The sequence below is a fragment of the Hippocampus bargibanti genome, linkage group LG01 (genome assembly GCF_051943395.1).
Source record: "Hippocampus bargibanti isolate YZ-2025 linkage group LG01, ASM5194339v1, whole genome shotgun sequence".
NCBI classification, from domain to species: Eukaryota; Metazoa; Chordata; class Actinopteri; order Syngnathiformes; family Syngnathidae; genus Hippocampus; species Hippocampus bargibanti.
The window spans coordinates 29193666-29768358 of NC_142734.1; the positions used below are offsets into that span (position 1 = coordinate 29193666).

General features: G+C 40.4%; 32 protein-coding genes and 4 long non-coding RNA genes across 76 annotated transcripts; 14 read left to right on the forward strand and 22 right to left on the reverse strand.

Moving 5' to 3' along the window:
* Positions 1-9037: 9037 nt before the first annotated feature.
* LOC148903799 (diacylglycerol kinase zeta-like) lies at positions 9038-55553 on the forward strand. 3 transcript variants are annotated; one of them, XM_089008904.1, is made up of 37 exons: positions 9038-9120; positions 12926-14099; positions 15944-16049; positions 16839-16934; positions 17673-17750; positions 18445-18501; positions 18642-18710; positions 18776-18847; positions 18933-19049; positions 20180-20251; positions 20526-20624; positions 20716-20798; positions 20868-20928; positions 21466-21579; positions 22764-22901; positions 23569-23647; positions 24432-24487; positions 25688-25750; positions 25845-25918; positions 27675-27786; positions 28031-28117; positions 28523-28635; positions 28745-28845; positions 30506-30585; positions 30852-30896; positions 34504-34570; positions 36621-36661; positions 36743-36885; positions 36979-37065; positions 44236-44298; positions 44400-44456; positions 45771-45820; positions 51142-51182; positions 51291-51411; positions 51503-51539; positions 51943-52042; positions 54063-55553. In XM_089008904.1, exons 2-37 carry the CDS (start codon positions 13090-13092, stop codon positions 54177-54179), a joined length of 3906 nt encoding a protein of 1301 aa, XP_088865030.1. In that variant the 5' UTR covers positions 9038-9120; positions 12926-13089; the 3' UTR covers positions 54180-55553. The 3 variants fall into 3 exon arrangements, with proteins under 3 accessions (XP_088865030.1, XP_088865039.1, XP_088865047.1); XM_089008913.1 differs by having other exon boundaries at positions 51297-51411; XM_089008921.1 differs by lacking the exon at positions 30852-30896.
* A 2018-nt stretch (positions 55554-57571) lies between these two features.
* LOC148903800 (midkine-A-like) lies at positions 57572-65276 on the forward strand. Its single transcript, XM_089008933.1, has 5 exons — positions 57572-57708; positions 61951-62030; positions 62927-63094; positions 63166-63324; positions 64874-65276. Exons 2-5 carry the CDS (start codon positions 61952-61954, stop codon positions 64900-64902), a joined length of 435 nt encoding a protein of 144 aa, XP_088865059.1. The 5' UTR covers positions 57572-57708; position 61951; the 3' UTR covers positions 64903-65276.
* Positions 65277-71806: 6530 nt separating this feature from the next.
* Positions 71807-96044, reverse strand: chrm4a (cholinergic receptor, muscarinic 4a). Its single transcript, XM_089008944.1, has 7 exons — positions 95654-96044; positions 78457-79055; positions 77046-77200; positions 76769-76973; positions 76476-76559; positions 74205-74474; positions 71807-73868 (listed from the first exon to the last, which is right to left on the reverse strand). Exons 1-7 carry the CDS (start codon positions 95706-95708, stop codon positions 73623-73625), a joined length of 1614 nt encoding a protein of 537 aa, XP_088865070.1. The 5' UTR covers positions 95709-96044; the 3' UTR covers positions 71807-73622.
* A 6224-nt stretch (positions 96045-102268) lies between these two features.
* On the reverse strand, positions 102269-116624 carry sonb (SON DNA and RNA binding protein b). Its single transcript, XM_089008955.1, has 20 exons — positions 116512-116624; positions 115017-115211; positions 114881-114912; positions 114411-114589; positions 112759-112922; positions 112499-112674; positions 111674-111968; positions 111402-111592; positions 110187-110330; positions 109943-110121; positions 109066-109200; positions 108817-108903; positions 108528-108728; positions 108336-108446; positions 108115-108231; positions 105714-105861; positions 105575-105643; positions 105120-105235; positions 104046-104147; positions 102269-103288 (listed from the first exon to the last, which is right to left on the reverse strand). Exons 1-20 carry the CDS (start codon positions 116592-116594, stop codon positions 103211-103213), a joined length of 2802 nt encoding a protein of 933 aa, XP_088865081.1. The 5' UTR covers positions 116595-116624; the 3' UTR covers positions 102269-103210.
* Positions 116625-117780: 1156 nt separating this feature from the next.
* On the reverse strand, positions 117781-132426 carry rcan1b (regulator of calcineurin 1b). 2 transcript variants are annotated; one of them, XM_089009254.1, is made up of 5 exons: positions 132256-132426; positions 131886-132043; positions 122640-122813; positions 120486-120645; positions 117781-118960 (listed from the first exon to the last, which is right to left on the reverse strand). In XM_089009254.1, the coding sequence occupies exons 2-5, from the start codon at positions 132009-132011 to the stop codon at positions 118761-118763; spliced, it is 660 nt and encodes a 219-aa protein (XP_088865380.1). In that variant the 5' UTR covers positions 132012-132043; positions 132256-132426; the 3' UTR covers positions 117781-118760. The 2 variants fall into 2 exon arrangements, with proteins under 2 accessions (XP_088865380.1, XP_088865388.1); XM_089009262.1 differs by lacking the exons at positions 131886-132043; positions 132256-132426 and adding an exon at positions 125302-125814.
* A 1462-nt stretch (positions 132427-133888) lies between these two features.
* LOC148903804 (uncharacterized) lies at positions 133889-141505 on the forward strand. Its single transcript, XM_089009180.1, has 6 exons — positions 133889-137147; positions 138936-139045; positions 139127-139252; positions 139662-139768; positions 140842-141023; positions 141105-141505. The coding sequence occupies exons 1-6, from the start codon at positions 134313-134315 to the stop codon at positions 141264-141266; spliced, it is 3522 nt and encodes a 1173-aa protein (XP_088865306.1). The 5' UTR covers positions 133889-134312; the 3' UTR covers positions 141267-141505.
* slx9 (SLX9 ribosome biogenesis factor) lies at positions 137321-145575 on the reverse strand. 2 transcript variants are annotated; one of them, XM_089009247.1, is made up of 7 exons: positions 145306-145575; positions 144364-144484; positions 144184-144255; positions 143061-143235; positions 142893-142958; positions 142636-142797; positions 137321-137895 (listed from the first exon to the last, which is right to left on the reverse strand). In XM_089009247.1, the coding sequence occupies exons 1-6, from the start codon at positions 145480-145482 to the stop codon at positions 142674-142676; spliced, it is 735 nt and encodes a 244-aa protein (XP_088865373.1). In that variant the 5' UTR covers positions 145483-145575; the 3' UTR covers positions 137321-137895; positions 142636-142673. The 2 variants fall into 2 exon arrangements, with proteins under 2 accessions (XP_088865373.1, XP_088865374.1); XM_089009248.1 differs by lacking the exon at positions 137321-137895 and having other exon boundaries at positions 142532-142797; positions 145306-145568.
* A 129-nt stretch (positions 145576-145704) lies between these two features.
* dhrsx (dehydrogenase/reductase X-linked) lies at positions 145705-154081 on the reverse strand. The gene is given in 9 exon segments (XM_089008970.1): positions 145705-146457; positions 146812-146933; positions 146936-147018; positions 147118-147325; positions 148266-148367; positions 148523-148591; positions 149230-149337; positions 150904-151058; positions 153138-154081. Coding segments are annotated over 8 exon segments (966 nt in total). The 5' UTR covers positions 151004-151058; positions 153138-154081; the 3' UTR covers positions 145705-146283.
* cd99 (CD99 molecule) lies at positions 152083-167907 on the forward strand. 2 transcript variants are annotated; one of them, XM_089008981.1, is made up of 13 exons: positions 152091-152337; positions 154152-154184; positions 154561-154620; positions 155869-155901; positions 157753-157803; positions 157915-157953; positions 158180-158233; positions 158323-158391; positions 159214-159246; positions 159574-159594; positions 165316-165432; positions 165519-165572; positions 166535-167907. In XM_089008981.1, the coding sequence occupies exons 1-13, from the start codon at positions 152277-152279 to the stop codon at positions 166561-166563; spliced, it is 654 nt and encodes a 217-aa protein (XP_088865107.1). In that variant the 5' UTR covers positions 152091-152276; the 3' UTR covers positions 166564-167907. The 2 variants fall into 2 exon arrangements, with proteins under 2 accessions (XP_088865114.1, XP_088865107.1); XM_089008988.1 differs by lacking the exons at positions 165316-165432; positions 165519-165572; positions 166535-167907 and adding an exon at positions 162459-162871 and having other exon boundaries at positions 152083-152337.
* Positions 167908-169347: 1440 nt separating this feature from the next.
* Positions 169348-177970, reverse strand: prkx (protein kinase X-linked). The gene is made up of 8 exons (XM_089009029.1): positions 177483-177970; positions 176995-177163; positions 175392-175655; positions 175079-175198; positions 174095-174190; positions 173319-173376; positions 172946-173023; positions 169348-171771 (listed from the first exon to the last, which is right to left on the reverse strand). The coding sequence occupies exons 1-8, from the start codon at positions 177619-177621 to the stop codon at positions 171646-171648; spliced, it is 1050 nt and encodes a 349-aa protein (XP_088865155.1). The 5' UTR covers positions 177622-177970; the 3' UTR covers positions 169348-171645.
* Positions 177971-179716: 1746 nt separating this feature from the next.
* Positions 179717-213310, reverse strand: scn1lab (sodium channel, voltage-gated, type I like, alpha b). 3 transcript variants are annotated; one of them, XM_089009002.1, is made up of 27 exons: positions 212882-213310; positions 206886-207202; positions 206105-206223; positions 205841-205930; positions 205077-205205; positions 203409-203500; positions 201377-201667; positions 200463-200526; positions 200209-200350; positions 199914-200120; positions 199388-199666; positions 198568-198909; positions 196470-196584; positions 196135-196373; positions 195887-196060; positions 195432-195788; positions 193613-194140; positions 190192-190327; positions 189623-189777; positions 189356-189529; positions 187381-187503; positions 186472-186747; positions 185360-185413; positions 185129-185266; positions 184931-185035; positions 183566-183836; positions 179717-183474 (listed from the first exon to the last, which is right to left on the reverse strand). In XM_089009002.1, exons 2-27 carry the CDS (start codon positions 207150-207152, stop codon positions 182291-182293), a joined length of 6051 nt encoding a protein of 2016 aa, XP_088865128.1. In that variant the 5' UTR covers positions 207153-207202; positions 212882-213310; the 3' UTR covers positions 179717-182290. The 3 variants fall into 3 exon arrangements, with proteins under 3 accessions (XP_088865128.1, XP_088865136.1, XP_088865145.1); XM_089009010.1 differs by lacking the exon at positions 203409-203500 and adding an exon at positions 203733-203824; XM_089009019.1 differs by lacking the exons at positions 203409-203500; positions 205841-205930; positions 206105-206223; positions 206886-207202; positions 212882-213310 and having other exon boundaries at positions 205077-205202.
* Positions 213311-213489: 179 nt separating this feature from the next.
* Positions 213490-217115, forward strand: LOC148903810 (cordon-bleu protein-like 1). 3 transcript variants are annotated; one of them, XM_089009105.1, is made up of 7 exons: positions 213490-213861; positions 214956-215099; positions 215313-215586; positions 215815-215924; positions 216118-216300; positions 216376-216466; positions 216977-217115. In XM_089009105.1, exons 2-7 carry the CDS (start codon positions 215064-215066, stop codon positions 216994-216996), a joined length of 714 nt encoding a protein of 237 aa, XP_088865231.1. In that variant the 5' UTR covers positions 213490-213861; positions 214956-215063; the 3' UTR covers positions 216997-217115. The 3 variants fall into 3 exon arrangements, with proteins under 3 accessions (XP_088865231.1, XP_088865221.1, XP_088865239.1); XM_089009095.1 differs by lacking the exon at positions 213490-213861 and having other exon boundaries at positions 214867-215099; XM_089009113.1 differs by lacking the exons at positions 213490-213861; positions 216376-216466 and having other exon boundaries at positions 214868-215099; positions 216977-217110.
* LOC148903811 (rho guanine nucleotide exchange factor 7) lies at positions 215445-227080 on the reverse strand. 6 transcript variants are annotated; one of them, XM_089009075.1, is made up of 14 exons: positions 226953-227068; positions 225958-226038; positions 225412-225537; positions 223857-223995; positions 222779-222870; positions 222150-222236; positions 221989-222076; positions 220204-220340; positions 219965-220111; positions 219025-219111; positions 217664-217739; positions 217511-217587; positions 215781-215847; positions 215445-215569 (listed from the first exon to the last, which is right to left on the reverse strand). In XM_089009075.1, the coding sequence occupies exons 3-13, from the start codon at positions 225454-225456 to the stop codon at positions 215815-215817; spliced, it is 1008 nt and encodes a 335-aa protein (XP_088865201.1). In that variant the 5' UTR covers positions 225457-225537; positions 225958-226038; positions 226953-227068; the 3' UTR covers positions 215445-215569; positions 215781-215814. The 6 variants fall into 6 exon arrangements, with proteins under 6 accessions (XP_088865201.1, XP_088865165.1, XP_088865183.1 ...); XM_089009039.1 differs by having other exon boundaries at positions 222724-222870; positions 225362-225537; XM_089009057.1 differs by lacking the exon at positions 225958-226038 and having other exon boundaries at positions 222724-222870; positions 225362-225537; positions 226953-227080.
* Positions 227081-227165: 85 nt separating this feature from the next.
* Positions 227166-259634, reverse strand: LOC148903812 (uncharacterized). 3 transcript variants are annotated; one of them, XR_016116538.1, is made up of 5 exons: positions 259405-259634; positions 256580-256661; positions 235501-235633; positions 228584-228669; positions 227166-227320 (listed from the first exon to the last, which is right to left on the reverse strand). It is a non-coding gene; the product is annotated as an uncharacterized LOC148903812 (long non-coding RNA). The 3 variants fall into 3 exon arrangements; XR_016116540.1 differs by lacking the exons at positions 227166-227320; positions 256580-256661; positions 259405-259634 and adding exons at positions 241634-241849; positions 244096-244812 and having other exon boundaries at positions 227386-228669; XR_016116541.1 differs by lacking the exons at positions 227166-227320; positions 228584-228669; positions 256580-256661; positions 259405-259634 and adding exons at positions 232279-233957; positions 241634-241849; positions 244096-244812.
* Positions 259635-259913: 279 nt separating this feature from the next.
* On the reverse strand, positions 259914-300503 carry mib2 (MIB E3 ubiquitin protein ligase 2). 4 transcript variants are annotated; one of them, XM_089009158.1, is made up of 20 exons: positions 300365-300483; positions 298332-298415; positions 290447-290830; positions 288744-288915; positions 282548-282654; positions 280696-280890; positions 280436-280578; positions 279029-279136; positions 278194-278298; positions 277892-278054; positions 277242-277375; positions 275462-275610; positions 273880-274036; positions 271816-271970; positions 270879-271005; positions 270534-270794; positions 265976-266154; positions 265713-265906; positions 263806-263871; positions 259914-262042 (listed from the first exon to the last, which is right to left on the reverse strand). In XM_089009158.1, exons 3-20 carry the CDS (start codon positions 290667-290669, stop codon positions 261801-261803), a joined length of 2880 nt encoding a protein of 959 aa, XP_088865284.1. In that variant the 5' UTR covers positions 290670-290830; positions 298332-298415; positions 300365-300483; the 3' UTR covers positions 259914-261800. The 4 variants fall into 4 exon arrangements, with proteins under 4 accessions (XP_088865284.1, XP_088865276.1, XP_088865268.1 ...); XM_089009150.1 differs by lacking the exon at positions 298332-298415 and having other exon boundaries at positions 300365-300503; XM_089009142.1 differs by lacking the exons at positions 298332-298415; positions 300365-300483 and adding an exon at positions 297927-298139.
* Positions 300504-301501: 998 nt separating this feature from the next.
* On the reverse strand, positions 301502-305069 carry ubiad1 (UbiA prenyltransferase domain containing 1). Its single transcript, XM_089002368.1, has 3 exons — positions 304882-305069; positions 303334-303960; positions 301502-302296 (listed from the first exon to the last, which is right to left on the reverse strand). The coding sequence occupies exons 2-3, from the start codon at positions 303899-303901 to the stop codon at positions 301809-301811; spliced, it is 1056 nt and encodes a 351-aa protein (XP_088858494.1). The 5' UTR covers positions 303902-303960; positions 304882-305069; the 3' UTR covers positions 301502-301808.
* Positions 305070-306666: 1597 nt separating this feature from the next.
* On the forward strand, positions 306667-327735 carry mmp23ba (matrix metallopeptidase 23ba). 2 transcript variants are annotated; one of them, XM_089009231.1, is made up of 8 exons: positions 306667-307222; positions 318887-319023; positions 320033-320172; positions 322282-322449; positions 322520-322684; positions 324140-324250; positions 327164-327290; positions 327366-327735. In XM_089009231.1, the coding sequence occupies exons 1-8, from the start codon at positions 307097-307099 to the stop codon at positions 327538-327540; spliced, it is 1149 nt and encodes a 382-aa protein (XP_088865357.1). In that variant the 5' UTR covers positions 306667-307096; the 3' UTR covers positions 327541-327735. The 2 variants fall into 2 exon arrangements, with proteins under 2 accessions (XP_088865357.1, XP_088865365.1); XM_089009239.1 differs by lacking the exon at positions 306667-307222 and adding an exon at positions 315043-315220 and having other exon boundaries at positions 318891-319023.
* LOC148903816 (uncharacterized) lies at positions 307110-327468 on the reverse strand. Of its 3 annotated transcripts, none has more exons than XR_016116563.1 (7): positions 327348-327468; positions 321121-321179; positions 320046-320267; positions 319807-319870; positions 317261-317467; positions 313919-314040; positions 307110-307246 (listed from the first exon to the last, which is right to left on the reverse strand). It is a non-coding gene; the product is annotated as an uncharacterized LOC148903816 (long non-coding RNA). The 3 variants fall into 3 exon arrangements; XR_016116564.1 differs by having other exon boundaries at positions 320046-320227; positions 327316-327407; XR_016116562.1 differs by having other exon boundaries at positions 327316-327407.
* A 1882-nt stretch (positions 327736-329617) lies between the features above and the next one.
* cdk11b (cyclin dependent kinase 11B) lies at positions 329618-347389 on the reverse strand. 4 transcript variants are annotated; one of them, XM_089009219.1, is made up of 20 exons: positions 347129-347258; positions 345542-345672; positions 345231-345370; positions 344981-345108; positions 343899-344037; positions 342709-342845; positions 341692-341805; positions 341514-341612; positions 340340-340507; positions 340179-340253; positions 339831-340057; positions 338682-338772; positions 338477-338598; positions 337976-338081; positions 337770-337891; positions 335769-335876; positions 335347-335463; positions 334892-335040; positions 332440-332629; positions 329618-331030 (listed from the first exon to the last, which is right to left on the reverse strand). In XM_089009219.1, exons 2-20 carry the CDS (start codon positions 345650-345652, stop codon positions 330938-330940), a joined length of 2436 nt encoding a protein of 811 aa, XP_088865345.1. In that variant the 5' UTR covers positions 345653-345672; positions 347129-347258; the 3' UTR covers positions 329618-330937. The 4 variants fall into 4 exon arrangements, with proteins under 4 accessions (XP_088865345.1, XP_088865330.1, XP_088865337.1 ...); XM_089009204.1 differs by lacking the exon at positions 347129-347258 and adding an exon at positions 347269-347389 and having other exon boundaries at positions 329620-331030; positions 342709-342884; XM_089009211.1 differs by having other exon boundaries at positions 329620-331030; positions 341710-341805; positions 342709-342884.
* A 1275-nt stretch (positions 347390-348664) lies between these two features.
* rprd1b (regulation of nuclear pre-mRNA domain containing 1B) lies at positions 348665-355890 on the reverse strand. Of its 4 annotated transcripts, none has more exons than XM_089009313.1 (8): positions 355871-355890; positions 355156-355380; positions 354135-354264; positions 352868-353001; positions 352034-352158; positions 350614-350740; positions 350237-350412; positions 348665-349181 (listed from the first exon to the last, which is right to left on the reverse strand). In XM_089009313.1, the coding sequence occupies exons 2-8, from the start codon at positions 355304-355306 to the stop codon at positions 349032-349034; spliced, it is 993 nt and encodes a 330-aa protein (XP_088865439.1). In that variant the 5' UTR covers positions 355307-355380; positions 355871-355890; the 3' UTR covers positions 348665-349031. The 4 variants fall into 4 exon arrangements, with proteins under 4 accessions (XP_088865439.1, XP_088865414.1, XP_088865421.1 ...); XM_089009288.1 differs by having other exon boundaries at positions 355819-355890; XM_089009295.1 differs by lacking the exon at positions 355871-355890 and adding an exon at positions 355751-355772.
* Positions 355891-358138: 2248 nt separating this feature from the next.
* tas1r1 (taste receptor, type 1, member 1) lies at positions 358139-364761 on the forward strand. Its single transcript, XM_089002488.1, has 5 exons — positions 358139-358445; positions 359376-360137; positions 361209-361430; positions 362183-362306; positions 363577-364761. Exons 1-5 carry the CDS (start codon positions 358167-358169, stop codon positions 364500-364502), a joined length of 2313 nt encoding a protein of 770 aa, XP_088858614.1. The 5' UTR covers positions 358139-358166; the 3' UTR covers positions 364503-364761.
* On the reverse strand, positions 364147-364826 carry LOC148903820 (uncharacterized). The gene is made up of 3 exons (XR_016115776.1): positions 364753-364826; positions 364316-364406; positions 364147-364246 (listed from the first exon to the last, which is right to left on the reverse strand). It is a non-coding gene; the product is annotated as an uncharacterized LOC148903820 (long non-coding RNA).
* A 4035-nt stretch (positions 364827-368861) lies between these two features.
* her12 (hairy-related 12) lies at positions 368862-380889 on the reverse strand. Of its 4 annotated transcripts, XM_089009378.1 has the most exons (5): positions 380679-380889; positions 371589-371732; positions 371371-371483; positions 370649-370875; positions 368862-369851 (listed from the first exon to the last, which is right to left on the reverse strand). In XM_089009378.1, exons 4-5 carry the CDS (start codon positions 370715-370717, stop codon positions 369465-369467), a joined length of 456 nt encoding a protein of 151 aa, XP_088865504.1. In that variant the 5' UTR covers positions 370718-370875; positions 371371-371483; positions 371589-371732; positions 380679-380889; the 3' UTR covers positions 368862-369464. The 4 variants fall into 4 exon arrangements, with proteins under 4 accessions (XP_088865504.1, XP_088865511.1, XP_088865496.1 ...); XM_089009385.1 differs by lacking the exon at positions 371371-371483; XM_089009370.1 differs by having other exon boundaries at positions 370649-371483.
* On the reverse strand, positions 374958-376630 carry LOC148903822 (transcription factor HES-5-like). Its single transcript, XM_089009348.1, has 2 exons — positions 375938-376630; positions 374958-375841 (listed from the first exon to the last, which is right to left on the reverse strand). The coding sequence occupies exons 1-2, from the start codon at positions 375992-375994 to the stop codon at positions 375410-375412; spliced, it is 489 nt and encodes a 162-aa protein (XP_088865474.1). The 5' UTR covers positions 375995-376630; the 3' UTR covers positions 374958-375409.
* LOC148903823 (uncharacterized) lies at positions 377163-380638 on the forward strand. The gene is made up of 3 exons (XR_016116574.1): positions 377163-377792; positions 379090-379220; positions 379720-380638. It is a non-coding gene; the product is annotated as an uncharacterized LOC148903823 (long non-coding RNA).
* A 257-nt stretch (positions 380890-381146) lies between the features above and the next one.
* Positions 381147-432609, reverse strand: ubr4 (ubiquitin protein ligase E3 component n-recognin 4). Of its 2 annotated transcripts, none has more exons than XM_089009334.1 (106): positions 432485-432609; positions 430579-430676; positions 430339-430442; positions 430069-430198; positions 429688-429827; positions 429509-429608; positions 428798-428939; positions 428557-428681; positions 426858-426982; positions 426698-426757; positions 426406-426596; positions 425446-425545; positions 425223-425360; positions 424956-425073; positions 424358-424396; positions 422280-422467; positions 422029-422185; positions 421852-421937; positions 420710-420879; positions 420320-420599; positions 419939-420071; positions 419698-419777; positions 419486-419614; positions 418629-418811; positions 418405-418527; positions 418095-418324; positions 417832-417950; positions 417650-417747; positions 416162-416319; positions 415849-416055; positions 415516-415617; positions 415345-415445; positions 414007-414394; positions 413860-413923; positions 413606-413797; positions 413370-413440; positions 411842-412034; positions 411102-411335; positions 410764-410934; positions 410496-410678; positions 410164-410322; positions 409835-409987; positions 409519-409746; positions 408958-409115; positions 408705-408879; positions 408145-408346; positions 407538-407701; positions 407220-407436; positions 406885-407101; positions 406424-406456; positions 406123-406186; positions 405884-406018; positions 405236-405410; positions 405019-405150; positions 404788-404909; positions 404583-404694; positions 404352-404482; positions 403905-404082; positions 403706-403810; positions 403434-403571; positions 402585-402753; positions 401442-401646; positions 401255-401368; positions 400722-400931; positions 400148-400297; positions 399846-400073; positions 399690-399768; positions 399363-399587; positions 399094-399262; positions 398762-398906; positions 398311-398396; positions 398144-398231; positions 397866-398059; positions 397021-397260; positions 396793-396931; positions 396569-396694; positions 396346-396474; positions 394496-394845; positions 394280-394370; positions 393725-393809; positions 393472-393599; positions 393029-393158; positions 392776-392936; positions 392570-392679; positions 392291-392432; positions 392080-392161; positions 390531-390704; positions 390297-390418; positions 390011-390208; positions 389861-389941; positions 389703-389790; positions 389420-389547; positions 388393-388500; positions 388212-388328; positions 387315-387505; positions 387027-387200; positions 386855-386954; positions 386542-386760; positions 386325-386438; positions 386108-386250; positions 385882-386007; positions 384640-384834; positions 384016-384240; positions 383821-383911; positions 383557-383719; positions 381147-382191 (listed from the first exon to the last, which is right to left on the reverse strand). In XM_089009334.1, the coding sequence occupies exons 1-106, from the start codon at positions 432607-432609 to the stop codon at positions 382127-382129; spliced, it is 15570 nt and encodes a 5189-aa protein (XP_088865460.1). In that variant the 3' UTR covers positions 381147-382126. The 2 variants fall into 2 exon arrangements, with proteins under 2 accessions (XP_088865460.1, XP_088865451.1); XM_089009325.1 differs by having other exon boundaries at positions 424358-424399.
* A 442-nt stretch (positions 432610-433051) lies between these two features.
* Positions 433052-446251, forward strand: emc1 (ER membrane protein complex subunit 1). The gene is made up of 22 exons (XM_089009407.1): positions 433052-433201; positions 433567-433694; positions 433795-433860; positions 433932-434025; positions 434130-434258; positions 434623-434749; positions 434852-435001; positions 435075-435242; positions 437270-437341; positions 437430-437528; positions 437659-437755; positions 439000-439116; positions 439593-439792; positions 441285-441434; positions 441503-441664; positions 441751-441870; positions 442841-442978; positions 443134-443307; positions 443402-443612; positions 444083-444167; positions 444726-444855; positions 445184-446251. The coding sequence occupies exons 1-22, from the start codon at positions 433110-433112 to the stop codon at positions 445361-445363; spliced, it is 2889 nt and encodes a 962-aa protein (XP_088865533.1). The 5' UTR covers positions 433052-433109; the 3' UTR covers positions 445364-446251.
* A 141-nt stretch (positions 446252-446392) lies between these two features.
* errfi1b (ERBB receptor feedback inhibitor 1b) lies at positions 446393-461073 on the reverse strand. Of its 2 annotated transcripts, XM_089009433.1 has the most exons (5): positions 460936-460976; positions 456505-456576; positions 453624-453752; positions 452122-452195; positions 446393-449801 (listed from the first exon to the last, which is right to left on the reverse strand). In XM_089009433.1, the coding sequence occupies exons 3-5, from the start codon at positions 453728-453730 to the stop codon at positions 448900-448902; spliced, it is 1083 nt and encodes a 360-aa protein (XP_088865559.1). In that variant the 5' UTR covers positions 453731-453752; positions 456505-456576; positions 460936-460976; the 3' UTR covers positions 446393-448899. The 2 variants fall into 2 exon arrangements, with proteins under 2 accessions (XP_088865559.1, XP_088865549.1); XM_089009423.1 differs by lacking the exon at positions 456505-456576 and having other exon boundaries at positions 460936-461073.
* Positions 461074-473079: 12006 nt separating this feature from the next.
* Positions 473080-484760, forward strand: LOC148903827 (coiled-coil domain-containing protein 63-like). Of its 3 annotated transcripts, XM_089009481.1 has the most exons (16): positions 473080-473183; positions 473276-473415; positions 474854-474917; positions 475227-475326; positions 475449-475638; positions 475718-475834; positions 475903-476016; positions 476140-476207; positions 477798-477967; positions 478943-479056; positions 479130-479212; positions 479311-479479; positions 479696-479874; positions 479984-480069; positions 483724-483806; positions 483904-484760. In XM_089009481.1, exons 3-15 carry the CDS (start codon positions 474878-474880, stop codon positions 483800-483802), a joined length of 1509 nt encoding a protein of 502 aa, XP_088865607.1. In that variant the 5' UTR covers positions 473080-473183; positions 473276-473415; positions 474854-474877; the 3' UTR covers positions 483803-483806; positions 483904-484760. The 3 variants fall into 3 exon arrangements, with proteins under 3 accessions (XP_088865607.1, XP_088865617.1, XP_088865625.1); XM_089009491.1 differs by having other exon boundaries at positions 473088-473415; XM_089009499.1 differs by lacking the exons at positions 473080-473183; positions 473276-473415 and adding an exon at positions 474067-474137.
* A 154-nt stretch (positions 484761-484914) lies between these two features.
* On the reverse strand, positions 484915-491376 carry LOC148903828 (uncharacterized). 5 transcript variants are annotated; one of them, XM_089009521.1, is made up of 14 exons: positions 491300-491376; positions 490730-490918; positions 490139-490223; positions 489995-490068; positions 489833-489892; positions 488977-489084; positions 487463-487519; positions 487247-487377; positions 486952-487006; positions 486752-486844; positions 486493-486627; positions 486095-486196; positions 485736-485897; positions 484915-485396 (listed from the first exon to the last, which is right to left on the reverse strand). In XM_089009521.1, the coding sequence occupies exons 2-14, from the start codon at positions 490820-490822 to the stop codon at positions 485274-485276; spliced, it is 1278 nt and encodes a 425-aa protein (XP_088865647.1). In that variant the 5' UTR covers positions 490823-490918; positions 491300-491376; the 3' UTR covers positions 484915-485273. The 5 variants fall into 5 exon arrangements, with proteins under 5 accessions (XP_088865647.1, XP_088865639.1, XP_088865656.1 ...); XM_089009513.1 differs by having other exon boundaries at positions 491289-491376; XM_089009530.1 differs by having other exon boundaries at positions 491262-491333.
* Positions 491377-491413: 37 nt separating this feature from the next.
* Positions 491414-494938, forward strand: taf10 (TAF10 RNA polymerase II, TATA box binding protein (TBP)-associated factor). Its single transcript, XM_089009563.1, has 5 exons — positions 491414-491831; positions 493260-493417; positions 493620-493684; positions 493797-493911; positions 494653-494938. Exons 1-5 carry the CDS (start codon positions 491696-491698, stop codon positions 494740-494742), a joined length of 564 nt encoding a protein of 187 aa, XP_088865689.1. The 5' UTR covers positions 491414-491695; the 3' UTR covers positions 494743-494938.
* A 1080-nt stretch (positions 494939-496018) lies between these two features.
* ppih (peptidylprolyl isomerase H (cyclophilin H)) lies at positions 496019-499855 on the forward strand. The gene is made up of 9 exons (XM_089002687.1): positions 496019-496158; positions 496478-496542; positions 496832-496855; positions 496944-496988; positions 497060-497102; positions 497329-497421; positions 497652-497739; positions 497842-497882; positions 498233-499855. The coding sequence occupies exons 1-9, from the start codon at positions 496093-496095 to the stop codon at positions 498299-498301; spliced, it is 534 nt and encodes a 177-aa protein (XP_088858813.1). The 5' UTR covers positions 496019-496092; the 3' UTR covers positions 498302-499855.
* Positions 499856-500353: 498 nt separating this feature from the next.
* ybx1 (Y box binding protein 1) lies at positions 500354-507065 on the forward strand. 2 transcript variants are annotated; one of them, XM_089009453.1, is made up of 8 exons: positions 500354-500616; positions 503176-503239; positions 503484-503517; positions 504447-504536; positions 504613-504897; positions 504977-505062; positions 506340-506629; positions 506708-507065. In XM_089009453.1, exons 1-7 carry the CDS (start codon positions 500508-500510, stop codon positions 506581-506583), a joined length of 912 nt encoding a protein of 303 aa, XP_088865579.1. In that variant the 5' UTR covers positions 500354-500507; the 3' UTR covers positions 506584-506629; positions 506708-507065. The 2 variants fall into 2 exon arrangements, with proteins under 2 accessions (XP_088865579.1, XP_088865569.1); XM_089009443.1 differs by having other exon boundaries at positions 506340-507065.
* Positions 507066-508869: 1804 nt separating this feature from the next.
* arhgef16 (Rho guanine nucleotide exchange factor 16) lies at positions 508870-522800 on the reverse strand. Its single transcript, XM_089009468.1, has 15 exons — positions 522649-522800; positions 521058-521684; positions 518420-518465; positions 517813-517976; positions 517624-517680; positions 516786-516946; positions 514720-514872; positions 514507-514636; positions 514286-514360; positions 514100-514192; positions 512920-513071; positions 511344-511532; positions 510183-510253; positions 509699-509800; positions 508870-509596 (listed from the first exon to the last, which is right to left on the reverse strand). The coding sequence occupies exons 2-15, from the start codon at positions 521610-521612 to the stop codon at positions 509457-509459; spliced, it is 2088 nt and encodes a 695-aa protein (XP_088865594.1). The 5' UTR covers positions 521613-521684; positions 522649-522800; the 3' UTR covers positions 508870-509456.
* Positions 522801-531983: 9183 nt separating this feature from the next.
* Positions 531984-562998, reverse strand: espn (espin). The gene is made up of 13 exons (XM_089009576.1): positions 562359-562998; positions 561507-561700; positions 554281-554467; positions 553596-553778; positions 552129-552260; positions 551692-551956; positions 551100-551377; positions 546250-546411; positions 541483-541723; positions 540486-540539; positions 537375-537520; positions 536031-536396; positions 531984-533880 (listed from the first exon to the last, which is right to left on the reverse strand). The coding sequence occupies exons 1-13, from the start codon at positions 562656-562658 to the stop codon at positions 532027-532029; spliced, it is 4362 nt and encodes a 1453-aa protein (XP_088865702.1). The 5' UTR covers positions 562659-562998; the 3' UTR covers positions 531984-532026.
* Positions 562999-572558: 9560 nt separating this feature from the next.
* Positions 572559-573504, forward strand: hes2.1 (hes family bHLH transcription factor 2, tandem duplicate 1). Its single transcript, XM_089002804.1, has 3 exons — positions 572559-572687; positions 572800-572983; positions 573078-573504. Exons 1-3 carry the CDS (start codon positions 572598-572600, stop codon positions 573410-573412), a joined length of 609 nt encoding a protein of 202 aa, XP_088858930.1. The 5' UTR covers positions 572559-572597; the 3' UTR covers positions 573413-573504.
* The last annotated feature ends 1189 nt before the right edge of the window (positions 573505-574693 follow it).

Below are 574693 nucleotides of genomic sequence, written 5' to 3' on the forward strand. Positions count from 1 at the left end.
GCTAACAAGGTCAACGACCTCTGTTTGCAGACTGGCCTAATGGTGAAATTTACCAGTGCTCCTAAAATAACGTTGCCAAGTCGTCATTTCGTTGATGACATAAGCACGATTTGAATAATGATGACGGAGTGACGGACTGACAATGGGGGATATGGTTGGACTTGAAAAAAAAATGTGAACGTCATTTTGATTGTTAGCGTCATTAGAGAGCAACTTATTTTTCAAGGTGGTTCTTGGTGTAAAACGATATGGCCTGTGATCAACTGCCGATGAAAACCGGGCCTCTTCACCAAACTCGGTGGGGATAGGCCGCAATTAACATGCGACCTTCATCTGTGAGTTATCCAAAACTTGGATGGACGCAAGATCAACGACATATTTTGCTATGTGTAACCCTTTGAGCTAAATGGAATTTTCTCCTCCCAAAGCCCAAAACGATGACAACAAACCACTTCACACTCAGCCAATCACTGTAATGACCTTCTTTCTGTTTCCTCTCTAATCACTTTAATTTCCCCGTCGCCAATCAAGTCCAAATTAAACCCGGACGCATCCAAGAGCAATTAGGCCAAATACATTCAGGGAATGAAAGTGTTATTCGTCCCCTGGACACCATTATTATTATTATTTTTATACAATTTTATTCGAAATGTTGTAACCAAAGTCATAATCTGATGAAATAAAAATAAGAGTTGTGTCACGGGTGGAGATGGATTGATTGACTGATTAAATTAATTTTTTTATCCACTTAATATAAAGCGGAAAATTAAATATTATTTACAGTGATGTCTGTAGCTATCAATGATATATTAATGAATAAATCCACCGCTTTATGAAATCCAGTCAAACCACGGTTTTCGAACATCTTGGTTCTCGACCAATTCGGTTTTAGACCAAAAACTTTGTTTTTTTTTTAATGCCTCATTTTATAACCAAAAATCAATTCTCGACCAAACTTAGAGCCATTGAATGCACCGCTCGACTCCCCTCGGCTTCCATATATGTCACTTCCTTGTGTCGCGTCTCATTGTGACCGACACATTATCCCCGTTTAGTGCTCCATTGTGAGCAGGCGTGTTTGTATTGTTCAATCACGATAAAAATAAATAAAAATAAAGCAGACATTGATTAAAATGGGAAATGTTTCTGTTTAGAACCATATCGATTTTCGAACGATTTTCTGGAACGGATTATGGTCAAAAACCCATGTTTGACTCTATCTCTTATTCGGCAGATGAATCCACATTGGTCTGTTTAATTTTCAAACTCGAAAGATGTCAAAATGATGACATGTGTGCTATTAATATAGTGCCATATTCAACAGGCAAGCTGAAAATTGAGAACTATTAATATGGATAATAATGTGCAGGACGTGTTAATATGAAAAATATTACTTGGACAAATGTAATCTGTAAAAAATTATTGTGCAATGTCTAGGAAGGATTCATTTCAGATCAAGCAGAGAGTCGTAAAACGCAATTAGTAGTCAGGACAGTGCTTTTTCCACACAGTTTTAATTGTATCTCTAAAATATAAATATATAGTAATTTAAAAAAGTATCGGTTCACCTCATTTGCAATTTGTCTGAGTAGATTTTATTGAAGCTATCACATGGTCTAAAGTCCAGCGCTTTCAAGCTCAGAAGCTTCTATTGCTCCCTCAGGCGTGATCATACTCGTGATTAATATTGACAAGTGTTGATTTGTCAAGCAGCTGAGGGAGTGGGAGGGGAGGAACAATGCACGCCTTGCCTGGAGCCAGAAAGTTGTATAACGTAGCACCACACACAGCGTGTACCAGAAGGATGGAGAAGAGGAAAAAAAATGTGTGAACTTTTTTTTTACTAACTATCTTTCTTTCTATCCATCAATCCATCCATCCATCCAACCCTTGGGAATACTTTTGATATACGTAATATCCATCCATCCATTTATCCAGACTGTTTGATCCTCATTAGGGACACGGGGGGTGCTGCAGCCTATCCCAGCCACCTTAGGGCACGAGACAGGGGACACCCTGAATTGGTTGCCAGCCAATCGCAGGGCACACAGAGACAAACAAGCAGTCACTCTCACATTCACAACTAGGGACAATTTGAAGTGTTTAATCTGCCTACCATGCATGTTTTTGGAGTGTGGGAGGAAACCAGAGGACCCGGAGAAAACCCACGCGGGCCCGGGGAGAACATGCATAGTCCACACAGGGAGGCCGGACCAGCTCTTGAACTCACAACCTATGCACTGTGACGCCGGCGTGCTAACCACGCGACTCGGGCGCCACTTGGATACAATAGTTAATCTAATATTTATATATAATATTTTAAAGGACAACCGACGTCACTTTTTGTTTCTTAACTGACATCAGAAAAACGTGTTATAGCATCTAAAATACCCAAATGCAGTATGATATTCTTATTCAAATGCAAAACACCAATAAAAATTACTTAAAGTGTCCACAATCTGGAAAAAATTGAGCTGCGAATTGGGCATTTTCAGAAAGTCCCGCCCCCAGTTTGTGACGTCACACCAAGACGTCTTGCATTGCTGGAGTATCCAAACAATGGCTTCAGATTCTGAGAATATGCTTTCTTGTTACACATCCATTTATGAATATGATTCTAATTGTTCTGAAGAGGAAAGCATACATGTTTGCAATCGATTAAAGAATTTATTCCATGCCATTTTGAGGCAACATTGGGGCAACAATGGATCACCAGAAAAGAGGCACAAAATGGCGACCTCCAGTGGCCACCTGCGCTTCCACAGGCTGATAAATTCCTTATATGCAGCTTGGACTCCCTCTTCTGGCGGCTTTTGGATGCAACACGGTTCTCAGACCAAACATGTACAGCAAAATACATTGACGTGATGGAAGGACGCTACAATGCGTCTTTTTTACGGTCACGTACGGACTCGTCATTCGTCACCAACTCAAAAACTTCCTGAAAATTCAGAGCGAGTCTTAAAACGGAAAATATAGCTATATGCGGTGGAGTCTTTGTAAAATACGCTCAGTAGAAGTCATCTGAAGCCATTTTACAAATTATGGACACAACTTGTCCGGACGCGTCGGTTGTCCTTCAATATTTCATTATGTTCATTTTTCTATTAACATATACTTTGTCCCCTATTACTATTTTTTGGTATGTTTATCTTCATTTGTGAATATTTGACTTTTGGTCTCATTGAGCATGTCCAAACTCCAAGAGTGCATTATGGGAGCTTCCATGCTCAGTGGTTTGTTTGAGGAGATGTCATCTTCTGGACTTCCTGGACGCGGTGTACCAGGAGGGTACTTGTTATTATGAGAAATGAAACTAAAGATGCAATATGAACAAGATTGGATTTAATTCGGTTTGAAATCTCCGTTCAAATTTAAAATGTGAAAAAAGGACAAGAACACTGCTCGGTAGCAAAAGACTTGTGTATCATGTTCAGGGTTACTGATATACAGATGACAAATTCATAGTTATCGACGTTTACCGGAGAGAAACCGACAAAATGGGTCAGCGGTGGGTGTTAAAAGGATCTCTTGAAAAATTGTGTCAGGCTTCGGAGTGGCATTTTATTTGTCATGGAAATTCAAGTGGGTGATGAATGAAAGAGAAAGTGAGCAGGTGTGTGTGCGTGTGTACGTGTGTGTGTGCGTGTGTGTGAATTTGTGTGCATGCGCGCAATTTGTGTACATTGAGGATACTGTATGGCCATGCTTTTTAAGCTCTACAAAATGCATCAATTAGTTGTGATTCATTGCCTTGTTGACACTTTGAGAGATATATTTTGCCATATTATTCCACCTTGACATTTAGACACAAAACAGGTGATTTTTCAATCACTGTGACAACACTTATATGAAAGAACAATGTGAATATAAATATTGGTTTACCATATGTGTCACTGTTATGTTTTCTATGTAATGTTTTTTTTTTTTTTGGATTGGATTGGATTGGATTGGATTTGCCTTTATTAGTCTCACAGTGGAGAAATTTACATTTCACAGCAGCAAAGTGAAGAAAGGAATGAAAGTAGAAAAACAAAATACAGTGCAGTGTGCCATATTATTCCACCTTGACATTTAGACACAAAACAGGTGATTTTTCAATCACTGTGACAACACTTATATGAAAGAACAATGTGAATATAAATATTGGTTTACCATATGTGTCACTGTTATGTTTTCTATGTAATGTTTTTTTTTTTTTTGGATTGGACTGGATTGGATTGGATTTGCCTTTATTAGTCTCACAGTGGAGAAATTTACATTTCACAGCAGCAAAGTGATGAAAGGAATGAAAGTAGAAAAACAAAATACAGTGCAGTGTGCCATATTATTCCACCTTGACATTTAGACACAAAACAGGTGATTTTTCAATCACTGTGACAACACTTATATGAAAGAACAATGTGAATATAAATATTGGTTTACCATATGTGTCACTGTTATGTTTTCTATGTAATGTTTTTTTTTTTTGGATTGGATTGGATTGGATTTGCCTTTATTAGTCTCACAGTGGAGAAATTTACATTTCACAGCAGCAAAGTGATGAAAGGAATGAAAGTAGAAAAACAAAATACAGTGCAGTGATTATAGGGTCACGCACATAAATGGTAAATAATAAGCGTAATAGCATATTTGAGCCCATCCTTGCTATTTTTTGGGCAGTCAGCACATAACAGAACTGGTTGAAAGCCAATCCCAAGGGACACATAGACGAAGTACCCCGACAAAAGATCTATGCAAGTACGAGGGGAACATATAAACTGCACGCAGGAATGCCAGGGCTGGAATCGAACCGTGCTCTGTGTAGCTGACATGCTAACCAGTCACCCACAGTGACCCCTACTTTTTATATTGAGCATGTACCGTGCATGTATAATGTCTTCCCACACATATTTGTTTCCACTCATTTATTGTAGTTGCTTGTTAGTGATTATATTACTAAAAAAAAGCCTGTAGTACCGGAAACAAATTCATCCAGTGTTCTGCTTACTTACAGTAGCTAATAAAAATGGAATCTGAATCTGATTATGAAAAACAACATTCTACATTATAATTATAGTTTTGTCTATGTAATGTCTTGGGGTCGGTAGGTTGGTTTGTGTTTTCTATTCTTTCTTTCTTTCTTTCTTTCTTTCTTTCTTTCTTTCTTTCTTTCTTTCTTTCTTTCTTTCTTTCTTTCTTTCTTTCTTTCTTTCTTTCTTTCTTTCTTTCTTTCTTTCTTTATTTATTTCTTTATTTATTGTCCGTTTCTTGATTTATTTAATATTAATAATACATTTCATTTCTAAGCGCCTTTCAAAACTCTCAAGGTCACTGTTTGTTTGTTTGTTTGTTTGTTTGTTTGTTTGTTTGTTTGTATGTGCGATAATAAACTACAACAAGTGGCCAGAAGCTGTTTAAAGGACAACCGACGTCTCCGGACAAGTTGTGTCCATAATTTGTAAAATGGCTTCAAATGACTTCTACTGAGCGTATTTTAAAAAGATTCCACCGCATATAGCTATATTTTATGTTTTAAGACTCGCGCTGAATATTCAGAAAGTCTTGTTTTTGAGTTGGTGATGAGTTCGTACGTGACGTCACTAAAGGTACACCCCCTGACCGAAAACAAGACACATTGTAGCAGTCCTTCCATCACGTCAATGTATTTTGCTGTATTGGTTGGTCTGAAAACCTTGGAATAAATTCTTTAATCGATTGCAAACATGTATGCTTTCCTCTTCAGAACTATTTGAATCATATTCATAACTGGAGGTGTAACAAGAAAGCATATTCTGCGAATCTGAAGCTATTGTTTTGATTCTCAAGCAATGCAAGACGTCTTGGCGTGACGTCACAAACTGGGGGCGGGACTGTCTGAAAATGTCCAATTCGCAGCTCATTTTTTTTTGCAGATTTTGGACATTTTAAGTCATTTTTATTGGTGTTTTGCATTTGAATAAGAATATCATACTGCATTTGGGTATTTTAGATGCTATAACACGTTTTTCTGATGTCAGTTAAGAAACAAAAAGTGACGTCGGTTGTCCTTTAAAGTTTTTGTTGTTGTTGTTTTGTTTAGGCATGTCCCAGGGCAGCTAACAGCCAGGACCTAATCGCGGGATCGTTGTTTTTAGCTACTTCCTTGTTTTGAGCCGGGCTGACAGGAAGAGAATAACGGCGGGTGCGTGAATGCGTCGTTTTATTCCGCGCGTGTGCGTGTGCGACGCGCCTGTGCTTGTTTTGCGTGAGCCATCATGCATTTTTGGCATACTCGTGCGTGTGAACGTATACGTTTATGGAGTCTAAACAGCGAAAATGAGGAGGAAGGCGGAGGGGGAGAGGTGTGAACTTGTAGACGTTACGAATGGAGGAGGACGAAGAAGCCTCTGAGAAAAAAAAAACAAACAGTGGACGACTGACAAGTGAGACACGAAGTGAAACGAGAGCGAGGCGGTGCAAAAAAACTACAGTTGGAGAGGAATGCGAGGAAGGATTAGGTCAACACTAATCTTGCAACACGCACATGCAACACACACACACCTTGTGTGCCTTGTTTAATGACCTTTGGCTTGTGGATTATTGACTTTGTAGCCTTTATAGGGGAGCCATATTTGAAGTCTTTGAGTCCCTCGAATGCCGGAGGTAATAACGTTGTAATAATCCTCTTCACGTTTACATTTTTTGGACATTGTCTAGTTGGTGTTCAGAACGCGTTTACACTGTGCCAGCAAATATTTGTGAGCAGGTTGTACGTTATTATGTTGAAAGGTCATTGAATCACAACTGTCAATCATTTTAGAGGTGAATTGTGGCCCACTGGAGACATTTAAATGCTCTTCACTATTCTTGAATGATATTGCTTCACCTTGCTTGAACAAAAACATTCTACAAGTTTTTAGAGCATCACCGGTCAAAACGAGGCAGGCGTAAACGTTTGAGAACAAACCCTCTGAAAAAAAAGTATCCGACGTAGATATCCACACCGATCTGATGTTAGTGGCAGGGATGAACTCCCACGATTGTTTTCCCGGGGAAAATTCAGGCGATGGAGAGGATTTATTCAAAGATTATCGAGATGGGGGATCTAGTTCCAGCTCATCAACTTCTTCACGATGCACTTGCTCCACTGTGGCCCCATCCGCCCCCAGCCTCCCTCTAACCTGTCTGGAGGAAGAACAGGAGATGCTCTTTGGTTGCTCCAAATCATTCACTGGACTAAAACTCTTCACAAGGAGGTAAGAACCAGATAGACTACAAGTGTAAATCGTTTATTGACAGTAGATGGCGTCATTTGTTCAGTGTTCTTTCGACGCCGGTGTCAACATTTATTTGCTGAAAGGCAGCTTTATGAAACTCATAAGGGCCTGTAAAAATCATAATGAATGTAAATACTATGCTGATTTACAAATAAATTTTAGCAAAACCATAATTTGCAGTTCCTTCACGTTGTGTAATCAACATGTGTTGTTTTTTAACAGATTGTGAATATAGTCAGCGATAGTTATATAATTATATAAGCTAACTATACCAAATTGATGAGAAAAAACGTAATCCCTTATCAATATGGAAACTTGATACCTTAAACAAGTCACTCACCTCAGTTGTTATGGGTTATGGGCCCGCTTTAATCGTGATTTTTTTTCTCCCCAGTTTTTTTTATATATATAATGCAGAGCTGTTACAGATTGTCTGTATTTTACCATGCACATCTTAATTTTTGGCTTGGTCTCAGTTTTGTTCAAAAAGACCACTCAGTCTTGTCACTTGAGGTTGTGATGCCAGTTTTACTCATTCACTGCCATTCCCGAATTTATTCAGGAATTGAAAAGCATGACATGAAGCGCCATTCCCCAATTCGTTCGGGTTTTGTTTTTTCTTGCAAGAAGTGCGTTTGAAGGTTTGATCAGACCTCTGGCAATGTTTTTCCCTTCCACCAGGGGAAGCATTTACCTTTTGTACAGCTTCACTGCAGATAATTCTACAACCAATTAAGCTCGAATTAAACATTTTTTTTTGTTCTGATGAAAGAAGAGAGTCTAAGGTTTCTTACGCTGCATTGAATGTTTATGTAGTCCAAAACCTCAATATTCTGCGGATCCTGGAATTTGACTGAAAATGACAAAAACCCTGGCACAGGAGTGGACACATATTTCCACATCGTCTGGCAGAGAATGAGTTAAAGGCAGCGTGCCAAAAAAAGCAAAATAAAGTGCGAAATTATGTTTTGACATTTTCAGAAGTACAGATAAGGTTGATTCAGGTAGATTCAAATGATTTGGATGGCTTGCTTTGATGTAACAGTGGTGCATTAGTTTACAAGTTGAATTTGTTTTGTGAACGTACTGTCAGCTCTTGAAATAAATACAATAAGAAAAATAGCACTCTACAATTTCATAGTGGTTTATTTGTTGATGAAATACAATGAAAAAAATATGATGATTGGGTTGTTTTGTCTTTTGGCCACTAGAGGGCAGTATAACACATACATCCACGCTACCCAGTGTTCTGATGAACAACAGAGTAAGACAAGCTGTATTGGTATTGTCAATGGCTTTTTTGGGGGGGTTGTTGTTGTTAAAGTCTGACGTGACGTCACAGACCACCATGGTTTGGTTTCCGGTTTGAACAGTGGAACATTTTCTGCAATATACCATTCGTTTTCATGTATGCCAAAGCAGTTGGCCTACCAAAATAAAGAAGGGCGGTTAAAAAAAATGACTGAATGTTTCTCCTAGCACGTGTCATAATTAATAGTGTATAACAATTGTGATTTATCACCGGTATTTCTAGAAATTTCAGTTTGCAATTGTGGCTCACTATTTCTTGACATGTTAAACACATTATTGTGCTATTTGCATTGTTTTTAGGTCTCTGTGCATTTCAAATTGATTGTGTTTGCTGTATGGGGGGGGGGGGGGTGTTGTTGTGCATCGAGGAAGTACATGATGGTTTATTTGTGTCCCATGTTGAGGCTCTCATGCTGTCTCTGGCCACACCCTCTCTCTCTTTCTCTCTCTCTCTCTTTTTCCTCCTCTTTGGCTTATTGAGCTTGACTTTCCCCGTCATTATACAGGAAGCCTTAGTGAGAGTAAACAAGGAGAGGAAGCATGGGTGGATAGTTTACTTCAGAACTCACAGGTTTGTATTTCATTTGCTTCCGTTTGAAATGTAACATGAATGGTATTATTGTAGCGACATCGACTTGGTGCGAATCTGTGACAGTCGGTCAGGGTGATGCGGTGCTGTGTGGCGTTCTACTTCATTGTTACTTTTTGTTTTCATTCGGATTGTATTGGAAGTCCTCCTCAAAAACTCAAACCACAATGCGTTGAGTTGATATTTCATTTCCCTCTCGTGATCGGTTCTGTATCACTATAGTATGAGTTGCACTAGACGGGGAGAGTTTGCAGCATCAATATTTCAAAAGTTGGACTGGAAAGTGTTGGGTGACCTCTGCAATTGACCCGTACCATTCTTGATGGTCACCTGAGCTGAAGTTTGACAAGATGTGCTCCATTTTGGCTTGCATGGGTCGTATGTTAGTCAAAGTTTGTCCTTTTTTTGGCCACAAAGACTTTTGCTATAATCCATGGTAGCAAAAGTGGCCTTCACTCATTAACCGTCATTAAAAACATGTCGTACTCTTCAACTAGAACTTTAGCGCTTGTTATGGATCACTCTCCCTGTATTTGCATCACTCACCACTATTTTTCATGTAAATATTTAACCTAACAGGAGCTCTGGAAAGCGTAACACACACAGTCGCGTTCTTGTCAAAGCCTTTCCATGATGTCAGTGCTGGTAGTTCTCCTGACGGTTACTCATTGGACTGTCATACGTTGCCAACGTTTCATGAGCGAAACGAGGAAACTGCGTTACCCGAGTTCAAAATGGCAGCTCCATGAAATGAGTAAAAAAAACAAACAAAACAAAGTCATCAAAATATGAAGACTGGAGGGGGAAAATGTGTGCATTCGTTCCCCCCTGTTCACCCATATTTGGGCAACTTCATCTGATTACTTAATGGGGCCATATCATGTTCGTGAAACTTTTTTAACCTTTAAGTGAAATTAAAATTCCAATTTGTCACCCCAAAACTGCCACGCCCCCACCATTTAGCCATCTAGGAATATTCTTGGAACACTATAGACCCAAGTTAACCACCACCACTCAGTCATTAAAAAAAAAAAATCAGGAAAAAAAAACATTTTTAAATACGTAACTTGGAAATTTACCCACAATGCAATACGGTTCAATCCTGAGACGTGTTGATATACAAACTCAGGTAGATCATATATTAAAGAGTAGTTGCATCTGGCATTTCGCTCATCTCCCAATCATGGTAGGAGATTATAACTCTCCGGAAACAGATGTTGCATAATAGCAAACCACACACATAGACACATGAGCGCACACACACACACACACACACACACACACACACACACACACACACACACACACACACACGCATGCACACGCACACAGACACATGCGCGCGCACACACACACACACTCACGCATGCACACACACATGCAGGTGCACACGACACAAAGATGCACACACCAGGCCCAAATAAGAATGAACACTGATCATAAGATGATCCACATGTTGGCAGATCTTCTGCCAATATCAATATTTCGGTTTGACACAAAAATTTATGCCGGTGCTCAAACGGTTAGAGATTTTTCAGTGGCCTTTTCAGTGTGCATCGAAAAATCCAAGCTCACTGACTTTCAAATGTTGTTGCTGTTATTTATCTATTTGCTTATTAATTAATTTGTGTATGTATTGGTTCATGTTTATATGTTTATTTATTTGGTAATTTGTTTCTTTGTTACTTAGTTTTTTTCTGGTACACTGCAGTGCCCCTTTGTCATATTTCTCAAACAAACTAAAACAAAATACAATGTCACACATCTGATGATAAAATGAAAGACATTTTATCTCCTTAGCTCATTCGCCGCAAGACGATGTGCAAAAATGTGTCCACTCCATTCCCAGGGTTTTTTTTTCATTCTCATTGGAATTCCAGGACCCACCGAATATTGAGTTTTAGAATTAAATAAACATTAAATGCAGCGGAAGAAACCTTAGAATCTCTTCCTTCATCAGAAACAAAGGCTTAATTCCAAAATTATATGGGTCTGGAGTTATATGTGCTTGAAATGAGGGCGGCTGTCCAAAATACAATGCATACATTTATAAAGCACTTTAACAACAGCTGAAGCTCTATCATGGAAAAAAGGGTTTATCGGCACAGAAGCAAAGAAAAAAGATAAAACCCAAACAAATTTGTGAATTGCGCTCTACGTCATATTTTCAATTCCCGAATAAATTTGTGAATGGCCGTGAATAAGTTAAATTGAGTTGAGAATTGAGAGTTAATTTTAACATCACCGAGCATTCATCGGACAAAAACGAAACAAATACAAAAAAATAGGTTGGTTTGACATAAATGCGTGTTGTAAAAGCACATATATGAAATTCAAAACATTTTTTTGACATATAATTCAACATTGACCACCCCCAGCCCAAAGAAAGCCCAATTTTGCTTCAATCCCCTTTAAACTGCCATTTTAATGATCAGCATCATAACATTTCTATCTCTAGAAAGAAACAAGTTGTAGCAAACACCTGCTATTTTATTGACGGGCTTATGGAATGACGTAGACTATTTCCTTATCGTGATGGGAATAAAGTACCAAATATTTCCTTTGACCACCTGTGACATTTGAAAACATTTCTCTTCGCAAATAGAACGGCAAAATTCACAATAGGTCTTTGATCCATGAATCATCCGATATATTTCCAACTGCGATATTTCTGTGACTTACCGTCTCCCTGTTTCTCAGTTTCAAGCTGCAAATTTACACCGCAGTACACTTTATCACAGTGACGATCACTTTGCGTCGAAATGTAAACAACATGACGTAGTGGACTGTTTAAATACCATTTCTATTTGCAACAGGAAATTAATTCGTCCCTTCACGGTTCGGACAGCTGTCGTGATTTTTTTTCTCTCCGGCTCTTTGTTAGAGGATGCCAAGTTGTCCAAAAAATTCCATTCAAAAATTCAAAATGTGAAAGTGGAAACACATTTTTGTTACTCCTTAAACGTCATCCAAAGAGTCAATACGTTTTTGTTAGTTACGTGCTTCTATGTTAAAATTTGAGTTGGGGAGGAGTGAAGATTAGTGATGAGAAAATGAAGCTTCATGAAGCACTTGATGGTTTTTTGACTCGTCTAGATGGCACTCTTGGTTTAAAAATGCAGTGGATTTTTAATACATTTTCTTCGCACAAACCTTCATATTTAAACCAGGAGCACCATCTGGAGTAGTCAAATAATATCACAAGTGCTTTGTGAAGCTTCATTTTCCCATCACTAGTGATGATCCACCAACCTGCCACTTTTGACCACCGGTTATGAACGTCATTTTTGGCAACGGTCGCAACCAAACTGAACTGAGGAATGACGATAACATTGTAAATGTGTTCCAAAAGTGGGATCGATCCTTCTACAAACTAGCAAATAATCATTTAAAACATTCCCCCCACCTCCTTTTGTATCAGGAACATTAATGTGCACCTGCATGTGTTTGTTGCCCACCACACCAACCAAATGCAAAGTAGCACTTGATTGCTGTTTTTCCAGTGGCACAAAAGCTCCAAGCTCTCATGTTGTCATGACACCGCTCGTTTCTCTCGAGATGGAACGTGTTCAGCATATATACAGCACCGCATCTCCGACCCACGGATTTGGTTTTTGTTAAACGGCCGCTTGTGCAAGTCAACATTTGACGTGTTGAATTGGTTGAGAAAATTGCAAACCACTCTTTGCTCACTAGGAAGTCATTCATTCACTGCCGCCTTGATTAGTATCCGTAACCCTCTTGAACTCATCACCTATGCAAATTTACAAAGCTGTTTAATTTTCAGAGCAGCCCCGTTTCCCCGGGAGGTGGAACAACTGGGTGGCCGTCTTCCTTCTATGGTTCCTGTCGTGTCGTCTGATAATCGACCTTTGAACTCAAACACTGCGTCATCCTGGAACAGGAACGAGAGCAGTACTATGATCGAGCAGATCTTCCATCCGGAGCAGCATGGATTTTTTCTTCCAGCGTCATTTCCATCGATGGCACAAAAGACAGAAGTACCCGATTGCTGTATGCCAACCCGGACCCGCGGTCCTGGTCAGCAAAGCCCGGAGACGTTCTAGCGTCGGCCTGCCCTCCGTTGCGCTACTGGAAAGTCGGCGTTCCTCAAGCGGCTTGCCGCCGTTTCCCTACCAGAGGCGCCCCAGTGTCGGCGTTTTGGTGGCCAGCGGACAGAGGCGACAGTCCATCAAAGATGCGGCACATACCAACTTGAGCGAATCAGCGGAAGAAACCGGAGCCGAGAGATCCGATGGGCCCGTTAAACAAGGCCGGAGGACATCTCAATACAAACGGAACGCTCGTCGCTCTTCCGCTACCTTCTCTGGGCAGCGGCGAAGAATGGCGGTACGATACTTTCGCCCCTCCAATGAAAATTCCATCCAACCTCATTTGCTCGGATCCTCTCTGTTACTTGCAAGTGTCGTCCAGATGGGCGGCGGCGGCGGGTACGAAAAGCAAGCGGAACAATCTGATGTCTTGCTTCGTTCCTGTTCCGGCTCCGACAGCGAGGAGGGCGGTGTCCAGCGAGTTTTGGTGGAAACGGCGAGTGGCGAAGGAGACGGCAGTCCCGGATTCCAAGTTCACGCAGCCCAAACGATGAAGAAGAAACGCATAAAACCTCGACCGTTCATGCGACCTCCTCGCTGTCTAAGACGGAACTCTTCCCATCTCCTCCCAGCCGAGTCTGTCTACCAGAACAACGAAACGCTTTATGGTCTTTGTGGTCACTATCATCATCGAAGGTTAAGTCAAAGTACTCGAGCTCTAAATAGCCCCTTTCAGACTTCCACCGGCCGCCTCGGTCTGAGGCAGATGACTTCAGATGATCTGAAGTCGGATCTTGAGGTGCCTCTTTGTCAACCCACCCTTCCTAAAAGCTGCTCTTCACCTCTCGGGGGCTCAGAAGGCTTGACATACTATGATCCATATCTGGAAACGTGGGAGAACTTCCTATCGTATGTAATAAACTCTCTCGCAAACACTCATTCAGACACATTGTGGTATATTCAGTGTCGTACCTCCATTTAGTGAGGAGCAGGTGAAGCTTCATGAAGCACTTGTGATCGGTTTTCACTCCTCTAGATTACAGTGTTGGTTTAAAGATGCAGTGGATTTCTTTTGCTGTAACCTTCACATTTTAACTAAGAGCACCCTCTGGAGGAGTCAAAAATATCATAAGTGCTTCATGAAGCTTCATTTTTCCATCACTACTTCCCTTTAGGACCTACTGTATTTCTAAAACTACTTGAGTGTGACCCTGAAGGGGTTACTTTGTGGTCATGCTTTTCGTAATACAACCCCCTGGCACCCTCCTCCGTGAAGTTCATAGAATGGAAAGAGAGAGGCATACATATATAATCAATTTCGATTCAAAGTGAATACAATCAGCGAAGGCGGACTGCCGTAATTTGGTAACCTGCGCTTTTGTTCCCTGCTAAATCGTGCCCTCTGTTCTCAAAGCCTGTTTCTGTTTTATGCCATCGTGGCCAGAAGAGGAAGCTAGCCGCCTCCGTGGTCTACTTTTTGGTCACACAGACCGTAACGACGTTGTCCCATATGATGAAAATTCTGATGGTTAGAGTGATTGATGATGCCCATGTTTGCTGTAAACCCCGTCATTTGTTATTTTAATATAAAATTGCGATGATTAACACACGGTTAAAATAATGACAGACTGACAACCGACGAACGTGATCGACTTGAAATCATGGTTTACAATGCCGATTGACAATGGGTCACCAGGTCATTGGCGAATGACGGTGTAACAAAACTGACTTTAAAAACGTACAATTAAAATAGTAACTTTCCCCCCCAAAAAATCAATACATGAAAATTCCGTGAATATTGCATCCGCCTGGAACCGCACGTAGAGGCGAAACATTTTCAGTTGCGATCAATTCGTTACCTCCAGATTCCCCTTTGGGCTGACTTTGGCCCTGTCCTGTACATATTTGACGAATGGAATGTAAATATTTTTCATTAGCCGTTTTAAGATAAGTCGAACTACTTTAAAAAATGAATGGCATGAAATATGTCTCCTTTAACGAATCATAGCTCTTGTTGTGAAAGCTTACCACATATCTTATTCCACAGGTGTCAAAGTCAAGGCTCTGGGCCCAATCTGGCCCGCCACATCATTTTGTTCGGCCCGCGATAGCAAATCATACTTGTGAAATTCCTTAATGCTTGCTTAAAATCTGAACCAAAATTTCAAATTGTCATATGTAAACCACTGTAACAGTGATTATTCTTGACTTCAGATATGAAAATTACTTTTTCATTCATTTGTTGTGAATCCTGTGTATGGAATACGTATGTGGAGGGGATGAAACATTCCAATGGCCTCCCCAAATTCATAACGTCCCCCGAGAGGAAACCGTAACTAAACAATAACAAACACACGCACACCCACACACCTATGGATGAGTTATTTATCAAGTGCTGTGCCTGTTATCTGTTAAGTACGTTGATGAATCATTCTGGTGGGCTGGTGTTCCATTGTTGTCCAAATGGCAAAAATAAAAATAAATTCTCAGCAAACTGTAACTTTATTGGTTCTTGGGTCACTCCCTGTAAATTTGTGCCGAAATTGTGTTTGCACGATTCCGTTGACTATATTTGATCAGTGCTTGTTGCTTTAACAAGTCAGAATAACAGATTGTCATTAAATCAACCATGTGAAGTACTTCTGCTGCAACGCAACATCGTTCCAATAAAAAAAGCATATTCTTTTATTTATTATCCAGCAGAAAAGTATGGCTGCAAGTGTGATTTTCACACCTTTATTTTCTGTTTCCAGAAAAGCAATAGCAAAATCCGGTCTACACCATCTGCCCGGTCAGCCCAGTACATCATCATTAAATCGAGCAGAACCAGAAGCGATTAGCTGCACTGTGGACTGGACTGTAAGTCAAAGGAACAACGGATTGTATCCAAATCTCCTCTCTCTTTCTCCCACACCCCTCTCTCTCACCCCTCTCTTTTGCTCTCTTTCTATCTCTGTCTCGCTCTCTCTCTCTCTCTATCTCTCTTGCTCTCTCTGTCTTTCTCTTTCACTTATCTCTTGCTCTCCCTCTCTGTCTCTTTTTCACCGTGTCTCTCTCTCTCTCTCTCTCTCTCTCTCTCTTTTTCACTTCTCTCTATCTGTCTTTCTCCGAACTCTCTCTCACTACACACACACACACATATACTATATATATATATATATATATATATATATATATATATATATATATATATATATATATATATATATATATATATATATATATATATATATATATATATATACAGTAAAGTCTCGTTATATCGATATTCAAGGGAGTCCGAAAAAATATCGATATAACCGGGACTATCGATATATCCGACCCTGTTTGCATGTAATTTTCTCTGTGCGTGCATAGAAATAGTATCGATATAACCGGGACTATCGATATATCCGATATCGATATAACGAGACTTTACTGTATATATATATATCTCGTGTGTGCTTTCTCTCTTTCTCTCTCCTCTTTCCATCTCTCTCACTTTCTCTTTCTTTCTCTATCTCACTCTCGCTCACACACACACACACACACACACACACACACACACACACACACACACACACACACACACACACACACACACACACACACACACACACACACACACACATATACAAAGTAAATACATAAATATGTCACTCTTATTAGGAGTCGGCTCAGCATGGAGATCATATCTGGTTTGAGACGAATGTGTCCGGAGACTACTGTTATGTGGGAGAACAACACTGTCTTGCCAGAGCACTGGTCAGTATAGCATGTTAGTATCTTGTCATATCAATCACACGATATCTCGACATCCATTTGTCTGCCTGGCTTTTCCTGCTTGTCCATCCTGCCTCCCGTCCATGTCAATTAGTCTGTCTGTCTGTGTCTTCATCGCTAACGATTTTCTTCTTTCCTCCCATGCATGTTGTGAAACAGAGTGGAAAGTTGAATGAATGCAGTATTGGAACAGTGAGGCCTTTATCCTAGCTGTTGACTCTAAAAACTCAAGTTGGACATTAAAAATAATGAATGGAGAGACCTGGAGACCCAATACCTATTTTATCTTTGACTTCTTTTTGTTTACATTTGTATCTGATACACAACAGGGCCCCTATTTTTCAAAGGAGCTAAAGTTTTGACTGCTCTGTTGTGCTCTGTGTTGACCGTTATGTGTCCTATTATATTTATTATCCAGGCAATAATTTGGGTATAATGTCTATTTTTCTGTTAAGACTATGTCTGTATGCTACATGTACTTGTTTTTCGTCCAAACTGAAATATCGTCCTACTTACTATTCCAATACGCCTGGACGGTAATTTGTTTATATCAAGCTGTATCATCATGCAAGCAGGACATTTACTTGACCTTGATCAGGACCAGAACTGTCTTACTACTTGTATTTTTCTTTACAATACGTTGGCATTTTAGAGTGAAAAGTGGCTTGAACCTAGGTTTTTTTAATCAATATTTCTGTTCTTATTCTCCACACTCCACAGCAAAAGTCATTCACCCGGAGAAAGTGTGCTGCCTGCAAGATAGTAGTCCACACAATCTGTATCAAACAACTGGAGACGGTAATTTCAGTTTGCTTTATATATATATATATATATATATATATATATATATATATATATATATATATATATATATATATATATATATATATACTGTATATAAACTACAAAATATCAAAATATTTGCGGATTAAATGAAGACATTTGACAGTTTCACACTAATAACTAAAACATATTTTTTTTCAAAATTGTGTTTTTAGGTTTCAAACAGATACTCGATGAGAACAAAAATTATACTTATCAAGCAAAAGCTCTTATTGTGAAAGTACCAACCTTTAAGATTATGGTCATCCAGACGAAGTCCACCAAATATGATTCATGATTATAAATAATAATTTTGACGCAAATTGTCTTCATCATCATTACGTTCCCAAGGGACCACAATGAAATCCTTGATTTTGTCCTTGTCATTGTCAATCTTAAACGTATTTTTAGCGGCAGCTTTGTTAATTATACAATCCATATCTGATTTAAATGGCCGTAGCTTACTGTCTAATTATGGTGAATCCCAAATTTTGGATCTTTAGTTTGTGCAGGCCTACCAAATTGTAAGTATTTATTGTTTCTGCCTAAATATCTCACTGAAAACTCTCATGTACTAATATTCTGATTAATATATATTACTGTGACTGTACTGTGTAAAAATGTATGCGATATAATACATTAGTGGGAGTCCTCCTCTACTTTCTTCCAGATCAACTTCAGATGCAAGCCATCGTTCAAGGACTCTAGTTTCAAAACCGCTCGAGAGGTGAGTTCCACAAAGGTGTTAAGTGGTTCGAACGGAGATCAGAGATTAAAAAAAAAACAAAACAGATAGCTAACCTCCTTTGGGAAGCCGATATAATAATATTTGGTTTGAAAATGAACCCTGGTCATTTTACATTACAGCCTAACATCGTACAGCATCACTGGGTGCATCGAAGAAAACAAGAGGGAAAATGTAAACAATGTGGAAAGGTCGGTGCTGTTTTTTTTTTTTTTTAAGAAGCATTGCTTTTAAAACATGTTATTTTGATCTTCAGGGCTTCCAACAGAAGTTTGCTTTCCACAGTAAGGAATTTGTTGCCATTAGCTGTTCATGGTGCAAACAGGCGGTAAGCATACAATGTTCAAAAATTGCAGTCTATAAATGAACAACAATGTTTTTTCTCATGAGGAAATGTACTTGGCCCTTTTTAGTTTCACAGCAAGGTGTCCTGTTTCATGTTAGACCAAATCAAAGAGGTTTGTCCGATCGGAGCTCATGCTGCCCTCATAGTCCCACCCTCTTGGATCATTCGAGTTCGACGTTGCCAGGTAGGTGTTGTGGGATGGCTTGTTGACAGATTTGAGCCGTGTGTTGGTTCATATCATGTGTCAGGTGCTACTGATAGAAATGGACAGTGTAACCACCACTTCAGTTGCGACAAGGCTTTTTGCTTCTCGAGTGCGTGAACAAATGTACTCTATCAGTGCGCACTGAGTTCCGACCTCAAACCCATTCAGTGTGGATTTTCCGGTGTATAAGGCGCACCAAAAAGCTTTGATTTTCTTGACAAAAATGACCCTGTGCCTTATTCGCCGGTGTGGCTTATATGTGAAATCATATTGAGGCACAACAGGTGGAAGAAGTAGTGCATAACCACAGCCTCTACTGTAGTATAATGTATAATGTGGTGTGCCTTATATTTGGAAAACGTTTATCTCTTTATATATTATTTTTGGAAAACATTTTTTATTCATTGACTGTGCGCTTTATAGCCCGGTGCGCCTCATATACAGAAAAAGTTTGAAAATACATTCATTGGGGGTGTGCCTTTTACACCTTATATACCGGAAAATACGGTACTTGTACATGTTGGGTTGAATAGAAAAAAAAACAATCATGGAGATTTGTACGAGTGATGGGCAAGTGAAGCTTCATGAAGCACTTGTTTACTTCTCTTCATGACATTCTTGGGTTAACGATGCAGTGGATTGAAAAATATTTTCCTTTGCACTAACCTTCATATTTAAACCAAGAGTAACATCTGGAGGACTCAAAAAATATTACAAGTGCTTCATGAAGCTTCGTTTACCCATCAATTTTTACAGCTGCACAACTGTTGCATTGGAGTTTGAATGTGATTGGTGAATTGAAATTGGATATGTACAATGCCATCTTTATTTATATCAACTGGAGCTGTAACAAAGCACTTTAAAGAACATTGAACACAAATTTTCTGTCCATTTTATGTTCCATCATTTGGTACTCGTTTGGGGGGGAGATAAGTCATGTAATATGTTCAATACGGTCAAGAGTCAGGCGTGTATTGTTTAATCACTCTACGAACAACAATGAATGTACTTTTTGCTATTGCTAATGTCCCATTAGTTGTAGTTAGCAGAATCTCACCGGGTCAAGATTTTTGCACCGCATCGTCGACCTATGTTCTGCTTTCAAACAGGCATCAATGAAGTCAAGTAAGAAGAAAAAAAGGACGTCCTTCAAGAGAAAAAGCAGTAAAAAAGGAGCTGAGGTACATTACCAGAATTATTCTACTGCTTTCTAACAAAGATGGATTTTCTTCACAATAGCTTGCTTGACGTTGATCTGCTTGCTGGCCTCAGGGATTGCATTTGTGTGATGTCTGAGGATCGGCATTATATGAAGTGTTGCCTTAGTCATAGTTCATAAAGGCCCGCCAAGATGGTTCCGAATCAATATTTTTGTATGACAGAAACAGAAAACAAATGAGTTTTTCATTATTTCAATCAGTGGTTTATTATTATTATTGTTTTGTTAATTCACAGGAGGTACGGCAGTGCAAACCCTTCATCATCCGCCCCATACCGTCCCCGTTGATGAAACCCCTGGTGGTGTTTGTCAATCCCAAAAGTGGAGGCAACCAGGTATTGTTTAAGGAGATTCTGGATGTGTCTCCATCCTGACAATTTTTGTAGTCTGACATTTCCTTTCCTGTATTTTGTACACGTCTGACAGGGGACAAAAATCCTTCAGTCTTTCATGTGGTATCTAAACCCAAGGCAGGTGTTTGACCTGAGCCAGGGAGGACCCAGTGAGGGGTAACTATTCACACAACTAACCACCTACACTATTATGGTTTACCACTAACTTGGTTTCAAAACGTCTAGCTTGGAGTTGTACCGGAAAGTTCATAACCAAAGGATCCTAGCCTGTGGAGGTGATGGAACGGTGAGTTCCTCAAGGAAATGCACAAATCACACACTAAATATGTACTGTCCAGTGGAGCCTCTAATTACGAAATGAATTGGTTCTGGAAGAAATTTCTTAAGTTGAAATTTTTTAGGGGGTAGGGGTGTGTTTTCCACGTAAAAGACCTAATCCATTCCAAGCCCCGCCAAAATTCAGTCAGAAGTGTTTTCTAAAGCATAAAAATGCATAAAAATATGTAACAAACATATATTACAATTAGATTATTCACTTTCACCTAAAAATTTAGGAACCCCTCATGACCTGAGGGACGAATGTCGGGGACGCACATTTATCTGTCAACACACTTACAATAGAGGCCTCTCTCAGGCCGGATAATGATCAGTAGTAGCATTCGGGAAATCAAGCGCTGTGAGTGGCAGCCCGTACTGTATTTTTATTTTCATATCTTTCGGAACAAAAAGTATTGTTTTCCTGTATCTGTTTATCATGGTTGTAGTTAGCAGCGGTGCTCTTCCGAATATTACCTGCGTGTGTATTGTGTGCCCGCAAAACCAGGTGGGGTGGATCTTGTCTTGCCTTGATGAACTTGGGTTGAATCCTCAACCTCCTGTTGCAGTGTTACCACTTGGGACAGGAAATGACCTTGCTAGAACTCTCAACTGGGGAGGGGTGAGTCCGAAGAGTAGACCTAGCAAGAATAAATTCTGCATTTACACAGAAGTACACACTTTGTATAAAGTAGTACAAGTAGAGAGACACTGTTGAAGGTCAGTTTCGTTTTGACACAATGTGGCCGCCCCCTGAGATGACTAAAAATGGGTGGATTTTCCTGTTTAACTGGTATTCCGCAGACGTAATATGAATCGTGTTTTGGCTGTTGAAGGAACATAGAACACATACGAATACAACACTTCTTTATATTATACAGCGCTTTCACTGGTGATGGGAATATGAAGCTTCACGAAATACTTGTGATATTTTTTGACTCCTCTATAGTTGGTGCTCTTGGTTTAAATATGAAGGTTAGTGCAGTGGAAACGGATTCTAATTCACAGCATTTTTAAACCAAGAGTGCCATCTAAAGGAGTCAAAAACATAAGCGCTTCATGAAGCTTCACTTGTACATCATTAGCTTTCACGACTGCTGCTGCTATAGCAAAGACCTTAACAGACTAGTTACCAATAAATACAAAAAGATGGTAATATAACAAAACACATAAGCCACAGACAGGAATGGAAGCTGAACAACTATTCCTGTGTACCTTTTTGTTTCAAGCAGTTAAAGATGAAAGAGGACAAATTCAAAGTGTGCTTTGAATACGCATTCTTTCAAAGTGCTCACGGGACGTGGATTCAAAACGTGTTTCCAGTAGCTTTTAATGTTGTGGACTAAAAAAGCTTAACTAATTAATGATAGCTGGAAAAAAATAAACCTTCTCTGTATGATGTTTTTTCCAATTACATAAGAGAACTTGTGAACTCACAAGACATGACTCACAAAGCGATCCATTGCTTCATTGACGTGACTGCTCCCTGCAGTTCCTGTTTTTTCCCCTCATCCCAAAATCTCACTCAGTCCAAATCTTAACACTCGTGGCATTACATTTTTGTTATTCGTGAATGTTAAAATGGTACGAAGCAACTCATTAAGCGGTTGGAAGCACAGATACACGTTTTCAAATGTAGCCATGTAAATAAAGATTCTAGTTGAATATCAATACCTGAAAAATCTACAAAGGTACACTCATTTCAATTTATTTTCTTTGTTACTTCTGCCACTGCCATCAACTTTTCACAACTTTCACAAATTTTGATTAGTATTACTTTTTTTTATAATTGTGTTTTGTACACAGGGCTATACTGATGAACCCTTGACCAAAATCCTGTCTCACGTTGAGGAGGGAACCGTGGTCCAGCTTGATAGGTGGAACCTCCAAGTTGAAGCCAACCACGACGCATCGGCTGAGGTGGATGAGCCGCAGAGTGATAAGGTCTGGCGTCCATTGTTGTCATGAAATTTTAAAACACGGCTGCATTGTAGTCATTGAAACTAGAAATGTCATGATAATTACGATAGCCACTTGATTGAAATAAACCCAATAGTTTTTCTTCCCCCCGGACTCTATAAATGAACTTTCACATGTTTTCTAGTGATAGGAAAATGAAGCTTCATGAAGCACTTGTGATATTTTTTTAACTCAACCAATGGTTCTCTTGGTTGAAAAATAAAGGTTAGTGCAAAGTAAATGTCTTAAAATTCGACAGCATCTTCAAACCAAGAGTGCCATCTAGAGGAGTCCAAAACTATCACAAGTGCTTCATGAAGCTTCACTTGCCCATCACTGCTGTTTACACACGTCATCGGCAGTCCGGTGCGTGGATTCATTCCCTCTCTTGTCCGTCACCTTGTTCGCCACCTATGCGAGTTGGCCATCAGACATACACACGAGGGGTGGAATGGCTTTTGACAATCGTTTTAATGGTTCAGATTGACTGTTTCAGTTCAGCTCTCGTGTGTTTTGATGGTCCAAAGGCATACGCAACTCTATATCTCGTTTGTCAATGAGGCACAGCAGTTTTTTCCCTTTGCGTTTTATTGTTCAATGAAATGACAGTAAATGTACTCTATTCTTTTCTACTGCATGTGTGCTCTCTCAGCTTCCCCTTGACGTGTTCAACAATTACTTCAGCCTTGGCTTTGATGCGCATGTTACCCTCGAGTTCCATGAGTCACGAGGTATGTTTGCCAACTGAAAAACAAGTGTTTTTTTTTTATGTTTGTAAATATTTTTTTAATTTGGACCCATCTGACACAACCTTAAGTACACTTCACCATAAACAGGAAAACCCACTTGTTTAAAATTGCTTTCAATGTATAGTTCTATCTGCTATTTTATTATGTATCATTTTACTTATGGTTTTATTGTTATGTGCTTTGTTTTATTGTTTTTATTGTAAAGTGTCCTTGGGTGTTTTGAAAGGCGCTTGAAATAAAATGTATTATTATTTTTTATTATAAAACAGTTAAGTTATCTAGAGTGGGCTTCACAACCACTAAGTCTGTTCACACTATTCCCATATATGTAATGCCTAATGTAGGGATACCGCCAATTGCATGGCAGTCCAATATCCACAGTGAAAAAAGCAGGCTCAAAATTACCCACAATGCACTTGGAAAATTTAGTGAACACCGGTGGTCACTCAACGGGTTAACATAGACCACAATCCAGTTTAGCATTCAGGTGCATCATGATGGGTAACGTGATATGTGATGAGGAGCACAGTTAGCTGGCTGTCCGAATCGCTGAATAGTATGAGGGAACTATTTCTTTCATGATACCATAAAAAAATGTGTTTTACACCCAAATCGCATATTTCCTGTTTTTGAAATGCAGAGACGTGGGGTAGTAGTGCCCCCTAGCGGCAGAATTTATCGTATTCCGGGACTCGTGATTGCAACATTCATTCATGATTCTAATTGTGTGTATCGCTGAAAGTATGAATGCTTGTCGTTGTTTTAGAAGCCAACCCAGAGAAGTTTAACAGTCGTTTTAGGAATAAGATGTTCTACGCTGGGGTGAGTGCAAACAATCTGTCAAATTGTGTTATTTTTAAACTCATCATTTCATTTTAAAGGAAAATCGTTACCGCACATTTCTTTTTTGTCATGATACTCAAATAAACGTCTACTACATTATTCTTCATTTCAGTATACTATTCCATTTTTCTCATTTTTTCCCCAAACCTTATATAATGGACATCACAGTTAAATCCAATCCCTACTCAAAAACAACCTTTTGCTTCTGATTTCTGCAAACTGAATTGAAGGATGTGAGACAGCCGCCATAAGCATGAAAACAAGATAAAAGTACAACTTACTGTATCTTAGGGTGAGCTGTTGGCTCCACCGCTTTTGGTATGTCTCTTCACAAGCATACTTTAGGTACTTTATTTGCTAAATGTGACTCTCAGCACATTTGGTTCATGCATTTTCACAAAGAATAATATCCTCTGCTTGTCACTTTATTATATTTCTCGGGGTAAGTTTGACTGCGACAATACGGTAGCCTTAACAGTATTAATATCCTTGTCTTTGGACCAGATATATTGAGATTTGTTGTGAATTCTCTACAGCGCTATATTAAAAAAAAGGATATGACATGTAAGTAAGAGGATCGTGTTAATGAAATGGACGTTGAGTTTTTCATATGGGGGCTACTCTGTCGTTGCCTTGGTTACCATATATTGATGTATTGATTTTAGCTTAAAAAAAAGAAACCGGGTCGAATCAATAGGATGCTACACAGGATTAATGAGGAGTGTAGCATCGCCATGGTGACACATACAGTAAAGTCTCGTTATATCGATATCGGATATATCGATAGTCCCGGTTATATCGATACTATTTCTATGCACGCACAGAGAAAATTACATGCAAACAGGGTCGGATATATCGATAGTCCCTGTTATATCGATATTTTTTCGGACTCCCTTGAATATCGATATAACGAGACTTTACTGTATATCAAAACTCAATTTCACACCGCAGAAAAACTTACCCTGTGACTGTAACATGTCCTTGAGAGTTTTCAGAGGCACTAATAAATGACATGTATTATTATTATTATTATTATTATTATTATTATTATTATTATTATTATTATTATTATTATATGTCTCATAAGGTTACCCCATAAGTTTACAAAAAGGTACGGTTTGTTAAAGAAACATGACATAACGAACATTTATAGACGTATGTTTGTCCCCGGGCTTGCAGACAGCATTTTCAGATTTCCTCATGGGAAGTTCCAAAGACCTGTCGAAACACATTCGAGTTGTGGTGAGTAACAGCCAATCAAGACATTAAATCATGCCATTAAAGAACCGCGTTCATTTGCGGGTGCGTTTTTGTGTTTGTTTATGTGTGTTTGCAGTGCGATGGCACAGATTTAACATCCAAGGTCCAGGATTTGAAGCTCCAATGTCTGGTTTTTCTCAACATTCCAAGGTTCGTCACAATAGCTACCACTCTTGATAGTCTGGGTCAAACTGGATTAGCTTTGTTGTATTTAAAGGACAACCGACGTCTCCGGACAAGTTGTGTCCATAATTTGTAAAATGGCTTCAAATGACTTTGACTGAGCGTATTTTACAAAGATTCCACCGCATATAGCTATATTTTACGTTTTAAGACTCGCGCTGAATATTCCGGAAGTCTTGTTTTTGAGTTGGTGACGAGTCCTCACCCTACGTCACTGAAGGAACGCCCCTGACCGAAAAAAGGACACATTGTAACAGTCCTTCCATCACGTCAATGCATTTTGCTGTACTTGTTTGATCTGAAAATGTCGTGTTGCACCAAAAAAAGGCAGAAGAGGGCGACAAAGCTCCATGTAAGGAATTTATCAGCCTGTGGAAACTGGCTGATTCATTCCTCACACCTCGGTGGCCATTTTCTTGCCTCTTTTTGGGTGAGACATTCACCCCCGCCCGTTTGCCTAAAAATGGCACGGAATAAATTCTTTAATCGATTGCGTACATGTATGCTTTCCTCTTCAGAACTATTTGAATCATATTCATAACTGGATGAGTAACAAGAAAGCATCTTCTCTGAATCTGAAGCCATTGTTTTGATTCTCGTGCAATGCAAGACGTCTTGGCGTGACGTCACGAACTGGGGGCGGGACTTTCTGAAAATGCCCAATTCGCAGCTCAATTTTTTGCAGATTTTGGACACTTTAAGTCATTTTTATTGGTGTTTTTCATTTGACTAAAAATATCATACTGAGTGTTTTGGATATTTTAGATGATATAAAACGTTTTTCTGATGTCAGTTAGGAAACAAAAAAGTGATGTTGGTTGTCCTTTAAGAATAGCCAACGAGTGAAAAATTGCACTCAGTGGAAATTCTTGAGAAAATATTCAGAGCCCCTCTGCAACTTGAACTCATTCAAATTTGAAATTATTTTTTATTATGCTTATCAACAGGTGAACCGATGCAGTTTCCTTTCAAAAGTTACATGCCTTAGAAATGAATTTCAAGTTTTTATTTTTTATAATTTTGATTGACATGTGTTTATATCGCACGTTATGTGCTTTACAAAAGTCCCACCGTTTCTTTTTATCAGATAACACAGCAAATGGTATTATTTTTTCTGCTACTTGTTATTAGTGATGGGAAAACGAAGCTTCATGAAGCACTTGTGATATTTTTTACTCTCCCAGATGGTGCTCTTGGTTTAAATCTGAAGGTTAGTGCAAAGGAAATGTCTGAAAAATCTACTGCATCTTTAAACCAAGAGTGCCATATAGAGGAGTCAAAAACGATCACAAGTGCCTCATGAGGTTTCACTTGCCCATCACTACTCGTCATGGGAAAAAGTCTGAAACCGCATCCTCATAACACTTCAGAAACACTTAAACACGTAATGGTAATTTTGTAAAATTAGTACTCAGATTTTTTTAAACCAATCTGAGGAAACATTTGTGGTACTGAACAGCCATATCGTGTGGGATAAATTTTCTACGCAAGTGCGCAAATGGTGTGCGGCAAACACAATGGCTCTATTGGACCGTGTATTCGAAAGGAAAAAAGTGAAATTTGATGTCCAAAACGGTTTTCAAGATTTGAAAAAAAAAATATAGGATCTTAAAATAAACTAAATTGAAGCGATATCACGGTAGAATTGTCGTGCTCCCTTTTATGAATACTTCAGGGACCTTCAGTAAATATTTGTATCGAAATAAATGTGTCCATTTTTCAGGTACTGTGCCGGCACCACACCTTGGGGAAACCCAAGTGAACATCACGACTTTGAACCTCAGCGCCACGACGATGGCTACATCGAGGTCATTGGGTTTACCATGACATCATTGGTAGGCAAATAATGGTGTCAATATGTTGTGAGTGTGCGGGGGGGGCTGTGTGTGTGTGTGTGTGTGTGTGTGTGTGTGTGTGTGTGTGTGTGTGTGTGTGTGTGTGTGTGTGTGTGTGTGTGTGTGTGTGTGTGTGTGTGTGTGTGTGAATGTGTGTGTATAGTGATCTATACGCCAATTGTGATCTATACGGCAATTAACGGGAACTTTGTAACCATCCCCTTTTGGTGCCTTTTATGTGCAGGCTACGCTTCAGGTCGGAGGTCATGGCGAGAGGTTGAATCAATGTCGTGAAGTTATCCTCACCACCACAAAAGCACTTCCTGTACAGGTACGCTTCAAAAATTTGGGGTTATAATGCGAAATAATGCTTAACCAATTCCATAACCAATTTCATATTTCAAATGTATGTGGTTTTAAAATGAATTTAAATTAACTTATTTCCATCTTCCACCAACTGTGTTTTAAGACGCTGTGAATGGAGTGGAAAACCTCAGTTAATTGCGCCTTTATTTTGGTGATATGGCTCTCTCTCCACATCTCTCTGTCTCTCTGTCTGTCTCTCTCTCTCTCTTTCTCTCCCCTTTCCCCCTCTATCTCTCCCCTTCCACCCCCCTTTATCCCCTCTCTCTGTCTCTGTCCTCCCCTCATGAAGTCAACGGTACCCCTAAACTTTTGAACAGCAATGTGTTTTTTAATAAGCCTTAAAATCTGAATTAGTATTGTTCATCTTCAGGTGGATGGGGAACCATGTCGACTGGCTCCCTCCATCATCAACATCAGCCTCAGAAACCAGGCCAACATGGTCCAGAAAACCAAACGGCGAGTATCATTGCCACACCTCAATGAGTGAGTCATGCATAATTGACATACAATTTTTGGGGGGGAAACCATTTTCGAAAAAATCTTAAAAATAACATTTTAATGGAAAATGGCTACGGTCCTCTTTGTATCTCAGCCAACAGCGGGTCCCAGAACGACTGAGGCTTCGTGTCAGCAGAATCAGCATGAGCGACTATGATGCTCTGCACTACGACAAGGACAAATTGCGACAAGCGTGTAAGGGGAACACACAAACACGCACGCATGCTGTTAACGTGGACGTGGGGATTTAAAAAGTGTACACACACCTGTTTTTTTTGCCACCTAAGTGCGCTCCCTATTCAAATCTGGGGATGTGTCCCAATTCTTTGTGTCCTGTGATGTGTGATATCATCTGAAATATTTTCATTCCATTCAGTAATTTGGTTCCACTCTAATCGTAATGCAAGGCTCCATATGAACGACCGTTATTGTTTAATCCGTACATAACATTTGCAATATAGCTGCTAATGCTTACCCCCAGAACAAACCGGTAACCAAATCATAGTTGTTGTTGTTGGTTTTTTTTTTTGTGAATTTAGCATTAAGCTAAATGGTTTTTGGACCCTTCTGATTAATTGAAAAAAAAAAAAAAATCACCAATTACAGCATTACTACAACATATTATTTTAACAAATATGTTGTAATGCTGTAAAACTGATTTTACACCATGTCCACCTTATTCATATTCCTTTTTTTTGCTTTCTTGACCAAGATGAGAAATGTTTTGGTGCACAAGCATCAGCAGATGCACCCGATTATAAACATGATTAATTTTATTAATTATTAATTAATTTTATTAATAGTATGCCTTTATTTCCCCTGATGGAAATGACCGTTCAACGCCATGTTGGAAACGAGAGTTAGGCGTCTCATTTTGTGTTCGGCGAGTTTAATCTACTTCACCGTGGCTGACTAATGAAACAAGAATAGCATGTTTTTGCTCCGTTGAACCCCCTGGTCACCGCAGCGGGGTCAGTGGTAATGATAGCATTATTTCAACTTCAGCTTTGAATTGGTACTAAAACTGCCCGAGAACAGACATTAAAGTCAACAAGACCGTTTTTATTTGCGTCTCCATCCAAGCCCTCATTAAGTCGAAGTCCATTTTGTCATCGCCGCCGCACCTCCACCTCCCCCACGATTTTACTCGACATGCAGTTCTTACGCTAGGTGGTGGTGTTGCGACATTGCAAACACTGTCGATGGCTTAGTCTCTGATATTTGCATGTAATTTACATATATAGCAGAATCTGCATATCAATTGAAGAACCATATGAATGTGATACCGCAGGAGAGAGACTATATCTAAATTCCATGCTTTTGGTCCCAGTGCCATTATTCAGGATTAAATATATATATATATTAGTTCTGAATGTTCATACTGAAACGTGGTCAAAATTAATTTGCATTTACACATGCACATTTTCTTTCGCGGTGGCTTTTTCAAGATGCAAATTGAGGAGGTACCGGAAGAAAGACTGTACGGTCAAGTTACGCAGACAAAGCCGTCATGATGCTCATGCAACAAACAAGACGATTTTCAATATGCAAAAGGGCAATGAGACAAGCCCCAAAACTTCCTGGACTAAAAGTTTTCGTATTGACTAAAATATTATCTTTTATGGTCAAAAGTCCCTTTATTGTCAAAAAGTGCACCAGGGGGCAATCCGGTCACTTTTTTTTATTTCATTCTTTGTAAAATGTTGTTTATTAATTCATTTTTATCAATGTATTCATTTATTTATGTATCCATTTTTTATTTGTTTATTTACTTTTTTTTTTTTCTTTTTTTTTTTTTGGTGCCTACCTTTCGCATGCTTTGGTAAGTGATTGTTTTGCATCTGTGTGTCCACAGCTATTCCGTTGGGACTTATTGTAGTTCCAGGAGACAGCGACTTAGAGACATGTAGAGAACACATCCAGCGTTTACAAGAGGTAAGAGTTGATTTGAGTTAGCGAGAGCATTGCTCACCCACATAAAAAACACAACTTATCCTGTGACTGTAATGTGACCTTCTGAGTTTTGAACGGCGCTTACAAATTAAATGTATCATTATTATTATTATTATTATTATTATTATTATTATTATTATTATTATTCCTCGCCCCGACTGAATTGGCAGTGATGAAGAAAGAGTTTTTGTTTTTTGTTGTTTCTGAATATCTGGGCTGTTTTCCTGTGCTGTCTTCTCTTTCTCCAGGACATTTCCTTTGTCCACTCTTCATTGAGATGTGTGGGACCTCAGGTTGGTCGTTGGGGGGGCGGGGGGGGGGGGGGCGCTGTTGTATGTCGTCATTGAAATGTCTGTTGGAATGGCATTACTTCTTTTTTTTCTTTTCCTGATTTTAAAAAACATCTGTTAAGCGTCTGTGATGTTTTTTACGGCTGCTGGCAGTTTTTTATTTAATATTTTTTCACATGAGAAGCAAAGAACAGTGCAGAAATTATTTATGCATGTGTCTGTTAATTTCATCTCTTTGGATGAACAAACCTGAATTGGCAGTGACTCAGAAGAAAAGTACAAGCCGTATTGTATTGAGCAAATGACGCGACTGCTACTTTGCAATCATGTCAGTTTTTAATCCCAGGGTCATCATTCAACAAAACCACACAAAAAAATGCAATTAATTCTTGAAATGCTTACAGAGCAAAATTCTCAAAGAAATACTGTGTGCCCAACATTCTTACAAGATTTGCTGATCTCGCACGACTTTGTGCGCCATTGCCGATCAACCAACCAACCGGTTTGATCATACGCCTTATGCTACTCACAACCCCTAGAGTGTATAAGCTCCGGGTGAGTTCATTAATTTCGTTTCTGTGCTTCTGTCTCAGCGAAAGGAACAACATGTCTCTACCCATTTGCAGAAAAAAAGAATTCCCATCCTGAAACGAAACAGCGGCTATGGATCGAGTGCGCTAATTAAGCGTCACTTGCCGCATGTTCTCTCCACTGTAATTTCCGCCATTTTCTCAAACAGCTTTGAGACGTGACTTTTAGAGGTTAACTCACCAGTAGCGCACCAATTAAGAAAGATGTGCTTGAAGAAAGTTTGAAAAAATTGCGCGGCCAATATTCCCAACACTTTTCTGAGCTTGTTTTTAATTTCCGCCTGATGACGGTTCCTTCGTTTTCTGCTTCAGGTGCTGAACCCTTAATTGGAATAAATCTCTCACCCCTGAGCTAAACTTTTCATGAAAAGGTTATACCCCGTTAATGGCTGTGATGGCCAGATAGCGAGTGATTGACTGGTGAAGACTAAAGAGATCAACAATTTGCATTTCCCATATCCTGCTTGATATTCTTAATTTTTTTTTTTCTCTCTATCTCTTTTGTACAAGAAACAGAATCCTAGTTGACCGTGTCTACATTGCCACTACTTTTGTCTTTTTCTGTTGTTTTTTAATACATAATTGGATCTGATTGTACAGTAACTTCAGTGTTTCTCTTGTAATCTATTTCATCTTACTTTCATGGGCACTTAATATAGGAGGGCCTTACCTCAAGGCATTGGAACTTTTTTGCTTCGGAGGAGCTGTACAAATATGTCCCCATCTCCGTAAACTCTGTTGACCTTGTACTTGGATTTTTTTCTGTCAAGCTCATCTGTAAAAATTCAGTGAAAGTCACTTGCGTGTGCGCGTTTCTCTCAGACATGAATGCAACCCAAAATGGCAGCCACAAAATAGAAAGCATGCTGATACATTAGGAGTCTGTCAAAAACAACAAAGGCCATTATCAGGGAGTCCCAAACCTTTCCCAGAATGCATTTTACCTGCTACAGAGGAGACTAAGTGAAAAACAAACAATCAAAGCGAGTGGCAAGAAAGCCTTGAGAGCATTTCAAAGGACCAAGCGCACGTTTGGTGCTGTCGATACTTGAAAGGCGAGACGAATGTCGGTCTATCCGTTCCATTCCTTTTGCTCTTTTATGAACGGGGTTTTGCCTCAAAGACAGTCATGTTTTGCCACAGTCAGCAAATAAATTGCCCTCACCCTTCCGGCATCTTCCTAAGTAAGTGACACAATGTGTATAGACATATTGTACGGTATGCAAACAAGCCTCTCCTATAGAATTCAATCAAGTTTTTCAGGCAATCCTGATGCCGAAAGCTCATCTCCTCGATCTTCCTTCATTTGTGTCTCTCTCGCTGATGACTGCCGTTATCCCCTTTTTTAAATTATTATTTATTTATTTTAGGAGTCTGTCTTTCATCTTGGCTGCTCAGGGAGGGGTGGTGGTAAGGGTGGGTGTGGATCTTGCCTCTGGGATTCTTGCAATGCTGTCATGCTCTGTCACCGCGACTTGTGTGAAGTCGGGAAGGCGGTCGCTGTAGTTTGACGGCACGCTGGCCCCAGCGGCGCTTCAAATGTGGACGGAAATCAAGCGGCGACTCCTGTCCGTTGCCGCTTCGCTGAAATCTCTAAAAAATTAAAAGAAATTAAAATTAGGGGAACCGGACTCGTTTTGTGGGGTGTTTTTTTTTTTTTTTTTTTTTTTTTTTTTTTACATCATCAAGGCTTAGCATCTAATTGCGTCCTTTCCGTTTTTGTATTTTGATGCGATGTGAATAAATCTTGAGCTTTCCGAAAATGGACGGATGGAGTTGTTGTGTCGTTGTGTCGCCGTGTTGCATAGCAACCAGAAGGATGCGGCACCGTTTGATCTCCCGGTCCCTGTAGAGTGATGATGCTGATCGCTTTTGTTTGCTGATGGAATGTGCGGCACACAGTCATTTTTGTCAACGGCACAATTTACAGACGTGCGAGCGGCGATGGTTGCGTTGGATATCACATCCAACGCCGCCATCGCCGCTCGCACGTCTTTGTAAGGAAGTGCTTGGTGTCATCGCATTGTTTTTGAATTGCTGGCTTTAATTGGGGTTGTAGAATGTTGGGAATTTTCAAGGTTCAAAAATGTCCTCCAGAATAATCAGGGAACATCAATAAAATGACTCAACTTCACGGTGCAGAGGTTGTGGGTTCAATCCTGTCTCCGGCCTTCCTGTGTGGAGTTTGTTCTACCCCTGTGCCTGCGCGGGTTTTCTCCGGGTATTCCGGGTTTCTCTCACATTCTGGAAACAAGCATGGCAGGCTGATTGAACACTCTAAATTGTCCCAAGGTGTGAGTGTGACAGCGAATGGTTGTTTGTATCTGTGTGCAATGCGATTAGCTGGCAAACAGTTCAGGGTGTCCCCCACTGACTGCACGAAGACCACTGGGATAGTTTACAGCACCCCTGCGACTCTTGTGAGGATAAAGCTTCTCGGAAAATGGATTAATGGATAATGAGGGTGTGCCGAATGCCGCCGAGAGTCGGCCACTGCCTTGAATATAGTATTTCAGATTTGTTTGGTCATTTATGTTTATTTATTTTGGAAGGGGAGACCATTTTTTGTACACATTTGTCTGTGTCAGGAGTGGATAGTCTGAAATCCTGATGTATGTTTGACGAGTCATTGCTTAAAAAAGATGAAACACAGAGGAATTTCATAATGGGTTGTTTTTCTGTAGCTCCTCTTTGATATGTTGCCGCAGGATCAGAGGAGACATCGTAGTTGGCAGTCAGGAGCTTGTGTTACTGTAGTCACTCGTGAATAAATCACACAAGGTTTGTAACTGGTAGCCTATAACCGAAAGGGTACCAAAGGAAATGACAGAACAGATTATTAAGGATTGAAATAAATACCACTGGGTGTAATGCAGATGGGTGTGGCTTTATCTTTCGGGCTCTTTGTGATATCTGTCGTGAAATGTTTGAGGACGTGGCTGCATGTTCCGTGTGTTTCCCCATTCTCATTGTTCCACCTCAAATTGTCAAAATGTTCAAACAGTCTGATTTGTGTTTAGGAGGAAGCTGTCAAGACCAAGAATCTTTCCTCGCAGCGGTTGTCGCCAAAGTGGTGCTTCCTTGATTGTAAGTTATCATCACACGTCGATCTTTTCCCTTCGGGGTATGAATTGTCGCTCATTCAAAGTAGGAATTATTGTGTGATAAATGAAAAGGATGTCTCGAGACAAGCACGAAGATCAGATCTTACAGGATGGCTGCCCGTAGAGGACAATCTGACCCTGTCAACAAAATGAAAAAAAAAAAAACAGTTGTGATGGGAAAACAAAGCTTCGTGAAGCACTATTTGATATTTTTTGACTTCTCCAGTCGGTATTCCTAGTTCATATATGGCGGTTAGTGCAAAGGAAACGTCTTAAAAATCCACTGAATCTTTAAAAGTGCTTCATGAAGCTTTATTTGCCTATCACTACTGTTACCGTCTGCATGACACGCAACTTGGCGATTTTTACAGCTCGTGTCTCGGCGGAACTTTAACAAAATGTATGAAGCAAGCTCGCTTTTGTGATGCAATTCTCTTGTCTGACATTTTCTCTCACTTTTCAATTTGTTGTGCTGCTCTCTTTTGAGCTGAAAGTTTGTCCGCAAGATTACACTATTGATAGGGAAATGAAGCTTCATGAAGCACTTGTGATATTTTTTGACTCCTCCAGATAGTGCTGTTGGTTTAAATATAAAGGATAGTGCAAAGGGAAACTCTTAAAAATCCACTGCATCTTTTAACCAAGACTGCCATCTAAAGAAACAATCACAGGTGCTTCATGAAGCTCCATTTTCCCATCATTATTTTTTGGAGTTTGCTTGAACATTGCAGCTAAACTTTCGTAAATGACTCTAAGTTTTATACTTTCAGCTGCTCAGATGGCTGCCCGGGAGACATCCCACACAGTTCATTATTTTCACTTGTTAACAACTTTTGCTTTGGATGCCAACACGGGCCTCCTGATGCTAATAAACGCTGGCCGGCATGCAGAACATTGTCAAACATATTGATCGGACTTTGGTCAAAGTAGTGATTAGAGTTAGGCTTTCCTTGTTTAAAACAGGAGGCAAGGCATCATTTACCACACACACACACACACACACACACACACACACACACACACACACACACGCTTGTTACACATGCTAACACATGCTTGTTAGGTCTACTTTTTTTTCTCTGCGGGTGTTTGACACTTTCCTTCCACCTCCCAAATTTTCAAAGACCCTAACGTGCAACGAGTGTGTCCCTCCGTGATCCTAACGAGAGGACGGTTGCTGTGTTGAAAATGAGCTATCGGTTAAAAGCCACCCTATTAAAAACGAAACATTTGTTGTCACTTCAAACCCCGCAAATAATTCAAACCCAATTTCTGTTTACCCATGAATATAATGAACGTGAATTCAGCTTGCAGGGGCGGAGGCTTTGATGAAGAACAAAAAAAAAACCTAAACATGTCGCATTCAAACGTGTGAATTCCTAAACAAGCACAAAGAATCCTTGTGGAATTTTCCAAAAAAGATTTAGGCAATATTTGAGCGCAACAAAGTCAAAATGTGATTCTGTGTCATTGTTACCCATCCATTTATTATCCGAATCGCTCGGGTCATGGGAGAGGGTGGTGGAGCCCATCTCAGCTGTCTTGCTGGGACACCCTGAACCGGTCGCCACCCAATCACAGGGCACGCAGAAATAAACAACCACATCCAGTGGCGTCAAAATTAACTCAATGTAAGGAAACCTTGCTCAAGAAAACCCGTTCACATAAAAAAAAAGTTTACTACTTTACCAGCTCAGGGGGCTATTTTAGGTTCCTGAAGCACCTGATTTCCATGAAACACGGACTGTAGAGGGGGGAGTGGGAGATACTGTAAACAAAGAAAAGACGATTTCGCTCCATAAATGAGCAGAGAGAGGATAAGACCGATGTGGCATTTGCGCGTTCTCTCCGGCGAAGATTACCCGTACGATTTTATAGAATGCAAATGAGTTCCATATTACCCCCACCTCATCTTTAATTGCGGAGTGGCGCAACCTTTGAGTTGAGTTGAGGGGGGGGGATTACTTTGTCAGAAGGCGACGCTTGACGTTTTCACTCGCTTTTCACCAACACGTTGTACTTTCTCTCCGCAGCAACGACGGCGGATCGTTTTTACAGGATTGACAGAGCACAGGTGGGTTGATCACCCCCCCTTTTGGAGGCATTGGTGGTGTGACACCTTATGACTCATGTTGTTGATGGTTTCTACATACAGGAACATCTCAACTACGTCTCAGAAATCTCCCACGAGGAACTCTTTATCCTCGACCCTGAATTGGTTGTTACCATGACGGTCGGCACCTCCCCGACGGCCATGCCAGACCTGGTTCATCCTTCTCCTGGCTCGGCCGATAACGGGTATGTTGGAATACCACCGCTTGCGTTTCCTTTAATACGCTGACTTGACCCAACCCATATCATTTCTGAAAAAAATCAAATATTCATCTTTAGGGAAAGCAGCTTAGATCAGAACCCCGATGAAGTGTTTGTGTTCCCTGTGATTCCCTGTCTTTCTCCAACCTCGCCTTCTTCGAACAAGTAAGGACGCATTTTCATTCCAGCCCCAACTTTCTTTATTTAGTCAGTCACACAGGCCCTTTTTTTAAGCATAAAGTTTAAAAAAAGTCCACTTTTTGGCCAGTAATATTTCCAGTGTTTGCTTTTTTAATTCGGCAGCCTTTTGGTCCAGTGGTTAGCGCGTTGACATCACAGTTCAGAGGTCGTGGGTTCAGTCCCCCACGGTAGCCTCCCCATGTGGAGTTTGCATGTTCTCCCCGCGCCTGCCGTGGCTTTTATCCGGGTACTTCAGTTTCCTCCCGCATTCCAAAATCATGTGCACAAAACACTCCCAATTGTCCCACGGTGTGAGTGTGAGTGTGAATGGTTGTTTGTCTCTTTGTGCACTGCGATTGGCTGCCCACTAGTTCAGGGTGTCCCCGCCAACTCCCTGATGACGGCTGGTATAGGTCCCAGCACCCCTCGCAACGTTTATGACGATAAGCGGAATGGAAAATGAATGGAGGAATGAAAGAAAGAAATATTTTTTAAAAACAACAGAAGGATTCACTCGGCAGTTCTAAACGTTTTGACGATCTTAATTGAGTGAATGAGTGAGTCTCTTCCCAACCTTCGTTGTTCTGCTATGCTGTTCTTGGTGCACAGCTGGCACTTAATTTGCCATATGTGCAGTCATGAGAGACAATGGGTGCAAAACCGCACATAGCTGCCAGACGATGACGTTGCAAAAGATGCGCAAAAAGTATGTTAGGGATGGAGAAAACTGAACTAAGTTCTGTTACCTAGTGATGGGAAAATGAAGCTTCATGAAGCAATTCATAAGGCACTTGAACTCCTTCAGATGGTGCTCTTGGTTGAAATATGAATGTTCGTGCAAAGGAAATATCTTCAAAATCCACTGCATCTTTACCGCAGTTCAGTCGTGGTAGTTTCGGCTCTCGTTTTTCACAAATGATTGGCCACGCATTTCCGTATTTTGTCCAATACAATAGAGTGTATAAGAAGCAGCGCTTTAGTATGTTTGAAAATACGTACCTAAATGAAGTCCCACTGAACGCACAAGCTTTCAGCGTGAGGCATATCCCAAGCTTGACAAATGAGTGACGTGATGAAGCCCATCCAGAGAACACAATACGGTAGAAGCTGTGGGATGAGATTGGCCCGGCTCACGGTGAGTTGCGGCCTGTTGGGATCTTCGAGCCTGTTAGATTTGCAAAGCTTGCCTGCATCAAGTAGGTAGGAATAATTCTCAGCCCTTTTTTTGTATCTGCTCCTGGGTGTACGCATATACTTATTTCCGTGGAGGAGGAGTATACTGTACTCATGAATAATACTGTTTATTTACATTCCTCCTTTCGCTGCGAGAGAAGCAGCTAAATGAAACATGTTTGTGTGTGTGTGTGTGTGTGTGTGTGTGTGTGTGTGTGTGTGTGTGTGTGTGTGTGTGTGTGTGTGTGTGTGTGTGTGTGTGTGTGTGTGTGTGTGTGTGTGTGTGTGTGTGTGTGTGTGTGTGTGTGTGTGTGTGTGTGTGTGTGTGTGTGTGTGTGTGTGTGTGTGTGTGTGTGTGTGTGTGTGTGTGTGTGTGTGTGTGTGTGTGTGCTTGTCTGTGCAAATACATTAATGGTTATGAGCTTGCCCTGCCTCCGCTTAAAATGCAACATCTTTTGTACAGAGACAGCCACATTCATTGGTAATTGAATGGGAGAAGGGAAAAAAAGCCTCCCATTCATTTCAATGTGTCATCAAAATAAATCGTGTCATAAAAGTCAAATCCCATATTATATACAAATACAAACGTCGGATTTGACTTGTGTATTTTTTAACATTGCATATTCATTTGCATCCTTTAAAAACACGCCAAGCGCCAAATGATTTTATCTAGGCACTAATCAAATTTGTAAATGTGCCGACGGACTTGGTGCTCGGAGTTAATGATGGGAAAATGAAGCTTCATGAAGCATTTGTGCTATTTTTTTACTCCTCCAGACGGTGATCTTGGTTTGAAGATAAAGGTTAGTGCAATTGAAATGTCTTAAAAATCCACCGCATCTTTAAACTAAGAGTGTCATCTAGAGGAGTGAAAAACAATCATAAGTGCTTCATGAAGCTTCACTTGCCCATGACTAATGTGCAGGAATGAAGCTCACACCAGCACTATTACTACTTAGGAATTTAGAATGGCTCAAATGCAGAACATGGGCGAAATGGCATGGGGTGAGATGGATACGCGCTTAAAAAAGATTAATAAAATGCATAAATAAATACATACGTACATGCATGAGAATATTATGGAATCTGCGATTCGGGATTACTTTATGTAACATTTGTATTTATTTCCTGGCGGGCGTATTCTTTCTTTTAATATACCCCCCCCCCCCCTCAAAAAAGAAACATGTGCCTTGAGTCAATATAGTTTACGAAACCGCCTGTCAGATGTAGTAGTTATCTAGACCATCACTCCAGGTCCTTATGATTGATATATTGGATAGGGATGACTCCCCCCCCCTCCCTTTCTGGGATCATCCGCATTACGACAAGTCGACTAGCCGAAATGTTAAAAAAAAACTAAAATGCTGAGTATATAACAACCTACTTGGACCTCAACGGGTGCTTCCATCCGAGAAGTTGACATAGGGGACAACATCGTATTGTGATCCATGCGGCGGAATGTATCGGCTTATCGGTGTGCCAGCGCGTACGCGTGTTTGTGTTATGGCAGTCTGATTTGCAATCCTGAGTGGATCGAGTGGGCGGATGAGGTGCAGAGATGAGTCGTCCGAGAGGCATTTGTGCACTTTGGTAATGCGAAAAAAAAAAGTTGATGGAGGGAGAAATGTAATGCACGTCAGAGCTCTTGAATCACATCGTTTGACTGTATTCCGATTCCTGCACACACACGCACACACACAGACAAGCAGCGTAGCAATTTGCCCACGCTCGGCCAGAGGTGAACAATATCCCTCCCACGATAATTACATCTCTCTCTTAGCTTCTCTCCATCACCCGCTCTATCTTTCCCTGACAAACACCTACACGCAAAACCATGTTTTGTTTTGTTTTTTTTCCCCCTCAAATTTGTTATTGGTGTGGAAATGTTCAAACAAACCCTTGCCTGGTAAAAAGAAAGTTGATGTCTGTGTAAGCTCTGTCGTACAGGAGTGATCCATCGATGAAAAGGTTTCTTCAGCCGTCATCTGTACTTCTTTCAAAGAAGTATGAGTATGAGTATAAAAGTATATAGTTGATGTTTGTAGAAATGTTGTATTTTCCGGTATATGAGGTGCAACCAAAAGCCTTCTTCATTTTCTTGAAAAGGTGACCTGCACTTTATAATCTATTGCGCTTTACGGTATATATGTGCCACAACAGGTCTCGCAACTCAGCAGCCGCCAACTCCATTTCACCCCAGTAGAAGAAGTATTGCGCAGTGCATGCCCAGATATATAAGATGGCGTTTCATTTCAGTAATCTCTTAAAATTACTTTGCCAGTCTGATTTTTTTTTCTCAATTTCGCCATAATTGTCTGTTTTTGCCACAACAATTGCAAATGGAAATGTCGCCGTTTTTTTGCTTGTTTTTGTATTTAGTGTCTCAAAAAAAATGTTTTTTAAATAGTTTATTTCTGAAAAATTTAATGGCAAAATATATATAGAATGGTGTTTCATTTCAATAATCTTTTACAATTACTTTGCAAAGTGAATTTTTTCTTGATTTCGTCATAAATTCCAGTTTTTGGCATAATTATTAGAAATATTTTTGAGCACATAAAAATGGAGAAAATACCACACGTTATGCTATTCTGCAATTTCTATTTCTGAGTTTGACATCAAAAAAAGACAATGATGATGAAATCTGACTGTTTTGTTGACATTCCCTTTCGCGCAGCAGCGTTTGTCTAATGGGGTTACAACGTCACACCAGCCTCTACTGTAGTGCCTTAGAATGTGGTTCGCCTTATATATGGAAACATTTTTTAAACATGTCATTCATTAAACGTGCGCCTTATAAGCTGCTGGAACTCCCTTCCTCCCAACATTCGTAACATCAATTATCTTCCCACCTTCAAGTCCCATCTCAAAACCTAACTATTTAGAATTGCATTTTCTGTGTAGCTCTTTCTCTTGTTTCTGTTTATGATTGTGTTGTATTTATTGCATTCTATTTGTGATTGTACTTTATTTATTATAGTACTTATGCTTGTCTGTGACTGTAAAGTGTCTTTGAGAGCTTTGAAAGGGTCTTAAGATGTAATGTATTATTATTATTATTATTATTATTATTATTATTATTATTATTATTATTATTATTATTATTAAAAGGTTTTAAAGGACAACCGACGTCTCTGGACAAGGTGTGTCCATAATTTGTAAAATGGCTTCAAATGACTTCTACTGAGCGTATTTTACAAAGATTCCACCGCATATAGCTCTATTTTACGTTTTAAGACTCGTGCTGAATATTCAGGCAGTCTTGTTTTTGAGATGGTGACGAGTCCGTACGTGTCGTCACTGAAGGAACGCTCCTGACCGAAAAAAAGGACACATTGTCACAATCCTTCCATCACGTCAATGCTTGTTTGGTCTGAAAACCTTGTGTTGCTCCAGAAAGAACCAGAAGAGGGCGTCCAAGCTCCATGTAAGGAATTTATCAGACTGTGGAAACGGGCTGATTAATTCCTCACAGGAGCTTGGTGGCCATTTTCTGCCTCTTTTTGGGTGAGACATTTCCCCCAATGTTGCCTCTAAATGGCACGGAATAAATTCTTTAATCGATTGTAAACATGTATGCTTTCCTCTTCAGAACTATTTGAATCATACTGATAACTAGATATATAACAAGAAAGCATATTCTCAGAATCTGAAGCCATTGTTTTGATTCTCCAGCAATGCAAGACGTCTTGGCGTGACGTCACGAACTGGCGGCAGGACTTTCTGAAAATGCCCAATTCGCAGCTCAATTTTTTGCAGATTTTGGACACTTTAGTCATTTTTGTTGGTGTTTTGCATTTGAATAAAAATATCATACTGCATGTTTTGGGTATTTTAGATGCTATAAAACGTTTTTTTTATGATGTCAATTAGGAAACAAAAAAATGACGTCGGTTGTCCTTTAAAATACATCATTCATTGGGGGTGCGCCTTCTAGTCCGTACACCACAAAATACAGTATTCGTTTTGACGTGTTGACATAGTCCGTGGACATCCTATAAAGCAACGGGTGCCTTTAATGAGGCCGTATGATTATTTATTCAAGTGCCATTAGGGAAAATTCCCCTCTTTAATGGACGCAGTAATCATATAGCACCCCTCCCCGTGCCCTCCCGCCTCTGTACTGTCTGCAGAAGAGCCGATTTAAGTAACTTTCTTGCTTTCATCCCGACTCTGCGGCCAACGAAAATGACCCATGCGGTTGCATTTGAATGATTTCGAGACAGCGGCTTAAAATATAAAAAAGTATGTGCTACAACTCATCTGGCTCCTTTTTTTTCACTCCACTGATTTGGTTTTACGTGCCAGCTTATTAACTTATAGAGCGGAAGAGTAATTTTTTACCTTGTTCTTAATCAGGAATAGGATAAGAAACGTTAATGTTGCTAAGAGATGGAAGGGAAAAAAATGGTAGCTGTACCAGTAAGTGACTAATAAGAATCCGCAACACGCCTGCGGGGATGTGCGTCGTCGCTTGATTGCCTGACGACTGACGGTGATGAGGTTGAACCCCTTTCGTGCGGAGTTGTCAAGTCTTGCAAATTGCCGATTATGTTCAGGAATGATTTTGGTGAACGCTCTGTTCCCGAATCTTGATGCGATTTGGGAGGGAAAAGCCAAGCTGGTCTTCCGGTATTTAGATTTGTCTTCTGGACTATGCTTTTGTGTGGTTCTTAATGTGCTTTTTTGTCGTTAAAAACAAATCACTCAAAAAATATGTATTTCTATGGACAGCTGATATGACACGAATCCACAGGGGAAATGCTCACCTTGAGGCAGCCAGTACTTCTGCCTCATGTAAGGTGGCGGTAGTGAGCATCCTGTTAACCCCTCAAAAAAAAAATTAAAATAAATAAATAAATAACAAGACGTGCTGTGCGAATGCTCCGGGCTGTTATTCCTCAGCCTGAAAATAGCGCATTTCATTTCTAAACGGTGACATTTTTCAAAGCTGGACTTTCAAACAAAGCAGGAACTCATAAATACTATGAGACCGGAACCAGTACTACCTGGTTTGCTTCAAACAATGCGAGTCGAAAAAAGACGAGACAGGAATCGCTCTTTTCAAACGCGATGGTGGACATGTGAAGTTTCTGTGCTATTAAAAGGAAAACAAAGGATTTTCAGATTTCTTGCCTTTTAGACACAAAGAGTGAGTCTATGTGGACTCAAATGTGGAGTTAGTGACATGAAGAAAAGAAGCCTTGGCAAACAAACGATCTGTGCCTCACTGCATGTTAGTGATGGGCAAGTGAAGCTTCATGAAGCACTTGTGATAATTTTTGACTCCTCAAGATGGCACTCTAGGTATAATGATGCAGTGGATTTTGAAGACATTTCCTTTGCACTAACCTTAGCGTATTTAAACCAAGAGAACCATCCTGAGGAGTTAAAAATATCAAGTGCTTCATGAAGCTTCATTTCCCCATCACTACTGCACGTCACCATAACATCCCCATTCATCTTAGCTCAGGCCGTTCTGTCTGCAATTTTTTTTCCTTCCTCACTCTCATTATCGCGGCCAGCCTAGCGTGTACCTTCCCTCTCGCTCAACAGGATAAGCGGGAAATGAATGGAGGTTTATTAAAAATGTCACTGATTAATATCAAAACCACGCAGCATTTCAATATTAAGTAAAATACTACATTGTCCCCACGTTTCATATACGTAACCGTGCTAATTTCCGGTTGTTCGTCTTAATATGTAACAATAGCGTCAGGTGTCATTAAGTTTAAAAACGCAATGACGTTTCGGATGAGTGTCGGTGAAGCAATTGATGCACCGTATCTGTTTTAATGAAACATTTGCCGATTCACAAGACCTGTCGGAGCGTTTCTGCAAAAAACTTGCATGGCTTCTTCTGACATGCTCACATCAAAGGTCCTCGAAAAAACAAAAACAATGGCACAGTTCTTCAGTGTGTGTTTGTGTGTGTATGTGTGGACCTGGATCTTTCAAGCGCCCCTGTGTGCTGTTTTACAGGATGAACATTGACAACCCCGCCTCAGCACCGACTTCAACACCCGAGGTCAGAAAACTACGAAGGTTAGTCAACCCGTTGCGTCACATTCCGTGAACGGTGGCTCAACACCGACAACTATTTTGATGCTCTTTTTTTGTTTCATGACCTCCTCTGCGGTTTCCAGGAAAGGTTGCATCCAGCGCTCCGTCACCGCTCCTGATGAGCTGAAGCCGGTCATGAGGTCGGTTCATCTCACGGCTTGACGAGAAATGTATTTCGCTGTCAACAGCTACTCTGATGAAACGTTCAGCATTGTGATTTAAGGAAAACAAATATAACAGCACATGAACCTGTACAGTGGTGCCTCTACTTACGAAATGAATTCTGAACTACAACATTTTGTAAATCGAGACACATTTTCCATGTAAATTCTTTAATCCGTTCCAAGCACCCCCAAAGTTCAGACATAAATGTTTCCCAAAGCATAAAATGCATCAGAATTTGTAACTAATAAATGTTACAATTAGAATGTGCCACAATAGATGAGACTTGTGCATTTTTGTAAAACCAAAGAATAGTCAAGAAGAAAAATGCCGCTTTTAACCTTCTTCAAATGTCTTCCATAACGAGGCAATATTTTCATTTTGAGGCATTTTGTAGCTTGAAAATTCTTATGAAAAGACACCTGTAAGTAGATGTAGCACTGTATTTAGTATCACCTGCTTAGCAATTTGGGAGTGATGGGCAAGTGAAGCCTCATGAAGCACTTGTGATAGTTTTTGACCCCCTCTGGATGGTACTCTTGGTTTAAAGATGCAGTGCATTTTTAAGACATTTGTTTTGCACTAACCTTCACATTTAAACCAAGAGCACCATCTGGAGAAGTCAAAATACATCACAGGTGCTTCATGAAGCTTCGTTTTCCCATCACTACTGTTTTAGTACTCTTCTCGCTGCTGTTGCAAGGTAATTGAACACCTAAAAAAGCCACTGTCACATGTAAACAGTCATGTCTACCTCGAAATCAAATGCTATTGTAGCTACATTATGTCCAATTTTTTCAATCAAAAGAAAAAAAATAGTTACTTAGTATGACAAAAGTTACCCAATTATTCATTAATAAATAAATAAAGGCAAATCCAATCCAATCCAATTAACAATGAAGATGGCAACTTTTTTGAATGAAATGCAACTCCTCTTCAAGTGCATACTTCTGTTGATGAATGTATGAAATGAACAGCAGCCTGAGTCACACATTGAGTCACACTTAAACGACAAAATTACAGATCGATGCCATGTCAACAATTTCATTTGTGTGCTCACAATGGACTCCCAAACAAAAGTATTGCAACAGGCTGGCCACTTTCCTTCTGTTTTTACTGCGACAACTCACATATGTATGGATGCCACAATGACGGGTTGAGTGCTGCATGTTTTTCTTTTCGATACACAGCTTTCAATTCATTCCATCCAACCTCAAGGCTTTTTTACATTTATTGATTCATCTCTTGTAAAGAAACTGAAAGCGTATTCATTTGCGCCGCTCTCTTTGCAGACTTGAAACGTGTCAAAAGTCAAGTGACGTGGGAAGAGAAGAAGAAAAAGGTACCGTGCTCGCGCACATAACATGAATGTGCTTCATTTGTGTTGCGCATGACATGCAGCTTGGCAGTCGTGACAGCTCGTGTGTCTCGGAGGAGGTTTTTAAAGAGAAAAAGTGGAAGAAGCTTTTGTGATGCGATTCTCATGTGTGATGTTTTCTCTCGCTTTTTAATTTGTTGTGATGCACTCTTTTCAACTGGATGGTTGTCTGCGTGATTACACTGGTGATAGGAAAACGAAGCTTCATGAAGCACTTGTGATAAAATATATGAAGATTAGTGCAAAGTAAATTTCTTGAAAATCCACTGCATCTTTAAACCAAGAGTACCATCTAGAGCAGGGGTCAGGAACCTTTTTGACTAAGAGAGCCAGGAAAGTAAAATATTTAGAAATTTTTTCAATGAGAGCTGCACACACACTCACACGCACGCATGCGCGGCCACTTTTCAACAAAATGTCAGAATGTATTATTTGAAATAACTTTGTGATAGTACTCACCTTTACCATGAATGGTTTTCTGTTCCTCATGATTGGTAAAAATCCAGCCAAACGATCGGAATGAAAGTCAACTTGCCAGATCCATAGGAGAAGCTATTGCTATCTAGCTTACACACGGCTCATTAGCTTCCACGCTTGCTTTCTGCTGTCTCTCACAGAAGTATATTTATGCTAACGTTAGCATGGGACTTATCAAAGTGCCACTGACATTCGACTGTTTCATCGATGTATTGTTTCATAGAAAATTAGAATCAGAACCTTTTCTCTCTACAAAGGCGAATCCTTTCAACCTGAAGTGTACGATACGCGTCATTTTTTTTATTCGTCTGGCTTATTTAAAAGCGTCGTTTACCCGTTTCAACGGGTACTCACGGCCAGTATCATCCAATCAAAATTGCGCTTTCCACCAACATAGGTCAGTGTCATCCAATCAAAATTGCGCTTTCTGCCAACTTCCGCCCAAACAGGAAATAAACAGCGAAAAAGTGAAAATATGTAATTAGTTTTAGCGGTGAGCCAGATGCAATCATGAAAAGAGCCATATATGGCTCGCGAGTATAGAGGAGTCAAAAACTATCTTAAGTGCTTCATGAAACTTCACTTGCCCCTCACTCGATTACACCACCTGAACGGTGTCATTTTCGCAAATCACTGAGTAGTTTATATATAAAAGTATTGCTTCGCTTGTCCCTAAATAGGATGTTCTGCCAGTTAATCGTTCATGTCTTTTTAATTTAGGGTTCATTTTAAGTGGCCAAAAAAATGACACTTTGGGGCTCCTCAAGATTTTTACTCACCTTTTTATACAGAGCTCAAATTATTGACAAAAAAGCAAAAAAAACATGCCAGGGTATTGCCAGAGGACCAGCGAACATCATCCAATCAAATCACTGTTGGGGTTTCTTTTCTAATCTACTGTAAGCTTCTGAATTCCCACGGAAGTCGAGTTGCAATCTTGAGTAAACTGACACGACAGGTAAGCTTAATTCTGTTTCTTTTTCCTAAGCCCTTTGGGTGTTCAACTCTTGTTATTCCGCATGTGCACATATACACGCACACACGTCGTCTTTTTGAACATTTTGTGTTTACTATTTTGACACCCACTGACAGATCCCATAAGGTCAGCTAGCTTGCATCAAATGGAATAGTTCAGTGGAGCATGTGACGTGTACGTGCGTGTGTATGTGAAAGTGGGGGTATGGGGTGTGCGTACATGCATTCTTAAGCAAGGATCTTCAACACAGTGAACCTTCTTTTATCGAACGTCATGCTTATTTTCCAATGTTTTGAACACCCGATGGCATCGCGACACGCTTGCGCAGCGAGTAGCATCCATCGTTCATGGCTCCAAGCGAGGAAGGTGACGCAATGAGAGGGTCGTGCAAGTACTGCGCACAGTTTTCATTCTCTTGGCTGTACTTAGTGAGCCTTTGAAGCACTCCATGCCTCTTTTCTTTCCTGGAGAAAGACAAGTGTGATGTGTGGACTGCACTAGCACTGGATTGCAACTCCCCAACGGGCGAGTCAACTTGGAAAGCAACCATACATTATTTTTTTCCAAACTGTGAAAATAACTGCTTTTAACTCATTGAATGCCAGACGATGTGCAAATATGTGTTCACTCCAGTGCCAGGGTTTTCGTCATTTTCACTCAAATTGAAGAACCCACAGAATATTGAGTTTCAGGACTCCCGGTACATAAACATTCAATGTATTGTAAGAAACCTTAGACTCTCTTCTTTCATCAGAAAAAAAATATTTCAAGCTTACTTGGTTGTAGAGTTATCTGCATTGAACGTGGGGACGGCAATACAAAAGGTAAATGCTGCCTCCTCACACGAGGGAAAAACATTGCCAGAGGTCTGACCGAAGCTTGAAACTCCCAAGAAAAAACAAAACCCGAACAAATTTGGGAATGGTTTGCTTTTCAATGCTTTTCAATTCCAGAATACATTTGGGAATGTAAGGGAAAGAGTTAACAGATTTTTGGTCTTCTGGTTCATTTTGATGGATCAAGACTGATGTGTAGTGTCGCAGAAAATGCAGAAGATGGCGGCAGAGCTCCATTGGAAATAGTTTTATTTTTCAGCTTGGAATGTTTGTCAACGAATATCAAAGAGTTGTCTCGGTGTAACATACAACGATTCACCATTGCGTTATTTATGTGTTTACCTTCTAATTTTGCCATCAGTGCGAAGTTTTCAGACCAAACAAAGTACCGCAAAATGCATTGAGGTGATGCAAGAGATGTCCTTTCTCAGTCAGGGCTGTTCCTTCAGTTACGTAGGGTGAGGACTCAAAAACAAGACTTCAGGAATATTGAGTCTTAAAACATAAAATATAGCTATATGCTGGGGAATCTTTCTAAAATACGCTCAGTAGAAGTCATTTGAAGCGATTTTACAAATTATGGGAACAACTTGTCCGGAGACGTCGGTTGTCCTTTAACGGATGCTATTTCTCAGCGTTGTAAAAAGCCACCGGTGTCGTTTTAGTTGTTTTCGTTGTTGCATTATTGACAGCGGAGGCAGCATCTCAGCTGCAAGTGAACGCTAAAATTAAATCATATAATGTCCCGAGGTTTTAATTGAACACCCGCCAAACTGCCAAATGTGCAAGTTCAATTCAATTTTGCTTGGTGCTGATGCAATTGTGCCTGTCACATAAAGTTAGGGATGGGCATCAGGTCTTGGCAATTGAATCTCTTCTCACGCCTTTATTTACATTTTAAATTTCCCATTCCCTGTTACCGTTTCTCATCCACTTACCTAACAAAAAAAAAAACTGAGAGCAGCAAGTGCTCATCCATGCGTCACTCCTGAGCACCCGAATTCGATCACTTGGTTGAACTAAATAAGAGTCTCCCCAGTGCAAAAGCTACATTTTATTCCCCGTGAGTAAATATTGCGTCTGTGGTCCATGTTAAAGTACACCTGCCTTGTCAAAATGGAAAAAAATGACAACACAACACATTTAACCTGTTTTGTAATTGGAAAATATTTGAAGTGCATCAGTTTATCTGGAATCTAAAATAAAGAAATGAGTGTGCCATTGCCCCCTACTGGAGTGGGTGTGCAATGACATTTTATTCTTGTGTCCAGCAAATAAAGAAAGCATGTTTCCCTTGCATCACACCTAAAACCCCATTGGTTGGGTTCTTGTCCTCCACCCCATTTGATCCTGAACCAACCCGACCCCCTCCATGAGAAATACCGCCAACACCACCCAGTGCCTGTGAATGTTTACTTGTGCGCAATAAAACACAGAAACAGAAGATGGGAGTTTGGTTGGTATTAATTGAAGAATACTTTTTTTGTATTGTCACGTAGATAAAGATCAGGGCCCCCTTTTTGGCTAGTCTGTGTTTGTGTGTCTTTGTATGACCATTCTTGTGAGGACGTACGTACTGGGGACGTTTTTGACAACTGAGGACATTTCGGCCATTTGTGTGTGTGTGTGTGTGTGTGTGTGTGTGTGTGTGTGTGTGTGTGTGTGTGTGTGTGTGTGTGTGTGTGTGTGCATGCGCACATGAGTATCTTTGTATTATTATTATTGTGGAGACCACCATGATTTTATACCATAAGGAGGGTGGGACATTTTTGACAAGTGACTGCATTTTGGACTAGTGACTGCATTTTGGACAATTGTTGTGTGTGTGCGTGCGTGTGTTGATCATTCCAGCCGCAAAAGCTTCTAAGAATTTGTTTTTATCATCTCTCTCTCTCTCTCTGTGTCTCTCTCTCTCTGTGCCCCCCCCCCCCCCTTCGTCCACTGCCCTACCCCTCCACTCCACTTCCTTCTTCCGTCTCCCCCTTTTTCTGCCCGCCTCACATAACTGGATTAGGTTGCTGCGTTTTAGAGTGAGGGGCGGTGTTTGCAAGGATTGGGGTCAACGTAATGAACATTCATCTCATCGCCTCGCTTCAGCGACACAAATACTTTGCGTAACAAATGTGTGATGTTTTATTTGATTTTTTTTTTTTTTAACTGTTCGTCTGTTAAACTGTTTAACTGTTGAAAAAGTTGACGTTCAAACAAATGTCCAAGAAGAGCGTGTCATTCATCTTGTATTTCATGTCATTTGTGTGAAATGAATCAGAAGTCACATAAAGTGAGACCTCAATTTACGAACTTAATTGGTTCCCAGACAAAGTGTGTAAGGCGAAAAGTGTGTATCTCAAAAAAGAAATTTCCATAGGAAACCATTAAAATGGGAATAATCTGTTCCCGGGTTTCCATAAAATATACTTTTCAACTAAATAAGCCTTAAAACTACACACAACATACCTTATTCTATGTATAATAAATGTGCTATTGTATTGCAATGAAAGAAATACACTGCATTGTATCATAAAGTCACTTTATTTACATTTGTGATGGTCATTTATGGCTTGATGGAATGGCGTTGGAGGTTGAAGGTCAAAGGGAATTGCTGTTTGGAAAGAGAGGCGCATTACACGAGGACTGTAATTAAAGAAATAAACTGTGCTGTAAAATAAAGTTTTATTTACCTTTTTGATGGTTGTTGATGGATTATGGAAGGAGAGTCACCTTCTATAAGGACTGTTGGTAACTTAACCTCTGGTGCTGTTCGGTCGTGTGCTTCCGCCGAAGATCACTCCGCCAGCCGTGCTGGGTGTGTATTATGAAAATAGTGCTTATTACAAGCTTTCATTTTCATAAATTTGACGTTTGTAAGACGAAAAGTTTGTAAGATAAGGTGTTTGTAAGTTGAGGTCTCACTGTATTTAGCATTGTTTACTGAAGATAAAATGTGTCATCATTAGGGGAAATTTCTCTTGTGTAATTCTTTGCCGTCTTTCCAGAGCTGCTGATGCAGTGTGTTAAGACCAACAATTTGAAAAAGGTGAGTGTGTGTTGGTTCCCATTTTAGACACTGTTTGTTGTTGTCTATTATAAAGCTCAAGTGAATGTATGGTTTTGTGTTTGTGGGGGTGGTCTTGTGGGGGGGAAGCTACAGGAAATGCATGAGAAAGGATGTGACCTGACATGTATTGACGAATCAGGCTGGAGCCTGCTGCACCACGCCGTTGTCACGGGAAGCAAGGAGATGGTCTGCTTCATCCTTGATAACAGTAAGCGTTCCTATGCCTCACTTGGGTGGTGGGGGTGGGGGGGGGTGTCACGTGACTGTCCACTCATTTGCCATCTGCTTTGAAATTCCAGCTCCAAATGGCCTCATTGACAAGACGGAAGACATTCAGTGAGTTCATGTTTGCTTTGAACGTAATTAAACTATTCACTTCCGGTACCGTGATTTATGACTTTCATTTATTCTGTGACCGAGCGTATAATACCAGTTTACTTGCATCGTAAATCAACCCTCCCTATTCCTCGAAATGCCTGTTCTGTGCCCCCATTCTCTACCCTCAAAAAATGCCATCACTCTTATTTTTCTTTTACATTTTTCATAAAGGCAAATATCACTGTGATTTTAAACATACTTTTCACATTAAAGCCGAAAATTGCCCGAGCAACAGTTCAGAGCTAAAACCAAAAACACTGGCACAATAACTCAAGGTACCCCGCCCAACGCTAGTTTGACAGATATCAATAGACCGAAAGGAATCCTTAGGGATCTCATTCTGCTTCTGGTCTCCCAACAGCGGCGAAACGGCTCTTCATCGGGCCGCCTCGCTTTGTCGCAGGACCATCTGTCACTACCTGGTCGAAGCGGGGGCCTCGCTGATGAAAACCGACATGCAGGTTGGTTCCAAAAAACAGATATCTATCGTTATGCAGGGAACTCCCTGACTCAATATAAAAAGAAAGACCAATAAAATTTACATTGTATATACATGTATAAATAAAAATAAGGCTTTGCAATGTATAGCTGCTAGTTTAATGCTAGCATAATGCTAACAACTGCTACTGTGAGGTACGCAGTAGCAACACATACAAAAATAGCACAAAACACAATTCACAGGTATGTAAGTCCTCTCTCTGCTCAATTTGAAGAATAAATATCACTGGAGTTTAGTAGAGAAATTCTCTACCAGCAAAATACATCCACGTTTGTGGTCGTAATGAGGCAAAAGCTGAAATTTTTCAGTACGTTTGAAGATTTTATTTTTTTTGCTCAGTGGGCTTTAGAGCCCACCAGCCACAACTCATAGAGAGTGTAAGGTGCCGAAACAAATTATTTCATCGCAGGATCTGTTTATGAAATAGCTAATTACTAATAAATCTTCCAAACCATCACAAACTGTTGCTACTGGTCTCGCAAAACAACATTGTCCACATATAAAGTCAAATCACCAAATAAGGACACTTTAAAAAAAAGACTGCTGACCCTGCTTAATGGTGGTACTGTATTGAAATCCTTAAAGGACAACCGACGTCACTTTTTTGTTTTTTAACTGACACCAGAAAAACGTTTTATAGCATCTAAAATACCCAAAACACGCAGTATGATATTTTTAGTCAAAAGCAAAACACCAAAAAAAATGACTGAAAGTGTCCAAAATCTGCAAAAAAATTGAGCTGCGAATTGGGCGTTTTCAGAAAGTCCCGCCCCCAGTTCCTGACGTCACGCCAGGACGTCTTCACTTTGCTAGTGAATCAAAACAATGGCTTCAGATTCGGAGAATATGCTTTCTTGTTCCACATCCAGTGATGAATATGATTCAAATAGTTCTGAAGAGGAAAGCATACATGTTTGCAATCGATTAAAGAATTTATTTGTGCCATTTTAAGGCAACATTGGGGGAAAATCACTCACCCAAAAAAGAGGCACAAAATGGCGACCTCCTGTGGCCACCTCCGTTTCCACAGGCTGATAAATTCCTTATATGGCGCTTGGACGCCCTCTTCTGGCCTTCTGGCGGCTTTTGGGTGCAACACGAGGTCCGCAGACCAAAAAAGTCCAGCAAAATACATTGACCGCTACAATGCGTCTTTTTTAAGGGAAAGGGCGGTCCTTTAATGACGTCACGTACGGACTCGTCACCAACTCAAAAACAAGACTTCCTGAATATTCAGCGTGAGTCTTAAAACGTAAAACATAGTTATATGCGGTGGAATCTTTGTAAAATACGCTCAGTAGAAGTCATTTGAAGCCATTTGACAAATTATGGACACAACTTGCCCGGAGACGTCGGTTGTCTTTTAAGCAAATATCGATTCAGCTCTAGCTGCTTTTGTATCGATATAAGCAGACCAAATTGGCTGGCGGGGAAGGAAAAGGGCATCGTAGTAACCGGATTATCGTAATAACCGAGTATCGTACTAACCGGAACTAATTATATCATAAAAGACTAGAAATTTGCCTGGAAATTAAAATAGTATCGTAATAAGCAGTACTATCGATATAACCGATATCGATATAATGAGACTTTACTATAATCACAATTTGAGGAGATATCAGCGGGTGTTTTTAGAATCTTTCTCACGGGAATGCCATGCATGTTTTTGGAATGTGGGTAGAAACCGGAGTACCCATAGAAAACCCACTTAGGCACCATCCAAAATTTTCACCACCACTCATCCCGAAGACAATCGCGAGAATTTGCTGGAGATAATCCCATCTGAGTGAAAAACAGCCGATCGCGGGTCACATTTCCAAACAAACCATTCACACTCACATCCACGCGCTACCCACATGCAAGTCAGGCTAACGTACCGCTACACACAAGCCCAGCGACTGTGTCGACAAACACTGGATGGAAATACAAATACACGCATTCAAAGTATCAAGTAAAAAAAAAACAAAATGGCCTCTCCGCAGGGTGACACCCCGAAGAACCGCGCTGAGAAAGCTCGCGATGGTGAGCTGGCAGCTTACTTGGAGAACCGACAGCATAACCAAATGATCCAGAGGGAGGACCAAGAAACGGCCGTCTAAAGCCTTTTCACAAGCGCAGTGCGAGAAAATGCTGTGCCAAAAGTCGTCGCGGTGAAGACACGTCAAACACGTTACGAAACAACTCGGGGACATTTCTTGGAATCTCCAGTGGAATATCGACCGCGTTTGTATTTTTTTTGTCACGGGGTCAGGGGTCACCAAAACATTTGGAATAACTGAAAATGTCTGTCTTTTTTTATTTTTTTACTTTTACGTTTTGAGTTAGCAAAATCGACTTTGCCACAGAGGGGCCATTTGCATGACTTTTTTTCCCTCTGTATAGATGCATTTTCTCTCCACATGACTGACAAAGCAAAAAAAAAAATAGCTAGACGCCTTTAGAAAGTGTTTTGCTATTCTAGTTGTGCTTTTTGTTGTTGCCTTTTTTTTACTTAAATTATTTTTTTAAGTTGCTTGCACACCAGTCAATTATGATAAGAAAGGATAAGCATCACGTTTATTAAAGGATGACCGACACCATTTTTTTTACATCCGAAAAACGTTTGATAGCATCTAAAATACCCAAAACACGCATGCGGATATTTTTAGTCAATTGAAAAACACCAATAAAAATGACTTAGTGTCCAAAAACGACTTCAAAATGAAACCGGAAATGACCAGTTTCAGAAGGTCCTGCCCCCATTGTTTGTGACGTCACGCCAAGACGTGTTGCCTCGCTCGAGAATCAAAACAATGGTTTCAGATTCGGAGAAGATGCTTTCTTGTTACTCATCCAGTTATGAATATGATTCAAATAGTTCTGAAGAGGAAAGCATAAATGTTTGCAATCAATTAAAGGAGTCCTCCTATATCAATTCGAGCCGTCAATGACAGCAATATAGCGTTCCAGAAAATGCACAATATGGCGCCAGAGCTCCGTTGGAAATGGGCTGATTTGTCTGCTGGGAATTTGTGTCAACTAGAATCAAATAGTTGTCTTGGTGCAACACACAACGATTCATCATTATGTTATTTATTTGTTTTCCTTCTAATTTGGCCATCAACACGGATCAACACAAAGTGTTCAGACCAAACAAAGTACCGCAAAATGCATTGTGTGTCACTTTCTCGGTCAGGGACGTTCCAAATGTGACGTCACGTAGGGGATCGTCATCAATACGAAAACAAGATTATTAAACAAGACTATCTCAGACTGTTATTTTACAAATTATGGACATAACTTGTCCGGAGGCGTCGGTTGTCTTTTAACTCGAAACTTTAGAATTGGATGTGAGGATCATTTACTTGTAATCATACTTGCCGATAATATCTGACAATTAAGTTGATACACTGGTTGTGAAATTTGTTGTTTTGATGTAACTCATGTAGTTTTTGTAATTGCATGTCACGAGGAAATAAAATATTTTACAGTGATATCAGTTTTTCACTTTTTGTTTTGTTTTTGTTTTTGGTCTAGCTTCTAGCGTGTTTCCAAAAGAATCCGTTTTAGACCAGGGTTGCAAATGTTTTGCGAAGTGGGCCAGATTTGGTGTGTAAAAAATGTCTGGGAAGATGGGAGGGGCAACCTTGGCGGACATTCTTTCCATATAACAGTAATTAATTTTAAAAAAGAGCCATTCCGTGTTTAAAATTTGCTTTTTTTATTTTTAATTTCAGCTATCTTAAAGGACAACCGACGTCACTTTTTTGTTTCCTAACTGACATCAGAAAAACGTTTTATAGCATCTTAAATACCCAAAACACGCAGTATGATATTTTTAGTCAAATGCAAAACACCAATAAAAATGACTTAAGGTGTCTAAAAAGTACTTCAATTTGAAACCGGAAGTGGCCAGTTTCGTGGCGTCACGGCAAGACGTCTTGCCTTGCTCGAGAATCAAAACAATGGCTTCAGATTCTGAGAAGATGCTTTCTTGTTACTCATCCAGTTATGAATATGATTCAAATAGTTCTGAAGAGGAAAGCATAAATGTTTGCAATCGATTAAAGAATTTATTCTGTGTTATTTTGAGGCATCAGGGATGGGAAATGTCGCACCCAAAAAAGGCAGAACATGGCGACAAAGCCGTTTAAGGAATTCATCAGCCCGTTTCCACTGGCTGATAAATTCCTTACATGGAGCTTTGTCGCCCTCTTCTGCCTCGTTTTGACCTACACAACGTTTTCAGAACAAAGTACAGCAAAATGCATTGACGTGATGGAAGGACTGCTACAAAGTGTCCTTTTTTCGGTCAGGGGCGTTCCTTCAGTGACGTAACGTACAGACTCGTCACAAACACAAAAACAAGACTTCCGGAATATTCAGTGCGAGTCTTAAAACGTAAAATATCGCTATATGCGCTGGAATCTTTGTAAAATACGCTCAGTAGAAGTCATTTGAAGCCATTTTACAAATTATGGACACAATTTGTCCGGAGACGTCGGTTGTCCTTTAAGCATGTGTTTTGGTTGATTTGAATCACGCGTATCAAAATTCAATTGACGTTGAAAATTTATATTGCATATTCAATGAACTTCACGTTTTTTTAACCCAAACTTTTTTGTCATAATTATATAGAAGTAACAGTTTTTTTTTTTTTGGTTGTTGCGCCATTTTAGAAAATTGGGGGGGTTCATTCAGTCAATGACTCCTGTACTAATTTGCTATGAAATTCTAGATTTTCAGCACTTAGAACACGTTGGTAACGATGCGACTGCCCAATGGATTCATTCTACATGTGGGGCAGACTTTATTGATTTCATAACAGAGGCCGCGGGCCGGATGAAAATAGACCACGGGCCGCATTTGGCCCCCGGGCCGGACTTTGGATATGTCTGATTTAGACCATCACATATTGTTCTTTAAAGTTGCTTGCTTGATTTTTGCCACAATGGTGTCACTTGGTTGTTGCTTCAACCTTTCGAGCGCCGCGATGACTCCAATAAGCAGCTAGTCATGTTATCAGGTTACTGGATGCATGAAAGGGGTTTAAAATTTTTAATCTGAAGATTTACCACTTGCACGTCTGCAAACGTACAAAAGTAGGTGACCCAGGGTTGCCGTGGTAACTGCAGAGACGCTGTCGTCTTTATTCGATGCCAATACTTTGGAGTTATGATTTTATGAAATACAGAATGCCTTTGCTCATCACTGCAGAGACCATGTGATCATCTTGAATGCGGGTCTTCATTACCGTGAAGATAAAAGAGCTTTGCCGCCGGCTGGACTTGTTTGAAAGCAAAGCTGAGTTCAAAACTTTATGGCCTCTTGTTGCTTTTGTTGGGCCGCTGACGAGTGCAAGTTGAGTCTGTTTGTGCGCAGGGGCAATGGGGGGTGAGGAGGTGTTTTTTTTTTTTTTTTTCCGGGAGGGGGGTGGGTCTGAATGGAGCTAATGCAACCAGAATGAACTGGTTTAGGAGACAAAGGCAAAAAAAAGAGGGGGGGGGGGGTGGCCTCAGGGCCAGGGGAGGCGAATTCGTTTTCGGATGGGCTGTACTAGATGTGATCTGATGCTCGCAGAGAGAAAGAACTCGACCAGAGAGTTGACGCCCTCGACCTCCACTCAAGTCCCGGCTGGCTGCCCCTCAAGTAAGTGCAACAATCTCATTTATTTATTTAGTGCGTTCTTTGTTCATTTAGGTATTTATTAGCTTTTTTAATTAATGTTTTTTATTTTTTTTATTTTAATCTGTTGTCATTTTTAAATTGAGATGGAAAGAGCGAGACTACAAATAAAATGAGGAAAATATTTATTAAAGGCGTGTTTAAAAACTTTTTTTTACAACTTTTTATATATATTTTTTTAATTTGTGTTTTTTGGATTGCACGTTTTTGGGTTATACTCAGGGCAAGACTGCTCAAACTAAACCACTTGTGAGATCTTTTGTTATTGTTATCCTGAATATATTCGACACCCGGGTAGGGATGGGGCCTCGGTGCGTCGAAATAAGCAATTAAGTTCAAGAAATGGAACAACATTACAACATCATTGCTCCCCAAATGGGCCATGTGTTTGTCCGAGGCATTATATCCCCCCCACCCCCCACTGTTTGGCTCCCCTTTTCTGTCCTTTGTTTATATTGTCCCTCAACTTGTTGGATGCCATAATCCGCACACTTTATTTTTTAGGTGGGTCAAAATATCGCATGTGTCAGATAGTTTTCTCCATCAAACAAAATCATAGCAGCAATGACCACCGTGTTTCGCTGGAGCTTGCTTGCAATGGTTCACTGACTGTGCTGATCTTTCTTTCCGTGCCAGAGGTGAAAAATTCATTTTATGAGCCACTTTGTTGTTTCACTTTCCCTCCTGGAAAGCAATGATTACTGTCAAGGACATGTTTGCGCATAATCACATATAGTTCACAAAACGAAATGATGGAGAACTAGCATTGAAGTCAGAAGTCAACAATATTTGTTTGTTTTGATTGTTGTTGAAGATCGTAAGAAAGAAAAAGTCATACTGGCATTATTTCTTACATGTACCAATTTGAAAATTTGGTACAGATTTTAGCTAGCATCATAGAAGTTGACATTGCTTGATTTGCTTTTGCACACCACATAAAATAATATGCCTTAATAGAATTAACCCCCCTCCCCCACCTCGAGCCTTGATGGGATGATACCCTGCTAGTCCCATAAATAGCTTCGTAAATATATATACATACATACATGCATGCATACATACATACATACATACATACATACATACATACATACATACATACATACATACATACATACATACATACACGCATGCATGGGGTGCATGCATGCATGGGGTACATGCATGCATACTTACATACATACATATATACATATATATATATACACATACATACATACATACATACATACATACATACATACATACACGCATGCAAGGGGTGCATGCATGCATGCATGGGGTGCATGCATGCATGGGGTACATGCATGCATACTTACATACATACATACATACATACATACATACGTAATGAATGAACAAATAAAGAAATATGTGTAATTACATAGATAAATAAAGAAATGCATAAATAAATATAAGTAAATATATAGATAACTAAATACATAAATAAATTTGTAATTAAATGAGTGAAGGAATAAATGAACAAATTAAATAAATAAAAAATGTAAATGCATGGATAAATAAATAAATGAATAAATTAGTAAGTAAATGAGTGAATGAATGAATACGTAATTAAATAAATTGTGTAAATACATCAATTAATAAATCAATGCATAAATAAATACATAAATAACTAAATTAATTAGTAAGTAAATGAGCAAAGTAATGAATGAACAAATAAATGCATTAATAAATAAATATGTGTAAATACATAGATAAATAAATGAATAAATAAATATGCATGAATTAATCTATAAATAAATACATGAATAAATAAATTAGTAATTAAATGAGTGAATGAATGAATGAATAAATAAAATAAAGAGAGAGAGACGTCGGTTGTCGTTTAAAGTTGGTGACATTCAGTACACACCAAAAGGAGTGTTAAAAAAAACTTTAAATACACAAGAGTGGATTAGAGTCGAATCAGACATGCCTGCCAGCGACGCATAATATTCAACCTCATTCACATGACCACAACTCACTGGGGCTTGCGTTCAAAACTTTTTGGTCGAGGGAAAGTAACCTTTTAGAAGGGGGGTTGGTATCGTTTTCAGAAAGCTCGAACACTTGGAAACCATTAAAAAAAATACTAATGCAACCTGCTCATCCTGGAAGAGTCTTAGGCTGTGTCAAAAGCCATAGAATATTTTTTTTTTGATACGTTTTGTCTTTCTTTTTTTTATTTTATGTTTTTAATAAGCACTTTTTTCTCAACCCATATTCACCAGTTGTTCGTACATCCCCGAAGGCATTTGAGTGCGCTTCCGAATGGTTGCTAAGTGGTTGTATCTAGGTTGCTGCTGCTCTTTTCAACCATGCACTTACGCTGTGCTTTTTCATAGCACATTGCTGCAAACTCCATCATCCCCCTACCCCCTCCCCCAATTGGGGGTGACGGATGAACTTTAAGCCGAAGCCAGCTTACCTTGAGCGATCGGCAAGGTACACCCTTGAGTGGTTGCCAGACAATTGCAGGGGACCAAGTATAGACCCTATATGGATAGTTCGGTCCACACGCAAATGGAATTCTTCAGCGGGAGTCTCCGGCGATGCCTTGACCTCCTTCCACACATAGCCTTGACAATGTAAAAATACAGAAATAAAAATAATAAACTGATTTTTGTTGTTTTTTTTTCACGCTCAACTTTGAATGGGGTGATGAATATCTTCACAGAAATGTGTTCTTTTTCAAAATATGAAATACAGAACTTTTCAAAAAGCATGAATAGCCCAGCTGACATTAATAAATCCTTGATTAATTCTTCTTCGGTGTCTTTTTTTGTTGTTGTTGTTGTTTTCATGTCGTATCCAACCTCTTTTTTGATGAATATTCAACCTTTCGAGGAGGAGCAGGGCATACAGTGGGACATTCATTGCATGTTTTGGGATCAAATACCAACTTTGAAGCGTCGTAATATCGTATTTGTGTGTGATCTTTCTTATGCTGCTTTATTATTTTGAGATCGCCCCACACCCCTACTTCATGGACCCTCCAAGATCAATCAGTCGTGCGGGCATTGACAGTTTCTTTGGGTAGGAGATCCTGAATTGGTTTCTAGCCAATAGCAAAGCAAGCAGAGACAAACAACCATTCACATTCACAATCACATAAAGGGACAATTTTAGAGTATCCCATTAACCTCCCATGCCTGTTTTTGGAACGTGGGACGAAACCGGAGTACCTGAAGAAAACCCACACAGGCACGGGAAGAACATACAAACGAGTGTCTAGTGCCAGAATCAAACCCTGGACCTCTGCACTGTGAGGCGGACGGGCTCACCAACTGGTCACCAGGCCATAAAAATCTTGTTAGAGCTCTGAAACAGAATCCAGCCAGCTGAACTACATCCTGAACTGGTCGTAGGGCGATGATAGAGACAAATGACCGTTCACACCAACATGCACACCGTCAGCAATGTCAATGGGGTACATTTTGACTGACTATCTAGAAAGGTTTTACAATACAGTGAGACCTCAACTTACGAACTTAATTGGTTCCCAGACAGCGTGTGTAAGGCGAAAAGTGTGTATCTCAAGAACAAAATTCCCATAGGAAACCATTAAAATGGGAATAATCCGTTCCCGGGTTTCCATAAAATATACTTTTCAACTAAATAAGCCTTAAAACTACACACAACATACCTTATTCTATGTATAATACATGTGCTATTGTATTGTAATGAAAGAAATACACTGCATTGTATCATAAAGTCACTTTATTTACATTTGTGATGGTCATTGATGGCTTGATGGAATGGCGTTGGAGGTCGAAGGTCAAAGAGAATTGCTGTTTGGAAAGAGAGGAGCATTACATGAGGACTGTAATTAAAGAAATAAACTGCGCTGTAAAATAAAGTTTTAATTACCTTTTTGATGGTCGTTGATGGCTTATGGAAGGCGAGTCACCTTCCATAAGGACTGTTGGTAACTTAACCTCTGATGCTGTTCGGTCGTGTGCTTCCGCCGAAGATGACTCCGCCAGCCGTGGTGGGTGTGTATTATGAAAATAGTGCTTATTATAAGGTTTAATTTTCATAAATTTGAAGTTTGTAAGACGAAAAGTTTGTAAGATGAGGTGTTTGTAAGTTGAAGTCTCACTGTATCAGTTTTTATTTATTGTTGTTGTTTTTCTATAAGAAAGCCAAATAATGAAGGGGCTGACACGTTAATATGGACGTTGTGGCTGCTGTGTGTTTTCAAAGGATGAAGGCGACGTTGCTGCTGCCGCTCTTTATTGCTCTCGTCACAATCAAAGTCATAGCTGGAGGGAAGAACAACCGAGGTAGGAATTTTTCCTCCACCGCTCTCACTCAAGTATCTATACTTTCAATAAAGCTCAAACGTTTAGAGTTAAAGTGTTCAAGTTAAAAAGGAGACTTTGCCTACTCCCCCGTTTGGAAATGAGTATCTTCGATATACTTTCTGAGGATCAAAGATTCACTACACACACTATCCCTTGTCTTGCTGACATCAGTTCGTTTATTTGAGCGAGACAAGTGAGTGACTGTACCCTTCGTGCGTATGGATTTTGTTACCGTGACAACCAGCGGTGGGCGTAAGGAGAGCCCAGAGGGCAGAATTAAGGGCCAACTTTCGGAAAAAAAGACATGAAAAGCATTTACACTCATGGATGCAGCGGTTCACATTCGTAGTGGGAAAATGAAGCTTCATGAAGCACTTGTGATAGTTTTTGACACTTCCTGATGGTGCGTTTGGTTTAAATATGTAGGTTAGTACAAAGGAAATGTCCTAAAAATCCATCGCATCTTTAAACCAAGGGTGCCATCTAGAGGAGTCAAAAATGATCACAAGTGCTTCATGAAGCTTCACTTGCCCATTACTAACGTGCAGGAATGAAGCTCACACCTGCACTATTACTACTTGGGAATTTAGAATGGCTCAAATGCAGAACACGGGCGAAATGGCATGGAGCGAGAGGGATATGCGCTAAAAAAAGATTAATAAAAGGCTCAAATAAATAAATACATACGTACACGCATGAGAGTATTATGGAATCTGCGTGAGCCTTGAAAAAAATCTATATGATTCGGCACCGCATCTTTAAAAGGGTGCCATCTAGAGGAGTCAAAAATGATCACAAGTGCTTCATGAAGCTTCATTTGCCCATTACGAGTAAGAACTGATTTTTTTTCATCCATTTTTTTGCTCAATCGACAGAGAAAATCAAACCTTCACAATCCGGATCAGATTGCACCGACTGGCGCTATGGAAACTGCGTCGCGAGCAACGGAGACTGCGGAGCCGGCTTTAGGGAGGGCACATGTAATCAGCAGACCAAGAAAATGAAATGCAAAGTGCCCTGTAACTGGAAAAAAGACTTTGGAGGTAACAAACGACGGTGACGTGAATTCTTGCCAAAGTTTGCAGAGCCAACTTTTTATGTGGTCCGTCTCCAGCTGACTGCAAGTACAGGTTTGAAAGTTGGAGCGACTGCGACCCAGATGCCGGCATGCAGACCAGAAGTGGAACCTTGAAGAAGGCGTTGTACAACGCCAAGTGCCAGCAGACCATTTCTGTCAACAAACCCTGTGCTGGCAAGACAAAGACAAATAAAGGTTAGATTGACTGTCGTGTACAAACATGTACACATAATTGTTGAACAGATAATAAGTTTGCCTGCACATGTAGAAATAAGTATTGAAGGACAACCGACACCCCTTGACAAGTTGTGTCCAGAATTTGTAAAATCACTTCAAATGACTTCTACTGAGCGTATTTTACAAAGATTCCAGCGCATATAGCGATATTTTACGTTTTAAGACTCGCGCTGAAAATTCCGGAAGTCTTGTTTTTGAGTTTGTGACGAGTCTGTAAGTTACGTCACTGAAGGAACGCCCCTGACCGAAAAAAGGACACATTGTAGCAGTCCTTCCATCACGTCAATGCATTTTGCTGTACTTTGTTCTGAAAACGTTGTGTAGGACCAAAAAGAGGCAGAAGAGGCCGACAAAGCTCCATGTAAGGAATTTATCAGCCTGTGGAAACGGGCTGATTAATTCATTACACGGCTTTGTCGCCATGTTCTGCCTTTTTTGGGTGCGACATTTCCCATCCCTGATGCCTCAAAATAACACGGAATAAATTCTTTAATCGATTGCAAACATGTATGCTTTCCTCTTCAGAACTATTTGAATCATATTCATAACTGGATGTGTAACAAGAAAGCCTATTCTTGTTTTCGAGTTGATAACGATCCCCACGTGACGTCACGTTTGGAACGCCCCTGACCGAGTTGTATTTTTCACGTTACTTCCGGGTTGAGTGAACGCTGGCGCGTGTAGCTGCCGCTGCTCACCCGCAGAAAAAACATCCTGTGACTGTAGTGTCCTTGACAATTTTGAAAGTCGCTTATAAACGAATTTTTATTATTATTATTATTATTATTATTATTATTATTATTATTATTATTATAATCCACCGTCATGTACAAGCCTCATTTCGGCCATCCATGACTCCCCACTCATTTGATTTTAAAGGTCAGTCATTTTGAGCGTAGCCACTTTTCAAAATGGACTCAAATGCTAAACCGCTAGGAAGAACAAATAATGTACATTTCTCCACTGCGAGACGAATAAAGGTACATCCAATCCAATCCAAAATGTCACGGCCCCCGTCTGCCTAGCACATCGCAAATAGTTCAACAACCACAGTGAAAACCAAACCAAGATAGATCATAATATGTATTAAAATTATGAATTGATTAGAATCTTTTATTACATCTCCTTTGGCATAGCGCACAGGTGTCAAAGTCAAGGCCCGGGGGCCAAATCTGGCCTGCCACTCATATTTTATTCGGCCCGCGAAAGCAAATCAAACGTTGGAATTCCATGATGCTTGCTAAAGTCCGCAACAAAATTTCAAATTATCGTATGTAAACCACAGAAACAGTCACTATTCTCGACTTTGAAAAATACTTATTTAATAATTTGTTGTGCGTTCCATATGTAATATGTGGAGTGGATGATGGCTTGCCTAAATTCATAACGGCCCCCGAGAGGAAGCCGTAACGACAATGTGGCCCAAGGCAAAAAAAAAAAATGACTTTGACACCCTTGGCGTAGCATAAGTCACACGTCTTATATTTTGTATCGTTTGGATTTCCAGGAAAGAAGAAAAAAGGCAACGGACAGTAAACGCAAGAGAAGAATTTCTGCGTAAAGATAAAAGAAGGATCTTTATAAAAAAATTGTGTGGAGCAACACTCACGACGGACGTTTTGAACGGTGGTACTGACATTTAGACAACGTATCTCGTTTTGTTTGTAGGCTCACTCAAAAGCGGAATAGTCTTGACCTAGAAAGTAGAAAACAGTCCATCTGAATGTGATGTCATTTGGGTCCAAAGACCACCTCTGCTATTACTAATATCTAGTCAATAGTCTCGAATGTGTGTGCTGAAACTGCAAATCCCATGAAGCCTTTTTGCCGCACACGTTTTTCAAATCATGATGTCATTGCATAAATCATGGATAATATTATTAATAAAGATCAAGATGATATTCTGGTAACATGTTTTTTTGTGTTTTATTCCATCTTTATCTGCTCATATACAGTGGCAAAATTATTATTTTTTTTCATTTATATATTTATTTTTATCTTTTTATTTATGAATTATTTATATGTATCGTGTTTATTTAGTGTCAAAATATTTATTTATTTATTTATATCTATTTGTCTATCCACTTATCCATTTATCCATCCATTATTTAATTGTTTATTCGGTTGTTTGTTTATGCACATACGCATACACACATTTATTTATCCATTCATGAGTGGACGTATTTATTTATTTATGTATTTATTTATGTATTGTGTTTATTTAATGTCTAAATATTTGTGTGTCTATTCATTCATTCATTATTAATTAATTTATTTATTTATCTGTCTATCCATCCATTATTTAATTGTTTATTCGGTTGTTTGTTTATACACATATGCATACACACGTTTATTTATCCATTCATTCGTTCATTCATGAGTGAATTTATTCATGTATATATATATATTTTATTTATCTATCTATCCATCCATCCATTATTTAATTGTTTATTCAGTTTTTTCTTTATACACATATGCATACACGCATTTATTTATCCATTCATTCATGAGTGAATGAATTTATCTATTTATTTGTTTATTTATAGATTTGTTTTATTTATTATGTTGATTTAATGTCTAAGTATTTGTGTATAGTCATTTGTTTACTCGTTCATTCATTCATTCATTCATTATTTATTCATTATTTATTTATCTGTCTATCCATTTATCCATCCATCCATTATTTAATTGTTTATTCGGTTGTTTGTTTATATACATATGCCTAAACACGTTTATTCATTCGTTCATTCATGAGTGAATGAATTTATTCACGTATTTATTTATTTATTTGTCTTTCTGTCTATCCATCATTCATTTATTTATTAAATTATTTATTTGTTCAGTTGTTTGTTTATGAACATACACACATTTATTTATCAATTTATCCTTTAATGAACAATTTATTTAGGTATTTGTTTGTTTGTTTATTCGTTTATTTATTTGTTTGTTTTTGCCTTCACCTCTCAGTTGCCAATGTGCTCCTTTTAATTCTGAGGGTTCATTTAGCGCAACTGCACACCTCCTCGCCGATCACATTTCAATGCCTCGACGCAGACTACAAATTGTGGGCATATATGACCCCGTCAATCACAATTACATTTGATTGATGGTAGTGAAAAGAAAATCGTCTGGCGCGTACGTGTCATAAATCTGACCGTAATTTTGCGACTACGACATATCTGTGGAGCAGGGTAAGAATATTTCAACGTGCTGATTTGTAATGAAGCTTTCACATCCCCCCTTGATGGAAATTCCTCACTCACTTTCATACTGGGTCCAGAGAGACTGAACCCCTGTAGTATACTGTGACTTTGTTTCTCTTGCCTTATGTCAAATTCTTGCTCCCCTCACAAAAAAAAAAAGAAATAAAAAAAGCTATTTAACTTGTGCTGCAAATGATTCCGTTCCACAACGGTCGCTTACCCTTAAATAAATAACCAAAAGGAACAAATAATGACATAAATAAATACATAGACGAACATGTAACCAAAAAAATAAATTAATAGATAAATAAACAACCAAATAAATAACCAAAAGGAATAAATAACTCACTAAATAAATAGACTAACATATAAAAAAACATAAACAACCAAATAAACAATTGAAATGAATAAATAAATAAGTAAATAAATAAATACATAAAGAAATAGATGAACATATAACCAAAATTTAAATAGGTAAATAAACAACCAAACAAATAAATACATACATAATCAAAATGAATAAATAACAAAAAAAATAAAAAATAGACGTACATATTACCCAAAAGATAAATACATAGCTAATTTAAAAAATATTCTAATAAAAAAATAATAATAAATAAATAAATAATAAATAAATAAATAAATGCATACATACATACATACATACATACATACATACATACATACATACATACATACATACATACATACATACATACACACACACACGACATATGCATACATACATACATACATACATACATACATACATACATACATACATACATACATACATACATACATACACACACACGACATACATACATACATACATACATACATACATACATACATACATACATACATACATACATACATGCACACACACGACATGCATGCATACATACATACATACATACATACATACATACATACATACATACATACATACATACATACATACATACACACACGACATACATACATACATACATACATACATACATACATACATACATACATACATACATACATAGAACATTGTGTATGTTGAGTATACTTACGTTTTCTTGAATGTTTCTGTGCCGATGACCATTTTGTGTTTGGGAGCCTTTAACTGAACATCTGCATCTTTATTAAGTTCTCAGAGTTGCTTGTTCTGTAGCCACAAGACCACACAAGCCAGTGTCTTCTTGTGCCGGCCCCAAGCCCGGATAAATACAGAGGGTTGTGTCAGGAAGGCCATCCAACGTAAAAGCTTGGCCAAAACAAACATGCCAATCAAACCTCTGAAGATGGAGGACACTGATTCGCTGTGGCAACCACTTGAAGGGAAAAGCCAAAAAGGAAAAGTGTACGTGTGTGTGTGTGTGTGTATGTGTGTGCGTGTGAGTGTGTGTGTGTGTAGCTGTAGGACAAACCCTTTTTTTCAAACACATTTTTAATGGGCTGATTGCTTGCCAACAAAAAATAAATAAATATTACAATAATAGACAATCGTCCATCCATATGGTTCATTCCCATTCCCAATCTAGGTCGTCTGTGATGTTCTGAATTTTTCCTCATTGGTTCAAGCCCAGAATGGGGTGTCGTGTCGCTTCTATTGGCATCACCATGGTTACAGCATGAGGTGACATGAAAGTAAAGCACTACAGGGAAGAAGTCACCAAGCGACACTCGCGTTGCGCTTGTGCAACAAAGGCCGTTTATTCGTCACCGTCATATTGTTTCTTTCCCATAATTCCATTTGGATCACGGATGGAGTACTAACAAAGCAGCTCTTTTGTTATTTGGTGATGCTGGCTAGCATGCTGCAAAAAGTCTTTAAAAAAACAACATCTGTTGTTAAAGCTCTCTCAATCAATATGTATTATATTGTATATAAAGAAAAAAACATTACGTTCCACAACGGTCACTTAGTGAGTAAAAGACAAACATCAGGACGTCTTGCCTTGCTCTAGAATCAAAACAATGGCTTCAGATTCAGAGAAGATGCTTTCTTGTTAACCATCCAGTTATGAATATGATTCAAATAGTTCTGAAGAGAACATAGATGGTTTGAAAGGGGAGTAAAAGAAGCGATTATCATAAAACAGCTAAATCATTCGTACAACAGCCTGCTTAGGCAACACAGGATTTAGTAATGCTGATGAGGTGACACCGGAGGAAGTGGGGCAATCAGGTCAGTCGTTAGTCAGGACAATAGGAACAATCAGTGGAGCCACAGGGAGTAGGCCTCTGCTCCCCCCATCCTGAGAGCATGGACCTATCATATCGTTTCGCTTCTTATCTAAGAAACTTCGTCAGCGAACTAAAGTCTTACTGGTAGTATCGGCCCTATATATATATATATATATATATATATATATATATATCCCTACTGTCCAGACATGGCGGTGCCGGACTCTGCTATGATAGGTCCCTGCTCTCAGGTTGGGGCAGCAGAGGACTACTCCCTACAGCTGCTCCACTGAAAGTCACTATCGTTCTGACTAACGACTGGCCTGATTGCCCCATTTCGACCGGTATCACCTCATCACTATTACTAATCCTATGTTGCCTAAGCAGGCTATTGTATGAACGATTCAAATTGAACCTCGCACCACCATATCGGTTTAACGAAGGATTTAGTTGTTTTATGAAAATGGCTTCTTTCTTAAACAAAACATGACCCGTTTTGTGTTTGTTTGTTGACTCATTCCACACAAAGATGAACATGAGCAAAGGGATTGAGTTTTTGTTTGCAACGGTGTTTTGCAGGGCTCACAACTATGCCAGTGTACAGTGTCTGTTTTTCCAATTTATCCGCCAAAGAAACAAGTCAGGGGAAAAAAAGAGGAGAAAGCAGCGGGGAAAACATTTGTTGGTTCAAAAATAAATACACATTAACATGTAAATAAATAAATAACAGAGGGAAGCATTCACTCAGTCATGCAGCCCGTGTTCATCGTGAGTGATCTGGCAGATGCGAGCGTCGGGTTTTAGCCATCCATCCATCCATCCGATCCATCCGATCCATCCATCCATCCAATTAATCCGATCCATCCATCCATCCGATTAATCCGATCCATCCGATCCATCCATCCATCCATCCATCCGATCCATCCGATCCAGCCATCCATCCATCCGATCCATCCATCCATCCATCCATCCATCCGATCCATCCATCCATCCATCCGATCCATCCGATCCATCCATCCATCTGATCCATCCGATCCATCCGATTCATCCGATCCATCCATCCATCCATCCGATCCATCCGATCCATCCATCCATCCATCCATCCATCCATCCATCCGATCGATCCATCCATCTGATCCATCCGATCCATCCATTCATCCATCCATCCATCCATCCATCCATCCGGTGTGTCAATGAAAGCTTTTGAAACCTGCCACTGATCTACTTTCTCTGTAAGCCTTTTCGGGAGCGCTGACGGTGGGATTACCTTTGGTACAAACACCACAAGCATACGGACTCGCACAAACTGCAGCATCGACGAGTGGACTCTTCCGTCATAGCGACAGCATAATTCACTGGATTTAAATTTCAGGATGCACATGAAATACGCTTGAATCTTTGCGGGTGAACTACAGAGAGTCGTGGGTGCGCTGGAGCCTATCACAGCCGCCTTCGGGAAGTACGCAGAGGACACCCTGAACAGGTCGCCGGGCTACCACCGGGCTACCGCAGGTCGCGCACACAGACGGACAACCATCTGTGCTCACACGAGAGCCGATTTTGAGTGATCAATTGACCTGCCGGCCATTTCTTGGAGCGTGTGTGGAAATCCTTTTGTACAGCCGCCCCTATTTCAAGCTTATATAACTCCAGACCCATATAATTTAGGATTAACTCTTTTTTTTTGGATGAAAGGAAAGAGTTGAAGGTTTCTTACGGTGAATTGAATGTTAATGTAGTCCGAAAACTCAATATTTTGTGGGTCCTGCAATTTCAGTGAAAATGACAAAAACCCTGGCACAGGAGTGGATACATTTTTTGTACACCGTCTGGCAGTGAATGAGTTAAAAAAACTAAATAAAATAGTGTTGTCCTTGTGTTCTTTTTTGAATAAAATCTTGAATATAAGCACTGATCAATGTTGATCTTTAGAATATCGCGTATGAATGCGTGAATACTGAAGAGAATTTGTATTTTTTTATTTTTTTGTGCAGCGACTTTATTGATGCTTGGTTTACTATGACGAGAAGGTAGAACACAATTCACGAAGCCATGTTGGATCATTAAAAAAAGGTGCATGCGCTGTACACTGGAAATCAATGATCACGCCCGTTTGACACAAAAGCATGCTTCACCGTAAAAAAAAATAAAAATAATAACAATAACAATAATAATAACATAAAAACATTCCAATTAAAATGGATGGTCACCAACGTGACACTCCTCTCAAAGCAGTTGTGTACATTTTGGCTCTGGCAAAAATACAAACATTGAGTCTCATCGATGAGAAGGTTTCTTCAGGCCGAAACTACCAGTAAGACTTTAGTTTGCTGACGAAGCTTCTTGGATAAGAAGCGAAACGTCCGACACCTTCAAAGAAGTACAGATGACGGCTGAAGAAACCTTTTCATCGATGGACCATTCCTGTATGACTGAGAGCTTACACAGACATATTGAGTCTCATCATTATCCTGTTGGAGTACGTACCTGATACCAACTGGACCTCGACTTGTGTGTCAAGAAAACAAAACAAGTCAAAATAAATCGAACAACTACAATATTAAGAAATTCTCAAGACTGAGCAGCCGTAATGTTGTCGTTGCAGGAATGATTCATTTACATTATATGCAGAGAGGTTCCACATCTGCCCACATGATTTCAAAGCACGATTGTCTTTTCAACGGCAAATAAAAAATATGCATGACTGTCCACAAAAAAAAAGCATTTTGGAATACTAAGCGCAGGCCAAACACCAACATGTCTGCTAACATCATGGTGACTTCCATGAAAAGATTTCTTCAGCTGTCATCTGTACTTCTTTGAAGGTGTCGGACGTTTCGCTTCTTATCCAAGAAGCTTCGTCAGCAAACTAAAGTCTTACTGGTAGTTTCGGCCCTATATATATATATCCCTACTGTTCAGACGTGGCGGTGCCGGACTCTGCTATGATTGGTGCCTGATCTCAGCCACGTGTGGACAGTAGCGATATATATATATAGGCCGAAACTACCAGTAAGACTTTAGTTTACTGACGAAGCTTCTTGGATAAGAAGCGAAACGTCCGACACCTTCAAAGAAGTACAGATGACAGCTGAAGAAACCTTTTCATCGATGGACCATTCCTGTACGACTGAGAGCTTACACAGACGTATCATGGTGACTTGTGCCAATCAATCTGAAGATTTTTATTCCTGGAAAAAGGCACCCTCAAAACATGGGAGATTGAAAAATCATATTACCAGATGACGTTTCATTTTGCTGGGACACCACAAATTTAAGGTTTTTGTTGATGTTTCAGAGTTTCTTTGCATATGAACCTTTACAATTGTGCTTTTCTGTTCAATCTTGTTATTTATATCCAAAGCTGTTTCGTGTGTTTGTTCACGGAGTTGAAGAAGCAGAGTGGCTTCCTTTGACCATACAGTGAGACCTCAACTTACAAACACCTTAACTTACAAACTTTTCGTCTTACAAACGTCAAATTTCTGAAAATTAAACCTTATAATAAGCACTATTTTCATAATACACACCCACCACGGCTGGCGGAGTGATCTTCGGCGGAAGCACACGAACAGCACCAGAGGTTAAGTTACCAACAGTCCTTATGGAAGGTGACTCTCCTTCCATAAGCCATCAACGACCATCAAAAAGGTAAATAAAACTTTATTTTACAGCAGTTTTTCTTTAATTACAGTCTTCGTGTAATGTGCCTCTCTTTCCAAACAGCAATTCCCTTTGACCTTCGACCTCCAACGCCATTCCATCAAGCCATAAATGACCACCACAAATGTAAATAAAGTGACTTTATGATACAATGCAGTGTATTTCTTTCATTACAATACAATAGCACCTTTATTATACATAGAATAAGGTATGTTGTGTGTAGTTTTAAGGCTTATTTAGTTGAAAAGTATATTTTATGGAAACCCGGGAACGGATTATTCCCATTTTAATGGTTTCCTATGAGAATATTTTTTTTTAGATACACACTTTTCGCCTTACACACTCTGTCTGGGAACCAATTAAGTTCGAAAGTTGAGGTCTCACTGTATATGGAAACCCTTCCTGTTAGCTGCCAACAAGCTCAAAGATCCACATTGCGTTGGAGCGAGCTACTCAGAGCTGGATTCATTTTTAAACATTCCATTTGGACTTGCTTGTCATTGTATGAGTTAAAATGGCTGCATCGACCGTTATTGGCAAACGAGAATCTGGTGGCTCCATCAAATGAAATAAAGAAATAAATAAATAAACATATTGTGGGAACCTTCGTAACATCTTTGGTCAGTTCATGTGATTATCTTGTCGTCGTTGATCCGAACTGTCCACTGTACACAAACCGATCTCGTTCATTTGTTTTTTGAGGCAAACTCTGTCTGTCTCCAAGCGCCTCATTTACAAGTGATGGGCAAGTGAAGCTTCATGAAACACTTGTTAGAGTTTTTGACTCCTCTCTGTGCCACTTTAGATTTAAAGATGCTGTGAATTTTTAAGACATTTCCTTTGCACCAACTTATTATTGCTTTTCTCTATTATTTTATTATTTAAACCAAGAGGCGGAGTCAAAAAAATGTCACACGCTTCACGAAGCTTCGTTTTCCCATCACTATGTCTTTCCTCTCAGCATTTTACACCCTATTGATTAGGATTGTCATCCATTGTATCCATCAGTTTATCAGTTGAATTGATCATTTTCCTGCTGCCGAAGATGTTGTCCATTTGAGGGGCGGGGTGGTGACTTGCAGGCACCGTTTTCCTTTATTTGCAACATAAATTATCCGTGCTTCTCCGCTGCAAATGTCTTCAGCGGCTCATCTTTGAAATACCCCCCCCCCCCCCCCCCGACCCCCCGGTAGCCTCAATCCTACCCACTCATCTCGTGCCAATGTTCTTGTATTGGCACAAGAGCAAGTTCTTAAAAGTCTTTTTGAAGGTGGCGTTGCAAAGGGCGTAGCAAGCCGGGTTGATGGTGGAGTTGACGTAGCACAGCCAGTAACCGATGGCCCATACGGTGTCGGGAACGCACGACTGGCAGAAGGTTGAAATCAACACCATCACATTATACGGCGTCCAGGTAATGATGAAAGCCAGCAAGATGGCAAAGATCGTCTTGGTCACCTAACGGGGAGAGCCGAAATAATGATGAGAAAATGTGAGCGGCGAGTAAGGAAGGCTTTCAATCATTTCAACTCCCCTGGCGAGCGCTGTTGTTTTCATTTAATAAGCTTCAGGAAAGTAAGGAGAAGACTCGAGAAAGTTTTGCGGTTCATTTCGGTGGACACATTCAAAAGCTGTTTTTTTTCTTCTTTTACAGAGTATCACATTGAATGTTAAAAATACTTTTAATAAGCTCCAGAGTTGGGAAAAAAAATGTGTCTTGCACCCTTCAACCGTCCAGGATGCTGTCATTTAAGCCACCCCCCCCCCCACCCCTGCACTCAAAAAAGGTCATACTTTCTTTTCCCTGGCGGCCATTTGTCGTTTTCGCTTCACTTGGCTCCGAGCGATGCTGGCAAACTTCCTGGCGACCGTCCTGGGGCGACTGATTGGGATGGAATGCCTCTCGGCCCCTTCCACGGGCGGAACAATTTCGATTGCCGTGATGCATTCGTCCCCCGCTTGCTTAGTGACGATCTTTATCTTGGACCACCTCGAGGTGGCATTGATTTTGGATATGGAAGGATTCGTCAGACTTGCTGGAACCGGGTTGGAATTAGTCGGAACCTGCCGAGGAGAAAAATACATATACATAGATACATACATACATACATACATACATACATACATACATACATACATACATACATACATACATACATGCATGCAATCATGCATGCATACATACATACATACATACATACATACATACATACATACATACATGCATACATACATACATGCATGCATACATGCATGCATACATACATACATACATACATACATACATACATACATACATACATACATACATACATACATACATACATACATACATACATACATACATACATACATACATACATGCATGCATGCATGCATGCATGCATGCATACATGCATGCATGCATGCATGCATGCATGCATGCATACATGCATGCATGCATACATACATACATACATACATACATACATACATACATACATACATGCATGCATGCATGCATACATACATACATGCATACATACATACATACATACATACATACATACATACATACATGCATGCAATCATGCATACATACATACATACATACATACATACATACATACATACATACATACATACATACATGCATGCATGCATACATACATACATACATACATACATACATACATACATACATGCATACATACATGCATGCATACATACATACATACATGCATGCAATCATGCATGCATACATACATACATGCAATCATGCATGCATACATACATACATACATACATACATACATACATACATACATACATACATGCATGCATGCATACATACATACATGCATACATACATACATGCATGCAATCATGCATGCATACATACATACATACATACATACATACATACATACATACATACATGCATGCATGCAATCATGCATGCAAGCATACATACATGCATACATACATGCATACATACATACATACATACATACATACATGCATACATGCATACATGCATACATGCATACATGCATACATACATACATACATACATACATACATACATACATACATACATACATGCATACATACATGCATGCATGCATGCATGCAATCATGCATGCATACATTCATACATACATACATACATACATACATACATACATACATACATACATACATACATACATACATACATACATACATGCATGCATACATACATACATACATACATACATACAAACATGGCACAAGTCTTGTCTACAGTGTTTGGGGCTGCTTTATGCCTTACGAGCCCAAGGAGTTGCATTGAACCTGACTCATTTTGGAACAGAAAGTCATCTATATTTGGCATAAAAAATGGGTTTGTCGTCGTTTTCATGTAACAGGCAATGGTTTTTTTGCCATGATTGTGGATTTTGCACGCCATAACCTGGCATTTCTGCCATGCCTCCAGTGCGTCTTCAAATTTAACTTCAATTGTAAACGAGATGTTGGATTCACAAAAAGTGCCCCGATTCACTAAATCAGGGCGCAGCCAATAACGCGAATTTGGTCGAGGTGCAAGCAGACATTTTGGTACTCTACGGACTGATCGGACACCATCTGCATGACTCCCTCTGCATCACTATGGAAAACAATTATTTTTTTCAAAACTATTTTTAATAGGCTTTACATCACTTTTGCGGTGGGGTGGGGGTCACACAAAGACCCATAATCAGGGGTGGAACGTTGGTCTCCAATTGCCCATGTCGCACCCACATCCGACGACATCATCCGCAAGGGGGGAGCATGCAGTTTACCTGCCAATGTTATTCACAGACCCCTGAGAGTCTATTTTTCTTCTTGCAGAAAAGAAAGATAATTCCACCCATGCGCACATGAGACTCGTGCTTGCAACAACAGATTCAAAAAAATTCAATTACACACCGTTCTTTATTGGATTCGATTGGATTTACCTACATTGGTCTCGCAGTGGTGACATTTATATTTCAAATCCAATTGCAGAGTATGAAAGTAAGGATGTTATCAGACAAATAATAGAGAAAAGCAAAAAATGCTTACCTCGGGTATGACATCATGAATGGCCTTTGTTTCTGTCGTGGGTATAAAAGCCGTGGACGAATCATTGGAGCTCTCTTTTTCCTCCTAAATGTGAGAGACGGACAGATAGCCAGTGAGCGAGACGGACGGATAACGACTGCCCAGGCCCACGAAGATGCGTGTTGAGTCACACGCTCCGCTGTTTGAACTAACGGTTAGCAATAAAACATGTATCGTCATATGAAAATGTCTAATAAAATATAAATGTCAAATGTTTGTAAGCGAATGTAGCTCGATTGACAAGACAGATAAACCTGTGTCGTGAGCGCCGGACTGCTTTGGGCCGCTGATTGCGCTCCATCTGGTTTGGCTGCAGCCACCCTGCCGTTCTTCATCGCCTCGTCAACGGTGGTGGTCGAGGCTAAACTGAGTTTGGGAGTCATGTGGGTACTGGTCTGAGGACTGGTTTCATTGTTGTTGTTCTGTTTTAACAGGTGGCTCTTGGTCATGCTGGCTGGTCTGGAAAAGATGACGTTGGATGAAGAATCGCGGATCGATATTTGTATATTTTTCATCAAATGTCCGTTTTACTTGGAGCATTTCTTTTCCTTCTTGTCGGGTTTATGTTTGGAGACCCTGCTCCTGGATGCCAGTGAAATGTGAATGTACAGCACAGTCATAATGATGACCGGGAGATAGAATGCCGCTATCGCCGTGCCAAACGTCACCGCAGGATTCGACAGGAACTGTGAAAAGACACAACAACTGGTTTTGATCTGTGCCATGGACAGTGAGTGTTAAACTTCACACTCTGTTCTTAGCTAGCGACGTTCCACCTCTGATCGCTAGCTAGATACTATATTGACCCCATAGGATTCCGTCGTTCCTCTGATATCTTGTTGGTGGCTGTAATTTTTAAGATGCACTTCAACACCCCTCTCCCATTTTTGGTCACTTATACAAAGTTCAGTAAGATGTTGATGAGAGCGCTCGCTATTACGCTTGGAATATTTCAAAACCCTGAATGGTTGCAACTAGCTATGAGAGTTAGCATGTCTACAATTGATGAAAAAATGTACTACAGAATCTTTATCTATGGCAGCTAGCTAACTAGCATGGCTAACATCATTTTACATCTCCATGACCTTACTTCACAAAGTGGGGAAAAACAATGACGTGATTTATTTTAGAACAAATACATTTATATGCTGTTATATCAGTCATACGTTTTGATATTTTGAGAATATTTTCCTTTGCCTTACCTTTTTATAACAACAATAATAATAATAATAATAATAATAATAATAATTATCATCATCATTATCATCATCATCATAATAATCAATTTTATTTCTAAGCGCCTATCAAAACTCTCAAGGTCACTTTACAGTCACAGGATCAGTTTTTCTGTGGGTGAGCAGCGGCAGCCACATGCGCCAGCGTTCACTCAACCCGGAATAACTCAAATAGATAGAAAGCTAGCTGGCTAGCTAATAGACAAATAATAAATAGTCAGCTCGCAGCAGCTTAAGATAGCTAATAGATAGCAAATAGATAGCTAGCTAGGAAGCAATTTTATTCCAAGAATGTACAGAAACATGTTTTTAGGACTAATGAGGACTCCAACCTTGATCTGTACATGCGTGTGGATTGGACATTTGTAGTGATGGGCAAGTGAAGCTTCATGAAGCACTTGTGATAGTTTTTCACTCCTCTAGATGGCGCTTTTGGTTTAAAGATGCAGTGGATTTTTAAGACATTTTCTTTTCACCAACCTTCCTTAATATTTAAACCAGGACCACCATCTGGAGGAGATAAAAACTATCACAAGTGCTTCATAAAGCTTCGCTTTCCCATCACTAGAGGTATACAAACCAAGAACTCCCCAAGAACTCCATCTTTTCCATTTTGGAATCATGCTCATTTGGATTTGTGTTGTACAGATTTTTTGGGGGAGGTGATTTCATGGACCTCACACGCCGGAAACGGTTTTGGAGTGTACCTGAATGTAACACTCTCCAGGTGGTACTGTCCTCTGCCCAACGATGAATTGCCAGAACAAGATGGCAGGGGCCCAAAGAATGAAGGATAAGATCCAGGCAGCTGCAATCATCAAGCCCGCCATCTTTGTGGTCCTTCTCGCCGGGTACGTGAGCGGCTTGGTCACGCAGAAGTAGCGATCAAAACTGATGATCAACAAGTTCATCACGGATGCGTTGGACACCACGTAATCTAAAGCGAGCCATAAGTCGCAGACCACCGGTCCGAGCGGCCAGTATCCAACGATGATGTAAACCGTGTATAAATTCATGCTGAACACACCAATGATCAAGTCGGCGCACGCCAACGAGAATAAGAAATAATTGTTGACAGTTTGCAAGTGGCGGTTGACTTTGATGGACAGCATGACTAAAATGTTCCCCGTGACGGTCACCAGACTCAGCGAGCCGGTGACCAAGGCGATGAAAAACATCTCGACAGCCTTGTACGAACTTGCAGCTCCCGAGCCGTCGTCCGCCAGCGAGCACCAGGTGGAATCATTTGTAGATGCATTGCACGTTGTGTTGGCGAACGGGTCGCTGGAATTGTGGAATGAAGATCCTGCAGGCGAACAGCAAGAGAAGATGGCAATCATATCAATTGAATAAAAAAATCGGAACATGTTTTTCCAAGAAAATCATCTTTTTTTTTTCCCTTGTGAAATCGCTCTGTACTCAGCCATTTGTTCTCTTTTGTTTGTAGGACCATAAAATGCCAAAAGGTGGCTCCAAAACCCCAGTGAGTAGAAAAATAGTAATTGCTGTCAAAGAACTACTGAGAAGTGATACATCGGAACCGTGATACATTTTTTATTAATTTTAGAGCTACTTACTCAATATTGTTTGAATGATCAATTAAACCACAGGTGTCAAAGTCAAGGCCCGTGGGCCAAATGCGGCCCGCCACATCATTTTTTTCCGGCCCGCGAAAGAAAAATCAAACTTTTAAATTCCATGATGATTGCTAAAATCTGAGCCAAAATTTCATATTTTTGGATGTCAACCACAATAAAAGTCATTATTCTTGACTTCAGATTTGAAAACGAGTTATTCATTAATTTGCTGTGTGCTCTATATGTAATATTTGAAGGGATTTAAACATTCTAATGGGTTCCCCAAATTCATAACGGCCCTCGAGAGGAAACCATAACTACAATGTGGCCCGCGGCAAAAAATGACTGACACCCCTGAATTAAACCATCAACTATTTTCCATCGAATTTATAAAAATGATGTTTTTAATCAACATTTCCATCCTTTTATGATACCAAAAAAAAGGCTTTTTTTACAATTTAACAGTGAAGAAACTGCACAAATATATATTACGATTCAGTGGCTGATTTGGTCTATAACATTAAGCATGGATGAAAAGGGAGAAAGGAATGCCTTAACACAAGAAGTTTTTTTCTCCTGTGTCAATAAAAGCCAACGATCGACATATGCTGATAATAATAATAATAATAATAATGATAATAATAATCATTTTATTTTAAGCGCCTTTCAAAGCTCTCAAGGACACTTTACAGTGACAGACAAGCATAGATACTATAATAAATAAAATACAATTACAAATAGAATACAATAAATAAAATATGATAATAAATAGAAACAAGAGAGAGAGCTACACAGAAAATTCAATTTTAAATAGGTGGGTTTTGAGATGGGATTTGAAGGTGGGAAGAGAATTGATGTTACGAATGTTGGGAGGAAGTGAGTTCCAGAGTTTGGGGGCAGAGCAGCTGAAAGAGATAGATAGATAGATAGATAGATAGATAGATAGATAGATAGATAGATAGATAGATAGATAGATAGATAGATAGATAGATAGATAGATAGATAGATAGATAGATAGATAGATAGATAGATAGATAGATAGATAGATAGATAGATAGATAGATAGATAGATAGATAGATAGATAGATAGATAGATAGATAGATAGATAGATAGATAGATAGATAGATAGATAGATAGATAGATAGATAGATAGATAGATAGATAGATAGATAGATAGATAGATAGATAGATAGATAGATAGATAGATAGATAGATAGATAGATAGATAGATAGATAGATAGATAGATAGATAGATAGATAGATAGATAACAATGAACAATAGGACAATTTCAAAACAGTAAACAACTTTTAAGAGAGGCTGCTAATATGTGCAATGGGTCGCCAAAACGTGAAACCCGGTGGAGACTCAATAAGGTTTTTTCCGGCATCAATTTGTGCAATGGCCGATGTTTTTCTTCATCCAGCTAAAAGCAACATCTCCATGGAAAGCTCAAATAAACGAGCGCACGGCTGATATTAAAAGGCCCACTGAACCAGAGATGTACTCGCTTGGTGCTTTGAAGTAAAGCAAGGAGTAATAGACGACGCAATTTTTTACATTTATTTATTTTTGGTGTGTCTGGAACATGCTCAGTCAAGATATTACAAGCAATTTAACAATGGGGGCTGTTTTTTCGTGATAACATTCAGTGAATGCTTTAAAAGTGTGGTGAACAAAAATGGAGGGTAATGCGTGTTGACAGAGGAGGCTTGCGGACGAACTCTTGTAAGCATCGACTCATTTTTTTTCACATTTGTTAATATATGGGAGAATATTTCGTTCGTGCGTACAGGCATTATGTACTATTTTACGATTGTCTGTCGTTTTCAGTGAGGCTTCCACCGAGTAACGTTTGCGGAAATAATAACCGTAATAAATGTTCTTTTATTATTATTTTTATTTTGTGTGGGCATATGCATTTCATGCATTTGACAAAAGCCATGACGACTCACAGATTACAGCGGCAAAAGAGTCTCATAGACACCTAAAATTGCATTATAGTATGAAAGCTTTTGTTTGCGATTCCCCCACCTCCGCGAGAAGAATGAAAGTCACGCATACATTATCTTACATTATCGCCGGGAACACACACGCACACACGCACGCACCCACCCACATATTCACATTCACACGAAAACATCTGCAACTCTCAAAAAGTCAAATCGACTGTCCAACTTCTGTATGCAAATGATGCAGACCGCGATTTACTGAATGCTTCCAATTACCGCTCGGCAACGTTCAACATTGAGTTGCAACACAAGTCGCTCTGTAGTGGGGTTTGTTTTTTTTGCCTCCCGCGTTTGTTTGTTGTTTGCATCACAATAATGACAGAGTACAGACTCTCTTGCGTTGCTCTCTTGGGGCATCTCTCTCTCTCTCTCTCTCTCTCTCTCTCTCTCTCTCTCTCTCTCTCTCTCTCTCTCTCTCTCTCTCTCTCTCTCTCTCTCTCTCTCTCTCTCTCTCTCTCTCTCTCTCTCTCTCTCTCTCTCTCTCTCTCTGCAGTGTAAATGGTTGCCACTTCCTTTCTTTCATAATCCCAAAAGCATCCACACCCAATTTAGAAAATAATTTGAATATAGAGGATACTGTAGTTGGTTACAATTCAGCCATAAATGATACTTGCAAACAGATGAAGATACTGGAGAGGTTACTGATAACTTCCCTTTGCTTCATCCAAGCTACCATCAATTCACCAATGATGAATAATGAATAATGAAATGCACAAAAGAACAGCTCTTAAATGATGGTTGAAGAGAAGGTCAGCGAAAGAAGTCATACTTCCCAATCAGAATTATTTTTACAGCCTGCAAAGTGCACGCTGGTTGACAGCACGCCCGCACACACATAACACGCTGAGACACGGGGGCTGTGATGAAACGCGTATGTCAGAAACAGGATCTGTTTGAATCATACATGTCGCCTGCTTTTTTTTAATAACGGGCTTCAGTGACTTTTCTTTCGGTGTTCATTTTTCATATTTCAGTGCGCGTGCAGCCACATTGCAACCGGATTCTGATTCGTTGGACAAACACGGCGCCGTAATTGCTGTGCGCCATAAACATCATCCTGGGGTCGCGTCGCAAAATAGCCTCAGGAGCCATTTTTTCCACATTTGTCATTGAGAAAAGGTCATTTGTGAGATGTCAAAGCCTTTTTTGTGACCATGGTTTAATTTCTGCATTATCGTGCACTACGCGGAATCAAAAGGAACAAAAACATTTTCAAACAGTCTAATACTCCGGGCTTAGTCAGCGGATGAGGCAGTTCAGTTCATGAAATTAGCCATCAGCAAAATATTGAAGAATCTTTTTGCTATGAATGGTGGTGATGGGCAAGTGAAGCTTCATGAAAACCTTATACTTATGGATAATTTTGGACTCCTCTAGATGGAACTCTGGGTTTCAAGATGGATTTTTAAGACATTTCCATTTGCCCTAACCTTCATATTTAAACAAAGAGCACCATCTGGAGGAGTAAAAAAATATCACAAGTGCTTCACAAAGCTTCGTTTTCCCATCATAGGGTAAATGCGAGATTATGATCCTGTTTGACGAGTGCCCGGAATATATCTCGGATATACGCGCAACGCTGCGAGACCATATCTTCACGAAGCTTCACAAAGCTTCACAAAGTTTCAAAAAGCTTCACGAAGCTTCGTGAAGCTTTGTTTTCCCATTCATTGACCGGCGCTTTCTGAAATCCACATGTTCAGCAGAATTTCCAGAGACTTAGTTTCGTTCAGTCGTTCTTGGGGATCCTGTGGCGCATTGCTGTTGCGCGGGTTTGCACAATAGCTGAGGTTTATGTATGAGATGATGTAATTAGTATATAATTTTATGGAGATTCGTGCAGGGGGGGCTCAAATGGCGACACACGTGTTGTTGTTGACTTGCCTATCGTAAATTCCCTACAGCCACAACGTTTGAATTGAAAAGAGAAAATGCTGCTATATTTGCTGTTGAATGTTTATCCATTCACCCTCCATCCAGTTGGGCCTTCAACATCTCCCGAGAAAGATTATGTCCTGCTTGTCACTCTGCCATGCATCATTGGACCAGTGAAAAAAGCTGCCCGCTGCCTGCTGCTGTTGCAGATTAGCTTAACTGAACAACCAAGACTGGGGCATACAGTAAATGAGGAGCCCAAGCATGAAGCTAAGATTTATTCGTCAGTCGGCATGTGAGACAGGAAAATGTCTGTAAATGTGTATGCAAATTTTTATGACTGCAAAAAGTGCAGTCATTACAGTCATATGTTTAATCATATCATCTTACTCAGTCCTGTCATATGTTTGCGAATTAGCCACTTTGCGCACAACCTTACTGGAGTTTGTTAGTTAGCTATGAACAATAAATAACAAACCAGTCTTGGTATCGCCTGTCACCTGAAGGTCTTCTCAATTAAATGGATAACCGAGATGAAGATGTTGGACAAGCTATCCATGAGTTAAATTGTGAATTTAAGGTAGCTTATCTGACTTCGGTAGGTTAGATAGATCAAATGGCAGAGACTTTGGAAGATGACGTCAGATGCAAACACGCTTGCCAATGCATTTAATTGTTGTGCAGTTTATGTTACGTGATGTGGAAAGGTCATTCCGAGGCTTTCCCTGGCTAGCCTAAAAACGCAAGGTTCTATATTCGTAGGCAATTTTCAACAGAATAAAAAAAATAAATAAATAAAAAAAAAAAAATAATAATAATAATAATAATAATAATAATAATAGTAAACAAATGAATAAACATAAATACATAAGTACATAAACGAAATAAATAAATAAATAAATACATAAATAGATAAATAAATAAATAAATAAATAAATAAATAAATAAATAAATAAAGAGATAAATAAACAAACAAATACAGGCAGATAAATCAATAAAGATGCATTAATATATAAATACAAAAAAAATAAATAAAAAAATAAGTACAAATAGATAAATAAATAAATACATGAACGGATAAATAAACAAATACATAAATAAATAAATAAATAACTACATAAATAAATACATAAAAAAGTAAATAAATAAATAAATAAATACTTAAATACATAAATAAATACATGTGTAACAGCCTTCTTGCGGTTATGCTGAGTTTGTCATTACGAGTATGGAGCCAATTTTTGGCCAATTGAAAAATATCTTCGTCATCACGGTTGCCGGGAGCCAAAAGGTTTCAGAAGTCCAGGAGCATGCTTTTTCTTTTTTTTTTTTTTCATTTGAAGTAAGGATCTGGGCAATGATCAATCCGATGATGACTTAGTTTAACAGAGAATGCTGGTGGAAGACATTTCTGGAGTTATATTGGAGCTAAATGCCACAAGGGAGTGCCTGTGACTCTGCGTGACGAAAATGAGACAAAATAACTCTGAATGCTTTTTGTTTTGCGCATTGTCTGAGGAGCCACAGAGGACAACTTTAAGGCTCACTCCAACTGTGTTTGCTTTTGTAGCGTCAGATTTACAGAAAAAAAAAACAAAATAAACGGAAATTAAATATTGAATTCAATTCATTCATTAATTTATTTTCCATAATCAAGCGCAGTCGGGTTATTCAGAACGAACTGGCTTTCGTGAATAATCCTGAAAGAGATGAAGCTCAGTTGAAAAGTGTAAAGGAAGATGAAACAGTTTGCCTTGGATACTAAAAAATAAAAATGTTAATAAATAATTGCTGGAATTCTTCCTTCAAGAGAAAAAAAATCCTTAAGCCGTCGCTAATAAAAAATTGTCGTTGAGCAATATAATACATATTGATCGATATAGCGCTTTAACAACAGCTTAGACTGAAACAATGCCCTTAACATGGACAACTCTCATATACGGGAAGTAAAGCAGTCACAAAGACAGTAGAAAGCACCAAGAAGTAAAACTTAGCTCAAGTCTGAATCATGCTAAGTCGAATGCCAAAGACTATAAGTGAGTTTTGAGCAGTGGAATGATTCAACGAATTCACATCAAAATAAATGAAAAATGGTTACTAAATGTTTAATAAACCTCAACAATAGCTTCAAATGGATTGAATTGGATTGAAAACTCCAATAATTTAACTGTGGTATGATTCTTACAGCTTTACGGTTTTATTTTGAAATTCACTGCATTTGAGGCATATTTACATTTTTTGCTGGGGGAAGGTAGCAAAATACAAAACACAAATCGCATTCAAATTAATAACAGAGCACACTGTCAATCATATTATTCTAATCTCCAATCAGAAATTGTAATTAGCATCTCCATTCCGCAACGGATTTGAATTTATAAAAAGACTGCGCGGCTCCTAAACCATCTCAAAACCCACCTATTGAAAATTGCATTTTCTGTGTAGCTCTCTCTCTTGTTTCCATTTATAATTGTATTTTATTTATTATAGTACCGATGCTCGTCTGTGACTGTAAAGTGTCCTTGAGAGCTTTGAAATGCGCTTAAAATGTAATGTATTATTATTATTATGAACCACAGGAAGGCTTCAATTTTTTTTCCTCAGCCCCCAAAAATCATTATCGATACCGAAACACATCATTTTCTCTCCACAAGAAGATCCAAGGCGAGACCATGCCGACAAAATAAATACGAGGGGGATGGGTACGCCACATTTTGATAGATTAATCATAATACATATTTTGTTTTAACTCTGGGCATCTTGGTTTCACATTTCTGTTATTTATTTATTCATTTATTTAGTCAGTTATTTATACATTTATTCAAATATTTGTGTATTTCTATATTTATTTGTTTATTTATTAATCCAGTTGGCCATTTTTATTTATTTATTTGTGCGTTTTAATTTATTCATTTATTCATTCATTTGTTTATTTTTTGATTTATTCATGTATTTATTTATGTTTTTTTATATTTATTGTTTTACACATTTATGAATTTTAATTTATGTATTTATTCAGCCATTAATTTATTTTGTTGTAATTATTCAATTTATTTATTTTATTTATTTTAGGTTGATGCAATTCTTACTTTGAAGAAGAATCTGAATCAGAATTTGTCACGTATGGACTTTTCGTAAACAGAGCTGTCATCAAGGAGAGTCCGGTTTTAGCCTACGGGCTTCTTTCTTCTCAAGAAGAAGAAGACACGGAGGGCTTGGCCCCACTCCAGCAGAGCACATCAGAGCATCGCCAATCCATATTTCACAGTGTGACGCCAGCGCTGCCCCGAGTGGCTAGCGTGCGGCATGGTTTAATATTATTTGATGTTCTGGTTCTTGTCCACCATTGGGTTTCTCTCTCATACTATCACAAATGTTACTTGGACTTATTTTCTCTTCAGCTACAGAATTAAAACGGAAATTACATTTGGAAATAAAAACAAAAAGTATTCACAACAGTGGTAAATACGACCGTGCGCTAGCCTACCTCCAATTTCCTCAATTTAAAAAAAATATATTTCCTGTTGAAAAGGACAGCAAACGACCCTTTAAAGTCACATTCGGTGTCCCGTCGTATATGGACTTGTACATCTCGTGACACCAATTACGCCCATTTCTGTACTTTTGAAGTGCTAGCACACAAATATAATCGGGTCTCCCGAGTTCCCGCCCGCCCACAAGCGTTAAAATGACTGAAAAAGGACAGCTTTGAAGATTTGGTAATCTCTCAAACTCAAAGGAAATTGGTGAAATTGAGAAACTTCATCCTCCATTTTGAAGATTGTCCTTATTGCGGTCGCTTGCTAGCTAACACAGCTAATGCTAGATATTCGCAGGGCAACAAGTGACGCTCCCATTTGTATGAGTGTGTGCGTGTGTAGCAGTTGACTCGGTGCTTCTACTTGTGTACTCTTCTTTGTTTTATACTTCAGTTAGAGACCATGAGTACTTTTGCCATGGTTCAGGCAAACATTGTGTAGCGCAGTAGCAATTAAAGCTTACAGACGATGACCGTTATCCTCCGCATGCGGAAAGACGAGTCAGTGGTTATTAATTAAATTAACGACGGGGTATTGCAATGCATAAAACATGAGCGGCGTAAGCGGAATTTCTGCCTCAAACTTCACACTTTCGTGCGGTCATCGAGTTCTTCAATAGCGTTTTCGACATCTGCAGTGAACACGTTCCCACCCGTGAAGATTAGCAAACCACATGTGAGATGGGAGAACGGTGCATGGTCGCCTCAGAAATGAGGTCATCGCAGCATGAAACAGGCTAGCTTAATGCTAGCATTAAAGGACAACCGACGTCTCCGCACAATTTGTGTCCATAATTTGTAAAATGGCTTCAAATGACTTCTACTGAGCGTATTTTAATAAGATTCCACAGCATATAGCTATATTTTACGTTTTAAGACTCGCTCTGAATATTCAGGAAGTCTTGTTTTTGAGTTGGTGACGAGTCCGTACGTGACGTCACGAAAGGACCGCCCCTCACCAAAAAAAAGGACACATTGTAGCAGTCCGCCAGAAGAGGGCATCCAAGCTCCATATAAGAAATTTATCAGCCTGTGGAAGCGGAGGTGGCCACTGGAGGTCGCCATTTTGTGCCTCTTTTTTGGGGGGTGAGAGATTTTCCCCCAATGTTGCCTCAAAATGGCACATATAATTCTTTAATCGATTGCAAACATGTATGCTTTCCTCTTCAGAACTTTTTGAATCATATTCATAACTGGATGTGTAACAAGAAAGCATATTCTCTGAATCTGAAGCCATTGTTTTGATTCACTAGCAAAGTGAAGACGTCCTGGCGTGACGTCACGAACTGGGGGCGGGACTTTCTGAAAATGCCCAATTCGCAGCTCAATTTTTTGCAGATTTTGGACACTTTAAGTCATTTTTATTGGTGTTTTGCATTTGACTAAAAATATCATACTGCGTGTTTTGGGTATTTTAGATGCTATAAAACATTTTTCTGGTGTCAGTTAAAAAAAAAAGTGACGTCGGTTGTCCTTTAAGGCGAACTAACTCGTCTGTGCTCAATCCAGGACAGCTCCACTGGAGCAAAACCAGATGGGGGTAAAAGGAGACGCTCCCGTTCACATTCCCACGATTCGCATTCCAGCTTGGAGGGATGTAGTTCTCGACCCGGCAAACGAAAATCTACATCTCCCCCACGCTCCGGTTCACAAGGTCACCCCACCTCATCCAGGTACCGAGTGGTCTTGTGAAATTGGACTAAAAAAATACTGAAACCATTGAAATGGTAAGGAATGTAAATATATATCTGCGCATAGGTCCTTAGACACGAGGGATACTTTGGACCCGTCCACAGAGTCCAAACAGGAAAAAACAAGAAAGCATATTCTCTGAATCTGAAGCCATTGTTTTGATTCACTAGCAAAGTGAAGACGTCTTGGCGTGACGTCACGAACTGGGGGCGGGACTTTCTGAAAATGCCCAATTCGCAGCTCAATTTTTTGCAGATTTTGGACACTTTAAGTCATTTTTATTGGTGTTTTGCATTTGAATAAAAATATCATACTGCGTGTTTTAGGTATTTTAGATGCTATAAAACGTTTTTCTGATGTCAGTTAAAAACCAAAAAAGTGACGTCGGTCGTCCTTTAAATTAGAAACGTCAACCTCTGAAGATGGAGGACACTGATTTGCTGTGGTGACCCCTCAAGGGAAAAGCTCAAAGGAGATAGACATGCTACTTGATAGCATCTGTGTAGCTCTGTCGAGGTTATTATCGTTCATATGCAATATGATTATTTTAATTTTACAACACAAAATGAAGGAACAAAGTCAAAAAGTTCTTTGGGAAGTTTTCTTACTTGTTTATAGAATATTTAGCTAACTGTTTGTCGTCTTATGCTGTGAGATGGCCAACAGGCATTTCCGTTTTTATTTTGACAACAATTTGCGGTGCATTTGAAACAGCAGATTCGTATTATAGATTCACAACTATTACAAAACACATCGCCAACATGTTTGGTGTCTTTGACTGCGATAAAGACATTTATTTAGATTCAATACATTGATGTTTGTTCTGATTAAAAACACCTGACAATGTTTTTTGAGGGAGGATTGCTCACGGGAAAGAGTCGCGTCATTTATTACAACGGGGAAAGACTATTTCAGAGTGTTTTGAGTTGGCAGCGTGGTCACGGAAGCAATTAAACTCGCATCTCAAGGCAGCGCTGTATTTCCACACATGATCCAGATGAAAAAAATACAAATGCTGCCTTTGTTGTTATCTTCGTATTTCTCGATTTTCATGTATATTTATAAACAATATAAGCTCATTTTTCAAATATTCATCATTAATTTGCAGCATGCCTCATATGCCGTGGTGACTCTTTTGTTGGCGCATTTGCTATGTATTTGTTCCCTTTGCCAATTTACTTTGTTGATGGCTTAAGTGAACGTTACACCCTCTGACATTTTAATCTTCTGCAGCGCCTCGACTTTCTTCTTAGCCTCACAACCCCAGTAAACAGCGCTCCGGTACGTTCCCCTCCACAGTCAAAGTAATTTCCTTGAGTTCCTCCAGTGCCTTTTCCCATACTCGTGTTCCCTGGCATATCTTCCACATCTTTGCTTGCTCTCTGCAAACGGCCTCAGATGCCCGTACTTGACATTTAGAGCAAGGACCGGAGCTTCTGGTCTCGCGTATATCCAAGATATATTCCGGGTACTCGGCAAAAAGGGTGCTAATATCGCATTTCCCCTAGTGATGGGAAAACGAAGCTTCGTGAATCACTTGGGATATTTTTTGGACTCCTCCAGATGGTGCTCTTGGTTTAAATATGAATGTTTTTGCAAAGGAAATGTCTTAAAAATCCATTGCATCTTTAAGCCAAGAAAGAGTGCCTTCTATAAGAGTCAAAAACTATCACAAGTGCTTCATGAAGCTTCACTTGCCAATCACTAATTTACCCTACATTCCTTGTGAGTGACACGCGTCAAAACTCAGTGAGCCGCTGTTTCCCTTCTACTCCAATTAGGCTTGCAATTTGTGTTGCTTTGTTTCCTTCCTTGCACATAATCGATTACCCTCTGATGCCGCCGGCAATCGATAACCCTCCAATTCGCTTGTGCGCTTTCCACCTTACCTGTCACCCTTCGCACACAAGAACTTTTGTTTAATTTTACAATCCAAAATGCCTATTTCAAAGGGATGCCATTGTCAACATCTCTAATGCAATTTCCAACATCTGTGAAGTGAAACGTGATGTGCTATTTATTATGTGGGGAAATTATTTCAAAATACGTAGCGTGTTGAATACAGTAAAGTCTCGTTATATCGATATTCAAGGGAGTCCGAAAAAATATCGATATAACCGGGACTATCGATATATCCGACACTGTTTGCATGTAATTTTCTCCGTGCGTGCATAGAAATAGTATCGATATAACCGGGACTATCGATATATCCGATATCGATATAACGAGACTTTACTGTATTTCAATGTGTTCAATTGACAACTAAAATGGAAGACGGTGTATTCCGTTAAAATGACAGCTGCAACTCACTGAATTGGAATCAGAATGAATACACACCACATTCACTTGGAATTTACGCACAATTGATTTTCTAAAAATGGTGAGAAACACAGAATGAGAACTATAGATGGACTATGAAATGACGATATCATTGCCATGCATCCATTTTCAGGACTTTGTAAGGTACCAGGTGCGTTGCAGCCTATCGCATATGATTTGGCCATTCGGTGGAGCAAACCTCAAACTGATTAGCAGCCACTCAACGGGTACATCTCTATCTTTTCCAACGACAAAGACAGCAACAACAAAAGAGAAAGACCAAGGCCAACTATTGCCCAAAATGTTTGGGAGATGAACAAGAGCAGACAAGACATCCTGATTAATTTCACAACTGGATTGAGGATTACTAGGAACAAGGATGTAAATGGGCTAAAATTAGGAACACATAGCCGGATGGAGCTGAGTGGGGAAGGCATACGTTGCGTTGGTGGAGGAGGAAAAAGAAAACAAAGTAGTAGCTACTTAATCAAGGGGTGATCGAGGCATTATCAACAGGGGAAAAATATCTCAATGGGGTTTAATTGTCAGGCCTTTAACAATTATCCCGTTTAAGATACTGCTCGTAAATAAAAGACTGTTGGACCATTACATTGAAATTAGATCATTTTGCTCCAGAATTAAAACTATTGTTTTTGTCCGGCATGAGTGAGGGTGTTAAACTAAGCAGGGGCAGGCTAGACTAACGTTTGGTATTTTGGCAGATTGTGCAATTCTTACAAAAATAAAGCCTCAGGTGCAAGAAATGCGCTGATTGTCTTAGAAGGAAGACAATTAATCCCAAGTGTGCGAGTTCTGCTGTGGATCAAGGCGTACAAAGTACATTTAGGGGGAATGACAAGCAGCAGAAATCCACAAGTCATTATTTTTTACTTCAAATGTGAAAACTATGTATTTATTAACTTGTGCGCTCTATCTACCGGAAACAAATTCCTTGTGTGTTCTACATACTTGGCAATAAAGATGATTCTGATTCTGATATATGTAATGTGTATCGGGGATTAAACATTCTCATGGGTTCCCAAATTCATACCGGCCCCCGAGAGGAAACCTAATTACAATGTGGCATTGTGGCATGCGGCAAAAAAAAGAGTTTGACACCCTTGATTTAGAGTGCAGCACATGTTTTTGGAATGTGGCACACAAAATGGAGCCCTTGGGGAACAAAATACCACAATGGCATGGGGAGAACATGCAAACTCCACTCAGGAAGGCCAGAGTGCCCGATTAAAAATCAACGCCTCTACACTGTGAGTCAAAAGTCCTAATCAGTCAACCAAAGCAAAAATAGCAATTTTAAACATAAGAATATTTCTTCCATTCCTTAGTTAAATTAATTTCAGGATGGTGTCTTTGAAAGTGCATTCGTTAACACATTCAGCATTTTTTTGAAGCACGTAGGTCTTGTTGACTCTGCGGTTTTTCATCTTGGTTCTCAACCGGGGAGCTGAAATGCTCCCATACTGCTGACATAAATGAGCTTGGAGAGTTTGTAATTTCAGGGTTATTAGTTGAACCGGCCATGTTTCTTCCGCATCACTGTGCCAGAGACGATCGTGATCCCGGATACAAGCGGACGAAATTAGTTCCCCCCGCAGGGTGCCACGATTCTCCCTTACAGATAAGGTGTGAGGCTCAAACCATTCTGGAGGGGGCTCAGAGTCCAGACGCTTCTACCTAATGCTGAGAGGAGCTAGATGAGGTGGCTCGGGCATCTGATTAGGATTCCCCCCTGGGACGCCTCCGTCGTGAGGTGTTCTAGGCATGTCCTACTGGCAAGAGGCCCCAGGGACAACCCAGGACACGCTGGAGAAATGAATTGTCCCGGTTGGCCTGGGGAACCTTTCTGATGCTAGTGGAAGGTTTGAAAGAAGTGGCTGGGGAGAGGGAAGTCTGGGTTTCCTTGCTAAAGCTGCACTGACCGGGACCTAACCATGGATGAGTGACAGAAAATAGATGGGAGGATGGATGGATGGATGGATGGATGGATGGATGGATGGATGGATGGATGGGTGGTCTGCATGGATTGATGGATGGATGAAAGGATGGATGGATTTGGGGTGGGTTTGGGTGGATGGATGGATGGATTGATGTATGGATGGTGTGGGTTTGGGTGGATGGATATATTGATGGATGGATTTATAGGGGTGGATGGATGGATGGATAGATGAATGGATGGATGGATGGATGGATTTGGGGTGGGTTTTGGCGGGTGGATGGGTGGATTGGTGGATGGCTGGATGAATAGATGGATGGATTTATAGGGATGGATGGATTGGGTTTGGTGGATGGGGGGTTTGGGTGGGTGGATGGATGGTTGGATGGGTGGGTGGATTGATGGATGGATGTGTGGGTGTGTGGATGGGTGGGTTGGGTGAATGGATGGATGAAAGGATGGATGGATTTGGGGTGGGTTTGGGTGGATGGATGGGTGGATTGATGTATGGATGGTGTGGGTTTGGGTGGATGGATATATTGATGGATGGATTTATAGGGGTGGATGGATGGATGGATAGATGAATGGATGGATGGATGGATGGATGGATGGATGGATGGATGGATGGATGGATGGATTTGGGGTGGGTTTTGGCGGGTGGATGGGTGGATTGGTGGATGGTTGGATATATTGATGGATGGATTTATAGGGGTGGATGAATGGATGGATAGATGAATGGATGGATGGATTTGGGGTGGGTTTTGGCGGGTGGATGGGTGGATTGGTGGATGGTTGGATGAATAGATGGATGGATTTATAGGGATGGATGGATTGGGTTTGGTGGATGGGGGGGTTTGGGTGGGTGGGTGGATGGTTGGATGGGTGGGTGGATTGATGGATGGATGTGTGGGTGTGTGGATGGGTGAGTTGGGTGAATGGATGGATGATGGATGAAAAGATGTATGGATTTGGAGTGGGTTTCGGTGGATGGGTGGGTGGATGCATGGATTTATAGGGATGGATGGGGTTGGGTGGGTGGGGTGGGTTTTGGTAGATAGGTGGATCGATGGATTTGGGGTGGGTGTGGGTGAGTGGGTGGATGGGGTTGGATGGTTGGGGTGGTTTTGGGTGGATGGATGGGGTGGGTCTGGGTGGATGGATGAATGGTAGGATGGATTTATAGGGGTGGATGGATGGATGGATGGATGAATGAATGATGGATGGATCGAAGGATGAATGGATTTGGGGTGGGTTTGGATGGATGGATGGATTTATAGGGATGGATGGGGTTGGGTGGGTGGGGTGGGTTTTGGTAGATAGGTGGATCGATGGATTTGGGGTGGGTTTGGGTGAGTGGGTGGATGGGGTTGGATGGTTGGGGTGGTTTTGGGTGGATGGATGGGGTGGGTCTGGGTGGATGGATGAATGGTAGGATGGATTTATAGGGGTGGATGGATGGATGGATGGATGAATGGATTTGGGGTGGGTTTGGGTGGATGGATGGGTGGATTGGTAGATGGTTGGATGGATGGACAGATTAATGGATGGATTTATAGGAATGGGTGGATGGGTTTGAGTGGGTGGGGTGGGTTTGGGTGGATGGATGGATGGATTTGGGGTGGGTTTGGGTGGATGGATCGATGGATGGAGAAAAAGTAGACGACGTTTTTTCAACAGCAATATCAATGACGACCTTGAGATGTGTGTGTGTGTGTGTGTGTGTGTGTGTGTGTGTGTGTGTGTGTGTGTGTGTGTGTGTGTGTGTGTGTGTGTGTGTGTTAATATCCAAATATTAAAATTGGACTGTCTTTACCTTGTCTAAAAATATTGCTTTGCTGCCATTTGTGGAATCTAGGGACCAAAAACCGACATTGAAATGAGGGTGGAGTCATTTACGTCCAGATTTTCGCGATTCGAAAGAGCTCAGTTGCTCTTCCCCTCGGATCGCGGGAGAATCACGGAGTATTGCATACTTGTAATGCTGGCTACAATGCAAACTATTCTTCCTTCCTGTCACTGAGTGAGAGAGCATTTTATTGCCATATATGTGATAATGTACGTCACTGGAAGAGATACATTTTTACATATATACATATATATGTATGTACGGATACATATATTTTTAGACCACTTCAGTAATTTAAAATAATCAAAGAATCTTGAACGACACACCAGTTAAGAACCCTTAATTCCTCCTAAACATCCACTTGACCAAAGAGCACACAAAGACCACAACTCCGCTGAGCATCAGCAGAGTTACACACCATGAATATCAGCACCAAACTGCATCTCAGTGTCATCATCAAGATTTGGGATGTTCATAAGTAAACAATTATACATATCACATTTCTTCAACTGGATACTTTGTCAATATGTTTTCCCGCAATAATTACAATGGACGTTATTCCTTCAACATCTGTCTATCTCTATTTCCTCATTAGTGCATATACATATACACACACACACACATATATATTACCTATCTATCTATCTATCTATCTATCTATATACATATATATGCATTTTATATATATACATTTCCTCATTAAAATATAACTATTACGATATATATATATATATATATATATATATATTGACACACATACATATATATACATACATACACATATATACACACACACACACACATATACATAGATATATAGATAGATATATATATATATATATAGATAGATATATATATATATAGATAGATATATAGATAGATAAAACCTCGACGAGTTACACGAATGGTTTTCTCATGCAAAAGACAGACCATTTGACTATTTTTTTTTCGTCTCATATTTGATTCTATTTCCTAAGTGCGCCTACTGCGCCAATGAGGAAATGTCACCCGCAAAACAACAGCATTTTGACCGTTTATCATAATTGTACCACGACGAAAAGTTAAATGGCAAAATAGGAAATGTTTCAGACTCACCATTGAAGTTCCAGAGGGGCAGAAGCCCGTCAACTCCATCACTATTGTTACTCATGTCGCATGTCCAGCAGGTTTTAGTTCCACCGTTCTTCCTATTTCTTCCAACTAAGCTTGTTTTCTTTTTCTAACCACCCCTTTTGTCGACCGGTTCTTTCTCCGAGCCGAATTAAGGAGCCAGCCCGGTTGTTTCGACACCACCTTAATTACGTGCTTCTGTATAAGTCTTTATAGACAGTTGAGTCAATCAAGTCGATCATGATTCTTCTTCGTGTGCGTGACCACTACGAGACCAATCGATGGAATAACCGAGTGCGCCGAACTATTTTTTTATCCTGACGCGAAGCATGTGTGCAGGTGTGGGGTGGGGGTGTGTGTCTCTCGCAGAGTGGCGAGCAGGAGCGGAACGCGGCGGTGGGGAAAGGGGTGTGTGTGTGGTGTGTGTGTGTGTGCGTGCGTGCGTGTGTGACGTCACATGCAACCTGGGTTTGGTTGTCATACTTTTTACACCACGAATAACTTTTTTAAAAACGCCAAACTGTTCATTTAAAAATGAGACTGGCTTTATCTCTGACGATTATAGGTGATATTATCAATCACAATAACACGAAGCACAGTTTGAACATCGTTATGAACAACATCGGGCATCTGATCAGGATGCCTATTTGACGGCTCCGTGGTGAGGTGTTCCGGGCATGCCCCACTGGCAGAAGTCACCCAGCTGGCCTGGGAACACCTCGGGGGAAGCTGCTCCCGCTAGGACCCGACCCCAAATAAGTGTCAGCGGATGTATGTATGAATGGATTGATGGATGGATGGACAGTTTAAACACTAATACTGTCCCTTCGAAGCTGAAATCGACTAAAATAATGGTTCTGTTAGAGCAGGGGTGTCAAACATTTTTTGCCGTGGGCAATGTTGTAGTCATGGTTTCCTCTTGAGGGTCATTATGAATTTGGGGAAACCATTAGAATGTTTCATCTCCTCCATCTATTACATACAGAAAGCAAAACAAATTAACGGATAACTAGTTTTCCAATCTGAAGTCAAGAATAATGACTGTTATTGTGATTTACATACCACAATTTGAAATTTTGGTTCAGACATTAGCATCATGGAACTTAACATGCTTGATTTGCGCCAAATAACGTGGTGGGCGCCAAATTAAATGCCCAGGGGCCAGAGTTGTTCCGTAGTTATTGCGCTTAAAAAGCTAAACCGTACTTTTAGGCAGTGACTTTCATACGACGAGAAGGGCGCCCGCGTTGAACCCCATTTTGAGAGTGACTCATTAAAGGACAACCGACGTCACTTTTTTGTTTCCTGACTGACATTAGAAAAACGTTTTATAGCATCTAAAATACCCAAAACATGCAGTATGATATTTTTATTCAAATGCAAAACACCCATAAAAATGACTTACAGTGTCCAAAATATGCAAAAAAATTGAGCTGCGAATTGGGCATTTTCAGAAAGTCCCGCCCCCAGTTCGTGACATCACGCCAAGCTGTCTTGCATTGCTGGATAATCAAAACAATGGCTTCAGATTCGGAGAATATGCTTTCTTGTTACACATCCAGTTATGAATATGATTCAAATAGTTCTGAAGAGGAAAGCATACATGTTTGCAATCGATTAAATAATTTATTCCGTGCCATTTTGAGGCAACATTGAAGGGAAATGGATCACCAAAAAAGAGGTAGAAAATGGCGACCGAGCTCCTGTGAGGAATTAATCAGCCCCTTTCCACAGGCTGACAAATTCCTTATATGGAGCTTGGTCGCCCTCTTCTGGCTCTTTTTGCTGCAACATGACGTTTTTAGACCAAACAAGCACAGCAAAATGCATTGACGTCATGGAAGGACTGCGACAATGTCATTTTTTTTTTTTTTGGTCAGGGGCGTTCCTTCAGTGACGTCACGTACAGACTCGTCACCAACTCAAAAACAAGACTTCCGGAATATTCAGCGTGGGTCTTAAAACGTAAAATATAGCTATATGCAGTGGAATCTTTGTAAAATACGCTCAGTTTGATGCCATTTTACAAATTATGGACACAACTTGTCCGGAGACGTCGGTTGTCCTTTAAGCCTCACACTGATGGAACACCAGCCATATTTCATTTGTTTTAACAAGCTGATTTAAAAATCAATATGGTGGATAGACAGATAAGTTAACATGATCACTGCGGGACGGGCGAATTGATGTTGCTAAGATAAATGACACATATGTACTATTTTGAAGCTGAAATGTAAATTTGCTTGCGGACTTGCCATTCAATTGAGCATTTTTCTCTCTTACAGAGTCAGCAAAGGGGCTCCCATTGTCGGATGTTTCTGAAAGATTATCACGGGTGATTATCTGACAGCGTTGCCAAGTCGCTCTCGCCAGGGGCGAAAAATGAGTCACAAACTACTGTCTGAAGAGCTTCTTCCGAAATGAGAAGAGACCAAATGATGAGATGGACGAAAAGATTGTCATAACATATGGAGAAAGACTTATGAACGTGCCAATGAAGTCTTCAAAACTACCACCCCCCGCCCCCCCACACCACAAAAAATGAAAAGCACTGAAGATGCAATTTTCAACATCCGATCTTTGTGAAGTAGGATTTCGTGCGATGGTGACGAGCAAAACAGATTTACAGAGACATAACATACAAAGATGGTACGGGCTAGTTAATGGGAACCAAGAAACATGGCTCCAGCTGATTGACAGCTCAATTTAAAAAGATGTATTTTAAATTGTATTCTTCACTGGTTAGCGTTTTTGTTCTTTCTCAAGTCGGTCTTTTAAAATATGGTGCAAAAAAAAAAAAGATTGGGGTCCACTGCCTCAAACCTATTTTTAGTACCACAATTGCCCTGTCAAGATCTTTTGAAGCCTACTTGCGCTGCTCAAGGGAGCTACCAAAGAGGCAGGAATTAGTTTGATCGGAATAGTACGGGGCAATTACAGTCAACTAAAATATCAGTGATGAAACAGCTGACAAGCAAGTTTCTAAGGGATATGAAGGGTTACCAATTAGTGCAATCAGTTGGCTCTGGGTGTGCCTGAGGGGACCGCGATGGCTGCTCTACATCTACAGTCCTCATCGTAACTGCTGTACAAAATATGTACATAAAGATCTACAACGGTCAGCAAACTCCACATTTTAACAAGTGATGCTACTCGTGAGAAGAAAAAGAAATAGACATTTTACTTTATCACTATGCCACAAAAATTCATCACTGGTGTAGCTAACGCTAATCCAAAGGTTGAAGCGACCACTTCAGGAGATGGATCCGGTTATAGAAAAAAGTAAACATAACCAAGAAAAGTTATTTGTGGGTTGTTTGGATACTTGGCATTGCCATACCTTACATTTGCTATTGACTGTGCATGTCCTGATGCAAGAAAGTCACAGTCGATATAAATATAATAAGCAAAACGTGTGTGTCTTCTTCGTCATTCAAGACACCACAGATGGGAAAACAAAGCTTCATGAAGCATGTGTGCTATTTCTTGACTCCTCCAGATGTGCTCTTTGTCTAAATATGAACGTTAGTGCAAATGAAATGTGTTGAAATTCCACTGCATCTTTAAACCAAGAGTGCCATTTAGAGGAGTCAAAAACTATCACAAGTGCTTCATGAAGCTTCACTAGCCGATCACTAGTAGGAACTGATTGAAAAAATGGCAATAAGCACCTGATGAGAATATACTGTCAAATTGCCACACACATACATGCACACACTCACACACACACACTACGCAACACCTGTATATAAAACTGGCTAATTTAACACAAGAAGGCTGTAATGACGAGTCAAAGCCCGCGACTCAGAGCTGTGAGGCAGACATAAGCAACATCGGTCCAATTTGCCGCCAAGGAGAGCAAAAATCAATTTTAAATGATAAACAACAACAATTCACCACTCCTGACCGCACACCCTGAGACCCCCAAATGACGTTTCGCATAAGATGGCACGGCAAAGTTATAGGGCCCCCTAATGGCTTCTAGGCTTTTCCTACTCCAACTTTCCAGGCGCTGTCACTTGAAAGCTGATCTCCCAGCTTTGAAGTGACAGCGGTTCAAGTTAATTATCGCATTAGTTGTGTGATAAATTATCGTATCAAAGCGCTATCCATGAAGAGAAACAGAAATTGAGCCTCGGATAAGCTTCAAGACATTTAAGATGCACTCAAATGTGATTTAAGGGACAGTACATTATTACCCTATATTGAGTTGAGTGGAGGTTCAAGTATATGAAAACATTCATCAACATTCATCAGTACCGGAAGGCAGCCAGGTGAGTGACAGCAACACCATTACAAGAAACAACAGTGAACCACCATTTCATCGATGAGGAAAAAGTGAACCAATAGACTGAATGTTTCACAACCTTTATCGAGCCAATGCATATATTTACGTTAGAAAAAAAACTCATAGCACACCAACAAACAAATGTGTCACTAAAGTCCTGCACTGAAAGTGAAATCATACCCTGTCTCATTAATAGTGATGAGAAAATGAGGCTTCATGAAGCACTTTATATTTTTTGACTCCTCCAGATGGTGCTCTTGGTTTGAATATGAAGGGTAGTGGAAAGAAAAGGTCTGAAAAATCCACTGCATCTTTAAAACAAGAGCACCATCTAGAGGAGTCAAAAACCATCACAAGTGCTTCATGAAGCTTCACTTGCCCATCACTACTAAAAAAGATATTTTGTTCTATGAATGGCAACAGGTAGGTGTGTCATGATTAATTATACTTTCTGCAGAAGGCATTTTTTTGCCCGTCGCTATGCGTCGTTGACCTCGATGTATTACATGCTGCTTGTCTCTATTATAACACATCTGGAAAATATTAATGGTGTTTTGAATTCATTTCAACAGTAGAATAGATTTGACTTGACACAGAACTAATGAATTTCTTAAGTCGAGGTACCAATGAATATTTGAAAAAGTGGTAGACAAGCGACTAATTGGACTCTTTGCCATTTCGGGGAAGAGTATTTTAATGTTTGTCGTCAATCATTTTAAGACCAATAGTCACAATTGCATTTGTGTGAGCACATCTCGGCGGCGACACAGTGGTTGAGAATCAGTGCGCTGACAAAAAAACACTGCCAAAAAAGGTTTCAAATAGACTTCGCATCATAACTCGAGTGCATGATGTACCTCCAAAATGAGAAGTTGTAAGGATGCAGGGGGGTGGGGGTGGGTGCGGGGGGGTGTACTATTTTCACTTGACCTGTTTCCACATACACGCACGCACGCCACGCGTGTCCGGTCGGCCTTGAAGTGGGCTGATTTTGGCTCGAGCCATTATCTTCTTACACAACCCACTAGGATAGTTCTTATACGTGTGTGTGTGTGTGTGTGTGTGTGTGTGTGTGTTTGTGTGTGCGCGCACTCTTGTGCTCTTGTGTCATTTTGAGTGATTTCTAAAATTACAAGCTAATAAAGACCTACCCCCTCCTGGACTGCTTGAACATCAGAAATTTGAGCCTGGTGAAATGAGGAACCCAGAAAACATCAGAAAATAAACAAACACATAAATACATAAAATTCATTCAAGTAAATAAAGGCATACATTATTTTGATATGTTTTAATATTTTTATTTTATAGTTTTATTTTTTATTTTAATTTATTATATTGTGTCTATATTTTATTTTGTTTTTTATATTTAATTTTAATGTATTTTATCGTATATTGTATATGATAGTTGTCCATGTTAAGCTCTTGGTTACAGCTTCAGCTGTTGTTCAAGCGCTATATAAATCAATATCTGATTGTATTGTATTTAAACAAACACACAAACAAACAAACAAACAAACAAATAAGGGTTTCCTACCTGTTTTGGCGGCATGCGTGTGTCGCCGGTTCCACATACCTGCCAACCTTTGAAACCAGAAAAGCCTAGTATTATGCTGAGGTCAAGGGGCCGGTCGGTCCAGGACAAAGACCTGGTCAGGGGGGAAAAGCCAAACGATTTTTAACATTACAGCTACTTAAAACAAGGATACCTATATTTCAACTTGTCAATTATGAAAATATCAAAAACGAATTTTTGTAATCAACCAAACATTTAATAATCAATGTTGTTTGAAAAATACAATGAATTGTAAGACATTCTTAGCAACTTAACAACAAACTCCTAACCTGTCAACTTCTTTTTCCTGTATTGTATACATTTGTCATTTCAAATAATGTACGGCCTACTACAACTTTTATACGGGAATTGTAATCATTTATACGGGCAGCTAATAGACAAGGTTGACAGGTACGAAACTCAAATTACAAACTCATACATTTCATGTTTTCTTGACCGAAGTCTCTCCTGGAAATGCGTGGTAGTATTCCTAACGAAACGACTGTAGTTGTCTTTAAGATTTCACACTTTTTGTTGCTTTTTCATCAGCAGATGCCATCACATAACAATGATAAAAATGATGCTAACTCTTGACACTCAATTCCAGGAATGACTCTTAGCGCACGCATGCGCAATTCATCTAAAGCCATGGTTCTTAACCTGGGTTCGATCGAACCCTAGGGGTTCGGTGAGTCGGTCTCAGGGGTTCGGTGGATCCTCCGCAACAGAGGTCCATCCCTCAGTCTAGACTGCAGTTAGTAAGCACAGTCATTGGAAGAAGGGTTCGGTGAATGAGCATATGAAACTGGTGGGGTTCGGTGCCTCCAACAAGATTAAGAACCACTGATCTAAAGGAAGCTAACAGCTGGTATCGAGCCGATCACCTGTTCTAAATTTACATACGATACTTATCGATCTCGTGTTTTTAATATTTTTATTGGAAACCATAATTTTCATTAAGCCATAACCCGGAATGGGATGATGAAAACCATACTCATCACGGCAAAACCGGAGTAGTTGGCAGGTATGGTTCCATCTTTGTCTGCAGCCCAGGCCACTGCAAGCATACTCCCCAAACACAACCTCCACTATGTCACATAAATAGCTTTATTTTAAGACACAGTGCATGAGTATGCATAACAATCTGTTGTCTGTACTACAGTGATACCATAAATGGGTATTGACAGAGACTATTTCACAATCCTTGTTGATGTTTCATTTAAAAATCTTCCACAAGTTCAAATTCCGGTTGTCAATATACAGTACTGCGCAAAAGGCTGACAGTATTTTGACCCCCCCCCCCCAAAGGCAGTGCGCTCTTAAAATTAAAATTTCAAACATGGTGTTAACAGAAAGTAAAAAATAACAAATAAAATTCCCAATTAGCTTATTTTTGCCAAATAAAAACCCATTCCATTTGGTCAAGAATATGGATACAAAATGGTACCCAACATCCATTTTTTTTAATCATGATTGCAACAGAACAATCCACCCCTCCAAAATCAAAGCGACACCCGTTGCCCTTTTTTGACATCCTCCCCAAAGGAGGAAGCTAAGAGACCTTTTAGCTGTGCGTGATCATTACAGCATTGCTAAAACAATACATCTGAGAGTGGTTTGATACTATTGTATAATACTGTACAACTATTGAAGCAGATAGAAAATGAGAAGACAAGAACGACGTCAGTTTACAGATCATTATCTACGTGGAGAACAGAGGGCCAGTGGAAGCAGCCGTAAACACAGGACCGGCATACAGTCCGGGTCCATCAGCGGGAACCTGGTGAACAGACGCACAAACAAATAAATAAACAAATAAATAAATAAATAAATAAATAAATAAACGAAGCTTCGTGAAGCATTTGTTTTATTTGACTTTTCCTGATGGTTCCCTTGGTTCAAATGTGAAGGTTATTCCAGAGGAATTGTCTTAAAAAATCCACTGCATCTTTAAACCAAGAGTGCCACCTATCACAAGTGCTTCATGAAGCTTCACTTCCCCATCACTTGATGTCGCTGCTACAAATGAATGTGGATGTTTCTACTCCCACATGATGGCAAATTCTTAAACTTCCGCAAGACGAGGTAGGTCACCATGAAACTTGCAACTCGCTGAAAGACTGAAAGGTTTCCTTGTAAATTTGTGATTCACTTTTGGTGAGTTTTTAGATATGCACAGATTTTTTTAAAGGGGTGGGTGTTGTGATTCCAATCGTCTGGTATTTGTTTAAAAACGGAAATATTCTCCGTTTTTGTGCTCAGGCTTTGGGAAATATGAAAGTAATAATTTGGCGCCATCTTGTGGTAACATGGCGTAAGAGCGTGACAGTATTTAGAAGAGCTGAGGATTTTTGTCAGGCCATAGTCTGGTCCATTTTTTTTTTGCCGCCATTTGGTGGCATCGACTGGCAATTATTAATCTTTTGACGTCAACCTCAATGACTCACAAATTTCCACCAATGGCAGCGGGAGTCAAATTTGAATTGGAATTGTCTAAAATCGTGAGGAGATTCATTGCATTATATACATTGCGTTACCTCTCCAAGTGCCTGCAGTGCCACGGTTGCCGCCATGGCCTTGGCGTGTTTCTTGTTGGGACTAGCCGTTTGGGGTTGATAGTCGGCACCGTTTACCGTGACCTGGTGAGCACACAATGCATTGATGTGACCAACCTCGCTGATGTGAACCACCATTGACGTGACCCACCTCGCAGCAGCCCGGAAAGAGGATATATAAATAAAAAAATAAGAAGAATAAATTGTAAAAAAAATCTAATAAAATACACAAATAAACTGACAAATAAAATGAATGAATTAATACATAAATATATGGATAAATAAATAAATAAATAAATAAAGTGATACCCCAGTTTACGAACGCTTTAGGTCGCGACCTTTCGCCTCACGAACATTAAATTGGCGAGCATATAGTCTTGGCTGACGAACTAGTTTTCGGCGGACGAACAAAACCACACGGAGCGCCACGGTCGCTGGCGGACTAGTTTTCGTCACCTCCTTTCTTTGAGCGCGGATGTGGTTTGTTATCGAGGATACTTTTGCTATTATGGGACCAAAAAAGACCCCACCACAGGCTAGTGTTAAGCCGAAGAGGGAACAAAAAATTACGGTCGAGCAGAAGAAGGAGATCATCGAAAACACGAACGAGGTGTGCGTTTCTGTCTAGCGTCCCAGTACGCCAAGTCGACTGTTGCTACCATCCTTAAGAACAAGGAAGCTATTAAGTGTGTTTCTGTTTTGTCTAAGCAACGGTCTCAGGCAAAGTTTGTCCTCCATTGACAATTACCATCACAAAGGTAACTAAAACAACGTTATTATACAGTACAGTTTATTTCTTTAATTACAATACAATAACACATTTGTTATACATAAAATAAGGTATATTTTGTGTAGTTTTAAGGCTTATTTCGTAGAAAATTATGTTTTATGGGGACCTGGGAACGGATTATTCTCATTTTAATGGTTTCTTATGGGAAATAAATGTTTGGAAGACGAACTTTTCGACCTTGTACTTTCTGGGAACCAATTAAGCTCGTAAGCTCAGGTATCACTGTACATGAACAGATAGGTATGTAAGTAAGTAAGTCTATTTACCTTGAAGAGGAAATTCTTGCGGTGGTCCGGGCCACTGTGGTGAACCATGACAAAGTCAGGTTGCGTCATCCGTTTTTTGGTGCACAATTCGATAAGAGCTGACACTGGATGCTTGCCTGGATGGAGAACAGGAAATGAAATTAGAAGGTCTAGAAGCATGGTGGTCTGGACCGTTATCATAAAACAGTACTTTGCAATGTATTATTCTGGTGAACTTGGTGATTTTAGTTTTGTGTCAATCAGGGGTGCCCAATACATCAATCACGATTGGATCTTTGATCTTTGCTGCTGTAATTTGGGAATGTCTCCGTTGTGTGACAAATAAAGTTTTTTTTCATCTTGAAATGGACCAATCAATCATTTTTGTCAGAGTCCAAAATCCCACGATACTTTTCCAGTTGCCAAACGCGACCGCTTCGTGAATGTAGGAAGTATTACACAACCGTGTCATTTACCCGTGAGGTCCTTGGTTACTACCAGCCCCCCTGTTGGTTTCTGTGCCTTTTCCCCTTCGGCAACCAGTCCTGAATTAAACAAAAAGAGTTTTGAATCTCCATTCATCTCAAGGATAGGGGAAGTATATGACCTACTGACCTTTGCGGTCCACCTTGAAGTCGATGACGATCGGCTCCACTGTGCCTTCGCGGTACCTTCCGAGTCCCTCCCCTGCCCTCCAGCCCATTTTTTTCATCAAAAATTCTCCAACGCCGCCCGATACCGGCGCTGCCCTCAGGAATTGGTCCTAACCGAGATATTTGAGGGTTATCAGACCGGGCTTGTATGGTCAATGATTTCCTGCATTTCCCCGAATGTCATATGGTGTTCCACACGGTCCAATTCTAGGACATCTGCTGTTTTCATTGTATCTGCCCAATTCTGGTGCTTCCACTGCTATGCGAATGACTATGTCAGGGATGAGAATGACAAATGAGAAAAAAAGTCTGGCAATAAAGTCCCTTGTTTGGTGGGCTACCAGTATGGCAAAATTGTTATATCAGTTTCCTTTTTTGTCATGCTTCAAATATTGCGTTTGTTCGTTGTAAATTTTATGTAAGAGTTTCACCATTTGCCACACTTTTGAATGAATTTTCTTCAATATGTAATGAATTTTCTTCAATATGTATACATCATTATATTGGCAATTTAAACATAACGTAGTATCATAGGATCGAAGATGTAAATGCTTGAAAGAGCAACAAAAATGAAGTGTACAGATGATAAAGCACAAAGTTTCAGAACAATAACAATATCTAAAACAGTTTTTGATCCCAGCACTCTTGTCAATTTCCCTCGCTCGATCTTCATCCTTCTTTTCAACGTCGTTTGAGTAGTTGGCGCTATCTACCTTTGTATAATGCGCCATTACCACCAGCTAACTGTCGAGTTACAATGCCTCGATTTTCCGCTAATCCGATAGTGTCATTGTACAGCAAAACTCATCTGCCGCAAACACGTATTAATGTTTATGTCGCAAAATGCAAATACACGAAGAGGAGCTCAAGTACAGTATATGATAGTTGTGCTTGAGCCAGCACTTAGATTCTAATGTGGAGTCCTCCCTCTCACACACACGCCAATCCAGACTCAGCGGAAGGTGGGCGATTGGAACACTGACCATACCCCCCCATGGAATTTTCTCAACGGATTTGCGCTTTTCTCAAGAATGGTCATTTTGGTCTGAAAGTCAGAAATCCGCCGATCGGCGGAAAATTCTCATCCCTGCTATGTGCTGCAGAACAAAATAAGATGTTTACTTTTGTCTTGTCTTGAGGAAATCAAGACATGTCCCTCAAGTTATACCTTGGACGCCATTGACATACAGTAAAGTCTCGTGTTATCGATATTCTCGGGAGTCAGAAAAAAATGTCGATATAACCGCACTATCGATATATCCGTCCTGCGCCTAACTGCATTTAAAAAAAAAGGGGGGGGGGGGGGGGGGTAATACGTAAACGGGGGATCTTTGATATGGCATGTAATTTTATCATTGGGTTCATGGATTGCGTATCTAGCATGCTTGTTGTACAGTAGTGAATTGAAAAATAAAGTTATGCATAAAATAAAAACGTCTTTACACTTTTTTAATGGCTAGTTCCTTTAAAAAATGCAACCAATGCAAAATCCTCACGTTCTATACACACGAAACCACCAGCATGTACAAACATAGGAAAAACAGTGATTGTTGCAAGCGATAAAGATATGCGAATAAAACACAATTAAATACATGTACGGAAAACGAAAACTGCAACGTTTACATTACTTACGTTGATGAAGTATTCTGCGGCACGTCGAACTCTTTCGCGATGGAGGATTTGCTCCTTGTTGGATTCTCCTCGACAGCCACTATTGCCTTGTACTTCGTTCCGAGATCACAATTCTTACCCCATGACTTAAATTGGTGTTGAACAACAGTACTGTATATAAGCTCTGCTACGCCTTTTTTATTGTGCTCGCGTATGACAGTTCAAAACACGGAAGCTGGTAGAAAATGGCGTCTGCTACACTGCGCAAGGCACGGGAGCTGGTCACATGACTTGGTCACCAGACGCCATTTTCTACCACGTGACTAGTCACGTGAGCAACGGCGCAACCGATACAGATTTCGATAATAGTGGTACTGTATAGAAACCCCTAAGCAAATATCGATTCACCTTAAGTATCTTTTGTATCGATATAAACATAGCAAAACGGACGTCGGGAGATGAAAAAGAGCACCGTAGTAACCAGTTTATCGTAATAACCATGAATCGTACTTAATGGAACTAATTATACATAAAAAGACTAGAAATGTCCTCGGGAAATGAAAATAGTATCGTAATAAGCAGTATTATCAATATAACCGATATCGATATAACGAGACTTTACTGTATATACTTTCCTCATCAGATTTCTTAATGATCATTTTATCCTTGATTATTTTGGATTTCCAGTGAAAGATGAATCAACAGCGGGTGACTGTGTATTGTTTAAGGTCTCGTTGTGTTGCAATTTTTACCTTCTTCAACCAAGCCTGTGGGCCGCTGTTGGACAGCTCTTCCGAGGAGAGGACCTGCGCTCCCGTCGAGCCCGTGAAAAGACCAGGGACAGTGTTGGACTGGGCCCATGCATCGACCTGTGAAAAGAAAAGTTGTCAAAATTCTCACACAAATGCAACCCAATAATCTGAATCAACATGGAATTTTACGAGAAAATTCCAAGGGAAAAATAATTTCATACCTGCTCCTGTGCCCGGCTAAGCATGCAAATGGCGTTGACGTCATAAGGGTTTTCAGCCAATCGCTTTTGAGCTTTGATCCTCTCACTCACAGCCTGAGAGATGTCGACGGGCTGCGAGGACGAAAGACGTTCAACGCACGAGGGCGCTGGTGCAAACAGACCGAATGCTCGATCTTACTGGATCTCTCAAACCTGCGGCGGTGGACCAGGAAAGACGCTGTCGTCATCATCCGCCGGTGCCTCGGTCGTCCCCGGCAACTCGGATGCTTTCAAAGACTCGCTGGTACCGGATGATGAACTGGACGTTGCCTGCGGAACAGCTGCGCCTTTTGTCTCATCTGATGTTTTTTCTACCGGGACCCAATCTCCATAGGCGTCCAATGTCTTATTTTCCTGAATGGGACAATATGCATCACTAAAAAGGTTAAAGAAAATAAAAAAGGAGAGTTCTCGTAGGCAACGGTCAATCCTACGCCGAGACCTTTTTACGGTGCTGCGATCCCGAAGACACTGGAAACTCTTTCACCTTGCCTGCATCACTTCGGGCAGTGGGTCGGACTGTCGTGTTCTGGAAGGTGAAAATGTTCGAGATTACTCTGAGTCACTTTCCCCCTCAATGAGGAGTCAAATAAAACAGTGAATTGAATATATGCCACAAAATATGCAGAAGAAGGAAGAAGTGACATTTTGTCTTGAATGATTTCATTTGTGGAAAGTGCGCGAATTTTACAAGGACGTTGAAGCTGATGGTCTTGTGTTCGCGCAGAACCAAACCCCCAAATGGTTTCCCGTCATCGTCGTCTTCTGGTGGAGGGGGTACCGCCACCGGCAGCTCACCTTTGCTGTCCACAATCATTTGGCACTTCTAAAATTAAAAAAAAAAACATTAAGGAAAAATAAACACGCATTGCGACAATGAGAGGCAAGCAGTGTATCTGTCATAAAACAAATGTTAAAGTGACAATGGATCAGGTTAAACCCTCAAATCCTTGGTTTCTCAAAATGGCACCCAGAGACTTTTGGTAATCTACCATTTGCAATAAATTATGGGATAATCATCAAGGGTGGAAGAGAGATTTTGGAAAAAGCTCACACTACTTTTATGACAGAATTAAAAAAAAAGGATAAAAAGCTATCATTTTGCAAGCAGCAAATATGCAATTTCAAGTGAAGCTTCATGAAGCACATGTGATACTTTTTGACTCCTCTACATGGCACTCTTGGTTTAAAGATGCAGTGGATTGAAAAGACATTTCCTTTGCTCTAACTTTCATATTTAAACCAAGAGCACCATCTGGAGGAGTCGAAAAATAAAGTGCTTCATGAAGCTTTGTTTGAGATGGCATTCTTAGTTTGTAATAATAATAATAATAATAATAATAATGAAGGAGTAAAAAACATCCCAAGTGCTTCATGAAGCTTCGTTGTAAATGGGATTCCTGGTTTAAAGATGGAGTGAATTTTTAAGACATTTCCTTTGGCCTAACCTTCATATTTAAACCAAGAGCACCATCTGGAGGAGTCAACAAATATCACAAGTGCTTCATGAAGCTTCGTTTTCCCATCACTTCTGCAACGTTATGTGCAAAGACAAATTGAACGCTTACGTCGGTGAACTCCTTAATGCTGATGCTGTTGGCCTGCTTGGTTACTTTCTTTTTCACTTCCTCCAATGCGGCGTTGATGGAGCTGCTGAGATTAGCGCCGGGAGGTTTGTTGGTCATGGTGGGAAGTGGCAGCAGTGAGGATAAAGTGTTGATGTTGGACAAGGCAGCCGTCATGGTGGCTGGAAAGCAGAGAGGAAAGTTATCGCCGAAACATTGACGCGACGCCCGCAACAGAGGTTCATACCGGCCGTCATGGCGGCGTTCATGGCCATGCTTGGGAATGTCAGCGGCAGCATGGAACTTCTCAAGCCGGCGGGGATGGTCATGCCCACTTTGGCACACATTGCGGCTGCGTTGGCCTTGGCAATTTCCAGAAGTTGCTCTTTTCCTGAGGGGAGCATTAAAACCACGTTGGAATTCAAAATAAAATACCTTTTGGTATCCTTCGCTTGGGTATTTGAAAGTATTTTGATATTGTCACCAGATTAAAAAATATATATTCCGACACGTGCGGAAAGGTATCACCAAAAAAACTAATATAAAGTAATTATTTGATTCCAATTCTTGCATAATTTTGACGTAACATCACTGGATGAATCAAGTCATTTTCTTTTCAGGAAGAACGCCGTATACTGCCAATCAATTTATTTAGTCGTTTATTCATTCTTTTTTTTTTTTTTTTGGGGGGGGGGGGGTGAAATATTTTGAGAATAAAGTTTTGAGTCTTTTCAAAATGGTTTTCCCTCCCCTTTTAATTTTTTTACCTCCGTTTTTACCTCCATTTTATTTCAAAACTTTTTTTTTTACCACCACCAAAGTAATAATTCATGACTACCTGTACAATATTTTCTATTTTTGATTTTATCTGTATTTTTTTTTTGTAGAAAGATGAAAAGATGACATATTTTCACCTCTAGAAAACGTCATTGTTAGTGTAGATGAAAAAGTAAAAAAAAAATATATATATATATATATATATATATATATATATATATATATATATATATATATATATATATATATATATATATATATATACTGACGCACGGTGGTGATGAGAACGTGAAGCTTCATGAAGCACTTGTGATAGTTTTTGAAACCTCTAAATGGCACACTTGTTTTCAAGAACAGTGGATTTTTAAGACAATTCATTTGCACTAACGTTCATATTTAAACCAAGAGCACCATCTGGAGGAGTCAAGAAATATCAAAAGTGCTTCATGAAGCTTCACTTGCCCATCACTATCAATATCAAACTTTTTTTTTTGTAAAATCGCCCTCTAACTCCTCTCGGCTCCTCTAGGTGGCACTCTTGGTTTGAAGAAGCATTGGGGTTTAAAATGTTTTTTTCATATCTATTTCCACACTAATAGTCGTTACTAACTCACATGATTATTTTGCCAGGGCTCATCCCATTTAGGTTTGAAGTACACAATGCAAAAGTACATTATGTTCTGACCTATGTCACTGATTTGTTGAGGGCCGTCAAGGTTGCCGCTGGGTTTCCACGTAGGGGATCTTTTCTTGCGTAGAATGAGCTCAGGAGAGTTGCTCGGCTCTCGTTTCCAGCGGTCCCTCTGGCTGTAAGTCGCTCGCCGCCTCCCATCTCGCGACAGGGAGCGTGACCTTCGGGACCTTCGGTTTCTGGACCTGCGTAGGCCACGTGTTCTGTTTTTTTCCCATTACTGTTACCACAATCATCAATCTCACCCTCGTGGACTCAAAACTGACCTCGACCGGGATCTCTTCCTCCTTGAAGAACTCCTGGATCGGGATCTGGAGCGGGATCTCCTCCTGTGAGTCCTACAAGGTGAACGGGATCTTTTCTGCCTCTTAGAAGACTTTTCTTCTCTGCTCCTTGAAGGGGACTTGGACGGCTTGCGTCTCTTTTTTGCAGGGGATTTTCTGGCACTGGCTGAGTTGTGTTCTGATGCCTTCAGCCGTGGCTCAATGGGCTCAACAGTCTGAAGAGTCTGACCGGATGGTTTTGGCACAGGTGGAGCAGGTGCAGCAAGATCTGTGGCAACTAGAGGAAACCACAATCAGAGTTTTAGGGTGGTAGGCCATAGGAGAAGGAGAAGGTAAAACGGAATTAAGAAAACAAATACCGGTATTTACATTACTGGTATTTTGCAACCAGCAGCCAACTAGACAGATGATTGACGTTTTTGTACTTTCTATGCTGTCAATTTGAAATACTATCCTATTTATTTATGTATTTATTTATGTGCTTGTATTGTCTGTCTTTTGTTGATTTATTTATTTTTAATGAGAGGATGGAAATATGGAAAGATGGGAGTTGAAAAAAAAAATAATGAATGAAAAAATATGTGTGAATGAGCAGCCCTTAGATTAAAAACATGTGCGCTGACGCATGTGATGGGGAGTGATAGGAAAACGAAGCTTCATGCAGCAATTGTGATTTTTTTTATTCAGACGTGCTCATTGTTTAAATTGAAAAAAATGAAACTTCACTTGCACATCACAAACTATCGGTCCCGTTCATTCGCAGATGATTGTATCAGAATAGACAGCATAAAGGGCTTTGATCTGTACCTGGATGTTCCCCGGCGGTTACTGCTGCGGTCTCCGCCGGCACGTGATTATGCTCCAAAATCTGCTGTTCTACGATGCCTGTTCTTTTGGGACTTGGAGACAGCGGGCATTTGCTTTTTGCAGCATCCTGTTTGGACTCTGTGGACGGGTCCAAAGCGTCTCTCGTGTCTAAGGACCTATGCGCAGATGTATATTTACATTACTTACCATTTCAATGGTTTCAGTATTTTTTAGTCCAATTTCACAAGACCACTCGGTACCTGGATGAGGTGGGGTGACCTTGTGAACCGGAGCGTGGGGGAGATGTAGATTTTCGTTTGCCGGGTCGAGAACTACATCCCTCCAAGCTGGAATGTGAATCGTGGGAATGTGAACGGGAGCGTCTCCTTTTACCCCCATCTGGTTTTGCTCCAGTGGAGCTGTCCTGGATTGAGCACAGACGAGTTAGTTCGCCTTAAAGGACAACCGACGTCACTTTTTTTTTTTAACTGACACCAGAAAAATGTTTTATAGCATCTAAAATACCCAAAACACGCAGTATGATATTTTTAGTCAAATGCAAAACACCAATAAAAATGACTTAAAGTGTCCAAAATCTGCAAAAAATTGAGCTGCGAATTGGGCATTTTCAGAAAGTCCCGCCCCCAGTTCGTGACGTCACGCCAAGACGTCTTGCATTGCTAGTGAATCAAAACAATGGCTTCAGATTCGGAGAATATGCTTTCTTGTTACACATCCAGTTATGATATGATTCAAATAGTTCTGAAGAGGAAAGCATCCATGTTTGCAATCGATTAAAGAATTTATTTTTGCCATTTTGAGGCAACATTGGGGGAAAATCTCTCACACAAAAAAGAGGCACAAAATGGCGACCTCCTGTGGCCACCTCCGTTTCCACAGGCTGATAAATTCCTTAAATGGAGCTTGGACGCCCTCTTCTGGCCAGCTCGCGGCTTTTGGGTGCAGCACGAGGTCCCCAGACCAAACAGGTACAGCAAAATACATTGACGTGATGGAAGGACCGCTACAATGCGTCTTTTTTACGGTAAAGGGCGGTCCTTTAGTGACGTCACATACGGACTCGTCACCAACTCAAAAACAAGACTTCCTGAATATTCAGCGCGAGTCTCAAAACGTAAAATATAGCTATATGCTGTGGAATGTTTGTAAAATATGCTCAGTAGAAGTCATTTGAAGCCATTTTACAAATTATGGACACAACTTGTCCGGAGATGTCGGTTGTCCTGTAAGCTTTAAATTGTAGGACCGTATTTGCTGCATTAGAAGGCGCACCTACAACAAATGACATATTTTAAAGCGTCAATTTTGCCATTATGTTCCTTTTTTATGTCAAACACGGAAATAGAAATTACAGAATAGTATAATGTGTGGTATTTTCTCCATTTTTATCAGATCAAAAATATTCCAGAGTTTTATCAGAGTTCATTACAATACAATAATAATCATTTTCAGAGATGACCAATTTTCCTCATTTCAAACTTTTATGTTCCTTAGGAGTTTTCGGGGAATATTTTGGCCTTGAAATTGTCAGAAATAAACAAATTGTAATTAACCAACAAAATCGTCAAATTTTCCATTTCCGATCATTGTGCCAAAAACGGACAATTATGGTGAAATCGAGAAAACAAGTAATTTTAACAGATGACTGAAATTGACCGCCATTTTATATTTCCCAGGATGAACCGCGCAATATTTCTTCTACAAGGGGAAATGAAGTCGGGGGCTGCTGACTTCAGTTGCGAGACATGTTACGCCTCAATATATACATATAAGGTGCACCAGACGCAGGGTGATCTTTTAAAGAAAATGAAGGCCTCTGGGTGTGCCTTATACATCGGAAAATACAGTAAATTGCTTTGAATCACGTTGTATCGCAGTTAAGCTATGTTACCTGTTTTGGGATGATATCAGGCAACTCCTCACAAGGCCTTGGCAACAAGCTTGGAAGACATTTATTCTTCTTTTGCTTTGTGTCCGAATCAGATGATTTTTTTCGTTTCTCCCTCTTGTGCTTCTTCTTCTTCCCTGTTTTGTGCTTGTGACTTCTGGAGCTCTTGACATGAACTTGACCTGAAATAACAAGCCATGACCAAGTATTAAAAATGTGTTGCTTTCTGCAAGCGGGTTCGGTGAATTATACAACTTCTGGACAGAGTTGAGGTTCTTTATTAGGACTGCCGTCTTGGTCGGAGGGAGAAGGCAATTGATATTTGTTGTACTTCTCGTCAACTCGCACAACTGCCTCGCAGCAGCGCATGCTCCATTTGGTCTATAGGCAGGCATCGCTAGTCGAACAAGCAAATACGATTTGCTCATACCATTAAGCGACCGTTTCATATGGAGAGGATAGAAAATACTTACACGGCTGTTCATTATCCGTTGGGGCTCCTTTTCTGAAAAAGAAACAAATATTTTGTCATATTATAGATAATAGTCCTATTGTTTCTTTAAAAGTACAATATCTGATGCCCAGTCTGAGTTGATCTGTCAGTCTGACCTGGAATGTGCGTCAAATTCTTCCTGGGATTTGGAACTTCTCTCTTTTGCCTCCTTCTCTCGTTTCCGTTTCTTCTTCTTACTTTTATGTTTTTTCGACTTCTTGTGTTTCTTCTGTGAATTGTTGTCATCACATTTTTTGTCTTTGTTATCTTCGGAGGTTAATTCACTGCATGAAGCCACGCCTTGAGGAGCACTGTCAAGATCATTGAATAAATAAGACACATATGAGGCAAACTTCTTTTTGTAGCGGGTTTCCCTCGCAGGGCCATAACGTAGGTGAAACCAAATGAGTGTTAAATCATCTCATTGTATCATTACATATACACACCAAAACGATGTATTACTAGTTTTGAAATTAGAGGTCAAGGACAAAAATTCTTATTAATTTACTTGAATTTCACTTTCAATGTTTTTTTTAATGATTAATTTGAGTTTAAAAAAAGACAATTTCAGGAAACGAAGATTTGATATTTGAGGAAACTAAACAACTTTTATTTATTTCTGTGTTCAATGGGGGGAGGGTGTACACATAGTATGACAAAATGTAAGAAACCATTGCTCTAAAACACAGGTGTCAAAGTCAAATCTGGCCCGCCACATAATTTTTTTCGGCCCACAAAAGCAAATCAAACTTGTGAAATTCCAGGATGCTTGCTAAAATCCTAACCAAAATTTCAGCTTTTTGGATGTAAACCACAATAACAGTCATTATTCTTGACTTCAGATTTGAGAACGAGTTATTAATTACTTTGTTGTGCGCTCTATATGTGATATGTGGAGGGGATTAAACATTCTAATGGCTTCCCCAAATTCATAACGGCCCTCGAGAGGAAACCATAACTACAATGTAGCCCGCGGCAAAAAAAAATTACTTTGACAACCTTGCTCTAAAATGATTGTACTGCATAGGCTGCATCAAACATTTCAAACAACCCAATTTGTATTTACATTGTCAGAGATGATAATCAGCAAATATGACACACTATACTAATTGCTAAAGATCGGAGTGCCTAATTAAGCTTCTTGAGCGGATCAGAAAATTAAAACCAGAATCACCATATGCAGTCTGATGAAGTGCGGTTCTGAAACATCTGTAAATGAATTATGGAAGGGAGAAATCGTGAATAACTACCCATTCTTCAGTCAATCACATTAAACGATGTGCAGTCCAAACTTGTCTCTAACAAAATGCAAGTTGCATTCTAAGGAGAAGCAACTCATAAACACGCAAATCGTGTTTGAGTTGCTTCTGAAGACAGAACCGCAATTAGCCGCCATGCCACACCGTGTTTAGTTTGGAAAAAAACAACATTGTATATAAGCCATTGCTACGCCGCTTCATTTCATTTTAATGAATAGGCAGGATACACAAACGCAAAAAAATGTTTAGCGGACACTTTTAACGTTTTGCTCAAACCGAACATGTTCAGACTTCAGTTTACTTTGAAAGACGAGTACAGCTTGAATGCACGGAAAACTGAATTTTGACATACGTTTTGTCGCCGTTCTGGTCTTCAATTTCTCTGATTTTACTTATAATAAAATCTTGAAAAAAATGTTCTATGTTGGCTGCCATTTTTAAAGTGTGCAGCTAAAGGTTCCGTCTAGGAATTGTGGCAAAGTTATTGTTCCGGATCACGTTTACGTTCCTCTTCTTCTGTTCCTTGTCTACGTTCCTTTAAAAAAATCACAACTGAAAGTGAATACCGGATGATATGTACGAACAGTGTACTTATTTAACACAGATCTTTAAAAAATACATGTACCGTATATATGGTGGCGGGCACGAAGACCATGCCTCTCACCCAGCAAGGATATACAGCAGGGGGCGTGATTAATTTAAGGTTGTTTTACAGCACTTTCCAATGCTTGTTTAGATCCACTTGTTAGCCGTTGGAATAAAGCCGCGCTACAGTCAGTCGTGTATGCTCCTTCCTCTACTGCTACAATATATATTTAAGTTAAAGCCAATGATTACCCCGTCTGATTGCATGCCTCAAATGATGGAAAACGGTAGACAGAAAAGATGTGATATCGTAGTATTCCATGACATAATAACCAGAAGATTATTCAAATCTCATGAAATGTCGTTCTGTCATAATTTCTCTAGAGGGAATTATTGCACAGCAGAGTATGTTGGTGTCGTTGTGTGACGTCATAATTTCCGCGCATGCGCACTGAGTTTAAATACACTGAGAAATTATATTTTAATGAAATATCCTGTTCAGTGTCATTTTATAAAAATTTTGGTTAGTGGTGTGCCGCAAACGTTTTCCAATGTAAAAAACGTGCCCTGGTCCAAAAAGATTGAAAAACACTGCTCGAGCGGGCTCATTGCCCAGTACAGTATGTTGATGTCATTGTGACGTCACGTATTACGCATTTACAGTCTGGTGCCCTCCAGTTGTCATACATCAAGGTAGCGAGGACGGGGGGGTATAAAATAGGCACAGATATAGGTTATTAATCTATTTATGGCAGATACATATAATCACAGGAAAAAGAATTAAACGCTCTTTAATTTTATGTTCAAATTGGGCCATAAACGTTCGTGTTGCATTTGTACAACAAAAGTCATGACGATCTGGATGAACGATATCAGCTTGGTGTTCAATTAAACAGCCTTCACAAGTCAATTTGTGATTAAATTGAGTCAAGATCATAATTAGATCAGCATTTATATTTTTATTGACTTTTTTGTTGAATTGTGTGTCATATTTATTAAAGTTACCTTGGCACAAAAAAGACAGTGAAAAATAATACTCAAGTCATTTCTTTTATTGGCTTTTAGGCTCAGCAACAGTGATTTCTAGATCAGAATACAATTCTTAGCACATCATAGACGGTATGAAGCCAAACTCTGACAAGAAAGATGGCCCAGTTTTATACATTTTTTTTTTGTTTTGTTTGGCATTGCTGGATTAAAAACAAACCAACATGTCGCCACATACCAGATGAAAAAAAGGCCTTGGTGGGTTGGTCAAACATGGACAGTTCTGTCAATGAATGAACCACAGAACAAGTCGAACAATTTCTTGCTAGTTTCCAAAAAAAAAAAAGAAAGAATTTTCTGTAGCTCTTTTCACATAGAAACGACAACGGTGACAACACTTGTGAGTATTACATTCTCATTTCAGAGCAGTATTAGACTGTCAGGATGGACACGTTGACTATACATACGGCACACAAAACAGTTACAATATTAAAGATGTGAAGTCAACACACACCCACCATTATAAAATGACCACCAATGAAATCTTAAAGAGTGGTGCGTCACATATAGCTTTTATATTTGATTGAAAAGCATTTTTTTTCCCCGCCAATCCAACACGACGTTTCCTTATAAGCGTGATGCTGCATTTATGTTGCATCTTTTGTCAATTATAAGCTTATCTCATGCACGCGTTAGTAAATAGCACATCTAACAAATCCAAAAACCAAGTCTCCAATCATAACATGAAGCATGAACATAAAGGTAATGTTTACACACTTCAAAAACAGAGTTTCTGCGTCATCCCAAAACCCTCCACCTGCGGAGAGCAGGTGTTTATCGTACAGCTGAACGTCTGAAAAAAAGAAGTTCCCATCTTTTTCCCAAATGACACAATGACAGCATCTGATTCTAAGTTGGTCTCCTGGCCAACGGGACAATGCCGCACCTTCTCAAATTCAGAGAGCAAACCTCAGAGAGCACCTCTCCTACGCCGTAACGATGACATTACAAGTGATGATTGACCAGCCGTCACTCCAATGCTGCCAACTGCTCAACGCCGTGCGTGTAATCGGGACGGCGGGTCTGGACGATCTTGGGTCTGGCGGTCCGAGCCGCGTTGTCCGCATCGCCGTCATCCCGAGGCAAGCCGTCACCGAGCTCTTCTTGGCAAACGTGGACGACGACGCTGGGGGTGGTGGACGTGGCTGTGTGGAGCTCATATTTGTCGCCTGGGGGGAGGGGGTCGGGGGGGGAGTTTTGTTGGATTAAGCGCACATCAAAAACAGTACGGAATAAAATAAGATTCCTGTCACGGGTGTTTGGATTGCCGGTTGTTGGTAAGAAAACAATTAAATGATCTTATGAAGGAATTCATTGACTACTGGGCCTTCTGCAAAGGCATCCAGGAATTCATTGAACTGATGCGTTCAATGGAAATGCGATTTTAGAGTGATGACGAGAATTGTACAGTAAGCTGCATGTTGGAAGCCAAAAGAATGCATTTACTCATCCATTTTCAGATCCGCTCACCCTCACAATGGCCACAGGGGGTGTTGGAGCCTGTCCTGGATGTGTTTGGGGTTTATGTTGAGGACACCCTGAACTGGTTGCCAGCCAATCGTAGGCCACACAGACAGACAACCATTCGTGCTCACACTCACATCGAGGGACAATTTAGAGTGTTCAATCAGCCCGCCATGCATGTTTTTGAAATGTGGGAGGTGGCCGGAATACCCGGAGAAAACCCGAGCGGGCGCAGGAAGAACAGGCAAACTCCACACAGGGGTGCTGGATCTGGAATTGAACGTTCGGCGCACTAACCACTGGACCACCAGATCGCCCCAGCCCAAAAAAAATGTTCAGGTTAACTCATTCACTGCCATTCCCGAATATGTTTGAGAATTAAAAAGCGTGACGTGAAGCGCCATTCCCAAATTTATTCCAGTTTTGGGTTTTCTTGCAGGGGTTTTTCGCTTCCACGAGGGAACAGCATTTACCTTGCGTCCAAGTTAGTGCTTTGTTCCAGCTTCAGCTGTTGTTAAAGCGCAATATAAATCAATAAGTGTGTATTGTATTATATTTTGTACAGCCACACCCATTTCAAGCTCAGATAACTCCAGATCCATATAACTTAGGAATTAACTTTTTTTTCTGATGATAGAAGACAGTCGAATGTTTCTTACGCTGCGTTAAATGTTTATGTAGTCCTATTACTCAATATTCCGTGGGTTCTGCAATTGGAGTGAAAATGACAAAAACCATGGCACTGTAGTGGACACATTTTTTTACATGGTCTGGCAGTGAACGAGTTAAAAACGCTGCCATTGCCCCGATGGTCATTTGCAGGATATTCTCAGAGTTTTATAGCAAAACATGCTCGCGCTATGTATAAAATCCTTTCATGAAGTAAATGAGGGAAGTGATAAAAATGGATTCTTCTCTGAAAGCCTCATCCTCGCTTGCAGTAAAGGCCACAAAAGATGAGCTCCATGTCTTGTTTTGCAGAAAACCAACATGTTGCTTTGCGTAGTGTCATCTTTCAATTTAATTAACCAGAAATGGTCCAACGTCATCTTCTTTCTGACAAATTTACGCAAGGTGGAGTCAATTACATTCATACATCGAATTTCAAAACATGAAACTTTCAAATAATTTGAAAATTAAATCTGTCAATCGGAGCACATTAGTTTTGCACATGAGTTAATTTTGTTTCATTATACAAAGACGGAAAGGATGACACATCCTCAAATGTACCTGGTCCGAGTTTGGAAATGGCACAAAGCAGGTCATAGTTGACGACTGGCATGGCATCCTGAGACTGCTCCCAGCCCACCGGAGGTGAGGCGGGCGGTGAGATCAGGAACTGTTTCTCGGGCTTTGGAGGTTCTAGTCGAGGACTCCCGATGTGGACAGACTGCAAGGGAAAGACTACGATCGTAAGTCCTGGCAAAATTTGACAGACAATGAATGGACAAACAAACAAATGTACTCCAAACTAAATAACTACACGATTAACAAATACATTGTAACTGGCGGATATCTTGTAATTGGTTGCCATGACAACAAAAATATCATTTATTTGGACTTGTTCGGTAAAAATGTTGTAACTCGCGGGTATCTTGACATTGGTTGCCATGAGAATGAAAAGATCATTTATTTGGACTTGTTCTGTAAAAATGATATTTTCATTGTCATGGCAACCAATGACAAGATACCCGCCAGTTACATACATTAATAAACAAACAAAAAATAATCATGAAATAAAATGATGAATTGATCATTTAACTGGTTAATTATTTGGAAATTAATTCAATAGTTAATTAATCGCTTAATTAAAAAATTCCAATACAATACCAGTGTTTGAAATAACGTCTGCCCGGAGGCCCGGGGCGTACAACTTTTACGTCGGGCGTACAACTTTCAAAACGTCTCGGCCCGGGTGGCCGACAACTTCTTCAAGTTTTATTCAATAAAGTTTTATTCAATAAAGCAAGAGCTACAAGCAAACCGCTACAAGCCACGTGGACTCGTCTTTCTAAGCGCCTTTCAAAACTTTCAAGTACACTTTAAAGTCACGGTATAGTCCGAAGCACGAAACAGGCTTCTGATTGGCTGCCGTGCCGAGTATGCAAATTGCCAAACGAACGTTCGTTTTGAATACTCGACACGGCAGCCAATAAGAAGCTTGTTTCGTGCTTCGGATTATACCGTGACTGTAAAGTGTATTTGAGAGTTTTGAAAGGTGCTGAGAAAGAGGAGTCCACGTGGCTTGTAGCAGACAACGCAACGCAAACATTTCATTGTGCACCATGACGACAAACGATAACTGGAGCATAATCTTCAGCAAGGGATATTTAGCTAATATTAAGCAAGGGAGCATTTGTGGTAGGTACTTCGTTAATTTAAAAAAATCCTTTATACTTCGCAACAATGTTTTTTTTTTTGGCAATTAGTCGTCTTATTGTGTTTCAAGTTGTGAAAAATGGGGCAGGAAACTTTATGGCCGGGCAGGCAACCTTTCAGAGTTGTCTGCCCTGGTGTCCGCAAACTTTTTTGTCATGAGTTTCAGACACTGACAATATAATACATATTGATTGATGTCGCGTTATAACTCCGGAGTTGTGTCCATAATTTGTAAAATGGCTTCAAATGACTTCTACTGAGCGTATTTCAATTAGATTCCAACGCATATAGCTATATTTTATGTTTTAAGACTCGCGCTGAATATTCAGGAAGTCTTGTTTTTGAGTTGGTGACGAGTCCGTACGTGACGTCACTAAAGGAACGCCCCTGACCGAAAAAAAAGACACATTGTAGCAGTCCTTCCATCACGTCAATGTATTTTGCTGTACTTGTTTGGTCTGAAAACCTCGTGTTGCACCAAAAAGCCGCCACAAGAGGGCGTCCAAGCCTGTGGAAACGGGCTGATTCATTCCTCACCACATCTCGGTGGCCATTTTGTGCCTCTTTTTGGGTGAGACATTTCCCCCCAATGTTGCTTGAAAATGGCACGGAATAAATTCTTTAATCGATTGCAAACATGTATGCTTTCCTTTTCAGAACTATTTGAATCATATCATAACTGGATGTGTAACAAGAAAGTGTATTCTCCAAATCTGAAGCCAATGTTTTGATTCTCAAGCAATGCAAGACGTCTTGGTGTGACATCACGAACTGGGGGCGGGACTTTCTGAAAATGCCCAATTCGCAGCTCAATTTTTTGCAGATTTTGGACACCTTAAGTCATTTTTATTGGTGTTTTGCATTTGAATAAAAATATCATACTGCATGTTTTGGGTATTTTAGATGCTATAAAATGTTTTTCTGATGTCAGTTAAGAAACAAAAAAAGTGACGTCAGTTGTCCTTTAAGCAGTAACAACGTGCTTAACTTAACATGGACAACTACCTGAGCAAAGTAGAGACGCATCTCTTTGCCGTGAAAATCGGTTTTGTGCAGCCGTTGCCTGGCCTCCGCCGCGGCCAGTGCATCGGTAAAATTAATCCGGACCCGACGGAAGGACTTGAAGTACTGGAACTGAGCTTCTGGGTCAAAAGCGTGGAACAGCGCCTCAAAGCTGGCCTGTATTGACAAAGGGAGAGAGAAAGAATGTGAGAGAAAGGTCACACCACCAGCCTGCAAATTAATCAGATTACGATAATTATGCCACTGGCAATGTTTTTTTTTTTTTTTTTACGCCAAGAACTTGTTTCACAAAAAGACTTTTTGAAAGTCCGTCTTAAGAAGGTTTGATGTGTATGACCTGACTTGCAGCAAACTTGAACCTTAAGGAAAAGAGCCAATCATGTCTCTTAAAGGACAACCGACACCATTTTTTTGTTTCCTGACATCAGAAAAAAATTTTATAGCATCAAAAATACCCAAAACACGCAGGCTGATATTTTTAGTCAAATGAAAACCAATAAATAAAAATGACTTAAAGTCTCCCAAAACTATTTCAAAATGATATACGAAAGTTTCAGTTTCAGAAGGTCCTTGCTCGAGTATCAAAACAATGGCTTCAGATTCGGAGAAGATGCTTTCTTGTTACTCATCCAGTTATGAATACGATTCAAATAGTTCTGAAGAGGAAAGCATATATGTTTGCAATCGATTAAAGAAGTCCTTCCAGATCAATTCGAGCCGTCAGGACTGATGTGTAGGTTCCCAGAAAATTCACAAGATGGCGCCCAAGCTCCGTTGGAAATGGGATGATTTGTCTGCTGGGAATTTGTGTCTACTAGAATCAAATCGTAGTCTTGGTGCAACACACAATTCACCACCGCGTTATTTATGCATTTTCCTTCTAATTTCGCCATCAACACGGATCAACACGAAGTTTTCAGACCAAAGTACCGCAAAATGCATTGTGTTTCACTTTCTCGGTCAGGGGCGTCCTTCAGTGACGTCACGTAGGGGATTGTCATCAACTCGAAAACAAGACTTCCTGAATATTCAGCGCAAGTCTTAAAACGTAAAATGTAGCTATATGTGGTGGAATCTTTGTAAAATACGCTCAGTAGAAGTCATTTGAAGTGATTTTACACATTATGGACACAACTTGCCCGGAACCGACGCCAACTGGGTGTTTTTCATTTGACTAAAAATATCAGCCTGCGTTTTTTGGGTATTTTAGATGCTATAAAACGTTTTTCTGATGTCAGTTAGGAAACAAAAAAAGGGTGTCGGTTGTCCTTTAAATACAGTTTTGTGTTTCATGAAAGCTATAGGAGTCCAAGTCAAGGTCCGGGGGCCAGATCCGGCTCGCCGCTTTATTATATGTGGCCCGCAAAAGAAAAATCACATGTATGCGAATTTGAACAATCGCTGCTAATGTCTGTACCGAAATGTCAAATGGCCACGTGTAGATTATATTTAGCGAGAATTTCGTTATTGTCTGATAATCGAACAAACTATTGTTATTTACTCACATCAAAAATCAGGAATAGATTACATTTCATGCGAATAAGACAACTCTGTGTGGCTGCCGCTGCTCACCCCAGAAAACATCCTGTGACTGTTAAGTGTCCTTGAAAGTTTTGAAAGGCGCTTGTAAATGAAATGGATTACTTTTGTATTATCAACATATTTGAGGTTTCCCTCTGAGGGAATACGCAAGTCTCAAGTGGACCGCCACAAAAATGAGTTTGACCCCACCTACCCCCTCCCCCCACTGCGAGGAGCTCATCTTGTGTTCCAGTATTTGGCTTGTTTGGGAGGTGGGGGCAATCAGGAAAAGCTCTTTTCAGACTCTTGTGATTTTTTTGGGGGGGGGGGGTCAATCTTTCCATTGATTGATGAACCCCCGCACCCCAGCTTGTTTTCTTTATTTTTATGATTCTCAATTTTCCCACTCTCCCTTTCTTTTCGTTTTTTGCCCATGTACTACAGCACAGGGGTCAAAGTCAAGGCACAGGAGCCAAACCTGGCCCGCCACATCATTTTATTTGGTCCACAAAAGCAAATCAAACGAATAAAATAATACATTTGTTAAATTGCTCCAATAAGTTCTGATCTGAAATTGAATGTGTGGCATTCTTGATGCGTTTATTCGTAGCTAAAATTAAGAACGACCGTAAACACAACACTTTAAATGGCCAAAGATGCACTTCAAAGGACAAGCTTATCCCTTATTTGCAACATTTACGGCACAGGGGTCAAAGTCAAGGCCCAAGAGCCAAACCTGGCCCGCCACATCATTTTACACAGCCCACGAAAGCAAATCAAACATGTAAAGTGCCATGATGAGTCTGAACTAACATTTCAAATTGTCGTATTTAAACCACAACAACAGTCATTATTTACTTCATAATTGAAAACTAGTTATTCAATAATTTGTTGTGCGATCGGTATGTAATATGTGGAGGGGAAGAAACATTCTAATGGCTTCCCCAAATTCATAACAGCTCTATGGTTACCGACAAACCAGACAGCTCTATGGTTGCCATCACTGTTTATCCAATAAAATAAGAGGATGAACATAAATAACCCCCCAGTCAACTCAACCGCATATTCATAATCCGCCCTTGACCCAGACGGACCCCCCCCCCCCCCCCCCAATTTTGCCTACCTGAGCATCGGGATGATTGAACACGTCCCGATTAGTTACGGAGGCGACCAGACATAAATGGTTACACTTAGTGGTCTTGATGTGCATGACAGGCAATAAAGCGACTCCAAATCTCCTAGGCTTAATTCTTGAATTCAAGGGGTTGTCGGGAGGCTCTTGAAAGGCAGCTGGGGGAGTAGGAGATGGGGGGTTTAAGGAGAGTAATGGAAAGGTTGAGGAGGGGTCGGCTACTTCGGGGTGGCAGGTGAGCTAGAAGGTATCTGGTTGCCAAAAAGCAGGAAAACGGGGGATTTTGGGGGGTGGTTTTGGTCCTTTCCGGAAGCTTCTTCCGTTTCTTACGCGACAGCACAGTGTCCCTGATCGATCCAGTTTCTTAAAGATCTGTCGGCTCGGTGACAATCTGTCAATTGATGGAATTTTCTAAGTATTTGGTGTGTAGGGAAATGGCTCAATCGGTTTGGTCCTCAAGCTAGCTCCATTCCTCTCTCTCGATCGCTGGCCCTTTTAACCAGACCCTCCGTTCTGCAACACGTTGACGCACGGCCCACAGGTCCCGCCCACTCACTCTGCAATTGGCTGAGTTCCGGCAGGCAAGAATAAAAGGGGAGGAGTTTACCTATTTTCTCTTAACAAACATTCAATGGCGACTAATCAGACGGAAAAGGACAACGTGTGTCAATACCGAGGGAAGAGTCATGACGTCACCTGACATCTGACACATCAAATACTACGTCGTTCAAATTTGGTCATCTCACAATCCCCCCCAAGCTAGTCAGATATTGGTCTGATATACGAAAGCATGTGCAAGGCATAACAAGTGAATGAGTCAGGGGTTTGGGGGGAGAGAACAAAGGGTGAACGAGAACAGCTGAGAAAAAAAAAGAAAAAAACAGATGGCAGCTGAACATCAGCAGAAAAAAAGGAGTGGAAAGAGTAACGGAGACATGACGGGTAGGAAGAATGCAAACTGAGAGGGAGGGGGTATTGCTCATGGAAAGTATGCGGCGTGATAACTCCCTTTTATGAGGTATTAATAGCGAAGAGCGCAAAGAGGAATATCGAGTGACGTTATAACGGCTAACGAGTTATGTTTAGCACGTGGATGTGTTCGTTTTCGCTTTGTTCACAAAATTTCCATTCAAGTTCACCCTGCATGTGTCATTGAGGCTAAAAAAAACTAAACAAAAAGGTATGTAATTATTCACAATTCTGTGATTGGCTCGCAACCGGTATACAGTGTCCCCCCCAACTGCCCGAAGATGGGAAATTGAGAGATGGATGGATCATTTTACACAAAATATTTTTACATCCATATTTGATATGTGACTTGGCTCAACAAGCTGGAAAATATTGATCTTATAATTATGGTCCTAAATCAGACATAACCAAAATCGGGTCTGGGGGCCAAATGGGGTCCGTGGTCAATTTTCAGTCTCCGTCATAAAATCAATAACGTCTGGCCCCCCATGTAGAAGGAATATATTGGGCAGGGACGCTGTTACCTGCGTGTGCTTAGTGCTGCCATCTAGAGGCTCAATTACGAACAGCAAATTAGTCCAGCAGTCATTGACTGAATGAGCCCCCAATTCAATAAAATGGTGATCTTCGACTTTTTTTAAATTCTAAAATGGTGAAAATAACAAAAGGACAATTACTTCTGTTTAACTGTTTCAGAAAAGTTTAAAGTGTTTAAAAAAGAAGTTAAGTGAATAATGTCACAAAGGGGTACATAAAGTGTTTAAGAATGAATGACTGTGTCTTTGTGTTGTCAGATTATTTGTTATTTAGTTTTTTGGTTTCCTTTCTTTCCTTTCCTCTTCCCGTCATTACTTTGCTGCTGTGTTACTTCCGTGTAGAGTGAATGCTGGCGTGAATGGCTGCCGCAGCACACTTGCACAAAAAAAATATCCTGTGATAAAAGTGTCTATGAGTTTTGAAAGGCGCTTAAAAATTAAACTATTATTATTATTATTATATTCCACTTCAATTTTCAAAGTCAATTCAGTTTTGAGACGAATGTTTAAAATGAACCAAATCACATGCTTATGATAGCTGAAATTAAAATAAAAAAACAAACGTGAAACATAGAATGGCTTTCCGAAATGTAATTAAATGAATGGCTGTTATATATAAAGAATGTCCGCCAAGGTTGTCCCCTCCCCACACACATTTTTAACACACTAAATTTGGGCCCCTTTGCAAGAATTTTGGATACCTCTGGAGAGGATAAAAAAGATTAGAAAAATGGACGGATGGAATTATTCGCAATATTAATTATTTACGAGGCACGTTAGGAGTGGTGCGTAGTTCCGTTTACTAACGGAAACGTTGAAGGAAGCGATTTTTGCTCGAATCATTGCAAATGAGAAAAACAAAGCCGACCTTCGGCAAATCCTGTTTTGAGGCACACGCGTGAACTGAAATAAGAAAAAGCCAAAATGAAAAGGTCGGACACCATCTGTCTGTTTATACAATACAATAATACATCCTGATTTGTGCGCGGAGCGCCAATGCGTATGTGGCTTGGAATTGAAGCGGATTTACATGGGACAGGAAATGTCAGACAGTCTCTTTTCATCAATGGATGCTACAGCTTCATGTTGACTTTCAACATTTAGCTTGTAGCAGCACATTTCACCATGACATCTCCGATCCACTGGTGAAAAAGACGCTTATTTCATCTAGAACCGCTTCATACAACAAAGAGGGTACAGAAAGTGCTTAAGATTGAATGTCTTGTGTTGTGTCACAATATTTGTGTCTTTTGTGTGGTGTCACAATATTTGTTTAATAATAATAATAATACATTTCTTTTTTTTTTTTACTTCAAGATGGCACCGCAAGAGTGGCTGCCTTTACAGCAGCTCCTGTATTTAGTTTTTCTACTTCCTTTACTCTTACTTTCATCACTTTGCTGCTGTGAAATGTAAATTTCTCCACTGCAAATGGCTAATAAAGGCTATTCCAATCAAATGGAATAGTTTTAACTTCCACACACCCTATAAAAAAATAAAAATAAAAATCTGCCTTCTCCGGATCCCACAATTGACCAAAAAAAAGGATTTCTCATTCATGAACTTAATGAATTTTCCCTTCACGGAACACTTTGTTTTCTTGTTGCTAGCCCCCATTCAATATCAAAACCAAAACAACATGCACAGTGGAAAATGTTGCAACCCGACGAGTCAGATGACCTACGGATCCTTTCCAATAAGGTTTAAAAAAAAACACAACATATCCCATATCCTAGATATCCCAATTGATTGCGAGCCGAGTCAGCATCTTGCCGGGTTTCCGCTGACTCGTGACTTTCCAGTCCGATCATGATGTTGCGAGATAAATATTATGTTGTGAGGAAAATACAGTGAGACCTCAACTTACAAACACCTTAACTTACAAACTTTTTACAAATTTATGAACATTACACATTATAATAAGCACTATTTTCATAATACACACCCACCACGGCTGGCGGAGTGATCTTCGGCGGAAGCACATGACCGAACAGCACCAACAGTCCTTATGGAAGGTGACTCTCCTTCCATAAGCCATCAACGACCACCAAAAAGGTAAATAAAACTTTATTTTACAGCACAGTTTATTTCTTTAATTACAGTCCTCGTGCAATTCCCTTTGACCTTCGACCTCCAACGCCATTCCATCAAGCCATAAGTGACCATCACAAATGTAAATAAAGTGACTTTATAATACAATGCAGTGTATTTCTTTCATTGCAATACAATAGCACATCTATTATACATAGAATAAGGTATGTTGTGTGTAGTTTTAAGGCTTATTTAGTTGAAAAGCATATTTTATGGAAACCCGGGAACGGATTATTCCCATTTTAATGGTTTCCTATGGGATTTTTTTTTTTAGATACATACTTTTCACCTTACACACTATCTGGGAACCAATTAAGTTCGTAAGTTGAGGTCTCACTGTATTGACAATTTCTTCCGTTGCGTCATGTTCGCTTGTTGTCTTGATTTAATGTCGACAAAGCAAGCGTGATGTGATGCTTAGTTGACGACCGTTTGGGGTGGAGAAAAGAAAGTTTGGCTTTTTGTATGACTTTACAATAACGAACAAAAAGTCATTTAAATGGAATTTGGTTTTCAGGCGGGTTATGGAAGCCGCACTTTGTACGAGCATTTTGTACAGCCACCCCATTTCAAGCTCAGATAACTCCAGATCCAAATAATTTAAGAATTAACTCTTTTTTTTCTGATGAAAGAAGTGTGTGAGCAGTGAATGAGTTAACTAAATAAGCCACATAAATGCTGCACGTTCGATTTCAGATCAGAACTAATTGGGGAATTTACCAAATTAGTTATTTTTGTGCCGTTTCCGGCCGATTGAATCTTCCATGATATCAGCCCTGGAAATTTTATCATACAATTAATTTTGTTGTTTATTTATTGTGTTAATTAGCCATTTTTACGTTGAAGTCAAATCTGACTTGTAACAGACGTTCATGAGAGAAGTGTGTTGTCGGTCAATGGAATCATCGAACGGGTGATGTCTTCCGAAAAGATTTTTTTCTCACTTTCCCAGCCGGTAAATTTTCTTCTTCCTTTCAACAGAACGTGATCTCCCCTATTCAATCCTATCCAGCACACAAAGGCAGCAGCTTGTAGATGTGCTTCACTTTGCCCTTGTGACATAATGTTGCTATTTACCCTCCCCCACGCTCATGGAAACCCTTGCAATAGAAATGCCACTTTAAAACTTTCCATTCCAACAGCTGGCGTGTTTTAATAGGGTGCTCTAATTTAGAAAAATTACAGAAGATCGGGGGAAAACCACGAAAAGAACGACAGCTAATGTTGATCACGTTTATCAATGGATATTATAGTCATTGGGTCATCCTTTTGACCCAATGTCTGAATTGTCGAAAGCAGAGGTGTCAAAGTCAAGGCCCGGGGGCCAAATCTGGCTCAGGCACATGATTTTATTCGGCCGGCGAAAGCAAATCAAGCATGTCAAATGCCATGATGCTTTCTAAAGTCCGAACCAAAATTTCAAACTGTCCCATGTAAACCACAATAACAGTCATTAATCTTGACTTCAGAATTCATTAATTTGTTTTGCGTTCCGTATGTAATATATGGAGATGAAACATCCTAATAGTTTCCCTAAAAACCATAACTACAATGCGACCCGTACCAAAAAATGAGTTTGACAACCCTGCACTAAACGCTTCCGATATCAGCTTCCGAACACAAAAGATGAGAAAATTCAGAGAATAATGCTATTTGTCCTCTTTTGTGAAAGGAGATGAATTGTTGTTCTATGCTTCATCAGAACATCTACTTTCGGTTTGGAAAACGACCTGAGTCATTGAATCACTTTCAAAAAACATTGGTGGTAAGATGTGTATTATTGTAGTTCTCAATTTATACTATGTCAGTCGACTCATCTATATGGAATTTACAAACTTCATGTTCAAAACATGCCCATTTCACAGTAAGATCAGAGCACTGTCATCAAATGGTGAGTATAGTTTTTGATTTTTTTCATATGTTGCTGTGCCGATTACCATTTTGTGTTTGGGAGCCTTTTATGGAGCGAGTTGCTTATTCTGTAGCCACAAAAGGACATATAGGACACTGATTTGCTGTGGTGACCCCTTGAAGGGAAAAGCCGAAAGGAAAAGAAGAAGATGTTCAATGCTGTTATTTTAGAGTATAACAAAATACAATAAAAGCTTAAAATTACCTTCGTGTTTTGTACCAGTACTCATAATGAGCTGTCAAAACCACTAATGGTCGCGGAGAGATGTGTCAAGCATTTTAGCCTCATAATGAACTTCATGTAACCAAGGTGAGAGGGTGTGAAAGCCATTAAACCAAATTTTAACACACCTGCTCCCCATTTACACCAAATATATTGTAACGCAAACAAGTCTCGAGACACTTGAAAGTGAAAACGACTAACTCGGCCCCATTTCAAATTTTTCTTTTGTGAGATGCTGTCAATCCAAAACATTCTTTTTTTAATGTATCGATCTGTTTCCCCAAATTGGTGGTGTCATGCCTGAAACATTGTACTGTACTTCCAAAATCATCCCCTTTCAGCAGACTCCAAATGTTTGTTCAACATTGGAAGATGTGTGTGTGTGTGTGTGTGTGTGTGTGTGTGTGTGTGTGTGTGTGTGTGTGTGTGTGTGTGTGTGTGTGTGTGTGTGTGTGTGTGTGTGTGTGTGTGTGTGTGTGTGTGTGTGTGTGTGTGCGCGCGCCAATATTGAGCAGTTTATAGGTGAAGTTCAGTCCATTGTCTCACATGGGATCTGATCCATTGTCTCACATGGGATCTGACACATTCAATATGGCGGATGGCTCGGATATCTCCACGAGGCGCCAATCCCATCTATTTAGGGATGACATATACTATTTGATACATTCCATGTTTTAAGGGCAAAACGCTCCGCTCAATAACAAACCTGACTGAATGCCACCTACTGGGAACAAAGGTCACTGCTAGTTACTTTACACTTGGTTTATGCAAATGATTAAATACACAGATAAATGGTAATAAATAAAAACCGGCTCCATTCAGGCATCAAAGCCTTTTCTCCTTACCTTCAAACGTCCGTCGTTACATAAATCATCCGGCACTTTGTACGCAACAAGGGCGTTTGGTAAAGCATTAACCTGAACATCCACTGCCGGTGCGTCCTCTTCGCAAACATTCTCCGATTGCTGCATTGTCGGTGGTTTTATTTTGTCGAAAGTGCGTTCTGCAGACGCAGACAGATAAAAAGAAAGCAGCTTAGCGTCGAACACGCCCACACGCCATTATACTTTCTGTGTAAGCACCTCATTTTGCAATATTATTTTTGTCATCACATTTATATTTCCAAGCAAAGTGGTCCCGAAGGAATGCAAAGCTATACCAGCTACTAAACGGCATTGAAAACCCGACAAGACACAACTCGAAGGATAAACTGACCAGGAAACGCAGAAGACGACACTAAACGAGTAAAGTCCGTCCCATTCCATATAATTATCTTCTTTCACACAAGCCAAACGTAAACAATACACAATCGAACAGAATGTGCCAATAATCCTGGTTATACGAGCCTGTAGTTTGTTGAATGACTGGGGATAGAGGAAGTGACGTCTCCCACCAGAGCAGCTGATTTGCAGTCTCCACCCACGGAAGTGACGTCAGAGAGCAGGTGACAAAAAGAGAGACCGACAACAATGAGGGTCCGGCGAATCATCATGTCATTAAATACGTTATACAATACCCAAGTTATTAACATTGAACCACTTGCAAGTTACGTGGGGAAATGATGTTCTGTGCGTGAATATCGAACAAGTATAATACATGTACTTTATAATTTGTTGCTGTACTTAAGTAAAATTTCAGGTATCTTGATTGAAATTCTTTGACGACTTTTTTATTTTTAGTCCGTATATTTGAACGCAAATGTGTACTTTATGGTCCTCAGTTTACATGATTCTGGTAAAATAATTATTGTTGGACCCCTTCCCTTAAAGGACAACCGACGTCTCCGGACAAGTTGTGTCCATGATTTGTAAAATGGCTTCAAATGACTTCTACTGAGCGTGTTTTAATAAGATTCCACCGCATATAGCTATATTTTACGTTTGAAGACTCGCGCTGAATATTCAGGAAGTCTTGTTTGTGAGTTGGTGACGAGTCCGTATGTGACGTCACTAAAGGACCGGCCTTTACCGTAAAAAAGACGTATTGTCGCGGTCCTTCCATCACGTCAATGTATTTTGCTGTACCTGTTTGGTCTGGGGACCTCGTGTTGCACCCAAAAGCCGCCAGGAGGCCAGAAGAGGGCGTCCAAGCTCCATTTCAGGAATTTATCAGCCTGTGGAAACGGAGGTGGCCACAGGAGGTCGCCATTTTGTGCCTCTTTTTTTGGGGTGAGAGATTTTCCCCCCATCGAATGACCATTTGTCAAAACAGGTGGAATTAATTTTGTCTCGATTCAATTCTCCCTCTAGCCTTTGGGTTTGATTCAGTTATGTTAAACCATTAACTTCGGGCTGTTTTTAAACACACCCTTGAAGACCAAGAGCAATTTCCTTCTCTTTTATGGTAGCACATATCCTCGATGTGTGCATAACAGTTGGTAACGTCTAATGGAAAGGCTTGAGCTATACTCAATGAGTAGAGCTCTAGTCACCGCAACACCTGTGGAGACTTTTTCAAAAAGGGCGACTCGCAGAAGCTCTCAAAAGTTGTTCATCCATCAACATCCAGATTTCAACCAGACAACCATTCACACCACCACATAGTGAGAACTAAAACCACATTATTACACAAGTGAATCCCTCAACATTGACATATTGTCACATTTAAGTTTGGTATGTTTGCAGCGGCCCTGTTTGGTGTAGTGCCTAATATCAAATTATGCTGTCGGTTAAGCTCCAAGTCATGTGGGGATCAGGCTTGGTTTAATCCCCCAGTGAGAGAAAGAGCGTGTGGGTGCATTTGTGTGAGAGAGTGAGAGAGAGACAGAGAGAGAAAGAGAGACACAGAGGGAGGTCTGTTTGTGTTTGTCCATGTCTAACTCCACTTAAGGTGCACCACAATGCAGTACACTTTTTAGTTTTCAACAGGGAACGACCTGACTACTGCTCCTGAATTTCAATGCCTCAATATTAGCGGCGTCTCATTATTTGGAGTTTTTAAAAAGTTACTTGTCTTCCAAACTGTATTTTGTATTGCATCCTGAAACTCTGGATTGACCTTATCACACGCGGCTTGGGAGGTACCTTAACTAAAGCCTTTACTCTCCTTTTGGAACTCTAATTTTAGTTTGAGGTAGTTTTTATTTAATTGAGCTACATCTTAGTTTTGCATCATTTAAAATCTGGAATATTGTATTCATTTTAAGATAATTCGGACACTCAGTATTTAGATGAACTTATAAATAGATTTTTTCCCGTGTTTCTTTAATCAAATTTTCCCTTTGGAATTTTGAACACCAAAAAGTTGGCCATTAAGCCCTCTGTACTTTTCCAATGGCTCAGTCAGACTTCTGGCCAAATCCAGACGTATCAAACGGCACTTTGGTCCACAGCCCCGTCACTTTTTCTTCAGATGCAACGAACCAACAAGGTGAAAGCGATGGGGACGGACAAGAGGAAAATGAAGAGGTGGAACTCGCTGAAGAAGTCGGGGAGGACATTTTGTTGACAGCCGAAGCAACAGATGGACGAGCTGACAAAGAGAGTGCAGATCCAAATGAAGAGGAAGAAACTGGAATTCTCTCAACGGTTCCGGTACCAAATGAAACGGCAGAGGAAGAAGAGGAAGGCCGGGACGAGCGTGGAGCGACGGGAGAAAATGAACAGGATGAACAGACGGGGAAAGCGAGCCGATTTGAAGAGGAGGCTACGACAATATGGGCTGGGAATTTGTGCCACATTTTAGCTGCAGTACCACTTGAGGACAATGACGACGAAGGTATTGAAACAGAAAATATTCAGCATACAAACAGTGTTGAAAGTACTGAGCTGCCAGTGGAAGATGTAGAAGACGACCAGACAGCTGTTGGGAATGATGTTGAGACCAGTGACGGCAATCTGGTTGGGGAAAGTGAAACGGAGCATGGAGATTGGGAAGAATCGGCAACCGGAGGGATTATCCAGGAACAACAACGGTCAAGTGACACAAAGATGGTGACTGCTGACAACCACAATGAGTCCTCTACTGCTTTCAAAGCTGATGAGAGCAAACATCCCGCGAGTGAAGACGTGAGAGAAGAGAACATTCCTGAGGCCGAGATCGAGAAAGACAGTAAAATCCAGCATGATGACCATTTCATCAGAATCCAAAACCCGTATCACATTCCAACAATGGCCGAAGACGAGAATGGGGGACACGAGGAAGAAAATAAGGACACCGTAATATGGGAGGAACCCATCGGGAACAAAGAGATCATACAGGAGGAGGAAAGGTCGCACGAAACAAACCAAGAGGCAGACGTTCCGGTTCATCTTTCAACAATGGACAATGACAGAAATGGCAGGCACAAAAATGAAGAGCATGGAGAACAAGAAGACCTGATTGGGATTGAAGGCCTATCACAGGGAGATCAAGGATCCCATGACATAAACATTGTCAGCGAAAGTCTGGCATCTCACGACACAACACACGACGATGAAGACTATGACAATGCCACAAGTGAAGACCAAAATGCTCATGAGAAAACGAGTGTCAATGTGATGCAGGAAGAAGAACACCAGTTGTTACAGGGCTCAGAGGAAGTCACACTGATCAAGGCGCAGGATTATCATGAACATGTAGAGTCCACAGATGAAGTTACTCAAAGTGATCAAGCTGCAGCTACAAATTCACAAGAGCCTCTTGAAGGAGTAGTGACAACAGATGAGGCAGCTCACAGTGCTCGTCTCTCGGCTGCGATATCCCAAGAAAACCTTCAAGGTGCTTTGACTACCAGTGAAGATGTTGAGGCTCCTCATGAGATTCGAGCCTCGGTAGATGATCCACAGAAGTCCGTTGAAGGTTGGCAGATGGAAGATGTCGGCATTGAATTAGCAATGGGAGTCAAGGGTAAGGATGATCCTCGCCAGACTTCAGATACAAGTGCTGTCATACCCCAGACTTCTTCTGTTGAACACATCGTCGTTTCAACGAGCCAATCGATCGACCTTGTGCAACATGGTGAAACAATTCCAAGTGACAAAACAAGCAGCTCAACAGAACAGGACTCGGTCGATACAGTATTACAGCGGGAAGTTGTAAATATGGAAACACAGGAGTTGATTACGGTCTCAATGTTTGCTTCAGAAAAAGAAATGAAATCAAGTCTGGAGACCAAAGAACTACCAGATCAACCAGAGAAGGACATTTGTGTTGAAGGATTTGAGACGTCTGAAATAAGGGAGCCAAAAGAAAATACTTCCTTCAAGGAAGTGGATGGAGGCGACCAAACCACTGGGGAGAAAGAAGAACTGGATCCGAACATTAACATGGACCACCAAGTTGATGATCTACATTTTATCACCCAAGAAGATGCTCCACAGCAGGATGTAGGATCAGAGGGAGAGGCAGAATTGCCAGGAGAGGCGCTCATGTCAGAGGAATCCATAGTCGATGTATGCAAACATGCACGAGATCGGACTCTCTGCGAACAATACAGCGAAAATCCTGATATGAAGGACTTGCTCGATCCAGAAGAAATTGCACAAACTGTGACCATTGAAGGTCATGAGGATGTAGTTGCAGACGTCAGTCTTAACACACAACTTGAAGAGCTCAGGACAGTTGAAACCAAAGAGTCCATAGACAGTGGGTCAGAAGCACATGAAGACGAGAGACCCCTTATGGAAGAGTTTGGACAGGAGCAAAACGAAAGGTTCAAGGAATCAAAACAAGCCACAGAGAATGGGATACTTTCTCCAGAAACGCAATCCATCACCGAGGAAGTTTTGTCCACTCGGAAAAAGGATAACAAGTGGATTAAAATGAAGCAAGGAGAACCAGAAGCATCCCCGGGAAAAAAAACAGAGCGAGAGAATCCCGTGAGAGGAGACCTCAAAGAATCTTTAACAGACAACGTCCATCTACTTGCGAGAGACGCTTGGATGAAGGAGCTCAAGTCAGTCATTAAAGACGAAGTTCTTTCCAAAAAGAAAGATGACCAGGTGAAGAAAAAGAGGGTGGTGCTGTTCGAGGACGGACAACCATTCGTTCCTATTCATGATTGGCAGCCAGAGAAGCCGCAGGAGATGATTTCACCAAAAGCAGAGGACAATCTTCTGCCACCTGCACGGGACAATATAATGACAACACCGCATGACCAGGATGATGAGATCTCACTTTATGTCAAGGTAATCAGTTTAAAAAATATATATCTCCTTCAGCTGAGCTAATGAACACTACGTTACGCTCATGATTCATCAATCGAAATTTGGAGTTTGACCTGTGAGTGAGGGTGTATGTTTCGATCGCTTATCTTCAGTCAGCTGGTTCCAGTCACCCAACCCTGCGATGCAAAGTCACCAAAGAGTCTGTCAAGCATCGTTATTCATTCGTGTATTTATTATCGGGATGAGACAATGCGCCTGACTAAAACGCACTAAGCAAAGTTCCATATTCATTGACCACAACTCAACTCAACCGTAGGAGAGTCTAAAGCACAAAAACAGGAAAACTACAAAAAAAGACTAACCAAGACATCCAGAGACTAAAGTCAAATAATAAAAATTACTTTTAAAGATGGTTAGCTGGGGTCTTGCTGAACGTTCAGTGGGCTATCGGAAGAAGCAACGGGAAAAGGCTTGATGCCCTCAAAGCCTCTGCTTAGTTCTCAGTACCTTGAATAGTGTCTGGTCATCAGACCTGAGGCACCGGGAAGGGGTGGAGGGGCTCACAGAGCTATTTCAAGATTTGAAAACAAATAGTAGGATCTTCAAAAAAAAAAAGAGAGCCAGGAGCCAGTGTAGGCATGCCAGGCTAGGAATTATGTGCTCCCTCTTATGAGTACCAGTCAAGAGGCGAGCAGCAGAATTCTGGACCATCTGGAGAAGCTTCATGGAGGATTGGCTGACTCTAAAGTAAAGTTTCTCTTTGTGGTCCCTGAAACATAAAAACATTTAACATGTTGGAAATCGGCCATTAAAAAAATATCCATCCATTCTCAACACAGCTTGTTCTGAACAGGGTCGCAGGGGGTGCTTGTCTCTCACTTTAAAATCTTGATTCGATATTGCTTTGATGGTGAACCTTGACGGCTCTATCAGACAGCTGTTCTCTGGGTTTTTAATACAGTGGAATCTGCAAAAGAAGGGAAACAGTCTTCCACGTGGGAGGTAAACCATTTTTTTGCCATATCGGCTGCTTAAAAGGGGAATTCAACAAAGTATTCATTCTTTAATACTGGCAGGCACAGCATTTCCAATAGGAAGGTTTAATACCTTGAAAAAAATGTGCTAATACTGTGTGCGAGAGCTAATTGTCTCACATGGAGACATAAACTTCCTTTGGCTGACGGAATCAATTCAACCTGCCTCCGCTGATGGTTAGGACACCCAAGGTGATGTCTCAACCTGGTTCTTCAAAGGAATCAAATCAAAATCCTTGTGCCCTGTCGGTCTCACACAGAACGACACGAACCGAGTAGAGAGCAATTATTTGCTGAGCGGGAATGTTCTACTGTCGACGTTAGGAGTCTAATCTCCGCATTCTCACTCTCTAAGCTGATTAGGTTGCCGTTTGGTGTTCAGAGTTGTAGGCACGGTCGTCCTGGAAGCAAGCTTTACCATTTACGTAAAAGAAAAATGAATAAATATGTTGTCATCTGCGGATATTTATTTCGACAAACTAAGCAATAATGGCGGAAAGTACAGTTCTGTTTTCAAATGTAGAGTAAAAAGTCACGAGGAAAATACAGTAACGAAGTATTAGTGCTTCTTTACTCTTTAATGCCTACCACTGAGTAACATTTTTCATAACCATTTTTTTCTTGGCTACCTTTAGCATCTTTGCTAGGTAGCATTTACAAGAAAATAATTTTGTTGCTCAGCTATATGTATCGTCCAACAGATTTCTTCATTTGTGTGTGTGTGTGTGTGTGTGTGTGTGTGTGTGTGTGTGTGTGTGTGTGTGTGTGTCCTTAGGCAGGCAGCGATGGGGAGAGCATTGGTAACTGCCCATTCTCTCAGCGACTTTTTATGATCCTATGGCTCAAAGGAGTCATCTTCAATGTCACCACCGTTGACCTCAAGAGGTAGTTGTTACTGTTAACATTGCGCAGATAGATCCTTTATATGCCAACTTCTGACCTGGCCGGTGTCTTTTATGCTGTCAGAAAGCCTGCTGATTTACAAGACCTGGCTCCAGGCACCAACCCTCCATTTATGACCTTTAACGGAGAGGTCAAGATTGACGTCAATAAGATCGAGGAGTTCTTAGAGGAGAAACTGGCCCCGCCACGGTGTGTGTGCGCACACACACACACACACACACACACACACACACACACACACACACACACACACACACACACACACACACACACACACACACACACACACACACACACACACACACACACACACACACATACACACACAGAAGTGCACTACTCTGCAAATAAACACAAGTGGCAAAAGTACCCGCGGTGCTTTGCTGTTTTAAATGTTATCAAAAACGATTTGTCTGAAAATATCACAGGATTCCAGGACCTTTGAAAATGGCAATGTACACATCACTCACGAAAACTGAGATATTGAGGTTTTGGGTGAAATTTCAACATGAACATAAAATGTACTATTACCTAAATTTGTCCAGGAGACCTCCAACCTCAAGCTTTATTCTGTAACAAGTTGTTTTGGTATCACCAGCTACCCAAGACTGTCACCGAAACACCCGGAGGCCAACACAGCCGGCATTGATGTCTTTGCCAAGTTCTCTGCTTATATCAAGAACCCAAAGAAAGAAACCAATGATGGTAGGATACAAAGAGGTTTCAACATTTGTCTTGTGAAGCGTTGTTTACACGTGGGCTTGTTTGAATTTGTGAACTACTGCAGTCCTAAAAATTAGTGATGGGCAAGTGAAGCTTCATGAAGCACTTGTGATAGTTTTTGACTCCGCTATATGGCACTCTTTATTTAAAGATGCAGTGTCTTTTTAAGACATTTCCTTTGCACTAACCTTCATCTTCATACCAAGAGCACCATCTGGAGGAGTCAAGAAATATTACAAGTACTTCATGAAGCTTCATTTTCCCATCACTACTAAAAATCTGTACTTCACTGTGTCCTATCCAAACCATTTATCCTCACTAAAACCCTTCACTAAATCGCCATAGTGGTTTGAGGTTCAATTTGGATCGTGCTTACAACAGACGTCTTAGATCGTTACCACGTAGGCTTAGTCATGCCGATGAGGTGATACCAGAGCGAATGGGGCAATCAGGGCGTGTCATAGACATAATCAGACAGAAAAAAAATAAGTAATCAGATAAGTTTCAAGGAGTAGTCCACTGCTCCCTCCAATCGTAGAGCAGGTACCTCTGAAAGCAGAGGTCTGGCACCGCCACCTCTGTCAATTAGAGATATACTGTATATAGGGCCAGAGCTACCAGAACAACTTTAGTTCGCTGACGAAGCTTTTCGGATGAGGAGCGAATCCTAAACACCTTCAAAGAAGTACAGATGACGGCTGAAGAAACCTTTTCATCGATATCCTCACTAGAGTCGTATTTGGGCTGGAGCCTAACCCGGCTGACTTTGGTGGGGCAGATGTGAAGTTAATGTTGGCCCTATTCCACCGCATTTGTGCCAGTGCTACTTTCCGGACTAAGGTAGCACCAGTTCTTTCATTTTCCACCAGCAAAATTGGCTCTAGCTCTTGAAACTGGTTCTTAAGATGATCCCAACGATTTGTTGGGCCAAACTCTCACACCAACTGTGTCAGGGGTTGTAAGCGGTGAGCACGAGCACACATATTTGTAAGAAGTTGTCGAGCAGCAACTGAGTATATAGGGGTGAATCTTTTCATTCTCACCCGTGTGTTCAGCCTTAGAGAAAGCACTACTGAAGTCTCTTCGGAATCTTGACGACTTCCTGCGAACTCCGCTAATAGCCGAGATTGACTGCGATGCCCCGGGAGACGTCCCAGAGTCCACCAGGAGTTTCCTGGATGGACCAGAGCTCACACTGGCCGATTGCAACTTGCTTCCTAAATTACACATCCTTAAGGTTTGTTGCAATTTACTACATGGCCTACCGATTATCTGGAAGGATTTTCCATTCTAAGGTTTCTTTTTTTCATCTTTCCAGGTGGTCGCCAAGAAATATCGTGGATTTGAAATCCCCACAGAGATGTCAGGCATTTGGCGCTACTTGAACTGTGCCTATCAGAGAGAGGAATTTAACAGCACCTGCCCAGCCGAGAGGGAAATTGAGTTTGCCTACGCCAATGTTGTTAAAAAAGTTAAATAAAACATCCAGTCATCGAGATCAGAGGTGGGCAACCAGAGGGCCACATGAGGCCTAATTCATTAAATCTGCCTCACCCATATATTGATTTTATCAAGAATCTCGTAGTATTTGTTGTAGAACGAATCTGGTTTTCTAATTTGGGGTTTTCACCCCAAAAGTGGTTAATTATATTCATCCTGTTTTTTAAATTTTATTTCCTGTTCATTTCACGAATAAATGTGTTCCAAAATGATCTTAAAAATTAAACATTTTTTGTATTTGCAAAATAATTTGTGGATAAAATCACCTTCAGCATACATAACATTGAGAATGAATTATTTAATTAAAACAGTTTACATGCTCATTTCAACAATACCATTCCTTTATTAAAAAAAAAAAAAAACTTTTATTACAAACGGATTCAAATTATATTGTAAAATAATTTGAATATATTTTTGGATTAACAATGACCAATTCACCCCAAAGATTGAGCCAAGTCTAAATACATATTCTAAATATATTTTCTTCAACAACTGGTTGATAATTCATATTAAACTGTTTATAAATAATCAGAGGTACTGGGAAAAATATCTTATTTGCAAAATAATGTATGACATATTTTCACACTAGTTTTTATATATATCATTGACATGGCGCTTCTGTGATTTTTATGAAATCAAACATGGCCCTTTTCTCACCCCTGGTCTCCATAAAAAGGTGACGGAGGAGTTTGCCAATGTAGAGACCCGCTCTGATTTTTACCAACAGTGTTTTTGTTGTTTAGATTTTGTTTTTTAATACAAATGGCACAGTAGGTACACTGGGGGGTTAAAAAAAAAATCACAAAAAATTAATTAAAAACAAGCCTGTTTGTGTATTTCACAGTGTAAGCCAACAATCAGGTTTTCATGTTTGAAAATTAGACAAAAAATCCCTGCCTTATCCAAAATTATCTCTTCTTAGCGCTGTTTTTGTACACAAGTATTTTTTAGTACTAGATTTTATCTTTCACAAATCTTAGAATCACATACGGTTGCGCATTTTGCACTGTCAATTGATCGCAAAACTCCTTTTTGATTCATGATCGGACCGACTTTTTATCTGAATGTGACCGCTAAAAAAAATACGGAAAGTGTGAAATCCTGAATAAAGTCCCCCTTATTCCGCTTATGCTGTGTCCTTGGATTTCATTTCTTTTGGGTTGGTCAACTCAAATCCTGTCACAGTTGCTTCAGATGAAAATGAGAATTACCGGGTTTATGTTACTATACAGAAACGCCACAAAACGCATTAAAATCTGATTTTTATTGTCATCAGCTAAAAACGTGGTTGTGAAAAGCAGTTGTAGGCCTCCCCCCCAAAAAAAGTTCTGTAATAAAGGAACGCTGACCTCTGCCTTGAATGTGCGAAGTCATCGTCTTTCCAATTTTAACCGGAACCTTCTTCTAAATGTTTGAGTCTCTTCCTCAGATGCTCCGAGATGTCATCGAGAGGGTTCCTTTTGCTGCTGAGGATTTTCACCGCCTCGCCAAACCGATTGATTTCTGACTCCCTGTCGTAAGAACACCCCCGCACACCAATAAGTAAATAAAGGAGAACATTTCATTGGATGAAATGGCAATCCATCCAAAAAAAAAAGGATCTTACAGGAGTTTACGTTTCTGCATGGGCCTCATCTGACTGAAATCAGTAACTGCACACTTCTTGACTGGCCTGGGGAAAAGGGTGGGGATGGTGTAAAAAACAACCAGATACGGTTCTCAGTGCATCTCCTAAAATGATACAGGACCGCAATTAAATTCAAGGTCAACTTACACTGTGCTTTTCCGGCGAGCTGGATGACCTGTGCGGGCTGTAGCGGCCGGAGCGATGAGCTCTGACAGCTCGGGCAGAGCTTCCGCAAGCACACTCATGTCTCCTACGACCGGAGTGGCCTGTCGCCGGGCCTGTGCCGCTTGACGCTCCTTTGTCAGCTTGATTACGCTTATCTCTGTTGGCCGTGGGGGTACCAAGCGCGGTCAGAAAATGGGTAAACCACATTTCCACCAAGCAATACGCTTTAGGTATTTTTCGACGGTTTCGTTCCAGTTATGAATAGTAGACACGATTGTGCCCGTGGGAACCTTTAGAGCTGCATTTTTTTTTATCTTGAATGAATAATTTTATGACCTGACAGCATATTTGATTTTTCAGGACGTGCCACTCAGTAAAACCCTCATATTAAACAACAGGGGGCACAATAACCAGACAAAATGTGGAGTCACTGTCGTTTTTTTAAAATTATTATTAGTATTTTTTTAAACCATCATGTGAATGTATATTATTTGGATATTACCATGAAGCACGGCAGCTACACGTCAGTCAAATTTTATTGTATAGGATGCAACGAACGATCAAAATCTGTTTTTTTTTTTGTTCCAGAATAAAAAAAAAATGTGCAAGGTGAATAAGTGGGACAGGGACTGTTGACATTGGTCTACAGTCCCTTAGCCAAGCAGAACGCAGAACACAATGCACCATAAAAAATAAATACATAAATAGTGCAGAGTGAACGCTGGCGCGAATGGCTGCCGCTGCTCACCCGCACAAAAAAAAAATGTGACTAAAGTGTCCTTGAAAGACGCTTATAAATGAAATGTATTATTATTACATGTATTATTAATAACAGTAATATGAAAGTATAATAAATTATAATAACAATTATAGGTGTTATTATTAATAACAATAATAAATATTGTTATTATTATTTATGAAAAAATATATAACGTATTATTATTACAAACAATAATGTGTTACGATGATGATCATTATGATGATTATTATTATTATAACTGGCCACCAATCAATCCCTACTTTTGAATTATATTACATAATTAAATAACAGAATCACAGACGTTTTCTTGGACTGTCTGATGTGATGAATGGTAAATGAACTTACTGTTTAACCATCGTTCCCTCCTTTCCTTCATCTTTTCTTTTTTTGACTTGATTTTCTTTACTTCAGGAGGACCTTTCAAAACATATACACATATTCATACACATAGGAAAGGGCTTGCTTAGCATGGCACACAAGACAAGATAATGTATTAAATGTCACAAAGATGTTGGCAAAACCTACCTAACTTGGCAGGTATGGGGGCTATTGGAGGGTCCTTGAATGTTAATGTTTGCCTCAGGGCCTCTGGAGCAATTTCTGTACCTGAAAATATCCCAGCAGGGGAAGACATTTGGTTTTGGGCCTGTAGAATTAAACACAAGGATTAGAGGTGGTTCCATATTAATTTGTCAGTTGATTATTCGCTGGCTAAAACGATTGACTATGTTCATCTGACATATTCATTTATTTTCCGAACCGTTTTATCCTCACTAAGGTTGCTGGAGACTTTCCCAGTTGTCATCATGCAGTATGTAGCGGACAATCACAGCATTTAAGATGTTTTCATCAAAATATTAAATAGCTATTCATAACAGGTATTGCATGAAAATGTGTTAAAATCATCAAGACATACAGATTTGTCGTAAAATCAAATTTTAAAATAAAACATATGGGATGCTCATATAAATATTTATTTTTACTTTAACACATTTTTACCTTAATTTATTAATCCCACGTGTGTAAATTTATGCATCTATTCATCTATCGAGATCGATATATATATACACACAGACAGATAGACAGACAGATAGATAGATATAACTATTTCAATGTATTTTTACGTTAATTTAAACGAAAAAAGACTGACCGCTTTAGTTTATGTATTGCGGTTTTTTTATATTTACAATTGGGCTAATTGGTTGTCTTGCTCATGAGATCCTGCCTCCCCTCTCGCAAAGTTCTACTGAATTCCCAACTGGGATTTTAAACTATATTCCCTTGAAGAGAGTACGATTGTGCTTTGATCAAATAAAAATTGAGAAGACTTATTTGGCTGTCACTGTTGCCATCTGACGCTAGCTCATTGCGGTCGGACCAAAATTAGCACGTTATTCTACATAAAACGTGTTTTGGAATACGAATAAGTAAGCGAAGGCCATGAGCTGTTATTCACTCGCTACTTACTTGAATTTTGCCCGTAACTCCAAGAGAACCACTTTCCATTTGAGAAAGACTTTGCTGGTCCATTTGCAAAGCAGAAGGCTTGTCCGACACTTTGGACGAAGAACAGCCAGGCGGCCACGTCAGTTTCACGGCTTGTTGGTGCAATTTATGCCGCACGTTTTTAATTTTTCCAACCATTTTCACGGCAAATGAATCTCGTTTTGCGATATTCTGGAAATATTTTTCACGCGGTCAACATTAGTGTTTGCTTTTTAGACTCGAGGGAGCTTCTTCTTTGTCTAACAAAGTCTCATATTAAGTAATTACCGCCACCTATTGATCTGGGGGCAAAAATAACCAGATGCCGTATAAAAAAATACCATATTTTCAAATTTTAATCACACAGTCGTGGTGCTTCCAAGGTGTATGTAAGCTCCAGATCAACACAGAGACAACAGCAGATATACTCAATTTAGCTTTAATTGAGTCAAGGCGCGCATGTCACATTAAAGCAAAATGTGTATGTGCACATATATTACACGTATATCATGGTGACCTAATATAAATTTACCCATGAGTTCATTTATGAGAAATCTGGGCTTGTTTAGTTGAACACAAAGCAATAATTCAGTTATATTGGTAGTAACAGCTGAAAACACAGTGGACCTCTTGTGCACAGGCATTTGATTGCACTTCTTGTTACTAACGTTGTTGACGGGGAGAAACAAAAGCATCCATCTATCCAGTTTGGAATGAAAAACACTTAGCCATACTGCCTAAAGTCATCTGGGATTGGTTCCAGCATCCCTTGAGGGGTTAAAGTGTTTCAGAAAATGGATAGGTGGTCTGGACTCACAGGTCTAATTTAAATGAGAAAAGTCATTTTATGCTCATATCATTTGCACCGGAAAACCCTGTTAGCCCTGAGCTTTTCCTTACTTTGAGTTTAACATGGATGTGTAGGTCTTGGATGGACAGCCATCTTTAATATCAGGCCTTCTATAGGCCTGCGAGTTGACAACTCATTTGCCATAACTCCGCTTGAAGCTCAGGGTCATAGGAGTCTTTGGCCGATTGTCTCTTTTCGCCGTTATAGAGGTAGCAACCACCCACCCCTTCCATCTCCGAGGCAGCTGCAGCATACATGATGATCGAGGCACCTTCTGCCGGAGTCTGAGAGAGTAAACAAAAGAAAGTTTATTTCACACAATTTTGAAAGGTTACTTTTGGTCTAGCTAGGATCACATACAATGTAGTTCTTTTTATTTTCTCTTTTGACTAAAGATGGGAAAATGAAGCTTCATGAAGCACATGTGATATTTTTGACTCCACCAGGTTAGTGCAAAGTGCAAAGGAAATGTCTTAAAAATCCACTGCATCTTTAAACCAAGAGTGCCATTTAGGAGTCAAACTATCAAATGTGCTTCATGAAGCTTCACTTGCCCATCACTACATTTGACACGTGTTTTTTTTTAATTTATTTTTATTTTTTTTGGGGGGGAGAGGGTGACGTGTAGCCTGTAGTACCCTGAACAAAGTCTTTGCAAATGGCTTTTTGAGTGCCTGCGCAAGGCTCCACAGGTTGTTGTAGAGCGCCGTGTCCACCATCCCTGGATCCACGGCGTTGACCATCACCGGGAAACCTTGGTTGTCATCTGCTCTTGTAGGTAGTAAGTGAAAAGGACTAAGGCAAGTTTACTTTGGGCGTAGGCACCATGGGAGCTGTAGCTTAACCTGGCAAGGGAGAAAAAAAAAGACCAGAGATTTTGTACTATTTTTACATTTAGGAACGAAACATGTTCACTTCCAGAATTAAACAAGGCAAGCATTTACCTCCTGTTGAGATCCTTCATGTGTATAACCCCCGCATAGTGTGTTGCGGAGGACATGTTGACGATTCGGGAAGAGTTGCCCAGATTTCCTGATTTCTTCAGTAAATCAAGCAGCAGGTTGGTCAGTAGGAAGTGGCCGAGGTAGTTGAGGGAAAAGTGGGCTTCAAAACCATCTTCTGTCTGCATCTCGGGGACCAACATGGTTCCAGCTATGCGCAGGGACACATGCAAGATGTCATCATCTTTTCTTGTAAAAATGAATAGAATGCTATTTATCAGTTTGAATACTTTGCCCAAAAAAACAAAACCCATACCAAAACACGAATCAGCATTGCAAACGACATTTGTACCGCAATGAGTAGAATTGAAATTACCATGATTTTCAGTATACAAAATTGTTTACAACATGAATTTCATTCAAATGTTACGGTCGAGATGGGATGTACATGACAATTATAGTAAATATAGTAAATGGTAGTATATTTTTCATAACATTAAAGGCCTACTTCTTCTTTTCCTTTCAGCTTTTCCCTTGAAGGGGTCGCCACAGCGAATCAGTGTCCTCCACCTTCAGAGGTTTGATTGGCATGTTAAAGGCCTACTCCTAAAAATACTACTATAAAACCTGGTGAAGTCAAAAATATCACGTGCTTCATGAAGCTTCATTTTCCCATCTTTAGTCAAAAGGCCTACTACTATAAAATTTGATGATCTGTTTCTTCCCTCAAGGGTCACAGGGGGTGCCGGAGCCTATATGAGCTATCTTTGGGCAGTAGGCGGGGACACCTTAAACTGGTTGCCAGCCAATCGCAGGCCATACAGAGAAAAATAACCAACCATTCAAGGTCACAATCACAGTTAGGGACGATTTCGAGTGTTCAATTAATCTGTCATGTATATTTTTGGAATGCAGGAGGAAACTGAAATACCCGCAGAAAACCCACGCAGGTACGGGTACGACATACAAACTTCCGCACAGGAAGGCCCTGAATCCAACTCTGCACTTCTGAACTGTTATGTTACTACTCAACCCTCGTTTACTGAAATAACCCCCTTCTCCCAAAGAAAAACATAAAAACGAATTAATTAACTAACTACTAATTAATTATTTTAAAAATACATGACACACACACACACTAAACCACCTACCATTATTCACCAGAAGATGCAGAGGAAGCCCTCGGCCTTTGAAGGTTTTGACAAAATTCTGGACTGAATTCAGGGAAGTCAAATCCAGAAAGAGAAACTCCGCTAGAAATTTGATGACAAGTTAGATTAACAAAAGGAGCATCCACGCAGGCAGGTCCAGAAGTGACACACATGATATATGGACACGCTGTACGACAACTTCAAATTGGGTGTTTAGGAAATGAATCTCTCTTGTGGTCAATGTATAAAATAATTACCTTTTCCCTCTTTGCATTCTTCCTGAATCGTCTTTGCGGCGGCTAAGCCCTCTTCTTTTTCATTGCCGGCTGGAGATGAATGACAGAAGGGTCATTAAAAGTCATAAAGGTCTCTTTTAGCCATTTAGAATTCATCAAAGTATGTATTCATATCAAAATATACAAGATCTCAAGGCTTTACTAGTAATTGCTTCCGGTTATGATTTCTGAAATGCAAATACAGTAAAGTCTCGTTATATCGATATCTGTTATATCGATAGTACTGCTTATTACGATACTATTTCTATGCACGCACGGAGAAAATTACATGCCCGCAGGATCGGATATATCGATAGTCCGGTTATATAGATATTTTTTCAGACTCCCGAGAATATCGATAGAATATTTTTTTTTTTATGTAGAAAATCGCCATTTGAGAAAATTGGGGGCTCATTCAATTACTCGTGTAGTAAGTTGCTATTCCTGATTCGGCCTCTAGATGGGAGCACATAAACGCAGATAACTGCTACTGCCCAATGTTTAGATTTAGACGTTATTAATTTTAGAAGGGAGGCTGCGGACGGGATGAAAATTGACCAGGGGCAACATTTGGCCCCCAGGCTGGACTTTGGACATGTGTGGGATATTATGTCAGGATTGACACTATAAAATAAAAACAAACGTAAAGGTTAAGCTGCTGAGTGCAAACGGACTCGACAGAAGCCTACCGATAATGACATGCATGCCAAGTCTTGCCAGGTGTTTTGCCGTCTCATAACCCATTCCTCTGGTTCCACCAGTGACAATGCCCACTCTTCCGTTCTGCTTCTGCAGGACTGTAAGACAAGAGACGGTACAAAATGAGCACACAATGATATTAAATGTTCTTTTCGGTTGACAGAATGTTTCTAATTGGATGAGGGTGTTTGGGATACGTGTGTGAATGGGAGGGTTAACAGGCTTTAAATCTCTTGCAAAGCAGAACCGCTATTCACAAAAAGGCTGTAAGTAATCCACAAAAGCTGCTTTGTAAGAAAAGCAAAAATCTGTCTCGAGATGTGCAAAACTGATCTGAGACGGACCGCAAAAAAAGACTCCCAGCTGTAATCATAGCAAAAGATGGTTCTGTAAAATATTACTTTGGGGGGGAGGAGAATTTGGTATGCCCCATTTTTTTCAAGTTGGGTTTTTTTCCTCCAAGAAAAGTTTAAAATATAAACACAATTTCGCTTCACTTCTTGAATGTGTCCAACTTGTTTAAAGTTTGAAATGTGGTGTCTCTCTCACTTTCGACCCGACTCTCACTCTAACTCTCTGTCCCTCTCCAGTCTTCCCCCTCTCTAGCTCTCTTTCTCTCTAGCTTTCGGACTCTCTCTCTCTCTCTCTCTCTCTCTCTCTCTCTCTCTCTCTCTCTCTCTCTCTCTCTCTCTCTCTCTCTCTCTCTCTCTCTCTCTCTCTCTCTCTCTCTCTCTCTCTTTCTCAATCCTGAAAATTGTTCCTCACTAATCTGTTGTGATCAATTTTTCATGGTTTGGGATTAACCCATCGTAAGTATTTAAATAAGTAGCATTGTTGTCCAGATTATGAGCAATGAGTCCCCAGTTCATAATGCCCTTCCTTGTGAGGCTCACATGCTGCACCACAATTTTTTTGCTCTTCTTTTTTCAACTCCTTTCGCCACTTCGCCAGTTTGACCTTTCACAAAGAATCCGATTATGTAAAGAACAAACTATGTAGGACAGATTGCATTAAAAAAAAAAAAATGTTTCGAGATTCGACCTCTCTTTGGCTGCATGCAGTATGTGAATGATATTACTGTAATTTTCAATTTAAGACTATTCAATACCATTTAGAATTAAAATTTTAACCCCGGCAAAATGCATCCATATTGTCTTAAATGACTCTTCTGTACAAGTAATATGCATCAACTCTCTTAAAGGCCTTCAGGGCAATTTAATAATACAAATTTAAAACTATTTTGTGTGAAGAAGTCCAAGTTTTAAATTATCGAACTAGGTGTCATAATTATCACAGACAAGCAAATATTAGATTATGTATTTATTAGATTTTAGGAGAGTGAATGTTTTTTGTACCAAAAGAAATGAGTGAATCATACTTCTACTTCTGCAATTATTTTTAGACAACTATCGGTGAGTACATAAATTAGTGGTTTTGTCATCTCTGCCTTATCATAATACAGCAATGGGTGGAAGAAATGACAGTAGTCCAAAATAAAAGAGAATATTTCTCGTTTACTTTAAAGTTTGGAACGCCAACAAAAATATCATGAACGCCATTTATTCAGAATACTAATATTGAGTAATATACAGCAAATAAAAACTACAATTTATTCTATTTTCTTAAATGAGCCGATGAATTTAATAAATAATAATACAACCAACCTGGTAGGGTAAAAGATCTGTTGAACATCTGGTAGATGAGAACTCTGATTCCACAGTAGTACAATTTCAGTAAAGGCACTAAAGTAGACAAGGGATTCATGATTCCTCTTCCTGCCTTTCCAGCGACCGACTATGTGTGCAGTACCATCTATCGCCTGGGTGGAAACAAAAATATTCTCGCATTAGTTCCGCCCCCGAAGTATAGACGTCACTGAGCGTCAGAGGCGACAGGAATTTTTCCATCCATTGCAGATTTAAAACCAAAATTGAGTTGATCATGTTTTTTTTTTTAACTTGGATGACAAGTTATTAAAAGCGAGAGAAAAGGCACATTTTAATTGTAAATGTGAACTTGTCAGATCAAAGAACGATGTTCCACTTGGCAATTCAGTCTGTCCTCAGTCATTGTTCCCCCTGTTCCCACTTATCCTGTAGGATGTTCCAAACAGGTGTTTGATAAGCAACAAAAAATAATAATCAAGTGTACAATATACTTTGTCCCATAAAATTAAGACTCTTTTATTCAGAGTTTATTCTTGGAAAAACACTGTACTTCTCGGGATGTCACAGTGTTATCCACGGGTTAACGAATAAAGTTTTATTACTGACCGTTTCCAACGGAACTGACTTGATCACAAAGAATTCTTTTAGAACAGAGTACTGCACCGGTAATTGGGAATATCTTCAGGCAAACACTCGCAATTCCTTTAGCTATTCATTAGCTAGGGTGGCTTTTTTGGCGCACATGGATCAGAATGAATTGACATTATACTGTACACATTACGTGGTGAGGTTATTTTTACCCGAGGGTATATTTGCTGATGAAGGATACTGTTTCTGTGGTTCTGAAGTTTAAAAAGAACCCAAAGGAATTGTTCCGCTACTGATGAGAATTTCCCTTCAAGCACTTATGTAATACAGTTTTGAATCGTGGATTTCATTTCATTCTGCTTTTAACCGCCAGGTGGGAGTAGAGGTTAATTTTCAATCTCTTGCTCCACATTCGTAACGTTTCAAAATACTCAACTGTGCGTCGTGACACTTACTTAAATCCAATTCTTTCGAAAAAAATATAAATCTTGTCCAACTCACTTGTCTTAGTCATTTTATTAGTCACAGAAACGTGAACGTGTTTTCTTTTAGAGGAACGCCCTGCCACACCCAACTGGTCCGGTACCAAGTTGACTCACGAGCGCTTTTGTAACTGGATACCGCTGAGCAGTCGTGTTATTGCCTGCGCGGCTCCCTGAAATATCCCAGAGCGAAATACACACCGGAACGACCTCCAACCGCATACCTGGTTTTTTTGGTTGTAACTTTCTTTCTTGTCTGGACACCGAAAAATCCGAGGAGATCGTACTTTTTTTGTCAACATGAAGTTTTGTCTGCTGCCCGCCTTACTTCTCTTAGCGACCGGGGCATTGACGCAGGACGGCAAGTTTCCAACCCGTTTTGTATTTTCGGGAGCGTAATTAATTATCCATTTGAAAGCCAACTTAATCGGTGTTTCATATTTTTGCAATGGTCTGGCCTCACATTAGTCGCCAAAGGACTCTTATTTAACGGGGCTCCAAAAACATATCTTGTTTTGCATGGAGCTTGAGTCACCGCCAAATATCAAAATGCCTGCTGACAGGAGATTGGTCTTAAATTTAACATCAGACATCGATGTGCTGAATAAACGATTTGATACAGTATTTATCGTGGAATACGACGAGAGTGCCCTCAGCACCCCTGAAATCTGGCCAAACAGACACAAGGGGGGTGGGGGATATTAACTCTTGAGGGGTGGGTGTTTCCGACAGTCCAAACCACCGAATCTGCCTTCATTTATTGCAGTATACTTTTAGCTCGAGTCACAATGGTGTCATTGTTTTTTTAACTAAATATCAATTTCAGAATAATTGAGTTGACTAATGTAGTAAATATTGTACCATAGCCATACAGGCGGGGTAACGTTTTTGAAGATGAAAACCTTGTATATTGATTGATGCAAAGGGCTACCAATTGCATGGACACTACTGAAGGTTATCGTATTATGATTCAACATCAATAATAATAATTATATAATAATACATGTCATTTATAAGCACCTTTGAAAACTCAAGGACACTTAACAGTGACAGGATAAGAACAAAGGGTACTCACGTAATGTATATGAAGATACATCATACAACATCACCAAGATTTTACAATTACAAGGAGACAGATGAATATCCATCCATTTTACATACCGCTTATTCCTCATTAGGGTCGTGCTGGAGCCTATCTCAGCTGTCTTCGGGCACGAGGCATGGAACACCCTGAATTGGTTGCCAGCCAAACGCAGGGCACACAACACATACAACAGTCACTCTCACACTCATACCTAGGGACAATTTGGAGTGGTCAATCTGACTGCCATGCATGTTTTAGACTGTGGGAGGAAACTCCAAAATGCAAACTCCACACAGGGAGGCCAGACTGGGACACGAACCGGCAACCTCTGCACTGTGAAGCTGGTGTGCTAACCACTTGACTACCGGGCCACCTTCAGATGAATACCTATTCAAGTTATTTTTCCCCTATACATCTCTGCCAATGTTCATATTTTTAAATGGTCACTTATGCAACAAAATCACAATTTACCATGATTGGCAAGTTCTTTTTTTTTTTAGAACAGACATGCAGGAGATGACCACATTGTGGTCCTTGGAGGTTATCAGTGGGCGATATATCCTGTGTATGTCAGTTATGTCCCGAATGTCTTCTTTCCAAACTCTCAGCTCAATTTTAGGTGACATTATCTTGAAAGAGTAAATATAGCTTAAAAGCATAAAATATAACCGGTAAGGCCATATTACAAGTTACAGTACAAACCGGTTTCATCAAAACAGGGTCACATTTTTGGTGCTCTTGTCAGCGGTTGTCAGGCTGGAAAATAAAACTGAATAAATGTTGCAAAACTGGCAAAGAAAGATAATATTGATTGAATTTAAACGCAAAAGTGCAGTTAGTTATCCTTTCTTCTCGCTGCAGTTACTCCAACGAGACAGTGTGGGTTGTCATGCTCTGCCCTATGCCTTTTTGTTTAGTTAAGATTATGGCAGAGGTGGTCAAAGTTCATCTTGGCACATATGTTTTAAAGACAATAACTAATTTGTTTGGATTTGTAGGTACAAAAAGTAATTCGGAATAATTATATGAATAGTATATTAATACAATGCAGCACTGAATGTAGTTTTTTTTTAATTGTCTCTCTCTTACAGGATTTGATCTGTTTGATGCTCTGGATGACGTAGGTGAGTTGTTCTGTCTTTAGCTGTTTGTTTTTTTTAAATGGCTTCAAGAAACATACAGTTTTTTACTTCTAATCAATAATATCTAATTGGTCTTCTAATCAATAACTTTTATCCATGGGTGTAAATGGGACACACACACACACACACACACACACACACACACACACACACACACACACACACACACACACACACACACACACACACACACACACACACACACACACACACACACACACACACAGTATATGTGCAAAAGGTCATATTACATTTTATGATCAATTCATATCGACATTGTCTCAAAAGTGCAGATGTGAAACGATGCCCGGACATAGGCGACAGATTCAGAACACTTGTTTGTTTCTGTTCTTTCTAGAGCCAACTCCGCCAAAACCCAAAGAACAACCAAAAGTCCCAGCGAATCCTGATTTTGATGGTTTGTAACCTTTTTTTGGGGTGTTAGCAAGTGTAAAAAATATTTTGGGGGCCTTATTATTTAAAGAGGATCAAAATCACAAATGCAAGAATATTGATATAAACTGTGGAAGTATGTTAAGGTGGTGGATTATTTATGTATTTATTTTTATCTACCGTTTTTTTCATAGTTTGGTCGGGGGTGCGACTTATGAATCGGAGCGACTTATATATGCTTTTTTATATTACTGTATATCATTTCACATGTTATTTTCACATTAAACCGCAAGAGCGCAGAGAAGAGGAAGTGGCGCCTTGTCTACCTGCCGAGTTGGGGGAGTTATTTAAAAGTGACACAGAGGATGAAGATTTCCTTGGATTTGGTGATTTGGAGTAAAACCTGATATTTTGGTAAACTTGTTAGCATGTTCTTTGTGCTAGAGTTATCTGAATAACTCTTGTAAAAGACTGTTCTAGGTTACCAAAAAGGAGGTATGTCCATCGGAGTTGCGTAGAGCGAGAGCTGCGGTGTTATGTTGGAAAAAAAAGAAGTGAAACGGAGCCTGATGTTCTCTATTTTATTTTATTTTAATTTATTTATTTTAAATTGCTTTTCAAGATGACATGTATGTTGTTTGGTGTTGGATTTTATCAAATACATTTTCCCCAAAAATGCGACTTATCCTCCAGTGCGACCTATATGGGTTTTTTTCTTCTTAATTATGCATTTTTTGGCTGGTGCAACCTATAATCCGGAGCGACGTATCATCCAAAAAATACGGTATTTGTTGAATCCGGCTGGATAGTTGACATTTGAAAATATGCGGTCTACATTATTCAAAGTGTGTAAGAAAAATTCCAGGACTGTTGTCACAAAAGCTATTTCAGAACAATTTCACACCCAACAGTCAACAAATTTCCCCCTTCACGTGGGACCTGATCGACCAGCACGTCTACAAAGAGCTCATCCACTTTTTTTTTTGTTCAGCGGGGGAGAAAAGGCGAGACTTTTGTCATGATAATACACGGCTGCTCTGCCTTGATCCCTACAACAGCTTCATACTTGTCGCTGTACTAGGTGACCTCCCGTGTAGAGCTTGTGTGTTGCCTTCACTTGATTTCTCTACATGTGATAACTGTTGTTTGACATCATCTAGGATTGGGTCCATTTTAATCTGCAGCTCTCATGGTGCATTATTTGTATTTTTGTTTGTTGTTATTTAGCTTATGCCAAACTGACATCAAAAGTCTTATTATTTTCTCCCCATAGGTGGTCTGGACCTTTCAGATGCCTTTGGACCAGGTAAAATATACAGTTGCTATCAATACGTGTCTATGCTGAGCCTATATGTCCCGAAAATGGACAATAATCTATCAGCATTCTAGATTGACTTTCGTGTTTGTGTTTTTATGTGCACATTCTGCATTCTAAGCAGTGTTTTGGAGTAGCAAAATTAAATAAACAAAAAGTTAACTGAATAAATTAATAAAAAGAGATTTTTTTTTGTCAAAGTCCCATGCACTAATATCCAAATTTGTCCAGTGGTTGATGCTAAACATAAGTCAACATAAATTATGACATGGTTTTAAGTTTAACATCATTTGAAAGGTAAAAAAAAAATGGCCATATAAAACAAGCGGATTATTTTTTTCTGACTCGTCATTCAAGCACCTATTCACGTTGTGGTTGCTACTAGTCAAAGAAAAGCTTAGAAAAAAAGGCTAAAGGGCTGCGTGACTGCTAAAACTTTGCAAGGAGGATGATTTGCACGAGTAAGCTCTCACACCCATTCGAAATACTCTTCCAGATTTTGCACTGCCAAGCGTAAAACTTTGTTGAAGTGATCGACTTAGCCAATTTTATCCTTAAATTTGGGCCCGCGAAGGCTCCAAGCGCTTGGTGGAGGTGGCGGCCCAGGATTATTCGTATCCATTTCAAACATTACTAAATGTACAACAGAATGAAAGATAACACAATAGCAATTCAACTTACATCCTGTTCTGTATTTATTTATACTCTGAATTGATTGATTTTTTGAAATCATTATGATTTCTGTTGATACTTTTTTGCACCCTGTGTATTGTGTATCTGTATGAATCTGCAGTTAAAATCTGACCGAATCCCTAACATTACATGTTTGCTGAGAGTTATATGTTGTTAAAGCCAAACCTGCTGAAACCATTTTACCTTTTTTTTTTTAAAGCACCTCTTTTCTACATATACTCTGCTGACTACGTTCCCACCCCGATAATGTTCATACACTGTATTCCAAAGTCCCGATTTCAGGTCATTCATCTTTCATTCGCCGAGTTTGCTACCAGTGAACACCTTTATAACGTAAGCTTTGAGCAGATTCTTCCCACAAAATATTAAAAAGGCCTTAATTGCAACGAACTGTGGGAAGCTAACTGCCGCCGCGACTTAGTTTAAGAACAAAACGTAAAGTGCAGGATTGCCCTCGTAACTAAGCAACGCTCCGGACCCTGACCGAAAAAAAAGACACATTGTAGCAGTCCTTCCATCACGTCAATGTATTTTGCTGTACCTGTTTGGTCTGAAAACCTCGTGTTGCACCCAAAAGCCACCAGAAGAGGGCATCCAAGCTCCATGGAAGGAATTCATCAGCCTGTGGAAACGGGCTGATTCATTCCTCACAGGAGCTGGTCGCCATTTTTCCTGCCTCTTTTCTGGGACGCTACATTGCAGTCCAGATGCCTCAAAATGACACTGAATAAATTCTTTAATCGATTGCAAACGTGTATGCTTTCCTCTTCAGAACTATTTGAATCATATTCATAACTGGATGTGTAACAAGAAAGCATATTCTCCGAATCTGAAGCCATTGTTTTGATTCTCCAGCAATGCAAGACGTCTTGGCGTGACATCACGAACTGGGGGCGGGACTTTCTGAAAATGCCCAATTCGCAGCCCAATTTTTTTTGCAGATTTTGGACACTAAGTCATTTTTATTGGTGTTTTGCATTCGAATAAAAATATCATACTGCGTGTTTTGGGTATTTTAGATGCTATAAAACGTTTTTCTGATGTCAGTTAAGAAACAAAAAAGTGACGTCAGTTGTCCTTTAATTCTTAATTATATCAATTAAATGTTGAAGTAAAAGATTAGATGCTGACCATATTTTTTTTTTCAAGATGAACCAGAAGAGAAACCTAAGAAGCCTCAGCCTAACCCCGGAAATTCTGGTAAAGTGAGCCCTCTTTTTTTGTCTGAGAACAAAAAAAATCACAATGACAAAAGCAGCCTTTACTTTTGTGTCACTATTGAGTTGGCCTCACTGGTATTTTTGTGTACAGATGGCTTCGGATTTGACCTCGAGGATGCTCTAAATCCAGGTAACGCTTGTACTGTTGGTTCCTCATCATTATTCAATGTTTCCTTTGACAAGTGGAATCTTTAACTTAACGTTGATTCCACACTTCAAAAATAACGGCTCAAGTCAATCCTGAAGGGCCGCCTCATCGTCAAACGACATTTTATGCCCATGATGAGCGTACATCAAAATGAAATGTTACAGGTTTCCTCCAATTCATTCCTTTTTTTGGTCTTTTTTTTTATAAGACCCAAATGCCAAACCTGACAGACCTGCGGTCAATCCACAAAAGCCCAGTGGAGGTGAGTTTGGAAGCAACATGTTGTTTTTTTTTTGCACGCCAAGTCTGTTTTGTCTTCAATAATAAAGTTATTTGGGTAATTCTCCATAGGTGGTGGCAGCTTTGATGACAAAGACTTATTTGATATCGGGGATGACGGAAACTACAAGCCCGATGGAGGTAAGACGTCTTCTGGAAACGCTTCACGTTTTAAATATAATTAACATAAGATTTTTTTAAATACTTTCTGAGATTTTAACTCATTCCCTGCCATTGCCGAATTAATTTTCTTACGGGGGTGCCGATAAAGCGCTGATCAGACCTCTGGCAATGCTTTTCCCTCCCAAGAGAGGGCAGCATTTGCTTTTTGTACAGCCGCCCCCATTTCCATTTCAGATAACCCCAGACCCATATAATTTAGGAATTAAGTCTTTTTTTCTGATGAAAGAAGAAAGTCTAAGGCAGGGGTGTCAAAGTCATTTTTTGCCGCGGGCCACATTGTAGTTATGGTTTCCTCTCGAGGGCCGTTATGAATTTGGGGAACCCATTAGAATGTTTAAATCCCTTCAAATATTACATATAGAGCACACAGCAAATTAATGAATAACTCGTTTTCAAATCTGAAGTCAAGAATAATGACTTTTATTGTGGTTGACATCCAAAAATATGAAATTTTGGCTCAGATTTTAGCAATCATCATGGAATTTAACAAGTTTGATTTGCTTTCGCGGGCCGAAAAAAATGATGTGGTGGGCCGGATTTGGCCCGCGGGCCTTGACTTTGACACCTGTGGTCTAAGGTTTCTTACGCTGCATTTAATGTTTATGTAGTCCTCAAAGTCAATATTCTGAGGGTCCTGAAATTTGAGTGAAAATGACAAAAACCCTGGCACTGGAGTGGACACATTTTGCACATCATCTGGCAGTGGATGAGTTAATTATAATTAACATTTGTTTTTTTTTCAATACTTAACTTACATGTGCCTTTCTGCTTTAACCTTAGGTCGTCCGGGAGATTCCGGCTATAACTATGACAGTAAGTGTATTCTTGCAAACAAATGACTTTTTTTTGCAGGTACAGTCAAAGTGAAAAGTTCTCACGAAAAAGTGGAGCAGCTGTTCCAATGCGGCACACATCACGCCGGGTCTATTCATAATCTATTGCACATCACATGTTTAGGGATGCAATGTCAATTTCCACCCTCTTATATTTGGGAGGTGCTGTGAAATTCCGCCTCGAGGAGACTGTAATGCTGACTGACTCACAAACATATGGGACAAAAAAAAAACTAATCACTGTGCCTCGATTAACCAAATCTTCTATGCGATTATTAACTAATTAATTATCTTTCCATCTTTCCAGATGGTGCTGATCAACCTCAAGGTAACTCAATGCTCTGCTTCTTTTTTTTAACTTCCTGTTTTTGGTCTGGATACTTTATGACTTCTGCTGGGATCCTGAAATCGCCCATCAAGCCCATGCATGAATCATCATTCCTGTTTCCTGTGTTAAATTAAGACAATGGGCTGTTTTGCTTTCCACTCCATTTCGGCCCTTGTGGTCGTCCATTGACTGCTCAGTGAGCCTATTGACTTCTTGCGTGTGAGGTGTACAACATCTCGTCCGCGGGCACAAAGTCAATGTACATTTCCTAACATTTTTTTAAACCTCATTCACTGCTAGACGATGTGCAAAAATGTGTCCATGCCAGTGCCAGGGTTTTTGTCATTTTCAATTAAATTGCAGGATCCACTGAATATTGAGTTTCAGGACAACATAAAAAATACAATACATATTGATTTATATAGGGCTTTAACAACAGCTGAAGCTGTAACAAAGCGCTTAACATGGACAACTATCATACACAGGAAATAAAGCAGCCACAAAGATAGTAGAAAACACAAGGGAGTAAAACTAAAATCAAGTCTGAATCATGCTGAGTCAAATGCAAGCGAGTTTAACATTCAATTTAGCATAAGAAACCTTATAACTCCCTTCCTTCGTCAGAAAAAAAAGTTAATTCCTAAGTTATATGGGTCTGGAGTTATCTGAACATGAAATGGGGGTGGCTGTACAAAATACAATAGAATCCATACATGTTTACATAGTGCTTTAACAGCAGCTGAAGCTGTAACAAAGCGCTAACATGGAGACAAGGCAAATGCTGCCCCCTCGTGGGAGGGAAAAACATTGCCAGAGGTCTGACCAGGGCTTTATCGGCACCCACGCAAGAAAAAACAAAACCCAAACAAATTCGGGAACGGCGGTCCGCGTCATGGTTTTCAATTACCAAATAAATTGGGAAACGGGAGTGAATGAGTTAATGAACTGTTGTACCAGCGTAGTAAAAGGGTTTTGGTCACGAAACATCGTTGAATTTTCACGTCATATCTTGTAATAATCGTTGATTATTACAAAAAGACATTGACACAATAGCAACATGTGTCAAGTGAAAACAATAAATAAAAGGAGTGTCGCTGGTGCACCTTCTACTATTTAATCAGCAGTCCAAACACACAATTACAAGATGGGAGCGCTCGCAAACAGGTACAACGGACAAAATTCCCATTCAGACATTCACACGGAGATTAATTGGCTTTGTTAGCGAATGTCGCTCACCAGGCCACGCCCCCTTGAAGCGCCATAGCTCAGGTGTACGCTTGCCGTTGTTGCCATATGTTATCACAAGTAATTACACCCAATGAATGTTCTGTTTTTGTTGTGGGGCATTGGAACAGAAGGAATGGAGTCATAGGCTCGGATCGTGAAATCGTCAACATTTTAACTTGGCGAATACATTGTTTGACTTGATAGCCAACATTTGCTCGCTGCGGGGACAAAATCAAGATGTGTGTTGTGGTAGTTGTGGTGATGTGTCCCGTTGGCGGTTTGGAGGGAGACCTTGAAGATGCGGCGGCTTTTTAAAACCGGTTTTCAACCTCATTTTGACTCAGCATTGTCATGATTTGCAAGGTGGTGGTGGTGGTGGTGCACCCCAAAAATGCAGGTAGGAGCTAGGAGCAGGGTGTATTTGACAAATTGTATTAAATAAGTCAGCAGGAACAAAATCTCAAACAACAAAGTCATTAGAACAGATTAGTCCAAAGTAGCAAATAAAACCATGAGTTAAAGGACAACCGACGTCTCCGGACAAGTTGTGTCCATAATTTGTAAAATGACTTCAAATGACTTCTACTGAGCGTATTTTAATAAGATTCCACTGCATATAGCTATATTTTACGTTCAGGAAGTCTTGTTTTTGAGTTGGTGACGAGTCCTAACGTGACGTCAGAAAAGGACCGTCTCCTGACGTAAAAAAGATGCATTGTAGCGTCTTTCCATCACGTCAATGTATTTTGCTGTACTGTATTTTTTTTTTTTAAACGTGTGTTACATCCAAAAGCCGCCAGCAGAGGGAGTCCAAGCTCCGTGGAAATCATTTATCAGCCTGTGGAAACGGGCTGATTCATTCCTCACAGATCGGTGGCCATTTTGTTGCTTCTTTTTGGGTGAGACATTCCCCCCTGCCCATTTGCCTCAAAATGACACGGAATAAATTCTTTAATCGATTGCAAACATGTATGCTTTCCTCTTCAGAACTATTTGAATCATATTCATAACTGGAGGTGTAACAAGAAAGTGTATTATCAGAATCTGAAGCCATTGTTTTGATTCTCAAGCAATGCAAGACGTCTTGGTGTGACGTCACGAACTGGGGGCGGGGCTGTCTGAAAATGCCCAATTCGCAGCTCAATTTTTTTGCAGATTTTTGACACTTTAAGTCATTTGTATTGGTGTTTTGCATTTGAATAAAAATATCATACTGCGTGTTTTGGGTATTTTAGATGCTATAAAACGTTTTTCTGATGTCAGTTAAAAAACAAAAAAGTGACGTCGGTTGCCCTTTAAAACATGACAAGACAAAACAAACCTGACATGGATGTGCCGGTAGTCCTTTTACAGTAACTGCCACTGATTAAAATGACCCGTGCAGCTGCAGACGGGGCCCGACATTGCCACCTGTTGTTCGCAAACTGAAACGTGACAAGCATGAGATGTTGTTTATGCGCTTTTGTCTGTCTTGGTTATTAATTGTTTGTTGTTGTCAGAATTATTTTTGCTCCACGTCGGGCACTTTGTATACGCCGGTGGTTGTTTTAAGGTACTCGAGAAAATAGAGTTGAGTTGAGCCACACTTGGTTGAGTCTGTCTGGCTAAAACTATGCCGCAATTTTGTGTTGTTGCAGATCCGGACCTTCCGTGGCAACAAATCCTGAAGATGCTAAATTATAACATGCCCGAGGAAATCATTATGTGGATGTCCAATCTAAAAAAGACTTTGGTACCCCTCTTAGAGAGGCTCTTGGAGCTTTTGCGGGTTATGCCCTGATTGTCCAGTTGTTCTCCTGAGAAAAATAGCTTTTGGGTTTTCTACTACGGTACTTGAATCTGATGCGATGATCTCGAGGATCGTCAAATAGAAACTGACTTGTTCGCACATTGTTTCACTTTTGTGGGATTGATCCAGGGAATTCTCTGTTCTTTGTATTTACATGTTTTTATTTTCCCAACAATTCGCCACTTGAAATATTTGTTACGTCTACCTGAGAAGCTCTTTGGGCATTTCCAGTCTTGATAAAAACAACTGGCTAAACATAAACAGTCTCACTTGGTGCTAAACACATTTGCCGCTGACCGAAACGTGCCTCACCTGTCTCGTGTGTTGTTTTGCGGGGCTGAAAACGAGCAGGATTGCTTCCATTGCCCGGATATGGACACATGTTATGCTTTATGTACACTAGGGGGCGATGTACAGGTGACCAATGACGGACAGGAAACATTTAGTCATGCAAACGCCACTCCTCTGGTGTTTTAATTGGGATTAATTAATCAAGGTTAAAAAAGCTAAATGTGAATACAATTTGTCTGTGTAGGCTCTCAGTCGTACAGGAATGGTCGTACGAAGGTGTCAGACGTTTCGCTTCTTATCCAAGAAGCTTCGTCAGCAAACTAAAGTCTTACTGGTAGTTTCGGCCCTATATATTATCCCTACTGTCCAGACGTGGCGGTGCTCTCTGCTATGATTGGTTCCTGCTCTCAGGTTGGGGGGAGCTGACGTCTAATCCTTGCGGCTCCACTGATTGCTTCTATTGTCCTGACTGACAACTGGCCTGATTGCCCAATTTGCCCTGGTATCACCTCATCGGCATAACTAAGCCTATGTTGCCTAAGCAGTCTATTGTACGAACGATCCAAATTGATTGTTTGACAATAGACTGCTAAGGCAACATAGGCTTAGTTATGCTGATGAGGTGATAAAATGACAAAAACCCTGGCACTGGAGTGGACACTTTTTTGCACATCGTCTGTCAGTGAATGAATTAGTAAACAAGAATGGAATCATTAAAAAAAATAACATTCAGACGATCGGAAAAATATAACGTCACATAAAACGGCTAACCAGAGATCTGCATTGTGTAGTCTCCATGTAAATCTGGCTATTAATTATCGGCATTGGAATATTTTTTAAAAATGACATTCACAGGCTAGCCACAATCTAGCTGTGCAGTTATATATATCTATATGATATTTTAGTTATTTATGATATTCGCAATTAGTTGCCGGTACATGATGAGACATCTCATGCTCTTGTTTTGGGTCGATAAATTGTGATCGAAACCCTAACGATCTGCGCTCGTATGCAGATCGGTGCGTCTATACCTGTGAAGAGTCATCTGTTTAGGAAGTACAATGAGTCATGTGTATTGTATGCAGTGCATAAATAGGAAACAGGAATGGCTGCGGATGCCTATATGGACATTCAAGTCTCATGACAGGATGTTCTAGCTACCACAAGTTCCGTTGGGGCCCATAAAGCACGATATAACTGACAACACTGATTTTTTTTTCTGTCAACACCTCATGTCAAGACACACCCAGCACATTCCCATCATAGCTAGCATTAGCAATCAGTTCTTGGTTTGTCAAGTTGTCGTCATTCTAAGCACCGTTGTGCGTTCGAACAAAGGACATCCAGGTTCATGTAACATGGACGCCACCCAATGTCAAGGTGCCCAAACACACTGCAGGTTTGTAAACCAGCGTCATTACTAACAAATCATTGGAGATAATGGCGTTGGCTTGATTTGGATTTGAGATCAGCACAGCTTTCGAGTAGAAAATCAAGATTAAGGTGAATCCACACTTTTTCCACATCCGTTATGAGGGAGGGAAAAGAACAACAAATACATTTTGGCCCCCTGACAATTGAACACACTGTGGTGTGGTATAAAAAAAAAGTATATGATGCACTTGGGAATAATGCAAAGGGAGTCGTGATCATGAGCAAAAACGGGACAGCACGTGGACTAAATGGAAAATGCCGTGCACAAAAGCCACTAATGTTTTTGAAGTTGGAGGTGTCCCAAACGTTGAAATAAATCATTGTGGTGATTGCAATGTTTTCATTCACCGTATCCTGGTTTTCTCTGGTATTCGGTTAATTTTTATGACAGTATTTTTCTTGTTATTATTATTAACTAGTTCTTATTTTTCATAATCAACTCATTAATTTGTTTATTTGTTAATTTGTACAATGTTTTTGTATTTAATCTAGCTAGCTCGCTAGCGAGCTAGCTATCTAACTAACCCCATCTATCTAGCTACATATGACTATGTAGCTAACCAACTAGCTAGCCATCTAGCTAGCCATCTATCTAGCTAACGATCTATCTAGCTAGTCATCTATCCATCCATTCATTTACAGTATCTATTTAAAGTCAAGCTAGTGCTACGTTTAGGACTGCATTGAAATCAGATCTTCCACACGTCTGATAATCATCAAGTCAAAGTATAAGCAAATGTTTCCCAGGTTTTCTTACTTCAGTAGGTTACAATTGTTTTGTAATTTATCTATCTAGCTAGCGAGCTAGCTCTCTAACTAACTCCATCTCTATCTAGCTATGTCTCTATCTAGCTAGCCATCTATCTAGCTAACCATATAGCTAGCTAGCTCCACACGTCTGATAATCATCAAGTCAAAGTATAAGCAAATGACTCGGATTTGTGCGCCTGTTATACCGAATTTCCATTTGTCTTTGGCAGAGGCCGGTTCCGGAACAATCGCAGGAATCGTCAGCGCCATCGGGGTGGCGCTTTTAGGGGCCGCATCCAGTTACTTTGCTTACCAGAAGAAAAAATTGTGTTTTAAATTACAAGGAGGTACGAAAACTTTCGGACACAATTTGTTGCTTTGATGTGGTCGGCACACTCAAGGAGAGGACTAAGGACAAACAATTTGTGAGCAGGCGCTGACCCAGAGAGCGGGAAAGACCGGCATCCTGCGCAGTCTAACCCTCAAGGTAGGCGCTTTAATTTGCTAACTTCAAAATAGCAAGAGGGATCACAAATAGCTAACGTTGGTACAAACAATGGTCATTATTCTATCTATTAGCCAGCTAGCTAGCTTGTTATCTAGCTAGCTTTCTATCTATTTAAGTTACTTCCGGGTTCAGTGAAGCCAGATAGCTAGCTTGTTATCTAGCTAGCTAGATTTCTATCTATTTGAGTTTCTTCCGGGTTGAGTGAACGCTGGCGCGTGTGGCTGCCACTGCTCGACCAAAGAAAAAAAACGATCCTGTGACTGGAAAGTGACTTTGAGAGTTTTGAAAGGCGCTTAGAAATGAAATGGAAATGGATTATTATTATTATCAACAGCAAAATGAAGACTCAACTCCCTCCCTGCCCCCCCTCCGCCCCTTCCCCTTCCCACTGCCACACTCACCGAACTCTGAGTACACGCTACACGCTGTACTATCATCCTGAGCTCTATTTTTTGTTCTCTGGTTTTTTTTCTGCAATACCTCACTTCAACCCTTTTTTGTTGTTTGTTTTTGCATTACTACATTACCTCACTTTACATACGACACTACCTCACTTTACATTCAGAAATTACATGTATTGTCTGTTGTCAATTGTATGTCTATTTTAGCCACATTATAAGTGCCTTGCACGCTGGGTCCGAGAGGACATTAATTTCATCTGTACTGTATGTCATGCATATTAGCATATTTGACAATAAAGCTGACTTTGAGCTCAAGACGTTCCAGTAGGCTTTTCCTGACACATTGGTATCGGTAGTTACATCTTACATTACAAGCCATGGAGCCCAAGTCACAGGAAAAAAAGCCCACTAGAACAGCTGAACTTTAGCTAAACCTTGTTGGAGAATTCACAACTTGAGAAAGTAAATATTACAGCTATCCAAACGCCGTTCGGAATGATTGTGCTTGATGGTCTTTTCATTCTCGCTTCTTGATTTCAGTGTACAGCAATTTGCTCAGGACATCCTAAACGGCGGCCCTGGGCAAGAAGATGTTCCTCCTGGACGGAACAATGGGTCACTCTTGACGTACCAACGTTCTCCAAAAATGTCTGCTGCGTACCGGTTTGGCTTTCTTTGTTGGGGCAGAATATATTTTAGCGGCTTTATCAGTTATTTTATATTTTGTCGTTTGTAACGGTAATACCTCTTTCTGTACAGACACTTTTCGTTGTCATTTCAGAAGACTGTTAGATATAATGATATTTTTTTGCTATAATGCAAATGTCATCTATCATAACATGTTTTCTTTTTTTAAAAATTTTAATATGACGTTTTTTTTCCTTCCCCCCATATCAGTAATAGACATAAGTATTAAAAAACAGGGACGAAGCCAAAACTTTTTCGGTCAAGCCATATACAGTAAAGTGTCGTTATATCGATATTCTCGGGAGGCGGAAAAAATATCGATATAACCGGACTATCGATATATCCGATCCTGCGGCATGTACATTTTCTCCTCGCGTTCATAGAAATAGTATCGTAATAAGCAGTACTATCGATATAACCGATATCGATATAACGAGACTTTACTGTAAATGCAGTGTATACAGTACCTATACACTCTATTATGTTTTACAACACTACTTCGCCATGTAAACAATTTCTTATGTAACTCATTTGCTCAGCTACAAAAGGAAATCGTGCTTCGTGAAGTCCGCTTTGTCTCGGTTGTACGCGTGGTCTACAAGTCATTGTTTCACATCCACAGTCAGCGTTTCATGAAACAAAACATGCTCATAATGCAAGAAGTAACAAAGTCAATAGCTTTTGTTTTTGTTGCATCAAATTGAGCATACAGTGCCGTTTTCTTGGCAAATTTTCTTGCTTTTATGTATCATTTCAGTTTCTTTCGAGTTCGTGCATTGATTCACAAGATAACGGAGAATACGGCTTGCAGAAAAGGTTACCATTGGCCAACACGTAGCTCCGCCCCTGTTCAAAAACCCGGTGCATTTTTTTTAAAAAGGATAATGTGCTTATAGCAAGTAACTCATGTATGACAGCTTTTGTTGTTGCAGTGGTAGTAACTTTTTTTTTGGAACGCACTGACCTGATTTTTTTTCAAATTGCTGGCTGTTGTTGCGCTAATTTTATTTTATTTACAAACGAAATTTTGAAGCAAAAGTCACCATCAGGTACGTTATCGCTAAATTATCCGCTCGGGCATTGTGTGTTTTGCTCACAGTTTGAGAAAGGAGGAAATCGAATGCCAGGCTGGAACAAATTGAATGCATGAGATTTTGACGTGCGAATGAATGTACTGTAACGTGTGTTTACCTTTTTGGAATTAAAAGTGAAGGGCGAGATTTGTATTTGTGTCAACGCCTGACACTATTTTTATGATTTAACCTGCTTGTTGGATAAGAGTGGGAAAACCCAGCAGCATACACTTCACACAGCTGTTTCTGTGACTATAAAATGTTTTTTACACAGCCCTGAATTACAATTTGCAGCATCAAAGCTAAAGTGACACATTTTTTTGGAGACAACATTCAATTGACTCAGAAATCAGTTTCTGTCATATTTTATTCAATTCAACAATAAATAGTACAAAAAAAATACAATAAAAACAAGACAAGAATTGAAACCGCCGTGTTTCGCATATTCGGGGTCTCACATTTCTATTACGGAGACAAATAATTGAGGCATTGCATCTTTATCAGAAGATTTGTTGCCATATAATATGAATTGAATCACAGTACATCTGGGAAGTGTTCAGAGTGCCACCCACACTTGTTCCGTCTTTCAGTTTGTTCTGTTTTGTGGTTTTTCTTATTTTGAAAAAAAAAAAAAAAATTCTGAAACATAAAAAGTCACAATGGAGAATTTGGTGTAATATTGGAAGGGGAGGTTGTGGGGGCGGGTGGTATAGCATTATAGAATCATGCTATATGTCACTGTCTGAAACTCATGACAAAAAGTTAGCGGACACCCGGGTAGACAACTCTGAAAAGTTGGCTGCACGGCCATAAAGTTGCTTGCCCCATTTTTCACAATTTAAAACACAATAAGTCGACTATCGATGAAAAGGTTTCTTCAACCGTCATCTGTACTTCTTTGGAAGTGTCAGACGTTTCGCTTCTTATCCAAGATGCTTCTTCAGCGAACTAAAGTCTTACTGGTAGTATCGGCCCTATATATATATATATATATATATATATATATATATATATATATATATATATATATATATATATATATATAGGGCCGATACTACCAGTAATATATATATCCCGATATATATATCCCGATATATATATATATATATATATATATATATATATATATATATATATATATATATATATATATATATCTATATCGGGATATATATATTACTGGTAGTATCGGCCCTATATATATATATACATATATATCGGGATATATATATTACTGGTAGTATCGTCCCTATATATATATTGGGATATATATATATATATATATATATATATATATATATATATATATATATATATATATATATATATATATATATATATATATATATATATATATATAGGGCCGACACTACCAGTAAGACTTTAGTTCGCTGAAGAAGCATCTTGGATAAGAAGCGAAATGTCCGACGCCTTCAACAAAGTACAGATGACGGCTGAATAAACCTTTTCATCGATGGTTTCAGGACTGTTGTGAAGTCGTCTAAATCTTCTGGACTCGAAATCAGCTAACTTGTTCAAATAGCAATGTTGACGAAGACGAGAATACAAAGAAAAGAGCGCCTGCAAACCGCCGAAAATTGATTTCATTTTATTTTGGGACATGTCAAAATGAGAAGTGGAGGACACATTTCTAGTGAAATTAAACAAATATGTAGCAAAAAAACAACATAAGGCACCTTTTTTGCTGCCTTTTGTAAAAAAACAAACAGGAAGTAGTATTTTCCCATAATACTTGCTTCTGGCCAAGAAGTCACAGGGTTCAGAGGTCATCAAGTATAATTGCAATAAAATACAAAATGTTGAAACAAAAATAACAGGTAACAGTCTTGTTTTTTTTGCTCCTGTGGTGAGGCTTAAAGATTAATACAAAAAAAACAGAACGATTAAAAATGGACAGGTGGAGGAGAGTAGTAAAAAAAGCACGTTTTGTGTTGTGACGATTCCAGCGGAACTCGTCACCAGTTAAAGGGAGCGAAAGAGGTCGCAAGTGTCAACATGGGAGTCCGATGAAAAACAGAGGACCCCAATTCATCGCGACGCACCCCTGAAAACTATTCAAATGCCCTGGACCAATAGTTGAAACCATCAACGTAGTATAAATTAGGATGCAAAAGACTTAAATAGCATTTTCAAACGCTTACATTGTCATTATATTGCTGTTCCCTTAAAAAAAATGACAGTGCCGTTAATAGCTTCCAGCTAAGTGGGCGCATACGCAGTGTACAGTCACCATCGTACGTACACGTTAACAATTCTGATGATGACCAGAAATTAGCGTCACGGTGCCGTCGGGGGACAAAAAAAATGAACAGTTGACGAGACGGCAAACCTAAATTGCCTTGGCAATGTTCCACTGAGCTGTTGTGACAAATCCTGCTGGTTTTGATGCGGGTTAGTCAAAATGATCCGATGCCGGAAAATATGGAACTCACTCGGCGTCGGATCGAGCCGCACTACTTTTATCTTAAAATCAACATACAGTGGGACCTTGGCTTATGCACTTAATTGGTTCCCAGACAGAGTGTGTAAGGCGAAAAGTGTGTATCCCAAAAATTAATTTCCCATAGAAAACCATAAAATGAGAATAATCCGTTCCCAGGTCTCCATAAAATATAATGTTCAACTAAATAAGTCTTAAAACTACAAACAATATACCTTATTCTATGCATAATAAATATGTGATTGTATTGTAATGAAAGAAATACACTGCACTATATAATAAAGTTGTTTTATTGACCATTGTGATGGTCGTTGATGGCTTGATGGAATGGGGCTCAGACTTCTCTTCCTGTGTTATGAAAGTCCGGTTAGGCATCTTTTTCCAAAAAAGGCCGGTTTCATCTGCATTAAATACTTGCTAAGGAACGTCGCCTTCTTCTTTCACCATTGCGACGAATGATCCCTTCGGCAGCTTTACTGTCAGAACTGGCTGTCTCACCATTACGAGTAATGAATCCCTGTATAGGGCTTAAAGTTCTCGAACCATCCGTTGCTAGCTTTAAAATCATCAAAAAATGGCGAACTTCCAGGTTGCCGCATGACGATAGAGTGAATTTGCCGTGCTTTCTCGGATATAATTACTAAATTCACGCTGTAGCCATCTAGCTGCTTTTCGTTAATCCAAATTAGCAGAAGTTTTTCAACCTCTTCTATTGCCCGAGACCGTTGCTTTGACAGCACGGAAACACCTTTAGCAACACACGCACCTTTAATAGCTTCTTTGTTGCGAAGGATGGTAGCAATGGTGGACTTAGCATATTGATACTGGGCCGTGAAGTCAGACAAACGCACACCTCGTTCGTGTTTCTCAATAATCTCCTTCTTCTCCTCGACTGTAATTTTGTTTTGTGTCTTCTTCGGCTGAACACGAGCCTATGGTGGGGTCTTTTTCGGTCCCATAACAGCAAAAATATCCATGATAAATCCTTGAAGACGAACGACGTGTGCACTCAGAGAAAGGGGGTGTGGAAAGGTAGGTCGTGTGGTTTGGTGTTCTTCTGCCGAAGATTACTCCGCCAGCCGCGGTGGGGCGGCGCTCCGTGTGTATCCCGAAAAGTAGTGCGTATGCCAAGGTTTAATTTTCATAAATGTAACGTTTGTAAACCGAAGAGTTCGTAAGGCAAGGTGTTCGTAAACCGAGGTCCCACTGTATTTTGAACATGGTTGCAGTTCCATGTGACACTGGATGAGCAAGTTTGGTTGAGTGGACAAAAATGAAGTTTTGGTTAGTATCATACGCTAAATAGTGTCGGCGATATTTTGCCAGCAGTTAGTATGAGAATCACAGAGGGGGTGGGGGGATGGCTCCCCGAAGTATTCACAGTAAAGTCTTTTTTTTTCTCCATGGAAAAAAGATTCTGTGTTGAGTTGTCAGAAGTTTTTGAAGATCTCCAAGTCTCTCGGCGGAACGCAAAGGTCCTTTTTCCATTCGTCGTCGGGGTAAACTTCAAAGTTTGTGGTGTCGCCTTCGTGGGAAACTTTGGGGACGATGGGGGGCTGTGAAATTGGCCAGTCGATTAAGACATTGCCGTTGATGTCAATCGAACTAACCAATTATTATTTGTGATAATTTATGTATTTAGTTATTTTGTTTGTTTTTTTCTGGGAGGGATTCCAGTGTAAATCCAATCGATTTACAAGGAAAATTGGGGGGGGGGGGGGCACATAAAATCCAGACTATTTGGGCACACAGTTTTATAGTTTAGACACGAAATGGTGTGACGTTCATTTAAAGGACAACCGATGCCTCCGTACAAGTTGTGTCCGTAATTTATAAAATAACTTCAAATGACTTCTACTGAGCGTATTTTACAAAGATTCCACGGCATATAGCTATATTTTACGTTTTAAGACTCATGCTGAATATTCAGGAAGACTTGTTTTCGAGTTGATCACGATCCCCACGTAACGTCATCGGAACGCCCCTCACCGAGAAAGCGACACACACACAATGCATTTTGGGTACTTTGTTTGGTCTGAAAACTTCGTGATAATCCGTGTTGATGGCGAAATTAGAAGGAAAACACAAATAACGCGATGGTGAATCGTGTTTAGCACCAAGACTACTATTTGATACTAGTTGACGCAAATTCCCAGCAGAGAAATCAGCCTATTTCCAACGGAGCTTGGGTGCCATCTTGTGCATTTTCTAGGACGCTACATTGGAGTCCTGACGGCTCGAATTGATTTGATACGGAAGGACTTCTTTAATCGATTGCAAACATTTATGCGTTCCCCTTCAGAACTATTTGAATCATATTCATAACTGGATGAGTAACAAGAAAGCATCTTCTCTGAATCTGAAGCCATTTTTTTGATTCTATAGCAAAGCAAGACGTCCTAGCGTGACGTCACAAACAAGGGGGCGGGACCTTCAGAAACTCGCCACCACCGAGGTTATTTTGAAGTGTGTGTTTTGGGTATTTTAGATGCTATAAAACGTGTTTCTGATGTCAGTTAGGAAACAAAAAAATGGTGTCGGTTGTCCTTTAAGGTCAACGTGATCTAAATGTTGTCGCCAGCGAATTTAGATTGTGGCATATCAACCATCAATGTTGCCATTTGTTGTATTTTGTTTTGTTGTATTTTGACATTCCAAGGACTCAAGGTATGTGTGTAGGGGGGGGGGGTGTTCCTTGAACAACGAGTTTAATGTTAAGGAGTGACTTACCTTAAGTTTTCTCAGGGGAACCGTCTCCCAATCGATGGTCTTGAACCATCGGTGCTTTTTCACGTCATCTGCTCCATTCTAAAGCAAGAGGGAAGCAAGGTTGTTTTATTATTTTACTGCGTTATTATTTTCTCCGAGGTAAGGTATTCATATTTTTTTTTTTAACAGCAACAAGATGTAACACCATATAGTGGAGAGGAACTTTTCCTGCATTCAGTATACGTCATAAACATTCTGATGCTGTTAAAGTAAATTCAATGTTAGTAAAATTGCAATATAACAACAATCATAATAGTGCAAAGCAAGAACAATAATAATAACTCAAAAAATTATTCTCGACGTGATATTTGCTTTCAGCGGCTTTTCAATTCACCTTCATGTTGCCAAGTCGCCTGGCTCGGTCGATGACCAGAAACTTCTTGATTAGGTCCCTGCAGAGCAAAACCAACAGGCTGTCAATCATTCACGCAAGACTACAGCTCCGATGCACCCCCTAGTTGTCAATATCGCACCTTACAAAACGAAACACTTAATGATCTGACAGAATTTGTTGTTTCTCTTTAATCGTAAATTGGTTAGTTGTCAGATCTCACAGGCAAGTCACACGCAGACGAAATGTATCGAAGAGTTTGATCGTGGCGTGGAGTCGAGCAAGTCGTTTGGACGTGCTGTGAGCTCCGTGCCTGTGCGGGTCTCTGTGAGTCTGTGTGATTTCCCCCCCGTCTGTCCCGCAAAGGCTACTTATATACACATTTGCATGTGTGGGAAATGCGTCAGACCGAGACGCACTTGAAAGGCGCATTTCAAAGGCGTAAACGCGTCAGCGCCGCGGTGTGCACGTGTGACACCACAATCTTGTCTTTTTTGTTCATGTACGTTTTTTTATTGAGCTTGTGTGCGTTTTAAGTGGAGAATTAAGTATTTTTTATTGTCATATAAGTGTTCTGTTAATATTCAGAGTGCATATTCTGGTACAATGTCATAGAATAACAAATGCTCACGAAGGCCTGCTTTTCTTTCTATCTGTCCATCCATCCTTCATTACCTTCAGCCAGGTAGCCCTCTAGCTAGCCCACTAGCTAGTCCCCTAGCTATCCCATCTATCCACCATCCTTCTATCAATCGTGTGCGCGTGCGATGAAAGCTTACTTGACGTAGAAATCCAGATGGCGCGGGAAATCCAGTTTTCCTGCCAGGATCTTCTGATAGATTCCCAAAGGATTGTCGTCAAAAAAAGGTGGATGCCTGGAGAGATGGAATCACAACTTTGTTAATTTGGATCAGAATGTGACATGCGTCTGTGTTGGTTGTTTAATTTTTTTAATTGCGGATGATATATATACACAATCTACGCTTGTGTGCTTCCCTGCACGCTGGCACACCATCTCACAGGGCAAAAATAAAAACATAAACACAATAGTGAAATTGAACAATTGTTTCTGTTGTATGAATGGTCACAGCTTAATTGTAGTTTGTGAAATTTGAAGGAGCATTTAATGGTTCGTCCCGAAAATGACATCACTGGCAAAAACATATTTAGAACAATACATTTGAAACATATTAAATTCTAGGAAAATTACATGAGAAGGAATAAAGATTGCTAATTTGCTACTTAGCACAACGGATTATGTCATCTTGTGATGTTCAAGTCAAGGCCCAGGGGCCAAATCTGGCCCGCCACCTCCTCTGATTCGGCCCGCAAAAGCAAATCAAGCATGCCATGCGCCATGATGTTTGCTAAAGTCCGAACCAAAATTTCAAATTGTTCCATGTAAACCACAATAACGGTCTTTTTTTTTTCTTCAAATTTGTTCAAACTTCTTCAAACTATTTCTTCAAACTAGTTATTCGTTCATTTGTTGTGTGCTATATATGCAACATGTGGAGGGAATTAAACATTCTAATGGCTCCTCTAAATTCATAAAGGTAGCCCGCGGCAAAAAATGAGTTTGACACCCATGACCTAGCGGGTCTCAAATTTTGATATTCCAAAGGAATGGCTTCTGGGAATGGTTTCTAAATTTGCTTAGGTACACGGTAGTTTGTTTCCTTTAGCCGCTGACGATTTCCAGCTTCTACTGACTCTCACGGGCTCCAACTTAAAATCAGTACCGAGTAAATGGCGATACGCACCCGGCCAACATTTCAAAGATGAGAATACCGAGAGCCCACCAGTCCACTGCACGGCAATGACCTTTGCTCTGAATCACCTCGGGAGCAAGATACTCTGGGGTGCCACACAGAGTCCAGGTTCTACTCCGGAAGAGAAACACAAAATGATGCCAGGCTCCGAAAATATTCTGCCACGGATTGAATTTATTATTTGTGAGAACTATCTGTGTTGTGTTTTATTCTACATTAAAAAGAATCCCACCCAACCTTCTACTGAATATAAACCAAGGTGTGCAAATCTCACCAATCCAACAACGCTGATACTGATTTTTACCTGTCAGAAAGTTTCTTTGCAAAGCCAAAGTCAGTCAGGCGGATGTGGCCTTCCCTGTCCAGCAGGATGTTCTCAGGCTTCAAGTCACGGTAAACGATATCTTTGGAGTGGAGGTACTCGATGGCGCAGACGATCTCAGAGGAGTAGAACAGACCGGTGGCGTTACTGAAGCGACCTCGGCTACGAAGGTAGCTGAACAGTTCGCCGCCGGGTACGTAGTCCATCAACATATAAAGGAAGCATTCATCATGGTGCGTCCATAACCTGGCAAAGAAAATAAATTGTGACACGTACGGTCAACATCGGCGTTTGTGCAACAGTGACAAAGCCAAGGGTATTACAATACGTTGGAAAAATGTCATGGAAGGCTCCTAAACCAAAACGTAAAAAGTCTATTTAACGAATAATGATGGAAAAACAAAGCTTCGTGAAGCTTCGTTAAGCTATTTTTTCCCCTCCAGATGGTGCTCATGGGTTTAAATATGAAGGTTGGTGCAAAGGAAAAGTCTTGAAAAATCCCCTTTATCATTCGACCGAGACTGCCATCAAGATGAGTCAAAAACTATCACAAGTGCTTCATGAAGCTTCGCTTGCCCATCACCAATAATAAAATACGGTACAACAGGATATACAAAACGGTCCCTAGTGCCACCTAGTGGAAGAGCACATCATTGATTTGTATGTCACACATATACACAAGGTTGAATATTAAAATAAGGCAAAAAAAATATGAAATGCCTTTGATGTGACTGCTGTTGGCCATTTCGGCCTTGTTTGGTGAGGCCGTGAAGCACAGAAATACATAGTGAACAAGCAAAAATGCATTTATACCGAACCAGCGCATACGATTTTGTAATACGTATGTTCAAGGACATGCCCACAAATATAGATTTTTAAACAATGTTCGTAATTAATTGTAATAAACTTTTTCATATGAGTTATTTTTTTAAGTACTATCGTCAGTTTCACATTTCAGTGCTCAGCCTGGGGTTTCTCATTCATAAAAGCTTAAAAATGGCTCCAAAAAATGATTGAAATAGCTGTCAATTAATTTGATCATCGATTACATATGATTAATCTTAATGGCGCAAGGGTCTCTATCCCAATTTTTGTGGGCCTGGCTGTAGTACGAGTACAACAATGTTCTCTTAACAATTGTCTAAATGAAGTTGCGAGTTAAATTAAAAGGAAGAGATGCATATCTTCTGATGCTTTGGAAAGTTCACCCCCGCCCTCCCTCCTTCGCCCTTTGAAATCTACAGTGAAATATTTGAGATGAGCTAATGAGATAACCTTTATTCGTCTCACATTGGAGAAATTCCCAACTCACAGCATTAAAGTTATGAAAGACAGAGGAAAGGAAAAAGGATAAGTAGAAAAACAAATATAGGGGCTGCTTCAAAGGCAGACACTTTCACATCGCCATCTTTAACTCAAAATAAATAATATGACACAACACAAAAGACAGAGTTATTCAATCTTATCCACTTTTCTGCACCGTATTTTTGTTGGAGAGAGCATCAATGCGTCCTGATCTTCACTACAACAGCGGCAGGGTTCTCACTGTGTATATGAAAATGATAAGGTTGAAGAACAAACTCACAATCGTATGAGGAAGGGGTGGTTGACCTCTTTCAGAACCGCCTTCTCGTTGTGGACATGCTGCTCCTGTTTCAATCGGATCACATCGGGGATCCTCATCTGTTTCAGAGCATAGAAGATCCTGCTGGTCTTGTCCCTAACCAGGAATACTCGACCAAAGGATCCTGTACCTGGAAATAAATGGTACACAAGAAAACAAGGGTATTAGTTAGGTGAGGTACACATAAACCGACCTCATTCCCTGTAATTCGGATGAATGTTGCCAAAAAAGATCTAATTTTTCCTTAAAGCGTGAATGATTCATCTGATTTCCCCTATAAAACAGCGATTCAAAAACTACACTGTCGTCGTTTTGAGTTCAAGTCAGTGATGGTCAGTCACCTCCTCCACCCGGAAGAACCCAATGCGCCTACTATTGTCAATGTTTCAATACTCTTGACGGCCGAATGTAAAATATATTGGTGGTGGAAGTATGAAATCGCGACTCACCCACTGTGGCGATGCTCACCAGGTCTTCAAGGCAATACCTCTGGTGGTTGTCTGACGCTTCATCCGAAGAACCGCTGCTATTTTCTTTCGAACAAATTGTGTCTTTGCTCAAGCCGCTATCTACTTTTGAGGACGCCATGAGTCACCTCCAAGGTTAATTATTTTGGTTTGAAAATGTCGGAGGCTGGAATAACAACACCATGTCATGTCAATGAATTAAGGGGAAATAAATATTAAAAACCTGGTGGCATTTTATCTGTGGTACAGTCAGTGGACATGTTGGGCCTCCGTTCTTAACAGACAAAGGAAGTTAGTGATAAGTAAAAGCGATAGCAAAGTGGCTAGCTTAAAAATGAACTCAAGACTAAATCATCCCAACAGATGTGAAAACAACGAACGTATGAAACTACGAAAAGGGATTGCATCTTTAAAAATAATCGAGAAGGACGACGCGGACGCCTTCGCATTTCCTCGTTTATTTACGCCGAACGGACTCAAGTGCGCATGCGCATCTTTGTTTTCCTTCGGTGTTTTGTGGCTGTTTACAACTCGCTAAAAAGATGCTTTGACGCCATCTTGCGGCGTGAAATATTTTCTTACCATCTGTTTTTTATATCAAAAATAACATTCAGTTTCAGCTGTACTAAAAAAATATTACGACAAAGAATCTAATCGGCATGCGTCAATCTATAGAAATATAAATGGGTACGTCACAGTGACGTCACGTAATGCGAACCCTATGTGGGTGGATGTAAAGAGTTTGATGTTTCTCTTTATTCGTAAATTGGTTAGTTGTCAGATGTCCCAGGCAAGTGACACGCAGACGAAACCCCACAGATTACAGTGGCAGGATGGAGCCGGCTGGTACACAATCGTGGGGCACACATCGGCAAACAACCATCCGTGCTCACGCTGAGGGACAATTTGGGAAATTCCATTCACTTGTGACAGTGCCACCGCTGTTGATTGACAAAAAAAAACACCACAAACTGCAATTAAAAATACATTTAAAAACACAAATTTTAGGAAAAAATATGTAATTTTATTTTGGGGGGCATTTTAACAATACGACAGAAATCGGCTCACTAAAACATTCAAATAGAGAACTGCTGTGACAACAAAAATAAGACTTGTTCATTACTAAAATGTATAGTCTTTCCCCTTGTGTCTGATTCCCTGTACCTTCCCTCACACGCACACGCACACAAATGATCATCGCATACAATAAAACCCTGGCGTTAAAAAAAAGTGCTCTTTAATCAAGCCGTGGCCCAAAATAAGATTATTTACAAATCACGACAACAAACCACTTATTTATTGACGTGTCATATTGTAACTGTTTCCTATCACGTGTTTGGATGTTCGAGAATAAATCTTGAAAAGTTGTACTTACAGCATCTTTCTATATATATAAAAAATGAGTTCCGTGAGGGTGAACTCAGGAGAAATGAATCTCGTATCTCAAGGTACCACTCCATTTTCTATTGTTTTGGTTTGTGGGTTGGGAGAACAGAAACAGAATTCGGTCAATAATTCGTGACAAAATAACACGTTTTGTTTTCTTGTCACGAGGCACTAGAGGAAAAAAACACCTCAAGGTTGATGTATTACGAGTTTGGGTCCATTTGTCTAGATTAGCATTGAACTGCACTATTCAACAAAAGTTTGATCTTATTTTAAGGAATCCTTTCATTATTTTCTACCAGTGATCCGACGTTTAATCTCTGTGCCGCTTACCATGAAAGCGATACTTAAATTTTACTTTCAATCTGTGAAACGCTTATGCAAGGTGTGCGATTTTGTACATTCAAAAAAATGTAATGCATATTCAGTGAAGATCGGAACTCCAAAAGTATTGGAACGGCAAGGTGAGTTGTTTGTTTTGTTCATGAGATCAAAAGATAAATATGGGGGGAAATGTAAGAATTCCAGCTTTTTTTGTGTGTGTTTACATATAAATGTGTTTTTTCATGAGCGAGCACCTTTTCAAGTGAGCAAACGCATGGGAACGGAAATGATCGCAGCAAAATGAATTCCAAAGTTCACAAAACCTTTTTTGGAAGGCAATTTACCGGCACATTCTTACAGACTAATTCAGAGAAACGTCATCATTCAACAAGATAATTATGTAAAACACACTGAAATAATAAATACACAGGAAGTAAAAGGGGACATATTGTCTGATATTCATGTTTTAATCGGAAGCCAAAATATGTACCCCCCCCCCCCCCCAAAAAAAAAAAAAAAAAAAAATCTTTAATTTTGCCGTTTCAATACTTTTCAAGAGTCTTCATTGTGTAGCATTTGGGAGAAATTATAATTTTCTTCATTGTCCAAAAATATTTAGGACAATGTCTATTTTTTCTATGTAAGCGATGTACAGTTGACAGGTAAACAAAGCTTCATGAAGCACTTGTGATATTTCTTTACTCCTCCAGATGGTGCTACTGTATCGATTTAAAGATGAAGGTTAGTGCAAAGTAACTATCTTAAAAATACATTGCATCTTTAAACAAAGAGTGCCATCTAGAGGAGTCAAAAACTATCACAAGTGCTTCATGAAGCTTCACTTGCCCATTACTGATGCACAGAGGTGGGCAGAACAATCAAATGTTCGACCTCAAGGCAACAGAGAGTACACTATTAAAACCAGTGTGTCCACTTTTTGCGGCTTTATTCCGTGAGAGGTTTTCCCTTGTAAACTATGAGCTGTTGCTCAAAAAACGTTGCCAAGCGCCACCGCCATGAAAAGTTTGTCAACAACAGCTCCTGTGTGCTGACACAGCCATGTTTTTTTAATCAAACCCGGACAGCATACCGTGAATAAAACGAAGGCGCAGAAACACGGCTCTTTTTGTATCTGGAGAATATTTTTTTTATTTTTAATAAATGTTTTTGACCGAATCTTACCTCCGTGGGTTGTTGTGCAACTGTCCCGTTAGCTTTCAGTTTTGGTCGCATATGCTTTGCACCTGTGGAACTGTCGTTTTGTTAGCTTCATCAGCTCAACGACCTTCAACTGGCACAGTTCAAAGCAGGAAAAAAGGGAAGCAGAAACACACAACGTGAGATCACCATGTTCAGCAGCCATGAGAGCGGAACTCCCTCCACCTAGGAGGAGAGTTCAACGAATTTTTGGATTTACTGGTCCCAGAAAACAAATGAGCAAAAGTGGAATGCCACCAAGAGAACAAAAAAGTAGAGTACCGTATTTTCCGGTGTATAAGGGTACCCAAAGGTGCGCTTTATATGTTAAGTGATATTGAGCCACAGCAGGTCTCACACCTACTGTCAGCAGCCACCGACTCCATTTCCCCCACAGAAGTACTGTGCAGTGCATGCTGGGATAAATAAAACGGTGTTTCATTTCGGTTATCTCTTAAAATGACTTTGCCGGGCAGAATAATTTTCTTGATTTCACCATCATTTTCCGTTTTTTTTGGCACAACAATTACAAATTCAAAATTTGTTTATGACGTTTTTTTTTGTAAATGTAGTTTTTTTATTTAGTGTCTGAAGAAAAACCACATGCGTTTATTTCTGATTTTTTTAAGGCCAAAATGCATATACAGTAAAATGGCATTTCATTTCAATAATCTTAAATTTATTTTGCAAGGTAGATTTTGTTCTCACCATATTTTTTTTTTGTTTTGGCACAATTAGAAATGGAAAATTTGGCGTTTTTTTTGTTTTGGCTTGTTTTGTCTCAAGAAAAAAAAACATTTGTTTGGATATTTCAGAAAATTTGTGGCCAAAATATTCAATGAAAACCTCTAAGGAACATAAATGTTTTAAAGAAGGAAGATTGGTCATCTCTGAAAATTAAATTATTATATTGTTATCTACTCTTATAAAACCCTGCAATATTTTTGAGCTCATAAAAAAATGGAGAAAATACCACACAGTATACTATTCTGCAATTGACAGCTCTGGGGACATTGTGCTTTCTTTGCGCCTGTAATGGGCAGCATCCTCACAGCCTCGCTTTGTTCAGCGGAAAGGTCTGTGCTGTTGGACTGTCTGCGGCTGGATGAATGCATGGCTTGAGGAGCCCGCGATAAGAAGAAAGAAGAGTCAGCGCAGAGCGCCAATGCGTATGTGGAACTGTCGTGGCTTGGAATTGACGTGGATTTACGTGGGACAGGAGATGTGAGACAATCTCTTTTCGCCAATGGATGTTACAGCTGCGTGTTTGCTTTCAACATTTAGCTTGTAGTATACGTGCACATTACACCATGACGTCCGTGATCCTCAAAACGTCCGTGACATCCTTCATGTCACAAAGAGGGTACAGCAAGTGCTGAAGAATGAATGACTCTCTGTCTTTGTGTTGTCATATTTGTTATGTAGTTTTTTTTTTTGCTCTTTTGACTTCAAGATGGCGCTGTGAGAATGTCTGCCTTTCCAGCAGCTCCTGTATGTTGTTTTTCTACTTCTTTCCTTTCCTCTTCCTTACATAACTTTGCTGCTGTGAAATGTAAATTTCTCCACTGCGAGACGAATAAAGGTACATCCAGTCATGTCATGTCATGTAATGTAATATATGATTACGTTATACAATGCTGTGCCTGGTTTATGGAAAACATTTTTAAACATGTCATTCATTGAAAGTGGGCCTCCTACACTGGAAAATACGGTCATTTTGCCATTTTAAAATGAATGACACTATTTATAGCAGCGGCATTAACTACAGACAAACTCCATAGCGCACTGACATGTGTCAATGCACAAAATGACCAAATGGAAAAATCACAAGCGTGAGCACGAGTCACTTGAGTCTGACCGTTGGATGATTTGTTTCCTTCAGATCATTTTTTTCCCTCCTTGGAGTCTTTTTTCTTCTGGCAGTTTTCTTTGTCATATTTGTCCTTGTCAGATTTTGTGGCGCTGTTGTACGAGGGAGGTGAAGCTGTGGACGGGGTGACGTCAGTTTTATCCGAGGTGGAATTGTCATGGAATTTACCAATGACCATCACGTCCTTGTCGGGGTCACGTAAGCCTTCTTTGAGTTGTTCTTTGTAGAGCGCCGAGGCTTTTTTCACGGCGGCGCAAATCATGTAGCGGCGGAAGGCTCTCTGGATGATAACGGAGGACATTTCTTCCTGTTTGCGGCGCAGGGTGGTGGTGATGGGTTCGTACGACACCTTGGAAGGATTGGACGCCATGAAGCGCTCCTCCATCTGCCCTCGCAACACGTCCATCTCCCCGCCTTCCCCGAGCACTCGCTTGGTGAAGGCGAAGAGGATGTCCAGGCAGTGGATGCGCTCACCGCTGACCATGGGCAAATCCATGGAGATGAGTTGGATCATGTTGGGCTTGGCCATGCGCAAGGGCGGGTCCAGCGTGTCTGCAAAGTCCGACAGTTTGCTGTATTCCACGAACTGGGTGGCGTCGGGGTCGAAACGTTCCCAGACTTCGTAAAACATCTCAAAGTCATCCTCGCTCAGCGGCTCAGCGCTTTCTTCTGTGGCCACGCTGAAGTTCTCCAGGATGACGGCAATGTACATGTTGACCACGATAAGGAAGCAAATGATGATGTAGCTGACAAAAAAGAAAATACCCACCGACGGGTTGCCGCAGTTGCCTTTGTAAAAATTGCCCGGATGCTCCATTTGGCTGTCGCAGTCGGGTTCGCGTTTGTTCAGGATGGGCGCCAGGAGACCGTCCCACCCGGCTGATGTAGTGATCTGGAACAAGCAGATCATACTGTTCCCAAAAGTCTCAAAATTGAACATGTCATCGATTCCCGACTCCCGTCTGACGTAGGCAAAGTTGGACATGCCGAAAATGGCGTAGATGAACATGACCAAGAAGAGAAGGAGACCGATATTAAAAAGGGCGGGAAGTGACATCATCAGGGCAAAGAGGAGCGTCCGAATGCCTTTTGCTCCTTTGATAAGGCGGAGAATCCGTCCGATCCTTGCCAGGCGGATCACCCGGAATAGCGTCGGAGACACAAAGTATTTCTCGATCACCTCGGACAAAAACATACCTGCAAAAAAAAAAAGGCAAAACATCCATTTTGCCCATTGGACAAAAATAATAATAATAATCAGAAATGCTAAAGCACGAATTATCCTTACCGACGATGGACAGGATCACCACCACAAAATCAAATATATTCCAACCGATGGTGAAATAATAATGACGTAAGGAGATCATTTTGAGGACGCACTCCCCAGTGAAGAGCACAATGAAGACCAAGTTGATCCAGTAAAGGATGTCGTCCATGTCTTGGGTCTGGTCATCGGTTTCTACCATCATGGTCACCATGTTTAGGCAGATGAGGATCATAATGACAATGTCGAATGCTTGCTTTGTGATGCAGTCGAAGACGCAGCCCTGGAATGCATTCTGCGAGGGGGCGGGGGCAGACACATTGGGATGGTCAGTGTTCTGGACGGGAATGTCCAAAATGTTGGTGGGAAATAGTGATTGTAATTCTGTCTCTTTTTAGAGAGACGGTTCTTTTGACTCGGTTCGCTAAAGGAGAGATGGCTCTTTCGGCTCCCAAATGGCCCCTCAGTTTATTTATTTTTTGCTTAACTCATTCACTGCCATTCCCGAATTTATCAGGGAATTGGAAAGTGTGACATGAAGCACCACTCCCAAATTTGTTAGGGATTAGGTTTTTCTTGCGGGTGGTGGAGGGGGAGATGCTGATCAAGCACTGGTCAGACCTCTGGCAAGGTTTTTTCCCTTCCACGAGGGGGCAGCATTTGCCTTTTGTCCATGTTAGCACTTTGTTACAGCTTCAACTGTTGTTAAAACGCTATATAAATCAACATGTATGCATTGTATTGTATTTTGGACAGCCGCCCCCGTTCCAAGATCAGATAACTGCAGATCCATATAACTTAATAATTAACTCTTTCTTTCTGATGAAAGAAAAGCGTCTAAGATTTCTTACGGCGAATTGAATGTTCATGTAGTCCTAAAACTCAATATTCTGTGGGTCCTGCAATTTGAGTGAAAATGACCAAAAAAACAGTCACTTAAGTGGGCATATTTTCGCACATTGTCTGGCAGTGAATGAGTTAAATTAATTTACTATAAAAAATGTGAAAATTAAATGTAAAACGAATTCCTAATATCCAAAAAATACTATATATCATTTTAAAAATGAAAGTGGCTTTATTTAGATGCTTCTGAACATACTCAACATGAAGTACAACATATGGAGTGCGACAAAAAAATAAAATAGAAAGTACAAAAACTAAGACCTATCTCAAAATATGGTCAATACAACAGATTCTAAATGAAAAAGTAGCATCCAGCTAAATGTTTTATCTTGTCTTTGGCAAAGAAATTGGCATTAAGAAAGGAATCACATGCGGCTCGCACCGAAGGGGAAAGAAAATCGGCTCCTCATTGGAAGCCGTTTCCAATCGTTCACTTCAAAGAGCTGGTTCGCTCGCGAATGGCACATCACGAGTGGGGAAACTTACCGCGGGTCGAGGAATTGGTTTTTGTGGTTTCTTTGAGCCCAATTTCTTCATGGCGTTGTAATATTTCTTCTGTTCCTCGGTCATGAAGATATCTTGGCCTCCAAAGTATAGACAAAAAGGCAACCAGAGATTGTGACAACCACAGAAGCGTAAAACGTCGGGAAGGTCAAGAAAGCCCGATGAAGACTATGTACTTATCTTTTTTTTCTGTTGGTTGAAGTTGTCAATGATGACACCGATGAAAAGGTTGAGGGTGAAAAAGGAGCCAAAGATGATAAAGATGACAAAGTACAGGTACATATACAAGTTCACTTCGTATTTAGGTTGATCTTCCAGCTAGAGTGATGCAGACAGACAGAAACAAAAAATGACAGTTATGTTAATTACATGACAAATCAATGAGAAAAAAACAATTTGAAATAAACTTACATTGCGAGAATCCACAGCTGCATACATGATGTCCATCCAGCCCTTAAATGTTGCCTAACAAAAAATCAGTGATCAATATCGGTTTATCTGTCCAAAATGATCAGAACAGTGGCAACAAATATGTGAATTTTGCTGTGCGAAATGTTGCAATAAAAAAAAAGATCACATTTTTTATTTTCATTGTTTTTTTATTTATTTTTCGGTGGCCCGGTGGTCAAGTGGCTAGCATGTCACAGTGCGGAGGTCAATGGCTTCAATACCATCTTCCTGTATATTCCCGTGCCTGTGTGGCTTCTCTCCGGGTACTCTGGTTATCAGGGGTGTCCAACTAATTTTTTGCCGCGGGCCACATTGTAGTTACAGTTTCTTCTTGGGGGCCGTTATGAATTTAGGGAATGTTTCATATCCTCTACAAATTACATACAGAAGGCACGACATATGAATGAAGAACTAGTTTGCAAATTTGAAGTAAAAAATAATGACTGTTATTGTGGTTTACATACGATAATTAAAAATTTTGGTTCAGATTTTAACAAGCATCATGGACTTTCACAAGTTTGATTTGCTTTTGCGGGCCAAATACAATTGAGGTGGCGGGCCAGATTTGGCCCCGGGCCTTGACTTTGACACGTGTGCTCTAGATTGTGGTTTGGGGCTATAAGGGCTACGATTGGCTGGCAACCGGTTCAGGTGTCCCCTGGTTACTGCCCGAAGATGGCTGGGATAGGTTCGAGCATCCCGCGACCCTTGTGAGGATTAAGCGGATCGGCAGATGGATGGATGGATGGATAATTTATTTATTTAATCCTCTGGCTATTTATTTATTTACTTATTTTTGTTATTATTACTCTTCCTAAATCGAATGGCAACAAAACTATCAGTAGTCAGAACGAGGAGTTGAACATCTCGAAAATCTATGACCTCAGGCTGTAGACGTTAAGACATAAAGAGCTAGTCTGTATTAGCCGTCGTACTGAATCACGAGGAGTTGATTTCACGCGATTAACAGATGTCGATAAATGATTGCCTCTGCAACATTGCTATAGGCAGCGTGTTTTTCGTGTCATATGCGTAACAATGTCAAAAGTATTCCTTTTTTTTGAAGGCCTCACCACTTGTAACAACGCCAAATACCCAGCGCCAACGTTGTCAAAATTGATTTTGACGTTCTTCCAGCGGGCGCTGTCGTTGACCAGATTCAGGCACTCGGACTTATTGTTGACTTCCTCGATGGGGAAGACTTTGTCGTTGGTGGTGTTGACGCAGTAGTAGTACTTCCCTGCGAACAGGTTGACCCCCATGATGCTGAAGATGAGCCAAAAGATGAGGCAGACCAGCAGCACATTCATGATGGAGGGAATGGCCCCCAGTAGTGCGTTCACCACAACCTGGACATGTTCAAAATACAAACAAACTCAGCATCTGCTCGTTGCTCGAATGGAGGGGGCTCTCCTACCCGAAATTAAGGCTGTTTCATTTTGGATGAGTGATCAATCATCTAATCACTTGACTATTGTTTTTTTATACTAAACAAAAGCTACATTGATTGAGTGGCATCTACACACAAAAGCTTTGACTACCAGACAGCTAAGAAGGCGAAGGTCGATTCAGTAAAGTGTACAAATTGATAGGGGGGAAAAAAGCAAAACAGAAAAAAACCTTCGAGGCAGGATGAGGTCACAACATTTTGTCTGACTGTAAATGAAAAAAGACACACAACAAAGAAAAAAGATTACAGGTCACATTTACAAAGCACCAAACAAGCAGCGTCAAAAAGCAATGCCGGCGATTCCATTGACACAATGTATAAAAGAAACATGCAGATAGAACAAGTACAAAAGCTGAACTAGAAGGAGAACATGCAGTTCAATTGCAATTACACATTTGTAAAAAAACGATTACATTGTAGTCATGTTACAATTGCTACACTGGTAAAGAAACTAAACAACAAGCGCATAACGTGTTTTTTGTCTCAGAATTACTTGGCACCAAAGCTTGACTTCCAAGGGTGCTTTACTTACCCTCATGCCCTCAAACCGAGATAGAGCTCTCAGTGGCCGGAGGGCTCGCAGCGTCCTTAGAGATTTGATGGCGCTGAGCTCGGAGTAGCCCAGAGCGTTGGCCACAAGGCTGACGAGGGACACCTAAGACCACATGGCGGGCGGCATAAGTTGGGTGGAAACCACAAAAGACAGGTTTTATTGATGGGAGCATGTTTTAGTGGAAACTCAAAGTATTGGGTTTTCCACACTATAAGGGCCTTACAGTGTGCACCTTATAGTATAAGGCGCACCGAAAAGACTTCATTTTCTTAAAAAGCTCACAGCGCACCTTAAATTGTGGTGCGCCTTGTTTATGGTTGTTACGGTAACACGTCGACCCCCAAAATGTCTCCTTGCTGGAGACATTTTACAATACAATACATCCTAATTTATATATCACTTTCACAACAGCTGCAGCGATAACAAAGCGCTATAACTTGCTATTGGTTCAGAGAACTGGACTATGCCTCTCACCCAGCAGGCATACAGCAGGGGGCGTGTTTAAGTTAAGAATGTTTTGGTGCACTTTGCAATATAGATGCTCCCCAACTTACGAAAATTCGCGTTATGAATAATGGTACATACGAACATTTTTGCGGAGATGCTGTCAGTTAGATTTTGTATTGTGCGCCTTTTTCCAGCCGAGCTCGCTTGCGATTGGCTGCGTACTATGCTTCACGCACACAGACACATTAGAGCACAGGTGTCAAAGTCAAGGCCCGGGGAACAAATCCGGCCCGCCACATCATTTTTTTTCCGCCTACGAAAGCAAATCAAACTTGTGAAATTCCATGATGCTTGCTAAAATCCTAACCAAAATTTCTTACTTTTGGATGTAAACCACAATAACAGTCATTATTATTATTGACTTCAGATTTGAAAAATAGTTATTCATTAATTTGTTGTGCGCTCTATATGTAATATGTGGAGGGGATTAAACATTCTAATGGCTCCCCCAAATTCATAACGGCCCTCGAGAGGAAACCATAACTACAATGTGGCCCGCTGCTAAAAATGACTTTGACACCCCTGCATTAGAGGTTTCAAGGGCTGGATGTTTACACAACAGACATCAAGGCTGACCAATCAGCTGTGCCAATCAGCTATGCTGAAGTGTTGCTAACGAGTTCAGGCCCCGATCCGCCGAGCTTGGTTACGATTGGCTGCGCAGATTATGTGGATGGGGAGGAAATCCCCTCGTCCCAGTTGACGCTACAGGAGGACGCAATGCATAACAAAAAGTAATGGCTGCTGGCAAATAATTACTGAATTCAGTAATGGCTTACTGAAGACCCAATGATATATTTCGTGGTACTACAGTAGGTGTGAATTTATTTTATGACTGTCAGATCGTCTGTGTTTTATACTTCCCCGTTCAGTGTTTGACTTAAACATACATTACATACAAAATATAGCACTGAAGCAACTTACGAACAAATTCACCTTATGAGCGACCGCTCGGAACGTATCTCGTATGTAAGGTGGGGAGCGCATGTACTTGTTCAGATCCACTTGTTAGTAGTACGAAATTAAGATGTGTCTACAGTCAGTCGTGTGTGCTCTTTTCTGACTGCTATATAAAGTGCCTTGCATGCTGGATCTGAGAGGACAATAATTTCATCTGTGCTGTATGTCATGCATATTAGCTTATTTGACAAGAAAGCTGACTTTGACTTAATGTAATCGTTAATTGAAGTTTTTTTTTAAGAGGCCATGAACGCCTTTCAAGTCGAATGGAAGGAGTGTAGCTCTATCCAGTGGAAGCATTGAAGTTTGCGTTTTATAATCCAGTGCGTCCAATACAGTATATGAAAAAAATACAAAATGGGACATTCATTGACGATCCGCCTCATAATCCAGAGCGACTTTGAGTGTGAAAAATACAGTATCCCCGAGACATTAAATGAAGAAGCCAGACATCATCCGGAAATAAACATGTTGGTACCGTACGTACGTCAACAATGAGGAAGTCGAGCCAGCACCAAGCATTGGTGAAATACTTGACAAAGCCATAGGCCACCCACTTCAAGAGCATCTCCAAGATGAAGATATACGTAAAGACCTTGTCTGCGTACTCCAGCATTGTTTTGATGGTCCTCCTCTGCTCAATATAAATGTCCTCAAAAGCCTGAACAAAATGGGGGAAAAAAGTTCTGCCATGATGGGAATGAATTAACTATGAGTCGGGTAATATCGAATGAAACCGCATGCCGAGACTCACCAAGGCACCACTGCTGAGCAGGATCATAAAAATGATAAAGGATTCAAACCAGTTGTGCTCCACGATGACAAAACAGGTTTTCCTGAGTGTCCACCAACTCTTAAAACCAGGTTCTTCCTCATTGACCTGGCAGCACTGGAATCTGCTTACACATCCTAACAGTCGCGGAGAAAGAAACAAATGATAGAAACGTTTGTTTTCCAAAGTAAGTGACAGTGACTTTATCAGCAAAGTGCCGACAGTGGTTCCAGAAGACAATAACTAAATATAAATACATAAAAAAAAATTAGATACATAAATAAATAAATGAATGAATAAATTACTAAAAATAAACAAATAAATGGATATTTAAATAATTAAATGTGTAAATGAATAAAAAGATTGATACATGCAAAAATGAATGAATAGATTACTAATAAATGAATGAATGAATGAATAAGGTAACGCTGTCAATAGTGAACCGCCAATAAGGTGGGGAATTTCTTTTTAAACCCGATGAGCACTGTCACCCAGAGCAGTTTTGCCCCACTCTCCGTTGACCAAGCATAGCCTAATTGTCACCATCTCACCCTCAGTAAAGCAAGCCTCTGGGTCCATTGACTCTTCTGGCTCAATTTCCACCGAATCCACCCCATCCCCCGGAGGGCGAATATCAACAGTGCTCCCTTCTGAAGAACTCAGATGTTGGGGCTCTATGTCGAGTTTCTGTATGAACAAGGTAAGGTGCAGTAAGTTAAAAAGACAAGCTATCACAGGAAAAGTCGTTCCAGGACCAAATGTCCTGAAGTGGTTATTCAATGTATTCTCTTCTCAGACTAGGTACTGTCGTAACAGAGTTGAACTCTTATCAAAATCTCCTCCTCATTATCATCACATGCAACAGTGATCAAATGTACCGACAGGCTTTTGGCGTGACGTATGTCTGGAGGCTCAAATTATATCATAAGCAACACATGACATTTGATATTATTGTATAATGCGACTGTGGGTACGTTTGATGTGACCTCAGTTTGAGGAAGAATGCATGCAGTATTCCAGTGCATCATCAATCAAAGCCTGAAATTGGACCAAGCAAAGTACGATATGTGCGGCATTTTCACGTCTACTGAGAAATTAACCCGATCAATTTTTAATCGAGATTATCTGATTACATCTTGTTTTTAAATTAACTCTTCTGCTTGCATCTACCCTGACCGCCCCATAATGTACAGTCCACCCACCCAAAATTCTGAACAGCTATTTTCCTCAGTGACATGAAAATACAGTATTACCATTCCTTGAAAGCCATTTAAGCTTTTTCCGCCGAAAGATGACCACATTAGCTTACCAGCAAAAACCAGCACTGTGCACTGTTGATAAGAATAGCATGTAAGTCTGGTGTTTTACTTTTTTCCACATACATAACATAGCATTAAGTCTATGTACTGTATTTTCCACATTATAAGGCGCACTTAAAATATTCCATTTTCGTGAACAGTGGGCCCTATACATATTCTGGTGATCCTTATATACTGAGTTAACAGTCTCTTTGCATTTCCCTGTTAGTAATAATGATAATACATTTCCTTTCTAAGCGCCATCTAGTGGTGATTATGAGCAAGAACAAATTGTAACCTAAAATGGCTCCTTCCGCCTAACAGTAATTGATTAATTACTTTGTGAGCTCTATACAGGAATTATCAAACGTCGATAACACCAAGAGCATAGTTAACAAATGATGAAATGAAGGAAGAAGGAGATAAGTAGGACCTCTAAGGATATTTTGCCCCTTGTGGATGTGAGCCCACAAGGTCTGTGTGTTTTTTTTTTTGTTGAATCAATTGTCTTCATAACTTGCTTTTCATTTTTTTTTAAATCCCATTTATATTTCTGGATCCGTGTTTGTTACCAATTTTGTCCTGGCATAGTTTTGTTACAGCTGCAGCAGTTGGAAAGGCTCAATGTCATAAAAACGGCATTGTATTGTATTGCATTCCCTTTAGCATAGCACCGTCCAGTGGATATTTGGTGCAACCGCCGCCACTATTGGAGCTTCTATTCTACTTGCCTTATAATGCAGTGCGCCCGAGGTATGAAAACAGTTTTAAAATGGGACTTTCATTCAAGGTGCGCCTTCAAAGTACCTTATAGTGCAGAAAATACCGTATATGGATATCCAACAGCTATAGGATCAAGAACGATGTTTCCGTCTTGCTTGTCGTCTTGTAATTTTTGAACCCCAGTTTGACATGCAACTGGCAGCTTTTTATTTGCCGTGTGAAGTTTTGAAAGATGTCAATCTCCACAGTGCAGCAGCCCTGATTGCAGTGGGATCCAGCTAATAGAATATGGGTATGATGGAGACATGCTTCTCACGTGTGCATCCATTTCTCAAAGGATGCTGCCTTGCTCCACCTTTTGTTTTGTTTTTTGTTTTTTTGTTCTTTTTCCCGAGTGTATTTTAAAATGTTGAATAACAAACCTCTCTTGGAATTTACAGGTCAAATATGGTCAACTATGTTTATGATGTCCCCCCAAAAATATATAAATGAATGAATCAGTAAATTGATCATTGGGGTCATATGTCGGGAACCTGTTAAATATATAACATAAAAATATTTTTTTAATGTATTTATTTTTTGCTCCCTATTCTGATTTTTTGCAGTTGTTAGGTGTAGACTAAATCCTGGGTCAAAACCAATTAATTGAGTGGCTAGAGAAAAGCTAAACCATCAACCGTTTGCTTGTGTACTGCTGAATAGGGACGAGTGGGGGGCTACAGGTGGGGGGCAGAAGGCAAGAGCAGGCAAAGAACAAAAATGGGCAGTCATTGAGAGTATGAGATTGGCAGTCCTTATGATGGGTGCTGACACAATAAAGTGGTCTTACAGTTCGGAAAACCTTGAGAGCGTCTGTGATATGGCTGCAATAACAAATGGGGGGAAGGGAGGTGGTTAACACAATAAGTCACCACGAGCCGACATTCGACCTTGTGTCTCTGTTCCAGTTTTTCGTTTGGATTTTCTCGTATATGAGATGGTACATAAACGTTGTCACAACACATCTTCTCCTTGTATTGCAGAATTCAACACCTGTAGCCTATAAAGGATTGGTTAAAGTGGAAGGTGACATCCTCAACACCCGTTAGCGCTAAATGAGAGATGATGATGAGATTAAATGCGCCAAGTGGGAACAGCGGTTTGAAAATCTGACAGTGAGTGGCAATTTTCTACACCTGCAGGATGCAATGGTACTTAACTGCCATGATAGTTTTCCCTGCAAGACTTAAGAATTGATCACACCGGAATGGGATCTGGGAAAAATGGTGACAACAAAATTTTATTTCATTTTACTTTTGAGCATCAATTAGATCTTGCCGCCACAGAGGAGGAAGCGGAATGCGCCTGAGACATTTGTCAATTTAATTTGCAACATCTGAGATGTTTAACAATGACCTGCCCTTTCCTGGTCTGTTTTTCCCCAATCAATCATCAAAGTGAATCCATCTCGTCAGCTTTGTAGGCAGAAGCTCGTCCATAAATTTACAACTCAAGTCGCACTGGGGACAAAGTTTGTTGATGCTCCCCCGAGCTTACCATGGTAGCTGCCGTCATCTGCCCTTATCGTGATGTAGCTTGCGGTGAACAGTGTGTACGCCACGGTTACAGCAACATAAATCATCTGACTTTGTCAACTAGTGATGGGAAAACGAACCTTCGTGAAGCACTTGTGATATTTTTTGACTCCTCCAGATGGTGATCTTGGTTTGAATATCAAGGTTAGTGCAAAGGAAATGTCTGAAAATCCACTGCACATTTAAACGAAGAGTGCCATTTAGAGGAGTCAAAAACCATCACAAGTGTTTCATGAAGCTTCACTTGCCCATCACTACTGTTGACAAACAAAATGACAGCACCTTACATTATCTTACCATATTAAACGACGAAGGCTTTTAAAATGCAATACAAATGAAACCAAAATCAAAACACAAAGACGTCGGTGGAATCGTACCTCTTTGCTTTCCTCCACGTCTGAGGAATCGCTCGTCAAGTCCTCTGTGTTCAGGTTCTCAAAGTCGGACTCGCCCACAGCAATCGGCACCGTGACCGTCAGGCTTGGGTTGTGAATAAACGACATGTAGTGGCAGTCGTCTATGGGGTACTTTTCCGTGCTGTCCGTATCAACCATGCCCCCGACAACCAGGTCTCCGCCCGGACACCCGTTGCCCTCCGCTGTGATGTACACACTGGGTTCTTTGCTCATATCAACAGTTGTGTGATTAGTGATGCAGTTCCCTTTGCCGTTGCTGTGTAGTTCTTCCAGGGGTTTGCTTTCTTCATGCAAGCCAGAACCCTTCCCGTCCCCACCGAAAATCAGTCTCTGTAAGAACTGTCGGACAGCAGATTTTAAAAAGGCAATGCTGCGCTGGATGCGGCCGACGGCGATTTGCAAGTTATTCATCTCGCTGTCGTCGTCAGTTGCCGCCAAGTTGTCGGCGCTGAATGAGCTCAGGAGCAGGGCCAAGAACAGGTTTAGAACCTAATCAAAATATGGAGAAAAAAAAGATAACATCAATAACCAAGCTAATTATATTTCACATGCATAGTTTACTCTATAGTACTAAAGATGTATAAAATTGCTATAATGCTATACAAATGAGGGGGCCTAAAATGGCAGATTCTGATGAGGATCTCCAAACCCAATTCCAATGAAGTTGTGACAATGTGTTCAACAAATATCCTTTACTTTTTAAATAATCATTATTTTGAAATTTTATGATGGCAACACACAACCCAAAAAAAACGGGACTGAGAAAGTTATGAAATACTCATTAAACACTTAATTGTGGCTTGTTTAATTATCATTCATTTCTTTACTGAATATTTTTTGTAAAATAAGGTAATATTTTGAAAACTTCCACTGTTCTCGAAAAAGACAGACCAATCCCGGGGACCAAAACGCCTCTCACAAGTACAGTACCGGTAATTCACTAGTAATGGGCAAGTGAAGGTTCATGAAGCACATGTGATAGTTTTTGACTCCTCTAGATGGCACTCTTGGTTTGAAGATGCAATGGATTTTTCAGACATTTCATTTGCACCAACCATATAAACCAAGAGCTCCATCTGGAGCAGTCCAAAAATATCACAAGTGCTTCATGAAGCTTTGTTTTCCCATCACTATGATTCACCCGATCAAACGAGATATTCACAGTACCTTTTGCGAGTGGGTGCCGAGTGTTGAGGCGTTAAAACAAAGCACCGCAGAAAAAGGGTGTCAATGATGTTTGTTGTTCATGTTTTAGATTGCTTGTTTCCAATATATCTTCACCAATGCGGGCTATTGACAACTTGAAACGATGTTTGTACTTCACTTGAGACTTTCGCCACATTTCAGACTTATCAAATGAGCCACACAATAAATCTTTACGCTGATTTATGCAGTTGAAGTTTTATGTTAAAGACAAAGCAAGAACCAAAAGACTTGCCGCCCTTAGCTTAATGCTAACTTACATATGGCAAAGGCCACAGACAGGCTGACGAATAGCATCAATAGACATGTCGAGGTGCCACTGACTTAAACAACAATGAAAGACCAACCTTCCTCCTTTATGGCCAGTTGTGAAAAACACATGACTAGGACTAGGTGACAAAATCTAATCCTTCCACTTGGCGTCACATCAGAATTGTTTGCTATGGGAGGCAAAAAAGGATCCACCCTCTGCCCCAAACACAAAACTCTCAGGGCAATGTCAGAGGAAAAAACCCAAAAGTAACATCCTTTGTGGGAATGCAGTGTTAAAATAATAATAATAATAATAATTACATACCACCAAGTTTCCGATGACCATCACCATCATGAAGACAATGAGACACATTGTCGGTCCTGCTACCTCCATACAATCCCACATGGTCTCGATCCACTCTCCACAAAGCACCCGGAACACGATGAGGAAGGAATGGAAGAAATCATGCATGTGCCAACGCGGTAGCTGACAATCCTCATTTATGTTACAGACAAACTCCTTGTAGCTTTTTCCAAAAAGTTGCATTCCCACCACAGCAAAGATGAAGACGATAATAGCGAGCACCAGTGTTAAGTTCCCCAGAGCCCCCACTGAGTTTCCAATGATCTTGATCAGCATGTTCAAAGTTGGCCAAGATTTAGCCAGTTTGAATACCCTCAACTGCGGAAAAAAAAATCAACATTAATGATTTATTTTTTTACAGTGTCAACTGGTAGCTATTTTTTTTAATCAACCATAAATATGAGAAGGTCCCTTACCAGTCGGAAGGACCTGAGGACAGACAGGCCCTCTACATTGGCCAAACCAAGCTCCATCAGACTGAGACTAACAATAATGCCGTCAAAAATGTTCCAGCCTTCTTGAAAGTAATAGTAAGGGTCCAAGGCGATGACCTTTAGGCACATCTCTGCTGTGAATATGCCAGTGAATACCTATTTGGAGAAAAAAAAGCGGAAAAAACATTTTAAGCATCTTTGGGTATGTTTGTTGAAATGTTACCAGGTACCTGGTTTCCAATCGAAAGGACGTTGTTGAATTCTTTCGTCATCGGGTAATGCTCCATGGCCATAAAAAGGGTGTTGAGAACGATGCAAATTGTAATGGTTAGATCAACAAACGGGTCCATTACCACCATGTTGACAAACTCCTTAATTTTAAGCCAGGCGGGGCAACAATCCCAGATCAAACAAGTGTTGGCAAATCGATACCAGCAAGGGGGGAATTTTTGCCTCGACTCTTCAAGTTCTGAAAAGGAGACGTTTAAATGGAATGAAAATCACGGGAGGGGAGAGGGAGGAAGGACTCAAGCAATTGATGGAGATTAAAGGGAAGTACTGTGACCTTCCATTGTGTTGGTGAGGATACTGGCCACACTCATGGTTCTTTGCCTGCCTCCTCGGTCATCTAAATAATCCACAGCGCGTTGCTTTCTCACCTCGGTGTCTGTAGTGGTACCCTAGAGAAAAAAAGACAATCCAAGATATTGATGCAATATTAAACCATAGATACACGAGAAAACGACAATGTAGAGTCAAAGAGGACGGGTGTCAATTTTCCGTGAAATTGTCCGACCAGGTTCACCCAAACGCCAGATTGAGCAAAGCTGAGCCAAAAAAAAGTACAAGTAGTGAGGTGCATGGTTAAAATTCAGGCCAGTACAAAAATACTGCACCAAAATGGCTGCACATCTCACTAAAAAGTAACTATCAAGATGGCCAGTTAGTTATTTGGAAGACAGCAGATTTAAAGACACTAAACAATGTTGAGCCACAGTTAACAAGACATCCATCATAACTGATTCTAAAATCAATTGGGTTTTTTTGCAAAAAGCAAGTTGGTTAGCTAGTTTGCTAGTGGTGCTAATAAAAAAGGAGTTTTGGGTGTTAATACAACAAGTGTATTTATTTATTTCTACCTGTTGGCTAGAAAGCTAGCTTTCTATCTATTGGAGTTACTTTCGGGTTCAGTGAACGCTGGCGCATGTGGCTGCCGCTGCTCACCCGCAGAAAACAAACGATCCTGTGACTGTAAAGTGACCTTCAGAGGTTTCAAAGACGCTTAGAAATGAAATCTATTATTTATTTATTTATTTATCTACCGGTATTTTTTTTTTTTGTATTTATTCATTTGTTTGTATTTATTTATTTTTATGTATTTCTTTAACTGTTTTTTTGTTTATTTATGTATGCATTGTTTGTTTGTTTGTGTATTTACTCATCAATTTGTTCACTTATTTATTCACCTATTCACTTAATTATTTATTTATGTATGTACAGCGATACCTCGGCTTACGAACGCTTTAGCTAATGAACTTTTCGCCTTTCGAAGATTAAATTCGCAAGAATATAATCTTGGCATACAAACTATTTTTTGGGAAACACACGCAGCGCCACAATGAGTGATGTGTCGTTCGCGAACAAGCCAGTTCTTGGAACTCCTAACAAGGAGCTGAAAATTGCAGCCGACTTTTTATTCCTCTATTCCCCGCCCCCAGTCTTCGGGTAAGCCGCACGTGATTGGTCAAGATCCGTGGTAGAGGAGGCAGGGGACACACGCACCAGGATACACGCAGCAGTGAGCAGGAGGAGGGCTTACAGAAACAGAAACACGTTATGCAAAAAGCGATCCATTCCATCAAGCCATCAACAACCATCACAAAGGTAAACAAACGACTTTATTATACAATACAGTTTATTTCTTTAATTACAATACCATAGCACATTTATTATACATAAAATAAGGTATATTGTGTGTAGTTTTACGGCTTATTTATATGAAAATTGTGTTTCATGGGGACCTGCGAATGGATTATTCACATTTTAAAGGTTTCTTGTGGGCAATTAATGTTTGGAATACACACTCTTCGCCTTACACACACTTTCTGCGAACCAATGAAGTTCGTAAGCCAAGGTATCACTGTATCTATTTATTTATTTATTTATGATTTATTTATTTATTTATTGGCGGGGGGGGGGGGGGGGGGGTTTGGAGGGAAACCAGTTCTGTTAAAATGCTCTATAAATACAGTTTGAGTTTTTGGCTATTGATTTGTTCTTTTCTCAATTGAATGCGTAACCGGCAAGAAGCTTTGACCAGCTATCCACATTGTAGATTGACTTTTTTTGTAGGTTTTGGACAGATAGATGACGTTGGATATTGTTTTTGCGTCTGATCTTGAATATTGCCATTCTCTTTTCCCTCTCCCATTCATAAACTTTCGTAAAAAAAATTATAACAATTGGAGCACCTTTCAGAACTTAATCTTAATGGGTTGCTTCAACACACCCCATCATCGCAACACTAATGTGTTGCCAGGTTTGTGTACGCAACTGATGCCATAACCTGTCTTTGACAAAGAAAAACGCCATGCTATTTTGAAACTGAAAGTAAAAAAAAAACACGGCAAGTCACGCGGCAACAAGAAAAAAAATGGTATCACCTCAGGCAGCAGGAGACCAACAGGAGAGTTCGATACGGACGTTCCTCCGACCAATGAAACAACACCATTGCAGTCCACGGCGCAATGCATCTTGCCATTGGCGGGAAGCATGACACGAGGCACCCTGAGGCTCGTCTGGCTAATGGCGCTGCAGCGACGCTCCAGGCGACGCGGCATGAAGAGGGAACCTCGGCGGCTGTCGCTGTCTTCGAATGTGCTGTGCTCGTCATCGGCAAAGTCGTTTTCGGAGCCCATGTCACGTACTCTTCCACGGAAGCTGAAGAGGCTTGTTTGGCTGTTCCTCCGTGGTGAGAGGAGTGAGCCGCGTACGCTGAGGAGAGACTATAAAAAAAAATCAAATGAAAAAAAAAGCAAAATCCGTCATGGTTTTTAAAGTATTGCGTGAGGACGAGAGTATATTTATTGAAATAAACACAATGGAACTTTCATTTAACAGACCCTAGTAAACTCAAAAGGGCCACTTTGCGCATTAGTTGACAAGGTCGGTTAATTCTTGAATTGGTCCTTATTGAATCGGTGCTGTGACACAATCAACGGAGACTGGGAAACGTATTTCCCAGCCTGTGGGGGAGAACATGCAAACTCCACACAGGGAGGCCGGACCGGGACGCGAACCGGCGACCTCTGCACTGTGAAACCGGTGTGCTAACCACACCGGCTACTGGGCCGCCCTGGATGTGTCATATTGCATTGAATTAAAGCCAATGAAAAGAATGGCAGCTCGGCTTAAGAGGGTGATACGACTTTTACGCTACACAAGTAAAAGGTGATTATGTTGAAGAATTAAGGAAAAAAACACCTGATTGGGTGAGGAGCACCTCTTCTCATAGGAAAGTCGGTTCACATCCATGGAGAAGTGGAAGGATCTGTTGATGCTATCCACAGTTACAGATTTATGGAACTTGTTGCACACTCCCCTGACATCCTCCTCCTCCTCCTTCTGTTTCCTTTTTTTCCGCCTGTTGCGTCGCTCTTTAGCACTTTTCGAACTGAGCTTGGATGTCATGGAGGACGACTCAGAGGCGGTGCCCCCCCTGCCGCTATATTCGCCGCTCTCCGTGCCGGCTGCCGCGGCAACCTGTCGGCCAATGGGAAAACCCAAACACAGTTGTCATGACGACCATGGCGGCTGGCTGAAAGGCTCGCGCAAATGAGTATGAGAAGAAAGCCTGCCGGCTGAAAGCGGTTGTGGCAGCGCTGACAAATCAGCATCTGCTCTTGGAATCTTTGCGTTTGTTGGTTGTAAAATGCATTTTTTAAAATTCATTCGGGAATAACCGCCCACATACACATGTCAATATTAAAAAAGCTAAAAACGTTCTTGCCTGAGCTTCTTCCTGCTGCCTTTTCAGCTGCTCCAGCATGGCCTGGAATTCCTCCTCTTTTTGTTGAGCCTCTTCTATGGTGGCCTGATTCTGCTCATCATAAGCCATGGCCACAACAGCCAAAATGAGATTGACAAGGTAGAAGGAACCGAGGAAGATCACTAGAACGAAGAAGACCATGTAGGGCTTCCCAGCCGCACGCAATGTCTAATGGAACAAAGATTAAAACAAACACAATAACACAATCATTTTGGAAATCATCGTGACGACTCATCACGAGATTCATTGTACAAACCTGCTGATAGAGGTTTTCCCAGAAATCCTGCGTCATCAATCGGAATAGAGACAGGAAAGCCCAACTGAAAGTGTCAAAACTTGTGTATCCGTAGTTTGGATTAAGGCCCGCTTTAATGCAAACGAAGCCTTCTGGACAAAGCCTGTCACACAAATGATGATTTCACTTTATTTGGAATTCATTGACCTCTTGGGAACCGCAAGTCATCAAACATTTGACTGTTAGAGCTTATTCGGTAAAAGAAAATTTCTTACCCAGCCCCGGTGCCGTTTCCACAAAGCAGAGCATCCCTGCGGCCGGGGAGGTAATAATAATTGTCTAAAAGAAAAGACACCATAAATGTTAAAGATTTGTTTTCACCGCTTTTTGCCACGCTAATACAGGCCTTCGGTTACAGGAAAGTCAAGTTGTTTAAAGAGGACACACGCAGACTTCAGTCAAATCCATCCATCCATCAATTAATTAATTGTATTTATTTATGTATTCGCTCACTCGTGCATGTATTTATGTATGTATTTATTTATCTACTTGTTTATCTATGTATTTATTTATTTGTTCTTTTGTTTACTTTTCTATTATGGATTCATTTGTTTATTTTTAATCAAAAATTGATTTATTATATTATCTGTGTTTATTTGTTTGCTAATTTGATTATTTTTTGTCTGTTTATTTATTCATTTTGTAATTTATTTATTTGTCTATTTTTTAATCAATGAATGGAAATACAGTAAAAACTTTTTTTTATTCGATTGTTAATAATCACCAAAATAATCAACATATTCAGCAGAAAATTAAAATAACTGAGTTGAAGCTGAATACCAGAATCCAATTGTATTTCTTTATTTCGTCAGTTAATCGGTCTGAAAGTTCAAATTTATTTGCTTATGCGAGGATAATGTAATTTTCTTCTCCCAATTTCAGGGACATGCCATGTATGACAGACAGAAAAATGTCATTTCTATAGATGGGTCAAATTAACAGATTGACAATAAAGATTTCCATCCACCTATTCATATTCCACAGAATAATAGCTAGGTGTTGATCTAAATAGGTCCTAACAGACTTTAAATTTGGCAGTTGTGAAGTCTGGATTTTCTTTCAGTCAAGATAATCCGACTGTATGATTTTATAAGTAGTAAATTTGACTCCATGTGACGATTTATTTTACCGCTATCGCTGATGTACTTGGTCCAGTTGAAGCTGCTCTCTGTGCTATTGAGGAAAGTGTCGTTGACTTCCACGAGGCTGCTATTGAAAAGAAACATGTCGTCGGCCAAATCGCTGCTGCTGTTGGTGGCGTTGCCAACGTTGGGCAAGCGCACGCACTTTTGCCTCAGATTGCCCATGAAGAGTTGCAGGCCAATGAGAGCAAAGACGCTGAGGCAGAACACAGTCAGGATCATCACGTCAGACAGCTTTTTAACTGACTGGATCAATGCGCCGACGATTGTCTTCAAGCCTGGGTGGTGGGACATGGAGCAAGGAGAAACCATTACTAACTGTGACATATTAACTTAAAAAATTAGACAAGTCCAACAAAAGCTTTTCTGGTAATAAAACAGACAAATTGAGGTTTATGTATGAAAAAAAGCAGATACAGGTCACTGTTTATCACATACGAACAAGAACCCACGAGAAGTGACAGCCTCTGCCAAAGGACAAATGCACAGAAGCGGATGCCCGATTGAAAAATTGTTAAAAACTTGGTGGAATGCAACATAAAAGACACAAATTTGTCAAAGCTACCCATCAATTAGGCGGGAGGAGCACGATTGACTCAGGCAGCTTTTGTCTTTCGATTACAAAGAAATGTAATGAAATGAAAAAAATAAAAAATAACTGTGTATCGAGCGGCAAGTTAGTTTTGCCCATTTTATTATTAATAAAAATGTCACAGCAAAAGTAAAGAAATACATACATTTGTCATGGTGAAACTGCACATGAATATTGGCATTAATCAATCGGTATCAATATTTTTATTTATTCCCCAATATTGTATATATATATATATATATATATATATATAGTATATATATATTTATTATATATATGTATATATATTATTGATATATATATGCAATATACTATATATAAATGTATATATATTGTTGAATAAATAAAAATATTGATACCCATATTGATACCTATTGGGCTCCAGCAACCCCCGTGACCCTAATGAGGATAAAGCGATCTGGGCTCATTATCTTAATTATGTTTTAAATTGGAGGAAGAACTGGACATTCATTAGCCTTTTTAATATGAGAGGAATTAAATGTTTGTTGTTGTTCTCAATTAATTTAAATGAGTTTCAATTACAGGCAGAATTTCACAATTGGTACAATCACCTAATCCCAATGAACAGTCTATTGTATTAAAAGTATTTTTAATTTTGTCATATTTATATTTATGAAATTGACTTTATATTTCTGTAATACGGTACTCAAATTGATCATTTTTTTTCATTAACCATGTTCATCGGAATCAATCAAATGTTCCAATAATAGTGATAAACCATCACTTTACAGGTGACACTTTTGAATTATGGGGACCAGAAGTGCATGAAAGTGAGAATTGGCACAAGCTATCTGAAGTCTGGAAGACAAGATGAAAAAACACAAAATAGAGGAAAACAAAATTATATTTCCTGAGGGGGCAGTAGAGTGTATTCCAGCTCCAAAAAAGGTTGTGATATTGCCAAAGCTCATCAAATAATGCTGTTAGAAAATAATATATTTGGAAACTAATATAGTACTTCATTGGGCAGGTGTGGGGGATTTTGCAGTGGCATTTAATTCTTTATAATTACCTGTAAGTTTCTTATTAATTTTCTCAAGAGTGCGAAAGTGCTTTGAACGGTCACGCATAACAGAACATAAAATGCCACAAACAAGAATTATTCACAGGACACAAATGCAGACACGTTTAGTTTTGCCACCAGAAAATCTTCCTTTCCCATGTCTCATGCATAATGGGAAAAAGCACAAATTCCACAGGTGGCTCTCAAGGCAAAAATGGATTTCAAAGAAAGACTTCTGCTTGTCTACGTATCTAAAAGTGAGGAATCCTCTCAATCTACGCCGATTGGAACCAGATTCCATCTTTTTTTTTGAAGGCAACATGAAGGATGGCAAAAAAAAAAAATGCCACTTCATAGCAGTGAGCATTTCATTCGCCCGTTTTGGCCTTGATGGTGTGCTCACCTGGGATGACCGATATAGTTTTCAAGGCCCGCAGAACCCTGAAGGTTCGCAGTGCTGAGACATTGCCCAGGTCCACAAACTCTGTGACATATCTGTAAGGGAGGAGGTAGCGAGGGAAGGGGAGGGGTGGTTGGGGGCGGACGGGGTAGTTGCGGGTAGTTGCGAGGTGTTTTCAGGATGCACATGTTCACACCCACATAAACACAAACAGCCACGCCCCAAAGCACAACAACACAAAAGGGGGAAGGGCCAGGGGGGTCATGGAAAAGGGGGGAGGGAGTAGCAAATGGTCACACACATGAGGAAAAACTCGGGCATCCTTACCTGGTATCACTGAGATAGTTTTCAAAGCTCTCAATACTCTGAACGTGCGCAGAGCTGAAACATTGCCTAGGTTTATAAACTCTGTTATATACCTGCGGATATTAAATGCACAGTTATCACATGGCATCGCGCCCAAAAAATTGGCACAAAAATACACGGGCCGGTACCCCGGGAAAGAAAAGACCACTCTTAAATAAATAAGGTGTTCATGTACACTGAGAGAAGCAAAAACAATTAAACAAAACAATATTTGAGGCATATGAAGCTTCATGAAGCATTTTCAAGGTGAGTCAACAATGAATTGGAGCTTAGGGCACGAGTAGAATTTAGCCTCCATTAGGTAGTGCTGTAACCACTTGTGTGACATAGGTTTTAGTCAGGTGATACAGTATGTGCGGATATTTCACCCCTCTAGGAAGTAAATCTTAACCAATAAACTTCACCACGGTTTTTGTGAAAGTGTAGGATTGGGCTTTCTGGGCTGATTCCAGAAGGGGCTGATGAGTTTTGTAGTCTGAAGTGATGATGTAATTAAGTGGTGTCAAACTCGTCTTTTGCCACGGGCCATATTGTAGTTACGGTCTCTTGAATGCCGTTATGAATTTGGAGAATCCATTAGAATGTTTCATCCGCTCCACATATTATATATAGAGCGCAAAAAATTAATGAAGAACTGGTTTTCAAATTTGAAGTCATGTCAGTGATTATGGCTTTCATACGACAATTTGAAATTTTGGTTCGGACTTGAGCAAGCATCATGGCACTTGACATGCTTGGTTTGCATTTGCGGGCCCAATAAAATGATGTGGCGGGCCAGATTTGGCCGTCGAGCCTTGACTTTGACATCTGTGACGCTAGCATACACCAGAATTAATTCTGAAGCCTAGAAAGGCATTTTTAAGAACAAAAAAAATGGCCACAAACTAATCGGGAGATGCTGCATCACACAGTAAGAAACAAACAAACAAAAAAGTCAGTGAGTGTGTTGCAAATAATTGCAAGTATTATTGCCACCAAATATGAATGTCTGTTCCTATACTCTTGCTTAGCTATAAATCTGAGTAAATTGTTGGACATAGCACGAGAAAATGAGCAGGAAACGGATGGTTGACTTTTATCTGATGCACATTTTCTTTAATCTGAACTGCAAATCTCTTCAGTACACAAAAAAACATTCCATTTTCATACTTATAGAGGGGGTTCAATAGGCTATGCTTGCGTAAATTAAAACAGAGTAAAGATGACATTTTTGGGGCACTGTTTCCAATATAATTTGAACCATTCTAATTTTTCTGACATTCAGTGATGAAAAATCCAAATGTGAAAATGTGTCAAAATACTTACGCCATCACGATGACGCTAAAGTCTAGCCAGTTCCAAGGGTCGCGCAGAAAAGTGAATTTCCCCATGCAGAAGCCTCTGGCCAGGATCTTTATGAGTGACTCAAACGTGTAAATCCCCGTGAATGTGTATCTGGAGAATAAATGATGACAAATATTGTATTAAAGACAGACCGCAGTAGCTCGATCATTTGGCATCAATTCATCTTGTCATGTTTACGTTGTTTGTGATCAAACATGATTTTGCCCTTTGTTACTGTGATGAACAAAAGGCAATCCGTGGAAGGGTTAACATAGAGAGATAGATAGATAAATAAATACTTAAAAAGGGGTGTCAATTATATGCAGAAATGGGTTAAAATGACAGTGATAAGAATAATGCATCTAATGAATTGATTTCTACGATTATTATTATATAAAATGCACACCCATGTCATAGTTTAATAACTAAAATTAAACGTAAAGACATCCACCAAAATCCGAGATCAAACCCAACAAAATCTCGGTACATCACACGCGCCACAACATAGACCCGTTTTCTTGTGGTCCAAAGTCGAATCGACTCTCTGTCACAAAATTGTCAGTGTTGCTGCAACGAGCAACGTAATGAAAATGTTCTGCCAAATTTACAAACAGCGTATATTAGACTGTATACAGTTGTAACAGTTACAGTTGTATACTGTACACCGTTCAATACTGTTATGACTGTTTCATTGCTGAAACAGAGAAGCAACGACTCAATTGGAAAGAGAGAAAAAGGGGACTCACTCTACATTCTTGGCCCATTCCGGCGGGTTACTTAGGGTCATGAAAGCACAGTTGGTTAGGATGGTGAACATGATCAACATGCTGAACATCGTGGAAACAAGAGTCAAGGAACACGATGGAAAACTGACGTTTGGTGTGCATTGTATGGAAAACTGACGTTTGGTGTGCATTGTAATTACAGTCTATCGCGCTTTCACAACAATTCGCCCGATCAACACTTCAATCTATACAAAGCACTGTCAAAAACACAATTGAAAAGGATATGAATGCACTAAAATTCTAATAGCTATCCTCCGAAGTGGGTTGAAGGGACTTAAAATATACAAGGCAGGAGTGGCGTTGAAACGGAAAATTGCCTTCCCACGATTCAGTACTATGAAGGTCTGAATAAGAGACAAAAAGTATAGTTAAGACATTGAAATCAGTTGCTTTGTACATTCGGTCTTAAACTGGGCGCTGGTTTGAACTCGCACCGGCCAATTGGTGCTGTTGTGGAATGCCAGCTGGCTCAAGTAAAGCCTCTTTTTTTCTCAAGAGCACTTTGAAACAGTCATTGATGCCTTTTTCACGTCTCAGGTGAGTTCCTGTAAGTTCTCGTATTTTCCGCACTATAAGGTGCAACTTCAATCAATGATATTTTACAACTTTTTCCATATTACAGGATATGGCGCTTTCTTACAACTCAATTTACTCCGAAAATGAACAAACAACTGTTCTATTATTTTGTCAGAGGTCAAATATTAGTATTTTCATGACACAGTTTATCTTTTAACAACAGCGAGATATAACATCTATCAAGTGTCTCCATTTGGTCCATAATGCTGCTGCTGGTTCCTTGACTGGTAATTGTAAGAGGGAGCACACAACCCCTTCTCTGGCATCCTTTCAGTGGCTAATTTTTTTGGGACATTTTACCCCGTCAGGTTTACCGTACTCCAAATTGGATGTTGTTGAATCGTACTTACCAAATCTTAACTAAGACTATTCTCCATCCCCTCAACATATACTGGCTAGTCGGATAATTTTGGGATTGATTCCAACAGACCTTTTGATTACTGTAATAGCTGTCCAAATCCTCCAGAGGCGTGGACACCAAACCGGAAGGGATATCACCATAGATGAAAGGGAGTGATTTTCCAGCCTCCAAATCACTGTTGGGTTTGGGCCCGTTTTCATCATCGCAGTCGCTGCGACGATCTCCCCGTGGTCTCCGAGCCTCTTCTTCGGCGATACACCTTTCAATGGCGGCCAGAGACTCCGGGACAAAGGGGCGAAAGCTGTCAGGACCAGGTGGTACCAGTAACTGCGCCATTTTGTCATCCTGCTCCTTTAAGTCGAGAGTAGTTCAGTTGGATTAGGGAGCTGAAAGCGAAAAAAAGGAAATGAAAGGTTAATGGGTGCGTACAAGCTAGAGAAAATTACATAGTCCAATTTTGATGAACTGGCACACATTAAATTAAAAAATGCCCTCCCCCCAAAAGAAATACCGTAATCAGAGTGGAATTTATACCTACAGTGTATCTTGTAAAAATAACCCCATGATATGGTTTGTTTCTTGGTAAACAATTCAACTCGAGGGTTACTTTTAAATTTGACTAGAATAGTCAGAATTGTCTTTTCATGAAACATTGCCAAGTTTCTAACAGACTTTTTCCAAACGTGCACACACAATCGTTTATAAAACGCAACCAGCGCTAGTAAAGTGAGCTGGCCACAAAAGAAGCAAAGTACACACCACGACTCAAATAAATGTAAACGGCGAGATATATCCTGACGTATGTCACAGATGGGCTTCCGCCTTCTGCGTGGCGTCTGTACGTAGCCGACCAGACACTCCAGACCGTCTTATTAAAACATGACAGGCACTGCATGATAGCCCCCTTGTGTGCCATGCTGTGCTGATAAATGAAAGACGTGACGTCATTTAGGGTTACAGGGGAAAAGTTCGGGGTTACGATGTCCTTCGTTGAAGAATTACTGTTGTCACATTGACATTCAAAACTAAATGCTTCACAAGGTGACTAAATAATTCGGAAAATGTACAGTTTTAAAGGACAACAGACACCTCCCGACTAGTTCCGTCCATAATTTGTAAAATCACTTCAAATTACTTCTACTGACCGCATTTTACAAAGATTCCACCGCATATAGCTATATTTTACTTTAAATGTATGTATATAAGTGGTGCAAACCGATCGGACAAGCATCCAGCTACTGTTAGCTTGGAGCCGTATAGCAGTGATTTTCAACCACTGTGCCGCGGCACACTAGTGTGCCGTGAGAGATCGTCAGGTGTGCCGTGAGAAACTATCCAATGCCCCCTTTTCAAATGTAAAATTTTACAAACATTTATGAATCATTTTCTGCCATTATTATGTCATTGTCCTGTGTACGTGCTGAAAAGACTGGGAGGGTAATTTAATATTTGTCTGTGTGGCAACACGTCACTGATTTCGTCTTTCCTGCGAGATGGTTTGTGGTGTGCTGCAAAAAAAATTCAAATGTAAAAAAAAACGTGCCCTGGTTCAAAAAAGGTTGAAAAACACTGCTGTAGAGCACCAGACGGAGGGGGATGAGGAGCTAACCGGAGTTAGCGATTCGCCACTTGGATAACCGCTGTCATCCCCTCAGCCGAACAATGGGGAGAAAGGTGATTCCAGTGGTGAAAGAGAGCAATCACCAATACAGTGATACGTCGGCTTACGAACGATTTAGCTGACAAACTTTTTGCCTTACGAACATTAAATTCGCGAGAATATAATCTTGCCATACAAACTACTTTTCGGGAAACACCCGGAGCGCCACAATGGCTGGCGGACTAGTTTTCGGCAGGAAGAACACCGAACGACACGGCCGAACACCGCCACAGTGGCTGCCGGACTACTTTTCCACACCCCCTTTCTCTGAGTGATGACCGTAGTTTTACAGGTCCTGTTGGATGGGCACAGATTTAAATGACGTCGTTTGAAAAAAAATATTGGCACGGCACTACCCACTCTTGAGGTGCACTGAAAGAACCAAGATAAGGGCACGGAAAATCTTACTAGACCCTCCACACCCTGCCCATCACCTTTTCCAGCTAATCCCCTCAGGTAGGATCCATGAGCACCAAATCCAGCAGACACTTGAACAGCTTCTTCCATATGGCCATTAACTCTCTAAACAGTAACCCAAATCTAACTATGTAGTGGCTCTTTCAAATTTTGCACAACCCTGTGGAACAGCATCCATTATACTCATCGTAGCTCCAGCTCTGTACTCACTTGAACCACTGTTACTAATCCCCAGCACTAGACCCTTTGAGACGCTCAAGGTCATCTGCATAATTGCACACTTGTACTACAAATACAGTGACTGATCACTATAAAATGGTTGATTGATTTTCAGCGGCAACTGTACAACTGTAATCACTGATTACATTAGCCATGCTTGATACTTTGCACATTATCTCACAGTTATTCTTGAGATGTACCACTTACATTAAGGAATGCTCTTCTATACTTATTTGTCATGTCTTTGTTTATGATGATAATAGTGCAACGTGTTCAATCGGAGACAAATCCCTTGTGTATTCTACATACTTGGATCTTTTTGATTCTGAATAGTAATACAGTAAAGTCTTGTTATATCGATATCGGATATATCGATAGTCCCGGTTATATCGATACTATTTCTATGCGCGCACGGAGAAAATTAATGCAAACAGGGTCGGATATATCGATAGTCCCGGTTATATCGATATTTTTTCGGACTCCCTTGAATATCGATATAACGAGACTTTACTGTAATTGTAGTCACTGTTAATATTCCGTAGTAGTCATGCGTAACGACCGTGCTATGGGAGCTCATGGGGTGTTCCCCAGTAAATAATCCAATGTTATTAAACTGGTCTGGGAATTATCATGCGTTTACTACAAATAATGTATCTTTGTTGTGTGTTGTTTGACTATGCCAGTGTCGTGACAAGCAAAACCATTGTGAATGCTATTTCAATGCATGGAAACAGGGACCATTCACTGTATATGCACCTGTTGCTATTAAAAAGACCAAATAATAGATAAATAAATAAAGAATAAAGTCTCGGATTTAATAAATAAAGTCTCGGATTTCACGCAATGTAAATCAGTCATTGAATTTTGTTGACATAATTCAGAGCAGGAAATATTTTTCTTTCCTAATGTAAAATATATCTTTTAATTTGAAAGTTTCAGAAGATGCCGTCTGCTTACTTGGTCATATTTTGGTCTCCGAATGTCGTTTTCTGAATCTTCTGGTGACGAGAAGTGCTATGCCATATTTTACAGCCCACAATTGGCATGTTCTGTCTACATGTCATTTTTTGCGTTTTTATTATTTATTTTCGTCTGCATTCTGCTGGGGATTTTTTTATACTTTGGAATTAACAAGAACACCAGCTCTAAAATGAATTGAAGAAGTCAAACTGAGATGAGGAATTTGTTGACCAATTTATGCAACAGAATGAATGGGAATAATAACTGCACTGGAATCGCTGTGATTAACACGTCCACTCACAGCACTGAGATAGTGTGTTTGATTCTGGGTTTGATTACAAACAGGTAATGTTTGAGAAAGAATAACAAACTGCAATTTAATAATAGAAAACTCAATTATATGTCAAGACGATATTTAATTTTGAGATGTATGATTATTGAATAGCACAGTGGTTCTTAACCAGGGGTGCTCCCATGCCCTAAGGGTTAGAGAATGCATCAGAATCAGAAAGCCTTTAATCGTCCCAACAATGTTGAAATTTGTAATCCACAGCAGCAAAAATCAAAGGAGTGCGGGGGGGGGGGGGTCAAAAAGAAAAAAAAAAGTATTGTATTGACAAAAAGAAAATGTCAGAAGACTGAAATGTACAACTGCTCCCAGGGGGTGCGAGGATGCCCTCGGGGAAATTTAAAATTTTTCGTGGATGATGGTCGGACAACCGGAAAAAAGTGACAAATTCTGGAAATCAAGAAGTCATTGTGTTCAATGGCATTAGGGATAATAATAATTTAGTTTTATAGCTGTGAAGTACTGGAAAAGGGAAAGAAGAAGAAGAAGCTGTGAAGTAAACCAGTTATAATTAGTATAATTATTTATATATATAATATAGTATCTTCTTTTCTTTTGGCTTTTCCCTTCAGGTCATAATAACTTTTAGTCAATTTTAATAAAGTTTAATAAAGACTTGAACACATGATGGTTGTGTCACTTACACATCCGTCTGTGTAAGCTCTCAGTCGTACAGGCGTGGTCCATCGATGAAAAGGTTTCTTCAGCCGTCATCTGTACTTCTTTGAAGGTGTCGGACATTTCGCTTCTCATCCAAGAGGCTTCGTCAGCGTAGTTTTGGTAGTTATATATATCCCGACTGTCCAGAGGTCAGAGAGACGGTGCCAGACCTCTTTGTTACAGCTTCAGTTGTTGTGAAAGCGCTATGATAGGTCCGTGCTCTTAAGTTTGGGAGGAGCAGAGGACTATTCCCTGAGGCTACACCGATTACTTCTATTGTCCTGACCGATTAATGGGACTATGACTGGCCTGATTGCCCCATTTGCTCTGGTATCACTTCATTAGCATAACTAAGCCTATGTGGTCTAAGAAGTCTGCTGTAAGAACGATCCAAATTAAACCTCACTCCACCATCACTAAATCGCCATGGTGCAGACTTGATCTTAGTTTTACTCCCTGGTGCTTTCTACTATCTGTGACTGCTTTATTTCCTGTAATGATAGTGCTTTTTTACAGCTTCAGTTGTTGTGAAAGCGCTATATAAATCAATATGTATTGTATTGTAAAAGCTGTAAACGATAGTTACCCCACTTTCATGAACTGTTATCCAGAATATTGTATGGCCGTATACTGTTCAAAACAATAACAGTATGTACAGTGTAAAATAACCACATCTCGCACCGCTATCCTCTGGTAATTGACTGTGATTCAAACTAGAGTACATTGAACAAATATGCTTAATGTACTCATTTTCATTTCATTGAGTTTCAATTTCAAGCAAGCACGTTTACAGCATCCCTTGGATTATCACAATGTGCCCTCGTGTGAGCAATTTGTAAAACGGGAACACTGCCGGGAATGCAGTTTTACCTTATCCCCCTGGGTACTGTATTAGTGACCGCTAGCTTGTATTTCATTGCCATCATCTCTTAACCATTTTCTTTACGACCGAACCATAAAACCCAACTGAGGCTTTGAAGTCAACAATTAGTGGGAAATGCTCAGGTCCAAATCCAAGCCCCGGAAACCACATGCCGTTCAACACGAAGCCAACCTAAAACCACGACGTGGTACAACAAACCACGAACAAGCCAAAACAAGTAAACACAAAACCACCGTGTGAACAATAAAAGGGACACATATGACAAAATCGATATTTGAAGATCGTTTAGGGAGTGGATCTTTGAAACATATCTGGGCGTGTCCTGACCAGATGTGAGTCTATTTGCCCACAATGCATCTCTAAAAGGGAGTGGCCACTTGTCGGAAAACAGGCGAATACCTTTTATTTTGCAAAAATTAACAATACCGTTAGTCCCCGGGTCATTGAAATGGTTGTCTCAACGTTTTATTTCGCCCATACGCAATGGTGGTTGACAGGGTGGCTCATATAAAACGCCCGGTGTTATTTTTCGTCCATTTTGTTTTTCGCCAATCATTCAATATTATCCTCAATTTATTTACACCTCGTCGAGAGGAGACAAAATGGATGAGTCATGATCGCTTGCATATATTACAGAACCGTGCTTCGAAAGTAATTTTCTTTCTAGTTTTGTTTTGTTTGTCTGACTTGCCTGTCAAACGCACAACAGGTTGACGATAGATTTCACACATTAAGGCTGTTTTATAAAATACAACTAATCACGGAAATCTCTGGCGGGTTTAAATTTTAAATGACAACCACAACGACTAACGTTTTTAATCTCAATTTACACCTGTCCACTATAATGGCCGTTTGTAACGTTGTACTTGACAGAGTCGAAGGTGTCACACGTCAAGGAGAAGATGACAGGTACTCACCGTCATCACGACGACGTTCCGCAAGTGGGCATGAAGGAAAAAATCCCGGCTCATATTTCGCTTTTTCTCAAAACCGGATTGATGGAGGGGACAAAATAGACAAATGAAACACATGTCGAAATCTAAAAAAAAAGAGACGAGTGTCTTATAAAATCCCGGCGTTAGTGTCTTTGAAGGCCTTCCTCAATGATTTTTTGCTGGCTTCCATTCGGTTCGACTTGAGCACAGTGGATGTGCAATGGTGGCATTACACCAAGCCTTTTGAGGACGTCAACAACGTACCCGCGAGGACGACAAGTCCACCTGCTGTCAGACCGAAGAAAAACACGTAGCGATGATAATGTCAATTATATTTTTGTCGTTTTTTAAATTTAGCGCATTTATTGAAGTTGATTCGCCAATTTAGAACCGATAAGGACCGTCGTGGTGTGTATAATCACGGGAGCATAAAAAAATCAAAATGCATTACAAGAGTCTTAGTTTTGCCATAGGAAATGTTGCCACCTGTTGGCTAGCTCTTCAAATTACGTCATGGAGCTGCTCTAATGTCCACCCCTCTCGTGTCCACCAGTCACAATGTGCCCTTTTATATTTATACATTGTATATGTTTTACATTAGTATTTTTTCCACATATAATTGTACATTATTTTTGATAGTAAATTAATTTCAAGAAAAAAAAGAGGAGTTGTTTGGGAGCCGAAAGAGTCGGCTCTTTTTAGTGAGTCGAACCAAAAGAACCGAGTCTTTTATAAAGAGCCGGTTCTTTTTCCCATCACGACTGCATACCCTTGAAACACTCCTGAGATGGACAATTACGCGTTCAGACGTGAGGCGTGGTTTCAGATTAAAACCAAACAGGGATTATCCGAGATACAACCATTGCGTTTGCCCATATTGCTCATTTTATTTTATACACATGGGTGTTACTTGAAAAAAGAGACGGATCCATTGATTTAAAAAAGGCTGATCATTGATAGAGGTAAGATACCAACAGCACTTGGTGAAATATTTAGATTTATTTAATGCAGGGATTCTACATGGACAGACATCTAAAGGGCACTAATCTTCCTTTGGAGCAAGTGTAATCTGATTTGGAACTGAGATTTACCGTACTGCTATATATATTGGCATGTTTGAATGAACTTTCTACATGATCCCGTGGTAGACGAGATTCCATTCCTTTTGGATAATTAGCTGTAGTGTTTGTCATTATGGGTGGAATACTTCAAATAAAACTGAATATAATATTTAGGAATTAAATTGTGATAGTCGTAAACATGTATGTTGTGCTTTTTCAGAAAATATTTGTTGGACACAGTAGCTCTGTTTAATGTTTGATAATTGAACTAATTAGAATTTCTGTCCTAATTTCCTAATTATTCATGAATTAAATGGTTTTGTTTCCAAAATCCTAAAATTCCTAAATAATAGCAAATACAGTTTTAAATGATAATTACATTGCCCGAAAAAAAAGTTGCTTAAAATGAGTGAAGACAAAATAATTTTATCACATTGCAAAACCCCGAAGAGATAAAAACAACAACAACAGATTACTTAAATTAAACCATAAAGTCATTTCTAAGATTATGTCAGTCCTCCAACTATTGTTTTTTGATAGTTGACAGTCCTTCAGTCAAACCAAACAAAATACTCTGCTGTATTATTTATTTTTTCCTGATGATGTATTTATTTATTTAGATTTATTTGTTCATTCATTCGTTTATTCATCTATTTATCTTCTTATTTGTTATTTTATCTACCCATTTATTTATTTATGTACAGTATTTAATTATTTTATTTATTTGTTTATTCATTTGTTGGTTCATTTATTTATCTGTTTATTTGTTAATTCATCTACCCATTTATGTATGTATGTATTTATTTGTTTATTTGTTTATTTATTCATTTATTTATCTGCTTATTTGTTAATGTATCTATTTATTTTTTTATTCGCCTATTTATTTATTATTTTTTTGTTTATCTGCTTATTTGTCATTTATGTATTTATTTATGTAGTATTTATTTATTTTGTGCATGCTATATTTGGTTATTGAACGTTTCTTTTCTCTTGAGGATATCAATGATGGGCTAAAAGCACCACAAAGGTTATTCTTGATGGACAACTTTACTGAAAAATATTAGACTCCAAATGTTTTGACGGACGCACCGAAACCTGACGTGATGGAGAACAAAATCAAGAGTCCTTCTGTGCCCGAGGTGAATTTTTAGCGTGAATACCAAATTAAATAACTGCATAGACATTTTGTTTTTCATTTCCCTTATTGCAACTTGTATTTATGAACAACCTTTATCTTATCTTTTGGCCATCAGCCATTGAACAATTCCACTGCAGCCCAAATAATTTCATGTCAAAGAGCCGATTCAACCATATACGTGCTCCCTCACACCTTTATCGAATGTGCTTTGCAGCCCTCCGTACGCCTGTTGATCAATTACAACAAAAGGCAAAAGACCGTGCTGAGAGTCAACCCTCAGTTACCCCTTGAGACGCTCCTTCCATTGGTGTGTGACAAGTGCGACTTGAAATTTGAGACAACGATCCTTCTGAGGGACCGTCAGTCCAAAGAGTCGTTGGACATTGCCAAGTCTTTAAACCAACATGGACTACGGGAGGTGTTTGCTCGGGACACGGCTGACAAAAATTGCTTGGTCGATCATTCTCAGGCCTGTAGACATGAAATAGGTAAGCCAAAAGAGACACGGGGACATACAGGATTTAATACAGTTGCACAGAAATGACTTTTTCGCTACTTTTGGCAAGTCTCAGTGACAAGTAATTTACATGAATTACAATTTATAAATTAAGAACTGCCAAATATATACAGGAATTTATTCGCTTACAGGTACGAGTGCATTGGGGCGGATATGCTTTCTCACCAATTGCACCCGTTCTTGTTTTGCGTGTCCATAGTCAATGGCGGTGCTGTTCATCATGTGGATCTGTCTGCGCACAAAAAGAAACAGAAGGAGAACAGAGTGTTTCTCAGCCTGTGCAGAAGGCTGACGAAAACAGCAGAAATTGTATGTTGGAGAATTGTGCCATTGTGAAACGAAACATTCATAGTAAATCACTTGTGGGTGTGAAAATTAGGGTAATTTATTTTATTTTTTTTTATGTAGTTTTTGTCTCAGAAGAGACAAGAACATATACAGTCATGTGTTGCTCAAGTGTCTTTCATAACTAATGTGTGAACATATTTCCATTTCCCTCCAGAAAGTAATGATCGAGAATCTTTCTGGTGTTCCCAAACAAAAGTCAGTTGATGTGAACCAACGAGATATTTCTTATTCAAACACCCAGACGGGACATCCGCACCAAAAGAGACGAGCTCCACTCCCCCCCATGGGTGTGTCCCGGAGTGTTCCCAACAACCTCAGCAATTTCAGTGGCTCGCAGGTCTGTGGTTGGCTGAGTGGAGTAAACACACCACAAAATGAATGTACTTAGGGTTAAAATATAGCTGCTCTGCAGAGATCAACTGCATCGGATGGAAGAAGGGCAAAGAGGAATGCCCCACTTCCTCCCTGTGGCAACAAGGTGCAATCAGGCATCACCCTCGAAGGTAACATGATATCATGGTGATATCATGTGGTATGTTCAGATGCAGAAGATTAAGAATCCAATCCCGGTTTAGGATTCAGATTGAGGATGAAGAGTACAGTATCTACACTTTCCAACTATCTATATCTTTATATCCATCCATCCACCCATCTACCTAGCTAGCTAGCTAGCGAGCTATCCATCTGTGGTACAAGTAGTAAGACTCTTACGCACTGAATATAAGTTTGAAAAGTACTTTCAAAGAAGTACAGATGACGGCTGAAGAAACCTTTTCATCGATGGACCACTCCTGTACGACTGAGAGCTTACACAGACATAAGTCACAAATATTTGTTGTCTTTCACACGAACTCCATTTTGATGTGTACGGGCAAAATAAAGACACAATTTGGCTTTTTCTGCCATGAGAACCAACATGACTAAAAGCTGTGCTGAGATCAACTGACATAAAAAACTTAAGTTCATGACAATTTACTGAACATAGATTTCCTGTACTGTATCTGTTTTTCCAGATTCAACTGAAAGGAATTGAACATAAAGCGTGTTTTAGACTGACAAACATCTTCTCTTGGAGCTGACAACATCTATTGCTAGTATCAAAGTGATGCTAGCAAGGGATCAAGCGCTATCTGCAATGAAGGAGCGCTGCTTTGTCCGTCACCGCGCCATTTCCGATGGATTTGTTTCCTTGGCGATGAAGACAGTGTGAGCCCCTTTTTTCTGTTAATTTTACTTCTTAATATTTCTGCTTCCTCAACAAATTTGCAAGTATGACAAAAGCAAAGTCATTCTACAACTTTTATTGTGTGAGAAAAACAATAGCAAGATGAGGTGAGGCAACCCTCATTCTTCCATGTGCAATGTACACTTTTTTTTTTTTTTTGAGCTACGCTCAGTCAAAACGAAACTAATCGGCATTCAACTGTGTCCCTTTGATATGATATCGTCAGTTGCGATGCCCTTTTGCGAACCCCGGGCACCTTTGGCCCGAGTGTTGGTGCAGTGGACCAAGTATTGCTATGAGTATTTTATATTGTCAGTCACACCTGTTGCAAGTGAAAAATCCAATTCTGATAATCTTCCAGGCAGGTACATGAGACATGCAGGGTCTCCACCAGCTCCCCTGAAACAAAAGTGTCATATTAAATATGGCACACGGAGCTTTGTGAGTTTAACAAACAATCATGAAGTTTACATACCTTGCAGCTCAAACTCAAGTCGTCCGGGTAAAGTTGATTTTTCCGTCACTTTGACACCTCGACGAGGCAGTCTGCCCTTTTTTTTTGGGTTAGGGGGGACAACATGTATTTATATTAATAAAAGTTATTGTGATTGCTTTGAAAATATCAACACCTTTGATGAAAATAAAGTGAAACTAAAGTTTTATTTATTTAGCATGTACGTACAGTGGAACCTCGGTTTTCGAACGACTCACAGTTCGAACAAATCGGAGTCCGAACAAAAAAATGTGAGAAATTCTTGCTTCGTAGTTCGAACAAAAATCGGAGTTCGAACGCCGGTACGACGCGTGAGTGCGTACGCGAGGGTGGGATGTTGAGCGGCGTACGGGTGCGGATCGTTCTCTTCGTGAGCAACTGTTGTCGCGTGCGGACGTGCTGCGTTTTGCTCTCGCGTTTAATATAGGTGTACAAAGTCTTTTAGCCCCTAATCATGCCTCCAAAGAAAGTCAGTGCAAGCAGCAAAGCTGCTACAAGTGAAAAAAGAAAAGTAGTCCGTACAACTATTGCATTTAAGAATGAAATACAGTAAAGTCTCGTTATATCGATATTCAAGGGAGTCCGAAAAAATATCGATATAACCGGGACTATCGATATATCCGACCCTGTTTGCATGTAATTTTCTCCGTGCGTGCATAGAAATACTATCGATATAACCGGGACTATCGATATATCCGATATCGATATAACGAGACTTTACTGTAATAGCAAAATATGAAGGAGGTGTGCGAGTGTCTGATCTGGCTAGCGAATACAGCATGGCGAAATCTACGATCCACCGTCCACCTGCGCCTTCTGCTGACCACCAAAGGTAAAAAAATCCTATTCATAATTCTTTTATTTATCCTTTTTTTTTATTTTTACACGTTCATGTTAGCGTAATCTTTCGTACGGAAGATTACGATAACGCAAACGTACGATTAGCCTGGGTTACATTTATGTTTGTTATTTGTGTCTTTGCCATTTTGCTTAACATTTTCTGAGATATACATTGCTTTTTATGTGTTGGTCAGCATAAAATTATGTATAAAATACCAAAAAGGTAAACATTAAGGGTGTTGGAACGGATTAAAACGATTTACATTATTTGTAATGGGAAAAATGATTTCGGTGTTCGAACAAATCGCTTTTCGAACAAGGTTCTGGAACGGATTATGGTCGAGAACCGAGGTTCCACTGTACTACTTTTTGGTTATTTATATTTGAATTGTGTAACCGAGCAGTGCCCTAACACTTACGCAGAGCCGTTTAAGAGGAGAATAAAAAATTATACAGTAGTGGATAGGACTAAAAAAAAAAAACAAGTCGGCAACTTTTGATACCTGGTATGTGATATTGAGTTGCTTATTGTCCACTGACAGAAGCAGAATGTCTTGAGGGAAGAGAATCATGAGTCTTTCATGGAGGCCCTGGAACAACAAAAAAAAAAAAAAATTCAATAGATCATGTCTCGCATTATATAAGTCGTAGCTAATGTCTTGAGTGAAGTGTTGCCTTTAAGTTACAACATGAACATCTGGACTGAACGAGCTTCGCCGAATACATTAGTTGAGGACTCCAGGGTTTTTTTGGGTGTGGCTAATGGATGTATGGAGTGTCAATCAGATCAGTTTCTAACAATCTGTTTGTCTTTTCCTGCTTCACACTGTATGCAGTGCTGCCTCTTTGTCATATTTTTACATATTAGGCAGCAGGAAAATAAATAAATCCACACAAATAAATAGATAAAAACAAACAGATACATAAATAAATGAATGAATACATAAAAACATACATATAAATCCATACTGTAACTAACTCCACTAATAAATAAATCCACTAATACACAGGTGTCAAAGTGAAGGCCCGCGGGCCAAATCCAGCCCGCCACATCATTTTTTTCGGCCCGCGAAAGCAAATCAAACTTGTTAAATTCCATGATGATTGCTAAAATCTGAGCCAAAATTTCATATTTGTGGATGTCAACCACAATAAAAGTCATTATTCTTGACTTCAGATGTTAAAACGAGTTATTCATTAATTTGCTGTGTGGTCTATATGTCATATTTGAAGGGATTTAAGCATTCTAATGGTTTCCCCAAATTCATAACGGCCCTCGAGAGGAAACCATAACTACAATGTGGCCCGTGGCAAAAAATGACTTTGACACCCCTGTCATAAGTGAAAGAATCGTGCTGGACCATAGAAGTGTCTCGATCATGCTGTTGAAGTAATCCAAGTCACCTGTTTGTCATCACATTACAGGCCAGATTACGATGGTACCTGTCTGTGCGTGTTGATGATATGGACCACCGAGACGTATCCTGGTAGGCCCATGTGTTGTATAGGCAAACCTTCCCATTCCCATATAGGAGCGTGCAGCAGGTATTTCTTCAGTTCCTCTCTTTTCCAGTGCTCATCGCAAGGCAACTGCAGACGCAACATACAAAATCATTTTGGTATTCATGTGTCACCGACAGACACGTTTGTGATGAGATGGTGAGAACTGGATGAGTCATTACTAGATAAGACAGAGCGCAGCGGGAAGGACTCAGTGGTTGAGTCCTCGATTTATGTCTGCGGTCTTCCATGTGTTTCATCCATGTCTGTAGTTCCGTTGCATTGGGGCATATGAAGATCTTTGGGTGCACCATTGAACCTGTCCAACAAAAGAAACAGGACAGATTAATGTTCTGCTTGACGGGTCACACGTATACTTTTTGTTTTTCACCACACTGTTATTGGCAACGACTGTATTTTTTTTATTTTTCAAATCTACAGATTCAATAGAAAGTAATCGTTTTTGGAAAAAATAAAAATCTAGTGTAATGGCTTTTAATAGTGTGTACTGTATACATTTTGCGTGATTGGTTTCAATTTTTATGTTTACCACTGTGTAGTTTGTTAAGTTAAAATGTAGCTTTTTTTTTATCAGCGTTAGCTTTTGGGGTAGCGTTTGTGAAGCTAGCAAGTTTGGTTGCACGATCTAGTGATCGTAAGTACGTTTACATTTTTTTGTAACTCTGAAAAGTTGAATTTGGTTCATTCGAGTGGAAACTAACACGCAAACCACACACCTTCGATAGATAAATTAATCGATTGATAAATGGATAGTAAGAGGTCACCTTCAAGTTGAATAAAACAATGATGATTTAAAGGACAACTGACACCTCCGGACAAGTTGTGTCCATAATTTGTAAAATCACTTCAAATGACTTCTACTGAGCAAAGATTCCACTGCATATAGCTATATTTTACGTTGAATATTCAGGATGTCATGTTTTTGAGTTGATGACGATCCCCACGTGACGTCACGTTTGGAACGCCCCTGACCGAGAAAGCGACACACAATGCATTTTGGTTATTTTGTTTGGTCTGAAAACTTCGTGTTGATGGCAAAATTAGAAGGAAAACACATAAATAATGCGATGGTGAATCGTTGTGTGTTGCACCAAGACGACAATTTAATTCTCGTTTACACAAATTCCCAGCAGACAAATCAGCCCATTTCCAATGGAGCTTTGGCGCCATCTTGTGCATTTTCTGGGATGCTACATTTCATCCAGATGCCTCAAAATTACACGGAATTACTCCTTTAATCGATTGAAAACATTTATGCTTTCCTCTTCAGAACGATTTAAATCATATTCATAACTGGATGAGTAACTAGAAAGCTTCTCCGAATCTGAAGCCATTGTTTTGATTCTTGAGCAAGGCAAGACGTCTTGGCGTGACGTCACGAACAAGGGGGCGGGACCTTCTGAAACTGAAACTTTCTCAGATCATTTTGAAGTAGTTTTGGGAGACTTTAAGTCATTTTTATTGGTGTTTTGCATTTCACTAAAAAGATCAGCCTGCGTGTTTTGGGTATTTTAGATGCTATAAAACGTTTTTCTGATGTCAGGAAACACAAAAGTGATGTCGGTTGTCCTTTAAAATCAATATCAGCAAGTAGAAGACATTAATACGCCGTGTTGTCACATTATATATTCGCACTGGTTATTGTAATTTGGAACCTTTTCGGAGAGATATGCTCAAAATGATCCCAGACAGGAGATGTTCTCTTCTTTTTCGTTCTGCGTCCATCGAGGAACAAATGAGGAACAACAAAATGGTGTCGGTTGTCCTTTAAGTGTGTTTTGTGTTGTAGTAAAATGCACTGGCCACTAGAGTGCACTCACAGCCTTTTGGAAGTTACAAACTAAACAAATCAACCCGAGTAAAATATGTCAAACTAAAATCTTTTGACATTTACCCGAGCCAAACAAAACAATGAAGATTTAAAGTTTGCTATATTGAACACTTACTGCTTATTTCAAACATATGCGGTGACTGACAGTTGTCATTGTCCATTGGTATGATCTGAAAGGAAAGACCGGAGAGTGGAAGCATTCCCTGTGAAAAAGAAGAGGAAAAGTTACAACATTACATTTGCAACATGTAAGGACAAAGAAGAATTCTGCGGTGCCTCATAAACGAAGTCTTGCTTTGTGTGATCCAAGGAAAGGAGCAGCAGGTGGAAAGAGAATAAAACCAAGAAATGCTCTGTCTTCTCCTGTGTGGGAGAAAAATGAATGCGATGACTATAGGACGAAAGAAAGCGGAACACGCCATAAATACATTCGACCAAAATAGATACAACGCACAGGCTGAGATGAGTTGTCGCTCAAGCGTTATTGTCGAGTCATGATCATGCTTTTGAAAGCTGTGGGTATTCTTTTGAAACATTTTACATTATGCAGTAAAACCACTGCAAGAGTTCGGCTTTGGCCACAGGTGGTTCGAGTCAACCGGTGGGGAATTGAGCGAGCCTTTGAGTCGAAGTGCTTGTGGTTAAATAATAATAAAATAACTTATTTATAGCCAAACTGCGACAGGATTAAAATATTCTGCACGTGGATTTGACACATTTTTTTCAAATAGGAAGTGAGAAATGGCATCAACCCGTGCTCCTGTCTTTTAAAATTAGAATCAAGCGTCTAAAATTATGGAATTGCGACAAAAAATAAAGAATACGGTCTCAGGTGTGCAGTAAATTTCACCTTTGAATATTTACTGTGCAGACACATTAGGGAGGAGTGGATGATCTCTCCGTACATGTGAGCAGGTCGACCTTCCCAGCCTTTGATTGGCTGCTGGGAGAAGATCCTCTGGTGCAGTTCGCCTTTGCTCATGCCCCACAGAACCCCCTATCGACACAAACACGAAATTACACCATAAATCCGTTGAAGTATTCCTGGCCAGTTTATGAGGATGATTAAATTACCTCAAACAAACAAATAAATAAATAAATAAATAAATAAATAAATAAATAAATAAATAAATAAATAAATAAATAAATATGCAAACTAATATAAATAAATAAAAACTAAATTAAAAATTAAAAAAAAGAAACAAATAAATAAAATACATATATACACGCATACATACACACGCGAACGCACACACACACACACACACACACACACACACACACACATATATATATAGAATAGAAATTGGTAAAAATAAAATGTGAAAAATAAATGAAATAATTAGGCAAAAAACATATAAATGAAAAAACAAAATGAAAAATCCAACAAAGAAACAAACAAATAAGCAATAAATAAATCAACAAATCAACAAATTGCTCATGTGCAGCTGGGATTGATGCACACCTGTCAAATCTTGGCCCAATGGTAATGTTGGGAGGAGTAATTGGTTCAGTAAGTTTTATTGAAACACCAGTTTCTATTTGGACGTTTGCACTTCAAAAAATATAATAGAATGAAGTAAATAAATAAATATAAATGACATGGCATTAACTGTATAACAAATAATTTTATGGACCCCAATCGAGTGTACCCCAGTTTGACCATGTCAGCATTATAGTGAGCTACTTACAGTTACAAATAATGAAAGATACTTTTTTCACCACTACTAATCCTTTTATATTTTAATGTAAACTTGCCGCCTACAAATTTCACCATTGTAATTGTGTATAGACGTGCAGTGAATTGCTACACACATTTCAGTCTCAAGACCTTTTCGCTTCCTGTTAATTTGGAATGACAAAGTAGCGTATGAGGGGGAAAAGAATGATGATACAGGATATATTGAACCTGATCTCATAGAAGTCACTTTAAATAACAGCAGTCAGTTCAGTTCCAAAACGTTTTTGTCACCGCGAACATACCGACGCGCGCACACGTCCGCCATGATTGCGATGTTGCTGTGGTTGCCGCACCGAAGTGTAGCACGACGGCGGCTGCTTGTCGTCTCTGCTGCTGTTCCTCGCTGACAATTGAAGCCTGCTTTCTCCCAAACTCCACACGCTAACAACAACAACAACAACGACAACATTTAGACTTGTGAACAAGTGCTCAGTGGGGAGATATGGTGGGAGGAGGGGGGCTGCTAATGAGTCAGTCTTGCGCGCTCAGAACACGACAACGGGCCTCCCGCCGACAGACATAATCAGATTATTAGCAGGCGAGACAGACAGACACCCACACATAACTAAAAAAAACGTGCATCTTTTACTAAACTAAACCGTAGCCGAAACGGTAGCTAGCTTACATTTGGCGATGACAACAACACAGGAATAAAATTAAATATCAAATGCGTAATTAATACCGCCTGTATCTCGATTCCTGTCAAATATTCACGCACAGGCCCCCTTTTGTACCCCTCTCTCCCAATTAATTCAATCTGAAATGAATTACATTGATTTGACACAATTCCACTAACAAATACATACTGAAATTACAATTACATGTATTTCACAATCCACCGTGGAGGTAACAAATCATCGACTGGGGTGCTTACATCCCCTCCTGTCATTAAAATCCTAATAATAATAATAATAATTATTATTATTATTAAATCTAGTATTTATGTTTTTATAATTTTTTTAAGTCGTTTCACAATTGTGATCAAATTTTCGGATTAATGTTAAAACTGCTTTGCAGATAATATCTAGGATGAGCTTCATGATTGAGTAGGAGTGGAAATTACACACACACACACACACACACACACACACACACACACACACACACACACACACACACACGCGCACGCACACACACACAACACACACACACACACACACACACACACACACACACAACTAAAGTTATAGATTAGCCGTGGTAATCTTCTCGTTTTGGAACGTGCATGGATTTGCCCCCTCATTGTCAATTTTGTAACCCCCCTACGCATACACACACACACAACCCCCATGTTGTTGTAATCTCTTGAGCTCCCAAATTGATGTTTAATAAATACGAGACAATGAGTTTACGTTCCACCTTAGGCTGCAAAGCGTTTGAATTTGAGCGGTCGCCTCGCACGTGATTGGCACGAATCTTTAAATTTGAAACGGCCAATGTGTTTTTTTTTGCGTTGGTATAAATTTCATTTTCAATGAAGTATCAAACAATTGATTTGTTTTAATATTCTGTGTCAATCGGGAAAAAAATGCTTTTGAAAATAGATAAAGTGTTTAGAAGTGTGGTTTTTCACCGTTTCATGAATAAATCAAAAAATAACAACTACTAATTCTTCCCTGTGGCCCCCTGGGTGGAATTTACTACTACTAAAAGCCATAAAGGTTAACACACACATCACTTGGAGTGTCTTATGTCCACCCGCTACCATTTCTTTTCACATCTAGTTCAAGTTTACGCCGCATCTTACCCTAAATGGTCCCCAGAGAGTTCCAGGAGCTCGATCTCATCAGGACCCACCTCGTCCACACCGCTGTGCCTCTGGGTCACACTGCAACATCCCATGGCGGATGAAAAAGTTTGCCGTCAGAACACCGTGAGCGACGCCATCTCCCCACTGTGTGTTTGCCACACTCTCAACCAGGCCTAAACAAATACAAAAAGAGCTGAAAAGAGGATATCGGACAAATGAGTAGAGGAGGAGGGGTGAGTTGATAATCTCTAGTTCCCCTCTTTGACCCCCTCCCACCCCCTACCCCACCAGTATGTACTTTGTTTCCATCCATGCCGTCACATTTGTCACATTTTGCAAGGTGGTGATGGCGGGTGCGGATTCCAAAAAGCAGGCAGGAGAGAGCAGGAGGTTGTGTTTGACAAATTGTATTAAAATAAAGTCAGCAGGAACAAAATGTAAAACATCAAAATCACCTGAACAGAAAAAAAACAAGATTAAAAGTCCGCCAAGATGAAACAAACACATGCATATAACAGCATTAAACAATGACCCGACAGCGAATGGTCGTGCCGGGAGTCCTTTTGAGTGACACTGATTGTAACGACCAGCACCTGTGCAGGTGCAGGCGAGGCCGACAGCGCCACCCGTTGTTCGCCAAACAGATCACGACAACATCAGAGGTGTTCAGGCGTCTGAAGAGGAATTGAAGAATGAAGAAAAAAAAACCGTGAAGTACAGTGTGGTTGTTTGTTCCTTCCTGTCAGCTGCCTTTTGGTTTCGTCTCTGACACGAGCGCCTGTCCACCCCCAGCCCCCCCCAAAAAAATACTTCTCACGCATTCAACTTTCTTTGGAGGCAGATTGTTGTGTTTCTGTGCTTTTTTCTTCAGATTTTTTTTTATTTCCAAGCAGGAAGATTGCAAAATGAGTCAGCAAGAAAGCCCACGTGCAGCAACATTTGCGGTCAAACTTGGACAGTAATGTGCCCGTTTGTCTGCACGCTATTGTGTTTGACTCAAGTCATGTGACCAGAAATATAAGCATGACAAAAAAATGACAGTATGGATTATCCCATTCACAATCACAAGAGTCGCTAATAAACCGCTCTGACATACTTTTCTGTCACTCAAGACTTCCTCATGCAATACCACAGCTCTTCTCTGTCAGACGCTTTCTCCAGATCTACAAAGACACAATGCAATTCCTTCTGACCTTCTCTGTACTTCTTTATCAGCATTCTTAAAGCCAACACTGCATCTGTCATACTCTTTTTTTTTGCATGAAGTCATACTGCTGCTCACGAATGTTCACTTCTACTCTTTCCCATAGTTTCATTGTATGGCTCATCAACTTTATTCCTCTGTAGTTAGAACAACTATGCAAATCTCCCTTGTTCTTAAAAATGGGCACCACATAAGTCAACCTAAAGCAAAATAATTAACACCATGATCATTATTGTAAAACATAATAAGATATTGCAGCCTCCTTGACAGATGTGAACTCAACCAACCTTTCCTCCACCTCAATTAAGAGCACATTGAGTCCGCATCGTTCCCTGACTGCTAATTGGTTCCCGCGAGACACCAGACAACAACACCCAAACTCACCGTGAAGGCCCTGGCCCCTCCCCCGGGCCCTCGGTCATCCTTGGCAACGTGAAAGCGGTCGTCAATATAGGCGGTAAAAGCACTCTGTGGACCACACGGTCTCCTCCTTGATGTGGCTGGAGAACAGGTAGAGACAGCAGGGGGCGCAATCGCACACATCATCATCATCACACCACGTTTTTTTCGTTTGGAGTTCACACTCTGAGGTTGTACCTGCTTGGTCACGTGAGCTGAGAGCCGATTGGAGCTGAGATGGTGGCGCTCACGGGTCAGTCGGACGGACGTATCCATGGTGAAAGAAGACCATGTAAGGTGATGCGGCAGGCAATGCAAAATCAAACTTTTTTAGCTTGTTACAGTAGCAGCGTCTGGATGGATGGAAGTGCACAATTGTTGGCGGGGGAGCGGAGTTATCCAGATGCATTGGAGCTCGGAGTAATATCAAACCATTTGCTCGTCAATAAACAATGGATGTCAAGTGAAAGCAGAGTTGAAGACCAAGTAAATAAAGGACACCTGTTATTCACTTCTGCAATGCTTAGCACATTCATATTTATTCATCGAAATTATAGAAAGATCAACTACAAACACTATTTGTTTATGATGATGAATGTATTTATTTATTTGGTTGTTTATTTATTTAGATCTATTTATTTATATACGTTCATTTATCTATTATTTATATATTCATTTATTTACAAATTTACCTATTTATTTATTTATCTCTATCTATTCCATTATTTATTCATTTATTTTTTCAGTTATTTATGTGTTTATTTATTAGCATGTTTATTTATTTTGATCTATTTATTGATGTTTATTTTTCTATGTATTTATTTACCTATTTACTCATGCATTTATTCGTTTTATTTATTTGTTTAGTTGTTTGTTTATTTAGATCTATTAATTTATTTAGTTGTTCATTTTTATACATTTATTTATGTATTGATTTATCTATTCCTTTATTTATGGATCTATCTATCTATCTATCTATCTATCTATCTATCTATCTATCTATCTATCTATCTATCTATCTATCTATCCATCCATCCATCCATCCATCCATCCATCTATCTATCTATCTATCTATCTATCTATCTATCTATCTATCTATCTATCTATCTATCTATCTATCTATCTATCTATCTATCTATCTATCTATTTATCGATGTATTTATTGATGTATTGATGTATTTATTTATTTTTAGGGCCCCTCGTGAGCTGGAGCCTTTCCTCCCTGAATTACAGGCAGCCCAAAAAAACCCTTGGGGCGAGGCATTTTAGCAAATAGGACATGATCAAAAATGAATTACATTCGAGTGTAACTCTGTCACAAGAACTCAGTCGTTCTTGTGTTTATGCCTGAGCCCTGCCCTTTGCTAATTCATCGCTATGACAACAGCATGTTCCTCAAGTGATTTTATCGAGGCCTTCTGGGAGGTGAAGTGCATTATTTTTTTCCACACTGTATGTGCAACCGTCACCAAGGCACCTGTTGTGTTAAAACGCGCCGCGCAACGACGATTCAGTTTTTCAATGTTTGATTTTGAAGCCTGCTAACCAAACACAAAGCCTGTTCAACCGGTGTTGCGTGCGTGCATTAGAGGATAATAGATCTATTGAATCCATACCCATCCTTCTGAGCAAAGAAAGCTTTTTGCTCTTCCTTCACATCCTTATGACAGGTTGTCGGAATAAACGTCTTATTTTTGGCTTCCTGTGTGGCACAAGAGAGTTAGCAGTTAGCACGTTGTATCACTTGTTTTCAACCCAAGGACATGACAAGAAAATATTTCCGAATACAGCATAAAGTGGTTTTCGTCATGGGGTATGTTTCAAACTCTTACAAAATAAACAATGCAGAGTAGAAGGTATATTCAAATAAATGAAAAAGCAAAATTTGGAGCAATTTTGGAAAGAGCGAACACAAAGGCTGTGAGCTGTGTCCTTTTGGACCATGTCGACCTTGAACTGAATTTACAGTGGGGGGAAAAGAGCACTGTTTCACCCCCGAAGAAATCAAATAAATGTTGATCGTTGCATGAATATTTATTTCACTTGATTAATGGGAATTTCTGCTCGCAGTTTTTTTCCCCCTTCTACCTTATCCTCTGCATATTTGTTTGAAAATCATGCATTGTAATTTGTGAAAGTGTATATTGGATTGAATTAGCCTTTGTTAGGCTTGCAGTGGAGAAATTTACATTTCAGAACAGCAAACTGATGAAAGTAAGAGGAAAGGAAAGGAAGAGAGTAGAAAAACAAAATGCAGCAGCTGCTGTGAAGGCTGCCACTCTCGTACCGCTATTTTCAAAACAAGTCAAAACAACAAAAAATAAACAAAATAACAAATAATGTGACACAACACAAAAGACATACACAGTCATTCAATCTTAAGCACTTTCTGCACCCTCTTTGTTGTGTGAAGAACTTCTCATTCAAAGAGCGTTCTTTTCACTAATGGATCAGGAACGTTGTGGTGAAATGTGCACATGTGCTACAAGCTAAATGTTGAACGCAAACATGAAGATGTAGCATCCATTGACGAGAAGAGACTGTCTCACATCTCGTGTTCCACGTAAACCCGCTTCAATTCCAACCCGCGACAGTTCCACATACACATCGGCGCTCTGTGCTCACGCTCCTTTCCTCTCATTGTGGATTAGATTTTGTTTGCTTATAACTTCTACAAATAACAGCAAATACATAAATAAATAAATACAATTGGCTTTATTGATTCGACAATGCTTGGAATGACCCATTCATGGCATGTTTTCAAACGTGAATATTTTCTAGGCAGTAAATATCATTGACTTAAGCTCTACCTTCACACTGCAACTCGATAAAGAGCAAAATGTGAGCTTATTGTCATGAGACATCCACTTAACCTTTTCAACTACTCTGAACACTCTTCTTCCACCAAGTGCATCCAACCCTTCGGGCTGGCGGGGCCTGGACAACCACAAACGCAATCATCTTATCTGCCACGCTGACAGTTATCAACCAGCCGACGGTCTAGCCCACTCCACTCCGTTCCGATTCACTCCACTCCACCCACGTAAACAATCGGCAGATTGCCCAGTAGTGGGAGCCATGGCAACGGTTGCCACTAGGACAGCCTTTCCACAGCAGTTTGTGTTTCGATTCATCCAATATTAACTCCCTGGAGGCCTCCTCTGTTGTATCAACCTGACAGTATTGTGTCTGAACACAAAGGGTAGAAGCTATTGTTACTACTTTTTTTCCCCTACAAGCGGCCATCCGCTCGCCAAGATGACGTTATTTTTTTGTTTTGTTTTCTTTTACGCCAAGTACCACCGCCAAAACAAATATTTGGAGCAGCTCTCCCTGCAGCACCATGACAACTAACATCAAAATACAGTCAAACCTCGGTTTTCGACTATAATCCGCTCCACAAATCGGTTCGAGAACAGATTTGGTCAAAAAAATGAAATATTTCCCATTATAATCAATGTAACTAATGTCTGTTTTTTTGTTGTTATGGAACATTACAAACACGCCTTGTCACAATGGAACGCCACACGAGGATAATACGTTGGTCACAATGAGACACGGCACAAGGAAGTGACGTTGAAGGAAGTGGAGGGGACTTGAGTGGTGCATTCAGGTGCGCTCAGTTTGGTTGAAAACCGATTTTCGGTTGGAAACCGAGGCATAAAAACCTGAAATTTTAGGTGGAAAACCGAATTGGACGAGAACAGAGATGTTCGAAAACCGAGGTTTGGCTGAACAACATAGCATCCAACTCAGTACCCGGAGAAAAGCAACGCAGGCCCTGGGCCAGGAACGAACCGCTTGCTCCTGTATCACTAGAAATTGTCCTTGAAAATATGTCATCCTTGAAAAAATGTTTAAAAAAAAAGCTATGTATCCTTTCAACCATAGATGTAAAAAGAAATCAATACCTAAATATTTACTTATTCGGTGATTGGTAAAATGTACGAGCTTTTATCACATGAATGACAATGTTTTTCACTTCTAATGTAGTTCTAGTCAATACTTTTATAGTATTTGTACTGCTATTCAGTCACAGTGAGAGTGCTTTTGCCAGGTCTGAAAAGCAAAAATGTTCCAATGTGGTGCGCTCTAAATGGGCCTCCCCGCATCAGGCATCAACCGCACCTTGCTAAAGAACCCCCCCCTCAATAGAGACAATGTTAAACGCTTCTGCAGGTGGACAAAGAGAGCAGGCTTGTTTTACAACCGTGTCCACCGTGTGCTCTGCCATCTGCCAGTTTTGTGGGCGTGTTTGTATGTGTACACAAAGTCCGTCGCCGCAAACGAGACTTGGAGGGGTGGCAGGTGACGAAGTCACGGATTTCTAAAAATAAACATTTTATTTCGTTCGTTTTTTTACTATATCATCTGTATATACAGTAAAGTCTCGTTATATCGATATTCAAGGGAGTCCGAAAAATATCGATATAACCGGGACTATCGATATATCCGACCCTGTCTGCATGTAATTTTCTCCATGCGTATATAGAAATAGTATCGATATATCCGATATCGATATAACGAGACTTTACTGTATTCGAAAATACTAATTTTGAGTTGCTTGTCACAATAACACTATATGAAGAATCGTTATGTGATTTTTAGTTTTATTGAAGCTTTGTAGGTGAAATAATCGATAATTATATTGCATTGGGAGTGCCTCCATTACGGAGGCTGTCATGTCTCGTCGCCATTTTACTAATAGTAGCCAAAAAATATTTGACTATGGCATGTGTAATCCACCCCAAACCACTTAATATTAGTTGAGATAATGTGAAAAGTCGTTGTGCTGACATTTTGATCGCAAGTCTGCTGAATTAGCGTTAGTGGTATTTGCGAAGTTTGGTCTCTCTGCTGCACCGTAGCCCGCCTGCTTCAAAATACATGATGTCGTTGCATTTCATTCGTTCACCACTAAATGATACACAAGTTACCTTTCAACTGAACAGGAGGATAACGCGTCGCCATAAAATCCTTATTATCTGGCCGATCGTGACAATCTCTTCAGAAGTTGACGTGAGCAGAGGGAGAGTTGTCAACATAAATTATTATTTCTAGACACGATTCACCGTTCAATGTCCATCATCATGCGTTTAGAATTGCCAAACACGTATGTAAAGCGAGCGCGGAGGGACAAATTAAATTACGTTTTATAATCAAATAAAAGAACTACTTAATCTCGTTTTAATTGACTTAACCAGGGAAACACAACCTCTTTGGCTTTTTACAAAAAAAGGCGAAATTGCCGTGTATGTATTTATTCTTTTTTGTTTGTTTATTTATGTATTTATTCGTGTGTCACTTTATTTATTTATTTATTTATTTATTTATTTATTTATTTATTTGCCTATTTGTTTATGTATTTATGTATTTAGTCATTCATTTGTTTATTCGTGTATTTATTTATTTGTTCCTTTATTTATTTAGTTATTTGTTCATTTATTTATATATTGCTGTATGTATTTATTTTTGTGTTTATTTATTTATGTATTTATAATCTGAATTTATGCTGGACCAAATTGCCCGCTCGAAGCGTTAGATCAGCACATACGTGGACGACATCTTGGGAAGTACGTACTGTATTTGTATTGTAAATTGTGTCTATATTTATCAGCATTTGTCGCAAAGAGTCCCATTCAAATCTATTGACTGGGAGCAGCAGTGTGTTGCCAACCCAGAGAACAATATCTCCAAATATATTGAGAAAAGTAATAACTTTCTGCGTGGAATGAATTCACCCCACATCCCACGCCCCACACGCTGATGCGTTTCATGTGCCCACCCCCCTCCTTCACAACGAGTCTGTGTTTATATGCAACAAGGAAAAAGCCCTTGCGTAAACCTGAATCAGTGCTCTCTTGTTTTAAGCGTGTTTCTTTCAGTTTGCGCTAATATTAGCCATGCAAAACAAGTAGATGGCTAACCCGTTTAGATGTTGAACGTCAAGGACTATCATTTATTAAACTCGTATATTGGCAAGGCAAAACCTATGCTTACAATTTGTCAACGTCAAAAAATGTTCGAACAATTTGCCCCATTGTGACCAATTTTATCAAGAAACATAGCAAGTTATTATCTTTTTTTGTTTGGCTATACACCGTGAGATTTTTCACATTAAGACAAGAGAAACACTGCCATGACACTAAAAAAGCTTCGCCAAAGCAACACGAACGAGGCTTCAAACAAAACATGCGCTTGAGTGTGTATCCGTGACGATTGGCCCGTTCCCACGTCATGTCAACTTGGATCGAGAACCGCCTGCAGCAATGGTGTCCCTTCCCAACCAATGATTATTGCTATTTGGGAGGGTTCTCCTACTGAGAACGTTATGTCGTGGCGGCAATGGAGTTAAGTTACCGAGTAAAGGGAGGCATGCCTCAATAGGCTCGCTGGCTCTCTGATTTCCTTACAGAAGGACAATAGGGAACGGGAGGTACCAAAATGTGTTCCCAGGCTCTGTCGGTGCTCACTCCCCCTGGGAAAGTAACCAAGTAACAATACTCGGTTACTGTATGTACTATTTTTAAAATACTATTTATTGGGGCGCTTATCTGCTAACTTTTGATGACGGTAATTTCCGCACGCTAAAGCAAACAGCCTCGGTTTTAAAATAGTTTCTCTACAAACGGTGCGCTACAATAGTGGCTGAAGTTGTGTTATGCAGCCACTAGATGGAGTGATGCTAAATACAATGCAATCCGGCTATATTGCTGTAGCGCTTTCATAACCGCTGCAACTGTAATAAAGTCTTTAAAATACTGTATCCAAGAAATCAAATGTTATCATTATAAGGCGCACCGTGAATGAGAAAAGTGAATGCTTTTGTGTGCGGTTTACAGTGCGGAAAATACAGTATTTGAAAAGGAGTATTTTGACTTTTTGGGCCTTACTTTGTCAAAACGTGCACATTTTCACCAAAAACAGATAAAGAGAAGCGAAGCTAATCACGCTTCAGATATTGATTGAATGAGATCTTGGTCCCGTTACCTGTGAAGCAGCATAAAAGAATGATTGACACCTCGTCAGTTACGCCTGCTCCCTCTGATTGGCTGTTTTTTTTCCCTTACCCGTCATTTTGTTCATGTACTACTGTTAGCTTGATAAAGTACTGAGAGTTTTACCAGATATGACAGTGTGTGTGCGTGTGTGTGTGTGTGTATTTGACATTAAAGATAAAAATGGCTTTACACGACAATTTGTTTCTCTACAAATAAATCTTGAGCTGTAATATAGTGATGGGCAAGTGAAGCTTCATGAAGCATCAAACAACCGCCCTGAATATGATGCAAATGAGGTATGGCTGTGAGCATTGCTCAGGGAGAAAAATAGAGCGCGACCACTCATTCTGTGTACATTTGAATATATACACTTAAATTTTGTGTTGCTACAGTTCTAATGTGAATCCACTCAGTCAACACGGACAGGTTGGTGCCCAACCTTATTGCTTTGAAGCAACCACGTGCCGCAGGCTTCCCAGTCCCGCACGTGGAGAACGGCCCATGCTATATTAGTCATCTTCAACCGCTGAGAGGTCTTTTATTGTCAGTAATTTGGGGCGGGGGGGGGGGGGGGCAAAGTTCAAAGGAATTGTGTCGAAACGGCATTTTGCTACAAACACCACATGACACCTTAGTGATAAAAATGATGACATTTAAAGGACAACCGACACATTTTTTTTGTTTCCTAACTCTCATCAGAAAAACGTTTCATAGCATCTAAAATACCCAAAACACGCAGGCTGATATTTTAAGTCAAATGCAAAACACCAATAAAAATGACTTAAAGTGTCCAAAATCTACCACAAATCAGCTCGAAACTGGGGATCTTCAGAAAGACCCACCCCCAGTTCGTGATGTCACGCCAAGTCGTCTTGCCTTGCTCAAGAAACAAAACAGTGGGCTCGCTGAGTTCAGATTCGGAGAAGATGCTTTCTTGTTACTCATCCAGTTATGACTATGATTCAAATAGTTCTGAAGAGGAAAGCATAAATGTTTGCAATCGATTAAAGGAGTTCTCCTATATCAATTCGAGCCGTCAACGACAGCAATGTAGTGTCCCAGAAAATGCAAAAGATGGTGGCCAAGCTCCGTTGGAAATGGGCTGATTTGTCTGCTGGGAATTTGTGTCAACTACCATCAAAAGTAGTCTTGGTGCAACACACACAACGATTCACCATCACTTTATTTATGTGTTTTCCTTCTAATTTCGCCATCAACACGAATCAACATGAAGTTTTCAGACCAAACAAAGTACCCAAAATGCATTAAGTGTCGCTTTCTCGGTCAGGGGCGTTCCTTCAGTGACGTCACGTAGGGGATCGTCATCAACTCGAAAACAAGACTTCCTGAATATTCAGCGCGAGTCTTAAAACGTAAAATATAGCGATTTGTGGTGGAATCTTTGTAAAATACGCTCAGCAGAAGTCATTTGAAGTGATTTTACAAATTATGGACACAACTTGTCCAGAGGTGTCGGTTGTCCTTTAAAATGATGCTAACACGCTCCATTTGAAATGATACTAAGAGGCTACCTAAAAAGTTTCTCGACTCCCAGAATGTGTTCCTCTCCATCCTCAGCCAGGAAGAGTCGGAATAGGAATCTGGTCCAACAGCTCCAAGCATGCACAGACCAGCTCAGGAATCCTCTGCAGGCTTTCCTCCGACCTGGAATGTCATTTGGTCGCGTGATGTCAACAAGGCGGGTAGCGACATCTTTGAAATGGTCAATTTTTTTCCTGCTGTTTTGAAAGTTGCGGTTGTTTTTGCAAGTGAAATAAATATAAATGGCAAATGACTTCCACAGCACCTTCACACAGGCTTCAAATAGCACCTGTGAAAATGGTGTTTGTATCACGATTATTTATTTTGCATGTGTATCTCTTATTTTATTTATTTATATATTTTTATACTGTTTATTATAAGGAGTATTTCAATGAATATTTGTCCATATTACATATTAATAATACATAATAATAATAATAATAATAATAATAATAATAATAATAATAATAATAATACATTTTATTTATAAGCGCCTTTCCAAACTATGATTAAACCAGTATTATTGTTTTATTATTAATTAGTTTTCTGGCATTATTATCATTATTTGGAATTATTTAGTCAGTTTCATGAAAACTAATTAATTATATTACTATTAGCCCAGGTAGCAAATTTGTCTCACAGGGTTGAGGTGCAAAGTCTGGCCTCTCTGTGTGGAGTTTGCATGTTCAGGCTTACTTACTTACTCAACTTACAAACACCTTATCTTACAAACTTTTCGTCTTACAAACGTCAAATTTATGAAAATTAAACCTTATAATAAGCCCTATTTTCATAATACACACCCACCACGGCTAGCGGAGTGATCTTGGGCGGAAGCACACGACCGAACAGCACCAGAGGTTAAGTTACCAACAGTCCTTATGGAAGGTGACTCTCCTTCCATAAGCCATCAACAACCATCAAAAAGTCGTTGTACTAAATCAAAAAGGTAAATAAAACTTTATTTTACAGCACAGTTTATTTCTTTAATTACAGTCCTCATGTAATGCGCCTCTCTTTCCAAACAGCAATTCCCTTTGACCTTCGACCTCCAACGCCATTCCATCAAGCCATAAATGACCACCACAAATGTAAATAAAGTGACTTTATGATACAATTCAGTGTATTTCTTTTCATTACAATACAATATAATAATTTATTATACATAGAATAAGGTATGTTGTGTGTAGTTTTAAGGCTTATTTAGTTGAAAAGTATATTTTATGGAAACCCGGGAACTGATTATTCCCATTTTAATGGTTTCCTATGGGAATTTTTTTTTGAGATACACACTTTTCGCCTTACACACTCTGTCTGGGAACCAATTAAGTTCGTAAGTTGAGGTCTCACTGTAATTACTTACTTACTTACTTACTTACTTACTTACTTACTTACTTACTTACTTACTTACTTACTTACTTACTTACTTACTTACTTACTTACTGACTGACTTACTTACTTACTTACTTACTTACTTACTTACTTACTTACTTACTTACTTCATTCATTCATTCATTCATTCATTCATCATTTAGTTATTCATTCGGGGGGTATTCGTACCACTACTCTTCTTCTGATCAAGGTGTAGTCCAGAGTGGGACACAACGAGAGCTTCTGGATTGTTGGATGGGGGTGGGGTGGGACAGCTTGAAAAAGAGGCTCTGTTCTACGTAACCCGATCCACACCTGACTGGAGGTTGGCATTCCACTCTCACCGACAAAAGCCTTAGCGCCGCTTCGGGGGCTGCGACAACGAACGGAATACAAGTGGATTTGGAAAAGACAAGAAGAAACACAAATAATCCAAAGACACCAAAAGTCTCTTCTGATTTCATTTATTCAATTTTTTCTTTTACATGACATATATCATGCCCGAGGGTAAAGTCTGCATTGATCTACCATACCTGGAAAAAAGCCAAGTTCCTGGAAGGTATTCTGTTACAGTACACTAGAGCAGGGGTCCCCAACCCCCGGGCCGCGGACCGGTACCGCTCCGTGGGTCATTTGGCACTGGGCCGCGCAGAAAGAATAAATAATTGACATAATTCCCGTTTTATTTATTATCTAAGTTCAAACTATGTTTTATTTTGAAAAATGACTCTGCTAAGAAAGTTGTATAAAATACAAAATGGATTCACATTTATTATTATATTTAAAAGAAAGAAAAAAAACAGTTTCCATGCCTGTCGTGTCATTTTATTTTGTTGTATTTATCCGCCGGTCTGTGAAAAAATTCTCTGACATTAAACCGGTCCGTAGCGCAAAAAAAGGTTGGTGACCACGGCACTAGAGTACGAACGGACAATTCACCCATACATGACCGCAAAGTCTTAAAAACATACCGATCGGTGAAACAAAAGGTTAAACTTTGACTAAGGTCACATGGAAGAATCGCGATTGGCATTCTGGAAACTTCCAGTGAGTGCAAGGATCACAGTCAAGATGTATCAGAGCGAGAAAGCAAAAGGAAAACAGCGGAAGGCAACGCCATTTAATGGACGGCATTACCAGACAGTATTAGACAGCAATAATTACATCTAACCATGTCTGGTAAGACGCCAATCAACAGGCTGGCAAAGCGGGAGGGGGACATCTGAGGAAGCAGCAGTGGAGAAGTAGCGGCCTGAAAAGTTCCTCCTATTCGGCGATCGCTTTCAGACACGAGCAACAAAAGGCCTTCCCTGTTTTCGCTCCTCGCCAATCGCTAACGACGAGCGTTGCTAGTGGATTGGGTAATAGAGTCGAGTGGGTACATAAAGGTGCGGCTCTGTCTTTTAGTATCAGGGGTGATTGTCCCTCCTTGTACACACATGCGCGCACACACACACACACACACACACACACACACACACACATGGAGGTTTCTGTTGGCTTTTGTGTGGGGCCGTTCGGTTTGCCAGTCGACACGTTTGAATGTCGGTTAGTGTAGCGAGTCGCCGTGCGGGGCGTGTTGCATAGGGTAAAATAACGAGAGGCGCTTGGGGTTTGTTTGGTTTCAATGATGGCTGCCATGCGGGCACACAAAAAAAAAAGGAAAACAAAACGACCTTGCACGACCGGTGGAACAATCAACGTACTGCTTTTCTTTTATGCCGCTGGGGCGGGGTTGACATTGGAGCCAAAAGTGTAAAAAAAAGTAAAAAAAAAAAAAATCAGGAAGGGAAGTAAAGAAATAAAAGCTGCACTCTAAAGCGATTGCGCAAGACTGTTTTTTTCCAATGCTAGTGAAGCTCTTCCCATTTTAAAAACGAAAATGGATGGGAGGGGGTGGTGGAGGGGGTTGATGCACAAGTTATGTCACAAAAGTAACACGCCGCTTCCATCACGCTTGCTGCATTTTTGCTACTGACGTACAGTGAGACCTCAACTTACAAACACCTTAACTTACAAACTTTTCGTGTTACAAACGTCAAATTTATGAAAATTAAACCTTATAATAAGCACTATTTTCATAATACACACCCACCACGGCTGGCGGAGTGATCTTCGGCGGAAGCACACGAACAGCACCAGAGGTTAAGTTACCAACAGTCCTTATGGAAGGTGACTCTCCTTCCATAAGCCATCAACGACCATCAAAAAGGTAAATAAAACTTTATTTTACAGCAGTTTTTATTTAATTACAGTCTTCGTGTAATGCGCCTCTCTTTCCAAACAGCAATTCCCTTTGACCTTCGACCTCCAACGCCATTCCATCAAGCCATAAATGACCATCACAAATGTAAATAAAGTGACTTTATGATACAATGCAGTGTATTTCTTTCATCACAATACAATAGCACATTTATTATACATAGAATAAGGTATGTTGTGTGTAGTTTTAAGGCTTCTTCAGTTGAAAAGTATATTTTATGGAAACCCGGGAACGGATTATTCCCATTTTAATGGTTTCCTATGGGATTTTTTTTTTGAGATACACACTTTTTGCCTTACACACTCTGCGTGGGAACCAATTAAGTTTGTAAGTTGAGGTCTCACTGTATTCTGTTCGCCGATCGCACTATGTCGACCGCCCGGTATTCGAGCTGTAACCTTCTTTCGTCGTCTTGCTTAGCATGTGACCCACTGCAGGTTAGTGGCCCCCCAGAAAACATCGTTACCAGACAGTGTTAGAACAACAACAGTACAATCCAGCACTGCCAGGTAAGATGGATCCTGAGAGCCTGGTTGTTTGGCTCGCTCAACCCTCTCGTTGTTATTTACGCAATAGTTGCGAGCGGGTGACTATCATCATCATTACCAGGCAGTATTAGAAAAAGACATGTCATCCAATGCTGCCTCGTAAGATGGAGATGGACACCCCTTCAGGACATTCCGAAAGACCTACCGAGGATGGACAGAATCGTGTCGTCGCGTATGCTACTAATAATAATAATAATAATAATAATAATAATAATAATACATTTCATTCATAAGGGCCTTTCAAACCTCTCTACAGATCTGCCTAATAGGAAAGTAGTACATAGGGACCAAGTAATTACAAGTTAACATAAATAAGCCAATAAGATGAAGAAGAGAGTCTTTGTTGCTCGTACACATGCACTTTGTTTTACATTTATTTGTATTTTTTTAATCAAAGTATCATCTGTTAAGGTAATATATCTATATTATGTATCTATTTATTTATATCTTTCTACTTAATCCTTTTCAGAGTCTTTATATACAAAGAGATGATTTGAGGGGGGAAAAGAGTTGGTTTGTAATATGAGAAAAAAAGCACTTAGTTTTTTTAGCTATTGTTATTTTACTTTTTTTAATGTGCACTTGTTTATATGTTTATTTATTTATTTTTAAATCAAAGTATCACGTGATAAGGTAATATATTTATTTGATTATCTATCTATCTATCTATCTATCTATCTATCTATCTATCTATCTATCTAATCCTTTTCAGAGTTTTTATATACAAAGCGATGATTTGAGTGGGGAAAAAGAGTTGGTTTGTAATATGAGAAAAAAGCACTTAGTTTTTTTTCGCTATTTTTATTTTACTTTTTTTTAATGTGCACTTGTTTATATGTTTATTTATTTATTTTTAAATCAAAGTATCATGTGATAGGGTAATATATATATTTGTAATATATATATATATATATATTTTAATTCTATTTATTTATTTAATGGCCATATCAGGCAGTATTTTCCTCCCACGGATTGTAACGCAGTCAATTATGCGGCGAGTGTCAAACTCAGTGGGGCCAAACTCAAGCCAAATATTTTGTTGCCGCGTTGTACGAGCGGTACGTCGGCTTGAGAAGGCTCGCGTTGCACTTCTGCAAACCACACGGGCTACAAAAAGTTGTTAATGATTGCCCAAACCTGTTCTGACTAGTCGCAAGCTACGGCATGGCAATGGCGGAAGGAAGGAAGGAATGGCTGCTTTTTCACACGATAATTCAGAGCACTTGCTAATTTCACACAAAATACCGACGTATTAAATGGCAGTTAAGTCGTTGGCCGTTGTTACTCGAGGACGTGGAATTGAATTTTTATTTATTTATTTTTTTCCGATTACAACTTTTGGTTAGGAGTTAACTGGCATTAAATGGCGGCCTAAAATATGAAAGCTGTTCTTTTTTTTCCCCTCCCCCTTGATCGGTAGACCTCTAATGCTGTCGTCTTTGTGTGTGAGGAGTGATGAAAGGCTGAAGGAATGCTGCTCAGCTCGACCTGAGCGGGCAGCCAGTATGCAGAAGGTCACTGAAACGGCGCACCGTTACTGAATAATGTGGCTCCTTCACAGGTGCACCGTGCCAAACCGCCCCCCCACATACACACACACACACAAACAACGAACCCCCCTTTATATCCACCACACGGTTATTTTCCCTTCATCCAAATTATATTCTTGTTCAATTACATGAAATCGAATGAACACATTCTTTTTTCGTTCAAACGGAAAATCTTGTTGAAGTTTGCTTTGTGACGAATATCTAAACAAATATTTAAAAATCTAAAAAAAAAAAAAAAATACAACGCGCTAATGACACAGTGAAAAGTTTTTTTTCACCCCACAAGAAAGGCAAAAATTGAGCCCAGGGAGGAGTTAAGAAGGGGGAAGGGAGAGGGAAAAAAAAACGGGGGAGTCGGGGAGGAAAATGGAGAAGGCACCTGTAATCTTACCGTCTCGGGAGAGTTACCCCAAGCAAAGAATTCCACCAAACCAAACCAAAGTGTTCGGAAGTCCAAAAAGAAGCAGAAGAAAGAACCCTCCCGTCCGACTTCCTGCCAGTTAGCCGGGCCCCAACAAAAAAAAAAAAAAATGAGAAAGCCCAGCAGACCTGCTCTCCCACAACTCTATTAGTTAATCATCAGCATTATAAACCAGTCGGCGGCCCTCTGAGGACGACAAGAAGGGAGAGGGAGAAAAAGAAAAAAAAGGGTGTGAGAAAAGATTAGACGAGGCTTACAGCTACCTGGTCAAAGTAACGATACACACCCCCTTCTTCACGCCCCATGAAACTTTTGCCGACGGTTGCGCTGATTGGCAAAAAGTTTGTCGCATTATACAAAGCGGCGCCGATGAAAGTCGTCGTCAGAGGTGGTGGCTAGCTACCCACGCTTTTTTTTTTCCAGGTAACTCTGCCCTCAATGCCGGAATGCGACTCCGCTGCGAAGTCACCAACCCCGATAGGTAAACCGGCACAGCCCTTTAATCAATAGTCACCATTCTTTACATGAAAACAATGGAAAGGAAACACCAACTTTATTTAAATGCGGAGCTTATCTCGGCCGGCCCACCTGCGAAGCGGCAACTGAAGCGCTTCAACCCTGCTTTGCATCCCTAAATACAAAACGGCATACTTGACATCTGTTACAAAGTTACAAAGACTTGGCCGTTTTATTCATTGGATTGAGACGCTGCATTTGAGACGAGAAAAGACTAAAAAGTGTCAATGCACCACACTTAGTATAAATGCTACTTATTAGCCGTAGTCCCAAGGCAGGTTTTGAAAATAATATGGTGAGACATATAAAAATGTTTGAATCATAATGTTTTCATAATTATAGCCAGTGAGGTTTAAATTTTAAGTTAAAAAAAGTACAAAAAAGCATCAACGCTTAGCATAAATGCTAGTTAATAGCCGTAGTACTAAGGCAGGTTTTGAAAATAACTTGGTGAAATATAAAAATGTTATAATCCCGATGTTATTTGGTATTTATAGCCAGCAAGGTTCTAATTTTGATAACAGAAAAAAAAATCACAGCAAAAAGATAAAAAAGCGTCAACGTGTCATAGTTAGCATAAATGCTAGTTATTGGCCGTAGTCCCAAGGCTGTTTTTGAACAGTAGGCAGGTTTTTAAAATAGCATAAGACAAACTTTATAATCACAATGTTATTTGTTATTTATAGCCAGCGAGGTTCAAATTTTGATAAAAAAATATATATAATAGTAAAAAAAACACTTAAACATAAATGCTAGTTGTTCGCTGTTGTCCAAAGGCTGTTTTTGAAAATAGCATGGTAAAACATAAAACCTCTATAATCACAATCGTATTTGTTATTTATAGCCAGCAATATTCAAATTTTGATTAAAAAAATAAAGCATTAAAACTATATATAATCATGATATTATTTGTTATTTATAGCCAGTAAGATTCAAATTTTGCTGAAAAAAAAATCCTAAAAATAAAATTAAAAAATAATAATGCTGATAATAAAATATATTAATAACAAAACATTAAAAAATTTAAATTGAAGAAAGTTGAATATTACACAATATAAATCCGAAATGTTACGCGACCAATCATTTAAAACGGTCCCATCCGATATTACAGTACAAGCCCCTCCCCTTTTGCCCCCCCCTTCCCCTAACCTCAGGGACATGCTGAAAAAAAATCCTAAAAATAAGATAAAAAAATAATAATAATGCTGATAATAAAATATATTAATAACAAGACATTAAAAAATAAAAATTGAAGAAAGTTGAATATTACACAATCTAAATCCGAAATGTTACGCGACCAATCATTTAAAACGGTCCCATCCGATATTACAGTACAAGCCCCTCCCCTTTTGCCCCCCCTCTTGCCCCCACCTCAGGGACATCAAACTGCACCTTGACAGTAACTCCTTTCCATAAATCATGAAACGCCCTCAAACTCCACTTGCCAACGAACACAAGAGGCTCCCATGTGACCTGCAGCTGTACGAACGATCCCCCAATCACAATCGTCCACCTCCTCTCTACATTTTCCCTCCATTTTGCTGCCCTCCTACTCAAACTACCCCCCCCCCCCCCCCCCCACCCGAATAAATTTGAATAAATTGACCTTACGAGCGCATGGAAAGAAGTATAAACGCTCTGTAGTGGAAATCGTCCATTCGAATATTGACGACGTGGACGTTAGCCTCTTAGCTAGCAAACGGAACTTCCGAGGCCGCCGTCGCAACGAGGAGCGGACATTTTGCTGCCAGGGGCCCTTCAGCCACTTCCTCTTTTAAAACAGCCGCTGCTTAGACTGAAATGGGAAGGCGACGAGATGAGCTCAAAAGTCGAGTCGGTACAACAAGCAAAGTTGTGACATCATAAGACATATTCTATTGATACGACGGGAGATTACAGTTAAAACGATTTCATACCTCCGTTCCGCGTCAAGCGGAAGGTTTAAAAACAAAACAAAAAAACGATCTGGAAGAAGTAGTCGGCCGCTCGTCGTCGTGTCCTCTGACAAGACTGGCAGTTTGCCTTGACCTGCCCCAACTGGTCCATCCAGTTTAGGAATGAACGTTGGCTTGTATTGTTTCCCACCGAGCTTTTCTTTCTTTCTCGCTAAACAGAGCCGGAATTTGATACGTGTTATTTTCACGTCAACATCGACCCCCCCCCCCCCCTGCCCCCCATTAAAAGCCAACATTTTATCCGCGACGCGATCGCCATTCCCGATTGTAGCTGATTGACAAAAAGTTGGAACGACAAGTGTCGCCGAGCAACAGGTTTGATATCGACCCCAGAAGACACAATCGTGAATTTACCCGGCTTTTTTCCAGTTGCGGTCGGCGAATCAGAAACCCAAGACAAGAGCGGTCATTGTGTCAGGGGGAGGGGGGGGGGTTGTTGGTGGTCTTGCCGTCTTCATTGGCTAGCCCTCCTCTTTCCTGTTCTCGCTGAAGGAAACTGGAATGGCGGTTAGGCGGAGTAAGAAGATGTCCCTCCTTTCAGGTAGAAGGTAGCCCGGATGATGTCACATGAACAGCAACCCCCCCCCCCCCCCCAAAGAAAAAAAAAGCTTCCTGTCGTCCAAGCAAATAGTTCTTCCTTTCCCGGCACCAACTCTTCTCTTGGGCTGCGTTCCAACTTGTGAAGCTCCTCGAGACGACAGAGGCAGAATTTGTAAAGGGCTTCGTTTACATGTAACGCACCCCCCGCCCCCTATTACCTCCCCCTCCGCCCCGCAGGTGTAATTTTTCAGGTCGCAGCCAATCTTCTCGGCTCTTGGCGTTTACAGGTGTGTCCGATGCAACGTCTCAGCCAATGGCGACGAAGAACAGAGACCCCCCCCCCCCCCCTACCCGGTTCCCCACCCCTTCGAAAAAACCAAGCCCACCCCCCGTCGCTGTCCTCTGATTCTCAACTCACCGGTTTGCTTACCTCCCACCCCCATGAACCCCCCAGGTACCTTTTTTTGTTTTTTGTTCCTCAAGCGCTGTTCTTCGCCAACACGGCAGATCGACGAAACGTACATTTTCGATGCCACGTCATAAAATATTTTTTTTTTTTTTTGCTGTAAAAGGCCCCCATCTGAAATGCCTTGCCCTTTGCTCTCATGAAATGCCTTTCCTTTGTGTCCACACCACCCCCACCCTCCTTTATTTAACCAAATCGGCATCAACAGGTGAACAAAGTGCAGGTGTGTAAAAGTTGAAAAAGGGACATCGGGCCATTTGGAGCATTTTAGAGTGGCGGTCATGGCGGGGACTAAAGAATCAAGGAGAGGTCTCGTGGTGGGGGGGTAAAATTGGGGCGAATCCAAAACCTGAGCAGGGTTTGGCTTGATGCTGGGCAAGGCGACCACTTTGGGTCTGGAAGGTGGAATTGTTCGGATTAGTTTCTCGACAATGAGCACAATAGCCGCGTCGTATCCTGTTTCGGGTGGGGCGCGGCTTGCGGCACAACTCAAATGAGAAAGAAGCCGAATGCCCGCGGTTAAACAAACAGACACAAACGCAAAAGACAATCAAATGAGTTTGGATTTGGACGCGTCAATCTCATACAAAAGTAACAATGGGGACAAACGGCTGAATTCATAAAGCCGAAATGTGCTTCAACAAACCACTCACAAAATAGACAATTATAAGTATACCCCCACCTACCCCCACCCCTGCCAAATCACGTTTTGCTGGTCTCCCCCCCAAAAAAATAAAGGTTTGCTTTCTTTGGGATTTTATTTGTGTTGCAAATGAGAAGGAGTGGGGGAAGGGGTTGACACACAGGAGACCGACCGCAACTTATTTGGCTACCGATGGCGATCGGAGCCGGCCGGTCACGCGAGGCAGGATTTTAAGGACGGCTCTCGGTAAGTCGGAAGCGTCGCTTGCAAATTTTGCTAAGGAGAGATTTCCCTCAAGGTTTACAGAGTTTTTTACTTTGTCACCTTGTCGATTGTACACTCAACTGGGATGTGAGCCCACATGACGTATTTATTTCTAATTCCACACGAACAATTGGATATGAACTCAAGCATTTGGTTGTAGATAACACAGTGGTTTCCAAACCCTGGGCCGTGGACCGGTACCGGGCCCTGGGTCACTTGATATTGGGCCGCACAGAAGAATAAATGACTTCCATTATTTCCATTTTATTCAGTCTATTAATGTTCAAGTTTTATTTTGAAAAAAAAAGAACAGATTCTCTGTTAAATCCATTAGCGGTCTCCAACCTGTTTTGCTTCACGAACTCTTTCATATCAGATCATATTTTTTGCAGGATAGGACTCGCATGAAAATTGTGCTATTTTCGAAATATAAGAATAAACATGAATCACGACACAAGGGACGTCCGATATGGCTACAACACTCTCTGGTCGCTATGGTTATGTTTAAAGGTGTCTTCAAAATAAGATACAAATTGCATAAAATGCACAACTTGCCATCATCGCATATTATGCTGAGTGTGCTTGGTACTAGAGAATCTCGTTAAAATAAAGGACTCCTGATAATGTCTCTAAAATGTAGCATTCTTTTTTTTAAAAGTCGTCGGTTCCGCTTCTGTACTTTGCAAAGAGGTTTTTTTTTCTCATTTCAGAAGCTCCCAGACTTAATTTTAGCCGTAACCTATCATGTGACCAAAAAGCGGGTCTTGACCTGCGTCCGTAAATGGATGTAACAGAGAATCCGGTAAATTTACAAATGTATTTTAGATTTCAAAATAATGAAAAAGGAAAGATTGTAAGTTATTTATTCTTTCTGTGCGGCCAGCTACAAATGGCCCGCGGCCCGTTTGGAGGACCTCTGGTCTACAGTATGTCGCTTTTCACACAGGTGAAGGTGCGCTTCTCGGTGACATGATAGGTTATCGCTAAAATGAAACCCAGAAACTAGCAAAATGTTTGAACAATAAATAAATAAATAAATAAAAGGTCATCTTTGGGGAAAAAAGGAAAAGGCTCAGCCCGGACACAGAATAGGAGCCTACGACCCCCACCCCCTAAAAAGCAAAGACCTCATTGCTCAAAATGCAGCATCTGCCCGCTGAGGCCTTTCTGTTGTATTCTCCACCTGTCTTCCTCCCGCCTTCTCGCTCGGCAGGATAATTACAGAGATTCAAATTGTCCTGGAGGAAATTGGAGGACCTTACCCAGGTGTGAGGTTTAGAAAAAAAGGGCCTTCATTAGACAGATCGCCTTGCTCGTTTCCAGATAATTAGCTCACTCTATGCATCTCTAGCAGGCCCGGCGACGCCCGCAGAGTAGTCCAAGTACAGTGGTAACTCTATTTACAAACTTTTCTTCCAATGGAATTTTCAGGTTCCAAAATGTGTCAACAGAAAAATATTACCTCTTGTTACAAAAAAACATTTCAAGATTGAAAAAGTAAAAATGAATGGGCCGCTACTTGCATTTCTGAATTTCCTGAATGCAACATACCTATAGCTTCTCTGCCATTGGCTATTAGTGAGCTCCTATAGGCTAAAAGGGTCCACTAAAGAATGTGTCTATTTGTGTAGTTAAATCAATAGATAGATGTGTCCATGTAACATCCTCGTCAGTCACCCCTCGGGCCACGAGGCGTTCCGATAAACGATGACGACGCAGTTAAAATGACCATTTTAATTCTTTACTCTTGTTTTTTTTTGCATTATGCACAAATCCGCATTCATTGCGTAATTATGTAATTGTATCATGTATTTGCTCCATATTTTGATGCATTTTTATGCTTTGGTAAACATTTGTCTTAATTTTTTGGGGAGCTTGGAACGCATTAGGGCATTTACATGGAAAACATGTCTTGGCGTACGCATTTCTCAACTCAAGTCATTTCCTCCCGAACACATTAATTTCATAAGTAGCGGTACCACAGTATAAGGAGACAAGTCATGACACTGTGGTCCTCCAAGACCCCCCCCCCCAACCCTCCGAAATGCATCACTCCTTGACTGCCTGTTTTCAGTATATTTTTGTTTCAGTTGCAAATCATCGTAAAAAATAACCCCCAGCTAGAGAACAGTTTGTCGCAAAAATGATTGAACAGTTGTGTGTTCAAAAGTTTAGAAGAGGTCAAATGTATTTTAAGTTCATCATAAAACTTCACAGAAACAAAAAACATGAGTATGTTATGGGGAGCGGGAGCGTTTACGTACACATCAGAAAAACTCCGTTTTCGGCTATGAGATGCAAGCGTCATGTCGGTTCCCAATGACAAGAGAATCACCAAGGGAGAGGAGGGAGGGCAAGCGGTCGAGCAGCCCTGCCTCGACTTGCCTCTTGCCACCAGCATTGTCTAATTGGCCTCTCAGGATTCAACCCCCCCCCGCCACATCTCTTGTGGGGTAGTTGCCACAGAAAAGCAGATTGAAGCATAGCAATTATAGCTATGTCCTATTCAAAAACACATCTGTTGGACCGACTGGCGGGTTACAGGACAAACTGTCTACTGAATGTCTGTCACAAAGAGTACGAGCAATCGTTGAGTGTTTTAAGATTAAAGATCTTCAATAGAAAAGAGGGGAAGAGTTGTTAAAGAATGCCACCGTATTAAAAATTGTGCCAGAACTCATTCGGACATTTGAATTTATGCTTTTAGTGCCTTGCTGTTTTGGCACACAAGTTTAAAAAGGAGGTCAAGGGTGAATTCTTTAACATCCGGTGGGAACGAAAGCTTTCCTAATTTGACACGACGAGGCTCAAGGCAGTTAGAGAGAGATAAATGTCACCAATTTTTAAATGAAATTGTACTGGATCTTCTCTGTAGTATTTTATAATCATCAGATTTCTTTGTTTAGCCAGAGTCAAAATGTATGAACATCATCATACGGGCATTTATTTATTTGTCCATTTGTTTACCGCATTTTTTGGATATTTTTCGCTCCGTATTATAGGTAGCACCAGCCAAAAAATGCATAATTAAGAAGAAAAAAACCTATGTAGGTCGCACTGGAGGATAAGTCGCATTTTTGGGGAAAATGTATTTGATAAAATCCAACACCAAACAACATACATGTCATCTTGAAAAGCAATTTAAAATAAATAAATTAAAATAAAATAGAGAACATCAGGCTCCGTTTCACTTCTTTTTTTCCCAACATAACACCGCAGCTCTCGCTCTATGCAACTCCGATGGACACACCTCCTTTTTGGTAACCCAGAACAGTCTTTTACAAGAGTTATTCAGATAACTCTAGCACAAAGAAAATGCTAACAAGTTTATCAAAATATCAGGTTTTACTCCAAATCACCAAATCCAAGGAAATCTTCATCCTCGGTGTCACTTTTAAATAACTCCCCCAACTCGGCAGGTAGACAAGGCGCCACTTCCTCTTCTCTGCGCTCTTGCGGTTTAATGTGAAAATAACATGTGAAATGATATACAGTAATAAAAAAAAGCATATATAAGTCGCTCCGATTCATAAGTCGCACCCCGACCAAACTATGAAAAAAACTGCGATTTATAATCCGAAAAATACGGTACTTGCACATTTATTCACACATGTATTTATCTATGTAGTTATTTATTTATTTATTTATTTATTTTTAAGATATTGACTACAATTGTATTTTATTTATTTTCTGCAGTGGCTAAATTGTCATTGTTTATTCTAAAGGTGACACATTTGTTATTTCGTGTACAATTTTAAAATATTTTTCACCCCAACGTAATCAAAAGGAGTGATGGAACTACTTCACGGGATTTATTTGAAGTGGAGAAACACATCGACAACTGTCCCAAAACAGCAATGCCAAAAGTAGGCGCTTCCACAGCTGGAGTTTCAAACATTTGCAGTCGAGACGCAGTCGTTTGTGAGGAAAACACGTGGAAAAGCTTTCAAAAAGGTCACCACCGTTTCATTGTGTCCAAATATAAACATCAAGACATTTCGTATTGTCAGGCTTTAAATGGTTTGTGTGTGTTCAGTCGAATGCATTGTCAAGTACGCAGACCCTCTTGAAACATCTCCAAACACACCTGTCCAACGTGGCTGCTCAAAAAGACTGTAATTAGCTCGCGGCTTCGTGTGTTTGCTAAAGCGTTAGCATGAGCGACTCGACACAATGCTATTCAACGGCAGGCGCGAATACGTCTTCATTTACTTGTGAAGGAAATTTGGGGAGAGGTCGCGTAATGTGAGGTTTGTCTAAGCTCAGGCATAAGCAGGAATTTGATGTTGGGGGGCTGAATCGGTGAACAGTAAATCCCGTCAAGTGAGTCAGGGTTAATAATAAATAAATAAATAAATGGTTAAGCAAAACCACAAATAAATAGATATATGAAAGAATGAATGAATGAATGAATGAATGAATGAATGAATGAATGAATAATACAAGGTTAAGCTAAATCAAAAACAAATAAATAGATAAAGGAATAAAGGAATAAATAAAGAAATAAAGACATAAATACATAAATAAATACATGGTTAATAGAGACCACAATAAATAGATAAATGAAAGAATGGATGAATGAATAAAGGAATGAATAAATAAATAAATAAATAAATAAATAAATAAATAAATAAATAAATAAATAGACAAACAAATAAATAAATGGTTAAGCAAAACCACAAATAAATAAACATATGAAAGAATGGATGAATGAATGAATGAATGAATGAATGAATGAATGAATACAAGGTTAAGTTAAATCAAAAGCAAGTAAATAGATAAAGGAATAAAGAAATAAATGAAGAAATAAAGAAAAAGACATAAAGACATAAATAAATACATGGTTAATCAAGACCACAAATAAATAAATAGATAAATGAAAGAATGGATGAATGAATGAATGAATGAATGAATAAATAAATAAACAACTAAATAAATAAATAAATAAATAAATGGTTAAGCAAACCCACAAACAAATAAACGAAAAAAATGAATGAATAAATAAATGAGTAAATAAATAAATAAATAAAACAGAAAGCCTTTAACAGTCCCGCAATGGAGAAATTTGCAATCTACAGCAGCAAAATTGAAAAGGGGTGGGGGGGCGGGGGGGTCAAATTAGGAACGTTTCATAAAAATAACTGTAAATAGTGCAAAGTAAAAAAGTATAAAAATACAGTATAAAATAACTTTTTATCTGGTGTAGCCTTATTTTTTGTTTGCGATGGTAACATTTCACGATTATCCTACAAATGGTCACTATTGTGTGGAAACTTTGATTTATTAATTACGTTAATGGGGTCTCCCATTGCCCGTAAAATACTTTAAAAAAAAAAACATGGACATGTGTTTGTTTTTTAAGGACAGTGGCGAAATGCCACATGTAGATTATACATTCCTGACAAAGTCTAGCACGTCTTGTGCGCGCATGGCGCATCCGGTGCATTATCAGGTCTGTCAGGGTTAACAGCAGGTCTCACTAATGACACAAATTGTGTTTGTGAGGTAAAAGGCTCTCTGGGGAGTGTGGGAACGGTGGGGGTCAGGTTAACACACAGCCAGGAGGTGTCCTGCTGGGACCAGTTACAACGCTTGAAGCGTCACCTGTACGTGCAGCATAAAAAAAAAAACGGACACATACACGAAATAATGTGTTTTGTTTTATTATTAACTACGCAGAGCGGAATGTGTAAAATATTATAATTAGCATTGACATGAATTCCGTGGAAGAAAAAGCCAAACCCCAGAAAGGCTTTTGGAGGTCGCCCACCTCTTCCATCTGGAGAGATGCTAAATGGAGATCCACTTCAACGTACAGTTAGGACAGTGGAGAAAAAAAAATGATTGGCATTGCCCTACTTACTCTCGTGGAAGAAAATCATACTGGACCCACTGCATTCTGTCCACCACCTTTTCCAGTTACTCCCCTCAGACAGGCGCTACCAATCGTACTGCTACCCTCCGCATCCTGCCCACCACCTTTTCCATCTACTCCCCGAAGGCCGGCGCTACCGATCCTACTGCTACTCTCCGCATCCTGCCCACCACCTTTTTCAGCTACTCCCCCTTAGGCAGGTCGATGCACACCAAATCCAACAGACACTCTTCCCTTTAGCCATTAACTCTCTAAACAGTAACCCAAATTTAACGACATCTAGCTCTCTAACACAAATATGTTCCAATTTCCTGTCTTGCCATAAAAGCATTTGATCTGGGGCATTTTAAACCAAACCACACTCACAAGATGACTAACCAACCCCAAGCCATAAATCTAGTGGTTGGTGACCCTGTGACCAACGACCCAAAGGCTAAATTACATGTTTTTTATTCTTTTGTGGTCAAGTGCATTAAAACGATGACCCGGAGAGACTGCCTAAATTGAGACACGTCAGTAGTAAATGTTTTTTTTTTCTTTTGGAAGGAATCAGGAAGTCGTCAAAGTCCGTCATTGAAACGAGGCCTGAGCTTCGGTGCTTTCCAAAAGTGTCTGTCAAGAGAGCTACACATTAACACGGAGAGCTTGACGGGTCTTGGCTCCACTTTTACAACCGCGCACACCCTTTTGGATTCATCTGAGGTGAGTCAACATCACAGTCTCCAGACGGCTGTCTCGGACGGCCGAGCCAATAGCGAGGAACGCGGTGTGGTGTGCCGCAGGGTCCCGCGCGAGGCAACCGTGGATACAAGCTGTTGCTCGGCTGGCGCAAGAGGAAGTGTTGAGGGAACGGGTAACACTTGCGACTGAGTGTACACACCATGCCGGTCTGATGCTGATGGTTTATGGTCAGGGAATTGCAAATAGAGCCGTGTTTACCGACTTTAATCTTTGATCATTGAGGAAGAGAGGTACAGTGAAATAGATCCTGAATCAACATCCTGGAAGTTATCCATGCTGGAAGGTGCGGTTGAAGCAGCTTGGGGTTGGCAAACTTATTCACATGAGGTCCCTTTAAGGCCGGGCCAGATGCAATTGTCCAAAAATTTTACATTTTGAGTATTGTTCAAGGCATTTGATTGTTTTTATAAATGGCCATTTGAATGGATGTGGTATCGGTTGTCACGGTTCGGGACAAAATTATTGTGAAACTTACAATCACATATCAATGCGTCCAAGCCTAAAAATGTATCGATATTAAAAAAAAAAATACATTTTTAAAAACTATTGACATTATGAGCCTAAACTCACTCATGTTAGCACAGAGAAAAGAGAGTGAGAGCGAGAGATCGATAGATTCAGAGAGAGATAGAGAATGACAATATGGGATTTCTATTAGCTATCTAGCTGATTAGCTAGCAAGCTATTACCTATATACATAGCTATCTATCTAACTAGCGATCTAACTTGTTCTGTGACTGTGAAGTTACCTTGAGAGTTTTGAAGGGCGCTAGTCAATAAAATGTATTATTAGTGTTATTAGCTATCTATTAGCTAGCGAGCTCACTTTCTATCTATTTGAGTTACATCCGAGTTGAGCGAACGCTGGCGCCTGTGGCTGCCGCTGCTCACCCACTGCAAAAGTTCTCATATGACTGTAAAGTGACCTTGAGAGATTTGAAAGGCGCTTATGAATGAAATGCATTATTATTATTATTATTAAATATTCAAACTGTCTCCAAACTGCGAGCCAAATGCGCTTAACCACCCAACCACTGTGCAGCCCCAGAAGTGACGCGTACCGCGCCGTTCATTCGTTTGTTTCAACGTAATCAACCAAAATATTCTGCCACGAGCCAACCCCCCCCACGTCCACGTTCCGTTTGCCCAATGACTTCTTACTCGGCTTGACCTACCTCATGATGAACCTCCCGCCTTTGAAAAGTCTTCTCAAGACAAAGTCCGCTATTGGTAACGTAGCCCCTGAAGTGCACGCGGTCAGATCTGGGATAGACTGTATTGAAATCTAATGCTTTGAGGGCGCAAAAAAAAAGGCACAACACAGCTAAGATGTTGGCAGCTGTGATGTGTGTTGAGAGGAATGCGCCGGTGTTATCACTCACTGAGTTATGCAAGAAGTATTTGGTGGAAACCGTTGCCTGGTACAGCGCCGGACCTCAGCCTCCTCAACACACACGAGAAGCCAAAGACGAGCAAGACTTGGATCTATCTAATTAGCATGAGTGAATGGGAGGCAAGTGGACACCCTGCCCGGGTTATCACAACACTGACACTGACTATTCGTCTTCCGATTTTTACTATTTATAGCCTTTATATACAGTACGGACTTCAATGGAGGCTTTTAGGTGGATAGTGAGGAGAGGATGTGGTTAAGTGCTACTTTGTAGCTTGAGCCAGAAATGAATCTTTTTTTTTTTCAGGTCATTGAAAGCGTCCCGGTCAAGCTGAATCAACTAATATCTTAACATTTTAGAGCAGCGGTAATTTGGGATGGGCAAATAAAGCTTCATGAAGCACCTGTGATACTTTTTGACTGCTCTCAATGGCGCTCTTGTTTTAAAGATGCAGTGGATTGAAAAGACATTTCCTCGGCACTAACCTTTCCATTTAAACCCAGAGCACCATCTGGAGGAGTGCTTCATGAAGCTTCGTTTTCCCATCAATAGTGGTTATTAACCATTTTATCGGTACCAAACCCAACTCGTTCATATGCACATTCACCGACTTCTTCATGGGTGAAAAATAAATATACTTACTGTATTTTACACACTAGAAGGCGCACCTAAAATCCTTTTTTTTTTCAAAAGCTGACCAAGTGCCTTATCATCTGGTTCACCTTATACAGTGATACATTGGCTTACGAACTTAATTGGTTCCAAGAAAGTGTGTGTACAGTGAAAAGTGTGTATTCCAAACATTAATTTCCCATAGGAAACCATTAAAATGAGAATAATCCGTTCCCAGGTCCCCATAAAACATAATTTTCGACTAAATAATCCTTAAAACTACACAAGATAGACATTATTTTATGTATAATAAATTTGCTATGGTACTGAAAATAAGGAAATAAACTGTACTGTGTAATAAAGTCTGTGCGAAAAGTTCGTTAGCTAAAGCGTTCGTAAGCCGAGGTATCACTGTATATGGATAAATATGGAGCTGCAACAGGTAAGTTTTTGTAATTGCTTTGCACTATTACGAGTGTTACAATATTGTGATTCCACTTACGTTTAATTTATCGTAACAGCATTAATTTTTGTGGCACAAATGTCGCACTACATGTTCTCGCTTGCTGTTGTTAAAAGAAAATAGTAATACTTTATCTTGCAGAAAATTGTGCATTCATTTTGGGAGCGAATGGAGTTGTCAGAAAGCACCTTATAAATGGAAAAAAAAGTTTTAAAATATGTAATTCATTGAGGGTGCGCCTTATAATGCGGTACGCCTTGTAGTGCATAGTGTAGTTTACAAATTAAAAAAAAAACCTCAGAAGTAGCTCATACAGGGGAAATCACTCCAGCCAACGCGGAAGGATGCATTTGTCAGTCTTTGTGTGTGTTTTTTTTTTAACAGCAAAATGCATATATTCTCATATCGTGTATATCGATATTGTTACGTTTTGCAAATGTTGCATAGAAATAGTATCGAGAATCGATATATCAGATATAACGAGACTTTACTGGTGTATTTATTGTTGTTCGAGAACAGACAAGGTGTGTTGTTCTACGGAGCGGGAAGGGGGGGGGGGGGGGCGAAAGTGAATTGTCAGGCGAGATTTGACCAAAGCCTACATTCAGATTTCCCTACGCAAATAAGAGTATCATGGACTGAACTGCTGCTGAGATGTGTACAGGGGTCTTCTGTTGGAATCAAATGACAGCATTTAGAAAAATGTATAAGGTGACTTTTAATACCCCCCCCTTAACAACTGCCACCTGGGTGTCATCAAGCTCCAATTAACAAACATCGCGCTCAAGTTTGCCCATCTGCTCAAGGGGGTCGCTTATATTCTCCGACGGGAAAAACGTCAACGAGCGCTTTCTTAACATGTCCCGAGACACAACAGAGGGTTGATTACGAGGGCAGGGCGGAGAAGGGCTGGGCGCGATTTATGGTTGGCAACGGGCAGGTTGAGAAGTTAAGCAGGGTGGGGTTTGCCTTGGGGGAGTGAAAAAAATAAAAACTTCCATTGCTCCCAAAGGAAGAGCCAACCCCGCCAAAAATCAAAGCATTTCAGAAAGCGAGAAGCGCAGTCGAGCTTCGTCTGGAGCACAGGTGTCAAAGTCAAGGCCTGCGGGCCAAATCCGGCCCACCACATCATTTTGTTCGGCTCGCGAAAGCAAATCAAACTTGTTAAATTCCATGATGATTGCTAAAATCTGAGCCAAAATTTCATATTTTTGGATGTCAACCACAATAAGTCATTATTCTTGACTTCAGATTTGAAAACGAGTTATTCATTAATTTTCTGTGTGCTCTATATGTAATATTTGAAGGGATTTAAACATTCTAATGGGTTCCCCAAATTCATAACGGCCCTCGAGAGGAAACCATAACTACAATGTGGCCCGCGGCAAAAAATTACTTTGACACCCCTCCTCTGGAGCAACAATCAAACGAGCGGTCGCTGACATACCCTGAGAGTTGAGCCAAGGTTGGCCGATGTTGCATCAGCGGGAGTGCCGTCGTAGCAACTGGCGGTCCCGGGAGGACAATGCCTAAAGGAATAGTGGGGAAAAAAAACAGCATGATTAGATGGCCCGTTTGGATCCAAGGCGACCATCTATACGAGCCGTATAGCAAACATGCTATCCGTTTTTATTATGACATGAGTATAAAGCTGTAAGAGCAAAGCTATTACAGTAGTGATGGGAAAAACGAAGCTTCATGAAGCACTTATATTTTTCGACTCCTCCAGAGAGTTTTCTTGGTTTAAATATGAAGCTTCATTTGCCCATCACTATATTACAGTGCAATATTTCTATATAGAAAACAAGTATTGTAAAGCCATTTTATCTTTAACTGCCATTCACAAATTCATTCGGGAATTGAAAATTTGACGCCATTCCCGAATTTGTTCGGGTTTATTTTTTTCTTGTTTGGATGCCGATAAAGCGCTGGCCATGGCCTCTAGCAATGTTTTTCCCTGCACGAGGGGGCAGCATTTGCCTTCTGTCCATGTTAGCGCTTCAGCGCTAACATGGAGCGCTTTTTTATGTATGTATGTATTGCGTTTTATTTTGGACCTCATTTCAAGCTCATATAACTCCCGACCCATATAACTTAGGAATTAACTCTTTCTTTTCTGATGAAAGAAAAGCGTCTTGGGTTTCTTACGCTTTATTGAATGTTTATGCAGTCCTAAAAGTTGATATTCTGTCGGTCCTGGAATTTGAGTGACAATGACAAAAACCCTGGCATGGAGTGGACACAGCTTTGCATAAGTCTGGCAGTGAATGTTAATGAGTTAAAGATTGACTTGGGATCGTCTCTTCAAAAAGCGTCTTGAGTTGGAACATAATGAAGGGCTGAGGAATCGAAACCACACAGCATATAGATGTATTTACATAATAGTATGAAAGACTCAAATACTTTGAACACATCACGGTTGTTCATTAATGACGCCGCCTTTCATCTCCTTTGGAGCGGCGCGCCAGCTCGTCGGAGGTGCTGGATGGAAAAGGGCGGGATAAAAAGAAAAGCTCATGGAAGAATTACGGTTGGGAAACGCTGATTTTTTGTTATTCAACTTCCTCCTGTCGCAAACGTGAGTGATGCACAATGTGAGGACGAGATTAAAATTTTTGTGCCTTCGGGGTGTAGAAAAAAGCAATGGGAAAGGAGCACCGACGTGTATCAACCACAGGACATGTCGGCTGGTAAAAAAAATAAGAGGGCTCAAACCAATTTTAGGGAAACCCCTCTCTTCCAAAATCAGCAGGGATTGCAACTGTGTACCCTGGCGGTGAAGGTGACAAAAAATGGATGGTTATGCCAACACAATTCTTACGGCAAAACTCCCTCTGTGGATTCTCTGCAGGTTTTTGAAACAAGTGCGGATTTTCTGCTTATATATAGACGGGCGAGGCAAGCAAAACGCCACAACTTGTTGGTGGAAAAACAAAATTTGGTGCTAGTATACACAAAGCTTCGTCATCATGACATGCTGGTCCCTAGACACTCCAACGGAGAGTTTACGTATCACGAAACCTGATGAGTTACTATACCCCCAACGAACAAAGAAGGGAAATATGCTTTTATGATATAGTAATTGCTCAATGTGAATCATTGTCCTGAAAATGATGTCGTTAAGCAATGTCATTTATTAGTTTTGCTTGATCTTTGTGCTATGTAATGATGACATCGCAAAAGTGGATCCCACATCACTGACATCTGAGTGCCTAATTGCAATGAAGCTAACGTTATGTTTTAGCAACCCTGTCGAATTTGGGTGATTAAAAATAATGAGGCTTCCAAATTGAAGAAAAAAAAATCATGATTCTCTTTGCTCTCAGATTCTGTTGTCATATCTCTGTTACAGCATCAGCTGTTGTTAGAGCGCTATATAAATCAGTATGTATTGTATTTTATATCCCTAAATTAGAGCGTGACATTTTTTTGGGGGGGGGGGATCTCACATGATTCCCTCAGGATTGGTGTCAATGTTACCATAATCAATGAATTGAGACTGTAGGAGATTTGCCAAAAAATGCTGCACTAGACTGGTGCGGTTTTAGGCAGTTGTTGGGGACAAAAACAAAACTCTGACAGACTATGAGGAAATGGGTTGTGAAAAACTTTTTTTTAATTGAGTTAACCTCCAAAATGGACAAAATGTTCATTTTGACTGGGAATGTTTTTTTAAGCACGGTTTGGGAGGGGTTGAGATGAGATTTTTTTCTGAAAAAGATTGAAAAACCATTCCGGTGGCACTCTATATCCACCTTGGTCACGTGTCAACCGTCAATCAAATACCACCTGCCCTGGAAAGTTGAAGCTACATCCCCTAACATTTTGTCCTACGCATAAATAAATATTAAATCTGTGAAAATATACCTTAAGAAAGGGGCATTTGCCCACCTCAATAATGAAATATTAAAGTGTCCATGTTAGTTTGAAGCCTCGATCCACACACTGCCTGATGTGTCCTCTCACTGCAGACATTGAGAGGCTATCAAGCGACCACGCTTGGAAGGAAGAAAAGGAAGATACTTTTTTCGGTGGGGCTGTAGGCATAGCTAACTGATTGTCTTAATTGTGCTGATATAACGCGGGTGCTCAGGTTCTTCTAACGTTTGTGATTGGGGACGAAACAATCGTGCTCATCTCACTTGACAACACTTGATAGCGTGTTACAAAACGCAATCACGTATTTATTTTCAGCGGTCATCATAAAATCACGTAGAATGTATTTCGAAACAAATGCCCGAGTTCCCTTTTATAGGGCCTTTAAACACTCACCTTTCGTTCTATTAAAGAGGCTCGGCCGGTCAAAGTATTTTTCTGGGTTGTAGAGGCAGTCAGGTACGGAGTTACGGTGGTAGTTTTGCATACGCGTGTGGTTATTGTAACGCGTACTCTGTCACTATGTAGAAAACATAAAATAACGCTGGCACGTTTATAGTTTTCACAATCATGTTGAACGCCAAACATTTAAACAGGATTTCACGTCGCTATGGTGTCCGAGTAACAAGGCGATGGCGCCCTCTGTCGGCCACTCGTGGGCACGGCGACCTGTTGAAGAGGAAGGTCGTTGGAAATATTTGGGCCAAACATTTTCAGCAGCAACACTAATCCACGGCTATGGTGAGAATAAAGTATTGGCAGTTTAGTAAACATTTTCGTGTGTCGAATTATACAGGAAAAAGCGTATTCCCACCCCCACCAATATTTGATGGGGGCGGGAGATGGCAATGTTTCCCCATTTAGAAATGAAACGCACAAACAAACTCAGAGGCCGGATGTCCTGAAAAAGTGCTCCATATTTATTGCAAAATATTTTTGTGCAGAAACATGAACAAAAGGAGGAAGAGACTGTAAGGCCAACATCATAACTCTGAGAGCTGAACTGTACAAACACCATTATACATAACATTTGTTGTTTTAATATTCTTTTTTACATTGATTACTGCTTGCCACAGCTACCTATTTATCATCACCATTTCTTTTTCTTCTCAACATTTTTCTTTCAGCTATCAAAAATTAAAAAAGAACGCTTCCTCTCAATTGTTAAATTATATTTGTTGTTGGAAAATGCAAACAATGTGGAACTGTTTTCGGTCTAGAAACGAGTCTTGAAGCTCTCTCCACTGTGAGCCTCTTGTGTACTCTTGTAGTAATTGGAAAACAAAGCTTTGTGAAGAACGTGATATTTTTTGACTCCTCCAAATGGTGCTCGTGGTTTAAATATGAAGGTTGGTGCAAATGAAAAGTCTTAAAAATCCACTGCATCTTTAAAACAAGGGTGCCATCTGGAGGAGTCAAAAATCTATCACAAGTGCTTCATGAAGCTTCACTTGCCCATCACTCCCTGTAACCAAGCACACTCGACACACTCAGGATTTCAAAATAAAACATGATCTGTAAATGTTGACTTTTTGGAGTCATCCCAATCTCGACATTCAAAATGTACACATTTAAACGCTTGCACTCCCAAAATTGGGGGGAGGGGGCAAAAAAAGCCAAACAAATAATCAAAACCTTCCTCATCCCTGGATGTTAAATTACACAAAATGAAAATTAAATCAAAAATGATTTTTTTTCTTGATTTTTTTTCTCCGCGGAGACAGAAGCCCTTCAAGAAATACACCAAGACAGCAGAACGAAGCCAAAGAGTACAATCCAGAGCGCCAAATTAAAATAAAAAGGGCTTTTCTTCTGAAATGACTCCAGCGGAAAGGTAAACGACGTAACAAGCTCAGTCTTCTTTCGCTTCTTCTATATTACGACATATCGGGTCAATCAAAAGTGGAAACACAAATTCTCCCGCATGGTGACGATAACACAACAATAACCACAGTGGATGCTCCCGGTTTGGCGGTAAATACACAAACTACATGGACGACGAGGAGGGGGGCTTTTCGGGAACTGCTGCTTTTTTTTGTCGAGGGACATATATCCATCTGTTGTGTCGCAGAAACATTCATTTCACTCACAATTCGCTAACGTTTGCCATTCCGAGGCAGCTTCCGAAAGCGACACGATATGAAACGGCGACGTTGAACTTTTTATGGATCATCCCAAGTGCTTTTTAAAAGATTGGATACCCTGAGTTAAGAGGACGTAGGCTTAGGGGTTGGGGTGTATTTCAGTAGACTCAAATTGACTTTTTACGCCCATCCAAGTAAACACCCCAAAAAAAGACATTACGAAGTAATACCACTTTCCTCACATAAATAAAAAACATACTTTACAAAGAAATATAAAGCACACCAAATGACCCATTAGTGTTATTATATGCATACACTCATGCATATATAATATATTGTATACCTCCCCACAGCCGCACCCTTGCATACAGGCGAGTGGTCAGGAAACGACATAATCGCGTCCACTTCGGAGACTAATACTGATGACTCTTCCCAGATCCAAAATGAGAGCAAACATAATTCACAGGGGCAAGCTTGAGGGTAGGGGGGACTCATTCTGTGCAGCCGTGTAAACCAGCCAGGGAGGGAGGACTATGGGTAACAGACATCCACATAAAAGCAGCGGCGGTCAGATAAATGAATGGGTGGCTGAGGGGTGGAGAACGGGTGGGGTCTTTCCACAGTGCAAAAAGTCCATATGCCTTTAGTGGCAAGGTAGACGCTAAACGATGCTGGGACAAACCCTCTCTCCCTTCGTCACTCCGTGGATCAGACAAACAACTGGATGCGTTCGCGGATGGTCTGCCGACAGATGGGGCAGGCTTTGAGCACGGCGCTGCAGTCGATGCAGGAGGCGTGCCCGCACTGGAAGACCAGTTTGATTTGGTTGTCGATACAGATGGGGCAGGTGATCCGCTCTTCCATCTGCCGGTAGCGAGACTGGAGCTGCTCCAGGAGGTTATGCTGTTCAGAGTTCTCTGTCCCGGGGCTGGAGTCCACCTCGGTTTGGTCTGAGTGAGAGAACGCTTGATGAGAGAGGTGAAAAAGCACGTGACGTATGGAAAAAGAAAAATCCTATTCAACAATGGATTGAATAAATAAAAAGACAAATAAACAAACAAACAAATAAATAAATATAGAAGTGCATTCATAAACAGATGGATAAATAAATAAATAAATACAGAAATAGCTAAATAAATAAATATATTAATAAATAAATAGATACCGGTATATACATAAACACAAATAGCTAAATAAATAACACATAGGTAAATAATAACAAACATAATAAAATAATAACAAAATTAATTAAGATAAATAAATAAATAAATAAATGAATACATAAATAAATAGCTAAATAAATATATACATTAATAAATAAATAGATAAACATAAATGGCTAAATAAATAAATAAGTGCATACATAAACAGATAAATAAACACATAAATAGCGAAATAAATAAATATATTAATAAATAAATAGATACCGGTATATACGTAAACACATAAATAGCTAAATAAATAACACATATGTAAATAATAACAAACATAATAAAATAATAACAAAATTAATTAAGATAAATAAATAAATAAATAAATAGCTAAATAAATATATACATTAATAAATAAATAGATAAACATAAATGACTAAATTAATAAATAAGTGCATACATAAACAGATAAATAAACAAACGCAAATAGCGAAGTAAATAAAGAGTTTTCAATCACATCTTCTGTATATTAAAAAAAAACACAGTTCTTGCCCTAAAAACAAATAAATGCATAAACAGATAAATAAATAAACAAACACAAAAATAGCTAAATAAATACATACATTAATAAATAAATAGATAAACATATAAATGGCCAAATAAATAAATAAGTGCATAATTAAACAGATAAATAAACAAACACATAAATAGCGAAGTAAATAAAGAGTTTTCAATCGCATCTTCTGCGTATTAAAAAAAAAACACTGTTCTTGCTCTAAAACCAAATAAATGCATAAACAGATAAATAAATAAACACATAAATAGCGAAATAAATAAATATATTAATAAATAAATAGATACCGGTATATACGTAAACACATAAATAGCTAAATAAATAACACATAGGTAAATAATAACAAACATAATAAAATAATAACAAAATTAATTAAGATAAATAAATAAATAAATAAATAGCTAAATAAATATATACAATAATAAATAAATAGATAGATAAACATAAATGGCTAAATAAATAAATAAATAAGTGCATACATAAACATAAATAAACAAACACAAATAGCGAAGTAAATAGTTTTCAATCGCATCTTCTGTGTATTAAAAAAAAACACCGTTCTTGCTCTAAAAACAAATAAATGCATAAACAGATAAATAAATAAACACATAAATAGCGAAATAAATACATACATTAATAAATAGATAAACATATAAATGGCCAAATAAATACGTGCATATTTAAACAGATAAATAAACAAACACATAAATAGCGAAGTAAATAAAAGAGTTTTCAATCGCATCTTCTGTGTATTAAAAGAAAAACACTGTTCTTGCAGTTTTGGAAACAAAAAAGTGACATCGGTTGTCCTTTAATGAGTAATGCGTGAAACAGAAAAATAAAAATAAATAATTGGGGAAAAAAATCAGCAGCCAATTCGGCATGAGTGTATTTTGGAATGTGCACATTTCGGTGCTAATCCACATTAGCACATCTTTAAACCAAGCACCTTGACCGATGAATCGAAGAGGTAAGGAGTTTGTCTTACCTTGCCGAATTTTCTTGGTGATTGTGACTTGGCATTTAATGCATTTCTTCATCCGATGGGCGCACTCTGTGAAAGGCAATGACAACGTTGACGACACATTCCAAACACTGTTTGAAAATTGCCATTGGCTTGTCTTGTATTCAAAGCAATGATAAGAGATACAGACATCTTACCCGAAAAGAAAACGTCATTTTGAGTGCTATATTGTCTTATAATAAATGAGTAGAATGACGTCTGCGTCATCAACAGGGGAAAACCTAATTAACCAATAAAAAAAATGGACGTCCGAGTGATGTGTGCACTATTTTGTAACACATTGATTTATTATTTTTTTTAATGACACAATAAAATAACAATGACTATATACTAAATGTGGCCCGTGGTCAATTTTCACAGCTTTTGTCATAAAATCAATAACGTCTGGCCCGGATGCAGAATGAATCCATTGGAATCCATTGGGCAGTAACGCTGTTACTTGTGTGTGCTGAGTGCTGCCATCTAGAGGCTCAATTAGGAAAAGCAAATTAGTATACGAGTCATTGACTGAATGAGCCCCCCAATTTTCTAAAATGGCGACTTTCTACATCCAAAAAAAATTGAAAATGACGACAAACAATAAAAGAACAATTACTTTTGTTCAACTGTTATAAAAAGTTAATTAGCATTTTAAAAAGTGAAGCTAAGTGAATATTTAATTTTAATTTTTAATGTCAATTCAATTTTGATCAGTGACGTGCAGTCAGGGGAGGCAGGTGAGGCTGTGCCTCACCTGTAATCAAGGAAATATCAAATCAAAAATAAATTAAACAGTTATATTTATTTAGTGATTTGTACTTTAAAGTTCTTTTCCATTTAACTTCACCATTTTTTTGCTTTTTTTTTCCAAAATCGCTGAATTTTCACATTTACCGTTCAAATACTAAGTAGAGACGAGCGGTGAGGCAGCAGCTGGCTGAGCCTCACCATGGATTGCGCAATGACTATGCTAACTGTGCTGGCTTGCTCTGCAGTGAGACCGCATTGCAGTCCCTCTGCATATCACTATTAGTGTTCAAACACGTTTAGTATATGAACTAAATTTCTACAGTTTAGCTGGTGTATATAACGTAGTCACTTTACATTATAAACACTGTACTACAGTGTTTATTTTATTTTATTCTTATGTGATTTTTTTTTTTTTTTTATGTGATTAGGTGAGGCACACAGTTCTCCTGCCTCATGACAGGGGGCGCTGGTGATTACAGATTCTTCTTGCGCCTCCTCGGCTGCAGAATAATAGAATTAGTGAGAGCAAGCTATAGTAAACAGTTAGCAAGTTAAGTGCAACCATCCAGTAATTTTTTTCGTGTTGCTTGGCCTTATTTCCAGAATGGCGGATGACATATCTAAATTGAAAGAAATAGAGAGACTTTTAAAACTGAAGAAAGATAAGGAAGGCTTCTACAAAGAAGTTATCGATGCCTTTCTTCAGAAGGAGTGGCGCAAGGACTTCATTTATAAGTAAAGGTAACACGATAACGTTTTTTTAATTCTTTTTTTCAATGCTAGTTTCTATAAAGAATGCTGACATGACATTTTAAACAAAACACGTTAACTGTTGCTAATCAAATGGTGAATAAGCTACTCTGTAGAGTTCATATGTTTGTAAATCTGACTGTGATGACGTCAGTGCCTCACCAGCCATGAACCTCAGCGCACGTCACTGATTTTGATATGCATGATTCATATGAACCAAAACACATGCTTGAGATAGCTGAAATTAAAATAAAAAAAAACAAATGTGAGACACAGAATGGCTCGCTGTTATTTATAAAGAACATCCTTCCATTTTCAACACACCAAATCTGGCCCGCTTTGCAAAAACGTTGTGTACCCCTGGTCTACAATGACAGAAGCCACCAACGCACCTTCACAGGCCACACTGTGCTGGCAGGGGGAGAAAAGAACCAGCAGAGCCAGTTCGGAGCAGATGAGGCACTCGCTGGGTCCCGGCAACGTCGGAAGAACCAGATTGGTCATGGTGTTTGGCGTCGTGTGAACCCGGCGAATATTAGCAGCGCTCGGGCCCTGGCCGGACGTCACGGCTTGCAGGCGTTGCAATCTGAGAGTCGTACGACCGTTAGCTTTGAAGTCACAAATCGCGGCTCGTGTCATTTTTAAGGGTAAACACCTGTACTTCTCCGAGAAGCTTTTGATGAGCTGTTGCATGGCGCTGTCTGACACCAGGTCCAGGGGGGTCTTCCCCTTGTGGTTAGCGTAGCCGATGTCAGCGCCTTCCTGCGCCAGGAAGCAAGCGATCGCCACTCCAACGCTAAGCTCGGTAGTCCCCAGAAGGCCCGAAGCATTGAGCTGCAAGAGAGTGCGGGAGAGTTAAGGAACAGACAAAATGATTGGATGGCAGCCTCAAGAAACAAACGCACCTCATGACGAGAGGGGAACGAGCAGGGCTTATTGTCTAACATGAAAAAAAAAAAACGTTTCTGATTAATAATATGAGTCTTGTAAAGTGGAAATGGATATCTTTGAAATTCACTGAAATGGGTAGTCGTTGAATAAATAAATGAATTCTAATTAAATAATATTAAATAATAATAATAATACATTTAATTTCAAGCGCCTTTCAAAACACCCAAGGACACGTTCCAATAAAAACAAAGCACACAACAATAAAACCATAAGTAAAATGATAAATAATAAAATAGCAGATTGAATTAGATATTGAAAGCAATTTTAAACAGATGGGGTTTTGAGGTGGGACTTGAAAATAGGGAGGGAGTCAATATTACGGATGTTGGGTGGAAGTGAATTCCAGAGTTTGGGAGCAGAGCGGCTGAAAGCTCCGCATCCCATCGTGGTGAGACGGGCAGAGGGCACATAGAGGTGAAGGGAGGATGAGGATCTGAGGGACCGAGAGGGAACGGAGATTTGAAGCAGGTCAGACAGATGGGGAGGGGCAAGGTTATGGATGACTTAGAATGTAAACAGAAGTATTTTGAATATATATATACAGTAAAGTCTCGTTATATCGATATTGGATATATCGATAGTCCCGGTTATATCGATACTATTTCTATGCACGCACGGAGAAAATTACATGCAAACAGGGTCGGATATATCGATAGTCCCGGTTATATCGATATTTTTTCGGACTCCCTTGAATATCGATATAACGAGACTTTACTGTATATATATATATAATAATAAAATAATCATAATAATGAAAAAAAGGGAAACAAATAATATGAAATAAAAAAGTGAAAATACTGTATCCCACGAAGATTGTTGCAAGCTTTTCCAACGCCGCAATAATGAGGCCCTCTAAGGCCAATATGGCACACTTGCTGTAATATCGGATCTATTTATTTAGTATGTATTTATTGTATTTATTTATTTAGCTATCTATCTATCTGGTGTTTATCTATGTATTTATTTAATACATTATTTATGTATGTAAGTATTTATTTATTTGTGTATTCATTTATTAATTTGGATATTTATTTATGTGTTTATGTATGTATGTCTCTGTATGTAAGTAGTTATTTATTTGTGTTTCTTTCTTTATTGATTTCTTTATGTATTTGTGTTTCTGTATCTGGTTATTGATTGATTGATTTATTTTATTAATGTATTTATTCACTTATTTATGTGGTTGTTTATTTGTTTGTTTATTTAGTCATTTATTTAATAATTTCTTTATCTGTTTATTTGACTGTTTATTTATTTTTATATTTGTCTATTTATTTGTGTATTTTTTTTCATTCATTCATTTAATTTATCTATCTATCCATTTATCTGTGTACTTATGTTATTTCATTATTTCAGTCTTCTGTCTTCCCTTCATGATGTGCATGCAACGAAACGTTCTAAAAGAGCAGACACATTTCTTGGGGGGCGGCGCACATAATTTAGCAAGCGTATCACAAATGGGCCAGATAAATTCAGGGGTCAAATTATAGCAGTCAAGTTCTGATTTAGTGTCAGAGCGGGTGGACTCGTGCTAGAGTGGATCGCTAGTCATCATTTTAGCCACTTTAGTGAAATAGTTTGAAACTGTGAATTCAACCCGACAGACTTAATGAGAAAAGCAAAAGGAAAAGGGTTTAGTATCGTGCATGCGAGTCGTTTTGGCGGCCTCCCAAAATGCTGAGCTGTGCTGCAGTATTCGCGGACCGCAAAAGGTCATTCTTCATTGTGACGATGAAAGCGACATTAACTTACGTGGAAGTGGATGGACGTTTATAATGTGCCTCACAAAGCTCCCACTAAGGTTATCTTAATTACGGTGCCCGCTGCCAAAGCATCCGTCTGTTATCTATCGTGCCGTCAAGGAACTGTCAGCTGGCTTTGGGCGAGGAGGCAGAATCGGGCTTGAACTGGTTCCCCATTCGTTCATGCTCGTATTCAAACTCAAGGACAATTCAGAGACCATCTATCATATTTATATATATTTATATGCTAATTACTCGCTTGAATCGCACAAAAATATCCCCCAAATCATCAATGATTGTTTATCTAAAGTCAAAAGTGGGGAGTTTTTTTAATATAAATTAAAAATGTATATGTTCATTACTCGCTTGAATCACACAAAAATATCCCCCCAAGTAATTGATTTTTGTTTATCTAGAGCAGGGGTGTCAAAGTCATTTTTTGCCGTGGGCCACATTGTAGTTATGGTTTCCTCTCGAGGGCCGTTATGAATTTGGGGAACCCATTAGAATGTTAAAATCCCTTCAAATATTACATACAGAGCACACAGCAAATTAATGAATAACTCGTTTTCAAATCTGAAGTCAAGAATAATGACTTTTATTGTGGTTGACATCCGAAAATATGAAATTTTGGCTCAGATATTAGCAATCATCATGGAATTTAACAAGTTTGATTTGCTTTCGCGGGCCGAAAAAAATGATTTGGCGGGCCAGATTTGGCCCACGAGCCTTGACTTTGACACCTGTGATCTAGAGTAAAACGTTTGGAAGTTTTTTTATATAAATTAAAGATTTATATGCTAATTACTCGCTTCAATCACACAAAAAATATCCTACCAAAATAATTGATTATTGTTTATCTAGAGTAAAAAGTGGGAGTTTCTTTTTTTTTTATATAAATTAAATATTTATATGTTTGTTACTCGCTTGAATTGCACAAAAATATCCTACCAAATCATTAATTTTTGTTTATCTAGATTAAAAAGTTTGGATGTTTTTTTTTTTAAATAAATCAAAGATTTATATGCTAATTACTCACTTGAATTGCACAAAAATATCCTCCCAAAATAATTAATTATTTTTTTATGTAGAGTAAAAAGATAAATACACTGATAAATATAAACAAACTTAATATATCTCTTCTTTTCCTTTCGGCTTTTCCCTTTAAGGGGTCGCCACAGCGAATCAGTGTCCTCCATCTTCAGAGGTTTGATTTGCATGTTAGTTTTGGCCAAGCTTTTACGTCGGATGCCCTTCCTGACACAACCCTCTGTATTTATCCGGGCTTGGGACCGGCACAAGAAGACACTGGCTTATGTCCCCGATATAAAATCAAATAAATGAACAAATATAAACAAATCTAATAAATAAATGCCTAAATATATGAAAACAAATAAATGCACACACAAATGAATAAACAACTTATTTGTCCCATCATACCAAACTCACGAGTTACTAAAATGGCCCCAAGAGGATTGGAAGAGCACAAGACCCCTTTTTGCCATGTCACAGATGGATTGGGTGCGCTTCTTTCTTTCCCGGCTTCTCCACATTGAGACTCAAGACTTGCCCCGAGGAAGACACAATGAGACAATGTCTTTCTTGCCGCGCTCAACCGCAGGCGATCTGCAGAGCTCCATTTTGGTTCAAAATAGTTACATAGCCACGTTCAATTTTCGGCCATGTGGCTACACGGTTTCACAAACCTGCCTATGCTTGCTTGTTAAGCCATTGAGATTTTGTAGACGCTGTTGTTTTAATTTGTAACATACTGAAGGCAGAACATACCAGACAGACGATTTTAGGTTTCGAATGTTTGACAGGCCGTTAGGAATAAAGCGGCACCCTGCTCTGTCTACTTGGGCTAAACGATTGCAATGCCAGTTATTTGGAATACATCCACCCATCCATCCATTTTCTGAATTATCCTCACAAGGGTCACAGGGCATCCTGGAACCTATCCCTACTGTATTCAGGCAGTAGAATGGGGACACCCTGAACTGGTTTCCAGCCAATCACATGACACACAGATAAACAACCATTCACGCTCACCATCACACCAATGAATAATTTAGAGCTTTCCGTTAATTTGCCATGCATGTTCTTGGAATATAAGAAGAAACCGGAGTACCCAGAGAAAACTCACGTCAGAGGACATAGAAGCCCGCAGCCGGGATCAAATCCACAACCTCTGCACTGTGAGGTCAACACATTAACCACTATTCCACCGAGCACCTCATTTTTGGAATCAAATGAACTGAATCAGGAACATACAACATCGAAGGTTGAGTTTTTAAACTGGGAGTTTGCATGGGTGTTTGTTTAAAAAAAATAAAAAATAAACAAATGAAAAAAATAAGTAAATAAATAGATAAAAAAGTAAAAATAAATAAATACATAGTAAATAAATGAACACAAATATAAATGCATATATATATAAATACGTAAATAAATAAACGAATGAATGAATAAAACTACCATCCCTGTGGAAGAACAACCAATCAGAGCCGATGATTTTACCCTGCAGTAGAGAGACGTGGAGGCGCAAGTCTCGCCGCTCTCCTTGGTGCTGCTGGTGCCCCCGCCCCCTCCGAGCATCACATTGGCCAGCTGCGGTCGCACCAGAGCCACATGCATGGCGGTGTCGCCGTCCTCATCCTCCATGTTGACGTCGGCGCCTTCCACCACCAGAAGCTGGATCAGATCCGTGTGGCCTTGCGACACCGCCAGCTGTAACGGAGTCTGGTTGCGGTTGTTGCGGATGTTGGTGTCACAGCGTCCCTGTGGGGAGGGGGGGGGGATAAGAAGCCTCACGAAAGTCTACCTAAGAACATAATGACCTTTCCGCTGACGTTCCACACTCACCTCCTTAAGGAGGATCTCAGCGACGTCGCGGTGATTATTAAGGGAGGCCAGATGCAGGGCAGAAAAGCCGTCCTCTTTCTTCACGTCCACCAGTTGTCGCGCTCGGCCGAGAATCTTATCCGTGGCCCTGGAAAGACATCCGATGAGGCTCAAACTGATTTGATTGACAATCGGCTGCACAGCACTGAAACATTGTCCCAGTGGATCCATTTAAAAATGACAGTGTACCATTCGCTCGACCGTAGACATAATATACATGATAAAACTGTAAGAATTGACATGTAAAACAAGCGATTAATTTAATTAACTTAGTTAATTTAATTACTTTGATTTAACGTAAGTAATTTAATGTGATTTAATTCATGTTAATTGGTTAAATTAATGTAATTGATTCATTTTAATTAATGTGATTAATTTGATCACTTTTAATTTGTTTAAGCAGTGTCTGAAACTCAATAGACAAAAAGTTAGGGGACACCCGGGCAGACAACTCTGAAAAGTTGCCTGCCCGGACATAAAGTTGCCTGCCCCATTTTTCACAACTTGAAACACAATAAGACGATTAATCGCCAAAAAAAAAACATTGTTGCGAAGTATAAAGGATTTTTTTTAATTAAGGAAGTATCTACCACAAATGCTCCCTTGCTTAATTTATAGTAAATATCCCTTGCTGAAGATTTTGCTCCATTTGTCGTCGTGGTGCACAATGCAATGTTTGCGTTGCGTTGTCTGCTCAAATCCACGTGGACTCCTCTTTCTAAGCACCTTTCAAAACTCTCTAGTACCATTTTCAGTCACGGTATAGTCCAAACCACGAAACAGGCTTCTGATTGGCTGCCGGTGCAGAGTTTGCAAATTGCCAAACGAACATTCGTCTGGCAATTTGCATAAATATTGATATACTCACGCATTCTATGATGGCATGAACATGACTCACAGTTTGTTTCCTTTGAGAGCGGCGTGGTGCAAGAGGTTGAATCCTCTGTGGTTCTGCTGAGTGAAGTCGATGTTGGGCACCGCGACAAGAATCTCAATGATATTGCGGAAATCTTTTGCGATGGCATCGTGGAGAGGTGTGTCGCCATAGGAATCCTGAGTGGTTGGGGGGTAAGGGTGTGAAAAAGAGGCAAGAAGCGATATGTACGATGCTAGCGGTTTACACAAAAAAAATCCAGAATCATAATTGCATTATTATAGCTACACAATACAGTAAAATCACATTTGTAATTCGTCACGATTGTTTTATGTTATTTTGTAGATGAAATAGTCAATCTAGAAAATAAGAAAAGACAATCATGCTGAGTTGATTTTACTGTATTGTGTAGCTATAATAATGCAATTATAAGTCAGAATTTTTTGTACACATCTATTATATTCGGATTTTTTATATATATATATATTTATCTTCATTATATAAAATTATTTAGTTTTATTTGTGTATTTATTTAGGTTTTATATTATGTAATAAAATACATTGTAAATTATTTTTATTGAATGGATTTGCTTTATCGATGTATGACTCGTTTATTAGTAGTTAATGTATATATATATATATATATATATATATATATTATTATATATATATATATATATATATATATATAATTTTTTCATAATATCAAATTATTTACTGTTTCATTTCTGTATTTATTTAGATTTTATATTATATAATTTATATAGTTATAATATATTATATATTGTGTTTATTAAATAATATATACATAAACAAAATAATTATTAGATAATAAATACTTGTAATAATAATAATTTATTATATACAATTATGTACTCTCTTCCTCTTCCTTGTGAAAAGGCCTTTTGCTTAAAGCTGTATATTTAAAGGACAACCGACACCACTTTTTTGTTTCCTCACTGACACGCCGGCTGATAACACGCCGGCAGATATTTTTAGTCAAATGCAAAACATCAATAAAAATGACATAAAGTGTGCTAAATCTGCAAAAAATTGAGCTGCGAATTGGGCATTTTCAGAAAGTCCCGCCCCCAGTTCGTGACATCACGCCAAGACGTCTTGCCTTGCTCGAGAATCAAAACAATGGTTTCAGATTCGGAAAAGATGTTTTCTTGTTACTCATCCAGTTATGAATATGATTCAAATAGTTCTGAAGAGGACAGCATAAATGTTTGCAATCGATTAAAGAAGCTATTCCGTGTCATTTTGAGGCATCTGGACAGAAACGTAGCACCCAGAAAATGCAGAATATGGCGCCAAACTCAGTTGGAAATGGGTTGCTTTGTCTGTTTGGAATTTGTGTCAGCGAATATCAAATAGTTGTCTTGGTGCAACACACAACGATTCACCATCGCGTTATTTATGTGTTTTCCTTCTCATCTCTCCATCAACACAAAGTTTTCAGACCAAACAAAGTACCGCAAAATGCATTGTGTGTCCTTTTCTCGGTCAGGGGTGTTCCTTCCGTAACGTGACGTCAGGAATCGTCACCAACTCAAAAACAAGACTTCCGGAATATTCAGCGTGAGTCATAAAACGTAAAATATAGCTATATGAGGTGGAATCTTTGTAAAATACGCCCAGTAGAAGTAATTTGAAGCGATGTTACAAATTATGGACACAACTTGTCCGAAGGCGTCGGTTGTCCTTTAAATTACAGTTTAATATCAAATTTGGAATTCTGTGAGCGTTTGTAAAGCAGTGACACATTTTCAGTTGATTGGCCACGCAACTCAAGCGGATGAAGATGCTGCGAGTGAGCTCCAAGGCGGCTTCGGAAGAGACACTCAATTACTTTAATGGGGCTGAAGTGAAAGGTCACATTATAACAGAAAAATATGGTTGAGATTTGGAGAGTGCTTTAAAAGACCCCCGTGATATGAAGTAGGGGACAGTAAACTACGGCAGCGACTATAACATTTACAGCACATAAACTAATTTTCCTCATTGCTGTCAAAAAAAGAACAAATCCGCATGTAGAATCAACGTCGACAGAATTCTCACGGGATGAAGGAAAATCCCTCTTACCTGGAGATTAACATCAGCCGAATGTTCGGTTAGCACACGCACGACATCTGTGAAACCCTTGTTGACCGCAATGTGGAGCGCCGTGCACATAGAATTGTTCATGAGGTTCGCGTTGGCTCCTTTACTCAACAGTAGCCGTGCAATCTCTGCCTGGTTCCTGCAAGGGAGACAAAGAATTGAAATCCGTACACCACAGGTGTCAAAGTCAAGGGCCGGGGGCCAAATCTGGCCCTCCTTCAGCCCGTGAAAGCAAATCAAGCATGACAAGTGCCATGATGTTTGCTAAAGTCTGAACCAAAATTTCAAATTGTCCCATGTAAACCACAATAAAAGTCATTATTCTTGACTTCAGATTTTAAAACTAGTTATTAATTACCGGTAATTTGTTGTGCGTTCTGTATGCAATATATGGAGGAGATAAAACATTCTAATGGCCTCAACAAATTCATAACGGCCCTCGAGATGAAACCGGAACTACAATGTGGCCTGCGGCAAAAAACTACCTTGACAAGATTTAACATGGATTCAGATTGTGAAAAAAAAGTTCATTTACAGTGATACCTCGGTTTACGAACCCTTTGGCATAAGAACTTTTCGGTTTACGAATGTTAAATTAATGAAAATTTTACCTTGGCATATGAACTTTTTTGGGATACACACAATGACAATGAGTCGTGTCGTTCGCGAACAAGCCCGTTCTTCTAACAACAAAATGGCAGCCAACTGTTTTTGTCCTCTATTCCCCACACCCAGTCTTCGGTTAAAACCACGCGATTGGTCAAGAACGCAGCAGTGAGGGGAGGTGGTTTAAACATTAAAGAGACAGGCAGACGACAGTGAGAGAGTTTCAACTTTGATAGTTCTAAGGCAGAGTGTAGACTGCAAGGTTGAAATATCCCATCCATTAGGCTCCACAAACAACCCGCACAAGCCATCTGTACACTTGATGCAAAAAGCTATCAACCCAGCTAAACAGAACACAATTGATGAGGAACTAGATAAAACTATCACAGACAAAGCACCTACAAGGGATCATTCCTCAAGATGGTGAAAGAAGAAGGTTAGGCTGAGGAAACCGGCCACTCCATTCCATCAAGCCATCAACGACCATCACAAAGGTAAATAAAACAACTTTATTATAAGTACAGTTTATTTCTTTAATTATAATACCATAGCACATTTATTATACATGAAATAAGGTATATTTTGTGTACTTTTAAGGCTTAGAAAATTAGAAAGTAGAAAATTATGTTTTATGGTGACCTGGGAACGGATTATTCTCATTTTAATGGTTTCCTAAGGGAAATTATTTTTTGGGATACACACTTTTCGCCTTACACACTCTGTCTGGGAACCAATCAAGTTCATAAGCCAATGTATCACTGTATTTATTTTTTAACAAGTGGCAGCGACTTGGCAAAACTGTTTAACTATCGGGTTAATCCCCGATGAGACTATGAGAAGCAGCCCGTGCAAACACGTGATTGTCCGAGGTCCAATGAGGATGATTCAACACCTCAAAAATTTCATCCGAAGATTTCATTCCGAACAAAGAAAAAAAAAAACAGTGCCGACCCCTTACCCGAAGGCCGTGTAGTGTAACGCGGTATCCCCGTCTTCATCCTTGACTTCGACAGCGCTGTTGGCCTGGAGCAGGACCTTCACAACTTCCATGTGGCCTTGGTGGGCGGCAACCTGCAGTGCGGTTTTGCCCTGGTTCTTGATGTCCATCTGACAGGAACGTAAGCGCAGTTGACGATTCATCGCAGGGCAGAATGAGCAACAGCGGGCGCGAATTAACACTGGCTGGGAGTAATCTTGAGTGTGAGCATCCGCCACGTTGCTCGCACACGTGGGGCGTAATCCCAAGAGGTGGATCATCGTCGTCACCCGCAGATTCAAATATGTATGGGATCATCATGCACACATAAACAGCAAAGTCTTTCGCAATACATGCCATGTTTGTTCATTTAAAAAATAAAATATTGTCTTTGGAGATTCCTCACATGAATTTTCAACATTGATATTACAGTGTAATGTACTATTAACACATTCACGGCCAAATGATGTGAAAAAAATGTGTCCACTCCAGTGCCAGGGTTTTTGTCATTTTCACTCAAATTGCAGGAGCCACAAAAGATTGAGTTTTAGGACTACATAAACATTCAATGCAGCGTAAGAAACCTTAGACTCTCTTCTTTCATCAGAAAAAAAAAGTTTGTCAAGCTTATTTGGGTCTAGAGTTATCAGTAGTGGAAGTGGGGGCGGCTGTACAAATGGCAAATGCTGCCCCTTCGTGGGAGGGAAAATATGGCCAGATGTCTGACCGTAGCGTGATCCCTTGATCCATATACCCCCATGCCCCACCGCATTCCCAAGTTGGGAATGACGCTCAATAGCATGCTTTGCAATAACCAAATAAATTTGGTGAAAATGGCAGTGAATGAGTTAAAATCTCTCCTTCAATTGAATTGTAGAAATTACTTTTCTGGGAGTGACACTGAAGAATTATGTGCAGATATCGAATTGCCAAAATTCTAAATAAATAATAAATAATTAATAATAATAATAATAATAATAAATTTTGGGTGGCAGCTATTTCGCTTTTGAGTTTGGGTTTTTTTTTTTAGTTGATGGATTTAATTTAAGTAACCACAAATAAATTTATCATAATTAGAATTAATTTATTGTGATATCATTTGTATTCTAGTCTTGATTTATTCATGTATTTATTTTTAATGAGAGGGACTCATATTGGCAGATCACATGTCATACTTTAGTATTTCACTGCATACTTCCTGTGGGCTTGTCACAACCAACAGAGTGACCCTCCTTGCCCTCCCTGTATCACCAGGGCGAGGTGGGTCAAGGCATTACTGGGTGTAGGCAGGGCACGTCTCTCACACAGTCGCGAATTTTCATTGCAATATAGCCAGAGCGGCTTCGTGTTTTTGCTCATGTAATTTATGAATATGTGTGAGGCGGGTATCTTGTCATTGGTTGCCACGACAACAAAAATATAATTTATTTAGACTTGTTCTGTAAAAGTGTTTAATGTTTCTATGCGAAACTTTATGTGTGTGTTTTTCTAAAAAATCGTCTTCGATACTTTATTTATAATGTTTGTCATTGTCACTTGCGCTTCCGTGTCAGGTGTTTTAGATAAAAGCGAGTACGGCGAGACAGACGGAACAAAAGTCTCGAGAGAGAGAGAGAAAGCAGAGCAACTGTTCGATAGAGAACGACAGTCTCGAGAGAGAGACACAAGCAGAGCACAAAACACAAATAGTTTTCAAGAGACATTAGGAAAGAGTGTAAATCTTCCCACGACAGGACGCAAATAATAAAAGTGCAGCACTCACCTTATCGGGATACTTCTGCAACAACTCTCTAACTTTACTGGCACTGCCGTGTGCTGCCTCAATGACAAGCCGGCTGGGATTGTCCTGCTCTGTGGACTGTGGCAGCAATTTCTCCAACACTGAAATGACCGTACCTGAGTGGTGGCAGGGGGGGGAAAGGAGGACAGGAAGAGAGGGGACGGGATGGAATGGGATTGGATGGGAAGAGAGTGGGAAAATAATTAGATTCTTTTGTCTCCAAGCCCGTGATTGACAAAATGATAAAGCAAATGTGTCCCAAAAGCTGTTTGGAGCCTGAAACAACACCACAAAGCAAAAGGATGCTTTAGAATCGACAAACTTCAGGAATGAGTCAAAATGCCCCAGCCGTGCAAAGTGACACACACCCCCACACACACACACACAAAAATGACACTTGCAAACGCATGCGCAAAATACGTCAGAATGCCGAACATGCAATGGAGAAAACTGATTTCTAGTAAGAAAACCAAAGAAGACGAATGAAAAGGAGACAAAACGAAAGCTGCAAATACATGAAAGCGTCCATTCACGGTCGCCATTGAGCACTTGGGCGGCGTCAACATGGAAAGGCGAATGCGCAAACATGGAGCGTTTTAAGATCCGCCCCGTGATCCTGACGGAAGCCGTACTTCCAGATTCGTTGGGGTTCTCGGCCGTCATGAGGTTGGCGTCCATCTCCACGGGCTGGCCCGAGAGACACGCCGGGTTGAACGTCCAAGTCTGGCCTCCGAACGCCACCCGGAGGTCACCATCTGCATAGACTTTCAGCACCTTACCGAGCTGGCCGACCACCTGGCGGAAAGATCGCAAGTGAGGTGTGATAAGAAAGGCTTGATAGACACTGATCTCATATCTTGCCCCTTGCAGTGCGGTTTTTTTTAGAGAATAGCGATACGATCCAGGGTCATGTGACGAGAGTAAGAATGCGTACGGGAGCCATGCTGTCTGTCCACTCTCCGTGACCGGATTGCAGCCTCTTGACACTATCTATGTCCTCCAATACTCGTACGAGTTCCCCAACGCCAAACGTGTTCACCTACAAGAACAACAAATAAATAAATAAACACATTCATAAATTAACACACAAATGAATAAACGAGTAAATAAAAAAAATAAAAAAATATTTAAATAAAAAAATAAGTACATAAAAAATTAGAAAATACATAAAATAAAAAATAAGTACATTAAAAATGTAAATTACAAAAATTATAAAATAAGTAAATAAAAACATACAAAAAATAAGTAAATTAAAAGAAATCAAAAAGACACTGACTAGATACAAAATAAGTAAATACAAAATAAGTAAAATCTTCTTTTCCTTTTGGCTTTTCCCTTCAAGGGGTCGTCGCCACAGCGAATCAGTGTCCTCCATCTTCAGAGGTTTGATTCACATGTTTGTTTTGGCCAAGCTTTTACAAAATAACTAAAATAAGTAAATAAAAAATACAAATAAAAAACTAAGCATTCAACAAATTAAAAAGGCAAAATAAAATTAAATAAAAAAAATACAAAATTAGATGGATGGGGATGGAGATCGAGAAATGAGAGATGGAGAGGGACAGACAGACAGACAAACATACAGACAGATACAATAGATAGCTAACAAGCTAGCCAACTGATAGATATAGATTTGACAGTTAGCTAGCTGGCTGATAGCTCGATAGATAGTAACCACCTCAATTTTTAGGTGATAAAGTATACAGCGCTCAAAAACTGTTTTGATGAAAGCAGGAATCGTCCTCAAAGACAAAAAGGTCAGCGAGTACCTTGGTAAGGGCCCCCGGATGAAAAGTCCAGCGGATGTTGTTGCTGTACTGGACTCTGACATCTCCCCGGTCAGTGATTCTATGAACTGTCCCGATCCGGCAAATGTACTGCAAACACAAAGAGGCTGTTTAGCCCTGGGTCTTGCCCTCGACATTGCTTTGACCTCAATGTTAACTTTGGTAACAAGGACCTGAAGCGCTAACGCTGTTGTTTTCCATCACAACGACAAACACCAAAGTCCACGTGAGCCACTGGCATAATAGTATGTTAGCATGGTTTTTTTCTGATTACTAATTTAAAGGACAACCAACGTCTCCGGACAAGTTGTGTCCATAATTTGTAAAATGGCTTCAAATGACTTCTACTGAGCGTATTTTACAAAGATTCCACCGCATATAGCTATATTTTACGTTTTAAGACTCGCGCTGAATATTCAGGAAGTCTTGTTTTTGAGTTGATGAAGATCCCCTACGTGACGTCACGGAGGGAACGCCCCTGACCGTAAAAAAAGACGCATTGCAGCGGTCCTTCCATCACGTCAATGTATTTTGCTGTACTTGTTTGGTCTGGGCACCTCGTGTTGCACCCAAAAGAGGCCCGAAGGCCAGAAGAGGGCGTCCAAGCGGCATATATGGAATTTATCAGCCTGTGGAAATGGAGGGGGCCACAGGAGGTCGCCATTTTGTGCCTCTTTTTTTGGGTGAGAGATTTCCCCCCAATGTCGCCTCAAAATGGCACAAATAAATTCTTTAATCGATTGCAAACATGTATGCTTTCCTCTTCAGAACTATTTGAATCATATTCATAAATGGATGTGTAACAAGAAAGCATCTTCTCCGAATCTGAAGCCATTGTTTTGATTCACTAGCAATGCAAGATGTCTTGGCGCGACGTCACGAATTGGGGGCGGGACTTTCTGAAAATGCCCAATTCGCAGCTCAATTTTTTGCAGATTTTGGACACTTTAAGTCATTTTTATTGGTGTTTTGCATTTGAATAAAAATATCATCCTGCGTGTTTTGGGTATTTTAGATGCTATAAAACGTTTCTCAGATGTCAGTTAAAAAACAAAAAAGTGATGTCGGTAGTCCTTTAACTCCAAAGATTTCTATGGCGTTTTCAGATGCCACATATTTGATATAATTTAAATTAACATAATATGATTGTGTTGCATACTGTGGTTCAAAAAAATAAGTAAACAAATATGTATACAAATATATACGTATGTATATATTTGTATACGTTTTTTTGAATGGCATTACGCAACACAATCCAATGAGCGTGTGATGAACAAATTTGAGAATTAAAATCGGTGGGTACGTTTTCATGACCATATAATGTCTTCTGGATTGAAAACTATAACACTCCATATGGATGACAATCAATAGAAGACAGTATTAAAATACCTCTGCCATTTTTGGATTCCAACCCCCGTGACCCTCCTGCATTTGCCGCAGGATATCCACCTCCAAGAGACATTTGACTTTGTCACCCTGCTGGAAAGAATGGCCATCAGCACTCTCCTGGCGCTGCAGCTCTGCATGCTCCCCTGGATAGACAAATGAGTCGACGTTATTATTATTATTTTATTTACCCCGCTGCCAATTGCAAAACTACTGACGTTACTTTACGTAATGTACACAATATGTAAAGGAATCTAACTCACCAAGTACTGGCAAGTGGTCTTTGTAGTAGAACCCCCCTTGGCCATCAGAAACATATTTGAGGTCCACTTTTCCTTTATGCCCCATTCGATAGACATTGGTGGTCCCATTAGTCCAATTCACGCTAGCAACGCTGCGACCGGACTCCGTATCCCAGCCACGAATGTCCACTACCTTCCCAACTTTACCCTCCCCGCCTACACACAAGTAAACAAATCGTCAAGAGATCATCAGTGTTGGTAAACAGGAGATCAAGAGAGAGGTCTTTTGAAGACTGAGAGACGTCAGCAGCGTTACTCGAGGCATGAAGAAAAAGGGGAAGAAATGTCAACAACAGATTACAGCGAACGTAAGAGATCATGCCGGTGAAAATAGAAGGCGGTGAGGTCACAGCGTTCCGAGGTCGACACAAATGTGTGGCAAAAATAGATCAATTTCCCACTGCGGCATTGGCAGGTGGCGAAGTGCTTTTTTCCCCTCGGTGCCCGAACGCACCAGATCAACCAGTGACCCGTAAGGCTACGTGACAAGCTGGTGGTTATTGAGCATGCTCAGACTCCTTTGCAACACCCCCAGGTCTTTGATCTCAAAGCCTCTAAAAGGACATTTTGACTCATTTGCGCCAGCCCAGAAATGGGGAGTTTCTCTATGTTCAGGAACAACAAAAGCAGGAATAAACACAGAGTTTTCATTTTGTATTTGCCTTAAAGGACAACCGACGTCACTTTTTTGTTTTTTAACTGACATCAGAAAAACGTTTTATAGCAACTAAAATACCAAAAACACGCAGTATGATATTTTCATTCAAATGCAAAACACCAATAAAAATGACTTGGAAAAAAAAGTGTCCAAAATCTGCAAAAAAAATGAGCTGCGATTTGGGCATTTTCAGAAAGCCCCGCCCCCAGTTCGTGACGTCACGCCAAGACGTCTTGCATTGCTGGAGAATCAAAACAATGGCTTCAGATTCGGAGAATATGCTTTCTTGTTACACAACTAGTCATGAATATGATTCAAATAGTTCTGAAGAGGAAAGCATACATGTTTGCAATCGATTAAATAATTTATTCCGTGCCATTTTGAGGCAACATTGGGGGGAAATGTCTCACCCAAAAAGAGGCACAAAATGGCCACCGAGCTGTTGTGAGGAATGAATCAGCCCGGTTCAACAGGCTGATAAATTCCTTCCATGGAGCTTGGACGCCCTCTTCTGGCGCAACACGAGGTTTTCAGACCAAACAAGTACAGCAAAATACATTGACGTGATGGAAGGACTGCTACAATGTGTCTTTTTTTCGGTCAGGGGCATTCCTTTCGTGACGTCACGTACGGACTCGTCACCAACTCAAAAACAAGACTTCCTGAATATTCAGCGCGAGTCTTAAAACGTAAAATATAGCTATATGCGGTGGAATCTTTGTAAAATACGCTCAGTATAAGTCATTTGAAGCCATTTTACAAATTATGGACACTACTTGTCCGGCCGGAGACGTCGGTTGTCCTTTAAAGTAGCATTCATTTCTCGATTGCGCAACAGGAACTTCTCGCGTCCACAACCCAGAGGGGCATTTCTCTACACATCATTATTTTTAAGGTCGACGATGTGAACATGGCGGGTGAAGGGGCTTTGGGTTATGAAAAAGCTGCAGTAAAGAATCGGGACAGCGACATGGAAATGGCGAAAGGCATAACGGGCATGTGCAGGCATGTTAACATGACGCGAGGTCGGGCGAGCCGAGCGGCAGATGAATAGAAACACTTTGAAAAACAATCCCCGGGCAAGACGGCAGTACAATCGGCAATTCAAGATGACAGGGAGGGTGGGGGGCGGCAACCCTGTCAAAAACCACTCACCATCTTGGTTGCCCCAGTCCCAGTCAGGTCCACGGACCACCTTCACCCCCTGGAAGATTCCTTTCAGGATAAACCGAGGGAGGTTCTGCCTGGGTGCCAAACTGACCCTGTGACGAAAACATGGAGAGACAATAAAGGAAACTCTTTGAAAGCATGGCACTTTTTGTCCTCGAACACAAACAGTAGGGTAACAAAACACAATGTCCGATCTTTGAAACACGTCACAAACCAAATCAATGTAGCTCACCCGTCATGAATTGGTACATACAGACGATACATATCACTGCATAATTGCGTGATATTTAGCAGAACAAAAAGGGAAGGTTCAGACCGACTGAATCAACGATTAAATAAACTAATCATCCATCCATTTTCCGTACCACTTATTCCTCATTAGGGTTGCGGGAGGTGCTGGAGCCAAGCCAAACCGTCTTCGGACACTAAGCGGGGGACACCCTGAATTGGTTGCCAGACAATTGCAGGGCATACAAAGACATACAACAGTCACACTCACACCTAGGGCCAATAAACTTATAAATAAACACATAAATAAATAAACAAGCCAACAAACAAACAAACAAGGAAGCAAGCAAACAAACAAATAAATAAATACATAAATAAATAGGCGGATAATACACCCCAAAAAAATTGGTGGGCTGCACCAATGTGAGTTTGACACACATGTCCTGGGAAAATTCAATTTCCATGAATTTGTTTTGATAAAATATGAACTCACGATACCGCCTCTTAAATGACACCTTTCCAGATCCACTCAAATATTTTATTAGATTAAAACAAACAAACAAACAAATAAATAAATAAAACAGGCTCCCATGAGCATCACTTGGTACATCCTCTACTCAATAATCAAATTCAGGAAACTTACCTTATGGTAAAGATTTGATCAGATCTTGGTGCAAAGGAACTGCCTATTCCCATACTTTCTCGAAAAGATCAAACGCCAACGCTCATCTCAACTGAATAACATCGCAGAATGGTTCAAAAAACAACAACAAAAAACAAACGGAGTCTAGTGAATGCCGTCAATAAATGTCAGTGAAGCTTCGTTGACCAGGAATCTAACTTGAAGGCTTTATCTAGCTTCACATTCAAATGTGAAGCTTCAGTTTAATTCATTCTCTGGACAGACTTGTCCAGTTTCCTAAAAATCTCCAGCAGAAGACGGCAGCAAACATCCGAGCTCGGAAAGAGCTACTGTAGTGGAATAGTGTGCTTTTGAAGATAGCTGCTTGGAGGCTAATCCTTGAAAGCAGAGCTTTAAGAGAGCGAGCAAGCTCAGGGCAATGCATTGGTGTTGCCTTAAACGCTTAAGAGGAGCCAAGTTCACACCAGGCATCTCGACGTCATGTGTTGATTGTTGTTGAATCCCGTTGAGCTCTTTTCACGGTGGCCCGGGTCACGACAACACTCACAACTTTTGCGCTGTACAATAGCTAGTGGCTATGAAAGCTTTTCCGCTGGCAAAACTAGGCGCTCCAAGGTATTATTTTGAATATCCGAACAGGCTGCGTTGCTGTCAGTGACAGCAACGACTGCTCACTGGTTGAGAAAAATTCTTTACAGGAAAAATTGAGGATCCATGGCAAGGGATGACAAAAAAAAAAAAAAAATACAGTAAAGTCTTGTTATATCGATAGTACTGCTTATTACGATACTATTTCTATGAACGCAAGGAGAAAATTTACATGCCGCAGGATCGGATATATCGATAGTCCGGTTATATCGATATTTTTTCCGACTCCTGAGAATATCGATATAACAAGACTTTACTGTAATTAATTTTACACAAGCCAGTTGGACTTGTTAAATTTAGGGTGTGCACCAGAGAAAGCTGTTTAATTCCACAGGTCTTCTGTAAATTTTAATCAGAGATGGTGACATGTGTCGCTTTATGCATGATTATGTTTTTTTTAGATTAGACAGTGGAGAAATGTCCATTTCACAGCAGCAAACTTATGAAAGGAAGAGGAAAGGAAATGAAATATCAAAATAACAAAAATATATTTAGATTCCTAGTCCATTGGCTTTTAGAGACATTTTCATTTTTAACTGTGGTTTTCTGTTTTGTTCATTTTAGGGGGGGGGGGGGGGGCATTCTGCCCGTTGCTTATCATTGGGGGGGGGGGGGTGATCGCGGGAGGTTGGTTAAATATCTTTTTTCTTATTGAGACACAGAGAGGCAAAATAATAGCATGTTGGCTCAGCGAGCTTTAATAAAGTGTTATTTATTAGAACGCTATCCTTGTTAATGACCCGATGACGTGACAAGAAGAAAGCAAAGCCAACCAACGGCATTATCCAAACAGACATTCTGAGAAAGACAACAGCTCTATTAAGGGATCAAGATTTCTAATCCTGAAAGACCAAATGTCACCTTTCTGACCAGACGGGATCGCAGCAGTAGAGCTACAACTCCTATCCTCGGTCAACAAGTCAGCCAAGGTTTACCTTCAGTGAGCTATCAGACAAGCACGCAAGCGTCAAAGCAGCTGTTGTATTGCAAAACACAAAGTGACTGACAAATGTCAAGTCCGCAGGGATTATGTTGGGATATCAGAGCATCGTGGTTCAATGAAATCCCGCAAAATAAAATGTACTCAGTACGGGATTATTGTTCAGTGGGAAAGGCTTCAACCTGTTGGAAGTTGTGCGGCTTGATATGCGAGAGCAGGTGGACATGCCCAGATAAATTCCCAGATGCTGCGTGTGGGTTGTTTGGGTGTCAGAGGCGATTAACTAACTGCGGAGCGACCATCTCATAAACATATGGCACACACGTATGCTCTTTCGAGCACCGTCAGCGTGTGGAAGCATGCACGCACACAAACACACATACCACGATGTATACTGACCACAATTAACAAAATTATAAATAATAAGAATTTACTCACCACACCCTCGCATGCAAATTTGAGTGATTCGGAAATAAAATTGGTTATTAATAATTCATTTAAAAAACTCGTCTTTCCTAGTACAGTAGTTTGTTCATGAGTGTAGTTTAATTTTAATAAGGCGTGTTTCTGCCACCTATGATTAGGACCCAAGCTATGGACCAGAGGAAGGGGAATGTAGCACGTCTGAGCCTCTCCATAAATTGACTTTATTGACAATGTGAGTGGGCAAGTAGCACCAAAGTGCCTCAAAATTAATTGTATTAGTTATTAACATAACTTCATAGATCACGATACTCACACATTTCTTTGTCACTGCTATTATGTGCTAAAAAAGTGTTTTGTTTTTTTTTCAATATGAGTTTTTTTTTCTTAAGTATTGAAAGAGTAGCGATGGCTTTTTATTTTGGATGTCAAATTTCTCCACAACATCTTCATAACGATATATTAAATCTCTAATGGAAATAAATACTGTAGCACCATATTCGGCACATCAATGCAACTTCATTTGGCCTTTTAACATTAGTTGTCAATGTACAAAACATCGATGCTCATTCATTTTTTAACAAAAGAAACACTCATGTAGGGTCATATAATTTCCATCGAATGCAATTGGATAAACACTTGCTAACAATTCCATTCCATAACAAAAACGTGAAATGAACTTCAAATAGAACAACTTGAGCCGGAGCATAGGAGTTAGAACAAGGATCTCCACTGAAACCAGACTAAAATGTCTATTCCAAAAACAAAAAACGTTGGGCCCCATGACTGCCATTAAGACGCGCTCCAGGGGGAAAATTATCAGACAGAGAGAAAAAAAAATGAAATGAAAACATTGCATAGTGCAGAACTTTCTGTCACCCAATGCATCTCACACAAAATCCTAGACAAAAGTTAATCAGAATCTTCTCTTTCAACCAAAAGCAATAATTCATTTGAGAAATGCATGATGTTGAAAATTTATTATTATTATTATTATTATTGATAGGATTATAAAAGGTAAATCTGTGAAACAATATATAATTTCTTCACATTATGTAAGCACAGGGCTGTATTGATTGAGTAGGAAGGATAAAGTAACACTCCGCAAATACAAAATGGCACCGCTGAGCAGGGTGTGGAGTGTGGTGGGGGGTATTCAGCTCAACTTCTGCGAAAAATCAATCTCTGTTACACCAAACTGCAAGTGGTGTCAAACTATTAGATAATAGGTAGTAGGCAAGAACAACATTTCAGTTATCACAGTAGCATTTCACAGGAGTGGGGGGAAAAAAAACACGCCACTGCTTTGTTCATAGGAGATTGAGAAAGAGAAAGCTAACAGGTACATTGCTTCCGTTTATTAGACCACCAGTCAAAAAGACCATCCAAGCATCAACTGCATGAAGGCAGACGTGGTCAAATTCACTGAGCTCTTTGCCGTTTTGCTCCTTCTGAAGGACTTAATTTAATATTTTCAGTTTAAATGACACAAAAAAACAAATTATAACCAATCAAGGAAAGAGGGTGGGGGTAGCAAACAACAAAATGCCACCCCACCTCCCACACTCCCAAAAAAGCATAAAGAAACAGCTATATACACTGTCCTTTTAATAATTGTCACTACTATTTTAGGTGTGGTTTTTAGCTTTGAAAAAAAATACATTTGAAAAAATAATATAGGACCAAATATAGACAGAGACAGACAGATATACAGACGGCAGGCTAGCCAGCTAGGTATCGAGCTCGCCGGCTAGCTAGCCAGCCAGCCAGCCTGTCAGCTAGCTAGCCAGGCACCCAGCAAGATAGCTATCCAGCAAGGTAGCTAGCTAGCCAGCTAGATAGCCAGCAAGATAGCCGGCTAGCTAGCCAGCCAGCCTGTCAGCTAGCTAGCCAGGCACCCAGTTAGCTAGTTAGCTAACTACCTAGAGATAAAGATATTTATTTACACTAAAATATATCTGTTACATAAAATATGTAGGTCATACATATATCGCCTCATTTAAATGAGTACAGGACATCCTGATGACATTCAGGGAGCGCCGGCAGCAGATTGGAGCGCTGCGGTGAACTGATGCAGAAGAGTGCATTCTACAACTTAGGCCAGTAAATTGGGATACACGGGATGCTTGGAATCAGCTCACTAATCGTTGTAGGGCAGCCGGCATGGCTCGCGTTGGGTTTACGTGAGCTAAATCGAACACGCAAAAACATCGCACACCAGCAGTCTTGCGATAATGATGACATTATATCTATGAGACTTTCCAAAGAATGTCCCATAATTGGAATTCATGGCCCTTTTAGGGATAGCAATTACTACATTGGACAGTTTATCAGGTTACAGGGTCAACAAAAGGGTTAATATCCGGGTACACACTGACTAACCCTTGAGAATAAAAATCGAAAAAATATATTGTCTCTGCAATGCAAAAGACCTTTAAAATATGTTGAGCGGACAGGTTATGTGAACTGAAGCGATGTATTGGAGGAAAACACCTGCCTGAGTATCCACGCTGGGCAATGACTGCACATAATCACACAATAATAAAATTACATTAATTCACTGTTTCGGCTGAAATACAGAATCAGTCATTGGTTTCCTTTTAATAATAATACATATTATTTCTAAGCGCCTTTCAAAACTCTCAAGGACACTTTACAGTCATGGGGCTGTTGAATGACATCTATTTGTCTCAAATGTTCCGTCTCTGTTATCAATGCCATTTAAATAAAAAAATCCGATTTAGGTGTTATTTCACATTTAATTTATTTACTTATTTATTTATGTGGTTTATTAATTTGGTTCATTTGTTTATTTATTTTGTTTGGGTATTTATGTATTTGGTTTATTTCATTTATTTATTTATTTATATATTGATTTATGCATGTAATAATGTAATCATCTATTAATGTAACTATTTATTTTATACATATTTATATTATTATTTATTTATATATATTTATTATTTATATGTATCCTCTATTTATCCTATTTATTTCTCTATTTATTTATTTGTTTGTTTATTTTTGCAGATACCTTGCTCATATGCACAAGATTAGTAGGAAACGGTATGTGTCATTCTGCTAACCGCCCCAAAAATAAATAAATTAGCCATGAATAGCATTACTGGAAAGTAAATGGAAAACACTCATCTATACAGAAAAAAAAACAAAGCAGACTGTCGGTCCTTTAAGTTCTACATTTAACCCCTCTGATTTTACCAGCGGGGTTTGGTCCAACAACACAATGACGACCGAGATTAAATTAAAGGTGATGAAGCATCCCGAAGAAGAATACTTACGGCTGAGAATGTGCCGTCTCATAACGCTCAAACGAGTGGCTCAGGTCATGTTTGTTGTTCATGTAGCAATGTGTGCACAGGTCATAGTCAAAGCACACTTTGCACTTCCATCGCATTCCCATGATGCCGTGTTTCTTGCAACTGTCGCAGATGATATTGGAGTGACGCACGCCTGCGGCAGATGAAGGCGTAAAAATTCAGTGAGGCAGAAGAAGGAATATTGATGCAAAACAACAGACACGTGGCAACACTCAACTTTGTCACAGATGAACGCAGCAAAACGCTAACAGTATGAATGTCTTTTAGCAAGTAACCATCGTCAGACTGGTGTTGGTTTTCCCCAGCCACTTCAGTGTCTGTGGACAACCGACGCCTCCGGACAAGTTGTGTCCATAATTTGTAAAATCACTTGAAATGACTTCCATTGAGTGTATTCTACAAAGATTCCACCGCATATCGCTATATTTTACGTTTTAAGACTGAATATTCAGGAAGTCTTGTTTTCAAGTTGGTGACGAGTCCTGACGTCACGTCACGGAGGGAACGCCCCTGACCGAGAAAGCGACACACAATGCATTTTGGGTACTTTGTTTGGTCTGAAAACATCGTGTTGATCCGTGTTGATGGTGAAATTAGAAGGAAAACACATCAATAACGCAATTGTGAATTTTTGTGTGTTGCACCAAGACTGCTATTTGATACTAGCTGACACAAATTCTCAGCAGACAAATCAGCCCATTTCCAACGGGGCTTGGGCGCCATCTTGTGCATTTTCTGGGACGCTACATTGGAGTCCTGACGGCTCGAATTGATCAGAATCAGAATCATCTTTATTGCCAAGTATGTAGGACACACAAGGAATTTGTTTCCGGTAGAACACGCTGCACTAGTATCGTCGTCAAAAAAACTGCTAAGTGGCACTATACAGTTCCATTTTGGCTACTGTTGAAGAGTTCAAAGAGTTAATGGCTTGGGGGAAGAAGCTGTTTAAATGTCTGCTGGATTTGGTGCGCATGGATCGGTAGCGCCTGCCTGAGGGGAGTAGCTGGAAAAGGTGGTGGGCAGGGTGCGGAGGGTCCAGTAGGATTTTCCGCGCCCTTGTTCGGATTCTTGCAGTGTGCAAGTCCTCGAGAGTGGGTAGGGCGGTGCCAATGATTTTTTCCGCCGTCCTAACTGTCCGTTGTACTTCTTTAATCTATTGCAAACATTTATGCTTTCCTCTTCAGAACTATTTGAATCATATTCATAACTGGATGAATAACAAGAAAGCATCTTTTCCGAATCTGAAGCCACTGTTTTGATTCTAGAGCACGGCAAGACGTCCTGGTGTGACATCACAAACAAGGGGGCGGGACCTTCTGAGACTCGCCATTTTAGGGGTCATTTTGAAGTAGTTTTGGGACACTAACTCATTTTTATTGGAGGTTTGCATTTGACTAAAAATATCAGCCTGCGTGTTTTGGGTATTTTAGATGCTATAAAACGTTTTTCTGATGTCAGTTAGGAAACGAAAAAAATGTGTCGGTTGTCCTTTAAGCTGCATTGAATATTTATGTAGTCCTATAACTCAATACTGTGCGGGTCCTGAAATTTCAGTGAAAATGAAAACACCCTTGCACTGGAGTGGACACATTGTCTGGCAGTGAATGAGTTAAAACCACAGAAGATCCCATTTTGTCGACCCAAGCCAAAAAAGTGCTTACCGATTTGAGCGTTGTCATACAGCAGCAAGTCGTAGGCGGACTGGTAACCGGTGCGGTAGTTGGTCCTCGTGCCGCTGTCCCACTGAACGACCACCGTCTTGTCCGGGGTGGTGGTGCTCCCTTGCCGCCCAATCTCCACTACGGTCCCCACGTGGCCCTCGCCATCATCCTGGTTCCCCCATTTCCAGTCCGTGCCACGAACTACCCGCATGCCCACCTCCATGCTGCCTTTACCGCGGCCCGGCTTCGGGGCTGCGCTTAAAGACGGACGCCTGGTAGCGCTGTCGCTTCCGCTGCGCCTCCGGGCCTTTGTGCAGGCCCGCGCCGATGAGAGTGCAGGGAGGGAGGGTACCAAGGTGGGTTCCAGGAACAGATCAGGGGGAACTGAAAGATGAGGAGAAAAAAGAAAACAAATCAAATCTCGGAGTTTGTTTTTCTAGCTTGCGTTATCCAAGACTTTGCGATTGCTTGATTCGAGAGAAGGGAGGTGCATGACATCACGCATGCACGTACAGAACAAAAAAATCTAAACAACAAAGCCCTCTGGCATACTATTCACCAAGACATGAATGTTCTATTTTTGTGACAAACCAAAAAAGCAAAACCACCATGAACAGGCAGTAACTCTGTCCGCCATTTTAGTTGATATTTATAGAGCACAAAGAACTCCCACACTGGCACTTTTGACTGATAGCTTGTTTCATTTGGAATAATGTCAACAGGAAAGCAGCAGCAATTATGGGAGAAACTAAAATTGAAGTGTAGATTGAAACCATCTCAGTCATTTCCAGGGGACAACTCATGACATCGATTGGTCGCACAGGACATCGAGGCGTCCATTTTATGGTGTGTCGTAATGTCTCTTCAAATGTTCAATTGAATGAAAGAAATGATCGTTTAAGCTCATAAATGGACTTATTGTGTTCTTATTTTTGTCTTTTGAACCGGTTTTTCAGCCAGTCACAGGGCACACAGAGACGACCAATCATTCACACAACCATAGACAATTTTAGAGTACTCAGAGAAAACCCAGAGTTTTGGATTACGCTGCAAACATGTAAGAGTTATTCATTATAAATCCATTTGATAAAGTTCCAACTTAACTCATTCACAGCCACACGATGTGCAAAAATGTGTCAAAGTCAGCTTTATTGTCAAATATGCTAATATGCATGACATACAGCACAGATGAAATTACTGTCCTCTCGGACCCAGCATGCAAGGCACTTATAATTACTCCACTCCACTCCAGTGCCAGGGTTTTAGTCATATACATTCGGGAATGGCTGTGAATGAGTTAAATATTTAATTCCAATTGTCGAATGAATGCTTTGAAAGGGTGAACAGTGTGATCCAACAAAACCACAATTATCATGCCAAAAAAAAAAAACAAGTTCAGCTTGTTTGCTCATGAATGAATGTTTCATAGTCAAATCATCCCCTACCCCCATTGAGGCATTTCAAAGACCGGTGAACAAACATGGTGAAAAACAACAGGTTGAAAAACACTGGTTTCAATTCCTGCTTTGGTAAGAAAAACAATATTATAAATATTTGTTATTACCTATGAGAATTTTACATTTTCGGCAGGGATTTTGGCAAGTATCATGGAAGTTGGCCAGTTTCATTGGCTTTTGGGCCACAAAAAAAGTGATGTGGCGGGCCAGATCTGGCCCTCGAGTCTTGAGTTTGATACCCGTGGTGCAAAACCTCTTTGTCTCACTATCACCTGTTTTAAGCATCCGTCGTGCATCCAGATTTTTTTCCTTGGAAATTTAACCCAAAGAAAAAGATAAGTAAATACTACCACCATCACCCCACTCCGTCACACAGACACACACACAACACCCCCCCCCCCCCCCCTTCAAAGAGGCCACCCACTGTCTGTTTGGTCATCGTGAGCATGTGCAGAGTAAGAAACGTGGACTTACACATCAAAAGATAAACTGGCGAGGACTAGCACAGACAAGTCAAAGCCATGCTAGATTCAAGCGAGAACTCCTACACAACCAGTTCAGGGCAAAAAAAAAAAAAAAAAATCCACAGATCGCAAGAACAAATAAGAGACAAATGCTATTTTTTGCTCTGCATGGCATCATACTCAAATGTGTTTCGTCCATGGCTGCAACCAACGATTACACGGGTTCAAACAGTGGCTCGCGAAAGCAAATGACACTGGCCAACTTGAATGATGCTTGCCAAACTCTCGACTGAAAATTAAAAATTCCCATAGGTAATAAATAAAACACATTGTAAACATTTTCTTGTAACCTAATCAGTAATTGAAACCAGTGTTTTTTAAAACATTTTTTTTCACCACTTTTGTTCACTAATCTTTGAAATGCCTCAAAAAAAGGAAATGGGTGGGTGAGGGGGAGATTTGACTGTCAAACATTTATTCATGACCAAACAAGCTGAACTTGATTTTGTTGTTGTTGTTGTTGTTGTTGGGGGTCTCCAATTTTGAGGTTACACCGTTCACGCTATCAAAACATTCAGTAGACCAGGGGTGTCAAAGTCATTTTTTTGCCACGGGCCACATTGTCGTTATGGTTTCCTCTTGAGGGCCGTTATGAATTTGGGGAACCCAATAGAATGTTTAATCCCTTCCTCATATTACATATAGAGCGCACAACAAATTAATGAATAACTAGTTTTCAAATCTGAAGTCAAGAATAATGACTGTTATTGTGGTTTACATCCCAAAATATGAAATTTTGGTTAGGATTTTAGCAAGCATCATGGAATTTCACAAGTTTGATTTGCTTTCGCGGGCTGAAGAAAATGATGTGGCGGGCCAGATTTGGCCCCCGGGCCTTGACTTTGACACCCGTGCAGTAGACGATATTAAGTACATCTTTCAATCTTAGATGACAAACCAATCTTCCAAATGACGTTTATTGGGCTGAATCCCAATCACACCGGTTTTATAATCAAAGCAATAACTGAAATTCCAAAGACTTGAACACATTTCAATTCAACGATGCCCAAATAATGAATCCGTTCTTTAAAATTAAAGATCGATTAACTTTGCAAATTTCCCCATTGTGGAACGATGAAAGGTTTTCTGATTTAATTGATGTGTAATAAATTAATTTCAATTTGGGGCTGATCATTGCAGTGCTAAATTTGATCTTTTGTTCAGAGATTCCATTTCAAACTGGGAGATAAATTCATGTGTGACATCCTGGAAACAACGGCAAATTCCAAAACAGACTCTTGACTGAATTTGAAAAAAAATCTAGCCAATTTCTTTTTTTGGGGAAATACTGACCACGAGGCTCGAGTCAAAAGGACTCACTCTCGGTGCTCACACCTTCTAAAAAGGAAACATCGTCTCAATTTAGCTTTCAAGGTGACAGGATGACGGAGACAAAAACAATTCCCTGCGCAGAAACTGATTAGGTGAGCCCTTTTTGAGAGTCAAATATAGTTACAAGTTATAAATAGGTTTCGACAGAGGCTTTTTTTCAGTTTTTTTTTTTCAAAAGGCACCATGAGTAAGAGAGTGTTGAAATGTAGCCTGTTTATCATAAACCTTACAGCTTTCAGGGAATTTGACACATTCAGAAGAAATTCCAAGTAGAACGGGAAACAGTGTTTTACTTCGAAGGTTTCTTTGTTTTTCTAGACAAAATAAACAGAGCCCAAGAACCATTTCAGGTGTTGCACACGTGATTGAAGGCAACCTTGATGTTGATTTTTAAAACAAGTTGCTTCCAGTGAGTTCAAAAGAGGTGAAGGATTAAAGATCTCAGCCCTCAACAACAGATGGACCGGTGACTGTCCTCCACGCTTCAAGACAACATCAACCTCTTCCACACATAAACAACAAGCGGAAGACAGGTGTTAGTCCACAACATAATTTATACAAACATGATGGCCAGGGGTCCGAAAGTGACGAGGATGACCACGTCTCCCAGGGCCGAATACTTTAACCCACAGGTGTCAAAGTCAAGGCCCGCGGGCCAAATCGGGCCCGCCACATCATTTTTTTCGGCCCGCGAAAGCAAATCAAACTTGTTAAATTCCATGATGATTGCTAAAATCTGAGCCAAAATTTCATATTTTTGGATGTCAACCACAATAAAAGTCATTATTCTTGACTTCAGATTTGAAAACGAGTTATTCATTAATTTGCTGTGTGCTCTATATGTAATATTTGAAGGGATTTAAACATTCTAATGGGTTCCCCAAATTCATAACGGCCCTCGAGAGGAAACCATAACTACAATGTGGCCCGCTGCAAAAAAATGACTTTGACACCCCTGCTTTAACCCAATCCCTGAGGTATTAAAAAGAGACATAATGAGGACAGCCAAAATTCTAAATTCTTGCCATTCTGTTCAAAAATGTTTTAAATCAAATCTATTCTACAGCAATTACTATCCTTATAGTATATATTTTCAATGCATCCATCCATTTTCCGATCCACTTTGTCCTCACAAAGGTCACGGGTGTGTGGGAGTCTATCCCAGCTGTCTTGGACCAGTAGGCAAGGGACACCCTGAACCGGTTGCCAGCCAATCATGGGTCATATATAGAAGTACTACCACTAGAGTGGACAATCACGCCTTGGGACATTTTAGCGCATTCCATTAAGCTACCACTCGTGTTTATGGAATGTGGGAGGAAACCGAAGTACCCTGAGAAAACCCACCTAGGCAGGAGTGCTAACTTGTCATCCAAAGTGTCCGCTGGGCTGAGAGAATATTCATAAAAAATGTTTTGACACGCAATGAGCTTTGAAATGGTTAAAACTGGCTTTGTGTTAGCATAAAGATGAGACCTCACAGCCACCTCCACCCCCACTTGTCAGTGTTTAGGTCGCGCAGTGCAAAGATATACGACGTGTTTGTCAGTCTTGACACAAGCAGGCCTGGCTGAGTTCACTGATAATCATCTGTGGAGCTGCTCCGAAATGGAAAAATGAATCATGCTCACATGCGCGGCTGTTTGAAGCATGTGGCTTTTATCCACACACACTCCAGCCCTTGTTTTGAATACAATTACACTGGAAGTGGTAGAATTGTGTGGTGGACACGCCACGTTAAGGTGGAAAGAAAAATCAGGATGCTGGTAACTTTTCTGCCATTTTCCCATGGACACAAGAGTTCTTGAATGATTTGATACTTGGCCACAATTCATTTTTAGTCAAGGAGATACAGTTTGAAATACAAAACTACTATTGATCAACTCATGAACTCTTAATGAATCTGATTTAGGACAGGAGCATTAAAATTTTGGGAAAAAAAGCTTTTTTTTTTTTTTTTTTTGGGGGGGGGGGGGGGGGGTCCAAAATAACCATATTTGTGCACATTGTCATATATTGTCATTTGAATTAGCATACCAGTATCCAGCAGTGAGCCTTCAGTAGTGCTACGTCTGAATTAATCCAAACCCAAATAAGTATTTTCAGACTATAATAATAATAATACATGTCATTTAGAAGTGCCTTTCAAAACTCTGAAGGATGCTTTACAGTCACAGAATAAAACTTTTTTTTTCTGCTGAACAACAGTTACTGCAGCTACAGCTGCGACTTCTTCTTTTCTTCTTTTCCTTTCGGATTTTCCCTTCAAGGAGTTCTCTACCTGAATGTAAAAAGGTTCGGGTGCAGGATGAGCAGCTGCGACTCATAAGAAAAATGGGGGTGATTTACCAGTAGTCCACTAGAGGGTGCCGTTAGCCAGGAAATAAGGCCTGTGAGAAATCTGATTGGTTAAAACAACAGTTATCAAAACGTATTTTATTTTAGAGGGCCCGAAGAACTGATTGTGAAGGCGTTCGGGTAGACTTCTGACCCTAGTAACAAATGATGGCTGAAATGTGATTGGTTAAATGACATCTGGAAGCAGAAAACGGGGGGATATCAATGAAAGGAAGCTGAAAGACAATTTGGAATTATTGAATAATAATTTATGGACGAAATCTAATTAACATCAGTCTGTGATCCAGATATTTTTAGGCCAGCAGCAATGACGGTCCACCACTGCCAGTTTCACATGATTAAAAAAAAGCCTGGTGGGCAATTTAGTGTAAGAAGAAGATTGTTTGCAAGAGCGAGAGTTTGATGATACAGGTCAGTTAGTGTAAATAAATTTAAATGGTGACAAACAAAAAAAAAGAATGGGTACTTTTGCAAAAAATTCAAACAAAAGTAAAAAGCAAGGAAATAAAATGACAGCCGAAGAACTTTGGATTAGTATTCTTAATATTAATTTAACATAATCCTAAAAATAAATCATTTTAATTTTTTCAATAAAAAAAACGCATTTTAAAAATTTGTAAACAACAAGAACAGATGCACCACATAAAATAGACCAGCGGGTTGCAACGCCGCTAATCACGACTAAAACGCAATGGTATCCGCACACCTTTAAAGGACAACCGACGTCTCCGTACAATTTGTGTCTATAATTTGTAAAATGGCTTCAAATGACTTCTACTGGGCGGATTTTAATAAGATTCTACAGCATATAGCTATATTTTACGTTTTAAGACTCGCGCTGAATATTCAGGAAGTCTTGTTTTCGAGTTGGTGACGAGTCCGTACGTGACGTCAGAAAAGGACCGCCTCCTTACCGTAAAAAAGACGCATTGTAGCGTCTTTCCATCACGTCAATGTATTTTGCTGTACTGTTTTTTTTTTAACCCATATCTTACACCCAAAAGCCGCCAGGAATATATCAACCTGTGGAAACGGGCAGATTCATTCTTCACCGGAGCTGGTCGCCATTTTGTGCCTCTTTTTTTGTGAGAGATTGTCCCCCAATGTTGCCTCAAAATGGCCCAAATAAATTCTTTAATCGATTGCAAACATGTATGCTTTCCTCTTCAGAACTATTTGAATCATATTCATAACTGGATGTGTAACAAGAAAGCATATTCTCTGAATCTGAAGCCATTGTTTTGATTCACAAGCAATGCAAGACGTCTTGCAGTGACGTCACAAACTAGGGGCGGGACTTTCTGAAAATGCCCAATTCGCAGCTCAATTTTTTTTGCAGATTTTGGACACTTTAAGTCATTTTTATTGGTGTTTTGCATTTGACTAAAAATATCATACTTCATGTTTTGGGTATTTTAGATGCTATAAAACGTTTTTCTGGTGTCAGTTAAAAAACAAAAAAGTGACATCGGTTGTCCTTTAACACTGCGTACTGTACATAAAAAAAAGCGGCTGAAACTGGCTGATGTCAGTATCGCTCGATGGCCAAAGGACTTTGCCAAAAATCAATACAAGCCCTGAGTAAATAACCCATCAGAACACATTTCTTCACAAAGGTGACGAGGTTAAATAAGACGCTACATTTTCCCATTTCAATCCACACCGTCCAAACACCCAAACGGGACGTCGACGTTTTCCAAAACGTCAGCAAAGAGACTTTAAAACCAACTCCAGTTTCATTCAACGCCATCGACCTTTCAAGGATAAACAAACGCGCTTTCACAAATGATCACGGATGAAGATACTCACTCCCAATGGTCTTCAGGCCGCTTTTGAATATGTCAGGCAACTGGATGTGCCGCGACAACGCCATTTTTTCCGGGTAGGACGGCAGACGGGACGGTTTAGGAAAGCGCCGTGCAGCAAGCAGTCATCTCACTAATGGGGGAGTGAAGCCTCTCGGCCGCAGTCTTTGTATTTGGTTTGAAAGTGAACCTTGCCCTTTTGTTTTTGGAACAGGCTGCTTTTCGTCTCCCTCACTGACAGTTGTTGCTCAAGGACATGGCTCGAGCTGTCTTATCAATGATAGCCATGCTTGTTTAAGCGAGGTAATCAAATTAAATTAGGAAAAAAAAGAGGGGACGGTCACACAAAGACACTGTGTCCTATGGAAAAGAACTTTGGAATATCTCAAAGGGCAAAAACGTAAAGTACCTTTTTGATCATTTCTTCTCAAGTCCGAGTCAACATTAGGTCACATGCTGGTCCTTGCATATTTTCTACATATTTGGTACAAACCTGAACCAAAAAAAAAATCAAAAGATGAGAACATGACAGGAAGTGTTCAAGGGAATTTGAAAACAAAGTGAGGACTGAGTGATATTGGCCCAAAGCGCATATCAACAGTATGAATTGTAACCTTTCATGGTAAGCATAGAAATAAATTGAGTGTGTAAAATACATTTCAATCAAGTCATTTTGAATGGTTTCTATCACCCTTGAGCAAATACCAGAAATGAGATTGTATCTAATTTTGAGAACAACCATTGTGTCGATCTCAAAACTCAAACTGACTGTGCGCCGTCTGATGCAAAGTCATGCAACCAAATACAAATGACAATTGTAATTCTATAAATATTTTAGATAATGTTTGCTCTCTTCAACTCCTGTCATTGTATCGATATGTGTGTGTAATAAATAGATGAGCGAATGGCCTCTCAGATACATTTGGATTCCACTGAGATTCTATTTGGATGTCTTTGAGATTCCATTGAGATTCAATTGGATTCTATTTGGATTTCTTGGGATTCCATTGAGATTCAATTTGGATTCCATCAAGATTCAATTGAGATTCATTGAGATTTTATTTTGATTCAATGAAATTAAAGTTGGATTCCATTGAGATTCCATTTGGATTTAAATATAAAGCTTGGTGCAAGGAAAAGGCTTCAAAATCCACTGTGCATACATCTTTATCCAATGGATCAGGATCCATTTGTATTGATCGATTCATGTTGATGAATATCTGACAGATTTTTTGAATCATGTTTTCTCAACATTCTTTGGCCTAAAACGTTTTTGGAGTGAGAAAGATATTTTGTCAGACCACCCAAAAAAAAGTCATAAAAACTCGATTCAATAGTGCGTGGTCAGATGAGTGACGTACAAGTTTTTCTTTTTTTTCCTAAACACAAGTCATCATTATGACTCCCCTCTCACCAAAACTGCTTTCTTCCACCTTAAAACATTTTATCCTTTGTCCATCTTGTAAAGTGTCTGAGTACAAAGAAAAGCACTTTCAAAATTAAATGTAGTATTATCTCGATTGTTATTATGTGTTTTTTTTTTACTCACAAGTACCATATGATGGAAGCAAACTCAATTTACAATAAGCAGCACTTTGGCAAATATTAAGAAAAAATATTCAAGCAGTCTCTTGCCAGGTTAATGTACTGTCAAACAAAAACATTATTTTGTGCCATTAATTTAATCCTCTATAATAAAAAAATCATCAACGACAGTACTACTGTACTAGATACTACAAGTCGGGCCCAAGAGGCTGAAGTGGTATTTGACACATACTGTAACTTGTACTTTGGTTGAGTGGCATAATTGGTGCAGCACTGTAGCTTCCTAGCAAGCTTAAATTGCTTACTCGTTGGTCAAAAGTGAGATGTTGTTCTCTTTAATTTTTTTAAGTTGTTGAATTTTCTATAAAGCGTTGTTACGGTGGAAGCTGTTGTGAATGCGCTATATATATAAAGATGTATTTTACTAGTAGAGGAAACTATTAGTAAGAGAGTTTGATTTATTTACGCACTGAATTGTCTTACATGAGGATAAAGTGCGTACTCGTACACGGACCTTACGATGGCTGTCAATGATATCAATTCAATCGTCGAATGCCTGTGAAGATAATTACACATTCAAAACACACAGCGACGTCCTAGGCGAAATAACCCCATAGTCGGCTGTCAAGTGAAAATCACCTGCTTTCCGCTCACAAGCCACGACAGAAGCACTTTCTTCACACAAAGTGATACTCGGTCAGTTGGGAGAACGTACGAACAGACCACTCCGAACCAAACCAGACTACTAGTGACCGACATATTGAGTTTGTCTGGAGATGACTAGAGGACTTGGTGCGTGTTATTAGCCTGTCAAACGCTGACGCTAGCAAGCTAACCCATGTTTGGCAACGTTGATTGACGTGGAAAAACAATTTCTTTCACAGTGCAGTTACTCACCGGATCTTTGTCAAGGGTGTCTACTTTGTGTCAAGCAATAATCCCATAATCCGGTCTCAGATCAACAACGGCATGGGTACTTTTAAAGGGAATAAATGTGTACAAAACTGGAGGGGGTCGCAGCACACGGCCATGACAACACGCCCATGTGTGACGTCATGAAGGATGGGGCATTCGGGTACTCCTGTTAATATGATTACGGGATTTTGTTACTAATTTTATAAGGATGTACGGTAATTACCTAGGTGACTATTCAATCGTATAGTCATTGATGGATGGATGGATGGATGGATGGATGGGTGGATGGATGGATGGATGGATGGATGGATGGATGGATGGATGGATGGATGGATGGATGGATGGATGGATGGATGGATGGATGGATGGATGGATGGATGGATAAACGGCGTAGAAAATTGATGGTTGGTTAATCACAATACAGTTGTCCTGCCTTTTCGTGGTTAATTGGTCGCAGCAGAGGGAACATGTGAACCAACCACCTCCGGACAATTTTATAAAGTTCGATTAACTTGGCTTGGTTTTTTTTATGTGAGTGGAGCACAAGTGGTGGTAATAGTAGTAGTCGTAATCTTAGTACCCGTTTTATTGTCTGTATAATACCCAATTGAGAGACCCCAGTTACATTCATCAGGAAATTACGCACTCAACACTGTAAATCAAGTCATGTCATACGTGGCTTTGTAAAACTTGATCATTTACATTCATTGGTTACTAAGAAAAAAACATCAAAGCACGAGTTTGGCCGGCCGTGTTTTATCACCCTCGTCAAAGTACAACTGGAGGGGATCCTAATTATTTCTACGAGATCGAAGACTTCTAGAATGAAATGCAGTGAACAGATTTAGCTGCATAAAGATTTTAAGCATCATCGCAAGGTGGCTAGGTTGAAGTTCGACAAAAAAAAAATAATTCGGATATTCAAACACAACACCGCTTTCCAGTAGTAAAGCACATTTTAACGATGGTCCAACAGCACCCCCTGCTGGTCAATTTAAGTTTGCAACGCGACTTTTTGGTCGTTCAGTGGAACGCCCCAATGACGACAATTTATATGATCCGCCCACAATTTCATGTATTAGTCTGTAATATAAAAAAAACGAACACAACGTATTAAAGCGTCATCAATTTTTATTACAAAGCAAAGCAAAGAGACACTATTTGGCTGGCACTCCCCCAAAAGAAATAACACATTGTAAAAAATGACAGTATCTTGAAACAAAGGAGTACCAAAATCAACATTGTATCGTTATTTAGTGGCATCTGCTTCAAAAGAAATATGGCAACTATCCATTGACCTTAAAACCGATTAATTTAATTTATTACGTGTCTGAGAGAGAAAAAGCTAAACTCTCTATTTCCACACTACACATAAATTAAGACAATAAATTAAAGCATGTCAAGTACACAGTCAACTGAATATGAATCATAGTAAAGGCAGGCTGCCCCTAGGTGCCAAAATGATGCCAAAAACGTAGAACAGTCCCATGAGCAAGTTCAGCTTGGCTGTTTTCTGGGGGATTTTGGTGTAGCACCTGCTACGAAACTGCTTCTCCAGGGGGAAGGCCATCGGCAGCGAGAGCAAGGGCAGCGCCATGCTGATGGTGTAGCGAGTAGCCAGAATGCAAAAAAGCACGTAAGGGATGAAGAGCAGCAGGTTGTAGAGAACGTAGGAGAGCGTTGGCCCGATGAGGATGGCCAGCGTGACGATGCCCGCCTGCTTGTCCGAGTCCATGTCTCGGGTATTGTTGCTATGGAGGATGGCCTCCGTGTTGAGGGCCAGTGGGATGGCGTATACGAGCGGCAGGACCGACAGGTAGCCCACTTGCACGGCGTGTGCGAACATGACGGCCAGGGGTCCGAAAGTGATCAGGATGACCACGTCTCCCAGGGCCACGTACTTTAAACCAATTCCTGAGGGATTAAAAAGAGACGCCATGAGGACAAGCAAAATTCAAAATTCTTGCCAATCGCAGGCCACATAGAGACAAACGACCATTCGTGCTCACACTCACACTTCAAGACAATTTGGGAGCGTTCAATCAGTCTGTCATGCATGTTTTGGGAATGAGGGAGGAAACCGGAGTACCCGGAGAAAACCCACACTGGCCCGGGAAGAGCATACAAACGCCACACAATCAAATTATTTGAATGACTGCAGTGCCATTTCTGTGCAAGTTTATTTGCAGTCAAAGCAAAATGAAGGAAATTTCACAAAGTAATAAACAGCTAAAGTTGTCTGGAATGTCATTGTTATTTGCTGGAGGTGTGTGGGGGTTATTTGTGGATAGGAACACTGTAGTTTAAAAGTGAAAAATGTATACAGCACTGGTATCAAAGTTAAGGCCCAGGGGCCAAATCGGGTTCGCCACTTCATTTTATTCGGTCCACGAAAGCAAATCACGCACGTTAAGTGACATGATGCTTGTCCGAACTAAAATTTCAAATTGTCGTATGCAATCCACAATGAGTTTTTTTAAACTTTAAATTATCAAACAAGTTATTCATAATAATAATAATAATAATAATAATAATAATAATAATAATAATAATAATAATTTCTAAGCGCCTTTCAAAACTCTCAAGGACACTTTACAGTTACGGGATAAGAACTTGTTTTGTGTGCGGGTGAGCAGCGTTCACTCGATCCAGAAGTAACATTCACTGCCATTTCCAAATTTATTCGCGAATTGAAAAGCAAGACGTGGAGCGCCATTCCTGAATTTGTTCAGGTTTTGGTTTGTTTTGCAGGGCGTGACGATAAAGTGCTGGTCAGACCTCTGGCAATGGTCTTCCCTTTTTTCCTCTCCAAGCGCTTTGTTACAGCTTCAGCTGTTGAAGCGCTATATAAATCAATATGTATGTATTGTATTTTGTACAGCTGCACCCATTTCAAGCTCAGATAACTCCCGGAATTTAGGATTGAAATGTGTTTTTGTGGTGTTACTTACCCCCTGTGTACAAAAAAGAGCTGGATAGGCCCCCGAAGTAAATAAGGGCGAGATGTTCCAGTTTGAGTGTAGACAGAAAAAAGAGCAACGTGGCACACAAGCACCCCAAAGAGTACAACAAGGCTCCAAACATGACAACGTCCTGGGGCGCCAGGATTTCATCCACTAGAGTCCTGTCATCGCTTTTCTTGTGGTCGATACCTTTGGAGAAATCGTAGTAGGTGTTGACCAGGTTACCGGCACCGTGCACCACCAACACGGCCACCGCGCACACCATGAGGACGACCAAATCCACTGATCCTTCCAGTTTATACGCCAGCGCGCTGCCGAGGGCCACCGGAGTGAGCGAGGCGCTAAAACTCCACGGCCTGAGCGCTAACACGTAAGCGGCGCACGTGTGCCTGACGTCGGAGGCCACGCGGGCCATTCTGGACACATGGTTGGCGCCGGGGATGTGACCTGCCTGCTGAGAGTTATTTGTCGCTGTGTGCCACAGTTGCCCATTGAGGCCGTTGGATCCGGCCAGAACAAATGTTTCAGCCATGCCGCACTTGTGCTCCTTCGCCATTTCTTCGGGAAGTTATTAATAGAAGCGGTGACAACGCACACTGTCAAAGTCAGGTGTTCCTGGAAAAGGACAAACATATTTGTGACACACGCTTTTTAATCAACGCAGATGACTTTTGCTAATCGAGGCGACTAACTTGGTTTGAATTAAATAAACATGTGGAATGAGCACCAAACAGAACAACCGCTAATTGGAATATTTAAAGGGGAAGTTGACAGAAAATGTTTCTTCATAACAGAAGATTCTATGCAGCCTTTATTCAAAACATAGCATTTTTACATAGCATTTTTGATTAATATCGCATTTGTAGAATATGAGTTGAAAAGTATCTAAATCTGAACTGTCAGGGTGTGGTCTAGGTAAGGAAAATCACTAAACATAGATTTTGTATATATATTTTAAAAAGTAATAGTAATAATCAGTGTTGAAATGGTCCAAATCACATATTTTTTAAGCCTCTATTTAACCGAATACACTACAAAGAAAAGAAGATTAAAGTGCAAAGAGATCAACATTATTGGTTTTATCAAGTAATCATTAACTTTAATTTTTAGGACGTGAACTTATTATACCACTGTGTTACATCACATTTTCTTTATTATTTTACTTCATTGGAATGGGCTTTGTATTTTAAAACGTATTCCACGGACCTAATAAGGCATAAAATAAAGCTTTCGTCATATTTTACTTTTGAAAACAATATAATCACTGGATTCATAAAAACATTAGACAACATTGTGGTCGTATATTAGCACTACCGCCAAAGATTGTCTCTCATTAAAATACATAATTTATTCAGAACGCCACAATCTGAATTGGCACTAAATAATGTACCACGCGGGTGCATTGGCAAGGTTCACTTTGCGTCTACTTTCGAGGCTAACTCGTGAGATTACAGGATTAAAGCTAACTAGCTAGCCACTGAATGCTAGCGTTCAGTTTGTCCGGACAGCATGAAAAGTCACACGGCGCTTTCTTACGGGTTATGGCTTCCCCCGGAGAACCGAAGAATCATTTTGGTCACAGGCAGGCATCGCTGGCTACACACAAGGACAATAAGGACAAGAAAAGCGCGTTCAAATGCTCCGTATCAACTTGGAGTGGTCTCGTCTTGGTGGCCATTCGACTGCGCCTAGAACAGCCCCCACTCGGAAAATTGAAGTCAAGGCAGCCGACACATCGATTCTTAATACATTGTATTACGGTAATTTGCCCCCAACGAGCGGCTTTGTTCACCTTCAAAATAAAAGCATTCGTCCACATCAGCGGTTTGGATTTCGAATCATGTCACTAAATACTTTACTGTAATTAATTCGCAGCCGGGCAACGATGAGTTCATACTGGGAGAATGACAACTCTCCAAGAAGCGTTTTGTAGTTGTGATAGAAAATAAAGTATGTGTTAACTCGTTCAATAACTAAAAATGTACTTGGTTTAAAATAAATAAGATTTTTTTTGTTCACTCTCAACCACAGCAATTCCAATTTGAGAGTTTTAATTTCCCTTATGTGAACTAATGTGTGATTGATCACCAAGAGATTATTTTAGAACTTTTTAACGTCCAAACCGGTGTGACGCCCATGCATGTGTCAAACCACTTATGTTGAAGGTGGAAACGTCACTCGGTGACGACAGATTACCGTAATCCAGAGTAGTGAAAATCTTTTTTTGACTTCAAATTTTCGAGGGTGGCGTGACCGTCGAGCCATTCACCCTTAATGCATCTGACTGGCATCATTTCCTTGGTGACGCGTTCAACCGCCTAAAAGGCTCGACGAGACCACACGGAAAACGATTATTCCGACCTTTTAAATGCATTCTAGAGTAACCGCGTCTGTAATGTAATGATTAGTACACATAGTTAACACTACAACAATTAGACAAAACAAACATCTTTTTTTAAACTTATTACATTTTGCCCCACTTTGTTTAAAAAAAAAATGAATATATTTCTTCTTAAATTACAAATTCCTTAAATCTGTTCAAAATGGTGGCTTTCTAGTCATCCCTCGCCAGATCGCAGGTCGCGTTTTTGCTCTCGCACAGTCTTGTTCAATTTATATAATAATAATACATTTCAACAACAATAATACATCATGCATCTTGTTTCGATCACACGCTTGACCAGGGGTTGGCAACCTACGGCTCCGGACTCGCATGATGTTCTTTCACCCCTCTATCAGGCTCTGCATGCGCGAGGAAAACGAATTATTAATGTACAATAGAAATACGTATACTATGTTGCTGTATTTGATTTACAAACGAGTATTACATGTTCTATAACCACTAGATGTCAGTGTTTGTTGCTATTTAACTACAACATTATTCAGATGAAAATTACTATCAGTTCTGTTACTAGTCTAATTTTGTTTCGCATGTTTTTGTACTGCATTTTGTTATTAATTTTTTTGGGCCATAAATGTGTGCATTTGATTTCTTGTGTCGTTACACATATATTTTATTCACAAACTTGCATGGTCATAAATTACATGTACCGGGGTCGTTTCAAACAAAAGGAAATTCTGTTAAAAGGAAAGATTGGGGAACGCAAATATGATTCATTTGCATACAAACAAACAATCAAAAAAGTAATGTTTTTACTTACGTCTTATTATTAAAAGTTTATTGTGATTGTGGTTTAAAGTGATACTGAATTGCGTTTAAGCAGTACTGCTTCTTTTATCAGTGTTTTTTTTTTTTTTTTTTGGGGAGGGAGGGGGGGTGTATGTATTTCCAATTCTGACATTGTGACAGAATGTGAGTAATTTTGCCACTTCTGGTAAAAGCAGCAGAGCTGCATATAAATTGAGGCGTGGGGGCGGAGGGGGGTAAGGGGGTGTCGGGTGAAAAATTGAAGCCAAGTTTCAAGTCGTACGTCACGTGCAAGTGCAGCCGCCAGACAGCTAAGACTCGAGAAGTGTGCCGTGACTCCGGGATGGACAGAGAGCGTTTGGTTCCAATTAGAGCGTCTCGACGCTGACCCGCTGCCCCGCGTGCGGTAATGTGAAACCAAGCCCCTCGTGGCGCGGCACAGCGAGCAGGCGAGCGGAGCTGCACAGTGCGCACTTCACGTTACACGTCCCTTTCCCACTCGGGACACGCAGACGCACGGCGGAGCGAGGGCAATGGCCACCGAGTAGTGTTTTTTTTCCCCGACGCCGTTCTCTAGGAGGCTTCCAGCACGCCGCCGCGGCCATGGGGGGGAGCTGTCCGAGGAGGAGGCGGTGGGGGTGGTGGGCGACTCTTCTGGCATCCGCGTTGCTCAGCCTCCTGCTCGGAGGGATGCCCCGTGGCGCCGCGTTCCCATCGTGGAGAACCGAGGTATGCTGCTGCTGCTACAGACTCCTGTGGGGTCATTCGTGTCGTTTTTGTTAGTTACAATATCCCAGCTGACTTTACAATCCAAGAAGGCTAGTTGGTTCTCTTGAATGTCCTCACGAGTAAATTTAATGTTGAAGTCTACAGAGTTGAGATGATCTGTGAAGGATTGAATTTCTTGTTTCTTAATTATGACAAAAGTATCGTCCACATATCTAAACCAGTGTCTAGGTTTTGTCCCTGGGAAGGATGTGAGGGCCTGTTTCTCCATCTCTTCCATGTAAAGATTAGCCACTATGGGTGAAACTGGTGAGCCCATAGCACAACCATGGATTTGTTTATAAAATTTTTCCCGAAATTGAAAATACGTAGTATTAAGGCAGATTTCTAATAATTGGCAGATGTGATCCGGTTTCAGTTTGGTTCTTTCATGCAGAGAAACATCCGCCAGCAGCCTCGTCCTCACCACTGAGACTGCTGCTGGGGTTGGGACAGATGTAAAGAGAGAAGTCACATCGTATGATGCCAAAGTTTCCTCAGGTTCCAATATGAGGTCTTTGATCCTCTCTACAAACCCTGTGGTGTTCTCTACGTGGTATTCCGTGTTACCAACCAACGGAGCTAAAATAGTTTTTAAATATTTGGCTACATTGTATGTAGAGGAGTCAATGCTACAAACAATGGGTCGGAGGGGGAACCCTTCTTTATGTATTTTTGGCAGGCCATAGATACATGGCGTGGCCTCTCCCGGGTATAATCTAAAATACATCTGTTTGTCTATATGTTTTCCTTTCTCTAGCTTTTGGAGACAGTCAATCATTTCTTTCTTGTATCTATTGGAAGGGTCCCTTTTTAGTTGCTCATACGTGTTAGAATCACTGATTAACCTATTTATTTTGTCTTCATAATCCAATGTGTTGAGCAGCACTGTGCATCTGCCCTTGTCTGCTGGCAAAATAGTAATATTTTTGTCTTTTTGTAGAGTAGTTAACGCCTTTCTCTCTTCTAATGTTATGTTGGACGGAGGAAGTTTGGCACTACTGAGAAGAGCTGATATTTTAATGCGTAGATCATCTGCCTCTGCATACGAAAGTTTGTTATTTTTAATAGCCGATTCAGTAGCTGTGATATAATCTATTGTAGGTATAGTTTTAGGAGTCACTGAGAAATTTAAACCTTTGGTAAGTACCGCCTTTTCTGTCTCTGAGAGATCTCTGTCTGACAAATTTTTGATCCAATTCTCCCTTGCAAACTGTTCATACCTAATTTTACGCGTGTTTACCAGTAGCTGAGATTGTTTCAGTAAAAGTAATTTTTGAAATTTACCCTTTTGTCTCTCTTTGGTTTTGCTGTGGTGCCTCATATAACCGGATTTAGTAAATTCACACACTTCCTGATAGATTTTGTGGGTAAGATTAGTTTTTAATCGCTGATAATAAGTTTCTATTTCTGACTGTTTGTTTTTTATCTCTATGTTAAGTCTCCTAATTCGCAAATTTAGAATTTTCCTGGTATAATTTTGTTGCATTTTATCGGCTAAGTATCCGGGTTCCAGGGGTGCTTGCTTCAAGCATTTAGGAATTAACCGGCTCTGTCTACATCTAAGATTGAATCTGAGGTGGTTCTTTAAATCAGCTAATTTAAAGGTGGCCTTTTCTAAGTTACGTACCAGCAGAAGGATGTCTCTCCCAAAGTTGGCAGCAATACGTCTGTGTAAGCTCTCAGTCGTACAGGAGTGGTCCATCGATGAGAAGGTTTCTTCAGCCGTCATCTGTACAAAAGTGAAGGTTTCGGACGTTTCGCCTCCTATCCAAGAGGCTTCGTCAGCGAACTAAAGTCTGACTGGTCGTATCGGCCCCATTTATATATCCCTAATGTCCAGACCTGGTGGCGCCGGACACAGCTATGATAGGTCCCTACTCTCAGGTTGGGGGAGGCGCGGGACCCCCCCCTGTGGCCCCACTGATTGTTCCTACATTCCTGACTAACGATTGGCCTATTACACCCACTCCCCCCGGTATCACCTCATCAGCATAACGACCCTCATCAGCATTGCGAAAGTTGCCTAACCTGTTTTGCCTGAGCAGGCTATTGTATGAACGATCCAAATTGAACCTCACACCACCAGACCGGTTTAATGAAGGATTTTGTTGTTTTATAAGAATCGCCTCTTTTACCCCCCTTTCAAACCATCTATGTTCTTTCGCTAAGATTTTAACCTCATTGTCGTCAAATGAGTGGTTAGTAGCTTTTAGGTGCAAATGTACTGCCGATTGAGGCCCACTAGTATTATCCCTGCGATGTTGATAAAGTCTTTTTTTGAGAATTTGTTGAGTCTCCCCAATGTACTGCTCTTTACAATTTTCATACTTACAATGTATGGAATAAACTACATTACTTTGTTTTTCATTTGGTAGCCTATCTTTTGGATGCACTAATTTTTGCCTTAACGTGTTTATCGGTTTGAAATAAGTAGGAATTTTATGTTGCCAAAGGACTCTTTGTAATTTTGGGAGAGACATCCTTCTGCTGGTACGTAACTTAGAAAAGGCCACCTTTAAATTAGCTGATTTAAAGAACCACCTCAGATTCAATCTTAGATGTAGACAGAGCCGGTTAATTCCTAAATGCTTGAAGCAAGCACCCCTGGAACCCGGATACTTAGCCGATAAAATGCAACAAAATTATACCAGGAAAATTCTAAATTTGCGAATTAGGAGACTTAACATAGAGATAAAAAACAAACAGTCAGAAATAGAAACTTATTATCAGCGATTAAAAACTAATCTTACCCACAAAATCTATCAGGAAGTGTGTGAATTTACTAAATCCGGTTATATGAGGCACCACAGCAAAACCAAAGAGAGACAAAAGGGTAAATTTCAAAAATTACTTTTACTGAAACAATCTCAGCTACTGGTAAACACGCGTAAAATTAGGTATGAACAGTTTGCAAGGGAGAATTGGATCAAAAATTTGTCAGACAGAGATCTCTCAGAGACAGAAAAGGCGGTACTTACCAAAGGTTTAAATTTCTCAGTGACTCCTAAAACTATACCTACAATAGATTATATCACAGCTACTGAATCGGCTATTAAAAATAACAAACTTTCGTATGCAGAGGCAGATGATCTACGCATTAAAATATCAGCTCTTCTCAGTAGTGCCAAACTTCCTCCGTCCAACATAACATTAGAAGAGAGAAAGGCGTTAACTACTCTACAAAAAGACAAAAATATTACTATTTTGCCAGCAGACAAGGGCAGATGCACAGTGCTGCTCAACACATTGGATTATGAAGACAAAATAAATAGGTTAATCAGTGATTCTAACACGTATGAGCAACTAAAAAGGGACCCTTCCAATAGATACAAGAAAGAAATGATTGACTGTCTCCAAAAGCTAGAGAAAGGAAAACATATAGACAAACAGATGTATTTTAGATTATACCCGGGAGAGGCCACGCCATGTATCTATGGCCTGCCAAAAATACATAAAGAAGGGTTCCCCCTCCGACCCATTGTTTGTAGCATTGACTCCTCTACATACAATGTAGCCAAATATTTAAAAACTATTTTAGCTCCGTTGGTTGGTAACACGGAATACCACGTAGAGAACACCACAGGGTTTGTAGAGAGGATCAAAGACCTCATATTGGAACCTGAGGAAACTTTGGCATCATACGATGTGACTTCTCTCTTTACATCTGTCCCAACCCCAGCAGCAGTCTCAGTGGTGAGGACGAGGCTGCTGGCGGATGTTTCTCTGCATGAAAGAACCAAACTGAAACCGGATCACATCTGCCAATTATTAGAAATCTGCCTTAATACTACGTATTTTCAATTTCGGGAAAAATTTTATAAACAAATCCATGGTTGTGCTATGGGCTCACCAGTTTCACCCATAGTGGCTAATCTTTACATGGAAGAGATGGAGAAACAGGCCCTCACATCCTTCCCAGGGACAAAACCTAGACACTGGTTTAGATATGTGGACGATACTTTTGTCATAATTAAGAAACAAGAAATTCAATCCTTCACAGATCATCTCAACTCTGTAGACTTCAACATTAAATTTACTCGTGAGGACATTCAAGAGAACCAACTAGCCTTCTTGGATTGTAAAGTAATTATAAAAGAGGACAGAGCGCTAAAAACAGAAGTCTTTAGGAAGGCTACGCACACTGACCAATACTTACTTTTTGACTCTAACCACCCTTTACAACATAAACTAGGAGTTATCAGAACCCTCCAGCATAGGGCTAAACTAATACCAACTAGCACTGAAGGTAGAGAAAAGGAGTCAAAACATATCAGGAGAGCACTCACTAACTGTGGGTACCCTCAGTGGTCATTCAACAAATGTCAGAAAGAAAGAATAGCGAACGAAACCAATAATTCTCAAGATTCTAAAAGGAGAGGAGTAGCAGTACCGTACATTGCAGGAGTTTCTGAAAAATTACAAAGAGTCCTTTGGCAACATAAAATTCCTACTTATTTCAAACCGATAAACACGTTAAGGCAAAAATTAGTGCATCCAAAAGATAGGCTACCAAATGAAAAACAAAGTAATGTCTTTATTTCATTTTGCATGGAAAACGATTTCAGCATATACATCCAACATCAGGTTTATGTCGTCCCGTCTTTATCCTCACCAGTAATAAAATGTATCACACCAGAAAACAACAACTACAATATCCGACTACTAGTGATGGGAAAATGAAGCATATGAAGCACTTGTGATATTTTGGACTCCTAATGGTTTTCTTGGTTTAAATATGAAGTTTAGTGCAAAGGAAATGTCGTAAAATCCATTGCGTCTTTCAACCAAGAGTGCCATCTAGAGCAGTCAAAAATGATCACAAGTGCTTCATGAAGCTTCACTTGACCATCACTACTGACTACAATATGGATTATTATGAATGTTCACACAGCAATTCAGCATTATCGCTATTCAACTGTATGTCCATATGCACGTTTTCCTCAAAAGTAAAATATTTGAGCGCGCTAGTGGAATGACTATGTGCCGAATTCCACTTTTGACCTTTGGGTAAGCAATGAAATCTGTTTGGGGAAACTACTGCACTGTACTAACGCGACAATGTGCTGCTTGTACTATTCATGACGCAATCCTATGAGGCTAGCGCTTACTAGCATATGTAAAAACATGATAAACAGCCGGATGACATTTCTGCGAGTGACACCATGTCACATTACAAATGGTGATTGCGACACAAGACGGTATTAAGAATTGGGACAACTACCCGCATCAGAACCTCTGGATAAAATTAATTCGTTGAACTTCTCCTTAACCTCATGTCATCCTCCCACGGATGTTTGCGTGCAGTTCCTCCTCAATTTACCTTTTGCAGTTGGACCTCACAGCTAAGCAAATCAGGTATTTTGAAAAGTTTGGTTGTCTCTCAGATTTTGCTAATTAACGTTTAAAGGACAACCGACACCTCCCGACAAGTTGTGTCCATAATTTGTAAAATCACTTCAAATGACTTCTACTGAGCGTATTTTACAGATTCCACCGCATATAGCTATATTTTATGTTCCAAGACTCGCGCTGAATATTCAGGAAGTCTTGTTTTCGAGTTGGTGACGATTCCCTACGTGACGTAACGGAGGGAACGCCCGTGACCGAGAAAGCGACACACAATGCATTTTGGGGACTTTTTTTTCATCTGAAAACACAGTGTTGATCGCGAAATTAGAAGGAAAACTACATACATAACGCAATGGTGAATCGTTGTGTGTCGCAGCCAATTGCGGTAACACGCATAAAGAAGATGTAAGTTTACACAAATTCCCAGCGGACAAATCAGCACATTTCCAACACAGCTTGTGTGCCATTTGTGCATTTTCTGGGCGCTACATTGCAGTCCAAACGCCTCAAAATGACACGGAAGGACTTCTATAATCAATTGCAAACATTTATGCTTTCCTCTTCAGAACTATTTGAATCATATTCATAACTGGATGAGTAACAAGAAAGCATCTTCTCCGAATCTGAACTCTTTGAATCCATTGTTTTGATTCTGGATCATGGCAGTGTGTGACCAATAGTGACGTCATGAACAAGGGGGCGGGACTTTCTGAATCTGCCCAGTTCCGAGCTCATTTTGTGGCAGTTTTGGGACACTTTAAGTCATTTTTATTGGTGTTTTGCATTTGACTAAAAATATCACCGTGCATGTTTTGGGTATTTTAGATGCTATAAATCGTTTTTCTGATGTCAGTTTGGAAAAAATAAATGGTGTCGGTTTTCCTTTAATGTGCTGCCTTGCACATATCCGTTGCACAGATTTTAATCACACTTCGCATTGGGCTCGCACTGGTCATAGCCGTTGTTTTTGTTCTGTGGTAGCGACATGTAAGTAGAAATTGCGTACGTTTTTTTACTTGTTTCACGCCACACTATTTTGAAAATTTTGGAAAAAAAAATCGCATGGACGTGACAGAATGGAATTTGATACTTAAATGTCATGTTTTTGTTTTATTGGAGTAGCTTTTTGCTTGCAATACTCGCGTGGCTTGTAATACCGCACACAAATTCCTTGCGCGATCTGCATATTTGGCAAATAAAGATGATTCTGATTCCAAAGAAATATCGTCATAAATATTACAACCCCAGGAAAAAAATAAATAAATGGAATGGAAATTTCAGACGTTCTTTCATTTGATTAATTTTGACCTGGTGGTCAACTGCAGGGTTCGATCCCAGCTGCGACCTCCCCGTGTGGAGTTTGCATGTTCTCCCCAGGCCCGTGTGTGTTTTCTCCGGGTACTCCGGTTTCTTCCAACTGTAGAATGTCCCTGAGGGTGAGAGCGGATGGTAGTTTACAATACAATACATTTCATCCTAATTTGTATAGCGCTTTTACAACAGCTGCAGCTGTAACTAACTGCTTCACATAATAGTCAACACAAAGCAAAATAATAAACACAACAGCAACATAAAAACATGGACAGTTGTGCAATCTTTATGGCTTTCCCCGGGTCCTCTATGATGTTTGAGTACAAGACAAAAACTATATTACATGAAGCAGCTCTAGATGAAAGCGGAGATGATGCAAGCATCCTTTTCACTAGTGGATCAGAGACGTCATGGTAGAATGTGTACGTCTACAAGCTAAATTTTGTACTACTGCCCTAAGACAACGACTCTTGTGAGGTTAAGCGGATCAGAATATGGACAATTTTTGGAATATGGACAAATTATCGCCGTGAAAGCACGGCAACTTCACTCGGCTATCATCAAGAGGCAACTACATCAACTACCTTCACAAAGGTAAATAAAATCACTTTATCATACAGTACAGTTTATTTCTTTAATTACAATACAATAGCACATTTATTATACATAAAGTAAGGTATATTTTGTGTAGTTTTAAGGCTTATTTCGTAGAAAAGTATATTTTATGGGGACCTGGAAACGGATTATTCTCATTTTAATGGTTTCCTATGGGAAATTAATGTTTGGAAGACACACTTTTCGATTTACACACACTTTCTGGGAACCAATTAAGTTTGTAAGATGAGATATCACTGTAGAACTAAAAAAATAAAAATAATCCCCGATTCTGAAACGCTCCTAACTCCAAAAAATAATACTGATTTTTTTATGTTAACTGCAAAGGCCAAAAAGTTTCTTTTTTTCCCCCATTTTCACAGCGCTTGTACGAGTCAATCAGGGAGCTTTGCAACTGTTACACTTTTTACACTATTTTACACTATTTTTTATCGGCTGTGCCCATCATGAGAAATGGCTTGATTTTACTTCCTGCTATGTTTTCTCATTATCTGTCCATCCATGCTAGTCCGGTGTGGTTATGTAACATCCTGAAATAAGCATCTGCAGCAGGAGAGGCGGCCAGACAAATGAGATTAGTGCCTAATGAGACTTTTCATATCCTTCTAAATATTTTTTTAAAAGAAAAAAAAAATGGTAATATCAGCTGGGAAAGGATGAGGCAATCGCTCCCAAAGATTCTCGGTGTTAGACTAAAATGTTTAGCCTTCAACTCGGCTGTGTTTAGTCTGGAGTGTTTTGTCGTTTCGGTTTCATATCCAGTCGTCAACGTGTAGTATTAGGAATGAGCGACGAAACGTGGCCGGGAATTTCATTCAGGTCCCATGTATTAAGTGAATATAAAGTTTAACGTAAGAGTGAGAGGAAAGCGTGCGACTGTGTGCCTTCAGGGGTTCATTTTGGAAAGGAAGCAACGGAAGCGTTGCATCTATTTATCTTGATTGGGTGAGGCTTGAAAGAGGAAGTTGCGGGTTAGCAGGAAAAATGCGATGCTGAATTCAGGCTTTCAAATGGTTTTTCACAAAATGCCAAATAAAAAGGGGAGATGAGTTGTTTTTAAAGGTAAATATAACGTTAGTATCATCGGTGCAGCGTTAAATCGTTTACACCAGTCAGAGATCATTTTCAGGGGGTTCCTATTAATGATGGGAAAACGAACCTTTGTGAAGCCAAGACAATAGTCAGGACAATAGGAACAATCAGTGGAGCCGCAGGGAGTAGTCCTCTGTTCCCCCTAACCTGAGAGCAGGGACCTATCATAGCAGTGTCCGGCACCGCCATGTCTGGACAGTAGGGATATATATATATATATATATATATATATATATATATATATATATATATATATACACACACAGTAAAGTCTCGTTATATCGATATCGGATATATCGATAGTCCCGGTTATATCAATACTATTTCTATGCACGCACGGAGAAAATTACATGCAAACAGGGTCGGATATATCGATAGTCCCGGTTATATTGATATTTTTTCGGACTCCCTTGAATATCGATATAACGAGACTTTACTGTATATATATATATATATATATATATATATATATATATATAGGGCCGATACTACCAGTCAGACTTTAGTTTGCTGAAGAAGCATCTTGGATAGGAAGCGAAACGTCCGACACCTTCAAAGAAGTACAGATGACGACTGAAGAAACCTTTTCATCGATGGACCACTCCTGTACGGCTGAGAGCTTACACTGACGAACCTTTGTGAAGCAATTGTGATATTTTTAGAATCCTACGGATGGTTTTAGATTAGATTAGATGAGCCTTTATTTGTCTCACAGTGGAGCAGCTGTAAAGGCAGCCACTATCGCCATCTTGAAGTCAAAAACAACACAGTCTTCAATCTTTAGCACTTTCTTTACCTTCTTTGTTGTACGAAGCAGTTCTAGATGAAAGAGGAGAGGATTATAGCGTCTTTCTCACCAGTGGATCAGGGACATGGTCAAATATGCACGTCTGCTACAAACTAAATGTTGAAAGCAAACACAAAGCTGTAGCCTCCATTGACGAAAAGAGATTGTCTCACATCTCCTGTCCCATCTAAATCCACTTCAATTCCAAGCTACGACAGTTCCACATACGCATCGGCGCTCTGCGCTGATGGAATTTTTTTTTTGCTCTTGGGTTAAATATGAATGTCGGTGTAAAGGAAATGTCTTACAAATCCACTTCTTTAAAACGAGAGTGTCGTTGACAGGAGTAAAAAAATATCACAAGTGCTTCATGAAGCTTCACTTGCCTATCACTAGTTCCTATATCAGAATCAGAAAACCTTTAATAGTCCAAAGATGGAGAAATTTGCAAAAATCCCAAAGTCACATATCATAATAGCACATGCTCGTCCAGAATGACTTGATGAGATGTCAGAATGAAATAACTTCTTAAGTATTTAAAAAAAAAAAAAGTGAGCTCAAAGCTATACGCGTCACTTTGTAGAATGAAGTTAGCGTGATGGCAAGTAAGCTAAGAGTGCTTAAACATCAAAGCACGTGAGCAGTGAAAAAAAATACAACGCGTCGGCACTGAGTTGGCTGCTGCCGGATAAATTAGGCAGTGGGCATCAGCTCTTTAAGTTGAATAAATGACAGCAGAAACTCAGGCCATATTTTACAATAATAGCGTCGTATTAGCAATACCATCTGAGTTTAGCATAGCGTGTTTATGATGCTTTATAAGGGCGATTAAAATAAATACATACCTTTTAACTAGTATTGAGTTCGCCATACATCTTTAGAGAAAGTTGTTCTGTTGCCATAAAGGGACATAAGTCTTCTTGTGCCGGTCCCAAGGCCGGATATATACAGAGGGTTGTGTCAGGAAGGGCGTCCGACGTAAAAGCTTAGCCAAATCAAACATGCCAATCAAACCTCTGAAGATGGAGGACACTGATTCGCTGTGATGACCCCTTGAAGGGAACAGCAGAAAGGAAAAGAAGACTTGTGAGTATTATCATTGTCTATCTTTGTGTATTGCGCCATCATTTCTGTTCAAATATCCATTGCTTAAAGGATTATGTCACTGCAACAGACAACAAGGCTGATTATTAGCCCGTCTATGCAATTTTTCATTGTTCGATAGCATTTAGCTATATCCAATTCATCAAGCACGAGCTGTTTTAAATACACAACTTGTGATTTTCTTTTTTGATATTTTTTCGGCTCAAAGTGGCTATGCATTTTCATGAATGTCCGTTCAAAATGAGAGCGAAGCGTTCACCATCGTTAGTAAAAGTCGATCCCGTCTTCGTGAAAGTGCAAACAAATGACGAATACAGTGAGACCTCAACTTACGAACTTAATTGGTTCCCAGAAGAGTGTGTAAGGCGAAAAGTGTGTATCTCCCAAAAAAAATTCCCGTAGAAAACCATTAAAATGGGAATAATCCGTTCCCAGGTTTCCATAAAATATACTTTTCAACTAAATAAGCCTTACAACTACACACAACATACCTTATTCTATGTATAATAAATGTGCTATTGTGTTGTAATGAAAGAAATACACTGCATTGTATCATAAAGTCACTTTATTTACATTTGTGATGGTCATTTATGGCTTGATGAAATGGCGTTGGAGGTCGAAGGTCAAAGGGAATTGCTGTTTGGAAAGAGAGGCGCATTACATGAGGACTGTAATTAAAGAAATAAACTGTTCTGTCAAATAAAGTTTTATTTACCTTTTTGATGGTCGTTGATGGCTTATGGAAGGAGAGTCACCTTCCATAAGGACTGTTGGTAACTTAACCTTTGGTGCTGTTCGGTCGTGTGCTTCCGCCGAAGATCACTCCGCCAGCCGTGGTGGGTGTGTATTATGAAAATAGTGCTTATTATAAGGTTTAATTTTCATAAATTTGACGTTTGTAAGACAAAAAGTTTGTAAGTTGAGATCTCACTGTATTGCTGTGTCGTGTCGCAGATTATTTATAAGAGAATTGAACTGTCGAGGCACCAGGCGCTAACCTGTGAAAGCTTGACAAAAAAAAGTCTCAATTCCACGTGTTTTTACCAAAGCCCCATCAAACTTCATGTTTGGAAAGCACTTTCACTGCTGACTTCTTCATTTTCCGCCAGGTGGAATTCCAGCAGATGAAAACATAGCAAGTGTTTGACTTGCAAAGGCAATGAAATAGTAGCAGGCTCGCGCAGTCGTTACCGTTACATGACAAATGGAATTTATGCTTGCACTGCCTTCGGACGCTTGTGTTCTGCCAAAAAACAGTCATCCATCTCTCTCAATTTCCTCAGAAGCTTCCTCAAATCTTCGTCGGGCCACCGCCAAAGCCCTAAAAACTCTTTGAGGGATTAATCAAAGATTTTTCTTTGTCCAAGGAAGAAGCTTACACCACCGTGTTGCTCATCGGAATGCGCAAAGAGGCCCACTCGCATGTGCTGCACCTCTCCAGGAACAAGCGCTACACCCTCACCCCGGAGAAGCTCAAATGGGACAAGTTAAAGCTCACCTACAAGTATTCTCAATCTAAATTTCCTACGAACGACAGTTGTATCGTCAGTGGAACCGTATAAATGCCAATTTCCACCTTTGTTTGCTATCTGCGATACATTTTCCGCCATGACAAATAACCGAACTCGCAAGGCTAATCGCTCTCTCTCTCTCTCTATATATATATATATATATATATATATATATATATATATATATATATATATATATATATATATATATATATATATATATATATATATATATATATATATATATATGAGAGTAATCCATTCCGTTATCCCGTAATTCAAACCATTTGTATCCCAAAGCAGTTTTCCACATTGAAATAAATGGAAACAAATTTAATTCGTGCCAGGCTCGCCCAAAAAGGAACAATAAAAGTGTTACAATTTATTAGTCATAATAATAACGTGATTTTTTTTTTTAATTATGTATTTATTTTTCAGAGGACAAATACGTGTCTGCAAGCACGATGATGTCTCTCTATGTATGTGACTAAAATTTGTGTTTACATTGCCACCGCTTTGATGCTTCAATCGTGATAACAGCACCAAGTGGATTTGTTAGTCCATCTATGGCATTTACTGTATCATATATTGTCAGCATTCGGTGAAAGCTCGTAAAGGCTTTGGGGTTGTTGCATATCAGCACAACTCTCTTATTTTCACAAGCAAATCATTTTGGCAAGTCAAAATGTGTTTAACCTGACCCCCCATGACTGAAACCAGCACTGTGTTTGAGCGCTGGCGTCACCGCCATAATGTGCCTTGCCTATTGGCCTTACTTCAGCTGGGATGGACGGAAGGATGGATTTGATTTTTGGTTGACTTTCACGGGTTCCACTGTGCCTGCAATACAAAAAATACATGTTTATTTCATTTTAAAATGAAGCCGCTTCAAAATAATCCCAATGTGATTGCAGATAAATTTGCCGATTCTAAACCACGGGGATTCTGATTTGTATGATGTCCCGCTGCTGTCAAAACGACTTGTGGTATGTTTTCAATCAGGTTGCTGTCCTACCCGACAAATCTGATCAATGCCACAGACACGCGACGAGGCATCGCCAAGGCTTTCGCTATGTGGAGCGACGTCTCTCCTTTCAGTTTCCGAGAGGTGCCAGCGGACCAGGAGGCGGACATTAAAATCGGTGGGTAAGAAGACCTCCAGCCGTGCGGTCGTGCCCGAAGCCAGCCGCCAGACTCCTTAAATCATCAAACCGCCAGTCGTCTAGTCAAGACCAGACTGCATTTTTAAATGAAAAAAAAAAAAAAAAAAAAAAAAAAAACAGACTTAACAACTTCCATGCGTGTCATGTCTTATTGAGGCCTTCAAAAACTCAACCCTGATCTGTCTCATCAGCACTTTGGCTCTGTCCTACCATCTGCAGAAAGATCACTTTGCAATGCGCTTTGTCATCCCACGGCTGTGGTACAAACCGAGGCGAAATATTTGAGTGGAAACGAAAATGCGAGGAGGGGTGGGTCCCTGCACTGTGGTGGTGGGGAGTAGTAAAGCAAGCTCTTTGCTACTGCCCATTTTTCAGCTCTCTATACTTGGGCAGCGTGGCTTGGATGAGCGCTAGCTAGCTTTGAAACAATTTGTGATGGAACTCAAATTGTTTTTTTTCACGCAAAAATGTTGACTATGTGTGACGGGTGTCACAAAAGTGACTGTCTTGAGCTCCGTGTTGCTGCCGTCTTAATAATACCAGACGCGTGGATGTGTCTTTTTATGTCTTTGATTTCTGCAACACAGTATGACAGAAGGGATGGGTGAAGTCGCATGGGTTTCGTCTTGTGATTAACATAAGTCTCGTCCAAGTAGTTCTAAATATGCAAAACATTGTAGATAACAAAACAGAATGAACAACCTGTGATTGTATAGTGGTTATTTACAGAAAAAGAGAATACAACACAAGTTAACTGTTATTTACATGATGTCCTTGAACGCATCACATGCAGAGACGTCGGCGTAAACACGCGGTGCGCTGGATAATGGCGGCACAGTTCAGCACGCCACTAACCCTCACGGCCAAATGAAACACGACAAAAGAAACGAAATATTGTACAATAAAACGAAATGAAACAATCATTACCTGCAACACATATGGCAGAAGGGATGGGTGAAGTCGCATGGGTTTCGTCTTGTGATTAACTGCGCAACAGAAAAGCACTATGAAGCACATGTACTTCAAAGTTCCACTCGACAAAACTTGAATAATGACACAAAAAATAATCTGGACTCGAAAAGAATTAGGGAACTAATTAGATAACACTAGACAGTACAAAAGGGGAAACAATATAAGATATTGTCATGAAAATGCGAGTTAATCCAGACCATCAGAGAAACGCAACTCACTTTAAATCTCGTCCAAGTAGTTCTGAAACTATGGGCGGGACTTAGTGCCACACTACGCGCCGTTGCGTCACTTCCGTCATAATTTAATAATTTTAGTGCACAACTCCGTTACATATGTACTGTCAAGTAAGGAAAGGGGGTAACTTGTTCGCATGCAGAGAAGCTTTGAAAGGCGCTTCTAAATAAAATGTATTATTATTATTATAAATTATTATATATAAATTATATTATTAGAAACTTTATTTTGGGGTTCACCAGATGCATTTTAAATGGTGGCGGGTGTGCCGGGTGTCATTTATCACAAGTTTGAATGCATTGGCTAATTCCGAGTGGGGCCATATCCTGATCTAGTAGAGCAGGGGTGTCAAAGTAATTTTTTGCCGCGGGCCACATTGTAGTTATGGTTTCCTCTCGAGGGCCGTTATGAATTTGGGGAACCCATTAGAATGTTTAAATCCCTTCAAATATTACATATAGAGCACACAGCAAATTAATGAATAACTTGTTTTCAAATCTGAAGTCAAGAATAATGACTTTTATTGTGGTTGACATCCAAAAATTTGAAATTTTGGCTCAGATTTTAGCAATCATCATGGAATTAACAAGTTTGATTTGCTTTCGCGGGCCGAAAAAAATGATGTGGCGGGCCGGATTTGGCCCGCGGGCTTTGACTTTGACACCTGTGTAGTAGAGGGTATGCACAGTTTTGCAACCACACTATATCCCCTTTTAGAGTTACATATTTTGGGGAGCTGCTTAGGTTATACGTTGCAGCCAATAGCGGAAAAGGTTTTGAAATGATTTCTCTTGGCCATTGTGCTTTGAAAAAAAACATTAGCAAACAGGGGTGTGTCGACTTTTTCGACAAGCAATATCGATGCGTGTGTGTTTATGGCAGGCTTCTACCCGGTCAACCACACAGACTGTCTGCAGTCCTACTTGCACCACTGTTTTGATGGTATCACGGGAGAATTGGCACACGCATTTTTCCCGCCGACGGGCGAGATCCACTTTGACGATTACGAATATTGGATTCTGGGGAACATGCGCTTCAGCTGGAAAAAAGGTACGTAGGTTCGAATCCGGCCCGGGGGTGTGTGGCCCGAATGTACCTATTCAGCGGTCTTACATTTCAGGGGTTTGGCTGACTGATTTGGTCCACGTGGCCACACACGAGATCGGGCACGTGCTGGGTCTGATGCACTCCAGGGACCCGAAAGCCATCATGCACCTGAACGCAACGCTGACTGGTCGCAAACTCATCACGCAGGATGAGGTGTGGGGTTTGCATCGTCTATACGGTACGATTTCAAATCACCCTTTTAATCAGCCCCCTTTAATTCGTAAAGGGTAAAACATGGATCGAGAGATCGTTGCAATTGTTCATTTGCCACCAAATGTAGCAACAAAGTAAGGGTGGTGGGGGAGTGTCAGAGATATGACAGTTAGACACTGTGGACAGAGACTCGGAACCAGAAAGAGTGTCCCTACTGCCATCAGGAAACGCAGTCATCTATGACATACGTCTGAATTCTGCGCCCCTCTGCCAAGCTATTTATTGAGAGTATATGCAAATTAAAGTGATATATTAGTAAAACATAGTTTTCTTGATTAGAATGCCACGCCAATGGACGTTCTGAGCACCAACAGATGTAAGCAATAAAACATTGTGTTTCCCATGAACTGATAAGTTTGTATCCTGGCTAATGACCTCTTCCTGTGAAAAGGAGTTTGAAGTCCGAAATTACCCCTGTGATATGTACTTCCCCAAGTCGTAAATGACTCCTGTGAAGCTGACCGTTTAAATTGCTGTGTCTGTTGACCTGATTGACCCCAGGTTGCCCGTGCTACACTTGTGTATTGAGTCTATTGAGTGTTGACTAAGCATACAACAGCATGAAACTTTTAAATATGATAACTTCTTATTCTCTAATCTCGATCAGGGAGGTAAAAAAACATGGAGGTTATACAGCAATATGGCCGTTTCTTATGAGCGGAAGGCCTGTTTTGTTTTCGTCCAATGTATTGGTTGCAGCTCGGAGCTGACAAAGTCCAACCAGAACCCCCTAAAAACATGGCGGATGACCACATTGTATTGATTGTTTTTTTTTTAATGTCTGCCCTGAACACTTTGCGGCTTCTTTTGATTTTATATAATGTTTTATTATAATGTATTATGTTTATTTATTTGACAGTTTGTTTATTGCTATTTATTTACTTATTTATTTATATATTTATTTATTTGTGTATTTAGTTGCCTGTTTATTGCCATTTATTGGCTTATTTATTTATTTATTTAATCAAAGACCAGTCCTATTATTTACGTTACTTTTTCAAATGTGACTATTTTCCACTCGTTTCATTTTAATTTCAAACCATTTTTATCTTGGAAAATTCCAATTTCTTCTCAAAAGAGGATTTATCTTTTTTTTTGTCTGATGCAACTTTAGTCTAATAAAATCACAACTTTTATTGCCCCAAAAAATACGAATTTCCCATGATATAACATTGAAGTTTTCTCAAAAATTGGCAACTTTTTGAATCCGGTACTATTCAGGGCAATACACATGTTATAATTAATTGGTGTTAGGATTGTAAATGGAGTCTTTGTAGAAATTACCTCCTCCCCCATTACATATAGAAAGCTTTAGAAGCCCTGCCAAAGTGAACTAAAATATACCAGCTGGTGGAAACCTTTATGTTATCATATACTGTCGGTGATCCGCATCGTGTCTCCTTTCTCCCCCTCCCCCTAGGATGCTTGGACCGGTTTTTCATCTGTCCGGCGTGGGCTCGGAAAGGCTATTGTGAAAGCAAGCGCAAACTGATGCAGAAGCACTGCCCGTCCAGCTGTGATTTCTGTTATGGTAAGATAGCGACGGTCCAAGTTGGATGGGAGAAAGTGTTTTCTCCGTCCATCGTTCCGAGGAGCCGTTTGCGAATGCGGTGACGTGGGCCAATAGTTCCAAGCCAATAAAACACTGTCCTGCGTTCATGGTGCACATCAGTGGCAGCAGGCAGGCTGCAATGAACTTTTTTTGGGGGGGGCAAGGGGGCTGTACGTTTGCTACATAATTGTGTCAGAGGGCCCGGCTTGCGTAATAGCAAAACTGCTCCCTTTGCAAGGTTTCGAGCGTCTGCAAAGGGGACAGAGCAAAGAGGCAAGAGGAGACGACTCCTTGGCTCACTCTAATCTGTTGCTCATTGTTGATTGGGAGACGTCGTACGGCTGTGGAAAATTCCTGAGCCCTTCCAAACCGCTGGAATTTCAGACTGTGGCTCCAGGGTTAGAGACACGCCAGGTCATTTCGCATTTCTGTTTCATTAGTGAGCGCGTCTCCTCTCCAGCCGCACTTTCACTTAATAGTGAGGTTGGCCGCAGCTAAATTGCGAAAGAGATATGGTCAGTGCGATAAATTGGGGGCCTGCGTCTCTCCAATAAAAGACAATTTGATATCAATTTTTATTATGCTATATATATATATATATATATATATATATATATATATATATATATATATATATATATATATATATACAGTAAAGTCTCGTTATATCGATATTCAAGGGAGTCCGAAAAAATATCGATATAACCGGGACTATCGATATATCCGACCCTGTTTGCATGTAATTTTCTCCGTGCGTGCATAGAAATAGTATCGATATAACCGGGACTATCTATATATCCGATATCGATATAACGAGACTTTACTGTATATGTACAGTATATACATATTTGTTGGAAAGATATGCCCATTTTATTGTAAGATCAGAGCATTGCTAATTTGAATGTAATTGCACCGTTGACCATTTGATAAGTTTGTGTTACTTCCGGGTTGAGTGAACATTAGCCCGTCTGAATGCTACTCAGCCGCAGAAATAAATATGTAACTGTAAAGTTTCTTTGAGAGTTTTGAAAGGCGCTTATAAATCACATGTACAATTATCTATCCATCCATTATCTGTACCGCTTATTCCTCATTAGGGTCGCGGAGGTGCTGGAGTCTAACCCAAGCGTCTTCGGGCCTTAGGCTTGGGACACTCTGAATTGATTGCCAGCTAATCGCAGGGCACACAAAGACAAACAACCAGTCACTCTCACATTCACACAGAGGGACAATTTGGAGTGTTCAATCAGTCTGCCATGCATGTTTTTGGAATGTGGGAGGAAACCTAAGTGGGAGAACATGCTAATGGCGCACAGGAAGGCCAGACCGGGTCTTGAACTCGCGACCTCTGCATTATTATGATGATGATGATGATGGTTATTGTTATTATTATTATTGCTACTATTATTATTAGTAGTAGTACTAGTAGTAGTATCGGTAGTAGTAGTAGTTGTAGTGGTACAGTAGTAGTAGTAGTAGTAGTCATCGTAGTAGAAGTAGTGTATTTTCTTTTTGACTTTCCCCTACGGGGGTCACCACAGCGAATCGGTGTCCTCCGTCTTCGGAGGTTTGATTCGCTTGTTTGTTTTGGCAAAGCTTTTACGTCGGATGCCATCATTCAGTCATTCCTCAATCTCCAGTGCTATTGACATATTTTACTATCCTTGACGTCATTGCCTTTTATCAATCATCATCTTTCTTAAATTCAGACAATTTCTTGTTCTGTAGCCACAAGGGCACACAAGCCAGTGTCTTATTATGCCGGTCCCAAGCCTGGATAAATACAGAGGGTTGTGTCAGGGAGGGCATCCGACGTGGAAGCTTCGCCGGAACAAACGTGCGAGTCGGGCCTCTGAAGATTGAGGACGCTGATTCGCTGTGGTGACACCTGAGGGGAGGGGTCGAAGGGAAGGTATACTACTACTACTACTGCTGCTAATAATAGTGGTGATAATAATAATAATAATAGTACTATCATCATCGTCATCATCATCATCCTCATCAGTATTAGTATTAGTATTAGTATTTGGGAGCCTTTTACTGAGCGAGTTGCTTGTTCTGTAGCCACAAAGGGACATAAGTCTTCTTGTGCCGGTCCCAAGCCCGAATAAATAAAGAGGGTTGTGTCAGGAAGGGCATCCGACGTAAAAGCTTGGCCAAAACAAACATGCGTATCATACCTCTGAAGATGGAGGTTACTGATTCGTTGTGGCGACCCCTTGAAGGGAAAAGCCGAAAGGAAAAGAAGAAGACATATTTATTTATACAGTGTATAAAGCGTACTTTAGTGTATTTAGTTTGGTGATTATATTGCATTTTTTCTGAAGCAAAATATGTACCTTGGCTCAACAGGCTGGAAAACACCGATCTTATAATTATGCTCCTCAATAAAAGCTTAAATGATTAAATAATTCTTCTGTAAACTGAAATGGTGGAACTGATGTGTTTTCCAAAAACAGATATCAAATGGACGGATGGTTTGTAAATCAATTTTATACGATCTGTATTTGTTGAAGTGATTCGAATCAGTTTGTCATCCGATTTTCCGTGTTCACTCATCTTTGTCAGCTGCGCCAACAGACTTTGGCGTCATCTAGTCCGAACTGTGATACGTCTTTGGAATGATCATTCAGAGCAGCGTTAATTTGACAATGCTTTACACTGTAATCTAGGTTTGTTTACATTTGAAAAATTAATCGTAACAGCTACTTTTAACAAAATGATGTCAAAGGTGAAAGTTTTGCCAGTTTTGCCGCATTCCCCGTAGCCTACGACACCCTTTGCATTTGTGCAAGCAAGCTCCAGAATGCCACACAATCCCAGTATCTCTTCCATGCTTTCAAAATTGCGGGCAGGTCATTGTTTCCTTTTTCATGTGTGATCCCAAATCAGAATTCCCATTCCCAACTGTGGCTCCCACGCCGAAACCTCCAAGGACCAAACACAAGCTCGTGGTCGAGGGAAAAAAGCTGACGTTCCGGTGCGGGAAGAAAATCGCGTCGAAGAAAGGCAAAGTATTGTGCGTACGATCGGCGTCGGTTCACCTTGTGTGCCGCCATTTGCTGCGCTTCCTCACCGACTTCTTTACTTTTAGCTGGTACAAAGACGGCGAGCTTCTGGAATTCTCGCACCCGAACTACATCTCCTTGAAGGACGATCACATCACGATCGTGGCCAACGCCATCAACGAGGGCACGTACACCTGCATTGTGAAGAAGAAAGACAAAGTTCTCACCAACTACTCATGGAGAGTGCGTGTGCGATTCTGAAGGTCATGCCGGCCGGCTCTGAGCTCAACACGCGGTGCACACGCTTCATTCACTTGGGCACATATTTCTTTCTTTAACTCTGTTTCATGTACTGTTGACGGTCACTGTGCAAATCTCATGATGTGAGCAAAATAAAATCAATATTCCATGGGGATGAGAAACGCACCCTGGGGGATCCCCGCGGAGGCATCTTCACACATTCACTTTTTTGATTCTGACAAACTAACCCAACCCAAGATAATCACCCTTGGCGGACATCTCTAAAATAATACTAAAGCTGTATCAAAATATGTAAAATCCCACTGCTCACATTTGAGTGAGGTGAGCCACATGTGGGAAGCAGCTGCCTCGGCGCAAAAACTGCAAGCACAATAAGCAGATGACATCCATGTGGCAGCTTCAAGGCCAACAAATCGTAAAACAACAAGAACGACACGTTGCACGGTAGAAACTTTGCCTGAAGAACACCCACCCCCTCTCCAGTGACGTGCAGGTGAGGTTCATGGCTGGTGAGGCACTGACGTCATCACAGTCAGATTTACAAACATATGAACTCTACAGAGTAGCTTATTCACCATTTGATTGGCAACAGTCAGCATTCTTTATAAACTGTAGCATAGAAAAAAGAATGAAAAAAACTTTCTTATCGTGTTACCTTTACTTATAAATGAAGCCCATGCGCCGCTCCTTCTGAAGGCATCGATACCTTCTTTGTAGAAGCCTTCCTTATCTATCTTCAGTTTTAAGTCTCTCTATTTCTTTCAATTTAGATATGTAATCCTCCATTCTGAAAATAAGGCCAAGCAACACGAAACATGTCTGGAAGGTTGCACTTAATTTGCTAATTGTTTACTGTAGCTTGCTCTCACTAATTCTATTATTCAGCAGCCGAGGAGGCACAAGAAGAATCTGTAATCACCAGCGCCCCCTGTCACGAGGCAGGAGAACTGTGTGTCTTACCTATGCACACTGTTGTGATAAAAATAAAATAATCACTGTAGTACAGTGTTTATAATGTAAAGTGACTCTACATTATATACACCAGTTAAACTGTAGAAATTTAGTTCACATACTAAAAGTGTTTGAACACTTTAATCGCGATATGCAGAGGGACAGCAATGCGGTCTCACTTCAGGGCAAGCCAGCAGTTAGAATAGTGATTGCGCAATCCATGGTGAGGCTCAGCCGGCTGCTGCCTCACTGCTCGTCTCTTCTTAGTATTTCAACAGGAAATGTGAAAATTCAGCGATTTTGCAAAAAAAAAAATAAAAAAAAAATGGTGAAGTTAAATGGAAAAGAACTTCAAAGTACAAATCACTAAATAAATATAACTGTTTAATTTGTTTTCATTTGATATTTCCATGATGACAAGTGAGGCACAGCCTCACCTGCCTCCCCTGACTACACGTCATTGCCCCTCTCCCACTAGCTTCATGTTAACGCGAAATGTGATTGACAGGTAAACAGGATTTAAATCAAAAATATAATTTTGTGATTTTCGTTCATAAAAAGACAGACAAAAAAATTCTGGAACGGATTACCTTTGTCAAGGCAGAATATTTGAAAGCAATTCTTGGAGTGGATGTCATTCGGTGGGCCAATGTAACAATCGGCTTGGGAAAAAAGCTCATCCCTGCAAATTCGCTCAAATTCCATGAAGCACAAAAGGAACAATGTAGTCAACAGCCCGTATGAACCGACCGAATCGAAACCAAAACTGGTTTGTTCGCTATTTTTTTTTATTATTTTTTTAAAGGACAACCGACACCATTTTTTTGTTTCCTAACTGACATCAGAAAAACGTTTTATAGCATCTAAAATACCCAAAAAAACGCAGGCTGATATTTTGTCAATTGAAAAACACCAATAAAAATGACTTAAAGTCTCCCAAAACTACTTCAAAAGTATCTAAGAAAGTTTCAGTTTCAGAAGGTCCCGCCCCCTTGTTCGTGACGTCACGCCAAGATGTCTTGCCTTGCTCGAGAATCAAAACAATGGCTTCAAATTCGGAGAAGATGCTTTCTTCTAACAGTTAGAAGAAAGCATCTTCTTATTTGATTAGAATCTAACTCATCCAGTTATGAATATGATTCAAATAGTTCTGAAGAGGAAAGCATAAATGTCTGCAATCGATTGAAGAAGTCATTCCGTGTCATTTTGAGGCATCTGGATGAAATATAGCGTCCCAGAAAATGCACAAGATGGCGCCCAAGCTCCATTGGAAATGGGCTGATTTGTCTGCTGGGAATTTGTGTCAGCATGTATCAAATAGTAGTCTTGGTGCAACACACAACGATTCACCATCACGTTATTTATGTGTTTTCCTTCTAATTTTGCCATCAACACGGATCAACACGAAGTTTTCAGACCAAACAAAGTACCCAAAATGCATTATGTGTCGCTTTCTCGGTCAGGGGCGTTCCAAACGTGACGTGACGACAGGACTCGTCACCAACTCGAAAACAAGACTTCCTGAATATGCAGTGTGGGTCTTAAAACGTAAAATATAGCGATGTGCGGTGGAATCTTTGTAAAATACGGGCAGTCAAAGTCATTTAAAGTGATTTTACAAATTATGGACAAAACTTGTCCAGGGCGTCGGTTGTCCTTCAAGGCATTAACAAGATTTTTCTCCAACCTCTGCGTGTACAATATCTGGACCCTCAGGGACATGTGGAACACCTCATACACCTCACTTGCTCTCGTCTGATGGTCTGGTGCCAAACATAATCAGTCACGCGACGCACCAGCTGGTCTTCTTCCACACATCAGGTGGAACGCTGAAACAGAAGAGCTCCACTGGAGCCCATCAAACTCAATAACTGACTTTTCTCGGTCTGTCTGTTTTGTTAAGGCGTCACAGCATCTTAGACTGAGCAGATGTGGGCTGCTGAATTGTGTGTTTTTTTTGTTTTTTTTTGGTGGAGCGCAAATCCCTAGTTGATTTATTTGATTCCAACACTGAATAGTAACGGCGGACGGCATGTAGAATGACATCACCACCCCCATTTACGAAGGTTTCCTTTTTTTTGTTCGTTTTTCTTTATTTTTGATTAAAAAAAAACCAAAATATATCGCCTTGATGTTTGAGTGAACAGACAGATTGGAGTAGCTGTGCCGGATAGCAAGTAAATTACCTACCTCCATCATCACGCTGTTCAGTAAATTGAAAAAAACAAAGGAAACTCAAAAATAATATACAAAAAGGGGTGGGGGGTGGGAGGGGGTTGGTAACACAGGTGGAGGAGAGCCTGAGCATTTGGGAAACACGTCATAGCGACCATTCTTGCTCTGAGACGGTCCTGGTCGACAGTTTGCGCCAATCTGGCATATTATTCTGTTCTTTGCGCTTCAGTCCAGTGGCAGTGTTCTTCTTTCTCAGCCATGGAAGTCCCGTTTAGAATTTAAGGCTGAATCCGGGTCCGACTGCGGATGCCCCCTGATTGCTGGTGGTCAGGTGAAAGCCCGTGTCCTTCAGGTCGTCGTCCCCCTGCGGACAGAGGAGTCCAACAACACGGGCAGAGGTTGGAGACTGAGAAGAGGTGACAAAATCAAGACTAGATCCTGTATCAATCAAAGTGGAATAATCTTCAAAAGTGGCTGTAAGATGGCTATCTGGCTATGTATTACCTATTTATTTGCTATCCATTAGCTAGCTAGCTAGCTTTCTATCTATTTTAGTTACTTCGGGGTTGAGTGAACGCTGGCGCATGTGGCTGCCGCTGCTCACCCACAGAAAAAATTTATCCTATGACTGTAAAGTGACCTTCAGAGTTTTGATAGGCGCTTATAAATGAAATGTATTATTATTATTATTATTATTATTATTATTATTATTATTATTATTATAATACAATGGTGAATCGTTGTGTGTTGCACTAAGACTACTATTTGATACTAGCTGACACAAATCAGCCCATTTCCAACGGAGCTCGGGCGCCATCTTGTGCATTTTCTGGGACGCTACATTGCAGTCCAAACGCCTCAAAATGACACGGAAGGACTTCTTTAATCGATTGCAAACATTTATGCTTTCCTCTTCAGAACTATTTGAATCATATTCATAACTGGATGATATCAAGAAGTCATATTCTCCCATTGTTTTGATTCTCGAGCAAGGCAAGACGTCTTGGCGTGACATCACGAACAACGGGGCGGCACCTTCTGAAACTGGCCATTTCCCGTTTCATTTTGAAGTCGTTTTTGGACACTTTAACTCATTTTTATTTTATTTTTATTGTTTTTCATTTGACTAAAATATTAGCTAGCTAGCTGGCTGGCTATCTAGCTAGGTAGCTGTTGGTTATCGATTGACTAGTTAGCTAGCTTTCTAACTATTTGAGTTACTTCCGGGTTGAGTGAATGCAGGCGCGTGTGGCTGCCGCTGCTCATCCACAGAAAAACTTATCCTATGAGTTTTGAAAGGCGCTTATAAATGAAATGTATTATTATTATTATAAAAATATCAGCCAGCGTGTTTTGGGTATTTTAGATGCTATAAAACGTTTTTCTGATGTCAGTTAAGAAACAAAAAAGTGACGTCGGTTGTCCTTTTAAAGGGTCGACCATACTTTGTACATGACAGAAATTGATCCTGTCATCGACTCGATTGTTGTGATCAAAATCGATTCTTTTGAAGCGGTTATGAGTAAAAGGTACAATTCCCAATGCGGCGGAAATTAAACTCCCATCGTGGGTACAGTCGGATTCCCCGTAGTACCACTGTTGAAAACATTAAGGAACGTCAGTCGGCACATCATGGAAAACGCAAGAGGGAACTCGGCAGACACAAAGCAGAGGCTTGTCGGCCTTTAATCTATTTAACACAAGCGTCCTTCGGAAAGCCTACTCGCCGGCTGGCTTTTATGTCATGGAGAAAATGGAAGCTAATGGCCTTACCAGTTGACTGTAGCCCAGACCTCCCTCGGGCGGCCGAGGGCTAGTGCCTCTTTTTACCCTCTGTTGCTCACTTTTGGCCGGCCATGTGGGGAACATGGAGGGCTCGATGGGCAGCGGCGTTTCGCGGAAGTACTCGTGCTTGAGCCCCTCGTCGCACAGGATCCGCTTGGCGGGACAGTAGGTGAGGAATCTGGAAGGGAATCCATCGTTATTTTGGAGAGGGAGGCGCTAGCGAGGGTAACTTAGGTTATCAAACTTGTATTTTTCAGGACGGTCTTGAAGAATAACAACCAGAGAGAAGGAACATTCGGAAAGATTTAACAGCAACAGTCAAGTTGTTAAAAATTGTCATTGGGCATCTTGGGGATATTATCTTCGCTCGTCACCGGTTGTCGTGGATACGGAAGCAATACAAAACATTTAGTATTGCTGTAAAACAGGGGCCGCAGTGAGCATCTGTTTGAGACAGCCTGAACTGAGCATTCAGTGATTTTTTTCTTCTTGTCCTCATTAACATAAACTTGTTTAAACTCATTAACGAATTAACTCATTAACACCAGACAATGTGAAGAAAAAAAACGTGTCCACTCCAGTTCCAGGGTTTTTGTCATTTTCACTCCAATTGCAGGTCCCACAGAAGTTTTAGGACTCCATCAACATTAAATTCAGCCGAAGAAACCTTAGACTCTCGTCTTTCATCAAAAAAAAAAAAGAGTTAATTCCGAAATTATATGGGTTTGGGGTTATATGAGCTTGAAATGGGGGCAGCTGTACAAAATAGAATACAATACATACATATTGATTTGTATGGCGCTTTAGCAACAGCTGAAGCTCTAGCAAAGGATTAACATGGACAAAATGCAAATGCTGCCCCCTCGTGGAAGGGGAAAACTTTGCCAGAGGTGTGATCAGCGCTTTATCGGCATCTCCGCAAGAAAAACCAAAATCCAAACAAATTCAGGAATTGTGCTCCTCATCATGCTTTTCGAATACATTTGGGAATTCAGTAAAGGAGTTTAAAAAAAAGTCAACTTTCTGGCTTTCCAAAAAAAAAAAAAAGGAAATAAATATGTAAAAAAATTAATATGTGCTACAAAAAGATATACCACGCCGGAAGATCTTAACATCGTGGTGGGAATATTTTAGATTGCCATTCTGGCGACACTTGAATGTGAACTTGCGAGTGATCCCAACTGCGTCTCTCTTGGATTTGGGAAGCTTGGCGGGCGTCAAGTGTGCTGCGTCAAGTGTGCTGCCAACGTATTATACCTTTCGATATTCATTCAGCAACTCCATCCGACATTTTTCAAACAAGAGTCGACTTTGCATGGACTGAATCACTGCCGTGTTTTCTTTTCTTTTTAACGGCTGGAAGGGGCCCAAAAAGTCTCAGTGAACCGCGATCCTCACGCTGCGCAGTGCATGTTTCTCTTTTACAGGTGCCTGCAACAACTTTGTGGGTGGGTGACAAGATCTGGGAAAGTCAAGTCTCTCTCTCTTCTCTCTCTCTCTCTCTCTCACTCTCTCTCTCTCTCTCTCTCTCTCTCTCTCTCTCTCTCTCATCTTTCTGCTCTCTTTCTCTCCCCTCTCTCAGTCTCTCTCCCTTTCTCTCCTCTTTCTTTCTCTCTCGCATTCTTCCTCTCATTCTCTCCTCTCTCACGTTCTGCCTCTTTCCCTCCCTCTCTCTCACTCTTTTGCTGTCTCTCTCTCTCTCTCTCACTCTTTTGCCCTCTCTCTCACTGCTTCTCTCTCTCCCTCCCTCCCTCTCTCACACTCTGTCACTTTCTCTCTATTGCTCACTCTTTTTCTCTCTTTCACTGCTTTTCTCCCTCCCTCCCTCTGTCACACTCTCTCACTTTCGCTCTCTTGGTCACTGTTTTGCTCCCTCTCTTTTGCTCTCCCTCCCTCCCTCTGTCACACTCTCTCACTTTCGCTCTCTTGGTCACTGTTTTGCTCCCTCTCTTTTGCTCTCCCTCTTTCACTCCCTCTCTCTTTTTTTTTTTCTCTCTCTCTCTCTCTCTCTCTCTCTCTCTCTCACCCCATCTCACCCCCCTCTCAGCAGTGGGCTACCGTTGTCATGTTTTTACGCAAGACGGCCAGAAAAGCACAGTGTGAATAAAAAGCTGCGGAGCCAACAAAGGAACAACGTAAGAATGCGTTGATGTGTGAGGGAGTTTTTTTCCCCGCCCAGCTGCCAAATCCTACTGATGTATCTGTTTGACATTTTGCCTGCACCTCACATCTCATTTTGGCATCCTGTCAGCGAGGACTAAATAACATTGTCAGGGGAAGGGTTTACTTGACGGCGTTATGTCAAACTACCACATAAATGTGACGTTTTCGCTGAAGATAAACCCAAACTTGCCAAAGTGAGTCAGACGGCAGACCACTTTGGGCCCCCCTCACCCCTGGCCGGCGCCGCCTTCAATATCAAACGGTGAAATGAACTCACTTGTTCATTAAGTCGAATCCCTGGTCGGAGAGCAGCGCACCAAAGCGCTTACGCAGGTTGTTGTAGGGATGCTCTGTGAAAGTCATCTTCTTCACGGCGGGCAGCTCATTGTAACCCGGCCAGATTTTCTCACTGGGTGAGCCCAGATCCTAATAAGACCACACAAACAACACATAACCAAACCTCTCATTGGAACGGCAGATGGATATTTCCACTCAACCGGACGTGCTCAAAAGCTTCAACGCAGGTAATGAGGGAGGAACAATTTGAGAGGCTCAAATCAGTCCAAACTTATCCAGACAACGAAAGTGGGGCTGCTTAGTGTTTTAGTGTAGCAGCACCACGCCATGGTCACATTCAGAGCTGCAAACTGAGCTCACCCGCTACGCAACGCGTAGTTAAGTGATTTACAAGCTCTCAACACCTTCACGACGAAGACAAATGTGAACGTTTACCTTGAATATTTTATTGATTTGGTCGATTTCAGATTTTCCAGGAAAAAGAGGTTTCTGGGTGAGGAGCTCTCCAAATATGCATCCCACAGACCACATGTCGACAGCTGTGGAGTATTCCTGCGGGAGAAGGGCGGGTGAAAAAAAAAAAACACACACAGCGGCGGTCCATAAAAACGTAACGCAGACAGTCTGCCTGGCACGTTTCAACTTGGGTTTGTCTGGCCTGCGAAAGTGGATGTGCTGTGACGACCGCTGGAGCTTTTCCACGTGTAAATCATCTTGCGTAAAAGTCTAATTTGCTAAGCTAAGGGATTTGCAGATGTTGCTTTATGTTTGGAAATATACTTTAGGGATAAAAATATCAGCGGCGACAACATGGTCATCAACCAACCGCCGCCCCGACACCTCCATACGCTTTTTACCTTGGCTCCGAGCAGCAGCTCCGGCGATCTGTACCACAGGGTCACCACGACAGGAGTGTAGGGCTTCAGCGGGGAACCGTACTCACGGGCTAAACCAAAGTCACCGACCTAAAATTGCAGAACAATAATGTTATGTCATATTGTTGCAAGGAAAAGAAAAAAAAGTGGTAGTGGGGTGGGGGGTTCAATTAGGGTTTTAAGCTGTTGGATATGTTCAACTGATAACGATCAAGTGGATATGTTCAATTATTATTTTTCTTAAGTAATCAATTAATCGTTCTTTTTTTCCTTTTTTAAAACAATTCATGCAATCAGTCTGAATTGTTTTTTTAATAAGGTGTTCAATTCCTACGTCGCTATTACTCCAAAACAAGCAATTGCTTGAAACAGAAATTGCAATTAAAATAAACAAACAAAAACATAATAAAACAAAACGACAAATAAAAACTACAATCTGCACCATTTATGATTCAGTTACATTTCATCTTTGGATTTTTTTTTGTCCAATTCACATCACCCAGATTTTTTTTGTGTTAAATTTCTATGCCGCTATTTCTCTAAAAGAGCAAATTGCTTCAAACAGACATTGCATTTAAAGGACAACCGACGTCTCCAGACAAGTTGTGTCCATAATTTGTAAAATGGCTTCAAATGACTTCTACTGAGCTTATTTTAAAAAGATTCCACCGCATATAGCTATATTTTACGTTTTAAGACTCTCGCTGAATATTCAGGAAGTCTTGTTTTTGAGTTGGTGATGAGTCCGTATGTGACGTCACTAAAGGAATTCCCCCTGACCAAAGAAAAGACACATTGTAGCAGTCCTTCCATCACGTCAATGTATTTTGCTGTATTGTTTGGTCTGAAAACCTTGTGTTGCACCCAAAAGCCGCCAGAAGAGGGTGCCCAAGCTCCATATAAGGAATTTATCAGCCTGTGGAAACGGAGGTGGCCACAGGAGGTCGCTATTTTGTGCATCTTTTCTGATGATCGCTTCTCCCCAGTGTTGCCTCAAAATAGCATGGAATAAATTCTTTAATCGATTGCAAACATGTATGCTTTCCTCTTCAGAACTATTTGAATCATATTCATAACTGGAGGTGTAACAAGAAAGCATATTCTCCGAATCTGAAGCCATTGTTTTGATTCTCAAGCAATGCAAGACGTCTTGGCGTGACGTCACAAACTGGAGGCGGGACTTTCTGAAAATGCCCAATTCGCAGCTCAATTTTTTGCAGATTTTGGACACTTTAAGTCATTTTTATTGGTGTTTTGCATTTGACTAAAAATATCATACTGCATGTTTTGGGTATTTTAGATGCTATAAAACGTTTTTCTGATGTCAGTTAAGAAACAAAAAAGTGACGTCGGTTGTCCTTTAAATAAATAAAATGAACCATCTATTATTCAGTTACACTGCTGGTATGGAAAATGTCAGAAAATAGGAGGAATATTCATTTCCTTCATTTCCTTAAATAATCAATTAATTATTTGATTTCTTTTGTCTAATTCACCCCATCAGTCTGAGTTTTCTATCTATATATTACTCAAAAGCAGGATATTTCTTTAGACATACATCACAATAAACGAATGAATAAATAAATAAATAAATAAACTAATGAATGAATGAATGTTGTCCGTGACACTCTGACGAAGGCGGAAGTATATGCCGAAACACGTCGGGTAATTGAACACCTAAAAAACACTGTCTGTAAGAAACTAAGAAAATCTGTTGTAAATTAATAAATGTTGTTTTTTGCACAAATTATGATTTGGTTACTCGGTAACGTGTCAGAAAACGGGAGGAAATGTTATGAGATAATCACCGCTCACGTATAAGTCGAGCATGGTATTCCAATTACAACACAAACCAAATTACCAAAATGGATTTACATTTCATTTGAGTTTAAACACGGTTTACAAAACGCCATTCCTGTTGCTAATCCTGCAGCACCAAAGAAAGCAAGAAAAACAGAAAAGAGTTGCTTGAAGCCAACCCACCTTCAGGATGCCCTTGTGACTAAGCAGCAGGTTGGAGGTCTTCAGGTCCCGGTGGAGAATCCAGTTGTCATGGAGATGACGGACCCCTCGAAGTAGTTGAATCATCAACGTTTTGACTTCTCCTGCGAGCGGATTGAACGGCGCCGTTTCGGCAGAGTTAACGGCTGCGGTAGGCATCGCTTGGCAATCGCCAGTTGATTCGTTACCTGGCAGGAAAGGCTGCTTCATGGTTTCCATCAGACTCTTCAAGTCATGCTCAACGTAGTTCATCACAATGTAGATCTTGTCCATGTTACTTCCCACAACTATTTCCTACGAGGCATTAGAGCACATGTGTCAAAGTCAAGGCCCGGGGGCCAAATTTGGCCCACCACATTATGTTATTCGGCCCGCGAAAGCAAATCATACATGTAAAGAAAGTCAAAACTCAAATTTCAAATTATCATATAAAAGCCACAATAACAGGTATTATTCTTGACTTCAGATTTGAAAACTAATTATTTATTAATTTGTTGTGTGCTCTGTATGTAATATGTGGAGGGGATGAAACATTCATATGGCTTCCTCAAATTCGTAACGCTCCCTGAGAGGAAACTGTAACTACAGTGTGGCCCCCCAGCAAAAAAATGAGTCTGACACCATTATTAGAGGTTAGACATAAAAAAATATAAACGCACACATAAATTTAAAAAAAAAAGTTTTCTCACCCTCACTGTGACAATGTTGGGGTGCTGCGCTTTCATGATGGTATTGATTTCTCGCAAGGACGTGATCGGGAAGCCCTCCTTCTCCTTCTCCATTTTGAGCCTTTTTAATGCCACAATTTCATCTGTCAACATAAACGCAATGGAAAGACGTCAGAGCGACAACACCTTCGAGCCAATCGGGTGCATGTCACGTCAAATTCATTACCCGTCTTTTTGTCCTTGGCTCTGTACACCACACCGTACGTGCCCTCCTCAATTCGGTTGAGGCATTGGAATTCTTCGACGCTGCGGCAGCCCTGAAAGACGAGGGCAGGTGATGAGTCACAATCCAAACAGGGGGGGGGGGGGGGTGCATGCAGGATGTGTTCTATTTCATTGAATTCAAAACAAGATTGGGTTAAATTGCAAAGAAGACATTTTTGAGCGGTTGTGGGCTTTTGGATATTTATTTTATATGAGATAAATAAACAGATTGGCATATTCATTCATGTTTCATTTGCCTTCATTTTAATGTGAGTCTCACCTATAGGACCACAACAGTGAACGCGAGCGCGTGTGGCTGCCGCTGCTCACCTACAGAAAAACTGATCCTGTGACTGTAAAGTGACCTTGAGAGTTTTGAAAGGTGCTTATAAATGAAATGTATTATTATTTCGGAACAATAAATCTGATGGTGCAAGGGTGTTGCCAGTAGGGTCGGGCGGGTTATTACTTTTTTACGTCGGGACTGGGTAATGTCTTTTTTGGGGGGGAGGGGGGCGTTAATAAATGAGAGATAAAAGCGGACTTTGTAAAAAAAAAAAAAAATCTAAAAATAAATAAATAAATAGATATAAAATAGATAGGGATGGATGCACAGACAGATAAAATCCAGAGGACTTTAATCTCTGATGAATGAAATTAACAATTGGAAACTACATTTGGTATTTCATTAACGTCTCTGTGTGATAGTAAAATTGGTTTGATGTATGTGATAAATATGTCCCCATCCTCCAAGAGCTCCACTGGCTACCGGTCAAATATAGAATCAACTTTAAAAATTCTTTATACATTTAAAGCTATCCATAACCTATTTAAAATGTCATTTTCCGTGTAGCTCTTTCTCTTGTTTCTATTTATAACTATTTTATTTATTGTATTCTATTTGTGATTGTATTTTATTTATTATCATACCTATGCTTGTCTGTGACTGCAAAGTGTCCCTGAGCGCTTTGAAAGGCGCTTAAAATGAAATGTATTATTATTATTATTATTATTATTATTATTATTATATAAGCAAAGAAAACCAAAATGAGGAAGTGGGCAAACACTATTTTCACAGCACTGCTAGGAATACGACTGCTTTGACACGCACCTGTAAAGCAGGCAAATATTTGGGCAGCTCCTTCTTGAGCTCCACAGGTGAAATCGGCGGGGAGTCAGGAATGTAGTTTCCTTCGGGTGTTGGGGAGCGTGAATGAGTCTGCGATTGAGGGGTCGGGTCGCCGTCCCCTGCCTCTTCATCTTCTTCTTCTTCTTCTTCTTCATCTTCCATCTCCTCACCGCTTTCCTCAGTATCGTGGTCGAACCGAGATTCGGGTACTGTTGGATGAAGGTTTAAGATGAGGAGTCGAAAAGTGCAGAATATCAGGAACAGTCAAGTAAAAAAAAATGGCGGCGAGCGGCATGACACCAGTGATAATAATTGATTGGGGGGGCTGACCTGCCGGTATATGATTTCCGTTTTCCTGCTCCTCCGCAAAGTCCTCCTCTGACTGCTCCCCCTCACTTACTTCATCTGTAATAAAGGAGGCGTCAAAGTTAAGGGACATATGCACTGCCCTTCAATCATTCACAGCACAACAATGCAGGATGGCTGATTACCTGCGGTCTGTTCAGATCTGTCTGAGCCAGAGATCGAGAGTGACTCTCCTTCCTCTTCTGCTTCCCCATCTTCCTCCTCTCCTTCTTCTTCTTCTTCTTCTTCACCACCATCGGTCTTGCTGCTGGACTCTTCCTCCCCCTCTTCCTCCTCTGAACCAGATCTTGAGGCTTGATTAAAAGATGTGAGGAATGAATGATAACCAGCAGTGAGTGTTTACATCCGTTTGTGCGCCGATCATGGCGGTTTCTCTCGTGATTTGTTTTGCCCCATTGATGAAATGCCATAAAAATGCAAACATGCAAATGAGCCGGCGTTGATGACAAAACATGCAGTGCTGTCAAAGGTTACAGAATCACAGGTGAATGCTCGTCACGCATTGGGACTGTTCCCAATATTAAAATAATAGCTCGCTACCACTCTTCCCACCCGACTGCCCCAGAGTAGCCACCAGTCACGTCCGAGCCTGTTTGTGATGTTCTGAGGCTGATTATAATCGCACGAGCGGCAAAACACACTAATGCTATGTTAGCCTTTCTGGCATTTGACACGCCCTAAAAAATGTGGCGACCAATATATCAAGATATAATACTCAGTTGCATCCCTCCTTTCAAACCCCTTGTTATATTTGTTGCATTTTTATTGTTTAATAAAATCCTTGCGTCCCTAAGATGAACCACAAAAATTAATTGACTGATAAATGAATGAATAAATAAAAAACACACAAATAAATAATTAAATGGATGAAGGATAAATAAATAAATGGATAAATAAATACAGTAAAGTCTCGTTATATCGATATTCAAGGGAGTCCGAAAAAATATCGATATAACCGGGACTATCGATATATCCGATATCGATATAACGAGACTTTACTGTACATGGATTTCCGAAAATATTTTAAATATCAAACTTTTCCCTCAAACAATGCCATGGAGGAGCAAAATTGCCCAAATCCAGCAGACATTGAAACAGCTTCTTCCCCCAAGCCATTAACTCTTTAACCAGTAACCCAAATAGAGCATAGTGCCTCTCTGCAATTTTTTTGATGATGATACTAGTGCAGCGTGTTCTACCAGAAACAAATTCCTTGTGTGCTCTACATACTTGGCAATAAAGATGATTCTGATTCAGATAGCTCTTCAGTGGGGAACATAAAAAAATGTTGAGCCTTACCAGCGGAAGACTCAGCAGAGCTGGTTTTCCTTTCGCTGTCACTGATGTCCTGAAGGTCTGCGAGTAAGTCTTGAACCTCAGGCCTCTCCTCCTTTGATGCTACGAGCAAAATATGAGTACGAAAAAAAATAAAAATGAAACAGACCCAATGGAAAATGTTATTCAGCCATAAACTCACTCAATTTCCGGATTTCACCTGATTCCGTTTTCTCCCGTGGAACATGAGCAGGACTGCGGCTGCGGTGAGTCTGCTTCGGTTTCTCTTCTGGTACCATTCGCTGGTGTGACGACACTGCGGACCAAAAAAGGTGGCTCTTTTATTTGACCGAACATGAAGCTGCTCTTCAGAGTGAAATCTCCAGGTTTTACTTCTCCAATGTTGCATTTTAAGATTGTTATTTTGCTAGCTTTATGATTATTTTAGGAGGCACATTTAATTCAATTAAAAAACGACATTTAAAGGACAACTGACACCTCAGGACAAGTTGTGTCCATAATTTGTAAAATCGCCTAAAATGACTTCTACTGAGCGTGTTTTACAAAGATTCCGCCGCATATAGCTATATTTTACGTTTTAAGACTTGCGCTAAATATTCAGGAAATCTTGTTTTTGAGTTGGTGACGAGTCCTCAACGCCCCTGACCGAAAAAAGGACACATTGTATCAGTCCTTCCATCACGTCAATGCATTTTGCTGTACTTGTTTGGTCTGAAAACTTTGTGTTGCACCAAAAAGAGGCACAAGAGGGCAACAAAGCTCTGTGTAAGGAATTAATCAGCCTGTGGAAACGGGCAAGTAAATAAACAAACAAAAAATAAAGAAACAGGTAAATAAATCAATGCAGAAATAAATAAACAAATCTGCGTGTAAAAAAATACACATATAAATAAATGACAAATCAAACAAATACATAAACACACAAATAAATAGACAAACACACAAATAAGCAAATAAAAAAATAAAATAAAATAAAGAAAGAAGCAAACAAACAATAAATAAATAAATACATACATAAAGTGGGCTGCAGGTGCTCAGTTTTTTTGTTGTTCTGAATGCATTGCTACAGATATTGGATGAGGTGTTAGCAAATATTTAAAATGCAGATGAGTGAGTGTGGAGAAAAATGTGATTGTCACGTCCCTAAAGCGATCGACAAGGCAACCGTGCAAGACGCCAGCCGGATTTGACTACTGACCGTCTCGTCGCCCCTCCCGTTCTTTACGTCGTTCATCGGCTCTCCTCTCTCGGTCCTTCTGCTCTCGTTGCTCTTTCTGCTGCTCGCGCAGTTTCCTGTCACGCTCGCGCTGCCGCTCTTGCTGTTCCAGACGGTCCCTGTGGTCCAAAAAAAACCCAGGAGATTCCAATCGGGGTCTGTCCGGACAACCAGAAGCCCAATTTCATCAATGCAATTTTTTTGGGAGGGGAGGTGTCAAATATTATAACATACACAACAATGTTAAGACTGCAGCAATGCTAAACAAATGAACAAACTTTAGTGTCATGAGTCTACTGCACAGGTGTCAAAGTCAAGGCCTCGGGGCCAAATCTGGCCCGCCACACCATTTTATTCAGCCCACAAAATAAAATAAAATGTGAGAAATTCCATGATGCTTTCTAAAGTCTGAAACAAAATTTCAAAAAGTTGTCATATGCATATCACAACAACAGTCATTATTTTCTGACTTCATACTTGAAAACGAGTTATTCATGAATTTGTTGTGCGCTCCAGATGTAATATGTGGAGGGGATGAAACATTCTATTGGCTTCCCCAATTTGATAACAGCCTCTGAGAGGAAATCATAACTGCAACGTGGCCCGCGGCAAAGAAATGAGTTTGACACCCATGGTCGACTGGTATGACAACCACATCCACGAAATCAAAAGAAATCATCTTCAAAGATTTTTCACACAAGGCTGAGAAGACACAAACACACACTAAACAAATTCTGCTAGTTTGCACAATATGAGATTAGCAATAAAATGCACCATTTTTTGGATCCATCTCGGGGAGCAGCCATTGAGCCACTTGCTGTGGACCAAAAATGACATCACAGTCGCTCAAGGACCGACCAATCAGGCCTGAGGTGTTTTCTGATCTCGGTCACGTCACACTCACAAGCTAAGCTCTGATTTGTTGTTTCCTGAGCGACTGTGATGTCATTTTTGGTCGATGGCAATGAGCAAAATGGCGGAGGGCTGGAGGGAACAATACGGCTAGCTGGTTGAGCAATGTGTCAATGTGTCCACGCCCACCAAATTTTTGTTTTGACCAATCGCGACAACAGATAAAAATGTCATCGGCTAATTTGGATCATCTGAGTGCGTGATTCTTGATACAGATGGCATCATGGCAACGTAAAAAAAAAAATCTCCATTGTGTTCACCTCTCTCTGCGCGAATGAGCTCTGGCCTGCTCCCGTCGTTTCTGCCTCTCCCAGTCTTGCCGGGCTTTGTCTTCTTCCCATTGACGCTTCCTGCGATCTCGCTCCCTTTCTTTATCTTTGACCCGGGCGTGCTTCGTCGCTGTTGAGGAAATATACCTTCAGTGAATGGACGCCCGCCGCGTATTTAACTCATTCACTACCAGACGATGCTTTTCAATTTCCGGATAAATCCGTCAATGTCAGTGAATGAGTTAAAGGACAACCAACGTCACTTTTTTGTTTCCGAACTGACATCAGAAAAAAGTTTTTTAGCATCTAAAATACCCAAAACACGCAGTATGATATTTTTAGTCAAATGCAAAACACCAATAAAAATGACTTAAAGTGTCTAAAAAGTACTTCAATTTGAAACCGGAAGTGGACAGTTTCAGAAGGTCCCGCCCCCATGTTCGTGGTGTCACGGCAAGACGTCTTGCCTTGCTTGAGAATCAAAACAAGGGCTTCAGATTCGGAGAATATACTTTCTTGTTATTCATCCAGTTATGAATATGATTCAAATAGTTCTGAAGAACAAAGCATACATGTTTGCAATCGATTAAAGAATTTATTCCGTGTCATTTTGAGGCATCAGGGGTGGGAAATGTCGCACCCAAAAAAGGCAGAAAATGGCGACAAAGCCATGTAAGGAATTAATCAGCCCGTTTCCACAAGCTGATTAATTCCTTACATGGAGCTTTGTCGCCCTCTTCTGCCTCTTTTTGGTCCTACATGACGTTTTCAGACCAAAGTACAGCGAAATGCATTGACGTGATGGAAGGACAGCTACAATGTGTCCTTTTTTCGGTCAGGGGCATTCCTTCAGTGACGTAGGGTGAGGACTCGTCACCAACTCAAAAACAAGACTTCCGGAATATTCAACGCGAGTCTTAAAATGTAAAATATAGCTATATGCGGTGGAATCTTATTAAAATACGCTCAGTAGAAGTCATTTAAAGACATTATACAAATTATGGACACAACTTGTCCGGGGACGTCGGTTGTCCTTTAAATTTGAAAGGCGGTTTAGTTCCAAAGTCCCTTACCACCCTCAGCTGAGTGGCTGCGGCGACGTCGTTTGTCTTTTCTCTTCTCCTCCTTTCTGTGATGAGATTTGTCCTTCCTTGCAACTTGCTGTGGAGGCTTTATAGCGAGTGAATCATCTTCCTCGCCTCTGTATTCCCAAATACAAATAAAAATACAATAATGAGGTATTTCGCAACAAAAAAGTTCCCTTAGACCGTTGTCATTTTTTTCACAACATCAGCACAGTAGCTTGATGTTTCGCACAAGCACCTGTCCTCTGTGGAATCTTGACGGGTGTAGGGGGAATTGCGAATTGTTATTTCCATCCTTTGATCCCGTAGTTCTCCTTCCTCCGGGGTCTCGCGTTTGGATTCCCGAGCATCCGCCTGTGGAGCAACGCTTTGGGAATTCTGTTGTTTAAAAACAAATGGGAATTAACCATTGAGTCACGTGAATACAAAATGCAGGAAACACACCTTAATCTCCAAAAAAAGAATGTTCTAATTATTTGTTTATAGATAATGTAAGGGGGAAAATGACACTTTTTGTTATTAAATAAATGTACATTTTCATCAATTTACATTGTCTGGTTGCTTGGTATCAGTTCGCTCTTCTAATTCTTTTCTGCGTTTTTTCTCCAGGAGTATTTCATCAAGAGTTTTAACTTTCCAGGTCTCTTTTTCGTCCCCCATCAGCAGCCACTCCCCACGACCTGCATTCCAGAAATACAAACACAAAAATGAAGAGAAATCACAAATTTGGCAAAGACAAATATTCATCATTCCTATCAAACTAACCAGTCTTATTTAATTATAAAATTGACTGAATTGTGTTCACACTGCTTATTATACAGGGTGCCCAGGAAATACATATTTCCGCAGGAGGTATTAACAAATGTTTCCTCTAATATAGTTTGAAGTTATAAAAGCACAGGGCACCACGAGATGGCAGGCATCACTAAATCACATTGTCATCTGGTGTTGGATTTGCCTTTATTAGTCTTGCAGTGGAGAAATTTACATTTCACAGCAGCAAAGTCTGCAAACTGCAATTATTTTTTTTACCAAACATTGTGTCGTCATTGATATATTTAACAGTGAAAAGTAATGTAAACGCGCATGGTGGCTTGGACAAGCAGCACAAGGGCGAAATATAATCAAGGTAAAGTGAGCAGGTTTATAACCCAAAGTGAATAAATTGATAATCTGAACATTTTTAATGGCATGCAGGCCAAAGTACATTTCATTGAATGAGTTGGATTTAGTGGGGGGGATAACAAAACCTGACCATGTTGTATAAATGATGAAATCTTTGTTGATTAGTTTGATATTTAATTTGGGTTGATTCATCAATTAATTGCTGCACCTCAAATTCTATTTGATCATGTTTCTTGATCAAGTACAACATTGTCGTATGGTATTTTTTTAAATTAAATTTGGGGCATGCTTTTCTACTTTCATTCCTTTCATCACTTTGCCGCTGTGAAATGTAAATTTCTCCACTGTGAGACTAATAAAGGCAAATCCAATCCAATCCAATATGAGAATTGTTTTCTTTTCCTTTTGGCTTTTCCCTTCGGGGGTCGCCACAGCGGAGAATTGTAATTGGATGTATATAAACTAGGATGATTTGAGTATCACCATTTCGATTTACTAATGATCACAGAAGTATTTAACTCGCATTTCAAGGTAACAGGGCAAAAGCTTCAATCTGCGTTCTAACATTTCTGATTGTGGCGAATATGCTTTGCCGTTTGCAAAATTTATCTGAACTCAAAACCATTGCTCCAAATTACCGTTAGATGACGCACATTCACTCTTATACCATTCAATACATAAAATATTGTTTAGCACACACTTGTAAAAGGCGTCAAGGAGAATTATGACCTGATGAACAAGCTCCACATGACCTAAATTTGTGAAAAACAGTGTACTGTACAAAATTTGAAAAAGAAAATAACTACGGTTTACGCACACGCTGTTCGGCACATTCCCAAATCGAGGGGCGCTTTCATCATTTACCAGCCGATAATACAATCGTATTAATGGTTTGACCTCATTTAATCACGCAGGTGTAGAAGAAACTTCAAATTTCAAAACACAACCGGCTAACATCAACTAGCTAAGCATCGGCGGGAGCGACATTTCCTCAAACTACATGAAGCTTACTTATGGTGGGACGAGGAATTGTTGCTTATCAAAAGGGGCGAATGAAAAAGGAAATGACTGTGTGTTTACATTATTACAATGCACGCGCTAGAACACGACATGAGATAGATTTGTCATAGAGGAAGTCGTACATTACGAACCTGGAATATGGTCAGCGGGACTGTGGCACACCGGAAGTGAAAAAACCGTTTCTTCTTCGTTGTGTTAAAAAAAACTACCGACTACCCAACGAAATATTAGTTGGTGCCCCCCTTCTGTTTCGGACTGTGGACTATTTCCATAGCGGTTTTACATGTTCAATCTTCGAGTCGCCACAGCGAATCAGTGTCTTCCATCTTCAGTTTTTATTGAATATTTAAGAAGAAAACATAATCATTCGATGTTTTTAAACATTTTTTGAAGAGAAACAAAAACAACAAAATAGACTGACACACGAATAAGTGTAAAACTATACATTTTACTGAATATGCTGTGGACAATCATGTCCGCCAGTCGGTGCATAGAAACTCATGTTTTTGTACCATTAAAAATGAACTTGAAGACATGTACAGGTATTTGTCCGAATGGGTCCATTTTATTGGCATCCATTGAACCACTTTCATTACAGAAATAAAACTACCCTACTGGTAGACTCCTGATTGTACACTGTGGTTATGCAGAGAAATACAAACAGCACACCGTGAGGGCAAAGATTCAGTAGATGTAACTCATTGCCTACAGCGAAACAAACTGGTGCTCAGTCCTACCTGGCGTCCAGTGACTGCAGGAGCATTTTGTACCCTTTCACACAGTCTTTAGTTTAGAGTCTAAACTCGTCTAAACTTTAGACGACAGAGATCAATAATGTGCTTGGGCGGCCCACCGTTGACTGCATGGGGGGGTGAACACACGTGAACACACACATCCAGTAACTTTGGTATAGCAAATATAACTGACAGCAAAAACGCCTTTTGCTTTGCAAATTGAAATGAAAAATGGGCTCAGCATAATAAACCACAAGGAGCTACTTCACTTTTACTGACATTAAATGTTGGTTTAGCATGTCTAATATACAGTATTTTATTTTTATTTCTGGACATATCACTGTCAATTTGGGCAATACTTGGATAAAGTATCGTCATATTCTATTCTTAAGACAAGGACTTGCTCCAATCAGTCATTTGAACATGGTGTTATTCCCATTTGTAGAATTTAACCAGGAACTCGATGATACTTGATAGAAGCCACTGAGAATGTTTGCTTGGTTAGAGGGTTCAACTACCTTGGTGTCTCTGAATCTAAATTACTAATTATTGCGGACAGTAAAATGAAGCACAGGTGGTTGTGAAATTCGGAAAAAAATGCCTCCTTAGAAATCAAGTCTGCCATGATGGCACTGTCTCAGTAATCTCCACCTGAACGATTTAAAACAAAACACACACACAAAAATGCAACTAACCAATGATACACTCACAACAGTGTCATCACAAGCTCTCATAAGGCCAATTAAACAGACGCAAATCGGGGCAACACACAAGCACCACAAATGCCATCCGGTAACCGTAACTCGGGCCCACTTAAACCTGGCCTTTTTATTCACTTACATGTTATGGCATTACAAATAAAAATAATGATAAAAACAAACAGGAAAGAACTAATTCCAAGATGGCGGCGTGGAAACTAAGCGGGAAAATCCAGGCTGGCATAGTCTCTGTTTTCTCTGAGGGGCGCTGAGATTTCGCAAAACCGGTTCTTGTCCCGACGGCGATCCCACGATCATCCCACCCTTGTCCCCCCCTGGTACCTATTGACCTCATCAAGGCCCCCATCAAGCAACACCGCCTGCAATGGTAACGCTGAAAGTGTGTGTTGGTAGGTGGGTACGGGACGACACGAAGTGGGTCGCTGGTCTGAGCCCCACAACTCAGTCGGTGGAGAAGAGGTCACCGGCCGAGGGCAGCGGGGCCAGACCGCCGGTCACATTGGGAAGGAGGGAGAGGTCGGGTAGACTCTGGATGTGAGATTTGAGCTCCTTCCTCACCTGGGTCACCCTGGCCAGCTTCTGTTTGTATTCCTGCACACAAACGGGAGGGTTTGGGCAACTTCATTTTGTTAATCGTCCATATGACTTGAAATCACTTTCATCACTTTGCTGCTGTGAAATGTAAATTTCTCCACTGTGAGACTAATAAAGGCATATCCAATCCAATCCAATCAGCAAAATTGAAACAGCAGGTTAAAAAAAGGAAAATGCAAAAACATTTTTCAATTGGATATCAGAATACGGCATATGGATTTCTCCACGAGATGTGACAAGTAACCTGTGCACCCACGTTCCTATACGTTTCATCTAGCTTCAAACAACAAAGCGTATGAAGGAAAAAGTGGTTCTGATTGAACCACTTTTTATAGGTGTTTTATGAAAAGGTTTCTTCAGCTGTCATCTGTACTTCTTCGAAGGTGTCGGACGTTTCGCTTTTTATCCAAGAAACTTCGTCAGAAAACGAAATATTGGAACTAAATATTGGACCTTCGGAACCGCGACGTCTGGACAGTAGGGATATATAGGGCCTAAACTACCAGTAAGACTTTAGTTTGCTGACAAAGTTTCTCGGATGTTGCTGTGCCGATTTTGTGTTTGGGAGCCTTTTACTGAGCATCTTCATCTTTATTAAGTTCACAGAGTTGCTTGTTCTGTAGCCACAAGGGGACACAAGCCAGTGCCTTCTTGTGCCGGTCCCAAGCCCGGATAAATACAGAGGGTTGTGTCAGGAAGGGCATCCGACGTAAAAGCTTAGCCAAAACAAACATGTGAATCAAACCTCTGAAGATTGAGGACACGGATTCGCTGTGGCGACCCCTTGAAGGGAAAAGCCGAAAGGAAAAGAAGAAGTATTGTATTGTATTGTATTGTATTGTATTGTATTGTATGCAGAAGAACAATCACCGTGTTCAACGAAGCCGGCTCACGTTTCACGCTGGATAATTGTGAGTAAAGTTACCAACTATGATTAAAGTGTACTTTTTAGGATATTTTTGTTTAGTGCCGTGTTTTGAGATTTTAGTGACGTAAAACAGGCACCCAAGCGCAATGAAGGTCGGAGAAATGGATTGTGACGTTTGACTTGCCTCCAGCTTCTTCTCCCTCTCCACCAGCGCCTCCTTCTGGCTGCCAATGTAGTCAGTCAACATGCGCGCCAGCTGCCTGCGGTCCTCCAGCTCTGCGGCCAAGCGGCCGTTGTATTCGGCCAGCAGAAGACACGCTTCGTCCACTGTCTTGGACAAGTTGTCTGCTGCCTCCTTGTCTAGAAGAGGGGCATATGGGAGGACATGAACAATAGAAGGGAAATGGCGACCGAGCATAATAGTGATTTTTCACAGGAGAGCAAAGATATAATAATAATTCAAAAATAAATAACAAAGTGTGATTGTACAATATCTCTGGCAATAAACGAGCTTCACGGCATTGGAGTCTGTAATCGAGAAAGAAAACATGGTGAGCTTACCCGTTATTTTTTCTAGTAGTGAAACATCTTGGACCTCCTGCGGCAACGAGGCAATTTTCTGTCGAACCGCCGCGTCACCTGATGCGGCATTCTCCAAGTCCTGCAGCGCTTTCACCAGCTCCTCCGTCTGAGTGGATGTTACAAGGACGTGAGAAAAACACGGAAGGAGGAAATTATGACCAAAAGAAATAAGAGTTCCCGTGTCTCCCCTCATTCATTGCCATTTGTAATGAAATGTATTACTACTATCATTCTCAATATTATTATTTTTATTATCATTGTATTATTCTCATCTCATCTCATTTTCCGTACCGCTTATTCCTCATTAGGGTCGCGGGGGTTGCTGGAGCCTATCTCAGCTGTCTTCGGGCACGAGGGGGAGGACACCCTGAATTGGTTGCCAGCCAATCGCAGGGCACACAAGGACATACAACAGTCACTCTCACACTCACACCTCGGGACAATTTGGAGTGGTCAATCTGCCTGCCAAGCATGTTTTTGGAGTGTTGGAGGAAACCGGAGGACCCGGAGAAAACCCACGCGGGTCCGGGGAGAACATGCAAACTCCACACAGGGAGGCCGGGACGCGAACCGGCGACCTCTGCACTGTGCAGCCGGTGTGCTAACCACTCGACTACCGGGCCGCCCCATTGTATTATTATTATTCTGATATTATTATTATTATTATTATTATTATTAGTATTATTATTATTATCATCCTTACTATAATCACTATCATTACTATTATCAGAATATTTAATATTATCTCTATCATTGTTTTTATTATTGTTTTTATTATTATTGTTTTTATTATTATTATTATTATTATTATTACTATAATCACTATCATTACTATTATCAGAATATTTAATATTATCTCTATCATTATTGTTTATTATTGTTTTTTGTTTTTATTATTGTTATTGTTTTTATTATTAGTAGTATTGTTTTTATTATTATTATTATTATTATTATTATTATTATTATTATCTGTCTGTGTTTGTGACCAGATCTCATTGTTACAGGAGCAGTGATGGTGAAGGCTCTATATAAATATAGGTGTTGTATTGTCGTCCCTTTAAAATACCACCATCTACTGGCTGCATAGCGCTACCACAGCCACTATTGTAGCTTCTATTCTATGGGCCTTACCATACGGTGCACTCTATATATTAAAAATAAATCAATAAATAAAATAGGACATACATCGAAGGTATGGGGGTTTTACAGATCAACGCCACGTCTTAAATAAATGTCAAGTACCATGTGATCAAGCAAAATAAAAGTTAACTCAGTGTATTTACACAAGGTGCCCCTTTCATTCAATGTGAATGTTCAACTATACATACAATGATCGAAAATATTAATTGAACCCCCCCCGGCCCCCCGCTACCCCACCGTCAAAGAGTTGCCTCCTTACCAGTTGATTCGCGGAGGCATCCGAGTTGTGAGGAGAGCTGATGCTTCTGTAATCATCATCCTCATCCTCCTCTTCCTCTTGGTGGATCTTCTGGTAGTTTCGTTTCACTGGTTTCTTTTCTTCTACTGTCAAGCGCAAAGAAGAATATAATATCATAGGCATGTCCAATTCCATTAAATATTCCATTCCATACAACTGTTTGAAATTGGTGCCACAACAAGTCACGTGAGCCACCAAATTGGTAATAGCCAAGGATTGTTTCAAGGGTTTCGGTCAAAATGTGGGTTTATTTTGTTAATTAACATTCCCTATTATTATTATTATGATCATTATTACTTGATAGAGTGTTTTATGCACATACAAGAATTTAAACCGAACATTACTACTATGATCATTGTTATTATTATTCTTATTATATTATCATTATTATTATAAAAATTATTACTATTATCGTTATTCTACTCATTTTATTGTTATTATTTTTAATCATCATTTTATCATTACTATTATATTACCATTATTTAACGATCAATATTATTTATCATTATTATTATTATTCGTATAGTATTATGATTATTGATTATAACTATCATCATAATAATTACTATTATCACTCTCAATATTATTATTTTTATTATCATTATTATTATTCTTATAGTATTATTATTATTTTCACCATCATAATTACTATTATCACCATTATTATTATCATAATACTTAATATTATCTCTGTCATTATCAGTATTATCATTATTGTCATCATTATCATTATCATTATTATTATTATTATTATTATTATTATTATTATTATTATTATTATTATTATGAGCCAACCTGAGGGCTGGGGGCTGTTGGAGTCTTCTATGGCCAGTGTGAGCTGCTGAATAAAGTCACTTCTGTAGAGGTTGCGTTCTTTCCAGATATTCAGGAGTCTCTCCATGTGTTTTTTGCAGCTCTCATCGACTTCACTGCAAGACAACGGTGAAATTAAAGGACAACCGACGTCTCCGGACAAGTTGTGTCCATAATTTGTAAAATGGCTTCAAATGACTTCTACTGAGCGTATTTTACAAAGATTCCACCGCATATAGCTATATTTAATGTTTTAAGACTCGCGCTGAATATTCCGGAAGTCTTGCGTTTGAGTTGGTGATGAGTCCGTACGTGACATCACTGAAGTAATGCCCCTGACTGAAAAAAAGGACACATTGTAGCAGTCCTTCCATCACGTCAATGCATTTTGCTGTGCTTGTTTGGTCTGAAAACGTTGTGTTGCACCAAAAAGAGCCAGAAGAGGGCGACCAAGCTCCATATAAGGAATTTATCAGCCTGTGGAAACGGGCTGATTAATTCCTCACAGGAGGTTGGTCGCCATCTTCTGCTTTTTTTTTTTTGGTGATACATTTCCCCCCAATGTTGGCTCAAAATGGCACGGAATAATTCTTTAATCGATTGCAAACATGTATGCTTTCCTCTTCAGAACTATTTGAATCATATTCATAACTGGATGTGTAAAAAGAAAGCATATTCTCCGAATCTGAAGCCATTGTTTGGATTCTCCAGCAATGCAAGACGTCTTGGCGTGACGTCACGAACTGGGGGCGGGACTTTCTGAAAATGCCCAATTCGCAGCTCAATTTTTTGCAGATTTTGGACACTTTAAGTCATTTTGATTGGTGTTTTGCATTTGAATAAAAATATCATACTGCATGTTTTGGGTATTTTAGATGCTTATAAAACGTTTTTCTGATGTCAGTCAGGAAACAAAAATGTGATGTACTTTAAGTGGAAACAAACAAACAGGAAAGACCAGACAAGCGCTCAAAGTACACGAAGCGTGAAAAGAAGTCTGACTATGACTTGGAAGATATTCAAGTTGAATGTGGCACATGCAGTGGAAGGGGGAAATGTTATTTAAACAATAAGAGGCGAATACCATGAAAAATCACAAACCCTAATAAAGTTGGTGTGTGAAAGTTTAAAAAGGCAAAAATCCTACTCGTCCCTTCTTGTCTGAATTGCTCTGGGCCTTTACACAAAACCAATCCTTCCCATGATGACCAACATTTTGATTTCCAGAGTTTTACTCATCGCTGCCTACCTAGCGACGTGAGAGCAGGCATCGATGAGGACTGTCTCGAAGTCTTTGGTGAATTCAGGTCCTTTCTTTTTACTGTTTTGGATGACATCGTTGGCCAGGTAGAGGAACGTCAGCTTCCTGCTGGTTTTCGCTGCAGGACAAGAAACCAGATTTGCAAACGTGCCAACAATGGTGTCATGGCTTTACAACACATTTTTAAAATCATAAAAATCTCAAAGAACACCAATGGAATTTCAAAGTCATCATACAACGTGAGCCATAACAATAAACAATTACAGGTGATCTGATTCAAAAAATAATAATAAAGTCGCATGGTGAATCCTTCTAACTTCCGGGTTAAATTTATCTGCTCCAGGACATAAACCTCGTCTCTTATTCAGAGCATATTACTTGAACATACGTGCAATTACTATACCTTATACTTTATCAACAAACAAAGTAAATTTCCTTGGCCTTTGACTGTTTATGTCAAACTTGGTTGGTACAAATTTGTTCAGTTGTCATATGAAAGATTAAAAAAAATGTTAAGTTGGAGTGCTGAATGTTAATTAACGTTTCATTTATTATTATTTAAGCATCTCAAACTCATATATAATAAATGTGACGTTGCTTGTTGCAATGCACATCATTTATTACTGCATTTATTGAAAATAAATCCCATGTTACAATACAGTCCATTACAGACAGTGATGGGGAGGGACACAATTATTTCCGCCTGATTACCGGTACAGAGGCGGGCACTAGGACCAGGGATCTTACCCAGCAGGTGCACAGCGGGGGCGTGTTTAGGTTGAGAATACAGTATCTTACTGCAAAAAATGTTCAAATCAGACCCACTTGTCAGCAGTTGGAATAAAGACGTGCTCCAGCCAGTCGCGTGTTCTCCTTCCTCAACTGCTACAGTACTTATTATTACCCCACGTTGTATTTATAAGAGCAGTGTGAAGCACGAGCCAAAAAGAAATATGTACAACCAATGAAAAAAGTTTGAAAATGATTGATTAGTCGGCTATAGCTTCACCTTTCTTCAGCTCTCTGTGCCACACTTTGACGATGAGGCCCGAATGTTTGCGGTGGTGGATGATCCACAGAGACAAAGTCTGGACGCTCTGCTGCGAGCTGCTCAACTCCGACAGCTTCTTCTCCAGCGCTGCTTCGGAAAACGACGACATATCCGCGTGCTGGTGCGCGTCTCCTTGGGAGCAGCCTCACCACGACCCCGCTCTCAATTGAGCGTGGCTTCGAGCTGGTTGGAGAAAACCACTTGAGTCACTCGCATCAAAACTAAAGTTGCACTTCACGCAAGTACACGGAAGATTAAAAACAACCCCCACCCTCCAAAAAAAGGAGCGTCCGTCCGTTGCAGACTCAAGCAAAACGCTGTGATAGCGTTATACAAGTCGCAAAACTAGGGGAATGCCGCGAGGAGATAACAAACGTGCAGCTTTTGAATTGGCTCAAGAGGAGCAGTTTGCTGAAGTAATCTCGAGTGTTTGTTGTCAGTCTCAGCTAAATCTTAGCCACCGTCTGCTAAGTAGCCATCCGCACACTACGAGCTAGCCTGCGCTTTGTCGGAGTTGAAATGCCGGAACTTTTTGTAATTCAGAGGTGAATACCTGTTCGGCACGAAAACGGGATAAACGAATCGATAAAGTGAAGGTGGAGTGACTCGTGGGCTCGTTACCTTTAGCTGTAATAATCAGGAGGAAATATAAAAAATGGCAGCTTCCACTTACACTTCAACATTTCAGTCGCGGGGTTATGACGTCATATGGAATCAAACGCCTCATTTTCAAGTTTTTTAATCATCTTTACATTCATTCACAGTTTAGTCTTTTTTGTTTACTTTTACTATTTTATATCCTGGTGGAGACAGTCTGTTCTTCCTTTTTCAACCTAACAAAATATGAATACTATTTGAAAATCACATTGTTGCCCCCTGCCCCAAACACGTTTAAACGTTTGTATCCCGAAACATGTTTTTCATGGTGATTTAAAAAACACGTTTCTTTTTTTTTTTTTGCAGCACATCAGGTTTGTGAAACAGTTTAAATTTTGTTTTTGTTTTACCGATAAAATTATGCAACGCGGATTTTACTATGCATTTTAATTTATAGCAATGATAGTTTCGAGCACAGGTGTCAAAGTCAAGGCTAGAGGGCCAAATCCGGCCAGCCACACCATTTTGTTCGGCCCACGAAAGCAAATCTAACTTGTGAAATTCCATGATGCTAGCTAAAATACCAACAAAAAATTCTAATTGTCGTATATAAACCACAATAACAGTCCTTATTTATTACTTCAAATTTGAAAACTAGTCATTTATCAATTTGTTGTGCGCTCTAAATGTAATATGAGGAGTGGATAAAACCTTCTAATGGCTTCTCCAAATTCATACCGGCCCCAGCGACGAAACTAGAACTACAATGTGGCCCGCAGTAAAAAATGACTTTGACACCCTTGGTTTATAGCATATGGCCATGCCAGAGTAAGAATGCATGTGAAACGTTTCATTGCGTACACATTTCAGACAATGTCACAAACATTTGCGCTACCATTTGCATTGTTGAGGCTGTGGTTGACTAAATACATTCTTTTGCTGTCCAAACCCAATCAATGTGGCTTGGATGCATGCGAGTCAAATTTTTGCCTATCCAACAGACACAACTGAAAAAATATACGTTTCAAATATCAGCCGCAATGCAAACCAGGCATGCATAAACGTTCATTTTTTTATGATGGCTGTTTGAAATGCTGATATCGATATTTAAGACTAGTAAATCCAGAAAAAAACTCTTCTCATGCTGAATTAATGCAGGTTTTTATTCATCAAAAACGAAAAAAAAAAAAACAATCAATGAACCATTTTCAAAAACAACAATCGAGAATGACTTTTCCCGCTGGTTAAAGGATTTATATGACATGGTAAGTACACCTCAAACAAATTAAACATGCAAATCCACGCTACTCAGCCGAGAAAGATGCAAAGGTGATCCTATCATTTCAGCGCCTTAAACTCACACCTGGAAAACATCCCTATATACCTTGACAGTGAAGCGTGGCACTTTCAAATCGGCCTTGTTTGCATTCGACGTACATTGTCGCTATGCGGGTGACACTCCGAGGTCTTTTCTTCTGTTACCTGCTGCTGCAGCCAACTGACGGTGAACTAGACTTCATCTCCCAGGGAGAAGGACTACATCTTCAGGGAGACTTCTCCATTGCTGGACTCTTTCCTCTTCATGACACAAATGGCCCAAGTGATGGTTTGCCCGTTCTGGGTCCATGTGATGGGTAAGTTTATTGAAATGATATCAATTGATAGTTTATGGGGCTAGCATATGGGCTAGTTATCATTTTTGTGATTTTACTAAGCATGCTTTTTGCTTGCTTAATTCCGAACCAAAATTTCAAATTGTACCATGTCAACCCCAATAACAGTCATTATTTTTTCATCAAATTTGAGGAATGCCCGTTTCCACAGGCTGATAAATCCCTTACATGGAACTTGGACGCCCTCTTCTGGCTCTTTCTGGTGCAACGCGAGATTTTCAGACCAAACAAGCATTGACGTGATGGAAGGACTGCTACAATGTGTCCTTTTTTTCGGTCAGGGGCGTTCCTTCAGTGATGTCACGTACGGACTCGTCACCAACTCAAAAACAAGAATTCCAGAATATTCAGGTCTTAAAATGTAAAATATAGCTATATGCGGTGGAATATTTGTAAAATACACTCAGTAGAAGTCATTTGAAGCCATTTTACTAATTATGGACACAACTTGTCCGGAGACGTCGGTTGTCCTTTAAACATGTTGTGTCTCCCATATTTGAAAAAAAGCTGTTAGATTTACACGTGAAAGTCTCCAAAAACAAACATACGCTCACCCCCACACGGGAAGAAGATGGAGTACTTCATGGAAACCTACGGCAGCATTAGGCGAACAAGATTTGACCCTTGAACTTTTTAATATTTATTCAAATGTATTTATCTTTCATGTACAGAGGCCGCCATAACAAGCATGGCTTCCACATGATGCAAGCCATGCGTTTCGCCGTGGAAAAAATCAACAACAAGACTGACGCGCATCATCTCCTACCTGGAGTCTCGCTTGGCTACCAGCTGTACGACATTTGCTCAGTTCCGGCCAGTGTTCTGGCCACTTTGGACATCCTGGCCCAACAGTACCGCGTCTCTTCTGCCAACACAAAACCTGCACTCACCAACACGACCGTGGCTGTCATCGGACCAGACAGTAGCAGCAAAACGTTTACTCCCGCCACTCTGCTGGGCGCCTACCTTGTGCCACAGGTCATTGATATGATCAGAACTGTTTGAAAAAAAATATACAACAAATTAAATTTGATGTTTTATTGTGGAATATTTCAAATCTAAATGTCATGGAATGCTATATTTCTATTGACATTGTGCGTTGATCGTGAGCTAATAGTAGCTTGTTTAGAGGTATAAGTAGATCTCATTCTTGAGAGTTTTGAATGTTATAAATGAAATGTGTGTGTGTATATATATATATATATATACAGAGAGAGAGAGAGAGAGAGAGAGAGAGAGAGAGAGAGAGAGAGAGAGAGAGAGAGAGAGAGAGAGAGAGAGAGAGAAGATAGCTAGCTAGCTTGGTGGGACGTACACTGTCATTGTAAAGTGTCCTTGACAGTTTTGAAAGGCGCTTATAAATAAAATGTATTATTTTTATTATTACAGTAAAGTCTCGTTATATCGATATCGGATATATCGATAGTCCCGGTTATATCGATACTATTTTTATGCATGCACGGAGAAAATTACATGCAAACAGGGTCGGATATATCGATAGTCCCGGTTATATCGATATTTTTTCCGACTCCCTTGAATATCGATATAACGAGACTTTACTGTATATATATATATATATATATATATATATATATATATATATATATATATATATATATATATATATATATATATAGAGAGAGAGAGAGAGAGAGCTATAGAGAGATAGAGATAGAGCTAGAGAGATACAGACAGACAGACAGACAGACAGACAGACAGACAGATAGATAGATAGATAGATAGATAGATCGGTATTACCAAAACATTCAACAGTTGGACATGCGCATAGCTAAAACTTTCGAGAAGATCAAATGGTATTTAACCCAAAAATGTTTTGTGCACTTTCGCTTCATTCCTGAAACGTAAAAGGCCCGCAGGTGATTAGTGTATGTGTTCTCTTTCCCTCAGATCTCTTACGAAGCTTCAAACAAAAAGTTGAGCAACAAAGTCCTCTACCCGTCCTTTTTCCGGACCATCCCCAGCGACAAAAATCAGGTGGAGGCCATCATCCAACTTCTAGTTCGTTTCAACTGGACTTGGATCGCCCTGTTGGGCAGCGATAACGATTACGGCCTGGATGGCATGCAGAGCCTATCGCAGCGGGCACCGGCGCACGGCATCTGCGTGGCCTACCAGGGAATCATCCCGGGGTACAGCGACGAGAAGGCCGATCTGATGAGGGGCATGGTAGCGGGCATATTGAGGGCAAAGGTCAACACCATCGTGCTGTTCTCCAGTAAATCCAAACTTAGCGGCTTTTTCCCGTTTGTCATCGAGGCCAACGTGACTGGTAAGGTGTGGATTGGCACGGAGGATTGGTCGGCCGCCACGCGTGTTTCTGGAATCACCGGAATCCACACTGTCGGAACTGTGCTCGGTGTGGTCATCAAGGACGCAGCCATAAGTGGATTTTGGACATTTGAGAGAAGCATTGTGGAAGCTTCGCTGCATCGCGGGGAGGCCCAAGCGGGTTCGGGCAGCGCCAGCGGGATTTGTCTGCATAGCACCGACCTGTACAACCTAGCCAGGAACAACTTCACTTTGGAGAAGTATGACATCACGTCGTCTTTTAACGTATACAAGGCGGTGTACGCCATCGCCCACGCTCTCCATCAACTTCTTCAATGTGACACCGGACGGTGCCAAAAACGGAAAGTGCATCCGTGGCAGGTCAGCTGTTTTTTTGTTGTTGTTGTTGGGAATCATTTTACACAATACTGGATTAACATTGATTGGATTAGCCTTTATTAGTCTCACAGGGAAGAAATTTACATTTCAAAATAAGAGGAAAAGAAAAGAAGAAATACAAAAACAAAATACAGGTCGTCCTCAAAAGGCAGCCACTCTCGCGACGCCATCCTGAAGTAAAAATGCCAAAAAAATAACAAATATTGTGACACAACATAAAAGGCGTTGAATCTTAAACACTTTCTGCACCATCTTTGTTGTATGAAGCAGTTTTAGATGAAAGAAGAGAGAATCAAAGCGTCCTTTTCACCAGTCGATCAGGGAATGTGCACGTCTGCTACAAGCTAAATGTTGAAAGCAAACATAAAGCTGTAGCATCCATTGACGAAAAGACATTGTCTCACATCTCCTGTCCCACGAAAATCCGCTTAAATTCCAAGCCACGACAGTTCCACATACGCATCGGCGCTCTGCGCTGATGTTCCTTTCTTCTCATCGCGGGCTTCTCAAGCCATACATCCTCCAGCTGTAGACTCTCATACAGCAGCGACCTTTCCACTGAGCAAAGCGGGGCTCGGAAAATATGTGCCCAATACAGGCGCAAAAAAGCACAATCGCCCCAGAGATGTCCAGCGATGACAGTGAAATGGCACGGCCATTCCTCCCAAATCAAAAACAGTGCTGGCATATTTGTGCTGCTGAAAAGGCGCAATCGCTCAGCAGTCCTTGATCTATGTTGTGGCCAAAAATGCTGAAAAACGATCCGTATTCTTTCCACACGACACACAACAACTCAAAGTGACATAAGAAAACACAAAAACAACCTCCCCAAAAAAGCAAGGTTCATAAGAGCACTTGATGACGGCTTGAGCGCCATCTTGTGACTTATTCCAAGACTTCTGGATGCATAACCAAATTCTTGATTTTTGAAAAGGGAGAATGGGCTAGCTAACTTTCATCAGCATTCGCTGCACCTAATGTTAAATGAATGAAATAAAAATACCACATGCATCAAAGATGCATAATCAGAATACAAACTATCTTTGCTCTTAGCTCCTGCCGATGCTCAGAGATACGAGATTCCCTCTGGAAAATACCTCTGTGTACTTTGATGCAAATGGCGACCCTCCCACCGGATACGATATAGTAACCTGGATTTGGAGGGGGACGGAGTGGTCTCTTCGGGTGGTGGGTTCCTTCCAACCAGATCCCCTGAAGCTTACACTCGATGAGGAGGCCATCGAGTGGCACAGCAGCGGGACCACATCCAGATCAGTAAGCGTTAGCCTTGTACATTTTTGTAACTGGGGTGATCATGTACCTTTGAATGAACATTTTCTGTGTAACAGTACTAGAAAGGAAAAGAAGAGTACTAGCAGTTACCTTGAAGTTGAATCATCAATTCCATGGGGCACAAACTTTTTACACCGAAACTACTATCTCCTGATACTTGGCTGTGCAAGTGCCACAAAAATTACCAACATTAAAAAAACATTCGTGGAGTGGGAAAAATGTTCACATTCAACTGCTACTAATCCCTCATTGAATGTATTCAAAATTTTCCGAAGGTCAGCTAAATACTCTTAGATCTCATTAAATAGTCACTAGAAGTTACATAATACTATTAAGTTACCTTACTACCCTGCCATTCGCAAAATACTTTGTAAATTACCCTTACTCAGGGTGTGAATTTTCCAAAAAAGGACGATTTAATATTTATGTCAATATACTGTGTTCCGTTCATAAACCGCTATAGAAAAGTTACCCACTTCTAAAATCTACGCAAAAACATAATATAATACGATGTTGTCCTTATATCGCGGTGGTTGTCAGAGCAATAGACTCTTTGTTAACACACCGGTCTTCACGACGAGATCATTCTGTTTGAATGAAGTAGCCCCTTCTGGAGGAAAACGTATAAAATAATGTTTTTGTTAAAGCTTTAAATTAGAAAAACGGGCAATATTATCTTCAATAGAACATTAGAGGTAAAACCGTGGTTTTAGTTTCCTGTGTCTTGTGTTGAGGTTGTGCCGTTGTCCATTTGTTCTCCGCCATGCCCGAAAGGCCACCGGAAGTTGCTGAGAGGACAACACGCCTGCTGTTTCAACTGTCAGGCGTGTCCTGCCGGCACCTTCCTCAACATAACCGGTATTTATCTCAACGTCCGTTTTTTAACTACCCAATCCAGTGTGACGAGACGACGATTTCGTCATGAAGAAACCCACTGTTTTTCTCCCACCTGTTGTGATTTTATTTTGTAGGGACCAAAAGAAGTTACAACAGTAGGACTGCAATTTTAATATTGACCAGCAGATAGCGATAAATACTAACATAATGACCAATAACCGATCCAACATTCAGGGTGAGAGGAATAATTGTGCAAAATAGTCTCATAACTATCAATCAGAGAAGGAAGTAGAATATCAAAGGGTGAAAAGAAAAAAATATATATACCCACACTAATAATAAAAAATACGAACAATCGGGCAATTTTTATTTTGGGTATGTTCAATGTGACCTAAGCATCCCTAGAAGAACCCAAACACACCCTAAAATGTAAATAATTACTGTTAAATGTACTCTGGTAATCCTTTAAAATCACAATACAATACAATACATATTAATTTATATAGCGCTTTAACAACAGTCAATACTGAAACAAAGTGCTTTAATCCTAAATCGAATGAATGTATGTCTCCTTATTACGTTTAAATCTCGTGAAATGTGTAGATACCTAAATACTGTTGCATTTATTTATTGAATTTGTCTTCTTAAAATGTATTAAATGTACCCTGACTGTTACCCAGATATTCATGAGGGTATAGAAATACTCTCAAATTTGAAGATTTAATTCATAGAAGTCGAGGGAGCCCGCATGTCACCATTGGTTATCATACATTGTGATGGGCAAGTGAAGCTTCATGAAGCACCTGTGATAGTTTTTGGTACTCTTGGTTTAAAGATGCAGTGGATTTTTAAGACATTTCCTTTACACCGACATTCATATTAAACCCAAGAGCAAAAAAAAATAGCATCAACGCTGAGCACTAACCTTCATATTTAAACCAAGAGCACCATGTGGAGAAGTAAAAAAAAATGTCATAGGTGCTTCACGAAGCTTCGGTTTCCCATTACGACTCATCAGAATCAGAATCAGAATCAGAATACCTTTATTCGTCCCGCAATGGGGAAATTTGCAGTCCACAGCAGCAATTGAAGAGGGATGGGGTTGGGGTGGGAGTGAAAGGATAGAAAACAAGATATTCTAAGCATAACAAAATAAAATAAAATAAATAAAATAAATAAATAAAATAAATACCACACATTGGGATTTACTGATTTAGGAGATTAGGTGGGGGTGTCCATCGGAAGATCCATGACAGGAATCCTCTGCTGATGTTCAATCTTCTCTTCCCAGAGTCCACTCAGTGCCATCCGTGCCCACGCGAGCGGTGGTCTCCTGCCAGCAGTGAGCAGTGTCAGGACCGCAGGGTTCTGCTTCTGGCCTGGGACACCCCACTGGCCGTGACACTGCTTTTTCTCCTGGCCTGCTGCCTCATTCTAACGTGTAGTTCGGCAGCCATCTTCTCGCGCAACCTTCACACTCCCGTGGCCAAATCCGCCGGGGGACGCACCTGCTTGTTAATGCTGGCCGCTTTGACCGCCGCCGCCTTGAGCTCCCTGTGCCATTTCGGGCCTCCGTCTCGAGTGTCCTGCATCCTCAAGCAGCCATTGTTCACGTTCACCTTCAGCGTGTGTCTGGCCTGCATCACCATGCGCTCACTTCAGCTGGTCTGCATTTTCAAGCTGGCCTCCAAGTTGCCGCCAGCCTATGACAAGTGGGCTAAAAAACAAGGGCCAGAGGTGACCATTTTCATCGTGTCGGCCATCACTTTGCTTATTTCCGTGACCCGCTTGGCACTTGACCCCCCTGAGCCGTCCCAGGATGTGGACTTCTACAAGGATAGGATCGTCCTGGAGTGCAGCAGCACCCTGTCGTTCGGCGCATGCGTGGAGTTGGCGTACATGTCGTTCCTCAGCGTGGTCTGCTTCTCCTTCAGCTACATGGGCAAAGACCTGCCGGCCAACTACAACGAGGCCAAGAGCGTCACCTTCAGTCTCATGGTCTACCTCGTCTCCTGGATCAGCTTCTTCACCGTCTATCTCATCAGTAGAGGCCCCTTCACCATGGCCGCTCACGTCTTTGCCATACTCTTCAGCGTCCTGGCTGTCCTGGGGGGCTACTTCCTGCCCAAAATGTACATCATCGTACTGAAGCCGCAAATGAACACCACCACTCATTTCCAGAACTGTATTCAGATGTACACCATGACCAAAGAATGACCGCTAAATGGAATTTGTTTGCCTTTAGCTCACAAGAAGTGCTGAGATCTAACAAATACTTTGTGAGGGAAGGTACATTGATTGGAATAAAGAATAATTTTTGGGCCTAAAACAATTCAAGTCCGAGTGGTCGTTCGTAAGGTGAATTTGTTCGTAAGTTGCTTCAGTGCCAAATGTTTTAATGGAATGTCTGTTTAAGTCAAACACTGAACGGGGAAGTATAAAACACAGTCGTAAAATAAATTCGCACCTACTGTAGTACCATGACATATATCCGTGGGTCTTCAGTAAGCCATTACTGAAGCTGCCATTACTTTTTGTTATACATCGCGTCCTCCTCAGAACGTCAACCTTTTCGTCCACATACTCTACGCAGCGAGCTCGGCGGATTGGGGCCTGAACTCGTTGGCACAGCCGGCGCTGATTGGTCAGCCTTGGTGTCCGTCGGGTAAACATCCAGCCCTTGAAAACTCCAATGTGTCTGTGTGCGTGTCATGATCTGGTTGGCGACCAACGGGTAGCGCTGTCGGCCCCGCCTGCAACTGCACAGGTGCTGGTCGTCCCGATCAGTGGCAGACTGCCACGTTCGGATTGGCGACCAACGGGTAGCGCTGTCAGCCTTGCCTGCAGCCTCGCAGGTGCTGGTCGTTCCAATCAGTGGCAGTCAAAAGGACTCCCGGCACGACCATGCGGTGTCGGGTCATTGTATGCAATTGTATGCAGTGCGTATGGAGTGTATGCTGTGCATGTGTTTGTTTCATCTTGGCAGACTTTTACGCTTGGTTTTTCTGATACTTTGTATTTTTCTGTTCAAATGATTTAAACGTTTTAGAATTTGTTCCTGTTGACTTTATTTTAATACAATTTCTCAAATACAACCTGCTGCTCCCTCCTGCCTTCTTTTTGGGATCCACAACTGCCATCACCACCTTGCAAACCGTGACAGTGCGTGTGTGCGCGTGGAGCACAGTATGCAGCCAATCGCATGCTCGTCCGGAAAAAGGCACACAATACAAAATGTAACTCACAGAACATTTTTTGATGTACCCGCAAAAATCTTTGTCTGTACCGTTGTTCGTAACTCAAATGTTTGTAAGTTGGGGAGTGTCTGTAAATGCTTCATATTCACAATTCACCACAATGTGAGTTAAGTGTGTGCGTGTGTGTGTACAGTGTATATATATATATATATATATATATATATATATATATATATATATATATATATATATATATATATATATATATATATATATATATATACACACACAGTAAAGTCTCGTTATATCGATATCAGTTATATCGATAGTACTGCTTATTACAATACTATTTCTATGAACGCAAGGAGAAAATTGACATGCCGCAGGATCGGATATATCGATAGTCCGGTTATATCGATCTTTTTTCCGACTCCCGAGAATATCGATATAACGAGACTTTACTGTATATGTATATACAGTAAAGTCTCGTTATATCGATACCCTGCGCGCATGTAATTTTCTCCTTGCGTTCATAGAAATAGTATCGTAATAAGCAGTACTATCGATATAACCGATATCGATATAATGAGACTTTACTGTATATAAAATTAAAAGTATCTGGGATCTGTATTTTTCATAACACAGAGTTTTCATAGACCTCATCTTCCCAATCTAAAAATCCAATGTCACACCAATATGGCTGACATGGCACATTAAGAGGTGTGCAAAATATTTTTGTTGCCATTACGGGGGTGTTGTGTATCGATTTTTGAGGGGGAGCAAATTGTATTTATTCCATTTTAGAATGAAGCTTCAACATGCTGTCACTGTCACTTGGAGATCTCGGCATCGCCTCGCCATGTGACCCGACAGGGCCATGGCCCCTGAGTAACAATGAGGGATGCATCAATAACTCCAAGGCGGGGGCAGAGTAGACGCCGAGCTGGCCAGGGGAGATAAAGGATCTAAATTAGATACAGAAGGATAGGCTGTCATCATCTTATCTCAGATCCCACACCCAGGTAGGAGATGCCAGTCTGAGTTTCTCAACAATTAAAGACCAAATTGAATGCATGGAGGATGCCACCAGGGAAAAGCACTGCACGGATAATTGAGGTGATGAATGAAGCGCTGTGATTGTCTGTTAACCACCGCAACAGAAAAGAAATGAATGCATTCGGAAATAGCTGAGTTTGGTCAATTCATCATGTTTGTTTCTATTCACAGTTTCAAAACAGAATAGATGTTTCCCAGAAGTCATATCGCCGGCTGCACTTCAATTTGCTCCAGTAAAACAAAACAAAAAATTGCAGGCAAAATCGAACTGCACTGTGTCCAACTGCACTTTAGTGGCCTCCAATAAAAGTGGCGCCTGTTGATCGGAGGCACACTTTGCCTGTTGACCGAGCACACCAAGTCGTGAGCGCAGCGCAGACTGTGGGAAAGCCTCGCTTGGACTCTACTCACACGTCTACTCGTCAATGGGGCTGACCTCCCAGCCACAAAAGACCTTTTTATCTCCTCTCACAAACACCGGCTAGAAGCGTTGTGTGTACGCGTGTGTACATGTGTGTGTGTGTGTGTGTGTGTTAGACAGAGACAGAAAGAAGTGTTAAATGACCTCTTCAAAAAGATGTTGCAGTTTTGTTTCCAGCTGTGATATTGCTTGTTTTTGACTCCCCCAGAACAGAACATGCCTTATTTTGATTTACTCTGACCAAAAAAAAAACCTAACTAAAAAATAATTACAATTTGAAAAAAAAAATTCCATAACTATCCATAAATATGTTATTGAGAAGTTTTGAGAATCGTTCCTAGCGACTGCTGTCAGGCTTCGCAATTCCCAATAATCACATGTGAAAAAAAACAACAAAAAACTGGACACTTGTAAATATGGGTTGATGCAATACAGCTACATATATAAATATGCCTTACTTGATATTTGCACAATATAGTTTTTTTATGAAACGGTTTTGCACATTTACACTATACAGTTGACATTTTTATTTTGCTATGTTTAGAATATCTTGTTTTCTATCCTTTCATTCCCCCCCCCACCCCACCCCCTTTCAAATTGCTGCTGTGGAATGCAAATTTCCCCATTGTGGGACGAATAAAGGTTTTCCGATTCTGAATTGTGGTAAATAGAGTTAGTGTTCTACAGACAAATTATATTCAAAAGTCAAAGAACGCTAAATTAGTGATGGGAAAATGGAGGCATCATTAAGTATAATGCGGCTTTTCTACCCAAATGGTTCACTTGTTGGACAATGCGTCATGGGGTCTCATTTACTCAACTACGCCATCATGTGGAAAATAAATGTCATCACAGAGAGGGCGATTAAAATGCTTGCTACCATGGATTATTAGATAAGGTCAAAATGTATGGAAGAGGATTAAATAAAAATAGAGATGGCAGGATTCCCACTTTTATCTCAGAATTCAGACTTTAAAGTCTGAATTTTGAGTTCAAATTCAGGATTCTGATAGTAATAATAATAATAATAAGTTGTGATGTGAATGAATGTGTGTGTTACTTGAAAGAATAATTACTTTATCTTTGTGTTCTCATATTACAGTAAAGTCTTGTTATATCGATATCGGATATATCGATAGTCCCGGTTATATCGATACTATTTCTATGCACGCACGGAGAAAATTACATGCAAACAGGGTCGGATATATCGATAGTCCCGGTTATATTGATATTTTTCGGACTCCCTTGAATATCGATATAACGAGACTTTATTGTATTTGTTATTTATTTTTGTTATTGTGGCTTCAAAATGGCACCGCGAGAGTGGCTGCCTTTCCAGCAGCTCCCGTATTTTGTTTTTCAACTTCTTTCTTTCCTTTTCCTGTCATAACTTTGCTGATGTGAAGTGTAAATTTCTCCACGTGAGACGAATAAAGGTACATCCAATCCAATCTATTGAAACACAAACAAGGAACAAGACACACCTTTCATTTTTGTTGAGGGGACGGTGTTCGGTTCTTTAGAACAAAGTTTTAAAATCTATATCAGCAAGTAGAAGACATTAAAAGGAGAGACACGTCGTGTTTTCACACTATATATTCGCACTGCTTATTGTAATTTGGAACCTTTTCGGAGAGATACGCTCAAAATGATCCCATCGTTGTGCGTCCAATGAGATTGAAGTTGCGAGTTGGGTGTGTAAGTGTCAGCCGTCAACTCATTGCGTCTCGGTGCACTATTTTATTTCGAATCTTCGAGTGAGTAATGACGTCGAAATCCTGTCGCACCAGGGTATGTGTGTGCGAGAGAGAGAGAGAGAGAGAGAGAGAGAGAGAGAGAGAGAGAGAGAGAGAGAGAGAGAGAGAGAGAGAGAGAGAGAGAGAGAGAGAGAGAGAGAGAGAGAGAGAGAGAGAGAGAGAGAGAGAGAGAGAGAGAGAGAGAGAGAGAGAGCGTGTGTGCGTGCGTGCGAGCGCGTGTGTGTGTGTCCGTGTGCCGGATTTCCGGTTGACAATCTAAGGGGAAAAAAAATTACATTACACCTTATTAGAGAGTCATAAATATCGAACCAAATGATTTACTTTAATAATGATTGTTTCATTTTATTGTTAATTGTCGTACAAAAATGACTTTTAAGAGCATCAATGTCATCAGCAAAACCAGGTACACATTCACACACAGACGTCACGTGACTCCACATTCTACAATTTGGCATAGTTCATCCGACGATACGAGAGAAATATTCTCAACACGGTCTGTCAGTACGACGCAATATGGCAGAGATACACTGTTACAATTGGCCAAGATATCAAAACTCCACTGGAGTAAACGAGTCGACAAAACCATCATCACGCCAAACCGGAGGAAAAAAAAAAAAAAAAGAGTTGAAAGGTGAATGGTAGTCAAAGCCAAGATTTTCGAGATGGTCTCCATCAATATGAGGAGACCTTGAGGCTGGAGCAGGGCTGGAAAGGTACTTCCGACTCATCGAGTGGTGGTCCAAGTCTTCTACCAGGGCCTCCACACTGCGCCGCCGTTGCTCTCCCGCAGCCTGGTGCCTTTGCTGGGCGAAGACAGTGGAGAGGAGCCAGGGTCCCCGCGGTGCATCTCACCCCGCAGCGAGGCCCCTCTTGTGCTGCCGGGGCCCGTCGACAGGAAGTGCAGCGAGTCCCTCCAGCAGTGAGAGTAGCCCCGGGTGAAATCGGCGCCATTCGTGCCGGCGGTGGGCTGCAGCTGCTGCCTCAGGAAGCTGACGGTCATCTCCAGGATGTCGGCCTTCTCCAGTTTGGAGTTAGGCTCTTGTTTGTGGAACTCTTTCTCCAGGATGAGTTTGAGCTGCTCGATGCAGCTGTTGATGCGATCACGTCGCATTTTCTCCACAACGGGCTTTCGTAACTAAAAAAAAAATGGGAAGAGGGGAGACGCCGAGGGTCAGCGGACGCATTGTAATCATGGTTGACCTCAGAGGGCTGTCTATTACATCCGTATTGCTAAACTGAGGTGTCCTTTTGAACCCCCCCCCCCCAATTAGCAGTTATTAAGCATTCATCCTAACCTTATTTTCATATCCTTTCATAACTTTGCTGCTGGGAATTGTTCCATTGTGAGACAAATAAAGGTTAGCTATTCAATCTAAACTATTATAATTTAAATTAAACGCACCCAATTGAATTTAATCAAACCAAATTTAATCTAATGTCATTTAAAATAATCTAATTTCATTTAATTTTATCCAATGTAATCCACTTTAATTTAATCTAATATAATCCCAATCAAATCGAATTTAATCCAATCCAATCTAATGTAATTTAATCCCAATCTAATCCAATTTAAAATAATTTAATTTTATCCCAATCTAATCAAATTCAACCTAAACCAATTTAATCTAATGTAATCTAATCTAATTTAATATAATCTAACTTGATCTAATCTAATTCTGTACAACAACAATCAAATGCAGTGGAAATGCTGTTTATGTAATCCTATGGTGAGTATAATTTACATTTCAAAAATTATTGCATTGTTTTAACGACACCGAGACCTCTGATCAAAATGTACATTTTGATGACATCATTGACACACTACATCTAAACAGTCTTAAAAATAAATAAACTTTTGTAACAACAAATGGTCGCACTCCATTTTGACATTCGCTACATGTTGGAAGAAAAACTTTGTGCTCCAAGACTCACTTTGATGTTGTCTCTTTCGGAAATCCCAGCATGTTGCACGAAGGAGAAATTGGAGGAACAAGGTGCCATCTCTCCGCAGGTGTAAAAGGAGAAGCTTCTTCAATGACAGTCGCGTTGGCTCTGGTGTCTGTGCAGGGTTTGCTCCTCTTTTTATAGCTCGACATTAGCATAACAAAGGCATGCGGCTCGGGCCGGGCTGGGGTTCCCACACTCTGACCAGTGGGACTCTTGGAGCAACAATAGGAGAGGCATCAATAACCCAGAGGTCATGTATCTGTGCCGGGCATGTTTCTCAAGATAAGCGAGCAGTGATAAAAAAAAAAACAGGGTGCGGTCGCTCGTCGCCGCGCATTTCGGATGAAAAGACAACATTGGAGAGCTGGAAATGACAGGAAGTCACTCGGGGTTCTGGCTTCAAAGACGACTAAGGCCATATGCTACCGCACTAAAACAATATAAAGTGCAAGTGTGGCATACAAACACGCAAAAAAAGGTCCTGGGGAATGGCTGCCACACTTTTACAATAGAAAGAAAGACAGAAAATAAAAATATAGCCTATTTATTCTCCACCCAGGTTATCCTCATGGCGGACACGCCCGTAACCTGGTTGCTAGCCAATCACAAGGCACATATCGATGACATATGGACTTTCCCAATCACACCTAAGGATAATTTGGGGTGAGAGGTGAAAGATTTTGGAGCGTGGAAGGCTACCCGAGTACCTGGAGAAAACCCACACAGGCGCGGGGTTTGCGAGGTGGTGATGGTGGTTGTGGATCCCCAAAAAAAGCAGGCAGGAGGGAGCAACAGGATATATTGGCCAAATTGTATTAAACTAAAGTCAGCAGGAACAAAATCAAAAACATCAAAGTCATCCGAACAGAAAGGTACAAAGTATCAAAGAAAACCATGAGTAAAAATCTGCCAAGATGAAACAAACCTCACAGGGTGCAGAAAACACATACAATGACCCAACACGGAATGGTTGTGCCGGGAGTCCTTTTAACTGCCACTGATGAGAACGACCAACACCTGTACAGGTGCCGGCAGCGCCACCCATTGGTCACCAACCAGATCGTGATATCTGTGAAGCAAATGTGATATCATCACCATCATTATTAATATTAGTAGTCGCAGTAATGTTTTCAATTATGATTATTATTAGGTGAGACACACTGAACTGGTCGCCAGCAAATCAGTTGCAAGTAGGCTGGTTTATTTTTAAGTCATATGTAGAGTAAATCAACTAAATCTTTCATTTCATATCATCTACTAAAAAAAAATATTATTTTTTTTTAATACATGTAAAATTTCATCCATTCATTTTCTGATCCACTTCATCCTCACAGTAGATTATGGCGGGGTGGTGGAGGCTATCCCAGCTGTCTTTGGCCAGTAGGCAGGGACACCCTGAACCGGTTGCTAGCCAATCGCAGTGTGCACAGAGACAATCACAATCACACTTCGGGACAATTTCGAGTGTTCAATGAGCCTGTCATGCATGTTTTTTTTTTAATGTGGGAGGAAACTGGAGTACCCGTAGAAAAGCCACATGGGCCCGGGGACAACATGCAAATTCACACATGCAAACCATGCGGAAAAATGTTTTGTGTTAGATTAGTGTCAATTTAATGGCATTTTTACGGCTTCTCAGAGGGAGTAGTGCAGTACTGGAGTAATGGAGTACTGGAGTAAGGGGGGGGGGGTTACTCCATTACTCCCCTTCTGGCCTCCATCCCCCAGATGTGAGTACTGTGCACCCACTTTCCCACCAATTGCCAACATCAGACTCAATGCAGTATGAAAGCCCAATGCCACCCCTCCCTGCCCCACCGGGAATGTTAATTGATCTTTTGTGGTTGGAGGGAAGAAGCACACGCATGCGCAGCAACCCCCCCCCCCTGCCCACCAACACACGCGCGCACACACAGATACAGACACACACACAAACCTCCGCGCCGTATGGATTGACTCAATCGTTCTTAGTGTGATGACCTCAAAACTATTTGTCTCCTACCATCATCCATCCTACTGTCCAGTCCAGCCATCAATCTTTCCATCATAAATCCATATATCTGTCGTGGGACGGCCCTTCAAGAAGCCAAAGCTCAAGAAAGCCACAGGCCTCGATAAAGTGCCCCCCCCCCCCTCCCCAATCCCTCCCTGAAAGTCTGCGCTGGGCAATTGCCTCCGGTCTTCACACACATCTTCAACAGTTCCCTGGAACTGCAATATCAAAACTGGACAGCTATTGGCATGTCACTCTGACGTCTGTATTCATGAGGTCCTTCGGATGCCTTGTGTTGAACCATGAAAAGAACATCACTGATGGACACTCGGCAGTTTGTCCACCATGTCTTGTTTGTGGACAAAATTCAAATCAAAAGTGACTCTGCGTTTTCTCTTTGCACTCCCTATTGGAACAGTATTATTGCAATGATTATTGTAGCTCCAGATCCAGATGTCTATCTATCTATCTATCTATCTATCTATCTATCTATCTATCTATCTATCTATCTATCTATCCATAGCTAGCGAGCTTCGTAGCTCGCTAGCTCTCTCTCTCTTTCTCTCTCTGGCTTGCACTCTAGCTATCTGTCTGTCTAGCTAGCTAGCGAAATTTGGAGCTAGCTAGCTCTCTTTCTCTCTAGTTATCTCTCTTGCTCACTGTCTATTTATCAACCTATCTCTAGCTAGCTATTGCTCTCTAGCTAGCTATCGCTCTCTAGCTAGCTATCTATCTAACTATCTCAGCCAGCTATCTTTCTCGCTAGCTAGCTAACCGGCAATCTAGCTAGCTTGCTGGCGATTTAGCATGCTAGCGAGCTAGCCTTCTAGCTAGTTAGCCTGCTAGCCAGCACTGTCATTCAGGTTCTTGGTATACAAACAAATCTTTGTCTTCAGTGTGGCCTTCAGAGACACAGTAGTGTTATTACGTGTTGTCTTATTTTATGTCTTTCCCCATTCTTGACTGTCTTGTTTGGGCCTGCCAGGGGTCTCTTTTTTTACCCTTCAGTGTGGGTGAAGACGACTTCCCCTCCCACTCACAGAGGTTCAGAATTCCTGTCATAAAGTACGGCTGGTCGGTGGCAGAGAACATCTTCCTGTCAAGCCATCCCTCTGTGAGTGCGTTCACAGCGGTTTCCCACAGTCCGCGGCCATTCAGCGGAGGCCCCTGGGCAGCAACAATAGAAGTGTGTCTTGTTACACATCACATTAGCTACGGTGTTTGATCTCTTGTTGGAGGTTGGAGGTGGGCGGTGGGGCTTTCGGAGGGGGCGGTGGCTCGGACCCACGGTGCCATCTGGCTCGGCCAACTAGACCCTGAGAAAGTCCCGGGAAACAAATACCACATTCCACACACACGTACACGCGCAAATAGTTGTGAAAGACTTTAGAGACACTTGACACATAATTCAAGCACGAGACAGCACGCCTCAGCGACACAAGTGGGACGTAAGGGTGGGGTGGTGGTGGGGGTCACCAAATGTGAAACTTGCATGAGAACATGGGTTTAGAAGCAGCGGTGAAATCAAGTATGTGGGTGCGACACATTCTCATTTGCATCATTTGGGAAGCGGGAATAATGAGCAGCACTTGACTACGGACTGGAAGCAGGTCACATTCATTCAAGTTTATAATCCTGATATAGTCTCTTTGGATTTTTAGGAAGAAGTTTTAACCCTAACGTATTTCCAACTGACGCCAGTAAGGATCTCGTTTCAATTCTTGAATAGGCTCTAGTTCACCTGGGACATTAATATGGAAAAGGGTGATACAAATTGCAATATTCTATAAAACAGGAATGTTCACCCAAAAAGCGTAGAATAATATTATATGATATTATAATGCAGTGGTCGGGAATTGTAGATATTTGTCTGAAAATAATGTACCGATTTAGTGCACCTTTTTTCTATTATAGGAGAATACAGTAAAGTCTCGTTATATCGATATCGGATATATCGATAGTCCCGGTTATATCGATACTATTTCTATGCACGCACGGAGAAAATTACATGCAAACAGGGTCGGATATATCGATAGTCCCGGTTATATCGATATTTTTTCTGACTCCCTTGAATATCGATATAACGAGACTTTACTGTAATTGCTTCGAGTTCAACTAAATGGGCCCAGATTTTACATAGAGATTGTAAATTTGATGTGAAATGTGTTGAAGTGTGTTTTTTTTTTGTCATGTAAAATATGTGCATCTGGCAAAATAAAATTCAGCAAGTATTCATACCATGGATAATATAATTCAACAATTCAATTCAATACTGTTTGGAATAAACACATGAAGAAAACGTCAATTTTGCAAAAACTTCATCTGAAGTTTTTTTCTTTATTTTCTTCACAGGGAAGCAAACGTGGTTCCTTTACAAAAGGCTTTCAAAGTAGCACTTGATGTCCATTTTGAACAATACGGTTGACCCTGCCACGAAAATGTGGTGTCAAACATCAGGCTACGCATATAAATGACATTGAGTCAATCAAAAATAGGATTTACAGCGCGATTTGATCCATTGCGGGACACTTACGTAATACATAGTATCAAAAACAAACAATTGTTGAATAAATCAGCACCCGAATGAGGTGTCATGTTAAAATTCATACACACATACGGTCACACGGTGACCAGGTGTCGTTCAGTAAAACCTGACCCTTATCAAATCCTCCCAAAGGAACACTGGCGGTGACCCACAAGAACTCGACTTCATCAAGTCTTTCATTTGTGGCTCGCGGACCTCCTAGCGGACTCTACCAGGGCCTCCACAGGGCCGCGTCGGGGTGAGCGGCACCCTTACCGGAGCTGAGGGGTGAGGGCGAGGGTGACGGTGTGCTTTGAGGGGCTTCGTTGCGGCCGCTGGACACCTGTAAGTCTTGGAAGTGTACCAGAAGCCGCCTTTGGGCCGGGCTTTGGACCTTGCAGTGTGATAAGAAGCTGATGGCCTGTTGAAGGCAGTGAGCGTAGCCGTTGGAGCAGGAGGACGGGGACGAGGGGGAGGAGAGACGGCGCCGTTGCTGTTGCCAGCTTCTCAGGTAGCACACGGCCATTTCCAAGATGTCCGCCTTCTCCTGCTTGGAGTCGGGCTGCTGTCGGAGGAGCTCGGCCCCCAGAAGGGACTTGAGCTGCTCGATGCTGGTGTTGATGCGGTCTCGCCGCAGTTTCTCCACCAGTGGCTTTCTCAGCTGAAATGAAAGAGAGCAGAAATATTGAGACCGCTGGCATCGCGATACGCGTTTCATTCCCAAAAAAAGGGCCCAAAACGAAACGACTTGGCTTACCTTGTGAGATGAAATCTCCTTGGAAAAGTGACTCGCTCCATAAACCGCGGGAGCCATGCTTGCTTGCTTGCTTGCTCGCGGGTCCGCTCCTTCTCCCAAATGTCAGCCGCCTTCCTCGGCGCCTCCTTCCCGTATTTATACACGCCGATCTCCATATGAATGTGTGGGTCTCGGGCTCGGATGAGGTTCTCACACTCCCCCCGAGCCAATGGGAAGGGATCCGAAGAACGCAGAGCCGCCACATGCTCAATCAAGTGTTTATGGCCCCCGGGGACAATGGAGCGTGTCTCCGGGGAGCAGGTGGAGGGATAGACTGGGAGAGAAAAGAGCCTTGGTGGGGAGCTGGAGGAGGATGTGAGGCGGGGTGGGAGGGGCACGGGGGTTACTGACCCATTGCTTGTGTTGATATGGGAAAGTGGTGACCCCTGGATGGAAGCACGCCGCACCCCCGTGATGTAATCACACACAAAGTGAATCTGATGGCGTGCACACGTGGCGCAAAAAAATAAAAAAATCTGGAGAGCATTATGATATGAATGAAGGGATAATTGGGATATAGCTGTGGTTCTCAACATTTTTTTTTTACATGAGGTTGTACCTGTTCAGAAAAAATAGCTCTTCTTTTATTTATTTAGTGCACTTATAAAATAAAACATTTTTTTTTAATGAGAGCCTGAATCCAATTTTGGAGGTGTCACTTGATGGTTTCATAAAACTATTTATTCATCACACAAAAAAAAAAAAAAAATATATATATATATAAACACAAAAACAAATGATAAAAATAAATAAATAACGCATATAGTTAGATGGCTAAATAAATAAATAAATATAAACACAAAAACAAATGATGAAAATAAATAAATAACGTATAGTTAGATGGCCAAATAAATAAATAAATAAATAAACAAACACATGAACGAAGGAATAAACAAATAGATAAATAAATACATAAAGACAAATAAACACACACATAAATACATAAACACACGCACAAAGGAATAAACAAAATAAGCAAATAGATAAATAAACACATAAAGACACAAATAAACACACAAAAATAATATAAATAATCAATAATAATAAATAAATAAATAATCAAATATATAATATATTAATTAATTAATTAAAAGGACAAATGGATAGATAAATACATAAACAAATGAATAGAAAAACAAAGACATAAACAATAATAAATAAATAAATAAATAAATAAATAAATAAATACATAGCACATTTATTATACATAGAATAAGGTATGTTGTGTGTAGTTTTAAGGCTTATTTAGTTGAAAAGTATATTTTATGGCAACCCAGGAACGGATTATTCCCATTTTAATGGTTTCCTATGGGAATTTTTTTTTTGAGATACACACTTTTCGCCTTACACACTCTGTCTGGGAACCAATTAAGTTCGTAAGTTGAGGTCTCACTGTAGATGTCAATGTGTCGACACACACACACACACACACACACACACACACACACACACACACACACACACACACACACACACACACACACACACACACACACACACACACACACACACACACACACACACACACAGAGTCTGCAGCTGGCCACGTCCCGGTCACACGCTTCTTTCCCCTGCCTTGGCCTGAACGTGGGAGATGATGTGCTCCCGAGCTTCCCACACTGCCGTGTTAATGACACTGAGGCCGCCCGCACAAAGGAAGTGTGCCCTATTCAACGCAGATATTGAGTGAACCACCTCCCCCGCCCTCAACCATGCACACTCCCCTCTCACACTCTCTCTCTCTCACACACACCAGCACAGAGAGAGGACCACAGGCTTGTCAACACGGCTTCCAGGCACGCCATCTGGACTCATGGTAGCTATTGTCAGTTTGGGAGATGCTCACCGTGTGAACTGGCGGCTGAAATACCGACTGAGACGCACACCCTTTGTGTGTGTGCGCGTGCGTGTGTATGGTCAACATGTATGAGTGGCGACATTGTGTCAGTGCGACAAAAAGTCAGCGCAATATTTTTAGACCGCTGTTATAGTGCAGGTCAAACTGACCCGTTTTAATCATGCTCTTGTGTCTTTTCTTACCTAAGAAGGTTATTGTAAGATATCTTTGTGTTTAATTGTCAAAAGAACATTTTTTATTTTGAATGAAAGAAAATGGAAAATGACGCTCTGCAGAGTACATTTAATGCAAACTTAAAAAAAACATTTAAAATAAACAAAAGGAAAAAAAGATTAATTAGATTAAAATACACAGAAAAAAAAAACGCATTTTAGCAAGCACTATTCGATTCTGAAATTGATTTGGCGACTGGGTGGAATTATGCAAATAGTTGACAAAACATGCCTTTTGCCCCTCCTTTATTGTTAAATTGAAAATATTTTTTTCAAAAAATATGGATGGATTTTTTTTTCTTTTGTTCTCTTATTGTTTATAAATGTATATAGACATACATACGGCATACAGTGTATATATATATACGTACAGTGTATCTATCTATCTACACACACACACACACACACACACACACACACACACACACACACACACACACACACACATATATATATATATAAACACACACATGAATATATATGAATATATATTTATATATATATTCATGTGTGTGTGTTTGTATATATATATATATACAAACAATAAAGGAATAAACAAAACAAGCTAATAAATAAACACATAAATAAGTAATCAAATATATAATATAATAATTAATTAAATAAAGAAACAAATGGATAGATAAATACATAAACAAGGACAACTCATATATATATATATATATATATATATATATATATATATATATATATATATATATATATATAAGCTTCACAACTGGACACTTTATTAAGTACGATCAAATGAAATTAGAGGATTTTATATAAAAAAAATGCTGCCACTTCATCAACTATTGATTGATTATGTATTTTGATCAAGTGGTCTATTTTGACATAGTGAGAAAGAGGCTTCCCAATGCCACGTCAGCAAAGGGTGACCAGGGGCCAGTAAGGAAGGGTGGGTTGGAGGGGTGGCCTCACACCTGTTTGCTTGGATTGAAGCTTTTGTATGTGATGAATTCAACTAATTTATTCCCATGTTGCATTGTCATGACGCTACTTGGTGATTGGTCGAACACCGTGAGAACCGGGGCCGCATTAAATGGACGGCAGAGGGTATAAAAAAAGGGACTTCGGTGCGGCTGTCACGGCAAATCTTCTCCAAGCCGACACGAGTCTGGACAACAACGGCGAGGATGATTGAGCAACACACAACGTAAGCGTCGACATGTTGAAGAATGTTTTTCTTTGTCATATTTGTTCCATAAAATCGCAGTTTTTTTTTTAAACTAGATATTCTGTTCATTTTATCGTTTCTATTGCATGGCGCCACTGCTTTCAATGCGAGTGTGTGGAAATATCCAATCAGATTTGAGACTAGATGTGCTGCCACATGAATGTAATCTGCCTCGGGCCTTCAAAAATCCGAATCGCTTAAAATATAGCTTCAAAGTACATTACAAATGGAGGGATGTCAAACGCGTTTTAACCTTTACCTTTGAACGTAATTTGAATTTTTATTTTATTTTTTTTGTTGAACTTTTTAATTAGTTCCAAAAAAGAGCTGAAGAACAAATTCAGTTGTTTCATATATGATCAACCAATTGAATTTTCTGGTTCAAATAGAATGAGGGTGTTATCAGGAGCGTTGGCGTGGCCATTTTATTTCACAAGGTTAACTTTTCCAATTTTTCCACCCCCATTCGCATCCTCAGTCTGTGCAAGGTGATGCTGATGGAGAGGAAGTGCACTGAAAAAGCAGGGAGGATGCACTCGGCCCTGCAGAGGCAACTCAGCGCGGGCGTGTCCGCCTCAGGCTCGGATGCGTGGGACAAGACAGTGTCCTTCTTTTCGGTGAAAAAAGCCTTCATCTTCCATAACGGCTACACCAAATCGTCCAGGGAGGCACTGCGCGCGTTCCCCTCGCCTGCTGATGATGTCACGCCGCTATGCTGTTAGTGACGATGGGCTTTTTTTAAAATTCAACTTTGATTATTTGGACGTTTACCTTCAAAATGATTGAATGGACCAATTGTGGGCCTTGTTTGTTTGTTATACACCATAAGCCTTAATATTCCTCGAAAGTGCTCTCAAAATGACGACATTGTTGAAGTTTATGTGAGGAAAAAAGCCATATTCCTTTGTATAAAGGACACTTGTTCATGCTGATGCATCTTATTCTGTTACTGTTTGATGTGTTGATCCTGTTTTCTAATAAATATAGTGTTAGATTCCAAAGTGTTTAGTACAATAACTTGACCTTCGATGGCGCAGGTGTTTTTTGACCGAAGAGCTACTTTTCCTTGAGACAATTTTATTAACTGATAAGGGCTATTTTTCACATTTGAAAGAAAGTTAATTGGGTTGTAGTGTTCCTACTGTGCTATGAGGTTTGCACACACTACATTTAATTCTTTAGTATATCTGTCCCAAACACTCCCTCCAAATGCTCCTCTGTCAAATAGTATTAGAATCCATTGTGGCCCGCGTGTCAAAAAGTTTGCCCACACCTGCTCTATCGTCACGGGATTTGAACTTTTTTTGTGCGCACGAGGTTGCCACAGTGAGCAAGTGACATAATGAACCTTAAGATGAACTAAACTCCGAAATATATATATAAAGAATAAGTAGACAGAATAGTTTGTGGGTTTGTAAAAATGAAATCACTTCCTACCATTGCCGAGGCCTGACGCAGAGGCGTGGAACCCACTCTTGCAGCTTGTTAACTCACGTGTACCGTTTAAAAAAAATTCCCTCGGCCATGCGGATTCCAATTCTTTGACCTCGGTGAATTCTACATTAAAACAAACTCTGAATGAGAATAAGAAATAAGAAATGTTGCAAGAGCTGCGATGACTGGCGACCGTAACAACTTCCGGTAATGCAGGGGAAGTGGCGACCTCGGTTAAAGCTGACCTAAAGAATTAATAACACGCTCTCTGACAAATGTTTTGGGTTGTTCCTTTTTTCCACCTTGCGATCGATTTAATACCAGTCTGCTTTGTTGTGAGTGTTTCTGACCATATTATCTGATTAACTTTTTTTCCCCCTCACGAAAGTTCCGAGCATGCTTAGAGCCTATTCGTTAAGGGCAAAAGCCCTTAACGATACGACATAAGAATTCACTCAGACAGACAAGTCATCCTAACCATATATCAACTTTATTAATCATTGGGCTAATCCAAAAAGCAAACATTCAGCAACGTTTGAACAACCATAGCAGCGCGCGAATTTAGAATAAAGTGAGTCAAGTCCACACCATGCATTCAGCTGGCAAACGCCACTACTTTTGCTCAAGGTTGGTGACTGTAAAACCTTGCTGCATTTTGCTGACCACAAAGAGCAGTTCTCTGGCCACATTTTTTTGGGCGGGATGGGGGTCAATAACTTTCCTCAGAGAACTCATTAAAAAAATCCAATGCAAAAACATTTGAAGTGATGAAAACAAACTGCCCTGTTTAGGGATATAAACGTATATCTGCTTTATTATGTATTGCAACAGGACACCTAAAATATCACTGCAACGAATGAACTTATGACAAAAGGTTAAGGTGACCAAGGCATTGTGACAAGGATGAAAATAAAACAGATGCATCAAGACTTTTTTTTTCTTCTTCTTCTTGCCATTGCTTGTCAAATTGATAAAACAAATCTTGCTCATCCACACGAAACAAAAATGGCGTCTTTCACTGAAATTCCAGTTAGAACCATACACAACGACCAAAGGATGACAAGTTAGATCACGGGCACGTGAAACATTCTCCGCCATTTTAAAACATGCTGACCAAAACCTTAAATAGGAAACAAAAAGCAAAACAAGATAAAAATCGAATGCTGCTCTTTTGGGTCTCCAACGGCGTGAAATTGCAGCGCCTCGTCATCTGCGTTTGCTTTGTGTGTGTGTGGAATTAGCTTGACAAGTGAATGCGTATTAGAAGATTTCACATCGATTCCGCTAATGGTTCAATTGAAGATGTCACTGGATGTGTGGGGGACAAAGGGCGAAGCATGGCGGATACACTGTGCACAAAAAAGACGTGTTTGTTTGCTGGATGTCCCAGATGGAGTTGCGATGCCGTTTGGATTGGAAATTGGTGCGCGGGTGGATCACACTACCCATCATCAGGGCAAAGAGTTCAACAAATCTTGGAGGAAGAGATCTGGATCTGGGATTTCGGAGAGGAGACCTGAATATGTCAACAAAAAAGAACTTGGTCATTTTTTTTACCATGCTCCCCTCCAAAAAAGAAGCAATTGTCATGTTTTAAGATTAGTGGTTCTCAAATGTTGTACAGTGATACCTCGGCTTACGAACGCTTTAGCTAACAAGCTTTTCGCCTTACGAACATTAAATTAGCGGACTAGTTTTCGGCGGAAGAACACCAAACCACACGGCCGAAACAGCCCCACCGTGGCTGCTGGACTACTTTTCCAGTCACCCTTTCTCTGAGTGCATATGTGGCATACATGGTTTGTTATCAAGGATAAAATTGCTACTATGCGACAGAAAAAGACCCCACCACAGGCTAGTGTTAAGCCGAACAGGACACAAAACAAAATTACAGTCGAGCAGAAGGAGATCATCAAGCAACACAAACTTAGACTTAGCATCCCAGTACCAGTATGCTAAGTCAACCACTGCTACGTGTGGCTCAGGATGTTTCTGTGTTGTTTAAGCAACGGTCTCAGGCAATAGAAGAGGTTGAAAAACTTGTGTTGATTTGGATTAACGAAAAGCAGCTAGCAGGGGACAGTGTGTGAAGGTATTATCGCCGAGAAAGCACGGCAACTTCACTCGGATATCATCAAGAGGCAACTACATCAACGACCATCACAAAGGTAAATAAAACAACTTTATTATACAGTAATGTTTATTTCTTTAATTACAATACAATAGCGTATTTATTATACATAAAATAAGGTACACATTTGTGTAGTTTTAAGCCTTATTTAGTACAAAATTATATTTTATGGGGACTTGGAAACGGATTATTCTCATTTTTAATGGTTTTCTATGGGAAATTAATGTTTGGAAGACACACTTTTCGCCTTACACACACTTTCTGGGAACCAATTAAGTTCGTAAGCTGCGGTATCACTGTATTCCCTTCGAAGAAATCTGAAAGTACTGTATCACCGCTATGAGCCAAAAACAGAATGCAGTCGCATAGCGGCTGATTTTAAGTCCTCACTGAAAATGTGCCAGGGGTTTTATTCGCAATGAAAATGGCAGAATATTTATATAGTACATTAGTTAAAAAGTGCACCCCCACTTTATTATTTCTTTAAACAAACAGTTCTAAATGATACCATGAAAATATATATCCAACTTAATCGTGGAAGATTAAAAAAAAGTTTAACTCAAAAGAACAAGGTGCACAGTTTGAACAATTCAGTTATTCTTGGCGTACCACTTGGGTCAACCCATGTCCCACTTTACTTTGAGAATGACTAACAAAAAGAGGTCAATTTTAATTCTGAGTGGCTCTAAAATTAAATATAATATTTTGTTGAAATGTTTATTTTCAACATTGCTTGTGTGTAATACTGACCTACAACATCAAAGAACTCCGCCAAGGATTCGGCAGGCATGAGTTCATCCTGGAAAGCTCTGAGAACGCGCTCCGAGGCCTCGTAGATGGGCATGTCGTTGTGACGCACGTATTCGGCAAGCGAGAATGACCAGCCGCCCTCTGTGTTGCTGGTGGGGACTTTCTGCGGTACCAAAAGGCGGGGGAAAAAAAGGTCAGTAAAGTTGATTTGAGTTAAAAGCATGGTCACAGAATAAATTCAACTCCCAAGTTTTTGGATTTTACCCTGAACATGTCGTAGACAAGATCCACCAGGCCCCAGAAGAGAAGAGGCGAGCGATAGACTGCATACTCCTTTGGTACTTTATCAGTCAGTCTGAGGGAGGGAAGGGAAAATAGTCAACACGACTGTGAGATAATTTCATTTTAAAATTACTTTAAAAAAATTGCGACACATAAGCGTTCATAATCTGGCCATACTTGTTGGCACTGCTCGCCGACACCTTGCGGGCGTGTGCGTTGACCAATAGTCTCCGGAGGAAATAAATCCGCGAGGTCCTCCAGCGTTCGGGCGGCATGATGTGCATGGCCAGGACGGTGTAGTAGTGTGGTCCCTCTACATCGTACGAGCTCTCCACCCATTTCTCACACGGCTGCTCCTGGAAACTCTGCAAGTTCTTCTCCTCTCGGGAAGTAGCCCGTGTTCTGCGGAGGAGGTCGGAAAGGGATAACAATATATTGAATGAGCGGCAGGCATTGGTGTAAATTGTTGAAAAGATGAAAACTTGTGTCCGATAACGTGTCCTGTGGACGTGTTAAGTAGAGAAATCGCACACAAAATTACCTAAATTGTGTGTTGAACAGAAAATAAGGGGAATTACGCCGGCGCGTGTGGCTGCCGCTGTTCACCCGCAGAAAAAATATCCTGTGACTTTAAAGTGTCCTTGAGAGTTTTGAAAGGCGCTTATAAATGAAATTTATTATTATTATTATTTTCATAGGGTTAGCTTTAGCCCGCTAACACAACCCAACACAACACACCATAGGGTTAAACAGGCAACAGCCAGGAAAGTGTAGCTTTTGATCTTCACTCGCGGTACATACGTGTTGAGCACATAGAGCACGGTGTGGATGATGTAGGGGATGAGATGAATGTTGCTCTCTCGGCCGCCTCCTCCCGTGTCAACGCTAAATGATTGTTCGGTAGCAAAGCGAAGAAACAGCAGTTTGGTGTCGTGGATGTTGAGTTGGTACGTGGGCTCGCGCTGTCCTGTGCATTCCTGTAGATATGTATTGTGTCTGTGTGGCACAAAAGGAGGGAGACAAAAAAAAAAGGATAAAATCAGTTTTCAATGTTGTCATTGATATATTGGGACAGTGATGGCAGGTCTGCTTTGTCACTAGGTATGAGAAATATACCCAGGGATGCATCTGGGAAATTTAAAAAGGGATGCCAGTTGGCCCCGTTGTGTTTGAAAAGGGGGCCCAATTCTAAAATTGATGGGCCTGCTTTAAATACATTGCCGAAGTATAGAAAACTGATTGAAATAAACCAAAATACATTCATTGGAGAATGATATTTCTAAATTGCAAATAAAAAAACATTATTTGACTAAAATACATTTTTCTAATTGTGATAAACAACTTTAATTCAAGTCAAAGAATTTAATCATACACAAACAAACATTTTCGATTTTCTTTAGTTACTACACAATCAATTCCGTGCTATTTTAATATTCTACTTAGCACAATATTTCTTATTAGTGTCGACTTGAACACATTTCTTTGCCGTTTCCAATGTGCTGCAACAGCTCTGAAATCATTCCAATTATCCACTAAATTCGAATCATGAACAGCAGTTTGCTGAAACGAATTGTCAGTACCCTCCGTTGCTTCTTAAAAAAACGAAAATGTTTATTTGCTGCTTGTTTTTAATGTATTTTTGAGTTTTTTTTGTTGTCTTGCTCCATATTACAACCATTTATGTCGATGTTGTTCAAAGTAAATACTGCAATGCACCATGGGTAAATGAATATTCTATTACAGTACTTTATTTCTTTCGGCAGTTTCGGCGGATCACGAGGAAAGTTAAAACCTCTGAAGAAAAATGAACAGTTTTCAATTGCTGTTTAACTAAATTTGTTTCTTTATCTATTTTAACAGAAGTACGTCATATGTGGCGCAGATCACGTAGCAATATGCGCCAATCGTAATAGACGTGGGCCGGTGCTGGCGCAGTGGTGTTACAGATTTGTGCTAGTAGCTATCAAAATGTGCAAATGACGCAAGGGCGCTGCCCAGATGCATCCCTGTATACCCATATCGGGAGGCCATTTATGTTTTTACCGTGCTAAGCATGTAGCAAATGCAGATTCTGGCACGTGTGGCCCCCAAACCGGGAGCAGTCCATTGCACTTGGTGTTGGCGTTCTGGAGAGCGGCGCTTTCCCACTCTTCTCGCCCACGGGCCAGCCTGTATTGGAGATTGAAGAAATTAGAGGAGTGGTGGAAAAAAAAAAAAATATTATTACGAATTACTTTTGAAAAAAAAAAAAAAAAAAAAGTGATGCTACCTGACAGCTGCCAGATGGCAGTCGTAGTGGACAATGTTAAAGTGCGACACAGTGCTGTAACCCTGCTGCTTGCGAGGCTTGTTCTCAAATTCCTCTAACGATATCCGCTTTGTGAAAGTGTAAATACCCAAGACCTTGGTGGGCTGGAATCAAAATCACGCGTGTTACGTTGTTGTACATCAGTGTAATATCAATAAGAACGTGCATCTTTCTGTACCTGGAATTTGTAGCCTTCGCGACAGATACAGCAAGTCAAGCCCGGTTCCTCGATCAGCTCCTCCATTTGTTTCAATAGTGAAGTCTTGGTCACCACCTGACCCTTTTCGTTGGTCTGAAAAACGAACGCACACACAAAGTGGTTGTTAAAATTTGTGGTGACATCTTTGTTTCAAAAAAAGAAAAAGAAAAAAATTAATATGAAAAAGAGCGTGTACCGTCATGCCCAGCGTTCCGAGAGCCTTCTGTCTCATCGCCATGGCCATACGCTTCTTCTCAGCTCTGGTCTCCCTGCGCGCCGCTTCGATCTTCAGATTGACGTCGCTGTTCTCCCTCAATGCTTCCAAAAGATTCTCTGCAAGCGTGCCAATCCCTTCGTCGCTGGAGACCTGCTCCAGCTTGTGGAGGTGGGTAATTGAATCGGTTCCTATCAGCAACTGGACAGAGCAAAAAAAAAAAATCAAATTCCAAATCATGGTCTTCATCCTGAATTTTCTTATTAAATGACATTTCATTAGAAGACTTTATTACCTGCGTGGGGGGATGCTGGGTAGCCAAACCTCGAAGTAATCTTAGAATGAAGGGAAGCGCAGGTCGAGAGAGGAACTTCTTCCAGATGTCCGCATCCAGACTGACAAGAGAAAATGATGAAACTTCAGTCAGCTGAGCCATTTTTATACACCAAGAATAACAAGACCCATACTTTTTGGCATTCGGGATGTGTTTCTTCATGTAGTCCAACGCATTTTGTGTAATTCCTTTTTGCAGAATAAGATCTTTCAGCTGATGGCCATTACTGTTATTTTTTATTCCAGCAGCAATTTTACAGAAGCAATCCAGAAACACTTTGTCATCGGCGCTATGATCCTCATCATACCTGGAAGCAAAAAAATAAACATTAGATGCGTTAGGTGAAGAAACGCAGGAAGCACAGCGGTAAGTCATTGAGAGTACAGGTCAGCATGATAGGTAACACCAAAGTGGTACCCACTTGTCAAAACTGCAACACGGCTTGAAGCGCTCGACCAAGATCCTCATTTTTTCCAGTTCGCCAAATGACAGGTACGGGATGATGCGAAGCAGACCCTGCAGGACGCTGGGGTTGGAGCGTACAAATGGAGTGTTGATCTGGTCCAGTAACATGACCAGCTGGTCCTTGTCACCGGTCAGCAATAAGTTGCCCTAAAAAAAAAAAACCCAGAAAGAAACAAAGAAAAAAGATTAGAATCCATCCATCCATTTTCCAGACCGCTTTATCCTCATTAAGGTCACGGTGGGTGGTGGAAGACTAGAATTAATTAATCAATTCATTGATTAACTCGTTGATTGCCAGATAATGTGCAATAATGTGTGCACTCCAGTGCCACAGGGTTTTTGTCATTTTCACTCAAATTGGAGGACTTGCAGAATATTGAGTTTTAGGACTACATAAACATTCAATTCAGCGTAAGAAACATGAGATCAGAAAAAAAATACTTAATTCCTAAGTATATGGGCCTAGAGTTATCTGAGCTTGAAATGGGGGCGGCTGTACAAAATACAATACATACATTGATTGATATAGCACTTTAACAACTGAAGCTATAACAAAGCGCTAACATGAAGAAGAGCCAAATGCTGCCCCCTCGTGGGAGGGAAAAACATTGCCAGTGGTCTGATCAGTACTTTATCAGCACCCCCGCGAGAAAAATCAAAACCCGAACAAATTCGGGAATGGCGATCATGGTTTTCAATTCCTGAATAAATTCATGAGTGGCAGTGAATGAGCTAATTAGTTAATTAATCAAGTTATTTATTTATTTTTAGCCCGCTCAAAGAAGGTTGGATTTTTGTTTGGGTACACCTTCGTACTTTTATTTGGCCTTGGTGGCAGCCAATGGCCCCTTACCTTATCCTCCGAAATCTCTGCATTAGCTTCGTCCAAAATGATCTCCATGATGCTCAGAACTTGCTCTGCGATGGAGGCCCCGCCGCTGTCTTTACTCTCTTGTTCTGCCACTAGAGCCTATGAGAGAAGAGGAAGATAGTCAAGTTGCACTTTAACATGCATACCATAACAAGTGACTTACCAAGTTTAGTGTTCCGAGCATGACGTTGAGCGTGTTCATCTCTGGTCTGACGAGCTGTTGTCGATTTATTTTCACTTTGACACAATAACTGAACAACTTCAGCAAAACCTAAAAAAGACATGAATCAGCTCTGAATTATGACGCCACCGTCAGCCGTTCCCAAGCCCTCAACAAAAAATCGTTTCAATACTTTGTAGCTTGAGACTTTAGTTACATTTTTATGAACTCGATTTCAAAGGTTTAAGTGGCATTAGGAATTGGGACAAAATAACTTCTGATGGGCTGGTCTCTGCAATGAAGCATTCCAGCTACCTTTTAGGAAACAGACTTAGCTTATTTTCCGCAAAGCTCACCAAAAAGCCTGATTTTTTTTTCAAAAGCTGACCGTGCTCCTTATATTCTGGTGTACCTTAAATATGGAATGAACTGATAGTGAGCTTTGGGTTCCTTTTGTGTGTTTAAAGTTGAACGGGGTTGGTCATATGGTGAATATGGACATTAACGCGTGAAGATTGAATTACTATGCTATTGATTTTGAGTTATTATAGTTATTGTTTTACACTATTAACTCATTCACGGCCATTCCTCAATGTATTCAAGCTTTGGTCAGACCTGTCAATATGTTTCCCTCCCATGAAGGGGCAGCATTTTCCTTGAGTACAGCCGCCCCCATTTCAAGCTCAGATAACTCCAGACCCAAATAATTTAGGGGAATTACTTCATTTTTTCTGATGAAAGAGGAGAGTCTCAGGTTTCTTTTGCTGCATTGAATGTTTATGTAGTCCTAAAACTCAATACTCCGTGGGTCATGCAATTTGAGTGAAAATGACAAAAACCCCGGAGTGGACACATTTGCACATCGTCTGGCAGTGACTAAGTTAAGAGTGTTACTATATTGTGATTGCACTAACGTTTAATTTACCGTAATCATGTTTTTACGTGTTTACATATTTGTTAACTTCCTGAAACAAAGATAAATTAACCCGGTGACATTTCATAGCATATTTCAGTCACAACGGTGGCTTACTGTGAGCAGATGACGACCCTGTTTAAAATCTTTGATTCCTGAGAGCCGATTGAGCATGCACTCCAGTCCACCACACTGTGCCATGACACCTGCCATCTTGTACACCTCTTCATCATCCTCCTCCTCATCTAAACAAAGAGGAAGGAGAGTTTTTTTTAATCTTGGTGGTGAAATGAACATCAACGGACTATACTTCATGATTCGGGCGAGAATAAAAGGATTGGATGATGACAGGTAAGAAAATCTGGCAGACTGGGAGACTATATTAGACAAGTAATAGAACCTGTGGTGGAGTCCAGCGACTCTATGAACTCCTCTGTGGCATCACCCAGCAGACCTCTCATACGATAAATGATTCTCATTGGCTCGCCCTTGTTAACAGAAGGGAATGATTAGAGGGATGACCTTCAAAACTATTTCACATAGTTCTCAGTCGTTTACCTCATTTGTTGGGCACCACACTTTCTTGTAGACTTCAGCGACAGACAAATCCAAGCTAATGATTTTGTTGTTCACCAGAAGCTGAAGGGGAAAAAACGATTTAACTTGTTGGCAAGAAAAGGTGACAAGCAAAGTTCAGATTCGTGTTACCTCCATTCCACTATCATCTTCGAGGAGTGCCACCAGGTCGCAGTCTTGGCAGATCTTGTTCTTAATGTCCCTCATAAGAGGGCCGATGCCTGGCTCGTTGCTACTGTAAGGGTTTCCGGGCATGCGACCTTGAAGGAAATCCTCTTGCTGGGGATCTTTTTCCAGGGTTACAAAGAACTCTGTCACTTCATTCTCCTCCTTAAAAAATTAAAAAGGTGACAAGTTATTAAGTCTGTAGAATGATACAGATCAGTGAAAAAGAAATATGGGTTCAAAAATGACTTACAGGATAAATGATGCTACAAAGTCTCTCAAAAATGAACACAGGTGTTCTATAGTCATCTAAGTTGTATCTTTTTGCCGTCTCAATGCACACTGCCATAAAAGCCTTTGTTTCAGACTCAGTGCCTACAAAACAGTACAAGATAGAGTGGAGAACAACATTTCAAAATTAAAACAGCCATCACTAAACTCTGCTACACGCTTTAAACGCAATAGTTAAGATTTTGCTTCAGCTGACCTGTGGTCATGTCCTCCAACATTTCCAGCAGCATATCCTGAGTCTCATCGATTAGTTTGGTGCGCTGCACCACCAGCTTCCTCAGGCACAGATAGCCATTCAGCACCGTGCCAACCAGGCGGCTCTTAAAATGACGCTTAATGGACTCCACCTCCACAAACGATGATAGTAATCCTGCCACGACAACATGATTTTATTAAATACCGTATTTTCCATGCCATAAGATGTACCCAAAAGTCTTAATTTTTCTTCAAAAGACGATCCTACGACTTATAATCCGCTGCACCTGATATGTGAGCCGCAACTGGTTTCGCAACTACTGCCAGGAGCTACAGACTGCATTCCCTCCGGGGTCTTTCATTTCAATAATCTCTTAAAGGACAACCGACGTCACTTTTTTATTTTTTAACTGACACCAGAAAAACGTTTTATTGCATCTAAAATACCCAAAACATGCAGTATGATATTTTTGTCAAATGCAAAACACCAATAAAAATGACTTAAAAGTGTCCAAACTCTGCAAAAAATTGAGCTGCGAATTGGGCATTTTCAGAAAGTCCCGCCCCCAGTTCGTGACGTCTTGCATTGCTGGAGAATCAAAACAATGGCTTCAGATTCGGAGAATATGCTTTCTTGTTACACATCCAGTTATGAATATGATTCAAATAGTTCTGAAGAGGAAAGCATACATGTTTGCAATCGATTAAATAATTTATTTGTGCCATTTTGAGGCAACATTGGGGGGAAATCTGTCACCCAAAAAAGAGGCACAAAATGGCGACCTCCTGTGGCCACCTCCGTTTCCACAGGCTGATAAATTCCTTACATGGCACTTGTACGCCCTCTTCTGGCCTTCTGGCGGCTTATGGGTGCAACACGAGGTCTCCAGACCAAACAAGTACAGCAAAATACATTGACGTGATGTGATGGAAGGACCGCTACAATGCGTCTTTTTTTTACGGTCAGGGGCGGTCCTTTATTGTCGTCACGTACGGACTCGTCACCAACTCAAAAACAAGACTTCCTGAATATTCAGCGCGGGTCTTAAAACGTAAAATATAGCTATATGCGGTGGAATCTTTTTAAAATACTCAGTAGAAGTCATTTGAAGCCATTTTACAAATTATGGACACAACTTGTCCGGAGACGTAGGTTGTCCTTTAACATTAAATCGCTTAAGGCTAAAATATTCAGTTCATTATAATCCGATGAACCTTATACTTCTTCTTTTCCTTTCGGCTTTTCCCTTCAAGGGGTCGCCACAGCGAATCAGTAACCTCCATCTTCAGAGGTATGATACGCATGTTTGTTTTGACCAAGCTTTTACGTCGGATGCCCTTCCTGACACAACCCTCTGTATTCATCCAGGCTTGGGACCGGCACAAGAAGACTTATGTCCGATGAACTTTATACAGTATATGGAAAAAGTATGAAACTACACCACTCATTGGGGGTGTGCCTTATAGTTCGGTATGCCTTATTCACCGGAAAACACGTTAATCAAAGAACAATTAAAATCTTTGATGTCATATGCTTCAAAACTGCATACCGGTAAAGCTCTTGAGGGCATAGCCCTGCTGTAAGTCTGTGCTCAGCGTCGCCTCCTCCAGGGCCAGCAGGTTGGCAATTTCCTGTGAGAGGCAATTGCACATATTACCTTTTAGCACATTTATAGCGTATTAATAGCAAGCACAATTTAAAGCGGGCAAAAAAAGTTCTGAAATTCCGGTTTGAGAGGACGTTTCTCAACCAAGTTCAACCTTGGTGATGAGATTGCCAATGTAAGGGAGGACTCCTCGTGCAGCCAAGTAGACCTTCCAATGTGTCGGTTTGATGAGCTTTTGGTAGAGACCAAGGTACTCTGCTGCACATTCTCCAGCCAAACTTAGCTCATCCAGGTAGCTGACCAACACACACATACAAAATAACTAAGACCACACAAGATTTTACGATTGTGAAAGTACAATTAGCTTTGTTATCATTACATCGTCATTTTACAGAACAGCATGTACCATCCTTAATTCTTCAACAGGTTTTACCTCGTGAGGAGGCCCAAGACTTGTTGTTTGCGACTCGGGATTGTCGTGAGAGCCTCCACAATCGTGCAAGCTGCCTGTCTGGCTGCCTGAGTAGCAGGCGTGAAGAGAACCTGCAGCGAGCAAAACACTTGTGTTAACTATTTTCTTGTATGAGTGGATGTTTGAATCTCAGAGAAATACAACTTGCACTTTTTTTTTAAATCTACCTGCCGCAGCCAATTGTTGTGGCTCAGCCTGAGCAGGCGAGGGAAAAGGATTTCACCTCTTCGGGACCTCATGTACTGCTTCCATTTCCACACATACTTCTCCATCAGGTATTGTTTTCGCAGTTCACCTTTTCCCTGCGGTTTTGTGACAACCTCATGGCCTTTTGGACCCACAAATTGGCAAAAGCATCGGGGAGAAAAATGAGTACTCGGCTACAATGACACTTTTGGCATTTATCTGGACAACACTTACATCTCGCAGGGAGGCATTTCTTCCACGCCTCGTATGAAGCTTTGGGATCCTTCTTGAGCCACATTTGGGCCTGAGCGTGGATTTCATTACTGTAGGGTCTCACGGTGGTCAGGGATTCAGTAGCGGCATCCTTTCAAAGATGGATCGTTAGATGTAATGTATATTTTTAAACACGGCAAAAAAAAATGTCTTGTGTTGTGTAATATTTATTTTGACTTCAAGATGGCGCCGTGAAAGTGGCTGCTTTTACAGCAGCTTCTATGTTTTGTTCTCCTACAGCTTTTTCATTTCCTCTCCCTTTCATAACTTTGCTGCTGAGAATTGTGAATTTCTCCATTGTGAGACCAATAAAGGTTATCTAATCTTAAAAAAAATCTAATAAAATTCACCGTAATGGTACATTTTACGAAGTCTAAGGTCCGATATGATTATTCAATATTCACCTTGTTTTTCTTGCTAGTGGGTGCAGGGGGTTTGATCAGCTTCTGCAGAATTTTCAAGCACATGAGGGTGATGTTCTCCACCACAACGGGAGTCTTGATGTTAACAGACATGAGGAACAGACTAAGGGCTGGGGGGGAAAATGGTCGAGATAGTTGAGATTAGACAGGATATAAATAATAGGACTGCAGATGATGTAATAATCTTTTAACGGACATGTATTTGTGCATGCTTCAAAGTAAGTCAAACACTTACCACAGCGCAGCCGTAACTCCCAGCATCCTCCCTCTTTCGAAATGGAATCAGTTAAGAGCAGCATTTCGTACTGAAGGTTGCTAACCTGTTGTAAAAACAGGTTCTTGTCAAATATACAGTCAAACCTGGGTTTTGGGTTATAATCGGTTCCAGAAACCTGTTCGAAAACCGAAACATTTCCCATTATTATCAATGTGATCAATGTCTGCTTTTTTAAAAATTGTGATTGAACAATGCAAACACGCCTGCTCACAATGGAACGCAACAGGAGGATAATGTGTCGGTCACAATGAGACGCAACACAAGAAAGTGACGTATAAGGACGTGGAGGGGAGTCGAGTGGTGCATTCAGGTGCGCTCAGTTTGTTCGCGAACTGATTTTCGGTTGTAAACCGGGGCATTAAAAAACCTGAAATTTTGGGTTGAAAACTGAATCGGTTGAGAACAAAGACGCCCGAAAACCGAGGTTTCACTGTATAAAGTTTTAAAACTGGGAAATCTCTTCAATATTCATAAGATGCACGGCTTTGATCAAGCAGATAAAAGCTTACATACCAGGTCAGGATTGGCCCAGTGACCTTTGAGGGCTGCCGAAACTTTGACGATGATAAGGTCATTCATCTGCTGAGTGGCTTCAGGGTGATCTCTTCAAGAAAAAAAAAAGGATGAATGCTAACATGAGCAGGACTGTTCGAAAATGAAAAAAACTCAAAGCATCAGGCAGGGTCAGAGTGGCAGGTTAAAAACCCATAATATTGAAGTAGGCCGCACCTTGTAAGTAAACAGATGAGCTGGCGTACTTCCTCTCGCATGGCTGCAGTACCTCGGCGCAAGTTATACTCAAAAAGCTCCCGGATGAGCCCCTGGAGGACAAGGATCTGCCGGAGTGCCGGGTTGGTGGCCAGCGCACGCAGAAGTGTGATACAGTGACCCGTGACAGCTGAGGCACAGCCGTAACATTTGTTGGAGGAGGTGTGGCCGCAACCCAGTACAGAGAGGGCGCGATATTGGCTGGCTGTGAAGGTCGGCTGATGGCTGCCGCTGCTTCGGGAGGACTTTGTGGCAGCCTCGCGTTGCTGAAGGTCATACTCGAGCAGCTCCTTGCGAGATGCGAGCACTTTCTGTGGGAAAAGAATCAAATGTCATAATATTTGATGTAAGATAAGAGATACTCACCAAAGAGATACGGCGTGTGAGATCACAGGGACCGTATTTTTTGGCGCATAAGGCGCACGGGATTATAAGGCATACCTTCAATGAAGGACATACAGTAAAGTCTCGTTATATCGATATTCAAGGGAGTCCGAAAAAATATCGATATAACCGGGACTATCGATATATCCGACCCTGTTTGCATGTAATTTTCTCCGTGCGTGCATAGAAATAGCATCGATATAACCGGGACTATCGATATATCCGATATCGATATAACGAGACTTTACTGTATTTGAAAACGTCGATTTCACCATAATTCCTTGCTTTGAAACATGAAAATAGAAATTGCAGAATAGTATAACGCAGTGGTCCCCAACCCCCGGGATCAATCAATACCGGGCCACGGATCGGTACACGAGAATTAATTTTTTTATTTATTAAATGAGTTCTTCTTCTTTTCCTTTCGGCTTTTCCCGTTAGGGGTCGCCACAGCGAATCAGTCCTCATCTTCAGAGGTTTGATTCTCCTCTCTAGTATGTCTCCACATTCAGCAGAAAAATTTAACCCAGCTATCAAATGTTCTATGAGTACTGTACGGTGATACCTCAGCTTACGAACTTAATTGGTTCCCAGAAAATGTGTGTAAGGCGAAAAGTTCGTCTGCCAAACATTTATTTCTCGTAAGAAACCATAAAAAATTAGAATAATCCATTCCCATGTCCCCATAAAACATAATTTTCTACTAAATAAGCCTCAAAACTACACAACATATACCTTATTTTATGTATAATAAATGTGCTATTGTATTGTAATTAAAGAAATAAACTGTCCTGTATAATAAAGACAGCTAAGGCATACAAACGCTCGAATGTAATTTTCTTTTGTGTCCCCTTTGCCTTAACACTAGCCTGTGGTGGGGTCATTTTCGGTCCCATAATAGCAAAAGTACACCAGTCGATAACAAACCACATCTGCAGTCAATGAAATGGAGGGGGGGGGGTGTGAAAACTAGTCGAGTAGCTGTTCGACCGTGTGGTTTGGTATTCTTCCGCCGAAAACTAGTCCGCCAGCCACCGTGGCGCTCCGTGTGATTTGGTTCGTTTGCCGAAAACTAATTCGTATGCCAAGATTATCTTCTCGCAAATTTATTGTTCGTAAGGCAAAAAGTTCGTAAGCTAAAGTGTTCATAAGCCGAGGTATCACTGTATACAGCGGATTCACGTTTGTTAAACCCCTCGCCCCTGGCATGTTCCTTGGGAATATTTTTGCCTTAAATTTTTCAGAAATTAATGATTTTTTTACACTATATCCAAAAACAAGCACAAAAAAACCACAAAACTTTCCATTTGTAAAGATTGCGCAAAAAAATGGAAAATCATGGTAAAATTGAGAAGAAAATTGCCGCCTGGGAAGTTATTTTAAAGGGTTGACCAAAATGAAAATGAATACGGTAATTTGTCCCAAACCTGTATAATTTTGGAGAGTTCATCAAACGATGTTTTGCAGTCGCCACTGTACTCCTGAGCCAGTTGCTGAATGTATCTGTTCACATTGGCAGAAGATGTACCAAGACCCGCAGCAGCGCCCGTGTCATCCTGTGGGATTTTTTTTTAATTATTGTAATAGTTTCACCCACGCTCAAAATTCTGCAACATCTGCCACAAAACAAAAGCTCTTTCCAAGGCTGACCTGTGGCTTTTCCGGTGCCGCCTCATTGACTTTGGACAAAAGGCTTTCCAGCTGGGGTCGGTGACCCATCAGTTGGTGGTAGACACGATCGGCTTTTTCCAGAAGTGTGTTGATGTTTGTCACAGCCTGCAAAAATCAACACAGATTTGAAAGTGTATTCTCATATAAACGGTCAAAAGAAGCAAGTGAAATTTTTCAGGAATAAAGTTTTGAAATATACTGACTTTTTTCCGGTCTTCTTCATTTTCAATCGGATCCACAGCACAGCATGGTTTGGCATAAAGCATGAAGTCAAATCGGGCATATTTGCAGAAACCACAAGCGTTGCACAGAAAGGGGTCCTTTTCGTCGTAGTTGATAGACCTGATTTAAAAATAGAATACGGCATCTGTAATCTACTTGGATTGAATATTTTACTTCTGTTAAGAAGGCAGAGGAAGTGTGACGCTCACCTGCATTTGTGGCACTGATAGACATTCTCACCACAGTTGCCGCACACTCCAGGGTTGGCGGGCACGGAGGCGCTGCAGCGGGGGCACTGCAGCGTCTCAGTGGAGGCCTGGTAGTTCTCATAGAAGTCAGAGAACTCAATCATCAGGTTGGATGCCACAATGGGTAAGGGCAGGTCAATTTTCACCTCCGTTTGACCCGGGGTGAGTTGTACTTTCTTGGCTTTATGCCAACGAGCTGGCCTGAAAACAACACATGGCAGAATGACTTTTGGTTGTGACCAATGTTCCCTCTAATTTTTCATGTGTCTGAGCAAACACACAAGCTCCCTGAGCACATTGAGAACCACTGTGAGCAACATCAGATGAGTGCCCTGTGGCCACACATGAACGGCCCCACACATTCGCACCGTTCTGCTCCAATTGGCTGCGTAGCGTACGTGAACTGTACGGCATTATTGGCTGGACACCTGTCACTCATTGAGTTACATTGCAAAATGGTAGATAGATAGATAGATAGATAGATAGATAGATAGATAGATAGATAGATAGATAGATAGATAGATAGATAGATAGATAGATAGATAGATAGATAGATAGATAGATAGATAGATAGATAGATAGATAGATAGATAGATAAACTAGATTAGATCAGTTCTAAAATTACATATTAAGTAATGCGTTTTTGTTTTATTTTAATTTGTTATTTTGTGCGCTGCATAGATGTTCTTGTGTGCTGAGTATGTGCAAGCAATGCGCGATTGCGCATGCGCGCAGCTTAGAGGGAACATTAACTGTGACCCAGCGGCGTGGCATCAAACAAATACCAAGTTGAAACTGAAACACACTTGTTCTTCAGCTCCACAATAGCTTGCACGGTCCTGTTGTTATAGTAGAGGTTAATGGTGCGGACCATTTTGGTGCGTTTGAGGTCGCCGATCTTCACAGTCACTTTGCTAATGGTGTGGCTGCCGATAAGCTTGACAACCTGTTGTGTGGTGGTGTAGCGGGTGTCCACTTTTATCGATGACAGCTTGATATTCTTGAAGGTAAACGAGGGGGAAAAATGGTAAGAATATGTAGGGTCTTTTTCTCTTCAAATCAATGAAGGATTTGCTATACATACCGAAAATGGAACCTCTGGATTATTACAAACCAAGCAAGGGTCACTTTCCAGATAAAACCCATCAAATTCTACCAGACCCGAGAGAGTGCTGTAATAACAAAGCAAAAATGGAAATCAACAAACAGACACACCACTTTTAACAAGACAGACTGAATCTTTAAACATACTTGTAAATGTTGGAGTTTGGGTGATTTGTCAGGATATGGTTCTGCGTTCGCAGGATCTCCACACCCTTCTGTGAATACTCCTTAAACTGAAGGAAGGAGAAACAATTTTGATGATGCATGAAGAAACAACTCCAATGTCCTTTGGAATTGTCATATTTTCCAGATTATACAGCCCACCTTCAATGAATGACATTTTAAAACATTTTCCATATAAAGGGCGCACCACCATAGGGCAACACTTGTTGTGACTCAATATTACATCATGTACAAGACGCGCTGGATTATAAAGTGCAGAGTCATCTTTTGAAGAAATGAAAGCTTTTAGGTGCGCCTTACAGAGCGGAAAATACAGTAATTATGACACACAAGAAGGGATGAAAAATCAAAATCACTCAAGTGGCTTTGCCTTTTAATACAAAACAGAAATGATATCCTGAAATCTGTTATTTACTTTTTTCTCCGTCTGTGGGGTCTTGAGCGAGAAATACCCAAGAAGGTCGACAAACTGCGCAGCTTTGCGTCCATATGCGGGTAGCTCTGGCCAGATGGCCCATGTGAGCTCCAACAACAACTCTTGCTGAGATTTACTTGAGTTCCTGGTGGCATATCCCCCCCAAAAAATCCACAGTTATGATTTCATATTTAATCAGATTTGATGGATTAAAGCAGAAATTGACATATTGTGTACATTCTGCCTATTTTGAGGTAATATGGTCTTGTAAAAAACAATCGTAGAAGGGATTCTAGTATTAATATGACATTTTCAATATTTAACGCTCCTACCGATAGATATGCAATGCCAAGCAGTGGGCTTGCCAGCGCACCGATGATGAGTTGGACTCAAGTAGGAAGCAGCGTAAAAACTGGATGAGTGTCTCTTTGTCTGCAAACTTGTTGAGCTGACTGACGAGAGCCATGCACAACTGATCTTCCTGGCTACCAACCCCTTCCCCTGTGGTGAGGAGACAGGAAAAAAAACTGATTTAATCACATCATCTGCAAATAAAAGTAGGTATCACTTCCACACAACAAATCTGACGTCATTGCCTTACCCTCTTTGTCCTTCTCTTTATCCTCTCTTTTGCTTTTTTTACTGGAAGATTTGCTCTGAGAGGATTGAGAAGCTCCTCCCTGTCCACCGCTAGACCCCCCTGAGAAGGAGGAGGAGTTGGCCAGCACCTTACTGCCACACAGGGCACACGAGAGCAATTGCAAAAGGACAGGAGAAACACCTTCGTCGACAAGGAAGCTGACCTGAAGCAAGAAGTACAACACAGCTGGAGAGAAGAAGAAAAAAAACATGAGAAAGGAGACTGTCCCAATAATGCGGATACAATGACAGCATTTGTACATTTCTAAAGACTTCAGAATCGACTTACAATCATCTTTCACACAAAACTTCTGCCAGTTAATTGTCCTCTGAGTGGCAATTTCAGCACAGGCTTTCAGGTGCTCCATCTGGATTGACAGAATCAAAGTTATATGAGAACCATTTTCAAAAAGTACGCACACAGCATCCATCAAATCACACTCACCAGGGTGATGAGTGTGTCATATTGCAAAGCTGAACCAGATGAAGCTGTTACAATGCCCGCCCGGAGGAAAATGCCCTGTTCCTCGAGAAGTTTTTTGATGCTGCGGACATGAGAATCCAGCGTGTGCAAGTCCCGCAGCTGCCGATACTTTTCCTTGGACCCGCAGATAAACAGTAACAGCTTTCTAACTTGCCTCCTGACAAACGGCGTCTGTTGGATCATCAGATACTGGAAAGAAAGATTTAGTTTTTCAAATATTGTGAAGATAGAAAATGACAGGTACGAGAATGCTGAAGTCCTACTTCAGAGAGATAGTAGAACCAGGAATGGTCAAAGACAGGAGGTGGGATTCGTGGATTGGCGTCAGCTATCTTTTTGATTTGATACGGCAGTCGGAGGACCATTTCGGTGAGCAGCTGCGAATAAGCTTCAAACACATCAGCGGCATGTCCCTAATGGCAAGAACAACAGAGTTAGTTCTAAATGTACTTGTCGCTTTTACTCTACAGCACAGGTGTTAAAGTCAGAGCCCGAGGGCCAAATCTGGCCCGCCACATAATTTTTTTCGGCCTGGGAAAGCAAATTAAATTTGTGAAATTCCACGATGCTTGCTAAAGTCCCAATCAAGTTTTTAAATTGTTGCATGCAAACCACAATAACATTCACTATTTTGTACTTCAAATTTGAAAACTAGTTATTCATTAATGTGTTGTGCGTTCTATATGTAATATGTGGAGTGGATTAAACATTTTAATGGCTTCACCAAATTCATAACGGCCCCCGAGAGGAAACCGTAACTACAATTTGGCCCCCGGCAAAAAATGACTGTCTACATGGGATGACATAATGTGACTTTGTGACGCATACTCTATCTACCTTGACATACTGGCGGAGGAAAAAAGGGCTCATGTCTGGAGGAGAAGATGACGTGTGTGGGCGAAGGAGTTGGCTTGTGGTCACGGGTTCCTCTTCACCCTGCTGGCTCTTCCAAAACTCCAGAAGGGATTTGAGCACATGGAGACAGTAGTCAATGGCACCCAGGCCAAGCAAGGCAGACGCCGTAGAATTGGAAATCAGTGAGGATGACTGGAAGAAACAAAAGTTGCAGAGTCACGCAGTGGAACAAGAATGAATAAGTGCGTCATTAAAATTGTGAATACCATATTTTCCTCACTATTTGGCGCACCTAAAAGCCGTCAATTTTTTCAAAATCTGACCATGCGTCTTATAATTGTTGCATTTTATACATGGAAAAAGTTTAATATATGTGCGTCTTATAACCTGGTGCGTTTATAGTCCGGAAAATATGGTATATAATATTTGCGACATTTTCACAGTGGTGTGCTGTGAGATTTTTCTAACGTGCACATTTTTTGGGGGGAACGCTAGGGGGAACACCAGTAATGTACCTCAGAGGACGATTTAGAACCAGATTTGGTTCGAGACATAAAGACGCTGAGCAGTCTCATGATAACCAGGTGTACTTCATTCATCGGGCAGCGATCGTTCTTTTTTGAAACATCCTACAAAGAGAGAAGCGATTTTGAGCCAAGTAAGTGCATGTTAGATGATTTTTAATGAATATATTGCTTTTACCTTCTTATGCATGCTGAGCTCTGCAATCAACTGCGCGAGCAGATCATCCAAGGCACCTTTATCCTTTTCATCCTCCCCGTCGAGGTCAGAGGTCAGCATAAGGATAACTTGCATGTAAGGAATGGCTTGAACACCACCAACATTGTGGAGCTGAGAGAGGTGTTGCAGTAGGCGCTCCAGTAACATAAGACGAACCATGTGAAGCCTAATCACAAAAAACACAAATATAATTTTGCAAGTACAGGTAACATCCGATTTACGACCGGCGCAACTTACGACCACCAGACCCTATTTTTTATATTTTAATACGCCTGGCACCGTGTGGTGTATTAACCACAAAAGTTAGTTGTGGGTTGTTTGGATACTTGGAGTTGACGTACCTTGCATTTGCTACCGACTGCGCATGTGTGAAAATGTTCCATTCTTCCCATGTTTGCTGATGCAAGAAAGTCACGGTCAATATAAATATAATAAGCAAAACGCTTTGTCACAAAAGATACCACATACTGCAACGCGCGAGCAGCCCGGCAACGCATAGGACAATTTTGGCATGCCAGCATCTCACTCTCGCACAGCAGTGTGATGGCACCGGAAGGGGGGTGTCCACCGGCCAAGGCGAGAGCTGAGGCGGGTGGGTGTCGGCGCTCGGGATCGCCGTGAGGAGAACGGAGGGAGGGTCCCCCGGCGTCGGCGGCATCGCGACGGCAAGAACGCGGCAGAAGGAACAGTCTCACGTAGGCGGTGAATTGTCATCGCGTCGGCAGCATCGTGGCATTCTCGCCACCGCGTTGTCGCCGCAGCGATGACGGTTCGCCGCCTCCTTGAGACTGTTCGTTCTGCTTCGGGGCGAGGTGGCGGGTCGACCGTGTCGGCGCTGTAGACAACCGCAGGGTCGTGCCGCGAGTCGGCGCAGAGTTCGAGGTAAGGCCAGGGAGAAGGCAACCGGTCAAACACCCAGACCCACGCCGTCCTGCCCCCGTGGAGTCCGAATCAGATCGTTTGCAAGTAATTTAGCACCGAGTGTCTACTCAACATTTTGACTTACGACCGTTTGGTTGGAACGGAACTCGGTCATAAGTCGGATGTTACATGTATAGACGAGTTGATCAACAAAAGGATTGAATGAAAACATTCAAGTCTGACCTGTTACTTCTATGAATGTCTCCCTCAGTCTCTCCTTCTCCCTCTGAGCCTTCACCCTCCTGCTGGGCTGCGGTGGTGCTGATGGCGCCGGTGCTGGAGCTCACGCTGCCTGGACCCGCAGGGTGGCCCTCCACCGTTGTATCCCCGTAAGCACTGCTGCGTCCTGACACTGCAGAAAAGAAAGGCAAGCCAGCAACATACGGTTAAATTGATGGGAACGTGTTGGGAATTGCCGTATTTTCCAGACTAGAAGGCGCACTCCCAATGAATGGTGTATTTTCAATTTTTTTCCCCATATATAAGGAACATCAGATCATAATGTGCACATTCAATGAATGACATGTTTAAAAAAAATCCAATATACTGTATAAAGCGCACTGGATTATAAGGCGCTAGTCGAGGCTAGGGTTACTGTATGCATCGGTTAGACCAGTGATTTTCAACCACTGTGCCGCGGCACACTGGTGTGATTGTCAGGTGTGCCGTGAGAAACTATCCAATGCCCCTTTTTAAAATTTTAACAACATTTATTAATCATTTTCTCTTAATATTATGTCATTGTACGGTGTACGTGCTGAAAAGACTGGGAGGGTAATTTAATATTCGTCCGTGTGGCAACACGTCACTGATTGCGTCGTTCCTGCGCGATGGTTAGTGGCGTGCCGCAAAAAAATACCAATGTAAAAAAAAACGTGGCCTGGTTCAAAAAAGGTTGAAAAACATCTGTATTTTCAACTACTGTATTTTCAACTACTGTAAGGATTGAATAAGAGTTATTTTGACACTTGAAAATACACTAACGGTGGTTTCTCAACTACGCATGTGGAGCACCCCCCCACAATCACCCACCACTGTGCTCCCCTGCAACGGAATCGACAGCAGAACCTCCACTCTCTGAGCCCACACTCCCGCCGTGCTCGGCCGGAGAGGTCCGCAGCGTAGAGCCGTCAGTCGCAGCAGTACTGCCCTCGTCATCAGACGCTGGGGCTGAAATGAAAAATTAAATTCTGAAAAAGCTAATACAAATGCAAGACTTTAATTCCTATTAATCCAAAGCATCTAACAAGGTCAAAAACTCCAAAGGCTTTCTTAAACATTTGGCAAAAAGATGTTCCCTTCACCTGACGCAGTGGCATCTGAAAGCGTCCCAGCGTCCAGTGACGAGGAGCTTGGGGCTTGACCAGACAGACCAAGGCTCTGAAGGCCAAGGGCGCTGCTACCACTGCCTAAATCATTACATATAAAACACTCATAAATATGCCCCACATTTGGCCAAATAAATTAAAATCAATCATCTTAATTTGTTTTTGTTCTATTGACCCTGTTGATCCTGCTGAAGGCTGAGAGCAATTGCGAGCTCCACCATGGTTTCATCATCAGCATCAGGAGGGATGTCCAGCATGGGGGGGAAACCCTCTGCGCCAGCCAGCAATGCTTCCAGGGGTGATGGATTTCCATTGTTTAGATTCTCTGGTGTCTCCAGGACCATTGATTCTGACTGAAGAAACCAGATGAGAACCGTGGTTAGATACATACTATTTGCATCATCCATGAACCAGGCGACTGAAGATATGTCACTGCTAATTAGGTACATGATTATTAGGGCTCGTCAAAAAAAAAAAAAAAAGTAAATAAACAAATACAAAATAAAAAAATAGAAACAAATAAGCAAAAAATAAATAAAGGAATAAACAAACAAGTAAATACATAATAAAAGTAATAAACTACAAATAAACTAAATAAATAGATTTCTTTTCTTTCCCTCACCACCATCTCAAAGTCTCCATGATCCACTTCATTCTGTTCTTGACTCTCCGGCCTAACCTCCTCTACACCAGTAAGCACCGATGATTGCATTTTGTCTTCTGCGTCATCGTCGTCATCATCATCTTTATCCCCTGATAAAGAAAAAAAAGTAGGGAACTGATTTTTTTTTTCTGAACAGTCAACATTTTAAAGTCTATGAGGCATCATTGCATCAATCTTGTAAAAACATACCAATTGGTGTGTTGGAGCGTGGGGGTGATGGGAGGGTGACATGGCGGCGTTTATTTCGTGGTCGAAGGACTCGGATCAGTGCCTGCTTACAAGCAAAGCTGACTGCTGTGTCCTGAAATGAGCAAGTATCACAAGGTACGATTAATACAGACCCAACTTGCCCTATCCTTGAGGGACAAACACACAATATAGATGATGTACTTACAGGGCAGAGCAACATTTGCATGTAGATTTTGGATGCCACGTTGATGTAATCAAGCTCACAGGTGCAGTAAGCCTGGATGATGTCCACCAGGGCATTTACTGTCGCTTCCACATGAGTGAGTCCTTTTGGAGGGAGAATAAAATGGACACATTGAGTTGCTCATTCACTTCAGTTTTCATCTTGTAAAATACAAGTTGCTGCCCTTCACAAATGATTGGTAAGTGCACTTACCCGGCAGGCATGCAGGAGCAAGAAAGGCATTCTTCGGTTTCAGAGAATGAAGCTTCCAAAAGTTACTCATCAGTTGTGTGATGAAATTATTGTTTTCGACGTCCAAATGCTTTTGCCCATCGTCCGTCCCGTCTGAATAAATACAAAACGAGCACATTTGTTCATGGACCTCTACAATACTTCCGGCAATTGGAGCTTCAATTTAATAGCCTCTCACCAGGGTCAAGTTGAAATAACTTGGATTCAGTGAAATGCACCAAATTATTAGGCCTCATGATTGCAATGGAGCGGGCGGTGATCACAAGCCTCTGAAAGACATCAGGGTCTAATTCTTTGCCCTCACGACTGCAGCTGTTTAGACACTGCACTGCATTACTCAGCAGGGACTGGTCCTGGGGATCAGATTAATGTATTAAACAAACAAACAAACAGCCAAATAGAAAAACACAATCTTGTCTTGTAACTCGTGTATACCGATATTTTGTCAATTTTCAACCACTGGGCCGAAACAGACATCAAGTTTTCTAGATTTGCTATTTATCGAGCACCAAGTGGCACAGTAACCATCGAGCATACTACATTTTGGCAATTGATAAGGTATTTTAAAGCTAGTTGTTAGAAGCTCAAGTTTCACATTCAAGGAAATGCTCAATAAATGTTTTGTATCATTTCTCACGGCACACCTGACAATCTCTCACGACACACTAGTGTGCTGCGGCACAGTGGCTGAAAATCACTGCAGTAGATAGCATCCCAAATCACCATCTCAAGTTAGCACTCTCTAATTGCAATATAGTCATTTTACAGATTAGCTATCACCACCATACAATATTATTACAGTCATATAGTGTACGTTTCGATCTACCTTGTGGTTGTGATAGGCAGTACGACTGGTGTGAAGGCTGGCAAGAAGTCCCTTTGTCTGCTGCTGTACACCCGCTGGAGTTGGCATTGACAGAAGGAGAGTGGCCAGCTCCAACGCAGCAGCCTTGCTCTTTTCCTGCATCAGGTCAATGATTTTTAAAACAGCCAGAAGACAGGCCAGGTTTCATTCAAATGTTTTTCGATAGTATCGGGTAAAATTCCAACTCCTAATTGATGTACCTTTTCATTTGTGGATCCAACAGCAAAGCAGCTTTCCAGGGCCTCAAGAGCGCTGACCACAAGCCTGCAAATCAGAAGTCAAAGTCAGCTCCATCACAAGTTTTGAGTTTGACCAAAAAGTGAGTAAGTGGGGGAAAAAAATCAAACTACTCTAAACTGCAAAATGTGTATCACACGGCAAAATTGTTGTCATAAAAAGATGGTGCGTGGCATTTTCATAGTCACAGGCATGAACACACAAACAGGCACACATGCACAAAAAACAGACAACAAAACGAGCAGAGAAAAGGCTGTTACTGACCGGTCCAAGGTGGATAAGGACTCAGTTTCACAACTTTTTTTGTATATTTGGGAGCAAAAGAAAGAAAACAAAAAGAACAAAAAATTGTGAGGATCACAGAAAGGAACAAGTGAAATGAAACGACTTTGCTGAAAACGAATGCGGCATGCACAAAAGATGACTGCAGTAGCCATGCACTAAATTCCTCAAAGAAGAACTCCACCACCAAGAATTAAAAACAGCTCAAGTTTAAAGGGTAGAATCACGAGAGACCAAATGGAAAACGTCTCTAGTATTTAACCATCACAACTAAATATATTGGCCCAACTAATACAATAGAAGCAAAAGACTTTAGTTAACGTATACTGTCGCTATCACAATATGATGAGTCACAGAAAACACTCACATTCCGTTGAGTTATGAGGAAAAGCATAAACAATTATATCAGAATAATATGATTACGAATGATTTGAAAACCATACCTTTCCAGCACGGTGCCATTGGTGGCGGACGGCGTCACAACATCGCTATCAGAGGTGCCGTTACCCTGGTTAAGGTTGGGACTGCAGACATTGTTTACAGAGGTGGACGAGAAGTCCTCTGGTGGCTCCTCAGGCCAACCAAACTGTTCTTTTGTTTTTCCATAGATCTTGACTGAATCCAACATGGTGACTCCAGCCGGGTCAACTGATGCGCCAACTGAGAAGCCAAAACAGCATTTTAATCCGGACAATTCCATGTTTGGGGCGAAATAATCCCCCACAATCAAACATCTCAAACCATGCGCAAGTTAGAAGACAAATTGTGAGCCACTTACTGAAAATTGAAAGCTTCTTGTCAGCCTGTAGCGCCTCTTCTCTGGTGAAGGGGAAGTCAAACCAGCGTGCCCTTGTAAGATTTATTTGCATGGTGCGACCAAAAACGTCCACATAGGAAGGAGCCCTCTCAATGGCCTGAGTTCCGACCTGCACACGCATTCCTGTCATCACCATTGAACTGTTGCTGTTGACCGCTTCCACTGTGAATCCCCCAGGCTGTGTGAAAAGCACCGAATTGTGAATAGTCGCATCTTAATGATTTCATGTAGAGAAAGATGACATCGTAGCTAACGGTATCTTGGCTTCACTTGGCCTACCTTTGTATTGGCCACATACATCCCGGTAGAGTTGAGCCTATGTTTAATCTGCTGTCCGTTGTAGACCTGCAGCAAGTCGTTGCCTCCAAACTCCACCTCTGTCAGCTGCTGGTTGTGTTCAAAAAAGTCGACTGGGAAGGTCAACTGACTGGAGGCTCGTGTTGCTAAAGGCAAAAATAAAAAAATTAACAGTGGAATTAATTCATAACTCATTCACTGCCATTCCAGATTTATGCGGGAATTGAAAAGCATGACGTGGAGCGCCATGCTGGGGGGTGCGTTTCAAGATTGGGTCAGACCTCTGGCAATGTTTTTACTTCCCACGAGGGGGCAGCATTTGCCTTTTGTACAGCCGCTCCCATTTCAAGCTCAGATAACTCCAGAATGTACAGATGGGGTCTGTATGAATGAACCTATTGAGCTGTGGTGCGATGTTACAGTTTTAAAAAAATTCCGTAGGACACAAAAAAATTAAAATGGTAAACATAGATCTCCTTACAATTCACTCGAGTTAAATCATGAAACTTCTAGGTGTTTGTTTTTGCAAACACCATCCAAATTTGAAAGCTTCTCTTTGATACTGACAAAATAATTTCGACAAACTCACCCGTAGCTGCAGCTTTGCGCTTACGGACGGGCTTCATGATATTGATGCCACAGGTGGGTTGTAATGAAGGTTGGAGCCAGTATGAGGTGTTGTCCACGTTGGCCATGTAGATTCGCAGGCTTCCGTCCTCGCATAGAAGAATCATGGTCGTGCGTTGTTGCTCGTTACTTGCGGTGTGTCGAATTGCTACCATGTCTTGAATCTTGAAGCAGAGAGAAAATTAATAAACAAAAAAATCACTATAAAATACAAAAATCAAACTAAGGCAGAAAACTGATTGTGACAGCAATCTATCATCATGCCACAATATTTTGGAAACATAAAGCACACACAAAATTGTTTATATAATATTTTCTTCGTAATCCCAATGTATGGACAAATTTCGGCTTAAAATAAAATAATTCAAACAGTGCTTTACAAAACTGAGATCTTGCGAACTGATTGAAGAAATTAATGAATGAAAGGATTGGTTCATTGATAGTACACATAATAGGGTGAAAATGGTCCATAAAATACAATATTTAACCCATTATCAACGCACATGCTCAACTGTCCCTTACCTTAGCTTTGGCTGGCAGAGTTTTAATTTCTTGAATGAGGAAAGTGTCAGGTTTAATCATAATAACCAGCGGAATGCCCGTTGTCTGCTGCACACAGCATACGAGTCCTGGGTGGTTCATAACCTCAGACCACTGGCAAAGGGCAGGTGACATCTTACTGGTGCTGCCGTTGGACCTAAAATGGTACAAAACACAGCAGTCAACAACTGCGAAAATTACCAAGACAATTGGACGTTGGAGAAAACAGCCATACCCTTTGACGTTGATGGGGAAGAGTCGCTGAACATCTGTGGTGCTGCGACTCACCGTGGCAGCAAATGACTTTCCCTGGCTATAGCTAAAGAACAGCATTTGGAGGACATGGGAGTAATAGACTGAAACCCCTCCTCCAGCAACCTGACCGTTGCTATCCTAAAAGAACAAAAAATATGAATCAACACATTTTTCAGCATTCAACGCTCAAAAGAAACGTTTGCAGTTTAACAAAAATCAAATAAATACTTTATGGGTTATTTATGTTAAGTGCCTTTGTGACCTGACAAAAAATATTTATCTGATCTGTGACAGTCATCAATCTCTGGCCAATTCTTGCGTCTCAAATTCTACTTCTAATTATCATTTTTAAACTTATCACACAGTGACATGAATGGATTAACCAGAAGGCGTGACCAAGAAGCGTCGCCGTGCATGTGCGGCCTCGCAATATGATTAGGGACACCCAGGCAGCCTACATATAAGTCTTTCTAGCAGCAGGTTGAAAAAACGTTCATTCAGTGAGATCACATACCGGGAATATCGTTGAAATGTATCTTACCTTCAAGTCTTCATGGCTTATCTCTAACACATTTGTGACATAGAAAGGGCCATGTTGAGCACTGCTGGATTCATCCATGACTTGGGTGTATATGTAACCCGCCGAAGACATGATGACTATGATGTTCTTTCCCTCTTCGTTGAAAAGGAAGGTAGCATCGCGAATTTTGGAACTCGGCAGTAGGAAGTAGTACATGGGACTCAAAGCATCCACTGACAAGTTGTAAATCTGTGGGATACGTTGAATACAGGTAATAAAATTTTTAATCGGACTACAAGGTACCAGTACATACAAATATTTTTCTTGTCAGGCATACCTTGACAAAATCAGCAGTGATGATCGCTAGCTCGGTTTGCGACCCTGGTAACCAAATGGCTTTGATGATGAAGTTGCCGGTGGCAAGTTGCGGGTGCAGCACCAGATGGTCGGACACAGAGCCTGTGCTGCTGAAGGTGAGAACATGGCAGTCCTGGAAGAGAGCAAATGAGGGAGGATATCAACACTCACAATGAGCCGTTGCTACATTAGCCAAAAAGCCTTCTAGGGGAAAAAAATAACATTGGGCTGATCAAAAATAGCTTTTTTGTGTGTTCCTTAATACACTGTGCACATGATGTATGGACACTGTTGATGTATTGAACCTACCTTGAGGCCACACACGGCCAGGTAATCTTCATTACAAGGGTTGCCTGTGAGACTGAGGACGGTGAAAGGGACCGGGGCAGAAGCCAGACGGGTGAGGGTAAGCTTCCTCTTGCTGGAGTCGGCTTGCTTCAATAGGGTAGAAAGCTGCAAAACAGTTATCTGTAATGGATGCAAATTAGATCATGAAATATTCTGGCCCGCAAGACTTGCAACATTTGTATTAGCAAAATGGTATACATGCATTTATAAAAGCTATATTTGTATTAGCTTTTAAACTGTAGAAGGTAGGTTTTTTTCATTTTATAATTGGAAGAAAATGAAGGAAAGCTCACTTTTCCCTTTTCATGGCTGACTGCAAGGTGTTGGCGGCGGCCATGGGGTGATGACAAGACACACATGGCGACACGTCTCAGCACATGAGCACTAATGAGCTGCCGGATTGTTTGCCCCTGGTCGCCGCTGTAATTCATTCTTACGTTCTCAAAAGCACCTTCCTGAGAACCAAGAGTGGGTACCTGAACATAAAGTAGTACAATGAGGAATGGATGAGATTATGACAGAAACACCACAACAATGAAATATCTATAGAGATGAGTCTACCATTAGCTGATCTGTCATATCCACACTTTTGTCCTGAGTGTGAAGTTCAGTGAGGGCTTGCTGTGCACGGCTGCTGCTCCCTACAGCTGATGCCTGCTGGAAATTGTTCTGAATGGCTTCCATAAGAAACATGAGCATTTCCAGTATGGCAGCTGCCGTCGAAGAGGCATTCTGTTGGGAGACACCAATCGGGACATGATATAAAACTGTCCTTTTATTGTGTGTATACAAATTACATACATATGAAGACTACCAGGAATTTATTGGGCAAAAAAAAATATATTTCAAGAAGGCAATCATCAGAATAAAAGAAGACAATATGCCATTATTTTCCTCACCACTTGTGAAAGTAGCTCTTCCTGGCAGCCCACAATACTCTTACACCAACTGCTTTTCTTTGGTCTTTCCTCATCACCTGGTTTGCCATCACAAATGGTCACCTTGCCTTTGTCAGATGGGGAGGCACTCTGGTGGCGGTTTACGTTTTCCGGCATGCGTAATTCGCTCTGGAACGCCGAAGACTCCTTGAGAGTGGATCCCATGCCACTGCTTGGGCTGCGTTTCACCAAGGCCTGTTGATGATGCCACAATTCGAATAAGTGAGGAAGGCAAAATGGGGACATACAGATGTAATCCATCACAACATTCACTTTTACAATTTGGAAAATAATTGTTTCTCTGAACCTTAATGTGTAAAAACAAGTGGCAGGGAATTAAGTTTATCATAATTCCAAACAAGTCACAATGTGACAAGACACTAACTTATTAAAAGGATGCAGCATGCAAGTATCTTTGACTTTGTTAAGCTATTACTTGTAGTTACAATTAGCGACACTGAAACAAATATTCACACAATCTGCTACAACATAAACATGTGATTGATGGTTTGCTTGTTGCATGCGAACTACACCATAATCAGTTATTTAGGATTAACTAGGAAAACTGGCTTCTCTCTTTACGAGACCTGCGCAATGCAACATGCATTCGGTCAACTACAACTGCACAAGCTATTGAACCCTGATCAAGTGAAATGACTGGATGAAGGTCAATGGTGGAATGACTTGCAAGTCAAAGTTACCGCTGTTTTTCTCTTCCCATGATGACCTGAGGCATTCGGTCTCACCTGGCAGCTGCCATCCTCTTTGGCACCGCAGTCACAGAAGAATGAGCCATATTTGGCATAGGAGATCTCATGGTCTTTATGACAGACCTTGGCGCACACAGTGCACACACCTACCCCATCTACCATCTTACAAGTGTGACAGTGGTACCTATAAAAACAAATGTTTTTGCGGTTTTAGTTGTGACAATGGCATTTATATTAGCAGTTTTAAGGTTACCGTATATTGCGCACTAGAAAGCACATCGGATTATAAATCACATTTTTCAATTGCCGAATACATTTTGGAATGGCAGCAAATGAGTTAAAAAAGGATTTTGCCATAATTTTTCTAGTGGCCGTATTTCAAACCCGGAACCGCCTGACCAATCGCGGCGCCGTGTTTTTTGATGTCAATCATGAAAATAGAAAATGCAGAATATTATAATGTGTGGTATTGTCGATATTTTTGTAAGCTAAAAAATATTTCAGACTTTCATCAGTTTATTACAATACAATAATAAATATAATTTTCAGAGATTGACAATCTTCCTTCTTTAAAACTTTTGTTCCATGGTGGTTTGAGGAATATTTTGGTCATAATTTTTTTAGAAATTAACACAATACAGTAAAGTCTCGTTATATCGATATTCAAGGGAGTCCGAAAAAATATCGATATAACCGGGACTATCGATATATCCGACCCTGTTTGCATGTAATTTTCTCCGTGCGTGCATAGAAATAGTATCGATATAACCGGGACTATCGATATATCCGATATCGATATAACGAGACTTTACTGTACCTTTTTTCGACACTGTATACAAAATCAAGCAAAAAAAACACGTAATTTTCTAATCATTGTGACAGAAACGGAAAAATATGGCGAAACCGAGAAAAGTAATGCTAAGTAATTTTAAGAAATTACATACATGAAATGCTGTGTTATATATCTCAGCGTTCATCTACGGGGGAAATGGAGTCGGCGGCTGCTGATATTAGTTGTGGCTCTATATTACTTGACATATAAGGAACATAGGATTATAAAGCGCAGCGTCATCTTTTAAAGAAAATGAAGGCTTTTGAGTGTGCTCTATAATCCGGAAAACACGGTACTTGGCGACATATTTGATTATGGAATCGAATTTACACCATCAACAACGCTAAGGCCACAAGGGGACATAAGTCTTGTTGTGCCGGTCCCAAGCCCGGATAAATACAGAGGGTTGTGTCAGGAAGGGCATCCGACGTAAATGCTTGGCCAAAACAAACATGCGAATGAAACCTCTGAAGATGGAGGACACTGATTCGCTGTGGCGACGCCTTGAAGGGAAAAGCCGAAAGGAAAAGAAGAAGAACAACGCTAAGGACTGCTTATGGATAAGTCTCCATGGTGAAATGTTTTAATGCGATTGATTTCTTTGAAGAGTATTTAAAGCTTGGACAAATCTATGCCCGCCTGAGAACTAAACCACACTTGTGCAGCAACAAATAAACATATCTTTACCAGTGTTGGTTCATGAATTCTTTCTGAGTTATGGTGAAGGTGCAGAGTTTATTGCAGAGAGAGTCTTCATCCTAAGAGTGTATGACAAATTGCGTTAGGACATATAGCAAATTGAAACTAAGTACACTTGAGAATAATAATGCATCATGAACACCAATGCCCAATATATGGGGTAAAAAAATGATACCAGGCACCCTTTATTTGAAAGGAAAACAAATATAAAAATCAAATCTCACCGAGTCTTCTGCCTGGGAATCATCTTCCTCTACAGCGAGTTCCTCCACCCAATCAGAGTCCACCTCCATGGCCTTTTCTTCACCTTCCATGAGTAATGTTGACGAACCTTGGCCATTGCTTTGCCTCAACGCATTCATCACATCAGCGAGGTAGGAGATGATGTGACATGAGCATTCCAACATGCTTGCATGCTGAAAAAAAATAGTTACTGGCATTTTAGGAAGTCCTTAAAAAATTATTTTAAGACACATACCTTTCCTTGAGATGTGTTAGTGCTCACTTTTTCGACAACATTCTTCTGTGTTAAATACTTTTTGCTATAAAGGGAAAAATGTTTTTAAGAAACGGATGTTCGTGCAAATTAGCCCATTTCATTCAAACTAACATGATGACATCTTACCATCTTGTGAGCCAGTCAATAACTGCCCTGTGGAGCTGCAGGTGGCCCGCTCCCTGTCCAGCGCTGGCAAGTGTGGCCATGATAACCATGAGCTCAGGGAATCCTGTCCCATCTCCAGTGGTGAGCATGTCTGTTGCCATTGGTATCAAAGTGCTAAGGAGAACAGTGCACACTCCTTCCCCCACCTGGCTATTGTCCCGCACTATATGAGTGGTGAGGAGTTGCAAAAGCTGTCGGTTTTCTTGAACAATTTCCAGCTGCTCTGAGTCTTTGGGTGGGGTGGCAGTCATACGTGTAAGCCATGACTGCAGACGAGAAGGTTCCACACAAGCCAGTTGTGCCAAAGAGCCACAAAGACAGAGCAAACTGGGATTTGGGCTCTTTTCAGCTGGTAGGGGGGAAAAACATACCAATGACAAATTTGTGAATGAATCATAAAATATCAAAAAGATATTGACGTTACAAAGTGTTTTTGAAGGGGTCTTCGAAGTCTCAAGTAAACTTTTTCTTCACCTTCTTTGTGTGCAGAAAGAGGAGGGAGTGGCAGTTTAAAGCATTTCTACTCCATTGTGTACATTGCCATAAAAAATAATAATAAAATTGCATATTAGCATATTTGACAATAAAGCTGACTTTGACTTGACAAAATTAAAAAAAAAAACAAATACTGTACATAAAGATATTTCACACTGCATGGAATCCACAAGGACAAGGAGGTATGACCTAAATATAAATTAACCATAATGGCACCTCATGTGTCTAAGAATTAAATAGAAGAATGCTAACATTGATTTACTTAAATTCACATCAAATAATTTATATTTTAAGTGAAGTACAACTTCATTGTCAAATGTGCTGTATGTGCAAAATACAGCACATTTAACTCATTCACTGCCATTACCAAATTTATTCGGGAATTTAAAAGCATGATGTGGAGCACCATTCCCGGATTTGTTTGGGTTTTGTTTTTTGTTTCTGGGGCTTGGGGGGGAAATGAAGCTCTGGCAATGTTTTTCCCTTCCACGAGGGGGCAACATTTGCCTTTTGTACAGCCGCCTCCTCTTCCACTGCAGATAACTCTAGAACTAAATAAGCTTGAGATAAACGTTTTTTTCTGATTAAAGAAGAGAGTATAAGGTTTCTTACGGTGCATTGAATGTTTATATAGCGCTAACACTCAATATTCTGTTGGTCCTGCAATTTGAGTGAAAATGACAAAACCTTGGCACTGGAGTGGACACATTTTTGCACGTCTGGCAGTGATTGAGTTAAAAATAAAACAGTAGGAGAGAATGCGTTTAATGAGTATTAATAATATAAATAAGAATTAACACTTACTTAGCTGGAAAAGCTTTGTGAAAAATTTCAGCACTCTGTTGCAGAATTTTGCAGATAGGCTTTCATTGGCTGTTGCCATCATAATTTGGACAAGCTCGCCACTGCGAAAAAAGAGAAGACAGTGAGCGAGGGTATTGCGTTCATTGCAAGCCATGCATTGGAAATAAATACCTGAGCGAAAAAAACTCCTCCATGGCTTTGCGGACCTGAACACTCTCAAGCTGTTTTTCAAGGTACTGAAGGCATTCCTCAAGGACAGACTCATCCAAACCACTGGATATAGAGAGTTCATAGGACAATTTATAAGTAAGTAATATAACACATTCACGTTTTGAATTGCTGAAAAGGGAAAGTTACAAATGGTTCATCTCTCATGAGTGCCAGAGGCAGTGCTGTAGGCATTGAATGTTCACCGTGCTTAGGCGAAAGGAACTATCGGTGCTTTTAGCACCACATCTGGTGGTCAGTGGAATTTATTTATAACTCGTATTGGGAAACTGTTACCTGTTGGGGTCAGAATGATTTGCAATGATGTTGTAACAACCGGTCACCAAGCGTTCATAGATGCGGCCCAGGAAGGCATCAGACTCTGATGGACCAAGAATGCGTTCCAGCGATGTCGTGCTGATTTCTGCCACACTCTCTGTGCTGCTCTCCAAGAGGAGGGGAAGCAGCGTGCGCACAATCTGAGAAGGGTTCACCTCCTCCGTGCTGAAAGACAACCAAAAATTAATTTAACTACAAAATCATAATTTTACCGATGTGGTACAGATATGTACACCAATTTAGATCAGGTGTCCACTGGACTTGCGCTTACACAATGAGGTCCCCAATGAGTCGAACCAAAGAGAGCAGAATGTGCTTGAGAGATGAGGCCAGAGGCAAAGACTGGCAGCTTAGTGTTCCCAGATGTGCTGCTTGGATGGCACTGATGTAGCTCTCGGATGGAATAGTATCGTTGGCAAATGCATTTCTCTGAAAGGGAATAATACGGAAACATTAGTTAGTTAATTGGCTGTTGCAACGACATGCATTGGACTGCTTTGAAAACCTTATCAGAAAAGATATAGGCAGTGCATTAACACATTCGATTTGGCTAACAACAGTCTAGTGTATTTCTAGCGACACTGAATGATTGTTAGCTGCATCACACTAGGGTCATATCGATATATTGTGAACATTGAAGATATCAAAAATAAATACAATATCAGCGCATGTGGACTTTCTTTTTTGACTCGCACCTTCAAGTCATAGAAATAAATTACATACACACTACACATCCTGTGGTTTACAACAACACTTACCGTATTTTCCGGTGTATAAGGAGCACCAAAATGCCTTAATTTTCTTTAAAAGATGACCGTGCGCCTTATACGCAGGTGCGCCTTATATGTGAAATAATGGGTTGGATTTACCTTTAGTAGTCTCACAATGGAGACATTTACATTTCACAGCAGCAAAGTTATGAAAGGAAGATCAAAGGAATGAAAGAAGTATAAAAACAAATTAGCTGCTGGAAATGCAGCCACTCTCACGGTGCCATCTTGATGTCAAGAGAACAACGTTAAGCCAAACCAGGTCTCGCAATTCCTATCAGCAGCCACTGACTCAATTTTCCTTAGTAAAAGTAGTGCATAACCGCAGTCTTTACTGTAGTGTGTGCTTTATACTGGGGAAACTGTAATGTATTTATATATTATATTTGGAAAACTTTTTTCATTCATTGAAGGTGCACCTTATACATGGAAAAAGTTTGAATATACACCATTCATTGTGGGTGCACGTTATACTGCGGTGCCCCTTATACACTGGAGAATACGGTAACTCATTCGCTGCCAGACAATGTACAAAAATGTGTACACTCCAGTGCCAGGGTTTTTGTCATTTTCACTCAAATTGCAGGACCCACAGAATATTGAGATTTAGGACTACATGAACATTCAATTTAACGCAAGAAACCTTAGACTCCCTTCTTTCATCAGGAACAAATAGTTAATTCCTAAATTATATGGGTCTAGAGTTATCTGAGCTTGAAATGGGGGTGGCTGTACAAAATACAGTGCTACCTCGGCTTGCGAAGAGGCAGCTACATCTACGATTTTCAATTCCCGAATAAATTCAGGAATGGCAGTGAATAAGTTAAAATTATTAATTTTACATTGGATAAAAGAGCAAAGTTTGTGGCAAAAACGTATGCTTAACCACCAGGTAAGATTCTATTCCCCAGGACTTGGAATCCAATGTTGTGAGTAAAATTCAGTACGAGCAACGAGTATTATGTGGTCCTTCTTTTCTGGTTACTTACCCATGATCCAATGTTGGGGAATTCGTTTGTATCGATGGTGTTCCACGTCTCACATAAGGTCTGCACAGCTGGCGGTAAGTTCTGCATAACATTCTGTCCTGAATGTGTTTGTTTCAAAAATTTAGTGAATGAGTCAGCAGAGAAAGTGGTAATTGCACCCACCCATTCATTGCGCAACTTACCCAGCAAGTTGGCTTTGCAGCGGGTAGACCCAATAGACAGCACAGCAGCATAACCTTGTAGTTTGGCATCCGATAGCTTGCTTTCCCCTTCTTCTGGTATGTTCATTAATAGATAAGACCTAAGACAAATCAAATGTTTCAGTTTCTGATCTACTATATGCACCCCCACCCCAAAAAAAATGTCAGGTTGCTATCAATTATAACCATTCCTAATTGCACCTAAATTAAAATGACAATCAACATAATCTAGAATTGAAATTCACCTTGTAAAGGCTGTGTAAACATCAGCAAGCTGCAGCGTGGCAGACAACAAGTTCTTTGTGATTTCTGACGACTTGTGACTGTCTGCCTCAGTGGCAACTTTGGACAAATGTTCATCCAGAGACACCTGCACTTTCGAGATAACCGCATCCAGTGTATAGATTGCTTGAAGCGAGGGTAGATGATCGAGTGGAACTATGACATTTGGGTCAACACTGGACAAGGTTGAAATCTGCAGTGGAACAGTAAATACGATCATGAGGGAAGGAACCACAATGTTTTTATTGTCTGTGATATGATTGTGAAGATTACTTGTCTGGCAATGTAGTCTTCTGCTAGTTCCACATCATATTTAACCATGTTGCACTTTGCAGTTGTGATTTCAACCAAGGAGGCTGCTTGGTCTGCTTTCATTCCCTGCTTCACCAAATGTTCCTGTCAGTGAGGACATAGTCGTAGTCATAAATGACGAACAGACCAGACGAGGGAAAACTCACTCAGAAATAAGCCCTGTACAGTAGTTTAAGTTAACAAACCTTGATCCAATTCATGTAAGTAGAAACTCTGAGGCGTGACGACCATCGTAGCGTATGAAGGATGTCACTTTCACTGGGATCCCCAAACCCAGACTTAAGTTGCTCCATGTAGGCTTTGGAAGGTGGCAGAGCCCCCAAAATCCGCCACAGCACGAGGAAGAAGTACTGAAGGGAACATGCCTCCTGTACAAATAAATGATATTACAGATATGGAACACCTTTTTCCCCATTTTCAAACATTTTTTGAGAAATCTCCAAGGAGCTACTCGGCGCATGCGACTCTGAAGCCACTGGTTGCTGGCCCCCGGTCTATACAACAACTATTAATTAAGGCAAATGTGCTTGCACGTTTCTTTTACTCCTCAAATTAGGTTAAGTAGTTGATTAGCTCACTACGGTAGTAATGTGAAAATGTGAAGCTGAACTCATTCACTGCCAGACAATGTGCAAATTTGTATCCACTCCAGTGGCAGAATTTTTATTATTTTGACTCAAATGGCAGGACCCACAAAATATTGAGTATTAGGACTACATAAACATTCAATGCAGCGTAAGAAACCTTTGACTCTCTTCTTTCATCAGAATGAAAAAAGTTTGTCAATATTATTTGGCTCCAGAATTATCTGCAATGGAAATGGGGTCAGCTGTACAAAAGGCAAATAGTGCCCCCTCGTAGGTGGGGGAAAACATTGCCAGAGGTAGGTCTGATGGCAGCTTGATTTGCACCCCCCCCCCCCCCCCCACAAGAAAAAACAAAAAACGAACAAATTCGGAAATGGCGCTCCACGTCATGCTTTTCAATTCCCGAATTAATTCGGGAATGGCAATGAATGAGTTAAATATGACTGAAGGCTCACCAGCGGAGTGACGGGCTTGTTCTCTTGTCTTCTTGCTGTGTCAAATTGTGAGCCAGCTGCCAGGAGTGAGATCAGGCTAGTGTAAAGGTCATTATAGGGCACTGCTCCAATGAATAGTTTTGGAAATACCTTTTAAAGAGAAAAACAATGCAATGAAAGACTCTTGTGACATCATTTTGAAAACCATACATAAGGAAAGTCAGCAGTCTCACCTTGGCGTCTAGTTTGCTGATATCATCTTCAGATGCCTCAGGGGATAAAACACAGTAGAATTTGGGCTGAATGTTTGAATCTAGGAAACGGGTAGAAACAACATTGTGAGAATATCGTGGGACACCACTTTCGAATTCAATTCAGGCCCGCTGTAAGATTTTGGTTTTGCCCGATTATGCCAAAATGATCTTATGCCTGTCTTTTAGTCAAATCTTCTTGTACCATGTATTCTGAACTTACTAGATGGACAGTGCTTCGCCCAGTTGTCCTCCACCTCTTCAAAGCCGGAGTAAAGTGGAAGACTACCGCGCTTGCTGACATCCGGGTGAGAACCAGGACCGCTTGACGGAGGGGTGAGAAGATTGTACTGCACCTAAAAGATAGTGGGCATCTTTGGTTGATGAGAGATGATATTCTCTTATGATGGCTAAAGTATTTAAATAACTGTTACTAGGATGGAATGATAATCATTTCATGGATGAAAGATACAAACTATAACACTCTCCTTCGAAAAAAGATTAAGTTACATTTAATTCGGGATTGTTTTGGTTAATTCCTGATGTAGAAGAAAATGTGCCGTTTTTAATACACCAGAAAATCAGAGATAGCAACGGTATCTACCTGTTCAAAAAGGTACAAGGGAGCCTTGGAGTAATGGTGCAGCAGATAGTCAAAAACCAACAGCAGGCGAGCCAGGTTTAGGGGCAGAGCATTCAGTTGGCTCTCCCTGCTCAGTGCCACGTCAGCGATTGCCTGGGTGACCAAAGTAAGGATTCTCTCTCTGCCTCGTTCCGACAAGTTGTGGAAGAGCAGTAGCATGAGTTGAAAGTGCTCCACATTAAGGTCATCCTCTCCGTGAACAGCTCCCTGAACAGTGCGCTGCTTCAGCGTTTCCAAAAATCTATGACAGAAAATTAAAAGACGGCCATCAAACCCACGTCGGCGGACGTTTTGTCGTCATGAGTCGTAGATTGGGTTTGAAAACACGAGAAAGCAAAATGGTAAAAATACCTTTCCCAGACTCTCATACACTCGGCCACATCTGGCTCTCCTTGCGCACTGGCTTTGTGCTGCCAGATTAGAAGGAGTCTGGATAGGACTGAAAGTGACTGAGGGTGAATGTATAAGGGCCAGGGACCCTCTGAAAAGGGCGCAACACCAAGTTGCTGGAGAAGGGTGTCCTAAGAAAGGAAAAGTGGTTGAATTTTACAAGCCCTGAACTAAGTTCTGTTAAAAAAAATATAGCGTATTTTCCACACTAAAAAGCACACTGGATTATGAAGAGCACCTTCAATAAATAGCCTATTTTGTAATTTTTTTCATATATTGGATGCACTGGATTATAAAACGCCATTTACAATGTATCCACTAGAGGAAGCTACGCTCCTTCCGTTAGACCCAAGAGCCTTTCGAGGCATCTAAAAAACCGCAAGTTAACAATTACTTCAATTATGAAAATAATAATGCATCAAAACAGAAAATCAAAAGAGGAAATCATAAAATAAATTATCTAACCCCCCTACCTAATTTATTTTGTGATTTCATCATTTGTGAATACACATCAAAGGAATGAAAAACAAACATTTTCCTGATATCTGATCATTCTTTTGGCGAAACGCTCAAGAAAATGCCAACAAAAGGGCTATACAATTTATTTTGTTGACTTCATTTTCTTTTTCGATGCATAATTTTAAATTTTCGTAGTTTCACGGAAGTAATGGCTAATTTTGTTTTTTTTAAGGTGGTCATGAACGAGCTGTTCATGACGAGTTGAGTTGAGTAGAATTGAAGAAAAGGCATGAATACATAACTATTTGATGAGATGGTGAAAACTATGACTAAAGCGTGCGTTTAAATTAACAACACATACAGCTCTCCATTTTTCAGAGCTGCAATAAAAACATATGGAACAAAGCGAAAGTTCACCGAACCAAGGGCAACAATATAACATAGCATGTCTCCAGCAAAGAGATATTTTGGGCTGACATATTGTAATGACCACACGAGGCCCATTGGATTTAAAGGTGCACCATAAGCTTTTTAACAATGGAAGACTTTTCAGCGTGCCCTATAGTGCGGAAAATACAATACATTTTAGTCTCTGTATATTGTAAAGTGCAAAATGGTTTCAAATATTGCAGGATTGTATTCACCTGCAGGGACGGGGATGGAAGATCAGATGTTACTAAGGTGTGGTTGAAGTGATACAGAGCTAAAGAGAAGGCTTCATCAGAGGATCCTGAGGGGGGAAACGATATATATTGTATGTAGACAAACAAATACAGCAGGAAAAGGAAGGTCAAGTTCATGGCAGTATTTTCGAAGCATACCTTTGACATCTTTGTCTACATCTTTGATGATTCCGGCTAACGTCGCCATGTGTGGCTCTGTTAGCGATACACTTAGGTAGTTGCGGATGAAGTTGTTCCTGGACTTTAGCATGGAAGTGGTAATGAAGTTCAAAATGCTAGAGGCCAAACTGAGGAACTGTAGGGACAAATAAAATAGAATGTATTATCAAAGTGGGCCGTGAACATTAAGCTTCATAGATTGAAAAAATAAAATAAAATACAAATCTCACAAGCTCTGGATCTTTACGGCCTGCCAAAATGTTGCCATTCTCGCTTGGATTCTGCTTGCTGGGGCTCTTCAGTCTAGGAGAGGTCTCTAGGGGTGGGGGTGGAGGAGGAGGTGGCGGGGCTACTTTGTCTTTGGTGGGTGAAATAGTTTCTTCAAACCAAAGTCCCAGGATGGGTTCGCTGTCATCATCTGCAATGGATAGCACATTTCAATGATCATTTTGTATTGAGATGTCAGCAAGTTTCCCCGAGACTTCCCAAGTATTTATGGAGCGGTGGTGGAGTCAATCTTTCGACTCTTGGGGACAAGAAAATGTAAAAATGTATTGGTCAACATCCACTTCAAGTCAGTAAGACATTGATTGGGCTGATGAGAAGTTTTTGCCATCAACGAGAATTTATTTCAATTCATAAATGAAGTAAACACAGAAAGTAATTAAAAAAATATGGCCAGGATTCATGGAGTGTCGACCAGTGACTCTCTTTCACAAAGCTTGTACTTTTACAACTAATTCAAAACCGCCAATCACATGATGCTTTAATTTCATCAAATATTTCACAAAGTTTTTGAAAAAATATGTGGGACTAATGACTGACATTTGGAAAAACGGTTTTAGGAAATGTTTTTAGTTTTGATGTATAGTTTAGAAATGAATGAAAATCACACATCTCATACGCACACATGCATAAATAAGGATGGGAATTTTTATAAGACTGTACCAAAGAAAGATGGACCCGGATGCAATAGCCATGCAATGCTATGAGCTAATTACGGAGCCAACAATTGCGCATGTTTGTGGTACCACAAATAACACAATAGAAAATTATGATTTGCTAATTCATGACAATATTACAGGAGACCAGATCACGAGTTGACTTGGCATGCTTGAGTACATTTTAATTATTATGATTATTTTTATATTATTATACATTCCATGTATAAGCACCTTTCAAAACGTTGGTTGATGATTATTATTATTGTTATTATTATAATGTACTTCGTCAACATGCAGGAAGACAACAAAAAGGCCTTCATTAAATACATGACTTTTTATATAGATTTTTTATTTTATTTTAGACTTTTAGATAAAGATTGTTTTTGTGTCCGGGACCGTGCGAAACTTTACACTGCAAGTCTGACACCAACCAGATCCACGCAAACGTTACCTGATTCCGTCAACATTCAGTCCTGTAGATTATGTGTTTGTGTTTACCACAACATGTCTCTCTTTCTAAGTAGACACAAGAAATATGGGGATTTTTTTCATAATTTAGTTATTTTTAGAGCAACACCCAACTGAGGAACGTGTCGCAGTCGTCGTCACTGTGCGTGGCTTTAAGTAGATAGTATTCACATTTGCATGCAACAGTAATCAAATATAATGTGTCAAGTGTCAGTGAGATGCAGGGTAGTACGCTTAAGCACACAGTACAAGCACATCTTGGATTCGTCAATCAAGAATAATACCACTGATTTCAAGTGGGTTTGGAGTTGTCTTGGTACCGTCAATGTTATTGACCAATGATGCAATATGCAATTTAATAAATATTCAGGACCCCAAAAAAAACTAACTCAGTGAAATGACCCCATTTGCAAAGGAAAATTAGGAGTATATGCCGTTAATATAATGCTTACGCAGTTTGAATCATATGGCGAAAAGAGTGGATGTTCAAGCTATATACGACTTACCTTAAATGGTGTGAACTATAACAAATACACAATGCAAAAGGAGAATAAGAAAGTGGAAAAGTAAAGGTTCCCAGCGGGGTTAGAAACTATGTGCTAAGGACCCACATAATTACACCACTGGTATTATCCTTTGAAGCACATTGAACCACAGATGAACCGCTTTGACAAAAAAAATAGATATAAATAAATTATTTGAACTCAGCCAATTATGATAAAAAGACACCTCTCATAGAACTGACATTTTGCCAAAGTGCCTTCCTCTGTGGCTCTTTTCTTAACTAACATAGCTGTAGCTCATAGCCTACGTAGTGAGACATACAATAACAAAATGAGTGTAGGACAGTGAAGCGTACACCAAGTCTTTTGACCTGATGACAGAAAACTGCTGACCTGAGACACAAGCTGCACTTGTCTTCTCCTGTCTTCTCTCTGCTGAGATAGTAGACACTGTCAACTGCGCTATCATGTTGGGCGACTAGACAAAAATGTTGACATTTTTGTGAGCGTTCTTTTTTCTTTCTTCTTCCTTTCATGACTTTGCTGCTGTGAATGTTGAATTTCTCCATTGTGAGACTAATAAAGGTTATCTGATCTAATTCAATCTAACTCGTAATACCTGTAACTGCTAACGCACTAAAAGCAGTGGTCAATTCACATGACTGGATAAAATGTCAAAATGTCATTCGTACACACCAGGGGAACTCTACATAAAAATATTCATTATCCACTATTCAAAGTATGAGTTATGACTATTCAAAATTACAAAATACAATTTATGGGAAGGATTTGACACGTTAAAAAAAAAAAACATTTCTATTCAAGTCATCATCTCTTCAAATAGATTATGGAAACATGTTTGAGTTGAGCTGATTGCAAAAGGTGCGCAGGACTAAAAGGCCACAGAATCTTCTTCTATCTTTTCTTCTTTTGCAAACCGGAATGTCAACTGCAGATTGATATGCTAAGGGTTTATACCAGAACAATTTACCTTGGCTGCTGTCCTCTTCCGTGCTACTGAAGTCATCCTCATAGTAGGTGTTGGAGTCAGTGGAAGCACTGGCATCACTGCTGACTGAACCTTTTCTCTGGCGCTGGAGAACACAAGCCTGTGCATGCAAACAATCATTTTCAGGCAGCTCATCAAGTCCAATCCTGTCATTTAACACGACATCCATCGTCTCCATGCGGGCAAACATCTTTCTATCTGTTGTGATGACGTCAATAAAAATGAGTGTAAATGGCAGGCAGTGTTTACCTTTTTGTATGCAGTGGAGAGAAGGGTGAAGAGAAGGTTGGTCAGTGGTACAGAGTCAATGAGACGTTGGACCCTCTGGATGGAAGTGCTTTGCGCCATGATGTTGAGCTCAGCGGGTGGACCATCACTTGCCCAACCCTGTACGAGGAGAGGTATGGGTAAGGGACTGGTGCTCAGCTTCATTATTTGTGACAAAGACAGTAGCATGAGAGCAGAAACTTACTCTGTGCAAGGCCTCAACTTGTAAATCTTGAAAAAGTGACGTTAAGAGCTTGATGGCGTGGTTGGCCAAAATGACAGACAAAACTCCAAATACTTGGTGTCTTGAAAAGAAATCAAAAGGAAAAAAATGGACAATTTAGGATTTGAATTTCACACACAATACTGGACATTTGAATAGAGATCAATCCCAGTGTGTCTGGGTATGCATTATACACCGGAAAATATGGTACATCTAATCCAATCTTTATAAATGACAGTTGAGAACATCAACGGTTTATCAGGATGTGAATCAGGCTTGTGAGGGGGTGTTCTCTATTGTCTCGCTGATACTTAGGGTGTCTAATTGAATAATCATATCTTGAGCATTTCAAATTTCTCTACGCATTCAAGACATGTCAGGGTGCCCTTGTACTAAACAATAAAAAAGCTTTGCATCATACGTTTTTCTTGAAAGTGGCTGTCACCCCAATTTATTTTTTTTTCGAGACTGGTTAGCATGTGTTCTTTAACTTCCACTTGGTGTCATTTTAGAATTTGATTTTGTCGAAAGGTGCCACGAGCCCAAGATAAAGTAGTCTATAAGCGTTACAAAAACACACAGGGTAATGACATGGGAAAAAAACTGCGGCTGTGTTAACATTAAAATTTGATGCCTTGTACAACAGGCTACGAAATACCAACCTGTGGATGGCAAACGGCTGCTTATTTGGGACCCCTGCTCTGTCATGTTTATTCTACAATTATGTTTTGACAATATTTGAAGTTGTTAGGACTAAAGTTGAACAACTTCACTTTATATATATATTCAACTATTGTTTCAAATCTGTCATTATGAACAATGCTAAAAAAATTCCTGTTCATTATTCCAGTTAAATGTATCCGTCCGTTTATGTCTGTAAAACTCGACAAAGAAAGAAAAAAAAGGAACCAACAGATATATTTAGAATAACACATCATTTACCCTTTGCCGGGACCCAATTTCGGTGACCCTGCCCCATCTTTGGTGCGAGCGGCAATATCTCGGACACGCAAGGCAGCCAAAGGATCTTTCTCTTTGCCTTTGTCTGCGAGGGCCGTGGGACTCAAGTTAAGAATCAGGTAGAGGCTGTTTAAAAGGCACCACGCGCCAAGAAGCTGGAAATTCTGGTAATGCTAAAAAACAACACCAGATTGTTAAGTATAACACACGATGAAAACTGAAATCCAAGCATAAAAGGGAGCATTGTGTCACGATTGAGTGGCTTGATGCTCACCTCTCCGCCAGCTCGACGGGAATTGCTGATGGTTTGTCCGATCATTTCATAGATCTCCAACTGTTGCAAACACATTTCAGTACACTTCATAACAAGTGCTCAACTCTGGCAAAATAAATGATGTTGAAGTAAAAAAACTAAAATAAAAAAAACAACTCACACATTTCTGGACTATTGTCGCAGCGTCATTCTCATAGTCTTCCTCTTTGGTCCCGGTGGAGCCAGAGCGAAGCTGCAAGCCACTTCCGACTTGTAGTATGGCCATGCAGGTGGCCACGCTCACACCTAAGCACAAAAAAGGTTATGTTTTATTTATTCATCATTTTCATTTTACACCATCAAGATGGTAAACATCACTTCTAGCAGCGAACAAATTAACACTGTTTTGTCTGTTGATAATATCTTTCATAACAGAATCAATGAAATACAGATTCATCACGTGATGATTAAACAAGAAAAACCCTTCCCCACTAATGTTAAACCATATTTTTGCTTTGGGGTTTTGGGACACAAGTACATGAGCTAATAAAACAGTCTGGACGCGAATGCAAATGAGCACCCCGAACAGGGTTCTAGTGAATTACTGGGGCACTTTTTCAGCAGTAGTTCTCAAACCGGGGCACGCAAGCAGTCACTTGGGATTCAAACAAATCAAATTTGCAATAAATATTTTTAATGCATAATTACAGATGAGAAGTGGGGCAGAAGACAATATTAAATCAATTATTTCTTCTAACATGAGCTTTTGGCCAACTAAAACTTATGATGGTGAAGTGTGATGAAATATTTGACATTCATGATTGCGCAGAGCATTTATCGCTATATCATACTCTTTTGTAATGCAAAGTGAAAAATAAATGACAACCGTGTGATTTGAATGTCTGTTTCTTGATATTACCTAATTCACTGCCAGACGTGGAAAAACTTGTCCACTCCAGTGACAGGGTTTTTGTCAAATTCCTCAAATTCCAGGACCCACAGAATATTAAGTTTTAGGACTACATAAACATTCAATGCAGTGCAAGAACCCTTAGACTCTCTTCTTTCATCAGAAAAAAAGTTAATTCCTAAGTTATATGGGTCTGGAGTAATATGAGGTGCAAGTGGGGGCGGCTGTACAAACGGCAAATACTGCCCCTTAGTGAAAGGGAGAAAACATTGCCAGAGGTCTGAACAAAGCTTTAACAACCCAAACAAATTCAGGAATGGTGCTCCACATTATATTTACAATTCCTGAATTAATTTGGGAGTGGCAGTAAATGAGTTACAGGGCACTGAAACTGCCAGGGACTAGTTTGAAAAATGCTAACTAGAGCGGTCAGGAAAGTTGTTGAATATAGTAAAAAATAAATTTTTGCTAGGCTATTGATATGGAATGCATTGGTATACTTACATTACATACTTACATTATACATTGGTATACTATACTATATTGGTAACTACTTTCGCTCTATTCACAAGCCTTGATGTTAGTCAAAAGAGCGCATGTCAGATTGTGATCTGAAGATATAATAACATTTGATTTCATTAAATTGAATTTAGTTTCCTTTGCATTGACTGTCACCTTGAAAAATAGAAAAAAAAAAAAATAAATAAATACAAATGGATCAGTGAATGAAGAGATAAATAAAAGTAAATATATAGATACATGAATGGAGAAATAAACAAACAAATAAAATTACTCCACTATATAAAAAAAATACATTTAAATTCTAAGATAGGGGTGCATGTGGGAATTATGTTTAACTGGCACTGGGATTGTGATGAGGTCATCGGAAAAATGTTATCCACGATAAGGTTTGAGAGCTGGTCTTTTAAAATAAAATTTTACCCGCAGAGTCCTATGATTGTCATCTTACCCGCGTAAAGACAACTCAAAGCCAGCACGGTCATATCCAGTAATCTGCCTGGTGTCAGTGGCTCCAGTACAGGCAGAGAGAGCGTGTCCAAAGCCATGGTGACATCAATCACCAATGAATGGAATCTGGGGATGTATAGGTTACAGTTTATTAATTATATATCCACATTAGACAGAAACAGAGGCTATCCTGCCCAGATATAAAAATAAACTTGGGAGAAAAAAACTCAAACAGAACATACCCATTACGGACAGCTGTGGCATCAGCTACTGTGGCAGGCATGATGAAGAAAGAGTTTGCTGACACAGCATCTTGGAAACGGTTAATGTAACGTAGAAAGTAAGGTAGGTTGAGACATACTCGCAGCAACTTCTCAGACCCACCTGGAAAAATAAAGAGAGAGGCTCCTTTCACAGTCTGCACAAAACTATATTGTGAATGCATGAACGTTTAATTTACCGTAAAAGTATCAGAATATTTTTGACGCGTTTACTGAATGGAGGAAAAGTTCCCCTTCGCTATGTGATATAAATGTTGCACTACATGTTATATGTTGCTGTTGTTTAAATAAAAAACGAATACTTTCCTGATGAAAAAAATAATAAAAGTTGTTTATCCATTTTGGGAGTGAATGGAGTTGTCAGAAAGCGCCATATATATGGAAAAAAAAGTTTTAAAATGTCATTCGTTGAAGGTGTGCCTTATAATGCCGTGCGCCTTATAGCCCGGAAATTATGGCATAATAAAAAGTGAGAAACCAATATTTATCTGGCAAAGAAGTTCCACTTTTTATAAGCATGTACCTTCCCGTCAAGAAAAATTACATTACCGTATGCTGGGTCGCCGATTGTTATTTTAGTGCAAAGCGCAATGTTTGGAATGGATGTCGTTGATTGGGCTGTCCTTTTTCTCCTAACCAGTTGCTTTTGAGTGACACACCAGATCCACTTACCCAGTTCTTGTAGGCTTGACACATTCTGAGCGACAAATGCATTCTTCATTTTGGTCTGAACAGCTTGGTCAGATGTCTGGTCATCACACTCACTCTCAGCCTACAAAGAAAACGTTTTTCTGATGTCAGTTAGGAAACAAAAAAATGGTGTCGGTTGTTCTTTAAGCACCAAGCCTTACCTGCATGTGTGGCGAAGGGGCAAAAATGGTGCTAAGGTCGGGGTTAAACACTGAAGTTAGCTGATTGAAGAAGTTCATCTGTACTTCTTTGTCTCGCAGTTCAGGGTTCAAAGTACTTGGTGCCTCCTTCTGATCCTCTACTGTTAAAACAAAAGCAAAATTGACAATTTAAGATTAGCCAATGAAATCGTAATTATTAATATAGATTTAGTATAATTTCCTTTCAAATTACAGTCATTTAAGTGTCTGTATTATTTTGCCTCTAGACATTTCCTAATCGCTCTTATCCAGACTACTGCACAGGAATACACTTTTTCTGGAGTAACAATGCTTACAAGTCTTTTTGTGTCATATTCAGATCAGCATTACGACCACTCTTACCATCGGAAAGGGTTTTAATCGTTTGAGGCAGCTTGGCAGACTTCATCATTGCAGTGAAAGTAATAATTTCTGTGCGATCCAGTCTGCTACTGCCCGTGCAAAGTCCTTTTATTAAAAGGATCAGGTGTTTCTGAAATATAGATATATATTAATAGATTGTAAAATGTGATTGAAGTCATGGCACAAGACATTGCAGAAATAAAAAAATACAAAATGGAAAATAAAAGCAAAATGCACTTGAACGACAAAATCCCAACTGGCTGATCTCACCTGAGACACAGCACATGCTTCATCAGGGTTCTCCAGGCGCAGCAAAGAGAATTCAATCAGAACTTTGCATGCCGTAGCAACAGAGAGCAACTGATTCCTTGGTACTTAAAAGGGAAAAAAAAACTATTAATTACAGGCCCGCAACTAGAACATTCTGACTTTTTTTCTGAAATAGTTCCATTAAAGTATCAAGAAGAAAATGCAATAACCTAAACATGAAAGAACGTGGAAGTGACCTACTTTTCCCACATACTGTCGTGATGTAATGTGCAGAGAGCGCCACGAATGATGAGTAGAACGGCTCATATTGTTTGTCATGATGAAGAATGTCGGATTCACTGTAAATAAAAATTGAAATCATTGATTACGTGCTGAACACATGCATTTGATTAAAACACTGTATTGACTTTTCACACACACACGCATACACACACCACTGTCCGATAATTATTGAGCGATATTCATGAAAAAGTGATTGGTGAATACGACCAAAGCCTTCAAAGGTCAGTCCTAAGCATATAATTGTTTTCACAAAATGAGTTTTCCCCCTATATGATGGCTGTCGTTGCTCACCCGCAGAAAAAATATCCGGAGTATACAGTCATTTATTTCGTGGCTTTTGAAACAATGCTATTAAGGGCTTGTGATCAGTGTCCACATTGATTTCTTGTCCTGACACAAATTGATGAAATCTCTCACAGGGATACCTGATGCTGAGCAGTTCTTTTTCAATCTGTGCATAACGTGTTTCCGGAGCCGTCATCGAACGTGATGCATATGCTACGGGTTGCAGGTCCTCATGTTTTTGTAGAAGTACCGCACCAAGCCCACTTTGTGATGCATCCGATGATATTTTGGTTGTTTTTTCTGTATCATAGAATTTCAGTACTGGTTCCTCTGTGAGCAGCTTCCTCAGTTCAGTCCACACCTTTTCATGCTCATGATTCCATTGCCATTCTATATTCATTCATTTCGGAATGCAGTAAGCTTCAAACTTTTCCATTATTTTTGAAAGCTTCATCTTGTAATCTTCAGCATCAAATGTGAAGTTAGTGTAGACCTCTAGAGCTTCCTCTGCCACAACGTGCAAAAACATAGATGTTTTCATCTTAGCATGGCTTTCATCAGCTCCAATCGCAGACAAATACAGTTCAAAACGTTGCTTAAATCTCTTCCAGTTTTCAGCCACGATACCTGTTAGCTGCAGTGCTGTGGGTGGACGTAAAGCGTCCATTTTTGCTGTTTTCTGCCAGGGGTTGTGCTCAATGTCTTTCCTCCATGGAATCTTCCATTCCAAGTCCTTTTATTGTCCTGTGGCGGCACTAGGACCAAACATCTTACCCAACAGGTGCACAGCGGGGGCGTGTTCATGTTGAGAATATTTTACTGCATTTTTTCCTTGTTCAAGTCAGATCCACTTGTTAGCAGTTGGAATAAAGACATACTCCAGTCAATCGTGTGTTCCCCTTCCTCAACTGCTACAGTCCTCTTGTCTTCCAGACCAATTCTGACACCGTGTGTTGCTTTGTGTAAGCGGGTTCGGTAAATGATACAACTTCTGGATAGAGTTGAGGTTCTTTATTAGGACAGCTGTGTTCGTTGGAGGGAGAAGGCAATTGACGTGTGCCTCTCGTAGGCTCAACCATTGAAAACCAATGTTTTATGTTAACATTGGCACGCATGTGGCCATTTCCTCGTCACGTTATCCGGATCTTTTGGCAGAGGCCCATTTGCTACCTTGATTAGTAATGTTTGGTCAGCTAGCTAATGATGAAGCAGATTTTTCTAACGTTAATTACGTACGTTGGAAATCTGTATACTCGAAGACACCCAAATGCCCTCGTATCCAAGGGCGTATTGTGTTTCGAATTAATAATTATGTGCCAAGTTAGGTTAATATTAAACGCATTTTAAGTAGTTGTGTTAGCTAACCCCAGCAGCTGACTTGATGCCAATGCAAGTTAAGCTTAACTAGCGGCTTAGCTGCTACCGTTAGCTTAGCAAAAGCTAAGTGGTTGACGTTTCCCCATCCAGTTCCACTACCCAGGCAACATTAGCAAGTTAGCAAACCAGCGCACTCCTGGGTGGATGTGACCGGTGTTCGTCCAAACGCGGAGCCGCAACGTGTTGACACGCGACCGCTTACCTGTTAATAATGGATCCTATAAGCTGCGGAAGTTCCTTTGTTTCAAATGCGGTGTACGAAGCCGATAAAAGCGGCCGCACCGCCGCTGTCCATTCGAGTTCCCCATTTCCTCCGCTCGACGCCATCTTGAAATCCCATAGAGAAAAAAACCTAGTTGGGGAAAAAGAAACAGTGCGCAACTTCACAGGGGGCGCTGCCTTCCCGTAAACGCCTCACGCCAAACTCCTTGCGATCCTTCGACATTTTCTTTCTTACACTAAAACCTTCGAATTTACGTCATAAAACGTGAGCTCATACGTTAGACGTGTTTCGGCACAACTAACCTTGATATTTTTAAATATTTCTTCTTCCCACTACTATGGATGTGGAGAATGGCTCAGGTTGCAAAAAAATAAAAAGTCATTCATATGGAGTGATAATTTAAGGTTGGGTGATGGGATCAAACCCTTCGTATTTTATATCTGCTATGGATTTTAAATTGACGTTTGGAAGATATTTTCGACACTGAATTGACCATGAAACTCCCAAGAGATAGGGGGCAGTATGTCTCAGGATCCCAGGCGGAAAAGACAAATAGTCCCACTTCCTGCTGTCCCGAAGAGTGCAAGGCAAAAAGACTGTACAAATGGCTAAATTATTTTTGTTTTCTTTCAAAGTAATTCTGTTATGCCTTGCCGTTGATGCCGTGTTTGAAGATCAAGTGGGAAAATTTGACTGGTAACAAACTATTCTGCAAACGTTCGACAAATGCACGGTTTCCAATTCCTGTACTGTCATGTGTGGATGTGCTAATGCTAACACTTGCTCGGCTATGCTCGAGTGTGTGTAGTTATCGGTTTATCGTATATGCACGTGAGTTTTTATCAAGTAAAATGCACAATATCCGTAAAACACTGACTTCGTTACTAATTGGTTCGTTTTTACGACATTCATAAAGCTCAGAGTTTTGTTTTGATCTGTTAACATAAAAGTACTGTGTCCATTCGTAGAATTTTTTTGACTGGATTTATCGACTATACTACAATGTAAAATTGATATGTCATCACAAAAGGACCGTACTCTTTTTTTTTTTTTCTCAACAGGAGGCAGCAATATGTTGGCAATGTCCGCTTTGCCCACTTTGATGCACACCTGCAATCATCCAAAAAGGTGATTCTGGCAACTGAGAAGAATGTCTTTGCTGCAGTAAACACCAGGACTGGAGAACTTTGTGAGTATTTTATTGATGTGGTCTGTTGTACTCTTCATCTGCTGGTTGTTGTGGAAAATAGCTTTTTATTGTAAGCGCTTGATTGGATGTCTTGTCACAGTTTGGCGGCATGTGGATAAGAATGGGCCGGAGGGATATATCAATGCTCTGCTTCATCATGGACAAGGTGAGTGTGTAAAGGACTTTGGACACACCCAGCCGTGTAGAGTGTTTACAGAGCTTTTTTTTGTCTGTTAGATGCTGTGCTTGTGGTAGGAAATGGCCGAATATTGCGTTCCTGGGATATAAATGTTGGTGGTTTAAATTGGGAGGTTGTCCTGGACTCTGGCAGGTGACAGACTGCATGTCTTGTACTATGCTTATAAATGAAATGTATGCTATGCTGCATTGTCAATACTGTTGTCGAACCATGTCTGTTTTTGTTCAACGTTCCAGTTTCCAGGCGGCATCTTTTGTTGGACAGCAAGACACAGTTAAGCATGTTGCCGTTTTAAAGAAAACGGTCTTGTCTCTTCATTATCTGTCAAACGGTCATCAAAAGTGGATTGAGAATCTCCCAGATGGGTAAGAAATCCAATTTTTTTGTAGTCTGATGAGAATATCCTGATAATTTAAAATTGGGTTTCAGCATGGGTGGTGAGGGGTAGAAAAATTAGAATCATTCAACCTCTAAAGATGGAGGACACTGATTTGCTGTGGCAACCCCTTGAAGGGAAAAACCGAAAGGAAAAGATTGAAATTTTTTTGGTTATGTCCTAAATGCCACTAGATGGCGCCAGAGTCCTGTCTAAACCGGACATTAATCGGTGGGTTTTTTTTCCCTATGGAAGGAATATTGGATGTTCATAAGTGTTTTTTATGACTTAAGAATAGTCTTCATTTTGGATCTGAAAATAACCCATTTGTCTTTTTTTTTCTGTTTTTCCAGCGAGTCAGTGGATTACCAGTTTGTGTATTCTGAAGGAACTGGGGAAGTGTATGTCCTGGGAGTCCTGCCTCGTTCCCACATTGCTATTGTTACTTACAGTTTGGACGATGGCGAAATAATGAAGCAGGTATTCCCAATTTCGTGTATTCTGAAACCTTTGTGGAAAAGTGCACATCGGTAAATCCGATGGTCAAGCCTTTTGAATGACTTTATTTCTTTGCTTGTTGAGGTTTCAGTGGAAGCACCGTGGCTGTCAAACATACAAACAAGCTGTGCCATGGTCGGCCAGGGAATATTGACGTGCATGGATACCATCGCAACCTCTCTCTACACCCTTGATATTCATGCACAGACACAGATGACCCAAATCCCTCTGGAGGTAGTCACCGGAATTCAAATACTCCCCACAGTCCCGTATTGTTACCTTGCCTCAAACGTCTCCCCATCCGTAGTCACTGGGGCTCCATGTTGGACCGGACTTCCTTCCCGTGTTGGTGTCAGCCCAGCCCAATCCGTCGCGGCGCCCACTCTCTGAGTTCATCCTTCAACTCAGTCCCGACCATTTCCTGCTTCTCCAGCTCAACAATGGACAGATCGTCACACTGAGGGATTTCAAGCCTGTACGTAGCACACCTTTCAGCATTTTCACACACGATTTAAATGGACATGCCACTGTGAAGGTGTCCATGGGTCCTTTACTGCCGGGGTTCCCAAACACTGGTCCGTGGGCCAGTACCAGTCCACGGGTCATTTGGTACCGTGCCTCACAGAAATAAGGAACTTAAACTACTTCCTTCCGTTTTATATACAGTGATACCTCTGTTTACAAACCCTTGGCTTACGAACTTTTCAGTTACGAACGTTAAATTTATGAACATTTTACCTTGGCATCCGAACTATTTTTCGGGATACACACTGAGCGCCACAACGAGTGATGTGCCGTTCGCGAACGAGCATGTTCTCCTAACAACAAAGTGGCAGCCCACTTGTTTTTGTCCTCTATTTTCCACCCCCAGTCTTCGGTTAAAGCCACGTGATTGGTCAAGAACGCAGCAGTGGGGGGGGGGGGGGGGGGGGGGGGGGGGGGGGGGGTTAAACATTAAAGAGACAGGCAGACGACAGAGAGAGAGTGAGAAAATGGATAGAAAACATGAAATTTGGACTTGTTTCAACTTTGATAGTTCAAAGGCAGAGTCTAGACTGCAAGGTTAAAATATCCCATCAATCATGCTCTACAAATAACCCGCACAAGCCAACTACACTTGATGCAAAAAGCTATCAACCCAGCTAAACAACACAATTGATGAGGAACTAGGTAAAATTATCGCAGAGAAAACACCTACAAGGGATCATTCCTCAAGATGGTGAAAGGGAGAAGGCTACGTTCCTCATCAAAGTCAAAGTCAGCTTTAATTTCAAATATGCTAATATGCATGACATACAGCTGAGATGAAATTAATGTCCTCTCGGACCCAGCATGCAAGGCACTTATAATTACTTTAACAAACATAAAAAACATGAAAACGCCAATTTGCCGGGAGAGGGGAGCCGCTGCGTGTTCAAGTGTTTAATGCTGATGAAACCGGCCATTCCATTCCATCAAGCCATCAACGACCATCACAAAGGTAAATAAAATGACTTTGTTATACAGTCCAGTTTATTTCTTTAATTATAATACCACAGCATATTTATTATGCATAAAACAAGGTACATTTTGTGTAGTTTTAAGACTTAGAAAATTAGAAAGTAGAAAATTGTTTTATGGGGACCTGGGAACGGATTATTCTCATTTTAATGGTTTCCTATGGGAAATTAATTTTTGGGATACACACGTTTGGCCCTACACACTCTGTTAAGTTTGTAAGCTAAGGTATCGACATATTTTGAAATCTGAATATGGTTTTATTTTGAAAAATGACCAGAATGTTTTTATTACATCCGTCTACAAAAACATTATGTAACTCTTGGCACTCTTTTTGGTCATGTATCAGGTTCGCACTAAAATGAATCCCAAAATGAGTTAAAAAGATCAAATAAGTAACATTATTTCCAGTCTCTTATTTTCAAGGCACATTGAAACATGACCATGACGACTGTAGCGTTCCGGCCTGATCGGATGTTTCTCGTGTCATGATTTGTGTTTGTTATTGTTTTAAAATATCACAATTTCCATGTGGGTCATATCGTAATAATAATAATAATACATTACATTTTAAGCACATGTCAAAGCGCTCAAGGACACTTTACAGTCACAGACAAGGATAGGTACGATAATAAATAAAATACAATCACAAATAGAATGCAATAAATAAAATACAATTATAAATAGAAACAAGAGAGAGAGCTACACAGAAAATACAATTTTGTTTTATTGGATTTATCAAACTTTTTTGTTTAAATCCCTTTTTATTATCCGGCGTTAGCCGACATCTGACATGAAACCGGTCCGGTTGAGGAAGGCTGCTTTATTGTACTCTTAATTTGTCACTCTTCAGTTATGGAATTACTGGTGCCTTCACTTGGTGATTATTTAAAATAAATATCACGCTTCCAGTTCATCGTGTGATATTTATCTGCTCATATGGACAAAATCATGTTTTGTTTTGTTTTTAAAAAGGGACTTTTCAACTTTTGCCTTGAATTCTAGGCGATGCTGGCTTCATTCGCCACCACCGGAGATAAAACCGTTGTTGCTGTTATGTCACCTAAAAATAAAACAGTGAGTAAACGTGTCATTTGACAATGTTTTCTGCAATTGAAATCTAAACGTCTCGCTTTGAGGTGCTTAAATTTCTTCTGTCTCACAGGCCTGCAGCGTTAACTTGTTCAGCGCAGAAAGTGGACGCAGACTTCTCGACACAACCTTGAATATAAACATTGATCCTAACAGCGGAAAACCTGAGAAGGTAAGGAAATATTTCCCAAAGCTATTTTCCAGGTTTCCATTATTCCCTGGATTCATCGTCTCTACTGATTGACTCTTGTGAACTTGAACTTTTGTGACGTGTTGTCATCATTTATCTTCTGTCTTTTCAGCTTTACGTTCAGACATTTTTAAAGAAAGATGACTCTGTTGGCTACAAGGTCATGCTGCAGACTCAAGATCACACACTCAGCTTTTTGCAACAGCCAGGTATTCACTTTGCTTTGGGAGAAGGTCCTATGCCGCCATGATTTTTTTTAGGGGGTTAGGGTAAATAAACCTGTCCTCATTAGGGTTGCAGGTGACTATCGTTCTCTCTTTGCTATCAGTCACCGGGGATAAGTAGATAGATGAACAAAAATGAGCTACCGTGTAGTTAATTTTTTTGACCCTTTTTATTTTTATCTTAAATTTTCAGTTTTATTTGTTTTTAAGTTGGGCAAAATTTTGAGTTTGATCAATTTTCAAGAATGCGGCTAGAAAACGGCAGCAGAGAATGCATCGTCTGCCCATATTTGTGTCGTCTAATGATAATATATATATATATATATATATATATATATATATATATATATATATATATATATATATATATATATATATATATATATATACACACACACACACACACACACACACACACACACAGTAAAGTCTCGTTATATCGATATCGGATATATCGATAGTCCCGGTTATATCGATACTATTTCTATGCACGCACGGAGAAAATTACATGCAAACAGGGTCGGATATATCGATAGTCCCGGTTATATCGATATTTTTTCGGACTCCCTTGAATATCGATATAACGAGACTTTACTGTATATATATATAAATTTTTTTTTTTTTTTTTAGACCTTGCCTGGTAAGTGACGTGGGTGTTAGAATGAAAAGTGAGTTTGCACTCATGGGCACAGTTTAGCGGCTAAATGTTGGCCAGTCTTGTTTCTAGTTACAAGGGAAGAGGCAAATTCCGTTTTTCAATTCCCGCACTATCAGGCGCACCTTCAATGAATGACACATTTTAAATCTTTTTCTTATGTAAAGCACTTTCTGACAACTCCATTCACTCCCAAAATGAAAAATCAACTGTTATCCTCAAGGTGAAGTGTTAGTATTTTCGTGGCGCAATGATATCTTTTAACAACTGCAAGGTATAACATACATGTAGTGCAACTTTTTTATCACATCGTGGAGGGGAACTTTTCCTCCATTCAGTAAACACTTCAGAAAAATCTGATGCTGTTGCGATGAATTAAATTGCGAGTGCAATCACTATAGTAACACTTGTAAAGCAATAACAATAACTCCATATACGTATAAGGTGCACTGGAATATAAGTTGCTTGGTCAGGTTTTGAAAAAAAATTGAAGGCGCCTTATAGTGCTGAAAATACGGTAATTGATATAATCACATCTGTGCCACTCAGTAAGTTTCTGTGTTTTTGTTTTTAGGGCGTGTCTTGTGGACCCGAGAGGAGTCTCTTTCAGACGTAGTGACCATGGAAATGGTGGATTTGCCCCTTACGGGAACACAGGCTGAGCTGGAAGGGGAATTTGGCAAAAAGGCCGGTAAATGTCTCTGCCATTTCCTTTTGAGCACCGAAACCTGTAGTGTTCCATGACTCACAGCATGACGCGGTCTATGAATCACCTTGTTGCTTTTTAGCTTCACCTTTTCTTTTTCTATCCATTTTATTGCTGCACTTGGATTCAGCCATTCAAGGTAAAAACAAAATGCTTCAGCCATTCTAGGTCCCTGCTTTTCCTGACCTGTGTACGCGCATGGTTGTTGGCTTCGAGATGTGCCCTTTAACTGACTGGCGACCTGTCTTGGGAGCCTATCCCAGCTGATTGCCACCAAAAGTCAGCTGGGATAGGCTTCAACATCCCACTATGCTATGCAAATTACCATAATGCGTCTAAAAGTAGTGTCACATAAAAGGAATTAGAAAAAAAAGGTCACTTGAACCTGGAAGTGTGCACATGAGAGACTCCGTGCCTGATATTAAGCACCGACTGTGCTCTTCACTTCGACTTTTGTCAAGATGGCCTGATGTCCATGGTGCTGAAGCGCCTGTCCTCCCAGCTCATCCTCTTACAAGCATGGATCGCTCACCTCTGGAAGCTCTTCTATGATGCACGCAAACCTCACAGCCAAGTTAAAAACGACGTGAGCATTGAGACCCTGTCCAGAGATGAATTCAACTTGCAGAAAATGATGGTGATGGTCACCGCGTCTGGCAAGGTACTCCATCGTCTCCTGCTTAATGTTTAATTTACAAGTCCTACGGAGTGCATGACCGATAGGTTTAATAATAATACATTTTATTTGTAAGAGCCTTTCAAAGGTCTCAAAGACACTTTACAATGACAAAACAAGCACAGAAATAAAACCACAGATAACATTATAAATAAATGGTAATTATCAATTACAGTGAGACCTCAACTTACGAACTTAATTGGTTCCCATACAGAGTGTGTAAGGCGAAAAGTGTATCTCAAAAAAAAATTCCCATAGGAAACCATTAAAATGGGAATAATCCGTTCCTGGGTTTCCATAAAATATACTTTTCAACTAAATAAGCCTTAAAACTACACACAACATACCTTATTCTATGTATAATAAATGTGCTATTGTATTGTAATGAAAGAAATACACTGCATTGTATCATAAAGTCACTTTATTTACATTTGTGATGGTCATTTATGGCTTGATTGAATGGCGTTGGCGGTTGAAGGTCAAAGGTAATTGCTGTTTGGAAAGAGAGGCGCATTACATGAGGACTGTAATTAAAGAAATAAACTGTGCTGTAAAATAAAGTTTTATTGACCTTTTTGATGGTCGTTGATGGCTTATGGAAGGAGAGTCACCTTCCATAAGGACTGTTGGTAACTTAACCTCTGGTGCTGTTCGGTCGTGTGCTTCCGCCGAAGATCACTCCGCCAGCCGTGGTGGGTCTGTATTATGAAAATAGTGCTTATTATAAGGTTTAATTTTCATAAATTTGACGTTTGTAAGACGAAAAGTTTGTAAGATAAGGTGTTTGTAAATTGAGGTCTCACTGTATTATTATGTTTAGTATATTTTAGGATGATTCTGATATTTGGCAGAATAAAAAAATACATTCATTTGCAGATTATTTTTTAACTAATCAGTAAATTCAGATTAATTTACTGATTAATTTTAAATGTTTTGTATTTTTTAATTAAATTCATTAGGAAAATTTTATTTTAATCTTATTTTATTCTGCCAAATATCAGAATCATCCTGAAATATAATAAGAATAAAACGCATGGTCACACACTCCATAGGACTTGTACATTCAATACATAACAGATTAATTTCCCGATTAATTGCCAGAAATTATTCTGTTATTTTATTTCAAGGCACAGACACACACACATATGCGTCTAACAGTAAGTAGTGTAAGTAGTAAAAGGAAGTACACATGGATATATAATGTGTTTTTTTGTGAGGGGATGGAGTGTTGGATCGTTGATATTGTGTTATGTTGAAATGCATTTGTCAAAGTAAAAAAGATTTTAAAAGAGAAATTCATTACTCTTCATACTTTCATTTCTTTCATAACTTTGCTGCTGTGAAATGTAAATTTCTCCACTGCGAGACTAATAAAGGCAAATCCAATCCAATCCAATGATGAGCCAATTCAATGAACCGGCCAATTATTTGACTGATTGATCCCAAACCACCAATCTTCCCCCTCTCGTCTCTTCAGCTCTTTGGCATTGACAGCAAGACGGGCACGATTTTATGGCGTCACTACCTGGAGAACATCCCTTCCAATGCAGCCTTCAAACTCATGGTGCAACGGACCACTGCCCACTTCCCTCACCCCCCTCAATGCACACTGCTCATTAAAGACAAGGTATACCTTCAATCTGTATGAAATATCAAAAATAAATATAAATCCTGCGTCTTTAATTTTGCTTCCAGGACACGGGCTTGACAACACTCCATGTTTTTAATCCCATTTTTGGAAAGAAAAGTCACGTTGCCCCACCCGCTGTACCTCAGCCAATACTTCAGTCGCTCATGCTTCCACTCATGGACCAGGATTACGCAAAAGTCTTACTGCTTGTCGATGACCAATACAAGGTCAGACAGGAACACAAACAAACTTCCTGGTTGATTCAAAAAAATATATATCAATATATTATATATTTTTTTCTTTTTTACAACAGGTGTCTGCCTTCCCCTCCACAAAGAATGTCTTGCAGCAGCTCCAGGAAATGGCTTCGTCTATATTCTTCTACTTGGTGGACTCCAGCCAGGGCAGACTGTCCGGATATCGGCTGCGAACGGCAAGTGACTCCTGTGTAACTATTTGTCCACGGTTTCTAAGTCTGGGCCAGAGTCACCTTTTTATTTGGTGTTTTAGGGGGAGGTCATATTAGTTCCTATGTCAATTATCTTATATTTTTATCAGCACAGAGTCATAAATTCACTGACTTTTACGACCTTTCATGTAATTATCTTGAAAAGAAAAAATCACGCTTTAATTAAAGTGAATGTTAAGAATAAATTACTTGTGTATCATTAGTCAGTCATATTGGCCACAGTAGCATGATACAGACACCGTTGTACATTGAGACAAAGGAGACTGTGACGACTATTCAGTCAGGGTTAAATTTCGGTGTATCTTTGTCTAATGTCTTAATGTGCTGAAAAGAAAATCTGCAATAATCAAGCTGATTTTGCCTCATATAGTTTGATTACGTCAGTTAAAACACAGTAACACCAATGCTATCTATCCATTAGCCCACTGGTGTCTAAGTCAAAACCCGGTGGGGGCAGATCTGGCCCGCCACATCATTTTATTCGGCCCGCGAAAGCAAATCAAGCATGTTCAGCGTTACGATGCTTGCTAAAGTCCAAACCAAAATTTCAAATTGTTGTATGTAAACTACAATAACAGTCATTATACTTGACTTAAAATTTGAAAACTAGCCATTTTTTTTATTTGTTATACGCTCGCTATGTAAAATGTGGAGGAGATGAAACATTCTAATGGCTTTCCCAAATTCTTAACGGCCCTCAAGAGGAAACCGTAACTATAATGTGGACCGTTGTATTAAGTTCATCCTGTCTACTTGATATCTAATTTAAAACTGATTCTTTACTGACAGACAGTGTACTGTCTGTAAATTAAATTATATAATGTGGACCGCGGCAAAAAATATTTTGACACTCTACAGCATTTTGAATTGGTTGTTAGCACGAATCCAAACTGATTTCCCCAAGGCTTACAGCACCTTTATTTTGCATCTTTAGGATTTGTCAACTGAGCTCATCTGGGAGGTGGTGATCCCCACGGAGATCCAAACAATTGTCTCAGTCAAAGGGAAAAGGTCAAATGAGCATGTGCACTCCCAGGGTCGCGTGATGGGGGACCGCAGCGTCCTGTATAAGGTAGGTACAAAAAACTATGTTACTCCGAAATAAATGCGACTGTATAAACAAAGCATGTTTCGCGCTCAACATTCGCGATTGTTGTACACGACCGAGCCCCTCCCGATTCGAGGCTGACATTGACAAATTGTTGCGATTGTTTGTGCTTGCTGTAGTACCTGAACCCCAACCTACTCGCGGTGGTGACGGAGAGCACCGACACACATCAAGAACGAAGTTTCATCGGCCTCTTGCTGATCGACGGCGTGAGCGGTCGAATTATTCACGAGGTCGTTCAGAGGAAAGCCAGAGGCCCAGTGCACGTCGTCCACTCTGAAAACTGGGTGGTGGTAAGCCACTTGTCATATCTGCGTCCCCTTCGAGCTATAACAATCCGGTATTATCGGATTCTGTCAAGGTTGGTTGAATTTTACTCGTTCGCAGTACGAATACTGGAGCAGCAAGTCTCGCAGGAACGAATTTTCGGTGATCGAACTGTACGAGGGAATGGAGCTGTACAACAGCACCGTGTTCAGCTCTCTGGATCGGCCGCACGCTCCCCAGGTGCTGCAGCAGTCTTATATTTTTCCTTCGGCCATCTCCACCATGGAGGCCACGCTGACAGAGAAAGGCATCACTAGCCGTCATCTCCTCAGTGAGTTATTTATCTGTCTTTCTGTCTGTCTATCCATCTGTCTGTCCGTCTATGGCAGGAGTGTCAAAGTCATTTTTTGCCGCGGGCCACATTGTAGTTTTGGTTTCCTCTCGAGGGCCGTTATGAATTTGGGGAACCCATTAGAATGTTTAAATCCCTTCAAATATGACATAAGCACACAGCAAATTAATGAATAACTCGTTTTCAAATCTGAAGTCAAGAATAATGACTTTTATTGTGGTTGACATCCAAAAATATGAAATTTTGGCTCAGATTTTAGCAATCATCATGGAATTTAACAAGTTTGATTTGCTTTCGCGGGCCGAAAAAAACGATGTGGCGGACCGGATTTGGCCCGCGGGCCTTGACTTTGACACCTGTGGTCTATGGATTTATTTTTAGATTCATCTCATTTTCTTCATAAACAGATCATTTTAAACGCTATATTTTTTTTTACACCACCCCCACAGTTGGCCTGCCGTCAGGAGGAATTTTATCACTACCTAAAATGTTCCTGGACCCAAGGAGGCCTGAAATCATATCTGAGCAGAGCCGGTAAGCAGTTCAATGTCACAACATGTCCACTGTAATATATATTGTCATCCTATTAATATTGAATCTCTATTATAATAACTATTCCAGTATAACCCTTTTATCTCATTCAGTGCCAGACGATGTGCGTCAAAAAGGGTTTTTGTAATTGTCACTCAAATTGCAGGACCCACAAAATATTGAGTTTTAGGACCACATAAATATTTAATGTAGCATAAGAAACCTGATATTCTCTTCTTTCATCAGAAAAAAAATAATTTCGAAGTTATATGGGTCTGGAGTTATCTGAGCTTGAAATTGGCGCAGCTGTACAAATGGCAAATGCTGCCCCCTCGTGGGAGGGAAAAACCTTGCCAGAAGTCTGACCAGCGCTTTATCTGCACCCCTCGGCAAGAAAAAACCAAAACGAACAAATTCAGGAATGGCGCTCCACGTCATGCTTTTGAATTCTGAATAAATTTGGGAATGGCAGTGAATGAGTTAATTTACATATTGTCAATATTCACCAAATTGTGACCCAGCGATAATGTTTTTGTTGTCATCCATTGCGGAAATGTCCAGGGAGGAGAACCTGATCCCTTATGCTCCAGAGTTGATCATCCGTACCGAATGGTTCGTCAACTACAATCAAACGGTTTCACGAGTGCGTGGGATTTACACTGCCCCCTCTGGACTGGAGTCTACATGTCTGGTGAGTCTGTCCTCGGGGTGATCTTGAGTTTTTATTTTGAGGCAACGTCACTAGATGGGAAATAATGTCACACAATTATTTTGTCCTATTTTGATATTTTATGTGACTTTGACTTTTTTTCCAATTATCTTTTGGACTAGGTCCCTCAGTTTGAAGATAATTTAGAGCAACAAAAAAAGAAATATTTAGGCACACAATTATTCCGATTATTTTTTTTTTACTTTAACAAAATTACAATCCGTACTTGTACTTTTATCTGTCTTTGTTACACAACTGCTACTACTTCTCTGCAACACCAAAGTGAAAGACTCTCCCCTCCCCCTCACAGGTGGTGGCATACGGTCTCGACATCTACCAAACCCGCGTTTATCCTTCCAAACAATTTGACGTGCTGAAGGACGACTACGACTACATGCTGATCAGCAGCGTGCTCTTCGCGCTCTTCTTCGCCACTATGATCAGCAAGCGCTTGGCTGAAGTCAAGCTGCTCAATAGGGCCTGGCGGTAAAACGCTCGTCAGCTGCGTCACCAGTTTTGCAACAACCGGGGCGCCGCACTTTGGGACCTCGAGGCCGGGAAGACGACGGGTAGCAGAGGTCCAGAAAAAGGGCCCGTATGGAACTGCAAAGTGAGCGAATGAGTACTTTTTTGTGTGCGTGTTTGTTTTTTAACTTATTTGCAGACAAAAGAAGTCATAGAGGACTAATTTTATTTGTGCCATGTTTGGATAAAATATAGCTTAAAAAATGTACTTGCCGATGAAGTTGCTGCAAATAATTTGTGAGTGAATGAAGGAACCCCATTTACCACTTGATTGAAGCAGGAATCCAAATCACCCCCGCCCCCATCGCTTTGCGCCACAAAGGACGACGAAATGAAGCCTTTATTCCTGCAGGCCAGTCATCGTGTGTAAATAAGGGTGTAAGCGAAACACTTGAAAGTCACGTCAACTGTTCAAATGAGTTACAATTAAAGTCGAGGCACCACTGTATGTCGTGTGTAGAAGAAAAAAAAACAGTTCGTTTCACACAAATTTAATGAATAAGTTATTTATAAATATTTTTAATATAAACAATTATTATAACTGCATAATTACGAGAATGTGAAACAATGTCAGTGTAACACAGGTTGTAAACACAGCATTGATCCTCCCGTGAGGGGGAAACGTAACATCACATCTAACACATACACACTGTAGATACGGTACTGTGTTTTTGGCTGATTTGATAAAATCCATATGCTGCCCACTATGTTCACTGGACATATTGCTGAGAAAAGAATCACAAGGTATACAGCATCAAATATGACTTTTTCAGCCTGTCTGATTTTGGTCTGGATGACTTTTAATCATGTAACCTAAATAAATAAATACATCTCTTGATGTTGCTCATGGAAATTTCACTGTTTCATCTTTTAGTTTTCTCTCAGGGGCTGTCATGAATTTGGGGAAGCCATTATGTTTCATCTCCTCCACATATTACATATTTAGCACACAACATAATGAATAACTAGTTTTCAAATTTAAAGTCAAAAATAATTATTCTTATTGTGGTTTACATACGAAAATTTGAAAGTTTGGTTCAGACTTTAGCAAGCATCATGGAATTTCACAAGCCTGATTTGCTTTCGCAGGCCGAATAAAATGATGTGGCGGGCCAAATTCGGCCCCCGGGCCTTCACTTTGACACCTGTATTTTAGAGATACAATAAGCAGTTTTTAAAACCACATGAGTAGTTTTTGGTGACTAAATGATGAAATATTTAGGATGGTTGTGCGACTGTCAGTCATTTTTTATGATATACTTTCAAAAATCATACCTATAAGATTTCAAGTAGCATGTTTAAGAACACATGAAATAACAAGTCTGACACAAGCCCAGCTTGTTTATACAGTAACGATTTGCTCACATTTAAGTGCACGACATAGTTTTTGAGGATCCGCTCTGCCTGGATTGCAGCATGTTTTGTCATTGGAATGTTACAGAGGACGGGAATAAAATATTGTCCCCAAAGGAAGGTTCCTTTGGGAACGACAAGGCAACTCAAGCCATCAACTCGAGAGAGAGAATACTGGAATGTTAAGAGGATTTCCAGGTTGACCCGGAGCAGGTACTGTCTAATACTCACTGGCAAAATGTTAGAAACAACTTAAACTCAGTCTCGTGCTGACAAAAATTATTCTAAAATTGACATAAACTGTTGAAAGATAAGGCGCTTGAATTCAGCTTGTTGATTTTGTCACACAACAGTCAGTCAATCTCATGGGTGCAGGAAATATTCGATTTAAGTTAATAAGTCTGCGTTTACTTCTAAGCCCACTTGAAAAATGTATTCCATGTCATAAATTATATTTCCTGAGAAAATAATAAACTTGCTAATATAGTAAAGTCTCGTTCTATCGATATTCTCGGGAGTCGGAAAAAATATCGATATAACCGGACTATCGATATATCCGATCCTGCGGCATGTAAATTTTCTCCTTGCGTTCATAGAAATTGTATCGTAATAAGCAGTACTATCGATATAACGAGACTTTACTGTATATGGTATGATTTGGAACTGGCTTATTCCATATTTGTGCAAGAGAACTATGTTCAAGTGGGACCTAAGAGCTTCATTTAGTCAAGCCATTATCCTGGGACCAGTGGGATCTCAAGGCAATTACAAACCTTTTTAAGGGTCATCGTCAATTCTCACCAATATTAAATTGTGGCAGGTTGGGGGGGGGGGGGGGTACATCACCAATTGTCGGGGTATAAAATACCACATAGTACTTTTGCAGTATAGTACCAACAATAGTCGTTAAGAGTACCTAATGATCGATTCTTTATACAAAACGGCAAGTGGCAAAGGGGGTTTACACGGTGTGATGCGATTATTGAGAAACGTTCTAGGAGGAGGTTCAAGGAATGATGCGAGGGATCTCTATTTTTAAGAATTGTTGAGTTTTGAAAGGCGCTTACGAATGAAATGTATTATTCATTATGAAAGGACAACCGACACCATTTTTTTTGTTTCCTAACTGACATCAGAAAAACGTTTTATAGCATCTAAAATACCCAAAACACGCAGGCTGATACTTTTAGTCAAATGCAAAACAACAATAAAAATGAGTTACAGTGTCCCAAAACTACTTCAAAATGACCTCGGGATGGCGAGTTTCAGAAGGTCCCGCCCCCTTGTTCGTGACGTCACGCCAAGACGTCTTGCCTTGCGAATCAAAACAATGGCTTCAGATTCGGAGAAGATGCTTTCCTGTTACTCATCCAGTTATGAATATGATTCAAATAGTTCTGAAGAAGAAAGCATAAATGTTTGGAATCGATTAAAGAAGTCCTTCAGGATCATTTTGAGGTGTCTGGACTCCAATGTAGTGTCCCGGAAAATGCACAAGATGGCGCTCAAGCTCCGTTTAAAATGGGCTGATTTGTCTGCTGGGAATTTGTGTCAACTAGTATCAAATAGTAGTCTTTGTGCAACACACAGCGAATCACCATCGCGTTATTTATGTGTTTTCCTTCTAATTTCGCCATCAACACGAAGTTTTCAGACCAAACAAAGTACCCAAAACGCATTGTGTGTCGCTTTCTCAGTCAGCGACGTTTCAGACATGACGTCACGTCAGGCATCGCCATCAACTCGAAAATAAGACTTCCTGAATATTCAGCGTGAGTCTTAAAACGTAAAATATAGCTATATGCGGTGGAATCTTTGTAAAATAGGCTCAGTAGAAGTCATTTGAAGTGATTTTACTAATTACGGACACAACTTGTCCGGAGGCGTCGGTTGTCCTTTAACGAAGCTCATAAATTGTGCTTGAAAGATGAAGAATCCGTGTTCGGCAAATGGAAGCTTCTGCTCGTTTACATTCGAAGCTAGCTTGTAGCCGACGTGAGCTCGGCGTCTCGAATCGACTTTTGATTCTCTCCGTTTTCATCCGGAAACACCGCCTCAAACAACAAAGTAGGTAAAAAGCGTCCGTATTGTGTAAGGTTTACGTCTTTTTGTCGTTTTCCCGTTAAAGTGGTCCGTGCGGGGTTTATTTTAACGGTTCTGCCATTCGTTTCCCGACCTGGTGGGTTCACTCAGGAGTCGCCCTCTTCTCTCGGCAATCGTCTTTTGTCGCGGCGGAAGGAGAATATAGTGCGTGGCGCTTGCCTGTCTGCCGTCCTTCAAAATGGGAACGATGCAAGGAGAGTTTGGAGTCGCGGGGGGCTCCCTTTCGCTCAACAGCGACTTGCTCACATATTGCGGGTTAGCAGCAAAACTCTGTGTGGCCGGCATGACGCCGTTGATGTAAATGGGGAGGCTTTTGGGACTCGGGGACCGCGGCGGGCACGGAGGTACCAGGGGGACTCTCGGTGGGATTTTGGGCGGCTTCTCCTCGTCTGCGGCGATCTTTAGGTACGTTTTTGGCGGGATTGGGATACGAGGAGGAATTCGGGGTTTCTCACAAGGGATGCTGGTGGAGGATTGGAGTTTATAGTCTGGGTATCGACCCCGCGACGTAGCGTGGTGGTTTTCCGACAGGGGAACAGGAGGCCAGTCGTTAACTCCGAGCTCAGAATGTGTTAATCTGTCCTCTTTTCCAGGCCAGGAGAACGCCAAGGAGGCATTCTCAGGCTGCAACGACGCCCCCAGATAGGCAGGATTTACTTGACCTCTGCCCCTGCACACCATCTTAGGGCAGCTTTTGGGCAGGAGAGGCCGTCGCTCGCTGGTAAAGAATTCCACTTCATGATCTGCTGCCTCGTCGGACATGTGCTCCTCGGGGTCAGGTAAGGGCGGCAATGGTTTGGGTTCTTTCTGGGGGCCCCAAAACACTGTCCATCGGTGGGAAGGACAATAAGGCACCACCTGGTCTCCTTCATGAGTTCCAAGTGTCTTGTCCAGTGGGAGGCTGCAGGAATCGGAGTAGGATGGAAACTTTGGTCGAAATGCGTTCACTGGGAAAGCACAAATAGAATACAGTGAATAAACTATTGAATTATCAAAATGGTAAAAAAAATGGCAGTGGCGAACGGCTCGGGTGGCACGTAGCTTGGTTTTCCCATTTGCCAATTAAAGGACAACCGACAGCATTTTTTTGTTTCCTAACGTTTTGTAGCATCTAAAATACCCAAAACACACAGTCTGATATTTTTAGTCAGATGAAAAACGCCAATAAAAATGACTAAAAGTCTCCCAAAACTACTTCAAAATGATCTGAGAAAGTTTCAGTTCCAGAAGGTCCCGCCCCTTTGTTCGTGACGTCACGCCAAGACGTCTTGCCTTGCTCGAGAATTAAAACAATGGCTTCAGATTAGGAGAAGATGCTTTCTTGTTACTCAACCAGTTATGAATATGATTCAAATAGTTCTGAAGAGGAAAGCATAAATGCTTGCAATCGATTAAAGAAGTACTTGTGTATCAATTCGAGCCATCAGGACTCCAACGTAGCGTCCCAGAAAATGCACAAGATGGTGCCCAAGCTCCGTTGGAAATGGGCTGATTTGTCTACTGGGAATTTGTGTCAACTAGTAGCAAATAGTAGTCTTGGTGCAACACACAACAATTCACCATCGCGTTATTGATGTGTTTTCCTTCTAATTTCGCTATCAACACGGATCAACACAAAGTTTTCAGACCAAACAAAGTACCCAAAATGCCTTATGTGTCGCTTTCTCGGTCAGGGGTGTTGCTTCCGTGACGTAATGTCGAGCTCGTCACCCACTCAAAAACAAGACTTCCTGAATATTCAGTGCAAGTCTTGAAACGTAAAATATAGCTATATGCGATGGAATCTTTGTAAAATACGCTCAGCAGAAGTCATTTGAAGTGATTTTACAAATTATGGACACAACTTGTCCGGAGGCGTCGGTTGTCCTTTAAATGAGTGTCACTGTCCAAATAATTAGGATCCTATCTATTCAAGGTCCGCCTATCAGAGCTTCACTCTCGGGAGGAAACGGCTATCAGAGCAAGAAACCTGGAAACAACATGCAATCCCTCAGGCGAACGTGCTGATTGGTCAGAAAGGCGCAAAACACGCGAGGAGGGGGTAACGAGGAATACCAAACAGGAAAGGGAGCGTGAAAGCCTAGAAAACAAAAGGCTTAACCCGTCACCTTTGTCGTCAAACATCAGCCACAACACCCTGATTAACGCGCAGAATGGCCACTATCTTAACAGAGCTTCCCATAACTTTGCTTCTGGAAACATCCGACGCGGCCCAGACTGCGTGAGCAGCTGGTGACCTGTCAGGGAGAGGATTGGGTGAGGGAGAGGTGATATGATCCCCTCCAGGAGACAGTTATATTTTCAAATGACAGGCATTGATTATGAAAGAAACACCTGTGGCTTTTGGGAAACAACACAACAAAAATGGCGGATTTGGATGGCTTCCTTCCAAATCTGTCAGAGGTTAAAGGACAACCGACGTCACTTTTTTGTTTCTTAACTGACATCAGAAAAGCGTTTTATAGCATCTAAAATACCCAAAACACGCAGTATGATATTTTTAGTCAAATGCAAAACACCAATAAAAATAACTTAAAGTGTCTAAAATCTGCAAAAAATTGAGCTGCGAATTGGGCATTTTCAGAAAGTCCCGCCCCCAGTTCGTGACGTCACGCCAATATGTCTTGCATTGCTAGTGAATCAAAACAATGGCTTCAGATTCGGAGAATATGCTTTCTTGTCACACATCCATTTATGAATATGATTCAAATAGTTCTGAAGAGGAAAGCATACATGTTTGCAATCGATTAAAGAATTTATTCCATGCCATTTTGAGGCAACATTGGGGGGAAATCGATCACCAGAAAAGAGGCACAAAATGGCGACCTCCTGTGGCCACCTCCGTTTCCACAGGCTGATAAATTCCTTATATGGAGCTTGGACGCCCTCTTCTGGCGGCTTTTGGGTGCAACACGGTTTTCAGACCAAACATGTACAGCAAAATACACTGACGTGATGGAAGGACTGCTACAATGTGTCTTTTTTTCAGTTAGGGGCGTTCCTTTAGTGACGTCACGTACGGTCTCGTCACCAACTCAAAAACAAGACTTCCTGAATATTCAGAGCAAGTCTTAAAACGTAAAATATAGGTATAAGCGGTGGAATCTTATTAAAATACGCCCAGTAGAAGACATTTGAAGCCATTTTACAAATTATGGACACAACTGTCGGTTGTCCTTTAAGCTTGCAGTTCGGCAAAAACAACCTTCGTACCGGCAAACAAATCCAAATATTAGTCTGGATGGATATCATATGAAGCAAACTTACCGCTACAATCTTGGACCATTTGCTGATCGGTCAAGTTGTGTTCTACGTGGCCACTTGCCAGGCCCAAGCACAATCTGCAAAGTAAACGTAGGTTGAGGAGTCGTGCGCATGTCAATCATTTGTGCATGTAAACCATCCTGAGTGAGTCATTACTTGTAGCATGGCGAGGATGACGGAATGCGATCCTGCTTGCGATGTGTGGCAGGATGCAATCAATCAAGGTTGTGATTGTTATTAAAAGCAAAATAACAAAAAATAAGGGTGATTGAAAAAAAATAATAAATGTTGGTTAATGAAATAAATTAAACTCGAAAATATATATTTTTTTAAAGCAAAAAAAATACACATTTTAAGGTAGTAAAAATAAAACTAACTGCAATTTAGCAAAAAAAATATTTTAATTATATCTGTATTCTTTTATGTCTGTACAGGAAACGGGTTTGTGGTTTTAGAATTGGTGCCATATTTTAATATAATACTAATAATAATAATAATAATAATATATAAAAAAATAATTATTATTATTAGTAGTAGTAGTATTATTATTATTAATACTACTACTACTACTACTACTAATAATAATAATAATAATAATAATAATAATAATACTAATACTAATACTAATAATAATAATAATAAAAATAATAATATAAAAAATAATAATTATTATTAGTATTATTAGTATTATTATTAATACTACTACTACTACTACTACTACTAATAATAATAATAATAATAATACATTTCATTTATAAGCGCCTTTCAAAACTCTCAAGGACACTTTACAGTCACAGGATATTTTATCTGCGGGTGAGCAGCGGCAGCCACACGCACCAACGTTCACTCAACCCGGAAGTAACTCAAATAGATAGAACACTACCTAGCTAGCTAATAGATACAGTAATACAGTAAAGTCTCGTTATATCGATCTCGGATATATCGATAGTCCCGGTTATATCGATACTATTTCTATGCAAGCACGGAGAAAATTACATGCAAACAGGGTCGGATATATCGATAGTCTCGGTTATATCGATATTTTTTCGGACTCCCTTGAATATCGATATAACGAGACTTTACTGTATTCCACTTCATTCCTTGGAGGAAAGAAAACTAACACAAACACTGTATATGCATCCATTTTGCAATCCATCTGATTCTACACCCCCCAAAAAAAGGTTTTTTTGAAGGAATAAAAACAAACACACTTGTTCTAACAACAAATCAAAATTAAATAAAAAAATCATAAATATATATTTATAGATAGATGAATAATTGAATAATAAATCAATCAATGAATAATAAATACATTAATGGGTAGTAAAAACTCTGGATTCCCTGCAATCTCAACTATTTTTATAGAGCACTTTCAAACAGCCATCACTGCATACAAAGTGCTGTACATGGATCAACTATTTTAGAAACCTAATACAAAAAATAAATCTATACATATATACAACAAAAATATATACAATTGACTTGTTTGCTGCGCGTTCATGTACCTGCTGCAGTCATGCTGTCCCCAGTAGTTGTTGTCGCTCATGTTGTGGTCTGCGGAAGGTAGTGGGTTTGTTTCAGGGTAAAAAAATAAACACTCAGGTCTCTCCATTTAACCCATTACGGCGTCACTGCTGTTGAATTGAAACAGGAAGAGTTACTATCTGAGTCCAGATGTAACATTTTCAATTTAAATGAATGTACCTTGATGATATCTGATCACATCCTCTAATTATTACCACTGTCTAGTTGTTTTTTGTTTTTTTTTAATTTAAGATAAACAACGTTGCAACACATTTTATTTGTGGCAACAAAAGGTTAATACGCACGTCGGCTAAACCTCGCCTGTAATGATTCACGAAGCAGCCGGTTTGTTTGTATCGAGACTGCCGCATTTGCAAATTGTGTCAAACTGTCAAATCAATACAGTAAAAGTGCAGCGTCAAAATAACAAAACCACAAAAACATTTTTGCAGTCTCTTCCTTACATTCCGTCTGGATGTCTGTAATGTACTTTGGAGTGAGCCAATCCTCAATTCAGCATCTCCAGTTGGTCCATAATACAGTGGGACCTTGGCTTACGAACCCCTTGGTTTACGAACCCCTTGGTTTACGAACCCCTTGGTTTACGAATGTTACATTGCTGAAAATTTTACCTTGGCATATGAACTGTTTTTCGGGATACACACAGAGCTGCCACAATGAGTGATGTGTCGTTCACGAACAAGCAAGTTCTCCTAAAAAGAAAATGGTGGCCAATGTTTTATTCCCCGCCCCCAGTCTTCGGTTAAAGCCATGTGATTGGTCAAGAACGCAGCAGTGGGGGATGGGGTTACAGACAGAGAGAGAGTGAGGCCGTTCTCCCAAAAACAAAATGGCGTCTTCAGTTAAAGCCACGTGATTGGTCAAGACCCCAGCAGTGGGGGGGGGGTTAAACATTAAAGAGACAGGCAGACAGAGAGAGAGTGAGAGAAAACACACACACACACGAAAGGGAGATGACAGAGTTTTAAAACAAAAAACAAAAGTGAAAAATAAAAGAAAAAAACGTTAAAAAAACTGTGAAATTTAGACTCGTTTGAACTTTAATAATTCAAAAGCAGAGTGTAGACTGGAAGGTTAAAATATCCCATCAATCAGGCTCCAGAAATAACCCGCACAAGTCATCTGTACACTGGATGCAAAAAGCTACCAACCAAGCTAAACAGATCACAATTGATGAAGAACTAGATACAATTATAACAGAGAAAGCACCTACAAGAAATCATTCCTCAAGATGGTGAAAGAAGCCTATGTTCCTCATTTATTTCAGTGTTTAATGCTGAGGAAACCGGACACTCCATTCCATCAAGCCATTAACGACCATCACAAAGGTAAATAAAATGACTTTATTGTAAAGTACAGTTTATTTCTTTAATCATAATACTAAATCACATTTATTATACATAAAATAAGGTATATTTCGTGTAGTTAGAAACAACAAAATTATGTTTTATGGGGACCTGGGAACGGATTATTCTCATTTTAATGGTTTCCTATGGGAAATTAATTTTTGGGATACACACTTTTCACCTTACACACTCTGTCTGGGAACCAACTAAGTTCGTAAGCCAAGGTCTCACTGTACTGCCACTCGCCTCTTAACTGGTATTGTAAGAGGGAGCACAGAATTCCTAATTTGACGTCCCTTAAACTGATTTCCAAAACTTCCAAAAGTTCTTTTTAAGATTCTTCCCTGACACACTAATGTTCGCTGTACTCATCCCAACCAAAAACAAAACCCATCCAGCCAGGTGTCAGCTTCATGACATCTGCCCGCAGACAATTATACAAGCGCCGGTTTAGACGTGGGAAGGCGAGCGGCGGCGCTAGCCGCCCTCCCATCCTCTGTGTGGTCATGAGAGCGTTCAGTATCCGCGTTCATAACAGTAGCCGATTGTCCGGATTCCTCTGATGCTTCGTGAAAAGCTTCAACGCGGTACATGCAAAATCCTCGGTTGCCCCCACGCATGTAGGCACATTCTCGTCCGGATTCAAAATCCTTTTCCTGACCTGAGGCGAGTACACTCGGTAGTGTATTTTCTTTTTTTATTTATGATAATAATAATAATAATAATAATAATACATTTTATTTCAAGCGCCTTTCAAAGCTCTCAAGGACACTTTACAGCACAGGTGTCAAAGTCAAGGCCCGCGGGCCAAATCCGGCCCGCCACATCATTTTTTTCGGCCCGCGAAAGCAAATCACACTTGTTAAATTCCATGTTGATTGCTAAAATCTGAGCCAAAATTTCATATTTTTGGATGTCAATCACAATAAAAGTCATTATTCTTGACTTCAGATTTGAAAACGAGTTATTCATTAATTTGCTGTGTGCTCCATGTGTAATATTTGAAGGGATTTAAACATTCTAATGGCTTCCCCAAATTCATAACGGCCCTCGAGAGGAAACCATACACAATGTGGCCCGTGGCAAAAAATGACTTTGACACCCTTGCGTTACAGTCACGGACAAGCATAGATACAATAATAAATAAAATACAATTATAAATAGATAGAAATATAAAATAGAAATAGAATATACCTATTTATTAATTAATTTGTTTATTTATCTGTTCGTTTGTTTGTTTGTTGATTTGTTTAATTATTTAATTGTTTATTATTTGGGTCATTTATTTGTATGTGTATTTATTTTGTTGGGGAAATGGGGAATGTAGGAAAACTAGTCATCGTGTCCTGGTATCACTGCAACGCTCAAAACCAAAGCATGATTTAAAGGACAACCGACACCATGTTTTTGTTTCCGAACTGACATCAGAAAACCGTTTTATAGCATCTAAAATACCCAAAACACGCAAAGTGTCCAAAAACTACTTAAAAATGACCTTGAAAATGACGTGTTTCAGAAGGTCCCGCCCCCATGTTCGTGACGTCATGGCAGGACGTCTTGACTTCCTCTAGAATCAAAACAATGGCTTCAGATTTGGAGAAGATGCTTTCTTGTTACTCATACAGTTATGAACATGATTCAAATAGTTATGAAGAGAAAAGTATAAATGTTTGCAATCGATTAAAGAAGTCCTTCCGTGTCATTTTGAGGCATCTGGACAGAAATGTAGCACACAGAAAATGCACAAGATGGGGTAGGTGCCAACACGCCCCGTGGCAGAAAGAAAATTGGTGAAAATAAAAGTTTGTTTTTATAGAATTTTACACATGACCTGCTCTATTATTAAGTTTTTATCCGGTTTATGCGATGAAATAGTTAAAAAGTTGTTTTTTAGACTGAACGGATTAAGATTTTTTACATTGATTTTAATGGAAAGTGCTGTTTCGGTTTTTGATCAAATCGGTTTTCGAACAGGTTTCTGAAACGGATTATGGTCGAAAACCGAGGTATCACTGTATATATAATAATTTTCTCTTGTGATTTAGTCTGCAAACCCTAATTTATTCCTCCACTTGTGTAGTGGGTTAAACAATGCTGAGCATGCATAACAAACTCCAAAGAGACAAATAACCAAACATGGTCCCACGCGGCCATTTGGTTATTTATTTCTTCCTTCCAAAAAAAAAAAAAAAAAGTGGGATCAAATCCGCCCAGTGGGCCTCGGCAATGGACGAATTGTACGCCAGTTGGCTGAGCGCGCATGAATGGAGCCACTCTCAGCTATAAATGGGCCTTTGTGACACTTTGGAGTGCAGTGAAGCAGGCCTGAGAATGCAAGAGAACTCTCCCAGGAGGTTAGGACAGAAGATACACACACCATGGAGACCGGACGACATTGCTCAAATATGAACCGGAGGACCAACCAAAATAAAAAAAGAAAACGGCTTATTCTACTCCTGAAGGAAGAGTGCCCGAAAGAGCTAATATCGACAGACGAATAGGTCATCCCAGAGCTTAGCGATAATACAACTGAGCTGTACTTCATAAATATACATAAAAAGAAATTTAAAGGACAACCGGCACCTTTGTTTTTGTTTCCTAACTGACATCAGAAAAACGTTTTATAGCATCTAAAATACCCAAAAAACGCAGGCTGATATTTTTAGTCAAATGCAAAACACCAATAAAAATGAGTTAGTGTCCCAAAACTACTTCAAATGACCCTGGAAATTGCAAGTTTCAGAAGATCCCGCCCCCTTGTCACGCCACGACGTCTTCGCCTTGCTCTGGAATCAAAACAATGGCTTCAGATTCGGAGAAGATGCTTTCTTGTGACTCATCCAGTTATGAATATGATTCAAATAGTTGTGAAGAGGAAAACATACATGTTTGCAATCGATTAAAGAAGTACTTGCGTATCAATTCGAGCCATCAGGACGCCAATGTAGCGTTCCAGAAAATGCACAAGATGGCGCCAGAGCTCCGTTGGAAATGGGATGATTTGTCTGCTGGGAATTTGTGTCAACTAGTATCAAATAGTAGTCTTGGTGCAACACCATCACATTATTTGTGTTTTCCTTCAAATTTCGCTATCAACACGGATCAACACAAAGATTTCAGACCAAACAAAGTACCCAAAATGTATTGTGTGTCGCTTTCTCGGTCAGGGGCGTTCCAGACGTGACGTCATGTCATCAACTCGAAAACAAAACTTCCTGAATATTCAGAGCGAGTCTTAAAACGTAAGGTATAGCGATATGCCGTGGAATCTTTGTAAAATACGCTCAGTAAGTCATTTGAAGTGATTTTCCAAATTACTTGGGCGCCATCTTCTGCATTTTCTGGGTGCTACACTGCTGTCATTGACGGCTCGAATTGATATGGGATGACTCCTTTAATCGATTGCAAACATTTATGCTTTCTTCTTCAGAATTATTTGAATCATATTCATAACTGGATGAGTAACAAGAAAGCATCTTCTCTGAATCTGAAGCCATTGTTTTGATTCTAGAGCAAGGCAAGACGTCCTGCCGTGATGTCACAAACTGGGGGTGGGACTTTCTGAAAATCCCCAATTCGCAGCTCAATTTTTTGCAGTTTTAGCGCACTTTAAGTCATTTTTATTGGTGTTTTGCATTTGACTAAAAATATCAGCCTGCGTGTTTTGGCTATTATAGATGCTATAAAATGTTTTTCTGGTGTCAGTTAGGAAACAAAAACAATGGTGCCGGTTGTCCTTTAAACTTCTTTTTATGTATATTTATGAAGTACAGCTCAGTTGGTGTCGGTTGTCCTTTAAGTATTTATGTTCAAGGGTCAAGAAAGCGACCCCAGGGGCTGTTTGGGTTTTGGCTCCGCATTCCAAAAACATGCATGGCAGGCTGACTTAAAAACTCGAAATTGTTCCTAGGTATGAGTGTGAGCGCTGATAGTTCTTTGTCTGTGTGTGCCCTGCGATTGGCTGGCAACCAGTTTAGGTTGTCCCCTCGTTGCTTCATGACGACAGAGTGAATGTATCGTGTCGTACAATCTTAAAAAGAGCCGGTTCCGCCAATTAATTGGATGGTTGACTGAAATGCTTCGCCTCCGTCGCTGTCAATCAAGTATTTATAATAATAATAATATATTTCATTTATTAGCGCCTTTCAAAACTCTCAAGGTCACTTTGCTTCCATGTTATGTTTCCGCCGAGAGGTATCGTTTGGTTTGGCACAGAACATCCTGATTTGTTAGATTTTCCGTCCCAAGTGTATAAAGCGGGGCATGGACAAAGGCATGAGCTCCGGAAATTGCAGTCGGACAGAGAGTACCTCTCCAGAACCTTTTCGATTCCACTTTATGCAACGGTAAGTTGGGGAACAACTCGTTCTCAAGGATGGAGTCTGCAATGTAAGCCATTTCATGCTAATTGTATGGCTTAATCACCCCCCAAAAAAACGCCCCTGGCTGATTTAAAAAGAAAAAAAAGGACTTTGTAAAACATGACAAACGGAACACACATCAGCACAGTCTTACAAGCTACGCCCTACACCAACATGAGAATGAGTACAAATAAAGGCCCCCTCTCAAATAGTCCCTTTCCTACAAATAAGCACATTGTACCCTCTGCAGTCGATTAAATAAACACCACACGGAAGCAAGCCAATGTACCAGGAAAGAACATACACAGGGAGAAAACGGGAAGGCCAAAAGAAACTTTCAGTGTGAACCCGCATCTAATTTGATCTTTGTGGTTGTAGTGTCGATAAAATACTCCAACCCTCATCTCAACATGTTACGTTTGAGGGCAATTTGACCTTGTAATAGCTGGAACGGTATTGCTGCGTATACCAAGAAAAATGCTCTACACTGTTGAGCAAACTATTTATAGTCCAGTTACTCTTCGTTATATATGCAGGACATTTTGGTTTTTCCTACTTATTCGTTTTCCTTTTCTCTTCCTTTAATAACTTTGCTTCTGTGAATAAGGAATGTATCCAATGTGAGACAAATAAAGTTTATCTCATCATAACTTCTTGTCTATAAATGTACAAAAATATCATAAAATGATGTATTCTTAGTGGTGGTAAGTAACTACAAATACAAAATTCAACATTGTCAAGTATAGCTAATTTGTGACTATCCTTTCGTAAAGTTTTCTGTATGTACTGTAATACAATACGTTTTTATTTATATTTGGCTTTCACAACAGCTAAAGTTGTAACAAACGCTGTTTTTTTTTTTTTGTCAAAAAATGCAGGTTATCTTGAAGATCTTGGGGTCATGCGAGGTGAAAAAAACGGGGTGAGTGGCAACATACAGGAACTGAAGCAATGATGTGGTGAATTAAATAAATCAAGATGTTTTCCATTCGTGACTTTCTAAAATTTGGCTAATGCTGTCGTCTATACAAGTGATTCGTGGCACATTTCGTGTTTCTCTTCTTTTTAATACAAGCACTGTGTAAGCTAATGAGAAGGATAAACTATTTTGGATGGAAACTTTGGTTTCACCATTATATCAATTATTTTTTTTCTCATTCAAAGACATTTTAGAGTGTGTTTGTACGTTTACTAAAAGACGAGCGTGGACTTTTTTTTAACACAAGGTAGTGTACTTCTATGTGTTTAAACGTATACGTAGTGTATGGTACCGTCCCTCGGTAGGTCGCAGCCGGTCGTTTTTAGATTGAGAGCCCATTTAAATTCACATAGCATTGAAATTACGCGTAACGGGACATTCCGAGTTCGTTAGCACAAAGAGGAGAGAAAACGTTCTCGAGTTTGTGGTCGCTCACTAATTTTATTCGCCGTCAATTCACTTAAGGGAGTCTGAATTAAAGCAAATCTCAGTTTTCCCTCTGCGCATTGGAATGGCAACTGTTCAGCGGTCGACTCAATTTCCACCTCTTCTGCCTCATACAAACGTTCACTATTTTAGTACTCACCGACTGTGTGTTTCTGCTCCATCTCTCGTTCATATCGGCGAGGGAGCCATGTGTATTATGACGCGTCAACAACAGTGTGAAGTGCGCTCATTGTGGCTGGATGACGTAGCACGCCTCGGCATAAATGCGCTGGTGTCCTCAAAACTCCACCCAGCATCCTCTTAAAGGAGAAACGCTCCCTAAAAGGTCAAACGAAAAAACGCATCATTTGAAGACTGTTTCCAACGTGACGTCACAATGTGAAATCGCTCCGATTGCACCACCACCATTTTTTTGTCATTTGACGAAGGTGGAGTGAAATTGTTTCTTTTATCAGAACGACATCACTCGATGATACAAGACTGCATTATGCCATCGAACGGAAGAGCATTTAATTATCCCGTCTTGAATGAAACATTGCTAACAAGGATTGATTGTTGTGACTGGAAAATTTCTCACAGCACGAGTTGGGAATCACTTCAAGTAGTTTGCGAAAGAAAAATTGGTCATGTAATACATCTGTGTAAGCTCTCAGTCGTACAGGGGTGGTCCATCGATGAAAAAATTTCTTCAGCCGTCATCCGTACTTCTTTGAAAGAAGTACAGATGACGGCTGAAGAAACCTTTTCATCGTCAAAAATGTAGTCAAAAATGGTTGTTGTGCTTTTAAGGATGTTTGCATTTTTTGTAGTCACAAGAATCGAAAGAATCACTGTCGTTATGTTTAAATCGTTCGTACATTTGCCGGTTTTCACTTTCATTATTTTTGGATAGTCCTTATTTAACTCTTATACAATACACGTAAATCACTATTTCATGTTTTTTTATTCCACATTCAAACTGAGTTTCAATCATCAAAGGGAATAATGTGTCAGTCGTTTACTATTATATTATATTATATTATATTATATTATATTATATTATATTATATTATATTATATTATATTATATTATATTATGTGATGTGATGTGATGTGATGTGATGTGATGTGATGTGATGTGATGTGATGTTTTTGCTGATGATACTATAGTGCAGTGTGTTCGACCGGAAACAAATTCCTTGTGTGTTCTACATACTTGGCAATAAAGATGATTCTGATTCTAATTCTGATTGAATAATATAAAGAGAGGAAATAGGTGATGAATACATGTAAAGGCAATTGTTGGTATATTTAAGAAGCTCTTCGCAATGATTTTCGCAATTTCACTTGTGAATTATGGCAACAGAGACTTTGCGCTTCATTTTTGAGCCACAGATTTGTCCATAATTGGAAATATTCTGGTATTGTTGTAAAAACTACCGTACACTATATACTCTATAACTTCGCTGCGTTCGGTTTGACAACAGTTACCGTATTTTCCGGTGTATAAGGCGGACCCAAAAGCCTTAATTTTCTTCAAAAGATGACCCTGCGCCTTATACGCACCTGCACCGTATATATGAAGTAATGTTGAGCCAAACCAGGACTCTCAATAACTGTCAGCAGCCACCGACTCAAATTTTGTTAGTAGAAGAAGCAGTGCGTCACCCCCGCCTCTACTGTAGCGCCGTATAATGTCGTGTGCTTTATCTTTGGAAAACTCTATTTTTATATTATATTGGTAAAACTTTTTTCATTCATTGAAAGTGCGCCTTATAGTCCGGTGCGCCTTATACAGTACAGTTTATGCAAAAAGTTTGAAAATATACCATTCATTGGGGATGTGCCTTATACTCTGGTGTGCCTTGTACACCAGAATATACGGTATTCATTTGCGTTCGTGACTGATGGATACCTCTTTATGACACACAGGAATCGATCCTCCTCCTCGATAAAACAAACACTCCTTGTTTTTCACTTTGGCTATGTTTACTGTGAGAAACGTCAACATTCCCTTGCCTTTATCAGTCCACTTTACTCATCGAGCTGGCTAACGAGGCTAAGCTAGCGGAATCAATGGCTAGCTGAATATTAACTATAACTACAGTGCTGTAAATAATAACCTGCTGCTTCCAAAAAGTTGTAAGTGGCACGCACGCGCGCACACACACACCGGTTAGAATTATTAATGCCGTTTTTGGATTGTTGTGAAAAAAATGTACATGTCCTAGTATAACAAAGTTTGACCCTGCCGAGAAACATTTTGTTTTCATATTTTCTCCCAACATTCTTCATTGATCAGCACATTTGTTTATTATTCCCCAAATGAAACAAGGGGGTAAATGTGAATTTAAAATACATTTTGTGTTTTATTTGTAAATTAAAAAAGGGCCACTTTGACCCAAAACATAACAGGGTGGCGTGTCCTCGAAATAATAGCCATTGTATTTTTATTTTTCACGTCTCTCACAGTGTTTTCAGTGTAATTAACTTCCATGTTTTGGGACTGCTGGAGAAAGCCAGATAAAACCCACATAAACCCACAAAGAACATGAAAGCTCTTCACAGAAATGTTCCAGCAAACATAGAGGGAAATGTGAAACTTTATTCCCGGGGGAGTTAAACACAAGGCTATTGAACTAGAGGTCAAATAAATCAATTAAAAAAGATACTGGATGACTCAGTGAACTCAGTTGATCCCATCTATTTCGCTGATCACTTCTGCTAAGCTTACTGTAATAAAAAATAAAAATGCAAATCATATACTGTATATCAAGGAGTGGTTTATATCCACATGCGTCCTGTGTGTGTGTGTGTGTGTGTGTGTGTGTGTGTGTGTGTGTGTGTGTGTGTGTGTGTGTGTGTGTGTGTGTAAACTCATCCACCGAACAAAGGAGTACAACAGCAGTATTACGGCAATCACTCACTGTCCTGGTCCCATGACATGACTTGAGTTTGTTTACACAAAGAATACTCATACGCTTTGACAAACATGGCGTTCGTTCTACTTCCTGTTGTGTCATCCCACCATTTAGTCGTAAACCCGAGGCTGACCTGCCGAATTTCAAAACATTGAGATGATGCCAGCTTGGACATTATTGCCACACGGGCGAGCATGTTTGCTACGTGGGCCCTCTGTGGGTACCTGTGGGAGGCTGTGGGGGTTATTGTCAGGGCGGGCCGATCTCCCACTGGGGGAGGTCAAGCCATTTCCTGCGTTGAGAGCCCATGCGTCTCCCACAGCTGTCAGTTCAGTCAGAAATCCAACTCCCACATTTGTAGCCCTCCTTTTCGCGTGCTTTCCTTTGACATTCCTCTGGAGCGGGAACTCACTGTACAAAATAATACCCCGCCGCGACTTGTTTTCATGTGCCATAATTCAAAATTTGGACTTACTGAGAATCTCAGCAATGATGGTGGGTGTGTAGATTTGCAAGTATCCGGGGATTAATATATGCGTGTTAGTACCACGGAGCTGTAATTCCAGGATGCTTTATTTATTAAAGGCCCTTGCAGCCGCGGTTATACGGGGTCACTGAGTCTTTAAATTTCAGGTACGATTGAGACAGACATGATGCCGATCAGGATTTGCCAATTGACATCGAAACATAAATGCAAGATTCATTCCAAGAATCAAGTCCATCACTGATCATCCATGGCAAGCTACTCAAAATAGGATCTGCTATATTTGACAAGCCATGCGGCGGACAGTCCGCTCCTCACGACCGTGATGAAAACGGCAAAGTCCAAGAGCGGGCTCCAATGTAGATTACTTCTATTAAAGGACAACCGACGACTCAGGACAAATTGCGTCCATAATGTGTAAAATCACTTCAAATGACTTCTACTGAGGGTATTTTACAAAGATTCCACCGCATATATCTATATTTTACGTCTTAAGACTCGCGCTGAATATTCATGAAGTCTTGTTTTCGAGTTGATGACGATGCCCTAAGTGACGTCACGGAGGGAACGCCCCTGACCGAGAAAGCGACACACAATGCATTTTGGGTACATTGTTTCATCTGAAAACACCGTGTTGATTGTGAAATTAGAAGAAAAACTACACAAATAGCGCGATGGTGAATTGTTGTGTGTAACACGCATAAAGAAGGTGTACGTTTACACATATTCCCAGCGGACAAATCAGCCCATTTCCAACGGAGCTTGTTTGCCATCTTGTGCATTTTCTGGGCGCTACATTGGAGTCCAGACGGCTCGAATTGATACGGAAGGACTTCTTTAATCAATTGCAAACATTTATGTTTTCCTCTTCAGAACTATTTGAATCATATTCATAACTGGATGAGTAACAAGAAAGCATTTTCTCCGAATCTGAACTCTCTGAAGTCATTGTTTTGATTCTGGAGCAAGGCAGTTTGTGAAGGAGTATCTTGGCGTGATGTCACGAACAAGGGGGCGGGACTTTCTGAATCTGCCCAGTTCCGAGCATATTTTGTGGCCGTTTTGTCATTTTTTTAAGTCATTTTTATTGGTGTTTTGCATTTGACTAAAAATATCAGCCTGAGTGTTTTGAGTATTTTAGATGCTATAAAACGTTATTCTGATGCCAATTAGGAAATAAAAAATGGTGTTGGTTGTACTTTAAGCAGCATAATAGTTTGAAGCTAAAATGAGTTAGTGTAAAACGATACTGCTGTCCAACGTAGCCACTAAATTGAGCTTTCATAGAGATTCAACAATGTGAATTGAACGTCGCCTCAGAGGAGTGCGACGGCAATTTTGTGTCCTCAAACTGCGACTGATTTTTTTTTTCTGCTGCCAGATGAAAAAACTGGAACACAATGCGATTTAATTCCAGTAGTTCCACCATTTTGGTCTTCCATCTCAAATATTTGTGTTAACATACATGCGGCATGGTAAATACATCTGTGCTCAGTTGATTTGTTGACACAGTGTCACGGGGAATTCTCTTATACAAGAACCAGCTGTGTACAAACATGTAATAGTAATTACAGCCAGACTGGTGTTTTCAGTCTACCCACTATACTTGAATTGCTCAATGCCTGAATTTAGAGTATTAAAAATTATTATTAATAATAATAATAATAATAATAATAACAATAATAATAATAATAATTATTATTATTATTATTATTATTATTATTATTATTATTATTATTATTATTATTATTGAATGAAATGAATAATTATGAATAAATGAATGAATGAATGAATGAATGGATGGATGGATGGATGGGTGGGTTTGCGTGGATGGATGGATGGATGGATGGATGGATGGATGGATGGATGGATATATATAAATGGACGGCTGGATGGATAGATATATACATGGATGGATGTACTATTTATAGATGGGTGGAGGGATATATGGATGGATGGATCATGGATGGGTGGTTTGGGTGGATTTGGGTGGGTTTGGGTGGATATATAGATGGATGGATGGATGGATGGATGGATGGATGGATGGATGGATATGTAGACGGATGGATGATAGATATAATAATACACTTCATTTATAAGCGCCTTTCAAAACTCTCAAGGACACTTTACAGTCGCCTAATATATAGAATGAATGGATGATTGATGGACATATAGATGGATGGATGGATATCTAGCTGGATGGTTATATGAATGGATGGATGAAGTGGGTTACTGCTGAGAATGAAATCATGCCAGCGCCACCCCCCCCAAACAACAACAACAATAATAATAATAATAATAATAATAATAATAATAATAATAATAATAATAATAATAATAATAATAATAATAATAATAATAATAATAATAATAATAATCAAGCATGTATTTACCGACTCAATGAGTAATCTGACTTTGCCAGGCTCCAAAATGGTGGAACGGGGTGCGGCATCATCCTACACTTGAGAAACTCAAGTCATGTGCTCCCACCCACAACTTCCGTCAGCCCGACATAGAACAATAATGATTTCATTCAAACAGTACTGCTGTTTTCTTTCTTGATTCATATATAAACTGAAACTACTTACTGCTGAAGGGGATTTTAAAAACTTGCCAAGCGTTTAATTGTTAATTTATGTGGTTTTTTTTCGGTGGCCCTGACACGAAGAAGGAAGCAGGAAAGAATCAAGTTCCTCGGATGTCTGAGTGGGCCTGGTAACATGACTTTTGACCTCATGGAATGGGATACAGCTCAGTTATCATGAAGGAGGACTGGCTAGGGATTGATGGGTCCCTTTGATCACCAACTTTAAAGGCAAAGTTATAATTTTCAGATGGATGAATAACATCCGGTATGGAGCACAGACATTCTTCACCACGACAGATTATTCACCTATCCGTTTTATGTAGCACTAAATCACTTTGTGGTAAATGGTGAACTGGAGTCTGTTCCGGACGATTTTTGGCAAGAGGTGCGCTGATGCACTTTTCGGACATTTCTTCATTGTCGGCAGAACACTAAAAGCACATGTACACAAGGAATAGAATCACAAAGGAGCTGCTGTTGACCGCACTTCACGCGCACACACACACACACACACACACACACACACACACACACGCACACACACACACACGCGCGCACACACACACACACACGCGCACACAATTTGCGGGACACAGGCCCCGTTTCTCACCGTACATACAGTTCATACTTGCAATTTGAGGTTGAAATCTATTTTAAGGGAGGGGGTGAATATTTGAAAAATTGACATGTGACTTGATTATTGAGTGTACTGCGGTCTAGTCTTTATTCGTAACAACCTTCATTATCTGAGTTGTCAGTTGCAGTACCTTTTTTTGTCACAAGAGAGTCATATCTCTTTTGCAGGAGTCTGAGACTTTTTGGGTCCAGCAGAGAATCCACTTTAATAATCCAAATAAACATAAGTGCCCAAAAATATGAACATAAACAAACAAACAAAAAAAAAACTAATAAGTAAATAAATAAATGGACGAATTGGTAAACAAATTATTTAGATTCAATTATGTTAATCTAATCTAAAGAAATAACTAGACTAATAAACAAATGTATAAATGAATACATAACTAACCAAATAAATAAATATATAAAAACAAAAATAAACATACAATTCATCTGGATTAAAATATAACAAACAAAGTCATGAGCATTTTTGGCCACGGCATTCATTAAGGAGGAGACTGTGTTGAGTGGTTGCACCTTTTCGGCAGCACGAATATGCCAGCACTGTTTTTGATTTGTGACGAATGTTGGTGCCATTTGACTATCATCGCTGGACAGCTCTGGGGCAATTTTGCTTTTTTTTTTGCGCCTGTAATGGTCAGCATTTTCACAGCCCCGTGAAAGGTTGGTGCTGTTGGGCAGTCTGCAGCTGGATGGATGCATGGCTTGAGGAGCCCAAAATAAGAAAGGAGCGTCAGCGCAGAGCACCGATGCGTATGTGGAACTGTCGCGGCTTGGAATTGAAGCGGATTTACGTGGGACAGGCGATGTGAGACTATCCTTTCGTCAATGGATGCTACAGCTTCGTGTTTGCTTTCATCATTTAGTTTGTAGCAGACGTGCACGTTTCACCATGTCCCTGATCCACTGGTGAAAAAGACACTATAATCCTCTCCACTTTCATCTAGAACTACTTCGTACAACAGAGGGTGGAGAAAGTGTGAAAGATTGAATGAATGTGTCTTTGTGTTTTCATATTATTTTTATTTAGTTTTTTTTTTGTTCTTTTGACTTCAAAATGGCGCCGCGAGAGTGGCTACCATTCCAGCAGCTTTTGTATTGTTTTTCTGCTTCATTTCCTTTCCTCTTACTTCCATAACTTTGCTGCTGTGAAATATAAAGTTCTCCAGTGCGAGACTAATAAAGTCTAATCCTATCCAATCCAACCCAATCACCGTCTGATTTCTCCCAAAAATAAGGAAATAAATAAATAATATAAATACATAAATAAAACGTTTTTTTAAACAGGATGCTAGATTTATGTGATGTTAAATCGGTCATATTCTTCAATTCTCTCTTCAATTGCTGCTGTGGACTGCAAATTTCCCCATTGCGGGACGAATAAAGGTATTCTGATTCTGATTCTGATTCTGATATAAGGATATTTAGAGGCCTGTATATAGGTAGGACTATATTGGTTGAATTTATTTTCTTCATGGACACACCTGTCAAATGTATCATATATTTAGGACACACTTATTAAAAATAAATACATAAATAGATGATATGACATAATTTATTGGTCATTATTTTGGCAGACTGTCAAGCTATGACATTTGAACTCCTGGAACAATTCTCCAGATTAACGACTATAATAATACTGACTTGACAAATTTCATTTGGATGTGTGTGCGTGTGTGCGTGCGTGCGTGAGTTTGTGTGCGGGAGTCCCTCCCCGCTGCATAGTTCGCAATCCAAGGACATGACAAAGTAAATCCTTCGTTCTTCCTTCATTTTCTCCTTTGATTCTTCCAACCTTGACTCCAGTTTCTTCCTTTGCTTTACTCCCGCTCCATCATTTCCTGTTGACTCACCATGAGCAAGAACTATTATTGGACGATTAATTCAGCAGAAAATTCATCACACACCATCACTTGTCACAGCATGTCTCTGGGAAAAAAGAAACATACTTTGTAGATTATGAAAGACAAGTCAAAAGATTTTTTTTCCTGAAACTTTGCCGTATAGCACTGAGGTCAACGGATTTAACCACGCCAGACAATAAAGCTCCACTGCTCCGGGCTGTTTGAAGATGTGTCAAAAGTGATTTAAGAGGGAGGAAGCGATGCCATGGCGAACTTAAAACCCACGTAAAAGCGTGGGCGATATTTGCCCCCGTATGCGAGGGAGGGCGGCTAGGGGGGTGCGGTTGGCGTGGGCTCTCTTGACAGTTGACTCATTCAAAAAACAGCTTGTGACTCACAGCGCACGCTCCTGGAGGAAATCGGCGCGATTTGTGTGTTTTGTTATGAAGACTAAATGACTCCTGTAAGGATAAGGCGACGGCGGTTTGACCTTTACCTCTGTCTTGACGTGCATGTTGGTAATACGTACTGCATATGTATTGGATTTAACCGAAGGAGAGTTTAGTGCAATCTGACATACGCATCAGGTCAAAGTTTGCGGTGATTCAGTCATGACATCATTACACTACACACCCTTCTCACCACTACAGACCCGTGGAGCCTGTTATGAAAAGGATATTTGAACGGTATCCTCTCGGTTGTATATATTTATATAATTCTATACTCAATTGCCTCGATCAAATGTATGGTTCATAAAAGGCTGTGTTTCCAAAGTTAGAAAAATAAATGGTATCTCCAAAACAAACACAAGGCACTCATGGCACTAACATGGCATTGAGTAACATTAATAAACAAAACGAATATGGCGACCTAGGTGAATCAACATATGGACACTGCAATTAATTCTTTCCTATTAGAATTCTCCAATTTCGATTTGGATTGGATTGGATTAAATTTTGATAGCCTCGCAGTGGTGAATTTGACATTTTACAGCAGCAAATTTATGGAAGGGGAAAAGAGGGGAAGGCGGAAAACAAAATACAGAAGTCTGGAAAGCCAGACACTCTCGGGGCGCAATCCTACAATCCTAAATACTTTCTGCACCTTCTAAATTGAATACGTGCACGTTTCACCATGTCCCTGATCCACTGGTGAAAAAGACACTATAATCCTCTCCACTTTCATCTAGAACTACTTCGTACAACAGAGGGTGGAGAAAGTGTGAAAGATTGAATGAATGTGTCTTTGTGTTTTCATATTATTTTTATTTAGTTTTTTTTTTTGTTCTTTTGACTTCAAAATGGCACCGCGAGAGTGGCTACCATTCCAGCAGCTTTTGTATTGTTTTTCTGCTTCATTTCCTTTCCTCTTACTTCCATAACTTTGCTGCTGTGAAATATAAAGTTCTCCAGTGCGAGACTAATAAAGTCTAATCCTATCCAATCCAACCCAATCACCGTCTGATTTCTCAAAAAAATAAGGAAATAAATAAATAATATAAATACATAAATAAAACGTTTTTTAAACAGGATGCTAGATTTATGTGATGTTAAATCGGTCATATTCTTCAATTCTCTCTTCAATTGCTGCTGTGGACTGCAAATTTCCCCATTGCGGGACGAATAAAGGTATTCTGATTCTGATTCTGATATAAGGATATTTAGAGGCCTGTATATAGGTAGGACTATATTGGTTGAATTTATTTTCTTCATGGACACACCTGTCAAATGTATCATATATTAAGGACACACTTATTAAAAATAAATACATAAATAGATGATATGACATAATTTATTGGTCATTATTTTGGCAGACTGTCAAGCTATGACATTTGAACCCCTGGAACAATTCTCCAGATTAACGACTATAATAATACTGACTTGACAAATTTCATTTGGATGTGTGTGCGCGTGTGCGTGCGTGCGTGAGTTTGTGTGCGGGAGTCCCTCCCCGCTGCATAGTTCGCAATCCAAGGACATGACAAAGTAAATCCTTCGTTCTTCCTACATTTTCTCCTTTGATTCTTCCAACCTTGACTCCAGTTTCTTCCTTTGCTTTACTCCCGCTCCATCATTTCCTGTTGACTCACCATGAGCAAGAACTATTATTGGACGATTAATTCAGCAGAAAATTCATCACACACCATCACTTGTCACAGCATGTCTCTGGGAAAAAAGAAACATACTTTGTAGATTATGAAAGACAAGTCAAAAGATTTTTTTTCCTGAAACTTTGCCGTATAGCACTGAGGTCAACGGATTTAACCACGCCAGACAATAAAGCTCCACTGCTCCGGGCTGTTTGAAGATGTGTCAAAAGTGATTTAAGAGGGAGGAAGCGATGCCATGGCGAACTTAAAACCCACGTAAAAGCGTGGGCGATATTTGCCCCCGTATGCGAGGGAGGGCGGCTAGGGGGGTGCGGTTGGCGTGGGCTCTCTTGACAGTTGACTCATTCAAAAAACAGCTTGTGACTCACAGCGCACGCTCCTGGAGGAAATCGGCACGATTTGTGTGTTTTGTTATGAAGACTAAATGACTCCTGTAAGGATAAGGCGACGGCGGTTTGACCTTTACCTCTGTCTTGACGTGCATGTTGGTAATACGTACTGAATATGTATTGGATTTAACCGAAGGAGAGTTTAGTGCAGTCTGACATACGCATCAGGTCAAAGTTTGCGGTGATTCAGTCATGACATCATTACACTACACACCCTTCTCACCACTACAGACCCGTGGAGCCTGTTATGAAAAGGATATTTGAACGGTATCCTCTCGGTTGTATATATTTATATAATTCTATAATCAATTGCCTCGTTCAAATGTATGGTTCATAAAAGGCTGTGTTTCCAAAGTTAGAAAAATAAATGGTATCTCCAAAACAAACACAAGGCACTCATGGCACTAACATGGCATTGAGTAACATTAATAAACAAAACGAATATGGCGACCGAGGTGAATCAACATATGGACACTGCAATTAATTCTTTCCTATTAGAATTCTCCAATTTCGATTTGGATTGGATTGGATTAAATTTTGATAGCCTCGCAGTGGTGAATTTGACATTTTACAGCAGCAAATTTATGGAAGGGGAAAGGAGGGGAAGGCGGAAAACAAAATACAAAAGTCTGGAAAGGCAGACACTCTCGGGGCGCCATCTTGAAGTCAAAACAACAAAAAACTAAATAAAAAATAATGTGACGTAACACAAAAGACAGGCAGTCATTCAATCCTAAATACTTTCTGCACCTTCTAAATTGAATGAAGCAGTTCTAGATTAGATGAAAGAGAGGACATTTGATAAGGCATTTTGGGTATTTTGGCTGATAAAGATAATTGTGTTTCTTTATCGACTGGATTCAGAGTTTGGTTTTTGGTTTGCTCAACGATTTTTGTCTGTTGTGATTGGTAAAAAAAACAAAAAAAAAAAACAGCGAGGCAAAGTGTAGCATTACCCAATCAGCTCTTAGCGTTATACGAATGTCCCGCCCTCTCGAGTTCGTCCTGTGGAATAATCCGAGATTGTTATTGTAGACTGGAGAACACCTTCGAGTGATTCACAATCAATTTGTCTCTTGCCAGGTAATTGACAGGCCTCTTTGTAAGAAAAGTGTAGCACGAGGTAGGAAGGTTGGTTAATTGGTTATTAGGTGGTTAGAGAATGAACAAGAAAGACATACTATAGATAGATAGACAGACAGAAAGAACGCAAGAAGCACAAAAGAAACAAATACTTTTATTACTGCGCAGTAAATCCAAGAAAGTGACCAATGACGTCATCCCCCCGTGCTCTGTATCACAGTGCCTCGCGCTATGTAATAAACACGGAAGTAAGCGCACAGCTCGCCCGGAACGTCACGACAGGCGCAGCTCCAGAGTTTGGACATGACGACCGCGGTCATGATCGACTTTCACTTTCCGTCGACGTACGACGTGAGCTAACAAGAACACAATCCGCCATTGCGACGCAAAAGTTAACAAGTAACTTGAAATGTTTTTATTTTGTGTTTGTTTTTTTATTGAAGCCGACCCCCGTTAATTTCACGTTAGCCTGACGTCACTACAATGACTCGGCGGACGTGTTCTCAGTGGACAGTTGGACGTGATGCTACGTGAGCTAGCAACCTCAGCTAACCTGCAGGGGGAGACAAAGCAGCATTCTCAGGTTTTACACATCTCAATTCTCGATTTTTTTAAAAATTAAACCAAACTTTAAATATACATTATATGTTAGATAGCTAGTTAGATAGCTAGATAAAGAGCTACATAAATAACCAGATAGATATAGGAGAGTTAGAATTGAGAACTAATTGTACAAATCTATGATTCTACTCTATATTCCAAGTAAATTGGGAGATTATGGTGTTGGTATATCGTAAAGAATCAATATAGTCGATCTATGATAGGAATATGATGACAAATCTGAATGTAAATTTCTCCACTGCGAGACTAATAAAGGCAAATCCAAATCCAAGCACGCAAACTGAAATATATTGATTGGGCAGTTTGCAAAGTGTGTGTAAACAGTTGCCAGACAAAACATAGAATTAACACCCCTGGAGTCCAAAATATTTTTCAAGCATTCTCTCTGTGAATCATTCATGAACTCCTGGAAGGACTATTCCAGGATTCAATATTGTGTTGTTGTCACCAGGACCATGTTGTTCCCTGCATGACTTAATGGATTTTGAGAAAAAGAAAAAAATCATGAGCCAGGTTGGTTGAGTCGAAGATTTATGGACTTCTGGGCCAGGAACTGTCAGACATTTAGAGCTTTGTGGGCAGTGGTGTTGTAGTGTTTTGCCTGCTGCAACTCTCACCTCTTCTTGGACACTGAAGAGCCCGCAGGATCATTTGAAAGTGGTCAAATTCCTCTCTGGTGTGAATGTGAGTGTGAATTTTGATTTAAACCTTACTCCCCCTCCCAACCGAAGATTCACTCAAACTCGCTCATTACCCTAATGAAGATAAGAGGTATACAAAATTGCCGAACGGCTCCAATTTGTATATATAGTTAGTCCAGGGGTGTCAAACTCATTTGAGATGGTAGGCCACATATGGCCTCCATAGATGTCAAGTGGGCCGGACCATTAAAATGATACCATACATGCAATAAATAACCAAATTACCTATATATTAGCTAGCTTTCTATCAATTTGAGTTACTTCCGGGTTGAATGAACGCTAGCGCGTGTGGCTGCCGCTGCTCACACCACAGAAAAATTTATCCTGTGACTGTAAAGTGACTTTGAGAGTTTTGAAAGGCTCTTATAAATCAAACTTATTATTATTATTATTATTATTATTCTACGTTGATCGAAACCACTTTAAGTACCACTCTGCCCTCTTGTGGACAATCCTTGAATTGAACCTCATTAAAAATATCAATTCCATGTCGTTTTTGCATTTTTTTTCCACTTTTAAATGATCCTGCGGGCCTGATCAAACCTCCTTGGGGGCCGGCTCCGGCCCGCGGGCCGTATGTTGACACCCCTGCGTTAGTCACACTAAAATAATCACATGTAAATGTGCTATTAATGTAATCATATATTCTCATTTTTTTGTAATCACTTTAATCTTATCAACTGCTATGTTCTCTCTTAGACTGGAGGCGTACTCTCATGAAACATGAAACGGTCTGCCCGAGGTCGGTCACAGGAGGAAAATCGTAAGTGACATCACGCACAGTTGGTGGTTGTTATCGCTGAGAAACAAGCTGCCAGATAAAAAAAAAAAAACTCCACTGTGACCTAGACCAACAACATAAAATCATGAGGGTTTCAAGTCTCCCTCCATGCTCATAAAATAGACTTGACTTTTACATATTGGAAACATATTTCGTGGCCTGAAAATACAAAACTATGACGTACATTATTGTAACTTGTACCTGTAGTGAAGGACATTTTTTACCCTCTCTCACATGAAACGGAATATAAACGTTTATTGTGTAAATTGCGTTCTTCTTTCTCAATCGCAGCTGAAAATGACCTGCACAAATTGAAGCTGCAATTCCGTCAAGCTGTAAAGGACAAGCAAGCATACGATGACAAAATTCAAAGCCTCCTTTTGAAAGACAGGCAAGTGGGTTACTTTTTTTTAATCAGTCCTTGATTGTTTTTCATGAACATGCCCCACCAAAACATAAATAACCATTGCTCTTAAAGTGCATGTCTATTTGCTTTTCTCCTTGTCTGAGTAGCAGAGAGATCCAGAGGCTCCAATCTGAACATGATGAACTCTTACACATCCTCTCCATCGCTCAGAGTAGTTCGAACCAAAAGAAAGAAGTCAGCGCCGTGCAAGATCTCGATAGCCTTTTGTCCAGCGAAGAAAGGATAGAGGAGGAGCTACTCGCAAACAAAACCAAACTGGTGTCTTTTAAAAAGCAGGTGAGAACGGTTGTGCTAAAAATAATTCCGTTTCACGCTATACAGTGTCACACCAACACACCATTTGCTTGCTTCTCAGATTTTGGAATGGGAGAGGAAGTTGGTCGCGCAGAGAGGGGGGACCGCACCACATAACACAAAATGTGAAGACAATTCCATAAAAGACATCTTGACAAAAGAGGACAAACTGTACAAGGTTCGTGCTTCATTCCTCGCGTCGCTCATTCAAAGGTGCAAAAAGTCCTGATTTTTTTCTTTTAAAAGGGTCACATATGCTTCAATGAGCTGATGATTCGGAACGGGCAATTAAAGAAAGAACTGGACCTTCTGGAGATGGAAAAGAACGAGTTCCTGCAAATACAGCTTCAACTGAAAAAGGTCTGCCCAGTGAATGCTCCTGTTGAAATGTTACTTAGAAATACATTTTCCAGCTCACCTCCTTTGCTCGAGGTTGCAACAGCACGAACGTGCGTTTGATTTCGCCCATGTTGTCTTCTGCAGGAGTTGCAAGCCATCCGCAAGGAAATTTCCGACTTGAGCGCGATGTGTACGAAAGCTAACAATGCCAGGTGAATGCTCTTTTAAATCTCAGTACATTTGTTTTGCATTGAGCCATTTTTAACCACTTGAGCCATTATATGAGCCGACGTAAGTTGCCCTGCATTTTTTTCCTCATTGTAAATGAAGGAACTATTTTTGACTCGAGATAAATATGATCATGATGATAGTTTATGTACTATGTGTGTCCACACATGTTTCCTCCCATAAATGTGTCCTTTGAGCCACTCCCAACTGAGCTTGGGTGAGGGGTGAGATACATCATGGACTCGTTACCAGTCTACACCAATTTGCATGTAGACAAGGAAACATTCACAATTTAACCATTTAGACCATTTTAGAGTCTTCACCTGACCTAAAATCAGTGTTTGGTGAATGTGGGGCAAGCAAGGAGTCCTTAGAGTAGTGATGGTAAAACGAAGCTTCATGAAGCACTTGTGATATTTTTTTACTCCTTCAGATGGTGGTCTTGGTTTAAATACAAAGGTTGCTGCAATTGAACTGTATTATAATGTCACTGCATTTTTAAACCACAAAGGCCATCTCGAGCGTCAAACACCACCACAGGTGTTTCATGAAGCTTCACTTGCCCATCAATCCCTTGGAGAAAAGAGGGCCACCTGCATCAAGTTGGCATGCTCTCTGTTTTTATTTATTATTTATTAGAATGAAACATTATTTACAGCGAACGACATCGACATAGAGGGTTGCAATATGGAGCAAGACGACAGGAGTAAAACTCTAAAAGATATTAAAAACAAGCAGCAAACAAACACATTGTCGTTTTTCAAGAAACAACGGAGGGTAGTGACAATTTGTTTAAGCAAACTGCTGTTAATGTTTTGAATTTAGTGGTTAATGGGAGCTATTTCCGAGCTGTTGCAGCACATTGGAAATCTTAAAAGCAAAGAAATTGGTTAAAGTACTCGCTAGTAAGAAGTATTGTGCTAGGTCTGTTCTGTTTTTTTCTGTAACACCGTAGAATGTCAAAATAGCATGGGATTGATTGTGTTGTAACTAAAGAAAATAGAAAAGGTTTCTTTATTTTAATAAATTATTTGACTTGATTTAAAATTGTTTTTATATTAGAAAAATAGATTTTAATCAAATAGTTTTTTTTTTGCAATTTAGAAATATCATGCTCTGTTGTATGTATTTTGGTTTGTTTCAATTACTTTTGTATACTTTGGCAATCTAGCTAAATCGGGCCCCTCAATTTTAGAATTTGGCCCCGTTTTCAGACGTATGGGAGCCAACTGGCCCACTTTTAAAATTTCTCAGACGCATCCCTGTATGTACACATCTATCCGGAAATCTTAACTGAATCGTTACCCCGTACAAACAAAACAGGCAAAATTTCAGAAAGACAGCATGGAGGTATCCCCATCTTGCCATATAAGGTGATGGTAGTGACTGAAAAAAACGTAAAAGGGCTCCACCGGTCTTCAAAAAATTGGACATTAGAGGTTCATTTTTCACATGAAGAAAATGTGACATGGCGCCCTCCAATGGATCCATGTACGAACATCAGTTAATTTTTTTGTCCTTTGACTATAAGTGTTGAACCGTTCACTCACTGACTGTACTGTGGCGACATTTAGCGTTGCAATCCAGATCAAGCAAAAGAAGCTGAAGGAGCAAAAGGCTCAGTTCGAAGCTCAGTACACTCAAACGACAACCAACCTGGAGCATGAAATCGCCACACACTGCAACCTTGAGGCAATGGTCAATGTCAAGAATGCCGGCGACGAAGGCTGCGACCGCGAGAAAGGTGAACTTTTACTCTACTAGAAGGATGGAAGGAGCGATAGTTTAGAAATGTCACATAAACATGCACTTGTTTGTCTAACGCAGACATGCGTAGCTACGGTCTACAAAGCGCGCTGTCTTGCCTTTTTAACATATCCCATCTCCGAAACATGTGATTCAAATGATCAGCCTGATTTGGTGGAGGGAGACATCTGAAACATGCAGGACAGGGGCCCTCAAGGACCAGATTTGGACACACTTGAATAGTTCTCGCATTTTTTTCAAATTGTCCTTCATTAATATTTTCCCCAAAAATATATACAGTATACAGTGATACCTCGGTTTTTGACCATAATCCTTTTCAGAAACCTGTTCGAAAACCGATTTGTTCAAAAACCGAAACAGCACTTTCCATTAAAATCAATGTAAAAAATCTTAATCTGTTCAAAGTCTAGAAAAAAACTTTTTAACTATTTCATCGCATAAACCGGATAAAAACTTCTATAAAAACAAACTATTATTTTCACAAATTTTTAACATCAACATTAACATCTATACATAAAAATCTCTATCTTTCTGCCACGGGCGTGTTGGCACCTATCCCAGCTGTCTTTGGGCAAACACAGAGCACACTAACTTTTCAAACCATCCTCTGCTTGCTTTAAAATCATACTATTCAGAAGATCTTAACGAAATATGTCAACATTTTCGCAAAAATAAAACAACAATATTAACGCGTCGGTCACAAAGAGACAATGAGGAAGACGTGACATCTAAGGAAGTGATGTATAAGGAAGCAGAGGGTAGTCGAGTGATGCATTCAGATGCACTTAGTTTGGTTGAGAACCAAATTTCGGTTGTATACCGGGTCTTAAAAAATATGACATTTTTGGTTGAAAACTGAATGGGATGAGAACCGAGACGTTCGAAAACTGAGGTTTGACTGTATATATATAAATATAAAAGTCTAAGGCTGAATACTTAATATTGTTCACAGAGGATCTTCTAGAGCACCTCCAGAAATTGGCCCATCTGGAAGATACCATCAGGAAAATCCTGATTGAGACGGGCGAGAATGACCTTGACACACTGGTGGAAAACTTCATAAGAAGTAAGGTCAAAATTCAACAATGGTTAACAATCACAGGAGTGAAAAGTCATTTGTGGTTTTTCTTTTTCATCAGTGGAGGAGGAGAACTATTCATTACTGAGCTTCATCAACTATCAGCACTGGCACGTGGAGGGCCTGAAACAGCAGATCGCTGAGGTTTAAGTTCCACTCGTATTCAAAACGGGGTCATTGGAAAAATCCAGTTGGGTCGTCATTGGACTTAACATGGCGTTCGTTTTTGTCCCCACTTGAAGCTTCACAAGGAGAGTGAGCTCTTTGTTACTCAGCAAAAAGAGCATGGTCAGGACCGCCAAGCTCTACAGGCGGCCATTACCACCAAGGAAGAAAGTACAGAGGAGCAGCTGAGTGGCTACGAAAAGCGAATAGACTTCCTGGAAAATATCGTAAACAGCCTTAAAAAAGGTATAGCGGAACAGTTGAAAATTCGATGGTGTGTTGTAAAATTATTTGATTAAAAGTCCACCTCACGCGTTACCCTTGTGGGCATATGTCGCACAGAAAATGGAGGGAGAGATAACTGAAGAACTGTATATGCAACAAAATTCTACTTTCCCACCTGTGTCTTTGTATCAAATACATGATCCATCAGTTAATTATGCCCGTGTTGTTATTTTCCAGGCGTCCAAATGTTACTTGACATTTGCTGTGAAAGTACGGACATGTCCAGCACGTTGAGCTCTTCCGACAGAGCCTTGGATGAGCACATGATGACCTGCTTGAAGCTGGTGGAGGAAAAAGTCAACAATCTCCTAAATCTGCAGTCCATCATTCTCTTCCAGGAGAGCTTAACACAGTGTGTATGTGCACTTGTCATTCGCAATCTTTCCGCTGTTCACTCATTGTCGCTTTAAGCTAGTCAATGCTCAATATTACTGTTTAGGTTATTGTTTTTTTTTCCCCCATCAGGACCTCACTAACGATGGCTTTGGTTCCATAGCGGATCAATTTCGAGGGAAGGGGAACACGCCTGCCGCTGCAACCCCGCCACCCGAGTAGGTCTTATTCATGACTTCATTAAATCAATACTAGACGTGACATACAAGGACCATGTCAAAATAATTGCGATGCAACGAAGAAGTCTTCAGGAAGGCTACGCACACTGACCAATACTTACTTTTTGACTCTAACCACCCTTTACAACATAAACTAGGAGTTATCAGAACCCTCCAGCATAGGGCTAAACTAATACCAACTAGCACTGAAGGTAGAGAAAAGGAGTCAAAACATATCAGGAGAGCACTCACTAACTGTGGGTACCCTCAGTGGTCATTCAACAAATGTCAGAAAGAAAGAATAGCTAACGAAACCAATAATTCTCAAGATTCAAAAAGGAGAGGAGTAGCAGTACCGTACATTGCAGGAGTTTCTGAAAAATTACAAAGAGTCCTTTGGCAACATAAAATTCCTACTTATTTCAAACCGATAAACACGTTAAGGCAAAAATTAGTGCATCCAAAAGATAGGCTACCAAATGAAAAACAAAGTAATGTAGTTTATTCCATACATTGTAAGAATGAAAATTGTAAAGAGCAGTACATTGGGGAGACTCAACAAATTCTCAAAAAAAGACTTTATCAACATCGCAGGGATAACACTAGTGGGCCTCAATCGGCAGTACATTTGCACCTAAAAGCTAGCAACCACTCATTTGACGACAATGAGGTTAAAATCTTAGCGAAAGAACATAGATGGTTTGAAAGGGGCGTAAAAGAAGCGATTCTTATAAAACAACAAAATCCTTCGTTAAATCGGTCTGGTGGGGTGAGGTTCAATTTGGATCGTTCATACAATAGCCTGCTCAGGCAAAACAGGTTAGGCAACTTTCGCAATGCTGATGAGGGTCGTTATGCTGATGAGGTGATACCGGGGGCAGTGGGGGTAATAGGCCAATCGTTAGTCAGGAATGTAGGAACAATCAGTGGGGCCACAGGGAGGGGTCCCCCGCCCCTCCCAACCTGAGAGTAGGGACCTATCATAGCTGTGTCCGGCGCCACCATGTCTGGACATTAGGGATATATAAATGGGGCCGATACGACCAGTCAGACTTTAGTTCGCTGACGAAGCCTCTTGGATACCAAACTTAAACCGGATCACATCTGCCAATTATTAGAAATCTGCCTTAATACTACGTATTTTCAATTTCGGGAAAAATTTTATAAACAAATTCATGGTTGTGCTATGGGCTCACCAGTTTCACCCATAGTGGCTAATCTTTACATGGAAGAGATGGAGAAACAGGCCCTCACATCCTTCCCAGGGACAAAACCTAGACACTGGTTTAGATATGTGGACGATACTTTTGTCATAGTTAAGAAACAAGAAATTCAATCCTTCACAGATCACCTCAACTCTGTAGACTTCAACATTAAATTTACTCGTGAGGACATTCAAGAGAACCAACTAGCCTTCTTGGATTGTAAAGTAATTATAAAAGAGGACAGAGCGCTAAAAACAGAAGTCTTCAGGAAGGCTACGCACACTGACCAATACTTACTTTTTGACTCTAACCACCCTTTACAACATAAACTAGGAGTTATCAGAACCCTCCAGCATAGGGCTAAACTAATACCAACTAGCACTGAAGGTAGAGAAAAGGAGTCAAAACATATCAGGAGAGCACTCACTAACTGTGGGTACCCTCAGTGGTCATTCAACAAATGTCAGAAAGAAAGAATAGCTAACGAAACCAATAATTCTCAAGATTCAAAAAGGAGAGGAGTAGCAGTACCGTACATTGCAGGAGTTTCTGAAAAATTACAAAGAGTCCTTTGGCAACATAAAATTCCTACTTATTTCAAACCGATAAACACGTTAAGGCAAAAATTAGTGCATCCAAAAGATAGGCTACCAAATGAAAAACAAAGTAATGTAGTTTATTCCATACATTGTAAGAATGAAAATTGTAAAGAGCAGTACATTGGGGAGACTCAACAAATTCTCAAAAAAAGACTTTATCAACATCGCAGGGATAACACTAGTGGGCCTCAATCGGCAGTACATTTGCACCTAAAAGCTAGCAACCACTCATTTGACGACAATGAGGTTAAAATCTTAGCGAAAGAACATAGATGGTTTGAAAGGGGCGTAAAAGAAGCGATTCTTATAAAACAACAAAATCCTTCGTTAAATCGGTCTGGTGGGGTGAGGTTCAATTTGGATCGTTCATACAATAGCCTGCTCAGGCAAAACAGGTTAGGCAACTTTCGCAATGCTGATGAGGGTCGTTATGCTGATGAGGTGATACCGGGGGCAGTGGGGGTAATAGGCCAATCGTTAGTCAGGAATGTAGGAACAATCAGTGGGGCCACAGGGAGGGGTCCCCCGCCCCTCCCAACCTGAGAGTAGGGACCTATCATAGCTGTGTCCGGCGCCACCATGTCTGGACATTAGGGATATATAAATGGGGCCGATACGACCAGTCAGACTTTAGTTCGCTGACGAAGCCTCTTGGATAGGAGGTGAAACGTCCGAAACCTTCACTTTTGTACAGATGACGGCTGAAGAAACCTTCTCATCGATGGACCACTCCTGTACGACTGAGAGCTTACACAGACGGATGCAACGATAGTAACATTTCTAGAGCAAAACTCAACAAATTACAATTTAAAATGTGCCTCAAATTCCAGAATTCAAACCACTGACCCAAAAAAATGTATATAAATGGAATTGATTGTGACGTTCAATATGGCGTTGTGTGATGTGTATATGTACAAATATATTTCACAAAGTAGATGGTTGTTGGGTTAAATCTCGTTCTTCCTGGTTCACTTCTTCATTTGTGTAGTCTAAATATTAAATCAGCAGGAAGCAAAGTGATATTACAAAAAAGAATACTTGTTCATCAGGCAGCTAGATAATGTTCTTGAGGGGAGAGCAAAGCCAAAAAAGAGAGAAAGACAAGAGCGGTTGGCAGAGCGTGTCCCGATCAGATATAGACAACAGGAGTGATGTCACTTTGGATAGGGCCTATCATCTGCTAGATACAATCATGAATATTTATTATTAGACTGAAACATGATAGCTTAAAGGACAACCGACGTCACTTTTTTCTTTCTTAACTGACATCAGGAAAACGTTTTATAGCATCTAAAATACCCAAAACACTCAGTATGATATTTTTAGTCAAATGTAAAACACCAATAAAAATGACTTAAAGTGTCCAAAATCTGCAAAAAAATTGAGCTGCGAATTGGGCATTTTCAGAAACTCCCGCCCCCTGTTTGTGACGTCACGCCAAGACGTCTTGCATTGCCAGTGAATCAAAACAATGGCTTCAGATTCAGAGAATATGCTTTCTTTTTACACATCCAGTTATGAATATGATTCAAATAGTTCTGAAGAGGAAAGCATACATGTTTGCAATCGATTAAAGAATTTATTTGTGCCATTTTGAGGGGGGGGGGGGAATCTCTCACCCAAAAAAAAGAGGCACAAAATGGCGACCTCGTATGGCCACCTCCATTTCCACAGGCTGATAAATTCCTTATATTGTATATTTTGGAAGGAAGCTGCACTTGTTACACTTGCCTTTTCCTATCATGTACTTTTCACTACTCTGCTACTATTGCCTAAAATGCGGATCAAATATATGCTCATTTATCATTCTCATAAAAAGATTAAACCAAGGTACATGATGTGATCTGCAGTGAGGACAAACCGCGGAAAAGCAGTCGTTCGGCAAGCAAGGGAGCAAATGACAGAATGGCTTCCCTCAGCAGCCCATGAGTGGGTGAGTACGTTTCGACAATCATTGACTGGAAAGCGGATGTTTCTTTGCAATGGCGTTACATTAGGGGCCTCCCTAAAATCTGGATGTTTGTCTTCAGAGTCAGAGAGAAACAAGACACGATGACCAGGGCTCTGTTTTGTGCATCGAATATGCACTCACGATGAGCTGCTCGGCATTCGCCAGTCATACTCAGATGATGGCCAATCACGAGGCTGGTCCCGATGCGCAGATGTTTCCATGGGGACAACTGCAGCTTTCACGCACATGTTCACTTTCACTTTGGATTTGATGCGGTCTTTTACACAGGTGGGGTTGCACAGATTAACCTTCTCCTGGCCGTGGGCCCTCCCCCAGGTTGAAGCATAAATCCTCAAAATGTGGACTGCGAAAAAGACTCTGGAACTTTGAAATGAAACCGTCAATCTGCTATCAAAGCATTTTTATTGGGTCGTGAGCGCTTGCAGTCTTAACTTCGAGGAGAGCGGAAGGCAATGGAACAGTCGATGGTGATGAATATGTTGACCTCAATTAATCCTTTTTAATTCAAATGTAGATACAGTGAGACCTCAATTTGCGAACTTTATTGGTTCCCAGACAGAGTGTGTATGGCGAAAAGTGTGTATCTCGAAAAAAAAATTCCATAGGAAACCATTAAAATGGGAATAATCCATTCCCGGGTTTCCATAAAATATGCTTTTCAACTAAATAAGCCTTAAAACTACACACAACATACCTTATTCTATGTATAATAAATGTGCTATTGTATTGTAATGAAAGAAATACACTGAATTGTATCATAAAGTCACTTTATTTACATTTGTGATGGTCATTTATGGCTTGATGGAATGGCGTTGGAGGTCGAAGGTCAAAGGGAATTGCTGTTTGGAAAGAGAGGCTCATTGACGACTGTACTTAAAGAAATAAACTGCTGTAAAATAAAGTTTTATTTACCTTTTTGATGGTCGTTGATGGCTTATGGAAGGAGAGTCACCTTCCATAAGGACTGTTGGTAACTTAACCTCTGGTGCTGTTCGGTCGTGTGCTTCCGCCGAAGATCACTCCGCCAGCAGTGGTGGGTGTGTATTATGAACATAGTGCTTATTATAAGGTTTAATTTTCATAAATTTGACGTTTGTAAGACGAAAAGTTTGTAAGTTAAGGTGTTTGGAAGTTGAGGTCTCACTGTATGTATTTACACAGCAGACGCAAGATGCAAGACGTGAGAGTTCAAGAAAAACAGCAAAAGGATCATTTTCAGTTTTTTTTTAAATTTATTGTTCATTGTGAATAATTGGAATATTTGTCTAAATGAAATGCAAAAGCATCATGAACACGGGTACTATGGATGTGGTCATTCATCACAGAATAAGATGAAATAATTCACTCCAAAATATGACAAGTGTACCCCACCGCAAACATGATTCTTGGGTATTTCTAAAGTCAAATAATTTCTACAACCTTCGCAAATCATTCCGAGTAGTCAAAGTGAACCACCCTTCTTTCTCGTCGGGATCGCTCCGCTTCAAACACCAGCAAGTGGCTCCGCAGTGTGTCCTCTGGACCAGAGGCGATGAGGGATGGGTCATTGTTCTGTTAGCACAAAAACAAAAGCTCTGTTTTTGCATCTTTCAACAAGGCAATCGGTTCTGCCATGATAATAATATAATAATACATTTCATTTATAAGCGCCTTTCAAAACTCTCAAGGTCACTTCAGTCACAGTCACAGGATACATACATACATACATACATACATACATACATACATACATACATACATACATACATACATACATACATAACAATCGATTAATTCGTGGAATAATAAACTGATCAATTATTCATCGATTAGTTGGTTGAATAATTATTTGGTTTATTAATTTAAAAAAAATCAAGATTACATAACTTTGAAGAATCAAAAGAGGCTCACAGTCACAGCAGAAATAAACGAGTCCATCAAGTAGTAATCAGCTCGTCGATGTCCAGACAGGTTAAAGTTCTCAGGGCAATCCACGCTCACCATATAATTGGTGGCTTTTTGGGTGAGAAAGTCAAACACCCGGATCTCGTCGTTTTTAAATGACAACTCGCCCTGAAAAGTATCATTGGGTTGTTCATTTGGAGGATGAATACATTCATTACAAATGAACGAATATGTGACACACGACTCATTTTATTGTAATGGGCGATTAATGGTGACTCAGTCTTTTCCGGTTTTGAAAGTGATGACGGTCTAGGTGAAAGACATTCAACATTTTGTGGAGGCCAGATGTGAGTCCCACTTTGTACCTTGCTGCCGTAGATGGTTGTTTTTCGTTTGCAGATATCTTCGGTGAAAGCCATCATCGAAAAGGCTGCGGTCAGGCCACCTTCAAACTCCATGTTCACAACCTGCAAGAGAAACGACAACAAAAATGGCAATAATCAGTGGGGTAAGAAGAAATATTTTTGATTTTGAGCGGGTATCCATTACCAGAAACTTCATCGTAGAAACTACGTACTAAGACTTCATCTACGTTTTACTCCTGGTGCTTTCTACTATCTTTGTGACTTTTTTATTTCCTGTATAGGATAGTTGTCCATGTTAAGCGCTTTGGTACAGCTTCAACTGTTGTTAAAGCGCTATATAAATCAATATGTATTGTATTGTATTTTATATTGCCATTTAAAATTTGAGATCTTTGAACCTGGTTACTGCAGACGTCATTGTCACATTCGTAGACACATCTGCCATATGGTCCGTTCCTCAGGGCCTCAGATATAGTCTCGATATCTGGCAAATTGTCGGGACATAAATCGGACATCGACCGGCCAATGCAACCCTAAGGTGGTGGTGGGGGGGGACATAAATAAATAAACATACAACACAATACAATACAATACAATACAATACAAATAAAGCAAGATCAGGCCATCAAAATCTACCACATTCGTTACAGTGATCACCTGTTTGACCCTGTCCAGGTAGATTTTGCATGCAGAGTAAGCACAGGTGTCCTCGACAGAACAGTCCAGGCAACGATCACCGGCCCCTGCTGGCTGATGCGACATGTCTCAGGTCCAGAAATATTTTCAAATATTATCCAAAAATTCATTGAGTTGAAGCTCCCCTCAAAATAAAAAAGAACATAAGACAATACCGGTACCTTGTTCTCTGGACTGAAGTGGCTGACAAAACCAAACGACGTCACTTTCATACACCTGCAAGAACAAACCGCAATGTCACACCTTCCTTTTTGGATTGAAAACAAAATCTCTCCCCTCCATAACATTATGAGCGATATTATACTGCTTGGTGTGAATGAGTTGAGGCTTTGTCATAGAACCAGGTGTCGTCGGTTTAGGAATAAAAAAAGAAGTAAACCTAATCTGACCAAGAATTCTGAACACGGAGGTGCCAAGTATGGAGCCTTGTAGCACTTTTTGGTTGGAAAGTTTTACCTGCGTGATCCGGCCCATTGATAGATCAGATCAATGTCGTGGCACGATTTAGCCAGAAGAGAGAACGAGCTCTCTGCTTCATTCCTCCAGTTTCCCCGAACGTAGGAATGTGCAAAATGAAAAAAGCCAACCTGAAAAAAAGAGATTAATCGCATGTGCGTGTACGAAAATATATCTTTGCATATTTTGGCTAAGTGTCACTTGATTCCTACTTACTGGCTCCAAGTGCTGGATGTGGATCACATCACCGATGACACCGTTGTCAATCAACTCCTGGGAAAAAAAAACACAATTTGATTGCCATTTTAAAAATACATTAAAGGTATTTTAGGAGGAAAATGTCAATAGGAATATGAAGAAATGAATTCAAACTATACTGAAAGTGATTTTTGTTCTTAGCTTTTGCCTGTTTAATGATAATTGATATGATGTATTCTCCAATTATGTCAAAACACCATCAAGCTATCCAGTCGGTCATAAAAGTAATTATTTACCCTGAGAAGGACCTGAGCCATTTTAGCTCCATTTAGTCCCACCCAAGTTGCCAAACTGTTTGACCAGCGGCGGACCGTCAAGGCCTGCAAAGCCTTCTCTGCTGGCCTAAAAATATCTGAATCACGGACTGATTGTAATTAATTTTTGTCCATGAATTCTTATTAAATAATTCCAAATTGCCTTTCAGCTTCCATTCATTACATTCCCCCTGTTGCACTGCTTCCATATGTGTGTTTTCATATTGAAGCATTTATAATAATAATAATAATAATAATAATAATAATAATAATAATAATAATAATAATAATAATAATAATAATAATACATTCCATTCATAAGCGCCTTTGAAAACTCTCAAGGACACTTTACAGTCAGGATATTTTTTTGTGGGTAAGCAGCGGCAGCCACACGCACCAGCGTTCACTCAACCCGGTCAATCACATTTCAGCCATCAAATGTTACCAAGGTCAGAAATCTACCTGCATTTAAGACTCTAACCAATCAGATTTCGAGTTAGCAACCCAAAAGGGGTTGCTGGTTAATGTTAGAGTTTTTGCAAACTATGATTCGCTACTCACTAGCCAATCATAGTCTGCGAAAACAGCTCTGATCATAAACCGTGAGTCACTAACGGCTAGTAATAAGAGCATACTGGCCAGAGCTAGCACACCGTATCGGTAGCGAGCTGCATCAGCTAATATATTGTGTTGATTTAATAGTAGTTTTAATAATAATAATAATAATAATAATAATAATAATAATAATAATAATAATAATAATACATTTCGGATTGGATTGGATGTACCTTTATTCGTTTCGCATGAGACATTTACATTTGACAGCAGCAAAGTTATGAAAGGAAGAGGAAAGGAAAGAAAGACGTCGTAAACAAAATACAAGCCACAATGGCTGAAGGAGAAGAAGAAATGGATTTGATGGCAGATAGACTGTAAAAGCCATTTTAAAGGCGGACTTTTCAAGAAAAAATGGACATCATGAAGAAGGTTCGGTCAGTTATTTCCTGGCTAATGGTACCCTCTAGTGGGCTTGCAGGTCATCACAACCACCCTTTTTTCAGTCTGGATTGATTCAGATGAATCACTACTGAAGGCCTAGAGATGAAATCCATGGCCCGCCACTGTTTGACAGTTTATTAGGATCTACTTTCAAGGCGACAAGACACAGATACATTTAAGAAAGCTTTTAAGAGAGGGAAATTGCAAAAATCGAATCACCTTTATCTTACAGATATAAGGATCGTATCGTAGAACATGACCCACGCATAGCATCACGCCGCTCTTCAGGCACGCCGCCACAATCTCGATGCAGTCTTCGGCCGTCGTCTAAACTCAGAAAGAGGTGTGGAGGAATACGTTTTCATTTCGGCAAAATGCAACGGGATGAGAGTACAGTGATCCTACGCTACTTTGCGGTTCACTTATTGCAGTTTTAGTGCATCGAGGATTGTTTATCAAGGGAAAAAAAGCATCCTAGTCCCCATTAACCGCAAAAAACGAGGGATTACTGTAGTCGCGATTGCGCAATAGGGGCAGGTGTTGTTATTTATCATCTGAACAAACATTGTTATTGGAAGAGTGATTCAAATCTAAACAAATCCGACTTGTATTGAGTTTTGTCATGCACTGCAAAAACATACCATTCAACATCTCTTTGTCATACACGTGACTGTCATGATCTGGTTGGAGACCAACTGGTGGCGCTGTCGGCCCTGCCTGCACCTGCACAGGTGCTGGTCGTCCCGATCAGTGACACTCAAAAGGACTCCCGGCATGACCATTTGCTGTTGGGTCATTGTTGTATGCAATTGTATGCATTGTATGCTATGCATGTGTTTATTTAATTAACCTTGGCGGACTTTTACTCTTGATTTTCTTTTGATACTTTGTATTTTTTCTGTTGAGATGATTTCGATGTTTTAGATTTTGTTCCTGCTGACATTATTTTAATACAATTTGTCAAACACAATCTCCTGCTCCCTCGTGCCTGCTTTTTGGGATCCCCAACCGCCATCACCAACTTGCAAACCGTGACAGTGACATGTTATTTTTCCCCAACCATATTGTCACTCACGGCCATTGGTTTCTCCAGAAGAACATGGTAGCCCTTCTTCGCAAACGCCACTGTAGGCTCCTGACACACACACACACACACACAAACACACGCACACAGAAAAAGACAACAAGGTTGTGGGAAGACAAGTCAATATGGATGATATTAGTCTTAAATATTGACCTTATGAAGGACGTCTGGAGTACAAATTAAAACGGCATCGGCACACTTCTCTCTTTCAGCTAAAATGCGCCAGTCTAGGAAAGGCGAGATTAAAAATGGAACGAGGCACATCGCTGTCAGAATTTTAAGGTGTTGCATACTCACCTTCGTACAGGTTCTCTTCTGCAATGTCGTACAATTGTTGGAATTTGGTGCGGGCAAACTTCCTGGGATCAGCGACTCCAACAACCTGGAATAATGTCATAATACTGCACAGAACTGCAGCTTTTAACATTTATTGCAGGCTCCAGTACCCGCTCTTGTTGATCTCGGATGTCATGAAATTGGAGGCAATAAACAGATTCACAATTGATTTATTTTTCTTGCCCCTTTGGCAGATGAAGACTCCAAAGAATCACGTGAGTATTTGGGGAAAATCACTCACCAGTGATGAGACATTGGGATTAGACAATGTGTAGCAACGTGATGTAAGACTCCTGGAATGTTGCAGTTATCAGAAATTAACTATTGATATTGAGATTCATTGGATTTTTACCGATGTCAAATATATTTAGACTTTTTTTGGTGCTTGGAAATCGTGAATGTGATTTTATTTCTTCATAGAGATGAATATAAAGAACAAATCAGAAAATAACAGCATTGTTGTCACTGGACAGAGAGAGTAGTTATCAAATTCGCACCTCTATATTAAAAAAATAAATATAATAAAATAATCAGGTTTGTCAATTGGCCTACCTTCACACGGTCAGGGTGGATGATGGAATAGCGGGAGTAGATCTCTCCTCGACAACCTGCACCCACCACGATGACCCTGACAAGTGGACTCATAATGACGTCGACAACCTTTCGTACTCGTCTGTGCTCGTCAAGTCGGATTTTTTTCCCTCAAGTCTCGGTGTCCCTTTGGAGTTTTGCGTTGTGTTCCTGAATAACCACACAATCAGTCAATCTGTAACTTGTCTCGGATAGTCAGTCACAAGCCCCGCCTTGTCGCGTTTTATGAATCCTTAGAATTGTGAGGTTTGCTTGGGATGTTGGTAATTGTTACAATATTTATAAATCATTCCATTTAAAATTGTCCTGTCATTAAATTTTTACTTTTTTACATGTTGATTAAGATCTTGTTTTATACTTAAACTAAATGCTTGGTCACGACAAATGAACGGTACATAATAAATATACACCATAAATACACATTTATAAATATATTTGCTATTTTTAGTTTGAACACACTACACAATAAATTGTTTTGGGAATATCAACTAACCGTTAGTAAAGTCAAATAAACGATTACCGTTGATTTACCGAAGGAATAGCGCTCGGGACGACACTCGCTGTTAAGAAAACCCCAGACGACGAAATGGCGCACTCGGGTATTTTCGGCTCACTTCGTCACACTACTACGAAGGTCACGTGACACAATTTGTGCAATGGCGTGAGAGCGCTCAAGTCCTGTTACCTACAAACATCCGCCTGTGATGCTACCTAGCTCGCAATTTCGCATTTCGTTTGTTTTTATAAATTTCCAAAGTGGCGTACGGATGAATTTTTAAATCCACACGTCTCTTTAATGATCCGGGGTTAGACTTGTGATCATTTGGAGCGTCTTTTTTTTTTGAAGAAAATACTACCCGAGATTTAGCATTAGCTAGCCTACAAGCTGTTTCCCCCACAAACTGCTAAAAGGTGAACGGCAACGCCATGAATGTTGACAGCACGAACCAGTCCACCACCGGAGCTTCGTCTAACGCCACCACTTCTTTAACTTCAAGCAACTGTATCGTGAATGAGAATGCGACCAGCAACGTCGGCAACAACCCCGTAGTGACCAGCAACGGTAGTTGATATTGATAATATACTATGGAAATTTGAGAACTCTGACTTGTGTTTGCTTTTCAACCCGTAAACAAACATACGAATAATAGTTCTTTTTAGAGACTAGATGACATATTTAATCCAATAATGTGTATTTTGTCTCATTTTATGGATCTCGTGTAACCTTGAGTTATCTATGAGAAGGTTTCTTCAGCCGTCATCTGTACAAAAGTGAAGGTTTCGGACGTTTCGCCTCCTATCCAAGAGGCTTCGTCAGCGAACTAAAGTCTGACGAAGCCTCTTGGATAGGAGGCGAAACGTCCGAAACCTTCACTTTTGTACAGATGACGGCTGAAGAAACCTTCTCATCGATGGACCACTCCTGTACGACTGAGAACTTACACAGACGTAACCTTGAGTTACGAACTACTTTGTTCATCGACGTTCTTTGAAGGTTTCGGACACTATAACCGGGACTATCGATATATCCGACCCTGTTTGCATGTAATTTTCTCCGTGCGTGCATAGAAATAGTATCGATATAACCGGGACTATCGATATATCCGATTTCGATATAACAAGACTTTACTGTATGTGTGTGTGTGTATATATATATATATATATATATATATATATATATCCTTTCTGTCCAGACATGGCGGTGCCAGACTCTGCTATGATTGGTCCCTGCTCTCAGGTTGGGGGGAGCAGAGGACTACTCCCTGCGGCTACCCTGATTACTTCTATTGTCCTGAATGATTACTTCTATTGTCCTGCCTGAGTATGAGGTCTACGACTGGCCTGATTGCCCCATTTGCTCTGGTATCTGCTCCCCGCAACCTGAGACCAGGGACCAATCATAGCAGAGTCTGGCACCGCCACGTCTGGACAGTAGGGATATATATAGGGAGTAAACTACCAGCAAAAGACTTTAGTTCACTGACAAAGCATCTTGGATAAGAAGCAAAACATCCTACACCTTCAAAGAAGTACAGATGACGGCTAAAGAAACCTTTTCATCGATAGACCACTCCTGTACGACTGAGTTTACACAGACGAACTACTTTATTCGTTATTACATTTACGATAAAACATTGCACCGATTCAGTTAAAGCATCCTTCTGGAAAGCTCAGTTAAAAAGTGTGATCGTGATTCATGCCATGTGTCCCTTATTTCACAATGTCTTCATGTATGGTTTGGACTTCTGGTTAGGATGGCTACTGGACATTTTTACTCTCCTGCTTGATAAACATTCTCACCTGCACGTCAGACCGCTGCAGAAGTCTTACATCACGTTGCTACACATTGCCTAATCTAATCGAATAGCTATCAGATGGTGGGTGGCGAGCAGTAACTTTTACAAAAAAAAAAATACAATCATTTGGATTTACTTAATCTCATAATGCAGTGGATTACATTTCTTCTTTTGGATCTCTGTTAATAATACAGCGTCGACTCCGACCCCTGCCGTGACATCATCATCAGACTCGTCTGTGCCCAATGGAGTTTATGTTCCAGGAGGCATCACCAACGGAGATGTAAAGCCTACCGTCGCCACAACCCCACTGGCTGACTTTGTCATGCAACTGGAAGAGTACACTCCCACGGCAAGTCTTGCTTTCTCGCCTTTCATACTGCACGTACAATAACACACAATAGTTGTTTCGTTGTGGTCAATAAAGCTTTTATAACAATTGACATGAGGTGGAGACATGCAGTTTTCTGATGATCCAAATTGAGATTTTCTAGTCAATGCAGAGTATTGTGCCACTCAGGTTTGGATTCACACTTGTTTCTGTTTTTTGTCAGATTCCCGATGCAGTGACAGGCTACTATCTCAACCGGGCAGGCTTTGAAGCATCTGATCCAAGAATGTATGGTTTTCTTGGTTCTGGGAATTGTTAAACATTCACTGTGGGATGTTGGAACGCATCGTGAAATCAAATATATATATATATATATATTTTTTTTTTTCGTCCTCCGCAGAATCCGTTTGATCTCGCTTGCCTCGCAGAAGTTCATTTCAGACATCGCCAATGACGCTCTGCAGTATTGTAAAATGAAGGGGACTGCATCTGGAAGCTCAAGGAGCAAGGCGAAGGTCTCCTTCCATTTCCTCATGTCCTCCCACATCTCTTAAAAATGAAAATAAAGTGATACCTCTATTTTTGACCATAATCCGTTTCAGAAACCTGTTCAAAACCGATTTGTTCAAAAACCGAAACACCACTTTCCATTCAAATCAATGTAAAAAATCGTAATCCGTTCAGTCTAGAAAACAACTTTTTAACTATTTCACAGCATAACCCGGATAAAAACTTAATAATAGAGCAGGTCATGTGTAAAATTCCATAAAAACAAACTATAATGTTTTATTTTCACCAATTTTTAACATCAACAACATCAAGATCTGCATAAAAAGCTCTCTATCTGTCTGCCACGGGGTGTGTTGGCACCTATCCCAGCTGTCTTTAGGCAAACACAGGGCACACTAACTTTTCAAACCATCCTCTGCTTGCTTTAAAATCATACTATTCAGGAAATCTTAACCAAATATGTCTGCATTTTTGCAAAAATAAATCAACATTAATGCGTCGGTCAGGAAGTGACGTATAAGAAAGCGGAGGGTAGTCGAGTGATGCATTCAGATGCACTCAGTTTGGTTGAGAACCAAATTTCGGTTGTATACCGGGGCATAAAAAATATGACATTTTTGGTTGAAAACCGAATGGTATTAGAACCGAGACGTTCAAAAACTGAGGTTTAACTGTATTTGCATATCTATATGGATTTGTTCCCTTCCTGATACATTGTTGTTCTGTTTTCTTCTTTTTATTTCTAGGATAAGAAGTACACTTTGACAATGGAGGACTTGGCCCCTGCACTTTCAGAATACGGCGTCAATGTCAAGAAGCCCTACTACTTTACATAGAATGCAGGCTACTTTTGCTTTCGCTTGTTTTAATTTCTGGCCAACATCATTTGTTTGTCAAATTGCTGATTTTCAATCACAGTGCTTTAACACAAAATTTGAAGTTACTCTTTATTTTTGTGGTTACATCTTTGATTTTTTCTTGTTTGCAAATATGTGTTCGATTGTACAAATAAAACCTTAAATACGAAACCGCTTTTGGATCTCTCGAGTTTTTGCATCGTTAACTGAATCCAGAAGCTGAATCCAGAACCGGCTCTTAGAGCCGGTTCTATGAAGTGAATGACTGGCTCTTAATAGGGATCCACTTATAGGAGCCAATTCCGTAACGTCACGTGAGCACTGCTATTGTATACGTTTCCAGAGTTTATTTTAATAATGTGCCTTTCAAAACTGTAAAGGACACTTTACAGTCACAGGATATTTATTTTTCTGCGGGTGAGCAGCGGCAGCCAGATGTGCCAGCATTCACTCAAACGGGAAGCAACAGACACACACACACATTTTGCTGGCTATGATGTAACAATGTCAATGTGGTTCATGATTTCAGCCAATTTCATTGTTCTCCACTGTCTAAACTCTAAACCTATCGATCAAACCTCTCTTGACCACAAATGTGTGGAAACGCTTGGCTTCATGCTTGGCCAACATGAAGGTCCACCACAAGATGTGTTGCTTTTCCAGTCCGACAAGTCCATGTTTGATTTTTTGTTTGAATTGTGGACATTGTATCCTCTCAGCCAAAGAGGAAAAGAACCATCCTGTTGTTAAGAATTCAAAAAAGCATCAGTGATTAAATGGGGATGTGTGAAAACGAGTTATTCATTAATTTGCTGTGTGCTCTATATGTAATATTTGAAGGGATTTAAACATTCTAATGGGTTCCCCAAATTCATAACGGCCCTCGAGAGGAAACCATAACTACAATGTGGCCCGCGGCAAAAAAAAAAGACTTTGACACCCCTGGTCTAGTGATATCACTATAATGGGCACCTATTAATTAATTCTGGTTCACACCCGCAAATAACATTACACCATCGCTCCTGCCCATTATTCTTGGAAAAGATACAATTAGGAAGTTTCATTTGTGTTTAAAATATATGTATATATGAGAAAGGGCCTAAATAAACACGTAATAAAGCAAATTCGTTTAACGGCAATGCGTTTTGCGCGGTTGTCACACATTTGATTGGTTTAAATATTACACAACGCGTTTTCACTGGGTTTGTCCCAAAGTCATCTCCGTATTTCAACTTTGCCGTTTTCCGTAGAAATTTCCGGTTGTTCAAATTCACTTCTGAACAAGTGTTCACCGTGTTTATCATATCAATACGCGAACAGACTGAAATAATGTCCGTCCAAGCAACAAACCCCAACAATCCTGTTGTTTTCTTCGACATTACAATAGGAGGACAGGTGAGTTGAAAAAAATAAGTTCTGAGCTGCTGTCCGTAACCAAGATGGTTACTTTGTTCATCTTTGTTTGTGTCGCTTGAAAATAAAAACTGCATAAATGTATCTCTAAATATATGTTGTTGCTTCTTTTGTGTTATTTTAAGGTAGATAGTTACTACATCTGTTAAAATGTGCCATATTTTCCCAGTCTTGCTGCCAACATCGGTCGAGATTTTATTTACCCATATTTATTTTTGCTCACATGAGGTGTTTCGAAAGATAGAACTGTAGCTAATGTCAAATCAACTGTTTAGGAAACATTTTCTCCCCTACGTTTCAGGATGTAGGGCGGATGAAAATCGAACTTTTTGCTGATGTCGTCCCAAGGACGGCTGAGAATTTCCGGTATGTAATGAAAATTATACGTTTTCTGAAAAGAAGCCCTTTTTCCCAGCATTATAATTTAGTAAATACTTCCAGGAGATTTGCAGCTCCAAATGTTGCTTTGGTTTGTGAACGACAACAAGGAGAAATGTGTGTGTTTAAAAACTCCCTTTCAATGAAGTAGCTTCCCTGGATGAGCAGAAAACATGGATGGATAGTAGCGATCATTCTGCATCAATAAAAATGCCCCGACACCAGTGTCTGTGCCGATATTGTACGATTTACTGTAAATTATCATCATTTCTTGCAGGCAGTTCTGCACTGGAGAATTCCGGTAAGGCAGACTCCCTCTAAATATTATTGATGTTTCACATTGTGTGAATAAACATGTATCAAACAAAATCAAAATTTATGTCTCTTAGGAAGGATGGTGTACCTATTGGTTTCAAGGGCTGTACATTCCACAGGTATGGATTACACAGACAGAGAGAATCTACAGAGTTCATTGTGTTTTACTCATTATGTTGTTCATTTGCAGAGTAATCAAAGACTTTATGATCCAAGGAGGGGACTTTGTGAATGTGAGTATTTTCCGAGAGTAACTGGCAGCAGTGCCTGAGACATTTGACTTTCAGTATATTTGTGCCATAAATTATGTTATAATTTGTTGGAGCTCTCAGGAACATTGTTAAAAATTCCCCATCCAATAAATTGCCAAGTTGTAAACAATCGGGCTTTTGCTGGGCTCCAAGAAAATTGTAAATGCACCATTTTTGTGAGTTTAATGTGATCCAGTGTTTCTCATAGGGTGACGGTACTGGCATTTGCAGTATCTACAGGGGTCCATTTGCAGACGAAAACTTTCGAGTGAAGCATTCTATGCCTGGTCTTCTGTCCATGGTATGTGGTTTTCTTAACAATAAAGCAAATTAAATCTGTTGATGTACTTTGTCTAAAAAAAAAATCAATGGATGTTCCATTTTATTAACAGTCTAAAGTGGGAACATTTTCAGTCTTTGCTTTCATTTGTCGTCAGATTATTATTATTTTATTTGACACAGAAAATAGTAAATATGAAATTCAGTTTGTTCTGGTGGTATTAAGATTCTTTCATCATACTTCATCCTCAGGCAAACAGTGGTCCGGGGACAAATGGTTGCCAGTTTTTCATAACTTGTACAAAATGTGACTGGTTGGACGGAAAACATGTTGTTTTTGGTAAGCATGTAGCCACAATAATATGGATGTCGTTTTTTTTTTCTCTGTTAGCTATTTGGGCCATGAAAATGTCCTGAATATTCTCATTGGCTGTTGTTTCAGGCAAAGTTGTGGATGGATTGCTGATCATGAGAAAGATTGAGGTACTTTACACCAAATATCAGTTGACATCACTGAAGTCATCAAAATTAGAATCAGAAAGCCTTTAATCGTCCCACAATGGGGAAATTCTTAATATTACAGTAAAGTCTCGTTATATCGATATCGGTTATATCGATAGTCCCGCTTATTACGATACTATTTCTATGCACGCACGGAGAAAATTACATGCGCGCAGGGTCGGATATATCGATAGTCCCGGTTATAGCGATATTTTTCGGACTCCCGAGAATATCGATATAACGAGACTTTACTGTACTATCATGACCATATCTCCCCCCCCCCACCCCCCCCCTCAACGAAAATAAAAACTGTTTATCCCAACCCCCAACAGAATGTTCCCACTGGACCAAACAACAAACCCAAGCTGCCGATTCTCATTGCACAGTGTGGGGAGATGTGAGGGGCCCTTACAAGTTCCACTCTTCTATGTTTAGCGTCTAATTCCATTGTATATTTGAAACCCAAAGAAGATTCAGCCCAACTTTATATCATGAACTTGAAATCAATTGTTTTTACTAAAAAGCGTTTTGACATTTGCGTGTTTTTGTGAATTAAACAGATTTACAGTACTGTACTATATTTGTGAATGATGACAGCATTGACTGGCATAGAAGGGTCAAAATATTGATTGTTCCTATTGTTGCTACCCATACCATCAAGATTCACGAGAGTGATTATTCTTTTTTTTTTTTATTTTTATATAATATATTCATCGATAAATTGTGTACACCCGTTTCAAATCGCCCTTTTTCCCGGTTTGTCGATGACGTAATGACAGGTTAGTCATTGGTAATATACTGCCCCCTTGTGGTTTGGCGTCTAATAGCTACACTTGTCTGTTTTCCACCCCTCACTGAACACATTTTTATTACCATCGCGAAAAGAATAACAATGGTTTCAGTGATTTTTATTGGCATTTTAAACATTTATTTGGAATATTGCACTTGGTTATTTTGTTTTTTTATATTCAAAGTCAGGTACGTTTATTTCAAGGTTTCATTCCTCAGCAAGCCTGAGTTAATATGATTTTTTTTGCTGCGAGAACATGCTGTTCATGGTTTTTCATTAACAATGTTGCCAGGCAGTCAAAAAATGAGCTTTGGTGATTTGTGGTTGGTGTGAGCTCGTGAGCGATGATCAAATGTTTCCAACACTAAAAATCAAACCGAACGAGCGAGGAATCCTCTGCTGAATTTGCCCCACCCCCACCTCTTCTTATCCCAGCCATCCATACAAATCCTAGCTCGGCCCCTCCCCCATCCGGCCCTCTCGCTGTTCTGCCTTGGACCTCTTTCCAACTGGCACAAAAGAATCCTTATAGATGGAGAGACTGTTCTTCTGGAGGAAGGATCCCCTCCTCATTTTATTTGTGTGGGGAAGGGGTAGAGAGGTGGCTTCGTTGAAGGCTTTGCGACGTGAATGCAAATGCCATCTTTGTGTGGGAGAAGCTGAACAAGGAGCTCTTCGCACATCAGCCAATGCTCATAATAAACTGTGTCAGTGGAGAATTAACATCACAATGGCAGGAGGGGATGGGCAAGTTGCGGGGGGCGGTGCTGGCTCCAGCGGGCTTGTCTCACACCCAGTCTGGGTCTTTCCACTGGACTCGAGGTGCGGTTTTGGATTCCTTGTGAATTGTGATTTGCACAGGGCAATTGTATGCAGATTCTGTATGTTTTAGAATATCATAAAGTAGATAAAATTCCTGAATGTGATTCTTAACATGATGGAATGCAATCGATGGAATTTTCATTACATGTAACATTTTTATAAACGCCCAGGGGGGTGAAATATCAAATGAATTAAGGTCTACTCCAATCCACTGAGCTCACACAGAAAATTTCGACGACGCCGTGGGTAAAATGTTATTTACTTCGGACCCACCATAATTATTTAAATCTTCGGGATAAACAAATGGGCTTTTATGGTAGCAACGAACACATATTAAACATTTTAATGCTGTTGTTGCTAGATAAAACGTAAATATTTTAATGGGTGTATTTCGAACGTACTGTGTGGTTTATGACTTGATTTCTCATAATTCGTTACGCGTGATCCATGTATCGATTATCTGAGCCTTTTATGCTCTTGAAACATATATGAGCATCTGCAAATATGAAACAATGGTCTTCGGTCGGAAAAGGGTGCATGCCCTGTCCTGGTCGGGGAGGAGATCTTGTCTAATTGGACGAGTTTCATTATGTTTGCGGTCTTGTTCACGAGCGAGGTCAGAAAGACGCCGGAGATCGAGCTGGCGGATCGGTTCGGCGACTGTTGTGATGCGGACTTTATATCTACGTATCTGTCGGGGTAAAGGAGGGGCTTAAACCAAAAAGAGAAGTTTACCGGTCGATCTACGTTCCAACCATCACAGTTCCAGATCTCCCAACCAATCAAATCGCTGACTGGGCGGTGCTCAGCCCTGGAACTTTTGCCCAGCAGTTTAACAATCTGCCCAGTTCGATCGGCAACGGGAGCGGGAAGAAGAAAGCTGAGAGCCTGAAGGCAGTAGCCCCCTACCACCGCCGGCCCAGGTTACCATCTTGCACCGGGAGAGACAACAGAGAGCCGCCACCGGCAGAAGCCATTACCAACCAGTAGTGACCATGAGCAGCGAGGCCGAAATACAACAACAACCGCAGCAGCCTGCTGCCGACGTGGAGAGTCCATCTAGCCCGGTCGTCGCAGCTTCCGCGGTGGATAAAAAGGTCATCGGTAAGATTACGCCTGTAAATGAGCTTAATTACCCATTTAGTTTATTGATCTAGCTAGCCACCAAATCGCAGGTTAATGTTTACCAGCACCTTACAACTTTTCCAAATGGTGGACATGACAGAAATAGTAAATCTGCCCAAGCAATCCAAGTGTCACCCACTCTCCGAGTATGTGAGTTTCAAGTTTGAGACGGTTATAGAACAGAAATAACCGCATGATTTTTAAACACGCACCTTAACGTTTTTGGCGAGTTTAAACGCAGGCTGCTGTTACGTTTGATTGGGGGCTTTATTTATTCAAATGCGGTGATTGAGTACTTTCCAGTTATGTTGGCCTTCTAACGTCCGTCCACGGGTGCCACGTTACCGGCCGGCCGTTACAAGTTCGACCGACACTTTCTTTATGGGGTTTAGATTTGTAGAAAATCCATTTAAACACGCGGTTACCCCCTTATAATTCGACTCATAGAAACCAGCCTCGACCGTCTCCCCCGTCGGCGAGCTAATGCTAACTTACGGCCGTCCCTTTGTTCGTCGTCTTAACTCGGGTTCCCGTGGCCGTTACTTTCCCCCATGAAACTGTTTCGCCGCTCACCCTCAAAACTAGAGCACGATATAATTGAAGCCTGTTGAAGAAGCACTTAAGTACGGCACAGCTTAGAAATAAATTTGAATTCCACTTTACGTGTCACCTGCGGCCTCCGTCAGCTGCTTAACGGGGGTGGTGGGCTGGCTAGGCTAAAGCGAGCTCGTCTATTTTCACGGTTGAAGGGGACACCCAAAATGTCGGACGGACACTTCTTGCACTCGTTTTCGTTTTCTTCTTGGGCGGTGCGATTCAGACGAATGGTTTATTTTCGGACATTGTGAAATTTCACTACATATAAATTAGGGTGTGTTGAACTAGTTGGCCCTCTTTCAACCACATGGCTGCGAAGCATTAGGCTAGTTAGCTATATGAATTAGCCATGCTAACTAACAAGCTCTGCTAACATGTCATCGCGCGACACCACCACGTGCACAGCGCGCTCTGGTTCATCGCAGGCCACTAGATTATATACTGGTGGAATCTTCATTAATTTAAAGTTTAAACACGCATACGTTTTAAATCGGACGTCACGACTAGGGTTTACAGTGGTCAAAGTGGTCGGCGCATTTTCCCACCGAAGCCGTCGTGACCTACTTCACATGTTCGAAGTACAGTACGTTTCAAAGAACCTCACTTAGAACCTGAGTGAGCATGAATCCTCGTACAAAAATTAATGCTCTCTCGTAACAGTAAATACAATTTCACCAAATAGACATATATAGTTTTTTTTGTGCTTTTGACATACCCGTCAACATGTTAAATCAAGCCCAGCCCTGGGTGCAAATTAAATATTTCCCGTTCATAGTTTATTAAAGAGACTCCCTCTGTATCCAACCCCAAGTAATGCCTCAATAAAGCCATAATAACAGTAAATATTACTTTTTAAACATTTGCAAAGAATTGTTAGCTGTACATGTGGGGGAAATCTTAAAATTACCACCTTTTAGTTCCAGTGTTTTCATTTTATTTTAATTGTAATTTCCACACGATACCCAGTTAAACTATTGACGGTAACTGAGTTTGCCTTACTGCATGCCATTCATGAGCCCTGTCATATTTTCTCCCCCAACGTGTCATGACTCACCCATCGTGAGCCTGGCCTACATTCGCGTCCATACATACCAGTTGAGTATCAGGAATGTACAAACTTGTCATACTGTGTAAACTATCTGCATTCACAATGTAATGGCCATAAGTATATGATAATTGGAATTTATCTGGTTATGTATAAAAATTTGATAAAACGTGATCTACAACGAAAATGTGTTGGTCCCAATTGGCTTTTAGCGGTGCTTGTTGAGTGCAGCTGGCTTCGCTCTAAAAAGAGAGTCGCAATTGGCGGTTAAATATAACTTCTAAGCAATGCTACTGAAGTTATTTGATGCCGTTACTGCCCCCCAACCCTAACCCCACTCAGTAAAGGTCTAAAGTGGGTGTGACTCGTGCTAAAATGCAGGTTGCGAAATGGCCTGTTTTCTATATATGAAGTGAAAGGCACACAGCAAATTAATTAAGGATATTGGAATTCATGATCAGCATTGGTTAACCCAAAATTTTTTGATGCTTCCCATGTGAGATTTTTTTTTGTTACATGCTGTGATTCCCCTATCATCGAAAACGTTATATTTTATGCAATACTGTACAATATACCATAACTGTGGCGGCCATTTGGCAAGCTGTCATAATTTTTATCCTCAGAAAAGAGATTGACATGAGCCTTTATGGTAATTTAGAAGTTAAGGCCGTCGAAAATACTGTTGATGAGAGCTTTCGGGGATTTGTTGCCGTTTTAATTTAAGAAATGTCTCAATTTGCACCGTGTGTCATCTCCTGGGAAACAAACTGGTGATCATAACAGAAAAATGGCAAAAGAATGACGCAGTAATAAGCTTGTAGAATATGACGAAGTACGGTACTTACTGTTTCTGCTCTTTCGAGTGTATAACACTACAATGTTGTCTCTCTAATTAGCCACCAAAGTCCTGGGTACAGTGAAATGGTTCAACGTCAGGAACGGATATGGTTTCATCAATCGGTAAGTGGACCCCCCCCCCCCTGGCGCGCCCTACTCCACACCTGTTCTTTTTAAGTAGCCCTGGAAATGTTTTGAAGGGACGAGTGCAATCCTATTATAGCTCTGATTTGCCCACGACGCTGATGGGACAATTTTCTCTTACCTCTTGCTGCGTTGTTCGTGCGCAGCTTAACACTCGTGACTTTAGCTGCAGTCTGTTCAGTCTGCAATGTTTCACTAACTACACGTCATCTTCTTTCCGCAGGAACGACACTAAAGAGGACGTTTTTGTACACCAGGTAGGTGTCGTGACAACATGTTTTTGTATTTTTACGTTATAAGATTGGCTCCTTTTATTAAAATTCCATATAGCAAATGCTAAATTGTGTGATAGCGCACTCAAAAAGATTACAGTTTAGCACTTGGACGTTTTTCATGCTGAACATTTCATGAGCGCAACTACAAGCATGAAACAGAATCTCAAGCGATTTATTCATTTTGATTGAATATAACAGAGCCAAGCACAAACATACAAAAAGGACCCTTGTTTGGTAGAATTTGTTGTGGTTGTGAACACTAAAAGGACTGAACAACTTGAAATTCCGTAATTTGTATGAATTAATTATATTATATATATACAGTAAAGTCTCGTTATATCGATATTCAAGGGAGTCCGAAAAAATATCGATATAACCGGGACTATCGATATATCCGACCCTGTTTGCATGTAATTTTCTCCGTGCGTGCATAGAAATAGTATCGATATAACCGGGACTATCGATATATCCGATATCGATATAACGAGACTTTACTGTATATATTAATATAAATAAATGTATAATATAAATAAATTTATTAGTCGTTTTTGAGAGCTGCTAACTTATCAAATTTCACTACCAGAAAAATTTGTCAGAATTTAGATATTTGTAACATTTAGGCAAGAAAATTAGTGCGTTTCTATGGTATTTAAAAAAAAATACACCTCATAAATATAATTTGTTGCATGCCGCATGGAATTTATCGTGCCCCAAAACATCCATCCGTTTTTCAGAACCGTGCCCGGTTGCTTGTCGGTATCCAGAAAATGTGTTCTTTAATTATTAAAGTGCAATAAGGAGCGCTCAAAATTGCGGTGCTGTTTTTGAAAAATGTCGGCCCTACGACTTGAGCGTTTGCAGCTTTTGCAGGGCTTCTTTTTTTTTTTTTTACTCTTGATTTGTCATTTCAGACAGCCATCAAAAAGAACAACCCGAGGAAATACCTTCGCAGCGTTGGCGATGGAGAAACTGTGGAATTTGACGTAGTCGAGGGAGAGAAAGTAAGCGTGTCTCCGTTATCGCGGGCCCCTCAATCCGCGCCCCTTTTCTCACGGCGTCATTCCGTGGTCACCGCAGGGGGCGGAGGCGGCGAATGTCACCGGCCCAGGGGGCATCGCGGTCCAGGGAAGCAAGTACGCCGCCGACAGGAACCGCTTCAGACGCTATCCCCGAAGGAGGGGTCCCCCTCGCGGCGGCGACTATCCGGAGTACTACCAGAGCGACGGAGAGGGCGAGCCGGGCGCCGGAGGCCGGGAAGGCAAAGGTGGCCGGGAAGGCGGAGAGAGCGCCCCCGAGGGAGACTCGCAGCCACAGCCGCGTAGGCCTGCCTACCCCGGCAGACGGCGCTACCCCCAGTACTTTGTACGTGGACCTGAAGCCGCGCGACTTCTTCATTGCCGTTCTGCACTCTCTACAAATCTTTCCTCGTGTCTGTTTTCAGGCCAATGAGGGCGATGAGAACCAAGGGGGTCCGGACCAGGGAAACAAACCCGCCAGGCAGAACTACTTGAGAGGCTTCCGGACAAGGTACGCATTTGAGCCTTGCTAAAAAAAAGCTCAAACACATTACTATTGGTTTTTGAAACTGGGTTTCCGCTAGTGGGAAAACGAAGCTTTATGAAGCACTCATGATGGTTTTAGATTTCTCTAGATCAGGGGCGCGGACCGGTACCGGTCCGTGGGTCATTTGGTATCGGACCGCGCAGAAAGAATAAGTAATTTACATAATTTCAGTTTTATTTATTATCTGAGTCCGAACTATGTTTTATTTTGAAACATTTCCAGATTACATCCGTCTATGATTTACTCTTGACGCACGCCAAAACGCTTTTCTAGGTCACGTGATACATACCGCTAAAGTTAGCCCACCGCAAGCTAGCAAAATGACTATAAAAACAAACATCTTTGGAAAGTTACTTTTTGAATGGGAAAAGGCCCAATGAGGAGACCCAGCGATGTTACCAGGACTCTGTTAATAAAGTTGTATAACAATACACAATGGCTTCACGTTTATTATTATATTTAAAGGACAACCGACGTCTCCGGACAACTTGTGTCCATAATTTGTAAAATGGCTTCAAATGACTTCTACTGGGCGTATTTTAATAAGATTCCACCGCATGTAGCTATATTTTACGTTTTAAGACTCGCGCTGAACATTCAGGAAGTCTTGTTTTTGAGTTGGTGACAAGTCCGTACGTGACGTCACGAAAGGACCACCCACTGACCGTGAAAAGGACGCATTGTCCTTCCATGAAGTCAATGTATTTTGCTGTACTGTTTTTTGAAAACCTTGTGTTACACCCAAAAGCCGCCAGAGGGGGTCCAAGCGCCATTTCATTTCTTACCGTGTGAGATGATGCAGAAGTATTTGGGAGTGTTTAAATTCTAAAAATGCCTCTTGGAAAGGTGCTTCGAAACAATTTCCAATCCGCTTTTATGACAGGTGAATCTACACTGACCATTTTGATATTTGTAACTTTCGGGCAGCCACATCGAAAGCAAAGGCGATATCGGACTTTGCTTGGCAATACTTGTGATGTCGCACTGGAAATTCACATTTATAAAACTGCTGTTTTTTTCCCCCAAAATGACAACTTGACAGACAGTGTGTAGCCACAAGAGTTAAAAAAAGTAAAATGAAATGTAACTATTCAATGGGGCTTGAGGAGGAGCCTGGTTCTTTGCCACCCATCCTTGCATCATGCTGTGTAACAAGCCTGAAACGATAACCCACTGAGGTATGGCCGTTTTTGCTGACAGCCCACTAAACTTTTCTCTTTCCCCCAAACAATGTACCGCAGGGGTCCGCCCCGTCCCAGACCCGTGCGGGACGGCGAGGAGGACAAGGAAAATCAGGGCGGCGAAGGGGGGCCCAACCAACAGCCCCGCCAGCGGCGCTACCGCCGCAACGTCAATTACCGCCGCCGGCCCCGCCCACCGACCGGCGGCAAACCCGGCCAGGACAACAAAGAGGCCAAAGCGGGGGGCGACGCCTCCGTAGAGAAGACGCCCGCTCCCGAGGCCCAGCAGGGTGGGGCTGAGTAGGGGACAACCCGCCCACCGGCACCGACCATCTTTGAACATCGTCCGGGTGAGCGCCTCAAAACTGGCAACTAATTTGCCGCGATGCTAATGAGCTGTGACCGAAATTGCAAATGTTCTCTTGCAGTTTTTTTTTTTTGTATCAACATGAAACATCCAACAAGATCAGAGCAATAAAGATTTGACTTGATGACCGTCACAAGCTTGCACCATGCGTTTGAACAGATTACCACCGATTGCCTGCAGGTTCGATGCAGACTATTTTTTTTCTCCCTCCCTTTTTACTTGACAGCTACCAACACATTTTGGGGAAACGCCACGTTTTTCTAAATCTCCTAAGTTTTTACACCAAATGGTTTTTTCAAGGAAAAAAAATGAATGAATGAAATTTGATATCTGGTCAGTTTGACATTTTTCAATAACTTTTTATCTATTGGAACATTTTAAATGAAATGCAAGCTCAAATAAAAGTCCAAAAAACCAAGGACGATGGAGTGATTGTTTTTATTTAGTCGATGTAGGCAACTGTTAGTTTGAAATTTCACAAAAATGACATGAGGCTGATCACTGAAGGATTATTTTTGGTAGCAAGAAAAGAATAAGATGACACCCACTTCAGAACAATGCATTAACCAGTTTTCAACTTGCTCGGAAGAGGCTAATGTTTGTCTACATTTAGTTTACAATTCAAATATGAAGATGAATTTAATTATATGTACATTCTAAAAAAGGGGGAGCAAACAATTTTTATTTATATATAAAAAATATTATATATATATATATATATATATTTATATAAAAATTGGATGCAAATAAAATAAAATATATACATTTTTATTTCATTCAAAAAAATTGATAAAATGGATGCATTTTAGGGTGTGGGTGGCAGTGGAATGAATACAACAAACTTGATAAAGGACAGAGTTCACCGCCTGTGGTGCCAATGACATCATATGCACATGTAAGAAACATTTTCTCGCTGTTGTGTCGGAAATTCATTAAAATATTCACAACTTCAAAATAAAAGCGAACTTTTATGCTACTTTAAAGGACAACCGACCTCTCCGGACAAGTTGCGTCCATAATTTTTAAAATAACTTATACTGACCACATTTTACAAAGACTCCACCGCATATAGCTATATTTTACGTTTTGAAACGCGCTGAATATTCATGAAGTCTTGTTTTCGAGTTGATGCCAATGCCAGAAGTGATGTCGCGCAGGGAACGCCCCTTGACCAAGAAAGCGACACACAATGCATTTTGGGTACTTTGTTTCGTCTGAAAACACTGTGTTAATCGCGAAATTAGAAGTAAAACTACATAACGCGATGGTGAATCGTTGTGTGGCAGCCAATTGCGGTAACACGGAATTGACATGCACACCACAAGCACTGGACGGTACAGTATTATTCCGACAGTCTATTCTTTGAATCGAACATGAATGTTTTTCTTGACCCCGTGATTAATTCTAAACTGGATGAGTAACAAGAAAGGATCTTTTTATGAATCTCAACTCTCTGAAGCCATTGTTTTGATTCTGGAGCAAGGCCGTTTGTGAAGGAGGTTCCCGATGAGGCCGAACATGGGGGCGGGACATTCTGAATCTCTCCAATTTTTGAGCTCATTAATGGCAGTTTTGGACAACTTTAAGCCATTTTTATTGGTGTTTTGTTTGACTAAAAATATCAGCCTGCATGTTTTGGGTGTTTTAGATGCTATAAAACGTTTTTCTGATGTCAGGAAACAAAAAAAAATGGTGTTGGTTGTCCTTTACGGATGAACATATTTTCCGGTGTTTAAGCCACACCCAAAGGCCTTCATTTTCAGCACAAAATGACCCCGCGCTTTATAATCCAATGCACCTTATATGTGAAGTAATATTAAACCACAACAGCTCTCGGAATTACTGTCAGCATCCACCAGAGAAGTAGTGCGTGGTGCATGCTGGGATATATAAAACCTCACCCCAGCCTCTGCCGTAGCGCCTTATAATTTGGTGTGCCTTGTATATAAAACACTTTTAAATGTGTAATTCATTGAAGATGGACTTCATAATCCAGTGCGCCTTCTATATGGAAAAAGTTCGAAAATACACCATTCGTTGTGTGTGCGCCTTATCGTCCACTGCGCCTCATAATAAAATAAGGTACATCATGGTGACTGAACTCAACTGACTTATTAAACTCAGTGAATTACACACAAGAAACCCCCCCATATTCCACCAATTGACTGAATGGAAAATGGCATTACTTTGGTAGCGATAAGCATCAACAGTCATACTAAAATAATCCTTCAAGCAATAATATATATTTAATAAACAGTAGAGCAACATGTAAAAACATTTCTAGCACAATACAGGTTTAGATTCTGAGTGGTGATTCCTATGATTGCAAGGCTATTACGCTGCCCCCGGTGGCCACAGTGTCCACAGCAACAGGAGCAGCACAATGAATTGAAGCACTAAGTAATGACAAAAAATGTCAATATTTTTACATTGTTTTATGCTGTTTGACTTATAAAAATAAGCATTACCAAAGAGCTTTTTTTTGGGGGGGGGTGATTAATGATAGTTGCATTCATTTCATATCATTTAGCTACATTATTGTTGCAAAGTAAGATCATGTTCATAATGGTCATTCAACTTTAAGTGTTTTTATTGTATTTATTTTTTTTATCAAATCACAAGTTGTGTCATTAAGTTGGAGTCATGGTGAAATATGATTTCAACAAAAAGGAGACAAAAGTAAAGCGCATCTTCATGAATATCATCATCAGCTTGGGCTGTATCACTTTCCCCTCTTAAATGTGAATTCTTCAGCTTTAACAAGGCACAATCTGATGAGGCTTCGGAAGCGCTGATCTCACGCCGACTCCTCAAACGTTGGTCTCTTTGCGGAGCCGCTTCATTCTCTGCATGTTGTCCTCGATGGCCGTGGGGTTGGTGATCTCTGTGGCGCAGCTGGCGGGAAACCAACCTCTCTCGCCATCTCGCATCCGCTCCCCATAGCACCAGCCTGGCGTGAGTAGACAGTTTTTAGGACTGTTGATACCTCGCGGGGTCGCAACCTCACCCCTCCAACCCTCACCCCCCAAAAAAAAGAAAAATGGCACCTCACCCTCCTCCTGTCTCAGGACAATGACAAGCTCTGCCTGCTGCAGGCCCAGCTCGTCGGGCTCCTTGGGTATGTAGGCTTTCGTGGCCTCGTACTGGGGCAGACCTAAAACATTCCCAGCATGCACTGAGTTGTGTATCTATTCCAACTGATCTGGGGTGAAACGATTTAGTATAGCGAATCAGTGGGGTGTCGCCCTCTAGCGGCAAGTGTGAGAACGGTGTGTACGCTCAAATAATAATAATAATAATACATTTCATTTTAATCGCCTTTCAAAGCTCTCAAGGACACTACAGTCATGGACAACCATAGGTACTATAATAAATAAAATACAATCACAAATAAAACACAAGAAATAAAACACAATTATAAATAGAAACAAGAGAAAGAGCTACACAGAAAATGCCATTTTAAATAGGTGGGTTTTGAGATGGGATTTATTATTGTGGTGTGGAAATAAGTCCCCGTGAATTTTGTTCACGCTTACCTTCTTTGTGAGAGAAAAGCTCCGCGTGTTTGTGTTCGGTGAGCGCGACAATCCAACGGGCGCGGTCCACCCTTGGTCAAGATGCAGACAAAAATCGACAAATAAAAAAGAAGAAGAAAACACAGCTGGAAAATGAACAGTCTGTACCACTGAAGTGCAAACACACGTACACACAGTCTTTTTTGACTTGTGTTTAACAAGTAGAATGGACAGTATTATGAGCAAGAGACATCGTTGTCCACAGCAGGGGGAGCAAGACCCCAAAACTGTATTCGACCTTTGAATGAAACACTCAATGGGGCCACATGAATCACTAAGGGGGATTAATTTCATAATTAGGTGAGTTCACTCGGTTAACACTAGGCAGTTTCAACCATTAGCGATTAGCTTGATGCTGGATACACAACCACAATAAATACCAATGAATGGATAAAATCAATGGCAAATTTTGACAGCGTGATACAGTGAGACCTCAACTTACGAACTTAATTGGTTCCCAGACAGAGTGTGTAAGGCGAAAAGTGTGTATCTAAAAAAAAATCTCCCATAGGAAACCATTAAAATGGGAATAATCCGTTCCCGGGTTTCCATAAAATATACTTTTCAACTAAAAAAGCCTTAAAACTACACACAATATACCTTATTCTATGTATAATAAACGTGCTATTGTATTGCAATGAAAGAAATAGACTGCATTGTATCATAAAGTCACTTTATTTACATTTGTGATGGTCATTTATGGCTAGATGGAATGGCGTTGGAGGTCGAAGGTCAAAGGGAATCGCATGAAGACTGTAATTAAAGAAATAAACTGTGCTGTAAAATAAAGTTTTATTTATCTTTTTGATGGTCGTTGATGGCTTATGGAAGGAGAGTCACCTTCCATAAGGACTGTTGGTGCTGTTCGGTCGTGTGCTTCCGCCGAAGATCATTCCGCCAGCCGTGGTGAGTGTGTATTATGAAAATAGTGCTGATTATAGGGGTTAATTTTCATAAATTTGACATTTGTAAGACGAAAAGTTTGTAAGTTAAGGTGTTTGTAAATTGAGGTCTCACTGTAATTTAAATCCAGATATATATTAATCGAGTTCAATCAGTTGGCAAAAAATAAAATCCCGGAACTCCCAAATGTCGTTTTCTGACAAGAATGGAGGTGTGTACCTGGATTCTGCCACAAGGGTGGTACGTTCTGGGCGGCCTTCACTGTTCTTGCTCATGAGGAGCTTGAAGGACAGATATTGGCTGGAGCTGTTCTTGGCAGGCGGCGACGTCTGACCATCAAATTCCTCGCTGACCTCCACCTCCACGTGATCCAGGGTGGCGTAGTCCATCACCACAAAGCTCTCCTCGCTGCAGGAACAAGCACACGTTGCAAATCCAGTTCAACTGAGTTCTTAGTAGGCTTCGTTCAACATTACTTTGTTGTCTTCTCGTCGCATTCGCCACGCACAGCTTATCTTGGGCCACAACCATTTAGAGAAAAAAAAAAAAGAGTCTCTTGTGTCTGAGCAGACATTGTTTGTTTTCTCCCAAAGTCAAAACACAAAACTGACGTCTACCTCTCTCAGCCTGTCCGGCTAAATGCAAAGTTGAAGAATGTCAAGTATGTTCCTCAGTCTGTTCGGTCCCCTGACAGGCAACAGTCTCGCATTCTTCGGGAAATTACTGAAACTATCCAGAGTGTCCAGCGATGGTTATTCACTGTATGAACCTTTTTCTTTCCTTTCTCCATTTTACATGATACACACAAACCCCCTTATTAGTAATAAGAAGAATCAACATTCAGATCCCGTCAGCCACACGATAGCTAGCTAGCTAGATAGCCAGCCAGCTAGCCAGAGAGCTAGCTAACCAACCAACCAACTAGCCAGCTATAATAAATAATAATAATAATACATTTAATTTATAAGCGCCTTTCAAAACTGTCAAGGTCACTTTAGGCTAGATAGCTAACCATTGATAGCTAAATAGCTATCCAGCTAGATCCATAGCCAGCTAGATCCATAGCTAGCTAGCTAGATAGCGAGCCAGTTAGATATATAGACAGCTAAATAGATAGCAATGTAGCTAGTAGCTTGATAGTAACCTTGATGGATAGAATGGCGAGCTAGATAACTAGTTACATAGATAGCTAGATAGATAGCTAGCGATCTGGATATATAGCCAGCTAGATAGCTTACGCGATATATATAGCGAGATACATTAGCCAGCTCGATAGATAGCAAGATAGATAGCTAGCTAGATAGTGAGCCAGTTAGTAGATAGATAGCTGGCTACCCAGCTAAATAGCTAGCTAGATAGCAAGCAGAATGGATAGCCTCATAGCTAGCTTCATGGACAGATGGACGGATGGGCAGACCTACAGACAGACAGTGAGCTCGACCTCACAGGTTTGATTCCGGCTTTTTTTATGTTCTCCCTCCCTGCGTGGGTTTTCTCCGGGTACTCCGGTTTCCTCCCACATGGTTGGCAGGCTGATTGAACATTTTAAAGTGCGGATAGGTGTTTGTCTCTGTGATTGTCTGGAAACCGGTTCACGGTTTCCTCGGCGACTGTAGGGACAGGCTCCAACATCCACTGCGAGGACTTGTGAGGACAAAGCGGATCAGAAAATAGGATGAAGGATGGATGGATGCATGGATTGGTTACACAAGTCGGCCACCGGCGATGCGTACAAGTAACATTGTTTTTGCTAGTACCAGAGTTGCAACGGAGTTCAAAATAGTGACCGACTAACCTTTTCTTCTTGGTGACAATCAGGACATCATTGAAAAGAAACAGGTAGTTGCTCCTGTTGCTGAACGCTCTCCAGATGCTGAGCTCTTCAGCGCAGACGGCCAGCTCGCCACGTTTCTTCAGCCAGCGTGATGACGACACCAGGGGAAACGGCTGCGGCGACACAAAGGGACATTTCTGGCAAAGGTGTGCTCGCTTATCTTATGCTCATCCATGGCCGCAAATTAAAGGACAACCGACGTCACTTTTTTGTTTTTTCACTGAAAAACATTTGATAGCATCTAAAAACCCAAAACACGCAGTATGATATTTTTAGTCAAATGCAAAACACCAATAAAATGACTAAAGTGTCCAAAATCTGCAAAAAAATTGAGCTGCGAATTGGACATTTTCAGAAAGTGCCGCCCCCAGTTCGTGACGTCACGCCAAGATGTCTTGCATTGCTGCAGAATCAAAACAATGGCTTCAGATTCTGAGAATATGCTTTCTTGTTCCACATCCAGTTCTGAATATGATTCAAATAGTTCTGAAGAGGAAAGCATACATGTTTGCAATCGATTAAAGAATTATATGTGCCATTTTGAGGCAACATTGAGGGAAAATCTCTCACCCAAAAAAAAAGAGGCACAAAATGGCAACCTCCAGTGGCCACATCCGCTTCCACAGGCTGATAAATTCCTTATATGGAGCTTGGATGCCCTCTTTTGGCGGCCTTTGGGTGCAACACGGTTCTCAGACCAAACATGTACAGCAACATACATTGACGTGATGGAAGGACTGCTACAATGCGTCTTTTTTCGGTCAGGCGGCGGTCCTTTCGTGACGTCACGTACGGACTCGTCACCAACTCAAAAACAAGACTTCCTGAATATTCAGAGCGAGTCTTAAAACGTAAAATATGGCTATATGCGGCGGAATCTTATTATCCCTTGACAATGTCATGTCCATGTGATTGATTGGCTGCCTTTGGAGTACAGTAAATGAGTTGCCAGTTTGAAGTTAGCTGTCTCAAATAAACATTTTTTTAAAAATATTATACCCTGCCTTGTTTTGGCGTTTAATTTCAATACACCATTTTCACATTCACTGACATTTCATAAGAATAAGGACTGAATGAGTGACATATGTGACCTAGACAGAGAGTCAAAAAGAACCCAAAGTCCCAAAACAACCAGACAGACCTTGATTTTCCCAAACTCCATCTGTTTCTGAATGGTGTACATCTGTTCCGTCCTCTCCATCCGCCGCGCGCCGTCATTGCAGCTGCTGACCAGCTGTCGAATGGCACAACCGGTCAGCAAAACAAAATCAGGATGCCAGGCTGCAAAAATACCCATTCGGGGGGGGCATTGGGGACGTTTTTCTACCTTGCTGATGGCGTGCAGAGCCCAGACGGCCGCAAAGTACTCTGCGGTCTTGTCGGGGGTCTTCTGGCAGATCGTCTTTATGAGGGAATCCAACATAACCACACACAAAAATAAGATTTCATATTTAAAGGCCGTTTGTGGTCCAAAATGACTTGATTGAAAAAGATTATGATGTTCATATTTTGTCAATGTTTGTTTTTCAATGTAAAGGTCAAACTAACATCCAGTAGCAGTGGCAGCCTGGTCACCCGTTGCATAGGAAGGATGAGGAAGGAGATCATCGGGAGGCCTCCGCAATCGCCGCTTCCTTCAATTAGTTTCAGGGTGTCCTTGAACGCAGCATTCGTGCTTCTAAAACGATCGTTGAGAAAGACAATTTCCGGTCGATATTTATTCAAGGCTTGAAGAAAGAAAGATGTCGGTGGCCTACTCACAGGAGCTTCTGTAGGGTCCTCTGCTGGAAAGTTTCATTGGAGCAGTAGACGATGTACGGCTCAAAGTGGTGGGCGGCGTGGTTCTGGACAATATCGCTAATGTCGCGGATCACTGGGTTGTCATTGTGACGACGCTCGAGATCTTCAAAAAAGCTGGGAATAAACAAGGAAACAGAATGATTGTTATGGATCTGTCAATACAAATAGTCACAGTCATATCGTCGGTCGACATGTGTTGCCGCACCATCTGTACATTCTCAAATGAGGATCGCCGGTGTGGATTTCTTTGGTGTCATTCGGGGAGCACATCCTGAAGTGCTCGCTAGTCAGAGGTTGCCAGTCATCGTTTGTTTTCAGATATACATTTTTGGAAAAATAATAATGCTGCTACATCATTATCCGTAGCGAGGCGGGGGACACCCTGAATTGGTTGACAGCCAATCGCACAAAGACAAACAACCAATCACACTCACACTCAAATCAGCCTGCTATGCATGATTTTGGAATGTGGGAGAAAACCTATGCGGCCCCGGGGGAATATTCCTATTCTTTTAAACATTACAGCACCCTCAAAAACTATTTTTCCCATTACAGTGAGACCTCAACTTACAAACTCCTTAACTTACAAACTTTTTGTCTTACAAATGTCAAATTTATGAAAATTAAACCTTATAATAAGCACTATTTTCATAATACACACCCACCATGGCTGGCAGAGTGATCTTCGGCGGAAGCACTCGACCGAACAGCACCAGAGGTTAAGTTACCAACAGTCCTTATGGAATCAGAATCAGAATCATCTTTATTGCCAAGTATGTAGGACACACAAGGAATTTGTTTCCGGTAGAACACGCTGCACTAGTATCGTTGTCAAAAAAACTGCTAAGTGGCACGATACAGTTCCATTTTGGCTACTGTTGAAGGTGACTCTCCTTCCATAAGCCATCAACGACCATCAAAAAGGTAAATAAAACTTTATTTTACAGCACAGTTTATTTCTTTAATTACAGTCCTCATGTAATGCGCCTCTCTTTCCAAACAGCAATTCCCTTTGACCTTTGACCTCCAACGCCATTCCATCAAGCCATAAATGACCATCACAAATGTAAATAAAGTGACTTTATGATACAATGCAGTGTATTTCTTTCATTACAATATAATAGCACCTTTATTATACATAGAATAAGGTACGTTGTGTGTAGTTTTAAGGCTTATTTAGTTGAAAAGTATATTTTATGGAAACCCGGGAACGGATTATTCCCATTTTAATGGCTTCCTATGGGAATTTTTTTTGAGATACACACTTTTCACCTTATACACTCTGTCTGGGAACCAATTAAGTTCGTAAGTTGAGGTCTCACTGTATATATATTGTTTTCTTTGAAAAAATATACACCCCATTCCCCCTATAACCCCCTTCCTAATCATCATCAACATCTAGTTTGTTATAATAGGAAATATAATCAGAATTAGAAAACCTTTATTCGTCCCACAATGGGGAAATTTGCAGTCCACTGCAGCGATTGAAAGGGGATGGGGGTGAAAGGATAGAAAACAAGATATTGTAAGCATAACAAAATCAAATAAATAATAATCCATCTCCAAGTGGATTATTCCTTATGAACACAAAAAAAGAGTTCACACACAACTTTGGACCACACCCTTGCTGAGAGCATTAAAAAAGGTCAAATGACACCACGCAACCCGGGCAGAAGGGACACAAAGCATCTTGATACAAACGTGAATCATTATTTACTCTTGCGTGACACTTCCTGTCCTATTGGCTCCAAAGATTCAAAGTCCACGCGGCCCTTTGCATTGAAGCGTTCTTGAACGCGCCACATTATCATCTTAAAGCTCCGAAAATACCGCGCAAGGCGTTGAGGCTGCGAAACCTGTTTGCCAAGCGTGTTTTAACACGTTGATGGGGCCGACAAGAAACTTAAGCCGTGATTCTAGGGGGATGGGGGGCCATTTTGAATCATTTAGAAAACTACAACTGCTTATTGCAGTCAACACATTGGGGAAAAAAAACCAAAGCACAGAAAAGAGGATATCGTGCCCACCGTTTGCTGACTTGATGGATAACCGAAATGTTAGAGAAGAGGTGATGGTGCTCTGTGGCCGTCAAGGTGCTCCTCAGAGCTTCGTTCTCCTTAAAATGTCGCACTAGGATGCCCAGGCTGTGTAAGTAGGAGTGTTCCGATGTGATTATTTCAAAGATTGCCTGTCAAAACGACAACAACAGGGGTTTCAACAAAGTCACATCTGGGTGAGATGGTAAAGCTGGTTTTCTTTGTGCTGCTGAACACGAGCCCAAAAGCAAATACAGTATGGCAGAAGAAAAGGGCAGTGCAGTGGAAACGGAGACCAATTTGAAGCCATACAATGAAGACCCACAAGGGAACTTTACCCATAAAAGTGGGACACAAAAAAAAACAAAAAAGGGGACAATGAACCAGCTAGCGAACCAGTTAGTGCTCTCTCACTGTCTTTCGCTGTCTGTCTCTTTCTTTCTCACTCTCTTACGTTATCTCTCTCTCGGTGTCACTGTAATTTTCTCTGCATCTCTCTCTCTCTCTCTCTCTCTCTCTCTCTCTCTCTCTCTCTCTCTCTCTCTCTCTCTCTCTCTCTCTCTCTCTCTCTCTCTCTCTCTCTCTCTCTCTCTCTCTCTCTCTCTCTCTCTCTCTCTCTCTCTCTCTCTCTCTCTCTCTCTCTCTCTCGTTGGGGGAGACATGCCCTAAGTGGCTGCCAGCTAATCACAGTGCTCGTAGAGACAAAGAACCATCCAGGTTCACATCCACTCCTCGGGACAATTTAAAGCGTTCCAGTAACCTGCAGGGAGGAAAGCGAAGTACGTACCCGGAGAAAACCCACAGCGACACGGGGTGAGTGAATGCTTACCTCTTGTCTTTTTCTTTCTTGAGGTGAGATCATGCTCAGTATGCCTGTTTCCTTGACCTTCATGAAGCAAGAATTACAATTTGAATTCAAGGCCATTGTCAGGTATGCAAAACCTGTCCCTGACCCCCTTTTCAATCACCACCACCATCATTATCATCATCATCAGTTCTGCGCACTGGTTGTGCTTACCTGTGGCAACTGGCTCCAGGTGAGCTGCGCCGGCCTGTAGCTCTTGACCACGATGCTTTGATCCTCCACCGGAGCTTCTACCACCACAAAGTCGTCCAGCAGCTCATCCTGATTGGTGGAGTGCAAACCCCGCTCTCGAATCTCCTGGTAGAGTCGCGGCGTCGCTGGGGGGCAAACCCACAAATTAATCATTTCGGGGTTCTTCGGTTTGGCAAAGTTTGCGCCGTATTATTTAGTGGCTAAATATGGAGCGAAGATGAATGAACGCAGATCACCTCTGCGTGTAAAAACCCGGTGTTTGTGACTTTAGAATCGTGGATAAATGATTGAGAGGGTCTTTTCTTCTCATGGACACACGGTGACGAGCGGCTGAATGGCTGAGGCTGCAGGATTTGACAATTTAATCATCAGGCCCCAACAATGTCACATTCATTGTGCCGAGAGAGTTCAAGTCATTCCTTTTCGGAAGCCAGATGAGACTTTTGCGTCCGTAATCTCAACCCTCGGCGAATTTTAATGTAGCACGGTTTCCATTTTGACCAAAAAATCTGATCGTTTGTAGCGTTTTGGCCGTTCTTTTGGCACGTGGAGAGTGACTCGTTCATACCATCTTTGAATGATCCGCGCTGGTTCCGTTTTCTTCCCAGAGTTCGCTGCAAGGACAACAACAGAAGAGTTTGTCACTGAGGAACGTCAATATACACTCCCCCCCCCCCAGCTCCTCACTCCATTCTCCTCGTCATATCTTGTTCTATTATTTAGACTCCCGATTAGATTCTGCTAAGAGCATGAATTAACTAACTATGGTCTGTGTTTCACAATGACCGTTTTTGTAGTTCTTGGGGGGGATCTTCGGGTGTTTTGTTGGTTGGTTGTTTTGGGTGACGTGACCCTATAAAAAAATAATTTTCAAACTTTTTGTAATTACAGTAAAGTCTCGTTATATCGATATTCTCGGGAGTCCGAAAAAATATCGATATAACCGGACTATCGATATCCGACCCTGCGCGCATGTAATTTTCTCCTTGCGTTCATAGAAATAGTATCGTAATAAGCAGTACTATCGATATAACAGATATCGATATAACGAGACTTTACTGTATTATTTTTGCCAAATATGGAAGTAAATGGCTAATTTTGCACATTAACTTCACCCTCTGGCATTTTCTTTATTTGTCCAGATACCAAAGAAGCATTTTCTTTCTTTTTTTAATCCAAGATTCAGTTGCATCATCATATAACACAGACAAAATAAAAATCATGAGAAATGTAGTTTTTCTTATGTAATTGGATACAACGTGAAAGGACTTTGAAGATGCTCATTTCAAGGTAAGATCAGAGCATTGTCAACAAATGGCGAGTATTTTTACTTTATTTGAATGTTATTGTGCCGATGACCATTTCAGATTTGAGTTACAGTGAGACCTCAATTTACGAACTTAATTGGTTCCCAGACAGAGTGTGTAAGGCGAAAAGTGTGTATCTCAAAAAATAATTCCCATGGGAAACCATGAAAATGGGAATAATCCGTTCCCTGGTTTCCATAAAATATACTTTTCAACTAAATAAGCCTTAAAACTACACACAACATACCTTATTCTATGTATAATAAATGTGCTATTGCATTGTAATGAAAGAAATACGCTGAATTGTATCATAAAGTCACTTTATTTACATTTGTGATGGTCATTTATGGCTTGATGGAATGGCGTTGGAGGTCGAAGGTCAAAGGGAATTGCATGAGGACTGTAATTAAAGAAATAAACTGTGCTGTAAAATAAAGTTTTATTTACCTTTTTGATGGTCGTTGATGGCTTATGGAAGGAGAGTCACCTTCCATAAGGACTGTTGGTGCTGTCCGGTCGTGTGCTTCCGCCGAAGATCACTCCGCCAGCCGTGTTGGGTGTGTATTATGAAAATAGTGCTTATTATAAGGTTTAATTTTCATACATTTGACGTTTGTAAGACGAAAAGTTTGTAAGTTAAGGTGTTTGTAAGTTGAGGTCTCACTGTACTTCCGGGTTGAGCAGAAAAACCTATCCTGTGACTGTAAAGTGTCCTTGAGACTTCTGACAGGGGCTTACAGATGTAATGTGTTGTTATTATTATTATAATTTCAGTCCAACCTCTGAAGATGGAGGACACTGATTCGCTATGGGGACCCCTTGTAGGGAAAAGCCGAAAGGAAAAGAAGAAAGAAGACTTCATTTCAGTCCAGTCCACTAGCAGCTAAATGAGAACTTCCTCAAATGAGGCCCTGTGAATGTGAAACATTGCGCATCATCTCCATGACTAACAGGCTAAATCCCAGTTTCCACCAAATAGTCGCATCAAAGTTCAAACATTTCCATTTGGGTACCAGAATAACGGATTGCGAGTATCATAAACACTTGTTGGTTCCCTATTGTTGCAGCCCCCGGTCACCGCTATGCAAAAACCGTTGTCGCAGTTTGTGAAATGGAATGTTGACCGATCAAAACATTTACAGTGCAACCTCAGTTTTTCAACGTCTTCGTTCTCGACCGATTCGGTTTGCACAGCTGCTCCCATTTCAAGCTCAGATAACTCCAGGCCCATATAATTTAGGAATTAACTCTTTTTTTTCCTGATGAAAGAAAAGAGTCTAAGGTTTGTTACGCTGCATTGAATGTTTCTGTAGTCCTAAAACTCAATATTATGCGGGTCCTGCAATTTGAGTGAAAATGACAAAAACTGGCACTGGAGTGGACATATTTTTGCACATCGTTTGGCGGTGAATGAGTTAATTTGTTGTGCGCGCTTGATGCAATATGTGTAGGGGATGCAACATTCCAATGGCTTCCCTAAATTCATAACGACCCTTGAGAGGAAACCGTATCTACAATAAAAAAAAATAGTTTGACACCCTTGGGCTACAGCACAGGTGTCAAAGTCAAGGCCCGCGGGCCAAATCCGGCCCGCCACATCATTTTTTTCGGCCCGCGAAAGCAAATCAAACTTGTTAAATTCCATGATGATTGCTAAAACCTGAGCCAAAATTTCATATTTTTGGATGTCAACCACAATAAAAGTCATTATTCTTGACTTCAGTTTTGAAAACGAGTTATTCATTAATTTGCTGTGTGCTCTATATGTAATATTTGAAGGGATTTAAACATTATAATGGGTTCCCCAAATTCATAACGGCCCTCGAGAGGAAACCATAACTACAATGTGGCCCGCGGCAAAAAATGACTTTGACACCCTTGGGCTACAGGAACTTTTACCTTCCTCCGTGGACTGGATCCTCTGCCTTCTTTCACAGGTTTTAGTGTACTGACAGCCACTTTTCCTCTCACCATGGCCTCAATGTCCAAACTGGTCACCGCTGCTCTATAGGACTTGTTCCGGCGGTTTCTCCGCAGCGCGAAACCGTCTCCGTCGCTGTCATAGTCCTCCCAGCTCACATCAGGCCCCTGAGCCGAGTGTCGGATGCGAGATCCATGACCGGAATTCTCCAGTCCCACGGGAAAGGTCACCACGGTTGTGTGGTGGCGGTTTTTGGGCCGGCTGGCCACGGCAAGATTCTTGGGGATGATCTGATGGGTGCCCAGCTTCAGCGCCGCTGCACTTTGAGTGCTCAAAATCAATTGCTGGGGCACCACCAGCCTGTCCGCCTCATCATCTTGGACCGCGAGTGCCTCCGCCTGGACGGTTGTGGAGCTGTGTGATTGGTCGCTTTCGTCGCCAGGTTCGGATATATGCAGCTCTGTTGAAAAGAGGCTATCCAGAATCAGAGGTGACCGATCGCCCGCACGGCCCTCTGACTGGGCGCGAGACATGGTTGTCCGTCCCGCTTCAGTCACCTTGGCCCGGTCCGCTGACCCACTCGGCGGCTACAACATTGAAGGGCCCTGCGGAAGTCGGAAAAATTAGAGCATGTTTAGGGAATCCCGCAAGCAGTCATTAGCATAACCAGCTTCATCGGAAACGATCCAAATCCTAAGAGAGCAAGACCCTCAAACAGCCACGAGTGACCCATAGTCATTCCAAAATCATGCATGGCAGGATAAAAAAAACCACTCCCAATTCTAATGTTGTGAAGTGTAGGCGCGAGTGGGTTCACATTTGTCTGCATGTGTGTAAACCTCCTTCCACTGCCCAAAGACAGCTCGGATGGGCTCCAACATGCCCACCACCCTCAGGATAAACGAGTTGTAAATGGAAAATTACAGTCACAAAGATTGTCTCACCTACCATAAATTGACCATTCTTCATCTCTTTCGTTTTAAATAAGGTGCTTATTGACAAGTATAATCAATTGAATTCCGGAGAGTAATGCTGTATTAAACATATTTTCATGAAATTTGAAAAGACAATTGAAAAAAAGGACTACAATGCCCATCAAAGAGTTTTAGCCGTCCTGTCCATAAAATATTTTTTTTCATCTCACATTAACTGTCGTTATTCTTTGCAATGCAAGAACTTCACGCTGGTTTAGTCAATACCGACGCAAAACTATTGATTATTTTTGCGTAGGTATGATTTTTGTAGCACGCCGTACAATGTACACACACGTACATGATTTGAAATGATTTAAAAAACGTAGAAAGTAGGGGGACAACGTAAAACTTGACAGCAAGCATTTGAACCCGTTCGTACCATAACCATAAAGCGCACGGGTTTACTACGCTAATTCCTCGACACGATTTGTACGACCAATTTTCCACCATCTGCACACAGTTGCAGTCTCAATCTTGAAGAGACGCTTCGGGGTGGGAGAAAAAATGTCGGTCTCACATTCCAATGGTTGCTTATGGCAAAGGTGACCCGCAACACAGCAAGCAATCGAAGGTGCAACACGTCAAGCTGGCTTACCTGCGCGAGGTGAACTTTGAAAATTCCCAAAATATCGCCAAAAAGAGAGAGAGAGAGAGACAGGGAAAGCCAAAGACTTCAATTGCGTCTGTTGCTAAGTCGGAGCAATTTGTGCTCAAACGGCCACTTCCTGCTTTGGTGTCTCCGTGGTGACGTCACAGGCACAGGTGAGCACCAGCTCGTCACAGAAAATACCGACAGACTGACTTTCTTGAAACAATTTTCACTTTTTTTTAAGAAACGTCACACTTTAAAATGAAGTGTGACTTATTTGAAATAATAATAATAATAATAATAATAATAATAATAATAATAATAATCATCATCATCATCATCATCATCTTCTTTTCCTTTCGGCTTTTCCCTTCAAGGGGTCGCCACAGCAAATCAGTGTCCTCCATCTTTAGAGGTTTGATCACAGGTATGTTTTGGCCAAGCTTTTACGTCGGATGCCTTTCCTGACCCAACCCTCCGGGTTTAGGACCGGCTCAAGGAGATAATAATAATAATAATAATAATAATAATAATAATAATACATTTAATTTTTAAGCTCATTTCAAAACTCTCAAGGACAATTTACATGTACACATCGCAATGATTTAATTGTTTTTCAAGTACTACAACCGGCTCATTTTAATCTGTTTTGTTTACTTTACTCTTAGGTTGATTTGTTGGGTTTCAACTTTCTAACTTCAAAAAAAGGCAGCGAGCGCCCTATAGTGGCCATGCGTTTTAACTACAACATACACAAAAACGCACTCAACCCATGATCATTGCATCTAACTTGAAGTGAACTCAAACTACGTACATGTATAGTAAGTCTTTCGATCGATTTATCTATCTACCAAAAGCGCGTCGTTTGCGTTATCTGTGGGAACATCAACCACACAGAATACACACCACATTAACTGTATGCGTCCACTTTGAATCACACGTGTTTACTTGAGAAATGTCAATAAATCTATACAGTACATACGTAATTACTAAATGTACTTTTCCTTATGAGGTTACAGCGACATTTTTTCCCTTATAAATTAATTTTTAAAAACAGGGCAACTATTCACCCATTTCCTGTCCTTTGAGTCAACAAAAGCAAAACCCGACCCATTTTTGTATTTTATTTTTATTTTTAACAATCTGAAAACATAATCATGCTTGCATGTATTAGCAAACATTCTACAATCAAGACTGAGATCCCGTATGCAAACATTGAACTTATATAATCAGACGGGGTGACTATGTACAGGGTTTATAATGTATATAAAAAATCAAATAGTGATTAAATCATTTTAAAATTCAACATCATATGGCAGTTGATGAAAGTCAGGAATTATTTCCAAATGATGATCCAGCGCACATGTGCACTGCAGGCTTCATTAAATGATTATCTATTGTAAACATTTATTTGACAATTTCTCAAATGTGCTATCCAACATTTAAAATTCTGTTACTGTACACATGTTTAGTATATTGTATACACCTGCATGTTCATGATAGCTTTGTGATGCTCTTTCTTTGTCATCTTCATCCTACAATATTAGTCAACAGATTTTCACATTTACTGTCAAGACATTTTCTAGCTACAGAAATAAAATGTTATTTATATTTTACATGCATTCACAAAATGATGATAGTCACAGAGGGACTGATTAATTTTATATCCAGGGCAGGTTGACAAATGGTTTGCCGTAAAAATAAACGGGACTACAAATAGCCCAAAATGTTGCAGTGGTATCACATTACAAAGTCACACACAACATTCATCATCACCATAGTTTAAACACAAATAGGAAAAAAAAGAACTACGATTAATGTAGCCTTTCATTTTTCCAGTGCTGATTGGTATGTCGGTAGTTACATAATGGAGAGTGTGCGGACTGTATATAAAACAGACGGCTCGTAACCCCTTTCCCGTGGCAACAATGCTAACATATAGCCCCTTTATTTGTCACTCATTGATTGTATGAGAAAGCAAAACACATTGAATTTGCGGGAAAGGACACACACATGGACAAAGCTCAAAGAAAAGGTTTGAGGTGAGGACAATCTGAGCATGGCGGCGCTACACTAATGCTGAATGTTTTGTCCCCACGAGACTTTCAACCGGACTGAGGAGACTGGCCTGCATCGATTCCGTGGCTGGACGTTGAGCAACCGAGGTGGGAGATCAGCGGGAGAGGTGGTGAGGTCTCCCCCGTTGAGGGCACAAACACACATCAGGGTGAGAAAAGCAATCAGTGAAGGCCTTAGGAGTTGTGGGTTGGTGGATGATGAAAGTGGGAAGGCCTGGTCACTGTTTGGCTATGTCCCCTTTCTTCAAGATGATCTGGCGTTGCCAAGGGGCGAGCTTGGTCTCGTCGTAACCCAGGATCCTTAGTCGCTCCAGCTCTGTCTTCTCCTCCACCTCTTTGGCCTGTTTGGCCTCCTCTTCTGCTTTCCTAAATGGATTCAGGAGGACAAAAATTGATTTTGTTATTAAAAAATATTTGTTATAATTATTTTTACAAAACAACAGAGGACACAGCAAAAGTTTATGAACTATTCTATGATTTAGATACACGCAAGATAATAAGAACAAACGAATACACGACTGAATTCAATTGACTCATATGCTGTAATTTGCAGTCTGTGACGTTTCATTTGTAGTACGCGGGCGCCCTCTGGTGGTAAACGAAACCTTTATTTCAATGTTTAAAGGACAACCGACGTCACTTTTTTGTTTCTTAACTGACATCAGAAAAACGTTTTATAGCATCTAAAATATGATATTTTTATTCAAATGCAAAACACCAATAAAAATGACTTAAAGTGTCCAAAATCTGCAAAAAATTGAGCTGCGAATTGGGCATTTTCAGAAAGTGCCGCCCCCAGTTCGTGACGTCACGCCAAGATGTCTTGCATTGCTGCAGAATCAAAACAATGGCTTCAGATTTGGAGAATATGCTTTCTTGTTACACATCCAGTTATGAATATGATTCAAATAGTTCTGAAGAGGAAAGCATACATGTTTGCAATCGATTAAAGAATTATATGTGCCATTTTGAGGCAACATTGGGGGAAAATCTCTCACCCAAAAAAAAGAGGCACAAAATGGCGACCTCCAGTGGCCACCTCCGTTTCCACAGGCTGCTAAATTCCTTATATGGAGCTTGGACGCCCTCATCTGGCGGCTTTTGGGTGCAACATGAGGTCTCCAGACCAAACAAGTACAGCAAAATACATTGACGTGATGGAAGGACCGCTACAATGCGTCTTATTTTCAGTTAGGGGCGTTCCTTTTGTGACGTCACGTGCGGACTTGTCACCAACTCAAAAACAAGACTTCCTGAATATTCAGCGCAAGTCTTGAAACGTAAAATATAGCTATATGCGCTGGAATCTTATTAAAATACGCTCAGTAGAAGTCATTTGAAGCCATTTTACAAATTATGGACACAACTTGTCCGGAGACGTCGGTTGTCCTTTAAGTGGCTCAAATATTTTTTTAATCCAGTGCAGTTCATTTTTCAAGTACGGTTCGGTTGTTTTGAACTTTTAGGTCAAATACATTTGCATTGAATCTCTTAAACAATTTGAATTGGTTTTCTGTAACTTTATCACACTGCTTTGAGTGGCTGGCCAAATGACGCCATCAAATGCCTGTGGCTTTTCAAAGAAACCGTAAAAAATGTTGAAGAAATGTCCTTTTGGATCTCCGAACTCGGACAAAGATTCAACATAATGTAGTTTTCTCGCTAGCTAGAGAAAATCCTTCGTTTGTTGGCCAACATTGAAAATCGTAATTTTGAGTCATAGCATTAGCATACTGCTAAAAGTAAACATTTCGGATCTATAGTGTACATTTTCAAGAATAACGTCTTTATTTTGAGCACAGGTGTGGCTCACATTTCCTCGGTCTATATCAATGGAGTATGGGGATATAAAATATCACAGTGAAGTTACATTTTAAACAGATATATTATGGTGTGTAAGTATGCTATTCTGTACACTGTGCACTACAGCTAGCTGTCTGTGTGTTGTCATATTTATTTTGACCTCAAGATGGCGCCTTGAGAGTGGCGGCCTTTACAGCAGCTTCTATATTTATTTTTTTTTCGACTTATTCTTCTTCCTTTCATAACTTTGCTGCTTTGAATTGAGAATTTCTCCATTGATGAGACGAATAAAGGTGATCTCATCTCATTTCATCATTCCTTATAGTGTATATTTTGTAATAGCTGTCAGTCACGGACAATCTGGAGAACAAACATACTGTACATTTCAATAGAAACTATTGTGAATGATCATGTGTATATGTATAGAAATCATATTTTTTCCCTTACCTCTTTTGCTCCCTGTCACACCAGGAGGGCATAAACACAAAAGGAAAGAGGGTAAATATCACAAAATAATTTACAGGGTGACAAATAGTACAGTCGGCTTACATTTCGATTTCATAATCACATACACAACAAAAGTTGGAAATTGATGGAATCTGCTTCATGTAGAGCAGGGGTGTCAAACATACAACCCGCGGGCCGGAACCGGCCCCCAAGGGGGTTTGATCATGCCCGCAGGATAATTTAAAAGTGGAAAAAATGCACGAACTACAGTAAAGTCTCGTTATATCGATATTCAAGGGAGTCCGAAAAAATATCGATATAACCGGACTATCGATATATCCGACCCTGTTTGCATGTAATTTTCTCCGTGCGTGCATAGAAATAGTATCGATATAACCGGGACTATCGATATATCCGATATCGATATAACGAGACTTTACTGTACATGGAATTCGGTTTTTTTTATGAGGTGCAATTCAAGTATTGTCCACTAGGGGGCAGAGGTGAGAAAAGTAGATAAGTGTAGAATTTTCAATGAAAAATGGACCATGTCATATATTTTTTTCCAGAGATGCGTAGTAAACCTTTGTGCTTGGTGTGTTTTCACCAAGTTTCGGCATTTTTTTTTATTTATAGCATGTACGGTATCTTTTTAATTATTGAAGTACTGTATGTTCGACACAGCGTTCTACATTATTATGAAAATGTATTTTTTCTCAATGGCACCCAGCATAATTTGAGTCATCAAGTGCGAGAGAAAAACGTTAATGTTTTTGAACAACACTTCAAATGACAACAGTAATTTTTCAAAAAAATAAAAACAGTTTTTAATTATATCAATCACATTTTATTTTAATGTCACTTTTCATCCATAGGTAAAATGCACCTGAAAGTGCTGTACAGTTAAAACGGTTTCAACTTACAACAAAATGTATAAAAAATAAAATGATGGATGGATGATGACTTGAAAACATACTTTGCATAAAATTGACACGTGGTGTATGTGCTACGTGGACACCCAATTCATGTCTGTCCGCCCGTTCATCCAGAATCACGTAGCGCTGGTCATTTTCAAGCACTGCGTTGCTAGAGTATAATGACGGTCAGCAACAGAGCTTCGCTACTCACCTCTCTTCGTCCATTTTTTTCTTCATCATGTCTCTCCTCCAGGCGGGCATGGATGCCAGGCGTGCCGCTTCCTCGTCAGCCTGCCAAGATCAGCAGAACGATAAATATTGCGTGAGTGCGTCCAGGTGTCGTCCGCTTTTTGTCTCGCTCAACTCCACTGGTAATCTTTTTCAGGAGAACGATTGTACAATGTTCCCGGAGAGTCAGTGAGCTGGTTTTTTTTCTTGTTTTAGATTCCTACATTAACTCATTAATTGCCAGCCCATGTGCAAAAATGTATCCACTCCAGTGCCAGGGTTTTTGTCATTGTCATTTAAATTCCTGGACCCACAGAATATTGAGTTTTAGGACGACATAGACATTCAATACAGCGTTAGAAACCTTAGACCACAGGTGTCAAAGTCAAGGCCCGCGGGCCAAATCCGGCCCGCCACATCATTTTTTTCGGCCCGCGAAAGCAAATCAAACTTGTTAAATTCCATGATGATTGCTAAAATCTGAGCCAAAATTTCATATTTTTGGATGTCAACCACAATAAAAGTCATTATTCTTGACTTCAGATTTGAAAACGAGTTATTCATTAATTTGCTGTGTGCTCTATATGTAATATTTGAAGGGATTTAAACATTCTAATGGCTTCCCCAAATTCATAACGGCCCTCGAGAGGAAACCATAACTACAATGTGGCCCGCGGCAAAAAATGACATTGACACCGCTGCCTTAGACCCTCTTCTTTCATAAGAACAAAAAGAGTTCACTAAATGATATGGGTCTGGAGTTATATGAGCTTGAAATGAGGGGTGGCTGTCCAAAATACAATGCAATACATATACATATTGGTTTATATAGCGCTTTAACAACAGCTGAAGCTGGAACAAATCGCGAACTTGGAAAAAAAGGGAAATGCAGCCCCCTTGTGGAATGGAAAAACATAGCCAGAAGCCATGACCAGCGCTTTAGCGGCACCCAAACATGAAAAAACAAAATCCAAACAAATACGGAAATGGCGCTCTACGTCATATTTTCAATTCACGAATAAAATCATGAATGGTAATGAATGAGTTAATCATAATATATTTGTGTTTCATTTTGAACCTTTAAGTCAGAAACCCGTTGTGCATTATTCAAAGCCCATTACTTCTTGGTCCTCGGGCTTGAGGAGCCCACGATGAGAAGAAAGAGGAATATCAGCGCAGAGCGCCACAGCTTGGAATCGAAGCGGATTTACGTGGGACAAGAGATGTGAGATCTATTCATCAATGGATGCTACAGCATCATGTTTGCTTTCAACATTTAGCTTGTAGCAAACGTGCACATTTCACCATGACATTTTTGTTGTTGTTTTGACTTCAAGATGGCGCCGCGAGCATGTCTGCCTTGTCTTTCTATTTCTTCCTTTCCTTTCCTATTACTTTCAGCACTTTGCTGCTGTAAAATGTAAATGTCTCCACTGCGAGACTAATAAAGGTTAGCACCGACGTGCGTGTTACACATGCAGTCAACACACCGTTTTCTCTGAGTAACTGGAGCCTATTGTCTTTTTTTATTGTAACATAAGGAGCCTTCAGCTGGCAAATGGGGCAGCCATATTGGATTCTCTGTTTTGACATGACAAGATACATGACCTCCTATGCATTTCGCCCGTTTAAGTGTTTCACTCGTCTCGGAAAAGAAATCCAGGTAAGATTATCTACGTCATGAATGTTTCACGATTCCCCTGGGAATTGAAAAAAAAAAAAAATCTGATGAATTTGTAGCACATGCAATCGAAGGTTGAATATTTTGTCGTCAATTTGACAACATTCGACTCCTGTTCTTCTGGAAGTCAATTGAAGTTACAAGCGATCCCAATTTAGAGCTTTATGGGATTCAGTTGTAATGTTGTCTTTCAGTCCATTAACTCATTCACTGCCATTCCCAAATGTATTCAGGAATTGAAAAGCATGGCGTGGAGCGCCATTTCCGTATTATTCGGGTTTAGTTTTCTACTTGTGGGGGGGTGCTGATAAAATGCAGGTCAGACCTCTGGCAATTTTTTTTTCCTACCACGAGGGGCAGCATTTCCTCTTTGTACAGCCCCCATTTCCATTGTAGATAACTCTAATAACCAAATAAAATCGGCATAACCGTTTTTTACTGATAAAAGAAGAGAGTCTACGGTTTCTTGCGCTGAATTGAATGTTTATGTAGTCCTAAAACTCAATACAGTATTCTGCGGGTCTTGCAATTTGAGTGAAAATGTTGAGTTAAGGCAGTGAATGAGTTAAAAAAACCTTTGAACAAGGAATGTGACCACAATAATAAACAAAATGCTTGCCAAAAGCAAGTGTGGGTATCGTGTTTGTTAGATGTCAACTCTAAAATGATCAAAAATGGACTTGCTGCAATGCATCTCATGACCTTCAACGATTCTTGAATGAATTCTTTCACAAGATATTTACTGATGCCATTTCTATCCGTTTGTAAATTTGCTCAGACGTAACTCGATACCATTTGTGAAGTTGCAGTCACCGTAACCTCCTTACGGCTTCCAAGCCCAAAATAGCACGGCAGCAGGAGATCCTAAGAGGGTTATTTGAAGGTAATCTCAATGCCGGAAGACGTAACGACAAAAGTTTGAGACTGGACAGTTTAATGCCTCACAACCAATTTGACACAATAAAATCTCATCGTCTTGTGTTGGATCGACTTCAATTGAAAATTGTACTCCCTTCCTGAAGTCGCCGTCGTCTTTTTATTTCGCAAACAAATAAATGTTTTATTTATGCATTTGTCTATTTATTTTCATTTATTTATTTGCGTCTAAATTGTCTCTTCTTTATACGAGCCAACTGTGCTGACATCTAACCTTTTAAAAGCATATCTCGGACCATATTTGAATCCCCTTCACATTTTGAAATACAGTAAAGTCTCGTTATATCGATATTCAAGGGAGTCCGAAAAAATATCGATATAACCGGGACTATCGATATATCCGACCCTGTTTGCATGTAATTTTCTCAGTGCGTGCATAGAAATAGTATCGATATAACCGGGACTATCGATATATCCGATATCGATATAACGAGACTTTACTGTATATTCATTATTTAGGACTGTCTTTTTTAGGTAGGAGGGGCTTAAAAAATGACCCAGACTGATATTTTAGAATGCTTGTGGAGACTTGATACTGTCGTACTTAATCACAAGAGCTTGTGAGATAACATATTCATGAGAAGAAAAGGAAACAACTTTATTTATAACAGCAAAAAAAGAACGCATGTTCAAACCTATCAAACCACACAAATGATACAAAATGAGACTTCCAATGTAAAATGGATCTTGAGGTGGTTCCCGGACTCTCAAATAGATTTTCTCAAGCCACGTCAGATATTTTGTACATAAAACAGTGTCGTGCTTTTCAATCATGTGATAGGTAACCCTAAAAATGAAACCTCAGAGTTCACAAAATGAGAAAAAAACAAGACAATAAAAGTCAACGTCTTTGGAAAGTTTCTTTGGGAAGGTGAAAAGGCCCAGCCATCTTATTTAAAATGCAGATCTTTTTCCAACTTTGCATAATATGCAGTGATGGTGAGTCGTATTTTTCATGCACTTTGTATGTGCAACGGATTTTATTTTTGAAGGCACTTTTAAACGACCAGAGAGCATTGCCACCCATTTGGACATTCCTGTCATGATTCATGTTTATTGTTATATTCTGAAAGTATGCAGGATCATATTATTTTGTTTTATTCATCTGGTAAAAATATTGACTGACATTAATCCGGTTCAGGAAACCCCCTCCCAAAAAAAGGCCACTTCAGTACGTTACATGACACGGTCCAAACCAATTGCTATCTCAACTGACTAAAAAGCACACATTGATTTTTTTCACCTATCATCCATTTTCCCATCTGCTTGAACGCGGACGTAGAGTCAAAAGATGTCAGATGGCAAAAAGCTCCGCTTCCTTTTCCTTCCAGAAAGCGAAGCTTCGATCAATGTACCGAATGATCTCCTCATTACTAAACTCTTTGAGTTCATAGATGACTTGAATTGAATCGCGTTTTTCTCGATTCGGAGTCTTATGAACCGATTCAGCGGTGGTCTTTTGAGTGACATACTCAACCGAAGTGACTTTGTAGCTTCCCGCCGTCTCCCGAGGTCGCTCAAGATTTTTAATTGACACACATTGATCGGTATCCAGCGTACCGTCAAGGGCGGCAACGGGTGACACAAAAGGCGGAATCAATCGAGCGGGATGCGGATTTCGGGGCGGAGGGGGCGGAGGATGACGAGGTGGTGGCGGATGAGAGTCCTCCGCGGGAATGTAGGCCACCTCGGATGACGCGGAATGCAGCGAGGTTGACATCACGCCTCCCTCGTCATCCGCATCGCCAAAGTACTCAAGCTTGATGTCCTCAAAACCATCCATCCAGTCTCTGGTTCCTCTTTCGATTTGACCCATGACCTCCTTGTGGAACCGCTTAATGATCTCCCAGCGATGTCGACCAAGACGGTCAAACATCTCGTAGCAAAGGAGGTGGCGGAATTTGCGCTCGTCGCGCGACAAGTTCATTTCCAGAAGCTGGAAGTATCCAAGCATGAAAAGATCAAGCGTCAGGTTTTCATAGCTCACAGGCGAACCGTTAACATGCGGCAAAAAATGTTCAGGCCAGTAGATCATCTGGGCTCGACTCAGCCTGCGAATTTGACGACTGGGCACCTGGCTCATGATGGTCCTCCAATGACCGATCAGTTTCCCCACGACCTTCTTGGACTTCATGAAAAGGAGGAGCTTGTCATCCTCACCGTTTTCCCAACTAAAATCCAGATGGTTCCCTCTCCTGACAGATTCCGAGAGGGTGTACTTGCGCCAGTGTTCGAGAAACAGGAAAACGATCCTTTCTTTTCTTGTTTCGATGCATTCCTGAACGTAGCTCAGATCTGTCTGCACCTCTGAACTTCTTGTTTGGAGGTGGTGGTTTAAAAAAGGGTCTGCAGAAAGGATCTGGTAAAACTCTTCAGTCTTAGTTTGCGACGTTATCTCATAAGATGCCTCGATTACTGGATCCCCAACGAGGTTCACAACAGATTCCTCCAGAGAATGGTTTGTGCAGGACTGAGACCAATCAACGGGGTAACCTGGGTGATCCTGACAAACCGCTTCCAGACTATTCTTCGACTTATTGACAAGTGGAAGTGAGCTCTGGCGTTTGTACACCCTTGTTTCTTTGCTATTTGCTGACTGTGACTGCATTTCATAATTGGCTTTGAGGTTCCTCACCGAGACGCCAAACTGCCTCATCTCCTTCTCCACTTCTTCTTTTGTAGAGAAAGACTGAGAGCGGCCGATAAATACCGTAGCCGGATCAGGATGGGTCGCAGCAGCATTTTTTGTCCCTTTTTGAGAACCTCCGTGCCTGACGAGTTCCAGAATGTCAATCTCTTTGCCACCCAATGTGGCGAGGAGAATGGCCATGCTCTTGAGCAAAGTAGAAATTTTGCTACACCAGGCCGGGAGATCTTCAGCTTGGCCGTGCACTCTCTTTGGATTGACCGAAAAATGTCCTTGGGTGAGCGCTGCCGAAACGGGTAGAAGCTGATGCAGCTCCTGCTCGAGTTCTTCCAGTTCCTTCTCAACTTCTGAGACCTTGTGCATCACCTGGAGGTTCTCGATTTGCTTCTCGATGCGTTTGAGATCGTCCTCGGTCATCAGTTCCCCAAAGGGTCCCAAAAGAGCATTGTGGAGGTGGGAGTACCGCCATTCCTGAGGAGGGTGGTGCCCACTCGCCGTAAACTAAATCAGAGGTCAGAGGAGACCGAGAGACAAGAAAATGGAGAGGGTTTGGACTCTTCAGGACCGAATTCATTTCAAATCCTCGAGGACATGGATTTAGTGGTGCAATGGCACTGCCTCTTTGATTAAATCATATTCCTTTCATAACTTTGTTGGTGTGAATTTGGAATTTGTCTAATGTCAGACAAATAAAGGTCATCGCATCTTTATTTATTTATTAATTTATTATTATTTTTAAATGTATTTATTCATTTATCTATTCATGTACTTATTTATTTACTTAGATTTATTTTCCCATCTATTTATTTATGAGTTAATTAATTTACTGTATATATATCTATTATTTATCCATTTATTTATGTATTTATCTCCCCATCTATGTATTTATTTATGAATTAAATAATCTATCTATCTATCTATCTATCTATCTATCTATCTCTCGCCTTTGCTATCCGCTATGATTGATTGATAAACATTTGCATATGTCACCTGATTATAGGATTCTGCGTCAGCATGATCACTGCAGAAAATCAAAATGAGTGCAACACTGACACCCACCCAGAATATTGAAAAATAAAAAATAAAATACATTAAAAAAAAACCTGCCTAGGTGATTGGTCGAGCAACAGAGAAGACATCCTCTCAATCACGGTAGGCATAAAAAGTTGGCTTGCATTTTTATCCACAAGGAGGTTGCGCGTTTCAAATTGCACTTTCGCTTTGTTCGTGTTGGCTTCAATGCGATTGCTTGAACTGCAGTGTGAATGGGCTTGACATCACACCACTGAATCTGCATGTGCTAGATAAACTTGAAACCACAAAGCACTCCATCGTCCGACAAAGCTCACTCTTTCAAATCTATCCGTCAAGTGTTTTGTTGCTGCGATGGGCCATGCAGCCAAATCTTCACATCACTCCAAAGATTCAAAACTAACCAAACGTATGCAAAACATGCAGCATTATACTTAAGAAATAAGAAACAGCAACAACACTCAAACTAGGAGAGTATAAGGCCAGTTCATGCAACAACAAAAAATAAATAAAAGTGGAATTGGAAACTTTTGGGGAAGTGTCAGAAACAGAACAGTTTTTAGCATTGTTGAACAGTACACCTGTCACGAAAGTCTTGAAACTGACGAAAAAAAGAAACATGGCTCAATTGAGGATACATTTCAGCAGCTTGGGCTTCTCCATTTGTGTGACATGTGATGATGTACCACCCGTCCCTATCCCCCAAGTGTCAGTCAACCGGACTGCGGCGAGCAAAATCGTGGCTACCGCTAATGCTAGTTCTGTTCTAAGTCACGTCAATTGTGTGAATGCACCTTTAAGGCACCATGCTTAAATTCATTTTAGTGGGGCACCTAACAAACCGATCAAAGACACAATTCTGAAAAATGAGTGTTTGTGTCGGGGGGTTGTTTTTGTAGATTGCAAAAAAAAAATAAAAAGTGTTTTGTAACATTTGTCAATCTGACAGTGTAAATACTGATGGCAGTATGAGTATATATTATTTTATATTATATTATATTATATTATATTATATTATATTATATTATATTATATTATATTATATTATATTATATTATATTATTAGTATTAAAGTAATCCTTAAAAATGTGCGTGTGTATGCGTGTGTTTATGTGTGTGTGTGTGTGTGTGTGTGTGTGTGTGTGTGTGTGTGTGTGTGTGTGTGTGTGTGTGTGTGTGTGTGTTCAAATCCTCTCTGGCACTCTGGGTCAGAAATCAAGATATAAATCGAATCTTAACTTTGTATAATTGCAGTCATGAACACTAATCATTTACAAATCTTTTTGAACATAACAAATGGGTGATCGGTCCGATTTAGTTACCAAAATGATTTTGATTTTCTGTCTGGCCCATTTTCTCATAATGCAAGTATGCCAGTTTCTAGAAAGAAATAATTGATTCGATTAGTTTTTGGAAAAAAATGCTGATTGGATTTCTTTTGATGGAAAGGAAAGTAAAGTTCTTTGATCCAAGTGACACACCATGCATGAACACAAAAATCACGGTCACAAAAACCCACTTCTACATCTAGCTGCATCCCATTTGCGCTTAGAATTTTTTTTCCGTCACAAATGGGAGAGCTAAAAAATGTGAAAAGAAGGGCAACCGCCGTGTCTTACCTTGCGTTTGTGCTCTTCCTCCTCTTGCACTTTGACCTGAAGCTTTCGCACCATCACCTGCCGCTTCCATTCAGGGATAGCTTTTCCCTGCTCGTCATGCGTGGGCACCAGCGCCTCTACATCGGCCAGGCTGGACTTTCTCCCCGCGGCGGCGGCGACGTTGCTCCCATTGATGACGGGATTGGAATGCAGTTGCTCGAAGCTCGCCGATGCCGACATGGTCCTGAAGCTTCCCGAGCCAGGTGGACTGGGAGTGCGACTGGGCGTTGCGGGAGGGGAGGCGACCGACGTATTGGACGCAAGCGGGGACGACGTCTTGGGTGGCGGACTGCAAGGGCGAGTCTGTGGTGGAGATACGGCGTTTCCCTGGAGGAAAATAAAAATCACATATGGATCCGTCTGTGTAGGCTCTCAGTTGTACAGGAATGTTCCATCGATGAAAAGGTTACTTGAGCCGTCATCTGTACTTCTTTGAAGGTGTCGGACAGTTCGCTCTTCATCTGAAGAGCTTCGTCAGCAAACTAAAATTGTGCTGGCAACTCTGGACCTATATATAGGCCCAATGGAGTATATAGTGCCAAAGTTGCCAGCACAACCTTAGTTTGCTGACGAAGCTCTTCGGATGAGGAGCGAAACGTCTGACACCTTCAAAGAAGTACAGATGACGGCTGAAGAAACCTTTTCATCAATCGCAAATAGACTTTACCGGTTTGGATAGGATGCACCCAAATGTTTGATTGATTGGCCTTCCTGATACACTTAGCCGTTCATATCCAGTTTTTCTTAACTCATTCACTGCCAGACGATGTGCAAAAATGTGGCCACTCCAGTGCCAGGGTTTCTGTCATTTTCACTCAAAATGCAGGACCAACAGAATATTGAGTTTTAGGACTAGATAAACATTCAATTCAGCATAAGAAACCTTAGACTCTCTTCTTTCATCACAAAAAAAGAGTTAATTCCCATGTTATATGTGTCTGGAGTAATCTGAGCTTGAAATGAGGGCAGCTGTACAAAATACAATACAATATAGTACATATTGATTTATAAATAGCACTTTAACAAGAGCTGAAGCTGGAACAAAGCGCTAACATGGCAAATGCTGACCTCACGTGGAAGGGGAAAACATTGCTAAAGGTCTGACCAGCGCTTTATCGAAACCCCCCGCAAGAAAAACCAAAACCTGAACAAATTCGGTAATGGCGCTCCACGTCATGCTTTTCAATTCCCGAATAAATTCGGGAATGGCAGCGAATGAGTTAAACAATGTCCAACAATGCGTTGTGCTCACTGACGCCAACGATTCCTTTTGTTGTGAACAATTTGCAGACGTTGTAGACTCACATTGTCGCCGGTTGGCCCGCTGTTGGAAAAGACCGTAGTGTAGCCTTTACTGTGAGGCGTGGGCTTCAGGCTCTTTCCGGCTTTGATTTCTGCCAGCAATTCGGAGTTGTCACCAGTAGGGGACATCATGTTGAAAGATTTTGTGCCTAAAAACACAACAATGATGGAGGACAGTGAAAATCAAGATGGAGTTGATTGACAGATTGATTGATTGAACATAAACACATGAACAAGATCCATCCATCCATTTTCAGATCCGCTTTATCCTCACAAGGGCCACAGGGGGCGTGGGAGCGGGTTGGGGGTGTGTGTGCTGGAGCCTAACCCAGGTGTCCTGGGGCTGTAAGCCGGGTTACACCCTAAAATGGTTGCCAGCCAACGCAAGGTACATATCGAAGACACAACAATCAACACTCACAGATAGGGACTATTTGGAGTGATCCATTAACATGCCACACATGACTTTGTAACGTGGGAGGAAACTGGAATACCCAGAGAAAACCCACACAGGCCCAAGAGGAACTTGCTAACTCCACAACCAGAATATATAAAACAAAGATTGGAAGGAAGAAAAGGCCATCAATGGATGCTGTCGGTAAACACTGTTTATGTATCCAAAGGAGGAGGAAGAAATACCGAAACCTCTCTCCTCCTAACACTCTTTTTTTTTTTAAACTAAATTTTCCATCAGTTTTACATTCATGACAACACCCAGAAATCCAATTTCAATACAGTCCATGATGATTTTGTCGTTCTGTTTAATATTCACTACATTCACAAAGAGTTATATAGATTGTTTGTTTTTGTCAAACTTTTTTCCCACTATGAGTCAAAAGCTGTTGGAGATTTTCTTCAGAACAAAATAAAGTTATATTATCATCAAAAAGAAATTAGTTAAAAGAAAATATATATATATCCCCAGCATATATCAATGATATAGAGAATAAGCAGGACCAAGCATAGACCCTTGTAGAACACCATGACTCTACATTAACTGCATCTACTGATTTCTCTCATCTAACGTTTTAGCCATTTACATGCACTGAAAGATTACCCCTGCTACCCTCTATTCCCCCCAAAATGTGTGGAAAAATAGTTGATTGACAATTTCAATATTTCATTCAATCTGTTCCGTTTAAGAATAGACTTTTAAAATGTACGTATTCAGCTGCCACAGTCCTTAATCTGCTTACAATGAACAATGCAACAACTTTCAAGAGACTTCAGCTGTGACCTGTAATTCTATTTACAAAGAACCCCTTTTTCGTTTTTGGGGGGTGAGGGCGTACTAAAATGAGTCTATTTACAACAAATACCTACAAATGACACATGTAGTCCATTTTATAGGCATAGTATGTGTTCTGCATATATGGTTCCACATATATAATGAGGAAAACGAATAAACACGAGCCAACGTGTTACCAAACTACAATTCACAACCCGGTAGCTTCTTTTCACCTCAATAGGATCACGTAAATCAATGACAGGACAACTCGAGTGCGATCGAAGCTTTAGATTAGCATTTAAAAAATGTCACCAAACATCTTTTGGTCCGAAATTAACCGCCGGCGATGGAGACACCTCACCGTATTTAAGAGAAGAACCTCAAATAAATTGAATGTCATCAGTCATCTCGAACAATGGCATGAAAAGAAGAAAGTCCTGGTATAAAACCGTTCCCCATGGAGGTCACCGTCGCAATGTTCCAACTGGCCACAAAAGCCCAAACACTCTGTAAACCCGCCACCCCCACCCACCCCAACGCTCTGTTGCACTCTCCCTTGGAGGAGGAGAAAGCAGCTTCCTGTTAAAGCCCCATCATCACCGTCGGGGGAAAATCTAAAGGACTCGCCGGTAACTGAAAGTGACAGCGAGCCACTGGCAAAGCTGGCGAGGAATTATCACACAAACACTCGCACGCACACGCTTGTGAGTCGAAATGACCGGAGCCAAGCCGGTGCATAATTCCTTCCATTTTTTGCACCACGCTTCCCACTCACTTTGTTTTGTCGCCAAGAGTTTTGACCTGACAACCAAACGATGTTGGGTAATCAATACTTGAAAACACTCGAGTTGTAGGAGGAACTCAGTGTCCTGATGGCAGTGAGCGATTTTTTGAAAGGGTTCATTTTGAAGAACATTTGCATGTTGGTATTAGGCAATCTTCAATTTTTGAACTGAAGATTCATTGGGGTGAACATTAGGTTTTATAAAATTTGGTCTCTGTAAAAAAAAACATAACAATAACAACAATAAAATTAAATAGATTAATACAATTGCAAATTTCCCCATTGTGGGACTCTTAACTGCTGGACAATGTGCAAAAATGTGTCTCGAATTCCACGACCAACACAATATTGAGTTTTAGGACTACAAAAAAAAATCAACGCAGCATAAAAAACCTTAGACTATCTTCCTTCATCAGAAAAAAAAGAGTTAATTCCTAAATGATATGGGTCGGGAGTTATATGAGCTTGAAATGAGGGTGCTGTCCAAAATACAATGCAACACATATATATTGGTTTATATCGCGCTTTAACAACAGTTGAAGCTGGAACAAAGCCCTAAAATGGGAAAAGGGGAAATGGTACCCCCTGGTGGAAGGGAAAACATTGCCAGAGGCCATAGCCAGCGCTTTATCGGCAACCAAATCAGAAAAAAAAACAAAACCCGAACAAATTCGGGAATGGCACTCTATGTCATATTTTCAATTTCATACACGTCAATTCGTGAATGGCAGTGAATGAGTATTGAACAAAAAAACAAGTGATTTTTAAAAAAAAATCTTCCTACATTCAGCACGTTATTGATGCCCATTTTTAATTGATTTCTTCTTTTTTTGAACATGCATAAACTCAAAGAAAATGTTCAAGTCACTAACTAGACTCACCTCGCCCATCGCACCCCTCAAAAACAAACATGAGGTCATGGGATTTGTTTGGGAATAGAATGGATCCATGTGAAATATTTTAGATGAATAAATGAATGAGTGAAAATTAACAAATCAGCGGGATTCAGTCGATCTCTGTTATTTCATATTGGGGAATACAATTATTGGGGAATGCGGGGTGGGGTGTCAATGTACGTTGATATTTTTTGGTCTCTACTTACTCTTCATCTGTCTTAGTGCACCTCCCTCTGCCTGCCGGGCAGAGGGACCCTTGCCTTGAAAGAGCAGCAGTGAGGAAAGACGGCGGCAGGCAAAGAGATAAAAATAAACACGTAAGAAGACACACAAGGAACAAAGCAAAAGCGACGACGAAAAGACATTCAAATGTCAAGAACATGATTGCTAGTTTGATGATGAAAAGGATTTGAGTACCGTATTTTCCGCACTATAAGACGCATGTAAGAGCCTTATTTTTTTTTAAGCTGACCATGTTGTTATGAAAATACTTTTACTTTACCCCGGAGAAAATAATAAAACAGTTATTTATTTATTTTGGGAGCGAATGGAGTTGTCAGACAGCTGATAAGTAATCTATTCATTCAGTTTGACTGACCTATTTGACTGTTTTATTGACATTCCCTTTAGCGCAACACCGTCTAATAAATGAATGACAGAACCCGAGCCTCTACTGTAGAGTCTTATAATGTGGTGCGCCTAATGTATGTCATTCATTGAGGGTGCTGCGCCTCACTGAGCAGAAAATAGAGTAATATTTATTTATTTATTTATTTATTGGTAAAATCTTAAGTGGCACTTCCTGGAGCACACGATCAGTTAGCAGCACAGAGCACACTGAGGCACTTAAGGAAATGGCACAACACAAAACCAGTTCACGGGGTAATGGTAGCCACCGCATCTTGACTTTTAGCTCAATTATTCATGTTTGTGGTGTTTGGCTCAAAACACACCCTGATAGATTTGGTTTGGCCCCCCTTAAAATATCCTTTCCTTCAGAAATTCAGATTGAACATGGAAGTGAACGTGACACACAAGAAGTGATAGATTTAAAGAAAAGGTTGCAAGAAAGGGAAAGTGCAGTTTTTGAGAACAGCTTCCTAAAAAGTTGGATGTGAATATTTAAGACCCCTGCCTCACTTCAGTGGCGCCTTCTCTTTCCTTTTCAATTTCAGTCGAGATATGTTTTCAAGGGAAACTCACTTGTTGATGAGGATGATCGTCGCTGTTTGTTGGAGAAGCTATTGTTCGCAGAGTCATTCTGGGTTGCTTGTGGCAATGGTGGAGGTGCAGGGGGTGTTGGCGTCGGGTTGCTTGTAGATGGGGGAGGCGGTGGAGGCGGCGGAGGCGGTGGTGGAGGCGCTGCCGGGACGGTTTCCTCTGTGGTGCCGTTTTCAGATGATGGGGTAGAGCCATCGGCTGGTTCCTCCAGTAAAACAGAGCCCTGAGTAGAGAATTGTAACACAAAATGATGGCAATTTATCTATATACAAGGTGACCCAAAAGAAAAAAACGGACCCCAACTCCAAGTAGTCCCCGTTTCTTAGTGTTTTGTCCGAATGAAATGAAACTTTGGTCATAGCCCCACAGGAAAAAAATCTGGGGGGTTTTAGGTCCGGGCTATGAGGTGCCCACTGAACATCCGTCTCGAGGCAGATCACTCGGCCTCCGAAGTTCTCTTTCAACCTATCTCGGGACAGGTTTTGATGCTATCTTAAGGACAGAGTCAACGCCGGGAAACCCGCAACCATCACGGAACTCAAGAAAGCCATCAGGGAGGAGATGAGAGCCACCTTCAGAAGTTCTCTGACGACTCAGCTATTGTCGGCCTCATTACAGAGGGAGATGATCGGGAGTACAGGGGACTGACCAAGGCCTTCGTGGACTGGTGCCAGCAGAATCACCTCCAGATCAACACCGGGAAAACCAAGGAGTTTGTTGTGGATTTCTGCAGGAAACAATCCTCACCTGCACCGTTGAACATCCATGGTACGGACATAAAGAGGGTGACCTCCTACAAGTACCTGGGTGTTACTCACAAAAATAAACTGGACTGGACTACAAACCGGGATGCCCTAATCAAAAAGGAACGGAGTCGCCTCTTCCTACTCAGGAGACTGAGGTCTATTGGGGTTCAGGGGTCGCTCCTAAAGCCTTTCTATGACTCTGTGGTTGCTTCAGCCATCCACCATGGAATTTTCTGCTGGTCAAGCAGCATCACCACCCGGGACAGGAAAAGACTGCAGCGTCTGGTCAAGAGGGCCAGTTCCTTCCTGGGCTGCTCGCTGGATTCTCTGGAAGTGGTGGGCAACATACGGACGCTAGCTAAACTAAAAGCTATGATGGACAGCCTCTTCCACCCCCTCCTGTCCACACTGACAGCACTGGGTCGCTCCTTCAGCCAGAGACTGTTACACCCACGCTGCAAGAAGGAGAGGTACCGCCGCTCATTCCTACCAAATGCTGTCAGGCTTCTTAATAATCACATGTGAAAAAAGAAATACCTGGACTCTTGTACTGTAAATAGCCCAGCTACATATATCAATATGCCTTTTCCTTGATACTTGCACTATCTACAGTTTTTATGAAACATTTTTGCAGTTACAGTATACACCACTACTGTACGACTGAGAGCTTACCCAGAAGTATACACCTCAGTCTTCTGACATTTTTTATTATGCTTAGAATATCTTGTTTTTTATCCTTTCACCCCCCTTCAAATTGCTGCTATGGACTGCCCATTGTGGGATGATTACAGGCTTTCTGATTCTGATTACCAATTCAGTCTGTAAGAACGTCATTGACAACTTCGTGCTGCGCCTCAAGAAATGCATGGAGCTAAAACGAGGCCATCTAGAACATATGCTGTAGAACGGAGAAAAAAGGCCAAAGACACTAGTGTTTTGATGTGATGTTTTGAATATAATAAACTAGTTATGACCAAAGTTTCATTTCATTCGGACAAAACACTCAGGAACAGGGCCAAATTAGAGTTGGGGCAACAGTTACACAAACTGGAAAAACATAAATGGCATCCAAAATAAATGTTTTAAACATAAAATTTAAAACGATTATCCATTTATGACAACTTTATGTCAGTATTCTACAGTATGTTGCTGGCATGCAAAGGCATGCCTGTTCAAACACCTGCTCAAGCGGGAGTTTAGGGGGGTGCGCACAACACATTTCTTAGCACATGTCACAGGACTCCTCCCTCTGCTGTATTTAATTAACTCTTAGAGACACACCAACAGAGCTAATATGTGTCACTCTCCAGGGGAAACACCAAACATAAATTGTTGGGCACGGGCCATCTGCTGCTGTAAGTGATAGTGCTCCTCTCCCCCTCTCAACCGCACCCCCTCACATTACACGCGTCTGGCATGCCTCGAAAGCATGCAATAACCCTGCTGGAAGAGAGTTAATAGACCGTGACAAACAATCGACCCCACCTCCTTTTATTCTTGGGACGCGTGCCCATCATCGGACCCAGTCCCTCCCGCCCAACCTCCCACTTTACAATTGAATCCTCCCCAGGGAGTTTGGAGGAGGTTAGTGTCCAGACGAGTCCCGGCGGCACGTGCCGCTGATTAGCCGTCCCATCTGCTAGGAAGCCTCTGAGACCAGGAGTGGCCCCTCTGGAGGCTGTAATTGGCTCAATGGGGATTATCCTCCATATCACCCCCAAACTCACCCCACTCCTGATTCCCAGGAGATTATAGTAATACAGCCCCAGGGACCCATGATTATGTTTGACAGACCCTGTTCTCTTGTCTGCGGAGGTATGTGGCAACAAATAAGCTCAAGGATGGGTGTCATTTTCTTTGCCGTTTTGGTTTTCGATGTTTCATTAAGCATTTAAATGTACATTTCATGGTGGTTTTCATCCGTGAAACGTTCTCCGATTTCAAGATTTGCCACTAATGTCGACCCAGAGCTAGCTTGATGTACAAACTGATTAATAAAAACTTTTGGAAATTTGAACACAGGAAATGGAAATCTCGATTTGGATACGTTAAAAAAATAAAGGCAAAAAAATCCTGACTTTCCATTGGGGGTGAAAGATTACGAAAAGTAATCAAATAACAATCCTCAACATTGCAATTGCAATTTCATATTTATTTTTTATATAGATTACTTTTTTTACTCAAGGTTCTCTTCCCATATTGATACAATACAACAGAATACATATTATATACATTTAGATATTCTTGAGCAAATATAAGCAATAAATTACCAGAATCTATAATCTATATTACAGTATCATATTTATTATAATTTGTACAGAAATACTTTGGTTTGATTGGTGCCAACCTAAAATAAAACTCAGGCAAATGGAGCAAGAATTAATATAGAAAAGACTTTCTTTATCTGCTTTGATTAGAGCTGTTAACTTATGAAACACTTCAACTTCTTCTTCTTTTCCTTTCGGCTTTTCCCTTCAAGGGGTCGTCACAGCAAATCAGTGTCCTCCATCTTTAGAGGTTTGATCCGCATGCTTGTTTTGGCCAAGCTTTTACGTCGGATGCCCTTCCTGACACAACCCTCTGTATTTATCCGGGCTTGGGACCGGCTACAGAACAAGCAACTCGCTCAGTAAAATGCTCCCACACACAAAATGGTAACACTTCAATTTGCAGTCTTTTAACGAAGAACGTCAAGTTTACATTTTCCTTTACTATCTGTACTATGCGGGCGCACTAAACAAAACACGCTGTTGTAATTAATGTGTTTACGGACTGTGAATTAAACAACAAATTCCACCTGTTTATGCATTTTTCCATGCGATGTCAACTGAAAATGACACCACAGTTGCTCAGGCCACAAGTGACGACCAGTCAGATGAACACATCCATGAATGGACTATCAATAGGCGGTTGGAGCCAGAGGGTGTCCATCTTACATTGCCATTGTGACTTTTGTTGTTGTCTCCCCCCCCCCCAAAAAAAAACCCACTCCTATTATCCAATGCTTTATGCTACAATAGGCATGTAGTACTTCCCATGGATTGATTGGCTTAACTGTATGACATACATAGTAGCATTTTCACCATCAAGAAAGACAGAAAATAATGTGAAAACCCCAATATAGAGAATGTAGGCCATCTGAGTGAATGGCAATGTAAGATGGTGGCTTCGTTTCTTCCAAGGACAAGCAGCATTGTTAGAGCGTATTCCTTGTAATCCACATTTAAAAATGTTTTTCATGATGAAAAACAAAGTGACTATTTTCATCTACTTGTGGTCCTTTTTTCACCTTTTGTTTGCCTTCAAATATCGCCCCAAGAAAGAAACTGAGAACATTTAGACTAATTGCAAGCTACCATAGGATGTCCAAATAATAGTTGAGTGCTATTATCCTTTTGTAAGCCATCATGACTTTGAACTAAGCCTTTTGTCTACGTCTGTTCCATTGTGGCTTGTTTGAGGACAGTTTATACAGCCAGGTGGACTGGTTCAAGATGTGATGGAAATGAGGGTGCAGTTTGCATCATGTGGCAAACAAAAAGCTCCAAAAGGATGGAAGACTATGTAACCGGCTGAGTGGCGTAATGTGCAGGCAAATATCGCCGCTGTAACCTAATGCCGGCAAAACATCATCGAGCTAAACCTTTGAGTCATTCATTTATTTAGCCTATCAAATCAATTTTTTTTGTGTAAACCGTAATTTTAATCAAATAGCAATTGCAATTTCCTAATAAATATCCTCTGGGTGCTTATCGTCGCTGTTACTAAGGTAAAGGCTAAAGAAAGAAATTGACAAAAATGCTAATTAATGTCTCACAGCGTGTCAAAATCAATCCCAGGTGCTATGCCATGAACCCTCCCCTCATCACTCTTCATGAGCTTGTAGACAGAAATGTTATATACTGTATATAGTTGCTATAACATTTGACGACACAGTTCATGCGCTAATTGCATTTATCGACTGGCATGCGGCCATGTGGTGCTTCATTGCGTTGACAGTTACCTCCTCCTTTGGTGCCATGACTTTGCTCCCACGGAGCTCGGCGCTGTCACTCCCGAGGGTCTTGTAGTAGTCCCCAGTGCTTGGCTGCTTACTGAAGCTCCTTGACTTTCGGTTGGAGTCAACGCGTCGTAATTTGTCGTAGTTATCTCCCACCGTCAGGTGCTAAAAAGTAGGGGGAAAACATAGTCATTGAAGCAACTTCAATTTAGCATGTAGCTTGCACTTTTTACACACTTGTGCATATTGTTAGGCTCAACGGACAACCGACACCTCCAGACAAGTTGCGTCCATAATTTGTAAAAATTATTCAAATGACTTCTACTGAGTGCATTTTATAAAGATTCCACCGCATATAGCTATATTTTACGTTTTATGACTCGCGCTGAATATTCAGGAAGTCTTGTTTTTCGAGTTGATGACGATGCCCTAAGTGACGTCACGGAGGGAACGCCCGTGACCGAGAAAGCGACACACAATGCATTTTGGGTACTTTGAAAACACCGTGTTGATCGCGAAATTAGAAGAAAAACAACATACATAACGCGATGGTGAATCGTTGTGGGTAGTTTAGAAGGTGTAAGTTTACACAAATTCCCAGCGGACAAATCAGCCCATTTCCAACGGAGCTTGGGCGCCATCTTGTGCATTTGCTGGGCGCTACATTGGAGTCCAGACGGCTCGAATTGATACGGAAGGACTTCTTTAATCGATTGCAAACATTTATGATTTCTTCTTCAGATGTATTTGAATCATATTCATAACTGGATGAGTAACAAGTAAAGCATCTTCTCCGAATCTGAACTCTCTGAAGCCATTGTTTTGATTCTGGAGCAAGGCAGTGTGTGACCAATAGTGACGTCACTAACAAGGGGGCGGGACTTTCTGAATCTGCCCAGTTCCGAGCTCATTTTGTGGCAGTTTTGGGACACTCTAAGTCATTTTTATTGGTGTTTTGCATTTGACCAAAAATATCAACCTGCGTGTTTTGGGTATTTTAGATCCTATAAAACGTTTTTCCGATGTCAGTTAGGAAACAAAAATGGTGTCGGTTGTCCTTTAAAGGAAACACGTGAAACTTTTCTTTTTCTTTGTGTGTACAATATTTGGCCCAATATTAGTTCTGCTGGAAGGTTTCGGACAACACAGTGCTTAATGGCTTTTCTTTCCAGATTAGTACCCTTCAGTGGACAAAGCAGCTTTATGTTAATAACAGAACAAGGCTTGCATTCAGCTGCGGTGCACCATTGGCATTTGTATTTCAGGTAAGACTCACACAACATCAGCAGGGTGAGAGTTGATATACAGTATGGCGTAAGAGAGTGCACTTTGGCACATACCACAGGGCCACAGAAGACTTTCACCTTCCTAAAAGTATCTCCTGGAGTTGTAAAGCTGAAAAAATGAAGTCTAAGTAAAAGATTCACGATGAATAATAATAATAATAATAATAATAATAAATTTGATTTCTAAGCGCCTTTCAAAACTCTCAAGGTCACTTCACAGTCACATGATCAGTTTTTCTGTGGGTGAGCAGTGGATTATAAGGATGAACTCAATGGGTGCGTAACATGTTCTCATTTTAGTGCATGAGACTAATTGCAGGCCCTAATTTTCACAATTTCATTTTGGTGGTGCCACTGGAAAACGTTCAAAATTTGGTGAGGTTTTATTTTCATGCCCCCTGAAAAAAAAAGTTTTGAGTAAAATTAAGCAGATGAAGAATTTATTGATGTTATAAATAAAAAAAGGGGGTTAATGTTGGCAACATTGATCTTGTAAAAAAGATCAATGTTGCCAACATTAACCCCCTTTTTTCATTCTATAAGCATCTTATTGAATGTTCCTGATCTTCATTAAAGCATAAAAAGAAGTTCATCACAATAGTTAAACCGAAAGACAATAAAAGACTTCAAGATCTCACAAGAATCTGGAATATTTTCGTAATGTTTCATTTCACCCTCAAAATATTGATCTATTTGTAAACATTCTTGACCACCACCTTTATATTGTTGTTTGGTGTGCTTAGTTAATAAACAAATAAACAAACAGCCAAAACAAATCAATAAAAATAAATAAAAATAATAAAAGCATCAATAAAAACGACATAAATACACAAATAAATAAATAAATAATAAAAACATCAACAAATAAATACATAAATAAATGAAGCCAGCCATTTAGCGGTTATTCAGTATTAAACTAACATGACAGGTGATACCAATTGTTTTATTTGTTATTTTCAAAGCGGTGTCTCGTTCTGAGCCGTGATGACCCCATCAATGATTGCTAATTAGTTAGTCGTCAGGGAGGCGAGATGGTCATATGAGCAGTGTCCGCACAAGAATGGTTTGATTAGCCCCCTCCAGGGAGATGGTCCCAACCATGGCAACCCGTCCGAACAACCGCACCACCCGGCCGCAACCCGAAGCCGCCACACACACACACACACACACACCCCATTGCATATTATCGTTCACATCCAGACATAGAAACAGGTCGATGGCCTGCCTTTGCAAATAGTATCGCACAATGTACTTATTTGGGTTATTCCAGTCTGTAGTTTTGTTATACAAGAACCAACAATGAATCCTTCACAACAACCAGTCAAGGCAATAAGCAGCATTGAACTGAAAAACAATGCAACATATGCGGCGTCTATTAACTGCTAAAATCTGAATCCTGTGACTTAAAAACGGTAACAGAGATAACTAAAATTAAAAGGCCCTTGCCATGAAGACCACAAAGCCCCTCGTTTACCACCTTACCTTGACGGCTAGTGGCCCCGAGATGTTTCCTGTCATCTGAAAGGCACCAGAAAGTTAGCTGTCACCAGATCCAGAGCGCTGACTCTTCCCTCCGCCCGCTACTACACCTGTCACTCTACCTGCCCGTGTCACATTACGCAAAGGCCTTATCAATAACCTCGTAGGCCCGCCTGGCGGTAAGCGATGATGTCACCAGCGGCTCGCACTCGGCAAACCATTGGCCCACTTGTTCATGTATATAAACCACAAAGGAGCAGGTGCCTCGCTCACAGTCGCACTGATAATGATGTAGACCTCGGTACTTTGTACAGTTCAGCGCAAATAACATAAATCTTCACAAATTGTATATTTCAAAGTCCATCAACTCTGGAGAGCATTTGTGACAGGCAAAATGTTTTTTTTTTCTGGCTGATTCACATGATGGATTGGACATCAGTGAATGCAAATGAGATGACTGAAGCCCTTCATCTGCAAGTTCCCGGATGAGCTGAAGCGTTCCATGTTCCTATAGCACCCAGAGTATACAGTATTTTTTTAAACTATGTTCATTGTGCACGCTCACATCATATGTATGTGTGTGTGTGTGTGTGTGTGTGTGTGTGTGTGTGTGTGTGTGTGTGTGTGTGTGTGTGTGTGTGTGTGTGTGTGTGTGTGTGTGTCCCAAAGAGAGGCTTAGGTTAAATTGTTAATGAGGCCTCGGCCTTGCTGGTCTTCGGGGTAAAAAGATGAGAAGGAGGACTAATTAAAATCCTCTTTCCCACATGACACACACACACACACACACACACACACACTTCACCCTGAGACCGTCTCAAGCAACACTTTCACTACCTCTGACATTAGTGCAAAACCACAGAAAAGGCATGGAATCCTTTATAGCACCGTATTGTCCAGTGCATAAGACGCACCGGAGTTTAAGGCGCACCCCAATGAATGGTGTATTTTAAATGTGTTTCCATATATAAGGCACAACTTCAATGAATGAAAAAAGTTTTCCAAATATAATATACAAATCTATAAAACTTTACCAAATATAAGGCACACTACATCATGAGGCGCTGCAATAGAGACTGGGGTTACGGCCTACTTCTTCTAAAGGGGGAAATGGAGTAGCTGGCTGCTGATAATATGTGCGAGACCCGTTGTGGCTCAAGATAACTCCAAATATAAGGTGCACCGGATCATAAGGTGCAGGGTAATCTTTTGAAGAAAAGGAAGGCTTTTTAGTGTGCCTTGTTCAGCGGAAAATACGGTACTTATTCTGTCAGTCTTATGTGAGAGGTTTTGTTAAAAGAAAAAAAAAACATTGAGATGGATGAAGCAATCTTGGTCACATGATTCGCCAGGGTTTACTGTCTGCTGAACGTTTAGTTGTGTCGATGCCAATTTTAGCTGCGCTAGCTCTTTAAACACATCGCTGAGTGATCTGCGGCCAGATTAATTACGGTAATTGAGTTCATACCCATCACAGTAAGCGCACTGTACCAACTGCGAGGCTTGCCTCAGTAATGAGCGTCTTCATTAGCCTTGTGAGCCATGCTAACACAATAACATCTTTGTCACCACTGTTACACAAGAGCAACAGTCCAACTAATGAGGCCCAATGAGCAATGGCAGCTGGTGATAAATGTATCCCAATCACTTGGGTTGGTTGTCTTCATTTGGGAGCTCCAAATAAATTCTAATATGGTTACATGTGCATAACTCTGCTATTTTCGATGTACTCTATCAGCCTTAAACTACACTAAGGTATAAATAAATAAATACATAAATAAATAAATAAATAAATAAATAAATAAATAAATATAAAAAAGCTATCTAGTTAGCTAGCTAGCAAGATAGCTAGCTAGCTAGCTAGATAAATAAATAAAACACTTTTTCAAGAGTGTGAAAGATGTATATCAATATCAAGGGGGCTAACATACATACATACACGCACACACTGGTATGTGATGGACAAGAAAGTCTCCCCATAAGATGATTTTATATCATCTTCAGTTCCTTCAAGAGACCTTGTTTCCATATTGGTTTTGTATGTGTGCGTGTGTGTGTGTGTGTGTTTCCAATTTGCATGACAGCCTTTACCTCTTTCTTCCTGTTGTTGCTCTCCACGTGGCGCAAGTTGCTTTTCACTTTCAAAAACTCCACAGATGAGGCCTCCTGAGGGGGCTTCGGTGCCGGATAGCACGGGGGTGGCGGCGGGAGTGGAGGAGAATGTGGGGGAGGCGGAGGGGGATATGCGGGCGGTGGTGGTGGGAGTGTTGTAACGGGGTCGTGACTCTTCTTGGGCTTGTCAGAGTCTATGTCTGGGTTAAGCATGTCCATGTATGCTTGCATGTCAGATATGGCCGTCTCCGATGCACCTGAAGAAGAAAAAGAGAACCCTTGTTTCATTCGTGTGTGCATGGACGCCATATTTTGAAGGAGGCTAACTCAAGATTTCATTCGGTGAAACACGGCATGATAAGAAAAGTTCATGAATTGAAACCTCGAACAAACATTCTTGAATTTACTTCAAGTTAAAGTTTCAGTTTACTGTTTGGCCACTAGAGAGCAGCACCATTATTACACCTTTCAGTTAAACTACAGTAAGACAATCTTCACCTTAAGCAACCTTTGAAAGCAGGGGTAGATGAAACATAAGAAGATTATAATTTGTATTAGTATAAAAGTTGACCTGTGTGTGCGGCTGTGTTCAGCTGCGTCCCTCGAGACAATGTTAAGCTGCTCCTCTTCTCCCCGGTGCTGGACTGACTGGAGATGTCCGACTCATAGTTAGATAAGGAACTGGCTGGCGAACTTATGTCAAAGTGGGCCGATTGGCTGGTCGGGGGCATGGTGGTATTGGGGGACGAGAGGCCCGAATCCTGCTGCTTGTTTTCAGGTTCCTTGCACTCCAGGTCGAGCGAGGGGTCGCGAGACAAAACCCGGTGCTCCACACTCTGTTGAATGATGCCAACATTACTTTTCTGGATTGTAGATAAATATTTAACTTTTAGACTCCATTTCTCAAGGGCTGGGGAGCGGGGGTCTAAAATATGAAGAACAGTCGCCCGTCGCTGCTTTCAAATGAAGTCCCGGAAAGAGAAGCGGCAGGTTCACGTCATCGCTCACCATGTTCTCAACGGTGCGCAAATATTTGGCGCACTGGATATGTCCGTTGTATTCAGCAAGGTCCGCCCCCGTGAAGCCATCCTGGTCCCTGATGCCCAGATCCACCCCATTGACCACCAGAATCTGACAGCACTGGAGGTGGATAGGAATTATATATTAGTTGCCTGAAAAAAGACAGCTCGGATAGGTCTAGCACCCCCCGCAACTCTTGTGAGGATAAAGCGGATCGGAAAAGGGATGGATGGTACATCAAGCTACTCCTCATCTTTCTTTCAATAACAGTAACAAGGGGTGTCATGAGGCTATCATCCAATTCTTTCCAGTAATCTCATCTAACGCGTCAAGCAGGATACATCGATCGCGATTGACGAATAGCTTGCGGATTGCTCACAAGTCAATCGTGAGGGATGTAGTGGAAAAACACAAACAAACACACACAAACAAACATGTGTGTGCCTGTGTGAATGTAATTCGTTAATTAACTCATTCACTGGCAGACGATGTGCAAAAATGTGTCCACTCAAGTGCCAGGGTTTTTGTTATTTTCCACTCAAAATGCCGGACCCACAGAATATTGAGTTTTAGGACTACATAAACATTCAATGCAGCGTAAGAAACTTTAGACTCTCTTCTTTCATAAAAAAAAGAGTTAATTCCTAAATTATATGGGTCTGGAGTTATCTGAGCTTGAAATGGGGGCGGCTGTACGAAATACAATATAATACATAAATATTTATTTAAATAACGCTTCAACAACAGCTGAAGCTGTAACAAGGCGCGAGCATGGACAAAAGGCAAATGCTGCCCCCTCGTGGAAGGGAAAAACATTGCCAGAGGTCTGACCAATGCTTCATAGGCACCTCCCGCAAGAAAAAACAAAACCCGACAAATTCGGGAATGGCGCTCCACGTCACACTTTTTAATTCCCAAATAAATTTGGAGATGGCAGCGAATGAATTAATTAGTTATGTAATTAATTTGTTTATTTATTTGTTTTGTTAATGCACACTCCACCCTAATCATCCTATTAACCACACAATCACAGAGGATATAATAAATAAAATAAAATCAACCAAAATCGAAAAGTGAAGCAATGATAGCGCGTGACCTGCATCACCAGAAGTTGTTAGCGCTCAACAGACTGCAATCGTAGCGAGTCATCAAAGCTGTCGCAACATGTCTTTTATTGTTATTATTTTTCTCATTCAACGTTTGTTTTAATGTACAATCCACCAAGGGCAAAGAACGGGAATGTCAAACAGATATTGTTCAAACTCCTACTGTGATTAATAAAAATAAAAATAAGAACATTAAAGTCCATAGTCCACCTGACCAGACCAGATAAAGGGAGCCAAAGTAGACTCCAGATTATTAAAAACAAAAAATGGTAGTTATGCATATAAACTGAAGTGACAATGTCAATGTCTTTTGTTTTTACTTCAATGTCAAAATAACACTCGTACTCGCCTCAAGTTCACCGTTCTCTGCGGCGTCATGCAGGGGGGTTCCTCCCCAGTTGTCCGTGACAATCTCGCCACCGTGCAGCAGTAACCAGCTGAGAACTTTTGCATGACCACGGCTGGCCGCGAAGTGCATGGCTGTGGCCCCGTCGCCATCCTTATCCATCAGGCTGATCTCTGTGAAACTCATCTGTAGAAACAGGTTTTTATTTTAAACTACCCGAGAAATGATTTCGGATTAAAAATTGCTTAATTAGAGGACAACCGACACCTCCTGACAAGTTATGTCCATAATTTGTAAAATCACTTCAAATGACTTCTACTGACCGCATTTTACAAAGATTCCACCGTATATAGCTATATTTTACAGTTTAAAATTCGCGCTGAATATTCATCAAGTCTTGTTTTCGAGTTGATGACGATGCCGGAAGTGACGTCACATTGTGAACTCCCATGACCGAGAAAGCGATACACAATGCATTTTGGGTACTTTGTTTCGTCTAAAAACACTGTGTTGATCATTAAATTAGAAGGAAAACTACATAAATAACGCGATGGTGAATTGTTGTGTGGCAGCCAATTGCGGTAACATGCATAAAGAAAGTTTACGTTGACACAAATTCCCAGCGGACAAACCAGCCATTTCCAACGGACCAGAGCACATTTGACAAGATGTTTCCATCCACCCGTACCAGCCAAACAATGACGGTGTTGTGGCCCATTTGGGAAGCAGCGTGCAGGGGTGTCATCCCATCATTGGCTCTGATGAGCGAATCAGCTCCGCAGTCCTTGACCAGGTACTGGATCACTTCCAAATGGCCTTCCTGGCAAGCCAGGTAGAGGGGTGTGGCACCATTCTTCGTTTGGGAGTTGATAAAACTATCACGGGAAGAGACAGTGAGGAAGTTAAATTAAGATTCATCCAGGCCTGATTGTAAAGTGAGTGGATGTAAATGATGGGGCAGGATGGCCTCCTTTCATTCGCCTAAATAAGAACAAAGGAAATGTTAATACGGGCCTAACTGTTTAAGTAAGCCATTTAACCTGTTTGACGTTGTACTTTAATCAGCAGCTCGGGCGATCAACAAGGGGAACAACATTGGTGGAAAAAGATTGTCTTTTATGATCCAGTTTTGGCAAGAAGATATTTGTCCTACCACGTTTCACAAATGGAAAATCTGTAGTCAAACACGCATGACGTTATTGTCACTGTCCTACTAGCTGATAATGTTAGAGATTGAAAATAGGAATCAAACCAACAAAGCTAGAGCTTACAAATTATAGGGCTAATGCAGTGGTTCTTAACTTGGATTCGTTCGAACCCTGGGGGTTCGTTGAATCGGTCTGAGGAGTTCCATGGGTGCTCTGTTGTGGAAGGTAAGGTTAATTGTTTATGAAATGCCCACTTGACCATCATTGGCTGAACATGATCACACGACATTGCTTGTACAACCAGTGCTGTGGTAATTTTAGTTCACTTATAATAATAATAATAATAATAATAATAATAATAATAATAATAATAATAATAATAATAATAATAATAATAATAAATTTCATTTATAAGCGCCTTTCAAAAGTCTCAAGGTAACTTTACAGTCACAGGACAAGATTTTCTGTGGGTGAGCAGCAGCAGCCACACGCACCAGCGTTCACTCAACCCGGAAGTAACTCAAGTAGATACAGTAAAGTCTCGTTATATCGATATCGGATATATCGATAGTCCCGGTTATATCGATACTATTTCTATGCACGCACGGAGAAAATTACATGCAAACAGGTTCGGATATATCGATAGTCCCGGTTATATCGATATTTTTTCCGACTCCCTTGAATATCGATATAACGAGACTTTACTGTACTTAGTAGTCAACGTGTGGCTGACGTGATAATGCAAAAAATGACACATCGCTTGAAATTGAAAGTACTTTTTCCTATTTTTAATCAGTTTGATTTTTTTTTATATGTTGAATTTGGAAAAAAATATTTATTTTTCACTCATGAACGGTTCAGCAAATGTGCTAGGAATAAAAAATAAATAACAAACAATAACAAAAACAACATTTACATTTAAAATGTAATTAAAAAAATAAAATTAGATTTATAATGTAATTTTACATTACAGTTAAAACTTATTTAAAAATAAAATGTAAAATTAAAAATAAATGTAAAATGTAATTTAAAATTAAAACAAAAATTACATTTAAAGTTAAATTAAAAATTACATTAAAAATTCATTTAAAAATTACATTCAAATTGACATTTTAATTTAACTAAAATTACATTTCACTAAAATTTAATTGAATCAAATAATTTACAATGAATTAAAATTAATCAAAATTAATTACAATTAAAATAACAATAAGAGTAAGAGTAAGAGTAAGAGTAAGAGTAAGAGTAAGAGTAAGAGTAAGAAAGCCTTTAATAGTCCCACAACTGCAAAATTTGCAACAATTGGGAAATAGGCAAGTTCACTATAGTTGGGTTCACGACCTCTAAAAAGATTAAGAACCACTGAGCTGATGACTGTCACGTTGATGGTTATCATCGTAGTCATTTAATAACATGTCGCAAAAGATGATTGCTAACACAAAAGACTTAGATGTGACAACATCCACCCAATTCACCAACAAACATGCAAACAAATCTCAATGTCATTTCCTACTTCAGCAGTTTGTTCGATCTTGTGTCAGCAATCATCTTAAGGACGACCAAGTGTACAGTCGGTGAAGTTTGCTATTCAAACAACAATGCAAAACATTTAGACAAAGCCTCAAAAAACAAACATATGTAAACCTCCCTGAGTACTTAATAAAAACAAAGAAGAAAAAAAGATGCTTAGTTGAAACAAAGATGCTCGGTTCTTTGTTTATGGCAACAGATTTTCTTCTAGTAGCTGTCGATGATATTCTACCTCAAATCTTGAGTCTCCCTCCCCCTGCTTTTTTTTCTTTTGTCGCGAGGTTCTTAGCCGAGCATACCGAGAAAAAAAAATCCCATATCTTGTATTTATCCTTGCCCTACACAGGGAGGTCAGGGAGTGACCAGGCACTTCCCCACTAAATCTTCTAAAGTTGCGCTTTATCTGGACACGGGCAAATGAGTAATGAGTCTTCCTAAGAGGATTACCACTCCAATGGCTTTCCCAGACTGGCTCTGTGCTTAATGGAGGGTTAGCACTGCATGGTGAAGGTGGCTCGGGTATGTGATGACTCGCCACAGACAAGGTGGGGGAAAAAAGTGAAAGGCGCCAAACCCAGTCAATCTTCTACTTGATAGGATGTATCTCAAGACAAATGCACTGCTGTTAAAAAAAAAGGCCCTACATTGAAGTGAAATATGGACAGGTCGACAGGATGTTGTGCGACAACACCTCAAAGTGGAGTCACATTCTGAAATGAATACAATTCCAACGAGGTGCTACGAGGTCATTCATCTTGAGTTTGTTAGTCAAGTCACTGACTAACAAACTCAAGTGATATCGGATCATTACAGACTGACTGGCTTGACCTCCCTAAATAATGCAGGATGTTTTGGGAAAATAACACATTTAACAGTGTATGATATCCTATGAGGGGAAAATGACACAATTTCAGAGTCTATGGCTCTACCTTTTAAGTCTATCTAATATAGTGCTTCATTTCATGACTGATTATGCTACGTAACCTCTTTTATGACAACAGCTATGGACTCATAACCTGTGAAGCTGTTGGCTTTGCGTCACAAGGGTTGAAAGTGACTATGCCGTAGGCTATGAAAACACGGACTGATTTATTTTTAAACCTTCCACGGATCCTATTAACACAATAAACTGTCCATTGTCTTAGCTGCTATCGCTAAAAGGGTTAAACGGGCTCTGCAATCATTTTGGTCTGGTAAAAAATGTGTCCACTCCACTTTTGTGCTTGTCACTTGAATTCTAGGACGACATAAACATTCAATGCAGCATAAGAAACTTTTGACTCTCTTCTTTCATCAGAAAAAAATAGTTAATTCCTAAATGATATGCTTCTGGAGTTATATGAGCTTGAAATGAGGGCGGCTGTCCAAAATACAATGCAATACATACATATTGATTTATTTAGCGCTTTAACAACAACTGAAGCGGGAACAAAGCACTAACATGGGAAAAAAGGGAAATGTTGCCCATTGTGGAAGGGAAAAACATTGACAGAGGTCTGGCCAGCGCTTCATCGGCACCCGAGCAAAAAAAAATCAAAACTCAAACAAATTCGTGAATCGCGCTCCACGTCATATTTTCAATTCCCGAAAAAAAACTGTCAATGGCAGTAAATGAGTGAATGAACAATGTTTTTTTTTAAAGGACGGATGACGCACTGACAGGTGGGTTTCTCATTCGTCAGTGTAATCGTCATTAACCGGGTTGAGCACCGACGGACCCCTCAGTGCGTCACTAATGCTGATGACTGACAGAATGATACCTTACCCATCTCGCGTGTTTATTCACTGTTACCATTTAAATCACATTGGATTTTTCATCTGTTGGAACAAAGTTTTTTTATTTACATTGTCTTAGTTCAGGTAGAGATTGATAGGCTGACGAAAGAAGGACTGGTAGTCTACTGAAATTTACTATCGGAAGTGTAGTTTAAAAAAAACTAACTGCCCCCTAATGATTTGGCTTGAAAAAAAATGACAGACTGATGAGGTCAGACGGATCAACAAAACTTTGACTCTATCTGATCTAATGATTTCTTGGTCAGACCTACAAGCTATCAGCATGAATCTCACTCTGGAGCTCTTCATTGTAATTGTGGAAGAGCAGACATCCAAACGAACATATCAAGGAATTATATTGACTATCTGGAATCTTATTCGTGTTATTTCTGTCAAATAATTGACAGAAAAAGCTAAGTGTTGTGAACCCCTGATCACTGACAATGGAATTTATCCACCTGGACTTTGGCGGTGTGTTGTAAATCTTGCACTCATAAAACACAGTCTCCAAATAGAAAGGATATGCCGCTTGAGTGGGCAAGGGGAAGGAAGGTCACATAATCAAATGTATACTTAAAAAAATTTAAAAAAAATGTCACAAAGATGAAAAAAAACTTTATTTGAACCTTGGCGTATAAAGAGCAAGAGCACTGAGGGCACGACGAATGACGGGGCTGTTAAAATATAACATGCCCATCTCGGTTTCATGCTCAAACAAAAAAGCAAGCTAATGACCCCATGACTTACCACCAAAACTAAGTGTTTCATTCTACAGCACCACTAAATAATGAGCCACAAAAAGGTCATGTATAATATGCCACTATAATCTTTGATGATGTAACGCGAACGTTATCCTTCCAATTGCTCAACTAGAATAAACCTGAGCCATCCAGCAACCTCTTAAAACCTCTTGGATATAAATTTGGTGCTCGTAATAAATCCTGAAATAAGAATACTTATCTCGCCGCCGCAAACAATACCAGCGGCCAGTTTGAGCTTTGGCTATTCAAACGTATTTGCTTTCCTCATTAGCTTATCGCAGGTTGGTGCTACTGTGTGTCGCTGTGGAGATGGTGACAAAACAGCAAGGAGGGGGGGGGGGGGGGGAATGAATGAGGCCCCGGCTCTCAGGGAGCTGTTTTCCTGCACGGGGCTCATGAAAGTTTCAGCAGCTAAGCAACTACTGAGAGGGGCCATTAGAAAACATTTGAACATTTTTAGAATGTACAACAGGGGTCCCAAACCATTTTTGCCCCACGGCCCGGTTTAATGTTGGACAATATTTTCAGAGATACAACATAATGATATGATACTCTATGACCTGAATGAAAACTGTGGTATTTTCTAAAGATAACAATAAGCGAATCATGACACAAGGACCGTCCTGTCTGACGTCAAAACTCTGGTGGCTGTGTGTGGTTTTTGTCCCGGCCGTGGAACAGTGGGCCAGCTCTACACGCTTTGCATGTCCTCTTGGGTGCATGAGAATTTGCCCGACCAGTCGAGATGTGCTTTGTGGAGAAGCCATTTGACCGTCTCTCTCGGGGAGTTCTGTGGGGGGTGCTTTGGGAGTATGGGGTAAAGAAACCCAAGATACATTCGGTCCCGAAACGACCAATGTCAGGATTTGATCCGCATTGCCGGCAATAAGTCGGAATCGTTTCCAGTGAGTGTCGGGCTCCGCCAAGGCTGCCCGTTGTCACCAATTCTGTTCACAACCTTTATGGACAGAGTTTCTAGGCGCAGCCGAAGCGTTGGGGGGCTGCGTTTTGGTGGCCTCAGTATAGCATCTCTGATGTGGTATTGTTGAGGCCTTCAAGCGGGGCTCTCCAACTCTCCCAGAAGTGTTTCACAGCTGAATGTGAAGCAGTTGGGATGAGAATCAGAGCACTTAAATCAGAGACAATGGTTCGCAGTCCGGAAAGGGTGGAGTGCCTAGGGGAGATCTTGCCCCAAGTAGAGGTGTTTAAGTATCTAGGAGTCTGGTTCACGAATGAGACGTGAAGGGAGCGAGAGATCGACAGGCGGATCAGTGCGGCGTCTGGTGTGAATAATAATAATAATACATTTCATTTATCAGCGCGTTTCAAAACTCTCAAGGACACTTTAGGCTCATAGGCTCAAACTGAATATACTGGAAATTCAAAAATTATTTTTCATCTAACAGTGCTTTGCCCCCTAACACCACCCCCAAAAACCTAAAATCTCCACTCTTTTGCTAAACAAAGCCAAATAGCTCCGCTGTTTTCTGATAAGCTGCCTGAACTTTGCCGAACCGCAAATGACCCCACCACTGGTTGGGATGAGGTCGGCTTGTGATTTGTGCTGTTTTGGTGTTTGTAACTCTTCTTTGAAAGAGAAACTCCGCCTCCTTAATGTGTTAGCAGTGTCCATGGCAATCATTCTGTCGGGTGTTATCTCTGAAAACCATGATCGGGTCTGTCTCGGCACCGATTAAGGACAGTAATTGTCAAGTGGCACTAGCACAACAACAACAATAAATCCACCTTCTGATATTAATTAGACACAGTGCGGTCTGCTACGTTTGATACTATCCACTATATGGACAATATATTGATACAAGGAATTGTACAGCACTGGGTGATTTGTCAAACTCCAACTTCAACCACAAATCCTGTTGGAGATGAAGTAGAACGGAGAGCGTGTGGTCAGGCTCTCTCAACCAACATTAAAAGTCACCCTACTCTTATCGTCGATACACATATTGCAAATAATACTTCTGGATACTGTAAGACGCATAAGTACCACATGAAAGTTGCAGTGTTTTGAACAGACATAAAGCTCCAAGAGGGTATTTTCCTCCAAAAATGGATTTAAGTATTTAGATTGCAAAACAGGAATCTGAAAAGCACAGTTCAGCCTGGTCAGTGCCAGACAATAAAGCACATTTGCCAGCATGAGCCTCAAAAGCTTATTCACTTTGGTGTATTTGCAACAGCCCTGACTTGTTTACAGCAGAGTCGACTCTCAGACCAAGTCATAGCTTTTTTTGTGAGCAACGATGCAATGTAACAGACGTGTGAGGATGTTTGTACTTTTTCCAGTAATTCCTTGCATGTTTTTTTCAGGTTCAATTTTGCCAAGTAGGTTTGCCCCATTGCAAATATTACTCTTTATGAGAACCTAAAGTGCAGTCTTCCATTGAACCAAGATAACCCATTTTTAAATATGAAAAATCAGAGATAGCCATGGCCACACTTTGTCACTCAATTACCACCCTCACACCGAGGGATGCTCCCCCCCCCCCCCCCCCGCCTTTTTTTCAAATGGTGTTCAAAGCACGATAATCAATACACGATAAACAGTGTGGTAAGATTAATCGCATTTAAATTCAGCCTCTATGTCATCTTGGAGTGTAAAAGGTAAAGGCTTGTTTTGAAAAGACCAACAAAAGGACTCATCGACCCCTGCGGAGATAAAACCGACTGATTGTTCTTACTTTGGGCTGTGTCCCAATAACAGTCGGAGTGAGGACAGGTCTCCCTTGGCAGCGGCGTAGTGAACAGGTAGAGCGCCCGTGTCAGTCGCAGCCCCGGGGTCCACCTCTCCGCTCTTGAGCAGCCAGTCTGTAATTTCATGATGACTGAAGCGGGATGCCAGGTGGAGAATGGTGGCGCCAGAACTGTCTTTGTCCTGGAACCGAAACACAGTGGCAGCTTTCGCATATCCTCAACATACCGCCTATCCAAAAGTGTGATTGCTGCAGTCAGGCAGGTTAAATGACAAATTTCTCAGAAATAAACTCATGACCTGAAAGGTCATCTTGTACTGAACAATGCGGAGAAAACAAACTAAAAGGGCTAAATTACAAATTAGTCACTTGGAACAAGGCCATCGGATTTATTGACGGTGACTTAATTATTATCCAACAGGGTTAAATATTAAACTACAATGGTATGCTGCATGGGTCCTAGGACATATTCTGATCAAATTGTCATTCCCCCAAAAAAAATCTTAGTAGAAACATATACAGAAGATATGCTGGTTTTGAATCAAAAAGTAATTCTCCAAAGTGATGTTTTGGGGGTTCAATTTCAAAACATCACCAAAAAATGGATCATTACAGGATCAGGGGCGACACAGTCAACACTTGTTGACCCCATCATGTTCACTTGGGGCGAATACGCTGGTGGGATGTATATACGATGATCACATTCTTCCATATTTCTATCCCTCATCAGTCCAGACTTACGACTCGATTGTACGGGTGCTGAAATTTCCACTAAATCCCGGTGTGGTTTTTCACAACTAGTCGAGACGGCTTAATTCTTCCAGTAGCCACCCCACTCACCTCTGGCCGACATCCACCTTGGGTCAGCAGCCACTGTAAGCACGCCAGGTTACCCGTGGCTGCAGCATCGTGCGCGGGAGTCGCCCCATTGTTGGCCAAACAGTGGCCCGGCAGCCCGGCTTCCTCCACCAGGAAGCGCATGCAAGCCAGTTTGCCCGCCCGGGCAGCGTGGTGGACGGCGGAAGCCCCAAGTGAGTCCTTCACGTCCTTCGTGAACGATTTTGTTACCAATTGCGCTTTGAGGGTTGGCACGTCACCTTGTCTTGCGGCCAGCAGCGTCCGCTCCCCCTCGACGACCATGCCTGTGCTGCAGGCTGCGGAACCACCGCCCCCTCCTCTTGATTCCTTCCTTCCTTCCTTTTTTTCCGTTACACTTGAGGGGAGAACATCGGCGTTTGAAACCCGTTCATCGTATGACCACTCAATATTTCCCTGGATCCTCTTAAAGTCAGTCCATCACTTTCAGTAGTTTCAACTTCGAAACTGACCTGCACGCGCACCTGTTGCTCAGGCTAGCTTATTTGACTGTCATCGACTCCTTCGCCCAGTTTGTTTTTCAACAAGTCGTCTCATGTACTTCGGAGAGTATTTTTCCTCTTCTGGCAGATGGCGACATGGGACTGAGCGCCTGTTAAATAATCCATCAGGGGGAGGATCGCTGAGCTTGTTATAGGTTAGTTGCGTTTGGGAAAATCGGCTCACCAGTTAAAGCGACAGTGCGAAATCTATTAACCCGAAAAGTCTGAGGGACAAACCATGTCATTTTTTGGTTGACCAAAATATCGTTTCTTTCTCTGGAATTAAAACAACAACCGTAATTCATTTGTCATTATATGGCTGTGCCAGCGTACTCACTCATGTACTGTATGTATGGAAGATAGGCATCAATTTGCTTGTCGTTTGAGTCAATGTTCTTGTTTGTCGAATGTATTGTGCATTCTTTTCGCACCGACTAAAATGGTATGTTCCTTACTTCCGGTTGAAGTGACAAACTATTTAAAGCCAACGTTTTATGAGCGATAAGATTTAGATTTTTTTCTTCCTTTGGTCATCCTCCTTAGGCATATAGATTCAGTTTGTGACAAAATGAAACTATGAAAATATTTTTTCTTTTCAGTAAATCAAAGTTCCGTGGCCTGGCACAGTAGTGAAAAAGTACAATTCATCAGGTGAAACATCGCCATAAACTAGCAAATTCCAAAATGATGCATCGCTTAAATTCGCCCAGGAATAATTTGATTAACATGACAGAATTTGAAATGGCCAGCCACTTAAAAACAATGCTGTGTGTTTCCTTGTTCGTAAGTATATAATGTGATCCTCACACGTTTAGGTTTGCCTCGCCTAAGTGCAAACAAAACATTTTGAACACGATGGAACCTGGCCACCTGCTTCATTGTTCATCGGGGTCTTGTAATTCTTTGTGTCACCAAACGGTGGCAGGAAAGCTAAATACTGTACAGTATATTCACAGAAGCATAATTGGAAAGGATTTCTCCAAGCAAACGTTACATCACTCATGGGCATTGATTTGCTTTTTTAAAATGTGTTTTTTTTCGAGAGTATAATTCCAAATCTATCACCACTGTATATATTATGAAACGTGTATGTCACATGTCATCTAAGATCAAGTAAAGGCAAACTACCGTTTAAGAATTTGTGCTGCTGCGCTACTTATGAAATGCTTATGAAACGTAAAGACTATGACTTTGGGTTCAATTATTCACTTTAATTTTAAAAGGCTTATATTGGTAGTACAAAAATTGTCTTTTCTTCCACCCCTGCTTCCGAAGCCAGTCACATTATTGTACATGGTGGGGTCAGGATGCATTTGGGTGTGGGTTGGAGCTGGTGTGTGATTCGGGGGGTTAATATATGAGACTCGTGCCCGACGCGTGCCTCTCCGCACCATCTGTCACACAGGCCCAACTGTCATTTTCACCTTGCTCCAGTGGGAACCCGCGGGAGGGGGTTCGAAAGGGGGGGGGGCTGTGTTTCCCACGAGAGCCTTGACTAATTGTACAAGAAAATGGCCAATAAGTGCTCCCTGGTGAGATTCACGAGCACACATAATTAATGGTAAATTTCGACATCGGGAAGAGTATTCGTAGACATTGACACTTTTCTAAAATGGTCTTATAAAAATGTATACGAGGGGAAGTATGTTCACACTAGATCTGGTAACCACCACATTTGTCTGTTGGTGTGGAAAATAACGCGTCTGTGCGGTTTAACCATCGTATTTGTGAGTTAATATTTATTTTATAAGGTTTCTATCGAACATGGCATAGAACAGTACAATGCACCCCTACACCGACTTTCCCCCAAACGCGGTTAAGTGAGCACGGCAACTTGATTTATTTTCAAAAATACATTCAAGCTGTAAACACTTTCCCGATTGAAATTCTTTAATACATTTAAATGAAATGTTTTCGATAACTTTTGTCAATAAATACCTAAATCAAAACGACATCGTAACGGCCTGTAAATAGTAAGTCTTTTTAAATATTGTATTGTTTTATATGACGTTTTTACATTTTTGAATAATATAATAGGCTTCTTGCGTCCCACCAGAAAGCCAAAATGATGTGGTTTAATCGCGTCGACGTGTTCATGGGAAAGCCAACGGACGATTATGCTCCACCGCGTCTGGGAACGCTGGGGATGCCTTGCACGCGTCAGGCTCGCGACAGTTATTCAAATTTCACTTCATTATTCCAAGGGCGTATGTTCCCACCCCCCGCGATTCTTTTGTGTACGCACATCTGCTACCGCCAGTACGCGGGAACGTTCAAATCGGGCCATTTCCGGTTTGAGGTCTCTCTGCTCTGCCATGCTTGTGATCGGGACCATTTCGAACGGACGCCCCAATTTCGGTCGATCTCATTGGACCGTTTGATTTCGGAGGTCAGGGAAACTCACTAAACAAAAGTCGACTGTCTTTAAATTCAAATTTTCGTGTGTATGGCGGCCATTAGTGACGAATGAATATTTCGTGACAGGACTACGTTCTCTCTAATCATTTTGTCCATCTGCAGAGCGCAGCTGTTTGGCGCGTGCCACACTCTCCTCCATTGTGGCCCATCCTGTCTACCGTTTAATTAATGGAACAAGTTATGCAAAGCGCTGGATTATTCTCGTCTCGTCCTTACTAAACAAAAGAGTGTCTACCAAGTTTTCACATCTGTTTAGGAAGTATAAAGCCGACAATGAGCTGACGCCAACCGTACAAATAAAAGAGACCACACCAAACAATCTTTATTAAAAAAAACAATAAAAAAACACAATGACACGCATAGAAAAAGCTCTTTATTCACTCATCTCTTCCTTGCACCCCATGCGTCTAAAAGTTGATTATTTATGCTTCGATCTGCTGAATGTAAAAGTAAAGCTACTTTTTGAAAATGATTTTATTGTGTTTCATCATATTCATTTGGAGGAAGGGGATTAAGTGAATATAAATGATAGGGATGGTATTCAATTTTCACATAGCACTGTGAAGTCAATTATTAAACAACATATTTGTTCTACACTGATATTGTTTGTACATTTTTGATCATTTAGGTTAACTGGAAGATATCTTACTAGCCAATTGCGAAGGTCTAATAAGGAATATGATTTATGACATCATCAGTGAAATTTACTTCATCACAAAAACCAAACCATGCACCAGAATATCTTCAATCGAGTCGGGCAGGTCTGTCACACACCTTGAAGGGTCCCTTGAAGTCTCCACGTTGGCGTCACGTGTCACCATCCCCACCGGCAAGCGGGTCAACAGTGTTCTGCAGTGTGAATTGCCACAGTGAGATTTTCTTACACTCAGTCGCGCTCATTCGGCACACGCCCACTTGACAGCGCATGCAATTGAGATGCAAGCCCTTTAGATTAAAATGTCAGTCAAGTAGTCTTAGTTATTTCGATCCATGCATTCAGTTTCGCGTATTGCTGATGGCGCATTTTCAATCAAGGGTTAAGGGTGTGTCAACAAATACAAACGAGCTACGTGTCTCCTTTACGGCCACATGGTACGTTCATCAAGCGGCAGTGAGTCCAAATTGAAAATTATGAATAATAATAATACATTTCATTTATAGCCGCTTTCCAAAACCCTCAAGGTAACCTGACAGTCACATGTTAAGTTTTTCTGCATGTGAGCAGCGGCAGACAGACCCGCCAGCCAATGCTCACTCAACCAGGAAGTAACATTAAGAGCTATAAATACACCCAACAAGCACAAAAGCAATTTAATTGTGCATTGCGTCATGGTTTGCGAATATTTGCAACTTACCACAGCGCGTTCTTGCAGCGGGGCATTTTTGGTAGTCGTCTCACTTTGAAGGCTGCCTTCATACTGAGCATCCTTTTCCACAAGATTCTCGTGGATCATCCACCCCGGACGCCTTCTTCTCTGTGGGCGTACACATTCACTGTGGCCACGCCCCCTTCACTGCTCGCCTCGAGGCTCTGTCCGACTGCAGTACAAAAACTGCATATTCATTCTATAATTCAACATTTAAAAATGTAAATTTATCGCAAAAAAATGTAAATTTATCGCAAAATTTATTTATTTATTTTATCGCATTCGTTTGACTAAATTAGATGAAAGAACACGATGCGAATCAAACTCTCTGCTGTTGCCAAGACGAAATGGGCACTTTTCAAAGAGTCTTCATTTATCATTCATTGATTTATCTTTTGGTTCATTTATTTATTCTTTCATTTTCTACTTATTTATTCATGTGTACATTTATTTATTCATTTAATTGTTTATTTTTCATTGATGTGTTTATAGTTTGCTTGTATGTTTGTTTAGTCGTGTGTTTATTTATTTATTTATTTATTTATTTATTTATTTATTTATTTATTTATTTATTTATTTCTCTTTTGGATGAACATTGTTCACCTAAAGTGTAATTAAAAATATACCTCACTAATTAATAAACGTTACATTCAAAATAACTATTTGCATGGTCATCTGAAATGAGCACAATTTATTGGAGACCATTAAAATACCCGTGAAAATGCTACATTTACATTAGACTTTGGACTTACTCTAAGTTTGACTATCTTTATATTTTTGCATGATAAATTAGAAGGACCCGAAAACACCCGTTCACGCCCCACCGGGTAGCTCTTAATGGCCCCGGTCAAACTCTGTGGATGGTCGAAACGATCTGCTGCTTTTCGTGTGCGGATTGCTCGTGCTGTCCCCGTGCTCTTCAAAACACTGCACAATGGAGGGGAACAGAATCCCCCCCCCCCCCCCCCCCAAAAAAAAAAAAAACAACAACAACAACAACAACAACAAACTGAAATTACAATTTTTGCAATGAAACTAGAATCAAAAGTAACCACATTTCAGTCGTAAATGTTGAAAACTTAAAGAGCTGTCTTATTTGCGTCGACGTATGCAGCAGCACCACCACCAGATGTTGAGTTGCGTCACTCGCTTGGCTTTTGGCTTGGCGAGCCATCTTTTGAAAGATTCAAAATCCTGTCTGGACTCTCCCTCGATCCTACTAATGCTCAGGTGAATTTGATTGCGTGGCCAACACGCAACCCACGCTACACGTCAGCCTAGCTTCACTTTGCGTCTGCAGGGCATATCAAGCCGACTTTCAAGGTCACGCAATATGTTTTGTGCATTGTTAAATCTATCCACACATTATTTGGTGATTTTTCTCTCTCTATTTTCACCTCTTGAGTTGCTTCAATTGCATTTTTAATGGTTTCCATTTAGAGCAGAAATACCTCCACCAAGGCTTTACCTCATCATTCATGGAGAGAGACTACATAATGTATATTCTAAAGAGCAATTAGACTCTTTAATATTCCACTCACTTCAACAATTCAAACGAATACATTAAAACTTCTATACAGGACGTAACTTTTTTAAATAGGTAGGTTTTGAATACATCCATGTTTCATTTAATATTACAATTTCAAATTTTGAAAACAAATCCCTATAAGCAACAGATTAAGTAATTTGTACATTTGCATGCACAAACACACACACACACACACACACACACACACACACACACACACACACACACACACACACACACACACACACACACACGCACACACATATTCACACAACCTCCCCTGAAAACATAGCAAAAAAAATATTTTAAATTTAAAAAATACTATACTCGACTTTTGCAAAATATTTGACAGACATTTGACTTAAATCGCTTTTCTACATGTCATTTCACGTTCAAACTACAAACAAAAGTGGTACAGCAGATGTTTGGTGGTCGTGGCGTTGTTTTAGGCTTGGGAAGCCCTTTGGTCCAATTTGATAGGTTGTCATACAATTGTGTGCATGGCACGGCAAGCGATAACAGCATTTCAAAAAGTTTTTTTTTCCTTTTCCATTACATTTTTTCAATATAGGCTACTACACAAAACAAGGGAAAATGTATTTTCAAGTATATTTCAAATAATTTTTGACACTGATAGAGAGTTATCTGTTGATATCTGGCTGTTCTCTTTCCCTATATATATCAGCGCCACTTTTTCGGGGTAAAATAACCATTTTGTTTGGGAGGCTTTTACTGAGCGCCTTAATCATGATTAAGTTCATAGAGTTGCCTGTTCTGTATAGCCACAAGGGGACACAAGCCAGTGTCTTGCGCCGGTCCCAAGCCCGGATAAATACAGAGGGTTGTGTCAGGAAGGGCATACGACGTAAAAGCTTGGCCAAAACAAACATGCGAATCAAACATCTGAAGATGGAGGACACTGATTCGCTTGTGGCGACCCCTAGAAGGGAAAAGCCAAAAGGAAAAGAAGAAGATCGGTCGTCAATATTTATCAACTGCAGCATTGTAAAGGCCAATGAGACTCTTCTGTCAATACGGGCTTCCGTGACACTCTGACGAAGGCGGAAGTATACGCCGAAACATGTAAGGTAATCGAACACATAAAAAGCCGCTGTCTGAAAGAAAAGAATCGGTTGTTAATTAGATAACAAGTAGACAGTATGAACTTAACACAACTAATATGGGCTTTTGTTTAAAGTGACATATTATTTGAAGAAAAGGTTTCCGGATATATGCCACCGTTTTTGATTATTTCACACGCCAATTCATCATGCCGCGGTTCCAGATATCGATCACGTCACTCATCCTGCTAAAATGTTTAAGCTCCTTCAAAATCAACAGGTTGCACATACATATTGTAGTGTATACTGTACACAAATGCGGCTTCACTCCACTTAAGCTGCACTTTAGAACGCAAGATCATTTTAACCCGTTCAAGCACCCATGTCGCCTGATAATATTGTAAACCGTCTCTGTAATAAGCGCTGTCCATGATAGAGTTAAATATATATAACGACATTTGGTATTGATATATTTATATCCCCAATTGTTGTGGCATGAAATGCTATAGCTTATCTAGATAACAAATACAAATGCCGTCACCCCCGCCCCTTTATGAGTCACCGGAAGACCCTCACAATTCAACTTGTCAACAACTCAGATTGTCGTTCAACAAAGACTTGCACAGATGGATACCCACGCTGAAACTAGGCCACCAAAAAACTTCAAAACGAAACCCTACTCTCCCCCTCATTTTTAATACGTTGCTTCACTTAAAGGGACCCGTTCCCATGCAGACTGGACTTGGCAGTTAGTTGGTGTCCAGTCGGAGGACAAGACGCGTGCAAAACGATGCAGCTCCTGGCCAGGACAGCTTGCAGACGAGCTTTGTACCCCTCAAGCTAATTGTCTCTCCAGTGTAAATGTACTTTAGAATCACCGAGTCATTCATGAAATGTAACAAAAAATAAATATACACATAAGTAAATAAATAAATAAATAAATAAATAAATAAATAAATAAATAAATAAATAAATACATAAAAAAAGAAAGAGAGAAAGAAAGAAAGAAATTCATACATACATACATACATACATACATACATACATACATACATACATACATACATACATACATACATACATACATACATACATACATATATACATACATACATACATAATTCATAATAAAATGCTCCGTATTCTCCTGGAAAGTTTTACAGATCGAATACATGTAACTGTACTATGAACAAAAAAAGAGAACATGTGTGCAATGAAAGTCATGTGTCACATTAAGCCGTCATTTTGACTCTGTACCTAAATTGGCATTTTATTCTACTGCAAAAAAATGTGTGCAAAATAATGTTCGTGTCATTCAATACAACATTTAGTCAAACGTTAATTCGTACAGCAAGTCGAACTTGCACTACATTTGCAGTTCTCTTTCCACGATCCTCCATGAAGGTTCCCTCGGGACAAGAGCCGATCCGGAATGATGCGTCTGGGGGTGGGGGCCCAGGGGCTTGCCGAAGCACAATTGGGAGGCAAAAAAAGAGGGTGGGGGCGACGGGGGTGGCGGCCGATTCAAACTGTGGCTTCCCATCTGTCGCGTGCTTTTGGCGCGTGCCGAACGCGTGAATCCACTGGCAGCTCGTGCACTGCAGCGATGATGCAAACGTATATCGCAACATTTACCTTACAACGACATCTCAACCGATGCATTTTAACTTCATATGAATTCAAATTTTATATCTTGCGGATATGAAGCGTTTTCTTCATTTAAGTGGAGATGAAACATAAGACCAGAAACAATTATTCGTCTCACGATTGCATTAAAAACATGAAAAGGACAAGTAGAAGAACAAATAGTTGAATATAAGCGCCCATAATATATTATGCCGCCCATAAAACCCCAAATACTATGCTCTCGACTTTGATATTTTCACATGAACACAAACATGCACGTAAAGACTTTTTGAAGCGCACATGAAACTTTTTTTAAAACTCTGCCTTTAGCCCATTTCGTTACTTGTCACGACTGCTCTGCCGACACCCCCATAACGTTTTGGGTTCATGCAAATCAAGTGGGCCTATACCCCTTCCCCCAACTGCAATGATGGATTCGTGTGTTTTGTGTTTTGTGTGTGTGTGCAACGCTGAAACTCGGCGTTACTTGTGTGATAACATGCCCCCCTCACACTCACCCCCTAGCACAACCACCAGCTGTGTCCATGCAGGTAAAGCACCATGTTGGTAGCATTGTAAAAATCTTCTTTTTTGGGGGGTAGGGGCAGATGTTAGTTAGATGCGTGGGATGGGTGCATGGATGCATGCATTTTAGGAATACTTTAGTTTTACCATCTTGTAAAAAAATGATAATCCCTGTGCGTATGTGTGTTCATTTTGTCTTATTATGGATATACACACTAACTTGGAGGATATTATATAACACAACAGAATATTTTTATGTGACCCAGATGGATTTGTTGATATACGAATTTGTCTGTCGCACATATGAGACTTTGTGTGTGTGGGATGATGAATTTAAAAATAAGGCAGTCGTTTTTCGCAACAAAAGTTGGTTTTTCTGTTCAGTCGTCTGCAAATATGAAATACATATTTGAACTGTATCTACCCCAGTCAATTAAGGATGACGCGTCGTACTGATGCCCAAACACGTTTATTATGGAACACCGTGAAAACTGAAGACATTTAAAACAACAATCTACATTACTACAATATGTTCGACAAGCTATACAGTGAATAAGCAAATAAACAACTTGTCGTCTGCAACTTGTAAATCGAAAATAGAGAAACTTTAATGACGTAGACTTATCGTTCCCTTGATGATTTATCTCGCAATTTCCCCGGTTTTCTGCCTGCTTTTGGCACATCGAAACACGTGACACAAATCGGAAGTGATCATAACAAAAATATCATGAATAAAGTATTGAAGAGGATTTTAACAAAAAACACGAAGATTCAGATAGAAACATTAAACAACTTCACAAAAACAACAAACCCAAATTAATTATATTTTTATTGTCAAGTCAACCAATGACAATATTGGCGGCAAATATATTAACAACAAAATCATAAAATGAACAAAAAACATCTCCTTGTGTTCGAATTCTCAATCACACCAGCGCTTGATTTGGTCGCACAGAGAATCCGACAAGGACAGATGGCCCCTACAGAGTGGGGTACATGTAATTATTTTTTCCCCCGACTGGCTTGCACCCGCACCCCCTTGCGCTCCATATTCAAACCGCGCGCAGACTCTTGCCCCACCCCCGTGACGCGCCAGGGCCACATAAATAGAAGACCGCACAGCTCCGTTGCACACTCACAGTTCCCGATTCGAACACTTCTCACAAGCACAAGCCACCCCCTCCCCCCAAAAAATAATGAGTCCGAGCATCCCTTCCGAGGCCAGCCAGCCTTTCCCCCGTACCTCCACTGTGGCCCAGAGGAAACAAGCCCACGAGCTCAGAAAGGTAAGAACAAGAAAATCACTGCATGCATGCATGCCCGCATGACATTTTTCATGATAACTTGTGCAAACAGTGCTATCGAATAACATCCTTCATGACCCCTCCCCCTGCCCAGACTCTCAAGCCTCTTCTGGAGAAAAGAAGACGAGCTCGCATCAATGACAGCCTGAATCATCTGAAGAGTCTCATACTGCCCCTGGTTGGAAAAGACAACGCGCGTTACTCCAGGTTGGAGAAAGCGGATATCCTGGAAATGACCGTCCGCTTCCTCAAAGACCTTCCAGGGTCTCCCACAAAAGGTGAGATTGCATATATCTGCATCACAAATAATAAAAATAAAATAATCAGCATCCCAAAAAGTGATGTTAATGGATGTCTTTCCTTCCGATTCAGACCCCGCGGAAAGTTACAGAGAAGGTTACAAAGAGTGCCTCCAGAGGGTCTCCACCCTCCTCCCTCAAAGCAGCCTTAACCAAGACGCACGAGAGCGGGTGGGGGACTTTGTGCAGCGCTCCATGTCCGCCACAGTCAACCCGTCCTGCCTCAACTGCTGCGCACAGACCTCGAGGGCTATCCCCCACATCCAACAGAGGCTACTGAGCCTCAAATCCGGTTTGAGCTCCACAACGCCAGAGAGCCAGCATCCATCTCAGCCGGCGCCCCCGACCCCCCGTGAGGAGCAACAAGTCCCGGCTGCTGTCAGCGCAGACATGTGGAGGCCCTGGTAGATAGACTTGACACTTGTTTCACGATTTATTTATTTGGAGAAGATCCACTTGGCGTAACAATTAAGATGATTGTGGGAGATGCTGATGTTCTACAGCAGCTGGTTCATTCTCGGGTAAAATAGAGCACAGGACCTATACATAGAAACTGTATTTTTTTTTTGCTAAGTTATATTATTGCAATCCTCTTTGGGGTTTCAAAGGCACGGGTTGTGGGCAACACTTTTGTAAAACCCAAAGGGTTACTCGGTTGGAGGTTTGCACGATGGACTTAAAAGTATTTTGGTCTGTGCAAAAAAAAAAAAATGTCCGTAAACACTATGTGTTCAATAAACATGTTGAAATGTGACGTTTGAAATGTGTCGCTGACAATAAACGAAGAAAAACAACACACGGGAATTGTTTGTTGGATTTTTTTATGTCATAAAAATAGTGGAATGTTGTCACCCGCACCCATTGATGGTGAGAGCAGCTGCTCTATTGTTGCTGAGACGCCTTGTTGCGTTTGCCGCCAATTCGGTGGGAAGAAAGCTGAGGTCAATGCGTGGATGACTGGGCACATATCCCTTGCCCCACCCCACCACCACCCAACCACTAACCCAAAACAGCTCCAGTCTGTTACACTTGCCACAACATTTCATGCAACAGTTTTGTGACATTCATATGCAAGTGTGAAAAAGAAAAATACACCAATAAATATATAAATAAATAAATACATATATAGTAAATAAATGGATAAAATACATAAACAAACAAAAAAAGAAAGAAAGACGTCGTAAAACAAATACCAGCTATTAATGATGTTTCTAGTGTGTCTCCCTGCATCTGTTGATGTTACAATATCACAACTTCCAAGATGTACAACCCAGGGCTCCTTGAGACACTTTATGCAAAAATATATCAACCCAGCTAAACAGAACACAATTGATGAGGAACTAGGTAGAATTATCGCTGAGAAGACACGGCAACTTCACTCGGAAGTCATGGAACGTGCCATTGCAACTCAAATTTAAACCTATCTAGACAATAATCACCTCTTTGAACAATTTCAATCTGCATTCCGCACCCAAAACAGCACTGAAACAGCCCTCTTCAAAATCACCAATGACCTCCTCCTCTCCTCTGATTCCAGCCTACTCTCCATCCTCATGCTTCTCGACCAAACGGCTGCCTTTGACACCATCAACCACTCCATTCTACTCTGTTGCTCTCAATCCCTAAACATCACCGACAAAGTCGTCAACCGGCTTCGCTCATACCTTACAGACAGGAAATAATTCATAC

Excerpts from the sequence above, each read along its gene's own strand:
- LOC148903799 (XM_089008904.1), top strand. The coding sequence starts at position 13,090 with ATGGATTTTTTCTTCCAGCGTCATTTCCATCGATGGCACAAAAGACAG. Across the intron at positions 20,625-20,715 it reads CCAAAAGTGGAGGCAACCAG|GGGACAAAAATCCTTCAGTC; the intron begins GTATTGTTTAAG and ends CACGTCTGACAG. Across the intron at positions 37,066-44,235 it reads ACCTCGCCTTCTTCGAACAA|GATGAACATTGACAACCCCG; the intron begins GTAAGGACGCAT and ends GCTGTTTTACAG.
- LOC148903800 (XM_089008933.1), top strand. The coding sequence starts at position 61,952 with ATGAAGGCGACGTTGCTGCTGCCGCTCTTTATTGCTCTCGTCACAATC. Across the intron at positions 62,031-62,926 it reads TGGAGGGAAGAACAACCGAG|AGAAAATCAAACCTTCACAA; the intron begins GTAGGAATTTTT and ends CTCAATCGACAG. Across the intron at positions 63,095-63,165 it reads CTGGAAAAAAGACTTTGGAG|CTGACTGCAAGTACAGGTTT; the intron begins GTAACAAACGAC and ends GTCCGTCTCCAG.
- chrm4a (XM_089008944.1), bottom strand. The coding sequence starts at position 95,708 with ATGAGTAACAATAGTGATGGAGTTGACGGGCTTCTGCCCCTCTGGAAC. Across the intron at positions 76,974-77,045 it reads AAGGAAAAGAAATGCTCCAA|ACCAGCCAGCATGACCAAGA; the intron begins GTAAAACGGACA and ends CATCTTTTCCAG. Across the intron at positions 76,560-76,768 it reads GTCCGGCGCTCACGACACAG|GAGGAAAAAGAGAGCTCCAA; the intron begins GTTTATCTGTCT and ends TCTCACATTTAG.
- sonb (XM_089008955.1), bottom strand. The coding sequence starts at position 116,594 with ATGGCAGCCAACATAGAACATTTTTTTCAAGATTTTATTATAAGTAAA. Across the intron at positions 108,729-108,816 it reads GATCGCAGCACCGTAAAAAG|GAAAATAAGACATTGGACGC; the intron begins GTCTCGGCGTAG and ends TGTCCCATTCAG. Across the intron at positions 105,236-105,574 it reads AGTAACCAAGGACCTCACGG|GCAAGCATCCAGTGTCAGCT; the intron begins GTAAATGACACG and ends TTCTCCATCCAG.
- rcan1b (XM_089009254.1), bottom strand. The coding sequence starts at position 132,011 with ATGCAGCAATCGGAGAATGTTTGCGAAGAGGACGCACCGGCAGTGGAT. Across the intron at positions 122,814-131,885 it reads GTAACGACGGACGTTTGAAG|GCCAGCTTTGAGGCGCTGTT; the intron begins GTAAGGAGAAAA and ends TTGTCAATACAG. Across the intron at positions 118,961-120,485 it reads CATTTCCAAACTCGGACCAG|GCGACAAATATGAGCTCCAC; the intron begins GTACATTTGAGG and ends CCCTCCCCCCAG.
- LOC148903804 (XM_089009180.1), top strand. The coding sequence starts at position 134,313 with ATGGCTCAGTCAGACTTCTGGCCAAATCCAGACGTATCAAACGGCACT. Across the intron at positions 139,769-140,841 it reads AAAGAAAGAAACCAATGATG|CCTTAGAGAAAGCACTACTG; the intron begins GTAGGATACAAA and ends CCGTGTGTTCAG. Across the intron at positions 141,024-141,104 it reads CTAAATTACACATCCTTAAG|GTGGTCGCCAAGAAATATCG; the intron begins GTTTGTTGCAAT and ends TCATCTTTCCAG.
- slx9 (XM_089009247.1), bottom strand. The coding sequence starts at position 145,482 with ATGGTTGGAAAAATTAAAAACGTGCGGCATAAATTGCACCAACAAGCC. Across the intron at positions 144,485-145,305 it reads GAGTTACGGGCAAAATTCAA|GCCCAAAACCAAATGTCTTC; the intron begins GTAAGTAGCGAG and ends TTAATTCTACAG. Across the intron at positions 143,236-144,183 it reads GAGGGAACGATGGTTAAACA|AGATAAGCGTAATCAAGCTG; the intron begins GTAAGTTCATTT and ends CACGGCCAACAG.
- cd99 (XM_089008981.1), top strand. The coding sequence starts at position 152,277 with ATGAAGTTTTGTCTGCTGCCCGCCTTACTTCTCTTAGCGACCGGGGCA. Across the intron at positions 158,234-158,322 it reads TCCACAAAAGCCCAGTGGAG|GTGGTGGCAGCTTTGATGAC; the intron begins GTGAGTTTGGAA and ends AATTCTCCATAG. Across the intron at positions 159,247-159,573 it reads TTCCGGCTATAACTATGACA|ATGGTGCTGATCAACCTCAA; the intron begins GTAAGTGTATTC and ends CCATCTTTCCAG.
- prkx (XM_089009029.1), bottom strand. The coding sequence starts at position 177,621 with ATGGCGTCCTCAAAAGTAGATAGCGGCTTGAGCAAAGACACAATTTGT. Across the intron at positions 177,164-177,482 it reads GGTGAGCATCGCCACAGTGG|GTACAGGATCCTTTGGTCGA; the intron begins GTGAGTCGCGAT and ends ATTTATTTCCAG. Across the intron at positions 173,377-174,094 it reads CATCTGGATTTCTACGTCAA|GGACCTAATCAAGAAGTTTC; the intron begins GTAAGCTTTCAT and ends TTTGCTCTGCAG.
- scn1lab (XM_089009002.1), bottom strand. The coding sequence starts at position 207,152 with ATGGCGCAGTTACTGGTACCACCTGGTCCTGACAGCTTTCGCCCCTTT. Across the intron at positions 196,061-196,134 it reads TCCTTTCGATTGGAAACCAG|GTATTCACTGGCATATTCAC; the intron begins GTACCTGGTAAC and ends TTCTCCAAATAG. Across the intron at positions 183,475-183,565 it reads GGTGATCCTGTCCATCGTCG|GTATGTTTTTGTCCGAGGTG; the intron begins GTAAGGATAATT and ends TTTTTTTTGCAG.
- LOC148903810 (XM_089009105.1), top strand. The coding sequence starts at position 215,064 with ATGGAGAACAAAATCAAGAGTCCTTCTGTGCCCGAG. Across the intron at positions 215,100-215,312 it reads AGAGTCCTTCTGTGCCCGAG|CCCTCCGTACGCCTGTTGAT; the intron begins GTGAATTTTTAG and ends TGTGCTTTGCAG. Across the intron at positions 215,925-216,117 it reads TGACGAAAACAGCAGAAATT|AAAGTAATGATCGAGAATCT; the intron begins GTATGTTGGAGA and ends ATTTCCCTCCAG.
- LOC148903811 (XM_089009057.1), bottom strand. The coding sequence starts at position 225,456 with ATGGGATGTTGCAGTGTGACCCAGAGGCACAGCGGTGTGGACGAGGTG. Across the intron at positions 223,996-225,361 it reads CTCTCTGGGGACCATTTAGG|CGTGTGGAGTTTGGGAGAAA; the intron begins GTAAGATGCGGC and ends TGTTGTTGTTAG. Across the intron at positions 222,871-223,856 it reads GCGGACGTGTGCGCGCGTCG|GGGGTTCTGTGGGGCATGAG; the intron begins GTATGTTCGCGG and ends TTGTGTCGATAG.
- mib2 (XM_089009142.1), bottom strand. The coding sequence starts at position 297,990 with ATGGCGTTGTCGCGGCACATCCAGTTGCCTGACATATTCAAAAGCGGC. Across the intron at positions 288,916-290,446 it reads GTATGACAACGCTCAAATCG|GCGTGCGTCACTCCAATATC; the intron begins GTAAGCACTTTT and ends CATCTGCCGCAG. Across the intron at positions 275,611-277,241 it reads TGCAGAAGTATCCCGATAAG|ATGGACATCAAGAACCAGGG; the intron begins GTGAGTGCTGCA and ends CGTTCCTGTCAG.
- ubiad1 (XM_089002368.1), bottom strand. The coding sequence starts at position 303,901 with ATGGCGAAGGAGCACAAGTGCGGCATGGCTGAAACATTTGTTCTGGCC. Across the intron at positions 302,297-303,333 it reads CTCTTTTTTGTACACAGGGG|GAATTGGTTTAAAGTACGTG; the intron begins GTAAGTAACACC and ends TTAATCCCTCAG.
- mmp23ba (XM_089009231.1), top strand. The coding sequence starts at position 307,097 with ATGGGGGGGAGCTGTCCGAGGAGGAGGCGGTGGGGGTGGTGGGCGACT. Across the intron at positions 324,251-327,163 it reads CAGCTGTGATTTCTGTTATG|AATTCCCATTCCCAACTGTG; the intron begins GTAAGATAGCGA and ends ATCCCAAATCAG. Across the intron at positions 327,291-327,365 it reads TCGAAGAAAGGCAAAGTATT|CTGGTACAAAGACGGCGAGC; the intron begins GTGCGTACGATC and ends CTTTACTTTTAG.
- cdk11b (XM_089009204.1), bottom strand. The coding sequence starts at position 345,652 with ATGGGGGACGAAAAAGAGACCTGGAAAGTTAAAACTCTTGATGAAATA. Across the intron at positions 345,371-345,541 it reads ATACCAAGCAACCAGACAAT|AATTCCCAAAGCGTTGCTCC; the intron begins GTAAATTGATGA and ends TTTAAACAACAG. Across the intron at positions 331,031-332,439 it reads GTCTGGGCTACAGTCAACTG|GGGGACGACGACCTGAAGGA; the intron begins GTAAGGCCATTA and ends CTCTGTCCGCAG.
- rprd1b (XM_089009313.1), bottom strand. The coding sequence starts at position 355,306 with ATGTCGTCGTTTTCCGAAGCAGCGCTGGAGAAGAAGCTGTCGGAGTTG. Across the intron at positions 353,002-354,134 it reads GCCTGCTCTCACGTCGCTAG|TGAAGTCGATGAGAGCTGCA; the intron begins GTAGGCAGCGAT and ends GTTGTCTTGCAG. Across the intron at positions 352,159-352,867 it reads CAACAGCCCCCAGCCCTCAG|TAGAAGAAAAGAAACCAGTG; the intron begins GTTGGCTCATAA and ends TGCGCTTGACAG.
- tas1r1 (XM_089002488.1), top strand. The coding sequence starts at position 358,167 with ATGATGCAAGCCATGCGTTTCGCCGTGGAAAAAATCAACAACAAGACT. Across the intron at positions 360,138-361,208 it reads GGAAAGTGCATCCGTGGCAG|CTCCTGCCGATGCTCAGAGA; the intron begins GTCAGCTGTTTT and ends CTTTGCTCTTAG. Across the intron at positions 362,307-363,576 it reads CACCTTCCTCAACATAACCG|AGTCCACTCAGTGCCATCCG; the intron begins GTATTTATCTCA and ends TTCTCTTCCCAG.
- her12 (XM_089009385.1), bottom strand. The coding sequence starts at position 370,717 with ATGGCACCTTGTTCCTCCAATTTCTCCTTCGTGCAACATGCTGGGATT. Across the intron at positions 369,852-370,648 it reads CCGAAAGAGACAACATCAAA|TTACGAAAGCCCGTTGTGGA; the intron begins GTGAGTCTTGGA and ends TTTTTTTTTTAG.
- LOC148903822 (XM_089009348.1), bottom strand. The coding sequence starts at position 375,994 with ATGGCTCCCGCGGTTTATGGAGCGAGTCACTTTTCCAAGGAGATTTCA. Across the intron at positions 375,842-375,937 it reads AGGAGATTTCATCTCACAAG|CTGAGAAAGCCACTGGTGGA; the intron begins GTAAGCCAAGTC and ends CTTTCATTTCAG.
- ubr4 (XM_089009325.1), bottom strand. The coding sequence starts at position 432,609 with ATGGCGTCGAGCGGAGGAAATGGGGAACTCGAATGGACAGCGGCGGTG. Across the intron at positions 399,263-399,362 it reads TAAAGAGAAGGACAAAGAGG|GGGAAGGGGTTGGTAGCCAG; the intron begins GTAAGGCAATGA and ends TCCTCACCACAG. Across the intron at positions 384,835-385,881 it reads TTTGCTACATGCTTAGCACG|ACACAATACATATCTACAGG; the intron begins GTAAAAACATAA and ends TGTGCCACACAG.
- emc1 (XM_089009407.1), top strand. The coding sequence starts at position 433,110 with ATGGCTAAATTATTTTTGTTTTCTTTCAAAGTAATTCTGTTATGCCTT. Across the intron at positions 437,756-438,999 it reads CAGCTTTTTGCAACAGCCAG|GGCGTGTCTTGTGGACCCGA; the intron begins GTATTCACTTTG and ends TTTTGTTTTTAG. Across the intron at positions 444,168-444,725 it reads ATCATATCTGAGCAGAGCCG|GGAGGAGAACCTGATCCCTT; the intron begins GTAAGCAGTTCA and ends GGAAATGTCCAG.
- errfi1b (XM_089009423.1), bottom strand. The coding sequence starts at position 453,730 with ATGGAGAGACCTGAGTGTTTATTTTTTTACCCTGAAACAAACCCACTA. Across the intron at positions 452,196-453,623 it reads GGACAGCATGACTGCAGCAG|ATTGTGCTTGGGCCTGGCAA; the intron begins GTACATGAACGC and ends TTTACTTTGCAG. Across the intron at positions 449,802-452,121 it reads AATGGTCCAAGATTGTAGCG|TGAACGCATTTCGACCAAAG; the intron begins GTAAGTTTGCTT and ends GTGCTTTCCCAG.
- LOC148903827 (XM_089009481.1), top strand. The coding sequence starts at position 474,878 with ATGAAACGGTCTGCCCGAGGTCGGTCACAGGAGGAAAATC. Across the intron at positions 474,918-475,226 it reads TCGGTCACAGGAGGAAAATC|CTGAAAATGACCTGCACAAA; the intron begins GTAAGTGACATC and ends TCTCAATCGCAG. Across the intron at positions 477,968-478,942 it reads AGGCTGCGACCGCGAGAAAG|AGGATCTTCTAGAGCACCTC; the intron begins GTGAACTTTTAC and ends TATTGTTCACAG.
- LOC148903828 (XM_089009521.1), bottom strand. The coding sequence starts at position 490,822 with ATGAGTCCACTTGTCAGGGTCATCGTGGTGGGTGCAGGTTGTCGAGGA. Across the intron at positions 489,893-489,994 it reads CTCCAGACGTCCTTCATAAG|GAGCCTACAGTGGCGTTTGC; the intron begins GTCAATATTTAA and ends TGTGTGTGTCAG. Across the intron at positions 487,520-488,976 it reads CTTATATCTGTAAGATAAAG|GAGTTGATTGACAACGGTGT; the intron begins GTGATTCGATTT and ends TTTTTTTCCCAG.
- taf10 (XM_089009563.1), top strand. The coding sequence starts at position 491,696 with ATGAATGTTGACAGCACGAACCAGTCCACCACCGGAGCTTCGTCTAAC. Across the intron at positions 493,685-493,796 it reads GAAGCATCTGATCCAAGAAT|AATCCGTTTGATCTCGCTTG; the intron begins GTATGGTTTTCT and ends CGTCCTCCGCAG. Across the intron at positions 493,912-494,652 it reads GCTCAAGGAGCAAGGCGAAG|GATAAGAAGTACACTTTGAC; the intron begins GTCTCCTTCCAT and ends TTTTATTTCTAG.
- ppih (XM_089002687.1), top strand. The coding sequence starts at position 496,093 with ATGTCCGTCCAAGCAACAAACCCCAACAATCCTGTTGTTTTCTTCGAC. Across the intron at positions 496,989-497,059 it reads AAGGGCTGTACATTCCACAG|AGTAATCAAAGACTTTATGA; the intron begins GTATGGATTACA and ends GTTCATTTGCAG. Across the intron at positions 497,103-497,328 it reads AAGGAGGGGACTTTGTGAAT|GGTGACGGTACTGGCATTTG; the intron begins GTGAGTATTTTC and ends TGTTTCTCATAG.
- ybx1 (XM_089009443.1), top strand. The coding sequence starts at position 500,508 with ATGAGCAGCGAGGCCGAAATACAACAACAACCGCAGCAGCCTGCTGCC. Across the intron at positions 500,617-503,175 it reads GGTGGATAAAAAGGTCATCG|CCACCAAAGTCCTGGGTACA; the intron begins GTAAGATTACGC and ends CTCTCTAATTAG. Across the intron at positions 503,518-504,446 it reads AGGACGTTTTTGTACACCAG|ACAGCCATCAAAAAGAACAA; the intron begins GTAGGTGTCGTG and ends TTGTCATTTCAG.
- arhgef16 (XM_089009468.1), bottom strand. The coding sequence starts at position 521,612 with ATGTCTCGCGCCCAGTCAGAGGGCCGTGCGGGCGATCGGTCACCTCTG. Across the intron at positions 514,637-514,719 it reads AGGACCCTACAGAAGCTCCT|AAGCACGAATGCTGCGTTCA; the intron begins GTGAGTAGGCCA and ends CGATCGTTTTAG. Across the intron at positions 509,801-510,182 it reads GCTTTTCTCTCACAAAGAAG|GTCTGCCCCAGTACGAGGCC; the intron begins GTAAGCGTGAAC and ends GGAATGTTTTAG.
- espn (XM_089009576.1), bottom strand. The coding sequence starts at position 562,658 with ATGGTCGTCGAGGGGGAGCGGACGCTGCTGGCCGCAAGACAAGGTGAC. Across the intron at positions 546,412-551,099 it reads GCAACAACAGGAAGAAAGAG|CACCTGACGGTGGGAGATAA; the intron begins GTAAAGGCTGTC and ends CCTACTTTTTAG. Across the intron at positions 537,521-540,485 it reads TGCACTAAGACAGATGAAGA|GCACAAAATCTTTCAACATG; the intron begins GTAAGTAGAGAC and ends TTGTGTTTTTAG.
- hes2.1 (XM_089002804.1), top strand. The coding sequence starts at position 572,598 with ATGAGTCCGAGCATCCCTTCCGAGGCCAGCCAGCCTTTCCCCCGTACC. Across the intron at positions 572,688-572,799 it reads AAGCCCACGAGCTCAGAAAG|ACTCTCAAGCCTCTTCTGGA; the intron begins GTAAGAACAAGA and ends CCCCCTGCCCAG. Across the intron at positions 572,984-573,077 it reads TCCAGGGTCTCCCACAAAAG|ACCCCGCGGAAAGTTACAGA; the intron begins GTGAGATTGCAT and ends CTTCCGATTCAG.